Here is a 576,716-nt window from a genome sequence, read left to right as displayed (position 1 = left end):
GCTTGGCTAGTAGCCATGAATGAAGCTATCCTCTACATATTTATTCAATAATTTGGAGATCTTGGTTAACCTAACAGGCATCACATAACTCTTTGAAGTTTCTCAGATCTGTTGGATGATGTATGAAAAAGCACTTCCCCTGTTGCAAACCTGTTTCCCGTTAATTTCATTACATGTCCCTTACCTCGTTTATAACAAGGACACGTGATTGATCCTTATTCTTTTTGTCCACAACACTCCTGACATTATCTGTCTCCATCAAACTATCCTATTCAGGCAGCAATACCTGAACTATCTCTGTAAATTTGTAGGGAGAAAATGGACCAGATTCCTAACCAACACTGGTATAACCTTTGATGGAGAAACTTAGCCCAGGGCTCATTGTCTGGGGTGCCAAAAGGGAAACTCCAAACAGAGGCCGGCTTGAGTGAAGCTTTTGGGCATATATTGAGTATACATGCACACAGGAGGTCCTATTGAAAACCCAGCTGGGTCTGCAAAGTCCTCTGGGTTAGTAGAATTCTTATACATGTCCTTTTGGGCATGCATGCAATGGCTTCCAGCCTATAAAATGGATACAGCGAAAAGGTTACATATTGATTACATCAGAGCTTTCCAAACTCTGTGTCGCGACATGTTAGTGTGTCAGCTGCAGTGTGTAAGTGTGTCGCAAGAAAGCTCCTGGAACTGAAAAGGGGTCAGTTTAACCTCCGTTTGGCTAGTAAAACTGAATTACTATGCTGCAAAACGATGCATGTCTTAAGAGTGTGTCACCAACAGGAAAAGTGTGGAAAGCTGTGGATTACATCATACCCCCTGAACTGCCCCGATTAAATCAGGGCTTCCTTGGGGGGGGGGTGCTGTGCTCTCTGCTCTCTGCCTCACTCTGTCTAATGGTAGGACAGCCCCACTAGTGACATCATAAACAAGTAGGAAAAAGTACTTTAGGGTAAGCTAAGATGACTGGCTTCTAAGTCACAGACACCAAGTACAGCACAATCCTATGGGTGTTAGTTTGGACAGACAGTCATGCTCACTGTGTTAGGACTGGACCTACTGCCATTTTGGCTTTTCCTCTTGCAGAACTGTCTCCTCATCGGGACGCTATAAGTTCAATTATCAAGCTTTAAGGCTGCACAACTATTTTGCCTTCATTCCCCTTCACTCCCCATTCCCTTTTCATTTTACATTATGCATGTTCAATTGAATGCCAGCAGGCGGGATTATCTGTACAGTACTTACAAAAAATTAGGCGTTTTATGAATGAAGAATAAAAATCCCATTGATGCCAATGATGCCTGCTCCCAAAGTAAGCACGCATAGGGTTGAAGCCTAAATGTTGCATAGGGCTAAATTTATCCCATGCAATGACCCTGACTGGGATGCGACGTTGGGATGCAGGAAGAGTGTGAATGAAGACATTACCCCTCCTAATGAGAACATTTCTGATGATTAAATAAGAGGGAGACCTCTAGCTTCAGAAAACTAATATTTTGACAGAGATTAATGGGTCTGGAAGCAATTGGATTTGCTGGTAACCTAAGAGAAAACATGTGTTCTGATTTATGTGGGGATAGCATGGGGAAAACAGACAAGAGGCTAGGAAGGAGGATTCCTAGGTGGTTGCCTAACTCTAGTTTGTAATACAACAAGATCACTCCTTAGCAACACAAAACCTGGAGCATCTCCTAATTGTGAGTTAAGAAGCTCAAACCTGTTGCAGCCAGTCCCTCTATAATATTGTGCAAGATGGTGACACACCCCATCTACCTTCTTTTACAAAGGCAGTCCTTTTCTCATCCTAGTTGTCTAGCATCCTCTACAAGATATTGTTTTCTCCTCCATTTGAGAGTAAGAAGAGGGTTCAAAGGTTATCACAGTAATAGCAAGTACTGCCTGGAAATCCTAATGTTACCTGGATTTATATTTTATACTCAAGTACTGCCTGGCGTGCTCTGGTCCATGGGGTCACAAAGAGTCGGACACGACTAAACAACAACTACTTACTCGGGTCTGTAGTCTAAGAATTTACTTTTAAAGCCAGACACTGAAAGGATAAGAAATCTTTTGGGGAAACACATCTCTTTTATGCCACCCACATAACCCCCATGCCTTGGGGGGGGGTAGTGTCACGTGTCAATCCAGTTCTGTGCCAGACATGGATGAATCTGGCACATACCGTACTTGGATTATTTGAGGCAGCAGTTCCAGTCCGAGAAAAAGATCCTAATTTTGCCTACCCCAGGGGTTGTCAATGTGGTGCATCCCATAAGTTGTTGGACTCCAACTGCTATCATCCCTGACCATTAGCTATGCTGGTTGAGGTCAATGGGAGTTGGAGTTCAACAATATCTGGAAAGTACCACATTGGCTAGCCCCAGCCTAGACCCTACAATTCAGAACGTCCACCGTGTCAGCTTTGTCTGTAGGACAAACAACACGTTAATTTAAAATAAAATGGGTTATTACAATGAAAGTTCTTGGTTTAGTTAATTTCATGGGGTTGTTTTCAATAAGCAAAAATACGTTTTCAGGGGCAAATCTGAAAAGTTATTGGCAACAGCTGATAACACTTTTCCAATTATCGAATGCTTTTGGAAGAGAGTAGGCCATCTCAGAAAAGTACAAGTGAGATGCCCCTTGACTGTCTAGTGCTCTAGAAGGTGGTCGCACTTCTTATGACCTTGGGCATGGGTAAAAGAGCCAGATGTGCCTAGTGCATCAGGAACAACTGCAGTTCATAATCTCCCTGCAGCAGCAGAAAGTCCCAAATCTGATGAGACTTTGAAGTGGGGTTCTTAGGAAGGCCCTTTGGTCTTTTCCCTGGTTTGTATCCCTTTGAGCTGGGATCACAGGAGCCTACCAAAAGATAAGCACACAGGAGGAAACCATCAAGCGCAGCAGGTCTTGCTTTTGGAGATATGGTTCCCCTCAAGGTATTTATGAAGAGTGCGATAAGACCCTATAAGTGCAGCGGGGGCAGAAGACTACAGTATGGTGTAAAATGTCTGGACATGACCCAGAGCCAGGCCTTCTGAGTGCTGCTATAGATAAGCAAAGCATGACTATCTCAACCTATAGCCTGAAACAATTCATTTTTTTAGACTTGAGATTGGGCAACAGTTTGCTTGGCAACAGACCGATCCCAAGGGGACAAGTGGATTAGGCCTGGAGGAAGAATAATCAGTACAGGTCACCCCACACCAGCAAGGAAATAACAACAACAACAATTTAATTTCCTACTTCTTAAATCATGGGTAGCCAAAGTGGTTCCCTCCAGATGTTTTAGGATACAACTCCCAATGTCTCTGTTGGTCATGCTGAGGGGAACTGATGAGGTTATCATACAAAACATCTGGAGGGCACCTGTTAAGTTCTTATTTAAGGCAAGATTACTCACTTTGTAGTAGTAGATAACAATAGGCAAAGGGAAATAAAGCAACTAAAGGAATCAGCTATCATGTAGAATCTTAGCTCTAACCCATAATAACTGGAGACAGAATTTATCGTTTGCTATACTACAGCTCCACTTTGGCTACCTGTCTTAGATCTCAGAAAGACAGTTACTGCAGCAGAGCAGTACTAGCTAGAAGCCATTCTAGCAACAAAAAACCCCACAGCAAACATTACATGAATAGTACAAGTTGGGCAGTACATTAGGCAGAGGGAGGCAGCTGCCTTAGACAGCTGATTTGCGGTGTCAGGAAAATGCAGCAAACTGCTAGTTACTTAATTAATTAAGATTGCTTTTTTTACAGCCCACAATCAAGATGCTTATGGAATTTTCCGCCTCAGGTACCAAAATAACTTGGGTCCAAAGCTCCTTTGACTTGGGAAGGAGCACCATTTGATGCTCTGCCTCAGGCAGCAAAATATCATGAAAGGCAAAGAGAAGATGAGCTGGTGATTTGTACTTCCTCTTTATGCTTCCAATGTAACATCTGAGTTACATTCATACATTTATGCAGTTTATATTATGAGGAGTTATATTGGGTTGTACTCAATGTTACCAGTAAGTGGCACTTTGCTGAGGTCAGGCTCAGGGGAAGGAGAGAGGAGAAAGACCCATAGTGCAAAATAAAGTCACTCCACTCACACTTTTTTTTTAGTTGAATACCGCCCCATGTTGGAATAAAGTGAGACACCATTTAAAGCCAGGAGAGTCTTGGCCTGCCTTCTGCTTTTGTGCATACAGAGTACAAAGTGCTAAGTGATCATGAGCACATTACCAGGCATGAAGATAAGTAACTATATATGTTGTGAGTCTATATGCAGCATGAAACAAACCAGACTTTCACATTTCTTTGTTTTAGAAGCTGAACTTCAAATGTGCAGGCCTTATCCTTTTCCTGTGCAAGACTCATGCACCAGCCACCCATACTTTCCCAGGACTCTTGTCCCCAGCTCCTAAGGATGGGCATCGTGTGTGCTCCATCACCTACCCTGGGACTTATTCCCAGAGACCCTGTGGAGTGGCAGTGCATCTTGGGAGATGACTTCATTAAGTCCTTCTGGGGATAACTGTAGCCAACTCATTGCCGGCTAATTAAACACACATTATAGTCAGATAAAAGGCTGCTGGAGTTTGCAAGGAGTCATGCCAGCTTCACTCTCACTTCCTCAATTAAGCAGAAATGCAAATCCAAGGGAGCTGTAATTGGAGTCAGATGCTTTCATTAAGCAGCACACATTGGCTCTATTGTCTGAGCGCATATCTCCTCTGCGGGAGCGCCATGTTCCCTACTGTTAGATTTAATGGGATGCGCTCTGCAGGGGCAGGGAGTCAGTCAAACAGCAGAGATCCTATTTGTTACAGTCCAGACCAAAGATGCTGTCACCCAGGACCCTAAAGATGGATGCCACTGTGCCAGGGCCATGCTGTGCAAAAGTATGGTGGCAGCTTCCAACCCGCTGCTGAAAAAAACATAAAACGGAAGGGTTGTTGTCACTCCCTAGTGATGCTTGACTGATGCTTTGGCATAGAAGTGGTCCGTTCATCCTCATGGCTGTTAGAGATAGTGAAAACTCTGCACTCTCCTTATACCCAAGGGTAGAAGAGCAATGCTGCAAATAAAGTGTTGTGGAATTCTAAACTCTGACCAGCTTCTGTGCAACCAAATCCAGCCAAAGGTAGCCATGTACCTTGTTGTGGGGAGACCACGCACAGTGATGCTTAGGTTCCACCATTATCATCTTCCTTATGCTGCTGCTTGGCTATTCTTAATAAGATTCTCTTCAGCAGTGTGTGCATGATTCTATTTCTGGTAAGAAAGTACAACTGTTATCTCTCAGGGTGCAAAATGAAATTTTAAACTCCAACTAGTCTCTCTCAGTTTTAAAATGTCCTAATATCCATCAAGAAGCTGAGCCTCAAGTTCATACCTGTAGCCCTAGATAGCATCTATGAATCCTACAGGACTGAATATGAAAAATCTCACCACCTTAAAATGGCAAAGGAATTATGAGCTTATACATACCAGCCACATCTATTGACAGAGCAAGTTACTTGAGGCAGATAAAGGGCAGCTTTGCACCTGCATGGATGTCTCTTGTTATTTCATGACTTGTGACTTGCAACTGAACATGTGACCTTGCCTCAGCTGAGAATTGTTGGGCTTGGATTCAGGTCACCCAAGTAATACGAAAACTCTGTCTGTGGCATTTTAAAGTGTGATGTCTGTTTCACAAATCCAAGTCTTCACTTCTTGTGGGAGGAATAAAGTGGGTAATATATATATATGTGTGTGTAAACTCTCAGGATGTGCAAACCCTCAGGATATATATGTAAACTCTTGGGGTCCACATGTGTTAACAAATCTGTCATCATTGCACAAACTATTAAGAAAAGAGTGAGAAGGGCAAGAGCCAGTTACACAGCAAGGAAGGTCACATCCTGAAGACACTACAGATTGGCCAAGCCAGCAGATGACAGAGCAGGGGCAGCAGCTGCTGATCATAACTGAAAGGCACCAGAAAAGTTGTGTAGATTAGAAAGGAGGGAGGGAGGGAATTGCAGTTTTAAGTCTGTACTGTGTTGGCAGAATAGTGTGGCAAGCAGTCACACCTCAGCACTGAACTGGGGGAGAAAGGGAGGTCACAGCTATGAAAGCAAAGCTTTGTTTGTCAAGGGGGTGCCTTGTTTCCTCTCACTGTCTGAAGGCACAAACAGAAAAAGGGTCAGTTTCTGGTTACAATGAGAGAGCTTCAGCCCCTTCGAGGAGGGAAGGTGATTGACCATGTGCAGAGGCTCCCGCCCTTTGCATTAACATTCCTCACCCACCAACGAAGCCTAAAATTGCCACTCAGTGATCCAGAGACACCCCCCCCCATCCAAGCAATACCACCAATGGCCTTATTGTTCCAGGCACGTTGAGCTTGCCCAAAATGCCTTTGCCGCCACACACGCCTCAGGTCAGATCTCCCTCACCCACATCCACTTGCTCCCCATTCAGTGGCTTCCTTAGAGAAAGGAGATGAAAGTGGGAAGCAGATGCTAGGGCAGAATTTTCTGCTCCACTAAGAACCAGTGACCAAAGTTCGAGCTGAGGCTTTTAAAGGGAAAGGGGTTTTGGAGTTAGGCATCAGTCAGAGAGGACTGGTGTAGTTCAGTGATAGGAATGTCACTGAATCAAAAGCTGAAGTTTGCCAGGGAATAATAAAAACCCACTATTCGCAAGTCAGGCTTTGTTATTATACAGGGAGCTAAATTATTTTTGTTTGTTTCTGACTGGAATCTAGCCTAGGACGGTTGCAGCCAGATTAACTCTACATAGCTGGTGGTTCCGAAGTGTCATGTTCGCCCGAGATAACCTTCACTTCCTCACCTCTCCCCACCACCCCTGGCTCTTGACCTTTCCCCCATTATCTAAGGATGAAGGAACTGAATGCTACTGAGCATTCCTCCAGAATAAAGTTGTGATATTTGTGTGGAAATCAGGAAACTTGCTCCTCAGATACCTCTGCTCAGTCTCTTTCTGAGTAGCTGTAGAATTTCATTCCACAGAACTGTCAGCAAAAAATCTAGTCCTGAGGGAAGGTACTATCTTCTCTTTCATGTCAAGCCATTGGTTTTTAACTCTTAATCCATCAAGCTGTCTTACTAGATGTCCACTATAGTAGCCCACCTAGAGGCAGTTTACCTCAGAATACCAGATGATGCAGAAGACCATTGTGATAATGTCTTACTTGTGAACTCCCAGAAGCTGTTGACTATCAAAAGCAGAATGTTGAACAAGATACATTTCAGTCTGATCCATTCTTAAGTTCAATAAAAGGCAGCTTCCCTCTTGGAATTGAAAGCTGTCATTTTGAGTCATTCTTCCACAGTATCCCAGGATTAGTCAACTCTTCCCCAAGTACTCTTTATGTAACCTCTATGGCAATGCCTTATGTTTCTTGGAAGTTCAAGACATGGGAGTTGTAAGCCTGCGGTACTTCAGATAGATGCTTCCATTCTGTGCCAAGAAGCAAAGGTCAACACAAAGACTCTCCTTAGCATCAAAGGCCTTGTTCCATTCTCTCTGATCCCATTAAGCTCTGGGTTTTACTGAAACGAAGACTGGTTGGTGTTTTGCTTGGAACGGGCCTGACTAACATGGCAACTTAACATAGTATTTACAAAGCTCTTTAGGTAGGGGACGCTGACACAAAAGGTCTTTGTTTCTTCATTAGAACATCATGCTTTAAAGAGTAGTGAATGTTATGGTCACGAAGTGGATAATCTACCATCCCCACTTGAAGCAAGCTAAGGGGACTATCACTGTTAGGTTTCACACTTAACACTGCCTGTTTGACCCCATTTTTTTAAAAGCTGCTCCTTTCATCTACTCTATCTTTGGAAATTCCTTTCCCATTTGTTTTCACCTCAAGTTTTGCACTGATAGATTTGCAGGCAACTTTAAGGTCAGTTATGCCGTAGTCTGGATCTTAACATGCAACAGAATGAGGTGCTAAAATCCTGAAGTGGTAGAGTGAACTGTAACACTTCAGACTGCAAGTAGGGGAATTAGTTTTTGAATGCTCTCTTGTGTACAGAAATTCAATGCAAGTAGAAAACTAGCACAGTAATGAGAAAAGCTTTAGCTCAACCTCCTCCCTGCTGAGCTAATTTTCTACTTGAAGATATTCCCACCCCTTCATATGTAGGGGATCATCTACTGCATACCTCCCACTTGCAGGCTGAAGTGGTACAATCCATTGTGCAACCTCATGTGTCGATTCAGCCTGAGTCCCTACTACTAAAGATCAACTGGAGATGTCAAAGAACTGAACTTGGAATCTCTCCATGTAAAGCATGGGAGATTCTAATAGGCTATAATCTCTGTACAGTACTGCCAGAACAACCACTTACCTGCTCTCATCAGTCAGTCCAGTCTCATTCAAATCCATCAGCCAGATCAGTCAGAACTCAGGTGGTGGAAAGGAGCAGCAATGTACTGCAATGGGACATGGAGCAAGTAGGAAGGGTATGGCCTCTTGCAGGCCAGCCCACCCATGAGGCCAAGTAAGGCAACTGCCTCAGGCGGCAGGATCCACAAGGGCAGCACATCCCAATGTAGATATTTATTCCTCAGTCCTTGTTTCTGATGCAGATCTTCACTCAACCCGTATTCATTTGCGGGGTGGGGTGGGGCACACCATTTGGTGGTTCAGCTCAGGTGCCAAAATGTCTTGGGCCAGCCCTGGCCTCTTGAACCAGCTAGATGGTACTGTTGGAGAGCAGTAACTGGGATGTTATCGCCTTGGACAGAGGCTGCTTAAATTTCTTACTACATCTTTGTGAATTGTGTGCACCTTTTCCACATTAGGCATCATCGTTTACAAACGGCACAATAGCTTATCCTCCATGTACAGAGAGAGCAAACTCATTCAGTTCACAGAGATGAGCTACAGTTGCTTAACTACACACAACCATTATCTACACGGTTAATCTAGTTGCCACCTTCACAGCATGGAATCCCTCACGGTTAGTTTTAGCTAGGAGAGGTTAGCTTCCCAGTTGGTAAATTGTTATTCTTGGTGAATGCCCTTTTCACTGCTCAACAACTCGTTCTCAATGCTAGGCCTAGCTAATCACCAGGGCTCTAAGCCAGAGGTTTATTTGGCTAGTAATTCCAGAGGCAGGGCCCTGTGGCTTTGGTGGTAAAGTCATCTGGCAGCCAGCTGGTTCCTACCCCCCAACTTTCTTCAGGTTTCTCTTCCCTGCTGAATCAATGAAATATTTCAAAATGTTTCCTGCTCCCAATCATCAGCCTTATACTCAACTGTGATCCAAAAACAAGCTAATATGCAAAATATATACCAAAGAGATGGCTGAGCCACACTAGAAGCTCTTGCACTCAGAATTATTGCCCAGAGGCCTTATTTCAATAGGCTGAAGAAATAAGGTCTGAACTGGTCAATCAGTGAGGCTTATATTCACTACAGGGAAGCTTAAACAGAGCAGTCTGTGGTTAAGTACGGCGAAGGAACAGGGATGAGTCGTAACACTATAATGAGGCAAGAGAGCACAGAACAGCAGTATAAACCAACAAATCCTCATATGCAACAATGAGGCATTTAGTATTAAATGTAATGTGAGATTACCTTCCATTTTCACATACACTTCTGGAAGCGAGGTGGGGATGAAAAAGGGCTCAGCAGTCACCGCTAGGTAGACCAGATGAAAAGGGTCCTTGTACTTTTAATCACTGCATAGAAGAGGGAATTTTATCAGGCAAGGGGTGGGGGAAGAAACACTGCACCAGCTGAAATTTCCACTTTTACAAACTATTAAAGGTGTAAGGGCCTGACTTCCTTAGCGTCCATGCAGTCACCATAAATTACTTGCTGCAATTCAAAAGTTGTTTATTATTGTAGTGTTGGTCACCAAATGAAACAGGAGAAGCTAGAGGCATTGTAGTTAATGTTGTATTTTCAAAAACTTCTTTTGCTTTTCATGGCTAAAAAAAACTCACTAATTTCAGGGCAAATGGGATAATGTTTGCTCCCAACCCACAGGGCTTGAATTCTGCCCTGTTCCCTTGAAAAACAGACACATTTGCGTGTTTCTCTGGGCTCCTTAGGAGTCAGCTAGCCAGTCATGCTTGGAGAAGAGCCAACACCTAGTTGAGAAGCAGGATAGGTGGTTAAGTAGATTACAATTGAAGCTTGTAAGCCGCCACTCTATTCATGCCGTGCAGCTATTTTCAGCTGGCCACACCCACCTCTCACTTACCTGACATGATCTGACTAATCAGGTTCAGGAGAGGTAAAGCTGCATCTGCCAAGGAACCACTGGGACTGCACAGGTGCATTGATTGCTCCTTTGGCAACGAGGCTTCATTTGGTGCTGCTTACATCCAACTCCAACTGTAAATCCCACTGGGATCAGCTCCAGCTGGAGGCTCCCAAGCCAAGTTCACCAGTGGAGTCAATCCCTCTTGAAAGTGGAGCTTGTATTTGGTGCTAAATCAATCAATCAATAAATGCCCAACGTTCAGCAGGAATCTTTGCAGACACAGCTTGGATTCAAACCAGGGTTGCAGAGGAAGTATCACCTGACCTCGTATGACACCAGGTGATAGACAGGTAGGCAGCCTCACTCACATGTCAAAAGTGGGCTGTAGAGACTGAGCTGGATTCAGTCCCCACTCCCATGCATGCTTCCATACGTACATCTGGTACCCTCCTCCTGCCATGCCTGGAACTAATATGTATAACAAATACAAATGAACATCTTTAATCTGAGAAAAACAAAATGGTGGTGTTTTAAGTTGGTAAACTGACTTGCTTTTAACTAATAATATGCAATATGATCCTATGCTTATTTGCACAGAAGTCAGTCCCAAGGTGTTGGTGCAGCTTATTCCTTAGTAAATATGGTTATATCCTTTTTTATCCAGTTCCCAGTAACTCCGAACACAGGTGCCATTTTTAAACTGCTGAACGAATTTAATTTCCTTTGTCAGTAATACGGATAAATAATTTCTTTTTGTGAAACCAACTTCAGCACATTGCCTGGATTAAGAAATGTTAATAGATGCTTTGTAATGCAATAAACCCCTCTATTCACCGGATACCACTATGTCACAAAATATAAATCTATTAATCAAATTAATGGTTGCTTTTGGCCCTGAGAATTGCAAATCCCACTGGCTCAACTTCAAATTATTGCATTCTTCTATATTAATATTCCATAACAGATTTGCCGATGAGAAAAAAGGAAGCTGAAACACTAAACTTTTCAGCTACGACAGGCTTCTTTTGAGATAGAACTACAGTGGTGCCTTGCAAGACGAAAATAATCCGTTCCGCGAGTCTCTTCGTCTAGTGGTTTTTTCGTCTTGCGAAGCATCCCTATTAGCGGCTTAGCGCTATTAGCGGCTTAGAAAAAGGGGAAAAACGGGGAAAAACTCGCAAGACTCACAAGACGTTTTCGACTTGCGAAGCAAGCCCATAGGGAAATTCGTCTTGCGAAGCGCCTCGAAAAACGGAAAACCCTTTCGTCTAGCGGGTTTTTTGTCTTGCGAGGCATTCGTCTTGCGGGGCACCACTGTAATCCAGAATCCTCATCTCCAGTGCTATTTTTCTGGGGAAAGAGGTGCTGGAACTCACCATGAATGCCTCCTCCTCTTAGAATGGCAATAATAATAATAATAATAATAATAATAATAATAATAATAATAAATAATTTATTTATATCCCGCCCTCCCCAGCCGAAGCCGGGCTCAGGGCAGCTAACAACACTAAAATAGTGCAACATTATAAAAACATTATAAAAATTAATTAAAATCAAAATTGATGGCAACCATAAACTAAAGTTCTGTAAAGATTGCCAAAGGAAGGAGTCAGGCTGCACCCTGACCAAAGGCCTGGTGGAACAGCTCTGTCTTACAGGCCCTGCAGAAAGATGTCAAGTCCCGCAGGGCCCTTGTCTCTTGTGACAGAGTGTTCCACCCGGTTGGAGCTGCAGCCGAAAAAGCCCTGGCTCTAGTTGAGGCCAGCCTAGACCAATGGCACCCACCTGAGAGGTGCCTGAATTGAGTTCCGGCGAATTCCCCCTGGAAATCTCTCATTTTGCCTCCTAAGACCCAGCAATAATCAGGCAATGGGATTAGTTATTGGCCAATTGCATCTTTGGCATAGGAAGAAACAGACTGGAGATAGACCCTGTGCCATCTCCTTAAGGGGTTAAGATCTTGACTTCAAGAAACTGAACTATTGAGACCTGCCCCACTGCTAATCCATCTCACCCCATTGTGCCTGTCATCGCAATTGCTCACTCATCATTTTCTATCAGGTTGAGCAGGTTTGGGGCCCCCAAGAGAGAGCCCCTGCCTTGGGAGACGTGGATCTCATTTGTGAGGAGAGGGAAAGTTCAGACCCAAAGCATAATATTTTTGCATTTCATCTGATTTCAATTTTGACGGCTGCCTTTAAGTTATTCCGCTTGCTGTTGTGTTTTGAGTGGAGAGGAGACAGCAGGGCGGCAGAGTAAGGGGGCTTCTGCAAATATTTGCACGCAACCTCAACAGGCTGTTGTGGAAACAACTTTCCCTCCAAAGAGGGAAACCATGCTGTTCCCATGTGATGCCCTTCCCCAAACATCTCATTGCACCATGTGGATGTTTGCGCTGTGGCGTAAGGAGTGCAAGTCAGAATTATGCCACTCCACACCTGGCTTGATTTATCCGGCGGGAGAAAATGTCCAGCGTGACATACAAGCTTTGGGGCCCAACTTGATCCAGGTCAAATCCCAGATGTGACTGGGCTGTGTCTATTCCGGGAGGCTTTGATCACACCTGTGTTTCATATTCTTTGAACAACACCCCCCAGCAGATATTACTGGGTTCTGAGCATGCCCTGTCTACCTGTACAGTGTATTGAGACGCAGATTCAAATGAATATACAAGAACACCATTACCGAGTCAAACCAGCCGTCTCCCTAAGACACAGTTGTTTCTTTAGCCAGTACCAGATGCGTAGATCAGAGGAACTGTAACAGAGCACAGAGCAACAACACAAGAGTACAATACTGTGGTTCTCCATCAAGCCCTCCCTAGTGGTCTCCCAACATTTGGTTTTGCTTTTTTGACAGCTGCAGCAAATTGAGTGGATGTTTCCCACAAGCTGACCACAGTTATTCCAGGATCTTTCCCCCTTCCTCCAAGTGTTTTCAACTAATTCAGATCTCAAGAATATTGTATGTGTATAGCGAGAAGTATTCCACCCCCCTGATATAATCGTAGTTGGATTCTCTCCACTGCTACCAAAGTGACCAATGTGAAATGTCCACTGCCTGCTTCTTTCAGTCTTCCAACATCTTTGCTGAAGTTCTTTCCAGTTTGCTTTAGAGGGACCAGTGCTTAATGTTTCGGCCAACCTTCACATCCCTTTCCAGGTTCATAATACAGATGCGGCAGAACACAGGGCATACTCTGCTGTGTACATTTCACACTGAAACCAGCCACTGGCAGCTTTTTTCTTTCTTTGGAACCAATTTTTGTTACCAATTCAGCACACTCTTTTATGTCATAACTATCTCACAATGTGAACATTTCAGATGAAAGGTATTTCCTCTCTCTCTCCCCCCTCCCCAATCCATTTGTGGGCCACTGATGTCCATTCAAGGACACGCTGTTAGGGTTTTCTGCTTGTTTGTTTTGCAAACACAGGAATAACCAAATCAATCCTCTAGTCTAGCGGGCATATGCCTCCCTGCATGGGCTTCTCAGCGGAAAAGTGGGAAGTATAGCAGATCATCTTCTGGCCTTCCCCCACACCCCTTACATATTTGCAGCACAGAGGGCTTTATAACTGCGGTGGGTGCATCCCTTTCTTCCTCAACCTCCTCCTTAATTAGTAAGCACACTACTAATCAGTTCAGTCATTTCATATTCATTCAAAATTGCTGGATAAATACTATGTGTGCTTTGAAACTTGTGACGTACTCTAAAAACTCTCTTCTTTGAGCATGTTTGCCAACGTGATTCCTGCAACCAAAAAGAAATGGATAAAACAGCAGCAGCCAGCAGCCAAGTACCGTACTTAGGGATTTGCATTGCCCCTTTCTGCACCAAACTGCAGCAAACACTACAATGCAGATAGTGCCCTGTAAAGTGGGAATCAGCCTTTGCCAGAGGATAGTCAGGAGTAGGGCGCCATCTGGTGGAAAACAAAGAAGTTATGGTCCTCAAGGAACATTTTATAACATCAACAAAACTGAACACATTTTGAGATTTTGAAATCTGAATATATTTTAATACCTTCATCCTATTTTTGTTTTAAAATCATGTTTGTATATTTCTGGCCTTTTGACATGGAACATTGTAAGCAAATTTGAAGTTTTCTAACGTTTCTAAATCGGAACAAGCTTGTTATTATTTTCGTTTAGCCAGCAAGCAGATTAGATAATTTAAGACTACAGAGGGCCAGGTGTCAAATCCTCAAAACCCCAAACAAATAAGCCCTTAGACATAATTCGCAGGGGAATGTAGAACAACTCTCAGGATTCAATGATCATGTTAATTATCTCCATATTCATGGCTTACACACCTTTACACTTTTTGTTGGCCTGCAGTACTTAATCTTCTCAATATGAATAAAAAAAAATATATGCTGAGATATGCATCTTGTGGTGGAAGCTATGCACATTTAGGGTTTCTACCTGTGAAAAGGTGTGCTTACGAGGCGATAGGGAGATGTAGACACAATCAGCACAAACCACCAAGAAGTTTAATGGCACTTGCAGAGGAGAACTTACTGGTTGATTGCGCACTTTCAAGTTAAGCATTATTCAATGTGACATACTATATATGCTGTACTGCCAGGTTCCATATACCTTACTTGCTAACCTAAGAGAGGGAGGAGTGCAGGGATGGTCCATCTTGCAAGCAGCGCCTCCCTTTCCCCACTAGAGGAAGCGGTTTGTGCAATGCAGGGAGCTGCATGCTCCTGCACTTTTCCCAGGATGACTGAGGGGGGGGGTGTACCTCTTTCTCAAATGAGAGCAAAAACATTGCAGGTGTGGAAGGCTCCTCCTCCTGTGCAATGCAGGCATTGCTGACTATGCAGTCTGTGCCACTATTAAGGCTTTTCGCTCCACAAAGAAGCAGTGCTTAAAATTGTCAAATAAATTTACTTGGGATAGGATGTGGCACCTTGAATCCCAGAGGCAACACCCCTTTGGGATTCAAACAACCACTTGCTGCTGTTTTTTTCTTCTTCTTCACTAAACTTATTTGAGAGGAGGGGGCAGTATACCTCCATAAAGAGGTGATGTTATGAGGATGAACATCAAGCTCTAGAAACATAGGTTTACTGATGCAAATGTACACTTGCCAAGAGGAGGATTGTATCACAATATTTACATTATGTATCCCTCTCCCTTGTAGTCATTCAATAACTTTTCATATTGCCATTCATAAAGGTAGCCATTCAACTCTTTGTCCAAGGCAGCAATCTTGTGAACACTTACCAAAGAGTAAGCCTCACTGAAAACAGTGGGAGTTATTGCCAAACATGCTTAGGACTGAGTTGTAAAACAAGCATCTTGCGGGTTTTTGTTTTGTTTTGTTTTGCTTTAGGCTTTTAAAAAGTATCCTGGTTTATAGGCCTACTCTGGCATTGGGGAATTTTGGGATATGAGACTTATAGTGAAACCCATTTTCTTTTTCATTATACTTCAGTGGATGATATTTTATTGATTCTAGCAAGGACATATGTCAAATTAAAGCATCATGCCGTTATCCAATCTATTGCTCAAGCCGCATGCTGGTAACAGGGAGATGAAGGGGCACGTATTCCTCATTACTTAAGTACATGTTGATCTACAATGTTAGTGATTGTGAGTATAGTTTCTAGGGAATTTGCTGGCAATTCCAGATGATGTTATCAAATATCATGTAAACCTGAGGATGAGGAATTATATTGTAGCATAATGTGAAAAACGATCTTTCCAAGCAAGGGCAAGTTTTGCTAAAAGCATCATAAAGTAGTGTTGTTCCCTTGGCGCGTTCTGGGGCGGGGAGGAGATGGCTGTCCTTTATGGCTGAATCTTGTTCACCCAGCTCTTAACTGCATGGGAATGGCAAGTGTCAGCAGTAACTCGTTACAGTTCAACAGAAAATTAAGGCACCATGCTGCAGCCAGCACCTCTGCTGTTAAGTCCCAAAGAGTGAATATCCAGAGTGATACCCATCCCCACGCCAATCCTACTTTGGTGTGTGGGGAAGGCAGGTTCCAAGTAAGGCAATATTAATTACTATCTCCCTCAGCAAACCTGCCTTTTCCTTCATCTTCACCAAGTTCTGTAGGAAGATCTCATGTGGCAAAGCGCCCGTGGCAACATTTCATGCCCCTCTACAAGTGAGGGGCACAGAGTGTGTAGATTTGCCCAACACCATACAGCATATAATGGAGGCAAAACTGAGGCTTTTCCATGGTGCCTGGACTCCCACTGAAAATTTGAGATTGCTGGATCTTTGAGAACTAGGCATGCCTTGTAGAAGAGAAAACCAGCTAGTTGTCAAGAGCATCAACCTACAAAAGGGAAGAAGGAACCAGGGGGGAGCTCGATTAATCCTGCAGCTTAGGACTTACCCTGCTTTTCCAGTTGCTTTGGCCTTGGGTTTGGTATGTGAAGGGAATCACATGGCAGAAGGGTGCAGCATTGGTGTTAAGGGGAGAAGGCGGTGAAAGGAGCCAGTGACAAGGCAATAACGTTCTGCCACAAAACCCAAGAAATCTCAGCGGTGAGAACCTCAGTCCTACAAACCTGGTGCTTGAGGATTATCCTTTAAAACGCAACATGGGTAGCTGGTGATGATAAAGAGCTGGAGCTCTGGGACCTGATGCAGGAACGGTGCAAACAAGGGTCTTGACTGTAAGTGCTTTGGTAAGGAGCAGAGAAACAGCTGCCGACGCCTACAGAGCCCCACTTTATATGTACTGGTGTAAGTGTACATTTCTGCTTCCAACATGCTTTGCCCCCCTTGTGTACCACTCAGGGATGCTGGAATGCAACAGTCTGCTTTGGGTGTGATCTCAGCAAGCCCTAGCCCTCAATCAAAACATCTAAGGCCTACGTCCCCTCTAGAAGGGTCCCGTCTCAAAATAGGAAGCAATGCAGGTTTTCAGCTTCTCTCTCTCTCGTTCTTTGGTTTCTCTCTCCCTCGGACTGCTGCCTTCTGCTCTGCCTGCCCCTATTCAGGCCTCTGCTTGCAGGGGAAGGACACTGGCCAGTGCAGAGATGAGATGGGCGTAGATCTCAATCCCGCGAAGGAAGACCTGCTCATTCAGGAACTCGTTGTGGTCATGCAACAGCACAGGGGTGCGGTTCATTGGGGAGAAGCCGATAGCCGGGTGTCCCGCCTGCAACACAGTGGGGGGAGGAGGAGGGGGAAGAGGACACAAGAGAAGCTCAGCCAAAGTACTGGAAGAAATCAACTGAAAGATAAATGCACACAGAAAATGCACTTGCACTCACCGCTCTGATATAGCGGCTGTCTGTGGCAGCAGGGAAGATCTCACATTGCAGCTTCATGTTCCTGACAAAGACAGAGATACTATGACAGGGGAGCTCCCATTGCTAAGCTAGGCTCTTCTTTCTCCTGCCAAGGAGGTTCCAAGCTGCCTGAAGGCGGGATTCAGGTGGTGAGAATTTTTAAAAATGGAGCACAGGGGACCTCGGATGAACAGAATGGGAGACGTTGGGAAGGGTGAGGATAACTGGGCCACTCTCCTGTTCTCCATACTGATCCCTAGGGGAGTCTTTTTCTGAATGCCTTGAATGTCAGGTTTCCCCCCTCACACATCCCTCCCTCCAAAATGATGTCGTGTTTACAGTTCCTTCTGCGTCCGGCAGGTGAAAACAGCCACCAGCCTCCACAGGTGTCTTCATAAGAGTGAGTGTGAGAATTGGGGGAATGAGGCGTCTTACTCACATGTCCCTGCAGGTGCCACTGAACGCCTTCCACCAGGGGTCAGATTCCTCTGTGGAGGTCACCGACTGATCCGTGTATTTCTAGCCCAAAGAAAAGGGTAGAGGGTGAAGCTTGGAGGAGGCAACAGGGCACCTACAGTGCAGGAGACTTGTGGCAAGGGCTCGGCAGAAGCGGCAGCAGGAGTGCGAGAGGTTGAGGGAGACAAGGCAGAACAGAAGGGCAGCCATATTGAGAGAGGAGAGGCCCAAGAGGGAGATGGAGGAGAGAGGGAGAGAGAGAGGTGGCAGCAGCAGCTACAGCAGCACAGGCGGCCATGTAGCCATAAGCCAGGAACAGAGCTAGGCGCCTAGATCTAAGGGGGTGGCAACAGGCTGCTGGAATATTCCCTCGTCTCCACAGTTACCTGGTGGAACTCATAGCTAACACCTTCCCCAGCCGCCCGGCACCAGGCTGTGAGCTGCTCCTCAAATGCCTGCAGAGCAGAAACAAAGCAAGATGGTTATTTATTTCATCCAGGAATTGCTTCCTGTGAAACATCTTGAATCTGTTTAACAATAAAAACATCATCAGCAAAAACATATAAAAGTCATTTCAGATGTAATAACAGATAACAGACCGGATTTTTTTTTTTTTTTTTTTAAAACCCAACTTATAAGGCTTGTTTAAGAAGGCACAGTCTTCAATAGGTGCTGGAAAAATAGAATCTCTCTGATCTGTACGTAGCAGAAAGGAGGTCCAAGGGGTAGGTACTGCCACACTAAAGGCAACGTACATTGTACAGAAAGGACCTCCTGATGAAACGGTATCTGGAGAGGGTTCTCTCCCACAGAGTGATCAGCTGGGTGTAAAAGGGGTTAGTTGATCTCAGAATGATTCTGATTTCAATTTATCCCACAGTCCTTCTAACTCCTCTGCACTCCTTCCTGCCATGGTTAACCACCATTCTTACCCCCACAAATACAAAAAAATAAAAATAAAATAAAATGCTCCTTAAGCTTAACCACTGATCCAAGGATCCATGCTGGCTTAGAACCATGCCAAACCTCAGAGGCTTCCCTCAACTGCTTCCCCAACTGGCTCCTTCCTCTCTTGCAGCCTCTGAAGGCGGGTCCTGCAACTGGAGACGATCCTTCAGGGCAAGGAGGGAAAGTGGAACGGGAGAGTCAGCAGGGCTCTTGGATGTACCTTACAGACAAAGAAATCAGCCCCTTCAATTCTCCTAATCATAACCAGGAAGAGTTGCAAGGTGCTTTCATGTGATCAATGATAACCAGTGCAAGACAACAAAATTTATAACATTTCATATTTTATAGGATGTCTCAAACAATTTTAATGTAAGAAGCCTAGGAACGAGAGCTCTAGGTGACACAGTCCAATGCAGGAAGAATAAACATACACGCCCCAGTCATTTCCCAGTAAGCATATTCCAGGAAATACCCCACAGCCTGAAAATTAGTCACCATTCCCCTACCTCCTTCCTTTCTGTCAGTAGCCAGATACTGTACCTTTAAATCTACTGTGGGAGGGATGCGGATGTCAAAGGCAGCAGACATCTCAGAAGGGACCACATTGAAGGAGATGCCCCCATTGAGCATGGTCAGGTTGAGGGAAGTGACGTCACCCAAGGTAAGGTGCTTCTCTGATTTCAACCTGCAAGAAACAAGGGAGAAAGACTTTCACCCCACATCTTTGAAACTCTGCACTTAATTGCTCCCTAAGTCCCAAGGGTGAAGAATCAGGAGGCTAAAATCACTGTTCCAAGTATTGGCAGGAACAGTGGGCATTTTCAATCGTCAGAGCAGCTAACATTCCCACCCATAAGAAGCGGAGTCCAAATGACAGGTGACTCATACAGCAGCTTACAAGTGGCCTTGGAAACATAGACACGTTCCACTGCAAGCCTCTTGTCTCAGGAACAATGAGTGCCACTAATGCTGGGATAGGGGACCAAGTCCCTCCAGATGTAGTTGGCCTACAACTCCCATCATCCCTCACCACTGGCTATGCTGGATGGAGCTGGTGGAAGTTGTAGTCCAAGAACATCTGGAGGGCCATGGGTCAGTCCCCTCCCTGCTATAAAGCTTCTCTGCCTTTGCCCAGCAGGGCTGCTGCTCATGGGCTCTATGACAACCTGAATGTGCTGCTCAACCCACGCAGATGGCAACGAGTCACACATCAGTGTGGCCCAATGAATAATGGTAGCATCAGTCCTAAGGGAGGGCTCTATCTCAGTTACGAGGACAAACTTAAGGACTGAAAGGCCTTTGCACATTAGAAATGGTCGCCAAATAAATAGCAAACAAAAGTGAGCCATAGAGAAGGTCAGGAGATGCACCCCTTCCCAATGCAGTCAAGCTTCCCATAGGGGCTCCTTTTTTCCTCACCTTTGTTTCTCACGCTCTCTAAACTCCAGGAAGGAAGTAATCACTCTGTGCTATGGGCAAGAAAGCAGAAAAGTCAATGCAACAATATGGAAACATAGATACATATTCTAATGAGCAAATGTTTTTCAAGGTGGCCCAGCAGCTGGATGGCACCAGGCTCAAAGGCTTGTGTAAAGAAAGGTCTATGAAAACAGAGCTCAGCTCGGATGGCTGAAGGCATTGCTTTTAGATCTAAGCAAACAATTCTGTCCCCTGCCAAACAAAAGCAGCCTCGCCTCCCACGCCACTTCGCCCCTATTCCTAATCTCTTACCATCTTTTCAGCAGCTGTGTTCTCAATGAATCTGGATCCATGTCCTGGGTTCCCTTCTACCTTCACTTTAATCCCTGCAAAGTGTTCAGAGGAAGCACAAAACATGAATGATAAGCAAGGTAGTCAAAGCAACACCTTGATGCCCAACTCCTACAGTAAGTGAAAACCACATTCAACACATCTTTTAGAGGAAGAGTGCCATGATCCAAAGGATCAACATACACAAAGTGTTGTACAGACCCCCATGGCTGATGAGTCAAACAGCTTCTGCAGTTGAATAGTGGGCTTGTTTCTTCAGCAGCAGGAACTGTTGCTGCAAAAGCCCCTGCAACCTAGCCAATTTGCATCCATATTGCATACACTGTTTTTCAACTTATATGGGGAAATGGCATAGTCTATACTTTAAGAGCCCCATTTGTGGGCATTGTACTAAGAGGGCAACAGGGATGGGCTAGAGCACCATAGGAATATATTGAGGAAGAGCAAGGGAGATGGCAGTAAGGCAGCAGATGAGACATTGGACTGTGGCAGTATCCCAAAGAGAGGGAGCCAGAAAGCAAGCATGGGTGAAGGGGAGAAAATGTGAGGCAAAGCCATCTAGGAAGGGGAATAAAAGCAGCAAACTATAGTAAATCAGCTTTATGGCAATGTTACCATTCGTATATCCAACAAATGGTGGATATCCTGTTACCTTGATATGAATCCCCACTCCTTTTTACAGATATAAGGCAGGGAATGCTGGCAATCACACTTATACGATCTGTTAACACTCACATGTGAATGCCGACTTTCAGACATTCACTGCAAAATTATCCGAATTCACAAGTTACAAGCCCTTACTGAAAATCCCAAGGTTTAAAAAACCACTCGAGGAAGGAGGCTTCAAATTCCAAGTTGATTCCAGTGATGTTAACTGTGACTAAAAATCCACAGATTCGAATCTAATGTGAAAGTGAAAAACAGCTGTGGCTAAGAATTATGAAGTCCCAAACCAATTTCAACAGGATGCTGGTCTCATTATCTGCTCTAGCTCCTCCATAAAGCCCCGAAAGCTCTAGGAAGGTTTTACATGTGTGACTATTTTACAGTGAAGACATGGGTATGGCAAAACTCCAGAAACTACTCAGAAGAATTTGTGACTTCCCTGTGAAAGAGGCTCAACAATTCTTTCTTTCAAAAGACATTATCTCTCCCCAGATCTGTATTGAAAATGCAAGCAAACATCATGTAAGACCAGAAGTAGCCATGAGGGAACCACAAACAGAGACAAAAATCCAAACACACAAACATAGAAGGAATCCCGGATTGTACTCACACCACGGACATTTTTCGCCATAGAATACAGTGAAAGTGTCTGTCGGGTTTGCCAGGCCTGGGGGAAGAGAGAGAATGGAATTAGCAAACAACACATTTAGCTAGAAGACACAGTAGGCTTTCTGAAGCGCCTTTTGACCAGGAAACAGACCGTCAAAGTGGCTGAGAATTCATTAATCTCATGCAAGTGAGTTCATCATTTGCCTTGCACCAGTAAAACAAATAATCTTCACCACTGTATGTCCCTTTTTGACGGTAAGCCTGTGACCAAACAGAATCTCATTCTCTCTCTCTCCCTCTCTCTTTCTGGCAATGAGAGAGGAAGTGTGCCCAGGTAATCATCAAGAATAAACTGAAGCAAGGGTAAAGCAAAATGTACGGGCTGGTTCCCTCATACACTCAAGTCCAAAATAGCTTCCCTGATGGGAGCCTCACCTTCATCCAAGGCAAAGCCAACATTAAGCGTTGCAAACTCAGGACGCTTCACAAACATTTCCATCCCCTTGTGGCCCCCGATCTCTTCATCTGCAGGGGAGGGAAAAGAGACCAGGTAAGTGAATCACCAGTCGTCACATAAACACCTTTGCTTTCATTCTCCAGAGACCAACCACATCTCTCTCTGCACTTGAGAGTCAAAACGGGCCCAAGAGCTTATGGCAACTCACAGTTCCCTATGGGAACCTGGAGGGATTTCACTTGTGGCGATTCAGCTCACAGTGATGATCCACCTTAGCAATGACACAGAGATTTGTGATGTTCAAATTGTTTCCTGCTGTGTAGCAGGAGCCAGTCAGTCTGCTCAGGAGAGCCAGGAAACTGCAGACTGTACTAATACTGAAAAGGCTGCAGAAATAGCAGGTTTCAGTATCTGGTTACCTGGGCTGCAACAGAGGGCCAGAAGAAACATGCCATGGGAGAACGGTGCTTGGATCCCCTCTGATGTATTTTTATTGAATTAAACCTATGTGGTTATATGTTGCAGAGAAGGGAGGGGGACATGAACCTATATTGCAGTTTATAGCAGCAGTTTGTGGGGAGTGATTAAGTCAGGGAAGTAGTGCGAAGGGAAAGGGTTAAACACCCACCCCTCCAGTGGCATGGTCTCAGCCCAAATTGAGAGGCATCATGATTGCTTTTAACCACAAAAAGGGCATAAGGAGAGAACACAGACTTTCCATTTACATCCAGTCAGGCCCAAAATCCTTGGTACATGCATCCTCTGTACATGTACATGTAATCCTTGTACATGCATCCTCTGCAGGTGCCCTCTAGTGTTCCAAGGATGGAACAAGAATGGCTGTCTATTAAAGGATCTACAAGCAAAAACCTTGTTTGGGGCAGCTACAAAGACCACATAAAGAAAAGCCCAGCTGGATCAGGCTACAGGCCCACTTACATTATTCTCACAATGGCCAACCAGATACTCTGGGAAGTCTGCAAGCAAGACTTGAGTGCAACAGCGCTCTCCCCACTTGTGATCCCCAGCAACTGGTATTCAGAGGCAAACAGCCTCCAGCAGCGGAGAAGGAACAGCCGATGCCACCACTACCAGATATTAAATTCTGGTTCCCCTCAGCCGCCTCCTATAGCATCTCTTAAACAGACAACCACCAAAGGAGATGGGGGTAACTTATTTTCTTTTGTTTTGGGTGAGTCTGGTTATTGAGAGGGGATTGAGGACAGTCAATACAGTGAAGGTTTGTATGGCAGGGATTAAAAGGTTGGGTTGACTTGTGTAATTTACAAGCTGAGAGGGGAGGGGAGGGACACAGACTCCTACTACTTCAACTGTCTTTTGGGAGGGAGATCTAAGGAAAGAGGAGGGCTGGCCCTTTTAAAGCTCATTCAAAGGGGTTGAGAGAAATATGGAAGGAGGAGAAACTATTAGGGGCAAGAAATACAAGTAAATGGGAAACTCACCTGGGACAAAACTCATATGAACAGTACGTGGGAACTGTCTCCCTTCGGCTTTCAGTTTCCGGATGGCCTCTATGTACCTGGAAGGAAAGGAGCCTTATTTAGTGGCTGATGATACCCCTGGGACAACCCAGAGATGCTTGGCCTACAGCCAGTCAGGATCATGCATAGGTGCAGGAATGATAAAGGAGGGAAAGGGAGGGAGGGTTTTTTTGGGGTGGTGAATGGAAGCTAGCTGAAGCTTGGATCAGAGTCCATTGACTTCTAAGATATACCATACAGGACAGAGCAAGACAAGTAATTCATATTAACCACACATTAATAAGAATTTGGGGGTGCTCCTGGTTCTGCCTTTATTGCTGGAGGCTCAGATAGCCTTGGTGGCTATGAATGCCTTTTACCAGCTACAGCTAGCCCACCAACTATGGCCATTCTTATCATTTGGCCACGGTAATTCACGCATTGGTAATATGCTCTACGTGGGGCTACTCTTGAGCCTTTTCTGGAAGTTCCAGCTACTGCAAAATGCTGCAGCTAGAGTGCTGATGCAGACGGACTATCACCCAACACACAACTCCAATGCTCAAAAGCTTGCACCGACTGGCTATATGCTACTGGGAGAGGTTCAAGATTCTTATATTAATTTATAAGGCCTTTACAACTTGGATCCAGGATACCTCAAGGACTGCCTGGTTCCATAGATTCGTGTCCAACCACTGATGTCTTTGAGGGAGTCACCATCAAGAATACCCCATGGCTCGGATGCACAGTTCGTATCTACCAGAATCTGTGCATTCAGTACATGGGCATAGCCAAGGAGGGAGCAGGGGGGCAGCTTCTCCCCCCCCCCATCAAGTAAAACAATAGAAATCCTTAACTAACTGACCAATCACGTCAGTCCTGCCCCTTCCCCCTCCCCCCGCAGCAAATATCCTGGCTATGCCCATGCGTCAGTACTGTGAGCTTAATTTTATGGAACTTCCTTCCAGTTGAGATCAGACGGGTTCCCCTCCCTGTTGGACTTCCGATGACTACTGAAGACTTTTTCTTATTCAAGCAGGTATTTTAACTGAATTCTGATTTTATGGTTTTAGATGATTTTTATTTTTATTGTGTTGAGTTACTTGTATACTGCTTACGATGTAATTAAGCAGCACATAATGTAATAAAATAAAAACAAAATGGCTACAAAAGTTATACAAAACTTTGCTACTTGCAGGATTTAACCACCCACATACTATTCAGGCAGCATTTGTGTGTATTAGCAGTCTATCTATTCCTGTTTACCTTTGGGGCACTGGACCCATTACCATTTAACCCAAGGCACACTGGCCAATCAGGGTTAAGTTTTCCACTGACTTCTGCACCCTCTAAAGTGCACTAACTGAAATGATCACTGTACGTGAACTACGATAGGATGAGATAATATTCTCAGTCATGTGTCCTCTCCCCCACCATGGTTGGACTTACTGGATAGAAACACATTTCATATCTTGGGCTCCACGTGCATAGATGTTCCCCTCAGAATCCTTGAAGGCTGAAAACGGATCATAGCGCCAATATTCCTATGGGAAGGAAAACAGCACAGAGCACCTCAGGAAGATGGGAGTGATGGGAGGACACGAGGCACTGAAAATGTGACATCCTGGCTATTACAGCACAGGGGAAATCCTATGTATTTTGAATATTAGGAGCAAATATATGGGATCTTTGATTCCTCAACTCCTTCTGGAAAGACTCTCAAATATTATTTCAGACACTTACCGTATTTTTCGCCCTATAGGACACACTTTTTCCCCTCCAAAAATGAAGGGGAAATCTGTGTGTGTCCTATGGGGCAAATGCAGGCTTTTGCTGAAGTGTGGAGAGCGAGAGGGGTCGGTTCCCGCAGGGCTCCCTAGGCTGCGGATAGCAGCCTGCTGCCCGGAGCGTGGGGCGCGCCAAAGCAGAGAACCCCGCGCTTCGGGCAGATATCCGCGGCTGGGGTGTGTGTGATTTTTTTCCCCTTTATTTCCCCTCAAAAAAACTAGGTGCGTCCTATGGGCCGGTGCGTCCTATAGGGCGAAAAATACGGTAAGTACTATCTTTCGATCAAATCACTTCCATATAACAAAGGCAAACAGGAGTATTTCCCCACTGTGATAGCTTGAGTTGTGATAGCAAACTGATACCTGTAATGTTGCCATTGGTGGACGAAGGTGGGGGCGGGGGGAGCAGTCCACTCCGGGTGCAATCTCTAGGGGGTGACAAAATCCCCCTGTGTGGGTCTTCGCAGTGGCGCTCCTCCCATGCCAGGCGTCTCGTGTACCCTGGCAGGTGGTGCTGGCACCCTTGGCGGGCACTGTGCGCACCCACTGATCCCGCTTCCTTCCTCTCCCCTTCCCTCCCCCCTCCATTATTTACTTGCCTGCCTCCTTCCCGTCCTCTCCCCTGCCTGCCTGCGAGCATCCTGGTGGTGCGCCGGCGGCGGCTAGCCTCCCGGGACGCTCAAAGGCAGGCGAACAGCGGAGAGGACAGGAAGGAGGCAGGCAAGTGAATAACGGAGGGGGAAGGGAAGGCGAGAGGAAGGAAGCGGGATTGGTGGGTGGGTGCGGCTCCCTCCATACCCCGCTCCCCCTTGGGAGCGTGCCCAGCCTGGGCAGCACGGGCATACACTCCACCTCTGAATGTTGCAGAGGCACCAAATCAGTGCTGAATGCAGAGTGAAGCAGGTGTTAGGAACTGCCTTATGCTAAGTCAGGCCATCTAGTTTGGTATTTTAGGCTGGCAGTGGCTCTCCAGGGTTTCAGAAGGGGTCATTTCTAGTCACATCTGGAGATGCCACAGATTGAGGCTTGAATCTTTTGCATGCAAAGCATGTGCTCCACCACCAAATTAAGGCCCTGCCTCAATCTTCCCACCCGAGCGTAGAACAAGGAAGCATTTCCAAGAAAGTGATCCTAACACAATGTGTCAGCTAAGGAAACAAATGAGGAAACACCCATTGCTTTCCATCCAGAGGTATCCAAGTAGTTGAAAACAAGGAAAACAACTTTTATATTTCATTTGCAGGCAAGGAGTTCTTAGGAAACAACCTCTGTTATATGATTTGGTTTTGAAACTAGGAATCCCTTTTTATTGCATTTAACTGCTTTAAGGAATATGGCTATCTCCCCTAACTCAGACTTAGTAAATATCAACCCAACTTAGTAACTTAGTAAATATCAACCCAATCTGGACATTCTATGTATCAAGTTATACGTAATGAGTTGACTACCAAATATGTAATACACTTGAAATAGCTTTGTGGGATAGGTAAAACAGTATGGCATTATGAGTCTATGTTTTGGCCATAATTTCCAGGGTTTTAGGCACTCAAAGTGTTATAGCACTTCAAACTTCAGAAAGATTTCCCTGATTATTATACATCTGGTAGCAGGCTTCTTAGCTTCATTTCTGTGTATAGTATGTCCAAATCAGTCCATTTTTCATAACTACAAAGAGTTTCACCAAAAGTAGCCTAGCCCATGCTGTGCAATGATATGCTACCTTTACAACGACCTTCAAGAACATTTTTGAAGGTGGCATCCATCCATATCTTCTTTGTCACCCTATGTAATTTGGCATGTGTGCCTGCTTTAAACACTAATGCCAATACAAGTGCAGTTAAAAAAACAACACTGTGGGAGACTAACTGCAGTGGTACCTCAGTTTTGGAACCGCTTAGTTCATGAACAACTTGGAATCCGAACGCTGCAAAACCGGAAGTAGGTGTTCCAGTATTCAAACTTATTTTCGGAAGCCGAATGTGCTCCATTTTGAGTCCCCCTGTGCTTCCTGTTGCGCTGCTAATTTGCAGCCCCCTGTGTTTCCTGTTGCGTAGCAAATTTGCGTCCCCTCCCCCCACATTGTAATTCAAGCCTTCCGTTTCCGATTGCAGTGTTCTGAGGTGATATTTGGAGCTTTTGTTTCTGCTATTTATTTTGCGTTTTTTGTTTTGAGGCTTTTTCAGTTAATTTGTTTTTGAGACTGTGTGGATCCTAGTTCAGCTATTGATTGATTGATTGATTGATTGATTGTGTGACTACGGAGATGGATAAAAGTAGGTAAGGAAAAAATTAATTTTTATTTTTATCATCTACAATACTGTTTTATTTACAGTGGTACCTCGGGTTATGAACTTAATTTGTTCCGGAGGTCCGTTCTTAACCTGAAACTGTTCTTAACCTGAGGCACACTTTCACTAATGGGGCCTCCTGCTACTGACGTGCCACAGATGAGCGATTTCTGTTCTCATCCTGGGGCAAAGTTCGCAACCCGAGGTACTACTTCCGGTTTAGGAGAGTTTGTAACCCAAAGTGTTTGTAACCCAAAGTGTTTGTAACTTAATGTACTGTACTATAAAATACAGTGGTACCTCGTTTATTGCTTTCATTTTATGGATCAATGGTCTCGTAAGATAGTAAAATTCATGTTAAATTGCTGTTTTAGGGGTTGTTTTTTAAAGTCTGGAACGGATTAATCCATTTTGCATTACTTTATATGGGAATGCGCACCTTGGTTTTGGAACGCTTTATTTTGGAACAGACTTCTGGAACAGATTAAGTTTGAGAACCAAGGTACCACTCTATTAAAGAAACCATCTAAATGCCTACAGCTCTTTATTTCTCCCTGTAGGTGGCACTCTGCTGGTATAAAGCTGGGGACTAGAATAACGAAGAGGGCAAAGTTTCCTTGAGTTTAGATTATAGGGCTATATCTTGCATCTCATCCCTCAACTGTTGTAATCCTAGGAAGTGTTAACGGTATGTATTACTAATCCCCCAGGATGACACAGGTGTTGATGTGAATGAAAACGCATCGCACCAATATGAGCACCGTAACCTGTGTCCTCTATATATTCAAAACAAGAAGCAAGCAAGGATTATCACACTTCCCTGGGTCTTTCAAAACATTCTGAAGGAGGGGGCACATTTGTACCACCAACACCCTTTCTGAACAGCAACATCACATGCAAGATGCAGAGACCTGAATTCCCTTCTAACCTCAAACACCGGCACGACGTCTGTATGGGAATTCAGCAGTATGGAGCGGAGATGAGGGTTTGTGCCTTTCCAGGTCAGGATGGTGATCACACGGCCAGGGCAGACCTGCAACAGAACACCAAGTCAGTTGTGGGTTGCTCATCCTGTCACTAGATCAGTATGGACAAAAAGCTCCACAGATGGTTCCCAAGTACTTGGAAACGGTTTTTCTAAAGGTACTAACCTCTCTGTGTGCAATCCAGAGAGGCAGCAAGAGGGGCTGATGGATGATGATGATGATGAGAGAGAAGCACCCTGTTCTGGCTCACACTCTTCTACCTTATTGTGGCTTGGACTTTATAGTCATTTTTGAGTTTCCATAGGGTCTTATTTTCTTCTCTGCAAATTGTTCCATTAAATTAAGCGAGAATCTGATGGACAGCAAGCGCACTGGAGCCTTAAGGTGGCTTTGTCTCAATTCAGGTTTCTGCAGTAGCCACTTGTGGGAAAATAAGCACGAGGTGACGAGGCAGTAAAAACGTTTTAAAACTGCCACTTGTGGGGCAAATGGGTAGCGAGGGAAGCATTATAGGTGAGTAGTTTCTGTAGACTTGTTTGCAAGGCTGAGCATAGTGTGGGTTGTATTCCAACCAAGTTCTACTCAGAGTAGACCTACTGGAATTAATAAATCCGAGCCATTCAGGTCCATTAATGTCAACGGATCTACTCTAAGTAGGACCGGCATTGGATACAACCCTGTTCATTGTGAGTTAAAGAAGCGAAAGCCTTGAAAAAACTTAATAAGGAGGCCAAATGGCCAAAATACTGGAAAATTTTGAAACAGGAGGGTGACAAATTGAAATTACAGAGTTATGAGAAGCTCAAAGATAAGGTGCGAGACTGGTTACATTACTTTCAAATAAGAGAGGCATATAATCTGGATAAAAAGATCGTTTTTCAGGTGGAAAAATCAAAATTAGAAACTGAACTGTTAGAACCCAATGCTAAGACACTATCAAGAATGTACAATTTGCTGTTGAAATGGAATACTGAGGAAGAAATGGTAAAATCTGCTATGATTAAATGGGCACAAGATATAGGACATAACATCATGTTTGCTGATTGGGAGCAGTTGTGGACCACTGGGGTTAAATTTACGGCATGTAATGCCTTAAGAGAGAATATTATGAAAATGATGTACAGGTGGTACATGACACCAGTCAAGCTCGCAAAAATATATCATTTGCCCGATAATAAATGTTGGAAATGTAAAGAGACTGAAGGTACATTCTTTCACCTTTGGTGGACGTGCCCAAGGATTAAGGCTTTCTGGGAGATGATCTATAATGAAATGAAAAAGGTATTTAAGTATACTTTCCTGAAGAAACCAGAGGCCTTTCTCCTGGGCATAGTCGGCCAATTGGTGCCAAAGAAGGATAGAACTTTCTTTATGTACGCTACAGCAGCAGCAAGAATACTCATCGCAAAGCATTGGAAGACACAAGATCTACCCACCCTGGAAGAATGGCAGATGCAAGTAATGGACTATATGGAAATGGCGGAAATGACTGGCAGAATCCGAGACCAGGGAGAAGAGTTGGTGGAAGAAGATTGGAGGAAATTTAAAATCTATTTACAGAAACATTGTAAAATTTTTGAATGTTGATGACATTGAAATGAAATGAAGGGGTTCTAGTAACAAGGTAAAAGACTATGTAAGAATGGACTGATGGTAGTTGAAAGCTTGAAGTTAATGAATTTGCTGAATTAAATTTTAAGTGGAATACAAAAAAGGGAGGCGTGAGGAAGTCAGGAAAATAAGTTAACTAAAGAGGAGAAGATAAAAAAGAGGGACTTTTGTTTTTCTGTTTTTTTTTGTTTTTATGTTAATTGTATTTTTTGTATTTTGTATTTTTGTGTTTTTGTATTTTTTCTTGTGTTTTCTTTACTGTTTGTTTTATAACTTTTTATTGTTAAAATTCAATAAAATATCATTTAAAAAAAAGAAAGAAAGAAAGAAAGAAAGAAAGAAAGAAAGAGGTGTGAGATACCGTGCCACAGGCTGAATCAAAATGAGCTTCGGAATTCAGGCAAACACAGTGTCTCCTTATGGCAAAATCAGGCAGCCCCAATCTGCTTCTGAGGGTCCAGGTCCATACCTGCAGTCCTCCAACGGCATAACAAAATGCAGTACTTTCCAACACAGAGAAGTTCCAGAGATCACTGGACGGAGTCCGGAACAGATACAGGACTCTGGGAAATTCATATAGGCTTATGGTTGCTAGTCCTTTTAAAGTACCCTTGACTATTATGATAAAGACTGAGGTAGAGGCAAACTCCAATATTTGAAACTGACCCATTTAAATTTTAACATTTTGGGGGAGAATTAGCCTTTAACTATACATAGGAATAGAGAAAAGAACACAAATCACTCCTTTAAAAAAAAAAAAAAAGTTTTCGTTTTTGCATGGCATTAATTTGTAACAATGGGACGCAGGTGGCGCTGTGGGTTAAAGCCTCAGCGCCTAGGACTTGCCGATCGAAAGGTCGGCGGTTCGAATCCCTGCGGCGGGGTGCGCTCCCGCTGCTCGGTCCCAGCGCCTGCCAACCTAGCAGTTCGAAAGCACCTCCGGGTGCAAGTAGATAAATAGGGACCGCTTACCAGCGGGAAGGTAAACGGCGTTTCCGTGTGCGGCTCTGGCTCGCCAGAGCAGCGATGTCACGCTGGCCACGTGACCCGGAAGTGTCTCCGGACAGCGCTGGCCCCTGGCCTCTTAAGTGAGATGGGCGCACAACCCCAGAGTCTGTCAAGACTGGCCCGTACGGGCAGGGGTACCTTTACCTTTACCTTTAATTTGTAACAATAATCAGTCTAAATACAGGCCCTAATGCAGGAAAGGTCAGGCTGGATCTGTTCAAGAATAGCCTGAGAACATGGTAATAAGAGATTAATGGGATAGCCAGCTCATGAAGAGATTATAGGCTGCACGAGGGCTGCAACAAATTATAAAACAGCCAATATGAGCACCAGCATTATCAGAATGCTTCCTGCAGCGTGGCTTAATCAGAAGGTTGCCTGAGAATAAATCTGAAGACATTCCTCACCACCACTACCTTGAACCACACAAATCAAGGGGGCATAATTAATCAAAACTTGTTCAAGACTGCCTATGAAACCATTTATTTATTATGTTTCTATTCCACCCTTCAAGTCAGGCCAACACATGTGGTCCTGAAGAGCTCTATCTCGGGAATTCCTCTCTCTTCCCCACCAAAAAAACCCATTTGGCTCCATCCCAAGTCCTCCCTTGATCCTCAATTCTTCTTCCCCATGGCCTCCTTGTCTAGCATCTAATCTAGCATCCTGCTCTCACAGTGGCCAACCAGATGCCTGTGAGAAACCTGCAAGGAGGACCCAAGCACAAGAGCTTCCTATGGTTTCCAGCAACTGATATTCAGAAGCATTAGTGCCTCTGACTCTGGATAGGAGGGGAAGACTCTGGATTTCTCTTTGTACAACAGAATGTTTTTTTCCCCTGCACACCCCCTAAATCTGTTCTAGGGGTTCCCCCAACCCTTTGGAAAAGATTTGGGGGAGGGTTCAGGGCACACACAAGGAGGGAAGTGGGGGGAGTCCCATTGTGCAAGTGGAAATTCTCATTAGGAGAATATGGCCCTCAGTCTCTTTGGAACCTCTGCTAGGCACTATTTTGAGGTCATTAATTTGCGGCTCTCACTCCAGCCTCCGTACCAGGTGCTGGTATTGGACACCAGTATTGTAATAGAACCGGTGATCATTTGTGTAAAACATTATCACCAGCAGCAGAGAGGATTTACACGATTAACAAATAAGGAATGCCAACATTATTTCACCACTAGGATTGACTGATTATCTGTATCTCAGGCCCAAACTGTCAATAATAAGTCTTCTCTGGAGAAGTGTTAAAGAGCACATTTCTGTGGCCACAAGGAAATAATAAGGGGTTGTAAACTTAATGCAGTGATTCCAACTACGGAATCTAAAATTGTGGTCTACATTTCACCCATGACTAACAGGAGCTTTGTGGACACTTTGCTCATGTGAATCCAACGCCATCTTCTTATTCCTGGTACTTAAAACACATGGAAGTTTGACAGTGACAACAATCCAAGAATGTTAAGAAATATCCCTCTTGCAGAGGTTAAGAGAATAAGCAGATGAGACGGAATTTAAAAGACATGTACCATTGTGATTATCAAATTTGAGTCTGTGGTGGTGGAACTAGAGCTCCGCGTTATAATTCTTTAGGCAGTATAGTTTTACAGTTTTATTTATGCCTCTCATTTTGCTAGCTCGTTATTAATACTGATGTTTTGTTGTTTTTGCATCTGGTATGAATAGTTTTATTCATGCTCATTGTACCCAGCTCTGAAATGTGTCTTGGTCAAGGGAGGCCTAGAAGTACTTTAAAGGAACAAACAGAACAATGTTCTTGAGAGCCAGTAACCATTTACTTTAGCCCAAAGCTTCCTGTATGACAGGAGATTAATGGCACCTCCTTTACCAAGTCATAAGCTTTGAGAGACTACGTAGCAGTAAATTGGAGATGGGTGATCAGACATCCTGACAGAACTGAGACGGGGCAATGGCTTTCTCATTAATTACCTCCACTTTCTGACACTGTAGGCCAAGTTCAGAGCCTATCCTCTCCAAGAATTTCACTGCTGTGTCTGGAAGGAGAGAGGAGAAGCAGCTGTAAAAACCACATATCAATGAAATACATCGCTTTAACCACCTTTCAGTCAATGACATTTATTTTACTTATGAATTTACTAAAAGCATTTATGGATTGGCCTTAAGAGACAGCCAGTGTGGTGTAGTGGCTAGAGTGTTGGACTGAGAATGGGAGACCAGGGTTCAAATCCTCACTTAGCCATGAAGCTCACTGGGTGACCTTGTGCCAATCACTCACTCTCAGCCTAGCCTACCTCACAGGGTTGCTGTAAGGATAAAATGGGGAGGAAGAGGAAACATGCACACCACCTCAAGCTCCTTGGAGGAAAGGCAACATAGAAATGCAATAATAAATACATAAAACCATAAATTACCAAGGCAGCATACAACATGAAGCAATTCAATAAAACTTACTCAAATTATCAGTGTAGCCTCTACAAAAAGTTGCACATCCATTGTACCCAATGCAGTATGAGCAGTAGAATTTTCCCCAGAGATGGACAGCAAATGGAGTTGAAGCATCAGACAAGGTTTTAAAATATTTTTGGGAATACATCTTGTTTGCATACCCTGGCTTTTGCATGTTTCTTTGCAAAATGTCGCAAAGGCCTCTTGTTTGAGCCCTCTGTTTCATATTACCTAAAGCAGTTCTTTGTCTTAAGTATTTTCGATTGAACGTTTTGAATGATAGCAAGCATTACTGTATTATATTCTTATTTATTACTTGCTCTTCATCCCAAGGTGGGTTACATTAAAACACAGCATAGCACAATATTAAAACTTATAATTACAGACATAAGGATGGTCCTAAAAACATACACCTCATGTCAAAAGGCAGGGTAAAGAGATGTAGAAAGAGGTATTCGGAAAGACACGCAGCCGAAAGCATAAAATCATCTGGTAAATATGGGGCCACACTGGTTCTCCGAAGTCCACCCAGCACTCTGCCAGCTGGATCATAGTTAGTCTCCTTTTTCTTGTCCAAAATTGTGAACCCGTTTTGCCTTCTGATAACACGCTGGAATGCTCTCCCATCACTGGGAAGGGGTGTTCAAACCTCTAATATTTCTATGTACAACGAATATTTCCCAAAAAAGTGCAGAATTTTTGGGTGTCATTCCAGCATTTGCTTATATGGAAAGCTCTCTTATATTGCAGTGGCAATAATGCAACCCTGAAATTGGCAGAAGATGAGGCTTCAGGACAGAGGCTGATCTCTCACTCCACACTGGTTTTTGCAGATGGACACAATTGTTGGGCAAGGGGGAAGCAACAAGAGCAGTTTGCATTTTTTCATTTTTTTTCCTCTGAAGCCCAGTGTGTCAAGTAAAGAAAAGGCCTGTCTTGCCCTCCCCTTCCGCTATTCTTCTGCCTGAATATTGCTCTGAGGATTATTTTGACATATTTTGTCATTTAATCTGGAAAGGTTCTCAAGTCTTGTCAGTGCTGCTAATTTCCAATGCTTCCCATTGCACACTTTCTATCCATCCATTCTCCCTGCGCCGCCCCCCCCCCCAGTTGACTAGCCAGTTTGACCAGCCAAGGCATGATGAGAAGTTAAAGCTTTCTAAAGATGGTAGGCCTGCATGGAGCAGCGTTGCCTTATTTTCCTTGTAGATTAAATCAATTTCTGCAAGGACTACATGGTCAACTGCATACTACTGACTGTGTCCAGAGAGCATTAAGTGTTGTTTTTTTGCAAAACTAGCCCTCTCCTTCTGGCAGCCCCTCTCTATTTCAGAACCTTCTATGTGGGCCTCCTTGACCCAGTAGGGCAAAACAAACGGAGGGGGGGGGGTAAAAATCTTTTGCTTTCATTCTGTGGTTCCTCTCAGGAGTTTACTTGGCCAAGCAAACAGGAAACAGACCTTATTAAGTCCCCTTTGATGGATTCTTCTCCCTGCAGGGCCCCTCCAGCAAAACAGGGGAGGGTGTGTGTGGGGGGGTGGAATTCAACAACAAATCTTTTCTCCCTGCAAACGCTTTGTGCTGGAGTTTCCTGGCGCAGTCCTCCTATTGCCCTTCTCTCCTTGGGCACGGGAAACAATCCATACAGTTTCCTTCTGCCTAGCTCAAAAGTGTGCAACAATGATAGTCCAGTAAGAACCTAATGGTTTCATCATTGAAGAGGTGATGCCCTCTTCATGGACCCAAGCCAAGACTTTCTCCACTGAGACTTTTTCACAAGCAACACTTAAATGGGCTTCTCCTGCTTCTGTAAGTGAAAAACGCACAACAGCTAATTATGGCTCTCTTGCACTTTTCTTTCTCCCACTAACATTCACAAGTGGGATGCATCCCAGCCTGCATATCCTATACAGCTAAATAGGATTGTAACATTTTACCTAAAGTATTTTTCAGTCTATTCTTCGGCTGGAAAAGGCTCCTAGACCAGCTTACAACAGCCTGTAATAAGATGGACCCTACCCTCAGGTTTATAATTTAAAATACACAAAATGGAAGGAAAATGAATTGCTAAGGAGGAGGAAAAAGGCAAACTCGCGAGAGCAATCCTAATCCCAGCCAGGCGGCAGCAGAAGTCTAATGCCACCAAGTGATGGCAGTGGGTGGGTGGGTAGCTCAGGATCTAGTGCAGGCATAGGCAAACTCCGGCCCTCCAGATGTTTGGGACTACAATTCCCATCATCCCTAGCTAACAGGACCAGTGGTCAAGGATGATGGGAATTGTAGTCCCAAACATCTGGAGGGCCGGAGTTTGCCTATGCCTGATCAAGTGGATCCCAGGCCAGGCTAAAGGCCATAGGAGCTGTTTTGAAAAATGATCTATACAATCCCCTCCGCCCCCACCATCACCGCATGCAGAAGATGGGAGGGGGGATTGCCTCCTAAGGCAATAATTCTTAGTTACAAAAGTTCTTGTAAGTGTTCTTTCTGGCAAAGCAGCGGAGCAGTAAGCCATTGCTTTGCTTGAACTGAAGCAAGTTGACATAAGTAAAATGCAAATAGTAATCCAGTGCAGGTTTGTAATAATAAAATTGGTTTTTTTGGTTTTATTTTTCCCCAAAATGACTTGGCCATTTTTCTTTAGACTATTCACAGAACCAGCCAGACACACAGTTGGTGACAGTGTAAACAAAAGACTGAATGAGGTTGCCCATAGCAATCCTGTCATGTGTACCCTCTGCCATGCCTGGGATTTGATTTTCAGTGTGCATTGCACAAGAGCCATTTCTCCCTCTGGTATATCCAGCACACGCTGCAAGCATGTGGCAGGTACATAAGGCCAGCTCTTGGGTGGCAAGGGGGCTACCACACAGAGGCTTTCTTTTCAACAACTTTCCAATGGCCGCCATGCAGTAGGTGGACATGCAAGGGTGCCACCCATACAATTAAAATAAACACAATTAAAATACACAATCTCACTTCTCATATGAATTTTGACCCTAGCTCAAAAAGGCCAATGTAATGCAATTCAGATGCACCAGGCAGGCTAGGACTGCAGCCTTTAAGCCACTCATTCCAGGGTACAGTGGTACCTCGGGTTACAAACACCTTGGGTTACAAACACTTCAGGTTACAGACTCCGCTAACCCGGAAGTAGTACCTCAGGTTAAGAACTTTACCTCAGGATGAGAACAGAAATTGTGCAGTGGCAGCACGGCAGACCCCATTAGCTAAAGTGGTACCTCAGGTTAAGAACGGTTTCAGGTTAAGAACGGACCTCCGGAACAAATTAAGTTTGTAACCAGAGGTGCTGGCTTCAGTGGCCTTACTTCAAACTATGTGATATGGGAACAGGAGCCTGAGTTACAAGGTGACTTAGAAAGGCTAACTTTGCCAACTTTAGGCTGAGTATACTGAGGACAAGGGTTCACATGACTGCAACTCAGTGTCTGCCTGAACGAAGTGGATGAGAGCCAATGTATACGACAGACAAAAAATTCTCTTCCAGCTTAACTCACTTGAGTGCTCAGTGCATACAGATTTACTCCTGTTGCCATGAAAACAAGGCTTAAATCCCCTCACTTTGTGACTCATTAATACTTCAGGATAACAGAGGGGCAATACTTGTCTGAAGTAAGCTCTGGAATGTGGACTTCACTCAGCACCAAAGTTCGAAAAGCAGCAAAGTGTTTCTTAGATAAGCTATTAACATCTGCTGTTTCACACTTCTGAGTAGCTTTGGGTGCAAAATATCACCATTAAACCCCTCCAAATTACTTTCTGATCTGACAGCCTATGGAACACATTATTTCTTTCAAATGGCGACTCAAAAAGCCGTATGTAGGGATTTGTCCACCAAGCATGAGTGGGAGTGGAGGAAGAGAAAGGGATATCACATCCCTATCTGATGTCCTCTGAGGCACAACCTGCACTCTATATCAGTAGTGGGGAAACTAGGGTCATCCAGATATTACAACTCCCACAATCCCTTGCTGGCTGGGGCTGATGTGAGCTGGAGTCAAAAAAATCTCTGGGAGGGTCACAGGTTCCTCATCCCTGGCCTATACTGTGTTCATCCGCACTGGGAAGGAATCATGGTTAGGAAGGTGAAGGTAGGAAGGTTAAGTCTGCTGAAACAACGTACATGGGTTGGAAATGTGACTTGAATCTTTTGAGGAATTGACTGAATCATGCAAGGAACAGAAATTTTAAACAAACAAACAAACCCCCCCCCCCACACACACACCCTGAAACTGGAGCTTCCATGTGACTTGCATTTTATGAAACATTCCATTCTGGTCTAGCAAGTTTCTTCTGCTCCTCTGCCTACTGAGGACCACTGGGGTTATTGATGTGCATTTCTCCAGTAGTAGCTTTCAAAAGTTCCTGCCAAGTATTTCCGAAACTCAAGAAAGTGTCAAAAGATGTTTGTTCTACAGTATGGTGATTTGCTGTTCAAAGTGGGAAAGGGCAGAAGTCCGACTGGGCACATTCAAGACCTTGTGTTCTTCTAAAATTGTTCTCTGGATTTTGGCAGAAGGCTATAATCCAACAAAGAGAGACTCATGCATAAACCTGTTAAGCGGTTAATAGTTCAATCCTATGTGAATCCTTCCACTGTGAAACAGGCCCCATTGGGCTCAGTGGGACTTACTCTCACAGAAGTGAGTATAGGGCTGTCTGTCGCCTTATTTAACTGTGTTGAATTGTGTTTTCATCGGCCTACTCCATATCAGTTGTGGCTTCCCTATTTTCCTAATGTTGAGAATGTCTCCAATCAAGTTATGTTGGTTCTTCAGCATAGTAAGGAATTTTGTGCATCTAGTCCTCAGGAACTTTTACAGAAATAGTAAGTTTGTGTCTGGTCTGAATCACTCAGACTGAAGATGGTGGCAGGCTAACATGGCTGAACATTTCAGCATATAAAAATGTTGCTCGCACATATAAAACTTTTTGTCAGCGGAAAGGGTTCTAGCACAACCACTTTCTTTACATTCTAGTCTTCTATGGGCAGCAAACCAAACCACGGGGAAATGTCATGGGACACGTTACCATTGTTGCAAGATACCCTGTCTGAAAGTATTTTTATGTTATGATTTGATTGAGTTGGAAAAGGAGGCTAGAGAAATGTTCTGACTCTGAAGTAGAAAATGCAATGATGCATTGAAAAGATGGCAAATGTACTAGATTGTATTATAACGGTTAATTTTCTTGTCAATTTTACATATCTTATCTGGATATTTTAATTAACAATTTAATAAAAATTGTCCCAAAAATATCTCTGCTCACAGTTGTGTTTGTGTGTGTTTAATAAGGCTAAAATGTTGTACTGAGCTTCCCAGAGAAACAGTGGCATAGAAGCAGACCAATTAGGTCCTGGCAAACTCTGATGGGATGTTGTTTTAAAAAAGAAAGCAATGAAATGCATGTTATAAAGTGAGAGGAAAGATATTTCCCCTCACTCTTTATAGCACAGTTTAAGTGCTGAGGGGAAATGGAAGTCAGGCTTATCTATGTGATTATAAAGGCTAAATATTGAAAATAATACATATGAAACATGGGGTGGTGGTGCTAGATAGATACTTACAAGCTGTACTCAGAATAATTCATATGGACCAAATGATCACAGCACAGATAATCATAGGTCTATGTAAATATATCCAGGGATGCATAATTCCAACTAGATGGTTTTTCCTCTTTAAATTATGCTGTATGTTGCAAATGCATTCAGTGCATCTTAGCCAGAACAGGTGAGATAAAACCATTTCAAATGAACTCTAGAAATCAATTTGTTTTGTTCACTCTGGCAAATGATGCAGGAACATTACCTCCAGCTGCTAAAGTAACCAGCCTCCGAATGGACTCCCATTGGTTGCTGATTATGTAATGTTTCTGCAAAGCTCCAGCAGTGACACCAGTCAAGTAGACAGCAGCAGAACTTCGCCTTTTTAAAATGAAAGAGGAAAAAGAAAACACCCTCCGTACCATAATCAGGCTCTGGCTGGACAGTCTTGATTCTCAGATATTCCCGGAAGAGGGTGACTGATGGATCTTCTTGGGGGTCCTTCTCCCCTTGCCTTTTAGGGTCTTTCTCTGGCAGCATGTTAGCCTTCTGGACACAGGATATTAGAGTCCTCTGTGAAATTAAGAAGTGAATACATAGGAAATGCAGAGAGTAAGAGCAAGAATATCATTCTCCCTTATTTACTGTTCAGAGTGGAATTGCACTGCTACAGGTACTAACTTGTATAACCACATTTAATTCCTGCTGTGCCTTCTCTCGCTTTCCCGAGGCTGCAGCAACAGGAGGAAATTGCCAGATGGCACCAATAATTGACTGGTAATTTAAAAACTTCCCCAAAATGGATTCGCTCCCAAAATTGTAATGGTTCAAAAAACACACATCCAAAGCTATGAAAGCTGAGCTCAGCACTTGAGGGAAATCATCATTGCACCCAAGTGGGGGAAAAATCCCAATCAAGGCTTTCTTTCAACTCAATTACACCTACTACTATGAAGGTCACAAGGTTTAATCTGAAAATGAGCATGGCCATGTGCACTTTCTACAACAGCTTCTTCTGGGTAATGTGTCTAGTATAGAGCTCTTGGGCTAGAGCACAAGGCAACTTTTGCTGGAAACGAGAAATGACTGTACAGTAATGGCAAGAGTAACGGGTGATGTGTTCTCTTAACACCTACATGGAAGCATTCAAACAGGCAGCTTAGCAAAAGGTGCTGGAAACACAGAAGGCTGCGAAACTGACCTACAAATTGGGAGTAGCGTTGCCACCTCCACACACCCCCTGCTGACTGTGTCCCGCATTCACCACAGAAACTCCACAGGTATAGATAGCCATGCCCTACAGGTGTGAAGAAAGCTGCATCCATTGAATTACTGCCAGTCAGACAGCTGTAAATAGGTACAACTTGCATTATCAATGTGTAGCTGCTCCTAACAGATGGGTTCAAGCAGTGCTTTTTTCTGGGGGGACGCAGGGGTATGCATACCCCGAAACATTTTGTGAATCTAAGTTTGGCCCCATTGAGGGGCAGTATTTCAATACAAGTAGGAAAATGAGAGTACCACTAAGCTTTTTTTTTAAAGAAAAAAAAGCACTGGGTTCAAGACCCGTATTGAGGGAACTCTATGATATAAAGGTCAAGAGTTTGTGCTCTCCTTTTAATAAGACAATAATGCTGTAGGATATTGAAGACTCAATATTGGGTTTTTTTAGACATCATGGCAGTGACTAGAATAGAAGGGAGGTGGGTAAAATTAATAGCACAGGAGAAATTTCTGGTGATTAGGTGTTAAGGAAACTGGTGAGCATAGAATTGGGAGAGAGAGCATTAAGTGGAGAAGAGCAAGTATGGGAAGTAGGGTTTTTGGGGGGGCGTTTGTTTTGTTTTGTTTTAAAAGAAAAGGTATGAGAAGAAAGACTGCAGACACTTCTGCCCAGCAGAATTTATTGTGAAGAAGGTGCTGCTCAAGCATGGAAATATTTCATAACATCCACACATCATAGTTGATTAGTCAGGAAAATAACATGGGGTGGCAGTTTCATGTGGGCAGCATTGATGCTATTCATTTTTTAAAAACACACCAAAAAAACCTGAATGTATCAGCAGCACTGAGTCCACAATACACTGCTGTGTGGCAAGAAGGAAGGCTTGTAGAGTCGCTTATCTACCACAGTCAGTGCAACCAGGCGCTTCAAATAGGCAGGCATAGGCAGGTACAGTAGGCGAGCAAAAAAGTTGGCCAGAGGTTGTAACTTCGGTGGACTTGCTTTGCAAAGCTAGATTCGTGTTAAACAGGCACAGGGCGCTGGGAGACAGCAAGATATTAAGGCAGCGGGCATCGAGAGGGAAACTTTTAGAAAACGAGCAGAGGCAGATTTGGCCAGGGGAAGTTTGGGGCATTGACAGTGCTGGAAAATGCTGCTGCTTTCGTTTCTCGTTTCTTTTTTAAATGAAGCATTTGAGGGCAGGGGAGAAGAGAATGCGTTTGTGGAAGCAGGCTCCACCTGACAGGGGGAAAGGCCGGCCATACAACGCAGGCAGCGGGACTGGGAAGCCGCAGTCGATTCCGAAGAGGGGGGTCGTCCTATAGCAGAGCTGAACGTGGAGAAGAACGAGGCGCGTTTGTGAGGATAGCGGTCAGGAGTGTGGGCGTCCGAGGGGCGCCGAGCCAGCTCGCCCCTCCCCAGCCCCCTCAGGACGCGCCTTCCCGCCCCGGCTGCTAAGTAAACAAGTAGTTCCGCAGGAACCTCTCTCCCTCCTCCCTGCAGGCGCAAGGGCCGGCGGTGCCAGGCGCTGCCGCTGCCGCGCCCGCGCCGCCCAAGGGGGAGCTTCTCGGGCAGCCTCCCCGGGTCCCGCCCTGCCCCGCTCACCCACCTCTCCGGTCGCCGCAGAAGCCACTGCCTGCCTCCAGCCCTCCTCCTGCTGCCGGGTTCTGCTGCACTCGCGGCAGCGGCGGCGGAGGAAGGCTGGGCGCGGGGACAGTCCTGCCTCCAGCCCGCCCGCCCGCCGGCCTCAGGCGGGGCCAATCCCACGGGGGGCAGCCTTGCCTCCGTCCCAAGCCGAGCGAGTGGAAGGAGGGGGCTCGGGCGCACGTGGCCGAGCTGGGGGGGGGGAGCTTTCGGAAAGAGGCAGAAGACGCCTCTGGTTCAGGACTTCCTGAGAGGGAGGGAGGGAGCTGGTTAGGGTTACTGCGGAGGGAGGGGAGGGAGAGCCGAGCGCGCCAATGCACCTTTGCAGCGGGGTCCCGCCTGTCTTCTCGCCTTCAGGGCTGGCCTTGGCGCCAAGTTCCGGGGTTTAACACCCCTTTCCCGTCGCCCGGGCCCGAGTGAATTAATCCTGGTTGCCAACCAGAGAGAGAGCGAGCGCGCGCCCAAAGGCCAGGTTTTAAACGGCAGGCTTGGGCACGTCCAGGGCCCTTCTACAGGGAGCACTTCCTGCTCCCCAGCGCCGGCTCTTCTCTTGCGCAGGCTGCTTAGAGGGTGACAGCGGGAGCCGGCAGCGGAAACTCGCAGCCCAGCTAAGAAACTCCAAACTCTCAAGTCGCCCCAGCCCCTTTTTGAGAGCGCCTTCAAACGCTCCACATACATCGCCTTGCGATTTTTTGCCACAGCCCTGTGAGGTAGGTTTGGGTATTAATCGGCATAGTGGGTGGGTGCCCCGGTGGAAGATATTGGGGCAGGGGAAAGTAAGTTAGCTCCCACCAACTTGAATACAATATTGGAGGGGAGGGGCAGGTAAGCCCCGCCCCGCAGAATCGATCACATGACGCGGTTCACACACACTGTTTGAAAGGTATCGCCCATTAACTTTGGGGTCCCTACTCCTCTCATTTTATTTGGCTCCTACGAATCTTTGGGAGCCCATCAATCTATTGTCCTTTTCAGAAAACTTCCTACAATCTGAGGGCTCCTAAAATGCAGAAGAAAGGATATTGGATTACTCCCACCAGACCTTTGGATAACTTTTGCTGAGAAAAGTTCTAGCTCGTGACTAAGGGCGCAAGTCCTTTGGGGGAAGTAAGTTCTGTTAAAAGCCAGCGGGACTTACTTCTGCATAAATATGTAGAAGTTTCAGTTAATCACTTTCTTTCTGCTATATTGAACTCCTGCCCCTTCCAAAAAGAAAAGCGGCAGGGTTCAAGCTTAGGCTTAACCAGGAGGCAGAATACCGACACAGCAGCATATTTTTTACTCACTTCACCTGCCATGGCTCTCAGCCTGTTTACTGAATATCCTATATTGAGTTTTTAATATGTAGATTGATTAGTAATATGTAGAAATGTGGAGTTTAAAATTAAGGCTCAGAAACGCAGGGTCCGACAAAGGGTGTAGTGATAATGAAATTAAGCCATTATCCTGAAATTAATGCTTAGCATGTTAGTACTTCAGAGCATTCAAAGTGCTTCACACGTTACCTTTGTTGTAAAACCTTACAGATGCCTATAAATTAGTATTGTTTGGCACCAAGTGGCAAGTAGTTCCAAGGGCAGCACTCACCTGAACCTGGATTTCTTTGGAAGGAGAAATCACTGGAAACCTACAGCATTTTTGTCACATGTGAGTTCATTAGCAAGCTAAAGATGGGTGAAGGCAGATAGAAGGCAGATATTGTCTTACTAAACAATAATAATAATTTTATTATTTATAACCTGCCTATCTGGCTGGGATGCCCCAGCCAGTCATGCTCTTACATCACTACCCAAAGAGCATCCCCAAACAGTACCTTCCAGAGCTCTAAACTACAACTCTCCTTTCTGTCTCAATCCAAGCTACACGTGACATATGTTTAAATAAACATAACTAGTTGAGGTAGCAGCAGCCCCAGGCTCATGGTTTTCTACTGAAAAGCATCCATTTCTATTTGCCCCATTTCTATTGTTTGCAATAAACAGAACTTTTGGAGTTAAGCAGCCAGGAAGTAGCAGTTTTCAGCACACACACAAAAACTGATACAAAACTCTATTCCAGAAGGGGGCCCGTGCTGCTTTCTCTCCTGAATAGTTTTTGTTAAGGGTGCTGTGAACCATAGCTCTGTGAGGGATAAACTACAGTTCCCATGATTGGGGGGGGGTTAAAATGGTGTGGAGACAGTAGGCATGCTTGTTTAAATACATGACTAGGTGTCCTATGCTCTCAGATTCAAACTGGGTTCTTTGTTGCTTTACACACAGAGACCCCATCCTTGCTGGGAAAGAGGATGGTGGCTTAAAAATAAACCATCATCTTCAGCTATTTCATAGCTTTTCCAAACGTTTTACCTGTAATTTCCCCTTTAAAAAGGTGTGGGTGGTCATTGATCATTAAGGGACTTCAAGCAGTCAAACTGGTCCCCTCAAACCTCTTTCTTGTCCAAATCCACCTCCTTCAGAGCATACTTTGCCTGATTGCAAATGAAGGTTGAGGGGCTATTAACTGGCTTGCCAAATGTAATAAAATCTAGCCAACTCATGGTTGATGCTACATTTTAATTGAGAACTTCCTGGCTCACAGCCCACATTTTTAGCCACTACATCAACCACCTTCTCATCTGTGTATAGCCAATTTTACACTAGTAACACTTCACAAAAAGAAAAGTATTGCTGCATACATTTCCAGATGCAATTCTTATATCCCTGGAAGGCAGGTCGAAACCCTTATTGAGTACAACAACCCACAATAAACTCCTACTGCATATATTTAATGCATAATGGTTTTCACAGTACATAACCCTTTGAGATGTAATTCCTTGTGACACTTCAACTCTCTCTCCTAAATTATTTATAAATTGAACTTTATGAAGCAGAGATTGGTGCACTTAAAACGGCCAAAATGTCTGCACTAGACACATCTTCCTTTCAGTTACCCCAGTCAATCTGCAAGCTCTCCTGTACTCCTTGTTCTTTCAACCATTGCCTGTACCATAGAGATAATCAGCAGGAAGGGAATATTGGTGCCTAGACCAGAGTCTCATCCATACTGTTGTTTAACATGGATAGTTAAGTTTCCTATACCTTCATTAATTATGGGTTGTCCATATAACGTTTTTCTCTAAAACACTTCCTTTCCACACTTTCCTCTCCCTCAGTCTGGATTTTCTCATGTTCTCATGTTTCTCATATGGCTGCACCTGGTGTAGCAGATGAAGCTGGCAAAATGCACTCCTAGCCACAGAGGTCACTTGAATGTATCTATGAGTACCTCCAAGATATACATCTGCTCCTTTGGGGGAGGATGCAACCCCATCCAGAATAGACAGCTGGCCTATCTTCTGGACATAGGAACTACCTCCCCATATAGCCTATGTCTTCTCAGGGTCCTCATCCAGTCCACCACTGCATTAAGACACTGGTCCAGGGCTTGCACAGCCTCTCCTGATTCAGATGTTATGGACAAATAGAGCTGCATGTCATCAGCATCCCTATGGCACTGTGCTCCAAAATTGTAAATGACCACTTCTAACAGCTTCAAATAGATGTTAAGCAGTCCTGGGGACAACACAGTGCTTGTGGAATACCATAGCACAGGTGTCAGGGAGCTGAAGAGCACTCTCCAAATGGTACTGTCTGCACTCGACTGCAGGTAGGAATAGAACCACTGTAGAACAGTACCTCCGATATGCATCCCACAATCAGAGGATACAATTGTCAGTGGTATCGAAAGCTACTGAGAAGGTTGTACTTCCTGTCCCCCCTCCTAATCAGATCATCCATTGGGGTGATCAAGGCCTACGCAGTCCCGAAACCAGATCTAAACTCGGATTTAAGTTGATCTAGATAACCAGTTTCATCCGGCAACACTTGTGGTTGCTCTGCCACCACCTTCCCCTCAAAAAGGTTTTTGGCAATTGGCTAGTAGTCATCACACATCACTGGCTCCAGGATGACTTTTAAAGTGGCTGCAACACTGCCTCTTTAAGCGGGGTTGGCCCCACCACATTATGCAATGATGCATTTGTAATACCCTGGACCTGACTTTCCACACCATGGCTTTAATCAGCCAGGAAGGGCAGAGGTCCTTGCAGATCTTCAGTAGATCTTCAAATGAATGTTGCACAGCCAAAGTCCTTTGATGGCACTATAGCTATGACAGTGCATATCCTATTACCCTAAGTTTCAGGCAGCTTCCCAAATTCATTATGGTTGCATGTTGTGTTTCCCAGAACCTCTTGAGGTCACTGTCCTCACTCAGTACTGCAGCACTTGCTGTGCCATGCTCTGAATTTCAAGTGTCATCCCATACTCGCTGTGTGCAAGACTGAGTGTTTGTTCTAAAGAGTCATGTTCACACAGCGCCCAATTTCCAGTTCCTTTGGGTGGGTCTGCGCAGGCCTCTTAAAAGTTCTATTTCTCTGGAAGGGTACAGCTACTTGCAATTCTCATTCATTTCATGTTGTTCAGGATGCTTGAAACACCAGGTAGAACAAAGAATATGTAGCAAATCCAATCTGACAAATATTGCATATCCACAGAGCATACGATTTTTAGTGCTGGGTGCAGCAGGCATAGCAAGAACAAAGATAGCATTTTATCTGTTGATAAAGAAATAGATTCTCACCCATCCTATGTAGCACATCTATGCCGGCACTGCAAGCTACTAAGTGTAGAAAAGGCAGGTGTTTCCCACTGATTGCAAGCATATACAGTTCTTTCAGAAGCCTGAATAAAAATGGTGATCCCACTTAACTAGCTCTTAACTAGCCATTTACAGATTCAATAGCCAGGTTGTATGCAATGTGACACTATGTTTTTCATTCCTCTGAGGGTCAACGTGCTCCTTTTATGTGTAGTATTATCGTCTATCAGATTTCCACTGAGAAGAGTAACACCACAAATGTTAAAAACCTTACTCAAGGCTTGTCATTCAGATTCAAATACACCACCATTATCTTCCCTGCTCAGGGTCAACGCTCTCTTGAGCAATTACTCCTATTTCATTTTTACACATTGCACTATTGTAAGCTGCTGAATAAGTTTCTCTCCAGCAGCTCCTCTTTGTTACATGCTGAACTAGTTAAGAGCAATGCCCTGAAGAGGAGGAAGTGGCAACGCAAAGCAGAGGACTATAACAAGTATAAAATAGTTTTAGGCAGGGCCATCTCTTTCCAACTTTTGTTGGTTGCCAAAATAACAGAGATGTTTGTTCCGTATGTTAATCACAGAGAATATGGGCTCATGTCCCATTTGCAGGCATTGAAGTCTCTGCATATTATTGAACCTGACATAGGCAGGATGGCAGAAGTAACACTAAGCTTCTATCCCAATTTATGAAAGCAGTTGTTTAAAGTTAAGAGTTTCAGTTGGTTCCTAAAATCAATGTTAGTATATGCAAACCATCTGCCTAGTGAAGATGCTTGATCTATCAATGTGATGACCGTTCCAGTCGAGTCAGTAAACTATAATAATACATATCCCCAGCCCCTAACGGGAGTGCTCCTATTTAGGGTTCCTGAGAGCCAGAGGCAGGAATCTTGTAACACTGTTTGGGACTCTCAGGACTAGCCACCCCCTTCCTCCAGCAAGGCTTTGCTGCTGCCTTTTGTAGGTGTGCAGTTCACTTAGGATACTTACTCAGAAGATCCAGGGGGCAGCCTGAAGCATTTTCCATCTAGGTGAATGACGAAAAGCTGCAGCAGCAGGCTGGCTAAGGACTCTCTTTCAAGGAGCATGTTGGAGCCTTCTCTACCAACAACCCCACTTCTGAGTGAGAATCCTTCCCTGGAAATATCATCTGGATTTTAGCTCTTATTTTACTCCTGGCCAATAACTCAAAGTAGGAAGAATGGCTTAAAGCTTGAGAGTAGAAGAGAATTACTCTGAAAACCAGATTGGATGCTAATCACTTTTAGGACTATTCTTGAAATGTATTTGTTGGTTTTATAACAGTGAACTGTTGTGGCTTCTCCTAAAGAATCCTAGGAATGTCATTTATTACAGGAATCTCCCCATTTATGCAAGGGTTGTGTTCTAAGTTTCTAAAAAAATTAAGTTATAAAATGAAGCTTAAAAGGGAGGTAGGAAGGGGTACATTTACACCTCTTGTATACTCTTCAGCTATTTATACTTCTGTTACGTACTAAAAGGGTCATGTTTTTAAGGACCATATCATATTTTTGTAGCAGATATACAGACTTGCATGTGTGCAGGAGATACAGAATTGGCCAGTGGAGCTGGTCAGCATGTGTATTCATACTGCACATCCACCAGGATGTGCTTCCGGCTCCAGATTTTATTGTGCTTGCAGCAGTAAACATAGAAAAGCATGAAGTAGACACATGTCATGACAATGAGCTGTAACTGGCTACAGTTTGCATCCATTGTATGTTGTCAAATACACGCCATCATTTAAAAGCACTGATTTTATACAGCAAACATATTGTCATGTAATGTCCAAAGCAGGAACTCTATCCATTATTTTGCTCCTAGCATTCCATGTTCCTAACTGGAATCTGGCTTGGTAAAATAGTGATCAAATGTGCAGGAAAGAAAATGAAGTGTTGGACTTTGTATCCTGTGCACTGTTGCCTAACTAGCATTTTAATAATTATCTTGAGCATCTGGTGCCATTTAACCCTGCCCTGCTCCGTGCTCCTTTGAATCTTGGCATTCTTTCCAGTTCTAGGCTGTCTCTATGAGTAAGAGCCAAAGTGCAGAAGACAATTCCCATCCATGTCATTTTGCGAATAAGAAGTCCTAGAGCCATTAAATAACAGTCCATTTTACTCACAGTAAATTATAATTTCACATCCCTCAAAGAGCACACCACTTCCAGTGAGGCATATCCAATCCTAATGTGCAGCACATTCACTCCATCAGTATCTCTTTTCAAGTATGAGTACTTGTACCACAACCAGAAATAGTCACCCATAAAAGGTGAGTAGGAGTCAGCTGGAAACGCATGAAGGTGCTAGATGAATGAGAGACCCAAAGACAGGCCATTGGCTCTTAAAGAACTAGGATAGGATAGACACCATGCTAAACTAACACCAGTACTTAAGACCTGAAAGTTAGCAAGAACTATCTCTGTAGTGTCCCTACTTCGCAGGGGCTCAGCAATGGAATTTAGTTTTCAAAGCAGAAACTCACCAGACAGATCTATCCTTTGCTCTATAAAGAACAGCTACCTACTACTTTGTTAGCTTTCAAACCACTCACAGTCTGCACCGTGACACGTCATCCACAAAACTCTAAGACCCCACTGAGGATATTCTACTCACAGATGTCTGAACATACATTTGCTGTGTCTTAGTAGGCAACTAAATTGCTTTAATCTCAAAGGAGAAGCTTTTATTTCATTCATCTCAGCAGTTAAAATAAATTCAACCTGAACAGTTCGGTGTGCAAAGGAATTAGGATGGCAATCACCTGAACATATTTTAAGGGGGATTTATTAATGTTTAGTGCAAGTTTACAATACTTGAGGTGGGATGTTGCTTTAAAAAGGCATGTGAAGTCTTCTTAGAGTGGGGGGGGGGCATGCTTAGTAGTTGTGTTGTAGTAGTATCACAAATATGCCCAAGAGCTGTTATCAGGCTTTTAATTTGTGAGGCATCATAAAGCCAAAGGCAGTGGCTCCTTTGTAGTAGGTGCTTTGAAGTCTTTGGCAACAGCGAGGTCTCTCAGTCTTAATTTGGAAAAGTCTTCAGAGGTTGAGCATCCTCTGAGTTGGAGGGGGAGGGATCCTGTTATCCGCTAAGAATAGATCAAGCTACATTTGCTCACATGGATGAGCAGAGAGTAAGCTGACCCCAACACACAGGAATGTACAGTAGTACCTCGGGTTAAGTACTTAATTCGTTCTGGAGGTCCGTACTTAACCTGAAACTGTTCTTAACCTGAAGCACCACTTTAGCTAATGGGGCCTCCTGCTGCTGCCGTGCCGCCGGAGCACGATTTCTGTTCCCATCCTGAAGCAAAGTTCTTAACCTGAAGCACTATTTCTGGGTTAGCGGAGTCTGTAACCTGAAGCGTATCTAACCCGAGGTACCGCTGTATAGGGGAAATTTCCATCTTCTATGACAACTAGTAAATAAGCATGTACAGTCATACATCGGGTTGCGAACGCTGCGTGTTGTGCGTTTTCGGGTTGTGGACTGCACCGAACCCGGAAGTACCAGAACGGGTTACTCCCGGGTTTTGGCGCTTGCGCAGAAACACAAAATGACGTCATGCGCAGAAGCACTGAAGCGCGTCACACGCGTGCGCAGACGTGGCACTGCGGGTTGTGAACATGCCTCCTGCACAGATCACGTTCACAACCCAAGGTATGACTGTATGCTACTTCAAGGCAAGGCTTTCCTACTCCACCCAGTCTCTACCTAGCATGTGTGTGTACACATACACCCAACAAGATCTGTACAAATTATTTATTGACCCTTAGCAGTTGTGCAACACTAAAAAAAAGTATCCCTAAACAGCTTATGACACCAAATAGAAGCAATCAGCCACAACCCTAACATATGGGCTACATTCCCTGAAAACCTTGTAGCATCATTTTCCCTCTATCCCGCACCTCCTCTTTCTTGGGTGATCATCTATGTAACACTAACAAAACAAAATCACCTACAACCAGCCAACTTGTTACAGCTGGGTTCCCAAGGCATCACAATTATCACCAAAAGTTAAATGGAACAGACATTTAAACATAGTGCTTTTTCCAAAGAAAAGAAAAGAAGAAAAGAAAGAAAGAAAGAAAGAAAAAGAATTCCCCCAAGTCCCTCAAAGGCCTCCTGGCCAATTTCATATATATTAGTGTTTGCTGTGGTTTGTTCCTGTTCAGATCTTCCAAACAAGGACACACACTCTCTTCATCTTATTGGGGTGCCACAATTCAGCACGGCAGCCCACTTAGTTGCCTTCCACCGATGGGCAAGTTTGAGGAGATCCCTTCCAAGAAAGAGGAGAGCAGTAAAACAACATACACGTAGAAAACACTCAATCCTTAAAACAGGAGTGTACACACCAGTTGAAGTAGTCAGCTGATGATGGAGAAGTGCGGCCTCGATGTAACTATGGGCTGCTTGTGCTCCTGAAAGAAGAAACTGGTGCTGAAGTTGCATCATTGTCCAGAGGGATCAGTTCTTAAAAATGGGGCAAGAGGCTGACAGTGATGTGCAGATCAAGTTCTCCAGGCATAGTCACAACAAATAGCTTGAAAACGGTGTCACTCTGCTCCATGTAGCCTTGTTCCATTATTTCTGCAGGATTCAGACAGTCAAGCCTGGAGCAGTCGTAACAAAAGCAGCCTCAAGAGCAAGCAGGGAGAAGCAATTCCCTGTCAACAGTCAGCAAGTCCTACAGCCCTTTTAAATATGGAGAAACAGATTCAAACACACAGCACCCCAGCGACATGGCAAAGGTTCAGCCTTAATTCTTTCCCAGGAAGAGATGGGCAGGGCAGGGCAGATATACAGAGTACCACAATCACTTCAGCTCACCAAGGAAGTTCAGGAGTGCTTTGTGGAACTCCTGAGGCTTATCAAGGTAACAGGCATGGCCAGCTCCAATGAGCATGACAACTCTGGATTTGGGAATCTGTTGAAGGCTCTGAAGAGACTGAGTGCCCAAGCCAGTATCACGCTCTCCATAGATAATCAACGTTGGAATCTAGAAAGATCAAAACATTAACACGTCAGTAATGTTCCAAAGGGCCTGGTGGAAGTCAGCATGGGAAGTACAATCCCTGGAGCGCTGGGGATGAAGAAATGCCATACTTTTATGTATGGGCACTTGTGGGCGCTTCTTTGAAAGCTCTGCTGGAAATGTATTGGTAACATTTCTGGGCTTCCTTTCCAGCCAAAGCAAGTGCTCAAGATGACATACAAAAGCACACATAAATCAGAACATTAAAAAGCAACAGATTGAAAACAACTATAAGGCTATGCACCCTTATAATATACATTTTAGCTGAAAGTGTAAAGGTTATAGGGGCCAATCATCAGCTTGGTAGGAAGTTTGAGATTGGGATTTACAATTGCAGATGTACTATTCCTCCTCGATTCTCACCTGACGAGGAGAATAATAATAATAATAATAATAATAATAATTTATTTATTTATTTATTTATTTATTTATTTATTTATACCCCATCCATCTGACTGGGTTTCCATAAAGCAGCAGCTCATACAATATTCAGATATGGAAAAAGTTACTTGAGATAGGACAGCCAGTGTTTGATGCACTACTGTCCCATATGGTCAGCTACATACTATGCTGTACACATCATCTGGACTAACACAATGGCCAAATGACTGGAATATTGTATGAGCTGCTGCTTTATGGAAACCCAGTCAGATGGATGGGGTATAAATAATAAATTATTATTATTATTATTATTATTATTATTCTCATCAGGTGAGAATCGAGGGGGAATAGTACATCTGCAATTGTAAATCCCTATCTCAAACTTCCTACCAAGCTGATGATTGGCTTATTTCCACCAGCTTCTTTCTTTTGTGATTATGAAGCCAGGGTGATTGCTATGCCTAGCAACACTCATCATCACTTCACTTTTGCAAAGCTCCACATCTCCTTCCTAATTATGCATTTCAATGTACACCAAATAAATCTGATTCAACAAGTGTGCCTGTTGCCAAGATGCAAAGAAGTAAGTCTACCTAGAGACCTTCAGGCAGAAGAGGATGTTGGGAACCAAGTATCTCCCGAAGGAATACATTATTACAAACTTACATGACTGCACGATCATGTGAGGAGCGACTTGTTTTGTAAAAGGCTTTTTTCGTAACTGACTAAAGGGACTAAATGTACAAAACATGCTGGCACAGAAGAAAGATGTACAAGAGTAGCAAATGAGGTGCCCTCCAGATGCTGTGGACGACATCTCCCATAAGCTCGTCAGCATGGCCAGTAGTCAGGAATGTTGTCTGCAACACCCGATGGGAACCACAGTGGCTGCCTCTTGCTGTAAGGAGTAGGTAGGCCAGTGCAACTGAGAGAAGAAGCCTGTTCTCATTGTAATCTGGGTGGAGTCCTGTGCACCTGCTGCTCTGCAGAAGCGTTGTACCCAGAATTAGGCGGATGAAACAAGAGAGCATACATTTCCATACCTAGAGAAACTGTTTCCATATACAGTGGTACCTCGGGTTACATACACTTCAGGTTACATACGCTTCAGGTTACAGACTCTGCTAACTCAGAAATATTACCTCGGGTTAAGAACTTTGCTTCAGGATGAGAACAGAAATTGTGCTCCGGCGGCGCAGCAGCAGCGGGAGGCCCCATTAGCTAAAGTGGTGCTTCAGGTTAAGAACAGTTTCAGGTTAAGAACGGACCTCCGGAACGAATTACGTTCTTAACCCGAGATACTACTCTACAGAAGAGTTAATACCGAGGCAGCAAAAGGCAGAGAAAGAATGGAATGGTAGGAAAGATGACTAACCAGGAACAGAGACAAGAGGCTGTATTAAACTAACTTTTACTCAGAGTAGAACCTTTAAAAATAATAAACAATTTCAGTCATAAGCATTGATTTTAATGGATCTACTCTGAGTAAAAATGGTTAACTAAAACCCAAAGAGGCAGAAAAGCCTGGAAACTGTTCAAAATTACTGAACTCTGTTATTTTCCTGAAATTTCTTATCCTTAATCCAGTATGTATTCCCTCCCCACCCCCCGCAAAAAAAGTCAAGCAGGCCTAAAGCTTCCTTCTAAACAATGAAGGTCAACTTCCCTGGGATGCCAGATGTTATGCCAAATTCTGTACCTGCTGTGTGTTCACATTATTGGTTTTACACAGGTTCCCTTCAAAGCATGAGAGATGCACTTGTGAACGAAGACTAGGCTGACATTCACTTTTTCCGCTCCACCACTAGAATCGTGTGCTAAGACTTGCCCCCATGATATCTTTATCAAATGAGCTCCAGGCCACAACATTAGAAGGGACACCACGACACAGCTCCCTCTCTCTTACCTTGACCTGCTGATACTGCTGAGTAGTGAAGTCCTTGGTGCCTACAGGTGCAATGGGCACAAAGCCCTTCAGCTGCTCCCCACTAGCCAGAAGGAACGGAATAGAATAGCGACCACACATGGAAGAGCTTATCAAAACAGGCTGCTGGAGTCCCAACTCCTTGAAGACTTGCTGCAGGAAAGCAACACGGCCTTGTGCTGTCTCAACAGTGCTGGAGCTTGGGGACTCCCCATAGCCTGTTGAGAAACAGAAGGAACTGGGGTAATTAGACAGCCAGGACACACAGAGGCAACAATCAACATGCACTGGTGGAAAAACATGAGACTGATTCCAGCTACTAACTTTACCAACCAATCCCCATTGCCCAAAGTGAAGAAAACTATGCCTTGCACAAGCTCAGGCCACTGTTGTCACTTTGTTAAGCACACAGATCTAGGTTCTTTCCTCGATAGCATGGTTTTCCTCTGTCCAATCCTGTGGACAATCAGGGTCTTAGGAAGGTTGCAGAGACAGAGTTAATTGATCTTTGCCAGTGGTGGTTTCTTTAGTTACTTAGTGGTTAAGAGGGTGAGCCATGAGCCAAGCGCCTCCCATTTCAAATCAACCAAGTAATCTATAAGGTGGTCTCCTGCAAGTCGCAGCCTCTCAGTATTATGGGAGCAATATTATTGAATTACCTTACAGTGCTATTGTAGGAATTACCAACATATTTGATTCCTTCTCTCAAAAATGCAGTGATTATGAATGCTAAGCATCATTGTCATTTAAAGAACCTGCACCAGCATTAAGTGTGTGGAGTGGGGGTGGGGGGAGAAATCACTCCACTAACACTGAGGTTTGCTGCAAAATGCAGAGCTGAGTTAGCTCCTATGAAACAAAGACTCAAGGAAGCTGAACATTCAAGGAGAGATAACTACATGGCTTTGCTGCTAAACCAACTAATTTTCAACCTGAACTTACTAGCGATTACTTCTGACTTCCTTTGGAGAAGATGCAGCGATCCGTCTAAAATTTACACCACTAAGCAAAAAGTACCTTCAACTCATAGGTCACTGCTTACTGCTAATTAGCAGCCACCTTGTGCTCTAATGCAAGCCAAACTTATCTAGGCTAGTTCTGTCACATCTCCAAGGCAATGAGTAACTATGACAAAGAATCCCAGAGCAGGGACCAAGCATTGCCCTCTAGTGAACGGTGTTGCCTGAAAGAAGAATATATCCAAGAAAGATGGGTAGGCCGTTTCCCCTTATCTCACTCGTCACAGACTTCACAGCACCCTGAAATGATGGGTGCTGTAGTCCAACAGCATCTAGGGTCCTAAGATCAGAGAACACTGAAAGCATCATTGGAATCTGGTGGCCTCATGGAAGATCTTCTAGGCGGCCATTTGCCAGTCAGCAGTATAACTGGCTTATTCATGGTCATTGGACTAAGCTGTCTGGGAATGATGTGAGTTATAGTTTAACAGCTGGGGAACTCAAGAAAACTGCCTGACTTTGTACAGTACTTCAGTCACTTTTCCCCCAATGTGATTGATGGACAGGGATATTGGCAGGTCCTTTATTTCTGTGGCATTCATGTTGGGAAGGAGTTAAGGATCCCTTTACCACAGTGGTGGCCAAACTTGGCCCGCCAGCTGTTTTGGGACTACAATTTCCATCATCCCTGGCCACTGGTCCTGTTAGCTAGGGATGATGGGAGTAGTAGTCCAAAAACAGCTAGAGAGCCATGTTTGGCCACCACTGCTTTACCAGTTGCTGTTGGCATCCATCTGCTTAGAGGGCATCCATCTGCCCTCTAGGGTGAAGTCAAACCGCTGCGTTAGCAGCACCAAAGTAACCTCCCCAGGGTGCAAGCCTGGGAAGTGTGTGTGGAGGTCTTGGGCTGCCCAGACAAGAAGACCCTCCTCTTGGCCTCACTGAGGTGGTCCAAAGGACAGCACAACACTACATCTGGCACCAGCCTGGCTGCAGGAGTTGCCGGAATGAGGCGCACAAGACGCCATTAGGGATTTACTCCTTAGCCTTTTCTTCTCCAGAAGATATCCCACAAAACAGAAAAGGTTTAGGACCAGAGTTTTCCTTGTCCAAGAAGGGCTACCTTCCCAGACTGACTAGCCCAGTCTGCCCCTCACTTCCTCTACATCATGAGCAGAAACGGCCTTCTTGACTGTTGGACCCACTATTGGTTTCATCTGCTCAATCCGCCAAAGCTTGTCTTTGTATGGAGGGAAAGCCCCAAACTCACTGAGGGTTTGAGACCCATCAGCTACCCTCACATGGTTAGAAGGCCAGTCAAAGCTGCTCCTGGGCTGTGGCTGCTGTTGCATGCTGACAGCTTCTAGGAGCCTCAGCTGAGAGCTGAGTAGGGGGTGGGGACCAAAGATAGACAAACTACCCCAGGAGAAGCATGACACGTCCCTGCCATGAGGTACAGTGGTACCTCGGGTTACGAACTTAATTCAATCTGGAGGTCCGTTCTTAACACGAAACCGTTCTTAACATGAGGTGTGATTTTGCTAATGAGGCCTCCTGTTGGCAGTGCGCAATTTCTGTTCTCATCTGGGGCAAAGTTTGCAACCTGAGGTACTACTTCCGAGTTAGCGGAGTTTGTAATCCGAAGCGTTTGTAACCCGAGGTACCACTGTACTACCTCTAACACCCATACATGCCAAACCTTTACCCCTGCCCCAGTTATGTGGGAGTAGTTTAGTGAACACAGTAAGTGGTGCTTTTTCTTATACCTTTGCTCACTGTCAACTAAAGTGCCAGTGATGAAGTTAGATACACACATTTTTATGTTATTTCTCCCTGATGAACTGTAAGAGCACATAAAGCTCCAACATGGGTAAGTCTGCAGCTTATTCTCACCAGGCAAATCAATGGCTATTGCACGATATCCATTCTCAGAAAGTAAAGCTAGTGTCCCCAATTCTTCCCATTTTTTGGAATTGAAGGACTGACCATGCAGGAAGATCACTGCCAACCTGGAAAAGAAAACACAGTGTATAGTCTATTTGCAAATGAAGAAACAAACAACAAATACAGAAGTAATGATAGCCTGGATGGGGGTGGGAAAGCAGTAGATTTTCTGAAGGGGAGGGTATATACACACTCCAGCACTTGTGAGCTGCACACAGCCTAGAATTAAATGTAAATGAGGAAGAGAGTTCACACTTCACACAGTAACACAGGACTGCAGCAAAGGATATACACACATTTAAGATACAGTGGCATAGTAAACAGTACTCAGGTTCTCCAACACAGAAAAATGAAAGTAAAATATTTTATAGGTGTGGGTATTGAGAATGAGGATTGCAGATCGTCACCACTGATGTCACCAGCGCTCACCAATAAGAACTCATGTCAAAGAAAGTGAGAAATTATTTCATTATATGACTAACAGCAAGGATTTGTTAGTGAAATATTGGAGAAAGAATGAATTTCCTCATCTGAGGTAATAGTTTACAAAACTTTGGGAACCGGCAGTTTTACATAAAATTATCTAGTTGCTTTGGGTGTGACAAGGGCGGCGGCGGCGGGGCCAGTGGCAAGAAAGGGCTCCTTTCGGGCTGCTTGTCCCTCTGCTGCTGCCTCTGCCACTCGCAAGAGCAGGCATAGGAGCTGCAGTGGGGAGAGGCGCAGCACAGCACAGTGCCTCTCCCAACCACAGCTGGGAGAGGCACTGTGATGCCCTTGCGAGAGGTGGGTGGCAGCAGTGGGACCAGCGGCGAGAAAGGGCTCTTTTCGGGCCACTCCTCCCTTTGCCACTGCTACCTGCCTCACTCGAGTATAAGCCATGGGGGGCTTTTTCAGCATAAAAAATGTGCTGAAAAAGTTGGCATATGCTCAAGTATATACAGTATCTGTCTGTCTGTCTCTTTAGTGCTGAAATATTGTGCTTGACAGCTAGGAAAATGAGATTCTTTACAACAAATGTGCTAGCTGAGGAAAAAGGTGTTTGGATCTTCTGCAATAACATAGGACTTGCACAATAAAGCTACCACCTGAAAAGTCCAATAGGTTAGCACAACAAACATAGGAGGAAAACTTCAGCATCAGCAAGACTCAGCAGGCTATTGCTATGTTGAACATTTCTGCACTTTGCTGGAAAGAAACAAAAAGATCTGTGAAACAGCTGATCCAGAGGTAAAGTCTAGATCTGGATACTTCACCATTGTAACAGTCATCTTTTGGCACCTCTGAGTGGAAAAGTAACTGAAACGCCAAAATGTATTTATTCTCCCAAGTGCTGAAGGATCATTTTTAGCAGCAGAAGTGCAGCTACCAGGATAGTTTTAATTCAAAGATGCTTTAGATAACAGCCATCTTGGTTTAGTCAACAAGCACTTGCGTATCTGCAGAGGCACAGAATGCACTGCTGGATCAAAGGAAGAACAATTTGTCAAAATTTGTTTTGTCTCTAGTAGTCTGATTATTGCATGAGGACACACTACTAGAATCATAACCTAAGCTGATGCAGTTGCAAACTGTCAGTATGGACAGGCTGCCATGGAACTGGTTTATTATTTAAGGTGACAAGGGCCATTTTATCTCATTACAGTCAGAGTTCGGGGGCGGGGCTTACCTTTCAGTGAAGGGTGGCCCATCTTTCTGTACCTGTACAGCTTCTCTAAAGAAAACAGAGGGATTTTGCAGAACTGTCCCTGTCAAGATGGTGATGTTGCCTGTGCCTTGACCCTTATTCATTTCTTCCTCCATAGCCCTTGGCTTGGGGATGTCTACCGAGGATGTGAATCTCTCATGCTGGATTGCCGGCAGCAACAGGTAGAGGACGAAGGTGACAAGGACTCCTAAGACCAGCAGCCCCAGCCTGTTGCGGATCAAAGTCATAGTCATCTTTTCTGAAAGAGTTTGAGACAGAAAGGAAGGAAGAGAACCACTAGGATCAGAGAATTTGAACACAGGCAAGGAAACAGGTGAATTCTATACAGCAACTCAAATTGCAGGATTACAAGGATTACAAATTGCAGGAAAGACTCAGGAAAGATTAAGGAGGCTGTGTCCAGAGTAGCCTCTCTTTGGGCATGTGGCCTTCTCTGTAACAGCATGCATACTCCAAATAAATAATAAAATGATCGCACTGGGTAGTGGTGCTTTGACCCAGGTTCAGTGTAGGAACCATATATCCCCAAAACCTCTTCTGATTTTGTACCACAGAAACCTAGTCCTTTTGCTGAGAGGTTCAGAGAACCCAAGATGCCCCAACTCATCTTGCTCAACATTAGCTACTTCAAGTTTGTCTCTGCATCAGTGATATTCTCCAAGTTTTTACGATACCTGCTGGAGCTGGGTAGGCTGAGGCCAAAAGTTGCAATTGCCCAAGCAGCTTAGGAACAATTAAGTTCTACTAATGCTTCAAGCCTGCTTCTACACATTTTCAGTACATCCTCCAGGAACAGCTCTGCTAGGTCCCATTTGCTGCAGTGGCCATCTAGATGCCACTGGTAAGCCCACAACCTGGGCATGAGCACAATGGCACTCCCTCACTGTTTGCCCAGGCACTCAGAAGAGCCGCCCCTCTGATTTTAAACCAGGCAAAGAAAAAAGGTGGGCTGGCATGGGCCACAAGGGCCACACTTTTAATGGGCCCCAACCAAGAGTTCTGCACTTGTGCTCCTCACCTACAGAGGGCAGGGCAAACCACTGCCTGCTTGCTCATGCCATGGCAGATGAGAACATAGTAACAATGAAAGGAAGTACAGCAGCAGCTTGAAACAATGAGAAGGTTGGGCCTGTACTAAGAGGCAGGGGACTAATGATAACTTGACTGAGAGCTCTCCAAAACCTGCAACTGGCACTGACAACTTGCCATTAATAAAAAGAATGTATATTGCACCATGTCTCTTCCCCAGCACAGTGGTCAAGGTCCGTCTAGAAGGCTGGCCTATCATGTTTTCATCAGCCACACAACTGGCAAAAATTCAGAAATGCGTTTCACTCCCCAGTTTACTGGATTTCTATGCTAATGAATGCAGAAATTCAGCAGCGACTCACACAGTTATTAATGCACAGGAGATCTGTTAGTGAAAAGGTGACAACTCAATCCTCTTTTCTCTCTCCCCATTTGCAACCCACCATTCTCATACCCATCCAGAGGGAGCCTGCTAGGTGTCCCTCTGTTGCCTCTTCCCAATACCTTTTCCAAATCCCCCCAGGTTTTTTCAAAATTTATTTTGCTGACTCACAACACACATGTTCAACAAGCATAATGCAATATACCTAATGTAACAAATAATACAAACTTCCCAGCCAAATGGAATAGCTGGTATCACTAAACGGACTCTCTTTCGTTGGCTTGTTTATCACTAGGCTGTTATTCCCATAGGAAACATGTTCCCATAGGAAACAAAGTTATCCTTATGCTTCGCCTTATAGTGCCTAAGGCTGTACATCATCCTAAACTCCTAGCATTCCAGTAGACATTGAAAAGGCTCATTTTTTAAGTAAATGCATTGCCTCTTAAATCTCCCGTTCCTTAATTCTAACAATAATAGCTAATTCAACCATAAACGATATCCTACACTCTTAGGAGCCTTTTCTCCAGGGAAGGCAGACTGATATTTGTTCTATTTAGTAGTTACAGCTAATATTGCAGCTGTCAGTGAGTGAACCGTCATATCAATATGCTCTGGTAAAACAGCATAGGTGCAGGAATCTAACATTTGGTGGGCCCTCAGTTCCCCAGCCCTGGTCAAGAGGTCCTGTGCAGCTCACTCAACAGTGGGCAGGGAGGGGTGGGATTCCTGTTCCCATGAGCCCCAACCAGAATGACCAACAGTCAGGGATGACGAAAACTGCAGTAACATTTTGTGAGGCAGAACACACCTTGATAAGGGGGAGGCAAAAGAGGGAAGGGACCCCAGATTCCAAAGATGTTTCAAAACGTGCTGCTGATTTTCAGCAACTGGTATTCAGAAGCAGTACAGCCTCCAAGTGTGGAGGCACAGCACAGTCACCATAGAAAGTAGCCACTGCTATACTTCTCCATGAATTTGTCTAATCCTCTTTCAAAGTCATCCAAGTTGGTACGCATCACCACTTCTGTAGTTTAACTATGCACTGCATGAAGAAGTGCTTTCTTTTATCTGTCCTGAATCTTTCAACATCCAGCTTCACTGGATCTCCACAAGTTCTAGTGTCATGAGAAAGGGAGGAAAACTTTTCTCTATCCGGTTTTTCCATGCTATGCATACTTCTATAATGCCACCTCCTACTCGCCTTTTCTCTAAACTAAAGAGTCCCAAACGCTGCAACCTTTCTTCACAGGAATAAACAACTTTCACAGAAGCTATCCCAAGATATTGCATACCTCACAAGGCTTGCAGTGATGGTAAATCTTAGCTAGTTTTCATTCCTTTGTATCCGTTACTAACTACTTTTTACTCAAAATAAAGAAGGGACAGAGATAGCCAAAACAAAGCTGCACACTAGTGTGAAATTCACAATCATAAGAAAGAAGGGCCATGGCTTCCTGGCTCAGATTTCAATTTATCCTTATTCACCATAACCTTTCACCAGCTACCTTGTTGGATTTTATCCAGCAGCTGGGCTGCAGATTTGCTGTCCTTGAAGATGTAGGTTTTTCCCTGGTGCACCACCTTTAACTTTGCAGGGCTCAAGACGTAAGCCCGAGCTCCTGCCTTCAGGAACTGTTGCTTGAGTGCAACGAAATGCTTCCGCCTGGCGTACGTGGCAGGGCTGAGGTCAGGAAAGAAGGATACCTTGTGTCCGTTGAACTTTGTTGTCTGGGAAGCCCACGGTGCGTTCAGTATCCTCTCCCGATGGCGTACATCTGAGAGAGTTATTAGCACTGTACTGCCACTACCATCGTGGGCATGCTTTGCTGGGAGACGGTATGCACTTTCAATGCAGATGGGAACCTCCTTCCCATTTAAATCCAAGGCAGCTGGCATCAGATTTTCTAGGTACGGAATGAGGTTGACATCTCCAACAGCTGCTGGGACACCAGTGACCCTTAAGTTCCGAGCTCGCACTCTGTTCTCTAGGCTCTCCAGCCTGCGGTCGGCCACCAGGCGCCCTACTGCCAGTTCCCTCATCAGAGTGGAGTGTTTGACAACACAGCTTTGCGTGGACACCACCTTTGTTTCCAGAGCTTCTACCCGACGGTCCGTCTCTTCCAGGTGCTTCTCCAGTCTGGCCAGTCCAGCCGAGAGAGAAGACAGGGCTTGACCTAAAGCATCCCGCTCAGATATTATCTGCTCCAACAGCTCTTGAATCAAATTTGCCACAGACGAAGAGAGGTGCACCCGATGGATTCTTCCACCGTCTTTCAGGAGCTTAGCGCTACTATCTCTTGGGTGCCTCTGAGCCCCAGCCATTCCCCCTCAGCAAAGAGGAAACATTAACAACCTCAAGACAAAGCAGAGACCATTCCTGCCGGGACAAGCACACAGCTTCCCACTGCTCCTGCCTGGTTAAGTATAGCAAGACACACCCTTGTTTACAAGCCTTTTTTTTTTAACCTCCCACTTGCATACACACCTTCCCTTTTCCCCCTCCTTCAATTCCTTCAGTGACACAAAAAGGAGCATAAAGCGGGCACTGCTGATGAGGAAACCCTTGCTGGACACTTTGCTGAAGGCAGAGAGATGTAAAACTGAGTTGTCAGTTGTTATGGCAATCATATTATTATATACATGAAACATCCACATCCCAGAACCCCCACATGTTCTACTCAGCAAACTAATCTCCCATGTCAGTGGCGTAGCGTGGGGGGTACAGGGGGGGCCGGGCGCAACATCTGGGGGTTAGGGGCGCAAATCCACGGGTTAGGGGGCACAAATTACTTGCCTTGCCCCGGGTGCTGACAACCCACGCTACGCCACTGTCCCATGTAGTTGCAGCCACAGGTGCTCATAGATTTAAAAAGGAAGAAGGAAACAAAACCAGGGAGCCCCAAAATGTCACCTGCTCTATCCCTCTTGGAAAACTCCCTCAGATATAACAAATAGGTATACATTTTCAATGGTCTTGGGGGCCTAAGAAACTAAATACAGTATAGCAGAACTGGGGAAGAAGGGAGGGCGTTCTTTGCCATGGAAGAGTGTGCTTTTTGCCGTTTAAGGTGAAGCCGCTGCTGAGTTAAAACGAAAAGGAATAAAAATTCCTGAAGTAAACAAAGAAGGGTTTGCGCGGCGCTTAGCAACAACCGAGCTCGGCTTCTCGCTTCCTTCGATGCAAAACCTTGCATAGAGTCTCTTAGCCAACTCTGACCCCCACATCTCTCTCCCTACTCCCCACCTGGCGGGTCTGGCCGGCTGGTCTCCCCCACGTCCGAGCTCCCCAACCCCTACAGGGAGCGCCCCCCCCCAACCAACGGCGCCGCGCCCATCTCCCGCCCCTGCGCGCGGCGGCGGCGGCGGCGGCTTCTCCTCCGCCAGCCACGGGCTTTGCACGCAGCCAGCGAGCGAGCGAGCGAGCCCGGCAAGCGCTGCGCTCCCCCGCCCAGAGGACAGCCCGGCCGGCCCGTGACTGTACCTTCACTTAGCAGCCTCCGCGGCAGCTGCGTCCTGCCTCCTCCCCCGCCCCCTGCGACACACTTCGACCCGGCTGGCTCGGAGCGAATGGCGCCACGGCGAAGCCTCCCCGCCCCGCTTCCACGGGGCCTAGCAGAAGAAGAAGCCGCCGGCCTGCTCGCCTTGCTCTTCTCCAGGCGGAAGGCTACACCTAGCGGCCGGAGGAGGGACTACGCAGCGTCTCGGGCAGGAGCGACGCAGAAGGCGGGGTCGGGGCCTGGTCAGCTAAGGAGGGAGGGAGATCCCCTGCTTGCCTTATGCATATTCATATGCATGGCGGCTCATGAATACACGATGATCGCGATTGAAAATTAGGACCTCTGTGTGTGTGTGTGTGTGTGTGTGTGTGTACACCCCACAGTAGCTTTGGGCTGTGCCAACTCACGCATCCAAACCTCCAAGTGAATGTGTCCCCCCAGCCCAAATCTGCCTTGGGTGCAAAGACACTGTCAAATGTGACTTATTATTAATTGCACTTATTCGTTAGTACTTTTTACAAAAAGTAAAAGCGACTTACAACCTGAGGTCCAGTTGTGATGCTGGGGTTCAAGATCTGCTATTATTTCTGCAGCAGGGTGCCTGCATCCGGCATCAGCAAGCCACCCAATGAGCAAGAAAGGGGTGCTTTTTAGCTTTTTAGCAATTGAGAAGCTAATCAGAGTGAAAGGAGGTGAATTGGCCACTGAGGATTGGCTCCTAAGGTCTTTCTGAAGAAGGCGTGCAGGAAGAACACCAAGGAGGGGCAGTTCTGTGTGCTCCAAAGCTCAGCATTTAAGAACCCTGGAATTATAAGATGCTTCAGTTTCTGGGAAATGGTGTGCAATCTCTGTTAACTTGCAATGGGACATCAAGAAGAAACAGCTTAAGTCACCCAGAAAGAAGACATTGGAACACTCAAAATCACTTGCCCATGCATTGTTAAATTATTATTGTATAATTATGGAATAAGATTATACACTAATTTTAGAAGGTTGTATAATCTAATTTTAGAAGGTTGTATAATCGGGACGCAGGTGGCGCTGTGGGTTAAAGCCTCAGCGCCTAGGGCTTGCCGATCGAAAAATCGGCGGTTCGAATCCCTGCGGCGGGGTGCGCTCCCGCTGCTCGGTCCCAGCGCCTGCCAACCTAGCAGTTCGAAAGCACCTCCGGGTGCAAGTAGATAAATAGGGACCGCTTACCAGCGGGAAGGTAAACGGCGTTTCCGTGTGCGGCTCTGGCTCTGGCTCTGGCCAGAGCAGCGATGTCACGCTAGCCACGTGACCCGGAAGTGTCTCCGGACAGCGCTGGCCCCTGGCCTCTTAAGTGAGATGGGCGCACAACCCCAGAGTCTGTCAAGACTGGCCAGTACGGGCAGGGGTACCTTTACCTTACCTTTTATAATCTTAAACGTTCCCAGGATTCTTTGGTGGGAAGTAATATGCTTTAAATGTACAGTGTTCTTTAGCCTTTGTGTAAACTAATCTGCTCCCACCCCTCAAAAAAAAACATACATTATCTAGCCATTAAGATAATCTCCAGCAAACCTACTCTAAAATTTGCTGCTTCCATATCAGATCTCAGGAGGGAGAAAGAGAACCAGACCCTCCCTCCCAAGTGCTGTTGGTGTGCAAATCCCAAAGCTCAATTCTGGATGTCTCTTTTCCGTTCACTCAAACTGCAGTCTGTGGTTCTCCATCCACAGTCAGGTTGCCTGGTCTCCCTGGCAAGGGGTGGGTGTCAATAGGGATGAATCATCTCCAAACGCTCACTCTGGTCTCAAGTCATCTACCTGTAAAGGTAAAAGGTAAAGGGACCCCTGACCATTAGGTCCAGTTGTGACCGACTCTGGGGTTGCAGCACTCATCACACTTTATTGGCCGAGGGAGCCGGCGCACAGCTTCCGGGTCATGTGGCCAGCATGACTAAGCCGCTTCTGGCGAACCAGAGCAGTGCACGGAAACACCGTTTACCTTCCCGCCAGAGCAGTACCTATTTATCTACTTGCACTTTGACGTGCTTTGGAACTGCTAGGTTGGCAGGAGCAGGGACCGAGCAACGGGAGATCACCCAGTCGCGGGGATTCAAACTACCGACCTTCTGATCGGCAAGCCCTAGGCTCTGTGGTTTAACCTACAGTGCCATCCGCGTCCCCATCTACCTGTAGTTTCCCTAATAAAGGATGTATTTCACAACATGGCCTGTTGAAAATAAGAAACATTTGCACTCATTCAGGCTCTCTCCTTTCTAACCCCTCCTAAACTTACAATGCTATCTCTGAAGTCTGATCCCCTGCCCTGGTTATCAAAAACAAACAAACAAACCAGCTTTTCTTATACAGTACATGAATGAACACATTAATAAGCATTAAAAGTGTACACGACTCATTCAATCAAAGCACAAAAGTACATTTCTCCGTCCCCGGAATGATTCTCTTCCATTGTAGTGAATATCAGACTCCAATTTGTGATTGGAATGCCAGGTTCATTGACAACGGAAGCAGTGCAGGTTTGCATTTGTTGATTTTCCACCTGTAGCTGTGAAAGGTACAAAAAAACTTGCCAGGGGGAAAAACAAACTAGAAAGGGAGAAAAATCTCAATTATATAATACTTCCATCACTTTGAGGAGATAGAAGCATAATGAGAAAACCTTTAGCATTTAAAGTTCATGTAACATGTTGAATGCAGTTTTACAGAACTCTATAATTATGTAAACATTCACCAACAGTGATGTATGATGTGTATGGTAATTTTTCATGAATTCACTCTTACGTATGATACAATAGCCTTCTAATTTACAAGCAGAGGATAGTAGACAAGCCACCAACCTTTTCAGTCCTTCCTCTGCCCATGCTGTTCCCGTATTTCAACTTAAATATTGCAGAGCCACCATTTCTGCCTTCCTTTTCAAACATGTGTGTTCCGAAATCTGCCAAGCTTTCCATGGATCCAGTTACAAATTACACTCGCATGAAAAAATGTATTGTTTTCTCACAGTATTGTATTTCTCACATTTCAACCCTTTTGCAGCAAATCACATGCATACATGCACGGTGTGTGATATTATTATACTTTAACTGGTTTGTATTGAAAACCCATGTGAGAACAACCAAGTTCCTAGTCTCTGTGGTTTCAGAGAAAAGCTTGGAAATGATGCTGAAGCATATTGTGTAAGAAAAACACGGGGGCCTAATTTGAATGGTAGAATGTTTGGTATCTGGTGGGCGGGGCTTGTGTGTTATGCTCCGAATCAGCCTCTTCTTGCAGTGTGAGCTCTGTTCTGTTCAGTTAAGAGGGACCAACTGCGTCTTCTTGTTTCTTGCCTCAGACTTGCCTCATGTTGCATTTAAGTTTTTCTCTTTTTTATGATAATATTTATTAAGTTTTCATTTTTCAACCAAACATTTAGAACATATCTTTTCATCACCTATAATTTGACTCCTTCGAGTCTCGAACTCCCCTTCATCCCCCCCCCAACCGACTTTCTATCTTCCTTACATAATTTCCTCGCATTTCCAATTCCCCCTATCTTACCTAGTTCCATTCCTTAAGCATTTAAGTTTCTCTCATCGTGTTATTTTGTTAGTTTTCTTTATTATTAAAACTTGGTTTACATTTATGTGAGCCGCTCATTTTTATCATAGAAAAAGAATCACTGCTGAAGAATGGTGGAATATCCTAAACTTGGGTGAATGAGGGGATACAGTGGTACCTCGGGTTAAGTACTTAATTCATTCTGGAGGTCTGTTCTTAACCTGAAACTGTTCTTAACCTGAAGCACCACTTTAGCTAATGGGGCCTCCTGCTGCCACTGTGCCGCCGCAGCACGATTTCTGTTCTCATCCTGAAGCAAAGTTCTTAACCTGAAGCACTATTTCTGGGTTAGCGAAGTCTGTAACCTGAAGTGTATGTAACCCGAGGTACCACTGTATTTCCAGTTTGCCAGGAGGGTTGATTTTATTAATCATCCCCCCCCCACCTCCACAACATATTGTACTTGTTGTTGTTGTGGTGGTGGTGGTGGTGGTTTTTTAAAGGAGGGGAGGAATTGATTTCAGTTTAGCACTTCAAATCTTTAATTGTTTCAAACCGCATGTGGGTGACTTCATTTTATGTGGCAATTTACACTTCCTGAACTTACACTTCCCATGAGAGTTTCTTCCTCCCTGTTAATTTCCCTTTTATTGTACCTGGCTTTTTAATTAGAGTGTTCCCCCTCCCTTAGGTAGTTACAGAACAACCGGAAAGGGCTGTAAAAATGAATGGATGTCTTTATTATGGGTTAGGTAATCCAGAGCATTTGTCTCTGGCACCACTCAGTGTCAGCTTTTCCCACCACTGGCATACACTCCCTGCACAGTCATGTTTTAAACCAACAAATTTGTCTGGGCTTGTGCTTTTTAAAAACAAATCCCAAAGTACTTTAAATTATCTTCTTGTCTCCTCAGTCCTGAACGCAACCTAGCCATCTTGTTTCCACCAGCCCAAGGGAAAAGATGCAGTGCACCTACTTCTACAGGCTGCTGCCAAAGGCACACTCCCAGTATTTTAAAGACAGCAGCAACAACTATCTCATGTAGAACAGCGTTTGTTCGAAAGAGCTGCATTGCAAGCAAAAACAAAGCCCTTGCAGGTAAAAGGAGAAAGGAAGAAAAAGGTAAGATCTGAGCTGCCTGTGTCTGCACCTGCTTGGCTGCTCCTTGCACTGGCAATGGGTCACTCACTCACTATGTAGCGGCCGTGCATGACATACACATGCATTTGTTTTAAATTTTGAAACTACTCTTGCACTTTTATTTATTTCTTTTTTTAAAATTGGCCGTTTTGCCTACTTGGAGCATGCTTGAAATGTTGGCTTTGGTGGGAGTTTGTTGTTGCACTGTCCCAGATAAATTATAAGGAAGAAGAAGTGTCCCCGTGCAGGAAAACACCTGCATGCACCCAGTACTGTACTAACTTAGAGAAGGGGACACCACACAAGGCCAGTATAGCCCATCACGCACGGCTTACAAAAGTGGGTGGGAAACACAGAGACAAATCTAAACGGAAAGCGCGCATATGTGGACGAAAGTGCGCGAGAGCGCACGCAGGGGGACAAAATTTTCCGAGCACGATTCAAAGTGTTGGTGCTGACCTTTAAAGCCCTAAACGGCCTCGGTCCTGTATACCTGAAGGAGCATCTCCACCCCCATCGTTCAGCCCGGACACTGAGATCCAGCGCCGAGGGCCTTCTGGCGGTTCCCTCATTGCGAGAAGTGAGGCTACAGGGAACCAGGCAGAGGGCCTTCTCGGTAGTGGCGCCCGACCTGTGGAACGCCCTCCCATCAGATGTCAAAGAGATAAAGAATTATCTGACATTCAGAAGACATCTTAAGGCAGCCCTGTTCAGGGAAGTTTTTAATATGTAACGCTGTATTGTTTTTAACACTGATTGGGAGCCGCCCAGAGTGGCTGGGGAAACTCAGCCAGATGGGCGGGGTATAAATAATAAATTATTATTATTATTATTATTATTAAAATTGGATCTGTGCAGTGCAGCCCACGTGCGCATGGACGCCCAGATGTTGCGTACCTCCCGGTGTTTAGGCTGCTCGTCTAAGATCGCTTGTAGTGCCATTACTTGTCAAGATGAGTTTGCTGATGTCCATTAGGTGCCGCTAGTGTTCGCGCGAACCTTTGCTTAGAAATGCTGTATATTTCCACATTTTGTCCCTCCCCTCCAGCCTCCGCCCCCGTTGCTCTCTTTCGTCGGGTTTCCGACGGTACCTTTGGATCCGGAAGTCGAGGGGAGCATCAACTCTTTCGGCGATCGGACACGACGGACAGTGGCGCATTCCTGAAGCTTCCAGTGTCTTTGTTTCGGAAAGGGAGCAACTTGAGGGTAAGGTGGTGGGTTCGCTTTTCTGCCTGCCTGTCCCCTCGCCGTCTCAAAGAGCTCTTCCTCCGTTCTGAGCTGGTAACGTGGCCATTCCATTGCAGCTGCCAGGAAACGGGACAAAGTTCAGAAGTTGTCTCTTCCCGCCCCGCCATGCACGCATAAGAAGGTGCAGGAAAGCCCCAGGCAGGGCGAGTTTAAGAAGCAGAGCACTTGGCTTCTTGCTGGGGTCCCAAGCGGCTTGCAAGTCACACAGAATGTGATTGCATAAAATAAATCCTGGCCGCTTAAATTCTCCCCCACCCTATAGACTTGTTCAAAAGTTACCTCTCTGTGGAACCAAGTGTGCACTTCTTGAGTTATATACAGCTCAACTATCTGTGTGGGCGATGAGAGTGTACACTCTTTGAATGTACCATGTGAATGCCCTTTGTGTATATAATCACACATGAGTTAATAACACCTGGTAAAGGCAAAGGGACCCCTGACCATTAGGTCCAGTCGCGGACGACTCTGGGGTTGCAGCGCTCATCTCGTTTTACTGGCCAAGGGAGCTGGCGTACAGCTTCCAGGTCACGTGGCCAGCATGACTTAAGCTGCTTCTGGCGAGCCAGAGCAGCGCACGGAAACACCGTTTACCTTCCCGCCGGAGCGGTACCTATTTATCTGCTTGCACTTTGATGTGCTTTTGAACTGCTAGGTTGGCAGGAAATAACATCTGGATGAAACACTAAATCAGTGTGTGAAGCTAAGGCTGCTTGGCAGCTACGCCCACTTCCCTAATCCCAGGTGAGGAACATGATCTGCAGATACTCTAAGGTGTTTGTTCTCTTTCTCACTATTTAAAATGTCCCCTGGATAAATACTGATGGTGAAAATGGGCTGCATAGTTTAGTCCTGCCAGTGCCTCAAATCACTTTGGTGTCCCGACCTCTTGCATTATTTTACAGTTATATATGACTGCAGATTACACCCCAGCTCTCACAGTATTTGCACTGCAGTAAGATAAGTGCTGGTGGGTCAAACAGGATAGCACGATTCACATCACTTGATTTCTCTACACATTATTCCTGTGTGCTTGATTATATCCATACACACAAACACACGCACCACCTTTCTACCCCCTTGGCTCCACACACAAGCTCAGGATACTTTGAACCCCCAGAGGAAGTGGGCTGGACTAGGTGAGGTGGTGAAAGCATTGTTTGCTTTCTGAGTTTGTAAGGAGATGAAATGGCAGCATTGGCTCATAAAAGGGTGCTGTTGGCATTTCTCTGAATTCACACAACTGTCAGATCATGAGCTAGGAGATTGTTAACTGGACTGCAGAGCACACTAGAATAGGCCCAGATTTGAAGGGAGAAGAACTGTACAAATGAGGTCTTGTGAGCAGGCTTCTGCAAACCTTGCTCAGATGACAATTTGCACATGTGAATTGGGCCATCACAGATCTGAAAGTTCTTCCACTCCATCTACACACAATGCTTTTCAGTGGTTCACAGTACACATACAGCTGTCACCTATCTGCACGTGTGGCTCAACATTTTATTGCCCCCCCATTTGCAAACCTGTGGCCAGTTTGAGGAAAGAAGCATCAAGAAGGTGGTTTTATTGATTTTAACATATAAATTATAAAATGTACCACAAAACTTATCACTTATACAACCTTTTTAGACTTCCATCAGCACCTCTGATGATCCACCGTTTTAACCACTTCTTATGCATTTCTTAACTTTATATTGCCTTTACATTGAGAAGGTGATTTTCAACCAGAAAAGGCTTAGCAGCAAGAGGAGGCAAAGCCCCGCCAGCATTTCCTCCTGCAGTTCCTACAATACTAATGAACGATCCCTTGCCTCAGGTATCAAAAGCCAGGATAAGCATTCACCTAAAGCTGTATAATGAAGATGCAAGATTCACTTCTGTGAGAGGGAGTTCCATGACTTAGGGGCCACCACAAAGAATGCCCTCTCCTTGGCTGCCGCCACCGTGAGCTTTTATGGGAAGTGGACAACCAAGAGGACTCCCTCCACCGATTTTAGCACCCGAGGGACTTGCAAAGGAGGAGGCAGCCTTTCAGATATTTGTGGCCTGAGTCATTTAGGGCTTTAAACACTTTAAATGTAAGCACTTCTGCACACACCATGTTGTGCCAGCTTTGTCAGTCAGAAACTAAAGTAGTGTCGTTTCCTCCCTCTTAAAACAAACCATGATTTATTTGTTCCATTTTCTTCTTTTTGTTTGGTGCTCTCATTTTCAGGCTTCCCAGAATACCCTCTTTGGCAGTGATGGCTGCTACCGCCACGCAACTGACCGAGAGCACCATCACGGCGGGTGGGCAAACGCTGTTCTACCGGCAGGTCCAGCCTGCTCAGCAGAGCCCCCGGTTCTCTGTCTTGCTGCTTCATGGCATCCGTTTCTCTTCAGAGACGTGGCTAAACCTGCAGACTCTGTCTAAGTTGGGAGAAGCCGGATACCGCGCTGTGGCTGTTGACCTGCCAGGTATGTCTGGATCTCGACAGGTGAAGGGATCACTTCCACACCTGTGGGCGACTCCAGTGCAGTTATAATTTGAAATGTAAGAACCTGGCCCTTCCTCAAGGTCAAAAAACTGATGCTGACATCCAGGCCCTCGTTCTTGTTTTGCTTTTTAACAATGTGGTAAGTCTCACTCATGTATGGAAGAACATGTGCAAAATTGTCATTCAGGTGTGTGCGCCTTTGGGTTCTGATCATACACATTTGGCTCAGTTCCGATATCTTGCCAAGCCATGGATGTCATAAAAAAGGTAAAGGTACCCCTGCCCGTACAGGCCAGTCTTGACAGACTCTGGGGTTGTGCGCCCATCTCACTTAAGAGGCCAGGGGCCAGCGCTGTCCGGAGACACTTCCGGGTCACGTGGCCAGCGTGACATCACTGCTCTGGCCAGAGCCAGAGCCGCACACGGAAACGCCGTTTACCTTCCCGCTGGTAAGCGGTCCCTATTTATCTACTTGCACCCGGAGGTGCTTTCGAACTGCTAGGTTGGCAGGCGCTGGGACCGAGCAGCGGGAGCGCACCCCGCCGCAGGGATTCGAACCGCCGACCTTTCGATCGGCAAGCCCTAGGCGCTGAGGCTTTAACCCACAGCGCCACCTGCGTCCCTATGGATGTCATAACCAAAGATAAATATCCTAAACTATGCCTGGGCTTAGTTGGGTATAACAGGCAAACCAAGGTTTAGGGCTGCTCACCTGCTTTTGTTTTTCAATGGTGAGCTTCATCTCCATACTGCAGCAGCATCCTCTCCAGTCCTCTGAAGTCTCAGCAATGGCCATAACTGTGATTTATCAATGTTACCTGAACTCAGACATAACAGCTGGATCCAGGATGAGCATGTATTTACTTCCAAAGTCCAGCAACCCCATCCCTGTCCTAATTCCCATGCCCCACTAGCCTGTGGCTAAGCCTAAACACGTATAACTGGAAAAACCAAATATTGGCTTTCCTGTTCACCCCCTGCTTTCTCTCCCTCTGTTTCTCCAATTTCAGATTTTAAATTGAAAGCTCTTTGGACCCTATAAAGCACCATGCACACGAGTGATGATAAATAAATAAATGGCAGCAGTAGCAAATCACAGTTAGTTACAATCGTGGTTTCAAAACCAGCCTCAAAGCGTGCTTTGAGACCCGGGTTTGGCAGTCCCCCTCAAATCACAGTTTGTAAGCTGGTGTAATACCAGGCCTAATGTGAAAGAGCATAATGGGAGCTTCCAGGTGCATGTTCATTGTTGGATTGGTGCTGCTTGTTCATGCAAGGGTGCGTCCGTCCGTCCCCCAGCATCCACATTGCTTTGTTAACACTGAAATGCCACCCTGTACTCATTCCTCCACCCAATTTAATCAGGATTCATCCTTCCCACATGTGTGACGTGCAGTGTCTTGTTTCTTGCGGTCCAGGATTAGGTCGTTCCAAAGAGGCTACTGCCCCAGCTCCTGTCGGAGAGCCAGCACCAGCCAATTTCTTGAAGTCTGTCTTCGAGGCCCTGAAGCTAGACCAGGCGGTGGTGATCAGCCCATCTCTCAGCGGGATGTATTCGCTTCCGTTCCTCTTCCAGCACAGTGAGATGCTTAAAGCCTATGTCCCAGTGGCACCCATCTGCACAGAGAAGTTCTCAGCCACACAATATGCCGGTGTCAAAGTACGTCCGCCTGGCGGCTAGGCATGCAGAGGGGAGGGGATTCTGAGGTTAAAACTGGGGCAGGTCTTGTTTCAGCCAATGACACTTAACAGTGTCAGCTGCAGATGTGTGTGGGCGGGGGGTGCGCCAAGGCCAAAATTAACTGGATGGGCCCATCTCCTGGCTACTGTCACTACTGCTTATTCAGAGCCCTCTTTGTCCATGCCCAATTGGCACTGCTGACCAGAATAATAATAATAAGAAGAGTTTGGATTTGATATCCTGCTTTATCACTACCCTAAAGAGTCTCAAAACGGCTAACAATCTGCTTTCCCTTCCTCCCCCACAACAAGCACTCTGTGAGGTGAGTGGGGCTGAGAGACTTCAGAGAAGTGTGACTAGCCCAAGGTCACCCAGCAGCTGCATGTGGAGGAGCGGAGACGCGAACCCGGTTCCCCAGATTACGAGTCTACCGCTCTTAACCACTACACCACACTGCAGCTCCTCTTCCTTAGTCTTGCCACTGCTGATACTCCTGGAGAGGGCAAATGACTATGCAGGGGTATGGGCCTCAGTCAATGTCATGCAGTGCAGATTTCTGACACCAGCCCTGGAAATTAAAAGGCATTGAAAAATAATTGAGGGGAATACAGAGAACAGCAGTACAATCGTACCTTGGAATTCAAACAGCTTAGTTGCTGAACGTTTTGGCTCCCGGACGATCGAAAACCGGAAGTGATTGTTCCAGTTTCCAAACGTTCTTATGGAAGCAGAACGTCCGAGGCGGCTTCCGCGGCTTCCGATTTGCTGCAGGAGTTTCCTGCAGCCAATTGGAAGCTGTGCCTTGGAAGTCGAACATTTTGAAAGTCAAATGGACTTCCGGAGCGGATTCCGTTCAACTTCCAAGGTATGTCTGTATCAGCAATTGCATACAACAGGGAAAGGGTTCCTGAGCTAATCACTAGAGGGCAGTGCCTACTGCTTCGTTCTCAGGCACAAAACCGCTTTCAAAGATGCAAAGCAGGCCTATAATCAGGCCTACAAACACAAACAGGGAAGCTTGTTCACTTTTTCTTTCTGCAATGACTGCCTATCATCTCATAAGGACTGCTCCAAGGATAGTGTGATGCAGGGATCATTTCACCATTATGAGAAAAAGAACTGCTGTGATAGCCTTCTCCCCATTACTGGGTTGATGGAGTAAGTGTGATCTTTTACATGAGCAAGGAAAGTAAGTCTGTTTCTACACTCAGAAGAGAAAATGCATCATTAGAAGCAAGAGGGATTAGATTGTAACTGCTGTAAATCTCTGAGCGTTCCTTAACCTCTAAGTGTAGCTTTGTAATGTCTCTTGCAAACGCAGAGCATTTGATCTAACTGTTATCCAAATTCCTCACTTTTTAATATTTTAAGCTCCTCCTATTAATCTCTGGGGTGTGCCTTTGCCCAGGCAAATGTGGCTGGCAAATGCAAAAATCTCCCCTTGCAAATGTGACCTTTTTTTAGCCCTGGTAACCCTGTAAGACAATAGCTTCGACAGCAGTGGGAATTCTCTGTACTTCTGTGAATCCTGAACATCTCTACCGCAAAGATTCTGAGCTATTTAAAATGTGGGAGAGGTTTGTTTTCCTTGCTAGGAGAAGGTACTGCAACCAGGAAAGGATAATTCTACTGGCAGTAATATCATTAATAAAGGTTTAAACACTGAATAACACAGAGATCAAAGAGACAGCAGGCACATATTAGCTTCCTGAACTTTTTGTTTGGCACTGATCAAGCCAATTACAGTGAAGAAGGCAGACACAAGCTGTCTTTGCACATTTAGTATAGGTAAATTGAACATCTAGGTGGAGCGGGGTGGGGGGAGAGGATTGGGGTGGTGAGCTCTGTCACCAGCACATGCACAAAAGTGACCCTACGTGGGTACGATTGAGGACTCTTTTTGCAGAGTTCCTGAGCTTGTACACAATAGTTTATATGTGCATAGAGTTATTTCCAACCTCAAACCTGTATTTCACTTGAGATATTTGTTGAAAGCACCCAAGAAGGGGGAAGTTCCTTGTTTGTTGACTTGACCACACTTGACTTCTTTTCTCCCATACTTAGACACCAGCGCTCATCGTATATGGGGACCAGGACGCCCAGCTGGGGGAAGTGAGCCTGAACAACCTGAAGAACTTACCTAATCACAAGGTGATGCTGATGAAAGGGGCAGGCCATGCCTGTTACCTTGACAAGCCAGATGAGTGGCACCATGGGCTTCTAGACTTCCTGAAGAGCATAGAGTGAAGAGCAAACTGGCCCGGCCTGCTCCCAACCCACCCACAATGATCAGTGGCTTCCACAAATGTCTGGTGTTTGCTTCCTGGGTGCTGGGTTCTCTTTCTGCAATTCAGTCGGCAATCAAACAGGAGCCAAGTCCTTTGGGGACTACCCAATAATTATAGAACTAAAATACTTAGCAGATGGATCATGCTGCATCCAAAACATGCTCATTGCTTAATAGAATCATAGAATCGCATTCAATTAATTGCATATTAAGAATGACACCCCCCCCCATTTCCCCTCCCTTGGCCATGGGATTCATTGGGTCACCCTAATATATAAATATAGATCTGTTACACAGGCACATTGGCACCTCAGTGTAAATTTGCCATTTCATGATCTGGCGTGAAATCCACCTCTTCCTCATCACTCACCCATGATTGTGAAATTTCCCCCTCTTTTTAGTTAAATGAACACAAAAAGCAACAAGCCAGCATGCTGAGTTAGCTGAAACAGATGTCATGAAGGTGGGGCAATGTACGTTTCCCCAACCAAACAGTCTGTTCAGAGACTGTCCGCCTTGCTCTGTGGAACTTGTAGCTATCTTTGCCCTTGACATCTTTGCCAGGGGACATCTGTCTTTATTTCAGAACCTTTTGCTATGTCACTGCTGTGGTGTACACACTATCTCTTTGTCAGAATCTGTTTCTTCCTGCTTTGGGTTGGCAAGACTATGTATTCTTGACGTGCATGGTGGCAGCCAGCTGCTTTGTGGTGAGCAATTATTAGAGGGCAGGACTAAGGCTGACTCAGTAATTTTACGGAGGATCATTTTGTATGACAAAACCTTTAGCATCTCCAGGGCTTCCCCTTTCTAAAAGTGCAATCTGGTACCCATGTCTGCTCAGAAGTCCCATTAAGTTACCCCCAGGGAAATCTGCATAGGACTGCAGCTCATCAACAATGTGCGTATGTTAAATACTATCACCTCTTCTGACTGAGCTCAGCAAGAACATGTGGCTACCTATTTTGAAACATCCTCATGCTCTATGGTTATCACTCTCATTGGTGATTAAATTATTAGATGGTTCTGGGACTCTTCTTAGAAGTTTAACATATGGGATATGTCAGAGTATTGTTTGTCTAAGGTTGCAATAGTAGAAGGAAGAAATGCAATGCCAATGGCACTGAACACTATTGTTGGGAAACTTGTTGCTCTCCTTATGTTGGGACCACAACTCCCATCATCCTTCTCTACTTGCCATGCTTGCAGGGGGGGATGGAAGTTGGAGTCCAACTACCTCTGAAGAGCCACATGTTCCTCATCTCTGCTATGCACCTTGGAAGAGTTGGGGTGCTCTGAGGGAGGAAGCATCACTCACCACTGCTACTCTATATCTGAACAATTTTATCTTGCTTGGAATCAAAGGGACTATCAAGTTAGCAAAGAGTGCAGACTTCCAATAATAAAAGTTGGATAAAGAAAATGAATTAAATCAGCTGTGCAGGGTCTACCTGGTTTTCTGGTGAGTTTCTGCTGAATAATACATTTTGTCAAAACTATTTTTTTTAATCAATTAAAATATTGATTTATACATCGGCTTATTTTGTTGATGCATTCTTTTCTAATGTAGCTCAACCACACATTTGTGAATCATCTTATCTCCACAATTACATTTGACACTGTAGTTTGGAGGTTTTTGGAGAATGTGGGAATGTTGGGGAGAATGTTTGCTATTAGTTGAACTAGTCTTCCATGTTGTCTTATAGACATGGGGAACACATTGTGATTATAATCCAGAAAGCTCAGTCTACCATTTAGAACACAAAACCTGGGTTTTGAACCTAACACTGGAAAATAGCACTGTCTTGGGAGTTGTGTCAAGATCAAATTATGATGAATCTAGTTGTAAGGAAAAGACAAAATCTGAACTAATAATGTTTTTTTAAAATTTCCTTTAGGGCTACTGAAAGATTACTAGTTTTAGTAAATGTGCACTTACTCAGATTTCATGATGCACGGCTATAGCATAAACAATATTGGTCTTGGGTCCTCAAACCTTAGCAGTCTTCAAAATTATGTGTAGCCTTGGGTAATAGGGATTTGAAATGATAGACATACTAATCGGCCTAGCTAAGCATGCCCATGCACAGGAATAATTAGCAATGTATGGGAAGGAGAGATTCATAGGAAATATAACTAGGCAAATCATGGGAGGTGCTGGAATGCCTTACTAGCAAAACTGCTGCAGAACACACAGGAAGCTATTATCAATCTAGACTCACATGGTTTGTTCTGGCTGGCCAACACACAACATGCACTCTACCACTGAGATATAGTCCCTTTCATTGCCACCTTTCCTGTATCATCAGTGCACTGTCTCTTCCTATTATCCACATGAGATGGAATTAGATGCTCTAGCTTTCTACAGCTTAAGAGAAAATGCTTGCCAGCCCCTGGAGTAACAGCACAAATGGATTCCTTTAAATGCCCAGGGGATTACCAAACTAATGGCCAAGGTGAACAGATGGGAGACAGGTTAAAGTCAGCCGCACGGCTATTCCAGAGCCACCTGGCCTTGTTCCTTTGTGCTCATTTTCCACAGATGGAGACCAGACAGATGGAGCCAGCAGTAAGAAGTAGGGAGGTGGACTCTAATCGTCACATGGCACCCTGACTGGCTGAAGGCTGTGATGGCTGTCAAAAACCAAACTTTATCCTATTAGGCATAGGATTTGCTGGCAGGGGGCTGGCAAGTCCGGGAGTCTGATTCCCACACAGTCAGCAACTTCCATCTATAGCTAGGATCTAAAGCACTGGGATTGACTGCACCTCAAAGGAAGGGAGAGTGCTCTGCTCTGGCATGTCAGTGAAGTTGGGTTGCTCGCTACTGAAATTTTGTGGCACGAAAACACATCAAAGTAAATGGAATGTGGAGTGGAGCCATATGTGGAATACCATCGGTGTGAAATAAGTATCTCTTATGGGGCGATATCCAAATCTCAAGGATCAGCAACAGCTATATTGGCTAAGAATATAATCTGCCAAGGTGACGTGACCTTCAATGCATTTTCAGGCCAAGAGATACTAGCTGTGTGTCTTATTTCTAGAAAAAAAAAATCCATTTTCTCTAACTATTCATGCTGGCATTCAACAAGACTAAAATGTCTGAAGAAAATCTCGTCCAGTCTGGATTGTCCACAGAACTTTGAAAATGAATATGAGCAGAACAGAAGCTCAATTAATTTTTGCTATTCTACTTCAAAACACGAGTCCTTCCTGCAAATCACAGTTCACACAGCCTTGGTAGCCATTCATCTAGGTGTGACCACCTTAGTGTCAGGCCTGGAGCCTAGCTAGCTACAACTGCAATCCAGTTTGAACAAAGGGGCCTGAGGCGCAGCTTCCTGTGCTGAGGCTGCAGAAGTCATTGACTGGCTGAAGGCCAAATATCAGAGTAAAGGAGGAGCAGGCAAGCATGGTGTCAGTTTGAGTGGGCTGTGGACAAAGATCCCTCTGGGGAAAGGACCCCCCCCCCCACTTCCTGGTGGCACCCCTTTCCAACAAACTACAACTGAAATACCTTCTTCTACTCCACTATTAAAGGAGCTGGAGCCCTGTCCTCTTTCTCATCTCCCCCCCCATGTAGTTTTTGCTCCCCCCGCTTTCCATTTGAGATCACTGTTGCACCAGTACTGTACAGCCTCTCTGTTTAAGCTTCAGGTGAGCTGTTAAGACATTTTAATTTTGCTGAGCTTTTAGCATGGGTTAAAATCCCATCTCGTTTTTATGCTGAATCTGTTTTATTATACAAAATGTATTTAGTCATGTGGATTTTTTCCTCAGGGCTTTATGTATTTTAGTAGCTTTTGGGGGCAGGTAAGCTGCTTTTGAGCTTATTTCATAAGGAAACATGGAGTATGCATAAGTAAAGAAATAAGTTTGGAGAGGCAGTTACATACCTTTGGTAGACCTGATTTTCAAGGCAGCTAGAAATTGAGAAGGGAAAAGTCAACTCTGCAGTAGCTTTAGAAAGGGGAAAGCTCTTTGGCAGAGTAGCCTCTTATTGTTTTTCACTGACACTGGTAGCTGCATTGCTTTGAAGCTGAGGTGAGAAACATCAGGATGTCCACACATGATCGTAAAATCAATAGAACTAGAAATAAAAGCCACCCAACAAGTATCTATTGTGCAAAAAAAGAGCGCCATTCCCTTTCATTTTCTCATAGCAGCTAACACTTCCCTTCTTTAGGAACAGACCTATGCTCAGGAATTTTGAAGTCCCGTGAATGACAACCATCTAGGTGCCAATCAAGAGACTGGCAAACCATCTCCCCACATTTCACAGCCATAGAGTTGCCCCAGAAGTAGTCACATTGACCACGCCATTAGCAGACTGCTAGAGAGAATGGGACTGCTAGAGAGAATGGGACGCAGGTGGCGCTGTGGGTTAAAGCCTCAGCGCCTAGGACTTGCCAATCGAAAGGTCGGCGGTTCGAATCCCTGCGGCGGGGTGCGCTCCCGCTGCTCGGTCCCAGCGCCTGCCAAGCTAGCAGTTCGAAAGCACCTCCGGGTGCAAGTAGATAAATAGGGACCGCTTACCAGCGGGAAGGTAAACGGCGTTTCCGTGTGCGGCTCTGGCTCTGGCTCTGGCCAGAGCAGCGATGTCACGCTGGCCACGTGACCCGGAAGTGTCTCCGGACAGCGCTGGCCCCTGGCCTCTTGAGTGAGATGGGCGCACAACCCCAGAGTCTGTCAAGACTGGCCCGTATGGGCAGGGGTACCTTTACCTTTAGAGAGAATGTTAATAAATCTGCCTTTCCCATCCATGGCCCTAGGCCCACACTTTCTCCCTTCCCTTCTCAGCTTCCAAGAAGCTCCTGTTACTTACCCATCCATCTATGCCCTGTCCACAAGCACGGGGTGTCTCTGTGCAATGCTGGCTTGGCTCCATCATCAACACAAGGCAATGCTTCCGTAATCCACAGTCCTACCTTACAGTAGGTTCAGGGCTGGCACATTTCTACTCCTGACAGATAGATGCTTGGCACTAAGCCTTAAATGTTGTCATGGGGTGTACAACGACAGGCTCACTCTCCCCACCCCACCATCTCTGAAGCAGTTGTGGTGAAGTGCACACACAACCTGTTGTGTGGTTAGTTGCACCCAACTCCTCTCTTTGGGTAGCCAGCAGCAGCAGATCACATTACTGTGCAGCTTTTCTCTCTCATCCCACACGAGTGTCACATTCCTCTGCCAAGGCTATGCTGGCAATTGTTAGATGATAGAAACGGCATTCTTCATCCCATGCTTCAGTTTCTATTCTGTTGTGGACAAATAGGGCCAGGGAGGGGTTTTCCCCTCCCCTTTTGAATTTGTAGCAGTTCTCTTCCACCCAACTACAGTCCTTCGGTCATCAAGTATTTCCATAAGGTGAGAATTCAAGTGTGTTGGGTGGCATCATAGAGATATGGTTTCTTTTCTTTCTTTCTACACTTACACTCCCTATTTCTGGCTCCAGTATATGGGGTGAGAAAGAATTTTTGTCCAAGTCAGACTGGGAACTGACCCTCTTGGGTATTGTCTTTCCCCTCTTGAAAGATGTGCTTCAGTGAGTAAACCTAGGTGCTCTGAAAGTCCCTTTCTGCAACGTACCTTCTCTTTTCTTATAGGACAATGTTGTATAGATTGCAAAGGTTCAGTATGGGTAGCACTGTGTTCTAAACCACTGAGCCTCTTGGGCTTGCCGGTCATAAGGTCGGCGGTTTGAATCTGCACAGCAGGGTAAGCTCCCGTTGTTCTGCCCCATCTTCTGCTAACCTAGCAGTTCAAAAGTGTACCAGTGCAAGTAGATAAATAGGTACCACTGTGGCGGAAAGGTAAACGGCGTTTCCGTGCGCTCTGGCTTCCATCACAGTGTCCTGTTGCGCCAGTAGTGGTTTAGTCATGCTGGCCACATGACCCGGAAAGCTTTCTGTGGACAAACAGTGGCTCTCTCAGCCTGAAGCAAGATGAGCACAGCATCCCATAGTCACCTTTGGCTGGACTTAACCATCCAGGGGTCCTTTATCTTTTACCTTAGTGCCTGTGTGTGTGCATGCATGCACACATTCACAGATTTATTTGCATGAGTAAATGGGAGCCATACACATTAACACCAACAACTTGCCTTGTATAGGGCTTGGGACTGATCACTGACATGCTTGTGGTGCTTGGAAGACCACGATGGATGGTTCATTCACACATGGGTGTCATCATGATGACACTGCAGCCACCAGCTGATTAACCTGCACATGCGAATCAGCTCTATATGCCTTTATTTTTCTGACACCAACAACTCTATATTAAGCTAAACTGGACACATACACTTAAACAGTAGCTGCATGACTACAGGATGGCAAGCAGGATGCTGTTATGGGAGGCTAATGAGTTCACTTCCTTATTTCCATTGTAAATTCTCAGTCCTCTCCTATTCTCTGTTGCAAACAGGTAGTTGAATTACAAGGCCCACTCTGCTGGCTGGACAATGACAAATTTAGCTAAGAAAGGGTCCCTGTTACTGTAATAATCAAGTACCTCAAATCCTCCTGAACCATGATGGGGGAAGATACTGTGTGCATAGAACACAGATATCAAGAGTACCCAAATAATAATGTTGTTGGCACCTGTCTGTCTCAGAGTAGGTGAAGGAATGTGCCTTTGGGGGTGAGGTCAAGCTGTTGGAAGGTTGCAGCGTCTGCTGTGGCTGTAGAGACCAATGTGGGAGATGTGTCTTGTTGCAGTTGGGGCAAATCAAGGTGTCCAGTTGTGCTGCTGCAGATGCACCAGGGCGTTTCTCCTCTCTGCTGACATTAATGACAAGTTATTGTGCTCAGCTTTAATGAAGTTGATGCAACGGAACTGGGGAAAGGAGAGGCTCATTGCAATAACCCGAATCCCTGGGGAAAACATAGGGTTTTCTTTGCAAATTATTTCAGTCTCCGCCAGCCTCAGAACTGTGTACTCAATCAGTGAGGAAATCCAATGAATGAACTACGTAAGTTTAAATGCACTGAGAGTGACCCGTGGATAACCAGGGGCTCTTTCACTTTCCAACAATTGGCCTCCTCTTGAGTTAAAAGAATTGCGCGGCGCCCACAATTAATTCGCAGCAAGCGCCCAGTGACCTGAGAGAGAGCCCACTGAGTGGGGCAGCAGGGGCAAGATCTCTGAACCACTCAAAGTGCATGATCAAAAGAAATCAGGCAGGCTTCTGGGCAGACAACAAGCAGGCAAAGGCGGCCACCTGGATTTCGAGTAAACAAATCAAGGGAAGGCGAGCGCAAAGCAGCGTGAAACGAAGCAGTGCAAGTCCTGCAGCCCGAACCGAGGAGGCCAGCCTCCAGCTCCACCCTGCCCTCGATGGCGGGACCCCAGGCGGCCCGGGCCCGCGGCGGGTCGCTTTCCGGGAAATGAATGCCAAATACAAAAGAGGGCGAGCGATCTGCGTTGCCGGGAGGGGGGGGCGTGGAATGTCCCTGTCCTTGGCAGATGGTCTTACCCAGTGTGCATTGTTCCTTTAGTGTCTCCTTTATCCGCTGTAATTGGATCCTGGAGGGAGCCGGCGAGCAAAGGAGGGGCCGAGGGAGGCTGGGCGGGATTGCAGGGGGAGGCAAAAGAGTCCCGAGGCTTCGGCCTCCCTCGCCTGTCAAGCCTTTGATTTCATTGTTCCGGGCTGATGTCACTCCCAGTTGTCACAGACGCTTCTCCGGGTGACAATGTGGGACTAGGAGGAGGCACGGCAAGGACCCCCCTGGACAGACCCCGAAGGTAAGTAAAAAGGCGGAATCGAGGCGTGTGAACGCTCGCGCGGGTCTGGCCCAGTACCCAACTTTGGGGGAGTTGCGCGGGGACGGTCGCTGAAGGACTCCCCGCCACGGGGAGGGCATCAGGGACTCCATAGAGCACCTTCCCACCCGCCCCAAATTCCCTACAAGCCGAGATCAACTTTGCAGCAAGATGCGCCGCGAGGCTGGCAACCGGCGGGGGGGGGGGGGGAGCGCGCCGCTCCGTCAGCGGCGGGAATCCCGGGCAAGGGAGCGGAGCGAAGTTTTGCCCGCCGTCTATTTGGACCATGCGCCTCCGCGAAAGCGACTTGCCGAAGGAGCGACGAGCAAGGGATGCTGCCGCGGAGCGCAGAGCAGGCGCGCCGAGGGAAAGCGCTGGCGATGCCTCCTGGGAGCTTGCGCGCCGCCTCGGGATGCCTCGCCAGTCCCGCGCACTCCAAGCCCCGCGTGGCCAAAAAGCCAAAGCCGCCTCTGGGCCGGGGAGAGTTCATTTCTTCCCGGAACCGCGAAGATTTGTAAACCCACCAGGCGGGCATAATTTGACACCCGAGGCCTCTCCTGAACTTCGGCGCTCGCTTTCTGCGGCTGAGAGCGATCCTGCGGTTGCCTCTCGCGGTTGAAGACAAGTTATTGAGGGGACAGCGGAGGAAGGGGGATGTATTGCAACTCCCGAGGATAGAAGAAGCAGCGTGTCCTTGCTGACGACGAAGAGGAGATCGGGCACGCTTGTTCCCCCTCCCCCTAAACTTCGTTCCCAGCTCCAGACCCTACAAACGGCCTCAAGCACTTACTGGGCACCCCTGCCCCCCCCCGCGATCCTCCTCATGCCGCTTCTTCTCAGCTCTATTCTGACCTTTAGCACCTGCCTCGTGCCATTTGTTTCTCCTGTATGCATTCCTTTAAAAATTCAGGTGTTTGTTCGTTCCAAACCTTCTGATCTTATGCGTCTTCCCTGCACCCCCCCCCCACGCACCCTTCTAGTAGCGAATCTAAGCGCGCCCTCAAGCCAACTTAACACACCTTTCCCCAGTTCTGGCTCTCCACACTTCTTTCTGCGTCTCTCTCTCTGATCACCCGCCACCCTCTGTTCCTATTGTACCCCATTCATCCCCCCACCCCCTTGCATCTCCAAACTGGCATGGCCTACTTCTGAGCTCAGCTTACTATTGTGGTAAGATCCCTGGGGACGTGTTGGGTGATGAATCTCTGCCCAGCTCATTCCATTTGTGACACAGCCTCCATTTCCAGCACCTGCCCGCCCCCCAGACCGCCCCTGAGTTTGGCAGCAGATTGCATTCGTTCTTTACAATGCACATCCTTTTGTTCCCAACCTCTACCGAATGCCAGTCCCCTCCCAGTCATTTCTGGCCACTTTATACAGACCAGAACCTCACGTAGGTACAATATTCAAAAATAATGACAAAAGATGGCCCCGGGGCAGTCAAGGGCGAGGGATGTTGTCTCAGCTGGCCAACATTTACTCATTCCATCTCTGGCTATGCAGAACACTTTTTCTTACTTGGTGAAATGGTCTGCACATGACTGCTGTGGCAGTACTAGGCTCTTTTGGGGCAAGTTTTGCGGTGCAATACTGTAATTGCTCCATCTGTATGTGGGGGAATGTATGTGGCTGCCACAGAAGAATTTTAAGGTTCTAAGGATATTCAGTCTGCATACAGGGCTTACTTCCAAGTAAACATGTTAAGAATCATTGTGTAAGTCATCCTAACCTAGATACGTTTTAAGGTGCAAGAGAAGCTAATAGAGCTGTGGGGCCAAAATGGCCTGTTGTTTTTGCCTTTGTCCAGCTGAAGGACCCTAAAAAGCAGGGCCAGAAGGAGGTGATGGAGGTAAAATATTATTCCTGGCTGTTCAGAAGGAATAGATCTACCATAACCCTGTCACTTTATGCTAGAATGGGCCTTCTCCAGGCAACAGAGAAAGCATATAATGATGCCTCCATCAACTCCACCACCATGTTGCAAAGCGAAACCTTCTTCCTAACAGGAATGATTTCCCCCAAAGGCGTATCCTTAATTTAAAAGCAGAATTGCCCAGCAGATCTTCTACAGCAGTTGATGAACTGCTGAAATGTTATTTTTAATTAGGAACCCTGTCTTTTGGGAATAGAGCAGCTTCCTTCATTCTGCCTCCTAATTCAGGAGAAAACTTTCCAGGCAGCCCTCTTCGTCACGTGACCAACAGCCTCTTCCATATGGGCTTCTCTTAGGGAAAGCTGCAGGGCATTCTCTACAGTAACAGCCCTGTTCCAAGGAAATCCTCCTCCTGCTCTGGTGCTTTTACAGCTCCATCTGAATTATCCAAATTCCCTGTTTGTCCTCAGACATTTGCCCCTTTGTCCTTTTAAGTCCACACATCCTCCAACTCTGCCCTGCTCATTCAGTTTGGGAGCTACGCATCAATATTCAGAGCAGCTATGAGGTCATCTTTCTAAGGGCTTCCACTCTCCTCCTCTTCACCATTCAGGGAACACACCAGGAATTGTTCTTATGCTCCAGTAAGAGATCCCTCTCATGCGAGGGGGTGAGTTGAGGGAGGATTAATGAGAAAGCTACCCACGCAAGCAAGCTTCCACTGGAGGCTTATTAAAACTATGTTATTCTTTGTGCACTCTGGATGCGATTGTAAGAGATGGAAGGAGAGATCTTAGAGTGGCTTTGTACAAAGCTAAGATACCGTCCGTAACATAGACACCTCAAGAGGGAGGGGGGAACCATACATGCATTATTGAGGAGATGACATAAGGCACCAAGCGCTTTGAGATTTATTGTCTTTTTATCCCATGGTGGGAATAAAACTAAATCCAAAGATCTATAGCCGCCATTACCATGTGATAAAAGAAAAATTAAAAAGTCGAGCTGCTGATATCTATTTTCAGAGTGGTAAGCTACTGCAGCCCTAAAGAGTTCTATTTTTAATTCCTTCCAATGGGTGACTGGATTCATGTTTGAGTCCCCCTTTAGGGCTGAAAGCTTTTGTAAGACTGCAGTCCTATGACCTCACTCACTGAAAGCAGAGGGACTTCTTCCTGAGCGCACATGCACAGGATTTTGCTGCAAAATGTCTTTTAAAATAGCAAAGGATTGGCTGGGGGTAACATGCTGCTAAATGTTAATCACGGTTCTTCCGCCATGATAATAGACCACCCAACGGTTTCACCTCTGTGTTTCAGTTTCTCCTTCTGTACAATGGAGAAGAAGGTCCTTACAGTTAGCTGAATGTGTGGTGGCACTTTGAAGATAGATATACGCATTAGCGGTTGTTACTGGCATCCATCTGTCTCGAGAGACAATGGATTGTTCTTCCGGGGGCAAAGCCAAACCACTGCGTTGGCAGCACCAAAGTGACCTACCCATGGCACAGCCTGGGAAGTATGTGTGGAGGTCCTGGGCTGTCCAGACAACAAGGCCACCTCCACCCCCCACCTCGGCCTCACTGATGTGGTCCAAAGGAAAGGAAAGCAATACTTTTGGCATCAGCTTGGCTGCAGGAGTTGCTGGAAGGAGGCGTGCAAGGTGCCATCCAACTGTCTTGAGGATACGTGTACGGTTTACTCCTTAGCCTTTACTTCTCCTGAAGATATCCCACAATGCAGCAGAGTTTTCCTTCTCCTAGATGGGCCACCTTCCCAGGTAGACAAGCGCCACCTGCCCCTCACTTCCCTCTACCACATATGCAGATACCACCTTCTTGACTGTTGGATCCACTATTAGTCTTGTCCACTTCATCTTCTGGAGCCTGTATTCACATTCAGAGAAAGCCCCTAACTCACTGAGGGTTTGAGAGCTGTCAGATACCCTCATCTGGTTTAGCCAGTCAGTCGGAGCCATTCCCAGGGTGTGGCCACTGTCTCATGCTGACAGCTTCCAGGAGTCACAGGTGAGAGCTGAGTGCAGGGTGTGGGGACCAAAGGTGGACAAACTACTCCAGAAGGAGCACAACGTGTCCCCCACCATATTACCCCTCCCCTAACACCCCATGCACCCCTAGTCAAAGGTGGATGATGTAGTGAAACTGGGAGGAGTTTTCTCAGGGTTGCAGAATGAAATAACAAATGAAGTTGCAGTATACCAAGATCCAGTCTAGCCGTACTGCAGACTCCTCTTTACCACAAAACCACATGAATGAACCACTTGCTTCAGATATCAGATTACAAAGGGGGCTTCGTTTTCTTCCTCCAGAATCCATTTAGAAGGGAGCACCAGGACAAGAGAGAGCTGGTATCCTTTTGACTTTCAGCATTAGTTATAAAAGCCAACATTTATAACTCTTACAAAACGCTCAGTGTGAGCTTTTGAGAAGACAGCTGTTTTATTCAGAGGTTTCTCTTACTTGAAGGATTATGGATAGAAAGTGTTGGGCTCAGCATTTTCAGCCCAAGGCCTTAATAGGGCTTAGAGGTAGAATTGGCTCAGAAGCTGTATTTTAAATGATCTTTTGCTGCCTTATTATGTTTCAGGAAGGGCAACCCCCCCCCCCCGCCAAAACTTGAAGTTGATAATTTTATAGGTTAATACGCTGGGGGTCTTGCTCTAGAGTGAGACATGGTAGAGTAACCCTGTATAGATCACGGTAATGTGCATTACATGCAGCCACTTTGAAGATGACCCAGAAGCTGCATCCAGTCCAGAATGCTGCTTCCTGTTTGTTATTTGGAGCAGTGAGAGGGGTTCATATCACTCTGATCCTCAAGGCACTGCACTGTGTGTGAGCCAGTGTGGTGTAGTGGTTAAGAGTGGTAGACTCGTAATCTGGTGAACCGGGTTCGCGTTTCCGCTCCTCCACATGCAGCTGCTCAGAGACCTTGGGCTAGTCACACTTCTTGAAGTCTCTCAGCCTCACTCACCTCACTCAGAGTGTTTGTTGTGGGGGAGGAAGGGAAAGGAGATTGTTAGCCGCTTTGAGACTCCTTCAGGTAGTGATAAAGTGGGATATCAAATCCAAACTACTACTACTACTGGTTGTCTATGAGCTACCTGTCCCAACTCAAGTGGTCAGAACATGTGTACAAAGTTCTAAGTGGTCTGGGAACTAAGTTCTTTACGAAACACCTTTTTCAATGCCTGCTGGCTACATGCTATGATCAGGAGGTCCCGTTGGCTAAGGTGGCAAAGAGTAGTGACACCGGACAAGGCGTTTCTGTGGCAGAACCCCATGTATGAAACTCCCAGGCAGAATTAGCCCTCTGCCCCATTTTTAGATACTGTAGAAGACCAAAACATTTATTTGGTCAGACCTTTGTTGCACTGTGGAATTTAACTGCTCCTATTTTAAACCTGGCTGTGAAAGTTGCAGTTTTTAAATATTTTAAGTTTTACCCCTCTTGGTCTTACTTTCATGCTTTAAGCCTCCCTGAGAAAGAGTAGGGTGTAAATTTAATTTCGTAAATTTGCCTGTCTTGTAGAAGAGTGACAAAGAGGTCTTTTTAAAAGCCTGATTGGTATATCCTGCAACTACATTCTCCAAGGCAAACCCCTGCATGTACAGTGTGGAGATCTTGAAAGAAGAGTCCCTCTGGACCTAGGTTGTAAAATTTGTACGTGCCTTCAGCATGAAATAGGAAATAGGCATGCCTGTATTGTTTGGGATGCTGGAAACAAAATGCCCAGCTTGTGCCCTAGATGAGGATGAAGCAGAGTAGAGGTGTGAGATGGAGATGCAAATATCAATGCACATGCGTGACAAAAACTACCCACCCCCGAAATGCACTATTAAGTTTCTGCATCAGCAGAGGCAGTGGGTATAGAATAGGCTCTTTTTACTTACTGAAAATACAAATCAAATGTTTAAAAACTACAGGGTGGTGTTTTGATGATGATGATAGAGTTGTGCGGATGCTGTGAAAAACATCTGCATGAGCAGCACCCCAATCTGAAAGCAACTTGAGGTTGAGAAATAAAAGGGATACACCTCTCCCCTCCTTGAACCTCACTCTTTTCTCTCACAGGGCAGAGGTACATTCAGGGCAGGACTTTGGAGTAGAAGCTGCCTTGTACCAAGCCCGGCCATTGCTCCACTTAGCTCAGTATTGTCCACGCAGACTGGCAGGCTTTTAGACTGGGTTGTCTCCCAGCCCTATCTAGCAGGTATTGGGTAGAGTCTTGTAGGGTTTCCGTATAGCTCCATGAAGGAAGAGGGCTAGATATATTGGATTTCGAGGCTAGGATTAATGTGGCATGTGTGCATCCATCTCCTGTAGGCCTCAATGTGTCTAGTCTTGCAGTGTTTGGCCTCAAAAGAAGGGTCCATATGATGGTGGTGATCTGAAAGGGTATTGCTCCCTTCAACATATAGGAATCTGCACCCTATCCCTTTGTGATTCAGTGCTTATGGATTCTTCCTGTGAATGTAACACAAATGGTACTATGTCACTGCATACTGCTACTATCTGAACAGTAATTACCCTAATATTTGGTGATACTGCAAGAATTGCTTGGATCCTAGTCTGTCACTCCTTTGGGGGTATTCTAGTCACTCTAGCTTTATATCAGCTCATAGGAATATCTAAGGACTGCTCCATACTTTATGGAGTAAATGTGTGTGTGCGTTGCATTGCATTTCTTTATGGTATACTGTATATATGATGGATGATCACACTGGTCTTCCATGACTGCTTTTTTTTTTTGTAAGCATTCGTCCTGATTTGTTTGCACAGTTTGTGGGGAGATTGTACCATGTCAGCTATTTACTGAGCATTCATTCTGATTTATTTGCCGGGGACATAATATAATGTTGCATGAAGCAATTGTTATCCCATATTTTCTGATGCATTTCCCCCCATCACATTCCCTATCACAAAAGACTGATTTTTTGGGTGGGGTGCAAGTAACATGTGTGTTGCGCAAGAGCACCAAATCAGTTCTAATTGTGCAACCTGAATTTCCATGACGGAATCCCATCCGAAAATAGCAACAGTCTGGAAATGACCCCTGCGCCTGCAAACACTCAACCAGTAATGTGTGAAGCAGAAAAACATTGACTAGAAGAGTTTAGTGTCTTTATGATGGTGAACAGGAGCTGTTCCTTGTGGCTTCTGGCCCAAGGCTTCAGCATGCTCAATGGGGGCTTTGGGGGAAGGGTACACAGTATGTCCTGCTTGTTTCTTCAGCTGGATAAAATATAGCCCTCTCCTCATGCTTCCTAGCCTCTGCCAAGTAATCTGGGTGCTTTGATGGAGAGCTGCACTGAGCCCTGGGAGCCGAAGTGCTGTCAATGGATCAGGCACTAATAAGAGGCGTGGGCTGATGATCCCTTCCATTGGCAGATATTGTCACTCATGCCATCTGCTCCCTTTTCAAGCTGCCAGTTGCTCATACAATCCGTATCATCTTTGCTCTCCTCGTCCTCTGAGAACCCAGCAACAGCCAGAGCTGGGATTTCCCATCTAGTTTGCTGCGCTTACCATCCTTTGCCCTAATTTTCAAGGGGTGGGAAAAGTCGTTTTAAAGGGCAACTAAGCATCAAAACGAAAGCCAAATCAGGCCACTTTTTCATTTGTGCAGCACAATCCTAAGCATGCTTACCCAGAAGTAGATCTCAGTGGGCTCAATCGGATTTACTCCTTAGTCAGTAAGTATGTTTAGGATTGTAGCCTTAGGCTTGGGATTTTGGACGGAGTCAGATAACTCACAGGTGATTTCGGTTCAGGATTTTTTATTTGTGATATTTACAGAGGCATGGACTGTGAACTTCATAGGGTGGAGGTCTTGGGGTTGCCATGTATCCCTTGAAAAAAAAGAAAAGACTGTTTATTTATTACCATTCCCCCAGAATTCAATAGCAATGCTTTCATAGTTTTCTCTAATGTCCTTTTTGAAATTTTATCCAACCTGCATCCCTCAAGAGATAAGGCAGGACTCCTCAGGTTCCTTCTCCTCCTGTGAAACACCCACCCTTTCCACCTCAAAAATTCAGCCCTACTGCTTTATAGCAGAAATCTGAAAGGGGCTGTAAAATGCCTACAGTAATCTACAGAGCGGACTTTGCCGTAACAGGATTCCCTGGCAGGGCAAAAATAACTACTAGGATTGTATGAGCAATAGATCCAGATTCCAAATGGACTCCCACTGCTGTTACACCATTGACTTCACTGTAGAAACGTCCAAACTAAGCTAGTTCTGAACGAGTCCCTGTGGTCACTAACAAAGGATCAGGGTATAAGTGGGATTAAATGCTTAAGGAGGTTGTGTTTCAATCACATGCAGGGGGTTATATTGATCACCTGCTCTGGAAAAATTAAGGGAGGAATTTTCTCCTCAAAACATGTTGCTGTGGTAGATCAGGCGAGAGGCCGTGGCTGTGGCGGCATGCCAGTGTGTGGCATAGGTAGTAGCTGATTTGTTGTTCCCAGGGAATAAGAAATATATATTTCAATCCTGATTTATTTGTACACTCCTCGTTCCACAGAAATTACTACAAATGCTTGCTTCAGGTCAAGGACTGAAACCTCTCTACCAGGAGAATGCTACTGCTGGCAAAATTTATTTATTTTTAGTAATATTTGCTTAGGACAAAAGGGGGAGACAATGTTATTTGGCAGCAGTTGTTTATGGCGCCATTTTGGCAAACAGGTGTGCCCCACTGCCCATTGGCTTGTAGGTAAAAAAAAAAAAGTATTGAAAACAGTCTATTAATGAATGTATTAGAAAACCAATCTCAGTGGAAGAATTAGCAAAATGGAACTAATTTGTGAACTTAGGGGCGGGGAAATAAGGGTAGAAAAACAAGCTTTGAAATCTAGGTTGGTTGTTCAAGGAGCGCTTAGATTTGAAAGGGGCATGTGCATGAAATGCAGGGAGAGGCAAACCACCAAGGATGAATGTCCAAATCTTGTAGGGAGAGGTGTGTCAGAAGGACTAAAGCTCAGAATGAGTGTAGGCTTGAAAGATGTTGAGAATAACAAAGGGGATGATTATTATTTCTAGGTTAGGAGCAAGAGGAAGAAGAGGGAAGTGGTAGATCTACTGGATGGAGAAGATGGAGATATGTTAGTGAGTAACAAAGGAGAATGAACTGATTAACTCTTACTTTGCCGCAGTCCTCTCTTCTCCCAGAAGCGATACTCTGCTCAGCCTTGCAAAGATAGACCAAATGAGAGAAAGAGGGAAGTTGCAGCCCAAGATAAGTAAAGAGGCAATATAGCCCTCTAAACAAATTCAAATCTTCAGCTCCAGATGAATTCCTTCCTATTGTTTATTTGTTTTCATTCAGTTAGACACGGCCTTCCACTAGAATGATCACACAAGACAGGTTATTTTTTTAAAAAGCAAGCATCAGAGCAACAGGTGGGGTACCCCAGGGTTCTGTCACAGGTCCAGTGTTGTTAAACATCTTTACAAATAACATGGACAAAGGATTAGAGGGAATACACATCCATTTTGTAGATGACATGAAGCTAGGAGCGGTAGCTAATCCCTTAGAAATAAAAACAGGATTCAGGTTGACTGGGTCAAAACAAGATGAATTTCAACAGAGATAAATGTAACATTCTGCATTCCAGTTGGAAAAACCAAATGCACATAGAATGGGTGGCACGTGACTTGTTTGTTGAATCTATATCACACCCTTCCTTGCTAAGGAGGCCAGGGCAGCAAATAGATACACAATTTAAAAAACAAAAACAAAGCAAAAACTTTGTGAAACAGATTAAAACACTCTAAAAACAATTAGAATAAAAAACATCTAGAAGCAGTTGCAGTTGAAAACATTTTAAAAGCAATTACAGTTTAAAAGCATACTTCCATCCAACGATCTTGAGGTAGCCAGAACTAGACAGAAGCGCATGTAAAAAAAGATGATTGTAGGGGTTTTAGTTGGCCACAAGTCAAAACAGGAGTTGGCAGTACAATGTAGCCGCTAAAAAGCTAATGCAATTCTATCAACAGAAATGTAGTGTTTGGCTCCACAAGAAGTAATGGCGCCATTACTTTTTGCTTTGGTCAGCTTTGATGTGAGATAGTGTTCTGGGCTGCACAGCATATTGACAAATTGGAATGTGTTCAGAGACAATGGCAACAAAGATGGTGAGGATCTGGATACCAAGTCTTATGGGGAAAGGCTGAAGGCACTGGGTATGTTTAGCCTGAAGATGAAAACATTTAAGAGAAAATATGATAGCTGTCTTCAAATATTTGAAAGGCTGTAGTACGGATGATGGAGCAAATTTGTTTTCTGTTACTCTAGACAGCAGGATGTGAACTAACAGGTACAAAGGATCAGAAAAGAGATTTTGCCTTAAAAAGAGTAATTACTTCCTGATGCTAAAAGCTGTTTGACAATGGCAGAAATTATATTGGAAGGTGGTGAACTTTCTTTCATTAGAGGTTTCTAAGCAGGTTGGGTGGCCACATATCAAGGATGCTCCAGCAGTAGATTTCTGCATTGTCAGGGAATAGGCTAGATGATATTTGAGGCACCGCCCAACTTTATTATTCTTGGAGAACCATAGCATATACGCACCATTTCTTATTTTAATCCAGGAGCTTTCCAATCTCACTATTCATTCTGCTCTGAAATGTACCGTAATTTTCAGGTAACAAAAGTGCCATGCAGTATACAGCTTGCTATTTGTCATGAGATGTAAGAATAACCCAGGGCAAAATGAGTTAAATCTTAAACCATAAAAAGGTTTATCTTAGGGAAAACAGCAGAACATAATTTCAGATTTATAAAGCTACCTTTGCAAAATTCCCGAATAAAGCCCAACACTATGCATGTGCATTCAGAAGTAAGTCCCATTAAATTCAATGGTACTTATGCCCAGTTTGCAACTTTAGCTGAAGATAGTACATGTTAGAAATCAAGGCCAAAATGGTGAAAGTTATGAGAAATCTTAACATGTTTCCAGTATGTTTGGAGATACGTTTGCTCTTCTCAGTCAGAGCATAAAACAAGAATGATTTCTATCCATATCTCTGCTTCCTACCATATTGCTGCCCTTCAGCAACCATAGATTTGAATATATCTATCTCATCCTGTCTGAATGAGTCTAAAGCTTGGACTGAAGCTCAACATCAAAAAAATGAAGATCATGGCCACTGGGCCCATCACCTCCTGGCAAATAGAAGGGGAAGAAATGGAGGCAGTGAGAGATTTTACTTTCTCGGGTTGCATGATCACTTTAGATGGTGACAGCAGCCACGAAATTAAAAGACACCTGCTTCTTGGGAGAAAAGCAATGACAAACCTAGATAGCATCATAAAAAGCAGAGACATCACCTTGCCGACAAAGGTCCGTATAGTTAAAGCTATGGTTTTCCCAGGAGTGATGTATGGAAGTGAGAGCTGTACCATAAAGAAGGCTGATCACCGAAGAATTGATGCTTTTGAATTATGGTGCTGGAGGAGACTCTTGAGAGTCCCATGGACTGCAAGAAGATCAAACCTACCCATTCTTAAGGAAATCAGCCCTGAGTGCTCACTGGAAGGACAGATCCTGAAGCTGAGGCTCCAATACTTTGGCCACCTCATGAGAAGAGAAGACTCCCTGGAAAAGACCCTAATGTTGGGAAAGATTGAGGGCACAAGGAGAAGGGGACGACAGAGGACAAGATGGCTGGACAGTGTTCTCGAAGCTACTAAAATGTGTTTAACCAAATTACGGGAGGCAGTGGAAGACAGGAGTGCCTGGTGTGCTCTGGTCCATGGGGTCACGAAGAATCGGACACGACCAAACGACTAAACAACAACAAATCTCACCCAGAGTTCTGGTTCAGTTTCAGGAAGTATCATCAAAAATTAGATGTTTGTGAACCAATAACCAATATTTTGATGATCATAATTGAAATTATAATCAAAATGCTTTTGATTAGCTCAAAACCGGCAAATTTATAATGATAGTATCTATACAAAAAACAAACCTCTCTTCCTGTATATAAAACAACAGGAGTGATGCAATGATGACATAATTTCACATAAATATCTCGTCCCAGCTGGGAGACAGGAAGTAGGTTTGGGACTGGAGGAAGACACAAGTTTCCCATAATATTCAGTTGACCTGAAAATACCTGAAAAGTATAATGATTAAAAGGGTGGGTTTGAATTATTCCTCAACACATCAGAGTGCCACATTTGTCTCACTTGACCTTTAGCACTAGGAGGCCTGACTTTTAAAAAAGTTATCAATTGACCAAATGTCCTGAATAAACAGGACAACGTATTTTTTTCCCCTTCCATGATTTTTTTTTTTAAATGAATGCTTATTTCAGTACTAACGAGGCAACAATGTATATGCTATGTGTGTAAACTGGAGTTTGTGGCAAAATGTAATGGCTTTTGCTATTGCATGAATGCCTGTGGTTTTGTTTCTTTCCTTTTCTGTATGATTTCCAAGGAATAGCTGAGGTTCAGAATAAAAGTCCTTTCATAAATATTGGTTTGCAATATTTGGGACTTCCCCACTTTTTGCTTTGTATTAAAGCTGCAAAGCCAAGCCAAGCCCTGTGTGTCTAGGACCAATCTTAGGCTGTGTATGTAGTCCTGTTTACTCTGCATCCAGTGCACCCCACAGCTGGTTTGCAAAGAGGTATGCACACAGTGTTAGCCACAAAATCCACGTGCATCCTAGCATTTTTTAAAATTGAATACAGTGGTATCTCAGGTTACATACGCTTCAGGTTACATATGCTTCAGGTTACAGACTCCGCTAACCCAGAAATAGTGCTTCAGGTTAAGAACTTTGCTTCAGGATGAGAATAGAAATCGTGCTCTGGCGGCGCAGCAGCAGCAGGAGGCCCCATTAGCTAAAGTGGTGCTTCAGGTTAAGAACAGTTTCAGGTTAAGAACGGACCTCCGGAACAAATTAAGTACTTAACCCGAGGTACCGCTGTACAGCGTTTTGATATGTTTTCCCCTGGTAATGTGTTTGTTGTGCACACAGCCTAATACCCACAACCAATAATTACTACATAATTGAAGTCTGTGGTACTCTCTCTCTCTCTCTCTCTCTCTCTCTCTCTCTCACACACACACACACACACACACACACGCTCAGAGGGGTCTTTTTTCTGGAGGCTTTGTCTGACAGGAAAGAGGAGCCCTCCAAGCCCAGCAAATGAAAGAAGAGGCCTGATGGCTTCTCTTCTGTTGTCTCGCCTGCCATAACTTGTTGTTGTCCCAAACAAAGCCCCAGGTTTTCCTGGCACTCAGTCTCTCAGGCAAGAATAAAGGCGCTGGAGTCTAAATAAGCCCCCTGAGGACTCTTTGATAGGGACAGTTGCCGCCTGGGACAGCTGAGAAAGATCAGAAAGGGGGGTGGGTGTCCAGTGTCTGCATTTACACAGCTGTCGCCTTCTCGCCTCATCACTGGGTTAACTAGCATTTTCAGCCTGTTTTCCTTATGGATTTTCAGAAGGGACCTAAGACCATTTTGGCTCGGGTTATTGAAGAAACAAAAGGGGAGGGGGCAGCCCATGCCCTCCGCTGCTACTGCTTCTGTGTCTCCTCATTCCCCTCAGAAGAGGGTGATTAGGGACTCTGGTTGGGGGAGGGGAAGCACATGGGCTGGCACATCACTGTGTGGGTTTGCATTCCACAGATGCCTCTGATGATGCGCCTGACGCAGAGAGCCACACACATTATTAGCAGGAAGGTTGGGTTTGAGGCAGCATGGTGGAGGTTGCGCAGAGGGCAACGCTAGACCAAACATAGATCCAACAGGCAAATCAACACAGGCAGAGCACGGAGAGGGGTCTCTTGGAAAGGTCTTGTTTCCAAGATGAGGAAAGAAGCAGAAAGCTCAGGTTGATTAATCTTAAGCAAAGTGAATTATTACTGTTTATGAGGACTGCCAAGGATGGGGCAGAGCTGCTCTTAGGAATCGTAGAACTGCAGTCAGAGAAAAGCGAGGAGCAATGGCCTGAGGGGAAGTAAGGCACAGAAGCAAAGGAAGTTCAGCAGCAGCACCTACCTATGTTCTCCTTTTTCTGCTCAACTAAGACCGACCCTCTTTGTATATGGAGATTGGGGACACACACAAAAAGAAGCTTGGTCTCGTTTGGCCCTTAACTACAAGGTTTTTAAAGTATGTTGGTCCCATTAAATTCTGGTATCCCCATTACTTAGGCTTCCTTGCTGAAGAGTTTTGGAAACTTTCAGTTGAGATTTTGTGGTGGGACGTATCTCACATGGCAGCATTGCTGTTTCCAGTGCATGTGGCAGCAGGCACCCTCACAAGCCTCCTCTTGAATATACATTGCATCATCAGATGGTTTGACGACAATCAAACGCAAAGAACATATATCTGTTCACTTCAAAATTCATTTGAAAGCATGTTCTGTGAGACGTGGATAGATGTTCCCCATCCTTCCTAGTGCTTATAAAGACTAGAATGATTCTTTGATCTGGATGATACTCCAGGAACATGAGAGCCCTGATGTCTTCACTGAAACAGTCAATCAATACTGGCTGCTCCCTGGGTATTGAGCATTAACTTGTTATTGTTGCCAGTGTGATGGAGGTGAGAGTGTCTTGCCGCTGAACTTCCTAGCTTGCAATAATGGCTCCAGAGGATGTTTCTGTCCAACAGTTTTAATACTGAGTAAGTGAGCTTCCCTTTCCTACGTTTGAAGAATAGACAAGGCTCCATTGCTGGGGCTGCAGTTTGTCCTCCTATCTCTGAATCCACTTGACAGCCTGAATGAGGCTGCTCCATAAAGAAAGGGAGCGAAGGCCTTTGACAGCTGCTGTGCTCACTTCTGCTCCACCAGAAGCAAAAGGGTAAAAGGTGACGTCTGTACAAAGGTTTGCTGTGTGACCACTGAGCAAAGTGACAGATTCATGGCACAAAAAGCAGACATGGGAAACCTGTCATCAATACACTTTGGACACATCCAAACTGGCAGTTTTTCACACAACTGCTGAAAATTGTATGAGCTTATTAAAGGGACATAATTTTCAGCGTGTTTTTTATTGATTGTGGAGCAACTCTGCTCCTCATCTTCTTTCCTCATCAAAGCGTTTTTTAAAATATCTTATATGACAGCGAATGTACATTATTGTACTCATGCACCTTCTGAATTATGTGTGTTAAGCTCTTTTAGCCAAAACCAGATCTACTTAAAAGCAACTTCATGATCCGTTCTCAATCTTCCTTGTCGCAAAAACTTAATTTTCCAGCAAGCTGCAATAACTTATTATTGTATGCACACATATTTATAATTCAGCAATTTCTTATTAAGTAAAAATAAAACAAAAACGATATCCAAACCCACTCTGGCATTTTAAGTGCACCTCTTAATGGTTGGCTTTTTCCTCACCACATGCTCTGGCCATCATTTGCAGCTCTGATGCAGATTCCTTATCTTCATGAGGCGTGGCTGATTGCAATCTGGGCTATGGCCTTCTGTGTGGTGGTGCCCATTCTGCCAAATAGTTTGGCAGGCAAAGTGCACCAGGCCCCTTCACTTCTTGGTTCCAGGCAAGGGGTAAGGATGTTGCTGTTTAAAAAACTCCTTCAGCTGATTATTTTTCTGCCTGGTGCTTGGCTGTGTCCGAATTAGTACCATGACTTTTGTGATGTTAATGGCTGGGTTCAGAAAAAAGTGATTGTTTTATATCTGAAATATTGTTTTTGGTATTTGGATTTGTTAGCTGCCTTGAATTCCTTCGAAAGTAGGTGGAATGCAAGTTTTTAAAATAAAAACGAAACAAAAAAGTTATTGTCTAGCTTCCTCAAATATGAAAAGACCTAAACCAAAATAGAATCAATGGGGTGTACTTACAGTAGGATCTGTCCAGACTTTTTTTTTTGGGGGGGTACATTTGTGATAATTTGTGTTCATGATGCTTTTGGTGCAGTGACACATGATCCTGCTTTCAATACTGTGGAAAAAGCTTTGAGGTTGCAATATCACTTCATTTCCAGTCAATGCATATCCTGCAATCTTCTGCTGATATCCTGAAACTTTTATTTAATGCCTGGTTTATTTTTAAATGCTCTGGTTTATTTTTGTCCTGCATTTGTTGCGCTATAGCCTCTCAGGCCAGCAATAATGTGGTAACATTGGGGAAGCATTGCAGAACAAACTACAGTCATACCTCATGTTACGTTTGCATCAGGTTGAGTGTTTTCAGGTTGCGTCCTGCGACGACCCAGAAGTAAGGGTTACTTCTGGGTTTCGCCACTCGCGCATGCACAGATGTGCAAAATGATGTCATGTGCAGAAGCGGCGAATCGTGACCCGCGCACGCGCAGACGCGGGTTGCGTTCCTTTCAGGTTGCGAACGGGCCTCCAGAACGGATCCCGTTCGCAACAGAGGTACCACTGTAAAGCAGAATAAATCCACCCACTAATGCACTATTGTTGTCTCAATAACATGTTGCAGAAGACACCCACAATAAAACACTAATCTGCAGGGGCCCATAGCACAGTGGAGAGAATGCTGGACTAGGACCAAGGAGAGAGACCTGGGGGAAATACTAGGAATGGTTGGTTGGTTGTGGCAGATTGAGTTTTGCTGTGCCCTAAAGGAAAAAGTGAAACAAACTGTGACAAAAGTGATGGTCTGGCTGTACCTTTAATAGCAGGTGAGGTATAGAATCAGAAGCTTTGATGAATATTTCAGACTTTGCCTGATACTTGCCCGGTACAGTAGTATCTGAATTCCAAATTGTGCTTTCATCCAGCATGTGCCATGTCTCTAAATGCCTGCGCTGGATCATTTGAGGGCCCTCCTTTACATGTCTCACCTTGGCAGTGAGGATGTGTGTGCAGGCTTTTATTTATATTTATTGCCTAGCCCAGAATTAGTTAGGATTACAGTAAATTGCTGGCAGTAGATTGTTCTGATAAAAAGAGCTGTGCATCTACAGAAGGCCTCGCATTCTGTAATGAACGTGTTGACCTTAATTTTAAAGTATTATCTTTCTTGAATAAAGTATTATCTTCCTTTTGAGAGGCTTCGTGAACATGTAAAATGCGTTAACTGTGTCGTAATTCCCCTTCTGTGTCAGTTGCGATTTCTAACCCTCTCAAGTGAACTGAAGTTACCTTGCAAGCCGAAGTGGGCCTGAGTCCACGAAAGCTTATGACATAATACAGTTGCCTTCAAGGTGCCGTAAGACTAATTGCATTTTTTGCTGCAACAGGCTAACATGGCTTCCACTCTGTGTTGCAAGATAAAACACAGGAGGAAGAACACCTCTGGTCCACATGGTTTGCAGAAAGTTAATAATCTTGCTCCTATTTTATAGGTGTAGTTCTTGGATTCACAAAAAAGCCTATAATGGAGCAACTAGTCTAAACATTGAGAGGGGACTCTGCAGAAAACCCAGGAATTAAAACCAGATGATCCAAAGAATCTCTGAGGCAACTGCATTAATTCAAAGATTCTCCCTTTACAAAGAAATAGTTATCAAAATAGGGTTGGGGGTGTTGCTAGATCCTTAAAATTCCATGGTGCAAATTTGCATATGCTAATTTATAGATATAGTTGAGCATTTAGGCATTTTTTTAGAGGGAGAGCCACCCTGTAAGCAAAATAAATAAAACCAAACTTTTTAAAAGTTAATAACAACAGGGGGAAGGGGCTGAAGATCCTCAGCCCAGTCCAAAAGTCTTGAGGACTGTGACAAGTGATGGTGGAAGAGAGGTTGAGAGTATTTGGGTAAAAATTGTAGGAGAGGGAAACAACAGCAACTTTTCTGTGCGAGTCTTCTATAGACCACAAAGCCATACTGAAGACATGGCTGATGCCTTTCTAGAACAGATTACCAAACATTCAGAAAAGAGAGATATAGTAGGGAAATTGCAGTCAAACATAACTACGCATAAGTGCTAGTTACCGCACAAAGGGTTAAGAAAATAGAGCTGGATTCCTAGACTCTGCTATGTCCCCCCTTCTCCGATGAGAAAGTGAAGCCTTCTCTTCCTGTTCCCACTCGTTCCACTCCATGTAACTGACAAAGGCAAATGTTTCTAAGCAAGCTCTAAGCTTAGAGCACATGTTTGAAGCTATATTTCTGTGTTTACTACCCAACAGTGGCGTAGCGTGGGGGGTGCAGGGGGTGCCAGCCGCACCGGGCGCAACATTTTGGGGGGGCGCACTCACAGCTCTCTGCCCCTACCTGGCTCACTCACTCTCTCTCACAGTGCTGGCTGTGCGAATCCGATCCGAGCTGCCGGGTCGCCGCCCACTGTGCGGAGCGGAGAGAGAGCGATTTACTTGCCTTGCCCCGGGTTAGGGGGCGCAAATTACTTGCCTTGCCCCGGGTTAGGGGGCGCAAATTACTTGCCTTGCCCCGGGTTAGGGGGCGCAAATTACTTGCCTTGCCCCGGGTGCTGACAACCCACGCTACGCCGCTGCTACCCAAAAGTATTCTGCCTATGTTCTCCTTGCTGCTGCTTGGATAAATGCATGAATCTGACCTTTGGAATGTTTTGTAAGTAAAGTGTTTTAAACTTACTTAACAGGGTGTGGTCTGTTCATTGTAAGAAAGGTGGAAAGAGAGCAGCACTGTTTGCAAGTGGACTAGATGGGATAAAAGGGTCTATCAACCTATATTCTTAGGACTAGACTACTGCTTGACTTTTGTGTAAGTTCTACTACTGGGGACTCTCTCTTGCTGGCGGGTGAGTTTAGCCCTGTGTTTTGAATCCAGGCACCCAGCCTATTATTTTGCTATTTATCCCACACATGTGGGTCACAGGGATTCATATTCCACCCCTTACCCCCCCCCCACCCCATATATATGGTATCTATGATATTCAAGAATTTCGCTCACTTGAACAGCAGCCAGCCATGCAATACACTGGAGGTGAGGGAGGGATTACACAGCTGGTCATTGCCATCACATATCTGAACAAAATGGAGATCAAGTGTCCAGCAGGACATGGTACTGTGGCTCTGACCCAGGGATCCCCACTTCCTACCATCCAAGATCTCTGCAAATAGACTATCGAAATAAACTTGTCGAGAGGCAGGATATTCTTAAATGTCACCTACCTTTTTACCCAGATTGCTTATGTATATCATCGTTGTATGTTCTCCTGTTGGAGGGAGTTTGGGATATAAATCTGATTAATAAATCATAATGTTTGACTGAGTTTCTCTGAAGTGAATTGCATCTGGAAAGGCTGCTATGTTTCCTTATGTGATGCTTCTCTTCATCGTTGTAATCATTATCCTCCAGGGCGCCCTGACTCTGAGACGAGAAGCATCAAAGGGCGTTGCATGAAACTCAACCACTGCTTCCTCATCACTGCAGCCCTGCCAACTTGCTGGGCTGATTTACAAGCAAGGTTCCTTCTGAGGCTCTTTTATTTCTCTCTCTGCGTCTACAGATTTGGCGCCTTCCGCTTCTGCTAGACCCTGGGTGTTGGTTTCCTTAGGAGCAGACCCATGCATTCCTACATCATGGCATCACCAGATAGGATGAGTGGCTCAGATAATGGACTAGACGAGGCAGAACTCAGCATCACTCTCACCCTTCGAATGCTTATGCATGGGAAGGTAAGTAAACAGAGACTCCCGTATTAGGTTGTGATCCTGATTTCATTAGGGTCCATAGCAGACCTCTCATTGGATCAGATTTGCTGTTTGCCTTGGTGGGGAACATTGGCTATGATGCAAACCTAAGTCCCCAAACTCAGTGAGCCACTACCCTACTTCTAAATCAGGAGGGCGTCTTGAAATACTAGTCACATACACCCCATATATTTAATGTACACAATTCTTCCTTCAATTTAGTTAAGGGTGCTGGGAGTTGTAGTTCTTTTATAGGTAAACTACAGTTCCCAGGATTCTTTGGGGTAAGCCATGTGCTTTAAATGTATCGTGTGGATGTGATTCTTTCCTACACACAATACCTTTTCTGTGTGGGGAATCTCGAGCTGGAATTACAAAATAGACTCAGCAGAAGACGTTGCCAAGGTGTCTGGATTAACATGTAAATTCACCGTAACATTTTTTTATTTGTAAAGGTTCCAATAAGGAAGGTCGTGAGATTGCCAATGTCTGGGAAGAGGGATATCCCTCTCATTTAAGCTGTCAAATCCTGAATGACCCATGTTTTCCATTGGGGGGGGGGGGGAGAAGAAAAGTGCTACATTCTCATTTTCTGGCAGAAAGTATACAGACATTGCCAAACTCCTGCTGATTTGTAAATCTCCCTTAATTCAACTTCTCATGTCTTTTGTGTTTCTGCAGGAAGTTGGCAGTATCATAGGCAAGGTAAGATTGATGTAGGCTCTTGTGTGTGGCGGCTGTTTCTTTGTTGCATCTGTGAAGCTGCGGAAGTCTGACGAACTTTTTTGTCATTAATCCAACAGAAAGGAGAGACTGTGAAGAGGATACGGGAACAAGTAAGTGTGGAAGTAATTCCATTCTAGATTGGAATTGGCTGCTGGTCAAACATGGAATGGTGTAGAATGCCTATACGATTCTGGACATTTTATCTGGAAAAAGGTTTTCTTGTGAGGAAAGTGGGTATCCTGAATGAGAATTGAGAAGAGTATACAGAGAAATGTGAAGAGGCACAAGGCAGCGGAGCAGCCTGCACAAGCCTTGTTTGTCAGCATTTCTTTAAAATTCAAATGAAGTTTAAAGTTACATGATTATTCTACAGAAGGGAAATACCATAGCTCAGTGGTAGATAACATTTTATGGATGCAGAAAACTCCAGGTTCAGTCCTTGGGGTTCTCCTGGGAGGACTGTGATTTGGGAAAGGCTTTTCCCCTCTGAAACCCTGGAGAGGGATCCACTGCGAACTATTGTCAACAATAGAGGTAGATAAATCTGTTATCTGGCAAAGGTGAGATGCAAATCAGTGACTTGAGATGCAGAGAGATCCCCCCCCCCGCCCCCTGTATTTCAAGTCACATTTTTACATTGCTGTACACACCAGAGAGGGGGCAGGGATGTCTTCGCCCGGTGCAAATTACCTGATTTATTTCTCTGTGCTTTTAATCCCCTGAACACCTATTCAGTGAAGTGTCTGTGCAGGTGCAACAGCTATCTCAATGGTCATGTGTGCACAGCCTCAGTGTGAGGCAGCTTCCTATGTTCCCTAGAGAGGCATCTCTCTCTCTCTCTCTCTCTCTCTCTCTCTCTCTCCCTCTCTCCCTCTCTCCCTCTCTCCCTCTCTATCTTAGCTTCATGTCTGTAATATGGAGCCCATCTTACAGGATTCTTATATCAGCAAAGCATTCTAAGCACTTGGTAGCAATGTTAAATTATTATTAATGACATTACTCGTGGTTTGCTTTCTTAGAGTACAGCCAGGATCACAATTTCAGAGGGATCCTGTCCAGAACGGATCACCACTATCACAGGATCCACTGATGCAGTTTTTAGAGCTGTTTCCATGATTGCTTTTAAGCTGGAGGAGGTAAGGTGGTCTCTCACTTCTACCTCCACATGGCAGAGTCTCCTCCTTACAGAGTTTCAGTGCCTTGTACAGATGAAACTGGAGGAGGTGTTACCAAAAGAAATATGTTTTTTCTCCACATATCAGTTTAAAACACACACACAGATACAAAAAGGCATTGGCACAGCAATCACATCCTAGATAGCAGGGGAAAGCAACCCACTTTCTATAAGGGAGCCTAGTTTCTTACGGTCTGGGAGATTTAGTGTTTCTGTGATCCAGTTGATAAACTTAATACACACCCAAGAAAGAAGACAATTGGACAATCTGATTTTGAGAAAAAATTGTTTTACTACTTGTGTATGGGGCAATAAAATACATGAGAATGTTCAACCACATACCTCATTGAACGATTATGACTAAACATGGAAAGGGTTCTGATATACTTATCTTTGCATGTAGGAGTTATCTTTTTAATGATACTGGCATGTAGAGTCAGGAGTTGGGGGGCGGGGAGTTAAATCATGCTCCCAATCATGACCCAGGTTAGGAGATCAGGCCATGTTATGCCTGGAAATCAGTGTGGAATGTTATTGGCTGATTGCTCCAGGATTTCTAAAATCTAAATATCATCATATGGATCCTAGGAATGCTGGGGCAAAGAACCAAACCATCTGAGTGTCACAACAGGAGTGGTGTATCCGGAATGGTCTTATGCATACTACTACCAAAAAGGTGATTCTGAAGGAACCCATTGAAGCTTGAACCTCATCCCATTGGTTTTGTTTCAGGATCTGGGAACAGGAGCTGCCAATGGAGGAAGTGTCTCCAGGCCACCTGTCACACTGAGGCTGGTCATTCCAGCCAGCCAATGTGGCTCGCTCATTGGCAAAGCAGGAGCCAAAATAAAGGAGATCCGAGAGGTACAAACTTTGGAAATCCGTTATCTGAGTTCTTCTCCTATTGCTTCACTCCTTTCCATTCCATGGACAAAAACACCTGGTTCTTCTACATTTGTTTTCTGTACCTGAACCATTTTTCTTCCTAGTTTTCATATTTGCTACTCATCCTAAGCTACCTGAGTGAACTTTTTATAAAACTAGGGGCTGCCATTCCCTTGCATTAACTCCCTAGAGCTTCCCCTTTCACCCCATGCAACTACTAAGCTCACTTTTCACCTTCCCAACCCCATTTCTGGGCTTCTCTCATCTGTTCTGCAGCTCTACTTTACACCTGTTTGCACCTCCACCCCCATGTCCATGCCTTCCCCCTCCTTTTGTGCAACCCCCCCCCCTTGTACACAAACCACCCCCATGGGAACCTCCTGCTTCTTCCTCCACCCACACATTGCAAATATGAAGCACCCTTTTTCTGCCCAGTTCTGAAGCCACCATCTCCGCCTATTCTGCAGTCTTGCATGCTCATGCTTTCCTCTTCAACCCCATTTCCTTGCCTCCTTCTCACCTTTACTCCTTTCCCCCCTCCACCTGCCTCCTTACTTTTCTCAGTTCTTTTTTGCACATAGATCACCCCCTGCCTTTCCATGCCTTATGCCAGGGGTCCCACAATACGCCTGTCACAATGCCCAGATCCGCTGCCGGCCAGCTGGCCCCTCTGTCCATGGCCACACCGAGTTTACCTCAGCCACAGGTGGCAAGACTTCACATTGGCTGCAGCAACTTCCTGCAGCCAATCCGAAGCTGCACCAGCACTCCCACCTGCCCAGAAGCCATGCCAGCATCACAGAAGTCAGTCCCCGCATGACGAGGTATCTGCAGCGCGCAGGGACTGACCAAGCAGGCAGCAGGGTCCGCGGGCCGGATTTATGAGCCTGGGGGGCCGCATCCGGCCCCCGGGCTGTAGTTTGCCAGCCCCTGCCTTATGCACTCTCCTATTGTGCAGCCGCTTTTGCGCACACACAACATCACCTTCATCCCCTTTTCCTACTTCCTACTTCCAAATCTCCCTTACACACAGACCTCCCACATTTTCATGCCTTTTCCTCTCTCCTGTTCTGCAATCTCCTATCAGCATGGGGTGTGTGTGCAAAGCTGATATATGTTACTGCATCTTTAAGAGCAAAGCTGTCATTTGGCTTGTTCAGTTAGGGAAAATTTAATGGATGGATGCTGTGTGTGTGTGTAGTTGGTTGGTTGGTTGTTAATAACATATTGTCAGGGACTCTTAATGAGTGTGTGGTGGAGGGTTGGAGACTGACCCAGGGGAGGGGACCAGTGATTAATGGGGTTTGGTGCCCCTCGTGAGGCACAAATGAAAGAGGGAAAAATCTAAAACTGCCATTTTTTTCATTTCACTGTCTGTCCTTTCTCACTGTACTCAAAGAGCAGCAGAAATTTGAGTAAAGCAGAGATGGAGGGTCACAGAAACAAAAACTGGTTTTAAACAACAGGAGAAGTTTGAGGAAAGCAGGGATAGAGAGACACTGAGGAGTTGTTTATTTTAAAAAAATAGTTTTAATAAGGAGAAATAGAAGAGGTGGTATACAAATTTAATAAATAAGAAATAATAGTAATAAAATTGTGAGGTAAACTACAAACATTTCTTTGAGAGGATCTCGTGAATTCTTTTAACTGTGTGTGGATTAATCTCTGCTTAGGAAATCATACCATTAGAAGAAGACTCTGAAATACTTCCCTTCTAGTGATCCATGTGCTGCTTCTGACCTGGCTGTTCTCTGGGTGGGCAGGGTTCATTAGAATGCCCAGAAAGACTGAGAATTTGCTTTTGGCCTCTAATGCAGACCACAGGAGCACAAGTCCAAGTGGCTGGAGACCTCCTCCCCAACTCCACCGAGAGGGCTGTGACAGTCTCTGGAGTACCAGATGCCATCATCCAGTGTGTGCGACAGATCTGCGCTGTCATCTTGGAGGTATGGGTCATTGGGTTCACCTCACCAGGCGAAGACAACATTCTGCAAATTGTGGAGAAGTGGTACTGCAAGTCTGGGTATATACATCTCCAAATTAGACTGTCCTACATTTCCTTCCAAACACGCATGGAGAATTGTTAGAAAATGCCACCCCACTGGTGATAATACATATAAGCTGGCTGCATCCCTTCCCAGCTGGTTTTGCTGTACCTTTCTTTCCACGGATCTGATGCTTCTGTATCTTGGGTCCCTGCTTCCTTTTCCTGCACTTCTCTTTCAGCTGGAGTCCATCACTGTGGCTTTGTTCAGAGACCCTCACCAGGGTTATCAGCCATATCTAGCGTAAGGAACAGTACTGCCTTTGTGACATCAGCTGCCATTGCACCAATCAGCACTCTCAACTATCATTGCCCCCTTTGTTAGGACACAGTTGAGAATGGGGATTGGTGCTATGGGTGCTGATGTCACAAACATAAGTCACATTGGCTTCCCCCCCCTTAAAGCAGAAGAAATCAGTGATATTCACCTTTGATTTTTTCAACCCTCCAAAGCAGATTTGGGGAAGGGGTGCATATGGTGTAGGGGGGGGGAGTTCCATTTTGCTAGTGTAAATCCTTAACAGCTGGATATTGCCCAATATAATTCATTTATATCGTTGTAAATCTGACCAAAAAAGCAGCAGCAGGGGTGTATACCTGCAGGCAGTTCCCCTCATCAATATCCTCCTACCTATCTGCCTTTCTACTCTAAGGGGAAAATGTACCCTGTATCTTTTCTCCTGTAAAGAGAAGAACAGCTGGGTGGGTGTTTTGATCACAAAAATGTGTCCATGGGGAAAGGGTTAAACATACTTTCCCTACCATGCTATTGTTGAATCAGAAAGAAAGAAAGAAAGAAAGAAAGAAAGAGGGAGAGAGGGAGGAAGGAAGGAAGGAAGGAAGGAAGGAAGAAGGAAGGGAGAAGGTGGAACCTTGCACCAAGTCTGAACTTTGCTCCATCCAGCTCTGTTGTCTTCACTGGCTGGCAGCAGCTCTCCAGCACTTCAGATTGGGATCTTTCCTGGCCCTGCCTGGAGAATCAAACTTGGGACCTTCTACATGCAGAACAGATGCTCTGCCACTTAGCTATAGTCCTTTCCTTCAGTGGCTGCTCACATGTCAGATCTAGTCTGGCCCATAGTGAACACTGTTTGCAGAGCTGAAGATAAATTCTGCCCTAGATGTCTCATGGTAGCTTCAGTCTGCATGAATGGCACCTGCAGTAACTCTGACAGCCCTGTCAAAAGTTGGTTCCATCAGTGGAATATATATCACCCTTTCCTTGTTGCCAGTGTCAAGAAGCCACACATTGCTCCTTAACACAATGCATGTGAAATCACAGAATCAGATAATATCCTCTGAAAACCTCCAGCAAAGGAAGGTGCACCATCCCTCGAGGTCACTGGTTCCATAGCAGAATTGCTGTTATTAAGGCCAGATTTTGGTAATATGATGCCCTGAGCAAGGACAAAATTTGGCACCCCTATTTTCACAATTATTCATTTTGGTACAGTTGCTTTTTAATAGATCTTCTTAGTAGATACCTGTATAAATATAGGTATTATTATTATTAGTAGTAGTAGTAATAGTAGTAGTATTTTGTTCCCCCTTGGCTCAGCGCCCTATGTGGGGGAACCACCCACACCCACTTAAATCTGGTGCTGCTGTTACCATCAAGATGTTTCTCCATCTGAAATCTCTCCTCCTGAAACTAAAACTTATTAGATCTAGTACTGCTCTCTGGAGGAACTGAGAACCAGATTTTGCCTTCTACTGTGTGGCAGCCCTTCCAAGAATCTGAGGAGTGCCATCATGTTCCCCTCTCAGTCTTCTCTTCTCCAAAATAAACATACCAGCTCATGAGGAAAGACTGAAAGAACATGCCTAGTCCCTTCAACCTTTTCCTCATGGGACTGTTTTTTTAAAACTGCAGGCCACCTTTATTGTTCTCATCTGAACCAGGCATCCCTAGGCACTACTCATATCATATCATACCAAACAGGAGTTAGTTAAAGATATTCCCAGCCGGTGCCTATTTTGCAAGTCAAAGAAATACAGGAAGTAGCAAGGGTACTAGGGCCATTAGGATGTCATGGGTGGGGGGATACTGATGGGATTGGATGGAAGTGGCATTGTGTATATGGTACAGTGATTCCTCCTTTGGTTTCCTTCAGTCTCCACCAAAAGGCGCCACTATTCCCTACCACCCCAGCCTGTCCTTGGGATCAGTTCTTCTTTCAGCCAATCAGGTAAGGGACTCATAAAATCGCAGGAGACCATTTTTCTGTTGAGGTTAAAACGAGAGAGAACCATTAGGCTTTGGTTCTCTTGTTACTCTGTAATCAAAGGGTGGGTAAGACTGCGACCTGCCAGATGTTGTTGTGCTGTGACAACACCTTTCTTCACTGCCCATTGGCCATGCTGGCTGAGGCTGATGAGAGTTGGGAGTTCAACAACATCTGGAGAGCCACTGGTTTCCCCCACGCCTACATTCACCACCACATCAAATATCAGTCCAGATTAGAAGTATCAGAATGACTTAATGGGTATCGATTTTACCTTTCCACCTTGACTTCTGGCTTCTTCCGTGTCATGTGACCAAGCACTTGCTGTCAGATCCCTCAGAGACCATATATACAAGGACCTTCTTGGCTGTGAATCCTAGGAAACTTGCTCCCTGCCTTGCAAGCCTTTTCCCATCTGGCCTGGGAGGTTGGGGCCCTGACTGACTCCAGCTGCAAAAGCTGAGGTGCTGAACAGACTCTTGGTATTGATAGGGGGTTTTGTGGGCTGGGGGGGGGGAGGTGTTGCTGTTGTTGCTGTTCATTTTTTGTGTGCTTAAACCAGCAATAGCGCAATGGAATCTTTTAAAGTTTACAGAGAAAAAAGAGAATCTACGTTACGGTGAACCAGTTTATAGGACGTGGGGATTTAACATGGATATTTTCCTATATGCCTAAAATAACATCTGCTATTTTGTTAAAAGTTGTTTATCCTTGCAAAATCCTGCCCTGCTGCGATGCACACAGTCAGGTTTAACAAATGTTGCCACTCAAGCACATCTGAGGATTGACAGCCAGTAAAAAGCAGAACTTATTTACCAGATGACCAAAAATTGAGGCTGAAAAGTGTTGATTGGCTGAATAAAATAAAATTACAACTGTATAAGAATAATTTATCTCAGTGAGGTGGTGACCCAGTTCCCACACAATGGAGCTGGACAATAAGCCTAAAGCTTATTGGTATCAGCAGACAGATTATATTAGGTGTAAATCTGTAAAGTTCTGCTCCATTTCAAATCTACTTTAAGCTTTCATTTACTATGAAATGATGCGTAACTGAATTGAATTTTATATTATATTAGGAGGAACAATTACTCATTTGCATTTCAGCCAGATGAAATCATCATAATTTGGGGTCAATAGAATAAACTATTCTGAATTTAAGTGAAATAGAAGACCTAACACACTGATACCACATATATTAAAGATAAGAGGGAGAATTGCACAGATACATCTGACTGCATTATTTACTAGTGTCCTAGTGGTGCAGCTATAAAACTGCTTGCACATTTGCAAAGCTAAGCAGGGTCCAGTATGGTTTCAAATTAGATGGGGAATTGTGTGTTGAGATTCCTGCATCACAGGGGGTTGGGCCAGATGACCCTCAGGATCCCAACTCTACAATTCTATGATTATAATTATCATCTATGTTTTATTCTACAATCATTTTCTAAGGTTTTGTTTGTGTTATGTTCTAAAAGTTTAACTTTAAGCTTTTGGTGAGCAAAATGAATGAGATTCACTCCTCCCATATTGCTTATTCATTTGTTTCTGGGTAGGATGATGAAACTGCTTATGGAATTTCTGCGGCTTCTTTCTGACTGGTCCGAATCCTTTCCACATCTTAAAACTGACATTTCAATAACAACAGTAGTTACCAGGAAGTCTACTTTCTTGCGAGCTTCTCTCCCCCACCCCCTGCAATTTCTTGTTTATTTAAAACAAAATAAAAAAAATCCTTCCAGTAGCACCTTAAAGGAAGGAATTTTTAAAAAATTTTTATATTATTAAAAAATTTTTTTATTTTGTTTTGACTATGGCAGACCAACACGGCTACCTATCTGTAACTGAACTTATTTATTTAAGTCCTTTGAGATTTACCATCAACAAAATACAAATGACAAGTAAGCCCATCCATTCTCATTCTCAGTTCTGGCACCAGCACCCAGTGTAGGTAGGCATTTGCCAAGGATCATTTAAAGCAGCATGGCCCCCTGGGACTGATGCCTTGCCTTGGCTCCCTGAGCACTTGCTGGCCCTTAAGCACCTGGCAGCACCAGTGTCCCTGCAACCCCACTCTCTTGCTTACTAACTTGTGAGCCAGGAGCCACATGGCTCCTCTTCCGGTTCATTTCAGCACCAGCACTGTGAGGGTAAGCCCACTCTCATGGGCAAGCACAAGGGGGAATCTGGCAGCTGCCTTGTGCTCACAAACATGCATGCTTACCTGGCAGCGATGCCTCATGAGCCTGAACAAGGGGGAGTGGGAGGCTGGTAGCTACTAACCATGCTACCTTTACCAGAGGGTCAGAGTGGTGGCAAGCACTGGCAGGCAGCAAGGGTAGTTTCCCCAGCCCCCTTCCAAAATCTGGAACTGGGCCTATTCGTTCTCTTACATTTTTGATAGCGCTGTTCTCCTTTGTCATCCTTTTTTCAGGGATTCTCCATGCAAGGACAGTACAGTGGTATGTCTCAAGCAGAGGTAAGTCAAGCTTTACAGACTAAAAGGAGGCTCCATTTTGAATTCACGCTTCCAAGTAGTTCAATGTATAGCTAGGACCAGCTTCTTCAAGCCTTCGCCTTCCATCGTTCCCCATGTCTTGTGCTGCTTGCCTGTTCCGGACTTGCCATTCTGCCTCCCCATTCTGCCCCCCTGGCATCCAGATGGCAAATCCAGACATCTTTCTTTGGCGATCACTCATAGCCAAGTAAGATTGTCTTCAATGAACACAGTTTTAACAGTGAGTCCGTAAGTAACTGTGGAGGCGAATTCTAGATCAACACATCCTTCCACAGTGGGGGACATAGGTTTCCTGGCGGGAGTTGATCACGGTGAGGGTTTGCCAAGCCTGCCTTCCTCTTAGCACGCTCCTGAATTCGAGCACCTTCAAAGCTCATGACACCTTTGGTAAAGGCTGTTCTCCAATTGGAGCGCTCACAGGCCAGTGTTTCCCAATTGTCAGTGTTTATACTACATTTTTTGGATTTGCCTTGAGAGATTCTGTGAAACTCTTTTGTTGACCACCAGCATTACGCTTACCATTTTAAAGTTCGGAATAGAGTAGTTCCTTTAGAAGACGATAATAATCAGACACCCACACAATACGACCAGTCCAACGAAATTGATGTTGAATAATCATTGCTTCGACACTGGTGATCTTTGCTTCCAGACATAGCTGGGCTCCAACTCCCATCAGCCCCAACAGGCATGGCCAATGGCTAGGCTATGGATGATGGGAGCTGTAATCCAGCAACGTTTGGAGAGTACCTTGTTGGGTAAGGCTTACTCCATTACCCACTTACTCCATTTCATATACCGTATTTTTCCATGTATAAAATGATGCCTTTTGCTTTTAAAAAAAAAAAAAGCAAAAATTTGGTGTCATCTTATACACGTATAGTGAATGCAGAGGGGGGACATGCGATTAATGGCAGCAGCAAGCAAGATTGGCAGCGGTGATTGGGCGGGTGATTGGTGGCTGCAGTAAGGCCTGCTGGCGATTGGCTGTGGCTGCGGCAATTGGGCAAGTGATTGGTTGCTGTGGCGAGGTGTGCGATCGGCAGTGGCTGTGGCAAGCAATTGGCAGTGGCGGGCTAAACTTAATTTCTTAATTTTGGGTTAAAAAAAATAGGGTTCGTCATATACATGGGGGTGTCTTATACATGGAAATAAACGGTAATTAAATTTCACATGCTCAGTTAGTACTATACCTCAGGAGTAGCCAACGCTTGTATTCTAGGTGTATGTCTGACCAACTACTTCCTAATGTGAGCAGGTAGATGGGAACGCAGGACTTGCTGTCATTCCACTGACTTCTTCCTCTCATCTAGGTGTCGAAGTTGCAGCAGCTTTCTGGGCAGCCTGTCTCATTTGCTTCCTTGGGACAATCTCCGTCCATAGTAGCAGGTGAGGAACCCCAAAGAGCTATGAAGCCACTTAAACTCCCACAATCCTCTGTGGCCCTAGGGGCTTACTCAGATGAACAGTGAGCCTGTGCTCCAGCTGCCTTTAGGCAATAGGTCTGCACGGAAAGAACATGGTGCACGAATAATTGGCCCTAGAAATGGGGAAGGCAGGACCTTCAAAGAACTAAATAAATTAGCAAAATGCTCATGAAATGATGGAGAATTGCTAGGTAAGGGAAGGGGTTAGTTTTGTTGGATCCTGCCACTTGGTCTTCTTTCAAAGGCTGGATCAGCACTCTTATGCTAGAGTGGGATACCAGAAGGAGAACTGGAGCATTTATCTTCTGACTCAGGAAAAGCTGTGGCCCTCCAGATATTGCTGGACTACAAAGCCCATCATCCCTGACCATTAGCCACACTGTTTGGGGATAATGCACATTTCAGTCCAACGGTATCTGGAAGGTCACATGTTCTGCATCCCTGCTCTGTATTTTATTTTTTTAAAGCACAACACTGGATAAATTCAAGACTAAAAACAGGAGTGCACTCTCTGGCATGTGCACACACATAAATAAGGGAGGTGGGTATCATTTTTTTCTGAGAATCTTGAATTCTTGGTTACAAAAACAACAAAAGATTCTGAAGGCAAGTGTATAAGGGAATGTGGATTCACGCATATGTACTTAAGATTGCCAGGGGAAAGATGTAGATATTCTCTCTCTCTCTCTCTCTCTCTCTCTCTCTCTCTCTCTCTCTCTCTCCACCATAATTGTCAACAGGATTTTTTAAAATTCATTATGAAAAGTAATCAAAGGATTTTCCACCTAGGATTTTTTCTTATTACGTTAAAAGAACAGCATTAACCAATGGGAGTCTGCATCAGACAGGAGGAGGGCAGGGCAGTCTCCCTCAGTCTAAAATTAGTCCGGTGTAATGTGACCCAAGCAAAATGGCATAAAACAAAAGCCTCTTCTTGGAGCTTCTGATGGCTTTGCAGTAGCTAGGAAACGGTCCAGTCCTGTTTGCGTGCCTCCTGCTCTTTGCACCGTGCAGTGCCCGGAAAGGATTCTTTGGGTTTCACTTCTTCTGTAGCCTTGTGATGTGGTCATCCTAGCGCTCCTCCTTTTAGGAAGGCAAGAAAGAGCCAGGACAGAACAGCCCCAGTAACGTTGTGCTTCTTTTCTCCCCTTTCAGCCCTGGACACGAACGCTCAGAATAGCTCTCAGGAGTTCCTGGTTCCTAATGATGTAAGTTTGCCTCTACAAAGTACAGTTCCCAAATATATTTTGGGGGTAGTCGTGTGCTTTGAATGTATGGTGTACATTTAGTAAGCTCACACACGTGTCCACAGAGGTCTTCCTTGGTGCTCATAGCGTCCTCCCCATCCCACTTGGTGCTTGAAAGAAGCTTTGTATCACAGCCAAAGGGAATAGGTTGTGGTGTGTGTTGAGTGGTGTGTGTTGAGTTGTGTGTGTTGTGCCCATTATAGTTTCCCCGGTTTGCAAATGTGTGCATGGGCCCCAAAAGGTTATAATCAGAGCCAAACCCATTCCACTCTTTATGGAGATCTTCAGAGAGTGATTCCATTCAAACAAAAGTAGAACAGCCCAAAGTATTTTGCGGCAGAGTCCTTTGGCTTCTTTCTCAGTCAAAACTAGGTTGGAAAAGGGGACAGGGCTCTTGCAGCTTCAACTGTTGTGTAGAAGAGGAAATTTCACCAGGTGTAGCTTGTCATGCAAACTACAGTGGTACCTCGGGTTACAGACGCTTCAGGTTACAGACTCCGCTAACCCAGAAATATTACCTCAGATTAAGAACTTTGCTTCAGGATGAGAACAGAAATCACGCAGTGGCGGCAGTGGGAGGCCCCATTAGCTAAAGTGGTGCTTCAGGTTAAGAACAGTTTCAGGTTAAGAACGGACCTCCAGAACAAATTAAGTTCTTAACCCGAGGTACCACTGTACAACTCTTGACTTTTGCATCAGGGCACCCTCCATGAAGCTTCCTCATTTGGTGAGAGACCATTTAGGAACACTCTTGGAGTACAGGTTCCTAGCAAACTGTGAACCCTCCTGCCAGTACTGTTACCTAGCTTGCAAAAGTTCATCAAAGCATGTGATCTGCTGCTCAGCCATGGTCCTTGAAAGGAAGATAAATTCAGCAAAGTCCCCGGTTGTTTTATCTATCCTCACTCTCACACAAACTCCAGAATCAAGGGCTACTATCTCAAGTTCTTCCCTCACAAGCCTTCTCTCCTCCACACAAATGCCACTGTACCTTCAAAACACATTAAAGGAAAAGTCTTCCCCAAGAGAATCCTGGGAACTATCAGAGCTACGATTCCCAAGTACAGTTCCCAAGATTATTAGTATGTACACAGACATGTTTATGCTCCTGTGCTTTAACAGCAGCCTGGCATGGAGAGACATTAAGCAGGTGAAGCTTATCATGGCCCAGAGATAAATGGTGGGAAAAGAAGGGGCAGCAATAAACAGTCCTCTGAGAGAGAGGAGCATCAGCCGTGGGAAAGGTTTTCCTTCGACTTCTTCGCCATCACTCCCATGTGAGCTGTCCTTCACTCTCTCTGTGTGTTTCTGTGGAAGCTGAAGCCCAGAAGGGGTGAATATGATAAGAGAGGAATGTCGCAGCATTTCTTGCGCCCACCCACTTGCCAGCCCAGCTGCCAGTATACCAGGCCTGCTCTGCAGATGTCAGCATGTGTTGCTGGGCACACAGCAGGCCGTTGTAGCATCTCAGAAGGCAGGAAACGAGTGGGCAGGATGGCAACGCTGACCTTTACTTCTGCCCCCTGACCTTGCATGGGGAAAAGTAGCTCTTTCTGAAGTTTTTGTTTATGGAACAAGCCTCATGAAACTATCTGGACTGTTTTATTTTTTAAATAGGCCAATTCCTGCCACGGTGTGGTAGGAACCCTGAACTACACGGCTCAGTTTGTGTTTTCCACTCCCTTGAGAGTGAATAAAAATGGCTAAATCTCAGGCTTGGAAAGGTAAAGTGTAGATAAGCCTGAAGCCTTGATGGGTTCTGGCTCAGACTCATCTGATACTGAACAACAATAAATCAAGCAGACCATTGTGTACTATAGGTCAGGCTTGGGAAGGTTCACTCCTTCCCTCACTCAAGAGTTGCCTAAAACGAGTAAACGCTCTCTGTTCGCTTTGTCCAGTCCTGTCCAGTTCTTAGGCGATGAGGTTTCCAGCGCAGTTCCACTCCAAAGACTGATCCTTCCTTTCCCCTCCTAGCTCATTGGCTGCATCATTGGCCGCCAGGGCAGCAAGATCAGCGAGATCCGGCAGATGTCCGGAGCACACATCAAGATTGGGAACCAGACCGAGGGCTCTGCTGAGCGTCACGTGACCATCACCGGCACCCCAGTCAGCATCACTTTGGCTCAGTACCTCATCACAGCCTGGTAAGAGCCTTTAGGACTGCTGGGCAGGTCAAGTGGGGAGTAACGCAGCACTTGCGCAGCCGTCTCGTTGCAGCTTCTTCCTGCTGTGCCCAAGCCTGTGGCCTCTTAGATGGACAGCTTTGCGGAGAGCAAGTGACAGTGCCTTGCTGTCATGGCTGAATTTGCCGGTTTGCAAACACTCAGCCCTCTGCTCAAGAGACAGGAGTGCTAAGCATAGCACCACGAAGTGTTCTCATTGCTTTGTTGTCTGTCTTTCACACTAATGCCTGCCTGTCTCTGACACACATGAGAGTAACCAGGCCTTGAGTTTCTCAGGAGCCACCGTGATTTCTAGTATCCTTGCCTACAATATGTTGGGCATCAATGTTCCCTTTGCAGCCTCAAAGCATTCTTATACCACTTTAAGCATCATGGCTTCCCCCAAAGAATCCTGGGAACAGTGGTATGTTAAGAGTCTCCTAACAACTCCCGGCACCCTTAACAAACTACAGTTCCCAGAATTCTTCGGGGGAAGCCATGATGCTTAAAAGTAACATAAGAGTGCTTTAAATGTCAAGTGTGGATGTGACCTTAGTTCTGTGCAGGAAGAACTGCTGTGTCACAGCAGGGAATTCTCCCATCCTGTCCAAAAGATAACCTCACTTAAACAGAGCAACATTTGTCATTGGTCGCTGTTGTGACCTGGCACAAGATTTAGAGCAGGAAATAGCCATTCACGGTTCAGGGATCACCACCACTAGAGGGTGTAAGTTTTCAAGGCGTGGAGCCCGTCATTGACGGATGCATGTAAGCGTTTTCGTAATCAGTTTTCCCTGCGGTGATGACCCCAGAACTCATTTCAACTTTTGTTGCATTTGCGTGTTGAAGGAGAATTAACAGCCCCCCCATCTCCATTCCTTTCCTCCTGGGACAAGTTAATAGATAAACAGTGCCATGTATCTCACGTGGGAGAGGCTCTCATTTTTCCAGAAAAACACAGTGGTCTGTCAATGACCTGAGAAAGCCAAGAAGGATATGTGGCTGGAATGCTCTGCAATTCCATGATTGTTTAAATAGGGACCACGACAAGGTATATCATCCTTAACATAGCCACTTCTGAGTTCTAAACAAGCCCTGTGTGTCATACTGGAGGTTCTCCACAAGAATGTAGTCCCAGAGGGAGAGGACTCTGGAGAAGACATTATCTGGAAGCAAAAGCGATGTAGAGTACCTTGTTCACTAGCTCCATTCTTTGTGTGTACCTATTCCTTTGCACATGTCAGCTCAAACACTTGCCTGTGTGTGTGTGTGTGCATATCCATACTTGTATGTATGTATTATACAAACTGCATATATCTGCCCACACCTATGCATATTTTTCCATGTGCAAGCTTGTACATGCATATAACAGCACATATACGTCCAAGTATATGTCCTCACACGCTGCATTTGTATGTGTAAATTGTGCATGCACGCACGAGTCTCATTCTTTCTCCCTTCTTGTTCTTCAGTTTAGAGACGGCCAAATCTACCTCCCAGACGCCCCCCGTTGACCTCGGCATGACTTTCTCCCAGCCCCTCACCCCTTCGCCAGCCCCAACGCTGACAGCAGTGGCCGCGCCTCCCCCAGCCTTGCTTGGTGCCCCCTATGCCATCTCCCTCTCCAACTTCATTGGCCTGAAACCCGTCCCCTTCTTGACGCTGCCTTCCTCAGCCACGGGGCACAATGGCAGCCTTGCCACCTACACGACCAAGATCTCGACAGCCAATGCCAGCAAGAAGGCTGAGAGGCAGAAGTTCTCCCCATACTGAAACAGGAAGGTGGGGCAGGGAGGGGAAACCTTAGGAGGACCCTCACACGCTTTGTTAGATGGCATCAGCGTCGGGCCGCTCCAAAGCGAGACTACCTGGGGAAAGAGGTGAGGGGGGGAGCCAAATGTGCAGGAAAGGAAGTGTATGTGGGAGAGGATAACCGAGACAGCTCTTGAAAGCAGTGCTGGCCATGAGACAGTCAGGGAAGTGGTGCTTCTGCAGAGCTCCCACCCTATCCTGGCTAAAGATATGTCTATCATGGGTAAGAGCAATTAAGCCTCATAGTTTTGCTTCCGTGGAACAAATCTCTGCCCCACACTATAAAGTGTTATTATCCTTTACCTTCCATAAACCTTCCTGATTGCTTTCAGCAATGAAGATGAAGAGGTTCTCTCTCCATCTGGTTTCTTGACATGTTTTCTTTTTTTAAGGAAAACATGTTACTTAAAGACAATTGGAACCCCACTCAAATTCTTTGTACTGTATTGATAGAGCTGGAGGTCTTGGGAAAGGTCCCATCTCAACTGTGGCACTGGCTAGAGCTTGTTAGACCTTTGGTGATCCTAACAGAGAACATGCTATGCTACTATCTCTCGTGGGTTGCATTTCCAAGAGCAGAACTGGAAAAGGGTTCTGATTTCTGTAGAACTGGAAGCTGTGCATGTCTTAGAAATCACAGAATGTACCAAAAAGGAAATTCTTCAGTGTTTTTTTGGGTTTTTTGTCTAGCACTTCTCTCCTAATATATGAAGCTGGCTGTGAGTTCCATTTTAGCTGGATTAGAATACAGGATGGGGTTTTCATGACTGTGAGAGTCAGTGTGGTGTAGTGGTAAAGAGCGGTAGTCTCGTAATCTGGTGAACCGGGTTCGCGTCTCCGCTCCTCCACATGCAGCTGCTGGGTGACCTTGGGCCAGTCACACTTCTTTGAAATCTCTCAGCCCCACTCCCCTCACAGCGTGTTTGTTGTGGGGGAGGAAGGGAAAGGAGAATGTTAGCCACTTTGAGACTCCTGAAGGGGAGTGAAAGGTGGGATATCAAATCCAAACTACTACTCCTCCTCTTCTTCTTCTTCTTCTTCTTCTTCTTCTTCTTCTTCTTCTTCTTCTTCTTCAGCTTGGCCCCTGACCTCCTACAAGTGGTTGAAGGGAATTAGTTTTCACCACACATCCCTCTAATATTTAGCATGAACTGGCACAGCATATGCAAGAATTTGCTGGATCAGACTGGAGCCCCATCCACCCCAACATTATGTTCACCCATTGGCCAACTCAGATGCCCATGGGAAGACCAGAGGCATATAGTTGTCTTTTCTCACTGAGAAACAGAGCAGTTCTTTATAAATATTCCCTATCTGTTACAAGGTAAGAGCTTCCAGCACTGGCAATCCCAGCTGGTCACCTTATTGTATATGGGTGAAATCTCCCCTCATTTAACTTTATGGCAGAAATCCGTCCTCATATATATCTGGCAGGATGTGCGATATCTTGCCATGCCACTCATCTTTGGGTTTATCTCTTGCTCTCATGGGATGACATCTCCAATAAGTGCTTTCTAATTTTGCTCTCATCTCTTGCAGTGCAATCCTAAGCAAGTTTGCTCCAGAAATAAGCCCCTACCCCTTCCGTCACTCATTAGTGAATATAGGACTGCAGCCTTAGTAAATTCTGCCACATTTTGTTCTCTTTGTTATCAGTATTGTAAGGGCACTTGTTTAGTCAGAACATGCCCATGAGAATCAAGAGGTGGCGCCCTGAGACCTCAGGTTGAAGCAGATGCCCATCTTGGTGATTTCTGGTTAAAGTTACCAACATGTATGTCTGGCATTTACACTTGTGTCCTAAACAGACGGCCATCACAACAGCATATATTTCATCCAAACCTCACACCAAAAAATTATCCCCATGGATTAAATGTACCATATAGCCAAGGATTCCATGGCTAATTTCTTAGTTGGTTTGCAAATTGGTGTGGCTTCACCAAAGTGGGTCAGATTGTTGGCTAATTGACAGGTTGTATTGCTGCAGTCAAAAGACGGCACAATTCACTGTCAACACTTTATAAGGCATTAAGCGGAAGGTGATTGTTGAACAGACCTGGAGAAAACGGATGAAACGAACACAGCAAAAACTCAACTTGGCTCTGGCCCTGCTTGTAGCCATGAACTAGTTGGCTCATGATAAGCAAAGGTTAGTAGTCACAAGCCTGTTTGGAGTAAATGCATACCAAAAACAAAACATTGAAATTCTGCATGCGGTCGATGCAAATCCTGGAAAGCTCTTTTCTATGACCAGCATAAATCATACAAATGTGCATATACTTCTCCTATTTTTGTATAATATTGTTTGCTATTTGGCAATAAAATAAATCCTCCTTTGGGAGGAAGGGCAGGGTATAAATGGTATGAATGAGTAAATAAATAATACTGGATTTGCTAAACATGGCAGGGGCAAAGGCACGGAAGCCTCACCCAAACCCCACTGCCTGGGAATCTTGTGCAGGGGGCTCATCTCAGTCACTGAGAAGCACATCTTTGCAGCATAGCCAGTGCTTTCTCCGTGCTCCTTCAGGAATCTCAGGCTGCACTCAACCCTGATTATGTTGGGACTGGTTTACTGAACCAAAGCTGTCGGGGGGGAAAAAGAAGAAGCCAAACGCTGCAAAAAGGAGACAATTGAGGTTGATTTGGTGTAGTAGTACCTTTACAATCTAAGAAGCAACAGGATCTCAGATTTGCCCTCAGTTACACATTGATTTGGTAGCATAGAGTAGACTACCTACACCTGTTTAGGCACTGATCACTTCTGATTAAATAGTTTCAGCAGATTCATGTATTTATTGCAGCCTTTCCTCAAGCTGGTGCCCTCCGGGTGCTTTGAACTACAGTTCCCATCATGGCTGGGGCTTACAGGAGTTCTGGCCAGAGGCAACCAAGCTGGGGAATGCTCATCGAATGCGTCAAATTCTCAGGTGGTGTAATTCAGCACTGAGGCATCCCAGTATTGGGATTCCACAAAAACACAGGGGAATGGAGCCAAAATTTCCTATTCCTACAAACCAATCTAACCAGTTGTCCATTTCGCCTTGTTCCCTGGCTGGTCCCAATCTCTCTCACTTCCCTGCATCACTCGCTGGCAAAAAAAAAAAAAGCTTCTATCTCTTTTTAACCCTTTTTATTTTTTATTTTTGGCTGCTCCAAGGAATGTCCCACCTCCTATCCCATGATCCTCTTTGGCTTGTTTTTGAAAATGCTGTACATATAATTCTATATTTTTTCCTCCTTTGTAACTTATGATTGATTTAATAAAAATGCAAACTTTGTCAACTCAGAGGGTAATGTGATTAGGATTTTGTATACATTTGAATTAGGCAAAGCAAATGCACACGCACCCCTCCGGCTATTTACATGACTGAATAAAAAGGGAAAGAAAAGGCTTATTCAGTGTTTTGCCTAACCCATCCCACCTGGTGGCTGGGCACCTGGCCTTTCAACCAGATGCAAGACAGCAAGGGGGAAAAGGGCAGGTGAAATTTGTTCTGCTCTTAACACTGAATGCTGAAGAAAACTTCACTTACCGAATTTATGTTTGTTGTGGAGAAGTCAGAATCCTTATTTGGGGAAGGGGGGAAGCAACTGTGGAGTATGATTCAGATTCCTACTTTTTAATTGATTTGGAATAATTACCACCCAGTGGACATTTCCCAACAATTTTCTGTGGATTGACATTTGCAACGATTTGCGGGTTTTCCCAGGGAAAGCAGTGGGACAAAAAGAATCCTCTTCAGCCCCATGCCTGGAAGTCCGAAACCTGTTACTAGAAATTGCAGCACAAACAGAAGTCTGAATGAGCCCATAGTCGGCCAATTCACATTTTGTCCTCCTCCTCCTCCCTTCTGGATTCTACAAGGGCAACGCTGAGACCTAACACTGTGCGCACATCATACATTTAAAGTGCATGACTTCCCCCAGAGTATCCTGGGAACTGTAGTTGGTTGAGGGTGCTGGGGACTGTAGCTCTTGAGAGTGGCAAACCATGCTTCCTAGGATTCTTTTGGGGAAAGTTGTGTGCTTTAAATGTGTGGTGTGTTCACAGCCTGGTTCTAAGAAGGCAGACAGCTGGGGCTGGTTGAAGGCAGGCTGATGTGTTGGTGGGGAGGTGTCCCACTCGCCCTAATGGACCAACTTCCACTGGCTCTCACCGTTACGACTGTGAACAAATGGTGCTGGATCAAGCATAGCAGGATCATCCACATATCAGGACTCTATAGACACAAACCCCAGTATGCCGCGGTTAAAGAACAGGACCTGGTTATTTATCATATTACTATCACTCCCTGCCTCCCTCCCTCAAAGAACCTTGTGGGCGCATGCAGGAAGGTTCCCGCATGTTATTCTCACTACAATCCTCCATGTGTTCCCTTGGATGCGAGTCCCACTGTGTTCAATGGGATTTCCTCCCTTGTTTAGTAGGTTTAGGATCCACAGACTAAGTTAGGCAGTGGACTGCCCCAGAGTGACCCAGCAACATCAGCAGCTGAATGGGGATTTGAGCCTCGTCTTCTCAGTCTGACATTCTGTCCACAAAGCTGCACTGGCCCCTTGAAACAGTTCTGTAGTGGTGCGGGAGCTGGGGCCACCACTTCCAAGGTTGCTGCCATGTTCTTAAGGCTGCCTATGGAGCCTCTGCCAACGTACACCAGTGCCACCTTCCTCTCATTTCAGCACCACGCCACCTGTCTTAGAGCGTCTCAATAACCTGCCCATGATGGATGTGCCAAAGAAAATGTGGGAGCAGGAGGAGAGGAGAGGTGGCAAAAGGGAGGAATGGCAGCTGCCTTATTGGGAGAGCATTTGGCATAGAGGCCAGTGTCTAGTGCGCCCTAAGCCAGGCCATCTTCAGTGAGGGCAGCCTGTTGCTATGTGGATGAGAGACATGGGAACCCTCCCTTGCCTTATGCTCTCCGTTGCCACAGCAACCGCAGAAGGGGTGTTTACTTGCCAGCATGTTGGGCTCATGGGGCCAGCTGCAGACATGTGTAACCGACAGAGCGAAATGATAGTGTCGCACGCTGCTATAGAGGAATACTGCATTTTCATGGGTGGATCAGAGCTTGCGAAAACTGCCTATTGCCAGAAGAAGGCAACCATCCCCTGCTGGAACTGTTTGGTACTTGCCTGGATATAAATTCCAGGGCCTTTCTTTCTGCTAGGTCAGTGGTGAGTAGAGATGGCTGAGAAATGTGATGGGGAACCTGCAGCCCGGCAGATCATGCTGGTTTGTAACTCCTTTCAGCATGGATGATGGGGGCTGGAGTCCAGCAATACCTAGAGGGCCCACAGGTTAGCTATTCCTGCTTCATTCTATATCTTTTCCTGCCACTATCCACTCACTGTAGGTGTGTGCAGTATTTGAGGAAATAATCAGGAAATGCTTATTCCTTTCAAACTAGAATGCAGCTGCCGAATGGTCTATACTAGTAACTACACTCATAACGCAAACTAAAAGTTATCACTAATAAAACAACTAAAAGCAACTAAACAAATAGTGATCAACCGGCTACTGAAACAGACACAGGAATAATCAGATCAGGGAAAGAATGGCATGCAAAAGTACACTAAGGCTGGATCTAGACACATCAAAAACGCGTTTCAGGAAAACGCGTTGTAAACCGCAAAGTCAGGAATCACATTGGCGAAAGATGAAACTTCACAGTGCCATCAGATGTCACAGGGTTATAACACATATAAAATGCTTTTTCTTTACTAATGTAGCTGAGTCCTATGTCTAGAATGCCCTCCCCTCTCAAGTGTGAATGGCACCAACTTTGAGGGAGTCATTTCAGCAATAAGAAACAATGTATGGCTATTCACCCTAGCATTTGCCAAAGTTTTGTCATTACCTGGCTGGTGGTGTTGATATACTGTCTGATTTTGTTTTTTAAGTTAAATCTAAACTAAATTTGTTTTCTATTTTAATGTTTTTCCTCTCTCTGGTATTGTTGAACAATGAAAAGTGGGGCTAAAAATAATTTAAATGAACATACAAGCAGATAGAATGAGAGGGAAGGATACAGGACCGGGGTAGAGGTGGAAAGAAAAAAGCAAGATTGCAAAGTATTTCACAGATTCGTTGATGTACTTTCCGGGCAGATGCGTTGATTGTGGGTTCTGCTTGAGGGAAATCCTGGGGGTGGGGGTTGGTACTCACACAGACTAGACTTCCCCATTGAGCAGAAAGCACCATGCACATGAAATTCAACATCATGCAGCAAGAACCAAACTACAAGAGAAATAATATCTGTAGTAATGGAGCTGTTCTGCCAGTATAGATGTTCGCTGCCATTAACATGCTGTGGAATGCTTTCAATAACCACTGTGATCCCTGTGCCATAGCTGTACCATTCATTGCTAATAGCCAGTCATAGTAACAGGGATGAGCTGTACAATGTAGCTACTGTGGAAAGAATAATAATAAATGGGAATGGCTGCTCAGGGGTGTTGTTGTCCCCTCTGTCGCAAAAATAGCCCAGAAGACTCTCACAATATTATACTTCTGGTCTTCCAAACTAGAAAAACTTCCAACATGACAAAAACGCCTGTGTCCTCAGGTGGGCCTGCTTGTATAAAAAAGTAATGTGGGGAGCTGGCCCTGAGATCTTACGGATGTGCTTTTGTCCTCCAAATGCTGCTTGCTCAGCCACATCTCTCCCAGGTGAGAAGAGGGCAGAGCTGTTGAATTGCAACTGTGCTATGGAAAATTGAATCCTTCCTGCAACGCTGTATATTATTAACTCAGAGGCCTTCTGCAATGTTTGCCTTGGGACGTGCTCATCTACCCAGCTTTTATTCGCGTGCGCTGCCTTTCTGCTTTAATAAATGTGCCAGCAGAGGCTGAGACAATGAAAGCCAGGCACCTCTTTGATCAGACCACTAGCACTGGCTGAAGCCCTTTGAGTGGCAAGGAACCGAGAATGTAGCTTCAGTTATTTCCAGGGTCAAAGGCGAAGGGGAAAACATCTTGCTTCCTCCAGCACGACATCTCCAAATGGCGGCACATCATAGGAAGGAGTAAAGTGGTCAAAGGGTATGTGGCATCATTGCATTCCTCTAGAGTTATCCAGGGTGACAAGGGGACATGATCTGCAAGATGACATGGATCTGAAGAACCACTGCCTTTTATCTTCCTCACACCCCTAAACCTAAAGCACATTCTGTGAAAGCAAAGCAGGAGGCAGCAGATGTAAGCCTTGAGCTCATCTCCTACCTATGCATTTGGAACATGGAACGCAATCAGATACGTTCATGCACGATTCTCCCTCTCCATATGCATATCCACAACAAAAATGGGCCGGCAGATTGCATGCACATACACATCCAGTCAAGAGAACATTCAACGTCATTTGAGAAGGGTAGGTACAAGTCTGGGACTTGCTGCTATGCATCCCCATGTGAATAGTTTATCCACTCAGGATCTGAATGGATCTGAAATTAGTATGACTTATTTCCATACAATATGTAGTCTGTACTGGGACAATCAACTGGCCAAAGTTGTCTTTCAGGACTCCTAAAAGACAGTAGGCTATTGCAGTTAAAAAAAAAAGCCACAAAAACTTTGGCATGAGAATTTTACAAGATATTGCTCCATAGAACTGATAGACAAGTAAATTGTGTGGCTCAAGAAATGATATAATAAAGTGAGAGGGCACCTCTGAAGGCCATGTTCTCTCCAGCTGTTGTATTATTAAGCATCTTGCTACATAGGCTGCTAGTAGTGGATAAATAGACAACCCCTTTCTTGGGCATGTGTCAAAACAGGACCAAGGTTATGAATATGGGGCTTACTATAATCAGTGCAACCTTGCAATGTGCTTTTGGAATTAGCTTGATGGGTGAAATTGTATCTCTACAAACAAAGTGCTACAATTATAACACAATGCACACCTTCTGATTCAAAGGTGACTGTTAGGTGGAAAATGAAGGGAATATTGTTAAAGGGCTCCTGGTTGTATCAGGAAGCCTTTGTTAGTGCACCTTGGGTGGGCAATTTTTTCTCAGTGTCCACATGACACCCTCATCAAAATTCTGTTCCATATTCTCCCTTCCTGACCCCACTTTTAATCTAGCTTTACTGTTTCCACAAATACATATTTTGTTTGGGTACTCATAAAATGAGACAGCATTTTGACAAGGATGACAACATGTTCTTTGCAATGGGGCTCTGGCAGTTCACACATAGGAGAACTTTGCGTGCTCTGATATTCTGCTGGGAGTTTCTGCTAGCTGTCACTCACTGGATCGTCCTCTTTCTCTCTCTGGCTAGGAGGCTGTGTAATTCCCGGTGAAGGAGCTTTAAAACAGGAGTGGAAGTCCTGGGGCCACCCCATGTTGTTGGACTCTGTCTCCCATCATCCCCAGCCAGCATGACCAATGCTCGGGGCTGATGGGAATTATAATCCAGCAACATCTGGAGGGCCCCATGCCTGCTTTAAATGAAAGAACCATTAACTACTATAGCTTGCTTTATTTTTTTTTTTCAGTCACCACACAGATCTGACTTTGGACAGATTTAGCTGTCCAAAGATAAGCCATGCTTTGTTAGCCTAATCTCTCCTTAATCAAATACTAATGGAAGCAGTGGAGTTACAGTGATTCAACTGTGCCAGAGAGGGCTTTCCATTTGGGTACATGTCCCCAAATCATGTAAGTAAGACAAGAGAGTGAGGTAAAGTGTCATTGAAAAATCACCCACCAGCAGCCATTTAATGCTTTATTTGTTTTTACAACAAGTTTTGGAGTTTTGTTTTTGAATTATTTATTTTTTTGCTTGCTGGATCCAACAAATTACAGAAATCAGATTTCCATTTTTTTAAAACCAACATTCAGAGAAAATCTCCATAAGGAAGCAAAGTGAGGTGGGTTGGTCATTTGGTGCACTGCAGTGTAGTAACATAGTCCACCCCTGAGCAAAGTCACAGCATCTTCAACCATTTCCCCTACATAGACTTCTTCTACATGCCATGTTTGAATTTACAGGGAGTTGCCCCCATTAGCAAGTGTTTCTATATGGGTTTGGGGGCATTCTTTGACTGAAATGGGGAGAAGGAGTTTGTGGACCTAATTAAGGGGCCTGCTAGCTCCCCCCCCCCCGCATAGTTATGAATGTTGCATGTGGTGGAAAGAAGAAGAAGAGGAATTTGGATTTGATATCCCGCTTTATCACTACCCTAAGGAGTCTCAAAGCGGCTAACATTCTCCTTTCCCTTCCTCCCCCACAACAAACACTCTGTGAGGTGAGTGGGGCTGAGAGACTTCAGAGAAGTGTGACTAGCCCAAGGTCACCCAGTAGCTGCATGTGGAGGAGCGGAGATACGAACCCGGTTCACCAGATTATGAGTCTACCGCTCCTAACCACTACACCACACTGGCTCTTTTTCATCTCCTGGGAGAAGGGACTTCAGCATGAGATGGGCCCAAAGCAGTCTTGCAAGGGAAAGTTGAGCCTGTTTTCTAGCTGCCCATCTTCCCTCGACTCGGCGGGAGACGGGAGAAAAATCAAGCGTGTTCTAATGCTGAAGTATCTAAGTAGGCTACCTTCTTTCACTATTATTAGTATGCCCACTCACACCCCTTTCTAGTCTCCTGAGAGCTTGTGGAGATCCTTTCTCAAATTCTCAGCCCTGTCTCTCCAGCCATGGATGACTGTTTTCCCCACCCTGCAGCTGAAACTGAAGCAGGGCTCCAAGAACTCAGAAAGGAAACAACCACAGCTCATGGGTACTTGCCTTGCATGCATACGATCCCAGATTTAATTCTGCCATCTCCCTTTAGAAATAATCAGCTACCAGGTGGAACCATCAAACAGGAGCATTGGCATGCATCCAGCTCCAGGCTCAGGCAACGTAGCTCACAACTGCTGGTGGTCCTTGGTGGGGATGCATGCACTGAAACAGGCTGGTGGGATATGGATGAGCACCGTGATGTGGATGCCGGTGTACATTTGTATGCATTTCTGATCTACATCTGCATCATGTTCAGATGCCTGCTTTGGCACATGGAGCTCCCTTGTTGGATCAAAGGCAACTGGACTCCTTAATCAAACATAAGATGCAAAACCAGAAATAACCTGAAGTTTTGCTTCCAAGAACAAAAGTTAGTTAATATAAGTGTGGATAGTAACTATGGCAGGGATGGGAACCCTATGACCCTTCATTTGTTGGTGAACTCCAGCTCCCAGAAGCTCAGCCAGCATGGCCAATGGTCAGCAATGATGGCTGCTATAGAGTCAACAGTGCCTGGAGGGCCACAGGTTCAGCATCATTAGGACTTTCCCTCCCTTCCTCCCTCCCTCCCTTCCTTCCTTCCTTCCTTCCTTCCACAAATGCTTCCTCTGTTGGGAGGTTGAAGGCATGTCATATTCATAATCCTTGTACCAGAACCATCAGCCTACAAGCCCAGTCCTGTGCAAGTTTCCTCAATAGCATGTCCTACCTGAGAGAGGTTGTGTGCCTAAGTTTGTAGCCTTGATACATAACCCAAGACTCACTGCTGGTGAGAAACTCAGCTCAAGCCAGCTAAGCCACATCACCACCACCACCTCCGTCTCCTGTGATTTATATAAACAGCACCCGATGAGCATGCCCCTGGAACAAATGGAGTGCCTCTCTACTGATGAGTTAAGGACTAAGTCATGCCCTGACACAAACAACTCTTTGGCATCTTACTGTGACAGACCGAATTTGTCACATGGAGCCAATCAAGAGGCGACTTTCACTTTAGATTAAGGCTGGCTTGCTAGAAGTGCCTTTAGGCAGGCAGGTACTGCGCTGTCTCACTCAGCCGGCTGCTGTGAGCTGCCTCCTCCACCCCTGCTTTAAGTGTTTGCTTCAGTGGAACTTTCTTCAAGGTCACCAAGGGATTCAGCTACACAGAACCAATGGCTCTGCTCAGCTGGAATGAATTGACTCTTGCTTGGCCTCATTGGGAGAACAAGGCCTACAGTGTAGGTTCGCCTCCCTTTCTTTCCTTAACGGTCCTATCTCTGACAAACCCAGGATTATTCACAAAGAGCATGGAAACAGAGAAATTCTGTGAGCACCAATCACTCACTCAACACTAAGAACACTGGTAGGTGCCTCTTTTTGAAAATGCCTAACCCTAAAGCAGAGAAAAATCTGTACTTGGTGTTGCTACACTATGGACAGTCACATCCACATCATACATTTAAAGCACTAACAATCATGGCTCCCCCCAAAGGATCCTGGGAGTTGTGGTTTGCTAAGGATGCTGGTAATTCTTGGGAGGCCCTATTTCCCTCACAGAGCTTCACTTTCTAAAGTTCCCCGGGGGATTGATAGCTGTCCTACTCTTCAATACAAACAAGAAATGAAGGGTCTACAGACTTTTCTCAACCCCCCTGCCATTTTTTTAGGAAGACCAAGATTAATTGGCAACTGGCGCATTCTGCCTATGCCACAAAACAAAGTCGGGGCAAGTGGCTTTAAAGGCTTGGATTATATTATCTGAGTTTGAATAATTTTATGGCAAAACAGCAGAAAACCGTCCTAAGAGCCATCTTAATGCACAAACCTTTCAAGCATCTGTTTGCAAATGCAATGGATTTTGCCCCCTGTATCTACAGCTGCACATACACTATACCTTTAAATCACATTCAAAGCACATTCATTCCTCCCCCCCCCCCCCCAAGAATTCTGGGCACTGTAGTTCATGATTCACACAGTTACAATTCCCAGTAACTATTAACAGACTACAGTGCCCAGAATTCTAGAGTTATTCTTGCCTAGGGCATATACAGTGGTTGTCCATTTGTTGAGTGTGATGCAGTGAACATTTCCCCACCTAGCAGTTGTGTTCCCTGCTTCCATGCCATAGCGCTGAATTGTTGGAGAAATGCTGTTTCTTCTCCTCAACCAAAGCATTGTAGTTATGAATCCAGTGCAGATCATGGTTGTTACAGCTCTCCTTAACTCCCGCTGATAAGGGCTACAACTCCCATCAGCCATAGCGCAAACAAACTGCTCTAGTATCAGTGGTGTAGGATAAATGCCACATCCCTCCTTCCCTATCCATGCCATTTTGGAGGGTTTAAAAGCACCCCACCATTTCCAATTACTTTTGGAGCTGTGCAGGAATGCTCTCTAGCACTGGAGCTCACATTTTAAAAAATAAATAAATTACCACGGCCTTCACTATCTATCCATGACAAAACTAAACCTGCCCTTTCCCAGTGGTTGGGGAGAAATAGCACTATTGGCCCAGCCAGTATTTTAACACTTGTACCAACAAGCACTTTGGGAGATGGGTAGTGTGGAAAGGCCTCCACTTCCAATATTATCTCTTACTGTCTGCAAATATAGTTGAGAGTGCTCTCCTTCACAGTGCCCCCCTTCCCCCAGGTGGATGCCAACAGTAGCCTAATGGTACACCTGGCTCTGATCCCACCAGTTGCAACCATGAGCAAACAACCCGTTTAATCACATTTATTCTCAGAGAGAAAATCAATTGTTCAATTTCAGATTCCTCCCTAAAGGAGGCTTGGTCAGGTCTTTCAGCGCACTGAACCTTCTGTTCTTCCCCTCTTAACTTAAAAGGCAGGTGGAAAGAGATGGCTGAAGTGACTTGAAAGCACGGGTCTTTCGTCAGTTGGTTTCTTCTGGGATCTGTCCTGGGATCCGGAACCCCATTGTAGTCTGGTCCAAAGTGTTCCTAGGGCTGGAATTCACATACGTAGAACGGGTCTCTGTTGTGCAACTGGTCCTCTGCAGGAACTGGAGGAAATTCTCATGGATGGACCCTTCTGGACTGGAGATGCACAGCTCTTGGCTTAGGGGCTTGCTGAGGCAGTGTCGCCCCAGCTTGGACAGCTCTTCCCTGATTTGGCGGTTCAGCAGCCCATAGAAAAAAGGGTTGATAGCAAAGGAGGAATAGGCAAGCCAGGTCACAATAATCTCACCATAACTGGGGATGGTCAAGACAGAGTTGATGGAGCAGTGGAGGTGGAAGGAGAAGAATGGAAGCCAGCAGCAGAGGAACTGACCTACAATCAGGACCAAGGTGAGGGCAGCTTTATTCCCACCAAACAAACGTTCTGGTGACAGCCTGGGAGGTGCATTCCTGGTTGTGATTATAGTGACTTGGCTGTGAATGGAGTCTGATCTTGGTCTGGGTGTGGCAGTCCAGGATGGGACAGGAGCATGCTGCAAGGATGCGATCCGGGCCACTTTGTAGATGCTGCCATAGACAGCAAAGATGATTAAGGTGGGCACTATGAAGCAGAGAGTGCTGAAGATGATCACAAAGATCTTCTTGTGGGCACCTGGGCTCCAGTACACAGTACACTTGCTGGCACTGCTGGCCCCATCGACTTGGGGCCAACCCACGAGTGCCAAAGCAGCTACGAGGATGGACTTAACCCAGATGAAAGCCACAACGGTAACTGCGAGCCCGGTGGTCATCTTGACTTCATACCTCATGGGGTGGACAATGTAGTAGTAGCGCTCGATGCTGATGACTGAGATGGTGAAGATGGAGGCACTGATGAAACAAACATTCAGGAAGATAAGAGTCTGGCATTCAGCGATGCTGTACAATACCCTGTTGAAGCAGGTGGAGCTGGATATGATCCCCAGCGGCATGACAAAAATGGCAGACAGCAGATCTACTAGGCAGAGGTGGCAGACAAAGATGAACTTTCTCAGCAAAGGCGTCTTGAGGATGACTACCATGACTGCTGTGTTGGCAACCAAAGCAATGACACTCAGCATGACCATGAAGAAAATGCCAATGGCCTCCTGAAACTGGGACACTCCAAGTGAAGAGAAGGCATCAAAACCCTGGGTAGAGTTGATCCTAGTTTTGTTTACCATTGTCCCCATGGTCTAGTTCAAAGTGACCTGTGTCTTAGCAGCAAGAAGTACCAGTGGATGTTCAGAGTATATGTCACTGCCACCATCTTCCTTCCTGGTAGTTCTTGATCCCTGTGAAGAACAACAAATCTTGGTGACATAGGAATGACTGGAACAGAATGTGCTGCCAGAATTGAATGGGAGACAAAGTAGCTTGAAGGAACCAACCATTGCACATGCAATACTGGAACACAGAATGAACACATTGACTATAATGGGGTAGGGATGAGACACTGTCAGTAGGACACACAGTGAACTAGGTGAGGGCATTCCAGTGGTTTAAATACTAGGAGGTCAGAGGGGGAAGCCCCATCAGTTGCTGTTTTGGAAGACTATAGGGGGCATAATTTTGTGTAGGTGGTGTTGGGCATGCAGATGTTGTTAAGGGCCCCCTAACTCCCCCCTCCCATTATTGGAGCTCTGGGGTGCTCATTGCTATAATAATCAACTGTGACTTTATCCATCCTGTTAAAAGGTAATTGAGGTGACTGCAGTTGCTCCTCAGTGGTGTAGCATAGTTTGCTGGTGGACTGGACAATCTGGTGGTGCTGGGCTGCAGTGCAGCTCCCTCACACACTGGAGCCCAGCAGAGGAAAAACATAGTGATGCTGCAGCTGCCTCTCCTCTCCTGCCCTGGGCCAGGCCTGATCCAAGAGTGGAGCTCTGGCATGTCAGTGCTGGGACATCACATGAGGAGCCAAACAGAGGAGAGGAGAGGCATGATGGGGCAGCGGCAGTAACACCCTCCCCCCTCCCCCTCTTGGCTGGTCCAATGGGTGTCCCTTCATTGGCCATGAGCAAAAGGTGCTGCCACCACCCCTGCCCTCAAGCCCCAGCTCGGTTGTGGCTTCCTTCCCTGCAGCTCTGGCCTTGATAAGGGGGCCTGTCATGGGAGCACCTGCTTGTGCCCCCTGAAAAAAATATGCCCAGGGCAGCAGCTCCCCCAGCCCCGCCCAAGCTATGCCTCTGAGTGGCAGTGATGCTGATGTCAGGAGTGCAGCTCTGAGGTTTCACCTTACCCCAGCTCATGGGACACTACTGCCTACTTCAACCTTCTGCCAAAGTAGGAAGTCCCCTCCTGCAACATATGTGGCCTCAGCTTACAAACCTCTAATAAAGGAGAGCCCACTATCTTCTGAGACGGTCTGTTTCACGGCTGAACAGTTTGCACCATCAGGAAGTTCTTGCTCTGGTTGGTATGTGTGGTACTTTCAAAATATGGCAGCACAATTATAACCACATTCTCCGATGAACCCTAGGTTAAGGCTTTGAGGGGCATCAGTAAATAAGATGCAAGGTGGTATTCATGTGGTTGAGCTAGCTTCTAACTTTTTTCCTGCAAACATTTATCTGGGCTGGCACAGGAAGGGTCATGACAAGGCCACAGCCTCAATATAATTCTAATTCTGTTTACTTGAGCAATTTTCTTATTGCAGTTGACAAAACCCAACAAAACCCAAGAGTGTATCCAGAAATCAAATTTCAGATTAACAGGCTAGCAGATTTTTGAAGTGGAGGATGGAATCTCCTCAGGTGAGATCCCAATAATCTGAAGAGCCATGGCAACCTGGGAAAACTTTCCTCAACTGCATACAGATAACTGCTGGATCCTGCAGCTAATCTAACAGAGCCAATAAAAAATTCCTACCCCATCACATTTTGGTCCAGTCAAGAGCCCCTTATTCTGAGAATGTGACGTCAGGAAGAGTTTGCCATTGACTTCCACAGGGGCAAGACCAGCCCCTTTATATGCAGGGCAAAGAAAATGAAACCTAACAAGCCTGCATTATGAAATCACTGCTTACACAGGAGCAGAAATTGATCCGGGAGGTATTAAATCACCCTGGGCTGATTTCCCCCTCAGGAAAGAAAGGAAATGCTCCCAAGAGACACCTTATCAGGGTCATTCTTGGGAACAGGCAGTGGTGGTTCTTCTGTACACAGTGACATCATCTTAGTAGGTGGAATAAGTTCCTCACTGGTTGCTATGAGCTCTATCTTCCTGGACTCTGGCACTTTCTGGTAGAATAAGCAGTCTGTGTGTGTGCGCGTGTGCACGTGCCCTCTTAAGAATGTTGAGGATGGCTTATCTCAACCTAGAATCATTTTCAATCAAAACTGTCAGTGTTGTTACTCTGAATAGTATGTATGTCTCTCTCTCTGTATGTATACCTCATTCCAGTAGTTTTTTAGAAACAAGCTTTAGACTTCATCCTTGTATATTCCCTTTTCAGTCTCCAGTAGGGGTATTCACTAGGCACCCCACACTATCCACCATCAATAAGAAATAAAATGAGAGAGGCTTCATTCCCACCTCTAGATTAGCTAATCCTGGAAGTGACCACACTTTAATCCAGTAAAGTCAGCAAAACAACAACAACAACACACACACACACACACACACACACACACACAAAACCCCTATCAAACTAGCATAAGAAACAACATATTAAAAGTTGCAGTGTCTACCTCATTAAGGAAGAGGCTTGCAATGATTTTATAGTTTAACCTCATTTATGCTAGACTACTTGGCTGATGCCAAGCTAAACCTCTGAAAGTCAGGTCAATCTCCCTGCCATTAGTGCTCCCTTCTATTGTTTCCGTCACTTTTTGGGGAGGGTGTTTACTTTTACAGATATTCTCTTATTCAGTCCCCTCCCCCACCGCCCTGTGATGAGGTACCATGTTTGAAATCCAAACTGAGGGCTAAACACAATGTTAGCATTCAAGATTAGGCCAGTTCTAGGGGAGCATGGGCGCCCCTTCCACACAAGTCCAGCCCTACCATTAAGCAGAGTGAGGCAGTCGCCTCAGGTGGCAGAGCTTGGAGGAGAGAGTGGTGTGTGACACATATCCTGCACCCCTAAACTATTCTGCTGCCCTCAGGTGCAGTGGAAGACACTGTCCCATTACCAGTGCTAAAGTCAAATTCAATCACCAGCCTGGTTTGCTTTTGTATATGGAATGTGAGGGGGCACCATCTTGAGGTTTTTCAGGCGGCACAATGTGTCAGGCCAGCCCTGCTTCTGCATGTTGAATTCCATGCCACTCTCGAATCATCTGGAAGAAGGAAGCAAGGACAGTTTGTGGAAATGACATGCTTTCTTTCCAAGCCAGCATTGTCAACCCCAGGAGCAGATCAATGCTGGTAGAGGAAAGAACTGTATCATTATTCACCTGACCCACATTACCAGAGCAGCTTGGATAATTCCACCCGTGAGGAAGGAACCTCCAACTGTTCTGGTAACGTATAAATTAGCTGTCAAGTCTGCTGTAGTAAACAATAACAATGAAAGCTTTAGCCATTAGCAGATGTGGATTTAGGGTAGAGCCATCAGTGCAGTTGTATTGGGCGCCGTGCTGCAGGGAGTGCTGAAATAATGCTGTAAAATGGAGCACGAGAGGCAGGGGAGCACCAAATTTCAGCACTGCACAGGGCACCACTGAAATTTGAGAGCCCAAAGCCCACCACTGCCTTTACAGATGGCCCCATCGATTTCTCTCACCCTCTGTTTGTGTGGAGGTGAGTCTCCCAGAGCTATGGTCATATGATTGATACGGGATGACCCAAAGATTATTTTGTGGTACAGGGCTATACTAATGCAGGCTCTTTCTTTGCCCCCAGTGCAAAGTAATGGGACATCATGGGACACCATGCCTGAAAGGATGACAAAACATTAAGACAGAAATGTTGCTAGGACACTTCTAAGGAACATCTTCCCTGTGGCATGGAAACATGGTTTGGGATGGCCCGAGGCTTAATAAGTGATGACGACATTTTGTTCAGGCCCCAGTTCTTGATTTGGGCTCCACCTAAGGACATACGAGGAGCTCTGCTCAGCCAGGCCAAAGGTCCATCTAGTTCAGGATTTATCATTATCACAGTGACCAATCAGATGCCTATGAGGAGCTCACAAGCAGGATCTCAGTCCAACAGCATTCTCTACACTTGTGATCCCTAGCAATTGGTATTCAGAGGCATACACTCTCCAACAGCAGATGCAGAATGCAGCCCTCTATAACCTTATCCTTCATGAATTTGTCCTGAACGTTTGCATTCAATTAAAAATTGTGGAGTCACACACCATATGCTTCTTTCTATTGGAGAGGAGGGATTTTGACTGGGGAAAATCACACTGGGTGGTGGGTGGGCTGGGGAGGATCCCTCCCTAGCTCCACTGCTGTTCTTAACTAAAAATATTAGTACTTAAAAGTCAACCTGGGATTTCCCTTGTCTTGAAAAGAACTAATAGACACGTTTGGATTAAACAGGACCATGTTGCCTGAATACATGGCCAATTTCATATCGATCAATAGTGTCATATTCACACCCCCTTCACATCTTTCCAGCCATTCAGAAAGCAAGCTTTTGAGAGGACTCAGCCAATCTCCCTAAAAATACAACTGCACCTAGCAATTTTGCTGGGTCTAGTAAGGCATCTTCTGGCTTCATTAACACTCTCCTGGCCACCATACTCTTATCTTACAAAAACATAGCCACAGCACAGTCTTTAACAACATGGACACAGAGGCACACTGTAAGTGACATGCATCCTCCCCCCTCCACTGACCTGTATGTATTCTGGCACACCTAGAACTGTATTTTTTTATACACATGCATGCCCAGTGCCACAGTCTATCCATGCGCACACATACAGTACATGCACAGAGTCCGGAGGAGACCAAACACCGTTCTTCCTCTCTCCCAGACAGGCAAGGTTAGTGTGAAATGGTGCATAGTCTGCTGATCCAGCAAAACAGTTCTCTCCCCTGCCTAGTAATAACAGTGGCGGAAGATTCCTCTTTAGATTGAGTTGCCTGGGCAACTCAACACTTGCTGGAGAGGGCTCTAGGTATACTGGGCTTCACCCCAGCGACAAGACCATCCCAGCAACTTCTCTGCAAGGCAGGCCAGCAGCTTCTGCTTCTGCTTTTGTAGCCATGCTGCTGTCATCGTCATCTTGCTCCTTTGCTCAGAATCAGCCTTGGACAAACTCCTAGTTAACAAACAAACTAAACTGTGGTGGTGACAAATGCTTGGCTCAACCCAAAGCTGGGAGGGAGGTAACTGGTTGGTCAGAGAATGGGAGATTGATGGAAATTTCTCCCTGAACCTCTTTAGATTATGATGGAAGGATGTATGGGATAGGAAAGGCTGTGGCTTTGAGATGGGCGGGTGGGGGTGGGGGGCTTCTTAAAAAAATTGCTTGACATTTTGCTTGGTAGGACTCAATGCTGGTTGCCCTAATGGACCAGTGCTTCCTGGCTTGAAACAAGAAGTAGGAGAAATGAAAAGTGGAAATAACACAACTAAAAGTCTGGAATTCCAGACCCTCCAAGTGTCCCTATTTTCCAGGGACAGTCCAGGATTTACAGAAGCCGTCCCTGTTTCTGATTTGATCCCAGAATGTCTTGCTTTTCCTTAGGACATCCCTATTTTCACTGGAGAAATGTTGGAGGGTATGGAGTTAGGCAACCCCTGAGCCAAGAGGATAAGTAACTATACAACATTTAGAAGACATCTTTAGAAGGAAGCCCTGTATAGGAAAGTTTCTTAATGTTTAAAGTTTTATTATATTTTTATATATGTTGGTAGCTTCCCAGAGTAGCTGGGGCAACCCAGTCAAATGGGCGGGATGATGATGATGATGATGATGATGATGATGATGATAATAATAATAATAATAATGGAATAGGATGCCCCTATTTTCATCAGAGGGTATGGAATTCAGCAAAGTCAAATTTCAAGGGTACCCTCTCAGTTAACAAGGTATACTAGTAACTTTGGGGGGTACTCAGCCATACTAGGCCCTAATTCTGCACATACTTGTAAATCTGCCTCTGGCCCTTGATGATCCTGTGACAACACAAGAGCAGCCAGTGCCTGGCACAGAGCACACAGAGCGGGAGAGTGTGATCTGTGAGACAGGATTGGCTTGAGACCATCTCAGATGTTGCAGGGGCAGTTTCCCCCTCCCTAAAGGAGAGCGGCTTGCAAGGCCTGCCATCCCTCAACATTCACCCTTGCAGAAAGGACACAGCTCCTATAGCAAATCATTCAGGCAGATGTGTTAAATATAAAGCAAATTGGTTGCTGTTATCAACCCTTCTCTTTCTAACAATACAGAAAGATGGAGGTCAGAAGGCAATTGTTTGAATTTGTATGGCCTGAAGCAAGTGTCTCACATTTTTTCATTGGTAAGGCAAGTCCCAAACTCCGCAATCTGTCCCACAGAATACTGCCTTTGCGATAAGTTTATTGAGGACTATATTCTCCTGTGGTATAAATTTTAGTGCTGATGAGACACTCGGATGTGAGTTGTTCCTCTTTTGTTGAGGGCCACCTCCACAGCATCAGTCAAGTGAATGACTCTAGCAGAAAAAGTGTTTGGAGCTGGTGGCCGAGGGCTATTCTTCCAGTATCTCATTCCATGTGTACTTGTCTCTGATGCTTTAAACCCCTTTACTAGATGGCCTTTGGGGTCTCTTACAATGCTACAAGTCCAGCAATTTGGAAGCCACTTCTGCATGAAGCAATCCCAAACTGCAGTGGGGCAGGGGGAGATATGTGAATAATGCAAACACACTGAGGGACTCACCCAATTGCCCCAACCCATGTACTTGCATTATTCCCATAACATGCTCTCCTAAGACACCAGAGTGCGTCATGTGGGGGTGGTTCTTAAGCTGTAGGTGTGAAGGGGGCCTTAGAGCAGGGTTGGTTAAACTGTGGCTTGGGACCACCAGCAGTTCTCGGTGCACTTTCAGATGCTGAAGTGTTAGAGCGTTCTTTGGCATGCCCACATAAGGTGAAATGGGATCAATGTTCAGGTTTGATTTTAAAACTGTTCCCTCCATTTCTGATGTTCAGGCTCTGAGCGCTGCTGCTTGTGTTGCCAAAATGGCACCGTCTACACACACAAGAGGGAAGCACCAAGATGCTTGAGAGGGCCCAAGGCTAACAAAAGTACAAAAACATTTTTAGGGCAAACACTCTAACGATGGGAACCCCAAAAACAACCCAATGAGTGCTATGTTCAGTAATGACAGAATAGTTACTGGCTGTTGTGGGGACTGGATGGGTGGAGGAATGGAATGGTATTGAATCTTCAAGAGGGCAGGCTCCAATGTTTAAGCTGAAAAGCAACTGCTTTGGAGACTCTTGGTGGCTATCCTCAGAGTTCTCCTCATTGTCTGCATATATTGCATTATAATCTGGAAGCCTCTGAAGCAACCTCTCACATGGTGTCTGTAAGATAAGACAATGGGGTGATCCACAAAGATCAAGCAAGTGTAAATAGTGACCTACAATAAAATAAATTGTAAAACAGGTTGCAAGGAAGGGGGATGAAACAGCTTTGCAGAAAGGATGTAGGAAAGGGGGGGGGGGAGGGTATAAAAAAAAAAATCTGAAGCAAGCCAACAAACTAACTTGAAAAATCACCTCCATAACTGATTTCACCAGTTTTGAAAGCAGGAAGGTGCTTCTATCAGAAACCTTCCTTTTATTACCACTTGGCAGTTTATAGGGCTTATACAAGTATATATCATTTATACCCTTTATTCCTCGCTGCTGTATCAACTACTGAATTGTCATTTTAGACTGCAAACTCCTTTTCACCAAGGTAAGGCAGTTCTTTCCATTTCTCCCCTTGAGCAGCTTTTCTATCAAAACCTTCCTTTTTCTTCGCTCTTCTTTGCACTCATTTCAGTTTCTACTCTCTCTCCTTGAATGCAGGTGAGCCAATTTTGACCTAGCATTTCAAGCAAAGGCTTTGCTTGTGCCTTAGTACCAGGGTATTTCTAGATTTCCCTGCCTCTTCTGGAATGTCACACCCAGTTCATTGCAGATACGAAACTGGACAAGATGAAGGAAGCTATTTCCCTCAAAAGGTCCAGGGAGCCCGTTCAGTGGAAGGGGCTTGTATTGCTGAGGAACATAGGAAACTGCCATAAACCGAGTTAGACCTCTGGTCCAACTGGCTCAATTTTGCCTGCACTAACTGACAGCAGCTCTCCAGGGTTTAAGGCATACTGGGAAATGAACAGGTGACCTTCTGCATGCAGAGCAGATGATCTGCCATTGCACTTCTCCTTACCAGATGAGGTATGCGCCTTTGCCCCAATGCTGTCTCAGACCTACGACCTCCCCAGAAGGACCCACAAAGAAGTCACTCACCTACGTCGAGTGAGGCTGATGGTCCTTCACTGGCCAGCAGCATCTCTGACTTCTGTCTCCTCCAGAGCAGCGAGTTCTTCATAACTTCCCAGCAAGGGCAGGAGTAACGGCTTCAGATCTCACCCCTCCTTCTCAGGAGCTGACAGGCTTATCAGTTTTCCATGCTCTGCTGTGATGTCCATTTTCCTAGACAGCAAACCGGTGATGCTCCGCTGGCTTTCGTACCAGCTCCATGAACGGGGGGAACAAGGACTATTGTCCTGTTTACAATGATCTGCTTTGTTTGTGGAATCAAAGTCCTTTCCTGCTGCAGGGAGAAGACAGCTTAAGCAAGGCAATTATTGCACCCTGGAGGTAGCCCAAGACTAGGAAGAGGAGATGCACAAAATCCCTAGGAAGGGGTTGCTGCTGTTGAATTCTCCGCACCTGGAATGGGGCTGGGAGGCTGCTGCTGCTGCTGCTGCAGTAGTGACTGCTGTTTCGCTGTGGATGGCACAGGCTGTCACATCTGGGCTTTGCCTGGCCTTTTAAAGCACTGTCTGTCATTCAGAAAGAATTCTACTGGGTCCTAAGCACCTCCCCCCACAGAGATACATAGGCTTCAGTGACCCAGGACACCCTGTTGTAAGAAATGGGTGTTCTGAGGCTGCTGAACCTCTGGAATTTTCAGCTCTGCAAGGAGGATAATTGGGCCAGGCCATTCCATTCAGATTGTACAAGCGGTACCTAAGGGGTAAAAAGAGAAGCATGATGCAGAGGTGTGTATGGTTTTTCCCCCTGCAGTGAAAGCAGAGCAAAGACAGCTCCCTGCTAGTTCACTGAGGCCTGTGTTACCAAGCACAGGGGGGTTTTTTACTAGGAAAAGATGAAGCAGTCTCTTTCCAATTGATGTAGATTTTGCGCATGTTCATTCATCCTGTCCCATTTCCACATTAATATGATTTTTTTAAAAAAATTAAAACATGCCAGGAAATTCATATTTAAGTACTTCTACATGAATTTCATCACAAAATACAGATTTATGATTGCACTTTATCTCAATGTATGTAAGCATTCATAAATGTATTTTATCCTAAAATACCGTTTTTTATGTGTTTCATTATGTTTTTTGAATCATAGAATCATATAACTGTAGAGTGGGCTATCTAGTCCATGGGCAGGCAAACTAGGGCCCAGGGGCCGGATCTGTCCCAATCACCTTCTCAATCCGGCCCGCGGACAGTCCGGGAATCAGAGCATTTTTACATGAGTAGAATGTGACCTTTTATTTAAAATACATCTCTGGGTTATTTGTGGAGCCTGTCTGGTGTTTTTACATGAGTAGAATGTGTGCTTTTATTTAAAATGCATCTCTGGGTTATTTGTGGGGCATAGGAATTCATTCATATTTCCCCCCAAAATATAGTCTGGCCCCCCCACAAGGTCTGAGGGACGGTTGACCGACCCACGGCTGAAAAAGGTTGCTGACCCCTGATTCCAGTCCAACACTCTGCAATGCAGAAATCTCAAAGCATCCCAAACAGATGACCATCCAACCTCTGCTTGGATGACCATCCAACCTCCAAGGAAGGAGAGTCCACCACCTTCCAAGGGAGTCCATACCACTGTCAAACAGCTCTTACTGTCGGAAAGCTCTTCCTGGTCTTTAGTCGTAATCGCCTTTCTTGTGATTTGAATCTATTGGTTCGGTTCCTAGTCTCTGGAGCAGGAGAATACAAGCCTGCACCATCTTCCATGTGAAAGCCCTTCAGATATTTGAAGGTGGCATTCATATCTCTTCTCAGTGTCCTCTTTACCAGGCTAAACATACCCAACTCCTTCCACTGTTCCTCTACTTTTCAGTAGAGAGCTGTATTGCAAAATTCTGAGAATGGTGAAGCCTGAACGTTAATTAGGTTTTGATCCACACATTAGTCCAAGTGGACTTCACTTCAAAATTCAAAGAAGTGAAAATACTCAAGCACCCCTAATTTCTTCCCAGCCTACTTAAAATAATACTTGCCAATTTTACAATATGTATAGCTTGTCATGTATATTTTATCTCGGACTCAGAGCCAAGTGACAGGCAAATGTTAAATGTGCGTACATTTCCATGAATTACCATAGCAAATGAGCAATGGCTCTTTGTTTCATTTGATCTATGTGACAACATTATTCTCATGATTGGCTCATAGATTAATAGCCAGCTGTCATGAGGGGATTGTCGTCAAAAAAAACCCAGGGAGATGTTTTACTGTCTCCCTTGTGGTGGTGGAAGTGTGGAGCTCTATTTGCAAGAGTAAGGAATCCCTGGCACACCCCTTCACTAGACCCCCCTGATCAGGTAGAGGGACAGCAAAGGCCATAGGGACAAGGAGTTTGAGAAGAGTCCATACGTGGATCTTCCCCTCACAACAGCTGCAAAAACACAAACCATCATCACAGCTCAGTCACTAAAGAGAGAATTTCCGTAACACTTCAGATTCCTGCAAACAGCTTCTGCATTCATCTGAGAATCATCCAGTGATGTTTTCAAGTGATGTACAGCCATTGCTGTCACCTAACCAGGCTACCTGGGGCCAGAACTCAGGGATATTTAAGTACAGTCAAAACAGCTATTCTTGTTTTCCTAGACAGGCACATGTTAGGAGCTAAAGGTCACAGAGTTTTTCCTGTAAATTTGCTAGAGAGAACTCTGAGACACACGCCCACTGTGCCCTGACAGGAAGAGGGCGTAGCTATATATCCTCCTCCTTGCCCTTCTTTCAGCTTTTTCCACTCTCACACGCCAGCAATGTGAGAACACCTGCAGTCTGAGTTCAGACTGCATTTTAAAGCTACTTAAGTGCAGGTCCCCACTTGAGCAGGGGTTACATTCTGGGCCCCCCCAGACATAAGTGAAATTGCGTATAGTGGGCAGCACCCTCTAAGCACCCTTTAAATGCCTTCTCATATGCTCTCTCTCCATTCCACACCAAAAATACTGTAGCAAAAAGGACCACAACTTGAATTGAAGCTCTGGGGCTGGCAGGAGTCTGGAGGACGTGTGGGGAAACGGTGACTTCTACTTTGCTACCCCAAACATCAGCTGTTAGGCAGGGAGGCTGAGCAGCCTAAACAAAGCCCCACTGTGCTCGAAGTCTCTTCCGGGCTTCCTACGCCCTCAATGACGTCTTCTTTGGGCTCCGGGGAAGGTCTCCCAAACCACAAGAACTTTCCAACTCTCGCTCGCCATTTCTGGGTTTGAATTTAATTATTTAATGATTTCCTGGCGCCCCGTGTATACAGGGTCACACGTGTGTAAGGGGTGGGGGGAGATGCCTGCATGTCATTGTAACTGAATTACCATTTTAAGCCTGCCTGAATAAAGCTTCTGTATCTGTTGCTCTTCAGGAAGTATTCTGAGTGTGCAAATGTTATTTTTACCTTTTACATCCTTGTTTGTGTGATTATTGATTTATGGGGGAGAAAAGGGAAATCCCGTCTACCTTAAAGCATCCTGGGTTACTTAAACTAAAAGGCTAAAACTAGCCAATCTAAGTTTCCCTTTTAAGCTGCAAAAGGGATGGCACTCTGCTGAACTCACACACATGAGGAAATCAGAATAATATCCAATACCCCCTCCTAGTATCTAATAACACCCCAACAAGAACACTTGCTTTTGTATCTAGGGTGATGCCTATACTTGTTGCCTCTCCTTCAGGGTAAATAGTACACAGCTCATGAACAGATTATGATGGGCACTACTGGCTCCAAGTTTGAGGGGGAAGCATTTACATCGGTGATCAGCCCTTTTAAAAGAGGGGAGAAATGAAAATGAATTTTATTTATTTCATAAAATTTATACACTGCTTGATTGTAATAAAAACACACACCTCACAATGGTTTCATATCAGAAACTGTGAGAGGGCTTTCTGGCCTTTAGGTACTATGTTAAAGGTAAAGGTAAAGGACCCCTGGACTGTTAAGTCCAGTCAAAGGCGACTATGGGGTTGTGGCGCTCATCTTGCTTTCAGGCTGAGGGACCCAGTGCTTGTCCACAGACAGCTTTCCGGGTCATGTAGCCAGCATGACTAAATCACTACTGGCGCAGCGGAATACGGTGACAGAAGCCAGAGCACACAGAAAAGCCATTTATTTATTTATCTACTTGCACTGGTGTGCTTTCGAACTGCTAGGTTGGCAGGAGCTGGGACAGAGCAACGGGAGCTCATAAATGGTGTGGAGGATGGCTAGGTAGTACTGTCATTTGTTTCTGAGCTATTTTGGGATATGATAGTATTGGAAGCTGTTAATTGGCCTATTAGTAAACTTTATGCTCACTTAAATTTGAGATCTTTTAAATGAATCGTTAATTGTTGAGTTGTTAAGTGTTTAAGGCTACTAGCCAGCTTTGACACATGGCTGGGACCACTCACCTGAAATTTCTATCGACAGGTAGATAGTTACAAACAGAATATTTCTATACTTAGAGCTCAGCTCAGTGACATCAATTGTTCGTTTCAGTTCCGGGGTTAAAAACTCCAACCAATAAACAAACTTAAAAAGCATGCATTTGTAACAAACGCTAGCAATATTCTTGCTCATGTATTGATTGAACACTGGTTAATTTTTAAAGCTTCCAATTTCTTTATCAGAAGGGTCAGAGATAAGAACTGTCACTGGTCTACAGTGGCTCACTTCCTTTTGTTTTCCATTATCACTGATTTGCATGTAAGAAAGTGTTTCCTCAGACCTTTCTGTTTGTCCAATTAATTAAATGTTTGCAAAGCCCTCAGTAAAGAAGATTCAAAGAAAGCAGGTAGCAGTCCCTGCCTTGCTTCCTTCCTAACAGCACTGATAAGAACCAGTGAAGAAAGAGAGGCTTGCATGCCCTGAGAAGAAAGGGAGGCCTGTAGCTCACATGAACAGGCAACCCACAGCCAACAGCTCTTCATACTTGCCTAATAATACTTAGTAGTTTATATACTGCTTCACCTAAAAAATAATTAAAAAGGTAAAGGACTCCTGAACGGTTAAGTCTAGTCAAAGGCGACTATGGGGTGCTCATCTCGCTTTCAGGCCAAGGGAGACAGTGTTTGTCCACAGACAGCTTTCCAGGTCATGTGGCCAGCAGGACTAAACCGCTTCTGGCGCAATGGGACACTGTGATGGAAGCCAGAACGCACGGAAACACCGTTTACCTTCCCTCCGCAGCGGTACCTATTCATCTACTTTCACTGGCATGCTTTCAAAATTCTAGATTGGCAGGAGCTGAGACAGAGCAACGGATTTGAACCGCTGACCTTCCGATCAGCAAGCCCAAGAGGCTCAGTGGTTTAGAACACAGTGCCATCCACATCCTCACACAGCTTCACCTACATTGCTGTTTGATAGGGGATACTAAACCAACCCTACTTACCGCTTTGCCAACCACCATGACCAAAGGCTCTTACCCCAAGTGCCCTTTTAAAAGAGGGGGAGCTGCTTCACAGAGAATTGGTGTGTGGAATGCGTCCCTGCCTCCACTAAACCTTGCTGTAGGCGTGTTCAAGCTGTTAAACCGTTCACATAGGCAGTCTGCCACTCACACTGCTTCCTTCCTCACCTACCTGCCATTTGTCATGCTGCAGTTGGTGTGGCCACCAATAGGCAGCTATGTGATCTGCAGCATGATGACAGCACTACAATTTTATTTCCATAGGAAGTTATTGACGTACGTGACAATTTACAGAATATAAAACAACACATCTACTACAGCCCTGTGGGGTGGGCCAGTCTTATTTCCAAGTGTCAAGACTTAGTAGATAATTTGGGGCATTGGAATTAGGAGAGATGAGTTAAAGCCTGATCAGCTCTGTCCTGCCTGGGTAGCTGCCTCTTTCTCTCTGTTGCACATGCTGACTATGCCCTAATAGTAAAACAGAAATATTAATCAGTGGTCTGCATAGAGTTGCTCTGAGGATGGTTATAATTAAGTTCAGTAAAGTGGTCTGTGTATTAGAAAAGTGCAGTCAAAGGTGTCAATAACTCTAGAACATGCTCATTGCACAACTGCATACTGGTTTTCATCCTCTGACATGGGTACAGTACCACAGAAAAATCCAGACAAACATCTGCCCTGGGTGATTTTAGGTACAAGGTATCCAGGGAGCAGATTGGACCAGAGAGTTTATAGGCTCCCTTCTAAATATATATGAATTATAGAACTTGGCAGAGCAACAACAATGGCTGTCATAATGGGCCTGTAAAATGTCAGGCTGTCTCTGAAGCAGCACTGCTTCAATGTTCCAAGGAAACAGGAGCCATCACTCATCTCCCACCTCTTGCAGGAAGCATTGATGCAACCCAAAGTTCAAATTGCTACTGTTATTCCGCAGATGTTGGCAACCTACAGTAGCTATTACCACCGACAAAAGGAAAAATAAGGTACTTAGAAGAAGAAAGGAGAAAGTCAGGTCAACCTATGATTTTGTTTGCTGTTTTGCTGAAGCAGTTGCCACTGTAGGAGAGATACATTTTATGCCTGACAGCTGGATTTTAATTTTTTATCAATATTGCAAACCACTCAGAACTTTATTATGTGGTAAAATGTAAATATAAATATAAAATCAATTTGGTCATGTCCACAGAATGGAAGATGGCAGGATCCCCAAGGTCGTGTTCTGCACTGCTTCAGGCATCAGGCCCATTGGCAGACCAATTTTGTATTACAAAGATGCCTGCAAATGAGACACAAAGACTGGCAACATCAGCCCCACCGTTTGGGAATCCCTGGGAGAAGGCCGCAGTGCCTGGAGACAGACAGATGGGTCATGTACCCACAGCAATGACCAGAGGAGAAATTACTGCTGGGAGGAGTGCAGAGAGAAGAAATGTCATGCTATCCCTGCATCAGTACAACTGGTTACCTTCATCTCCTCCATTGTCTCCCGAGATAGATGGATGCTAGTGATGAGAACTGCTGACATACATTGTTTGAACAAAGCCTCACATACAGCTCTTTGCACCTATAACTAAAGAGCATAATTGTACACAAATCCCCAAAATTATATAAACTGGCCTCCCGTAATTTAGTATCCTCCTGATGTTTTGGACCACCACACCCATCAGTCCAGACTATTGGCCACATTGGTTAGGGCAGATGGGATTGCTAATCCAAAACACCTGGAAGGCTGATCTAAAATGCCTGGGCAAATAGGAAGGTGCCAAAGGTTGTTTGATGGTCCTGCAACAGTTTAATCCTGTGTATTGTATTCACATTACCATAGGCAAGTGTCCATTTCTTTCCAATTATCTTTTATTCTCTCCCATTGAGCCTCAACTATATGCACACACCCCTTCTCAATCTACTGCATATATTTGCTGAAGTGGGCTGTCACTAAAGCTAAACTAGTCTCTAGGGGCCACAGCATACTGTGTGTGCTCTTAACCCACTCTTCCTGGAGAATCTACTCTCATGTTTCTTGTTGCAAAGCATTTTAAAATTCTGAAAAAACAAAAACAAACATTTGCATTGAAGAACTACAGTGCATTGTTATTGCTTTGCACAGTGAATGTGAGGCTTTAGAATATGAACACAGAACTGCTTGTTTGATGCCCAAACTTTGATTCCTAGAGCATGTTTGCCTTAAAATTGTTGTTTGCAATTAGGTAGTTTAATCTCTCGGCCCTTCAGTCTATCCTGGGAACTGTGCATCCTAATTTTATTGGGTAACAGAAGACAGGTGCATATATCAGATTGACCTAATGGAGTGCTGTGGTTTTGTTCTGGTACACTAATGTTGCTTTGACTGATCAGTGATGACATGTTTCTGAGGGAACAGAACAATTAATGCCAAGTGACTACTTGCTGTTGTCAGACACTACTTGTTGTTGCAAAGGGACAAAGGGCAGCTTTGTTATGTCATGGTATAGATGTGGATTGTAGAACGCGCACTCAGTGAAGTGCCGCTGTCATTTTAGCTCTGACTTCTGAGACATCTATGCCTGGTCAAACTAATGCCTTCTAAACTAAGGAAGGACAGAGCTACTGCAGCATTCAGGGAAGTCACCTGCTTAGCTCATGTCAAGGCATCATCCTGAGTTTTGTTCTCCTTGGTTATATAATTACAATGGATTATGACTGCAATCCTTCTTTTCTACAGATCCAGCTATGGTGCATATTCAAGTAAAAAAAAACCCAAACCCCTTTCAGTTTAGCATGCTGTTTAATATGCTAAGGCCTGTGCTCTTAAAGATACAACTTCAGTGGCCTCTTCTTCTCTGCCTGCCACAGCTGGTTCATTGGGTGGCAGCAGCAGGGGATTGTGTGGGTTCCCATGCCCTGCAGTCTCAGTGGCTAATTTCTGCATGTTGCATGGTTGTTGAAGGCATAGGAGGAGGCCTAGCTGGGAGTTTTAAGGCAAGCCGAGGGCTGCATTCAACTAGGCTTTAGTCAGTAGGCCCATTGAAATTCAATGCCCCAAGTTAGTCATGTCAGCTCTGAGTAGGACTTAACACTGGCTACAACCATTAGTTTTCAAAGCAGAGGTTGCCAGTATCTTTGGGTCAGTGTGCAGTATCTTTGGGTCAATAGATTTTCAAGGATGTGCTGTGGGCAAAATGGCTCCCATGAAGTGTGTGGCAGAAAACAAAATGGCTGCCTCATCAAAAAGAACAGATAAAGACACAAAATGTAGATGAACTGGGATAAACGCCTTCCCATGTGTACTCCTGTGCAAGATCACAGAGTCCAAAAGACACAGGTTTTTTCAGGGGTGTGCTCTCACGGCACCCAAAAACATGTGTTTGGGGGCATCATGAGGGATTGCAGCCCTGAAAAAGCACTTGGGGGACAAATTAACAGGAAGGATTCGAAACCGACGGGACCAGAAATTTACCGAAGACGAGTAAATTTATGAACTATATGAAAAGTATCTGTGATGATCAGACGACGTTTGTAGGCTTGCAAGAAGTTCTGTGAGGAGTATTGTTGGAAATATTGTAAAAATGGAAAAGGGGAGATGGTAAGTTAAGAGAGGTAAAGACAATATAAAATTAAGTAATGCATAAAAAGAGGTTAAGACGGAAGATCATCGGAGGTGCTGATGGAAGTTCAAAAAAAAGTGTATTTGTAATAATTTGTGTGGTACGTTTTATAATTTGTATGTTAAAATTAATAAAAATGTATTCAAGAAAAAAGAAAAAGCACTTGGGTGGGGGCAAATCACACATTATCCCGACACCCAAAACTGATGTACTCTCGTGGGAAGAAACAGGATGTCCCAGTTTTCCCAGGACACTTGTGGGGTATGGCATAAGGTGCCTGATTTAGTCCTTTAGCAGCTCCAGATAAAAATGTTCCCAGCTGACTGATGCTTGAAAATAATTTTGACCGAAACCTTATAGAGCAGCTGCCAAATCAAAGACAATACTGAGTTATATGGACCAATGGAATGACTCCTAATGGGGCAGATTCAGAGGTTCACCGACTGCTCCTTACAATGAGCTTTGACTAGACTTTGTGAACCAAAGTTAAGAGCCCAGCTTAAAGACTGAGGCCACTTTCACATGATACATTCAAAGCATGATGACACCACTTTAAACAGCCATGTCGCCCCCTAAAGAAACCTGGCATCTGTAGTTCATTAAGGGTACCAAGAGCTGTTAGGAAACCTTATTTGCCTCAGAGCTGCAATTTCCAGAGTTCCCTGTGAAGAGGGATTGTTAAACACTCTCGAAGGGACCAGGGCTCTCCTAACAACTATCAACACCCTTAAGAAACTGCAGCCCTCAGGATTCTTTTGGGGGAAGCCACGACTGCTTAAGGTGGTATCAAGAGTGCTTTAAATGCATGATGGGAATGCAGCCTGAGATTTCATTCAGCAATCTTGGACAAACTCACTTGCACAAATTAAAAGCAGCCCTAGAATGTAATCTAGCATTTCCTGCTTCAGGCTTCGAGCATGCAGAGGGTAAAAGAGACAGAGCCATAATTGTTATTTCCCTCTGTAAATACATGAGAGGCTCGGTGATGCTATGGTGATGGAAGCTACAAATATATAATTAGATAAGGAGAGATTATGACTCCCAGACATTTGCAAAAATAAAACCCATCCATCCCTTTTATTTTTAAAAAAGGCAGAATTGGGAGAAGCGTACAGTGAGCCTCTTCTTGGCTTACACCAGCTTCTACAATTGTAGAGTTGGAAGGGACCCGGAGGGTCATCTAGCCCAACCCCCTGAAATGCAGGAGTCACAGCTAAAGAATCCCTGACAACTTGCTTTACTTGTCTGAGCTCAGAGTAAGCCATATACTTTTCCTATCATTCCATCAAAAGGCAGAGACGAGGAACCTGTGACATTTCAGATGTGGCCAGACTCCAACTTCCATCAGCCCCGGTCAGTATGGTCAATGGTCAGGAATGATTGGAGGGGCACAAATTCCTCTCCTCAATCTAAGGCCAGGAGTTTATGGCCATCCTTGGAAAACACACATGAATCCATTTCTCCTGCATAAGACAGTTACTAGAAAAAGCCTCATGGTGGCATTCCGTTCTAATACTGTGTTTTTTCCTCCCTGAGAAAAGTGTATGCAGGAATACGATAGCAATTCTCCCAAATCAGAAGAGATTGCCAGGAAAGTTCAAGCTCTTTCTCCAAAGTGTTCAGGTATGCCTTCTAAACTAGCATGCCTGTTGTGTGTACCATTTTGTGCAGACAAAATATTTAAAGACTGTGTGACACCTAAGCCCATTTGTGCACGTATGCCCATATCCTCCAAGAATATAAATATAGTGGTACCTCAGGTTACATACGCTTCAGGTTACAGACTCCGCTAACCCAGAAATATTACCTCTGGTTAAGAACTTTGCTTCAGGATGAGAACAGAAATCGTGCAGCGGCAGCGCAGCGGCAGTGGGAGGCCCCATTAGCTAAAGTGGTGCTTCAGGTTTAGAACAGACCTCCAGAATGAATTAAGTTCTTAACCCAAGGTACCACTGTACAACTATTTATTATGGAAAGCTGTTGGTTCAGTATACATTGGCACACCTCTTACAATCTAGTAACCAAAATTTTCATGATGGTTCCCAAGATCAAAGAGCAGGTTTTCATCTGCGTTCAGATACAATTGGATTGAAGCGGGCATATTGACTTTGGATCAACTGATAGATAATGAAGATGAATTTTTAACATACGCCATGTTATGAAATAAACATCAGCTATTGGATGTAACCCAATGGCAACATCGACTGCTTCATTTGTTAACACCTTTCTTTGGACCAGCAGCATTTTCAGCTTCTGAGACACCCGAAATACTAGAACTGGTTAAGTTACTTAACACTAAATAAACTATGATTACTTTTTATAGATATTTATTATAAATAAGTCAATTTGATATTAAGAAATGAATGGAATAAAGAATGAGAGGTTCCTATATTGCCTCAACAATTTTTTAACTTCATGGACAAGAAAAATGAACTTTAGATCTCATTTATATAAAATACAGTAGCTTAAAAACTGTAATTGTTAACAATTAACATATGATACCCTATACCCTCTGTTTTTATTTCAAAAAGCTCACTTTCTAATTTATTGCATTTAATTTTTTTTTTAAAATCCCAAAGTAAGAAAAAGATAAAGATACCATTGGACACAATTTTGGATCAAGATGAATGTGTGAACTGATTTTTTTGTTTGTTTGTTTCTTAGAATTCTCAAGCAATGCCACGTATGAGGCTAATAAAAAATAAGTAAACCACACCTTAGTTCAATCAACAGAGAAATTCAAGCTGGAGAAGATCTTCCATAAGTTTGCCCAAGGACAAATTGTACAGTGGCTGCAGAGTCTCTGGTGCAAACATTCTCTTTTATTGCCCTTGTGCACAGTGACATTCGAACAGGCCTTTTACAGGGGATTGATTGCCTGGCTGGATTTTGACGATTATTGTTGTTGCTGCTCCTGTGGTGGGTTTTATCCTCTCCTTCAAGTTTCCTGTTCACATTTTTCATTATTGCTTCTCAGTGCGGCATTGCATTGTGACGACGGTGGGTTGAAATATTTTAAATAAAGTAAATGCAGTAACAGTTCCTTGACCACATGGAGGAAACAACAACAAAAACCCACCCCATATTCCTCCCACCCATTTGCACTTTGCCAGATGTGCGACAACCCATTTACCTCAGGGAATGCACAAAGGAATACAACGTTTCAGTATGACTCAAAGGCATATCATACAAATTCTGCTGGATTACTTAGTGGAAGATGTGACTACAGTGGGTTTAGGTCACAGGCATGGCCAAACTTGGCCCTCCAGCTGTTTTGGGACTACAACTTCCATCATCCCTAGCTAACAGGACCAGTTGTCAGGGAGGATGGAAACTGTAGTCCCAAAAACAGCTGGAGGGCCAAGTTTAGCCATGCCTGGTTTAGGATGCTTAGTGCAGTGGTGTGTAACTGCGTTCGTGTCTGAGCATGCCACGTTTGAACCCGGTCACAGCCTTCAGAGATTCCTTTTCTTCATTTAGCCTCCCTGTGTAACTTCTACAGTGGGTGGGCCATATCCATGGATATTAGCTATGTGCCCAGGTAGACAGTAACAGGGAAGGAAAGACATTAGGTGGGCTTAACATACATTCTTTTATTTACAGGCCTTAAAGTGCTCTGAAAGGAGGAGGTGCCACTTGTCAGCATTTGGTTGTCTTCACCTTGTCAGACTTTCATCTGTATTACGGAGCCTAACACAGTCCTAAAACGAACTTGGAGAGTGGTTCTGCTTTCCTCAGCCCAGCTGGGACCCCAGAATTCATGAGCGAACCACTAAGAGGTGACAAACATGGCTGGCTACACCAAGGCAGTCCGACTGTGGACTGCCATATCACAGTCACGTGCCTGTTCAGTGCTAGGCAGACAAGGACCTCCTTGCTGCATAGGCGGGGCCTAGCAGGCGAGCCGCTCAAGAAACACCTCAGAAGCGGAGCTGAATAAGGTAGCGAATGCGGCATTGACTCTCCTGGTAGATCAGGTACTCGCTCTGGGAGAAGCAGGAGCTCTTGTACTTAGCCATAGGAACAGGCTTTCCTTGGGATACCAGCACTTTTTTCCCATCCAGGATTATCTCTTTATCCTGCGCAGGGTCTGGGGATAGCACAGCAAGCCAGAAACAAAGAAAGCGAGAGGGAGGTTAGCATATGATGAACAGGCTGCAAAACATCACAACTGTTTCTTTCCAACCTTCAGGCTTACCTGGCTCAGTCACGCCGCGGGCCACGACACTGTCATAACCGTCTGGGGGCTTGCGGAGTGAACAGTCATCCCGGGTGATGTGATGCTCTTTGCCAAGGGCCACCTCGTTCAGGAACATAATCCCCACCCTATTGGAGGTGGTGCCAACTGGGGGGGGGGGATAAGGAAAAAGAGGTCCCAGTGGTTAAAGTGATGGACAGCAGGTCCCCTGCTCGAGTCACATACACTGTACCGTACCCTTCCCTGTGCTCTGCTTCACATAGGCACACAAATCCAGTGGGATTAGGAAAGTAGGAGGATGATTATACCACGAACATATTCCAGCTTTCAAAAAATAATAATAATCTCTGCTGAACAGGACAGACAGATCCCATCATGGATAGTATTGTTTTCAGATGACATTGCCAATATCCTCTTCAAAAATGCAACCACAGGTTTCATCCTCCTGAATGGCATAGGATGAAAGCAAAGAAGTTGCTCTTTCAAACTGGGGCTGCTAATTTGGACGTCTCCAACTTCCAACTTCTGTGAAGAAGGAATGGCTAGTGCACCAATACTCTGTATTGGTCCAATCAGACATGCACACGTTTTAGATCTTCAGCAGGATAAAAGTTGCTAGCAGCCTGCTGCGCCACATCCCATACTGTTCTGGACTGTCCCATAACTGTCAAAAGCACTTTTTCCAGTGGGCTGGGGTGTTCTTATCCAATTAGTAGGGATTGGCATAAAAATGGGATGCCCTGCTTCTGGAAGAGGATGTGCTTTCCACTAGAGCAAAGCCAAAGACCACCATGGTGTACATTCTCCAATCTGGAACAGGTTTTCACCCAATTGGCGCTAGAAGCCTCTAAGGTTCATTTCCAGTTTACAAGGTTACAAAAGACCTAAGTGCTTGTGGAAAGCGCCAGAAGGGACACAGCCAGGATCACTTAATGGAAATAGTTAAATACAGGCATATAAATGCACACTTTTCAGTTTTACCTCCCTTTCTCATATCTATATCTATATCTATATCTATATCTATATCTATATACACGAAAAGTAGCAGTGGCAGCTTTTAAAAGCATGTCGACATGGACCAGGGGTATCTGTATGGACCTGCCTTCTGCCCTGCCACTATTAAGACCAGAAAAGAAGAAGAAGAAGAAGAAGAAGAAGAAGAAGAAGAAGAAGAAGAAGAAGAAGAAGAAGAAGAAGCAGCAGCAGCAGCAGCAGCAGCAGCAGCAGAGAAAGGCAGCAAGGCAGCAAACCACTGAGAAAATGGTGGAAAGAACAAGAGGGGCAGCAGCCCTTGCAGCCCAAAGGGAGCACAGAGTGTTGGTTGCCTCACCGTATCCTGCCGATTTACTGTTCTCCGATGCAAAGTAAAGGCCCTTGCCCACACGCCCGCCGGAGTGCGGCATGATGCGTAGACCACTCTTCAGGATGGCTGCAATGACAGCCACGTTGGTGCCGTGCCAAAGCAGTCTCCTGTTCTCCAGGTGGCTGTGAGCCTTGAAACGGTTGCCCTGTTAGCAGAATGGGGTGGGGATAGAAAAAGAAGTTCAGCAAGCAGAGCTCTCCCTCCATGTGAAGGGTGCAATTTTATGCTTATGGGCAGCAAGATAAGCCTTCTGTTGGGAGCACCAAGCATGGCTTGTACACACTGTAAAACTGAACTGTGACTAGTCAGCCACGTGTAGCAGGGCGCCTATGGAACATGAACTGGTGAGAACGTGTCCTCTTCCCCACTCCCTCCCAACACCAACCTACTGCCTACCAGCGGAGACACCTTTACAGAAAAAGGAAGTGGGGAAGACATTTCTCTTTCGGTTGTTGGTTGTATTTTCACTCATATAAACTGGGGTCAGATGGTGAGGCATGGGGAGCCACGTCCCCCCCGCTTCTCCCTGACCTGAGTTTCCCCATCCCTGATCTACAGTGACAATCCCGTGTTAAGAGGCAAAGAGTCCTCCTTTGGGGTTGTAGCTCGACTAGAGGGTCTCTGGTTTCTTCTGCCACCATGTAGCCACTCTGGGTCTTAGGAATCCAAAGCTGCCGTTTCTCAACTCAAGAGCACCTCCAGAACCACTGACAACATTTGGGCACTGCCCCACAACATACAAGTTCTCTAGACAGCATCGGTCTGCTCTGGCTGGCACCCGCAGTGCTGCAATACCTAGCCAGTAACAGAGGGTTGTAGCTCTTTACACAAAAGCATCTGCTAGGTTCATTATGGGCCCTGCTGCTATACAGACTGATGGATGCCAAGGGCTGCCAACCAGCACAATGGGGGAAGGGCTGAGGCTCAGTAGGAGAGCCCATGCTTTGCATGTAAAAGGTCCCACAGAGACCCCTGCCTAAAACCCAGGAGAGACACTGCCAGCCAGTGCTGGAATTCTGAGCTCAAAGGGCTCCATTTCAGGCAGCTTCCTATGTTCCACAAGGGACCCTGGCACTGCTGGAACCAAAGGAGAATAAGCCAGGAACTGCCATTCAGGGCCTTTCCTTGTTGCTATGCTCCTAGGTCTATTCTGTCTGGTGCCAGAGGCAGCTGCAAAGTGAGATGCTCTGGGTGGTTTTGCTCAAAGACAGAGACAATTTCAGGCAACTGGCAGAAGTACACATAGTCAGTTAACAGAAGGGAAGGGGCCCTGCCAGTAGACCTTACCTCGCCCTCTCTGTTCACCTTCCAGATGTTCAGGACTTGAAGCTTCCGATAAGTGCAGCCTGTCTTCTCTACGTAGTTTACAATCAGCTAATTGCAGGGAGCAGGAGAGAAGCAGAGGAAGAAAGTGATCATTAAAGCACTGAGGCAGACAGAGGAAAATGGAAAGTGCAGAGAATCAACATTTCCCCCCTGCATGCTGCCCCCACTTTTCAGAGGTCCCGTGCTTCCAACACAGGGGCGTGCATAGTACAGTACCACAGCAACCAGACTGGGAAGCTTCCTGTAGGGTCACCCTACCTTATAATCCTCTGATGATGGGTCTACCAGGGTGAGTTCGCACTTTAAGAGCCCATAGTCCTTGTCCACTGGGTGTGGGACCTCTTCCACCTTCATTTCCTCCTCTTCTTCCTCTTCCTTCTTCTTCTGGGCCTGCATACTCTGGGCAAGTTCAATATCTGCCAGGACCTATCAGGAAAGGGAACCAATCTTCACAAACACTGGTGGTGGGAGGAACCATTTGACACTTACACTGCCATCCTATGTGAGCCTCACTTCCAAGTAAACATATCTAGGACTGTTCTATTGGTAGCCCATTTCAGCTAGGGAAATCTCATTGGTGCTCTAGCTTAAAATCAAAAGGGGGGGAAGGTTACGGTTTTTCATATGTTTTCAATATTGCTATTGGGGGTGGTGTGTGTGTGTGTGTGTGTGTGTGTGTGTGTGAGAGAGAGAGAGAGAGAGAGAGAGAGAGAGAGAAATTCAATAGTGTTTCTTTGTTTTTGGTTGTTAGTTTGCTAATGTTAATATTGTTTTGTAGATTATGAACGCTGTAGTGCTTTGTGAATCTTATAATATGACTTGTGGTTGTGCTGCTTGGCTATGTTTGAGTTGCTTTGTTAATAGTGTTTTATAGAAGGTGGTTGTTTTACAGATGATTTCTAATTGCTTTAATGATGATTTGTTAATTATTTTATATGATTTATGTTTTAATTGTGATGTTCTATTATGCTATTGCTGTTTATTGTTTGCGAGCTGCTTTGTCAATTGTGCGAGTGAAAAGCCACATAGAAATGTAACGAATGAAATGAAATGAAGAAAGAGAGACTCTTGAACTCAAGAGTGGAAGCGATTATTAACCCTGAAGGCTGCACCCACTAAGCAGCCATTTTGGGTACTGAGGGCTTATAGTGCAAAATCATAACTGGACCAAAGTTATTGGCCTTTTTGTTTTGTTAGTTCTCAAGATTATACCCTTCAGTTTCGAAAGGCTGCAGCTTGTTGGCAGAATAGCTGCATGCAGATGGTCCATCACAGGGAGCTGCTGCCAATCAGTGTAGACAACATGGAGCTACATGGACAAAAGGTCTGACTTCGCATAAGGCAGCTACTGTGTTTCCATTGTTTGCAGGCAAGGCTATGGCTTAATGGTAGAACATCTGCTTTCCATGCAGAAGGTCCCTGGTTTGATCTCCAGGTAGGGTTGGGAATGTTCCCATCTGAAACCCCGGGGAGCTGCAGATATTCAGGGTCAGCAGTACTCAGCTGCTGGATGGATTCATGGTCTGACTCAGTATAAGGCAGATTCCTATGTTCCTTTATTTTTGTAGTGGTTTCAGCTCTCATTCCTATAGTACTAAACACTGCAGTAGCTGGGACAGAGCAACAGGGGTCCTTTACCTTTTTACCTTTACTAAACACTGCAAATTGAACTGCTATAAAGGCTTCCATTATTATGTTTAATATTAAAATATTTATTCTGCTATCTTTTAGCACAGGTAAAAAAAGACTGTGCAGTAGACACAGCATGGGACCGAGTGAGCAGAACCTATGGCCACTGGAGTTCCCTCTCAAACATTTAAAACACATTTCTGGCCAATTACCCACACACCATTTTTCTCGTTTGACAGGGTCACTGGGCAGCTTTGGGCCCCAGACAGAACCTGTGGCTGTCAGAGCAGGTAAGGAAGCATAAAAAGGTAAAGGTAAAGGTACCCCTGCCCGTACGGGCCAGTCTTGACAGACTCTGGGGTTGTGCGCCCATCTCACTCAAGAGGCCAGGGGCCAGCGCTGTCCGGAGACACTTCCGGGTCACGTGGCCAGCGTGACATCGCTGCTCTGGCGAGCCAGAGCCGCACACGGAAACGCCGTTTACCTTCCCGCTGGTAAGCGGTCCCTATTTATCTACTTGCACCCGAAGGTGCTTTCGAACTGCTAGGTTGGCAGGCGCTGGGACCGAGCAGCGGGAGCGCACCCCGCCGCAGGGATTCGAACCGCCGACCTTTCGATCGGCAAGCCCTAGGCGCTGAGGCTTTAGAATTTTTGTGTCAGTGAGGATACTTCATTGCTGCATAGGCAAGACCTTGGTCTCGCAGTCTGAGCATGCAAGACTCTTGACAGAGCCTTCCACAGCACAGAGATGTCTCTTGCTCTAATGGCACGGGGATTGGCCCAGTTCTCGGAGCTCCTTACCAGCAGCATGTCCTTTTTGGCTTGGACAACCTCCTGAGTGCTGATGGGTGGAGGCCGAGCCCGGCCAAAGTTGTGGGGGATGATGGTGTAGAAGCGAGAGGAGAGTTCCTCCAGCTGCTTCTGAGAAGGCGGCTGCTTCTGCAGCGCTGTCTCAATGGCCTCCAGAGCTTCAAAGCCTTTGGCAATTTGCTGCTTGCTCAGTTTCCCCAGGGGCATCTTCTTCACATCTGGGAAAGGGGATTAAAAAGGGTGACATGAGGAAGTTTGGCAGAGATCAGTGTAACAACTCTGTGGACTTCCAAGAATCCTACAAATCAGTAGCTGAAACCACCCAGATCAGAACGCCACTACTTAGTTCAATTCATGCCCCTTTTCACTCTATAACTGAACCACTTTCTGCTCTTCCCAGGTTGGTCTTCATTTGTGACCAAGGACCAAAGAATCAAATCTCACCAGTACAGGTGACCTGAGCTTCTCTCCCTCTCCCTCCTTCCTATAACTGAGTTTTCTCTCACTAATTGGTTTAGCTTGATGTTGTTACAACTATATATACCAGCTTTCTCTATTAGCCAAATGGACAGCAAACCACAATAAACAGATAATGTATGTTTGATGCCAAGAGCAGGCAAGATGGAGATATCATAGAGTTGGGAGAGACTCCAGGGTCATCTGGACCCTGCAATGCAGGAATCTCAGCTAAAGCATCCATGACAAGTGGCCATCCAACCTCTGCTTAAAAACCTCCAAGGAAGGAGAGTCCACTGCCTCTCATGGGAGTCTATTCCGCTGCCAAACAGTTCTTAGTCAGAAAGTTTTTCGAATGTTTAGTCGGACTCTCTTTTCTTGTAACTTGAAGCCATTGGGTGCTTCTCCCACCTGCTGCAAAGCAAACAACAACAACAACAACAACCCAACCCACCACCAAAAGATCCCTTGACCCTTTACCTAAATTCATGGTCTGCATGGCATCCTTAAACATGTCGTTGCTGAAGATGAGGGAGACCAGCTCCTGAGTAGGTCTGTCCAAGGTGCAGGGCCGTATCCTTTGCTTGGATAGCTTCACTCCATCTACGCTGTCCACCTTGGAAACAGGAAAGAACCAACCTGGGTCTGGATATACACACAATTCAGCTTCTTCTAGTGGGGCTGGACTTCACCCTTAGATTCACAGTAGGACACACAAATTTTTACCTGGCAGTGAACACCTTTCAAAATAACAGGACTTAAGCAAGCACCCTTGAGCAAATGGACCTGCACATGGAAATGCTAACTGACTTCCATTAACTTCACCAACCCTGATGCAGTTCACTCACTACAAGAGATTATCCATGTTCTCTAACTCACACAGACCTTGAAAACCTGCAGGAGTCCTCTAAATCACTGATAACCAGGAGATAGTCTGTGATTAGGCTGCTAGGATAACTTTGTGAGGATTGGATTGGTGATCGAAGATCGCACATAGCCTCAACCAGGAGCCTTAACCAGGTGATGGCGCTCTGCCCGGCTACTGACAGCATTGTTGCCTCTTACTAATGGTGTGGGGCAGAGACAGAATGGGAACTTGGTTGGGGCTGTGCAGGCACACCAGCAGAACTCATCTGGCATTCTCAGCGCCAGATTCAGCTAAGTAGTCCTGCCAGTTGAAGCCCACCCAAGTACTTTTGCTAGCGCAATGGGGCTTTCCCCCTCCTTCCCTCCCCCGGCACCTCTGGGTCTGGTGGGCATCAGGGGAACCCCTGGAACAGTGGGTGAGAGAGAGGAAAGGGAAGATAATTCAATCAGGCAAGCAGAGATGCTTAATGCTATGCTGAACTCCTTCAGTCACTGTTCGGCCCACAGGAGATGCCTGATGCTATAATGCTCAGGGATCAACCATCTGGCTCTCCAAATGAGGCCTCCTACTGGTCCTTGGGCCAAAGCTATGGTGTGTGTATGGGTATGCAAGGACAGGGACCAGATTCTCCCAGACACATCCCAGGTCTCTTCCCTGAACTTTGTGCTTTCATTTCAAAAAGTCCACAGCACCATATGTTCTGAAACAACCAAAAAACCATATGGACAGTAATGAATAAGAAGTAAACCCACTCCTGGGCTTAGCGTGTTCTGGACACTGTGTGCCAAAGTATTGGGACGACTGATAAAGAAGCAGTGGACCACTATTTTTTAGTTTGATTAATCTGTTACTTATTTTACCATAGTGATTTACCATGCAATCTTAGGTATGCTTACAGAGAAGTTGCATTCAATTCAATAGAACTCATTTGCAAGTCGGATTGCACAGCCAACAAATCAACTAACCTAATTTTAAATGTATTAGTCTAGACTGTTTGCAATTAGGCTTTGTTTGTTTCTGCTGTTTTGCACTGACTTATGCCTCTCCCCAGTGTGCCAGTCTGCTCCCAGTGTATTCCTTGGCTCAGTACCTTCACAGTCACCTCCTGCTCCTCTTCATCATCTGCATGTTGCACCTCAATCAAGGTGTACTTGCCATCATGAGCCACAAAGTTCTCCCGGTCACCCCAGCTGTTCTTGGTCTTATCCCGAAATTTCTTCTCAAAATCCTTCTTGGCCGCCTCCAAGGATGGAAAGGCATTGAGTTTTGACTGCCCGACTTCTCCCTGCAAGCAACGAGAAGAAAGGAAACACACATCAGCAAGAGACGGAAACTTCTGCATCTTCTCCCACTTATCTTGTGCTTCCTTTCTTAGTCCTGCAATGAAAGAAGGGCAGGAAAGGATGGTCAAGGACACGGCCATCCTCACAGGCAGGAACACTCATACCTTCCACAAAGTAGGGTAACCTATAGAGGGGGACATGTCCTTGCATGCAATTGTACACTTTAGAAGGACATCTTGTCTGCTGGAATGTGTAGGTTCTGAAGTGACCACAACCTCTTTGTGGAAAGCACAATCCACCAATCCAGCCTTTGATACATGTTCTTCCAGCAAGCTTCAGCCCTTCCCAGAGGAAACAGATAGCCTGCCAACTGAACGCACAATGAGTCTCTGGTGCAGGCTTCTCTGTTGTACACAACGGTTCCCTGAAGTCCTTAATCTCCACTCTGAAGTGGATGTAGATTTCCTTGCCCACTTAGTCCCATTTGCATTCTTTGCTCCCAGTCTTAGGGTGTTTAATCCTCCCCCCTCCCCCACCTTCTGTAAGTGCAGCATATTTTAGAAAGGTGAAAATAATCCAGGAGTGGCTTCTCTTGATGTCTGAGCAACGATGAATTGTAATAAATATAAAGTGCCTCCAGAGTGGAAACTCAATTTAGGTCATTAGCAGCTGGAGTCTGGAGGCACACAGATTTATCACCTGGGTGTCTCATCTCAGAGATGCTTTTACAAAAAGAAAAAGAGAAAAATACTGCCCAAGAGCCATTTTAGCATTTCAGGCGGCCATCTTCTAGCCACTTACCTAGGTGCAAGCCCTACTGAACTCACTGGGACTTACTCCTGAGTAGACATTGTTTATGATTACCCTGGTGCACTGCAAGAGACTTGCAGAGTAGATAAAATCATTCTCTATTTTTCCCGTTACCTCTATTTCTTACAGCACCTCAAGATTCTCACAAAAGTTTTAGTGAAGTAGCTAATAACATGTGCCTAATTCTGTATTTCTTTTTTCTCTCCCCACTCCTTCTCCCTTTCTCATTTTGCCTGGAATTTTCTGAGATCAGCATCTGTTCCTAAATATTGGAATCTCTCTCCAACAAAAGCAAAGGCATATGCCGATAAAATTATCCTACTGATTTGCACTGTTCTGCAAGGTTTGGGATGCACCTCCTAGAGACATATATTCTTCTTGCACCAGGTCCTCTAATCAACTTGGCTTTCAGGTTTTTAGCATGGGTATGTAAACAGCTGTACATATTGTTCCTCTTTAAATATTTTATACGCATTTTTTCCCTACTGTAAAGTAAATTTTGTATTAGTTTTTATAGAATGCTTGTCATCTGTTTACAAGGGACGCGGGTGGCGCTGTGGGTTAAACCACAGAGCCTAGGACTTGCTGATCAGAAGTTCGGCGGTTCGAATCCCTGTGACGGGGTGAGCTCCCAAACGGCATTTCCGTGCGCTGCTCTGGTTCACCAGAAGCGGCTTATTCATGCTCGCCACATGACCTGGAAGCTGTACACCGGCTCCCTCGGCCAATAAAGCGAGATGAGCGCCGCAACCCCAGAGTTGGTCACGACTGGACCTAATGGTCAGGGGTCCCTTTACTTTTATCTTTGTCATCTGTTTATGGAGGCAGTTCTGGCCGGGGGACTCAAAAGGTCGTAGAAGGTGCAATAGGTCAGCACAGGAAACTAACCTGGGGGTGGAATGAAGCTTAGTTACCATGTCCATGTGTGAGTGTGTGTGTGTGTGGGGGGGGAGTAACTTAGCAAAACTGTGGACTCCTCCAGACAACCTGTTTATTGAGCATTCATCTCAATTTGCTTGCAAACAAATCCTTCTGATTTGTTTGCAGGAAGATTATATGACAATGAGCATCCATCCTTATCTGTTTGCAGGGAAGTCATATGCCTGCCTGTCCATCTGTTTTTATCCAACACTTTATAGTGCATTTCCCTGTCACTTCCCTAACTGCAAAATACATCTATATAACTATATCTGTATTTATGTTGTTTAAAAAGTAGTGGTTTTGTTGCACCTGAGCACTTGAATCCACTTTCATTGCGCAAACCTAAATTTACAGTGTGCCTGTGTCTGGAGTTGGCTTCTACTGTCCTTCTGATTGGCTAGGAGGCTGGAATGATGAATCATACATATAAATGATGCTGGCAAACATGCAGAGAGAGATGGGAGAGCTAGGAAACAGAAAAAGTCACAGTTGCAGAGAATCCAGATTTCAGGGACAAAAGAAGCTGAGCTGAAAGCACTGAGATTGACTGGGGCACTGCCAATGAATTAGGATGGAGCAAAAGGAATTCCTTTATTGGTCTTAAGCTAAAGTAGGGAATCAGTTTGTATAAGCCTTACGTAGATAGACTATAAAAATAGCAGGGGGGGGGGGGAAATGCATCTAATTGCTCTTATCGGCAACTGCTAAAACCACAGGAGCGGCTAGGTTAGCTGGTTTGTTCATCTGCTCCTCATGGAGAAGGTTGCAGCCATGCTACTATAATGTCAGCTACAGTTAAAGCTATTGTTAGTTTCTGTTTGCCATCTCTATTTATGCCGAATTAATTCAGAAGGGGTTTCTTTTGGCTTGGATGCTCCTTGACAGCAGCCATGAGATTTCTTCCTAGCATCAACTTATAGCGATTTTACCTAACATCTTTTTCCTTCCCCACCACCCCAGCTAGAGCATAGAGGGACCACCCTGGAATACACAGACATGTATTTGCGTTCTCTGAAGAACTGCAATGGGCCTATCAGAGCCATTAGCCTCTGGAATAAGAGAAAGCTAACTAATAACTTCAGCTCCTTACCTTGGTCTCCAGAGAAGTATGTTTTGTGTTTCCGCCTAAAAGCCCAAGGATGGCGGGGGGTGTGTGTGTGTGTGTGTGTGTCTCTTATGTGGCAGTCACTGTAGAGCGTATTTGGTATGCAAGCAAAGCAAGAGGGGAGGACGACATGTGGTGAAAATTAGCAAAAGGGTGGTGGCAAAGAGCCTATTCTGATGGATGACTCAGTACAGCTCCAACTCCAGGTTCTCAAGCACAGAGTCCCTGCCAAGTTATGACAACCTAATTCCAGGAATAAAAGCCTTTTGAAACTTGAGCCTTGGAGGAGGAAAAGACAACTGGGAGAGAACAATCCTGGCCACCCACACCCTCAACGGTCAGGTAGGCAAATAAAACTTGGGTCTAAAGGCCTGACATAAAGAGGGTTTCACCCAAGGGGGCACATCAGGTCAAGACAAACTTAATCAGCTTGCATTTATGTCTGCCTCACAGGTTACAATAAAAGGCTGCTTTAAGCTGGACACACAGCTGAAAGTTTTACTCAGAGGAGACGTCTTGAAATTAATGGTCCTAACTTAGTCACGTTCATTAATTTCAAGGGATCAACTCTGAGTCTCTCTTAGTAGAATACCACCCAATGTTCCTTAAAAGAGATCCCCCCCACAGCAGAAAATGCTGGATCCCAACTCCCAATAGGTTGTCAGGGATGACAGGAGCTGCAGTTTAGCAAACCTGGTCACTCTGGGGTCTCCCATCTCTGCCTATAGCTTCAACAAACACTATTGCCCTGGTTACAAAATTCCAGCTTGGGGAACCGGGACATGTCCTAGGAGTTCTACTGAGAAAATTAATTAAGGCTGCAGTCAGACACCCACTAAAGACCCACTTGATCCAAAGGGACTTCTGAAAAGACATGCGTGGGATTGCGCCCACGGCTGTTAGGAAATTTCAACTGCTGAATTACGTTGCAATTTAACAACAACAACAACCTGATCAACATAAGATGTAAACATTTCTTTCTCAAGAGCACATTGTCTCAATGTTCTCTGTATTGATTACTTTACTGCAAGCTCATGTCTAATTTTAATAGATAACTGAAGAATGAACTTGTGCAATTTTGCCATTGCAACACATGTCTGGAAGAAGCAAACAACAATTGCCTCGCGTTGATTCTCCAAGGTCACTGGCCTCTTACTAGATTAAAAGCAAACAGCTTGCAAAACAGACTTCAGGGGGATGGCTCTGAGTGCCGACAAGCTTATTTGAGCCGAGAGCACCAGGAGCTGCACAAGCGAGCTCTGGATGGGAAGTGTGCATAAGCTCCCAGTCGTTCCTTCGCAATAACGCTTTTGCCTCTTCACAGTTTGGGTTAAAACACCCCCCTGGGCCTAGTCAGGCTTGCAGGTCACCTCTGACATCTAGTGACTGTTGCTGTTCTGTGTTCCACAAGGGCATAGCCAGGGGACAGCTGCCCCTCAAATCAAGTAAGTAAATAAAAATACTTAACTGACCAATCGCAACACAGGTAGCTCAATTCTGCCCCCCTGAAACATAAATCTGGCTGCGCCCATGGTGTTTTGCCTTGTTAATTTAAAATGCTTTGCAATATTAAGAAAGCAGGGCAAATAAAAGTGAGAAATGTGTGGCAGTGCCATTAGCCCAAAGCATGGTGTCCTCAAGATGCTCCTATGCTACAGCTTCCATGATCTCTGACCTTTGGGCCACACTTGCTGGGGCTGATGGGAGCTGTAGTCTTAACAGCATCTGGAGAGCACTCTGTTTGGCTACTCCAGGCTCAAGAGTTAACAGGGAGTCATTTTAGAAGAGCGTACCTGGATTAGACCAAAGGTCTGAAACACAGGACTTTATTACTATTGGGAAAAGGCTTATTTCCTGCCCCCAATTGCAAATGCCCAGAAGCCACAGACCAAGAGAGCTGCACACTGTGGCCATCCTATCTATTACCCTGAAGTGGTAACACACTGCTCCAAGACAATTATTTTGTGAAACCATTATCTGTGGCAAGTCCGCTGAAACACTGCACCTGATATACCAACAGCTCTAGGCTAAGCGAAGCGAGAATCCACATTACCAGGCTAAAGGTGTTTACAACCTTGTAAACAGTTTTATGGCAGCAGCAGTAGTCAGCCTGCTTCAGCATAAGAACTGGATGATCTCAGCTTCGTTGTACCACTTAAATGGTGCCCAGAGGCCCCAACACTTAGGTGTCACGTATGTGAAACTATTCCTATTCCTTTCCTTAGTTCCAACTCCTGCTATTCGACTTTCTTGACTCACTCTCTCCCGTGTTTCAATGGTCAATGAGGAATGGTATTTTCCAGACTTTCTTAATGCTAGGCCCACCACCTCGCATCTTTTAACCAACCTGGGGAATATTAAGCAATAAATATGGCTAGGAACACTAATAGCAAGCACAGGGTCTGGACGTGTTATAGCTCTGCAAACTGTCATTCAGGAAACATTGCTGGAAGAGTTAAAGCTTTCTTTTAAATTGACTGAGGTCTGGGCTATCTCTTCCCCTTTATTCCAGTGCTAGGCATCACTATCCACAGCTGTATATAATTGTGTCAGTCTTAGAGACCCCCACCCACACAGATTTTTGAGAAAAGAACAACTGCAGGGGCCACCTTGAGGGCAAGCTACTCACCACACGGCCCCAGCGGTTCCAACAGCTGTACTTCCCATTCTGTTCGATGAGTTGGATGATGTAGAACTTGTTGTTATTGTGGCCAATGTTGGTCTGGTTCAGCATGCAGTCGTAGTCCTCGTGAATCTAAAATCGTAACAGGCAACATCAACGCCCCTAAGACACCCACAGCAACCTCTGTGTGGCTAAATTCCAGCCTGTGATTGACACCTGGCAAAACGGGAGTACAGTCAGAGCCCAGCACTTAAAGAGTATTGCAAGAACTAACAAATACCAAGTGCTATAACAAAGTCTAGGCCGGAATCTAAGAGGATAAATTCTTAGTCTGGCTGGATTCTCCCAATGGGATCCCCACCTTGATTAGTAGTTTTTGCTAAAAGATCTATGCAGAAGACAAATGGGCAGAAGGGGTCCTGAAGGACAGAACACTGTCCAATCCTAATAAGGCTCTGGCGGGACGGGGACGACGACGACAATTTTTGGTTCCATTAATTTCCCCCCTCCTCTACTTGGGACAGGCATAGGCAAACTTGGCCCTCCAGATGTTTTTGGCCTACAACTCCCATGACCCCTAGCTAGCAGGACCAGTGGTCGGGGATGATGGGAATTGTAGTCCCAAAACATCTGGAGGGCCGAGTTTGCCTATGCCTGACTTGGGACATGCAGCCCTGGCTGCCCTGCTAAAGGAAGGCAAGGAAAAGCTTCAGGAAAAGAGAGAAGCCTCAAGATTCAGTGTGTACTTTGACCTTCACTGCCCCACCACAGGTGCCCACAAGAGACAGGAGGACTCCCATTATGCTACACTATCCCATTGCAGGGCCAGGTGAAAGTGGGAATGACCCCTTCCCCACCCCCTAATGGATCCTGGACACAGGGAACACTTCAGCCAGAGCTTTGCTCTCACCTTGGCGCTATCAACGTCGCTCAGCTGACAGACAGAATCAATTTTGGCCTTGAGCTTCTCTTTGGGAGCTGCCTTCAGTGCCTCCACAGTGGAGCGGAAACTGTCTTCTTCAGGTTCAGCCTTTAGCTCCGGCTCCTGTTTCACTTTCTTGCCCTTGACTGCTGCCCTGGTTTGGGCAGGGGCCTTGCGCTTTGGCGGCATCGTTCCCTCCAGAGTCTTACCCTGTTTCCCAAAGGAGTCAGGCTGCTGCTCTTATTCAACTGCAAAAAAAGGGAGGCAAGTTAATTCTTGACTCAGGAGATCACTAGAAGTACCAGTCCCTAAATGACCCACACTGACCTTCTCTGTGATTTCGTTTAAGTGAGAACAGGGAGAGGACTTGTCTACTTCAAGCATTACCATTAAATAAATTTTATAAAGGAATACTGGAGTAGTTCCTTTCTGCCGACTGATCAGGCTCTTCAATAAAACTCTGGCAAAACACAGACTTTCCGAAAGACTGACTTAGCGGCAACAGCACACTGCTCGGTATTACAACAGCCAAGACCCCAAGGAGTGCTCCTGCTAGCATAATGTAGCTCCAAAGACTTCTGCTTTTCTTTCCTGCCAGATTTGGATGACATTCCCACATATGAGAATTCTGAGTGTGGCTGTGCACTCTGCTCAGATCTAGCAAAGACTGCATATAGATATAGGCCATGGTAGGCAAACTAAGGCCCAGGGGCCAGATCCAGCCCAATTGCCTTCTAAATCTGGCCCGTGGACGGTCTGGGAATCAGCATGTTTTTACATGAGTAGAATGTGCTCTTTTATTTAAAATGCATCTCTGGGTTATTTGTGGGGCATAGGAATTCATTCATCCTCCCCCCCCCCCCCAAATATAGTCTGGCACCCCACAAGGTCTGTGGGACAGTGGACTGAAAAGGTTTGCTGACCCTTGATATAGGTTGTGTACATACCATACGGGTAAAGCATATTTAAAGCACATAAAGGTAAAGGTAAAGGTACCCCTGCCCGTAAGGGCCAGTCTTGCCAAACTCTAGGGTTGTGTGTGTTATTCTAAAGCAGCAATGCAGCAGCAAGCAAAGGCTATAGCAGCCAAGTCTGCTGCTTGTGGCTGGAAAGCCAAACAGGAAGTATGTGACTGTTGCCATGAAACCAAAGGGGCAGTCCATTCTGTACTGAGCACCGGATGTTAGCTCAGTGTGTGTGTCATATGACCTGTACAGGATGTACATGGGTGGAGTTTGAGTCTCTCTCTGTTTGTTGATGAGAGCAGACATGTTTTCTCTATATGACTGCTGAAGACAGGAATAAAACATGTAGATACATTTCTGTCTGTGTCTGATTCCCCTCCCTGGGGATATGCTGGAGAGCAGGGAGGAGGAGAGCAGTTGGTGTGTTTTTCTCACAGCCTGAGGAAAATCGCCGGAACGGACCTCGTGTGTTTTTCCTCCGGGAGTCGCCGGAGGGAGGTCGAAAGAATTCAGCCGGTGCCTGGAGAGATAGGCACATACCTCTGACCGGCCCTGAATTCTGACAATGGTAGCAGAGGATGGTTGCTACGATCCATGGGAGTCTGCATCAAGGAGACTGTATTCATCCCTCTCCAAGAAGCCTGAGATGGAGGCTGATTCTCTGCAGCCAGAAGCTGACCAGAAGAAGCTGAAAGCCAAGCTACGGAGCCCAGGTATGAGATTTTCGGGCTTAAAAGTGTGAATGCAGATTGATTAATTCTCTGCTTCATGGGAGCAACGTTTGGGAAAAACAGCTCCGAGAGAGAAGAGTCTGCATTCCAAACATTCCTGTGGTTTTTCCTGTCCAAGGAAAGGAATGTGGTTGCTAAGCAACGCAGATAAGGGCTGGAAGTCAGGCTATGCCCAGAGTGGCACAAACAAGTCGTGTTTTGACTAGGCCTTTACAAAGGAACTGTGAAAGGGACTTTCCAAGGAGCCAGTGTTATTGCTGCCAGGTGCACAGAGTGTAAACAAGCCAGCTATTGGATTTTAGAGGCTTGTGTTTGAGAGTCAATGCAAGGACTCAAAATGGATGTCAAGAAGGGAAGCCTGCCTTCTCCACCCCTTTTGACCAGTGACAATTATGCATCTTGGTCTATTAAGATGAAGGCCCTGCTGCAGAATCAGAGACTGTTTGAGGTGATTGAGAACCCCATCCCTGCAGCACCAACGCGTGCTTGGGAGTCACAGGATATGAAGGCCAGAACTGCTATAATTCTGTGCGTGTCAGACTCTCAGCTTGTTCATATACAAGATTTAGAGCACGCGAAAGATGTTTGGGACACGCTGAGAAGGACACATCAGAGAGATGCAGGTTCTTCAGCGTTGCTGTATTTTGAAAAGCTGACTAACCTGAGGCTTGCGCCTGATGGAGATGTTCAAGCGCACCTGACGGAAATGAAATTTCTGCGTCAGCAGATGGTGGAACGTAATTTCCGTCTGCAGGAGGAAGTGTTTTGCTTCATGGTGATCAACAGCCTGAATCGGACTTACAAAACGGTTGCCAGTCAGCTGGGGTCTCTCCCAGCGCAAGATCTAACGTCGGACAGGGTCTTTGCCGTGGTCCTGAACGAACATGACAGACTTGCCGCCCTGGAGGTCAAGGACAGGGGGAGGGAAGAACGGAGTTCTAACACCCCCACTGCTGTAGCTACTGGAGGAGACGCCGTAGCTTTGAACGTTGTCCGATGCCACAATTGTGGACAGACTGGGCATCTTCAGCGGAACTGCAGGAAGCCACGTCAGAACAAAGGAGCCAAGGGAAGCTCCACGAAGTCTGAGGCGTCAGGCAGAAGTCATGCCAAGTCACAGGCGAAGCCTGCAAAGGCTTTGATGTCCCTAAAAGCCACACCACAAGTGGGGAATTCCTTCATTTTAGACACGGGAGCGACATTTCACATGACCTATCGCAGGGATTTGTTTTCGTCATTTAAGAAGCAAAGCTTCGTTGTACAACAAGCCAACGGTCAAGAGCTGGAAGCCACCGGAATTGGGACTGTGTATCTTAAAAGTCAGAACTTGACTATAAACGATGTTTATTTGGTTCCAGAGTTGAAGTACAATCTGCTCAGCGTTTCGCAGATTGCCAAGAAGGGACTAAAACTGTCCTATGATGATCAACACTGCGAGATCTACAAAGATGGAGAGTTGTATCTTTCTGCCAAAGAGAAAGATGGACTGTATTTGTTGACTTTTGATCAAAGTGATTACATGGAATGTAATTCTTGTGATTCTAACATGATTTCTTTTGCAGGTGTAGCCAAGAAGAACGCCAAGCAGGTCACCTCGAGGGTCGACAGGGCATTTCAGCGGGTGTATGCTGATGTGATTGGTCCTTTAGCACCATCTAGAGGCAATGCAAAGTATTACCTAATATGTGTTGATTCTTTTACAGGTTTTGTCTGGATTTATCTTTTGGAGAGACCGAAAGAAGCCTTAGAAAGGTTTAAAGAGTTTTGTGACAAAGTTAAAAATATGCATGATGCTGACATAGATTGTCTTTGCACAGATGAGAAGCCAATTTTTCTCTTACAGGATTTCCAGAGGTTCCTGAAGAAGAAAGGGATAAGACACAAAATTGCAGCTTCCGAAGAAGCTTGGAAGAGATGTATCTGTGTTAGGGTGAACAAAGAATTGCAAAAGGGAATGCATGCGCAATTGCTTAGTTCACATCTGCCACATGAGTACTGGGCTGAGTCACTAATGTCATATTGTTACACTTGGTTGAGAAAGGTTTCAAAAGACGTGGGATGTTCTCCTTTTGAGAAACTGTTCCACAGAAAACCTTCTGTTGCCCATTTCAAGGTTTTTGGGTCTCATGTGAGGACAGAAGCTCCGGGTGGAGTAAAGAATGCCAGAGGCATTTTTGTGGGTTATGAAAAGGGTCTCTACAGAGTAATTTTGTCTGAATCTGGAAAAGTGATTCTCACAAAATTTCTAGAGAGTGCTCCTGAACAGGAGAGAGTGATTGTTCACACATTTCCCACAGGTGATGATGATGATTCTGATGATGATGATGATGAGTTTGATCTTATTGAGTTCAGTAGTACTGATGATGACAGCGATAGCTCAGACAGCTCAGTTGTCACAGTCATTGAGAGGAAATCTCACGTAATGACTAGACCCTCAGAAGAGGAGGATGAACCACTGATTAAGCTTAGTACTGGTTCTCCAGAGAGTTCAGAGGCTGAACCAGAAAGCAAGGGAGAGCAGCACCTCTTACGTAGGTCTGAGAGAGCAACGAAGGGTGTACCACCCAAGAGGTATTCAAAAGAGTTTGCCAACCAAGCTATTGCATATGTTGCTGTTGTAAACGACCAAGGTCAAATTGAAGCTGTGTCTGAGTCAGAGACAAAGGCACAACAGAGAGTTGCTAACCAAGGTAATGCAGAAGCACTCATTCCTTGGAAGTCACACAACCAGAGAGGTACATTGGTAAAACCAGTGGCGGGTAGTTCCAAGGGTGGAACTGAAACAACAGGGGAGTGTTATAAGTATAACAACTGTTTGTTTTCTTCTCTGGATGACGCTTTGCTCGCAGCACGCATTGATACTTTAGGGGGAGTATGTTATTCTAAAGCAGCAATGCAGCAGCAAGCAAAGGCTATAGCAGCCAAGTCTGCTGCTTGTGGCTGGAAAGCCAAACAGGAAGTATGTGACTGTTGCCATGAAACCAAAGGGGCAGTCCATTCTGTACTGAGCACCGGATGTTAGCTCAGTGTGTGTGTCATATGACCTGTACAGGATGTACATGGGTGGAGTTTGAGTCTCTCTCTGTTTGTTGATGAGAGCAGACATGTTTTCTCTATATGACTGCTGAAGACAGGAATAAAACATGTAGATACATTTCTGTCTGTGTCTGATTCCCCTCCCTGGGGATATGCTGGAGAGCAGGGAGGAGGAGAGCAGTTGGTGTGTTTTTCTCACAGCCTGAGGAAAATCGCCGGAACGGACCTCGTGTGTTTTTCCTCCGGGAGTCGCCGGAGGGAGGTCGAAAGAATTCAGCCGGTGCCTGGAGAGATAGGCACATACCTCTGACCGGCCCTGAATTCTGACAGTGTGCTCATCTCACTCTATAGGCCGGGAGTCAGCGCTGTCCAAAGAAACTTCTGGGTCACGTGGCCAGAGTGACAAGCTGCATCTGGCGAGCCAGCGCAGCACACGGAAACACCATTTACCTTCCCGCTGGTAAGCGGTCCCTATTCATCTACTTGCACCCGGGGGTGCTTTCGAACTGCTAGGTTGGCAGGCGCTGGGACCGAACGACGGGAGCGCACCCTGCCGCGGGGATTCGAACTGCCGACCATGCGATCGGCAAGTCCTAGGCGCTGAGGTTTTACCCACAGCGCCACCCGCGTCCCTATTTAAAGCACATACTGTTAAGTTGTGGGCGAACATAGCAGACGACACAGCGATTTCTCCAGAGCAGCTATTTATTTGTACGCTTGACAGAACTGAACAGCAAACAGCTCAGCCGGCCTGCTTTTATAGGCAGCCGGCTGTCAACATTGTAGCAACAACAACCCAGGGTTTCCCGCCTAAAATAACTGACGTGGACCTGAGTGAAAACTATCTACAGTATACCCCTGCTGGCCCAGGGTGAGAACTTCAGTACATAACACCCCTTCCCACCGAGATAAGGCGTTAGTTACAATCGTAATGGTTTCCTTATATATAGCACTACACGTAATGGTTCAATTAGGCACAAAAGCATATCGGTTACATTTCCCATACTTAGACCAACAGTGATACATGTCCAACAACATAGTCCTTTAAATAAGTTGGGCGCTTGGGAACTCTGCCAGACCGCCGGGGACTGGTAGCCAAGTCCGGGGGGCCACACAATTCTTGCTGAGGCAATGGTGCGATCCTAGGGGGCATTGAAACCAAATCCTCTGGATCCACTGCTGTGGGTGGAGCCCCCGAAAGTGGAGTGGTCAGAGTCTGTGGTAAGTCTGGCAGACCCTCTGAAGCGGCTTGGTTCGGCTCCACGCTGGCAGTTTGCGAGGGAGGTGTAGGTGGAGCCTCGCCATCTGTAAGTGTCTCTTCTGGAGCCACAAGCGCAGTTGGGGGCACCACGGTAGTGTCCAAGTCCCCAACCCTGCGCCTAAGCTGGTCTATGTGCCGGCGCCACAAGCGTCCGTCTTCGAGTGCCACCTGGTACGAGCGAGGTCCAGTGACTCCCACTACTGTGGCTGGCACCCAAGGAATGTCCCCCACATAGTTCCGGGCAAAGACCTGGTTTCCTGGAACAAATGACCGTGGCGTGTTGGCACCGCCTGGGGGTTCAGCCACGGCAAAGTCCGGGTGCAGCCGGTCGAGTGGTGACCTGAGGCGGCGGCCCATAAGCAGTTCAGCAGGACTCCGCCCTGTGGCCGCATGAGGGGTGATGTGTTGCATGAACAAGTATTCGGCAACCCGCTCGTGCCAGTCTCCCCGGACCAGGCGCGCCAGTGCCTCTTTTGCCGAGCACACCGTTCTCTCTGCTTGCCCGTTGCTGGATGGATGAAAGGGTGCCGTTAGGGCATGGCGGATGCCCAGTCCCAAAAGATACCGCTCAAAAGTGCCTGATGTGAACTGCGGTCCGTTGTCGGAGACAAGGACATCAGGACACCCATGCGTCGCAAACAGGCCTCGCAGCACCCGGATGACGGCCTCGGTAGTGGTGGAGGGCATCAGGGCCACCTCCAGCCATTTGGAATAGGCGTCCACCACTACCATAAAGGTCGGGCCGTGAAAGGGGCCAGCCAGATCGATGTGCACCCTCGACCAGGGTGTCTTTGGCGTCTCCCAGGTGTGTCCCTTAGCTGCTGGTGGTGCAGGCCTCGACTCTTGGCACGCTTGACAGGCGGACACCCAGGCAGTGATGGCATCGTCCATGTTAGGCCACCAGACGTAACACCGAGCCAACGCCTTCATTTTGACAATTCCTGGGTGGCCAACGTGCAGAGCCTCCAGGACGCACTGACGGAGTCCCTGGGGAATCACGTCACGGTCTCCCCACAGCAGACAGCCGCGATGAGCCGAGAGTTCATGTTGTCTGGTTGCAAAGGGCTGGAACTCCAATGCAAAAGGCCCTTGTGGCCACCCCCTCCACACCCAGTTGAGCACCTGGCTGATGGTGCGATCCTGGGCAGATGCGGAGGCCACAGTGGCAGCTGATACAGGTGCTGCCGGAAGATCCTCAATCAGGAGGAGCGATGAAGCTGGAGCCGGGTCTTCCACAAACGCTGGAAGAGGGCAATGGCTGAGGGCGTCGGCATGGCCCATCGATTTCCCCGGGCGATGGATGAGCCGGTAGTGGTAGGCAGCCAGGAAAACAGTCCATCGCAGCATACGTGGCGAGAGGACCAGTGGAGTTGGACGATCACCAGCGAGGAGGCCCAGGAGCGGCTTGTGGTCAGTGATGAGGTCAAAAGTCCTGCCATAGAGGTATTCATGGAACCTCTTCACTCCAGCCACAAGTGCCAGTGCCTCCTTGTCGAGCTGGCTGTAATTCCGTTCCGTCGGAGATAGCGTCCTGGAAAAGTAGGCGAGCGGTGCTTCTCTTCCATCTGGAAAACGGTGACTAAGGACAGCGCTAATGCCAAAAGGTGAGGCGTTGCAGGCAAGGACCAGCAGCCTGGATTCACTGTACTGTACCAGCACACGGTCTGATGAAAGGGGAGCCTTGACCGTGTTGAAGGCCGCCGTCTCCCGATGACCCCAGGACCAAGGCGTCTTTGTGCTGAGGAGTCGGTGAAGAGGCTCAGCCACCATGGCTTTGTGGGGCAGGAACATGTTATAAAAGTTCAGCAGCCCGAGGAACACCTGCAACTCCGTCTTGTTCTTTGGGATGGGGACCTGCTGGATAGCGCGGATCTTGGATGTGGTCGGGTGAAGGCCAGAGGCGTTGATAAGATAGCCAGGAACTCTACCTATGGAACGGCGATCTGGCACTTCTCCCTCTTTACCTTGAACCCGGCCTCTTGGAACCTGGTCAGCGCGGCACGGAGGCGCTCAAACAGTTGCTGGTGTGAGTCTGCGGACACCAAGACGTCATCAAAATATGGTACCACGCCCGGACGCCCTTGCAGGAGACGCTCCATAAGGCTTTGGAAGATGCCAGGAGCCACACTCACCCCGAACGGCAACCAGCGGCAACGGAATGCCCCTCGGTGGGTGACGATCGTCTGGGCTTCAGCAGTGGCATCATCGACGGGCAGTTGTTGATAGGCTTGGGCAAGGTCCAGCTTAGCGAAGACCTTACCCTCACCCAGGGAATGCAGCAGGTGTTGGACAACAGGAACCGGATAAGCGTGCTGCTGAAGTGCCTTGTTGATCGTGCACTTGTAGTCAGTGCAGATTCTCACCGACCCGTCTGGCTTGACAGGCGTGAAGATGGGGGTTTCCCACTTGGCGTGGTCAACCGGCTCCAAAACTCCTTGGGTGATCAGCTTGTCCAGTTGTTCGTCCACCTTAGCCTTGAGAGCAAAGGGAACCCGGCGTGGCTTTAGCTTGATGGGGGCGACTTGTGGATCAAGGCTAAAGGAGATGGGCCCCAAAGTGCCGTCAAAAACCTCGGCAAAGTCTTTGACCAGACCCTCAGTCTCTGCGTTAGAGATGCAGTTGATGCCAGTGACTTCCAGGCCGAGGGCATCAAACCAGTCTAGCCCTAGGAGGCTTGGCCGCTGACCTTCGACCACCACCAACCGGAGCAGGCCCAAAAAATCCTTGAAGGCGATCCGGAACCGGCCAACGCCTACCACAGGAATGTCGTTTCCCTGGTAGTCTCTCAGGTGTACGCGGTGAGAGTCGAGTTGCCTTTTGGACACTCTGGGTACCAGTCTTTTGATGGTGCTCCAAGACACGATGGACAGGGCAGACCCGGTGTCAATCTCCATGTCACATGGAGCTCCTTCAATGAGCACTGTGACGTTCAGCTTGCGTTGCGTAGGTGAGTCGGTTTGGCCAATCGTGGTTCCAGACGGGCAGCGGCAGTTGGTGAGAGCGAAACAGCTTTCCTTGGCAGACTGGAGTGAAGACTTGGATTTGCGAGTCGGTGAAGGGGGGGTGTCAGAGGGAGCCGATCGGCAGACCGTAGCGATGTGGCCCCTTCTGGAACACTTCCTACAGATGGCGTCTCTGAATCGACACTTGGCACTGGAATGGTTGCCTCCGCAGCCGGCACATTCCGGTTGGCCCTTGGGCTTCTGTTGGAACTTCCTGCACTCCCGCTTTGTCTGGTGCACATCATCGTCTTCACTGGAGGATGCCTCATCACTGCTGGCCTCTTCATGATGCACTGGAACTGGCTTCCTAGCAAGACGCGGGCTGCTGGACTTGCGGATCTTCAGCAGCTTCTGAGGCCACAGCCTCCTCAATGGCTTTCTGTAGCGTGAGGTCTGGCTTGGCGAGGAGACGCCGTTGCAGATGGATGTCCCGGACCCCGCAGACGATTCGATCCATCAGGGCATCGTCTAAGTCTTGGAACTCGCAGTGCATTGCAGCCTGTTGCAGGGCGGTGGTGTAGTTGTTGATTGACTCCCCCTCTGCCTGGTTCCGGTGATAGAACGCATGGCGGGCAGCAATCTTGGACGGCTTTGGTGCGTAGTGGTTGCGGAGCTTCTCTTGGATCGTGTCCCACGGTGTTGCCTGGACTGCTTCAGGCACAGCCAATGCTCGGGCCGTCTCAAACACCTCAGGCCCACAGAGGCTGAGGAATAGGACCCGCTTATGCTCCTGTGATACTTGCGTCAGCTCGTTGGCTTGGAGGTAGCAGTCGAACCAAGCGAGGTAGGAGTCCCATGATTCAGAGGCTGGCGCAAACGGCGGTAGAGGCACAAGTGAAGCCATGATTCCGATGCCGGCGTGAAGGGCGATGGATGGAACACCGTGCTCTAGCCAGAACAGTCAGCTCTGAATTGGTTCTGTTCAGTGATTTTGCTCAGTGATTCAGCTCTGCTCAGAGGTGGCTACATCTGGCTGTGCTCTGATGTCCATCGATCCCATCCTCGTCGCCAGTGTTATGTTGTGGGCAAACATAGCAGATGACACAGCGATTTCTCCAGAGCAGCTATTTATTTGTACGCTGGACAGAACTGAACAGCAAACAGCTCAGCCGGCCTGCTTTTATAGGCAGCTGGCTGTCAACACTGTAGCAACAACAACCCAGGGTTTCCCGCCTAAAATAACTAACGTGGACCTGAGTGAAAACTATCTACAGTATACCCCTGCTGGCCCAGGGTGAGAACTTCAGTACATAACACATACCTTCCCCTAAAATATCCTGGGAACCATAGCTCTGGGTATTGTAGCTCTGTGAGGGATAAACTACAGTTCCCAGGATTCTCTGTGTGGGGTGTGTGCGCGCTTCAAATGTATGGTGTGTGCACAGTCATAGAATATTATGTAAATGTACAAGCTCAACATGCAATTTGATTATGTATGAAACAGCAGCAGCACTCTAATCTAACCCTGTGGAGGGAAGTGCAAACCTTTGGGTTAAAAGCCAGGTGCACTGACCCATTGTGCCACAGAGATGAACATGTTGTCTTTAGTCCTAGGCCCACAGGCCCACACCCTAGGCAAACAGCCATACAACAACTATCAGAGCCAAATGCCGGTTTCATAGCTGACTCAGCCCCAAGCCCTCTCCTTCCTAATCACCCTAATCACCCTGTTAGTTCAGACCTTTATTCCTTTGACAGCAGATCTTCCTTTTAGGTTTTTAACTGTATCAATCTGTTAACTAATCAGCCTTGGGAAATCTGGAATCTTTGGCTGGACCTTATTATGCTTCCCATCACCTGTAGGTTTGTCAGCTACTCCAAGCGTTTTAAATTCTGATTTGCTAATCCAATGTCAGGAACAGGCAAGGAGCCAACTTTTAACTTGCAGAAAGCTGACTGGCAGTCAATGGCAGCAGAATATTTTCCTAATGAGTCATAACTGAAAGTGCATGGTTATGTTCATGCTATTTCAATAACAGTGCACAGCTTTCACTAACAAGTCACAGCTTTATTGCACAAGAGGAAACTGTCTTTTCTAGGCCTTAGAAACAGTATACTTGCATACAATATAAAGGATTTTGCAAGCATTATAGCCAGAAGGTAAGACTTGGAGAGGAAAGGTGAACCAACGGATGCTGTTTGAGAACAGGTGAGATAATGCTTGAACAGCAGAGGAAGGAGTCCGAGAAACAGACTGATTATCTGGTGGAGGTGAGAGAGAATAGCAGGTGAGATGGTGGACGGGATCAGATGGCATCAAGAAAGCATGCTTTTTCTCCTTTCTGGATTGGGAGGAGGAAGAAGACTGAGCTAATACCTGGAATAGCCTGAATAGAGGCAAGAAGAGGTGCAAGAAGGCTGTTGACCTACTGAAAATATTATTGGACTATATGGTTATAGTGTTATTATTTGGTTATAGTGTTATTATTTGGGGTTGGTGTAAATTTAGGGGGTGTGTTTCCTGTCAGGATATTTGATAGTGTGCAGTGCGTGGATTTTGTAATTGTATTCTGGTGAGAATGTCGAACACAGCAAAGAGGGGGGAGGGGGGGACACCTTCTGAAAGAAAGGGATCGAAGCAAGAACAAGACTTCAAGGCAGACATACTAAGAATGTTTGCGGAAATCAAACAAAGTGAAAAAAATTTAGAAGTAAAACTAGAACAAGTAGACAATAAGATAGGGAAAATGGATAAAAAGATGGACGAAACAGTCAATGAATTAAAAGGTCAAATAAAGGAAGTATTTAGGAGAACCCAGGTAATAGAAGAAGGGTTGAAAAAGACGAGAATAGAATTGAAGGAGGTAAGACGTGAGGAGGAGAGGATCAAAGTAGAGCTATTAGAAATAAGCAAAGCGCAAGAAGACTTGAAAGACATAATTGCTTTGAATGAACTAAGATTAAGGGAGGCTAACTTAAGACTTAGAGCTGTGCCAGAAAGACAAGGAGAAAACATTAAAGAGAATTTGATTGTAGAATTAGCCCAATGGATGGAAATACCAATAGAAGAGATGGCAAAATCAGTTCAAACGGCATTCAGATTAAAAATAAAAACAACCAGAGCTAAAAAATTTGTAGGAGATTGCCTGATTATATTTAAAGAAAAGGAAATGAGAAATATGATTTTGCAAAGAAATAGAGAAAAAAGATTGTGCATTAATGGGAATTATATAATAATTTTCAAAGACTTACCAATTAGAATTCTGAAACGTAGAGAGCCGTATAAAGCATTGGCACAGACGTTGAAGAAAAATAATATAGAGTTTAAGTGGGAATATCCAGAGGGCATCTCATTCATGTATAGAAGCAAGAGGCATAGATTGGTTAAACCCGACGAAACTAGCAAATTCCTAAGAAAATATAAAGAACTGAGACTAGAAAAAGAGGAAGACAAAATAAGAGAGGTAATTTAGGTAGGTTCAATCACCATGGTATTAAAGATTTGGAGTTGGAACATTAATGGGATAAACGAGAGAAAAAAAAGGAACAAAATCCAACAAATCTTGAAAAAAGAAAATGTAGACATTATTTGCTTACAGGAGACCCATATAACAAGAAGACATAAAAGAATTCTGATAAATAAAACACTGGGAAATGAGTTCATATCATCTGATAAAGTCAAAAAAAGAGGTGTGGTTATTTATGTTAAAAAACAAATTGAGGCCCAGCAAATCTTTAAAGATGAAAATGGAAGGATAATGATGGTACAAATTAAATGGCATGGACAAAACGTAATTATAGTAGGACTATACGCTCCAAACGATAATAAATCCAAGTTTTATAAAACCTTGGAAGAAAAACTAGCTGAATACGTAGATCAAAAAATGATTATACTCGGGGATATGAATGGGGTGGTCTCACTAGAAATGGACAGACTAAGAGATTGGGGGGGGGGTAAGGAAGGGAAGCTGCCCAGAACCTTTTTCTCATTGGTTAAAAACTGTAACCTAATAGATGCCTGGAGACTTAGACATCCGCTGGAAAAGCAATTTACGTACCACTCTGAGCCTAACCAATCACTGTCCCGAATAGATCAGATCTGGGTCTCGAACGAACTAACGCCAAGAATTATAAGGGTAGAGATTCAGGCCAAAATAATATCTGACCACAACCCAATAAAGATGGAACTGAAAGGTCTGGAAGAAGGTACTTTTAGATGGAGACTGAAGGATTATCTCTTAGATGACCAAGATATAGTTGAAAAAGCGTAGAAAAGGATGAAAGAATTTTTTAAGGATAATATGAATAAAGGCACCAAAACTAAGGTGGTATGGGATGCGGGTAAGGCAGTGATGCGGGGCTTTTTTATCCAGCAGAATGCCATTAAAAATAAAGGAAGAGATAAAGGGAAAAAGGACATTCTGAAACAGATAACGGACTTGGAGGGGAAATTAGTTAAAAAACCTAATAATAAGAGAATAAAAGAAAATATTAAAGTACTGCAAGCCCAGTATGCAACAATAATAAATAGGGAAGTAGAGTGGAACATAAAAAAACTAAGACAAAGAACGTTTGAGTTTGCGAACAAGTCAGGGAAGCTTCTGGCATGGCAAACCAAGAAAAGAAAGGAACAAAGCACAATAAATAAAATTGTAGCGAACGGAGAAGAAATAACTAACCCCAAGGAAATAAGGAAAGTTTTTCTGGATTATTACAGAGGATTATATAAAAATAGAGAGAGATTTAACCAGAGAAAAATAGAAAGATTTTTGAAAGATAAGCAGGTTCAGAAGATTCCAATAGAGAAAAAAGAGCAATTAAACACCCCAATAGAGACAGAAGAAATAAAATTAGCAATTAAAGATTTAAAAAGAGGGAAAGCCCCGGGCCCAGATGGCTTCACGGCAAGCTACTATAAAGAAATGGAAAATACTGTACTGGCACCACTGAGAGAAGTAATGAATAATATTTTGAAAGAAAAAGGAATACCAGATACTTGGAAGGATGCTTTCATTACTTTAATCCCAAAACAAGACTCAGATCTGTCGCAAGTTAAGAATTACAGGCCGATCTCGCTGTTAAATGTTGATTATAAAATTTTCGCAGGAATACTGGCAAGTAGAGTTAAAAACATATGGTCAGAATATATCCATGGAGGTCAGGCGGGCTTTCTGCCGGGCAGGCAAATGAAAGATAATATTAGAAATATAATAAATTCTATAGAATACTTGTCTGCCAGGTATGATAAGCAAGCCATAATGATGTTCGTGGATGCAGAGAAAGCATTCGATAATTTAGTTTGGGACTTTTTACTAAAACAGCTAGAATATATGGAGGTCGGTATGAACTTCTTCAACGGAATAAAGGCAATCTATACGGAGCAAAAGGCCAAATTGATTATAAACAACGTGGTGTCAGAAGAAATAATGGTAGCGAAGGGTACAAGACAGGGTTGCCCACTCTCCCCGTTGCTATTTATAATAGTACTGGAAGTACTTCTGAACTCAATAAGACAAAATAAGAAAATAAAAGGGATTAGAATTGGTCAAAATGAATATAAAGTTAAGGCGTTCGCAGACGATTTAGTAATAACAACAGAAGACCCGCTGAACTCAATAAAAGAGATACTGGAAGAACTGGAACAATTTGGTAAGGTGGCTGGTTTTAAGTTAAACAAAAGAAAGACTAAAATAATGGTGAAGAATTTAGATTCGAAGGCAATCGAGGAATTACAACAACAAACAGAAATAGAAGTGGCCAAAAAGGAAAAATATCTAGGAATATGGATAACCCCGAAAAATATAGACCTATTTAAGAATAACTATGAGCAGGTATGGAAAGAGATAAAAAAGGACTTGGAGAGGTGGGGGAAGCTGAGATTTTCATTCTGGGGTAGGATAGCTTTAATTAAGATGAACGTTGTCCCGAGAATGTTATTTCTGTTCCAGAACTTACCGATAATCAAGGGCACTAAGATATTTAAAGAGTGGCAAAGAGGAATCTCAAAATATGTCTGGCAGGGCAAAAAACCAAGGATTAAGTTTAAATTGTTAACAGAAGCTAAAGAAAGAGGGGGATTCGCTCTGCCAGATCTGAAATTATATTATGAGGCATCGTGCCTTTGCTGGGTGAAAACGTGGATAAAATTGGAAAATAAGGAACTATTAGACCTGGAGGGGTTCGACAATAGAGCAGGATGGCATGCGTACTTATGGCAGGGGAAGAGGAAGCACAAGGGTTTCGCAACGCATATTTTTAAAGGCCCCCTAATGGAAGTTTGGGAGAGGAATAGATTTTTACTAGAACCTAAAGTACCACACTGGCTATCCCCATTGGAAGTTATGAGCGTGAAAAAAGTAAACATGAGAGGTGATTGGATAACTTATGAACAATTGTTAACAAAAGTAGGGGGGACATGGAAACTGAAACCATATGACCAGGTTAAAGAAAAAGTCTATGATTGGTTACACTATTTCCAAATAAACAAAATGTTTAGACAAGACGTTAAAGAGAGAGGATACGCGGATAAAGAATCTAAATTCCAGACTGAAATAATAAATAATGATTACAAAATTCTTTCTAAAACGTATAATATGCTATTAGAGTATAACTTGATAGATGAGGAAGTGAAGTCTGTGATGATTCATGGGGCAAGGGACATCGGCCATAATATATACTATGAAGAATGGGAGAAACTCTGGAAAAAAAATCTTAAATTTACAGCTTGCATAACGTTAAAAGAGAACCTCATGAAGATGTTTTACCGTTGGTATATAACACCTGCAAAATTAGCAAAAATATATAAAACTTGCAATAAATGCTGGAAATGCAGGGAAAAGGAGGGATCCTTCTTCCACATGTGGTGGGACTGCAGAAAGGTCAAAGGCTTTTGGGAAAGTGTATATAATGAAATGAAAAGTATATTAAGATATAACTTTGGGAAAAAGCCGGAGGCTTTTCTGTTAGGCCTAGCAGGAAGTGATATAAAGAACAATGACAGTAAATTCTTTCAATATGCAACAACGGCCGCAAGGGTCCTATTGGCTCAAAATTGGAAACAACAGAACATACCGACGCTTGAGGAATGGAGAGCAAAACTACTAGAATACGCAGAGATGGACAGATTGACTGGGAAAATTTAAAAGACCAAAGGTTCATTGAGGACTGGGGAAAATTTGTGGAATATCTGGAAAATATAAGTGAAGGTCAGATAACGCTAGTTGGGTTTAAAAAAGCTCTGTGAAAAGGTTGGAATATTGTCTAAAGAGAAAAAGAAGGAAAGAGAAAATAATGTCAATATAAGCTAGGATTTGTGTGAATTTGTTAAATTAGGGTATGGATGATTTCAGGGGAAGCTGAAGGAAGTCTTATAGAAAGAAATCTGTGATAACAAGGTGTAAACTGTTTTACTTTCTTGTTTGTTATGATTTAAAAAACAATAAAAATTATGCAGGAAAAAAAAAGAAAGCATGCGCAGGGACCGAGTGAGGAATTCCCAAACTATGGTCCATGGGCTTCAGTCAGGTGGTCTATGGAGCATCTAAGAATTGGTGGCTAATGATGAGAGAAACAACACGTCTACCTCACTAAATATTTAAATTGATTTTTAACTGTGTTTTGGCAGCTTTTTTATTTCTTACGTTTTATTATGTTACAATTTGAATTCTACAAAATTCAAATTGTAATACAATAAAATGCAACAATAATAAAAACTGCCACATAGCGTCTAACACAGCGCATCACAATTGCTACAACAGTTAGGAAAAACATAAATGGTCTGCCCAGACCCTCATCAATTGGTCTGTGGGGAGCTTAGCCACAAGACGGGGGAATAAACAAACAAGTTTTCTAAAAGCCAGGTACAGTGATGCAAGGTTTTGAAATGTAACATCATTGCTATGTAGCATGGTTGGAGGCAGAAATATAAGACCTGCTAACAACAGATGAACGTATGATATCCAGCAAGCAGTCCTCTAGATGCACTAGTGCTCTTTGAACTCAGAACAAAATTATTTGAGTAATAAACAGCTCAAAGTCTGCCAGTGCTCCTGGGCTCTGCCTATCTACATATTGTGTTCCGGGCGACAGTCTGCTAGGACTCAACCATGTGTACATTCACTAGTTTCACTACAAAACCGATAGATACCAAATAACAGAAGTAGACAGATCAATATTATGCAAATGTTCTTATCTTTCAGGATCACTGGACTTGCCTCTATGCTTTGCTACCTATATTAATGAAGAGGCAGAAGTAACTTCCTTTGCCTTCATGCTAGTATCCTCCTCCTGCTTGGATTAAGAAGAGGTTTGCACCTTGAACTGAGGGATTTAGTGGAAATCTAGTAGAAAATCCTGTTCTTTAGTATTGTTTAACATCTTAAAATTGAGAGAAATAGCTGCCTCATAACAGGGTTGTTTTGTTATCTGCACCTCCCGACTCCGTAAAACCAGTCTACACAATAATAATAATTTTTACTATTTATACCCCGCCCATCTGGCTGGGGTACCCCACTCAGCTGACAGCATACAGCAAGCTCAACAGTTCTGGTCCAGAAAGGGGCTTGAATAAATAGCATACTCAAACAAGCAAGCCAAACCACACAAAGCAAAGATTTAAAAAACAAAAATCAAATCTTACCAGAGAGATAAAACCTTCTGAGTCATGTAAGCAATCATCCATAGCCTGCTGTATGCAAAATGTATAGCATACATACTCTGATGATGGAAAGTATGCGCTCTTGATGCACAAATGAAAAGCGCAAATGGTCTTTTTGGGGGGATGGGGTGGGGCAATTAAGAGCCCATATTGGCATCATACTACAAATGGGCAGCCCACTGGCTGCTTTCACAGGTTGTCTCCGAACTGCACAACTTTTGGAAGACTTGCAAATAATTTTGCCAAAGGTTTCAAGCCATGCAAGAATTTTTGCTGGCCCACCAATACTGTACATCTGTATTAATAATGTGGAACATAATGTGTGTGGGGAGGAAGGGGGAATAATTTATTTACTGTATTTCTCTCCTGCCCTTCTTCCTGAAGACGAAGGTGGCAAGAATCAGCACTTCCCCCAATTTACCAGATAGGTGTTTACACTCAAAGGATGCTATGTGGGGATTTGCCCCTTTAAAAAGTGGGTAGCGACCCATTAACTTGCGGAGGAGGGTCAAAGCAAAAAGCGCACAGTCCTGCCAAGTACTCGCTTAGGATCAGCGCCAGCGAGGGCGCAACTTCAGCGGAGGTCCCAGCCCGGATTAAAAGGAATCCGCAGTACCCCGTTATCAAGATATGTACAGAGGCTCTACGTTGTTTGGGGACGTCTCCTGCACCTCTCTCTAATTCGAAGAAATCAGATCCGGTATAGACAGCTACGGATTCTGTCCACGTTCCCCGACTGTCGCTTTGGGAACGAACCAGAGACAAATAAGATAAAGGGCCGCCACCCAGCTATTTATTTACTTCTCAAACCCCACCCCACCTCCCGCCTGCCCAGAGTAGCAAAACTCACCGCGGTGTGGGTGGGTGGTGCACCGGCTCTTCGTAGCCCGGTGGTCCTCCTAGACGCGGAGGGCTGGCAGAAAGAAGCCAGGCAAAGTGGCAGGGCAAGTTTGGACAAGTCGGAAGGCGAGATCGGCCGCTTGGGCTTTCCCTCTTCCTCGCTTGCCGTCCCCTCCTCCCCCCTAGTGACCTCAGCCTTCGATCAGCGGCTGCAGCAACACGCCTCCCGGGGAAGGAGCCAGCCCAGCGCGGAGGCAAGGAAGGGGCTGAGCAGCAGAGCCCGGCTGCCCGCCGAGCTGTCCATCAACGCGTGCTAGAACAGCCGGACCAGGCAGGCCCGCAAAAGGGGTGCAGAAGTGAACAAGCAACTTCTTCTGCATCCACTCACTTGTTTGGGCACTAAATTAAAATAATGTTTTTTACTGAATTAACCCCCCCCCCCCAATCTCCCATGCATGAATGAACAGAGATAAGAGCACCAGGGATTAGTGAGGGTTGTGCGTGTCCCTGAAAACAAGACAAAATAAAAAAATTCCTTCCAGTAGCACCTTAAAGACCAACTAAGTTCTAGGTATGAGCTTTCGTGTGCATGCACACTTCTTCAGAGTATCTGAAGAAGTGTGCATGCACACGAAAGCTCATACCTAGAACTAACTTAGTTGGTCTTTAAGGTGCTACTGGAAGGAATTTTTTTATTTTGTTTTGACTATGGCAGACCAACACGGCTACCTATCTATAACCTGAAAACAAGGGCACCCAGAAGGGGAAACTCTTGATTCATGTCATCCCGTGCAAACTAGCAGGCTGCACGGGCAATGTGCGGTCTCTTCGCTCCCCCGGCTTTGCATAGCTCTGTGGTTCACCCGCCCTGCGCATTCCAAGGGCTAAGCCACGTCCCCACGCACTCCGCCAGCTGGCCTCTTGTGCCTCCCAGCGCCGCCGCCTTCGCACCCCTCGTCCGTCCCCTTCTGCCATAAGCCTCCCCAAAGTCCGGGCATGCAAAGTTGCAAGCGCACCGGTCCCCGCGGGAATTGCTCCCCCGCTGCTGCCGCTCCAAGCCCGCCCCCAAATGGTGCGCGAAGCTCAATGCAGAAGCTGTGCGTTCCTCACCTAAAGGCAGCGCATCGCGCTTGCCCAGTCCCCCGCTTCCACAGCAAGACGAGCGGCTTAGCGGACCATTAAAGAAGGCAGGTAGCTGACTCTACGGACCAATGAAAACGAACCCGGCGGAAGGAGGCGTGACGCTGCCAACCCACCCGTCTCCGCCTTCCTTCCTTCCTCCGGGGTCTCGGAAGGAATCTCAGCCAATGAAAAAGGCCGGAGGCGTTTCCGCCCAATAGGAAAGCGCCGAGGGGGTTGGCTCGGCGAGCCGCGTGCAGGAAGTGCGCTGCGGTGAAGCAGCAGCTCCGGGAGCAGCATGGCGGCGGCGGGGATGAAGAGAAAGCAGCAGAGGCAGCGCGGAGCTTCCGCTTCGGGCTCAACGGCGGGGGGCGCAGCGCGCAAGAAGCGCAAGGTCAGTGGGGAGTGCGGTAAGTGGGGGGGGGAGGGGAGAGAGGCCGAGGCCCCCACCCCGGGGCGCCGCGTGGCTGAATTACTAGGCGACACGCTCTCCCCTTTCGGCCGTCGGGCTCGTTTAAGGCCCCCCCCCACTGCCCTAAGCAAGTTATTCTCACGGGGGCAGAGACTGAGGGTGAGGAGGGTGGTGGGGGTAGCGCCACGTGCTCGTTTCCAAAACAGCAAGGGTGGGATGAGCACCGGCAACTGTGCAGTGAGCCTTAGCAAGTTTACTCGCGAGGAAGTCCACTGGTTTCAGTCGAGCATGTTGCTCTTTTCGCTAGCGGCCTTAAGCGGTACTCGAGGGTGCCTCGCAGGCTTAAATTGCTTGTTAAATAAGCAGTAGGGGTCATGATTCTGTCTTTTGAGAACTTGCAATTAGCTTTGTACTTCATGCCCGTACTTTGGTAATTACGAGAATCCAGAGAGAGAATTTTGCATGTAGAATGGGTTTTGGTTGCACAATTAGTCAGTTCTCTAGTTACTAGTCATTGGCCATATTTACCACTTAAAACTCCTGTTCCTCAATACTGTATAGCAATGCTTCATCTTAATAGACTTGCAATTGTTTTCTGAAATGATTGCTTTACTTCCTAGCTCCCTGCTGCAGATGAGAAAGCGTGGCAGAAAGCTGGCTCTAAGCTGAATGAGGAGATTTCCAGTGATTCTGAACCAGACACGTAAGGATATGTATTGGTCTTCCTCTGTAGCTTAGAAGGAAAGATGCATGATCTTGAATAAAGATGCATGTTCTCAGAAAAATGAATTCAGAGGACCAGACTTGGTATGAATCCCCTCCCTAAGGGGGGTAAGATAATAAAAGAGTTGGGCAAGAAAATTGTGTTCTCCTTGCCGCAATGCAGGCTGTTATGTTCTTGCATAGGTCTAGACATTTGTGTAAGTGCAGCTGGCAGGGATTCTTGGAACACAACCCTTTCTTGACCCTTAGGGGACACTCTGGGAGAACTGGTCTCCTCTGAGATTGTGAGAATGTTATTTCTAGCTAATGGATGATTGTAAGAGAGAAAGCCTTATGGTTTGTATCTTTCCCACCTGTAGCCCAGCAAGAAAAAAGAACAATGAAGCAGCAGATGAAATTGAGGAGACAGCACAAGAAAAGAAACTAAGATTAGCAAAGTTATATCTGGAGCAGCTTCGACAGCAAGGTGAGATGTTGGATATGTTGTGATATAACATGGCTGCAAACTCTGTGAAGTATTATAAAATACCAACCAAGGTGGTTTTAAAAAGTAAGATAATCTGGAATGAAGGGTGAAAGCTCCTGAGAAGCTCATGGTCTTTTTTAAAAAAATTGATGTAGAGGAACTGATTGCAGAAATTTACTGAGACAGTATAGCTTAGGTTGCTGACATATCTCAACTCTTTGACTTTTAGAATCTGCTTAAGAGAAGCAATTTTTTTAAAAAGTGTGTTGGGAAGGGAGATTGGTTTGGGGTACTTGTTCTCCTCAAAGTGTCTGGAATGCTGGAATGGCCTGTGTTTGGGGTCGATTCCTGTGGTTATGCAAACAAACAACTCTGATTCTCTTTGCCACAGCCACTTTATCTGATAAGCCAGCTTTTGCCAGGGAACTGGTACACCCAGCAATTTCAAGTGGCAACCATGCATTTGTGGGATATGTACGAATTGACCCCTAGTACCTTGACAAATGGCTGTTCTAGGACAGTATTCTTCAAACCTTGGGTTGCTGGACTGAACTCCTGTCATCCCCAACTAGTTTAGTCAATGACTGGCGATGGTAGGAGTTGTGGGCTGCATTCAGGCAGCACTTTATTACATTTTCCCAATGTTTCTTTACTTCGTAATTTCTGTGTGTTATGTGATCTGGAAATCTAAAAGAATGTAGTGGAAGTTTCATGCTGATTTCTATGCTAATTGCTTCCAGAAAAAAATAGTTTGTGTTGTAATTTACTCACTGTTTGTCACACTTCACACTATTTGATGAAATTTAGCATGGTTTTCCAGCCACGGCAATTCTTTCCCATAGTTTTCATGGGTGAATCAGGGAGGAACAGAAACACAAATGTACATCAAGACATTCACGTGTTCAATGACATTCACTCTTTGAAGCCTTGGGTCTTATGGCCTGTTTGTATGTTTTGCCCTGAGCAGAAGAGGAAAAAGCTGAAGAAGAGGCCTTTGAGAAGGACCTGGTTGCTGGCCGGCTGAAGGAAGATGTGGTGAGTAGGATACTGTACTTGGTAAAAAGGTGCTGGGCTTCAGAAGGGCAGAGGAGAGGCAGATTTTCTCAGCAAATGAATAAGCTTTAATGGGGTATTTTCATTAGAGAGTAAAAGAAAAATTCCTTCCCCGTTGTAGCTGCTGACTGGGGGCTTGGCCCCTTCAACATGTCCTCTTCCACATAGTAGCAAGAAGCTGGTTGGTAAGGAGGAAAATCAGCAGTCCATCTCTGCCTACCCATGCTTGCCTTTCAAACAGCAAGTGGAAACTGATAGCAAGGGCTGTTGTTGATGATATGTGTGTGTGTGTGTGTGTGTGTGTGTGAGTAAACACATACACATACAGTTTCCCACCCCTATCTTAAAGCATATTTGTAACTACAGTCCTCTAATACTTATCTACACACTCATGAGAGCTGGAAACATAAGATTTTTTAAAATTAAAAATAAGACCTATCAGTTCTGTTAATTTTGAGCAGTGTTGCTTGCACGTTGTTAAAACTACTTGGGTTTTGGGAAGCGGGAGAGAGGATTCTATTCCATCCAATTTTATTTTACTCTTCTCCCATAGCTCGAACAGAAAGGAAAATTGCAGCGACAAATTGCCAAAATCGTAAGTAGATACAGCATCCCTTGAGCCTTTTTTCCTGCAGGATTTCAGAACAGCTATAGCTCTGTTACTTGAAGGAGAGGTGGCGTATTAATTTACCAGATTACACATGGCACTCTTTCTTCTACTACTTGAGATTACTTGGAGATTTAGTCATCAGCTTTTAAATGAAATTTGTTCTCTTCTCCTTGGCCATTGTAATGTTCATGGAATAGTTCTGCCAGAAACTGTGCAGTTTCCAAATTCTGATCGTTTCAAGTTAGTTTTCAAAGAAGTTGGTTATTTTGGTTGCTCAATGCTCCAGTTTTATTTAACAAATCTGGCTTGGTATTGGATAAGAGCATTTAGTGCTACTTCTGTTTATCTAGTATAGAAATAGGAGACATAAAGGGCCTCAGTTTGCAGAGTCAGTGGAATGGAATGTTTCCTTTGTATACTGCAAAGCAGTTAAAGTTTTATCACCGGGCATGAAATTGTTTGTGATGCAGCCTCAAATATTGCTCTTACTGATACTCTTTGAACAGTTGCAGCCTCCAGACGCATCTGAAATCAGGGTACTGCGAGGTCACCAGCTCCCCATCACCTGTTTGGTCATCACACCAGATGATAAATACATCTTCTCTGCAGCCAAAGACTGTTCAATCATCAAATGTGAGTCTTATTCTATACAAAATGGCATAGTGTTAAGACTGAGTGTTGAGTTGAATTTAGCAGTATACAACCCTGTGCTGTTTTAAATTTCACCCTCTCCTCTCTGTGTGATCTCTGCTAATTTCTCTTTAACTACTGTAAGAAGGCACCTTATTTCAAAACGAAATCTGCCATGTTTTTGCCACCTCAACCATGGATTCTACTGCAGTAACTCAACTCCTTGAAAATGACTGTGTGGTATTAGCCTTCTTGTCCAACTCATTTTAGCTGTTGTTGTATCTTAGGGGATGTGGAGAGTGGGAAAAAGGTGCATGTGATCCACAGAGGAAAGAAGGGGACAAAGGACAGTCATGTTGGCCACACAGCACACATCCTCTCCATGGCTATTTCATCAGATGGCAAATACCTGGTAAGAAACTGACACTTTCCTCCCAAGAGATGGAGGACTATTTGAGTTCTCAATCTTTGCAGCTCAGATTTCGCTTTGAAAGAGGGAAAGCCAGACAACCCCTCCTCCAGTTGTTCTTATGGCTCCTCTTAATCCGCTTGGGTGGGCTTTTGGCTAGCATGATGTCCCTTTGGCAGGTGGTTGCTAATCAAACTCTTGTGTTATTGGACATGGCCGCATGTGGGTGCACATGTGGTTCTCAGACATTCCTGCACTGTATATCTGTCCTTTCACAGGAATGGATAAAGTTAGGTACTTCTGTTGTCAGCTGCTAATAGGGGGGTAAAAGCCTGCCTTATACCAAGCCAGACCCTTGTTCCATCCAGCTCAGGAATATCTACACTGACGGGCAGTGTCGCTCTGGACTTTCGGCTGCAAGTCTTTCCCAGCTCAAATTTGGAGATCCCAGGGACTGAACTCAGGACCTTTTGCATGCAGAGCACTTAACACCAAGTGGAGAAGCTATTGGCTTGGATTTTAGTGTGCCCTGGGCCTCTCTAGAAGCTTGATCTAAAAAACTAAGTACAGTAAAGGGAGGGAGCTGATCCAGCAGCCAGCATGAATTGTCGTCGACTGAGTGGTTGTCTTACTACTGCTGATACCAGTAAACATGTACAATGTTGCTGAAGGCTTGTGGGTACTGATAAGCATCTTGCCTTGCCTTTTCTCTCTCAGGCAACAGGTGATAGGAACAAACTTATTTTGATCTGGGAAGCTGCAACCTGCAGCCACCTGTATAAGTTCACAGGTCACCGTGATGCCGTATCGGTAAGTAAGTTCATTGCCTTGGTTGTAGTGATGCTGTAGCTTAGGCAGGCACAGGATTTGGGTGTGGGCTTTCTGGATTTCTTTTTAAAAATATAGCTGTATTCAGTTATATCTTATAGGAAAGGTGGGGGAAAATATTTTAAATTCAAAGAAATTACTGGTAGATATAGCTAAATGCGGGACGCGGTTGGCGCTGTGGGTTAAACCACAGAGCCTAGGACTTGCCGATCAGAAGGTCAGCGGTTCGAATCCCTGCGAAGGGGTGAGCTTCCGTTGCTCGGTCCCTGCTCCTGCCAACCTAGCAGTTTGAAAGCATGTCAAAGTGCAAGTAGATTAATAGGTACCACTCTGGCAGGAAGGTAAACGGCGTTTCCGTGTGCTGCTCTGGTTCTCCAGAAGCGGCTTAGTCATGCTGGCCACATGACCCAGAAGCTGTCTGTGGACAAACGCTGGCTCCCTCGGCCTATAAAGCGAGATGAGCGCCGCAACCCCAAGTCGGCCACGACTGGACCTAATGGTCAGGGGTCCCTTTACCTTTATAGATAAATGCAATGATGTGCCTTTTAAAAGGAATTTGGGACTTTTTGCCTGAGGGCATGTTGCAAAATATGTGGTGTCCTACATTGTGTAGCAGAAAATATATCTCAGCCCTCCTTTATTTTTTGGGTCAAGTGCCATGTCACTTGAGTTTAAGCTCTTGTCCCCACCTGTAGTTTGTGCCGGTTGCTTGTTCCATAGCTTTGAAATCTGCTCTGGAGAGGAGGCAAATTAGGTCTGGCAGTGAGATTCAACTCTGCCATGATTGTGAACACCAATCAAATCCCTGCCTATTTTCATTTTTTTAAGTTTTTATGTATTATATATATATATATTTCTTTTGCAATGATTTTGACTAGACCAGATAAATAAAATAAAAATCCCTGCCAATCTTGCTGCCTCTCCCCCACTGTCCCCCTTCTCCTTACTCTCCCTGTTCTCCAAATGCAGGGCCTGTCTTTCCGGAAGGGGACCCACCAGCTGTACAGCGCCTCGCATGATCGTTCAGTCAAAGTGTGGAACGTGGCTGAAAATGCTTACGTGGAAACTCTGTAAGGAGCTTGCCTTTCCCCCCTTCTTTTTAATGTGCTTATGGGATTACAGAAATAAATGGATGGGATTACAGAAATAAATGCACACTCCACAGCTGAATCTCATCTACTTTGCTATTCCCACACCTGCTTTTCTCCCAGGTTTGGTCATCAAGACATGATCACAGGACTGGACAGCTTGAGTCGGGAGTGCTGTGTGACATCAGGAGGGAGGGACGGCACTGTCAGAATCTGGAAGATCCCTGAGGAAGCCCAGCTGGTGTTTTATGGGCACCAGTAAGTACTTACATAGAATTGGTGGGGGGAAGACAGGTTGGTGGGCTACATGCAGCATGTCACACATCCAGCAAGGCACCTTGTGATTTTTGCTGTAAGCTGACCTACACTGTGTCAGACTATCGGTCAGTGTCAATACTAGCTGACAGCAGTTCTCCTGGATTTCAGATGGGATACTTAGCCCAACCCTTCCTAGAGATGCTAGGCATTGAGTGTGGGACCTTCTGCATGCAAAGCAGCTATTCTACCACTGAGCTATGGTCCTTCCCCAGTTCCTAATGTATATAAAAATAGGACAGGAACGCTAAAGGCTGGAAAACCATGTTGTATGCGCTGGTTCCTTCACAGTGGTTAGGGGCCTAAATGCAGGACTATTTAAAAAGGGGGCTGTGATGGCGAAGGTTTTAAATATGTTCATTGTTTGAGGCACCCAACATACATGAAACTGCTAATCCAGGGGAAGATAGCAGAGATTCTTTCCTGCATCAAAACCAGCATCCCCACCCCCTTCTTGACAGTGACCCCACACCTGTAGAAATGGCAGTTATTGGTCTCTATCAATGCAGACCTTAAGTGGGTCCTCAAAGCAGATCTGTATGTTGTGGCATTCTCATGCTAAGGCTTTTCATTGGGCTGTTGAATCTGCAACGCTGTTCTACACTTTCATTTTTTAAAGAAATAGGATCTGTGGGTTAATAGTTGTTGTTCCTTGCTGGTATTCATTCATTCATTATGTGTAAAAGATGGCTGTGGACACACATCTTGGGAGGGCTTGGTCCTAAAAGGTGGTTTTATAAATACTGCAGCATGCTGTCTTAAAAAGATTAATGGCTTCCTCTTTTGAATTAGGGGCTCCATTGACTGTATTCAGCTGATCAATGAGGAGCATATGGTGTCTGGTGCAGATGATGGGTGAGTACTTCCTCAAGCCTTAACATTGCTGAACTAGCACTTTCACCCCATAGCCTCTTCTTGCACATATGTCATATAATTGTTTGATATTTCCTGAAGGTCAGTATGCCTCTGGGGTCTCTCAAAAAAGAAACCGCTAACCACAGTGAAGAAAGCCCACAGTCTCCATGGCACAGAGGGCCTGGAACAACCATACTGGATCTCTTCGGTTGCTGCTTTGCTGAACAGTGACCTTGTAGCCACAGGTACTTCATACTTTGGTCTCATTTGCACATTACTGTAAACCGTAGTTAAGCTTCACTGTGCCTTAAAGGTGAAGGTGCAGTATGCTGGTGCGCAGTGTTAAAATGGAAGGCGCTTTGTTTCTGCCTCGCTCTTGCTGTGTTTCTGGGAGCTAAGCCATGGTTTGGTTTACAGTTATATCTGAACCCAGGCTGGTGGAGAAGGAGTAAATTGCCTGCAAATTTTATTCCATGAATCACCATGCTGTGCATCCATCTTTAAACCAAGATATCCTTTAAAGCAGATATCTTCAATTGTTTCAGACGCAGGACCAATTTTAACCCAAACATTTGAGCACCAATTTCTTAATCTTTTACCATATACTTGTATGGTGTTAGGGCTCCTGTTGTGATCCACATTGCTTCAGGCAGAGACCCACTAGTGTGTCGTCACCCACCAGTTGAAGACTGGTGGTTTAAAATGATGTGTGAACACAGCATTTGAAACCCTTGCCTTGCTTTTCCTATTGTGCTGTAGCTAAAAGAAGGGAGGTGATTTTTTTTTTAAGGCCTGCTGTAGTAAAAGCTAGCTGTGTATTTTAGGCTGCATTTCTGTACTTAGAAGCAGGGCTTATTGAACTCAGTGGGATTCAATGCTGAGTAGATTTTTGGTTACACTTGTACACTCTGCTCAATTGGAAGCCTGCCTATATTAGGAACATTGAATGAAGCCATACAGTGGTACCTCTGGTTGTGAACGGGATCCGTTCCGGAGTCCCGTTTGCAACATGAGCAGAACGCAACCCACGTCTGCGCGTGTGCACGGGTCGCGATTCGCTGCGCCTGTGCACGCGTGTGACGTCATTTTGTGCGTCTGCACCTGTGCGAGCGGTGAAACCCAGAAGTAACCCTTTCCAGTACTTCTGAGTCACGGCAGGACGCAACCTGAAAAAACATATGAAGCAAACGCAACACGAGGTATGACTGTATTCTCCAAGCCTGCCTAACAGGTGTGGGCTCGGATAGTATTTCATGATGCATTTCAAGATCCTTGTTAGATGTAAGTGGCCCAGAGTGGCTGGGTAAACCCAGCCAGATGAGCAGGGTATAAATAATAAAAAAATGATTATTATTATTATTATTTATTAGTATTCTTCAGAAGAACTACATGTTAATAAACCTCCCTTGTCTTCTGACTGCTGCCATGCGAGTGTCCTAAAGACAATATATAATCTGTTTGGGGTTTTTTGGTGTTGGGGTGAGCTTTTTATTTACACATATAGGTGAGTTGCTTCGCAAGCTTCTCTTCTGGTTTCCATTTAGCAAGGATGCCAATATCCTGGCCTGTGATGTTGAAAGACATGGCCGGGTATGTGGGGAAAACTTCATTCTAGTCCCTGAATGTGACAGCAAACCCTGACATGCTTTTGTTCTTGGCAGGTTCGCACAGTGCCAGTGTGAAGTTGTGGAAGTGTGGAGAGGGATTCCGGAGGCTAGAGCCACTCTTTGAGATTCCCCTGGTGAGGAAATTGGAGGCATGGAGGAGGATTGTAAATCACAGCACACAGTGTTGTTGATAGGCTGAAAGTGAACCAGGGGACTTCTTTGCACAGAGCTCACCTTGACCGTGAATTCTGATCATGGGTACAGCCTTTCTCTTAGCTCCTGCCCTTGCAATATGCAGATAACTATTCTAATGTCCCAGGCCCTGTTGCTGCAGGGATGATCGAGATCATGTGTATTAAACACTTTGAAGGCTGTAAGTTAATAAATGCTTATTAATTGGGGGCAGTTGAGTGGTAGATAAACTAACCATTGTGTTCAGCAGTATATCCTGCTGAGTAGTCATGTGAGCTTACTTTGATATAGAAAACCCGCCCACTTTAAGTTTCCAGCAGCTCCAAACTGCACTATGTATAGCAGAATGACCTCTTTAAAGTTTCCAAAACAGTATTCCCTTTCTTCTGATAGTGTTCTGGCACAGAGGCTTCAGAAGGAGAGCTGCTAAAAGAGTTAAGGAATCCTTTGAAGCAGTTGCCATGTTTGCTACTGTATGGAAAACTTTTAGGTTGCCCATAGGAATAGTAAAATACTGGCTTAAACTACAGAAAGGGGGCAAGAAGGTTGGGACGTCCTGGAAAGCATGAGTGAAAAATAAAATAAAATGGCAGTAGGACTGTAATATAATGATCAAGACCCTATGGCAGCTTGGAATATACATAGCACTTTCAAAACATCTCAGACTTTCCATAATTCTGGTGTGCTGGTGGCTCATTTGCACACTTTGGATGGAGGTGAAATGGAAATTGTCTGCCATGTCAGCATATCAAAGGGAGGCTTCTAGACCAATCATGTCATTTTCTTATATTAGCAAATAAGATTTATGTAGCCTGGAATCGGATGTTTATGTCTCTGGGTATGTTTCTCCTCAGGTTGGCTTTGTTAATAGCTTGAAGTTCTCAAATTCTGGAAACTTCCTAGTTGCTGGAATTGGACAAGAACACAGGTATCCCGTACTCCTTTCCTGTTTTATTACAATGTGTGCATGATTCTGAATTGCATTCTCCATCTTTAAAATAGATGTAAATAGCTTGAAACTGTCACAGTGTGTCCCTGCTACAAACTATCTTGAGGATCTCAGTTTCAAGATCAGATTACAACCGCCTTGCAGAATTCTTAAATCTCTCATGGAGTTTGGTAGTACTCCTGAAAATTTAACGGTCATAACTTTTTAGCACTTCTGTGCCCTTAAAGAGATTTGTTCCTTTTCCATGAAAAAATATGCCCTGCTTAGCACTCTCATGGGAGAAGTCTCTTAGTGTCTTTGCAATTCTTAGTGTTTTAGAGTAAACTTTAGTTAAATCTAAGTTCCTCTGTTTTTAAGGCCAGGAGTGAGAAATATATGCCTCTGTCTTTTTCTTTTACTGATGATGGCTTCTTGCACCATATAGGGGTTGTGTAATGTTTACTTGATTGTTTAAATTCAGATATACTTTATCACAGCACCTAAAAGGAGTGTATTAGTAGCAGATAAATTTATTTCACCTGGGTTTTATTGCAGATTGGGTCGCTGGTGGAGGATCAAAGAGGCCAAGAACAGCATCTGCATTATTCCGCTCAAGAAGACTATAGCAGGAAACTCACAGATACCTGATGAAGGCTCCTAATATTCTATAACCTGTTTATTAAAGCCATATTTTGTGTTTGTAAAATGGTAATGGCCATCTTTTAATTATAGTTTCACTATTTTCCCCACAGGAATTGTGGATGAGGTTTTCAGAAGCAAGGGGGCTGTGGTTTCTGAAATAAAAGAGCAAACAATTGTGTTCTACCTTTTTCTTGAAGAATCTGGAAAGTATATGACATTCCCAGGCTGATACTAGCCAGACCCAGATCTTCAGAAATATTTGGTAGCTTAAGGCCATTATTTGAATATTTTACTCTGGCCTTCATTCAGGAAACCAGGAGTCAGATTATATAGTCGACTACTGTCCATTTGGACTGGAAACAACTCTCTCAAGAAATTAGGTAGCAAGATCTGCCCACAGCTTTTTAATCAGAGATTGACAGTGCAGTCCAATGCATGTTTGCTCAGAAGGAAGCCCACCTGAGTTACATCCCCACTCACCCCCACACCCCTCCCTGGAAATACAATTCCAGCCTAAACCTAGCAACTTACATTTGCAAAGGGTGTGTGTTTTCTTGTTCTTTCATTCTGCTTCCAGAAGCTTCCTGGCTTCTAGCTAAGAATTTTGTCTAATTTCAGATTTTGGCATTGCATGACTTGGGTAAAGTTCACATTTAGAATATTGAGTGCTAATTAGTTCTTTTGTTATGAATAATGGCACTTAAGCATGTTTTCTCTCCAGCAGGGGAGGCAGTGGGAGAGAGATGCATTTGCAAAGGTCCTTGAAGTTGTGATAAGAGTTGCCTGAGTGAAAGCGGATTAGACAGCATGCTGTTTTGAGGGAGATCAGTTGCCCAACACTAGCAGCTTCACAAACCTTTTGCTCCATTCTGCTCCTGGAGCTTCAGCTGTGAGAGCCTAATCAGGGTGAATTGGCTGCTTTTGTGCTGCAAGTATGCTTATTTCTGTATTGGGTTAGGCCATGGGTAGGCAAACTAACCCACCCCAATTGCCTCCTAAATGTTATTTGTGGGGCATAGGAATTCATTATTCCCCCCCCCCCCAAAAAAAATATATAGTCCAGCCCTCCACAAAGTCTGAGGGACAGTGGACAGGCCCCCTGCTGAAAAAGTTTGCTGACCCCTGGGTTAGGCTTTCACAAGCTAGCAGTTTTGTGTGTGGGTGAGCGGATCCCACCTGTCTCTGGACAGAGTAAAATTACCGTATTTTTCGCTCTATAACACGCACCTGACCATAACACGCACGTAGATTTTAGAGGAGGAAAACAAGAAAAAAATATTCTAAACGAAACAGTGGATGTATAATTTTTGTGGTTCATGCTGTGGCCACAGACATGTGATCTGATGGTGATTTTGGGGTTGCCCAACGCAAAAATCCTGAGGATCCATGTGGATCCATGCTAAAGTCGCCCTAAAGTCGCAGGGGCGCTGGAGAGTGAACGGGAAGCAGGAGGAGGAGAATGGTAGCTCAAGCGCGCGCACACACACACACACAGCCTTTACAGTGGCTAATCCAAAATCGGAAAGCAAAAAACTGCAGGTAGGGACAGAGAACACGGGGTTGTTTTAAAGCAGCCAACCAGACAGGAGCCGCTTACACTCATGTAAGCGGCTCCTCTCCTGCTCTGCTTCTCTCCCTCCCCAGCTCGGCTCGCTGACAGGAGCCGCTTATACCCGCTTTGCTGTTTCAAAGCGAGCCACGGACTGCTCACTTGGGCAAAAAAAATGAGAGGCACAAATACAAGATGGGTGACACCTGGCTTGAGAGCAGTACATGTGAAAAGGATCTAGGAGTCTTGGTTGACCACAAACTTGACATGAGCCAACAGTGTGACGCGGCAGCTAAAAAAGCCAATGCAATTCTGGGCTGCATCAATAGGAGTATTGCCTCTAGATCAAGGGAAGTAATAGTGCCACTGTATTCTGCTCTGGTCAGACCTCACCTGGAGTACTGTGTCCACTTCTGGGCACCACAGTTCAAGAAGGACACTGACAAACTGGAACGTGTCCAGAGGAGGGCAACCAAAATGGTCAATGGCCTGGAAACGATGCCTTATGAAGAACGGCTAAGGGAGCTGGGCATGTTTAGCCTGGAGAAGAGGAGGTTAAGGGGTGATATCATAGCCATGTTCAAATATATAAAAGGATGTCACATAGAGGAGGGAGAAAGGTTGTTTTCTGCTGCTCCAGAGAAGCGGACACGGAGCAATGGATCCAAACTACAAGAAAAAAGATTCCACCTAAACATTAGGAAGAACTTCCTGACAGTAAGAGCTGTTCGACAGTGGAATTTGCTGCCAAGGAGTGTGGTGGAGTCTCCTTTGGAGGTCTTTAAGCAGAGGCTTGACAACCATATGTCAGGAGTGCTCTGATGGTGTTTCCTGCTTGGCAGGGGGTTGGACTCGATGGCCCTCCAACTCTATGATTCTATGATTCTACGACTGCAGCAGATTCACCCGCCATCCGTAGGCATTCGCTCCATAACACGCACAGACATTTCCCCTTACTTTCTAGAAGGAAAAAACTGCGTGTTATGGAGTGAAAATTATGGTACACCTTGCTCATAATCCCAATCAAGTTCAACATTTGCAGATGACAAGACTGACTTGCCACTGACATGACGCAGTCACTTAGCTAGAATCTGAGGGCAGGTAAACAGTTGAAGCTTCTATGGTGGGCTCAGTCAAAGTTGGCCTGCTTGTTTTTGCAACATCGGCTATCCCAACTACAAAAAAGATGCTCTTGTCACACAAGGCTTCAGTAATAAAAAAAGCACTTTATTTACATAAATTACAAAAGTCACAAACTTTCCCACAAAAAAATCTACTTTAAACTTTTCCATTTTTTTAAACAGTATGTACCACAATAACACTTGCGTCTTTATATAAAATTCACATTCGCCTTACCCCATCCCACATCAAACATTTTGTTGTTGCAACAGCCCTGTCTTCCTCCCCTGAGTGCCTTCACCTTTCACAGTTTCCGATAGTAAAGGGATCCCTAACCTCTTAGGGGCCGGTTTGCAAACTGATAGAAACTGCTGGGTACAGTATACACCAGGGGTGGCCAACTCCCAAGGGACTGTGATCTGCCAGTTTTTTAGGTGTTCAGGTCAAAGTTGTTGAGCTTTTTTGAGGCAGGAGGAAAACCCTGTTTTGGGGGGGGTGAAGAGCTAAAATTTTGAGCCTTTTGGGGCGGAGCCAAAGTTGTTGAGCTTCTTTGGGGGGGAGCCAGTGATCTACCACAGACATCCAGTGATCTACCGGTAGATCACGATCTTACTTGTTGGATGTGCCTGGTATACACTGTAATCTCTTCACAGACTGCTTCTTACAAGCTTAATTTCAACAAAGGAAGGCTTTGTGTGCTGGGAAAAGCCTCATCATGTTGGTGATTCCTGTGGTAAAAATAAAACGATAACCCTAAAAGGTGAACCTTCTATTATTTTGGTCAAAATGTTTCCCTTCCATCTAATGTTTTCTTCCTGAGGTGGCAAAAAAGTAAATAGTATGCAACAAATAAGAGAAGTTCTGAATGGTGGCTGTAATTCTTACAGGAAGAACAATGTGGGCAGTTAAAAGAGCTTAGTCTATCTGGGAATTTGATTGCCACATGCTTGTACTCTCCTTTTGCTTGCTTTATGGATAGTACTGAAACAAATAGCAGGGGGGACCAGGTTCATATCCCCACTCAGCCATGGAGCTCTCTAGGCGATCCTGGACCAGCCAATGTTTTTACCTAACTTATACCTCACAGGCCGATTGCGAGGATAAAAATGGGGGAAAAGGAAGCCCATGTGTACCTCCTGGCAATGCTTAGGAAAATGATGGGATAATAATACAATAAAGAAGCAAGTGTGCAGGCTGCCTGAAAACAGCTTGTGGTTCTCCAGCAATGCTTTCTGCATGACTCTTCCTTCTATTGTTCTTTGCCACGAAGTGCATTCTTACATATACATTAATAATACAGTTTGAAAATCTTACAATGCACAGACCACTGTTTTAAGACCTTTGAGAGTAGACCAGATCCGATTTTGGCATGTCTTTCCCCTTTATCCAAAGTGGCTTACAGCAATAGACTTCTGTGAATTTCAGATGTAAGACTCACTGCTTAAATAACAACAGTAGAAAGGGTTAGAAGAGAGGAATAGATAGAAGAATCCTACGGGTATATTCTGGAATCTCCAAGCAATGTAGGAACTTCTACACACAATTACAACTGTTCTCTTTGTTAAAGCAGCAGACTGAATGGGATAGGAGCTGCATGCTTTTACTTGTAATCCCGTTTAACTGGATGGCGCTGGTCTGCTAAGGGGTGTCAGCAGCCACAATTGTTCCTCCCACCTAGGGTTGGGCATTTATACTTTGGTACTTGGGACACGGGTGGCACTGTGGGTTAAACCACAGAGCCTAGGACTTGCTGATCAGAAGGTTGGCGGTTCGAATCCCCGCGATGGGGTGAGCTCCCGTTGCTCGGTCCCTGCTCCTGCCAACCTAGCAGTTTGGTAAATGGGAAGGTAAACTGTGTTTCCGTGCACTGCTCTGCTTCGCCAGAAGCGGCTTAGTCATGCTGGCCACATGACCTGGAAACTACGCTGGCTCCCTTGGCCAATAAAGCGAGATGAGTGCTGCAACCCCAGAGTCGACCATGACTGGACCTAATGGTCAGGGGTCCCTTTACCTTACTTGAGACAAATGTTCCCTGATAAGGCCAGATTGCCTCTGCCAAGTACTAGTGTAGAGCAGTGTTTCACAATGTGCTCCCCCAGATGTTGTTGGACTCCACCTCCTATCGCCCCCTGATCATTGGCCATTCTGGTTGGGCCTGATGGGTGCTGATGAGTCCAGCAACATTTGGAAGGGTAGTTTCAAGCATTTGAGCAGGGCTTCCGCATTTTTTGGGGGGAAGGAGGCGTTTCTTCTTACGGGCCCCTATTGAGTCTCGTAAACTGCAGTCTCATGTCCAAAAATGTAGGGAAAGATTTCCCTTGCATGCTAATCAGTAGAGTATCCATTCAGCATTTGCTGCAGGTCTCAGGTTCTAGGTAGGGACTGGGAACAACCCTGAGAACCACTACCACTCAACATAGGCAATGCTGAGCTAGATGAACCAATGGTCTGATTCAGTATAAGGCAACTTCCTATGTTCCTATTGGTTTAGAACAATAATTTCTAGGCTGTCCATTTTCTGGTTCAGAATTTTGCACACAGATTCAGCCCTAGAAAGTTACTACAATGAGATGTTAAAAAGCAGACCTGATCGATTAAAGAAATATTCATGCAAAATCCCCCCTCTTTTTTTTTTCAGGAGGGGATGAGGAAATATCTTTCTTCATCTTGCTGCAACAAACAGGGCTATGACATGTAGTGGCACCTTACAACATTTCACACCTGTTGTCAATATGGATGGCACAGGCGAGGCAGGTCCACAGTATAGCGTAGGTGCCTCAAATCATCACTTGCAGAAGAAATCTAGTATAGACATGCCATAGGTCTACTGCTTTATTTTTTAAAAAATAGTGGCACTGACACAACATTTTAAATGGTATTCTATTAATTATGTCTTGCCTATAAAAAAAGCAAAACACTTCTACTGCGACTCATTAGAATACATTGCCTGGTTCAAACATTTACATGAATACATAGGAAATACTGCAATTTGCAAATACCTCATAAACACCCAATTCCCTGTTTTCAGCGTTTTCACAAGTCCGAATAATGTAGTTGCCATTCTACTGATGGCTCCCAGCATGAGTTCACAATGGTAAAGTAATAGAGTGATTTTTAGCTCTGCCTTTGAGTCAGTTTCACAACTATGAACTGGGATTCCAAACAGTATATTTTTAAAAAAAGAATACTCCTATCATTTCAAATGTTGATCTTCCTGGGATTGTGAGGTAGCTCCACCTTCCCCCAAAGCTGTAGGGAGAATTGTTCATTCCAGAGGCAAGAGTGAGGCCTGCTGCCTGTATACAGGGGAAAAAACATTGTCCTCCAAGCTTCTTGATTTGTACCAGCTTTGGAAGCTGTATAGAATGATTCTGTATAGTTTTGTTACGAATGGAATTGCTTTAGAGAAGTAAAATTGTGCTTCTGACTTGTTTTATTTTAGCTTCCCTTTATTGTGAACAACTAAGGCCTTGAAGTGTTCCCCTTATGCCATCCATTTCCTAAGCTATAAAATTTGTCCAGGGGAGGGGGAAGCAAAGATCTGCCATAGCAATTGCATTGTATCTCATCTTAAGAGAGAATTACATGAGTGATTTCATTTCCCTCAGCTGCTAGGAATTCAATCGGCTCACAAAGAGAAACTTCAGCCCAAGTGATTGTCGAGCATCATAGATAAACAGAGGCGTATAACAAAGACTTCACAAAGTTTGGTACTGCTTGATAGACAACTTTACCCATAAGTGAGAACTGGCAGGTGGGGAGAGGCGATGGTTTGGCAGAGCTCCGCTAGTGGCTAAGTGCATCATTTTGCAAAGCTGGAAGGCTTAGACCAGTATTGAGCTTTGGATATGAGACCTACTGGTCCTAAGCATACATATGGAGTGGTTTTATGCTTCCAGGAAGAGGTTACATTCCGCAGTATATAGTAGGCGTTTCTGGATTTGTGTACGGAATAAAATATAAAGGAATCAAAGTAATTAATGTTGCGTTGATGAGTTCAGGGCAGAGTTGGGAACCTTTTTGTAAATTACTATTTTCCATTTTAGTGGTCCTTCATTAAGACTCCTCATGTATGTCTCAATCAATGTCAATCTACAAACCAGGTTAACTGTGTGAATTGACATTAAAGAAGTGGAGGGAGGGTTACTGTTTGTTATATTCTGCAAAACTTGAGAAAATAGCAAAACGAAAAGATGGAAAGGATTTGCTGAAATATCTAATTGAACTAGAATACAAAAAAGGGAGGTGTGAGGAGGTCAAGGAAATAAGCAAAGGAAAGAAAGTTATGTAAAGGTTGGATTTGTGTTTTTTTTTGTTTTTTTGTGCTTTGTCTGTTTAACTTTTTCTATTTTTCTTTCTGTAACCTTCAAAACTTTAATAAAATCTATTATATAAAAAAAGAGAAAATAGCAAAACGGAAGTATCATTTGCCTTATTAGCTAACAAAAATGGATGGGACTTGGGACTCAATGTTCTAACGTAGAGTAAATCCCGTGGTACTCAAAACCAGACATGTTTGTTGTAAATAAATGAAAGATGAGTGCCAAAGTTGCTGCCAGAAGTGGGGTCTCTGACCCTTTAAGGACCACCACTAGAACCTTAGGATTCAGTGCTACCATCTTGGTTTTCACTGAGAAGAAGCCCTGACTAGCTCAGAAATGAGAAGTTGTCTCCTTTCATGAACAAAAGAGGGCTGGTAAGGCCCATTGGCAGTGGTGCAGAGGATTCTTAAATCATGCCCCCCTTGTTCACCGTGCCTCCAGTTTTATCCTGACAGGTTTAGGGAGTCCTCCCGGGCCAAAGGTCCTTCAAAAGCTGGAGTCAGCCTTCAAGTGAATCTCCCCTCTCCCCATTTACTTTCCTTTTCTAGAAGTCATGCATGTAGCACTTTTTCATGCTAACTTTTTAGAGGAGAGAAGAGTTTACACTGCAACTACAGAGTACATAGAAAAAAGAAGTCCATATTTGCAGGGGGCAGTCAAATTTTCCCCTTTTTCCTGTTGGGATGTGCTTCTTGTAAGTAATCATCTGAGAGATGACTGTCTTGGTTTTTAACTCAAGGTCACATTTTTGCCAAACAACTTCCCCTGTGATAGTCTGCTGGGGAATATTTGCTTCAAATCAGCATCATTTAGAATAAGTAGACGATATCTCTGTTGATGACAATGAGGTTCAGAAAGGTTTCTGGTACAACACAAATGGTCTGGTGCGCTGGTTATACTGTGAAATCTGTCTATATTGACTGTACAATTTACTATGACTGCTTATAACAGGTTACTGTTAAGCTTAGCTAATAACTGACAATGTTATTCAGCACCATATATACTTTGGCCTGAAGTGTTTTCCATTGAAATCTTCCAGTGCTATTTGTAAAGCAAGTGTCTAGGTAATTATGAGCCACTTTCAAGAGCTGTATGACTGGTATTGACAAAGGGAATTGTCCTTCCAGTTTATTCAAGAATACTAGCAATCTGTCCATCATACTCCTTATAACACTGAGCAGTTTGGTTACTCCAGTGGCCTAGGCTTGAAGGATAGAACTAAGATGATAAGAAGAGCCTGCTAGATCAGGCCAATGGCCCATATAGCCCAGCATCCTGCTCTCATGATAGTCAACCAGATGTCTATGGGAAGCCCATAAGCAGCACATGAATGCCACAGTACTCTGCCCTCCTGCAACTCTCATCAACAGATATTCAGAGGCATTTCTCTTTCTAGGTCAAGAGCAGCCTTGTACCAACTTGGTACCCTCCAAGTTTTGGACTTCCTGGTCATTTGCCAGGGGCTTGTGAATGATGAACACTGGAGTCCAGAACATCTGAAAGGTACTCGGTTGGGAAAGGCTGCTCTTGATATTCTGCCCTAATATTCTCCAAGTGACCTAGGAAAAAATATGGAGAAACGTGACTCTTGGGACATGCTGGCAAAATGGTGTCTCTCCATTTAGACTCATATAAATGAATCACCTTCCTACACTTCCCATGGCCTTGTCACTTGCTGTTTTCTTGTGAATTCTCATTGCAAGGGAGTCATGGGCACCTTACAACTGCCAGGAGCAGCTCCTCAATGCCTTCTACATGTGCTGTATCAGGAAGATTTTGGGCATCACGTGGCAGGACAACGTCTCAAAGATGTGCTCTTCCAAGCCCACATTCCCAGCAGGTTTGCACTTTTGTCTTTCATGACATCTATGCTGTCTTAGCCATGTCCGTAGAATGGAAGGTGGCTCTAGGCACCAAGCCTGTTGGCAGACCAACTCTGCTTTACAAAAATGTCTGCAAATGTGACATGAAGGTTGGCAACATTTAACCCGCCATGTGGGAATCCCTTGCAGACGACCGGGATGTGTATCCATAGCAGTGATCAGAGGAGGAATGACTGCTGGGAGGAGAGCAGAGAAAAGAAATTCCATGTTGCACCTGTAGCAGCACAGCCAGACACCTTCACCTGCCCCAGCTGCAACAAAACATGTCTCTCCCATATCGGTCTCTACAGCCAGCTGTAACCTTCTAACAGTTTGACTTCACCCACAACGGTGCACTCCTCCATTGTCTCCGGAGACAGATGGATGCCAACCAAGGGATAATACTGGACTCATCTGGGATGTGTGTTTTCTTTGTCTCATCTTGTTTCGTTCTGCAGAGCGGCATATAAGATATAACTCACTATTCTGTTAAAAACCAGGTGTGTGGTTCTATTTCTCTTCTCAGATATTATCACAGGAGCATTTTGTCAATTCATTTCAGGAAGCTTCTCACAGAGATTATGCTTGCAAGCAACTGGTAGACATATTACAAATATATGTATGTTTGGAGTCATTGCAAGTATCAGTGTGTGCCACCAGGTTTTTAAATCGTGAGGAGATCCTATCCCATCTTTTCAATCCATAGCACCACGGATTCCTTGGTATTCTTCAGAGTTTTAATATTGATCCTCCCTCTTAACAACAGAAGTATTGTATACATTGAGGAAAAGTTTGAGGGAATGCAGTTTGTTATAAACAACAACAACAACCAACAGCTTCACCGTTCCTTTTCAAGTGTAGACAAGATAAAGGAATGTATGTGGATTCTTCATTGTCACCCTAGTAATCTGATAGGGAATCAGTCTTGTATCCATAGCATGAGGGCAACATCATGGGCCTCTTCACAGATACATTCTCAACTGTGCCAAAGTTTCCTTGCATCTCTAAACTGGTGCTGGACTTTGGGGGTAAAGGATAATCTCTGTTCTCTTGCTTTTTCCTTGGAAAAACTTGTTCAACAAATAGGCATGGGGAACAGGGTTTCTCTCTCTCTTTTTAGGAAACAAGAGGCCCAGTGGGAAAGAAGAAGGCATGTGTTCATAGGGAGCGAGCACAGAGGCAACATACGGTAACTGACAGAGAACACAGAGGCATTCACAAGGATGATGTTGTGGAGTCCACCACTTCACGGCCATTGCACACTGTTGGCACAAATTGAGAAGATGACCCTGTGGGGCAGAGAACAGAAGGAGGTTTCAATGAATAGCAGTTTTTAATAATCCTGCACTTACCCAAACACTACCATCTGCAAACCACCACTCCATCTCACCTGGTGGTGCTGAGTTCCCATGCATCATAGCTGAGCTGCCAGTCATCTGTTTTCAGCCATTTCAAATTCTAGCACATCAGCTCTAACACAATCATACTGCATCAATACATTTCATTGATATAAACACTGAGTTGATTTGTTTAGAGCTTTTATTTATATACCATGCAATATGCACAGCCCTGTCTTCATCCTTACAAGATAGGTAAAGGACCCTTGGATGGTTAAGCCCAGTCAAAGGCAAGTAAGGGGTGCAGCGCTCATCTCACTTTTCAGGACGAGGGAGCCAGCGTTTGTCCATAGGCAGCTTTCTGGGTCATGTGACCAGCATGACTAAACAGCTTCTGGTGCAATGGAACACTGTGACGTAAGCCAGAACGCACACACTGTCTGTGGGCTTCTCAGGGCACTGATTGGTCACTGTTGGAGAAAGGAAGCCATCCAGTGGTAAGGGATAATGGGAGTTTCCCTCAAATCTGATACAGCAAAGCACTGCTTATATGAAAATCCTGATCACATGTTGTCTCTGTCCAAATGTACACAAGTAGCAAGGGAATGCAAGATGCTGTTTATCACCACATTTTCTTCCAACATACTGCCACTGAGAAGTAGCAGATCTAGCAATAACACACCCTTTTGTTAGGACTTGGACACAGCTAAGAAAAACTTATTAGGAGTGTTTTATTCTTCCCAGAGTAGAGGATTTGCCACACCCTATGGCCTGTTTTGGATTATCATTCTAGGAAACCATTCTGGAAACCATTGCCTTAGGAAGCCAACAATGGGTGCCAGGATCAAGTCCTCTTCCCCTCCTCTCACATGCCAACCTTGGTGTGGAGGTTTTGGCTTGTTTTAAGCTGGAGTTCCTCATCACATCTGAACCAGGAAACCAGGAAAACAAGCCAAAGCCAAACCAGTTTCCAGCTTTTGAAACCGAGTTGTAATGGCTGAACTGCAAGCCCCCTTACATTTCTACCCAAGTGTACCTTTACAGGGGAACAGGGAATAAATGGTCTGTGTCATTAATAGAAATGTGTTCTTTGCTTATCTATACTGTTTGTTTACTGCAAAGTATAACATGCACAATACTGATTAGCAAAACCAAGCTGTCTTTGTAGCCATGTAAAGGTAAAGGTAAAGGTAAAGGTAAAGGTAAAGGTAAAGGTAAAGGTAAAGGTAAAGGTAAAGGTAAAGGTAAAGGTAAAGGTAAAGGTAAAGGTAAAGGTAAAGGTAAAGGTAAAGGTACCCCTGCCCGTACGGGCCAGTCTTGACAGACTCTGGGGTTGTGCGCCCATCTCACTCAAGAGGCCGGGGGCCAGCGCTGTCCGGAGACACTTCCGGGTCACGTGGCCAGCGTGACAAAGCTGCATCTGGCGAGCCAGCGCAGCACACGGAAACGCCGTTTACCTTCCCACCCGTAAGTGGTCCCTATTTATCTACTTGCACCCGGGGGTGCTTTCGAACTGCTAGGTTGGCAGGCGCTGGGACCGAGCAGCGGGAGCGCACCCCGCTGCGGGGATTCGAACCGCCGACCTTTCGATCGGCAAGCCCTAGGCGCTGAGGCTTTTACCCACAGCGCCACCCGCTGTCCCTTTGTAGCCATGTACTTGACTATTAACACACACAATTTTATACCTGTGCCAAAATCAGTACCCTTAGATTTGTATGTTTCACTCCCTCAAATTATTTTGTTTGTCACCAGGTGTTTCCAGATTAGGGTGGGAGGAGCTTAATTTGCAAATGGATAGTTGGCAATATCCAGATTAAATGGTGTGGGGTGGGCATGTGGGCAATTCAACAAACTTGCATGCATAGGAGGAGCTCCAATCCTACAATAAAGACCCATCTCGAAGCAGCTACCTTCATGGATGAATTACTGTGTTAGAATCTCATGGAAAATGGTGCATTTGCATAGAAACAGTGGATCAGTTACAGAACATGGTAAATTTGGAACAGGCAAGGTGAAGTATTTAATCACAAAACACAACTGGGAGTGTTACTCATTTTTATTCTTATGCTATGTGTTTTATGTTTTTATGTTGTAAACTACCCTGTGATATTTGGATGAAAGGCAGTATATAAATTTAATAAATAAAAAAGAGCTTATAAAATTCATTACTACTGTGTGGCGATGGGAAGTAGCTTAGATGTTGTAAATAAGGATTAAAGAAATTCATGAATCCATCAATCGCTATTAGGCCCCAATGAGCCATTCAGAATGCAGAGAACAGTACCTAGGGGGAATCGTATGTTACTCACCATGCGAGTGGCTGGAGCTTGCAGCGGTCACACTAAAACGGTTGGTGGAAACACGATGGCTGGCGACATTCTTCTGGGGCTGGAAGAGGATGATATGTAACTTGGGAGTAAAGAGGCAACCAAGGACCACTGTGCCACTGAGGCTAACAGAGATGCACATGGTGGTGGTCTGGACCTGTGCAGAGGCAAAGAAAGAAAGAAAAGCAGGTCATCAATCTGTAAGGTAAAGAAAGAAAGTGTGATGTTTACATGTGTCCCTACTTATGTACCCCCGCATATAGGAACTACCCAAGTACACACTTCCAACTGGCAGAGAAATAGGCAAGTACCATTTTATTCTAGACTAGAAGAAGCATGATCTTTACTCAATAAATCTTCCCAAATTGTATAAACCTATGCAATGCACTCTGAGTTCTTCGTTCTCTCCTACCAACCATCATTCTCTTGTTTTCCTAAGGGTATGTGAGTTTCTGAAGGTTTCTTTCAAGGTTTGGCTTCTTTGGCATGTGGGCAAAAGTCATACATTACTAACCCAACCTATTCACAGTGCTGGTTGCTTAACTTTAAAAAAGGACATGGGGAAATTAAAAGGACAACCCAATCACATTCTTGAAAATAAAACAAATGAAAACAAATGGAAAAAGTTGTTTCTGCCTAGGGCTGGACATGTATTGGGTCCCTTGTCAGCAGAACTGTGCAGACTAACTGATTTAAGCTGCTATTTTATAGGTGCTTACCAGGTGATGAAGCAAACCCCATGAAATTCAGCCAGGCTAACTTCTGAGTAGAAATGTGTAGGAGTGTACAGTTATAAAACCACGCTTGTCCATATAAGATTAAAGGTAAAGGTACCCCTGACCATTAGGCCCAGTTGTGGATGACTCTGGGGTTGCGTGCTCATCTCGTTCTATAGTCCGAGGGAGCCGGCATTTGTCCACAGACAGTTTTTCCAGGTCATGTGGCCAGCATGACTAAGCCGCTACTGGCGAACCAGAGCAGCGCACGAAAACGCCGTTTACTTTCCTGCCGGAGTGGGAGCTATTTATCTACTTGCACTTGACGTGCTTTTGAATTGCTAGGTTGGCAGGAGCAGGGACCGAGCAACGGGAGCTCACCCCATTACGGGGATTCGAACTGACAACCTTCTGATCGGCAAGCCCTAGGTTCTGTGGTTCAGACCACAGCGCCACCCGCGTCTCCCATATAAGGTTATGTCACACTAAACAAGTTAGTTAGTTGTCAGTGTAATAGGAGTGCAGCCCATGAAATCCTGAAACACATCCTTCAGGAATGCAATCCGATAGATCAGAATTAAGCCTCATTGAATTAAGTGGAAGTCATGTATTAGTATTTATCTGATGGTTTCAGCTATAGGTTTATGTCCCTGCATATATTTTAAGTCTTGCTCTCTCATTTCTTATTGTTGTTCTCTCCACTTATCTGTCTGTATCTTATCACAGATATGTGGACAACCAGCTTTATCACTTCTTCCTGTGAATGTAGGATTCACATGCCACCCTTGGTCTGGCTCAATTTAGTTTTTATGTTTGTGTCATGAAGTTCTATTTTGTTATTTGGGTTACATGGATATTTATTTTATTTTATTTTTTAAATCAACTTTAAAATGTATTACTATAGCTCCCTTGTTGCAATCTAGTTCTACATACACTAACTCATTGGCTTCCATAAGGTGCAGAAGAAGTTGAAATTCCCTTCCTTTGGATTGCTAAGAAACAAGCATGCTATCTTCCGATAAAATTAATATACTTCTGCAGTTTTTGCACTCAGTACATTCCCCATAATGATGGAAGACAACTCCCATGGCATATAAATAGATTTAATATAACAAATGAGAAATATGAATTGAAAGTTATTATCACAAAGACTCAGGAACTGTCAAGAGATTCAGCTGATTTCATGAACATATACATATATATTTCTTAAAGAAAACGAATCCTTCAACAGATTAAGGAATTACCAAGATGAGTGTGTAGAAAGAGAAAGCAAGTCTCTGACAAAAAGCTAATAATGTCAACTACCAGTTGGTTCCTCTCCTGAGACACATCAACACACTCTCTAAAGTCACAAGAGCATGTGATTTTTCCAATCACAGGATGACATCTACTATTATTCCCTGATGCTTCCAGCAATAGCAATTGTCCTATAATTTTTGTGGTTCCTTAGATGGTGGCCTTTCACAGCTTAAGCTTGTGGAGGGCATTGGGGGTGACTATTGTAGAGTTTTCATAATCATAAATGCAGTTATCATACTAACATAGCAATAGGTTGCTGATGTCATGTCATGGGCCTGAATATTTTTTTTGTAGGAAAAAAACTTGTTGAAAACTTCTTGCTACTTTGTTCCTAGGGCTTCTAGCCTAGGATGATTTGCACATCAGACTCAGTAATTAAATTAACAGAATCCCTGCCTTGACCTCCAGCTCCACTGAGGACTACTGTACTCAACGGCTGAGTTCGCATCAAGCATCTATAGATACAGATAATCAGTATTTTATCTTTAACATATGCACCTGAGGAATTGTTCTGTGTAACTCAACATTCTCATCTATATAGCTGATGCAGCTGGAAGAGGGGCCACAGCGTTTGGTTTACATGCTGAAGGACTCAGGTTCAATCCCTGATGGCTCCAGGTAGGGCTAGGATTGTCCCATGTGAAATACCAGAGAGCTGCTGAGTGGAGTTCTGCTCACAGAATTCTGCCACAAGAGTTGAGGAATGAGGGGGATTTTGACTGTCTACAGGGCTCCTTTGCCAAAGGGTCAGATTTATCCATTTATCTGAGCAGCAGCTAGGAGAACTCTACTCTTGGGTAGAAAAATACGGACAGATTGTTTCAAACATGTGCTCTAAGCTTGGAGCAAAGCTTAAAATGTCCTTTCTCGTAGGTTACATGACAATAAGAGAGAGGAAACAGAAAGAGAAGACTTCACTTCCTCCCTAGTTGGAGGAATGGGGGCCTATCCTAGCTGAGTCTATGAATCTAACTCTGTGATCTTAACCCCTTCATGCACTAACTAGCACTCATGCATAGTTATGCTTGACTGCAATTTCCCACAATGAGAACAGTGTAGACAAAGGAACAATCTCCCTAACCAAACAAATGGATGTGCCAACGGAGAAAGCGTCACACCCCATATTCTGTGTACCCCCTATTTCCCCCAGGAAAGTAGCTGCGGTGTAAGTACGTTGTTTCTTTAAGATTTGCTGAGTATACATAATTGATAGAGTGACTGGGGCAACCCTGATGGGCGGGGTAATAATAATAATAATAATAATAATAATAATAATGACTTAGCTGAGACTGGCTCAATTATCTGGCAAAGGAGCAGAAGTATACTTTTTAGTGATAGCTCCCCAGAGCACAGCACATGTTAGCTTTACAAATTAATAAATATTACTACTTTTCTAAAAAATAGTTAATTCTGGTTTAGGAAAACAACACCGTAATAATTTAAATGGACATTTGCCATTCCCAGCTTGTGCAAAGCAAATGCTTTTTTGCATTAGACTATCTGGTAACTTAATACAAGATGTAAAGTATGAAGCAGCCCTTAATCCCTCCACAAGTCCAGGGGTAGTTTTAATTGTACAGTTGCTATGAAACCACTCTTACAAGTTTCTATGAAAGTGGGCTTGACATGTCATTGATCTGACCCTCTAGCAAAACTCTGATGAAACATTTCCTCTTGCTTTGGAGCCTTCTGAGACCAGGTATTTGGCAGGCTTAGTGAAATTTTCATTCTAATTTCCTGCCTGTGGGAAGTCCTTTAGTCTGACCCCACCTGGGAAGATGAGAGAAATGCTGTTTTCCTCTGTCACCACCTCAACCTCAGGAAGTGGAGACCCAGCAATGCAATATCAAGACAGTGGGTCTCTTGCCACTACTAGGTCTTAGCAGTTTGCTGGACTAGTAGGGTTAAAACTTTACAACAAGCTTCCTGGGCTGCAAATGTACAACATTCAAGTTCAGGCTCAAACCTTGCAAACAGTTGTTGCACACCTAATTTCTCCTGTGAGTTTATTTGTTGATTAATATGTGATACATCCTTGGTTTCACTATTACATGACTGGATCCCCTCATCTAATTGTGACTTGAAGCTATTTTTATTGATCATAGCTTAGTCATTATTTATTGCAATTGTTAAGAGTGAATTTCTGTTTAATTATTATTATTTACTGCTGTCTTGAGAGTTAATTGCATTGTGTACTATTATATTATAATAGATTACTGAATATTACTTTATTTGATATAAGATGATTATTTTAAAGTTATGTTTTATTATGATGCTTTGTATTGGATCAGATTATTATAAGGTGTATGTTTTTGTTGCTGCTGCTGCTGTTGTAAACTGCCTTGTGCATAGAAATATAGAAAGGCGGTATACAAATTAAAAGTGGAATACAGAAGTCTTTTACCCTTCCACCCCAATTTGCCTTTTGACTTGCAATTATATGCACTGAATGATCCATGCCTTTCTCCCAAATGAGTCTACCTCACAGGGTTGTTGTGAGGATAAAATGGGGAGGATGAGAACCATGCATGCCATGTTGAGTTCCTTGGATAAAAGCTGGGATGAACGTATTGTGAATGTTTTTTTTTTTTTTAAATGCTGCCTTGTCATATTAAACACCTTTGTGTTTAGAAACTTCTCCTTGAGTTAGTCTAGTTTCAGAGTTTGGGATGGATATTGGAACAACATACATAATGTACAAAGTGTTGATGAAACACGGGTCCTACATTATTTAGAGATGGTCAAATGCCCAGCACAGCAGAGAGGGGGACAGCTAATGGCAGTCTTAGAGTACACATCCAAGCTTTTACTGGGCCAGTGCTACCATTAGGCTGAGTGAGATGCAACCTTAGGCAGATTTGAGGTGTCATGAAAGCACAGAAGATGGTTATTTAATTTATTGTTGCATTCTTACTGCCATGGATTGGGAGGAGGGACTTTTGCCTCAGGGATGTTCTGCCTCGGGTACCACAGGAACTTGCCAGCCTTGGGCTTTCTTCACATTGGCTTTGATGGGGAGGGGGCATTTGCTGCTCTGCCTCAGGCAGCAAAATGTCTTGCACCAGCCCTGAGCATGCTTGGGTGCTATGCTGGGCTCTAACAAGCAGTTGGGGAGAGATGTGTGGGGAGATGGAGGACAGCAGCAATGTTTTATAAAAGCTTTTATAGTTTTGTACTAGTTTCTAAAGTAATTCTGGGAGCTGAGGGCACAGAGGACCCTGTCACTCAGCACTTCAGAAGGTAGCTGCATAGCAGGATTTTTCCATTAGTCTAATCAAATTACAAACTCAAGTCCCCACATTTCATGCAGGCAAGGTCCCTGCTTCCGGGTGGCTTCAATGGAGCTGTGCTATTCAGCACCCATTAATAGCACACAGGTACTCTTTACAGAAATCAGAAAGCTCTAATAAGGTGCCTTTTGGGCCAAGTTTCTTACAGGCATCATTCCAAAGTTTCTCACAGCATCATATTAACAAGCTCCCTGAAGAGTCTGCAAGCTTCTCAGAAATGCCAAGTGCATTTAACCGAAGACCTTATGGAACAGGTGCCTGCTACCAGTACCAAATTTTAGTATCTATCCCTATCAGTGACCCACCTCTACAGAAGATGGAACCCAGCCTAAATTGGGATGTTGCCACAGGATGGGTTAAACCAGAAGTGGGCAATAGGTACATTTCAAGCTAGTGGTGGATCTGTGGGTTAGCTCAGTTCTGATACTGAAAGTGGAAACAAATTCATGGTCTGAGCCATGTGCTCAGAGCACTCTGTTCCTTAATGATCAGAATTAATTATCTTAATTCCACCACCATGCACCTCTGTTTTGCATGCAGCTCCAGCTGGTGAACCTTGAAGCTGCAGGAAAAGAATAAAGTAGATCCCAGAAGCCTGCCTGCCCATCCCTGGGTTAAACTGCCAACACCTTTGAAGGGGCTTCATGATGGAGGTTTGTTTGAATGTTGGGCGTATTAATCTAGTGTTCCCAATACTCACCAGTCAAGCAGACTAGCAAGACGCATGACTTTGGCAATAGTCCAAAGGAGTGACTGTCACAACAAATTCCTGCACCTTTCCCCCCCCAGATAACTCATCTTTTCCAGTGAAATTGCCCTAACATAAAACCAGTTGGGGGAAGCTGCAAGGAAGCGTTAACCTAACTCCCTGCCCAACAAGTAGATCAAACACCACAATCCCTATTTTATGAAGGATAATGTCCCCCAAGACCACAACAGAGATTGCTTAGCTTTCATATCCAGAAGATTAAAAAAAAACCCACACAGAACCATATTATATTTATTAAAGATTATTGCACTATTAACAATTAAAACTGTTTTCTGCTTTGGAACGCACAGATATTGAAAACGAACCTCTGTATGGTCTGCATAGCACATTGATGGCCACTGGGGGCTGCTGTTTCTCTAGCGAAACAAACACCAAAGGCAGGGCCCAGAGAGACTGATGCAGTAGGAATGGAGAGTTGGAAATATTGTACTCATTTTAAAAATTACCTTAAGGTCCAGAAAGTAATTATTTCCTTGTCCCTAATTACCCAGTTGCAGATAATCATTGATGTTCATTGCTAGCAATGCACATTCTTCTACGATTCTTGAAAAATTATGCAACTTGCTGTTTTTGACACAATCTTTGAGTTTTCTTTAAGCAACTGCACATTTGTGGGAGTGGAATGGGCCCCACAGTCCCACAAAATAGCTGAATTGCTGTGTCTTCATTACGACAGTAGCATGCTTACAAACATTCAGTTCTTTTCAACACAAGTCACCTCTAAGTGCATTGGCCAAATCTCTGGCAATTCTCCAACGTGTGTCCAGATTCCAATTGCCTCCAATCTTTTCTGATCAAGTTTTTTTTCCAGAGATATGGTGAGCTGGGATCAGGATATGAAATGGAATACTCAGAAATTCAACACAACCAGATCACTGAAAATGGCAGCTATCCCACACTGAAGAATTATTATGTGAACTGATTCTCTCTAAAGTGCTTTCCAGCTCATCAGTCTACAACCTAAGAAATGAAAAAATGCTCATTTGTTGTGCACTATCAAAATATCTTCCTTCAAGGTTTTGTTTCTGTTTTGGCTCCAGATCTGTCCAAGGGACTTTCCCACCAGATGAAGGAGGGGCAGCTGTTTTCACAGTTTCCTTCTCCTCCCTGTTGCCCCACAAAATTCTGCTTTGGAGGGTTCTGGGGCTGAGATTCACCCAGCAAGTCATTGTGCAAGGAATTCCTTTTGTGCAGTGGGACTTCCTCCCCGCGTACCTGTCCTGAAATTGGCTCAGGGGAGAAGAACTCCCAAAACAGTGGGGGAGGGGAGAGGAGAGGGGGAGGGTTGTTCTGTCTGCCAAGCTGTAATATTTGTGCTGACTTTGATCCAACTTGTGGAATTAATAACAAATAGGCTGTAAATCACCCCTTCAATAAATCTTTAAAATGCCCCAGTACCAGTTTCTGTTCCTGCAAGGGAGGTTTTAAAACTGATTCACTATGAATCCTTCAGCTGGGATAGCAGCAAAACAAGCTATACCTGCAAATATGTTTTTTTGTGTTTTTTTAAACAACGGCACAGGAGGGCTGAAAAATTTCAAGTGTGCTTTGCCTACCCATCCCAAACAGGCTGATACTTCACTTAATTTTAATTTTTTTAATGCAACAAATCCAACCTAATCCTCACCCCTCACCTTCACATGAAAACAACAGAGAAATGCTGGACTGCAACAATTTGACAACAGCATTTTGCCTAGTTGCTCCAGAAAAACCTGACAGGATAGAAGAAGAGACGAAAAGAGCAACTGGGCTGGTATATGATTTTGATTGGAATAACTTGACATAAAGTTGACATAAAGTATGGTTCCAGGAATGGAAAGACAGGCAGATAAGCCAAAGCTTCCAGAAATATTTTGTTGGAAGTGGGATGTATGTAGTAAAGGTAAAGGTAAAGGGACCCCTGACCATTAGGTCCAGTCGTGGCTGACTCTGGGGTTGCGGCGCTCATCTCGTTTTATTGGCCAAGGGAGCCGGCATACAGCTTCCGGGTCATGTGGCCAGCATGACTAAGCCGCTTCTGGCGAACCAGAGCAGCACACAGAAACTCCATTTACCTTCCTGCCGGAGCGGTACCTATTTATCTACTTGCACTTTGATGTGCTTTCGAACTGCTAGGTTGGCAGGAGCAGGGACCGAGCAACGGGAGCTCACCCCGTTGCGGGGATTCGAACTGCCAACCTTCTGATCAGCAAGCCCTAGGCTCTGTGGTTTAACCCACAGCGCCATCCGTTCAGCTAATATTTGAAGTGTAGTGCAATAGCCTAATAGAGAGTCCCTAGGGTCCCTTGCACTCTTGGCAATGAGCTGTATTAGCTCCCCCCAGAAGAAGAAGAAAAAAAAAACACTACTTCAATAGTCACTTTCGAAATGGCTACATTTTACACCACCCAAGTACTCAAAGCGTCCAGAGTGAGAGCGAGGCAAGGGGCAAGGGCGAAAAAATCTGCACACTTTCGTGCTACGGTGCAAGAAGGACGGGAAGCTTTTTCCGTGTTCGATCTCACTGTGACAACAGAAGCATTCTGATTTTTTGCACTCTCCCTGGGCTTGTGTCCCTGGCGAAGGGCGGCTTCGCCAATCCCCAGGTATGCTTCTGCTAATAGTGCGGAGACTGAAAAGGCAAGCTGACAGGAAGCCAAATAGTCCACTATAGTTCTGGAAGTGGCTTTCATGTCACGTGAAAGCTCAAATGCAATGTGGAAATGAGTACTTAGCAAAATGTCATGAAAATGGAACAAACTGCAGTGTGGATGCAGCCGGCGTGAATCTGCTCCACCCCCCCCCCCCTTATTTTCTCCCCATCCAACAGAATAAGGATAGGTGATAGGAAGGTGCCTGCCACAGGCTACTTTCCGCCCTCATTCGCAGCAGGAGATGACTTACCCTGTAATCGCTAGAGGTGACGTAGAAGATGGGCAGGAAGGCCAGCCATATGATGCACGTGGTATACATGGTGAACCCAATGAACTTGGCCTCGTTGAAATTCTCAGGGCATTTCCTGGTCTTGAAGGCATAGACTGTACACAAGACTATCAAGAGCACATTGTAGGTGAGTGAAATGAGCATACTGGAGTCTTGGTTGTTGCACTTGAGTGTGACAATGTACCTTTTGTCGGGCTCCGTCTCCTTCCGAGTGCCGGGAGTCTCCACCAGGAGCCAGATGACGACGATAATGAGCTGGCAAGAAATCAGAGCCATGCAGATGACCACTTGGGAGGTGGGGCTGATGAACCTTGGGCGCTGCACGCCCTCCTTCACCCCGCTGAAGATCCGAGCGATGCGGTTGGTCTTGGTCAAGAGGGCCGAGTAGCAGACGGCGAAGGAGGTCCCCAGCCCCAGCCGCCGCAAGGTGCAGACCGCCGTAGAAGGCTTGGCGATGAAGATGAACGTCATGCTGTAGCACATCAGAACCCCGGTGAGCAGGATGTAGCACAGTTCGCGTCCGGAGGCCTTGACGATGGGAGTGTCGTTGTTCTTCACGAAAACGCCAAAAACAAACAGGGTGGAGATGAAACCGAGGCAGGAAATGGTGACTGGTCCAATAGCCCAGACGTCCTTCCAGCGAATGTACTCTTGGGGTAGCTCATAGCATGCATTCAGCATCGCGTTGGGCCAGTAGCCAAGTCCACAATCGCTGCAAGTGAACTCATCCAGCAGATATTCGTAAGGCTGGCACGGAATGCATATCCAACAGCACATGTCTCCTGGCTGCATGCTCTTCATTTCATTCTTCTTGCAGGGATCGCTGCACTGGGAAACAGGGATGGAGGTCTTCACCCAGGGGATGAGGCTTGTGTTCAGGATGAGTCCTTCTGCCCAAAAGCCCACTTTCTGATAGCGATACCTCCCGTTGGCTCTGTGGTAGTTGAATATATTGTAGCGGCCAATCCCATCCCCACAGTGGTCAAACCGAACTGTGCTTTTGGTGTCTAATGATGGTCGAAAGGGAGCTGCGAAGCAGAAGAGCAAAAACTCATTTAAATGATGGAAAAGCTAAATGATTAGAAAATCAAATGTCCACATATAATTGAATCAAGCTCCACACGTACCTGTCACTCTCCTTTCCAGGGAATGTCTACAGAGGATTAACTACAAAGTGTTATCATACTTTGAAATAAATCTACTTCTGACTAATGGGATTGACAGAAAAATGTTTCAGTAAGAAGAGGAAAAAAACACATTTGTGCAGAAAATCCTGTTTCATTAGAATGCAATGTATAGAAACCCATTTTTGGTTATTTTTAATTACAAATATCAAAATGGATATTCAGGACAACATGTTAGAAATGAACCAAAGCCTAACAGGGTGCTTTGTCTCTTTTGACCTTACAGTTTCAGTTGCAAGTGCCATAATCATGTGTTTGAGCATGCTAAATGTGCTCACATCTTCTGTTCTGCTGTTTTTCTTTTCATTTTTGTTATTTCAACCCATAATTTCATGTTCCCAGGCATTGTAATGTTAGAGACGTGTGTCTGTTGCCCCTACTGTATTTGTTTGTATAGGCTCAGCAAACCTGTGGGTGGAATAGCCCGAAGGACCAATCTAGACATGACAGTACAGTGGTACATTGGTTTAAGAACAGCTTAGTTTATGAACAACTTGGATTAAGAACACTGCAAACCTGGAAGTAGGTGTTTTGGTTTGTGAACTTTGCTTTGGACGCAGAACATGTTCTGCTTCCTGTTGAGCGTGTTCCATTTGTAAATTGAGTCCCCTGCTGCTATGGGAAAGCATGCCTTGGTTTAAGAATGCTTTGGTTTAAGAACGGACTTCCGGAACGGATTACGTTTGTAAACCAAGGTACCACTGTAGTCACATGACTGGCTTCATGTGCTTGTTTTTCCTTTATTAAACAGCAGCCACAAACCCCCTGATCTAGACAAGGGCCTCAAAGGAGCCACAGTGTTAAAGCCTCCCTCCACCAACCTTGCAATCTCAGTCTAGATTAGGGCTCTTCAGGGCTGCTCTTTAGAGAGAGAAAACAGGCAAGAAAGGGCTAGTTAGATGATTAACACCGTGTCTAGGGAAGATGCAATGTTGTGAGGACTTTCCCCATTTCTTCCTCCTCCTCATTATCAGGTTGTGTGCTATAAGGCTTCTCACCACAGTGAGTGCTTGTTGGTCAAGAGATGGAGCAGAAATGGAGAAAGGCAACTTTCAGGCTAAGTTTTGTTCCCTTCTCAACAGCAGATCAGAGTTGCATGCAGACCCAGAGCCAGCAACCTTAGAAGGAATTTGATATCAAGCTAAAGTGAGCATTCTGCCAGGGCAAGCATTTTGGCTGGCCAAACGGAGCAACCCCACATCTCCTCCCTCCCATTGTGCTGCATGTGCCCATACAGAAAAGCACATATTTCCCCCATATAATATGAGAATTAGCCACGAGGCCTCACTGACCACCTTAGGCCGAAGCTGCACCCTTCTTCTCCCATCACACCGCAAGCCTTTATTTTCCCACACCCCAAAGCACAACCTCGGCTTACCATCAAATGTCACATTCAGCATGAATTCCTTGTAGAACCTCTTGCCATTCACAGGCTTCATGGGGTCGCAGAGCTTGGTGGCGTTGGGGCACAGCGCTTGGTACATGTTGTGCAGGGCGTGCGCCATTGCGTAGACCGCATTGATTACAAACATGATCTTGGATTCCTGCTCAAACTTGCCTGTCTTCAGGGAGAAGCGGCTACAGTTCTGGCTGTGGAAGCTACACTGGAACTTGTGTTCCCAGAACTCCCGGAACCAAGGGTTTCGGCTGTTGTTGTAGGGGTCAAGGTTCCGGAAGTACACTGCGAATTCCTGCACTGGATAGGAAGCCAATTCAATGGTGATAGCTCCCTCAGCTATTGGCTCACTGCCAGCCACCACACTCTCAAGAGCACCCCAGCCATCACTGGCCACCCACGTGAAGGACACGTTGATCCTCTGAGCGGCTGCCAAAAGCTCTCGTGCATCTTCGCTCCGGGTGAATAGCACCACCACCCTTGCGCTGGGCTTCTGCAGCAGGGCCTTGATCACCCCGTCAAAGGTCTTCTTGTTCATGGAACGGCCCACTTTCTCAGAGGTGGCGATGCAGATGTTGCGAGCCCGGGCTTGTTGCTCAAAGGCTTCGATGCCTGTTTCTCCATAGTCGCCTTCTGAGGCCACCGTGGAGACGTAGGTCCAGTTGAAGAAACGCAGGATCTCGGACATAGCCTTCGCCTGGTAGAAGTCTGGTGGGACAGTGCGAGCGAAGTAATCGTAGCGAGTCTTGTCGCTGAGCTTGGCACTGGTGGAGGCATAGCTGATCTGGGGGATCTGGAATAGTCGCAGTAGGTTAGCCACCTGAAGGGAAAGAGAGGAAGGAAGGAAGGAAGGAAACAACTTGATGAGCAACACATAAGCAGCAACAGGAGAAATGGCATAGTTATGAAGCAGCAGTGGCAATGAAGAATACTCTACCTGCTCTGTAGAGGAAAATGTGATAATTTAAACATAATGGCCCATAAGACTCTCCTGTTGACATTTGAAAGAGGAGGCAGTTCATAAACCTCATGTTTCCCAGATCCTAATTTGAGCAACTCTACCCTGAAAATCAGACCAAACCACAGCGTGGGTGGCACTGTGGGTAAAACCTCAGCGCCTAGGGCTTGCCGATCGCATGGTCGGCGATTCAAATCCTCGCGGCGGGGTGAGCTCCTGTCTTTCGGTCCCAGCTCCTGCCCACCTAGCAGTTCGAAAGCACAATTAAGTGCAAGTAGATAAATAGGTACCGCTTTCTAGCGGGAAGGTAAACGGTGTTTCCATGTGCTGCTCTGGTGCCGGTTCGCCAGAGCAGCTTCGTCACGCTGGCCACGTGACCCGGAAGTGTCTGCGGACAGCGCTGGCTCCTGGCCTCTAGAGTGAGATGAGCGCACAACCCTAGAGTCTGTCAAGACTGGCCCGTACGGGCAGGGGTACCTTTACCTTTACCCCGAAAATTCAATTTAGAAATCAGACCAAACCATGGTTAAGGAAGTTTAACTATGGTTTAGTTTGTGGTCTGAACTGACAAAACAAGCATTTGCAGTCAACCAAAAAACAGAAACCACTGCTTGAAGTGGGTTTTCAAACTATGGTTTCTGCTGCCAGTGGTTTGGCATGAGATCTGACTTGACATGCCATAGCTATAGATATCCTTCTGCCTTCAGATGCTGCTTCACCATGTGAAGGAAATGAGCAACATGCATTTAAGAAGCTGAGTCCAGAGAGGATGGAAAATGAAAATGCACAATAAGCTCTAAATTAAAGCATGGTTTGCGTTCTATATGATTCTCAAACTGTGGTTCAAATTCTAAACTGTAGTCAATGCAAACCATGGTTTGGTGTTTAGAACAAAATTGATCATAGTCTGTCAGTATATCTGGTTTAATGAGATGAGGAAGAGAATGGAAGAACTACAAGGTACAGGTACCCAGATGGCATTGCATAAGCTGGCATCTGAACCTTCAGCAGGCAATGCATACACACTTCCTAACCTTTTGGTGTAAATATGAGGACGAGCAAATTGTTCTCTAAAAATCAGAGCTCAAATTCAGAGTAAATAATATGCTCTGTACCACACCCAGATGTATCTGCACCAGTAGAGGGACATACTGATGGTCTAATATTTAAACTAGTGAAGGTTGGTCCATTAGGGCAATTGGGATGCTGCCCCACCAGCTTCAGCCTGCCCTCAGCCAGCCCTCACCTGCCTGCCTGCCTTCTTGCTTACATCCAGCCCAGAGAACTCCCTGTCAGCTTCCTTTTCTTCAGTCTATGTGTTTCCCCTTGTAAAAACTCAGAAGGAAGGCGAATAGGAGCAAAACTAGAATTAGCTGGTTCTGCCTGCCATTGACTCTGGCTGGCTCCACCTACTTCCGGGCTCCCTGCGTCCCACTCCACCAGTCGCACTAGCCACCAAGGATTAAAACATTTGCTGTTGAAAGCATATCCTTAATATTGCAACCCATTTCTAAGGCATTAGGTTAACAGCGGTTAACACTGTTGACCTTATTTGCCTTGTCTGAGCTAATCATTTATGACACATCAATGCTACACTGATGTTTCTTTACTATGGATTTAAAGCGTTTCGTATGAAGTGAAAATCTTTGCATTACGTCTGCTGGATGTTGGAGCGCACAAAGAATAAATGACACAGAGAGACACATGTTCGGTGGGCACCTTAAGTCTGAGCCACAGAATACAAGTAGTGTGATGTCCTGTGGTGTTGAAATGGCCTAAATCATCTTCCTGGACCATTGAAATTAACCCCTCGCTGAGATGAATAGGGCATTTAATGGGGACTTTCATTGTGAGCTTCTTGCAGCTTCTTGCAGACAGATGTGAACTCATAAATACATGGATGGCATTTTGGACACATTTTCTCTGGAGCTGCAATAGCTAAAACCCTGGGGTTTAATCTCGATCAAATCAATAGGCATTTGCCACTGGCCTCAGTGGGAGTTGGATTGCAAGTGGGAAGATAAGATGATGGTGAATTAGGTAGCAGCTTCATACAAAAATCTGATACATGTTTCCCACTATATGTTCTGACCTACATATGACTGACTGCATGGTTAGCCCTTTATAAGGAACTAGGCTAAATCACACCAAGCTACCACAGTAGAAAAATAAAGCAGGGTCTATTATGTGTTGTACTCAATGAGCCACTCTTCCCATTAGTTTCAAGCTACAGACTCTTTATAATTGGAGACAGCAAAATAACAAGCCTCTCTAGATTGTCAGCATCTTGTTTTGGTTTGTAAAATCCTTCTTTCCTGGCATGTGGAAGAGGCATGGCATTGATTGTCACACACGCAGGAGCACTTCTAACCATGACTGCACATGCAGCCATAACAAATGTATGCATAAGGCATCCTATTGACAGCCTCCCAAGCTCTCTGCATGCATAATTGGTACAAATGTCCATCACGTTTGCAGGATATTGCTCAAAGACCGTACTTTGCAACAAGAAAAAAGCTAATAGAAACCTGCCTCTTAATATGAGAGCTTGCTCAAGGATGACCAACTTGGAATGCCAATTCCGAAATCATTTTGAATTTTTACTATGGAACTATTGCAATTTAGGCTGTGGAGGGGCAGCCTGCCTCGCCTATATTCAGTACCACATATCTATCCGATTACTACGAAAAAACCACATCAAGCACTCTCAAAATACGCTACTTTTTTGCAATACATCCAGGAAGAGGCCTTTGAACATTAATCTGATAATCTTATTTCTCTATCAGCATGTTCTTGCTCACTCCACCCCCATGGAAACTGAAATGTTGCATCCGGTCTATTAAGCAGACTCATAAATTAACACCCCCTCCCCAGACCATATGCAATGCATGCATATATATATATATATATATATATATATATATATATGCAACTCAGTATAAGAAAGTAAGGGACGCAGGTGGCGCTGTGGGTTAAAGCCTCAGCGCCTAGGGCTTGCCGATCGAAAGGTCGGCGGTTCGAATCCCTGCGGCGGGGTGCGCTCCCGCTGCTCGGTCCCAGCGCCTGCCAACCTAGCAGTTCGAAAGCACCTCCGGGTGCAAGTAGATAAATAGGGACCGCTTACCAGCGGGAAGGTAAACGGCGTTTCCGTGTGCGGCTCTGGCTCTGGCTCTGGCCAGAGCAGCGATGTCACGCTGGCCACGTGACCCGGAAGTGTCTCCGGACAGCGCTGGCCCCTGGCCTCTTAAGTGAGATGGGCGCACAACCCCAGAGTCTGTCAAGACTGGCCCGTACGGGCAGGGGTACCTTTACCTTTACCTTTATAAGAAAGTAACAGTATGTGTGCATTTACAGAGTACCTAGGGGATATGATCAAAGAAAAGGGGAGGGGGAACCCTCCTCTCTAAGGCAATATCTTAGGAGCATATCTAAGGAGTCTGAACAGAAAGGAAGGACTAGAATTGCCAACTCTCAGAAGATGATGTCTGGTCTACTCTTTTGCATTAACAGCATATATATATGAAGGCATCAGCAGGTGGGCCATTATCACCTACTAAAGTAGAATCTGTTGATCAAGCTCCTGTAAAAAGGACTATAAAAATATGGAAACCCTAGGAATAATTTTCCTGTAAATATAAAGTAGTAGGTTGTTTATTATTATTATTATTATTATTATTATTATTATTATTATTATTAATCAATACTCCAGCATTTATGCACATAGCACAGAGCTATATATTCCAAAACAAGGAATTGCACGAAATCTAAATTACTTAACATGTCTCTTTAGTTATTTGAAATATTTTTTCTGCTTTTTGACCAAAAATGCCCAAGGCAGGTTGCAACAAATGTATATCTATCTATCTATCTATCTATCTATCTATCTATCTATCTATCATCTATCTATCTATCTATCTATCTATCTATCTATCATCTATCATCTAGCTATCTATCTCTGCCAACCTAGCAGTTCGAAAGCACGTCAAAGTGCAAGTAGATAAATAGGCACCGCTCCGGTGGGAAGGTAAACGGCGTTTCCGTGCGCTGCTCTGGTTCGCCAGAAGCAGCTTAGTCATGCTGGCCACATGACCCGGAAGCTGTACGCCGGCTCCCTCGGCCAATAAAGGGAGATGAGCGCCGCAACCCCAGTGTCGGTCACGACTGGACCTAATGGTCAGGGGTCCCTTTACCTTTACCTATCTATCTATCTGCCACCTTTCCTTGTCAAACTCTTGGGTCTTTCAGGGATGTGGCAGGCAGAAACTCAACAGATGATGCATGGAGCTTCAAAGAAATGGATATCTTCACCTGTTGAGCTTGCAAACCCTGAGGATATTTCTTATATTTCCTTTATGACATGATGCAAAGAAATCCAAAGCTGTTAGCTCTAATGCAGTACAGGTTGCTGAAAACAAGCTGTTACGACCGAGGCCCGATATTCTCCAGAACATTCATGACCAACAGCTGGAATAGTTTACTCTCGGTCATTATTTTACACTGTCATTATTTCCCTTGTGGTCTGAAGCCGTTCTCCAAGCTGTTATGGAACTATATCTTACAGATTAATGGTGTGCTTTTATTCTTCAGAAACCACCGCCAAACAAACAAACTCCTGCCTCACAGGAATGCTGTGCAGTGACACTTGTCCTTCTCCGCTGCACTGACTAGAAGGGGAGGGGAGCGGCTTCTGGCTCTGCAAAGAACGACACAGTACGATGCACTCACTGTGCAGCAAAGCAGAGCCATAGGCCACTGTGCTGTCATGAAAACAGTTGAGTTGGAATTCAGGTCCTGCAAAACTTCTGGGAGAAGGAGAAGCTTCAAAGCTATGAGAGAGTGGCTTGGATTTTCAGGCTCAAGCTTCTGCACCTTCTTTACTGTGTCCAAGATCTTCTCAATGACCTCAGCTGAAAGGTTGGCTGCCCCTGATTTAGAGAAGGCAAACACTCTCCTGTGAGTACCACGCAAACCACTTGGGCTATGTTGGCCAAAGGGGTCATATGCTAGTGGACAGTGGACGTCGGTTGAGCCGATACATTCTCCACAGAGAAGAGGCCCACCTACAAAATATGTCAAACAGGACATTGAGTCCAGCAAGCTAGAAACCCAATAATCATTGTGGCTGGTGATCCTGGGCACCAAAATAAATCCTGTACTGAGGACATGCTGTTGTCCCCCTCTTTAAAATACTTGTGGAGATCTTGATGAAGAATGAAATCAAGGAAGCTGTGGCAGTCCATCCCCTTTCTCCACCTGAGGCGAAACAGGAATATGCCGCCATTACCACTTTTGCTGTGAGGTGGAATGCCCCCACTCTTGCCAAATTTGGGGAGAGAGGGGGCATTCCACAAGGCCTTGGCACTTGTCTTCTCTGCCCGGTGGGTGAGGAAGATGAGCTGCAACACTTCATGCTTGTAATGCCCTGCTCTTGCCTCACCACTCGGTGAGAGGGTGGATATGGGCCATGTCAGGGCATCTTCAATGAAAGGCCTCTCTTCTCCCCAATAGCCATGGAGGAATCTGAAGAAGCACCTCTGGTGAGAATCGATGGCCAGGCACATGTGGAGACAGGCTCTCCTCCAGGTTCCTGTTGGCAAGCCTTAAAGGTCAAGATCGGCATTTTCAAATGGGCCCAGAACCACACCAGTCACCAGTGGTGTCAGCAAAGCAGTGGTGAAATATATATATATTTTAATTCCTAGCACAGCTTGTTGTCTAGCAGCCATGGTCTAAACTAGCGGTGGGGAACCTGTAGACATAATTAGGCTTGGCACGCCTCCCCAATTTCCCCCATGAGGCTGTTTTGGCCAAGCCACACCCACCTGGCCTACACCAAATGTCATATGGGATGTCAGGTGGAGGGCAGGGGTTTGCAGCACTGGCAACCAGAAAATCACTATCAATACAAGCACTGACAATTAGCTGGTGATCAGTGTCTGAAATGTGTTGTGCCTTTGCCCATGCAATTTGATCTCAAACCACGCAGGCCAAGGAAAGCAGATTACCTGACATCATTGTGATGTTGGGTGATTGATAGGAGGGTGGTGCTGTCCATCAGTCTAAGTTGGCCCATGGAAGATGAGGGAGGTAAGGATCTGGCTTATGGGCTGGAACCAGTTCCCTGCCATTGTTCTAACTTAACTGCAGTTTCTGAACTGCACTTCCTGAGAGATAGCCCCATGTAAAATATTGCAGTCGTCTCACCAGGAGGTTACCAGAGAAAGGGATTGACCAAGGCGAGGCCTGATATACCACAAGTTAGATATCAGGCATGATGTTAGGTTACGTAATAAACTCAGGTAATTAGTAGGGAATTTGTGAGATGATGCTAACATACTAACGACAAAATGTAAAAGCCAGAAGGAATTTTGCGGAAATGTCTAATATGTAATGTTAGTGTGGAAGATCACAGAATTTAAGCAGAAGTGGTTGCGTGGGGTAAAAGCTTCCAGTATATTATCAGGAGGGAGAATGACAAGCACCTATTACAGTCTGAAGCCAAACTAGAGCAGACAAAGCAGTACGGTTACGGTTACTATGGATGCTATAGCTCATGTAAAAGGCAGCAGAAGGGAGGCTTCACTAATAAGGTTGTTGCAGATCCGTTCCTGTAAGAGCTGCAAGGCAGGCTACACAATTCTACGACTGATGTAGATCACAGTGATGTACAAGCAGATGTTGTGCAGGGAGAAAGCTAATCTGCTGCCTTTGTGCCTGGCCTAAGAGCCCTTCCGAAAGAGGAAAAACTGAAGAGCAAGTCAAATAATCTACCAGCAGTGAAAATGTGCACCCAGAGCTGCGGATGGTGCTGCTGCAGTCTGCGACTCAAACTCTCCACTTGGTCCAGATGCTCTGCAGTAATGCTCATTATCTTCAAAGGGGAGAAATCCTCACTAATGAGGTTGTTAAAAATACAGACTACAAAAGAGGCAGGCTAGAGGAAAAAGCCCTGCCATCTGATAGGCTCCTCGGAGTTGAGAACCAGAACACACTTCACAGCTCTGGATGTGTCAAAACCTTGCTGCATAATTAACATGCACAAATAAATTTTAAGCAGAAAATTACATTCCATAGCGGCAAGAAGGCACCCGAGATGGCAAATTGCCCTTCAAGGACTCCCCACCGGCAGTGTCAAGGGCATTTGACCTAAAGCCTTGTGTTTAACTGTATACGCTGTGGGGAATGGGAACAATCTTCCACACCTGCCAGGCTTGATTTTAGAATTATTAGCATGATGTTATAATTTCATAACCCCTTGCAGAACGGGGCTTTTGCAAGACTCAGTGCAAAACTCCGGGCCATTTAAGACCTCTACAATAACGCAGCCATTTCTCTCTTGCTAATGGACTGTTGTTTATTTAACAGCTATGATCGTAATTATGGTAGATTGCCTCTGTAACAGCTGGGGGGTGGGGCTAAGTAGCTCTTTTGTTCAAATGTTAAAAAAGATCTGTAAAAGTAATGCTAGTTACCCATTAGACTTTAGTGAGAACAATTTATCTCTTGTCACCAACTTGTCCTTAGAGCCATAGCATGAGACTCTTAATCTCAGGGTCAGCAGTTTGTGCCCCATGTTGGGTGAAAGATTCCTGCATTGCTGGGGGTTTGGACTAGATGATCCTTGTGTTCCCTTCCAGCTCTACAGTTCTAGGATTCCATGATTATCCAAGGGAAAGCACAGATCAGGTAAATCCACTTCCATACTGCATTAGGCTACAATTTTCCCCACAAGTTCCAATAGGTGTTTGTGTGCCTACAAATTTGGAAGCAAAACAAAGCTACCCAACATATAAGGGAGTGGTTTCTACATACTGGGGGACTCCCTTAGGTAAGGACAGATTTAACTAACCAGTCCCACCAGTGGAAGTCCACACAAGGACTTTCACTCATGCAGTGGGGCTCCCCCCCTCTCATCCCCATATGCCCCCCTTCAGATCTGCTCTGGAGGGTCAGGAGACAGCCCCCAGAAGAGCCCCCAGGGGGAGGAGAAGGCAGATCACTTCCCTCAGGCAAGCAGAAGTGCTTGTGTGGCTGGTGATCAGCTTTGTGCTTTAGCATATGCGCCGCCAGGGTGCAAAGATCCGCCCAGCGCCCCCAAATTTAGTTTAGCCCCCAAATTAACTTTGGCATTCGTCGTAAAATGAAGAAAAAATGCAGCTCATGGAATTCATAGTGTGTGTGTGCTCTAGGTGCGTTTTTGCGGAAATGTGAAACTAAAATTGCGTGCTGAAACGCATGTGTAGAAGATCCCTAAGTACTAAGTAGTTAGTCAAAGAAAATGCTGACAATTCGCGAAAATAAACATTTTTTTAAACGATTTCTCTAAATGAATTTGAACTGTAAGTGATGAAATTCAAACGCAATTTGCAATGTTTTGCTCGGGGTCAGCGGCACCTTTGACACGACTGATCTCACGCAGCTTGCATGCAGCTAGCAGGAAGGTGCGAGATCAGTCATGTCAAAGGTGCTGCTGACTCAACCCACTGCCACATAGCAGCTCAATACAATACATAACATAATATTTTGTAAGAGTTAATTTCGCGTGCACGCCGCCATTGAGAATGACAAGTGCCGGCTTCCGGTCGGCGCCAGTGTTTAATGGCGGTCTGAGCCTCGAGCTCCGAGGCAGGACTGCTTCGCTAGTTCGGGTCTTACCCGCTACGGCGAGTGGGGGACCCCTAAAATCACAGGCGCGGAGCCTGTGAACAAAGGAGATTCGTGGGCACCTTTTGCGCCCCCCGGCACTGTGAAGGAGCCTTTTTAAAGGCTTCTGAGCGGCATCGGGGTAAGCGCGGTGCTGAGAGTCGTCACCCAGCTAGCGGAGTGAAGCCGCGTCGCCATGAACGGAGAGCGCCGATTCCTTCCTGGAACTGCAAATTGACTACAACACCCGTGAGTAAGATTGGAAATTGACGGGACACTAAAATAAGAAATTTGGCTGAAAACGGGAAAGGCATAAATTAAGGAAGTCTGCCTCCCCGGAGCTGCAGGAGAAACAAAGCAACGAAAAATCAAGCTGCACTTGAAGGGAACCTTTCTTTTTTTTTAAGCTGTCAAACTGACATCGGACAGGCAGGAGAAGGGGGGAAAGGATTGGGACGTTGTTAACCTGCTGGAAAATTAGTGGGAAAATAAGACCTTCCACTGTCAAACCCCCCCAGGACGGGCTGCCTAAACAAGACACCGGGATATGAACTGTCATTTAAAACTTTTTAAAGTGGGGGCTTGTTTGTAACAAAGTTACTGGACTTTAGATTTACTCTGTTGCATGTTGGCTACATAGAAGACAAAGAGTTTACGGTTTGGACATTGGAAATTACTGGCTACTGTTATACTTTCTTGCTCCTTTGTTTTTCCTGGCCATTAGGATACAATTGAATGCTCCCTCTAGAGGGTCTCAAGTGAAATTGTTGCATTGGGAAAAGTAGCAGTGGGATTTTCCACTTGGAAACTAATTCTGTGAAAACGACCTTGAGGATATGAGTGGCCCAACAGAAGAGATAGTAACAAGGCTTAAAGCAAAACAATCCCAGAAGAAAAGGGGCTCGATATCAGGAACTGCACCAGCTGCACAGGAAAAAACAGCAGCTTCTATGGATCCTATGACACAGGCACTTCTTAAAATAAATCAATCTCTGGAAGCACTGACAAAGCTGTCGACAGAGAACTCCAAAAAATTAACAGAGTTGACAACAAGACTAGATGTGAACACAGCCAGCGTAAAGTCTAATACAGATTCTATAAATAGATTAATCCAGGAGAGTTCTGAAACACGAAAGATTGCAGAAAGTGCAAAAACTACGGCTGAGGAGACAAGGGAAAAGTTTGGGCCTATTATTAAAAAAGTGAACGAGCATGATGCAGCCCTCTCTTTATTGGAACTTCAGAGGAAAGAGAAGAATTTAAAACTAAGACTGGTTCCTGAAGGGGAAGGGGACAACCTTGTGGAATTCCTTACAGAGAACTTTGCAGTTTTTTGGAAAGAGGAATGGGCGGAAGATGATGAATTTGAGATAACAACAGCCTTTCGGCTGGGCAGGAGACAGGACAAGAAACCAAGGGATTGTCTAATTACACTGAGATCAAAAGAAGAAAGAGATAAAATATTGAACTTGCATTATCAAAAGGCACTGGTGATCCAAAACTGTCAAATACAGATTTTTAAGGACATTCCCAAGTATATTTTAGAGGTGAGAACCTTCTACAAAAGCTTAGCAGACCTGTTGAAGAAAAACACCATACCATTCAGATGGGAGTTCCCACAAGGACTGTCCTTTAACTTTAAAGGAAGAAAGATCAAAATAAAAACAATTCAGGATAAAGAACAATTTCTGGAGAGATACCTGGAGGATTTGCAGAAAGGAACTGTAGAGGAGAAAGAACCACCTGATATAGCAAATCTATCATTTGGACTTTTACCACCACCATCGGAGGAAGAACAGGAGCTTGGAGCAGTTGGAGGAACAGGTATTTAAACACAAAATGTCTCTGCAACTTCTTAGTTGGAACTGTAATGGCTTGAACCTTCCTCGGAAAAGACGACAAGTTTTTCACATCTTGAAGAGAGAACAATTAGATGTAATATGTTTGCAAGAAACCCATATTGCCAGGATACACAGGAAATTATTGATAAATAAGAGACTTGGTCAAGAATTTATCTCATCAGACAAAGTGAAAAAAAGAGGTGTGGTGATTTATGCAAAGGAAAAATTGGCCCCAAAATTGATATTTAAAGATGAACAAGGAAGATACCTGGCAATTGAAATACAAATCCAAGGAGAAAAGATTTTGATTGTCGGAGTATATGCCCCAAATGAAGGGAAGGCAGAATTCTTTAAGAAGTTGCATGAGACACTAGTTGACTTTATAGACTATAAAATCGTAATGATGGGAGATATGAATGGAGTTGTCTCAACAAACATGGATAAAGCACAGAGACAAGTGATCTCAAAAGAAGGGAGACTACCAAAGATCTTTTTTGAAATGACTGAAACTATGGACTTGATTGATATTTGGAGAACAAGGAATCCTCTAGAGAGAGAGGGAACTTTCTTTTCTGAGGCAAAAATGACATGGACAAGAATAGACCAAATTTGGATTTCTAGCAGTCTGGCGTCAAGAACAAAAAAAGTAGAAATATGCCCAAAAACTTGCTCCGACCATAATGCTGTGAAGATGGAGATGAAATTAACAACAACTGGATCCTTTAGATGGAGAATGAATGACACCCTTTTTAGGGATGAAGAGATTTACAAGAAGGCCCTTAAAACACTAAAAGACTATTTTGAGATTAACAGGAAAACAGATGTGGAGAAAAGAACAATTTGGGACGCAAGCAAAGCCGTGATGCGAGGTTTCCTAATTCAACAGAATTCTATAAAGAGGAAGAAACAAAACGAGAGGAAAGAAAAAATCCTAGAAAAAATAAAAGAAGGAGAGAAGAAATTGAGGTCCAAACCAAAGTCCCATGAGATTTTGAGAGAAATAAAGTTTTATCAGATGCAGTACATGGAGCTCATGAACCAACAAATAGAATGGAAGATAAAGCAAATGAGACAAAGAACTTTCGAATCAGCGGATAAATGTGGGAAACTTCTGTCATGGCAATTGAAAAAAAGGCAGAAAATGAACACTGTGACAAGTCTAGAAATGGATGGAAAAATTATCCACAAACCTAATGAAATAAACAATTGTTTTCAAAGTTTTTTTAAGAAATTGTATGCACAAGGGCCAATTAATGAACAAGAAATAGAAGAATTCATCAGAAAATATGGTTTACCAAAAATTCCAGAACAAAGTAAAAGGATCTTAAATGAGGAAATAACAGAACAAGAAATAGAGGGTGCCATCCAAAATATGAAATTGGGAAAATCACCAGGACCAGACGGCCTGACGGCTAAATACTACAAAATGCTGAAAGAATGGTTGATACAACCATTGAAGGAAGTTTGCAATGAAATTCTGAAGGGGAAAAAGGCACCTGAATCGTGGAAAGAGGCTTTCATCTCACTTATACCGAAAACAGAAACTGAGAAGAACCAGGTCAGAAACTACCGCCCTATATCCTTACTTAATGTGGATTACAAAATTTTTGCAGACATTTTGGCAAAAAGATTGAAAAGAGTGTTGATAGAGGAGATTCATAAGGACCAAACAGGCTTTCTCCCAGGGAGACATATGTCAGACAATGTGAGGAACATTATAGACATTTTGGAGTTGCTAGATGTTGACATTAATAGGAAGGCAGTTCTGATTTTTGTGGATGCGGAGAAAGCCTTTGACAATATCTGTTGGACTTTTATGAAAAAGAATCTCCAAGGGATGGGGGTAGGTCAAGGTTTTGAAAACGGTACAGGTGCAATATATTCCAAACAAAAGGCCAAGTTAATTGTAAATAATGTGGTAACAGAAGAAATACCCATAGAAAAAGGTACACGGCAGGGATGCCCAATATCCCCTTTGCTTTTTATATCAGTCCTGGAGGTTTTGTTAAACATGATTAGAAAGGACCAGTTGGTTAAAGGAGTTCAGGTCGGAGCTAGACATTACAAATTAAGAGCATTCGCAGATGATCTAGTATTGACCTTGCAACAGCCAGACACTAGTACTAAAAGAGTATTAGAATTAATTGAAATATTTGGTCGAGTAGCAGGTTTCAAATTGAACAAACAAAAAACGAAAGTGCTGGAAAAAAATTTAACAATGGAAGAAAGAGAGAGTTTTCAGAATGAAACAGGCTTGGAAATAACAAAAAGGGTAAAATACCTGGGGTTAAACTTAACATCCAAGAACGTGAACCTATTTAAGGACAATTATGAAAAAAGTTGGTCAGAGGTAAAGAAGGATCTGGAAATATGGTCAAGGTTGAAACTTTCCTTGTTAGGCCGAATTGCTACTATTAAGATGAATGTATTGCCTAGAATGCTGTTTTTATTCCAGACGTTGCAGATTTTGGACAAGATGGATTGTTTCAAGAAGTGGCAGAAAGACATATCAAAATTTGTCTGGCAGGGCAAAAAGCCCAGAATTAAATTTAAGATTTTAACTGATGCAAAGGATAGAGGGGGGTTTGCCCTGCCGGACTTAAGACTTTATTATGAATCGGCAGCTTTCTGCTGGTTGAAACACTGGCTACTTCTTGAGAACACTGACATTTTGGACCTGGAAGGGTACGACAATAGTTTTGGTTGGCATGCATACTTATGGTACGACAAGGTAAAGGTGTATAAAAGCTTTAAAAATCATATTGTAAGGAAAGCATTGTATAATGTTTGGATTAGATATAAAGATCTGCTGGAAAGTAAAACCCCTAGGTGGGTGTCACCAATGGAAGCTAGGGAAGTAAAAAAGCTTAATATGGACTCTAAATGGCCAAAATACCATGAGATTTTAGAATATGATGGTGAAAGGGTGAAACTTCAGAGTTATGAGAAACTAAAGCCTAAGGTCCGAGATTGGTTGCATTATCATCAGATAAATGAGACATTTAAACAGGACAGGAAAATAGGATTTCAGAAAGAGAGGTCAAAACTAGAGACAGAATTGTTGGAACCCAATACTAAGAACTTATCAAAAATGTATAACTTGCTGTTGAAATGGAATACTCAGGATGAAACGGTGAAATCAGCAATGATTAAATGGGCACAAGATATTGGTCATGATATTATGTTTGCTGACTGGGAACAGTTATGGACCACCGGTATCAAATTTACTGCATGTAATGCTTTAAAAGAAAATATTATGAAAATGATCTATCGGTGGTACATGACCCCAGTCAAGCTTGCAAAAATTTACCATTTGCCTAATAATAAGTGCTGGAAATGTAATGAGACTGAAGGCACCTTTTATCACCTTTGGTGGACCTGCCCAAAGGTTAAAGCTTTCTGGGAAATGATCTATAATGAAATTAAGAAGGTCCTTAAGTGGACTTTTCCTAAGAAACCAGAGGCTTTTCTCTTGGGCATGGTTGGCCAATTGGTGCCAAAGAAGGATAGGATTTTCTTTATGTACGCCACTACAGCAGCAAGAATTCTACTGGCAAAGTATTGGAAGATGCAAGAACTACCTACTCTGGAAGAATGGCAAACAAAGGTGATCGACTTCATGGGACTGGCCGAGATGACGGGCAGAATCCGTGACCAGGGGAAAGAGTCAGTGGAAGAGGACTGGAAGAAACTTAAAATATATCTTAAAAACAATTGTAAAATTGAGGAATGTTAAGATGTCAGGGGGTAAGAGGTAAAGAATTGCAGCAGTAATCAAAAAAATATTAAAGGAAACTTTATGAAAGGGAATTAAGACAATGGACCTAAGGGTTGCTAAAGAACCATTAAACAAGGATGCAGGGATGGGGAGGTATGGGGAAGTCAAAAGAAAGAAGGGTATGAAATTATGATTTTGAAGCTATATTGTTTTATACTGTTTTTATTATCTGTCTGAAAAATGAATAAAAATTATTATAAAAAAAAAAGAGAATGACATTTGCCTTTGTTGACTCGTCTGACAAGTGCCGCCATTCTGAATGCCAAGTATCGCCTCTGGCGCGGCGCGTCTTTGGTAAATGAGTGCACAAAGTCGAAAGTCCTTTTGTGAAACAGTAGGTATACATTTCGGTGATACCTAGATATATACGTATTTTGTGTTTCTAGCTAGATCAAAATTATTTATTATTTCATAACAGGTAGATAGTTAAGAGCTTAGGTGGCTTCAGCAGCCAACACCTGGCACCCCCCCCCCCCGAATTTGGTGCCTGGGTAAAGATGGCCCTGGTGCAAGGGGTTCCCTTTCCTTTTTGCTAAAGGTTTTGGGCGGCCAGAGATGAGATTGCATGGAGTTTTCCACAATATCTCAGTGGTGTGGATGGGGCTGGCTTCAGAAGAAGGACAGGCTCTAGCCACCTTGCAGAACCTCAGGGTTGGCCAGGTTTGTCAGAAGATATTGTGAGCTAGGCTGGCCAAGGTGTCTCTGGTTTGCATTGTCGTTTCGCTGCCTGGTCCTGGACTTGGTTGGCCCACCAAGTGCTGTGTTGAACCAGCTGCCCAAAATATTTATTACCCCAGAATGCCTCTGGACCCAGAAAGATGGTGGGGGAATGAAAATGCCAGATGGGCAGAGCTTTGGAGGGTGCCCTGCCTTGTTCCGTTACACACCATGGCTGACCACAGCCACCCCCCAGAACCTGCCATTCATTCACTGGCATCGTTTGTGGGCCCACCCAGACTGCAGCACCCCAGATGCCCACCACAAAGTCTGACCCTAACAGTGCAACTGCGTCTGGCCATGGGTGTGAAAGAGAAAACAACACTGAGCCAGGTGCGCCCACAGCCATACAGGAAGGGGGGAAAGGATGGTTGTTGTGCCATCAGTTGGCAGGTGCAGTTGCTTGCTTGTATGAACATCCCTCGCCTAAGCTCAGCCTTCTCTGCCAATTAAAAAAAACTGGCTCCAGAAGGAAAACTTCCTCCTGTTTCCATGGTGCATGCACACACAGAAGTGACATTTCTCTAGCCCAGCCAGTTAAGCAATGACAAATCCTATCTGACAGACTCATTCTTAACTAGTGAGAATTAGAGCAGGGGAGTGTCGGCGTGTTCATTATGACATCAGAGTTTACAACCCAGCTTGATGTTGCGATTCTAAGAGAGCTTCAGTTGCTAGAAGCAGATCATCATTTCCCCTTGAGACATGGGCTTTCCCTGAAAGAGATGATTGCTTTCTGCAAAAAATGTTGCGTAAGTTGAGTGCCGCGTGCCAATCTTCCTTTGCAAAGTGTCTTAAAGGTAAATGTAAAGGTACCCCTGTCTGTACGGGCCAGTCTTGACAGACTCTAGGGTTGTGCGCTCATCTCACTCTAGAGGCCGGGAGCCGTCCGCAGACACTTCCGGGCCACGTGGCCAGCGTGACGAAGCTGCTCTGGCGAGCCAGAGCCACACACGGAAACGCCGTTTACCTTCCCACTAGTAAGCGGTCCCTATTTATCTACTGCACCCGGGGGTGTTTTAGAACTGCTAGGTTGGCAGGCGCTGGGACCGAGCAACGGGAGCGCATCCTGCCGCGGGGATTCGAACCGCCGACCATGCGATCGGCAAGTCCTAGGCGCTGAGATTTAACCCACAGTGCCACCCGCGTCCCCGCAAAGTGTCCTACGCTACAGAAAATACTATGATCAGAACCTGAGTCCTTTGTTGCACTGCCATCCTCATGTCTCCAATGGTATCAGTGGGAGCTTTCTTCCCCAAGCCAAACAACAGCTGGGGCAGTTGGCTGTGTTTTAATTATGATAGTGGAGGAGAGGAGGGTGAAACCAGGGGTGGCCTGTTCAATTTAACCACTTGAGCTGAAACCGGACTTGCCGTACCACCACCCTGCTGGTGCCACACCACACCAGCCTTCCTTATTTGCTTTGTGTGTTGGTGCCCACAAAGCACCAGCAACAGTGCCAGCTTTGAATGACGCTTCTCTGCTGGTGAGGGTGGGGAGCCTGGGCTAGGGCGAGCTTTGCACACTGTAGGCACATTCAGATACATCAGTAGCCCACACAATCTCTGGAATTAGGATGGAACAACGGAACAGTTAGCTTCTGGAACATGCCTGAACCGCACATCTATTTTTAGGAAGTAAGCACTGGTTTTCATAAAAAGCAAGATGTAGTGTAGTCAGTTGCTGCACCACCCTCTTGCTCATTAGTCAAGCGCCGGCCTTTTGCACCCAACAAATGCAAAATTACATAAATGGAAGGGCAGCCATTGGTAAAGAGCTTGAATGCTCTTGTAGCGTAAGGCTCAGCAGTCCTACAGACTCTTTTGACCCTTCTCTATGCTTATATTTCTTTCTTTTTTCTTTATGCTGGCCATCTTTTCATAAGGCACGCAAAAAATCAACGTCGCCACCGCCAACGTCACCACCACCTTCAATGCCAGAAACTTCGAAAAAGGAAGTTAAGGTACATGCCAGACTTTCTATACAGGCAATTTTGCCTTCCTAGAGGCATCTGGGGGGCCACTGGGAGAACAAGATGCTGGACTACATGGGCCATTGGCTTAATCCAGCAGAGCTCTTCTTACGTTCTTAAGCGCTTTTCCTTCACTGCCACCATTCCTGCTTCCAGGTAGGTTGTTTTTTTTTAGTGAGAACTATAAGGTTGTGGCCTAGCTGTTAGACACAGGTGGGAAAAGACCATTTTCAACATCCAGTTTGCATCTTTTCAGTTTTGTGTCTTGTTTGGCTGACGGAAACTATTAAAAGTCTGACACAATATGACTGATTCTTGTATGAGAGAGAAAACTAACAGGGAAAGGGATTTGTGCCTCGGCCCCTTTCTGCTTATGTTGTAGTGACAACTGAGTCATTGTTTCCTACTTTTAGGCTGCTATTACCATCCAGAAATGGTGGCGTGGTACTCTAGTCCGCCGTAGCCTGCAACACGCCATCGTCTGTGCATGGTTGGTCCAGAAATGGTGGCGCATGATTTCCTTCCGGAGACGAGAAGAGAAAAGGGCAATGGCATTATCGACGTACATTTGGTCTGAGAAGGCTTCCGTCCTCTTGCAATCAATGTTTAAGATGTGGCTTATGAGAACACGGTACAAGAAGTATCAAAGGGCAGCCCAGATCATCCAAAGTAACTGGCGGCACCACAGCTTCCGGAAATCCTCCGGCTCCTATTCTCTTAGCAACCTGAATCAGGATGGCATAGATTTGAACATTGAGATTGTTGTTGAGTAAAGAGTCTCTGTGGAGAAGGTAGAAGAGACTGCTTTCAAACTCAGACTCCAGGGAGTGAAATAAATGCATGCTTTGTCATACAGTTGTACGGCTGCTGTCTGTTTACTGTGGGTGGACGATTGCCATGGATTTGACTGAAAGCAAAGGCTGATCACACTCTAGGATTTGACAAAATGAATGCTGATGTTCATTAATAGTCCAGGGTGGGCAAGGGGTGTCTCTTGATGGGACCCTATTGTTAGATGATTAATTATTAGATTATTTATTAGAGTCTCTGGAATGAGTAAGTCACCAGTGTTTGTAGATTGTGTATGTGTGTCAGCAGTCTGAGGCAGGTAAACACAGGCAGGCACAGCAGATAGGTACACAGAGTGAGCCATGAGCTAAAGGCTGGAAGCATCTTGGAAGCACAGTGCTTCTTTCTAGAGATCTGATGTCAGGTAGCATGAGGGTATGGTACTATGGTGTGCATTTTTGTGTTTTTATATTGTAAACCAACCTTGTGCTCCTTGGCTGAAGGGTGGTATAGGAATTTAATAAATAATCCTAGAATCAAAGAATTGTAGGATTGGAAGGGACCCTGAGGGTCATCTCGTTCAACCCCCTGCACTGCAGGAATCTCAACTAAAGCATCCATGACAGATGACCATCCAGCCTCTGCTTAAAAACCTTCACGGAAGGAGAGTTCACCACCTCCTGAGGGAATCCGTTCCACTGTTGAATGGCTCTTGCTGTCACAACAAAGTTCTTCCTGATGTTTAGTCAGAATCTCTTCTATTGTAACTTGATAGTTACAAGAATAATAAAAATAGTTTACAATGCATAAATAGCTTCTCACATACATGGAGTCATTTCCAATGTAATGTTTGGCTTCCACTGGACAGCTCTTGGAATGTTTCTTCTGGGCAAAATGTGTAAAAGAGTTTAAATAGGTCGTTCACATACAGCATACCCCTAGACAATCTATGAATTGTGAAGTTCTGGTGTTCATTGTGTAGTCGTCACTCAGAATACTGCATGGATGAACCATTCTGACATGATATTTTCACGTGCAAACATCTAGGAACATTGGAAGCTACCTTATACCAGGTCAGAAAAATTGCGCAGTTTGCTCATCAAGAGATTGGAACTGGCTTTCTAGGCTCTCACATCACATCCTACTCAATCCTTTTTAACTGGAGGTACTGAGAACTGAAATTTGGGGTAGCCTGCATGGAAACATGTGCTCTGCCATGAAACTATGGACCCTCCACTAAACTAACATCCCTATGAACCTGTGCCCCCACCCTCTAACCTGCTGTTATTGGACTACATATCCCGTCATCCCTGGCCTTTGGTCATGCTGGCCAGGGCTATTAGGAGTTGGCATCCAGCAACATCTAGGGGGCTTGATGTTCCTGACGGCAGCCATATTAGGAATTATATAGAAGTTGTGCCGCAGAGGCAACACTTTACTACAAAGCTGGCTGCTTATCCTCCTCTGACCCCAAACTGCGATCCTTTTGCTGTGCTGACTACTGTTCCTTAGATCACTATGACAATGCGAAAGGAAGAGTAGTTTGGGGGTCAGTTTGTTAGTTTAATTAGTTCTATCATGACATGAGGCAAGCAAAAGAAGATACCACAATAAAGTCTCTCTCTCTCTCTCTCTCTCTCTCTCTCTCTCTCTCTCTCTCTCTGTGTGTGTGTGTGTGTGTGTATGCACACCACACCAGGGACTATCAGAGCAGGGCCAGGAGAGCCTCAAGCTCAAAGGAGGCCTCAAATTCAGCATCTGTTAAGTTCTGCAACTTGTTTTTATGCACATAGGACCGAAATGCAACATTCACAGTTTAGAACATTTAAGCAAGTAAGAAACGTGATTTGGCAAAATGCTTTTAAAATTTTGTTTAACTGATACAGATATAGTTATATTAAAGAGTTTTAAATGGTAATGACTCAGCAGAAGGCCTACCCCCCCCCCTAGTATTATGACTGTGAAGTATTATGACCCACATTCCTCTGTGGCAGGAAGTTTGTGCTGGATCATTCTGTGAGCCAAAGTGTTAGCTTGGAGTCAGAGGCAGGCCCTTCTGCCATTTGTTTTCCTTTTATTTTTGGAGAATGTTTGCTTGCAAAACACAACAACAACAACAACAAAAAACAAAACCACAGTGAAGAACTGATGGCGTTCACCACATTTTGTTGCCTGGAAGGCCTTTTGAAGAGGAGGAGAATGGGAAGCTCTCCTTTCCCCCTTCCCTCATTGCCTAGAATTCCTTCACTGCTACCTACCTAGGCAATTATAATTCCACCATTGCCGCAAGTGTGCCTAGGCAACATTATTCACTCATTGTCTTTTTACAAAAAGGTTATGATCATTTTGAACCTTAAAACAGGAAAAACCTTGGATCTACCTATCCAGAATTTGGTAGGGTTAATCTCTTGGCTGGCTACTATGTACCTATGTGGGGGGAAACTCAGAAATTTACAGCTGTTCTGGTTTCCGGGCAGAAGTCAATGAGAGGACTGTAGCTTTGGTTTTCCTAATATTGTGAAAGTCTCCCAAACCAATCTGAGGTGAATGTAGCCCTAATCAAAAGCACTAGAACAGGTTGTGAAGTCAAGTGGATGAGGGGAGAGTTCATGTAGCTCTAGTGCTTCTCCTTGTCCGCATCCCCGAAAAGGTCTTATAATAGTCAAGGTTCTGAAGGATAAATGGATAGGATGGATTGAATGAGAATACAGCTATAGATAAAATGCAAAACTTACCACTCTAGCCAAAACTGGGAGGAGAGAAGAGTGATACTGTTTAAGCAACTATTCTAACTAGACTAGTAGTGTAAGTAACTAAGACACAGGAGAGGCAACAATTATTATTTTTTAATGAAGAAGGGACAGGAATGGATTGTGAAGAATGGAAAAGAGTTGAGAAGGCTTTGCCCATGGAGGGCTCCTTGAAAAAAGAGGGTGGAAACAGTTTACTGCCTATGGGTGGGCTTTTTCAAAATGGGTGGTGAGTGGGAGAGAAGAAGCATTGGGACTTATTCACCTCCTGTTTGCTTTGCTGGTCTTGCAGAGCAAACAACAGGCACCTAATCTCCCCACTGAGGAGTGACTGGAAAACAGGACAGATAGTGGAAAAAACAAGGGGATTGACTGATGTGTTGTTGTGTTTACTGTGTTTGTTTTGCTACCTGCCAGCTACATCAAACAAGTATGAAGCTTTTGAGTGTGTGTGCATGTGTTGGAGTGGAGGAAGAAGCATGGGAACTACTGTGCTTGCTTTGCTGCCTACCAGCCATTGTCCAGAAAGTGGGAGAAGCAACAAGAGGAACAGCCATTTTAGATCTGGTCCTAACCAATGTTGATGACCTGGTTAGTGGGGTAGAAGTGGAAGGATCATTAGGCGCGAGTGATCATGCTCTTCTGAAGTTTACTATACAGCGGAAAGGAGCAGCCAAGCATACTAGGACTCAATTTCTTGACTTTAAGAAAGCCGACTTCATAAAACTTAGGGAAGTGCTGGGTGAGATCCCATGGACAGTAATACTAAAAGGAAAGGGAGTTCATGATGGCTGGGAGTTTGTTAAGAGGGAGATAGTAAAAGCACAACTTCAGGCAATACCAATGAGACGGAAACATGGAAGGTGCCTAAAGAAGCCAGGGTGGCTATCTAAAGAACTTTTAACTGAGTTAAGATTAAAAAAGGATGTGTACAAAAAATGGAAAAGGGGGGAAACCACCAAAGAGGAATTCAAACAAATAGCCAGCACGTGTAGACACAAAGTCAGAAAAGCTAAAGCACAGAATGAACTCAGGCTTGCTAGAGAGGTTAAAAGCAACAAAAAAGGCTTTTATGGGTATGTTCGTAGCAAAAGGAAGAACAAAGAAACAGTGGGGTCACTCAGAGAAGATGGTGAAATGCAAACAGGGGACACAGAAAGGGCTGAACTCCTCAATGCCTTCTTTGCCTCAGTCTTCTCCGATAAAGAAAACAATGCCTGACCTGAAGAATTTGGAGCAAATGATTCAGCAGAGGAAACACAGCCCAGAATAACTAAGGAGATAGTACAAGAATACTTGGCTAGTTTAGATGTATTCAAGTCTCCAGGGCCAGATGAACTGCATCCAAGAGTATTAAAAGAACTGGCAGATGTGATCTCAGAACCACTGGCAGTCATCTTTGAGAATTCCTGGAGAACAGGCGAAGTCCCGGCAGACTGGAGGAGGGCAAATGTTGTCCCTATTTTCAAAAAGGGGAAAAGAGAGGACCCAAATAATTACCGCCCAGTCAGTCTGACATCAATACCAGGGAAGATTCTGGAGCAGATCATTAAGCAAACAGTCTGTGAGCACGTAGAAAGGAATGCTGTGATCACCAATAGTCAGCATGGATTTCTGAAAAATAAGTCATGTCAGACTAACCTGATCTCGTTTTTTGACAGAATTACAAGCCTGGTAGATGAAGGGAACGCAGTGGAAGTAGCCTACCTTGATTTCAGCAAGGCATTTGACAAGGTGCCCCATGATATTCTTGTAAAGAAGCTGGTAAAATGCGGTCTTGACTATGCTACCACTCAGTGGATTTGTAACTGGCTGACTGACCGAACCCAAAGGGTGCCCATCAATGGTTCCTCTTCATCCTGGAGAAGAGTGACTAGTGGGGTGCCACAGGGTTCTGTCTTGGGCCCGGTCTTATTCAACATCTTTATCAACGACTTGGATGATGGACTCAAGGGCATCCTGATCAAATTTGCAGATGACACCAAACTAGGCGGGGTGGCTAACACCCCAGAGGACAGGATCACACTTCAAAACGACCGTGACAGATTAGAGAACTGGGCCAAAACAAACAAGATGAATTTTAACAGGGAGAAATGTAAAGTATTGCACTTGGGCAAAAAAAACGAGAGGCACCAATACAAGATGGGTGACACCTGGCTTGAGAGCAGTACATGTGAAAAGGATCTCGGAGTCTTGGTTGACCACAAACTTGACATGAGCCAACAGTGTGACGCGGCAGCTAAAAAAGCCAATGCAATTCTGGGCTGCATCAATAGGAGTATAGCATCTAGATCAAGGGAAGTAATAGTGCCACTGTATTCTGCTCTGGTCAGACCTCACCTGGAGTACTGTGTCCAGTTCTGGGCACCACAGTTCAAGAAGGACACTGACAAACTGGAACATGTCCAGAGGAGGGCAACCAAAATGGTCAAAGGCCTGGAAACGATGCCTTATGAGGAACGGCTAAGGGAGCTGGGCATGTTTAGCCTGGAGAAGAGGAGGTTAAGGGGTGATATGATAGCCATGTTCAAATATATAAAAGGATGTCACATAGAGGAGGGAGAAAGGTTGTTTTCTGCTGCTCCAGAGAAGCGGACACGGAGCAATGGATCCAAACTACAAGAAAAAAGATTCCACTTAAACATTAGGAAGAACTTCCTGACAGTAAGAGCTGTTCGACAGTGGAATTTGCTGCCAAGGAGTGTGGTGGAGTCTCCTTCTTTGGAGGTCTTTAAGCAGAGGCTTGACAACCATATGTCAGGAGTGCTCTGATGGTGTTTCCTGCTTGGCAGGGGGTTGGACTCGACGGCCCTTGTGGTCTCTTCCAGCTCTATGATTCTATGATTCTATGGTCCAGGCCGCTTTGAACCCCTGAGAGGGCCTGTGCTCCACTGCTGTAAGTGAGCCTTTCCCTTTCATACAGCCTTTGCCCAAACCACTCTTGGGAAGCAAAGAGGGCTGGAGAGAAGCAGGGAAGGTGTTAATCCACTGCCTGCTTTAGACACACAGTGTCTCAGCTGGATCAAATCTGTAGCTTTCTGTGCCAGTCCTGGGGGATTCAGGGAGAGAATCAGAGACAGAGAGAGCACTCCGGTCTCCTCCAGCCTGGAGGGGACACAAACCACAGGGGACAGCAGCCAGTGAGAAGAACCCAGAATTATTAATAAAACGCCTTTGTGTTCTTGTTGCCAGTGTAGAACTCTGCGGAGAGGGTTCTGTAGCCAAATTATCTGTGGATCTTTTTAATAAACTCCCTAATTATCTCACCAACTGTCCCTCGCTCACTTTGTATAACTCCTTGCCCTGCTTTGCTATTTACCCACCTTTTGGGCTGTCAGTTTAGCTAATGATTCCTTTATTAAAAACACAGCCATCTAGCCGGCTGAGCTGGTTATCTTTCTGAATCTTGCGTTCTGCTTTCTTTGTCTGCCCATGGCATGAGGAAGGGGGAAAAATATGACCCCCTTTTATTTCCTTCATGCCCTGCTTCCCTTAATCAGATCTAACTGCCGCTCTCTGCACCTTCTCGGCTCAGTCTCTTTTGTCTTTCATTGTTCTTTTTTTTTACTTCCTACTGGTTTTCTTGCTTCATTCTTTTATTTTAAGCAACATCCACACACTGAAAATTTAAGGTCCATTTAGCGCACATGGCTTTTTTCAAAGAATTCTAGGAAATGTAGTTTGTTAAGGGTGTTGGGGATGGTTGCTCTCTGATGGATAAACTACAGTTCCCATGATTCTTTGGGGAAGCCATGTGTGAATGTGTGTACCATTAAATGTGCTTTAAACGTATGGTGCAGATACTATTTCCCCCACTGTTTATCACCCCTCTTCTTTGTTTCTCATCCACACATCTTTCTTTCTTTCAGTTATACCTTCTCCTCCCTTAAAAGGTGCGCATGATTTCTGTCCCTCTTTTTTTTTTTGCAATTTGGCAAGTGCCTGGTTCAAAGGGACTTCCCTTGAAAGGAAAAGAAATGGTGGTATGGGCATGTGCGGATGTGATCCAGGGAGTCTGCCATCTGCCATTTGGCATGGAACAATAAACTGTAAGGGGACCAGGGGTGGAAAGGGTGAATGGGAAGAAGCATGTCTGAGTTTCCCATTCTTCAACTCCCACTGTTGCCACTTCTAAGTAGCAGGAAGGCAGAGGAGTCATGTGATACTCTGCTTGAACAGGGAGAAGGAGGGAGGCGGATGTAGCATAAAAGGACACTAAACGGATGCTGTTCACAAACCACAGCTCAGCAACTTCAGAAACCAACCCAGAAGAAGAAGAGAAGAGTTTGGATTTGATATCCCGCTTTATCACTACCCAAAGGAGTCTCAAAGCAGCTAACATTCTCCTTTCCCTTCCTCCCCCACAACAAACACTCTGTGAGGTGAGTGGGGCTGAGAGACTTCAGAGAAGTGTGACTAGCCCAAGGTCACCCAGCAGCGGAGACGCGAACCTGGTTCACCAGATTACGAGTCTACCGCTCTTAACCACTACACCACACCAGCTTCATAGCCCAGAGCAGCAGTCAAGTCATAGGATCTTCTGTGACTTTCAGGGCAGTTATATGGTAGAAAGCCAGTGTACAACCACCTCCCCAAAAAACACTGAGGATTTGCTTTGAATTCACCAGCTACCTTCTCAAAATATCAGGACACAGTGGGCCCTGGGGAAAGTGTCCTCTGATCTAGCCAACGGGCAGTGCTTAGAGTGCCAGGCCAGAAGAGGGAGAATTAAGGGGTGCCCAGCCCAGTCTTCAGCATTGGTGCTGACCTTTAAAGCCCTAAACGGCCTTGGCCCAGTATACCTGAAGGAGTGTCTTCTCCCCCATCATTCTGCCTGGACACTGAGGTCCGGCTCCAAGGGCATTCTGGCAGTTCCCTCACTGTGTGAAGTGAGGTTACAGGGAACCAGGCAGAGGGCCTTCTCGGTAGTGGCGTCCACCCTGTGGAACGCCCTCCCATCAGATATCAAGGAAATAAAGAACTACTTGACTTTTAGAAGACATCTGAAGGCAGCCCTGTTTAGGGAAGTTTTTAATGTTTGATGTTTTATCGTGTTTTTAATATTCTGTTGGGAGCTGCCAGAGTGGCTGGGGTATAAATATATGATGATGGTGATGATGATTCAGCAGTGCCAAGGTTCTGGGAGCCCTGGCATATGCCGAGTGCTGCCACTGACCCTGCTAAATAGAAACCCTCTTCTTGCAAGTCTTTCTTGTTTCTTCAGCTCCATCCGCCAAAAACCCAGTTCCAGCAATGCATTCTTATTGGCATTTGACTAAGGAAGGAGGGAGGAGGAGTTTGGCCTGGCATATCTGTAGGGAAGCTCCTGAAATTAAGTGACAGATGGCCATGGTCTCAGGTGTCTTCAGAGGGATCCTGTGGTCTTCCTACCCACAGGAATTGGGGTCAAATCTGTAACTGAGGCAAACATAGCATGAGGCAGCAGAGCACAGCAGCAGGAGCTGCAAGCTATAGGAGAAAGGACAGAACTATTTTGCACTGGCATCGCCAAGGCAAGACCCTCCTCAAACTGCTAGTTTGCTGAATGCAATGCAAGCCTCCCTCAGAAGGCTGCAAGCATCTATTCCTTCCTTCCTGCTCTGCTTTTGGGGAATTGGGCCAGAGACATCTATGAGCAAAGCCCTGGCAACAGGCTCGTCCTCTCTCTGCAAATGAGATAGCTAGCCGTGTTCAGCTCTCTCCCTCTTTCTCTCCTGGCAATGGGCTCTGTACGTGATAATGATATATTAATTTACATTAATTATAGCATTAATACATCCTCAGGGCTTCTCAGGAGCAGCAGCTAATTACTCTGTCACACGGATGCTCTGGGATACGGTCCCTGCGTTAGGAAGCCTAGAATCAGGCAGAGCTTTTGTTGGGAGGGATGAACCCGAAGGCAGAGGTGGCGGTCAGGGTGGGCTATAAAAAGGTCGCTCTGTCTCTCGTACAGGTGTGTGAGTCAGGCTGTGATTACCACGTTCACTGCACCTCAGGAAGCATCACAATAAAACAATGGCAGGGCGTTTGGAAACACCCACAAATCCTGGGCACACAAAGGCTCGCTCAGATAACTGAGCCTGCTGCAAAATAGTATGCAAAATACTATCCCCAATGGCCATCAGCTATGTTTTCACAAATATAACCTGCCTGTTCTCTGTTCTCACTTCCAAGGTGAGCGTGTATCTGATATTAGAATAACATGTGACCTCCTACCATCTCATCCCAGGAGTCTCATCCCACTTCTCATCTCGTTCTGTACAATAGTATGGAGAGCCTTTGAAATCTATAGGGTCCCAATTGATTCCCACTGTAAGAATGCATTGCCTAGAGTTGCAGTTCTGCCAAAATATGAGGCATTTTGTAGCAGAAGAATCTGACGTGAGGAGAGCAATTTGGTTTTGCAGAGCTATGATCCACTTGAATATGCAACAGTCTTTCAACATAAGATAAAGTCTTTAAACTTGTGGCTATGCCTTCCATAGGTAATCATGAGAAGCTTCTGCTCTGTCCTGCGCTTAGCTTTATGGAAACAAATTCTTCTGATGCCACCTTATTCTCTTGATGTATCTACTGCACGATCTACAGAACAATCTGCCACACTGAGTTCCAGTGGGCTTCCAAATACGTGTGTAGTACCTGCACCCTTAGTCTGCAAACGCAGAGCCCATTCACTTCTTGAGACATTTAATACAGAATACTGTAGATAGGGAAATCTCGTGATGCCAAGATGGTATTGGTTTTTATTTTCTGACTACTGATTCTGAATTAAAACCAGATAGTGATACCTAAATTGATAATGACCAAAGCCCTTTACAGACATTGCCCCCATCATCCTTGCATCAAGCTATCTAGTGGACCTTTTTCTACAGTAATGCCTCCTTCTACAGAGAGCCAGTGTGGTGTAGTGGTTAAGAGCAGTAGTCTTGTAATCTGGGGAACCGGGTTCGCGTCTCCGCTCCTCCACATGCAGCTGCTGGGTGACCTTGGGCCAGTCACACTTCTCTGAAGTCTCTCAGCCCCACTCACCTCACAGAGTGTTTGTTGTGGGGGAGGAAGGGAAAGGAGAATGTTAGCCGCTTTGAGACTCCTTAGGGTAGTGATAAAGTGGGATAGCAAATCCAAACTCTTCTTCTCCTCCGACCCAGGAAAGCTGCCCTTAAAAATTTCCCACAATGCCCCAGAATTCCAGGGCATTGCAGAAATATTTAAGCAGCGGCTTCCCAGACCCAGCTACTCAGTGTGGCAGGCCGAAAGCAAGCACCAAGAGAAGCCCTACTGGGGCCTCAGCAGCTGCCCAAGAATAACAGTTGCCAAGGTTTGGCATGGAACTGGCAGAACAATATTGGCTTGTCTTAGGGCCACTTACTAAACTCATGGCCAAGCAAGTGGAAACCACTATGCTACCATAATTCACTGAAAGGAAGCTACTTAATGACTTGATTCCTAGTTTCACAGTTGTATTCTATAGCTGCACCCATAGACTCCTCAAGTAACCATCAATTTTCCAAGCCCTCTTATCCAATGAGCAAATGCCTAGACCTGGCTTCTTTCATTCACACTCATTCTTTTTACCCCTAATACAAGGCCCCAGACACAACACCCCAATTCTAAGCACCACACTCCACATTCCCACCAGCTCCCTCCTGGTTTGCAAATGGTACCTGAATGGAGACGTCACTGTAGGAGCCCCCGATAACCCCTGTGATAGCTGTAGGTACATCATCATGAATGGCGTAGGACCCATCAGGGCAGATATGCTCAGAGCCGTCCACTCTGGTGAGGGAGGCACGCACAAAATCCAGGGATTGTTCTAGGGCATAGGTGTCCTTGGAACATGTGTCTAGGATGTGAGCTCCCAGGGTGATGCCCGGCAGAAGCTGCTGGTTCTTGTTGATCTCATCTAGGGCAAAGAGCATAGCTTCAAGGCGCTGGATGCCACGATGTTCATTGATCTTGCCACACTCCTCTGTAGGATTTCCTTTCTCGTGGACTGGGAACAGGCCCCCAATAACCAGGTCACCTTCCAAGCTGATCTCCTTCTTGGCTGCCACGTTGTATCCGGGGCTCTGGCCATGAATGCTGGTGTGGCACGCAACAGGATAGACCAGCAGAATCCATAGGGTGGCAGAGGATGCCATTGCACTGCCTCAAGAGGGCAGCAAGCACCTTTCCAAGCCACAAGGAGACCTCCCTGGTCAGAGCAAAGGTGTCAGATAGCCTACCATTTGTTGTGGGCAGTTGTGTCTCTGAAACACCTTTAATTCAACAGCAGTGTCCAATGGCCATCCTGCCGCAAGGAAACTCCAGCCTTAGGTGAATAAACAGTTATATTGTGATGTCCAAATATAGCCAAACAGAAGCAATTGCTGCTGGGAGTTGTGCTTTTTATCAGCCCCTTTGGAGAAAGAAAGACACAACAACCTGTGGGAGAAAGAGAGAGGAAAAAGAGGGGAGATAATTAGTTACAGCATGAAAGGCCCAGTGGAGATATCTTTTAAGTTCTGGATCTTTAGTTTTATGGTGCCACAAATGTGCCACTACTGGGTACTATAAATTTCATCACTTTTACAGGGGAATCCCTTAACTAGTCACTTCACAGCACATATTCAAGGTAGCTCCCTACTAAGAAAATGGTATTTGCTTAGGATAGGCAGGCACCAGCTTTTATGCTGAGCTCAGGCAAGCCTCAGGAAATATGTTCCTCAGGCACAACTAGGATTCCAAGCCATGAAAACTGTACTCATTTCATTGTTTATGCAGGCTGATTACTAGTAAAAAATAGATACCTTATGTCCATTCATTCATTTATTCATTCATTACAATTTCTCAAGAGTTACAAGGCTAACCAGGGAAGCACTATAAACTATATTAGTTACAATAAAAGACAAACAAAACCCCCACTTCTATACAGACTGTTCATATTTTTTTATGTGATATACACACACACCACATTTTGAAAAACACCCACATGTATACTAGTATCCCTTGGTTTAATATAATTTGTTATCAGCATCCCTTATTTTGAAGAATTAATGCTTATTTCAAAGAAGTTTTCCTTGCTTTAGAATAGAATACCGGGATGGAAACACAGTGGACAGACTAGAACAGGGCTCACCAACATTTCAGCCCCAAAATGGCTGCTGTAGGGGTATGTCTGCCACATCTAAAAGGGCAGAAGAGGGGTCAGCAACATTTTTTGAGGCCGGGCCGGTCCACTTCCTGACAGACCTCTCAGTGGGCCAGAGCGTGCACGCTCGCGCCTCTGCATGCGATCAAGCTACTTCCGGCGCTCTTCCAGGACAGAGGAGCGCCCGTGTGCATTCACACACGCTATTTCTGGCACTCTTCCGACCCAGAAGTCAGTCGCTGCAGTGAGAAAAAAATGGCACCACGGAAAAAAGCACGGAATCCCCACGCCGATCCACAGAATGGCCGTGGGCCGGTTCCAGGAAGCTCATTGGCCGGACCTGGCCCATGGGCCTTAGGTTGCCAACCTCTTGGGCAGAAGGAGAGGACCACAAAATGGTGCAGGCAATTCAAAGTGTTGGTGTTGACCTTTAAAGTCCTAAATGGCCTTGGCCCAGTATACCTGAAGGAGTGTCTCCGCCCTCATTGTTCTACCTGGACACTGAGATCCCGCGTTGAGGGCCTTCTGGTGGTTCCCTCACTGTGAGAAGCCAAGTTACAGGGAACCAGGCAGAGGGCCTTCTCGGTAGTGGTGCCCACCCTGTGGAATGCCCTCCCATCAGATGTCAAAGAGATAAACAACTACCTGGCATTTAGAAGACATCTGAAGGCAGCCCTGTTTAGGGAAGTTTTTAATGTTTGATGTTTTATTGTGTTTTTAATATTCTGTTGGGGGCTGCCAGAGTGACCTATTATCAGTGGGGGGAAAGGCACCTACATTAGCCACCAAAGCACTTTCACACAGAGAGATGCTCTCAGCACCTCTTCTCCATTCTGTCCTCCAGCAGATTGTGGACATGTTTAAGGGGATGTGTTCAGTGCAGAAGAGGCAGAGCTTCTGCAAACAGGAGCTGAGCAGCAGCAAGAGCAAACTGTCTCTCAAATATTGTGGATTTTTAAGGAGATATTTACTGAGACCGTCTGCAGGCACTGTCATGGGAGTTATTAGCAGGCCAGCTGGGCGGCATGTTGGTGACCCCTGGCATCTGCACAGAATTGCAAAGGAAAACTTCAATTCTAGATTTAATTATATTTTGGGGACTATTCTCTTTTTAATGGATTAAGGTGAATTCCTTCACTTGCTTCAAAATGTGGCAAGGTAACCCTGCTTTGTTTGGAAGTTGGAAGAAGGGATGATAGAAACATTGAAGGGATGGGGGGGGAGAGGTGAGCCACAGGGTCCTCATTTCCTGCTACCTCAGAATGGTTGAAAATGTATGGCCAGTACCCCAATTTCTTTCCATCTTTGCCTCTCCTTTCTCTCTGCTGCTGACAGAATAATATTCCCCGTCCCATTTTTTAAACATTATATCGTCCTATTTCATTCCTCTAAGGAAATCTTTTACTCCCCATAAGAATATCAGAATGACTGCTCCCCGCCTAAAACGGGGGGCGCCCTTTGCGTGGATGCGTGCAGCCCCTAGATCTGGAGCGGCTCCAACAGCATAGGCTTGGCTTTGCCTTCCCTCAGGTGGGATACCTGGAGGTCTCCGCCTACCTCAGTCAGTTGTCCAATCCCACCTGGGGAAGCGTTGCCAAGGAGACCAGGCCAGGTAGGGGAGGGATTACCTGCCCACACAATAGAGGGAGGATCTTACCTGGGAATCCTCACTTGGCTCCAGAGCTTCTCCCACCCTACCCACCCTCAGTTAATGTCTTATTTTGCAGGTTAACTTTTCTTCACAGGTATGCAGGCGCTGCTACGTTAAGGTCGCTGTTAAAGGGCCTGAAAGGAATTTCCCTGCATTGGCAGGTTTCGCCTTTCCCATAGCAAAACATCACAACTTTGGCGGTATCAGGCCTTGGGCGGAATCCTTTAGTCCATCTTCCTCTTTGCGGCAGCGATACCAGGGTTCCCAGTTAAAGGGGTTTCTGAAGGGAGGCTTTACTGTACGCCGAAAGGTCGTCATTGCTCTCCCCTGTGGCGGCGGCGTAACGGGGGCGACTATCTCTGCTTGAACATATGTTCTCCAGAGCCGGCCCATCCCCCCCCACACACACACACTGGATAACCCTGACGCTCCCTAGGTCCCCGGCTGGGGACTGGGGAGGGAGAACGCCCAATGCCTGAGCCAAGGTCTACCCACATTTGAAATTTAATAAAGTTGTGGCCAATTTAATCCCATAGCACGTTGTCTTGAGTCGTTATTCCACATGACGGGGGGGACTGCGCGGGATCTGGGGGCTCCGCCTGTCCACGCAAAAACCCTGCTGGATCAGGCCAGTGCCCCTTCTAGTCCAGCATCCTGTCCCCACAGTTGCCAACCAAATGCCCCTGGGAGGCCTCTAAGATGACCCTGGGTGCAAGAGCAGCACTCCCCTCCTCTCCTGTGACTTCCAGCAGCTGGTATTGAGGGGCACAGGGCTCCAACATGGCCCAAATAGTAAGTGCTTCAGAAAACAAGACTACAGGCCAATGACCTGCAAACCATGACCAGTTTCTCTGGTATTGTGTTCAAAGTAGCTAAGTGTTTAGCATTTTATGACATCTTGTAAGAATTAAATAGCACAACTCGACATAATACGCAATGTTCGTTTTTAAAAAACAAGAAGTTTTATTTTGGGATGACTAAACATAGGCTGGACAACTGTTTCTTGGAGGACTGGAATCTATGCAGGCAACTAAAAAAAATTCCCTGTTACCACTGATGAAGATATAAAACAAAGAGCCGGGGGGGGGGGGGAATAGGCCAGGTGACATCTCTAGCCCCTTGCCGTATGTCAAGTTTTGCTTTTTAAAGTCTGCAACCCTGCAGAGTACACCTTTGTTCCAGAATGTCCATTATTTCAGAAATCCACAGAACGAGTAGCGCAGCTTTGTACTGTTCTGTATTTTAAGACTGCAGATTTCTTCCCTGAGTCTCCCCCTCCCCATTTAACATGAAGAAACTTCTGGCATAGAACTCCCCAGGATTCCTTGTCACCATGGCAACCAGGAGATAGAGAGGCAGGGCGTGTACATGTGTGCAGGGCCAGATTTAACATTTAGCAGCTGTAGGTGCCTTCCTAGGGCAACGCTGTCCAGTGGGTAGTGTTTTCTGTGCAAAATTTGCAGGTAGCAAATACACTGTGCTGGAGACAAGGGGGGGAGGCATAGTGAGAAAGAAAGAAAGAAAGAAAGAAAGAAAGAAAGAAAGAAAGAAAGAATCACCCCACTCCTCTTGAATTATTCCATACTCTTTATGAGTGTCTGCTTGGAAAGTGTGCATGAAAAAGGGAAGCTGTGAAAGAGGTTGTCATTTTGACTTTCCGCCTACAATGGCCAATGTCAAATCATCTAAAGCCAGGTAGGGGCATGTGTGCACGTGTAAAACCTAGAATTCCTACAGGGAGAAGTCTGGCTGCCTTTTGGTCAATCCATCTCTTTTTTTTTTTTTTGTTCTTTGCACTATGAGCTGTGTCAAATGTGCCAATTTTATCTGGCATGAGTGCCTCATAGCACCTCTTGGGGTTTGAACTCCTAGCCATTCTGAACCAAATTTCTCTTGCTTGCCAACACCATATATGCCTTGCCTGATGCTTTGCATGATTCTGTTGCTGGAGGAAATAAAGGTTGTTTGTTTTCTTTGGGGTTTTTTTTAAGGCTGGTTAAATTCACACCACGTCCTGCTCCCTCGGTCTGTCAGTCTCCCCTTGTGACCAAGTGTCTGGGATGAGGGCAGACTGACAAGAAGGAAACACTAGCCAGGATTTGACACTCAAAAAACATAGCTGCTTCCCTCCACTTCTCTCCTCACGTTTCTCTTCCCTTTTCTTCCCAAGCATTGTGCAAAATTTTGAGGCTCAGAACACAGCATGTTTAAAATGGGGGATGAGGGGACGAATTCCTAGGCAGAAACAGCAAGGGATAAACTGAAGTTATAATGATGACATACCCAGAAGTAAGGGTGTGGATTTCAAAGGATAGTTGTACAGTATTTTGGTCTGCGTATTGTGTCAGGAAGTGCAAATTAGATAGTAAAGGGACCCCTGACCATTAGGTCCAGTCGTGGCCGACTCTGGGGTTGCGGCGCTCATCTCGCTTAATTGGCCAAGGGAGCCAGCGTACAGCTTCCGGGTCATGTGGCCAGCATGACTAAGCCGCTTCTGGTGAATCAGAGCAGCGTGCGGAAACGCTGTTTGGCGGGAAGGCGGTACCTCTTTATCTACTTGCACTTTGATGTGCTTTCGAATTGCTAGGTTAGCAGGAGCTGGGACCGAGCAACAGGAGCTCACCCCATCGCGGGGATTCAAACCACCGACCTTCTGATCGGCAAGTCCTAGGCTCTGTGGTTTAACCCACAGCGCCACCCACGTCCCTTAAATTAGGTAGTGGACCAAACCAAATTAAAACAAATTGAAATTAAATTAAAATCTGAAACGAACCAACATTCTCTCCCATCCCCATCCTGAAGAGAGTGTCAACTTTAGCCTGTTCTTGCAAACCCTGATGGAACAAAAGACACTTGGCAGCACTGAGAGCTCACCCCATGATTTCTAGGCACAGGTCTGAAAGGTTTCTCTTTTGTCCTGCCGCTTTCCCTGGGAAAACCCACAGTCAATCAAATTAGAAACCCGGACGGCTTCTGTAAATCTGGGACTGTCCCTGGAAAATAGAGACACAGTTGAAGGGCCTGAATCTGTGCCTAGTAAGCATGGGGCACTAGTAAGCATGGGGCAAAAGTTAAAAGTGCATTGAGGCATCTAATCATAGCCTGCATTTTTATTGAGGCTTGATCAGGGCCTGTATTTTAAAATGAGCTTAAAGATTTTCAAATGTTCATGCCAGGCAGAAGACCAGCTGCCTAAGAACCTTGGCAAGATGTTTATTCTCCTGGATAAGGGGGCCCCCTGATTTATAGCAGAAAACAATTCTCAAAGTCAAAGGGAATTACAGGCTGACAGCCAAGGTTACACTGACCCTACATATTACAGAAGATAAAAAAAGAGATAAACATAATTAAGAGTGGGTAAATAGTAAAATAAAACCATGTGCCTCCCATTAAACTTGAGCCATATTTTCCTAAGGTTGAAAGGTCAAGAGCAGTGAAAAAGGCAACTGGCTTGGCTGGAGAAGAGGTTTTCTTTCTATCTTATTTTGAGGCTGGAAACTGTTCCTTCCTTTTTACTTTGAAAAGGTTTATTCTTCTAAAAAGCTATCTATGTTATGTATTAAATATATTGGCTTAAATGTAATTATGCAAAGGAATTAGAAGCTAAGAAATGTTAAATCCTTATGCTAGATTCTTATTTCATATAGTTGGAAGAGATAACAGGGGCCATCAGCCACCAGCCCAGCCCCCCCTGCCAAGCAGGAAACATCATTAGAGCACACATATGGTTGTCAGGCCTTTGTTTAAAAGACCTTCAAGAGAAGGAGATCTTTCAATGATGATGTGAATTCAAGATCCTTGACATCTGTTTAAGATAAAAATTTGAGATTAAACCATTTGTTTTGGAGGGCAATAGGGCGAGGTGAGCTGGTAATTAAGGTTCCTTGTTGAGACACATGTAAGATATATTACTACTTATTTGTCATTTATAGATAGAAGAATATATATATTTTTGTTTCCCATAAAAGGGCATGAGGAAATGGGTGTATCTTTTGTGATTGGTTCTAGCAAACAGCCAATAGGAATTTCAACCAGGCTGATTGGACAGAGGCAGCCACAGGAGGAGCAAGGGGGCTGGATTAAGGAAATATAAGTGCTGGCCAGAATGGCAGGAGGCCAGGCCAGAGCTTGGTAACCATATACCACTGTGCCTCATATTTATTTGTCTGACAAATAAATTATTATTTTAATTTCTCTATTGCTGCGTTGAATATTTCATTCCAGCTAAGCGTTAACCACAAGCAGGGTGCTACAGCATGAGCCCTAATAGTTGGCCATGTAACAGTGATATTGAAGTCATGCTATAGCTACAAGGCATCATAAAGTCTTGTGCCTTAAGTCCAATGGTTTTCGACAGGAGTTATAAAGCTGCCCGAGATCAGTCACTGCTATTAGCCTGCTTATAGCACTTTAAACTTATTATCACGTTTTGCCTTGTGGTACAAATGTGTTTATCATAATTGCAGTTGATTAAACATTTACAGCAGAAACTCACAGGGGGCCAGAACAGGTTCCTGGGTTCTGTGTGGAAGAATTGAACAAATAAAGTTCCAATCCCAAGATGTACGAGGACCAAAGAAGCATTTCAAATATTTCCTTTCCTGTTGTTCAGGGAGGTTGGTTTCAGCCTTTGAGCTCACTGCATGAGTTGTAAATAGCATGGAATGTTTCTGTATGTTTTCATTGTTGCTTTAATCATTAGTCAATCAGACTCTCAGATATTCAAAAGCCAATTCTGCTCCAGTTAGTTTTACAATGCTGTCACCCCAACAATTATTTTTAAACAGATAATAACATGTTCAGAAGTTGTGGATAAGAGCTGGTAGAAAGCGCCTTTGAAAAATAGGCATTGTTTAGTGAAATGATCCTCAAAGCATGATGTAGACTTCCCTAATTCAACTGGATAAACAATTATGCTAAATACCCTCTTGGCTCCCTAGCAAGGCAAGGATTGTGATAGATTGTACAGGCCACATCTAGTTCTCTCTGTGTATATGGCTGTGTATGAAAAGGGCCATTAGGAACCCACTTGTGAAATTGATCTGAGAATGCCTATGACCGTTGTTTAATACCATCAAAGACTCAGGGCCATTGAGTTGTCTAATACCATCAAAGACTTAGGGCCATTTAGTTGTTTATTACTATCAAAGACTTATGACCATTTAGTTGTTTAATACCATCAAAGACTTAGGATAACACATGCTGTATATGAGAATAATTATGAGTCTAAGAGAGGTGCTCAAAAAAATGGCTGTGCAGAGTTTGATGTATTTTAATTCATTTTGTGGTGTCCTTTTCAGTAGGCACTTGATCTTTGTGTTGTTTATGACATCTCTTTCATAATATATAAAGCCCAGAAATTATTGAGTCCCAGTCAAATGGTGGACTTTCTAGTTACATAATTACTTGAAAGTTTCCAAGTAATTGCCCTTAAAAGAAACAACCAAAAGCCAAAATGGGGCTGAAGAACATACTTAAAATCCACAGCCTATAATCTAGGGAGATGTTGTGCTTCCTCATCCCGTATATATGTGTGGTGTGGACTAAGTCAACCGTGACTGCTTCCCATATTCCCGAGCTGTATCATAGCACTGAAAGTAAGGCTCCATGGCTGAGTCCTGCCTCAGATTGAGCCTTGAGACTATGCCATCAAAATGGCATTATGGACATTTTCGCCTCACAAAAAATTAAATAAAGAAGATATGCAAATTTAGGGAAATTGATTATTCATAATCGTGTCAGACCTATAGCAGTTGAAAACCCCCAAATCTGCCCTTCATATCCCTGTACTAAACTTTAAATGCCATGATTTTTATTTATTTATTTATTTATTTATTTATTTATTTATTTTTAAATGCAAACACAAGACATTTACCCTCAGGCTAAAGCTAAAAAGCTCTGAAGCACCTGTTTAACAAGGACACGCCAGGTGTGTGCTGGGAAGTTTAAATAACTGTTGTCACCCTCTTCTCAAAGCACTAGTTGATAGCCTGCAATTAAAAATGTCAATTTATATGTTACAAGCATAGTAGAACAATTCCCAGCTTGAACCAAATCAGTGTTAATGTTTCCACAATTGCAGTTTCCAACTACTGGAAAGTAAAATTGCACTGTGTAAAAATAACATGGTCCAACCTACCATGTAAGTAACCATCTACTTGTGTGTCTATTTGTCTGATTTGTGATAATAGCAAAGGAAAGGTTGTTTGTGTTCCGGAAGAGATATTTCTTAAACTCTCTCTCTCTCTCTCTCTCTCTCTCTCTCTCTCTCTCTCTCTCTCTCTGGGTGTGGGTGGGTGTGTAGGGAAGAGGTCAAATTGAACAAAGCTGGACTTGGAAGGCCAGATTCCTTGCCAAGCAGATGTCAAAAAGCCAGCCATGCTATAATTGTTTTTCCACTGAAAAATGTCAATTTCACACAAATTCAAACCATGAATTTCACTTCAGATATTAGCATAAAAAGATGGGAAATTGTTCCTGCGGTTCTGGGGGTATATCTATTTTTAAACCTTCAGCATGAGGAAGAACCATAGCTCAGTGGTAGAAGACCTGCTTTGCATACAGAAGCTTTTGGATTCGATCCCCGGCATTCAGAGGTGAGGCTGGCAATGGCCTCTCTCAGAAACCCTTAGAGCCATGGCCAGTCAGTGTAGACAGTACTGAGCTGCATGGACCAATGGTCTGACTTGACATAAGGCAAGTCATGTTCCATACCTCCCAAGTACCCCAGAAAAATTGGTCATCCAATATTTTCATGTGAGATCATAGCAGCCATTTTGGATGTAGTGATCTTACACTGTGCTCCCATGCCATGATCTTGTGTGGCACGTAAAAACACACAAATTTTGGGGCACCGCATAAGCTCTCATCCTGATAAAGTGCTTTTTGGGTTGAGAGTGCAACCTGTTCTAAATCTTCAGTGTTGGCTGAGCTATCAAAAGCATTGTTTCCCAGACAGGCCCGACCTATCAAGACCTATTCCCAGACAGGCCCGACCTATTTTGCTGTCTATTAAACAAACACAAGATACAGCCAATGTTTCCCCAAGACATGTTTTGGGGAATCATTCCAGGAAGAGAGCCAGAAAGGTAATGTGGGAAGCAAAGAGTCCACTGAAGAACTCAGCAAAGAGGGAAAATGAAGAGCAAGTAGTTGTAGGGAAAGAGGAGGAGGAGGCAATAGAGAGAAGAATTCTTTGCCAGACTCTTGGCTGCCCTCCATGGTGTTGCAACCACAGATTTCCCTACACTGCTTGGTTCTGAACCAAGACTGACAAGCTTATCAGGCCTTGTCAAATGGCATCTTTCATTTTCCTAATGCCTCACCAAGGCATCATGGACAGATTGGCTCCCTCCCACCTGCTGCCAGTTTGCCTTTCACAGCATTTACTGATCCTGCCGCTGGAGAAATGAGAGGCTGGGGTGGGTGGGAAGCCTGACTATTGAAAATGATGTTTCCTTGGACCTTCTCAGATTTCACTCTGCGTGGGGGACCAAGCGGTGGGCCTAAAACTGATTACATGGGAGGCGGTGCCAATTCTAGCTTGAAATGGCAACTGCTCTATCACTGTATACCAGGAAGGATTTGTTTTTCTCGTTTTTCCTTTCATCTCTCTCTCTGCCCATTCCTCTTTGCTCGCTGAGGTCAATCTTCACAACGAAACTTTTTGCAAAAGCTTCAGAACTGAGATTGTTATTTGGCAAAGTGCCATTGTGCCCGGTGGCCCTGCAGGTTTCAAAGGGAGAAGTGGCCCTGCAGCTAGCAGTTGCTGAAGCTTGGTGCCTGTTGCAATTGTTTTGTTCTTTCCTGGATGGATTGAGGGCGCAAAGGTGTTGCGGGGCTCTTGAACTTTTTTATTTACTAAACTACATGCGCAATGAGCAGTGGATTAATTCTTTTCTTTGGGAAAGATGCAGGGATGAGAAACAGAGAGACTGAATGCAGCACACATTTAAAGGCGAGTCTACCCAGTTTGCAATATGCAAATCGAAGCACAGCTATCCTACCAAATTTGCATAAAGTGTGCATTAAAATGCATATATTTGTGAAAATAACTTAAATGTATTACAGTGGTACCTCGGGTTACAGACGCTTCAGGTTACAGACTCCGCTAACCCAGAAATAGTACCTCTGGTTAAGAACTTTGCTTCAGGATGAAAACAGCAATCACGCGGCAGAGGTGTGGCAGCAGCAGGAGGCCCCATTAGCTAAAGTGGTACCTCAGGTTAAGAACAGTTTCAGGTTAAGAACAGACCTCTGGAATGAATTAAGTTCTTAACCCAAGGTACCACTCTATATTAGGGGAAATACAAATATGCTTTGGAAAATATATAAAGCAAAGTTGCCTTTAAAAAATGTGCATATTGAGAGATATTCACGGGGAAATGTTGAATTTTCATGGGAACCTTTTTTTTGGGGGGGGGGGGGAATGCAAACCGATGTGGAAATGTGGAGAACTTAATTTAAAAATTAGAAACGGAGAGAAACCTGAATTGACATATCCACCCATCCCTGGAAAAGTGTCAGTTTTTCTTGAGCGCTGTGGTTTCAGGTACTTTGGGAACCGCTGGGGCTTCAGATTACCTGCTTTTTCACCAACTCCCTAAGGTAAGGCAGTTGTCAGCAGAAAGTGATCTCATAACAGGGGTCCTCATCGCAATAGTTTTATTTATTTACAAAACATGTAAGTTGCATTGCAGCTGAAGCTTTCAGTATGGTGGAAATACAACAACAAGGCACCATCATTATCTCCCCCTATAAGCAGGAATAAAATTATAAAAATACCAAAAGCTATACAAAGCCATGCCCTAGGGCAGCTCAAAAGGGCTAATTCCCCCAAAGCACTGCAGAAAAGAATTACAGTGGTGCCCCGCAAGACGAACGCCTCGCAAGATGGAAAACCCGCTAGACGAAAGGGTTTTCCGTTTTGGAGGCGCTTCGCAAAACGAATTTCCCTATGGGCTTCCTTCGCAAGACGAAAGCCCATAGGGAAATCTCCGGGACAGCGGGGAAGCGCAGCGCGTCTTCCCCACTGTCCTCGGACCTCCTCCGAAGGCTGGCGGTGGGGCGGAGAGACCTCCTCCCGCCGCTAGCCTTGGGATGGCTGCTCCGAAGGCTGGTGGTGGGGTGGAGAGACCTTCTCCCCGCGCCAGCCTTCGGATGGCTGTCCTGAAGACTTGCGGTGGGAGGAGGGTTTTCCTTCCCACCGCCAACTTTCAGAATGCTGTTCTGAATGTTGGCGTGGGGAGGAAAAACCCTCCTCCCACCGCAAGCCCCGGGAACAGAGGAGAAGCGCTGCGCGCCTTCCCCTCTGTTCCCGTACCTGTCCTGAAGGCTTGCGGTGGGGAGAAAAGCCCTTCTCCGCACCGCCAGCCTGGCAAGCGGTCTCCATAGGAACGCATTAATTGATTTTCAATGCATTCCTATGGGAAACCGTGCTTCGCAAGACGAAAAACTCGCAAGAAGAAAAAACTTGCGGAACAAATTAATTTCGTCTTGTGAGGCACCACTGTATTTTCACCAGACCACAGTGTCATTATGGGTATAGGGCGGTACAGAAATAAAATATAAACAAACAAACAAACAACCTGCAGAAAAGCTCCAGAGCAATGAGGGAGATGGCCCTGTTGCAAACCAGTCTGGCTGTATTGATTTAGGTACTTATGACCCACTTTTCAAAGGGGAAAAACCTTAACAGAGTGGCTTATCATATGGCTATACATACAATTTTAAATCTATAAAAATATCAATTAGCAAGCCAAACAATCCCTATTCTCTTCCAGTTCTATGGCTAAGATTTGAGTAGATGAACAAATATGCCAGAGAAGTTTAGGAGATAGAGGGAGGGTCCTGGTTCAATAAGAAAAGAAAAGAAAAGAAAAGAAAAGAAAAGAAAAGAACTTGACAAAAAACATCTTTCATATAAAATGTAACCTGAAGCATAGCTGATCATAAACTTAAGGATTTTTCACATGAGTAGAAGTATGTCTTGTTGCAAGGAAAAAATAGCTACAGTATGAAAGGAGAATTCCTGGATCCAAGTTTGGGGCAAGTACTCTTTGGTGAGAGAACCCCAGCAGAGATTTAAAATCGCAACACATGCAGCAAAGTGAAGTGTGGAAATATAGGCTGTAAGACCTTTAGAATATGTCCTTGTGAGTTCCTTCTAAAGTCCCCCTCTTCCCCTAGCATAGAAAAAGACTAAACGTTCGGTAAGTTAAAAATAGTTTACTTACAAACTCTCCAAAGGTCAGGTTCATGTGTTTTTCCATACATCAGTCAGAAAACACAGATAGCACAGAAGCTGCAACTCAGCTTAGTTACAGTGGTGAAGTTCTGGTATAAGAACACACAAATGGCTTGTAAGAGCCATGTGGTCTGAGCTGCAGCAACCAACTCAAAACCTCGTCACATTCTGAGCTTCTTGGGTAGAGTGACGGAACAAAACCTTGATTACCTAGACCCTCCCAAGGTGATCTAAGCCTAGCAGGGCAGCTTACTCTGTGGTATTAACCCTTTCATGCATTAATTAGACTTAAGTATATTGGTTATAGGGACACGGGTTCGAAAGCAGGAAGGTAAACGGCATTTCCGTGCGCTGCTCTGGTTCACCAGAAGCAGCTTAGTCATGCTGGCCACATGACCTGGAAGCTGTATGCCGGCTCCCTTGGCCAGTAAAGCGAGATGAGCGCTGCAACCCCAGAGTCGGCCACGACTGGACCTAATGGTCAGGGGTCCCTTTACCTTTACCTATATTGGTTATATGAATCTGTTTATTCCACACCTCTGAGATAGCCAAGACCTAAAAAATGTTCAGGACTTTTTAAGGGCAATGCCCTTAAAGGTATCTTGAATGGGGCTCAGAAACATTGTTCAGCATTTATTTTTCTGCTAATAGCTGATGAGGGTACATTCAGAGGCATTTTGTCTTCACAGATCATATAAACAAGAGAAATAGCTAGCATTAAGCCTCCATGCAAGTAGTTGCATACACTGATCAGGCATGTATGTCTTTCACTGTGTCCATTATACCATGGCTACTGTTATGTAGTGAAGTTTCACCCTGGGCCAGCAGGGGGATACTGTATATAGTTTTCACTCAGGTCTGTAGATAGTTTTCCCTCAGGTCCACGTCAGTTATTTTAGGCGGGAACTCTGGGCTGTTGTTGTTACAATGTTGACAGCCGGCTGCCTATAAAAGCAGGCCGGCTGAGCTGTTTGCAGGCAGTTCTATTCCAGCTTACAAGAATAAAGAGCTACTTGGAGAAATCGCTGTGTCGTCTGCTATGTCAACCCACAACTTAACACTGGCGACGAGGATGGGATCGATGGACATCAGAGCACAGCCAGATGCGGCCAGCCTCTGAACTGAGCTGAATCACTGAGCTGAATCACAGAGCGAAATCACTGAGCGAAATCACTGGACAGAACCAATTCAGAGCTGACTGTTCTGGCTAAGAGCACTGTGTTCCATCCATTGCCCTTCACGCCGGCATCGGAATCATGGCTTCACTTGTGCCTCTACCGCCGTTTGCGCCAGCCTCTGAATCATGGGACTCCTACCTCGCTCGGTTCGACTGCTACCTCCAAGCCAACGAGCTGACAGCAGTATCAATGGATCGGAAGCGGGGCCTATTCCTCAGCCTCTGTGGGCCTGAGGTGTTTGAGACGGCCCGAGCATTGGTTGCGCCTGAAGCAGTCCAGGCAACACCATGGGACACGATCCAAGAGAAGCTCCGCAACCACTACGCACCAAAGCCGTCCAAGATTGCTGCCCGCCATGCGTTCTACCACCGGAACCAGGCAGAGGGGGAGTCAATCAACAACTACACCACCGCCCTGCGACAGGCTGCAATGCACTGCGAGTTCCGAGACTTAGACGATGCCCTGATGGATCGAATCGTCTGCGGGGTCCGGGACATCCATCTGCAACGGCGTCTCCTCGCCAAGCCAGACCTCACGCTACAGAAAGCCATTGAGGAGGCTGTGGCCTCAGAAGCTGCTGAACGCTCCGCCCAGGAGATCCGCAAGTCCAGCAGCCCGCGTCTTGCTAGGGAGCCAGTTCCGGTGCATCATGAAGAGGCCAGCAGTGATGAGGCATCCTCCAGTGAAGACGATGACGTGCACCAGACAAAGCGGGAGCGCAGGAAGTTCCAACAGAAGTCCAAGGGCCAACCGGAATGTGCCGGCTGCGGAGGCAACCATTCCCGTGCCAAGTGTCGATTCAGAGACGCCATCTGTAGGAAGTGTTCCAGAAGGGGCCACATCGCTAAGGTCTGCCGATCGGCTCCGTCTGACACCCCCCCTTCATCGACTCGCAAGTCCAAGTCTTCACTCCAGTCTGCCAAGGAAAGTTGTTTCGCTCTCACCAACTGCCGCTGCCCGTCTGGAACCACGATTGGCCAAACCGACTCGCCTACGCGACACAAGCTGAACATCACGGTGCTCATTGAAGGAGCTCCATGTGACATGGAGATCGACACCGGGTCTGCCCTGTCCATCGTGTCATGGAGCACCATCAAAAGACTGGTACCCAGAGTGTCCAAAAGGCAACTCGACTCTCACCGCGTACACCTGAGAGACTACCAGGGAAACGACATTCCCGTGGTAGGCGTTGGCCGGTTCCGGATCGCCTTCAAGGATTTTTCGGGCCTGCTCCGGTTGGTGGTGGTCGAAGGTCAGCGGCCAAGCCTCCTAGGGCTAGACTGGTTTGATGCCCTCGGCCTGGAAGTCACCGGCATCAACTGCATCTCTAACGCAGAGACTGAGGGTCTGGTCAAAGACTTTGCCGAGGTTTTTGACGGCACCTTGGGGCAATATACAGGTACGCCCATCTCCTTTAGCCTTGATCCACAAGTCGCCCCCATCAAGCTAAAGCCACGCCGGGTTCCCTTTGCTCTCAAGGCTAAGGTGGACGAACAACTGGACAAACTGATCGCCCAAGGAGTTTTGGAGCCGGTTGACCACGCCAAGTGGGAAACCCCCATCGTCACGCCTGTCAAGCCAGATGGGTCGGTGAGAATCTGCGCTGACTACATGTGCACGATCAACAAGGCACTTCAGCAGCACGCTTATCCGGTTCCTGTTGTCCAACACCTGCTGCATTCCCTGGGTGAGGGTAAGGTCTTCGCTAAGCTGGACCTTGCCCAAGCCTATCAACAACTGCCAGTCAATGATGCCACTGCTGAAGCCCAGACGATCGTCACCCACCGGGGGGCATTCCGTTGCCGCCGGTTGCAGTTCGGGGTAAGTGTGGCTCCTGGCATCTTCCAAAGCCTTATGGAGTGTCTCCTGCAAGGGCTTCCGGGCGTGGTACCATATTTTGATGACGTCTTGGTGTCTGCAGACTCACACCAGCAGCTGTTTGAGCGCCTCCGTGCTGTGCTGACCAGGTTCCAAGAGGCCGGGCTCAAGGTAAAGAGGGAGAAGTGCCAGATCGCCGTTCCACAGGTAGAGTTTCTGGGCTATCTTATCGATGCCTCCGGCCTTCACCCGACCACATCCAAGATCCGCGCTATCCAGCAGGCCCCCACCCCAAAGAACAAGACGGAGTTGCAGGCGTTCCTGGGGCTGCTGAACTTTTATAACATGTTCCTGCCCCACAAAGCCACAGTGGCTGAGCCTCTTCACCGACTCCTTAGCACTAAGACGCCTTGGGCCTGGGGTCATCGGGAGACGGCGGCCTTCAACGCGGTCAAGGCTCTCCTTTCATCAGACAGTGTGCTGGTACAGTACAGTGAATCCAGGCCGCTGGTCCTTGCCTGCGACGCCTCACCTTTTGGCATCGATGCTGTCCTTAGTCACCGTTTTCCAGATGGAAGAGAAGCACCGCTCGCCTACTTTTCCAGGACGCTATCTCCGACGGAACGGAATTACAGCCAGCTGGACAAGGAGGCACTGGCACTTGTGGCTGGAGTGAAGAGGTTCCATGAATACCTCTATGGCAGGACTTTTGACCTCATCACTGACCACAAGCCACTCCTGGGCCTCCTCGCCGGTGATCGTCCAACTCCACCGGTCCTCTCGCCACGCATGCTGCGATGGACTGTTTTCCTGGCTGCCTACCACTACCGGCTCATCCATCGCCCGGGGAAATCGATGGGCCATGCCGACGCCCTCAGCCGTTGCCGTCTTCCAGCATTTGTGGAAGACCCGGCTCCAGCTTCATCGCTCCTTCTGATTGAGGATCTTCCGGCAGCGCCTGTATCGGCTGCCACTGTGGCCTCCGCGTCTGTCCGGGATCGCACCATCAGCCGGGTGCTCAACTGGGTGTGGAGGGGGTGGCCACAAGGGCCTTTTGCATTGGAGTTCCAACCCTTCGCAACCAGACAACATGAACTCTCGGCTCATCGCGGCTGTCTGCTGTGGGGAGACCGTGTCGTGATTCCCCAGGGACTCCGTCAGCGCGTCCTGGAGGCTCTGCACGTTGGCCACCCGGGAATTGTCAAAATGAAGGCGTTGGCTCGGTGTTACGTCTGGTGGCCTAATATGGACGATGCCATCACTGCCTGGGTGTCCGCCTGTCAAGCGTGCCAAGAGTCGAGGCCTGCACCACCGGCAGCTAAGGGACACACCTGGGAGACGCCAAAGACACCCTGGTCGAGGGTGCACATCGATCTGGCTGGCCCCTTTCACGGCCGGACCTTTATGGTAGTGGTGGACGCCTATTCCAAATGGCTGGAGGTTGCCCTGATGCCCTCCACCACTACCGAAGCTGTCATCCGGGTGCTGCGAGGCCTGTTTGCAACGCATGGGTGTCCTGATGTCCTTGTCTCTGACAACGGACCGCAGTTCACGTCAGGCACGTTTGAGCGGTATCTTTTGGAACTGGGCATCCGCCATGCCCTAACGGCACCCTTTCATCCATCCAGCAACGGGCAAGCGGAAAGAATGGTGCGCTCGGCAAAAGAGGCACTGGCGCGCCTGGACCGGGGAGACTGGCATGAGCGGGTCACCGAATACTTGTTCATGCAACACATCACCCCTCATGCGGCCACAGGGCAGAGTCCTGCTGAACTGCTTATGGGCCGCCGCCTCAGGTCACCGCTCGACCGGCTACACCCGGACTTTGCCGTGGCTGAACCCCCAGGCTGTGCCAACGCGCCACGGTCATTTGTCCCAGGAAACCAGGTCTTTGCCCGGAACTATGTGGGGGACATTCCTTGGGTGCCAGCCACAGTAGTGGGAGTCACTGGACCTCGCTCGTACCAGGTGGCACTCGAAGACGGACGCTTGTGGCGACGGCACATAGACCAGCTTAGGCGCAGGGTTGGGGACTTGGACACTGCCGAGGTGCCCCCAACTACGCTTGCGGCTCCAGCTTCATTGCTCCTTCTGACACGTACAGATGGCGAGGCCCCACCTACACCTCCCTCGCAAACTGCCAGCGTGGAGCCCAACCAAGCCGCTTCAGAGGGTCTGCCACACTTACCACAGACTCAGACCACTTCACTTGCGGAGGCTCCACCCACAGCAGCGGATCCAGGGGAGTTGGTTCCAACGCCACCTAGGGTCGCACCACAGCCTCAGCAAGAACTGTGTGGCCCTCCGGACTTGGCTACCAGTCCCCGGCGGTCTGGCAGAGTTTCCAAGCGCCCAACTTATTTAAAGGACTATGTTGTTGGACATGTATCACTGTTGGTCTAAGTATGGGAAATGTAACCGATATGCTTTTGTGCCTAATTGAACCATTACGCGTAGTGCTGTATATAAGGAAACCATTACGATTGTAACTAACGCCTTATCTCGATGGGGAGGGGTGTTATGTAGTGAAGTTTTACCCTGGGCCAGCAGGGGGATACTGTATATAGTTTTCACTCAGGTCTGTAGATAGTTTTCCCTCAGGTCCACGTCAGTTATTTTAGGCGGGAACTCTGGGCTGTTGTTGTTACAATGTTGACAGCCGGCTGCCTATAAAAGCAGGCCGGCTGAGCTGTTTGCAGGCAGTTCTATTCCAGCTTACAAGAATAAAGAGCTACTTGGAGAAATCGCTGTGTCGTCTGCTATGTCAACCCACAACTTAACAGCTACCTTATGTGCAAGGATACTGCAGCTGCACACGAGCATATACAGTAATAATATGTAATAATTTAAATGCCCATCTATTTTCTACCTTATTTTCTCTAGCAGTGCTGCACGCACCGCCTCTCTCAGTTGATCTCTCTCATGCTGGCCTTAAGTAGTTAGTTTTCTCCAGGTGTCTTAGTTTTGATTTATATTTTCTTTTTCTTACTGTTATTGTCTTCATTGCTGAAAGCCATTGCCCTCTAGGAGGTGAAATAATATTTAAAATCAATGATAAATAAATGAGCATATGAAGTGGCACTCCACATTTGAGAAAACTATTCTTTTTCACATTTGAAATCTCTATAATATAACAGAAGCTGTAATTCTAAGATTACATGAGCCAACTTCTGTTCATGCAAGGGGATTTTTGCTTCCTCTTCTCTGGCCTGCAGCCTGGCCTGCACCCCTTCCAGTACCTACTCTAGAGGGTCTCCCTATCCTGTTGCAGCATATTTTAAGGGGGTGCAGTGGAAGGATGCAATGGGAGGAGAGGAAGAAGAAGTCCTGTTGCATAAGCGGAAGTCTGTTCTCCGTGCACAAGGGCAGAACTGGATTCAGCCATATGTGAAGATGATATAAAAGTAGATTCCACCCTATACGGAGGTGATTCAGAGTCCACTCCTCTTGGGGAGGCAATGTGAGTCTTTCCTTTGCAGTGCTGGTATTATAGTCAAGGTCTAGGTAGTGCTGGAGGTTTTCATTCAAACTATTTTATGTGATTGCATTTATTTCTAGGCAAGTGACCCATTCTGAGCTCATAAGTAAAAGAAAAAGAAGAAAAGCCTGACATAATGGAATAATAGGTTTGACTCATTTTTTGCACATTAAAAAAAATAGTGGATTCATTGCTTACAAAGAGTAAGTAATGGCTCACATAGCATGGGTTTGTATGTGTGTGTTTACCCATCCATGTGTTAGATCGGTATGCAGGAAGAGTTGTGCCTCTAGACTTCTGTGCCTCTGTTTGTCATCTCATGGCCTTGCCTGAACAAGATGCGTAGGCTTGCGCACTTCTTACTGCCTATGAGATCGAACTGTTTTGTCTCTTTGTTGCTAATGGGATCAGTCGAAGAAAATGATATAATAATTGTTTAATTCTATAATTAAATCCCCATTAAGAGGAAAGCACTTCTGTTTATAGTGCTGGCATGATTACAGTAATGATCAGCATCAATTTGCCTGACCCTTTGGCAGGAATAAGAACAAAGAAGCGGCTGGGCCTGGAGGAACGCAAAGGAGGCTCAATGGGGAGGGAAGGACGCTTAGAGCAGGGGACACGTTTGCTTGCTTCTCCCTTCTCACAGTGTCTTCTAGTCAATTTCACACCAAGGCACCATGTAGTAGCGCTTGGGTGACGCGGTCAATGAATAAAGTGTAGCTCCCCCAGCTTGCAAAATGAGATGGAATGGAATTCAGGCTCAGTGGCTTCTGCTTGGAGCAGATCTGAAAACTGAGAATGCACAGCAAGATCACCAGGCTGCTTGGCAAAGCATAATGTACATCTCTGGGTTTGACAGGCAGCGTGTCAGGTGCTGAGAATAGAAGGCCCAATCTGGTAGATTCTTGGAGGCAGAAGAAGCAGATGTTGCTCCAACAGCAAGTCACGCCGCAGGAGAGCATGGGAAGCTGAGTCATGCCAATGGCCCACCATCCATCTAGCCTGACTGACAGAAATTTCCCAGCTTCTCAGCCGGGGGTCTTCCCCCAGCTGTGCTGCTGCCTGAGATGATTCTATCTGGAAATGCTAGGGATTCAACCAAGAACCTAATGCTGGTAAGGTATGCACTTTGTCACTCAGATTTTTTTTAAAAAATGTATTTATTATTAAAGATTTCTTGGTTTACAAAAGTACAGTGGTACCTCTGGTTGCAAACGGGATCCGTTCCGGAGGCCCGTTCGCAACATGAAAAGAGCGCAACCCGCAGCGGCGCTTCTGTGCGTGTGCGGGTTGCGATTCGCCGCTTCTGCACATGCACGTGACGTCATTTTGCACTTCTGCGCATGCACGAGCGGCAAAACCTGGAAGTAACCCTTTCTGGTACTTCCGGGCCGCCACGGGACGTAACCTGAAAGAACGTCACATGAAGCAGACGTAACATGAGGTATGACTCTATGTGCAATGTCTCTTTTTTCAAGTTACATTTTCTACAGGTCAATTTCATTTGTTGAGACATTAGTGTTACATTAGGAAGAAAGCGGGGGGAAGAAGTGGAGGGGGCCATGGTGGGTGGGGGTGGGGTCGGGTGGCGATGTTTCTATTTTACTTAATGTATGTGTGGGGTTTTTGTGTCAGTGTCGTTTGTGCAGGTTCTCTTTGCTATTCGCTTGTCTCCCTTTGGTGGTGAGAGAAGTTGGGGTTGGCCTAGGGTGTGGTTGCTTGGCTGTGGTGGACATTGTCTCAGTTTTAAGCCCGAAGATGGCTACATGACATCATACTGGTGAGATGTGTGTGTGTGTGCCGATGTTGATATGAATAGAGATTTCATGTAGCTGAACTGCAAGGTGAGACCATTTGTAGTGGGAGCAAGATGAAGGCAAAATTCAGAATAGCTCACATATGATCTACTGTCCATGCCCTCCAACACTTCTCTGATGAAAATAGGGACGTCTTATTCTATTATTATTACTGTTATTACTGCTATTATTTTACTACTTATTTCCCCACTCATCTTACTGGGTTGGCCAAGCCACTCTGGGTGGCTTCCAACATAACATAATAAAACATTAAACATAAAAAACGTTACTGCACACAACAGCCCGCAAACGAAGAAATGTATCACCCCACCCCACCCCACACATACATGTACAGCACGGGGCGGGAAAACAGTCTTTTCTGCAATTGCATTGTGTGTAAGCAAATTAAAAACAGCAACACCAAATGACTATAACATGTGGTCATAACAAATTGGCTGAGAAAAATCTGGGAGATAGCATTAATGACAAAACAAACATACAAAGAGAAAGCTTTAAATAATAACCAACAGGACAAATCCATTGGGAGAGGGGCTTTTTCCTTCCAACTTTGGAATGATAATAAAACCAGATAATATTTCTCCATATACCTCTTTCTCCTTAATATAGCAGTTTATTCTTAAGCAGATTTCTTCTCTCCATTTCCTTCAGTTTTCTCAACCCTCCTGTTTTCTCTTCCTGTTTTTCTTTTTCCACATTTTATTCCTCTTTTATATTTCTATTATATAAGCAAATTATAAATATGCAATGATGAAACAAATCATGTCACCTGAATTTACTATTATGCAGAAAGCAAAGGTTGCTTCTGAGCAACTTTTTGTGAAGGGGAGGAATTTAAAACAATATCAAAGCCCAAGTATTTAGGAAGATCTGGGGTGGCTCTTTTGCGGCCTTGTCTAGTGGGACTCCTATGAAGCAAAGCATCAAGCCTCTTAAAACCTTTATCCCAGTTATCAATGTTGGATCCACATTGATTTTATGTATGCTGTCATTGTTCTAAACTGGTTATTTATAACCGTTTAAAAAAAAATTATATACAGCGTGCAATTGGTTTAACTGTTTTCATATATATTATTATATTGCAAGGTTGTTTCGGGATGCTTGATGAGAAGGGATTCATAAATGAAATAACATCAACAAAGGTAAAGGTAAAGGACCCCTGAATGATTAAGTCCAGTCAAAGGCAACTATGGAGTGCGATGCTCATCTCGCTTCAGGCCAAGGGACCCGGCATTTGTTCACAGACAACTTTCTGGGTCATGTGGCCATCATGACTAAACTGCTTCTGCCACAGCAGTGACTATTTATAAACTTGCACTGGCATGCTTCCGAACTGCTAAGTTGGCAGGAGCTGGGACAGAGCAACAAGAGCTCACCCCCGTCCTGCAGACTCGAACAGCCAACCTTCCAATCAGCAAGCTCAAGAGGCTCAGTGGTTTAGACCACAGCGCCACCCGCGTCCCTAACAACAACTTTCTAAAAGCACCAATGAGAAAGGAGCCCTCAGGGTCATTTCACAGCAACAGACCCTACTATTCAACATGGAGCCACATCCCATTCTGTCTCTTTGGCAATTGCGACTATAGACACATGTTTTCCATATTCACACATTACATTTTTAGTTGTACACTTTAAGATTATAATGTATGAAGCATCCCACAAACAATGCAATTTCGGGGCAGAATGCAAATGCAGAGTGCCAATGCCAAGTAAATCACCGTGAGCTCTTTTACATGAGACAAGTTATGCATTCTACTCCCAGTTAATTAATTCTTTGTTTCAAACATAATTATTTCAGAATAACAAAAGTATGAGGACTCTGGTGGGGTGCTTTTTTTTTAACCGTCTTTTTTTTTCATAGCTAATAAAGCATTATTTTGTTACTTGCCATTTCTTTCTCCTCCACCAGTCCCACGGGGATCCCCAGATTATGTATTGATTCCTTTTAAAAAATTTAAACACAATTTTCTCCCAAATTAAATGATATCAAATTATACATACTGCACACTGTCTCTGTACAAATGAATGTGGGGGCTGGGGAATCAAAGCCTTTTGCAACATAACTCTGGTTCTCTTTTTTTGTAATAAAAGTCTCCGTAGAGATTAATTGTCTCTTCCAGACAAAGGAAATGTTTTGTTGTTCATTTAAAGACGCCTTTGAAACAAAGTAAAGATTTCCTTTCAAAAAGCTGTGTTGTTTTTCTGTCTCCCTATAGAATAAACGCAATGGATTTTTTCCCAAGCTCGCATTATCACATGTAGGGTTTCTAGTCCTCATTAGCATAAGCAGTAAAGACAGACAGCTGCAGGAAATGGGGATGAAAAGAAGAGAGATTCCACTCTGTCCCTTTGAACAATGCTTGCACAAAAACTCATCTTTGAGCAAGGCTGAGTTTACCTTCCTCAGATATAACTGGTGTTGACCCCTGTATAATTAACATAAGGACTGCCTGGCCAGAATCAACCTCTCCTTCTTTTGGATCTCATAAGGAGAGTGGCTTCCCTTTATTGTTAGGAAACTCTAGGCAGAATCCACCAGGGAAAGGGATTCTCTTGTCCAAGCCCAACTTCGACAGCTTTTACCTTGATCCCATGCCTTTTGATGGGACTTGCACAGGAGAACGGTGTGTTGTTCCCTAGGACAGTTCATGCAATGCAATGCAAAAAAGGGCTCACAATCAGTTCTGGAAGGTGATATGAAAACAAATCTGTTTCCCAGTCATTTGAATATCTTGCTAGAAACATGACCTACTGCTTGGGTGGTAAGATCCTCAGATAAATGTATTTCCCTCTTAGGTAGAGGTGGGTGGGGAATCTTATCCAGTCCAATGATTACATTCCCTTCTGGACAACCTTCATAGGAGTGGGGGTGGCACAGATCAGTGGTGAGAAGGGACAAGAGACGAACATGGGTGGAACAATGACCATAAATTTATCTATGTGCATTACGCTAGCTTCTAGACACACTTGCACACTCCTCTATTCTGGCAAACAAGAGGCTTTACAAGAGCTCCCAGGTGCAAAGTGTGTGGTAGAGGGGCCAGAGGCCGCTGAATGATGTCACAATGGGAGGTATCCGACCTGAGTGCTGTCTCTAAATTCCTTGCACTCTGCCTTGTTGTTGTTGTTTAGTCGGTTAGTCATTTAGTCGTGTCCGACTCTTCGTGACCCCATGGACCAGAGCATGCCAGGCACTCCTGTCTTCCACTGCCTCCCACAGTTTGGTCAAACTCATGCTGGTAGCTTCGAGAACACTATCCAACCACCTCGCCCTCTGTCGTCCCCTTCTCCTTGTGCCCTCCGTCTTTCCCAACATCAGGGTCTTTTCCAGGGAGTCTTCTCTTCTCATGAGGTGGCCAAAGTATTGGAGCCTCAGCTTCATGATCTGTCCTTCCAGTGAGCACTCAGGACTGATTTCCTTCAGAGTGGATACGTTTGATCTTCTTGCAGTCCATGGGACTCTCAAGAGTCTCCTCCAGCACCATAATTCAAAAGCATCAATTCAATTTTACTATACGGACCTTTGTTGACAAGGTGATGTCTCTGATTTTTAAGATGCTGTCTAGGTGGGAGTAGTAAAGGCTGAGTTAAAGACAACATAGGGAGCCAGTGTGGTGCAGCAGTTTGAGTGGTGGACTACAGTCGGGGAGACCTGGATTCAAATACCCTCTCAGCTGTGAGACCTACCTCACAAGGTTGCTGCAAAGGATAAAAAGTGAGGGAGGGCAAGAGTCATGCATGCCATTTCCAGCTTTTTGAAGAAATGGTTGGATATTGTCAGGAGCCAGAGTCAGGGGCAGGTCAGCAATAAAACACCCGGTGTCCGTGAAGTTAACTCTTTATTCAAAGGAAGAAAAACAGCGCAGGCCTAGTGATCACAGTAGGTCTTGCCCCAATGAGGCAGTTGCGAGAACTGAAGGCCCCACCTTTCCACCGTTCTGTAAGGCTCCTCCCCCAGTTCCTCCCAGAGCAGCCTAAGGTTCTGCCTTCTTGTCCCTCGTTGTTCAGCCCTTTTCATGTTCTGGGAGACCAGGGGTGTGTGGAGTTGGTCACAGCAGGAGGGGGAGACCTCTTGGATTCTTCAGCAGCCTGTCTCAACTCTGCCTCTTGGCCACCCTCCTCTCCAGTCTCCGCTTCAGCCTCAGAGTCTGAACTGCTGCCTGACACAGCCTCTTCCTGCTCACCAAACCCTGTTACCTCTTCAGCTTCCAATATCTCCTCTTCCCAGTCTGCTGCTCCTTCTCCCTCGGACCACTCGTTGTCGTCCCACCACCAAACCCCTGGCTCTGAGCCTTCTTCCCCTGGTGGTTCCCTTGGGGTTTCCCCAGCTGGTGCCTCCCACTGCTCCTTCCCAAAGCCGGGGGGGGGGGGGGGGAGTGAGGCGCTGGACTTTGGGAAGGAGGTGTGAGGGCTCTAGGACCCTGCCAGAGCCTCAAGCCTCCTTCCCAAAGTCTGATGCCTTGTTTAGCCAACTGTTGGTGAGGCAGCTGAGGCCTGGGGGAAGGCATCAAAATTTGGCCTTGCTGCCCTCCACCCTGTGACAAGGCAGTGTGCGGCCTGCGAATTCTGTATTGAAGTACTCTTGTGGCCCACTTGGTATGAAAAGTTGGACCGGCTTGATATAAACATTCAGTGCAACGGTTGCATCTTTTCAATCCCCTTTAACTTATGATTGTGTTGGCACCATCCACCCTAAGGTGGTAAGAATGAGTCACATACATGTTCATTTTAGTGGTTCTAACATGTCTTCACACCGTTTCTCTCTCAAAGAAAGAAGCCCACTCCAGATACTGGAGCAGGAAAGATGCTACTTGGAGAGCCTTCCTGCCAATCACATTTCAAGGGTAATCACATTTATCTGAGCAAAAGCTTCTTCTTTGATAAGATGTCTGCCTTCATCTCTACAGAGAACTTAATCAAGAGATGCTGCACCCAAGACAGCAGAGATGCAACGGAAGCTACAAGGAACAGGGGAAAGGATAACAACACCACAGAATGTCAATACCTGGAAGAGAAATAGATGAGGGGGAGGGGTGAAAAGTGACAGGCGCCATCAATTAGTAGTTTTAATTGTTTCCCCTCAAGGGAGCCAAAGCCTACACCATACATCCAACAGTTATTAGTGTTTTAAATGCTGTCTGGAAGGCTGCCAACAGCAGGAATTGGCCACAATTATCTAATACTAATGCAACAAGCTTATGAAGGCTGGAACTATCCTGAGGGGGGTATAATTTTGGTAGAGATAATCAGGAGAATCCTCCATATGTATTTCATTAGGGCATGTACGAATGAGTGTGTGTGTGTGTGTGTGTGTAAAATGAGATCAACTTCATTTATACTGCTGTGCTCCTTCTAGACCTGATCATGCGTCAGTAGCATGAGAGAAGGATGGAAGGAATGGGGGAAAGCTGTGCTTCTGGAGGAGGAACAGCTTTGCCTTGGGATAAAAGCCCATTTGCTGTTTGGTTTGTTATTAGGAGGAGGAGGAGGAGAACGCAGGAGTGTGTGTTTCAGTGCTGGATAGGGGATTGCATAGCCTTCAAATAAAAATGACATGAAAATGTTCAGTAAATGGCAGCATATACACACAAACACAAAGAAAGTGAGAGAGAGCTTTGAAAATAATACTCGGATTTGTTGCAAGCATGACTGGCAGGGAAACTGCATTTCTTGTCATGAGAGATGTCACAGGCAGGTACCCATGACAGCTGCACAAGCACATTGCACACAGGATATGAATAATAATAAAAGGTAATGCTATCAAGGTGTGTACGGGGGTGGATGGGTGCATACACATGTACATGCAAGAAGGAAGTGTTTAACCAGTAACACTGGACTGCAACTTCCAAGGACAAGGTTCCCTGTTTCAGCAAACACACAACTTTAGGTACATGCTATGATCATACAAAGTTGTGGCTAGCATTGGCGCTTTCTAGATACCCCTGATGAAACGCCATTGCTCTTACTACATACCCTCCAACATGGCAAGGTAAAAAACTTGGATGCAATCTTCCGGAGCAGCACTGCTGCACAAGTCACATGAGCCATGCGAGATCGCAGCCCTGGAAAAAAGCACTTTTGGGGGGCTAGATTGCGGTGCACAGAATGGTTGGCATGCTCTTGCACAAAAAATGAGATGTCCTGGTTTTACGGGGACAGTTGAGGGGTATGTTACTGCATGGGAGAACACAATGGACGCCCACACAAACAAGCCACATCTGTCTGCACTTTGGCTCCCTTGCCAGCAATGTTTGCAACTGGATTTGTTACTGTGTGGATTGCAAAAGGAGACATTTACATCTCCTCAAAGTGGTTCAAATAAGAACCACCGAAGGCAGATTGTCCTGAACAAGGCACAGGAATCATGCCACCCTGTGGGCCTCATTGCTGTCACCAATTACCTCTTGGGGGAGTCCCTTCTAAACACAGGTGAAATTCCCTTGCAGTCCCTGGCAGAGAACAATTCCTACCCAGCACTCGCAGCCAGAGAAAGATTTTGGGTTACAAATTCACTGAATAATTCTCAGTAATGAATAAATGCAACGAAGTGCTGATTTGCTCACGGGGATTCCTGAAGCGGAAAAAGAGGCTAAACTCACCCCATGCATTATTCATCATGCCACTCTTATAGCAGCAAGCACCTTTTCCTTTCTCTGCCTTTCTCTCCCTTTTGCCAAATGCTGCCTAGAGTTGTTCACACTACAGCAGCCCACCCTGGCCTGGTAGAGCAGTCTGGAAGTGGGGACTCCACTAAATTCCTTAATTCCTGTGTTACACAATAAGGCTGGGCTGAAACAGGGAGGTACAAAGCGGGTTCAAGCATTTACTTGCTGGCACTGAGGGCAGGAAACACTCTGAATTGAGTTTGCCATTTCATCTAGCTCTGGGGTAGGCAACCTAAGGCCTGTGGGCCAGATCCAGCCCAATCGCCTTCTCAATCTGGCCTGCGGACGGTCCGGGAATCAGTGTGTTTTCACATGAGTAGAATGTATTATTAAAAATGCATCTCTGGGTTATTTGTGGGGTTTGCCTGGTGTTTTTACATGAGTAGAATGTATCCTTTTATTTAAAAATGCATCTCTGGGTTATTTGTGGGGCATAGAAATTCGTTCGTTCCCCCCCACCCAAATACAGTCCGGCCCATCACAAGGTCTGAGCCAGTGTGGTGTCGTGGTTAAGAGCAGTACACTCTTAATCTGGTGAACCGGGTTCGCGTCTCCGCTCCTCCACATGCAGCTACTGGGTGACCTTGGGCTAGTCACACTTCTCTAAAGTCTCTCAGCCCCACTCACCTCACAGAGTGTTTGTTGTGGGAGAGGAAGGGAAAGGAGAATATTAGCTGCTTTGAGACTCCTTCAGGTAGTGATAAAGTGGGATATCAAATCCAAACTCCTCCTCTTCTTCTGAGAGATGGTGGACAGGCCCACAGCTGAAAAAGGTTGCTGACCCCTGATCTAGCTACATTTGACTGGCTACATGGCATCATGACATAATCACATGGGCTATTTCACCTCATTAACAAGAAAAATAAATAAAGGGCAGGTAAGGTAGACACATACCATGTCAGAGTATTTCCAGAAAAGGTCTGTGGATCTGCTTCCTACAAGTCCCTCTCCTAGCAGGGGATATATCTTGATTACACATAAATGAAGGGAAATGCTGTGACTATTATTTCTGCCTTGATCTTTTGTGAGTTTGGCGGAGAATTTCCAAAAAGAAAACTCTATATCTGTCTGGATATGACTCCACATCCTTGTCCAAACACGCAATATATTCTTCCAAATCTCAGACCTAACAGAATTTGATTAGCAATAGTGTGGTGTAATGAACTCTCACATGAGCAGAGATTATTACTTCATAATTTCAGGACTGGGCCATACATATGTTATGCTGTGCTCTGATGTGCTCTGGCTCAAATGGAACAATCTTTTTTTTCTTTTTGTCTGATGGTTGGAATACTTTCTCCTTTTAATTTAGAGGGGGAAATGCTTTTGGATTATGAATAGTTAAGTGTCCCTCACATTTTAAAAGTTGGTGTGTGTTTTTGGCAATGGCTGTGTAGGTTCAAATGATATCTGGGTTTTAAAATGTATGCTTTAAAAAGTTCTATTTTGATGAAAACAGCAAGATTAAAACTTGCAGCCCTGCAAAGCCAAAAGGTTACCAGCCTCCACGAAGCAGCTACTTGCTCATTGGAAATGCTAATATACAACCTCATACACTCCAAGCGTTCCAATTTTCCAGGGACAGTGCTGGAATTACAGAAACCATCCCTGTTTCGGATTTGATCCTGGAGTGTCCCGCTTTTGTTTTTTCCTCCCCTGCATGACTTGGAGAACAAAAGCAGAGTTCTGTTTCTACTGAAAATAAAATACCTGCGCCAAATGAAGGAAACAGTGAAGCTGGCATACAAAGCCCTTGCTATAATGTTGAAAGGAAAGGTCACCTATCCACTTTAAATTCTTTAATTGCAGTGCTTTTGCAGCTGGCCATTTTTTAAAAAGAAACGCATGGAGTGTTTACTCCTTTATTGTAAATGGAGCCTGACACTGTCTACTCAGAAGTGAGTCCCACTGTATTCAACGGAGCTGGCTCTCAGGTAACTGGGTCAAGACTGAACAGCCTCCCACTGCAATCTGAAGCATTTTTACCCAGAATTAAGTGCCACTGAGTTCAATAGGATTTACTGTCTAGTATGCTCCTGATCATTCTCACAGTTTCTTCCATCACCGTTGTCATCACCCTCCTCATTATACCCCACCTTTTGCCCCTCAAGGCAAACTTACAACTAAAATTTTATTTCATTCCATTTATCTGTTGAAGGTGTTGCACATGGTTGCTTCCTTCTCACATTTTTTCTTAACAACAACCCTGTGAGGTAGGTGAGGCAGAGAGGTTGCAATTGGCTCAAGGCAACAAATGCATACGCGTCTCTATTTTCATCGGAGAAACGTTGGAGGGTATGCAAACTTTTGCCGCAGTGCCAGATTCACAATCTTGGAAAGAGAGAAAAAAAACCCACCCAAATCCTTTGGCTCTTTTGAGACTCACACAAGTGAAATGCAATAGTAAAATGCTGAGTTATTGAAGAATCCGTGGTGAAAATGTCATTTCACGTGTATGCAAAAATGTAAACAACTATGCCCAGAATATCGACTGGCGCTGAACGATTCCTAGAGAGGTCCCTGTTCAGATGGGAGTGGAGCATCTGCCTTCTCGAAGATTCACACTTCCACATTTGTTGTGCTGCTTGTTGATATGCCCTCTCGATGGCAAACACCTGCCCTGTTTCACAACCCTTCCTCATGCGGCTCTCAGTTTATACAGATTGTCTTATGCTTCATGTATGAATTATAAATGCATACAACTTGCAAACAGGCGGTTCCCTGGCTGTTGACAAACACTTCTCCGCTCATCCGACCTGAAGAATGAACTGTGTGAAGGAACACTAATTACATCCACTAATCTCTGTGTTTGTGTGTCATCAGTAGCAAGCCTTTTCAACTGCTTATTTTAAGGGGGTGTTATTACTTGTGTGCCTCACAGCAAATTCCAGAAGCTCCAGAAAACAAACAGCAGCAGCAACAGCAGCAACCAGATCTGTGCTCAGACTGAGGAATGGCAAAGAGAACCAAGTACTTCTCTTGATCTTTGGTTCCTGGTTTTCCGTGAATAAAAAGGCAAACTCTAAATGCACAGAATAAAATAGGAAAGTGGCAGTGCTGGATGTATTTGGAACACTGACAATCAAGCAACACTGTTAGACATCCTCCACTTTGCACAACGTTGTTCACCAGGGAGGGACTAGCCTTTTCACACGTCACATAGCAGCAAATTTGAGTTTGCCACTGTGTTATTCAGCACTCAATCCTGGCTACCTGAAGTGTGTAATTGCATGCTAGATGGGCTTGCAAATACATGCTTGTCATATTCAAAACCCTACGCTTTAGAAAAAGGTCGTGTGTGCAACAAGAGGCCCCGAACAAAAGCAGCACTCAACTCCATGATGATGACTGCTTCTTCCAAGTTGTACTTTGGGTCCCAGCTTCAGAAAAAAATTACAAGAACCCTGACTCTCAGTGTCTAGTTTTCAATTGTTTATGAAATGTTCCCAACTTCAATATGCCTATGTTTTTGCTACTAATGGTTTTCTATAAGCATGAAGAGTCATTTCAGTGCTGGGTGGATGGTGCCCACCCACCAAGTTTAATTATCCAAATCACATAATCATAAAGTTTGAAGAGTCATGCAGTCCAACCTCCCACAATGTCGGAATCTCAGCTAAAGCATCCATGACAGATGGCCATCCAACCGCTGCTTAAAAACCTCCAAGGAGGTAGTCCGTTCCACCGTTGAGCAGCTCTTACTGTCAAAAAGTTCTTCCTGATGTTTAGTTGGAATCACCTTTCTTGTAACTTGAATGCATTGGTTCAAGTCTTGCCCACTGGAGCAGGAAAATACAAGCTTGTTCCATCCTCCATGTGACAGCCCTTTAGATATTTGAAAATGGCTGTCGTATCTTCTCTCAGTCTCCTCTTATCAGGCTAAACATACATACATACATACCCAGCTCCCTCAACTATTCTCCATGAGGCCTGGTTTCCAGACCTTGATCATCTTGGTTGCCCTGCTCTGCACATGTTCTGGCTTGTCAATATCCTTGTGGCACCCAGGTGTGGTTTGACTAAGGCAGAATAGAGTGTTGCTTACTTCCCTTGATCTGGACACTCTGCTTGAATTAAGACAGCAAATGCAAAACCCTAGCCTGTAGATCTATTTATAGAATTTATGGCTATGTGATTCTGTGGGAACTGAGGATCTACAGATGTATGGACTAGGACAGTGCTTTTTTTATACATCTAAGGGTTGAGTCAGTGTGTTTTGGGTAATTAAATGTGATGGAAGGCAACTGTGAATGGGGGCTGAGTTTAAGGAGCTACAGGGGCCAGGAAGGGATGAGAGGTGTTGCTAGCCCAGAGCACAGCAGCAAGCAGGTCAGAGGTCCTGCTGGTAGTGCAGGGGATGCTGGGGAGGCAGCTTGGGGAGATGGATTGTTAATGCATTTGGTGGTGAGCAGAAGCAGTGCTTTGGTTGTGGTGGGCATTGCTGGCACTGTTTTGAATGCCCCCGAAGTCTTTCATTAGCCCAGGGAAGGGGAAATCCCAGGAGCTTCCTGAAACAGGAGCTTATTGATACAGAAGCATGTTTGTCCAGTTGTTTTCCCAAAATGTGAGCACTATCATAAGAGGTACATAGAACAAAAGTTCATGAGGGATATCTCCATGAGCTGGTACTTTAAAAATGCCCAAAATGCAGCTTCTGGAAAGACTGGTCTCAATTTTTTGGAACTCAAAGTCAAGCCACATTTCCCTGCTTTCAAGCATTCTTTGACTTGAGCACATGTTTTTAGTGTTGTGACACCAGTTTTCTGTAATTCTCTTCCCTTCGAAGTGAAGCAATTGCCAACATTGTTATGTCTTTGACATTTGTCAGAAGCATTCTTTTCATTTTAAGAAGTCTTTCATTCTTGCCGGTTTTCAGGCTTCAATACTGCTTTATGATCTGTGCTATATTTTACGTTCCTCTTGTGCACACCACTCAGCTATTCTCTGAATGTAGAATGGTTTATAAATTATGAAAGTAAGTAAATAAATAAGTCTAGCACCTGTGGTACAAGCTGTTTTGAGCTTCCTTCCTTTTCTTCCTTTGCGTAACCAAATTATTTGACCCTAAATTGGTCCAATCATCCTAAGCAGTCTTCAATAAGCAGTCCAGGTGCCCAGTGTTCACCAGCCACTTCTCCAAAGGCTTAGTAAAAAGGATAGCAGACTCCTAACCTGTTGAGATGATTCTGCAGTAAGAAACAGAGAAAAGAGGCCCCTACTTCAGCACTGCTGAGCTGGTGGTGCTTTAACAGCATTAAGATGCCAATGCTACTGGAGCTGAAGCTTCAGGGTGTGAAAATCCCAGTAATTCCCCTCCGCTTCAGCACATTAACTAGCCACAGTGAGCCCAGCAGCTGTTGGATCACTCCTTGTAACTACAGCTTAATAAGGTCAACTGCCTTAATTTCTGTCTGGCGAGGACTTACAATGCAATCCAGGAGCAGGCTTTGTTTGAAAGCACACTGGCAGGGTGGAAGAAATACAAAGTACCGCACCACTTACTGATGTCTGCTATAAAAGGTAGCAGAGAGAGTGAATTCCTTCCCACGTGAGGAGGATTGTTTTCATCTACCGCTATTAAAGTTAGCTAGAAACTGGGACGCAGGTGGCGCTGTGGGTTAAAGCCTCAGCGCCTAGGACTTGCCGATCGAAAGGTCGGCGGTTCGAATCCCTGCGACGGGGTGCGCTCCCGCTGCTCGGTCCCAGCGCCTGCCAACCTAGCAGTTCGAAAGCACCTCCGGGTGCAAGTAGATAAATAGGGACCGCTTACCAGCGGGAAGGTAAACGGCGTTTCCGTGTGCGGCTCTGGCTCGCCAGAGCAGCGATGTCACGCTGGCCACGTGACCCGGAAGTGTCTCCGGACAGCGCTGGCCCCTGGCCTCTTAAGTGAGATGGGCGCACAACCCCAGAGTCTGTCAAGACTGGCCCGTACGGGCAGGGGTACCTTTACCTTTACCTTTTTAGAAACTTGCACCAAGGTACAGGTACGTGGCTATGCTTGTATGCAAATCAATTTAACCTTAACTCACTGTCGCTTCTTCTTGGGGCTGGGTGAAACAGTCACTGAGAAATTATCATTCTGCCTTCTCCCCAATGGCCCTCTAGTCACATTTGCTTTCTTGGACCTCCGTTTTTAAACTCTAGAGGATGTTAATCCAGGCCACGGCTTGTACATTTTTCCTGTGTGCCAAGGTTACGGTGCCAGCAATCAGGAGAGCACAACTGACATCGCATTGATGGTCACAGGAGCCGGTGTGTGACAAGTACAGCTCCTCTACGAGCCTCACACCCCAGTGCTTCTGGAAAGTAAACCTGCTGGCCTTTCTGATTTTGCTTATTATTTTGCCTCACCGTGTGAGACACGGTAGACCTCAGTCTGCCACCTGACGTGAAGGAAAGGCGCGGAGGTGTCTATGATTAAACTTTCCAAGCTGGAAACCGCATCATCTGTAGAGTACCAATTCTGGGTCTATTTTTAGTAGAGCATAAAACAGCCCCAATGGGCCACTTTGCTCTGCGTTGGCTGCCCGTAGCCAAAGCTGGCTGTTCAACACGCAGCAGAAGAGTGGCACCATCAGGGCAGGACTTTGGGGCAGCTGTCCAGGACCCCCCACCCAGGAGGAATTAAATGAGCAGGAGGCCATAGAGCATTTTGTCCATTAGGGCAAAAGGAACAGTGTACCACCACCCTCAGTCTGCCCTCAGCCGGCACCCACCTGCCAACCTTCTTACTTACAGCCAGTCTCAGGGATTGGCTCTTCATGTCAGCTTTCTGTTCCTTAGTCTCACTGTTACCCTGACAGAACTCAGAAGGGAGCAGGATGGGCTTCCGGGGCTTTTGCCCCCCGCCCAGTTCCAAATATCACTAGCTGTCACTGGCAGGAGGGTCCCCAAGTGCAGCAAGACTGGCTTAACACATTCTGAGAAATGAAGTAAGATGTATTAAAATACCTCACCCATTCTCCACACCTACATCACGCAGACCATTCAGTCCAGCGCCTAAGATTACCCAGCTGCACCACTGCAGCAGAATAAGGTGCTAAATAAGGAGATGTTGGTATGTTGAAGTGGTTGAATGGGCTGTACCACTTTCAATTACATATTATTACACAGGAGAGCGTTACAAATGATAAACACGGCACCACAATGCAACCCCTTGCAGGCAGAAAATTACATTTAAGTGCAAAATTGTCTATTTTGCTATTTTCTATTGGTGTGGAGGCTTTTTTTAAAACTTATGAATGCACCCCAAAATTTCATCCTCTGCTCTCAGTTTGAAGTGCTGCAGTTTGTTTCAGCCCCTCTGCATGTTAGAACATCTTATTCAACACCTAAATAAGCAAAGCATTAGGATCAAGCATCAAAGCAGATCACTACGCACCCCAGTAGATGAGGCTTCTCCATAGATAAGGCTGCCAGCTTCAAAGCCAAGGGGTGAGCAGCTCAGCCAGGAGACCCATTTTGAGTCTCCTGATGCCAATTTCTCTCCAGTAGCAGAGACAGAGGAAAGGAAACAGTGTGTGTGGTGTAGTGGTTAGAGGGTTGAACTGGGACCTAGGGGAACACGGCACAAGTGCCCGCTTGGCCATGAAGCTGACTGGCTGAAATTGGGCCAGTCACCATCTCTCAGTCTAGCCAACCTCACAGTGTCATTGTGAAGGGTAATACGGAAAAGGGGAGAACCACATATGTCACCTTGAACTCCTTGAAGGAAAAAGGTGGGGTGGAAATGCAATAATAAACAAAACAATTAAAAACAAAACTTCGTTGTGCATTTCTGGTTTCAAATGAAGGCATAAGAAGGGACCCTGGCATATGTCCCAGTCACATCATAGATATCCCAGTCACATCATAGTTGCTCCGTTCATCTCCTCAGCCTTTCCCATCCTGCATCTTCCATGGTGACTACAGTAGACCATTCCAGAGCTGCCATGGAGGGGAAGACTGAATGAGATATAAATAGAACAGAAACAGCTTTCTTGAATTAAACATTTGCTGAACACCCCATGACCTTTCCCTTGTTAATGGCATGATGGGGCAGTCAGGCATGTCCTGGCAATCCATGCAGAATTGTTGGCCTATTGCATTTCATAAATATGGCAAAGCATAATGCTTAAGGAACAGGAGACCTGATCAGATGAACTCAAACAGGCAATACAGCAGCAAAATGGGAAGGGTGAGATACATGCAAAGTGGGTTGAAATCATGCAAGTTTAGGCCTGTGGGGAGCTCAGAGGAAGCTGAAAGACATAATAACTGAGTACGGATATTATTTCTCTCCTCATTGCAGGGAGCCCTGGTTTTGCTCCTGATTAGGCTCACAGCAATGGCTTCTGGCTCTGCACTGAGCATCAGTTGCAGCATCAGGGGTAGACTTAAACAACAAGGAACAGAGACTGCATCTGGTCCATGTTGACAGAGCTACCTCTGCTTTTAGCATTGTGGGGAGGATAATAAACAGCCCATCAACAATGCATCTTGCCTTCATATCTCACTTAGCAAGATGGGACTCACACAACACCATGAGGTAGCTGAATGGACCAGGATAATTACTTCAGCAGAAGATTCTCATTGGCTTGGTAAGGTGACAAGGGAAAATGAGTAAAAGTGGGAGTCAGTACTTTGGTCTCTGGGGCTCAATCAGGTCATGGAAGGATCTCCAAGTTTGGGGGAATCACGTATCCAGCAAAGTTATGGAAGGATTCTGTTCGGACCTAATGACTCTCCTTTGGAAATGTGTGAGCTTCAAATTGCCGCATCATTTCCGTATTTAATTTGCATGTAAGTAATTTAATCTGCATGGGATTTGAATGCATGTATTGGATGCCAAGTCAAGGCTGATGGAGTTTTTGCACTTCTCATGGGGTTGCACAGGTGGAGCGAGATATCAATGATTCTACAGACTGGGCAGCATTTCAATGTAAGGAAGCACGTTCCTGGAAGCAGGACCTATCCCCATCTCCCTAGGGCCTCAATCCATCCAGTTGGGTTGACCAGAAGATTTGTAGTCCCTTTCAGGTTGAGATTAAAATTGTGATGCAGCTCCTCAAAATCATGAGATGATTGAAATCAAGACATCTAGGAAAGAAATAGGGGTTGTCCTTCTTTTGCATCCAGATTCCAGAGGCTTCATGAACACTCTTTCATCCCTGTTTGAATGGAGTTTATTTGTGCAGGAAACTGGTATATAGATTTAACAAAAAAAAAAAAGAAAAGAAAAGAAATTGCACTGAAATAAATCATGTTATTGGAACCACATGACTCCATTTGTGTAACCTCTTCAAAGGCTGCTGGTTTGCTTTCAGAACAATTCAATGTGCTGGTTGAATTACCTTTAAGGTCCCAAATGGCTTAGGGCCAGCACCTATCATGTGAACTTGCCCACTCTCTGAAATCCATGGGGGAAATTGTACCATTTGATGGGAATATGCGATGACAGAGTCTTCTCTGTTGCTGTGCCCAGGCCTTGGTCATCTTTGGTTCCCTCTTGGATGATGCCCCATTTCAGGGGGAATATTTTCCGTTTGTGGCAGACTTTTGGTCTTCCTCCAGCCCACCCCCACCCCCACCACTCCTTTAGTATCACCTGCTTTTAGATTCTCTGTTGCTTTGTATTTCTTATTTTTGTTTTCATTTATATGCATGTGTTTTTATTGTTTGGGACCATTACCTGACAACAGTGGAGAGTACTAAGTACTTGAGAGCAGACACAATAGGACAAAACAGATGAATGTCTAGGAGTGGAGGCATCAAGTTGCATATTTTATGGATATTTTGCACTGAAACTTGGGGAGAAAAAAAGACTTCAGTTATTTTAAAACTTAATGTATCTTAACTGAGTGCAGAAATGTTGGTACCATTCCTATAAGAAAGCTTCCCTGTTCCCAAGAGCAGAAAAACAGGCATCTAAAATTTCAAGTAATGCAGAAGTACCTATGGACTGATCCAGTCTGTCCCTTTGAAATATACTTAGAGTCAAGAGTGGATTTCATGCTCTTTATTCAGCTCATAGCGGTGAGGAGGAATGAAATTTCCCCCAAAATATCTGCTTTATATACATTATTTACACAATGGGCTGCACGTGATTGGCTAATTCCGGGATTCTCCTGTAGGCCAATCAGGTTGTGGATTCACTTCTACCTGGAGCTGGATTGGATGGCTCCTGCAGACCAATCATACTGCTGCATCCTGAATCCTATTGTTCTAGGACCAATCAGACTGCTGCATTCTGAATCCTATTGTTCTAGGACCAATCAGACAGCTGCATTTTGGATCCTATTCAACTCAGTACATAACCCCCTTGAAAGTGGTAATTACATGTGTGCGTATGAAAGTTTGTGCAAGAGCTAGACTAGGATCTGGAAGACGCAGGGGCAGCTGGTTCTGTTTTGCCGCCTGAGATGGAGTGAAAAGGTGCCACACCACCACAGCCTCACTTGTTGGGTTTTTGCAGTGGTGGCTTCCAGCAAGATCACACAGAACTCTCACAAGATCTTGTTGGAAGCCACCACAGCTGCTACTCGACCCTCGCAGCAAAGTTCACTTGGGTAACTTTGGGCCTTGGGCCATCCACCAACTCTCAGCCTAAACTGGATAACTGTGGGGATAATATGAAGAAGGCAAGAGTCATCTGGGCTACCTTGAGCTTCTTGGAGGAGAGATAGCATCTAAATGCAATGAATAAACAAAGACTAGGGGCCAATGAAGTGTGTGTGTGTGTGTGTGTGTGTGTGTGTGTGTGTGTGTTAGAGAAAGGATGTTCTAATCATGAGAAGAGGATGTGGTAAGGAACCGGATTGTCCCTCTTCATTAGTAAGTTGAGTAGATGGAGGAGGAGGAGGAGGAGGAGGAGGAGGAGGAGGAGGAAGAAGAGGAAGAAGAGGAAGAAGAAGAAGAAGAAGAAGAAGAAGAAGAAGAAGAAGAAGAAGAAGAAGAAGAAGAAGGGGAGATAAATAGCTGCATTCATTTGAATGTTTTTATTGATATGTGCCTAAGTTCCCAGGGGATTAACAAGCAATAGGCACTATAATACTGGCACTAACAAGATTTAGTTGATTAACCATCTGCCTTGTTGTAAACAATTGATTACACTTAAATAAATTTGCCTATCTCTAAGGACTAAAAACAGGCACCTTTCCCATGATGTTGAAGGCAGAGTGCGAGAACTAGCAGCCTAGCAGGAAAAATATTTTTAAAATATGCCATTCCAATTCTCTTTTACTTAACCTGTCCAAGCTAGGACAACTGCAAAAACACTCATTAGTTTTATTAAGGGATTAAGGTACCTATCAAATCAATCCATGCTTGCAGTCCAGGATGTTAGTCTTCTAACTACCGCAGTTTGGCTATGCACAGAATTCTTCACAGAATGGAGACTGAGAGGCAGTCATCTTTATTTTGGGCTGTTACAGCATTTGAGATGTTCCTCCCAGCCCGTTATTTGTTTTAACACAAATGGAATGTTGGTTGGTCAGTTCATCTACCCTGAAAGCCTGATGTAGGAGAGCTAGAGAAGGATGTGTTACTGAGTCTCAAATGGCTTAGATCAGGGAATAGGGCAGTCACCAGGCTAAAGAGAGCGAAAATATGTGATTGGATGCTGTTCCTGAGATATTGCAAACATGATGTTGAGGGAGATTCCAAAGCAGGTGAAATGAGGGCTGTGCCAAAAATCTTGAAAATTTATTACTTCTTTAGATCATTTATATACTGTCATTTGCACAAGCCACCGAAAAGTTTATGACAGGCAAATAGATTTTAAAGCCTATAAAATCACACAATACATATTACAAATCACAATACATATTACTAGTAGCAGCTGCAACCAGCCATCTCCTTCATCAAATGCCTGCCAAAAAAGATGAGTCTTAACTAGCTGCCTAAAATGGTAAGCAGATGGAGCCAGATGCAGGTCAGTGGAGGTGGGGTGTTCCACATAGGTGGAGCCATCACTGAAAAAGCCCTTTCCTAGCCCCCTGTCCTCATGAAAAGAGAAGACCTCATGAGAAGAGAAGACTCCCTGGAAAAGACCCTGATGTTGGGAAAGATGGAGGGCACAAGGAGAAGGGGACGACAGAGGACGAGATGGTTGGACAGTGTTCTCGAAGCTACCAGCATGAGCTTGACCAAACTACGGGAGGCAGTGGAAAACAGGAGGGCCTGGCGTTTTCTGGTCCATGGGGTCACGAAGAGTCGGACACGGCTAAATGACTAAACAACAACAACAAGCCCCCTGTACCATGCACCTCTTATTAAGGCCTCATCTGCTGATCTTAGAGCACGTGGCTCAATATGAAAGGTGTTCCTGCAGAGATTTGATTTTTTTTTTTACTATTTGTTGGATGGATGGGGTTGGGTGGGGAGAGTGAAATGAATCTCCAGGAAATATCAGGGCTGGGAAATAAATATGTTCAAATTATTTGGGACACAAGCTTGCTAACTACCTGTTTTGTCTTTGTGGGGCAGGGAGTGTGTCCCTTGCCTTTTAATATAAAAAACACAGGCTCTCTCTGCAGTTTCTTGCCAGCTGAACTTCCTGAAATGCCTTGGGACTGATGGGACTTCCCATTGCATCTTGCCACTTCCAGGGCATTCCAGAAAGTATGGCTGTCAGGAAGTGGCACCAGGCTCTCTCCACAGCTTCCCAGTCATCACATTTCTGGGCAAGACCCAGGGAAGTGAACAACAGCCGACTCTAAAAAAAATAATCAGAGAAATATATTCCCCAGCCAAGAAGGTAGCAGAAAACTGGTGACAGTTTTCACAGCAGGAGATTATGAAGTACCACCTTGCTGGCTTATTTAGAAGTTGGTGCTACAGGTAATGATGGCAATGACGCTTGGATTAATTTGTAGCTCTCAAGAAACCTTATGCTAGCCCTATGACACCTTGCTCTTATCCCCACTTAGAGGATAACCCACACAATTCAAATTACAGAATAACAGGACTCAAAGGGATTGCCATTAGTTGTTGACCTATTTATCCCACTTCCTCTGATAGGATTGTGGCAGCCTACAACAGGAATAACATCAACATTTTGAATTCGTTCCTGTTGTAGGTTGCTCTGAGATTATCCCTGTGATGGGTTTATAATTAAATAAAGTCAGAAAATGTCAAGATTGTGTAACTATTATGAAAAGAAGCATCATAATATCAAATGACTACTATGACCAGAAAAGATTTTATGCACATGTCCTAATAAACCACCTCAGTAGAGCGCAGAAGTTCACCAGACATTTGCCTAGATCAAATGGCCTGTGGAACAAAACAAACAAAAGCCTGTGGAACAATTAGAGGTGGGAATTCCATAGAACTGGGGCCACTACAGAGAAAGCCCTGCTGCATCTATCTGCCTTTGGGCTACAAGCTGATTTTAATAGTTGGACAGCCTCTTCTGGGGAAGAAATATTGCCTCAGAACTGGCAGAGCTATCTGGATCAAAACCAGCATTCTGTAATGGGCCCAGAAGCCAACTGGCACCCAGTGTTGTTGACAAAAGCTTGACTGAATGTGTTCTCTTTCTCCTACTGTTGTTAACAATCAGGCTGCTTCTGAACTGTTTCAAGCACAGCCTCATAAGAAGTGTATTGCAGTAAATTATCCTTAAGGCTACATAGGCAGAAATAATGGGTGTCAGGACCTAGATCTCAGAAAGACCCTGATCTGCAAATAACAGAACTGTCAGAACTGTGAGCCGTGGCTGTTAGTCACTGACAAGCCTGGAAATCTGCCCTGCCAGAGGTAGGGACATTCTGGTTCTAGTGGACAGTGCCTTCTTTCCTACAGACCATCTGGATTTCCCACCATCATTTCCATCTTGTTTAGATTCAGGCACAACATGTTCACTCTCATCCACACAGCTTGTTCAAGTGTATGAAGGGTTTTTTAAAATAATTACTTAATACTTAATACTTAACTTAATACTTATATTCTTGCTTTGCTAGGCATGCTTTGATGTCAATGAATGGTTGGGTTCTTATTGGTGAATGAAGAAGAAATGCTGCTTTCTCGCTTATAATCAGTTTGCCTTGGCCTTATACAACTTTAACAGGGAGAAATGTAAAGTATTGCACTTGGGCAAAAAAAAATGAGAGGCACAAATACAAGATGGGTGACACCTGACTTGAGAGCAGTACATGTGAAAAGGATCTAGGAGTCTTGGTTGACCGCAAACTTGACATGAGCCAACAGTGTGACGCGGCAGCTAAAAAAGCCAATGCAATTCTGGGCTGCATCAATAGGAGTATAGCATCTAGATCAAGGGAAGTAATAGTGCCACTGTATTCTGCTCTGGTCAGACCTCACCTGGAGTACTGTGTCCAGTTCTGGGCACCACAGTTGACAACCATATGTCAGGAGTGCTCTGATGGTGTTTCCTGCTTGGCAGGGGGTTGGACTCGATGGCCCTTGTGGTCTCTTCCAACTCTATGATTCTATGATTCTATGAACTAGCAACGAATAGGGGCCAGAGTCTATGCTGCCTTACATCTCAACCTAATCTGCCAGTTCCAAACAGAGGGAGGTAGTAGCACAGTGCATACGTAGAATCAAGGCAGGCCCTGACCACTTGCCATTAACCACTTTTAAAAAAATACACTGCCAAATCCCTTAAGATTTGCCTTCTAGCCCTTCTAAACTGTTTAAACATTTGCTGTATTCACAGGGAAAGAATGAATTGTATTCAAAGCAGCACTGCAAGGATCCTTGTGCAACGAAACCTTCTTACAACAATTATGTGACCATCTCAAGGAGGTAGAGAAGATAGACTGAGGAGTGATTTGACTTCTGACCCCCCTGGTCCCAGCCAAGCACTGTGTCTGCCTTTAATGTCAGGAGGTAGACAACCTTGATTTCATTCTGGTGGCAAGGAGGCAGAACCCAGGAGGCAAGGGGGGTGGCATAGAGGGAGAGGGAGAAGAGGGTGGTAGAAATTGTATCAATGTGTCGAACTAAGTGAGAGACTCGGGAAACTAGATAGAGACAGTCACGGAGAAAGGACATGGTTTGAGGGACCTCCCCCCCAAAACACACACACACACACACACGAAGTGACTCAGCACACAGAGCAAGGAGTTAAAGCAAGAGAAGGCACATTTAGTCTGCAGAAACAAAACCTTCAGTTTTAACATAACTCTGGACTTTTCATTAACAGCAAACACTGTTAGAAACATGGTGGCAGGTGTTTAACAACAGGACCTCCTGTGGAGCAAGAAAAAGAGGGTGGGGGAGTGCCCCTCCCACTTTTGACCTTGCCCTGCCTGCCACTAGCTCTAACTCCTGCCCCCAGACAGCATGTGATGCTACACAGGAAAAAAAACCTTTCCCAGCTTTGCTTTATATCTACCCACTCTTTGAGGGAGTCTTCATGGATGCTGGTCTCACACAATTTTGAAGACAGCTTTCAAAACCGGACCTCAATTTTATTTTTTTAAAAAATTACAATGTGAATTTCTCCTGTGTTAACAATCCAAATACAAAGGAGAAAGCAGGAATTCAAATGTTGAAACTTAATCAAATTTTAATTGCCATTCAGCAAAATGTGCATAGAAGAGATTCAGAACTCAGCCGCAGTACCTGGCTCCTCCTGGTGAAGTAGCGGTTATCTTTATCTCGTTACACCTGACAGATGGGTTGTATCCTGTTATATTTGTATCCCTTGAATGAAAACGTGTTGATGATATTTGAACACATTTGTTTACGTGCAAATATATGTATATATGCATCAATACAGATATGGCTATTTAGATATGGATATAATCAACAGCAGTAAATCCACCCACAGAATGTAAACAACTACCAGATATCATCGAAGCACATTTTGACAACAAGCTACAAGCATAGAAAGTTTTTTTGCAGTGCACCCAGTTAGAACAGAAGTTCTGAAACCGTGATCCATGTGGACTGGGGGTGGTCTGCTAGCTCCATTTAGGTGGTCCAAGAAAAGGTTGTGGAAAAGTTGAGAAAAATAGTACTTGGCCCTGCATTTGATTCCTCAACACCACCACCAACAGGAGAGACTGGCTCCATTTTGATTAGGGCTGGATTAACCAACATGCTAACATTAGCCTGTGATGTTCATAATATGATGCTGGGGCTGATTCTGGGAGTTTCTGCAAAATATATGTTCTTTCATCGAGCTCTGACTGCTTTCCAAATGGTTAAAGCTACAAATCTCCACCTCTCCTTCAGCAACTGAGACAACACAGCCAGCCAAGCAGCCAGCCCATGAGGAGGCTATAGTTGTTTTGTCATATAGGATCAACAAATATATATTCAGCAACTAAACATTAAAGTTTTGAAGGAAGCATGCAGGTTGCAAAACTTGAACCCTGGGCTCGATACAAATATCCATTCCGCAGCCAGGAAATATGCTCACAGAGGCAAACTACATGTTACCCAGAAAACTGCAAAAGCATAGCAAAACTGACAGTTTCTTGTCCTAGGCAAAGCAGCTTCAGAAAGGGATGTTGTGAAGTGGCAAAGTGCAGGGTGTGCTTAATTCATCCCATGCCAGGTGTATTTTCTCCATTGCAACTTCCCCAATTGCCTCTCCACTTACAGGATTTCGGACATGTATAAAGTTTATGAGATCGCACGCATCTGGAAACTGGCTGCAGAGTTGCAGTGGGCAGGTATCTGGCAGGAAAGAGTTAAGTGCATGAGCACACCAACTGCTTCTCTCCTACAGACTGTGCTCACAAACCTCCTTTCTATAGAAGCAGCAGCTATTTAGGTTTCTATTTCCTACATTCTCATGTAACAAGTAGCTTGTTTCACAGAGACAGAATCAATTGGCTCTTAGATTGGAACCAATGCTTTCTCCATAAACTATTAGGACACCAAAGCAAATATTCCGGAGATAGCTCCTGTTTCACTTCCTCATAAGTGTCCTGGGAACAAGGCACCCATTGGGTATCCTACCCTTTTGCAATGGATTGTGATAGTCAACAATCATGTCTCAGACAATGTTACCAGAAATTAGAAGGGAAGCCTTTTGGTATCCCAGCAGTCACTGATCCAAAACTGACCCTTGTTGGCCTGCTGTCTGTAGTTCTAGGAAATATTCACTGCCCTGTGGAGATTGTGCAGCAAAATATCCTCTTAGTGGGGATTAAGTGCTAGAGTAAAAGATAAAGGTAAAGGACCCCTGGATGGTTAAGTCCAGTCAAAGGCGACTGTGGGGTTGTGGTGCTCATCTCGCTTTCAGGCTGAGGAAGCTGGTGTTTGTCGACAGACAGCTTTCTGGGTCATGTGCCCAGCATGACTAAACTGCTTCTGGTGCAACAGAACACCATGACAGAAACCAGAGCTCACAGAGACACCGTTTACCTTCCTGTCACAGCAGTACCTATTTATCTACTTGCATTTTGATGTGCTTTCAAACTGCTAGGTTGGCAGGAGCTGGGACAGATCAATGGGAGCTCACTCTGTTGTGGGGATTCGAACCGCCAACCTTCCGATCAGCAAGCCCAAGAGACTCAGTGGTTTAGACCACAGTGCCACCCCCAGCCTGATGCTCTGCAGATGTTTTGGACTACCCTTCCTTCCCATCAGACCCAATCATCCTGGCCAACGAACAGAGATGACAGAAGTTGTGTAGCTAAAAATATATGGGAAGCACCAGTTTAGGGAAGGCTGCTCTGGAGTGCAGAAAGTTTGTTCCAATCTGACAGAACAAAGAAGATGGTTTCTTCAAGACCCAGTGATAAAAAATTGACCTCTCGGTCTCCTTCTAGTCAAACATTTGTATAATGTCACATTTTAATATCTATTCCTGGAAGAACAACTGTCATAAAGACTTCCTTGCAACCAGAGGTTGCAAACAGATTATAAACACTTCACTTCACTGTCCCACTGATAGGCAAGGAAGGATCGTTGAGGCAATTTTACACTAAGAGAAAGCTGTAATTGGATCAGACCAATGGAATATTTAGCCCAGCTTTCCATTTTTTAATAAAGACTACTTCTGCCTGATTTAAATAAAATGTCTAACAGAATGAAGTACTGCCGGAGACATCCATTTACTATCAATCATTTGGAGCCTCCAGCATTTCTGTGCTTAGAAATCCATTCAGCAAGACGGCAGAGATGCCTTGGCCACCTTAATTAAAAGTCTTTGTCAATACGCCTCTCTTTTATGAACTTGCCTTCTTGTTGTTGTTGTTGCTGTTGTTGTTTTAAATCCACTTGCACATAAGAATATACGAAGAGTCCTGCTGGACAAGACGAATGATTCTGTTCCTCACAGGGGCCAATCAGGGAAGCTCATAGGGAGGGCAGGAAGGCTGTTGTCCTCCCCTGTTGCTTTGCCCTCTCAGCAGCTGGTAAATCACATTCCATTGCAAAAGGATCCCAAGCGACAGTTTTGTGGGGAAAAGGGTGAAGAGCTCCTTTTGTTCACTTTGCTGCATGTTCATTTCAGTAGGTGCCCTCCAATTCTGGAATTTTGTAGAGGTGCAGTGGAAGAGCAGTTCAGGGGGGATTTTTATTATTATTTTGTTTTCCTCTTTTGCCCCAGGCCATTCAGAATTGTGTTCATCTCTATCCAATTCTCCCTTGGCTGTTACATATGTAAGAACATATTCTATAATAGATATTTCCCTGTTTCATTAGATTTGTCTTGGTAAGGTGGGGCTACCATAATCCATACACAAAACAGGGGATATAGATGGTCCAAGAGTTAATAAAAGGGCTCAGGGATACTGTATTGTCCTCTATTCATTCCTTCTCTAAAAATGCTAATGCTCTATGTGTTGTTTTGAAGAACTGTAACCTAATGATGCCCTATCCATGCAGTAGCAACAGGGCTCACTTGGCCATTTCTCTATTGCTGAGGCAGAACCAGTCTTCTAGGAAGCAGCGCTGTCTGCCAACCTTCGGATCGACCTGTGGCTAGCTGCTTCCTATGGTTCCAGAAAAGCAGCGGGCATAGCAATCCTAGCCCTCATTGGGCAGCATTGGGGTGTGATGGAGCTCTGTAGCCACCACTATATCTGCAGCCCTGCCACTCACGCTGGCTGACCGAGGGTGGAATGCAATGGGGCAGGCAAACCCCTGCTCCATGTTACACCAGCCTAGATGTCAAGTGATGGCACTTGGGGGGCACTTGGGATCCAGTAGGTTGCGGGCTGATTCAGCCTCTCCCCACAGATTGTTCTGTTTTGGGGGTCTCTGTGTGATACCACTCATGGTGATCCTGTCCATGGTGCTTCCATGATACTTCCACTCACTTGCATTTGGGGTGGGTGAAATAGGAGACTTCATGCTGAAGAGTGACACTAGCGTCACTCCACTGGCAGAGGCTGGCACAGCCCTTTTGGGCTGAGTGGAGACTGCCACCCCATTTCACCCTTTGGTTTTGCAGATCAGGGTTTGGCTACAGTCACAACTGGTAACTGTTATCAGGATCTCCATGTATGGCGAACTCTGGATTGTACTTTTACTTGTCACCGCTTTTAGATCCACTTGTAACATTAATTCCTGCTTAGTTTTTGCAAGACATGTGTTATGAGGGTGTTCAACTCCGTTTGGCCCTGCACTGTATATTGACTCAAGCAACAATTATTTTCATTATTTCTCAGTTCCTCTTAGGCCAACAGGTGTACCTCATTTGCCACAAGTGGATATGGCCCTGTTGTTTCCAGTGAGATAAACTGGCAGAGTCTTCCTCCCTAGACCTCACTCCACACACACCAATAAGATTCAAGAAACATTGTTTTGTTTTTCAAATGTTATCCTACCCTCCCTGTATGGTGCCTGAGGCAGCACCCATGGTGTTTTCCCATTTTATCTTCACAAAAATCCTGCTAAGAGACTTGTTCTATGCCACTCCATAAGTGAACTTCATGACCAAGATAGGATTTGAATCCAAGTTATCATCAGTTCAGGTCTCACACTCTATACCATGCACCACACCACTCTCAGAACCATAGAACTATAGGGTTGGAATCCCCTGAAAAGCAGGAATCACAGCTAACACTCACACACTCAACTTTAATATAAACTTAAGATGTATTCCTGGATCAGGGCCATGCAGTAAGAAATTGCCCCAGTTGGCAATGCTCTTCCCTTAAGGCCGTTTGGATATCTGCCTTCATACACTTGTGGTCAAAAATCTCTGCCAAGACCCTTCTAAGATCTATAAGTGTCTAGAAGGACATCAGTGGTACATCGTTGTGAGGGCAGGAGCAATGTATCTTTTACATAAGAGCAATGGCAACATGCAAGCTGCCACACAGCGCTTCAATCTCCTGCTTCTCTGCCTTGTTCTCACCCACCCACCAAATATTAGAGTTCTAAGGCTTGGGTTTTGGTGGTGATCTGCATTCAAAAACATGCAAGGAGATTCTGAGGGCAAGAACTAGGCTCCCATGTCTCCTTGCTTAATTGACACCATCAGTCATTTCAATGCATCACCCCAAAAGAGACATTCTGTAGGGGCAGCTTTCTGAGTGGGAGATGCTCTGTCAGTCGTTGTCTGATGGATGGCAGTCCAGGGTGATTTTAAATTCACACAAATTAATTCAGACTGCTTTTCAGAGTAGCTGGTCAAACAGAACATTTGAAAGACACCAGTGGGGAAATGGACATGCTGATCAGACTTTCTATTTTTACAAGTATTCATTGGTTTGTTTTTAAAGGAAGCAATGCAATAAGTTAGACCTTGCTCGTTTATGAAATAGAATCAACTTTTTGGAAAGGTATTTGAGCTTTTTTAAATTCAGTGAATGATAAATAATGCTCTTTGTTTAACATGTCTTACAGCGTGGGCTTCATCTGGCTATTTCTTTTGAGCTGAGAGACAAGCTACCTTACATCCTCTCCCTTAGGAGTTCGTTAAATGTTCTAGCACTCTATTCTTTAGCCTGCCTCTGGCTCTAGATTATAAAGGATATCCCTGCTGGGAACCAAGAAAGAAGGAAGGAAGGAAGGAAGGAAATAGAAAGAAAGAACTTTTCCTGCTCTCAATCTTGATTTTACCTAACTTGTTAATTGTTTTGTGACTTTTTAAATTTACTGTTAGTATAGAAAAATGAGAAGAAATAGATTTTTAGATTTTTATTTCCAAATCCCTCTGGAGGACATTCACATATGTGGCAAAATGTAACCTGGTAAAAGTATTAAACCAAGAAATATGAACACTTACTTATAAGTTAGAATGAAGTGGCAAGGCATTACAGGTTTGGGACAGTGGAAGCAAACCCGTGTGTTCATGCTTGCCTCCTCCTGTAAACATCTTCTCATTTCTTAAGTTGAAAATGTTTCAATTTTTTAACATACATCTTGAAAAGCTAATCATTTGGCGTATTATCAAACACTTTTATTTTTACCCCCACATTTGTCTTCTAAAGTATCAGTGAATAGCTAGAATCGCAGAAAATCATCAAATAGGGTCACTACTGTGATACAGCTGATAGTAATGTTAAACACACGCACAAAATTCCTTTCCTAGAAGCACCAGTTACAAAACTTAATGTTGTTGTTGCTGCTGCTGTTGTTTGCTACCTGTGAGATCTCAAATAGTGGTTCTCACATCCTGGATCAAGCTCATACAATGAGCTCTGGAGTGGATTGATATGACTTCCAAATTAAACTTTGAAAGATAATTAATTACCAGAAATGGTTGCGGGCGTTTGGCAGAGAGACAACTAGCTTCCAGTGCAATCTTCTATTAGCTTCTAAATCTGTTGGGAAGAATAGGATTAGATGCCAAGGATATCTATAGGATTAAAAAGCAACGTGTTGGACTAATTCATCCCACCACAACCAAATGCCAGAGACTGGCGGGGGAGGAAAGGAAGACAGACGGGAAACAACAGAAAATATCAGTTTGATGATGCGAGATAAGAGCAAGAAATAGCACTGTAAAGCCTTCAGAACCCTCTCGAAAAAGAAGCACTGTATAGCAGCATGTTTCAGAAAACGACAAAATAAAGAGGCACGGCTTCAAATTCCACTCATTGTCGGCATTTTTGAATAACAAAGCTTACCTTTGCGAAGCAGAGACACCTGTTAGGTGATGAGGAAGCGTCTCTCTTCTGTGCGAGGTTTCCCAGGCGAGCTGGGCAAAGATGCTCTGACTTTCTTTCTCCTGGCGGACTGGATGCCTGCTCCTTGCTGTAAAGATGCCGCCTCTGTCAAGTGCTGGAGGTGCTGCGCCTCCGAATCCTCTTCTCTTGCATAAGTAGCTGCCCACAGCTCTGGTGTTGAAAGCTCTTGATTTGCTTGGCGTACAAGCGGGTCTCTCGCTCGCCGCGATGCTCACACATTTGATTCACGTTTGAAACTCCTCCAAAGACGCTGATGTCAAGCAGCTTGCCAAGCATTTATTATCTCGGCAGGGAGCTGTCCGAATCCAGGGTGCTGAAATCAAACTCCCCGCGCGGGGGCCAGAAGCACAAAGCCTTCCCCGGAGGGAGCTGTCCAACAACGTGGTGCTAAGGGGGCTTCAGCATGCAATGCTTCGCGCAGGAAGCCACAGCGAGCACACCCTCTGCTTAAATTATTTGCTCCCAGGATACCAAAGCGATGGAGGAAAGGTCTGAACCTTGTAAAGGGCTTTCATTTGTTATGGTACTGATACTTCCTTCTGGTCGTCAGGATCAGTACTGATCCTTAGAAACAATAGGAAGGGGAAGAATGTAGTCCTGTTTGGATTCTGTAAGTGGATCCCAGTACAGAAACCACCATAAAGGGTCCCCCCCAGGCTTACTAAGGGACTGGAGGCAGCAGAGGGTTATCTCAGGATGCCTCTTCACAATCCTCAAGTGGGCGTTAACTTAAAGCCCTAAATGCCTGATTGTGACAACATCTGTTAAACGCCCTGAAATTTCTAGCTTCAAGGGTTAAGGGTAAAAATGTAAATTAAGGCATGTTATAAAAAAAATATTAGGGAGAAGAAATGACAGGCAAGTAGATAAGGCCCAAAGCAGAAAGGCAAAGCCTTGCAGCATTTTTCACATGCAGCTGCCATGACTCCAAGATAGTAGCTGGTGGGATCTATTTTGTTGTTTCTAGAACCCCAAGATCCACCAGATGGAACCGAGTGCAAAATACTCAGAGAGAGAGAGGAAGACAGGGCACCCAGGAATTTGCTTTTAGTACCAAAATTGAACTCACTGTCCTTTCACACAAAAGTCCATTCTAGGTTCTCTCCAAACTTTCTCAATTTCAGCAGATCAATGTGGCATTTGAAAAAGTTGTTGCTATTGTTAAACAGCTGGGAGTCAGAAATCCTTCTTCATCTACTGCAAACCACCCTGAGATCTACCAGATTAACTTCTGACAACCCCTACTGTAAGAAATGCACTTGCCTCTCTGGTGACGTCTCTTTCTAATTCCCATGAATTTGTGGGTAAATATGATGGTTCAATATTTTAAGAGTTTGTCACCTCTAGTTAAATGCATCTCAACTCTTCAGCATTTGTGTCCTCCCTTGCCTGAGCACCCAGATGATCTGTACCGGGAATCCATGAGAAACATATATCCCTTTAGAAAATATATAATAGATTTTTATATAGAAGAAACTAGCAGCAATTTTTAGCCCAGGATGAAAGAGCTTGAAATACCCCAGATTTAATTATGGAGGGGGGGATCATTCTCTTAAGTTTAATCACATCCTACTGGTGGATAAAGCTATGGTTTGAACTTAATTTACTAAGTGAGCAGATCAGCTTGATGGTGTGGAAAGACAAATTATTCTCTTGAATTGCTCCCAGTCTAGGGATAGTTTGTGTTCAGGGCTGACATGTTTTCTCCCTTTCCTCATGTTAATAGCCTCTTTAATCAGCTACTAATTATGTGCAATGGGGAAACAATTCAGTCAACAGGCCATCTTTCCCTTTCCATTTTTTTTAAATCAATTGATTACCTTAAGTTGAGTGCATCTACAGGACAAGGGGCAAAATGTATTTATAATATATTATTAGTGATGTGCTCTCAGATGTGTAACATACGGGACTTTGAGCTCTAGGCTCCTGCAATACTCCCCGTCCTTGAGTTTTTTCCTAGCAGAAGATCTCTTGCGAAAAGGGAGTAAAGCTCCTACATAGAACTGCATATTGTCCCTTGAGGCCCTTACCTGGAATTGGGCACAGATTCATGGCTTCTTGCTCTCCTACAGCTGTCATCACCAAGGCTGCTCACACACCATACATTTACAGTCCACACAGCCCAATAATCGTGGGAGTTGTAGTTTACCTCTCACAGAGCCAGAATTCTAAATGCCCCTGAACTACAGTTCCCAGGATTCTTGAAGGGAGGAAATGTGTTTGAAATGTATGGTGTGTACACAGATAGGTTCAAAAGTTTAGGTCATCAGTATATATTTTTGGTACTAAAAGAGAACCAATGATTTCTAATCCGTTTTTGAAGCTCAATTTATGGTATTAGTGCTTACCTATAAACCCTACATAGCCTGATATTCAGGAATTTGAAGGAACTCACCCCATATATACCTACCCAAACTTTGAGATCTTTCTGTTCTCCAAAGCTTTCTAGAGTTTTAAAGAGTTTACTAGCCTATTGTATTTAGCTACTGGTTTATTGCCTTGTGGGCTATCTTTGGGAGAGGAAAGGGTTAAGGAGTAAACCCTACACAAATCCAGAATGGAGTCCCTAAGATGGTTGGATGGCATCTTGTAAGCCTCCATCCAGCAACTCCTGCAGACAAGCTGGTGCCAAATGTATTACAGTTGTACCTTGGAAGTCAAACGGAATCCATTCCGGAAGCTCCTGCAGCCAACTGGAAGCCACGGAAGCCCCGTTGGACGTTCAGCTTCCAAAAATAGTTTGCAAACTGGAACAGTCACTTCCGGTTTTGCGGTGTTCAGGAGTCAAAACGTTCGAGAACTAAGCTGTTCGGAAACCAAGGTGCAACTGTACTTTGTTTTCCTTTGGACCACATCAGTGATGCTGAGACCTCCAGCCCAGGCAGCTCAGGACCTCCATTCACACTGTCCAGGTTTGCACCCCAGAGAGGTCACTTCAGTGCTGCTAATGCAGCAAAACAACATGGAAGGCAGCAGTTACGAGTTACCGGCCTCTGTAGCAATAGCAGACGTTGTGATTCTCCAGAAGTTCGACTTCACCCGTGGAAGCACACTCCATTGTTTCCTGAGACAGATGGATGCCAACATTATCACTGTGGCAAACTTAATCTATTGTGATTGTATTTCAGCCTTAATTTTGTAAACCATTCTACAATCTTCAATGAAAGGCAGTAGAAACTCATAAATAAATACATAGGTTTTACTACTACATGGTGAATTTTCCTACTGAGCATTCTACTAACTTGCCATTGCTTTGAATCCTGGTTCTCCAATTGTGAGTTCTATGATGATGGTTGGGACACGGGTGGTGCTGTGGGTTAAACCACAGAGCCTAGGACTTGCCGATCAGAAGGTTGGCGGTTTGAATCCCCACGATGGGGTGAGCTCCCGTTGCTCGGTCCCTGCTCCTGCCAACCTAGCAGTTCGAAAGCATGAAGTGCAAGTAGATAAATAGGTACTGCTGCAGCGGGAAGGTAAACAGTGTTTCCATGCACTGCTCTGGTTCGCCAGAAGCGGCTTAGTCATGCTGGCCACATGACCCAGAAGCTGTATGTCGGCTCCCTCGGCCAATAAAGTGAGATGAGCGCCGCAACCCTAGAGTCGGTCACGACTGGACCTAGTGGTCAGGGGTCCCTTTACCTTTACCTTTATGATGATGGTTGTGGAAGATGATAGTGATTGTGAAATCCTCTAATGTAAACTGGGTGTAGTCTGATCAAGTGGAAATGAAAGGAAGATTCACCTGAACAATATGCTTGAAGAATAAATTTACCCTGTCAACACACTACATTGCCCAGTGAATATTGCAAGTAGGGATGTAAATCATTTTAGTGCAAAAATGTGAAATTTTATGAACATTTAGAATTAATTGAAGCACATTTGACTTTCCATTTAAATTCTTCCAGGAATCCCACAAAAGGCTGTTGCTTCTCATTAACTGGTATTTGGTAGCATACTGCAGATGTGGGGAACCTGTGACCAGCCGGGTGCTGTTGGACTACAACTCCTATCATTCCTGAACACTGGTCATACTGGCTGGGGCTGATGGGAGCTGGAGACCAGCAGCATCTGTAGGGTCATGGGTTTCCCCACCTCTGGCACAGTACCTACATATTTAGAGATTCTATATAGCCATCATGTCTAATAGCCAATGATAGGCTTTTCCTCCCCTTCAAAAGCCATTTAAGCCAGTGGTAAACATTACCATACCTTGTGGCAGAAAATTCTACAAATTCATTATCCACTGTTTGGAGCAGCACTTCCTTTTATCTGCATGAATCTATTGCCAATCAGTTTCACTGGATGATCTGAATTCGTAGTACAGTGGTACCTTGGGTTAAAAACTTAATTCGTTCTGGAGGTCTGTTCTTAACCTGAAACTGTTCTTAACCTGAAGCACCACTTTAGCTAATGGGGCCTCCTGCTGTCGCTGCGCCACCGGAGCACGATTTCAGTTCCTATCCCGAGGTACCACTGTATTATGAAAGGGAGATAAATATATATCCCTCCACTTTCTCCACATCATCTGCAATTTGATAGAACTGTTTTTGCACCTCCTCTTAGACAGCTCCCCTGTCCAAATATTCCAGCCTTTCCTTGAAGGAAAATCACTCTAGCCTCCAAATAATGCCCTTTTCTGTACCTTTCTCAGCTCTGTGATGTCCTTTTGACAAGAAAGGACTGTAGCACAGCAGGCAAAAGATCTGATTCCAACTCCTAGCATCTCCTGGTACGGCTGGGAAATACCCCTGTCAAAAACCATGAAGAGTGTCAGAGAAAGTAGACAGTACTGCTCTAGGTGAACCAATGGTCTGAATTGATATAAGACAGTTTCCTATGTACGTTCCCTTTCTGAGATAGAACTAAGGATTCTTCACAGCATCCTGAATGAGGCTGTGGCATTGATTTATATGAAGGCATTGCAATACTGGCATCTTTATTTTAAATCGCTTCCTAGAAGTCTCCAGCATTGAATTTACATTTTCCACAACAATTTTTGATTACTATTGATCTAACCATCATGAGTCCAAGACCACTTTTTTGGAGAGCCATAGCCAACTCAGATCCCATCAATGTGTAGTTGCTAAATAAGTCTCTTTCTGCAAAATACAACACCTTCTGATCAGTCAACTGTCTTTCAGACGTCTCCAGAAGACTGGTAACAGTATACAGTGGTACCTCAGGTTAAGTACTTAATTTATATATATATATATATATATATATATATATATATATATATATATAATATTTATTAAAAAATTTAAGGGTTACAGAAAGCAAAAGCAAAAGCAACAACACCATATTAAACAAAAACAAAACAACACATCACAATAAGAAAAGAGAAAAAGGGGAAAAAAACACAAAAACAAAAACAAAAAACAAAAACCTCCCTTTTTTGTATTCTAATTCGATTAACTATTTCAGCAAATCCTTTCCATCTTTTCCAATCTTTGTTCTGTATTTTATCTCAATATAATGTAACTTTACTTTCCCTCCTTTCACCAATTTTTTTAACCTTATTTTAACATTAATACTAAAATACTTATATATGCTTAACTCCTTATAACATTTCTGCTAAATCCATAAAATATCAATCCACCATTTTTCTATCACTCATTAATTTTGTGATATTTCTATATATAAACTTTAAATTTTCCAAACTTCTTCCATCAACTCCTCTCCCTGGTTTCGGATTCTGCCAGTCCTTTCCGTCAATTCCATATAGTCCATCAACCTGGAGATCTTATGTCCGAGGCTCTTAACTCTTTTCCAAGTCCCTTCTGCAGATCTTCTTCATATTCTTTAATGCTAGAGAGTAAATCTCGAGAGAACTCCATCCTAACATTACTTTTATTCCTTCTGGACAGTTCAGCCAAATTTCCATAGTTGAAGCTAGAGTCTATACAGTGTTTCAGGATGTATTTCAAGATTCCTCCAAATCCAAAGGCCCTCAGGTTAAGTACTTAATTCGTTCCGGAGGTCCGTTCTTAACCTGAAACTGTTCTTAACCTGAAGCACCACCTTAGCTAATGGGGGCCTCCTGCTGCCACCGCGCCGCCGGAGCACAATTTCTGTTCTCATCCTGAAGCAAAGTTCTTAACCCGAGGTACTATTTCTGGGTTAGCAGAGTCTGTAACCTGAAGCGTATGTAACCTGAAGCGTATGTAACCCGAGGTACCACTGTACTTTGTGCCTCATACATCTTCTAAAATTTAGAATAATCACTTGGGCGGGGGATCAGACCTGTAAGCCACCCCTGTCCTAAATACATGTATACCTATCCACTCTATCCACAGAATGTTTCGTCTTACCTGCAATAAACACTGAGACAAGCAAAATGAGGACTTCCGGAGGCGGCGCGTCCGGCAATGGCTGCCCTCTTCTAACTGCGAAGAGGGAGCTCCGCAGAAACGGGTCGTCCGCTACGGCGCAGCGGAGACCCACATCGGAAAACCACAGGCAGTGTAAGCCTGTGGCCGTGGGACTCGGCGGGCACCAGGAGCGCTCCCCGAAACGTAGAAGGGGCCCCGTAAGAGGTCCCGGAACGTGGAAGGGGGTGCGGTGCTGTGAGTCAATCACTCTTTCTGTGGAGTGAAGCCACGTAGCTGCTGTCGGTGAGCGCTGTCCTCTTTTCCTGGAAACATTCGGCTTGAAACCAACAACTCGTGAGTAAGAAAAGAAAGAAAGATTTGGCGGATAAAATCTTTGTTAATTCGGCTAAAAGCGAGAGACGAAACCAGGAAGTCCGTCTCTTGCCACTGCTTAAGATCTAAAGCAAAGACTTGGATGTTTGGAGCCTTTGAAGAGGTGTTAAAGGCAATTGATTCTCACATCTATTTAAGTTGCTGTAGGACTTAACTCTTTAAAAGTCTTATTCTGATTATGAACTGTGTTGTACCTGCCCTGCTGGATTTACAAATTGACAAAGAATCCCAGGCAGTTGGACTGCCTAGATAACAGAACTGTCAGATTGCAAGATTTTGACACTTTGTTGCTGGAGTTATTATTTGCTGAGCTTTACTGGAACTGTTGCATTGCACTGCTACATCCTGCACTTACTGAGACATTGTTATATTTTGAGACCAACTCTGCCAAATACAACTTAGTTGAAGGTCTCTAGGAAATTAAAGGCTGTTTGGATATTGCTTTTAAAGCTTTTGAAGTATTGAACTTTGGAAAAATTTAAATAATCGATATTAACAACTTGACTTCTTCCCTATAATACAAGTGGCTCCCTCTAAAGGATTTTAGAACTACAACCATACGTGACTTTCCTTTCGATTTCCTCTCCTCCTATTTGGTTGTTTATTTTGTGGGCTGGTGGATTCCCATGAGAACATATTCAATTTGACCTTGACTAGCAGACAGAAGTGGAATGAGCGGCACTGGGAGACAGACAAGAGCGGCTAAAGGGAAAAGACAAACAACTTTGAATCTACTTTCACAGCCGCGCAGATCATCTGTTCCTGATGTTTTGGAACTAGAGGAAAGTGAACAGCTGCTGGGAGAAGATATGGCATCAGGTGGATCTGCTTCAGTATTAGACAAAATACTTGAAAAATTGGAAGGACTGGACAAAAAAGTGGATGAACAAACGGCAAAGATTGATCAGACCAGAGATAGTGTTAACAAGTTAACTGAACAAGTTGCTTCGAACGCCCAAGCAATTGGCAACTTATCTGAATCCACTGTAGAAAATCAGAAACTGGCAGAGGAAGCCATTCAGAAAACTGAGGCACTGGAGCAGGAGGTAAGACCACTGCATAAGCAGGTTGGGGAACAACAGGCCTATTTGTCTATGATTGAACTTCGAGCCCGGGAAAACAACTTAAAATTGAGGTTTATACCAGAACTTGAATCCGAACAAGGGAATCTAATTGAGTTTTTAACAAAAGAATTTTCCAAGTGGTGGCCTTTGGAGGAGGAAAAAGACTTTAAAATTGTGACTGCCTTTAGGCTTGGGAAATTCACAAAGAAGGACAAGCCCAGAGATTGTTTGATTACCTTGAGATCCAAGGAGGAAAGGGACAAAATATTAGGACTACACTACGGAAAGTCACTTGAAATTTTGGATAAAAGAGCAGAGATTTACAAGGACATTCCTAAACAACTTTTGGACCTTAGATCCACCTATCTTGAACTAGTTAGGCTGTTGAGAAGCAACTCAATTATCTTTAGGTGGGAATTTCCACAAGGACTATCTTTTACGTTCAGAGGGAAGAAGGTGAAAATCAAAACAGCTGAAGACAGAGATAAATTCTTGAATACCTACGGAGAGGACCTTCAGAAAGGGATTGAAAGACCTTCAGGGGCTGGACCACAGTCTTTACCTACACCTACACCTGTGGGGCCTGAAGGCCAGGATAAAAAGACACCACCACCAGAACAATAACAGATTTGACCAGGGTGTCTCTGCAACTTTTGAGCTGGAACATAAATGGCACCAACATCCCGGAGAAAAGAAGAAGGATATTTCACATTTTGAAAAAAGAACAATTGGACATTATCTGTTTACAAGAAACACATGTGACTAGGCTACATAGAAAAGTGTTAATAAATAAAAGATTAGGCCAAGAATTTATCTCTTCGGATCGAGTAAGGAAAAGAGGCGTGGTGATATATGCGAAAGAGAGCCTGTCACCAAAATTTTTATTCAAAGATGAACAAGGACGAATTTTGGCAATTGAGATTCAGACTCAAGGAGAAAAGTTCTTGATATTAGGAATTTACGCGCCAAACGAAGGAAAATCGGAATTTTATAAGAAGCTGCACGAGATCATGCTGGACTATCTGAACTATGATAACATCATTATGATGGGAGATATGAATGGGGTGGTATCAACAAACATGGATAAATCGCATAGCCAAAATGTAACAAAAGAAGGCAGACTACCCAAAACATTCTTTGAATTGACTGACAACATGGACTTGATTGACATCTGGAGAACAAAGAACCCTCTAGGAAGAGAAGGAACATTCTTTTCTGAAGCCCAACTGACTTGGACAAGAATCGACCAAATCTGGACAACTAGAGGCCTGGCACCCAAGATAAAAAAAGTGGAAATCTGCCCAAAGACCTGCTCCGACCATAATGCTGTAAAGATGGATATGAGATTAACGCCAACCGGCTCCTTTAGATGGAGGATGAATGACAATTTGTTTAGAGATCAGGAGATCAGTAAAAAGGCCCAAAAAGTTTTGAAGGATTATTTTGAAATAAATTTGAACACTACAGTGGAAAAAAGAATTGTCTGGGACGCAAGTAAGGCGGCTATGAGGGGGTTTCTGATACAGCAGAATACTATTAAGAAAAAAGCACAGAATGAGAAAAAGGATAAGATTTTGGAGAAAATTAAAGAAGGTGAGAAGAAATTAAGATCGAAACCGAAATCAAAGGAGATCCTAAGAGAAATTAAACATTATCAAGCACAATACTCAAAATTGATAAATCAAGAAGTGGAATGGAAAGTTAAGTTAATGAAACAAAGATCTTTTGAATCGGCAAATAAATGTGGAAAGCTGCTAGCATGGCAGCTGAAAAAGAGACAAAAACTGAATACAGTAACAAACTTAGAAATTGAGGGAAGAAATATTCAGAACCCAATGGACATCAGAAAGTGCTTCCAGAGATATTTCAAGCAATTATATACACAAGGGCCGCAAAACGAATCAGAGATAGAACAATTTTTAAAGAAGAATGGATTACCAAGGTTGTCTCTACGGAACAGAACAATCCTGAATTATAAAATAACACAATCAGAGATCGAAGAGGCCATTCAGAACATGCAATTGGGCAAATCTCCAGGGCCAGACGGGCTTACCTCCAAATACTACAAGACATTGAAAGATTATTTGATACACCCATTAATGGAGGTTTGCAATGAAATTATGGAGGGGAAGAAGGCACCAGAGTCGTGGAAAGAAGCTTTCATCACATTGATACCCAAACTAGAAACTGAAAAGACACAACTTAAGAATTACCGCCCTATCTCCCTCCTAAACGTGGATTACAAAATATTTGCAGACATTCTAGCAAGTAGATTTTAAAATTTTTTAAATGAAGTAATTCATAAGGACCAGGCAGGCTTTCTCCCAGGCAGACATTTGTTTGCTAATACAAGGAACATTATTGATATTTTGGAACTCTTGCAAACAAACATCAATACAAAAGCAGTGTTAATATTTATAGATGCGGAGAAGGCCTTTGACAATATTTCTTGGAAGTTCATGAAGAAAAACCTGGAAGGAATGGGAGTGGGGCGGGGGTTTCAGAATGGGATAGAGGCAATTTATTCAGAGCAAAAGGCAAAACTGATAGTGAACAATGTGGTGACAGAAGAGTTTAGAATTGAAAAAGGTACACGACAAGGTTGTCCTATATCCCCTTTGCTATTTATATCGGTCCTGGAAGTGCTCTTAAACATGATTAGAGGAGACCGGTTGGTGGAAGGTATTCAGGTCGGAGCGAAAGAGTATAAACTTAAAGCATTTGCAGATGACCTAGTATTGACCTTACAGGAGCCAGAGCCTAGTACCAAAAGGGTTTTCCAACTGATTTATAAGTTTGGTCGTGTGGCGGGATTTAAACTTAATAAGCAAAAAACCAAGGTTCTAGAAAAAAACTTGACTTCTTTAGAATCAGAAAGGTGTCAGAAAGAGACAGAATTAAATGTGGTCAAAAAAGTAAGATATCTAGGGGTAAACATAACAGCGAAGAACAGGAACTTATATAAAGATAATTATGAAAAATGTTGGTCTGAAATCAAAAGGGATCTAGATGTTTGGTCAAGATTGAAACTTTCCTTGTCAGGACGTATTGCTGCTGTTAAGATGAATGTATTGCCAAAAATGCTGTTTTTGTTTCAAACCTTGCAGATTGTGGATAAAATGGAGTGTTTTGGGAGGTGGCAGAAAGATATTTCTAAATTTGTTTGGCAGGGCAAAAAGCCCAGAATCAAGTTTAAGATATTAACTGATGCTAAAGAAAGAGGGGGCTTTGCCCTGCCAGACTTAAAGTTGTACTATGAATCAGCAGCTTTCTGCTGGTTGAAGGATTGGCTACTTCTTGAAAACACTGATGTTTTAGATTTGGAAGGATTTAACAATGCTTTTGGTTGGCATGCATATTTGTGGTATGACAAGGTTAAAATACATAAGGCTTTCAAGAATCATGTTGTCAGAAAAGCAGTGTTCAATGTCTGGTCACAATATAAAGATTTATTGGAAAATAGGACCCCAAGGTGGTTATCACCAATGGAGGCTAAGGCCCCGAAAAGACTCAATATGGAGGCCAAATGGCCAAAATATTGGGAAATAATAGAAAAAGATGGAGACAATTGGAGGTTGCAGAGTATGGAGAAAATAAAGGATAAAGTGCGAGATTGGTTACATTATGCTCAGATTAAAGAAGTTTTTAAGTTGGACAAAAAGATAGGATTCCAGGTGGAAAAATCAAAGTTAGAAACAGAACTGTTAGAACCCAGCTCTAAGATACTTTCAAGAATGTATAACCTGCTGTTAAAATGGAATACACAGGATGAAACGGTCAAATCAGCTATGATAAAATGGGCACAGGACATAGGGTATAACATTATGTTTGCTGACTGGGAAAAGTTATGGACCACAGGTTTGAGATTTACGGCATGTAATGCCTTGAAAGAAAATATTATGAAAATGATATATAGGTGGTACATGACTCCAGTCAAGCTTGCAAAGATATATCATTTATCTGACAATAAATGTTGGAAGTGTAAAGAAGCTGAAGGAACATTCTTTCACCTCTGGTAGACTTGCCCTAGGGTGAAGGTTTTCTGGGAAATGATATATAATGAGTTGAAAAAGGTATTTAAGTATACCTTCCCTAAGAAACCAGAGGCCTTTCTCTTGGGCATTGTCGGCCAGAGTGTGCAAAAGAAGGATCGAACTTTTTTTATGTATGCTATGACAGCAGCAAGGATACTTATCGCTAAATGCTGGAAAACCCAAGATTTGCCCACACTGGAAGAATGGCAGATGCAACTGATGGACTATATGGAACTGGCGGAGATGACTGGCAGAATCCGAGACCTGGGAGAAGAACTGGTGGAGGAGGACTGGAAGAAATTTAAGGATTATTTACAAAAATATTGTAAATTGTATGAATGTTAAGAAAGATGTAAGATTAGTAATATTATGGCTTCAACGAATTAGTTATAAAGAATACAAATTTAAGTGTAATTGGAAGAAAAGACAAATTTTGGTTAAATAGTACTTTATAATTAAATCTATAAAAGAGTGATTTTAAATTCCAAAATTTGAGATTTAATCTTGGGAAATTATATTATATGAACGGAATCAACTTAATAATTTGCCAGCAAAATTTATGAGTTTAGAATGCAGGAACAAGAGGTGTGAGGAAGTCCTAGGATGAGAATGTAATGTGGATTTAGGGAAATACTATGTTATTATGTATGTTTTTTATTGTTTTAAAATTTTTAATAAATATTATAAAAAAAAAGACAAGCAAAATGATGCACAACTACCTTGTATACACTGCGACACAGAAACACATACGTAACCATTTCACAAGCATTTCATCAATCAAGCTCGTGCCATTGGCAACACAAAGAAATCTGGGGAGATGCATTTTCATCGTAAGAGAGCTGTGACTGCAAAGGAAGGAATTTATTTCCTGTTTCCCTACTACACACTTTTACATTTCACTTTCTACCACTCCCTTGGTGACTGCATGGAAACAGCCAATATTCCGCCCAATCCCCTGAGCACATTTCAGACTGAAAGACAAATCCCCCCAGGGAATTTTCTGTTCATCTATAAAGCATCTCTTTTTACTTCTCTCCCTACAGCCAACAGATTTAGATGAGATCAGATGAAAACCTTTTACAAGGCACTGAGCAGTACTGAGCAATGCAATTGGAACTCAAGGCAGAGTTGAGAAATGGATAAATGCCCACCACATGTGCCATGGCTGATAACAGCATCTTGTTTGGAAGAATAAGATGTCTTTGAGCAACATGGCTTGGTACATACACACCCAATTCTAGGCTCAAATAAACCTTTATTATTATTTTCAAGACAGCTGTGTATTTCTGTGCTCACTAAGCATCCCCAGCTCTCACTGGGCTGTATTGCGGTTTCTCAGCTTCCATTATTGTTCTTTTTTAGGTGGGGTAGACACACTTTGTGCTCAACTCCAGCTCTATTACATTGTTTAACGTATGTCTGTTCGTAGCCTTTCTTCCATTCCTGGGGACATTTAAAACTGGCTTCTCATCATGAACCAGGAAGTGACATATCCAGACAATTAGATGGTACTTCCTATTCTTTATATATGTGAACTATGTTTCTCTTCTCTGTTCCAGCCACTACATTCTATTCCCTCCTCCCACCCATTAGTCATTTCCCCCCTCCACTAATCTTTCTGCATGTTATGCCATTATTATGAGGCTACCATGAGATTCCTCCACACACACCCTCCAGATCTATTGTATTTGTGTAAACCTTGAGGTTACCCTGAGTCTGCGGGTGCTTTACCCTTGGTTATCTGTGGTGCAGTTTTGGCTACAAAAGCATGAGCATGGGAAGACTTAAATCAATATTAATATATATAGAAAAACATTGCAGTTATTTTCGGACTTAATCTTAATAAAATGTGATGGGGGAAACCAGTTTGCCGCAGGGAGAATGTAAATTGACAATCCTAATTAAGCCTCCTTCTGAGCTCTGTTTGTCAAATGTAAATGGCCATTTCCCAACAAGCATTGTCTTAAGTTGTGTCCCTAGAGCAGTTAAATTGGCATGATTTTGATCTAGCTCCTGGGGCACTGAAGATCAAATAACAACAACCAACAGATCCTTTGAATCCAGATTAATTTTTGCACTTTGTGGAGCTAATAGTCTTACTAAAGTCAATGTCCATGCTAGACTCATTTTGTTGGGTCCCGTTCATGTATTCATGTTCACCATGATAATCATGGGGCTGTTTCAATGCACCATGGGTCCAATGCACATTGCAGGACACACTCTTGACCTGGTTTTTGGAACAGAGTAGATTGGGAGAGATTTGGTGGCTGGAGGGTATAACCATCACCCCCTTGTCATGTGTGGATCTCTCCCTGGTGTGGTTTGAAATGATAGCAACTGACTACCCCTGAAGGAATGGGGCTATTAATGTGGTTTGCCCATTGTTGTTTAGTCGTTTAGTCGTGTCCGACTCTTCGTGACCCCATGGCCCAGAGCACGCCAGGCACTTCTGTCTTCCATTGCCTCCCGCAGTTTGGTCAAACTCATGTTTGTTGCTTCAAGAACACTGTCCAACCATCTCATTTCTGTCGTCCCCTTCTCTTTGTGCCCTCAATCTTTCCCAACTTCAGGGTCTTTTCCAGGGAGTCTTCTCTTCTCATGACGTGGCCAAAGTACTGGAGCCTCAGCTTCACAATCTGTCCTTCCAGTGAGCACTCAGGGCTGATTTCCTTAAGAATGGATAGGTTTGATCTTCTTGCAGTCCATGGGACAGCACCATAATTCAAAAGCATCAATTCTTCAGCGATCAGCCTTCTTTATGGTCCAACTCTCACTTCCATACATCACTCCTCGGAAAACCATGGCTTTAACTATACGGACCTTTGTTGGCAAGGTTTGCCCATAGAGACTTATAAAATCCAATGTATTCTTGAATATGTCAGGAATTTTTCTCATTTGAGTAACTGGTGTTCCTACTGAGGGACTGGTTGACACAACTCCAGAATCAATAGCTTGGCTTAAATAGTTCCAGGGAGGTTCCACTAAGCTGACTTCAAGAGGAAGTAAGGCAACAGTTCTTACCAGGCAAGGATGGAAATAGTAGCTGTCTCCAGAAAAGTGTGACTAGTATGACTGCATGAGGCTCTCCACCCATGCCTTTAGCCATCCACACAATGGCTTCCCTACCCACTTCAGTGACCCAGCAAGTCCACAGCCTCCTATGATATGCATTAATAGCACATCTCCTGAGAGAAGATGCACAGCCTAAGTGTCTTTTTACTCTCGTAGTGGGATATGGAATTGGAATAGATGGAGTGGAATTTATGTGATATCTTATGCCTTGGAAATTCAGGCTGCCATCTTAAGGCAAGATAGGGAGGGAACCAAAGACAGTTTAATCACCTGATCGCAGGGCTTTTGCAGGCAGGGCAGAAAAGAAGTCTGGAGGAGTCCTATTGTGCTCTTTTTACTATTTCCCCTCTTTGCTTTGCTCTTAAACAGTTTCGGGGTGGGGGATTAACAGGATAGATTTATGCCAATTTAGGAGCTGCCATCCATCTCTTTGTAGATTGGGAGCACTGGTGGTGGGGAGAGCAGCAGAGAAGTCCATGGATTCACTTATAACACACCCACCATACATACTACCCCGACATGTCTTCTTTCAAGGCTTGCTGATGTTGGAGCTTTGACATCTGCCAGATCAGGGCTGCAGATTTTTCCACAGTGTTGGGCAGGTGAGGGGTCTGACAAATAGATTCCCTCTTAATCACCGGACAGAGTAATTTGATATCCCCAGTATCACAGCCTGACAGAGCAATCACAGCCTGACAGAGCAAACCACACCAGGGCAGCAGTGAGACATGATGAAGTGGCATAGTTACCACCTCATCCATAACCCCATTGCTCACCCCATTCTTCTGGGGCAGAAGGAAGAGAGGCAGACAAATATCTGATGTTGGCTTTGCCAGCCTGGGGCTTGTGTAGTGATCAGGTCTGCACTGGACTACCTCAAAGAGTTCTTGTAAGGATGAGATGATGGGGGAGAACCACGTACACAGCCATGTGCTGCTTGGAGGAAGGGCAGAACAAAAATGTTGCAACTAAATAATATATATTTTGCTTACATGAAGCATCTATAGTAATAGATCCAGTTCAAAAGCCTTTTGCTTCCAACCTGAAATGGGCTACATTCTCTGGTCTTGTATGCTTAGCCATGATCCAGAGAATTTTGCTTGCCTAATGATAAGATATTCACACTCCCTGCTTTGCATTAGTCTAATTCTGCAGTGACTTTTCATTCCCACCCTCTGCAACAGATGAGCTATATTAATTCTGAGCCAGTTTGCTGGGGACATGAACTCATGTGAACCACCAGTGTGCATAACGCATAGGCAATATTGCTGCCCCTTTGACTCTGGTGGTGACTAATCCACTGTAAAATTAAATTAAAAGGAAACCCAGTGTGTGTGCTGTTGCTTGAGCACAATGCAGGCTGCCTGTCAACATTCCTTTTAGGGATTCCTACTCCTGTACTCACCCACTCAGTCTAGTATGAAAGCGCTCCCTACATCAAGCTCCCCAGAGGATTCAGATCTGCAAAGCCATGCATGTATGCAAATGCATCTGCATGCCTACTTAAGGACTGAAGCCTGCCCTATTGTCAATCAAGATGTGGCCCAGTGGATATGGATCATATTCATGCCAGTATGAATTCTACACATAGCACCTGTGAGAGGCTCTCAACACAGTTTGTAAGGATTCCTAAAGGAATGTTACTTTCATGTAGTAATGCTAGTTCTCTCACAGAACGACAATACCAAGGACTCACATGCTAGGAACTGGTTTGAGTTTGTAGCACAGACTTTTCTGAACTCTAGGGAGTAAAGTGAATAAAGAACAATGAGTCAAAAGAGCTAAAATAGAGGAATCATAGGATAAAAGAATCGTAGAATTGTAGAGTTGGAAGTAACACTGAGGGTCATCTAATCCAAACCCCTGCAACTAAAGCATCCGTGACAGATGTCCATCCAACCTCTGCTTAAAAACCTCCGAGGTAGGAGAGTCCAGAACCTCCTGTGGGAGACCGTTCCACTGTTGAATCTGAACTGGGCTTCTCTACCCCGTTTTCTGACCTGGGTTGCAAGCATGATAACTGTCTATGTCACACTTCCTCCTAATGCAACTATGGAGCTAATCATCTTGACCTTCTGGGCTTGTGTACAGTTAAATCTGGTCACTTTTTTTGCAGCATTTGGCAATCATTGGTGAAAAGAGGGCATTCAACATGGTAATGTAACAATAAACCTTAAAACTGGTTTGCTCCCCCAGGAGATGGTGATAGCCACCAATTTGGATGGCTTTAAAAGAGGATTAGGCAAATTCATGCATGAGAGGGCTCAGTGTCTACTAGCTATGATGCTTATGCTCTACCTCCACAGTTGGAAGCAGCAAGAAACCATGTGAAGGGAAAGTGCTGTTGTGCTCATGTTCTGCTCCCACAGGCATTTGATTGCTCACTGTGAGAACAGCATGCTGGACTAGATGAGCCATTGGCCTGATCCAGCAGACTGTTCTTATGGATAAAGGCACAAGTGATAAAAGAATGTAGTGAGGCATATTTAAGGTTGTGATCCTAGAATTAAGCCCCATTGAACTCAATGACATGTTGGAGTAGACTTGCAGGTGTTTGTGCTGTTTAATCACTAGGGATCAATTTAATGTTTGATGTTGACTATTTGATATTGCATGGCCTGAGTCAATCTCTTTGTCCCAACACAATGACTTCTAAGATCAGCTGGGAATGTTTCTTAATGATGAGCCAAGCCAGGATCACAAGGACAGGCGTAGAGCAGCAACTCACCAAAGCAGTAAGATTGTATCTTTTGCAACACCTTAGTTTTCTGTTTGTTTAATTTAAAACCCGCCACCCGACCAAAGTCTTGAATCAATTGTAATACTCTTTTCGTACTAGATTCTGGCTCCTGCAGGGTCAAAACTAGGTCATCTGCAAAAGCTTTAAGTTTATATTGTTTCGCTCCGACCTGGGAAAAAAATTTGACAGATACAGAGTCAGAACAGTTTCAGAGAGAGACAGAATTAAAAGTGGTTAAAAAAGTAAAGTACCTAGGGGTAAGGTAAAGGTAAAGGTAAAGGTACCCCTGCCCGTACGGGCCAGTCTTGACAGACTCTGGGGTTGTGCGCCCATCTCACTTAAGAGGCCAGGGGCCAGCGCTGTCCGGAGACACTTCCGGGTCACGTGGCCAGCGTGACATCGCTGCTCTGGCCAGAGCCAGAGCCAGAGCCGCACACGGAAATGCCGTTTACCTTCCCGCTGGTAAGCGGTCCCTATTTATCTACTTGCACCCGGAGGTGCTTTCGAACTGCTAGGTTGGCAGGCGCTGGGACCGAGCAGCGGGAGCGCACCCCGCCGCAGGGATTTGAACCGCCGACCTTTCGATCGGCAAGCCCTAGGCGCTGAGGCTTTAACCCACAGCGCCATCTGCGTCCCTACCTAGGGGTAAACATAACAGCAAAAAATCTGAGTCTATTTAAGGATAACTATGAAAAATGTTGGTCAGAAATTAAGAGAGTTAGATAGTTGGACAAAATTGAAACTTTCCTTGTTAGGCCGAATTGCTGCTATCAAGATGAATGTATTGCCAAAAATGTTGTTTTTGTCCCAAACACTGCAGATTGTGGACAAGACGGAGTGCTTCCGGAAGTGGCAGAGAGACATCTCTAAGTTTGTCTGGCAGGGCAAAAAGCCCAGAATTAAGTTTAAGATATTAACGGATGTGAAAGAAAGAGGGGGCTTTGCCCTGCCAAACCTAAAGTTGTATTATGAAGCCGCAGCTTTCTGCTGGCTAAAAGATTGGCTACTTCTCGAAGACACTGACGTATTGGACTTGGAAGGTTTCAATAACGCTTTTGGTTGGCATGCATACTTATGGTATGACAAGGTTAAGATCAATAAGGCCTTTAAGAACCATATTGTCAGAAAAGCAGTGTTTAATGTCTGGACAAAATATAAAGACTTATTGGAAAACAAAACTCCAAGGTGGCTTTCACCTCTGGAAGCTAAGGCCCGAAAAAGACCCAATATGGAGGCCAAATGGCCAAAATATTGGGAAATACTAGAAAAAGATGGAGACAATTGGAAATTGCAGATTTTGGAGAAATTAAAGGATAAAGTGCGAGACTGGTTACACTACGCTCAGATTAAAGAAGTTTTTAAAAATGACAAAAAGTTAGGGTTCCAGGTGGAGAAATCGAAATTGGAAACAGAACTGTTAGAACCTAAGACTAAGGTACTTTCAAGAATGTATAACTTGCTGTTAAAATGGAACACACAAGACGAAATGGTTAAATCGGCTATGATAAAGTGGGCACAGGATATTGGGTATAATATCATGTTTGATGACTGGGAAAGGTTGTGGACCACTGGGTTGAACTTCACTGCTTGTAACGCTTTGAAGGAAAATGTAATGAAAATGATATATAGATGGTACATGACCCCAGTTAAACTTGCCAAAATATACCACCTGTCTGATAATAAATGTTGGAAATGTAAAGAAAATGAAGGAACATTCTTTCACCTCTGGTGGACGTGCCCTAAAGTGAAGGCTTTCTGGGAAATGATATATAATGAGTTGAAAAAGGTATTTAAGTATACCTTCCTTAAGAAACCAGAGGCCTTTCTTCTGGGTATTGTCGGCCAGAGGGTGATAAAGAAGGACAGAACTTTTTTCTTGTATGCAACAACGGCAGCAAGGATACTCATCGCTAAATATTGGAAAACCCAAGATCTACCCACACTGGAAGAATGGCAGATGCAACTGATAGACTATATGGAACTGGCTAAGATGACCGGCAGAATCCGAGACCTGGGAGAGGAGAGGGTTGAAGAAGATTGGAAGAAATTCAAGATCTATCTACAAAAATATTGTAATTTGGTTGAATGTTAATAAGGATGCTAGATCACAAACAATTGAGCACCACTAAAATAGTTGGAATTAGGATGATAAGTGAGATTGAGGAAAATATAATTTTTTTGGAGAATTATTAATTATATTTAAACGAGTGGGACATAAGAACGCAAACAAGTTGATAAATTGCTGGCAAAAATTTATAATGATGTAAGTGGGAGTGGGAGACGTGAGGGAGTCCAAAGAAGTTATGAAACCATGTTATGAAATATGTTACATTGTTTACTACTTTTGCATTGGTATTTAAAAATCTCAATAAAATATTATTAAAAAAAAAAAGATTGTATCTTTTGGAAGCAATGTAAGACATTTTTATTCAACCTAGAAAGGATAAGTAGAATAACATCTTTATTAACCAGTCCTGGGGCCTTAAGACTGAATGGGCTCTAAATCCAACTGACCAAATAAATAAAATGCTGGCACTTCAGTGATCATGGAAATTGTTACAGCTGTAATCCATTAGTTCTTGGCTCATGCCTCACTCTAGTCACATGATAAAATGTCTTCCTTTTGGGGGCAAGCATCAGAAACTAATGTTTGAACCAGCTCTAAGTTAAAAGAAATAAGAGAGGAAGTGACTGATTGCAGAAAAGTTGCAACAGGCATTGCTGGATTGGAATTGACAGAAGATCTAAGCCTTTGGTCTCAGAACTCAGATTGCAAGTGAAGGGAATATTAGGCAGGGAAGTCTGAGGGAAACGATGAGGAAGTTGGAAACTGTGAAGATGGTTGGAAACTGCACAGGAAGAATGGTGCCTGAAAAATGCAAGGCCGAGAGAAAGTTATTCAGATTGGATGAAAAGGAAAATAAGGCAAAGGCCAAAGAAAGAGGTAACAAGCGATGGGGTGGCAGTGGTGGCGATGGGGCTGGACTGGGATGCTACCACATAGATGCTAAATTGGTTGTGCATGTAACAAGGGGAGAAGAAGAGACAGCTGTGGTCACAATCAAATAGGTGGGTGGGGAACAGATCTGAGAGAATGGCAAGTTTAAAGAGAAATCCATGTGGAGCCTGTTAGAAATGGCTGCATATCTGATGTTGGGAGAGAATTCAGAACCTACCAATTCAGGCTCTGCCAGCTTTCATCTTGTGCTCAGATGAGGGATATGGATGTTGGGCAGATGAAAAGTTAATGTAAACTGAGCGGAGCTGCTGGAGTTTCCCCCCACTCCCTTTCCTGCAGATCACAAAACTGCCAAGTGAGATCAAACATCAACTTAGAGCTTCTTTTTTTATTTGGTTATGTTTTCCTGAAGATGACCCTGCATGGGATTCCGAGACCAGTTAGCCTGTTTTCTTACTTTGCTTTCCAAAGTGAGCAAGAGACAGGAGTGGGAAAGAGGTTGAACAGCTGTTGGTGAGAGACCTTTGCCTGTCACACAGCTGTTGAATTTTATTCCGCTCTCTTCCCCCTGCTGAAGCCACATGGCATCCCTTCTGACATGTGCAGGCCGTGTTTCTCAAAGACACTTTTATGCACTGTTTCTCTGGTGTCAATAAGGCACTCTGTATGATAAGAATTTGGAGGCCTAAAGCAAGTGAACCAAATATCCATTATGGGGGGGGGGTGTATTACTGAGCACAGTGGATTCCTGTGCTCTGTGATTCCTAGGCTCGTAAGCTCCACTTTAATAAAATATGATACAATGCATTCCACTTACACCATACATTGCTTACTACTAAATGCTGTACTAGACAAAATAAAAAAAAGTTTGATGATTATTTGCCATCCAGAGCTATGATGACAACTGGCTACATGCATGCTGTCACACTTTTATCAGGCCATGCATGATACATGCTGCTATTTGATACATACCCTATTACTGAAAATGAAAGTTACATACTTACACACCAGATCTCACTGCATGCTGGCAAAACTGGAAGAAAGGCCTTTCGCATGAAAATGACAAGGAAAAATCACCCCTTCCAGTCTTCAGTTCTGCACATTTCCATATCAGTTTGCAATTTATTCAAAAAATCTCTCATGGAAACCCATTTGCATTTTAGCGCCAATTTTTCCTAATATGGCACATTTCTATGCAATTTTGCCTAGCATAGGTATTCTTGTGAAGCAGTTTCCTTAATATTTATGTTTTCCCTAATAGCATGCCTCCCCCCCCCCCCATTATTTTCACTAATATGTGCATTTCTGTGCACATTATTTGGCTGGAGACCTGTACTGAAAAATTTGAAGAAATGCAAATTACACAGGAAGGCGGTGTTACAAATTGTTTTGGAAAGTAGAAAAAAATAGGTAGATTTACCTTTTGCTCTAACCTGAAACAAAATTGTCCCCCCTCCCAATCCTTACCTTAGGGTGACTTTAGTAAATCAAGAATGAGCATGAGAAATGGGCCTTTTCAAGCGCTTTTTCGTTTTCCGTTTTGGTGTTCTTTGGCAACACCAGCAGCTGCTTCCCAAGGTTCCACCAGCTGACAAGGTGAGAGGACAAGGTGCCTTTAGGAATCTCAGTCAGGTAGCTGCCCTCACTACAGAGGCAGCCTGGCATAAATATTTCAGGCCTTTTTGTTGTTGTTTTGTAATAACGAGGAACAAAGACAAACACATGGGGAGAGAAATATTTTCCACCCAGGCTGGAGGATTTTAATATTTTATCAGGCAGAGCACAAAATAGTCCTGAATTATCACATGTCAATTGTTATTTTTGAGGATTATTTCTGACCTTTTCAAAACAGGATGCCCATCACGTTTCCAAATGAATGTGGCTAGAGTGTTTGCCTTTCCCTGGAGAAGAGTCACACTCGCAACCCCAAAGACACCACCGATTTCCTAATGAGAGGAAACAAACACCCTGGCAACTGTCACCTTGAGATGTTAGGGCTCAAACTTTGCATTTGCTTCCAACAATTTTGGTGATATCTTGAAGCATGATCTCTATCCCCAAAGAGGCTCGGCTTATTGGCATGTGAGAACATCCCCTGCTTTCCCTGGCATTATATATAGCTCTCTTTCCTAAAGATTTCTTTTAAAAAGGAGAATTGATGAGTCCTTTTAAAAAAACCATAAGAAGATGGGACTTGGTTAGCTGTGCAACTGAACTAGATTTCTGTTGGGTTATTTTTAAGTCTAGTAATTTCCTTTCAGACTTTCCACTTTACAACAGGAAATCAATTGGACAAAGCTGTTAGAACACTGGAAGCTGCCCATATACCAAACCAGGCTATTGGTGCATCCAGGTCAGTGAGGTCTACACTGAATGGTAGCAGCAGCTCTCCAGACACAAATCATTCCCAGCCAGCCCTCCCTGGAGATGCACCTGTTTGGTGCAAAGGATGTGTTCTACCAGTGAGCTGCCTACAGCAAGGAAGCATCTGCCCAGTATGTCTCATTTCTGACATTTCTGAGCCACAGATGGCCCTTGGCCCTTGACCATAGCAATCTGAGGCAGACATGACTTGAACGAGGTCCAGATCAGTCCTGCACTACTTAGAGAAGCCTAGGGGGGAGGAATTGCCCTTGTGTGGGCTCACTAGCCACATTTGATGGGCACTTTTGAAAATGGTCTTGAAGTCAGCATGGGAGCAGCTTTCCTGCCATTAGGTGGTTGAAGCAAACAAGATGACTGACCAGTTGTTCTTATTTCTGTGCTGTGTGGTACTGACCTTAATCAGGAGCCTTCTTACTTGTGTCTTCATCCCTTCTCCATACCCCATCCTCCTTTGCCACTGCCCAACCTTTGAGAGCCCAAACCCTTTCACTGGTCTTAGCTGTCCACATACATTTTGACTCAGTAATCAAGAATGGATTTTCTCCTTAAAATCCCAGAGTGTATTCCTGTTTCTTTCTATAATTTATATCCTACCTTAATAGTGCCAGGCTGCCAGTGTTTATGTGGCACCCCTGGCTAACTGAAGTGTGGTGCTGTGGGCTGCATTAAAACTATACATCTGGAAAGCATCTGAAAGCTCATCTTGTCCGACCATCATACATACTTAAGAGCAGAAACCACAATGTCCTAAATGCCCCTAACAAATCCATCTATTTAACAGATGAAAAGAGCCAATGATCAAACCTTTCTAAATCTACCCTCTGCTGAATACATCCCTAACTGCATATTTTTCAGTTGGCAATACTTTTTTTTGCTAGTTTCCTGTCCCCATTAATTCTGCCACACTTTGTAGTCTTGCCAGCTCTCCCCATACCTTCTTGTCTGGTTTCAAAAGCTGCCCTTTCATGTCCCTGCCTGTCTCACCTCTCATGCTCTTAACATCTTCTCTTAACATCTTTGGCTGGCTAAAACTTTTGTGTAACTTCCCCCACCCCTTATGCCTCATTTGTGCTCTATTTAGCAATTCAGAAGCCCCAAAAGGAAAGTTGCTTCTCCCCATTAAGAAAATGGTGAACACTTTGAGGAGGAAGTAAAGAATTTAAAGCCACAAATACCCTTTTGAGGTGGTTCAAATTAGAGTATGGAACATTGCTGGGAGATAGCAGGGGTGAAACTGCCCTTCACAGCAGACCATTTTGCATGGCAGCAGGAACCAGGGAGAATTCAGATGACCCTTCTGTAAAATCTGAGCAGGCTGGTTGAGTGGTGGTGTGGTTAGGCATGACCCCTGGCACATCAAGAAACATCTGTTATGTACTAAACTTGGATCCTAGAACAATAGGCAGGTAGGCTGCTAGAATGCAACAACAACGGAGCAGCCCAACCAGGCTCCAGGAGGGAAGCAGAAGCAGCCAATCAGATGGGACCCATTGTGTTAATAATGTATATAAAGCTAGAGGTTGTTTTTTTTGGGGGGGATTCATTCACTGTTTGACGAGCTGCAATAAAGAGCATAAAATCACTATGCGACTCCGAGTATATTTCAACTTCCTTGCTGTATGCATAACCGGGTGGGGAAACCTCTGGCTCACAGGGCTTAAATTGGTCTCTCTTCCTAGGCCCTGTATTCTTCTTGGCTTTGACCATTTGCTGCCTCAACGGGGTGGGGTGGGGTGGTTAACACCCTCCACATAGCGGATGCATTGTGCCCACATACAGCTAAGTTCCACTGGCAAAGGCCACACATTCTGCTCCAACCATTCTTACTGTTGTTCACTCATGAGCAATTTTGCCTTGCAGGAGCACACCCCAGATGAATGGAGCAGAACAAGCAGAAACCCACTATAGGAGGAAGGGTTGAGTGTGATCAGTCACTGCAGACAGCCCCTCTCCCAGAGAAGGGAGGCTGAGATATCTCCACTGGCTGGAGCACTCAGGCATCACTGCTCACTCTTCCTTCTCACCTCTTCACTTGATGCACTGGTGCATCCAGCTTCAGGAACTTGCTTTTCCAGAGGACTAGAATTGTTCATCTCTCTTTCTCTCTCTGTTCTCCATGGATGACACCCAACATATACAGCTGATGAGAACAAGAAACTGTTCCATGTAGATGATGAAGGAGGCCTCACCAGCAGTGGCCAGATGAAGCCCGCTGTTCCCCAAGAAGTTGCCAACCTACATACACAGAGAGAGCAGGCTCTTAAATCCTGGCATATTCCTTGACAAGACAGCTCAGGGGAACAGACACCCTAAGTGAAGCTTCTGCTGGGTGCAAGTCATGCATTCCTTGCCCATTTCACTATTGTCTCGGTCCTTTCCAGCCACTATCAGGGTGTGTGTACCATGTTTTCCCCTTGACGTATTTGAACCAGTGACCCTGGGAGAATGTGTGCATTAATTTATGTTTCTGCCTAATGAAAAGCCCCCTTTTCATATAATTATGGTTGCCAGGAAAGGGTAGGGGGTAACCAGAAACTGATTTGAACCATCAACCTTTAGAGCAAGTTTGCATGTTTGTGTCCACTTTGCAGACCCCACCAGAGTTTCCTTGCATGCTGCTGCTGCCTTCTGAACCTCTTTGAATTTGCTTGAGATTTCATCATCCTGAAAAGAATTACAGAGTTGGAAGGGGCCTCAAAAGCCATGTAGTGAATCTGGGAAATGTGTTGCTTCAGTTTCTCTGATAGGTGTCATCCATAAATATGGCTACTCCACATTTCGCCCCAGATTCCATATCTGTTATAACTCAATCACTACATGTCTCAGTGTAGGTTCTCAGGGGATCAGGTTCCAAAATGTGTATCTAGTCCTGTGATTCCTAGCCCACATACTGTTATATTAAAAGCATCAAGGGAACTAGGTTTACTGTATGCAGTATGTATATCTTGTAGCCACTTAGTTTGTTGTTGTTGTTTAGTCGTTTAGTCATGTCTGACTCTTCGTGACCCCATGGACCAGAGCACGCCAGGCACTCCTGTCTTAGTCAGTACAAAACAAAGTGAGAAATGGCTCTGAACCCCTCCCCACCTTCCCAATTCACTGCAGCTCCATTAGTTGGCCTATGTAAGTCACATTTCCACTGTGTCGATACCTGTAATTTCCCCTTAATTCCTCTATAGATCTTGACACCAGCAATTTAGTATTCTATTTATAGATCATGGTGTCAAATTGTGTGAGTAGCTTATAGTTCTACAACTGCAGAAGTGGATCCTGTTTTTGCAGCTGTGTTACATGACATCTTGCTGCCCATAACAGTATTTCAAGCCCATTCTTCTAGCAATCCTGCATCAGGGAAACTGAATAGCACACTAAAGTAAAATATATCTCCTGGTTTTGAGATTATTTTACCTGTTTTTAGTTTCTAGAGGGATTACATTGTACAGAGCCTTAGAACCCCTGATAAGCCCTATAAGGAAATAGTGCAGTAAAGTGCTGCATATGCATATTACATAATGTTAAGATACTTTAGTCACATGGGAGCTTTCATCCACCATCAGTTCTAAGCCTCCAACTCAAGTTATGCACTTTCCAATGGGATAATGAGTAAATGGCTGTTTATTGTGGACTCAGTGCTGCTTATACATCTGGGTATTCCACATGACACCTTCCTCTTAAAAATCCCATCCCATATTATTTTCTGCAGAAAATTGGATAAATAAAAAAACCCTGTGGAAATGGTAACTCTGGATTAAAATAGGGGAGGGGAGAGAGAATGAGATGGCATTTGATAGGGCTGTCATGAAAATGCTATGAAAAACTTGTATGCATGAACAGCACCAAGTCCACAATAAACTGCCAATGTGGAAGTGCCCAATTTATCCCATTATTGTTGTGCAATGGTGCTATATACAGTGGTACCTTGGGTTACATACGCTTCAGGTTACATACGCTTCATGTTACAGACTCCGCTAACCCAGAAATAGTGCTTCAGGTTAAGAACTTTGCTTTAGGATAAGAACAGAAATTGTGCTCCAGCGGCGCGGCAGCAGTGGGAGGCCCCATTAGCTAAAGTGGTGCTTCAGGTTAAGAACAGTTTCAGGTTAAGAACGGACCTCCGAAACGAATTAAGTACTTAACCCGAGGTACCACTGTATACACCTCTCAATTATCCATAGGATTTACAGTGGATTTTTTTGCTGGCAAGTGTAATATGCCATAAGTCCTTTCAAATGACACTTAAAAATAAATAAATCTCTCTCTCAATGTCATCTTCCTGGCTTCTTTTATTCTTGAGGAGCTAGCAAGGCTTCCTGGAGCATCCTGGAGCATTGTTTCAAATTTATCATCCTTCCCAACCCTTGCAATCACACTGGGAGGAAATTTTCACTTAATATTAGGTCCAGCATCAACTGATGGCACCCTTGAGCTGAGGGCCCATCAGTGTTGGCATCTGCTGTGGACTGGGCCACCTACCCACCTGATCATGAGTGAATGAAACCTACCCATTTAGTTTTTCACAGTGCTGAAAAGCAACATGAGGTCAGAGCATATGGGGACATTTTAAATGGCACTGCTATTGCCATTAAGCCCACAGGGGAGGGTTGTCACTTTGCTACAGGCCCTTAAACTTAGAGTCATCAGTCCCATCTCATCCAACTCAACGAAGACAATTCTGTAATTATGCTAAACCAAATCCAAAGAGATTATGTCAGCTATGCATATCTCAGGAATGTTTTAAGTTCCACTCTATTCAGTGGGACCTTCTTCAAAGTACATGAACATAGGATTGTACATGAACAAAGTACATGAACATAGGCTCAATTAAGAGATATGTGGAATGAAGCATCCATTAGAGCAGGGAACATGTGTGTCTCTCCCCAGATGTTGTTGGGCTACAGCTTTGAGCATTTTTAACTACTAGCCATGCTGACTGAGGCTGATGGGAGTTGGAATCCTGCAACAACTGAAAGGTACGAAGTTCCCCATCCTTGCATTACAGATATTCATTAAGGACAGGAGAAGATCTAGCAAAGAGGTAGAGCGCAAAAGGCCTCATCTATGGTTATTGGAGCCTCTGGCTGAATGACCTCAGCTCATAAGGTGCGCTCTTGAGAGAGCCACTACCCGTCAAGAGTAACAGACAATATTGGGCTCAAGGGCCTGACTCAGCATAAGGCAGCTTCATTATGTGCAGAAGAAAAGCATTCAATTTTATAAATCTTGAAAAACCAGAAAGTTATAGCACGGCAAATCCATGATATAAAAGATCATTATACATTTCCAAAGTGTTGCTTTTGTAAGTACTATACATATTTCAGTACCTGAAATGTAGTCTCAGGTATTTAGCAGTGAGGCATGTTTCACTTCAGTCAGAGTTCAGATTTTGTTTTGAAGTGTTCACAGAGTGTGGAGGACAGGGGCTTGCTTTTTGTTTGCCATTTTTAATTTCAACAAGGATTACCCAACCCACCCCATTCCCAACAACTATGTCTAAACCAGTCTGGCACATAGATTACTTTAAGCCTTATACATGATATCAAAATAGTGATTAAATACATAACAGAACAAGTGCTTTTCACCTCAGGACCAAACTAAAAAGCAAACTTCTCCGACAGCTTTGCCAGTATCTTAATGACAAACCGGAACTGAGTTGTCATTTCTTTTTGCTTTTCAGTGCAGGCTGCTCACTCAATGACAATTTGGGGCTTTCAGCTCCAAACATAGTACCTACTCCAGTATGCACACACATGTGTGTGTACACACACACACACACACACTGCCTTTTGTGTATGGAAATGATTGGATTCAAAGTCATAAACTCTACTTCTGCATATAAAACCCAAATTAACTTTGTTATGGACACTTTGCAGCTTATGACCAACCAGCTTTGAATGCAAGCAAAATGTACCATCTCCAAAACTGTTCCAGTCAAAGTGAAGTAGGCTTGCTGCACTCATCATCTGTACCTGCAAGTATCAGTATTCAAGTTGGGAATGTAAGTGAGCTGCATGCACAGAATGAACAAACACAGAAACATGAAAGATGTAATCAAATTTAGGGCAGCTAAGAGTTAACATATACAAATTAGTCCATGGAAACGTGTTCTTCTTTATGTTCCTCAAGCAAAGCCAAATTTCTCAATGTTTCCCTTCCAAGAAATGTTGTTTTCAGAATGTCAATGACGTATGTTGTCTGAAAAGAAGCATCAACCATATGTAACCTATGAACTTTTACAAGTTTGGGCTTAGAATTCCAAACACCTCTATGCTACAATTTGTATGTACCTATGAATTAGCACTTGAATATAACCATGAAGAAAAGAATAGGGCAGGGGTGGGAGATGGCAGTTGAGACCTACCCTTCCTGTAGGTGGCTGGAGAAAGAGGTTGATTGTCATGAATCTAGACATCATTCAGATGCAAGTCTACTACTGTGGGGTGCAGTTGGGATGTGAAGGGAGCCTTCTGCATTTCTCTTCCTGCTAAGGGTGGTTTTGTAACTGAAAAAATGTTGTGACACATTGATAGTTAAGTGGAAGAAGGGAAGCTTAAATGTAAGTAAAGCAATAAAATAAAATAAAACCTCAAACATTAAGATGTCCAGAACAACCATTAGAGGGAATCAAAACCTGCACTCCTATAGTTTTTTGGGATTCACGTACACTAACCAAGAAAAATGAACCCACAGGGTGCATTTTGTGTTCTCTAAAAATCCTGTTGCACTGTGCATTCATTTTTTAGATTTCTGGGCTCCCAGGCTGTTATTTCTTAGTATCACAACTTCATTGTGATTAATGACAGACTCTTGTGAACTTAAATGGGCTTCTGATTAGGCATCAGAGTTCTTTCATAACTCAGTGAGAATCTTAGTGATGACACAGAATATGGTGCTAATGAAAGTGAGATGCAGACACCGATGGATATTTATGCCTTCAAAATGAAATTGTTAGGAAAGCTGCATGTCTTCAACTGTAAAATGTCCCAACAGGCAACAACACAAATCTGCCCATGTGTGTTAATAGTGTAGCATCACATTCTATCCCAGGTATTGGCTACAAGGCATTTGAAACTGCCATTATAGCAAACTGTGTCAGCTAGGGTTAGAATGGAAGAGAAGAAACATTGGTACTCCTTGGTATGCTCTGATGTGTTCTCATCACAGATGGATGGTAATTTTATTCATCACCCAGTCCCTTCACAATTGCAGCAAGTGCCAAGAGAGAGGCCAGCCCAGCCACAGAACAAGCAGAGCATCTTAGAGCAGATTGCCAGACAGCTGCCTAATAAGAGCAGGCTCCAGTTATGCCTTCGGCAATTCAATTCTTTGGGAAGAAGTGGACATGTGAAAGATTGCCTGAAGCAGCCTGGGAAACATTAGCAGGCAGGTCTCTCAAATACTGTGACAATCCCTCTATTGATTGACCCAAGGGATGGTGGCATACAACACCAGAGCTTGTTAGGATTCTGGACTCATATCTGAAATTATTTGTCTGCAAAATGCTGGACGTTCACAAAGATGACAACTAAGAGCTTGTAGAATCCGTTAAGGGGAGAGGTGGGCTTCAGAGGAAGGAGACACTAGGTCATGTGCTCGCTTCTGGAGAAACTATGTATAACTACTCAGGCAACTCTTACAGAAAGCACCGTTTCATTGAGAATTTTGACAAAAGGAGAGTATAGGTGAAAGTATATGTACGGATGGCTTCCCCTGTTCATGGTTCATATCATGGCAGGTTAATCAATGTGCTCCTCTCGCTAGCTTGAATCTGTACTGGAATATTTAAAGCACAGTTGATGGGAAGCTGTCATTTTTTACCCTTCTACTCCAAAATAAATGGCTTGTGGATAACTGCCATTGTCTACACATGCCTAGTGAAGGTTGCTTCCTCATCTCAGCAGAACCAAAGAAATGAACTCAACAGTGGCTTAACACATTAAACTCAAACAGCTCCAAATACTCAGTGAATCTGTTCCTGCTCTCTACCTATTACCAACTCAACTCTTAGGAGGAGGAAGAGTGAAAAGTAACAAACAAACAAATAAACTCCAACCTTAAACTCACCTGTGCTCCTATTCAAAGATGGTTATAGAAAATTTGTACTCTGTCAACAAGCTAACACAGTCCAATTAAAACTTCATACATTAGCCTCTGAGCTATTTGGGCTGGAATGGAGCAGATTTCTTCACATGAATGGAATATATGAGAAATTATTGATGAAAAACTTTTGTGTTTTTTTTTTAAAAAACCTCCCTGCATGTGGAAAGCTTGCATGTCAGGGAGAAAGCTAAACTAAGATTTCTAAGCTTTATTTTCTCACTAAAATGCAAGTTTTCCACACTAGGGAAATTTATCTCATGTTTCCCAAGTGCACATGAACTGTGAGATGATATAGCCAGAGTACTATACATGTGCCTTGTTGACTTCAAACATATAAGCAAAAAGATGATTAACATATAAGAAGCACATTCACCTGTGCTTGGCTACATAATATAACAAGGGGCTGTATGCATGTGGGAACACAGAATTTATATGCCATGACACAAACACACACAAACAAGAACAAGAAATGATGTAACTTACAATCATGTATATGTGTATGCACATGGCACACACAAGAGGATTTGTAATGTCCTCCCATATGTGTATTCACAATGGGAGGTAAACAAGCTTTATACAAACAAGCTATCATGGGGGGGGGGGAATAAACAAGTCATTGATGCTGGTGTTTTTGCCTCCATTACTTCAGAATTCACTAACAAGCAGCAGTTATTATAAGCTGAAGAAATTTTACCTGCTTCCCCTATTCTACATAACAGAGAGAATAGTATTTTTGTATCTGTCAAATGAAATATGAGGAAAGCCATAATACAGTCCTGTCTATATGTCTCCTGCTAGTCCTGCAACTTCCTATGTTCTAATTACATCCCTATTACTCAGGAAAAGGAGCATTTATGCATATGGGAAATGGGAAGACCACAGTATGAGGTCCAAATTAAACACGACACCATTCAATACATTGCAATTTCATTTATGGTGTCGTGTCTGTTCTGTCTCCGAGTCTGTGCATATAGACACAGGTCTATGCACAAAGTGAGCAGACCCAGGCGCTCACAAGTGCACAAACCATCACACATACCCAAGGGTACTTGTGGACATATACACTCATTTGCATATAGATATACTCACACGTAGAAATATATGAACAGATGCTCTATGCTGCACATTTGGAAGCCATCCTCAGCAATGGGCACAAGAAAATCTACTGGGTGCTAAATTGGGATAGCTGGAATGATGCTCATTCAAGTAATTCCATGTACCATACTAACATCAACTGTGCAGTGCCAGTGAATGAAGTTAATATCTAGGTGGATGGGAAAGCTACCCGATAGAATGTGTGAGAATGTTATACAGAATCCAGGCACAATGGGGATGGAACATATCCAGCTCCCCATATATTGAACATGTGTCTGCTTGCATCGTCCCTACTAATTTCAGGGACATTGTAGCTAAAGTGGAATTACTGATTTGGATATCATGGTAAATCAGGATTGGGGGAACATGAACATAGAATTAAATACCAAGGAATAGTAAGCCAGAAGAGAAATATAAAGGTTATAGACCACAGCAACAACAACACAAAGAAAAAAGGAAGGAATCAATGGCAATTGCTTGGAGGAGGGAGTTAGCAGCCTTATGGACCACACAGCCCAAGGGAGAAGGTTCTAACACTGCATCCCATTGATTTCCCACCAGGCTGAGTCAATGCTCAGAAACAAAGAAGGTCTTGAAGGTGGCTGAACGTCGAACATCTCTGCCCACAATATGGATCCAATTCCATTAAGAAACAGAGTGAGCCATTGATCCAAGACCTTCAAGAGAGGATGTAAGGAAGAGTATGAAGAATATGGTGGGGAGCATTAGAACTTTCCAATATTTCACACACATACCCCAAATATACACACATATGTATTTCTTTCCTCCTGTGGCCTTGATGCCTTCCTTAACCCACAATAGAGCTCTGAATTCAGACTGTGTGACATGATTCTCATCAGTTGATTTCTCAGTACAAGACCTTCATTGTGACAGCAGTGAAAAATCTGGTACAGAGCCCTCAGCGTGGTTTTGATGGAGGCAGGTTTGACCCAGCCCAGCATCCAGATATTATTACCAGCGTAAAATGAAGACCATCTTCATCTCATCCTTCTAAGGGGTGTACTGCAATGAAAGCTATAGAAATTCTTATCTTTCATTAAGGGTAGACTCTGTAACTTGTTTCTCTGTGCGGAAATTATTTGTTCCAGAAGAATATGCAGAAATTGTGAGAAGAATTAAAATATAAACTTCCAACACTGGCACACAACATTATGTCAAATCCACTATGGTTACCATTATATCTGGGATATTGCAGCAAATCTGTCACTTCACTGCACTGAACACAATAATATTCCATTCCAATCCTTCCACTGCATCACAACCTCTGAGAATCAGCACTGGAGAAAACATGGTTGTGCCATTTCTGTTGTATTGTTGCCCTGTTTTATTGCAATAGTACCCATTCTCCACAACCTCTTTGCCGAGAATGCAGGAAGAGGACACCATTTATGTCAAGTGTGATGGCTATTCCTTTCATGTGGACTTTTTTTTAAAAAAAATCTGAAACTAGACAAGGAACTTCTCAAGTTCACTTCCTGGAGGCATAGCATAAAATGTTAACGGGTGCTACAGTTGTATGTGCATGATCATGCAATCTAAGAGAGAGAAGACAGTGAAAGTGGGTTGTACAGGCAAGTGAAGAAGAATAGGAAAGGGAGCAGAAGCAACATGTGAGTGTTTGGGATCATGATAAGCCTGCTCAGAAACTTTTAACCTTTGAAAGGGAAGCTGTTAAGTGCATTACTGATCAAGAAAACTCAGGCATCCATTTAAGGGTTAAAGGTTTGCACTACAGTTTTCAATTTCAAATGTAACTACTGCTCTTTGGTGTCAATAGATGTGGTGCCAATGAATGTGCGTGAGTTGCACAGAAACAGTCTGATTAGGGGGTAAATGGGAAGGAGCGCAGGAAGCAGTAAAGAGATGCAAGAGGGCAGTCTACACGCAAATGCATCTACTGGCTCATGAAGAGTGATCTCCGCATAGTTATGCACTGACTCTTATACACCCACATACTGAAATACACTGTGCTGTTCAACACTGAAGCTCCCCAGCACTACTTCACACCATCCCACTCCCAGTTTCCTGTTACAGCACACATCTTTAAGTCTGGCTACAGGAGAGTGGAAACCAGCTACAATTCCCCTGGATATAACTGCTCTTCTTTTATAACACCCCAAATACTTGTCTGCAGACAAAGAGTAGGATAGGTCTCAACATAGATTAGTGACCGAAATCTTTTGGCTGGACAGAAAAGAAGCAAGAGAGATGATCAGTTTCTCTTTCCAATCCCCAAGAAACACAAGAAAAGAAATGGCTTTATTCTTCGCCCCTTTCTTTCTCCAGGGCAATAGGCTCCTTGGTCCATTTGGCCTTGGCGGTGTCCTGGTCTTCAACAGAACCAAGGTCAGCCGACAGACCTGCCATTCCATCACCATCACCATTGCCTTCCAAGTCCAGTTCCTCAAAGGAGGAGCCACTAGCCCCTGACTCGCTGTAACTGTGCTCACTGCGATTGTCCACCTCATCTCGGCTGTGGCCAGACGTGAAGGGGGACAAGATGGAGGTAGCCACTGAAGTATCTCTGCTGTTGGTTGTAGTCTCCAAGCTGACAGAGCTGTTCTCACTTAAGGTGTCGGCCCCTTTATGTAAAAGAAGAACAGAGAGTTAATACTGGGGAAAGATTATAAACTCAGAACCATGAAGAAGCGCCCACTACACATCTCCACCCTTGCATTTATTTGAACATACTTTGGATTCTTCAAGCAATAGGAGTTTAAAAAAAAAACCATGCAATTTCATCCCAGCAAAAAGTATATCACAAGGACATGGGGAGGGGTTTAAGAGTGTGATAAGCAGCAAAAGCCTATACCAAGCTAAATGGATCCATTGACTGTATAATGGACTGTATCATATGCTATCTTATTAATTTAAGACCCGTGGGTTTGGCCAGAGACATAGTTTAGAAGATAAATCTACGGTCCAAAATAGCAATCCTGTGGTGTTCATTCCCACCAAAGCGTTCAAGAAGGCAAAGCAAACAGAGATTGGCTTCTAGGCTTAGATGCTTGGCTGTCAAGATCCTTGAAGACCACCCAGATCAGTACACTGCAAAATTGGCAAACCAGTAGCTATTAAAGCAAGAATTGTTCAGGAAGGCAAATCATAATTTAACGCATTAGAAAAAGAAACATTAAATAGTATTCTAATTCATTGTTGTTCCAATCTTGTGTTGATAATAAACCAGTATTAACCCTTCTATCTTAAGGACTCTGTATCTACAGTTACTTACCTGGATGACCTGAGAGAGTGACAAACTGTTCCTCCTAGTTGGGCAGAGATTTCATGAGCAAGGGGTGTCTCTGTACAGTCGGTGACCCCCTTCCCCCATATCAGACTGGATTATTCCAGGGAAATAATCTTTTGACAGCTTAGGTCCTCTTAGGAAAGAAAACTGCATGATTGAATCTAATTAAATAAATTTACTAGTAACTCAGGATGATTGACTTAGGCTTGTCTCACAGGAAAGTATGGATGAATTTTTAAGAAAAGAAAGAAGAGCAAGAGCTTTCTGATCTCCATTCAATAAAAAGGCAGCAAACCCCAGCCAAGTTTAGTGGTAACTTGTCACAAGTTAGTACAGAATCTATAGCTACAAAATTGGAAAGCAATTGCAAAATAGTGTAGGCATGGTGCCCATGATTTGGATCACACTGTTATTTCCCTTCTCAACAGAATGACCTGAGAACATTTGTACAACACCGTGGCCCAACATAAAATTGAGCTCTAAATGTATTCTCTGCTTGAAATGCAAAAACAATGTGTGTTGGAATATCTGGAACATATCTGGAATGTATTAGAAGATACCTTTACTAGGAAACATTGGTAAACATACTTTCACATACTCTCTTTGGCTAAACCAAAGAGCTTTAGAGAATGTTGACATGAGGAAAGTGCATTCATATTGCCCTCTACTGGACAAAACGTGTCTCCTCTCTTGCAATCCTGTCCCCTTACTGAAATGTCATGGCTTTCCCCTTAACAGGCTTAGAAGTAGAATACAAAGATTGTATGAAAGAACTTTGTTAACATTTCCAATTTTGCCAGAGACTCCTTCTAGGGTTTCCTACAACAGCATTTAGTATGTAACTAAATATTGAAACTGAAACACGAAGAGAAAAGAGAGGAGGAATGGAATCACACAACAGCTGAAACTTGATAGACAGGTAGCCAAGGGCAAGCTTGCTATTAAAAGTCATCATAAAAACATGATTATATGCTCAGCTGTTTAAAAAATGTATTGTGGAATTCCCCTCATAACAACAGCAGCACTCCAGCAAGGAGCAAGCCAAGGCACACATGTAACGGATTAGAGTGAGTGGGTGGATGAGGAGTTCCCACTTTGCATGCTTCAACCATTCTTGGATTGGGGCGAGAGCTTCCAGTGGCAGCCAATAATGCATTCATGTTTGCACAAGGCAAGCTGTGTCTTCTTGCATTTCATAAACTTACAGTTACCAGCTTACCCAGCAGGGACATGAAAATATCCCGCGCATACATATCTTACTGCCTACTCACTCACATTACAGAACTCATCTATAGCAAAAGGTGGAACAGAACCCCCTCTCCCTTTAAATTGCTATGTGGATATTGACAGATTTAGGAAGAATCAAGAAAAAAGGGAGCAGGGTGGTTCCCTTGAACCAAAGTCTCTTCCTAATAACAATGTTTTGAACATGTGCTGTAGGAAAATGATCTTTGTGAGCTCCTTAAATTTAACAGGAGGCAGTTACACACATAATATACATCAGGGGTGGCTAAACACCAGTTTGGGGGGGGGCGGGAATCACCTACATCCAAAGGAAATTTTTCTCAAATTTTGGCAGTGGCAGGAAAAAAAGTCAAATTAAAGTAGACACAGTAGAGCAGTGGACAGAAATACAAATCATCTGGCCCTCGTCTCAACAAATCAATCATGTGATGGGTGGAGAACAGTGATAAGCTCCTCCCCTCAAATGGTTTGTATGGATCAGATGAGAAGGGAGTCTATGTGCCTGTTTATGTCCTCTGTATGTGTGCGTGCATATGACAGTGTGCATATCATAGTGTGCATGTGAGAGTGTGATGTGGCCACACCTACTTTTGTCCATATTTGCTACTGGTATGTGGTCCCGAAGGGTTGAGAAGGATAAATGTGGCCCTCAGCTCCCCGCACACACAAAAATAGCCATCCCTTATATAAATGGCTCCAAGACACATTCTGGGTCCTCCAGAACCTTTCCTTCTCCCCCTCCTCTTTCCACTTTCAACTACCAGACCTTTATCCAGTCCTTAACATACTGGTGTAGAATACCCTATAGATTTCTGCAGGATGTTGGTGCTTGTTAAGCTATTCTTGTTTGATTCTCCCTTAGTGTTGCCTGGTTCGCAAATAAGAACCGCTTTATTGTTAGGAGAGTAAGTAACTGGCCTGGAAACCTGAGTGCTTTTAAAAGACCACCTTTATTCTTCAGATGCTTTTCTAGCATTAGGTCCAGCTCCCCGCACTTCCACAAAGACCTGTCCCCTCCAGCACTACTATCCCCAGTCACGAGTGACGCATGAGGAACAACAAAGTTTGCATTTTGGGAACATAGTGTGCCTAAAGCTTTTTTGTGTGTGTGGTCAACAAACTTAAATATAACTCCAAAGGGGACATTAGATGTTTGATGGAAAGTTTCCTTTCCTTTCACTGCAGTTTGTGAAGTGTAAGCCCCCTTGGTGATGGTGTTGCTCTTTAAGCTAAGTCCTGTTCTGTGATGCCCCTACACTGCAACAACCCTGCTGTAAATAGTTTAGCTCCTGCTGCTAGAATCTGTGGGTCCAGACATCGGCAAAGTATACAAGGAAGTCCAAGCACATTTTTTAAAAACAGAGAATGATGCATGCATATATAATGTCTTCTAAAGCCCCCTTTTAGCACAGTTGCATCTGATAGAGAGTCCATAGCACATGCTTCCTTGTGGAAGATCCCATGTTCAATCCATGGCATCTCCAGTTAAAGGTTTTTGGTAGCAGGATTGAGGAACATTCCTGTCTGAAATGCAGGGTTGACTCACTTTAAGGCAGCTTTCTGTATCTCACAGAATTGTGAATATGTGGTCACCAACCTCTTGTTGTTTGGATACCTAGTGCTCGTTGTAAAACCAGAAGCTTGTTTTCTTATCAACTATATTCTTCTAAGGTTCAATTATTAATTTCTAAATTTTGGGGTCTAATTTTCCCAGTATTATTGCTTTGTTTTTAGAAAATGAGAAACTTTCAGTTACCCAAATCTCTGGCATTCTTTATGTTATGCATGATCACATTATTCCATACACAACTCATGTGCTCTTCAGTTAGAATAGTGACTACTACACAGGCTGCAGGAAGCAAGCACATATTCACAAATAGCAAAGATAAGTGCATACATTTTTTTTTCTGAGGCAACAAAGCTAAGCTAGTATTACTCCAATTCTTATTTTATTAATAACATTGGTTCTAATTGCAGTTTGGGGAACTTCTCAGCATAGCATGTAGTGGAACTGAAAGATAAGGGTTACAAGCACCATAAGTTGATCTGGATTCAAGAGAATTTGTAGGAGGAATTTCACGCCACACTCTTATGAGCCTTCTGTCAGGGCGTGTCTTTTGTCTTGCCAGATGGAACAATCTCCTCTCCCCACCCCACCACGTGCTGTTCCAGGGGTTTTCTTAATTCTCCAGAGCTACTTTTCAGGGATGCTATAGGGAGGTGCAAAACTCATTGCGCAAGTGGAAGTCCTTGCGCAGGGCTTCCACTGATGGGACTCATTAGTTGAATCTTGCCCATTGCCTCCAACAGTGGAGATAGAACATAGCCATTGTGGCCCAGTATTCATTGATAGGCTTACTCGCCATGAATTTGTCTAACCCTTTTTCAAAGTTATCCAAGTTGGTGGCTGTGGAGAAATGCTACGAGAGATAGAGATAGAGATAGAGATAGAGATAGAGATAGAGATAGAGATAGAGATAGAGATAGAGATAGAGATAGAGATAGAGATAGAGACAGAGACAGAGACAGAGACAGAGATAGAGATAGAGATAGAGATAGAGAGAGAGAGAGAGAGAGAGATAGAGAGAGAGAGAGATAGAGAGAGAGAGAGATAGACATAGACGAGATAGAGATAGAGATAGAGATAGAGATAGAGATAGAGATAGAGATAGAGATAGAGATAGAGATAGAGATAGAGATAGAGATAGAGATAGAGATATGTCTGTCTATGATTGTTTATGAATGAAAAAATTCTTTGAAAGTTAGATCCCTTGTACTGTTACGATGTTGCAAGTCTGTGTAGCAGGAGATCTTGGTAACAGGTGAGAGAAGAGATACAAAATCATTTTGTCAGTGAGAGATAGAGAGACGGTTGTGATTTGGACAGTTGGGTGTTGGAGCAGATGAGGGAGGGAGTGGGGAGAGACCAGAAATATGTTGAGGGAAATGTTGAAGCCTGAAGATCAGGTGTAGGGAGTCAGTGGCTACATTGTTCTGAGAGGCTGCCCTGTGTAAAGGTCTTACCAGAGGAAGGTTACACAAGCAGGTATTTAAAGCTGGCTAAATGGACCAAGCAGCCAGAAATACAACCAGAGGTGCTTCAGGGTGTAGACACAGACTGTCCCCTGTTGCTGGACTGGGTTGTGGGAATATTTCACTGGGGTGGAATTTGGCTTGGGGTAAAAGCCACTTAGAAGCTGGTGTCAGCAACCGTCTCTTTAGGCAGGGCCGTCTTCACCCGGGGGTGCAAGGGGTGCGGGGCACCCGGGCGCTGAATTCTGGGGGGTGCCAGGCGCCTGCCACTGAAGCAGCCTAAACTCTTAACTATCTACCTGAGGTGTCTTGTGTGAAGGCACCGCAGGGCCGGGGAGGGACGTGCGCCAATGGCGGTAGCTGGGCTGTGGCCACGCGGCTGCACCCAGGGGACCCTGGCCCTCCCGCTGGCTTGCAAGGAGGTCCTTCCCAGAAGTGCTCGTCCACAATCCGGGTCCCTTCTTCCGCACTGAGAATGATTCTTTCCCCCATTACACCCACATGGATGTTGGCATTAATAACAAGAAAAATCTGCTGGGATCTAGGAAAGCAGCCTTTTATAGTTGTTCTGACTCTTCCCTTGAGAAGGCTCATCAATAGCTATAAAGCACAATCTGTTCTCCCTTAGCAAGCACTTGTCAATAAAAGAATCAATAAAACCATGGACTTGGAAACGTCACTATTTCTACAAAGTGCACCGAGAAACTTAACCCCACATGTAAGAGTCCTGAGACCTAAGCAATTGACTCTGGCCCCCAGGAACAAATCTCTTGAATAAGAGTCTGTTTACAGTTACTGCCACTGGAACATAATCCTTGTCTTCCTGGCCAATTCAGGAACAAATGGCTTTAATGTACACAATAGTAAAAGCATCTCCTCATCTTTCCTCCCGGTCTTGTGAAATATTATTAAGTAAGAAACATGAACAATGATTTTAAGGCTTCAATCATATACCTGCTTCTTGGGAATAACACAGGGGCATGCTCTGTAATTCTCCCTAGCATAAGGTATTTTTTAAAGAAAAAGTGTGGCTACTGCTTTCATCCCTACCTGCCTTGCATACAGAAAAATGACTGGCCAAAAAAGAGAGAGGAGGCTGGAACAGCACATCAGATAAGAATGAAGTAGCCAAAAAGGGCTGAGGAATCATACAGGTCTATGTCTAAATTTGGACCCATGGAAGAACTGCGTTAGTATATGAAAATGAAATAGCGGGACTATGCTTCAGACATGCCTGGCGTGCTCTGGTCCATGGGGTCACGAAGAGTCGGACACGACTAAACGACTAAACAACAACAACAACAACAACAACAACAAACAACAACAACAACGCTTCAGACAGGCAGATCATCTCAGGGAAAACTGAAGTACCAGGTGAAATAACAGAATAACCAAGTGCCAGTAGCATGTCTTCAAATTATTGCCTGGCTCCATGCCTTAGATACAGGTTTGCTGATATCTAGGCTGCTTTCTAGCATTTTCTAAATGCAAGCCCAAAAGGCTTCAACAAAAGGTGTCATGTCATTCCTATAGATATCCTAGGGAGGCAAAAGCTACCCCCTGAGAAGTATGAGGGCTGAGGTAGCAGACCAGGGGTAGTCATTATGATGCTTCTCAAATATTGTGGGCTACAGTTCCCGTTAGCTCCAGACAGCAGGGCCAATGATCAGATGTGATGGGAGTTGCAGTCCACAACATCCAGAGTGTATATCGCTCACGAAAGTGCTCAGCTCCAGAAACTGTAGATCCAGAATAAAATAAGGCTTGCGGAGGTGCTTGGCACCCACCTTCCCCCTGCCTTTCCTTATACAGGACCATTAGCCTCCCTGGCAGGAGAATAGAGTTTGCATTTACTTTAAAAACAACTCCTGTGTTTCTTTGCACAACTGTCACATGAAGCTAGCTGCGCTCTCTCCAATGAGATTCTCACAGGTAATTGCTGCCCAAGGAGACAAGTGCTTGCATGAACACCACAGCAAAGCCTGGAGAGGGAATAAGTGATTAGAAAAGCACAAACTTTAGCACAGGCAGGTAGTACATCTTCACCATTCCCTTGAGAGAATGCTGAGAGCACAGGCACAGCGCTTCCTTCCTGGGGCTATGGTGTCTTACAAGCACATCCAAGTATGGAAAATATCTGACAGCAAGCAACACACTGTCAAAAATGGTCTGAGACCTTGTGAGACTCATTTGGTGGACTAAGTAGACAGACTAGCTACAAAAGGACTCACATTCTGTAACACTCAGGCTATGTACACCACAACAGGTGCCTGTGCATTTTGGAATTTCCCAGGGCCCTGGAGTGGTATCACAGTGTATCCTGCATCATGTATACTCAGATGTTGGAAACTGGTGCTTTTACAAAGACTACACTCATTGTAGCTAGTGGAGGAGACATTGGTATCAAAGAAAGGGAGCTCAATTGTTATATTTCTTTATGATAAAGAATGACTATTGGTAACCAAGAGTATCCATCCTTTAAGGCTGCATCTGTTAACAGGAAAGAAAATGTGTGCATGCATCAGACCATTCAAATGTAATAGCAACAATTCTGGGGACTGCTGTTTGAGTAGAAAGAGCTGTTTTTCTGCCCTATCCAACTTTAACTACATTCACAAGTTTAAACTAACCCCACCCACCTCGGGACAAAAATGTGGTGAAAGTGCTCTGAGGCCATAAGCAGATGTTACATGGGATGCAGATGTTATCTCTTAAGGAGAAATCTAGGTTGCAGAAAATGGAATCTTCACTCTCTCGGCACTTGAACAGCAGCATCTTGTAGTTCAAAAAAGGAATAAGATTATTTCCCAAGGAAAGTTGCTATGATTTGGAGAGCTGCCTGGAGTGTGACTGCAGTAAGAATTAGAACCTCTGACTTCATTGATTGGTAGTGACTCCCATGCCATATTGCGATGACCCCAGAACCAACCAGTATTCAGCACAGAAATAGGTGGGAACCAAAACTGGCTAGTCTCAAGGCAAAGCATGGAGAAGCTCCATGGCATTTCCACCTCAGTAGCAAAGGCTAAAATGCATTTAATGAGCTGGTTGTCTGGATTAGCCAAGAATCAGCAAGATCCATTATTTTACTGAGAATTCAATTTGAAGCAATCAGGCGGTGTGAGAAAAAAGACCAAGGCAAATCCGGTGGAGCAACTGAGCTATTTCTACAGATAGATAAGCAATAAAAATAAGAATTATTTTATTAATCTGATTAAGAATAGTCAAAAACTGCTTAGAAGCTGCTGCAGTGCAGTTACTGCATTCATATTTCAGATATACAGTATGAGGCATAAGATTTCAGAAGCTATTCCATTTCTTGTACATACGTCCACCTATAGATTGTTGTGTCTGTTAACTATATCTCATATTCCCACATAAAATCTCAGCACCCTTGCCCCAGTTTCAAATCCTTGTCTCAAAGACCCATGTAATCCATTGCTCTGAATGACTATATTCCTAGATTTGAGAACAATGCAACTAAAGTGTAAAGAAGAGATAAATTTGTCAGATTAACAGCAAACCCAAAAATCCTGTTGTTAGTTGCCAGGGCAACACAGCAGATAACAACATATTTGTGTAAGCCATTAACCATTTTTAATTATGACATCACTTTCTGCTATGTTCTCATAGCTGAGAAAAGGACCAATGCCCTCTATACTTGAGCCCTATTTGTGTGTTACTCATGTGTAGGACATAGCGGTATTTATGTTGGCATGGTCCCTGCCCTCTCCCCAATGTCCCTTCTTTTTCTAACAACTACTGAGGACAATCCTCACTGAAGTGCAAAGATTGCAAACCATAAGTACTCTTCTTCCTCTTCTTTAACTAAAGTACAGAAAAGGATTAGGCCAATTCCAGTCTTGCAAGAGGTGCACAGGTTTCTCATCTATCAGAAGAGTCTGGAGTCAAAGTTCTCTGCTGCAAGTGGCTTTGTCAAAAATAGCCTTGCAGGGAGATCTATTCCCTGGCCATTCCAACCTGGATTTCCCTGAACTCCAAGGGGGCACCTCTGCCAGCAGATGCCAACAACTGGACTATAGACTTCTTGGAGGATCAAGGAAGCCACAATGAGCTTCCCCTAAAAATGTCCCTGCAGTTTAAAATCCACTGCCCCTAGAGGAAGCCAACAGTTGCAGAAAAACCAGCTGGCCCTTTAAGTGGTATAGATTCAGGGGGCAAGGCTGTAATATTATCTAGCTCAGACTAGAAAACTCTTGTGGTTGCTCCAGAATAGTGGTGAGACAATGTGTTTCTTTCTCTGGATGGATAATCATGATCCTGAACTATAAATCAGCATCTTGGTACTTTGTCTAGACCTCCAACCTTGTCTGAGTTTCTAGTCTATTCTGGAGCCCTGGACCTCCTAGTCTCCATCTTACTTGGATCATCACCACTTCTTGATAGTGGACACTGAACCTTTCTTTCAATAGTATGTTTAAATAATTTTGGCTGGTTTGCAATTTCTTTTGTACATTAATTTGCAGTCTGTAGCCATGCATCTTTGTTCCACAATTTCCTTAGATGTTATAAGATCAGGGGAAGTCAGAATTTGATTTGACACCTCAAGGGACCATTAAATTACTAGGGACTCAGTAGGCATCATTCTTTTTTAGTCGGTATTGAGTCATGTACTAGTACCACTAGCAGGCACTATACACTACGGGTGTGTTTTGATGTTTGTCTGGGCTAAGCAGAATGTGCCCCTATTAAACAATTTGCATATGTGAAAAATGGGCTTGGAGGGGGGCAAAAGCTTTTTCAAAACACCTCTAAAAGCTCCCTTCTTTTGCACTGATTCACAATTCTGGCACCTGTAGTCTCAGCTCCATTTTATGTCTGAAAAATGTTCTTTTGAGTAACAGTGAGATTGCTAGAGAGCTAATCAAATTTGGTGACATAGTGACATCACTGGGAGCAATACTCTCTTTTTGTTGACTGTATGCCCTCAGTGACATCATCACATAGCCAAATCTTATAGGTTGTATAATGATATCACCCTAGAATGAAAAACTATTTTTCAAACAAGAAATAGCCCCAAAATTGCTGCAATTTCAGGATGCACAGAGGCTCAAAATGGAATGCTGTCAAATCACACCTTATGCTGATTTTACTTATGTGATTGTTTATTATGTGATCTGCATAATTCTACAAACAAACAAATAGAAAGGGTGAAGGAGACTCTTGTTTTCCGGGCCCTGGAGGCTGGCAGCCTCCAAAGTTCCCATGCAACTATTCCAGAGTCTGGTAAACAAGACAGAGGGCTTAAAAGCTTTTTCCAGGAAGGGTTTTCCCACCACGGAAAGTGTTTTTAAGCCCTCTTCCTTGCTTACCAGACTCTAGGAAGGTCTTATGCAGGCTCTGGAGGCCTTCTCAAGATCTCAGGTGGTAGGGGTTGTTCTGATTTTATACACAACCCCCAGGACCGTAACACCCACGTAACTCTTCAATATATGTTAAGAGTTGTGCATCTTCACTGCAGTGCTCTCACACTTGCAGAAATTAATTTTTTAAAAAATAACCCCCCAAACCCTGATCTCTGAAAGTTGGAGTCATATTTCAGAGGGGAAAGAGAATGCACACAAAATGCGCTCTCTTGTTTCGGTTATACAGTCGTACCTTGGTTTTCGAACAGCTTAGTTCTCAAATGTTTTGGCTCCCGAACGCCACAAGCCTGGAAGCAATGGTTCCAGCTGGTGAACTATTTTTTGAAAGCTGAACATCCGACGGGGCTTCCGCAATCAGAAGCTGTGCTTTGGTTTCTGAACATTTTGGAAGTCAAACAGACTTCTGGAACGGATTCTGTTCAACTTCCAAGGTACGACTGTATTGGACTAAATATATTTTACTATGTTGTCCTAGTGTTCCTATACAGTGGTACCCCGGGATGCAAACAGGATCCATTCCGGAGCCCCGTTCGCATCCCGAACGGGACGCAAAACGCAATAGCGCGGGTCGTGTTTCACCGCTTCTGCGCATGCACGTGACGTTATTTTGACCGTCTGCGTATGTGTAACACGCTCCGTTACTTCCGGGTTGCCGCGGAGCGCAACCCGAACGTGCTCAACCTGAAGCACGTTCAACTCGAGGTATGACTGTATTCTGCCTCAGAACTGTTTCTAGTATTAAGGCTTCTAGAACTACTACTCTTTTGGAGACACTGCTGTGATCTTGAACTTTAATGCCTTAAACCCCTTTGGAGAAAAGTGTGGTGTATAATTCTAATAAAATAAATCCTCCAATTCAATAGCACAGCAGGTTTGGGAAAAGTGAAGATACATGTCAATGCCATAGTACTTTGAAGAATGTGCTCTCCTCTATGTGTGTCTGTGTCCTCTTCTACCCCTCCCATTCAGCTTTGTGTCAAACCTCTATGTGTGTGCCCATGACTGGCTTTTGTGGTTAGTTGTGCTTGCGTCTCACATCACAGACCTCCTTTGGGCAAGTCAGCACCTAGTCCCAGTATTTTCCATCTGTAAAACAGGTAAGCATCATCTATACACTCTGTCATCAAATGTTGGCAACATTCTGTTACATATGTGTTGACTATGGCTTCACTCGCTTTCTTGACTGTTTAATACTCTGTAATGTATTCATTTATTTGTCCTGTGGACTAATCTCAGCTTCAGTGTACCCCAATTGTAAAATGTGTGAACATTTTTAGAAAACCTTAAAATCTTATTCTTTATTAATGTGATGCAAATATGCTTCTCTTTGTGTATCTCGTCCTGCACTCTACAACTGGATTAACTAAATAACTTGAAGTTCTTCCTTTGTGTTTGCAACAGGGTTGTAGATTGGATTGCATTAGGTAATGGTGATGGCCAGATATCAGATGTGGATGGCACCACTTGGCGACAGGGGACTTGTAAGAACATGATATAGATGGATAGACTGCTATGCTCCACCCCTGACCTATCAGAATCCATCCTCAACAAACCATTCTGTGACTAGGTCCAGTGGGTGAACCCCAGAGTTCTGGTAAAAGGGGGCGGGGACCATGAATGACAAAAGTTTGAAGTCTGCCCTCCCTGATGTACTGCAAAATCTGCTAGTTTCCCCCCAGTTATATGCAATTTGTCCATATGGTAAGAATATGAAGAGGGCAATGTAACTGTGTAGCACACATCTGAGGCAAATTTCATGTCATTCCTCTTCCCTGTCCATAGTACTGCCAAAATCAAACTCCACATATTATAACTCTTGTTCCCAAAATAGAACAGTAACATATTCTGAACAAACAGTGTCTGAGCTGCAACCACAATGCATATCTCTGCCAAGAATGATAGCATCTGCCAAATACCTTGAGATTCAAAAAAGAAAAAAGTACTTAATAAACATTCATTCACTGAAGGGGAAAATACCATAAAATTGCAGTACTACTCCTGCAAGATCAGGGAACCCTGACATAGAAGTTACACTTTCACTAAGTTAAAAATAGGTAGTTCATCAGGAAATAATCTCTCAGCTTCTGCTCTGCCAGAATGTTCAGTGGGGAGGAAATTATGTGAATTGCAAGGAAAACAGGTGTTACTGGTAAATAAAGATTGCTGACTCCCCTCTTTATGCATAATTCACAAAAAAGCACATTTTAGGTTAGCAAATCAGGTGAACACCTACCAAAGGACTAAGCTCTGTCATACAATTGGGCAGGCTGGGCACCAAGCAGGAAGAGTTAGGAGGTACAAGAGGAGAACTGGATGCACCATCTTTTAAAAAACCCTGTTTATTCAAACAAATAGAGTCATAAATGGGTCATAAATATAATGTCAGTAGATGGCTTCTGGGCTGTTTGTTTAATGCAATTCTTTGGGAAATACTTTCAACCATGGTTTACAGCAGGCTCCACACTTTTCTTTACACACTTCAATGAAAATAGTGTTTATCTAGTATAATTAGGGTTCTTCAAGTAGTCCTTTGTGTAAACCCATAATATTTGTCGAAATGATATTATGGCCGTATACATTTTTTGTTTTATTGCATTTTATTGTACACCATTTCAGTAAATTTGGGCCGTGAAGTGGTTTATAAATCTGCAAATACATAAATAAGTGGTTCTGCTCTTTCAATTCCTTCTGCATAGCTACAAAAGTAAGAGACATCAACAGAGAAGGAGGAGAATAAGGTGCGTGGATGACCACTTGAAGGACACCTATGAACAGGTATGTCAATTGTGTTTCTTCTTTCTGGGCTACATGAACTCCTACAATTGACTGATTAGTAAGCCAACTAGAGCTAGACACTTCATTCATGGAAGATCTCACAAGAAGTATCAGCACAGGAATTAAGATCCAGAGCACAGTGCCTGATAAATAGGTAGGACAGTACATGTGGCAGTTCTGCAAAGTTCAAAGAAGGATGTTTAATTAAAGTGTGCTGAGGAGGTAGCTGTTCTATGGAATGAGTTGGCAACTGGGCTGTTTGGCTAACTGGTAGCCCAGATCACTAGAAGATGCTACCCAACAAAATAGTCTTTGAGATGACACCAAATTACCTTTATGAGAGCCATTACATACAAAGAAGTTATTCTTCCAAACTTTGTGGTCCTCAAAAATGTAAAAGGCTAGCAGGTGTGTAGTGTGCATTTGTTGTTGTTGTTTTTCCGTTCTGGGTGGAGAGCTGGAAAGTTTATGTCCTGATTGAGAATAAAGAGGGACGCAACCTTTGGAAGGAAAGATACCTCCATAGTCCGAAGTGGTGTGCTTCCAAATACCAGTTGCTGGAAACCACAGAAGGGTTGCTGTTTTACCCAGATGCTGCTTGTGGGCTTTCTATAGGCACCAGGCGGGCCGCTGTGAGAACAGGATGTTGGACTAGATGGGTCACTGGCCTGATCCAGAAGCTCTCTTAAGTTCTTATGATACACTAGAAAACCACATTTATTCTGGTACATCTGCTGGAAAGGTGAATCATAGCATAAAACAGACAAGAAAGACTATCATGAAAGGGAGATAGCAGAGATCACAGGTGGCTATAGATTCACAGTGATTTCTCACTTGTTGCTTGAGAACTAACACCAGTATCCAGGGCAGAGTGGGTGACAGGAGGGTAGCTGTGTCCAGAAAAAAACATGTAAGACAGAAAGTTTGAAAATGTTTAATAATCAACTACTGAGGGTTGTATTAAGAGACAACAGTTACATGAGAAGAAATGGACAGGCTGTGGGAACAAAGGTGAAGGCACATGTCAATACATTTGATACAGAATGGAATTTTGCATCCTTAACATGAGGAGCAGTCATGGCATAGAATGAAGAATGAGAGTTAGCAACAACATCTAATTGGAAGTCTGCCATGGCAAGCAGTTATCTATCTAAAAAGCACCCAGATATCTCTTTTCACTTAGAGTGTGAGCACTACTATAGTACATTTCGGGACGCCATGGAGTATTCAGGGAGAAGAACCCAGTAGAGATAACAGTGGTCTCTAACTGCAAAACAGAAATTTAGAGACAATGGGTGTGTTTAGCAGATAGTTATGCGGAAAATAAGATCAATTTGCACGGATGATGAAATGTTAAGAAAAGTCAGAATATTAGCAAGAGAAATAATTAAAAGCTTCTTTTGACTATTCATATTATTTGTATCCTGGTCTGGTGACAGAGTACAGGCATTCATTTAGGATAGCATTTTCTTTGGGAGGGTGAAGTACTGAAACAGGAACAATATTCTATGAGGATGGAATTGGATCTATATGTTCTATGATAAGCAAAGTGTATATCGCTTGGGATAACGTAGAAATAAGATGGACACTTGAATAATTGAGGAGGAAGGGTATGGTATGGTACTGTATTACATTAGTGTATGTAATTTCAGATTTTGAGAACCCATACCAAAGAAACACGAGCATATGTCACCAAAATGAAGGTCAGTTTCAGAAAAAGCCAAAGGGAGGCCAAGATCTTCATCTGGAAGTCCCTATATTCTTGGAAGTGGGGTTAGGTGATATATCTTTGTTTTGTTTTTACAATTCAGAAAGGAGAGTAAGTTATGAGATGACACCTGAGAATAATGCAAAATAGAGTAGGAGTTTACTCCCTGGTAATTTTGAGGTGCCCTTTCTGCACCTTTCCCAGGTCTACAATATTCATTTTGAGGTGCAGTGATCAGAATTATACAAAGTATTCAAAGTGTAGTTACATCATAGATTTGTATTGCAGTGGAATATAGGCACAGGTCCTAGTGGAAAGCCATAACCTTTGAACTACAGTTCACTACATAACATACTACTGTGTTGACTTTTTTTTTTCTTGGAGAAAGGCTTCAGCATAAAATAATGTTGCCAGTTACTGTCCTCTGGGAAGGTGTAAAAAACGGAAATACATTTTCTCACAAGAAATATTGAGATCGTGCCATACACACTTGATAATTGGCAATATGCAGTGAGAGAGCAGCATAGTAAAAATTGCTCCCCAACATGTCCAATTTCCTGCTGCCTTTATCAGTCAGTGCAGAATGCTGCTCCCCCCCCCCAGACTACAATGAGGAAATTTGGAGCTGAATGATTTTTCAAAAACACCCCCATTTGTGCATTTTGTGTATTTGTGTGTGCGCGTGCGTGCGCGCGCATGAGAGAAAGGAAGTAGGTGGGTGCAGGGAGGAAGAAGTAGGTAGTGGCTTTATTCCAAGAGTCCTTTGGCACTTGCAAGAGTGCAGGGGCACTGGCACCAACTATAGGGAACCCTGTAGTTTTGTGGGTGCTTGGTAACTACGCCATGGGGCTCTGACGCGATATCCGAGGAAGGCCCTGCAAAGCCTCCGATGCAACTTCCAGTAGAAACCGGAAGTTGTATTGGAGGTCTCATGAGGCCTGAGATGTGACCTCCCAGGCCCCATTGAGGCCTTGGAAACACTGCTGCAGTGCACCAATGTAACGTGATGTCATGACGTCACAACGTAACGTTATGTCATGGGTGCAATTGGGCATCCATAATCAACAGTGTAGCTAGCCGCTTGGGTACCGGGGGAAGGGGCAAGCCACCCATGGGGGTGGGACAAGCAGGCCACAGGGCGGGGTGTACCATGGCAGGGCACAGGGCACAGAGCCTCCCTGGAGTCTGCACACCGCCTCACCCTCAGCTATAGGGTGGCTGGGGGGGGGGGGGGAGGCAGCGGACAGATGCAAGCCTCATGCTGCCATTTGGGCAGCCTAGAGCCTGCAGGCGCCCGAGCCACCATGTCACTTCCAAGAGAGACACGTAGTTTAGGCATGCTGCAGGCCCCATGGTAAGTGCCTTCCCCGCAGTGTGGCTCCCAGTGCGCCCTACCCCACCCCCCCAGCTACACCTCTGCCCATAATCTGGGACCCAAGGCAGCGCCCCTGTTTAGGAGAGACAAACTGGTTCATTTGTAAGAAGTGGTGCTTGCTGCAATTTTTATTTCAACTTGCAAAGAGCTTACTCTGATTATAGTTGGGGATCTTGCATGGGATGGAGGAGATTTTGAGAGTGCATAGGGAAAGAAGAAGGGGAAGTTCTATTGCACAAGTGGAACTCTGCATTAACAGCATTGGATACAATCCTAAAGTTCTAGAGAATTCTCAGGGTGTACAGCATAGGAGAAAACCCCAGTTTAGAACTGCACAGGGACCATACAAAGAAAAAGCACAGCAATATATATCGGAGACTAAAGCCATAAGAAAGGGTAAGGAAGACATTTTATCTCATGACGTGTGAGGCCAGTAATGTTACTCAAAAAATACACAAAAAATAAAACTGGAATCTCTTCAGCTTCATGCTAGGTTCCAAAATATCCAAATCTAGTTTTGATGTTTCCCAAAATAGAGTCTCAGCCTAGAGTCCTTGGGTTGCATGTGCTGACTGAGGTTGATGGGTGTTGTAGTACGAAACACTTGAAAGGTAACAGGTTGGGAAAGGATGTCCTCTCAGTTATTGGAATTTATTCTTTTTGAAGAAAAACTATTTTCTCAGTATATTTTTATTCCCTGGTGTGTGTTTTGCTGTTTAATTACCATGAAGACTGAAGATCCCAGAAACAGTAGCTTTAGTCAATAGAATAACTAAGGAAACATTAATGCTGCTGTGCAGGTTTTCTGTTCTCACAATTCTACAATGATGTCTACGAAAATGTGGGGTTATTGTCCTAGATCTAAACACTTCAATAGATTGGAGATTAATACACAGGTACCAACCAAAGTGCTCAGCCCCTCCTGGCAGACATCCACAAGACCTCTCAAGTGCAGGGACGTGTTTTTTTTTATACCAGCTTGTGATGTATGTACATTCCTGTACAGAATAAATTTGAGGCTTCCAAATTTAATTGCTAAGTAAGTGAACCAGAGATACATGATGTTAGAATAAAAGCATCTTTTAACTCATTTAATTTGATACACAAAGCTGTAGTGAAACCAGACATAAGACAGTGCAGTGTAAAGAAAAATAGAGCATGCCTTTAAAGTTAAAAGCCATAATAAAGTTTAACTATGGTTTCAAGCTCCACCACTCTGATCCAACAATCTTACGACAACTCCATCATTCAGAAATCCCCAGCAGCTTCATCTCTTTGTTTTGCATTGAGGGTGACAGTAAAGACATTCATGTTTCCTTTTAGCCAAGCATTTTTATACTGCTCTGTCACTTTCAATCATGTCTGAACAGCCACACTTGACAGACTTGGCCATTCTGGTAGACATATCCATTTTAAGGAGGGATCTGCTCTGTCTGGACACAGATGAGGTGTGCCCCAAACATACAGAAAGGGCATGGGGCAAGCAGACAGGCAGTCTAGTCACCAAAAGCTCAAGCACTTGGTTTGCTATGGATCACCATGCAACTGCAAAATGTGCTCTCTAGAAGAATCATAGCAATGGATTTCAGTAACAGCCCCACTGGGTCTCCTTCCCATCACTGTGTAGCTTGGATCCCCAAATTTTTCAGATTCCTTGAATGGAGTGCATTCTAGAGTTGTAGGATTTGATTCTTGTATGTGTTGGGGACCTCCTCCTCTCAGGTCTCATACAACCCACAGGTACTGGACTGGTGATCCAGGTGCCATAGTAAGATCTAGGTATGAGAACTCTCACATGACACCTGCCATTCTCATCATGCTGCTTATTTCTCCATCTTTCCCATTCTCATAGTTCTCTCCTTGAGAAGTTGAGGGTCTCAGATTGGTCCCCTGTTGCTCTTATTTTGCAGCTCCACTGAACTCTGCTTCCAGCATCAGGAATTCTTGATCTGATCCTGAAGAATTCTTTTTATGAACACTTTCCTTTGTATTTAAATGATATTGAAGAAACCAAATGAGCAACCATAGAAAATGATGGGTTCTTTTGAAGGATTCCTATTGAAAAATACACATTTTCACAGAATCCAAATGACTCATCAGCTGATTGACACATCAGACGTTCAGAGCCTCCATTTAAAGAAAATTCCACTGAACTAAGTGAGGTAAAATCAAAATATTGTGGCTTGACTGGGCTATGGATGGGGCTATCAGTGACTTGGATCAGTTCCTGGAAGTTATTAATCTATACCACTAAACAAGGAGCACTGGCACTTGGGAGTCTTACAAGCGGAGGAATAAATATATGGAAAATAAATTCAACTTATCACATGGAAATATATTCAACTATCAAATGCAAGTGCCATGCGTAACAGGTCTGGGGAGTCTCTTGGGCAACACAAGGTGGTTACTCTCAATTACTTTCAACAGGGCATATTTGACCAGCACTGGATTTGCCTATGCACATCAGTATGCTCCAAAGGATAGCAGGGTTCAAAAACCTCACCAGACAGGTATTCACTGTTCAGCAGGCTCTCTTATACAAAATGGAATTGTGACCTATCTGAGAGCATAGGCAAAAACATTACTATCCTTCAAAGGCTTCCTCAGACAATTAGATCTTCAGCTGGATTTAAAAAAATTCTAAGAGTCAGCACCAGTTGTATCTAAAAATGGCAGGCATTCCATAATCAGACCCTCATCACAAAGACAACATATATAACATTGCGGGACATAAATATATATTGCATTGGTGTCTCTTACGGGAAGTGGTTTGAGACTACCATTCTGCACTGATGAATATGGGGATAAGGAAAGTGATTAGGTTATGAAAACTTACCATTACATCTTTCTATAGCCATCTGTTTGATGTTGCAGAACAAATAAAGAATGCAATATCATAAATACTAAAAAATTTAAAATGTTTATATACACAAGAAAGGATAGAAAAAAAGAATTGCTAATCCTCCCCCTACCACAAGAAGCCCACCCCCTTCCTTTTTAAAAAGGGTAAAATGTTCCTATCCTTCCCAATAAATTGTAATGGGGCATCTTTCTGTTCCTTGCAACTACTTTACAGTGCTATAGGACAACTCTGGAATAAAATATCGCATTATTGCTCCCTTTTGCAAGATGTGGGTTGCAAGTCATGTAATAATTAAGTTAAGTGACTCAGACCATAAGCTAGAAGGTCAGAAAGCCTTGTGCTTCCCGCTGCCGCCCCCCCTCCCCCGGGAAAAAGCACAAGTTAAAAAGTGAAGCAAAACAAAGCTCTGAACATTGTCCCCAACCCCAAAGGAGAAGAGCCGGAGGAGAGGGTTTGCCCAACTCCAGAGGACTCCTGCTGTGGCAAGAGTACTTAATCCATAATTCTTCCCTTCAGTGTTCTGGCCTTCTTTCCCCAGCCAGGCTCTGAGCTCTATCAAATATTCATCTCCTCTCTCCTTAAATAATAGATCAATGTAATAACAGGCAAAGCACAGTTAATCACAGCTTTTCAAACCCCACACAAAAGCCACCAGGCGATGGGTAGGGACAGGCACAGCAGTGCGGAGGGGGCAGGGACCCGAAGCATCAGCAGCCTACAATGACAGCACACACAAGTGGGAAAGCAACTCCATGCCTAGCCCCTAAGCCATCCCCCACAAAAGATGCAGCTGCAGGCCTCCTTCGAGGAGAACTTGTCATGACATAGCCAGAGCCAACAAGCAGGTCTTTCTGGCAACAGGTGCCAAAGCTGGACAGAGAAGCATATGCTCAGTGGAAAGAGAATGCAAAAGTGAGGCGAGGTGCATAGGAGAAGTGTTCATGTTTACACAGAGGTTTAGCATGCTAGCTTCCCCAAACCAAGGACTAGAATTCAAAATCTATTATGTGGCTAAAGCAAGCAAGCATGGATAGCTTCAGTTTAGGTTTACTGGCCCATCACAAAGTCACTGTACAGTCTAGAGGACTGTCACGCTCAGATTCTGAAAAGTACAAAAAATGATTACAGGAGGTATTTGCAAAAAGGAGTTGGTGTCGACTGACCAGCTGAGCTACATGAGAATTGAGGACAATGGAAGAGGGAGGTGCATTGTTCAAAATGTGCTATACCAGTGTAGGGAAACTTCATTACTGTCTTTCTGCTACAAAAGATTCCCTCTAGATCTGTTGTGTTGGGAGTGAGCCCTCAAGAGATGTAGGGATTGCTGCCTTCTTTGCTTTAAGCGAGTACCAATAGCAGGGTGAACTGTGAAGATCATCTGCACCTCTGAAACTGTATATCCCTCTCTGAAACTATATATCTCTCTCTGAAATTGTGTATGCAGAAATTCTCAGAGGGACACAGTCCCTTATTGCTCCAAGAAGCACAATTCTTTCCCTAACAAGAGGCTACTTAAAAAAAAATTGACCTTCCATTCATGGTCACACAAAAACCCAGGAGACAGCCCTGCTGAGAGCAAGGACAAAGGGAATGCTCCTAGGACCTATAGCTAGTGCTTGAGCATTGCATGACAATTAAGTGCAAAACAAAGCTAATTATGATTGACAGAAGCCCCAGAAGCATTCTCGCTCCTTTCAAACCACCCCTCCCTTTCTTGTGACCTTCATGACTAACGAGCAGCAAAAGGGATCAGTTTCAAATTGCATAGGTATCCAGTTGTCTTCAGCTTCTCCCAATATACCCAGAGTACAGTATATATACACATGTATCCTGAATGCTCCAGACGAATCTTCACAGATGCAACAGCCATGTTCTCAGTATGCCGATATAGATGGTGTGATAAAGATCCCAATTCAGCAAAGGTCTCGGCAATCTCCCCCCAGCATCCAAGTTGTCAAGCATTATTAGTAGTCACTGCCAACAGTAGAAGTAGAAAGCACTTAGCATCTCAGAGGAATGGGCTCGAAGGAAGGAAGGATGATAGATTAGATAGCAAGACAGATGTGGTGTTTCATTCAAGGTCACAGGATCACTGCTCGACTTCAAAAATGCAAACTATTTATTGGCACATCTACAGGTCGCTAGCTTTTGAATGACACCAGTTGCATCAGAAGTCAACAGGGAAAATGGCAGAGGCTTCTGCAGGGAAATTCATAAAATGAAATCATTAAATCAGACAGACCTGGGAATTTTTTAATATAGCTGTTTGTAAAGAGCTCAGGGAACTTCAAAGGAAAGGTGTTATATTAGGGCAAAGTATTATTAAGGATGAAGATGGCCTTTGAAACAAACAAGGTGTAATGAAAACATTCTAATAAAGTCCCTATGGAAGGTTTTGTTTTTAACTGCACAGGAGAATGAGATTGGAAAGAACAATCTCTTATACTGTTATTATTTCTAGATTGTTGCGGATGCCAATTTTTCCCCACTGAGCAGTAGCATCTTCTTAGAGAAAGGCTAAATGAAAAGACAGAATGGGAAGCAAAAGATGAAGAAAAAATGGCTCAGAATCTTGAAAGTTGCTCAGAATCTACAGTCCCCATTTTGTTCAGTGTTCTGAAGAGGGGAACATAAGATAACAACATAAAACCTAAGAAGAGTCCTGCTGTATCAGACCAAAGGTCTATCTATTCAAGCAACCTGTTATCATGGTGGCCATCCAGATACTGTTGGAACCCTACATGCAACAGGACTTGAGTGCAGCAACACTTTCCCCAGTTGTGATTCCAAGCAACTGACATTCAGAGGCATACTGCCTCCAGCAGTGGAGGTAGAATCATGGTTAGTAGCCAATAGTAACCTTTTCCTCCATAAATTTGAACAATCCTCTTTTAATAAGAACATAGCGACCTGCAAGATAAGCTCAAAATTCTTCAGGATTAGGCTGGATCATTTTGTGATCAGCTACCTCATGCTATCATGTCTAACTGAACTGTCATCATGCCCAGTGCTCAAGATATTCAGTGCCACCTTGGCTGATATTTACAACCACTCGAATGATAAAATCACTTTATATTCCTGAATAAGTTTCCATCCTGTAAGAAACACATCACAACATTTCTCCACTGCAACACTATGCAGTCCCAGATAAGGCTACCAGTCCTCACATAGCCAGCCACAAACAGGATGTAAGAAAAAGTCTTTGCTTGATTTGTGTATCTGTTCTCTGCATTCAATAGAATTAGCCATGACTTGTTTAGTTTATCCCAATCCAACATAGGATGGAACCCAAGAACAACATAACTAGATGTGCACGCCCAAGAGACATTCTCCCACTGCATATGATTATCATTATTATTTTGGACTGAGTGGATTTTCGAAACAACCCACCCTGGGATGTCTAAAGCAAATATCTAGATCTCAGTGAGTTGCCATTTCAGAGGTGCAAAAAGGCTCTTGATCTTCCACTATTTCACACATTACTTGTACCTTTTTGCAGCCATGGTTCCTCAATCTGCTATTGCAATGTGCAGGGAATACATTTCCATTACCAGAGCAATGAAGCTGATGTTTCCTTGCATTCATATATGTGCATACATATACATACTGAAAAGTAAATCAGTGCAGTGGATTGATTCAAGCATTCAGTTGTACACTGAAGATGCTGTTCCTCTGTGCTGTCTTATTTTCACTGGAATGAACATCTGAATGCGCATCACAGCATGAGGAAGAATTGGTGGATGTCTTTGTGTACGTGTGCATATACACACACATACCCTTGTTAACAGTTGCATTTTCTTGTGCAAATTGATTGCTAAAAGACGAACCTTGTGCTGTGTGCTGAAGGGGTGCTCACAAATCTCTCCTCTCCCCATTTTGAGCTAAACGTTAATCCCAATCCATATATGGATACATTTGAGATCACAACCTGAATGATCTTCCATTCTGTGTAATTAAAAGCAACCAAATCAGGTTATGGTAGCTCCCTTTCTTCCCAACATAGCCAGCCACAAACAAGGGGGATAAAAATCAATCTGAATTGAATACATTTGTGTTGGGAGCCCTAATATGTAGCAGCAGCAACACTAAATTGCTGTTGAATCTCCCAGACTATGCTTTTGAAAAAGCATTACTTGAGATATCTTTTCTGAACCACTCACCAACATATCCTAATATATAAAAATGGGAAGAGGAAAAAAAAAACCATCCTATTCAGTTTACAAGTGAGTCCTGGTTGCAGGCTGCTTGTGACCAAAATGAAAATTCTTCGCAAAGACTTGTGGAGCCTTAATATGTAGTAGTGGGTAAAATAACAAGATGGAGAGACACATATTTTATTCTTTTTAAAATTCAAAGTCATAATGCTTAAACATGTCAGACTGACAAGTGTGAATACCAGTGCAATGTTTCTAAAATAGTAGGTGCTGTTGAGCAAGCTGCCTTGAAGTCACACTCAGTAGAACGGAAGCTCATTCCCTACATTCCAGGTGTGTGGGGGACAAATTCCAAATGCTGGGACTAAGAAGAGCAAAACAAAGCCAAACAGACATGCCAAATGGCACTGTCATTCTAAATTTGTGAATGGTGTACGAACAGTTATTTCTACTCCATTATTGAACAGAAGAGTGTGTGGTTTTGATCAGTGCCTACATAAGAGACTACTGGAATCCATATGAGCTAGTCTGTATACCAAACAGGAAATCCAAGGTACCGTATGTATAACAAATACCATATTTTTCACCCTATAGGACGCACTTTTTCTCCTCCAAAAATGAAGGGGAAATCTGGGTGCGTCCTATGGGGCAAATGAAGGCTTTTGCTGAAGCTTGGAGAGCGAGAGGGGTCGGTGCGCATCGACCCCTCTCGCTCTCCAGGCTTCAGGAAGACATCCGCAGCCTAGGCAGCCCTGCAGGAGTTCCCACAGGGCTGTCTAGGCTGTGGAGAGCAGCCTGCTTCCCGGAGCGTTGGGCACCCTGAAAACAGAGCGCCCGGCACTTCGGGAACACCTCCACAGCCTAGGCAGCCCTGCGGGAATTCCCCGCAGGGCTCCCCACGCTGCGGATAGCAGCCTGCCACCCGGCGGGCGGGGCGCCCTGAAGCAGAGCGCCCCTCGCGCTGTGCATACATCCGCAGCGTGGGGAGCCCTGCAGGAGTTCCCGGCAGGGTTCCCCACGCTGTGGATAGCAGCCTGCCGCCCAGTGGGAGGGGCGCCCTGAAGCACAGCGCCCCTCGCGCCGGGCAGACATCGGCCAGCCCCACAAGCTCGGGGGACAGCAGGGAGGCGCAGCACCGCCATCCCGCTGTTCCTCGACCTGGTTCGGTTTCCCCGACCTGCTTTTGGGGGGGAAATAAAGGGGGGGGAATTTCCTTTATTTCCCCCCCCAAAAAAACTAGGTGTGTCCTATGGGATGGAACGTCCTATGGGACGAAAAATACAGTAAGTAAAAGTATTGATTTGCATGACTGTAGACTGAGTCTTGAAGCTATAGGTGGTATCCAGTGAAGTAGTTATGGCGTATGGGATGTTAGGGGAGGGATAGAGCCTCTAGTGGGGGACACGTCATGCTCCTTCTGGGGTAGTTTGTCCATGTTTGGTCCCCAACCTATACTCAGCTCTCACCGGTAGCTCCTAGAAGCTGTCAGTATGCAACAGCCCCCAAACTCCTGGAATGGCCTTGACTAACTGACTAAAGCAGGTGAGGGTAGCTGATGGGTCTCAAACCCTAAGTGAGTTAGGGACTTCCCCTGCATGTGAAGACAGGCTCTGGTGGATTGAACGGATGAGACCAATAGTGGGGCAAACAGTCAAGAAGGTGGTTTCTGCACATGCTGGAGAGTGAAATTAGGGGCAGGTGGGGCTTGTCAAACTGGGAAGGTAGCCCATCTAGGAGAAGGAAAACTCTGATCCTAAACTTCTGCTGTCTTTTGGGATATCTTCAGGAGAAGAAAAGGATGAGGAGTAAACCCTACACAAATCCAGAGTGGAGTCCCAAAGACAGTTGGATGGTGCCCTGTATGCCTCCTTCCGGCAACTCCTGGAGCTAAACTGGTGCTAAATGTATTGCTCTGTTTTCCTTTGGACCACATTAGTGAGTCTGAAAGGTGGAACTTGTTGTCTGGGCAGCCCAGGACCTCCATACTGCTCAGGCTTGCACTCTGGGGAGGTCACTTCGGTGCTGCTAACACAGCAGTTTGGCTTCACCTGCGGAAGCGCACTCCACGGTCTCTTGAAACAGACAGATGCCAACAAAGGTTAATCTGAAGTCCTGCCTCAGATTAATGCCTGACGGATACTCTATTTATAACCAAACCAAACCCAGCTTTAGAAGGATTGGTGGCACCTAATGTTATTTATCAATGTTAGAGTGCATGTCTGAAGTCTTGTGCTATATATATTGAGCACGGCTTCCTTCACTCTTTTTAGACAGCAGGAGAAAGTAAGGTCAGCCATTTGGAAATTATAAACAAGTTACCTCGTGGTAAATTTGTTTCAGTTGATAAGCAACACAGTTGTATAACAGATAGACATTGTTAATTATCACCTATCTAATAAGAAATTCTCTAAAAGTGGAATTCATTCTTCACACAACAGAATTCAGGCTAAAACCCTCCTGCAAATCCCTGGAAGACCAGTATAGTGCTCCTGGGATGAAAGTTATCTGGGTTGATGTTCTCTTAACTCTAGTTAAGGCAGAATTAAGCAGAAGATGCTAAAGCAATAACACAAGGTACTACAATGCTGTTTAATCTGTTCTATTGGACCTCGTGTTGTTTGTATTAAATCAAGAGCTTGCAGAGAGGTGGTCTTTGTATTCCAGCTTCTCCACTGAGGTTTTAGTGGAAAAGAAACATTAGAGGAAGTGTTAATAGATCTAAATGACATATTAATGGTTACTAAGGTAACCTTGAAAGTAGCTTCACATGCAAGTGAAACAGTTAAAAGAGCCTATGTACATCCTGACACCTGCATAGCACCTAAACAGCATCAACAGAATGTCTTCTACATCTTTTCCCATTCCATTTTATGACTGACCAGTTGTAGACTCCATGGCTTACTTACTGGATTTCTTACCCACCCTTCATCATAAGGTCCAGAATAGATTACAACAATATGAAAATACAGTATTAAAATTGGATTAAACAAGTTACAGGCAGAAGAACATGGGGAACAGGTGTCAACATCAGCCAACATTTTTTCTCTCCCAAGACCCAATTGTTCTGTTTATCAATCTACTCTGATGAAGAGTTTGAGAGCTTGTGCACCTTTTTGTGTTATTTTGGTTGCCAATAAAGATATTGTCCTAATATGGACATTGGAAGTATCCAAATGCTAGTTTGTTTGTTATATTTTTTAAAAAAATATCAATGTGGTTTACAATCTCTATATAATAAACACACATAATAAAAACAGATTTAAAATCAGAGACCATCAGACTTCCGGGTTAGCGCCATCGACTAATGGCAGATTCCCTCTGAGCTCCAGAGGGAACCGGCTCCGCAGGATCGGGTCTTGCCGCTGCGGCGACGCGGGGACCCTTAAAAATCACAGGCGCGGATGCCTGTGAGCGTGGTGACTCAGCGGGCACCATTTGCGCCCCCCCAAGCTGCAAAGGAGCCTTTTTAAAGGCTCTGGAACGGGGACGGGGTGCGGCGCGGTGCTGAGAGTAGACTGCTTCTTCTGCGGAGTGAAGCCGCAATGCCATTGTCGGAGAGCGCTGACTTTTTCCTTTGAACAATTGGACTCTAAAGCAACAACGCGTGAGTAGTACGGAAATTGGAATTTTAAGGAAATTTTGATGAATTAGGCACGAGTGGTGAAGGTTTAAAAAGGAAGTCCGCCCCCCCTCTTTGTAAATAATTTAAAGCAAAGGACCTGCTAACTAAGGTCGAGAGAATCCTTTTTTTCTTTCTTGTAAAAGACTTTAATTTCACAGTTTGGTATTATAAGAAATTTTACTGGAGGATGAAGAACTATTTTGGGAGCTGAAGTTATACCCCCCCCGGACCCGGGAGCGTCCCGCGAGAGAGCCTGTTGACGAAGTATTGAAGAGTTTGACAGCTGTCAAGTTAGCTGTCAAGACGGAAAAAGAGAACTTTGTTTCTGTTGCTTCTGCTGGCTATATTTGTTACAATTTATTGAAAATAAGGAAGGGTTGATACAAACTAACTTGTTTTTTGGATTTAAGCTGAAAGGAACATTAAGGAACCAAAATCCCTCTAGATGGGGTTTAGGGACATTACAAGAATGGCTGGGGGAGGGAAAATTCAGGCTGAATTGGATAGAGCATTTGTTCTCTTGGGAAAGTTACAAGGCCAAATCGATGTTTTGGCTACAAATGTTATAACTTTGGACATAACAGTAAATAACATTGTTGAATTTGATAAGGATTTGAAACAGGAAGCCTATTCAATTGGACAAATAGAGAAACTTGAGAGCTTTGAGAACATGGAAAAGGAGACATATGTTGCCCCTGAAGAGAAGGAAGGAGGAGCTGTAATTCTGCAGATGTCAGAGGAGAGCTATAATTTGAGGCCTGACATGATGGCAGCAAAGGAAAATAAAAACTTGATGTGGAAAGTCTGGCCTGAATTGGAGAGTGAAAAATTGAGAGATCTCCTTATGTGGAGATCTGAAGACCGAAGGATTATAAATTTGATTAAGGTGGAAGTTGGAGCTTTGGGGACATTTGGACTGGAAAGGAGTATGAAACAAGAGTTGGAATACCCCATAGGCTTTACTTTTAAGTATGGAGGTCTGGCTGGAAGAAACATGGATCCTGTTGGGCCGGAGCATCTCCGAGATTTGGGGTTCAACATTAAGGACTATCAAAAAGGCCGGCAGAGAGGAACTGAGAGAGATTTAAGAGCCTCGGATGTGAGATCTCCAGGCTAAAAGTATATTGATACTGATGGACACTTGCTGGGGACTGAAACCGGGAAGGGGTGCGTGGAGTTTGGGAATCCAAAGGGTATATAATTATAATTTGTTTTGTTTTTATTTTGTTTTGTTATCCGTACGAAAAGTCGTGGAAGGGAATTTTGGTCGACTTTAGGAAAAATGTTTAAGAATGAGTATTGATGTATAAGTATTGATGTTTAAGTTTGGATAAGCTAAAACTGGTCTTTAAAACAATCTAAATTAAATGAAAATAAGGTTTGTAAAAATAAATTGAGGAAATGGATGAAAGTGAAAAAATAAAATAATAACATGTTAAAATAAATTATCAAGTTAAAGTTAAGAAATAAGTAAAAAGGATTTGCTGAGCTAATAATTTGCATTGGAATACAAGAAGGGGAGGTGCGAGGAGGTCTGAGAAGCAAGTTAAAAGAAAATAAGCAATTGAAATTTTATGTATTTTTAATTGTTCTTAAGTTTTGTACTTTTGTATTTTTGCATTTTTGTCATTTTTTGTTTATTTTTGTTTTTGTGTTGTTATTGAAAATGCTAATAAATATTCATTAAAAAAAAAATCAGAGACCATCAGCTAACTATTATGGAAATATATTTCTGTAACTGTCTGCATAAACCTGGCAACACAGTGAACTTTTCAGCAGGTTGAAACAGAAGGTGCCTGCTGAATCTTTATCGGCAGAGAAAGGTTTTATTTCATGTTGATGCCAAATTGAGCCTTGCTAGCTCAGGGGACAACCAACGTCATACCTGCAGATGATCTCAGTGAACGAGCTGGGATTTAAGGGTTTAGACAGACCTGAAGGTATCCTGGACTTACGTTGTTCAGGGCTTTGTAAATTAATACAAGGAATGGGCTTTAAAGGGTAAACCTCTCACAAGATGAAGGTGTTCCTCTGATATATTTTCAAGTGCCAGGCATCCCTTTAACTTCAGTGACTTCAACATTTTTACCTGCTCCCCATATGTCAGTGTCTACCAAAGGGCATAAACTGCAGAATAACCAACCATCAAACCATCAGGCAGTGAAACTGGTATCTGCTGCTTAACTGAACAACAGCAAGCAAAAAACATTAAAGACTCAACATCTTCTCTTATGAATACAGCTCAGCCTCCTTCTCAGTGGGAGCCTAAGAAGTAGGCAGCTAGTAGCTGTCTGTCTGATGTGTCTTCAGGATCTGGCTCCCTGGGCATTTTTATAATTTACCACTATTACAAAAGGAACGTATTTTATTATCGTATCTATTTTGAACTATTGCATGCATTTTGCTATGTTTGTGATACACGCCATGGAACTTCATGGTTGTTTAGATGACAACAAATTTATACACCATGTGTAATGCATACGGTATTTATAAATAGCAGTTGCAGGCGATGTATATTTTTGTCCTACAAGATGTGAGCATATGGGCAGATCCCAGTAGCTAGCAAGCTTCAGATAGCACTGATGTCATGCTCCTCTCAAGACTGCAATTGCTTCCTTTATATATGCATAAATCTTTTTTACCTGTCACCTTAGGATAACAATCACTATCAAAATGTCATCTGAAGCAATTCAATATTCCAAATAAGACAGATAAACAAGAATTATGTGATGAGAACAGTTACATGTGGCTTATCCAAGAGAAGATACAGACGTAAGCACAATCATGTTCTTTCTGTGTTACATGTCCAAGGATGGGCAAAGCAGTCTATTTCAGTTTCTTTCATTTTTTCAGTCTTAAGGTCAGTTCACCACATTTCATCATTAATTTGCAATTTTTAAAAACAAGTCCTCACAAACACTTATCAGCATTTTAGCTGTATTTCTCCTAATACAGTGAACACATTTTATTATGTAATTTTGCCTAATGTGATTATATTTCCCAATGTAATGTCTTAGTTTGCATTTCCCCCTCTCGCATATGCATTTTTTATGTACATTTGTATGTACATTTTATGCATTTTTTGCTTATATGTGCATATTTGTACATATTTTTTGGTTGGAAACTGTACCACAAAATCTGGGATGATGTGATTTTTCAAAGGATTGTTTCATTTTGCTTTGCCTAATTTTTTGGGAAGTGTGAATTAAGAAGGCTCACATTTTAATTTATGAACCATGGATAGCATTATGTCAGACAGGAGAGAAGAGAGAAAATGATTCCTTTGAATAACCCCAGCAAATGACCTGTGCTTCCTGAAGAGGTCAAAGAGAAACAGCAGCAGAAAAAATAGCATGCAGGAGATAGCATGTCTGATACTGAGGGGTGTGATTGGGCCATCTAATTCAGTACTGATTGGCAGCAGCTCTCCAGAATTTCAGATCAGAATCTTTCCCCAACTCTTTCTTGAGATTCTAGGCATTGAACCAAGCGAAACACACACTCTACCACTATCTATGGCCATAAGACCCCTTTGGGATAAAGAACTGCATTTCCACAGATATACACCCATATCACACCCACACCAAAGCCATCAAAAGGTAACTGAATGGAACTATAAGCACCAGTTATCCTGTTTTGAATAGGGCAAACATTGTAATTAGAGTCTAAGAAGGAACTAATGTGTAAAGATTAAAAAGGTAAAGGTAAAGGTACCCCTGCCCGTACGGGCCAGTCTTGACAGACTCTGGGGTTGTGCGCCCATCTCACTTAAGAGGCCAGGGGCCAGCGCTGTCCGGAGACACTTCCGGGTCACGTGGCCAGCGTGACATCGCTGCTCTGGCCAGAGCCAGAGCCAGAGCCGCACACGGAAACGCCGTTTACCTTCCCGCTGGTAAGCGGTCCCTATTTATCTACTTGCACCCGGAGGTGCTTTCGAACTGCTAGGTTGGCAGGCGCTGGGACCAAGCAGCAGGAGCGCACCCCGCCGCAGGGATTCGAACCGCCAACCTTTCGATCGGCAAGCCCTAGGCGCTGAGGCTTTAACCCACAGCGCCACCTGCGTCCCGTGTAAAGGCCAGCTGCTTATTAGCATCTATGAGGGCTTAATGTTCACGCTAATCTAGTGTAAAGATTAGCGTGAACATTAAGCCCTCATAGATGCTAATAAGCAGCTGGCCTTTCTCTTCCTTCACATGACACAAAAAAGCCTGGGCCATAACATCAGGTGAAGTTGGCTTTTGCGATCAGGGTGAGAGAAGGACAGGAAGTTCTGGTAGTGCAGGATATATTCTTAAACACGCAGGCCATCACCAGGATAAGAGTATTTAAGCCCTTTTGCCTACCCTACCAACTTCTTTGAAAATTCTTGCCGCCCTTTCTTGGGAATAGTGCAGGTGTTTTCCTGTCAACTCAGGACCAGATAAAAATTCTGGTTTTTGTTTCTTTTGCCTACTCTGTACTCAAACCTACTCTGATGGTTTGAGGGTAGTTTGAGTGGCGGTCCTGTTAATGAGGTAAATTAGCCACATTTAGGAAGGTGGTGTGTGTGAAGGTGAACAGGTAAGGAATGGGTTAAAGTGAGTACCTTAGGTAGGTAGCCACTCTTCAGAGTGATAGGTGCTTCCTGAGGCTTGCCACTTGGGCCTGTGGGATCCATGGGCAAGATACAGAGCACCTTTGAATCACCCCATGGGAGATGTGGGACCCCAGCAGCACTTGAGAAGGTTTCCCTACTCACCTGAGTGGGCAGGCCTTAAGGGAAAGAGCCGGGATAATTCCTTCCACTATCATTAAGCAGGGGTTTGCTCACCTCATACAGGTAATGCTGTACAGATAGCTTCCTAAACTGTCACCATTTTCTGCCAAATTTAACTGTAAATTAAACATGTGGCTCTAGTGCCACCCAGCACCTTGTGCCTTGCTTCTTTATTTCCACCTCTGTTCACAAGGTCCATTTTCCCCATTTGTTCACAGGGGTGATTGGTTTTCTTTCTTTTTTGCTCAATTGCACATTTTTCTGGGAGTCTATGGCAAAAAATACATTTCCCATGAAAATGATGATGAATAAAAGAATACCAATAAAGCCAAGAATAGCCTTTTAGTCTTGGAATAGCCTTCTGCTGTCAAAGCACAGCATTCACTCATAAATTTGGCAATGGTTAAAAGAGAAGGTGGTAAGCCACAAACGTGATACAGGTCCTCACATATCAACACTCCATATGTTCAAACTGCATTAAACTACAAAATAACCAGCTCTTTGAGCCTCCTTTAGAAACAAACAACAGTTATCTTGTTGGCTAAAGGATCTATACTGGGACAACAATGAAGAATCTCTGTCTTAGATAAAGTATCTAAGAAGGCAAGAGCAGTATGAAATGAAGTTGTGAACTAGTGTATATCATTTCTGACAATTACTGATTTAGGAATAGCATGAACGCGAAATTTACTCAAATCTAAACCACCATTCTGGTTATAGTCATTAAATAGCCTTGCTTGTTATAGTAATGCATTGTAGCTTCATATAAATGGGAAAGGCCATAGAGTAGTGGCAGAGCATACGTATTTATTTTGCATAAATATGCATGTCAGTCTTCAGTATAAAATATCCTCAGGGCAGCTAATAATAAAAGAATTATAGAAAGTCTCAAGTTCATTCCTTCTTGGAATCCCTGATTTAAAAGACTCCCCAAGTTGCTTCCAGTCCAAATAGAAGTGCTGGGTTAGATGGACCAATGGTATAAAGCATATCTTTGCATCTTTAAAAAATGGACTGTTTTCCAATACAAGAGGCACATTACTAGCATTGAACTCAGCAGATTTCCTCTAGTATTTCATAATAGCATACCTGTGATATCTATTTGAGCATCTTCAGCTTCTGCTGCTGCTGCAGCTGCTCTGCTTTTCTTCTCCAACTCTTTCATTTCAGGCACGTAGAAGTCCCCTTGACGGGCAAGGGGGCATACAAAATAGATTTTGTTGCCTTTGTAGATTTCCAGTCTGGGATGGGCACACAGTTTCCGCTCCTAAAAGAGATAAGACACACAGCATTGAAAACGTTCCCCCCGCTCCCATTGTGTTACAACAAATGCATACATCCACAGACAGATTTTCCAGAGGCCCCAGGAAGAACCTGCATGTGCCCAGGTGGCCCTAATCTATATTCACTGTCTCCTCCACCAACCACTTCCCTACTTTGGTCCCCTCTGGAATTGCTGCTTCTTTATCCCCGTAGTCTAGGGGTGGGGTAGGGATCTAAGGCCCAGGTTCCAATATAGCCCTCTAGGCTTCTCTGTCAGGACCTTAGATTCTCCGTGGGCCCCACACTCCCTCTCCATGAACCACACTCTTCACCAGAAACTCTATCCTGCAAGCTCCACAAGTGCTTTTGCCTGGCTGGAATGTGCCTTTGAACTGGCACATCCTTGCCTGGAGGAGACTTGTGTGTGTGTGCACAGAGAAACCTCTGCTTTCGCTTGGCCGGAATGGAGCCAACTGTACATGGTGAGAGTCACATGTACATGGTGAGAGTCACAACCGTTGCTCCACTCACCTTTGCCTCTGGCCCCACCCACCACTGGCATGCAGCTCCCAGAAGCATGCCCATTGGCAAATGTGTCCCCCAGACTGAAAAAGATTTCTCACCCTTGCTCTAGTCCCTATAAGCCTATACTTTATTGCAACGCACTGTAAAATGGAAATTTTATTATTCCTCCCCTGCCTATTCATGTCTCCATTTCCCCTCTTCTTCTTTTGTTTCTCTGTGCCTATTTTTTTTCATTCTGTGTAGAGGCCTGTCATTCCTGTTCTATCATACCATATAAATAAGTCACAACTTTCCAGATCAGCAAATCCTGAAATGTGATATCTCAGCACTCCAAGGAGATTGGCATGCATACCGAGACATATTTGTCCAATTCCCAATTCTTCTGTCATTTACCGACACCGGGAGACCAAATTTTAAAATGTTTGATCATCTAGTGAAAGGGGGCAAGAGCCCTCATGCTCCAAGATAAAACAGATAATAAACTGCAAAAGGTGGCATAGCAGATCAATGAGCTATACCTCTGAAGCAAATCCATATTCCATTGTTCTGAATTCTAAAACTTCTGCCTTAAGCATCAATATAAAATACTTTGGGATTCATTTCAGAAAGAATATACAACACATAATCAGTGGGTAAAATAGCTTTAAAAAGTTCAAATTTTCAATCCTTCCTAAATTATCATGCTATTAATCATGTTTCCACATTATCTTCTCCTGATTCATTTATAAATTACACCAAGCTCAGCTGGTGTAAAAGCAAAATGGTAGAGCACATAATTTCTACACAACATGACCAGAAGTTAGTCCTGGCTGATCTAGTTAAAAGATAGGAGAAAAAAGACCACACCCCAAAATCCTGGGGTGGTGAGGGCAATTAGTATCAAACCATTATTTACTCAGTATACGGCACCTATCGAGTTTATGAATTTGCCTGGCAAGCAATACATAGATGAAGCCAGGTCATCTGTTTTTGCAGGTAATTAACCTATTAATATTTACTCAGTACTGCTCATGGTGTTGTTGTCATCTAAAAGAAAGAACAAAGTAGAAACTTCTCTCTCTGCGTGTTATTGGGAAGTAGTCCAATGGACAGGCAGGTAAAGTCCGCCCCCCTCCCCCCTGTGAGGTCTCTTTCCCCTCAACTAGCTGGCTCTGTGCAGCTACTGCAGTGGAATGAACTTTCAGCCTTCTGGCTGAGATCCTTACAGGTTCCTTTCACATTGCATCCCCAGCGAGGGAAGGACTCTTGTGCAGGACAACAGCAGACCCTCCCTCATGGAGTGACAAGCCTGCCAGAATCCTCTTGTTTGCAGAGCACTGGGGCAAAGGTATCATCAGTGGGCCTGGGAGCACTGGTTCTAGATTTTGTGCCATTCATTTATTTCAGTACAGTAGCACCTTGGCTTACATCACCCTCAGGTAACATAAACTTAAACCTGGAAGTGTTTTGCCGCATGCGCAGAAGCGCTCTACCGTGCCATGCGCAGAAGCGGTCCCTCCAGGTGAGGAAACCTCAGGATCCGACTGGAGCTCCGGAATGGATCCTGTCCACAACCGGAGGTACCGCTGTACTTAAAATTGTAAACTACTTTGGATGCCTTAGCAGAAAGGTAGTTTATAACTGCAATAATAAATATCCCTCCCTGCTCCAATCAGTCTCCTCACCCACTACTGTGCTTTTAGGCCAGGCAGTACATATCCCCACACACCTGGTCTTCCTGGCCTTGCCCTCTCATTGATGACATCACTGCACCACAACTGTCATTACAACTACAATTATTGCTCATAACTACATATGCCTAATGCGGCAATAAAGTGAGGGCAAAATTTGAACCATCACAGAAAAAGTAAAGTGTCTTTGATCTCGCAAGGGGGTCTTTCCCTCTCATTCCACTCACTTCAGCCTGATTCTACCCTAAACAACCCGGAGGCAGAAGTAAGTTAAGAAATAGTTATCACTTCCACACTAATATTGAGTCAAGAGGACAGGGTGTATTTGAAGAAAAGATGGGGAGCGGGGATGGAAGATTAATATTGGATGATATCTGGGGGAAGTTTAATAATAATATTTATTATTTATAAGCTCCTCAGACACTCAACATGGTACAGTTTTTTATATATATATTCTCTCAATTTTATCTTATTTATCTATTCTATATAAAATAGTAAGGCACTCAGAAAATACTGCATGTTACTTTTGACTTGGGATTTTGTTTTCAAGTGGTAAGTGACCCTGAATCTTTGAAGCACAATAACAGCACCCAAAATGTAAACAAACATGAAAACAAACTAGCAGAGTCCTAAAGTGCTTTACCTCTGTGTTTTCAAAACTAGTTTTCTAATTCTATGGGAGACAGAAACCTTAATATTTTGTTCCAAGTTTCAGGTTTAAAATGTGTTTGTCCTAGTGATCAATTTGGCCCAGGGACTCACATTTCTCTTTGGTTGCTCCCTGGAAAACAGATGCTAGCCTGCTACCCATTTCTAAAGCATTTTGCAATGTTGACCCAAGCAACAGGGTTTTAGAGGAGGCCAGCTGCTGCTCCTAGCAGGGAGCTGACACAGCTAAAAACCTTCCCCTCTGCATGTATATAAGACTCTTCTGAAGAAGCCCCAAGCTTCACTGAGTAATTAATCCAATCCAGGAAACACAGATAAAAGTAGCTCCATCAAGGAAAGTTCCAAAATAGTGTTTGTCAGAGCCTGATGACTCCTGCCTTTTCCTTTGCCCTCGTCTTTAGATACAGTCCCTTGATTCTAAGTGAATCCCTGGCTTTTAAGCATTCCACACTGCTTGCTGTGCAGCACCCATTTGGAAAGTCTACAAGTGCCAGCTGAGCAGGAGAGGGGGCGGATGGCAAAAGCGGGCGTTAGATGGATCAAAGAAGCAAGGCCCTGATGAGCTGTGCAAGGAATGGACTTTGCACTGAAAGAACAGCTGGCCATTCTAATGAACGCCCACATTCTGCCCTCCCAGCAGCTGTGTTGCTTGACATATATTATGGTTTGCATGGAGTGTGTGCCTGAGGAGTGGGGAGTGAGATTCTTTGCTAAAATGCTACAAATGGGTGGGAAGGAGGATTAGTTGCTATCCTCTAAAATAAATGTCATCTACATTGTGCGTACAGACTTCTGCTCATGTCCCCAAATAGCCTTTGTTGATCAGAGTGTTGCCAGCATACTCTGTAACATGCTGGCTGCTCTGTAGCCAGAAGGCCTGTGAAGCAAATTCCCCAAGAAGGTTGGATATGACATCACACAGGGCTGTACTGTATTAGCAGAAGAGTGGATGGAAAAGGAGGACACGTTTAGAAGGTCAAATGAATGGTAAATAAAGGGGAGGGGGACACTACAGGGAATGTTAACCCACAAATTAGGAGTGAGGTCAACTTTTTCTTTTTAGGTGACCAGTTCATATTCACCCAAGGCTGTCAGTTCTGTCTGACAGTTTTTCAGCAGTGATGACAGTAAAGAGAGTTTAGAAGTCCCAGTCTACTGCATAATGAGAAAAATTTCCTCTATCATCTGTTGATGCGGACTCAGTTCCATGAAAGCTTATGCCATAATACAATTTGCTAGTCGCCCAGCTATTCTCCTCACTAACAAAAACAGACATTATTTTAAAATTGAATGGTGTGTGTACATGTGAAGAGCAGCACTGAAAAAATAAGGGGGGGGGGTTGACAAAAAAATTGCTGCAAGCTAGTCAAAACCTTCTCTGGGAATTGAAACTTACACAGACTGTTGATAAGTTTAAGTGCTCTCTTTTTCTTCCATATCACAACCAATAAGAACCGAATGGGAAGTCTTAAGGCTAAGATATGGAAGTGACTAGCTCTGACAAAGTTTTATTGCTTGTCAATGCAGATGTCAGTCACTGTCCAATAGCTATCCATGACACTTGCACAACCCAATTCTACTATTGCTTTTGCAAGGGAAATAAATTTGCCAGGTGACAATAATCGTCTCCATTTTCTCAGCAACAAAATAGTCTAATATTCCAACAACAGAAGTCATACCTTGAGCTCATGCAGAAATAAAGCTTCCCATTAATTAACCATAGTTATGGGATTAGGAGCAGGCTATGGTCAGTGGCATTTTATCACCATGTTGTTTGTTTGTTTGTTTGTTTGTCTGTTTGTTCTAAACACTTCTTAAGTTTAGGCCCAACTGCACTATTACTTTCAACAAATGTTTTTAACATGAATTAAAGAATGGCTTTTAAAAAAATGTAATGACACGCTCAGAATAATTTCCTTCCAGATTCATGGCTATGACACACCCATAAATAAAATAAATAAAACTAGTATGCAATGATGTATATACACACAAAAAGTACTATACCCCCTGAAGTGTGGAAAGTCAATTGCAATTCCATATGTAGCTTACCGCAGAAGAGCAATGACTAGGTAGTACTAGGGAGTCACCAACCTTGAGGCAACCCAGGTGAAAAATCATTACAATGCAATTCCATTATGTTGCTTCAATGTTAATATAGTGCAGTGTGAGAAAACACTTCCTTGGAGTCATCTAAAAGAGTACCTTTTTCTCCAGCATTTTCAGATTCACAAGAGGAAATAGAAGCAAAGAGGAGCTGATTTATTAGCTCTGCAGGGAAGTTTGCCTTAATCTAATTATTAAAAGCAAGATCTGATTAATTCCTCCACCACCCCAACTTCCTGGTAGCTTAAGCAAAATCCTGCCTATGAAAAAAGCACAATATATAGCCAATCACATCAGACATCAACTGCTTCCAGGGGTTAGTGATTTCCAGCATTTTGCAGACAAAAATAGCAATGTGTAGGTATACTTGTAAAATCTCTATTCTCACACCAATGACCATTGCACGCCCATCCCCATGCTTTAACATGTTATTTGTTGTATTCACTTACGGTTGCTGGACTACAGATTCATATGTTGCTAGACTACAGATCCCATCCGTTCCTACTGAGATGACCAATGATTGGGGTGATGGGAGTTGTCGTCCAGCAACATCTGGAGGGCTACAGGTTTCTCACGCCTGACTTATGTTGATGGACGGGAAGCTCCATTTGCACTCTGGTGCAAACTAATCTTTTAAAAAAGATATTCCCAAAGTAACTTAAGAACAAAATAGGGACAAGTGACTTAACAGGGGAAGATACGAGAAGAGGACTGTTCAAGTATACTCAGTAGAATTCAACATCAGGCTCTTCCAATTGCGCTGTCAGTTCAAGCATTGCAGCTTGCCAGATTAAATGACCCCCCTCCTTCATCCATGTGACATTCTGAGGGCTCTCCCAACCTCCTCTGAGTTAATTTCAGTGCAGGTCGTGAAGGAAGCACCATTGCGTAAGCAGAAATCCTTGAGCAGGGCTTCTGCTGATAGGGGTGAGGGTGAGGTTAGGTGAATCCTGCCCACCTAAAGGAAACTGAGATCCATAGGAAGTGTCATTCTGATAATCTGCCAGGCATCTTTTGTTAATATACAGACCTATCTGGGAGAAGACAAGTGCATTATATTAAGAAAGGCTATGTGCCATTCCCTAATTCAGAATGTGTTTGTTCCTCTTTTTCTACAAGCACAATTATCCCATGGTACACAATTACTACTCAGACCTCACAATTGCCTTCAACTGCAAAGCCAAACCTCCTCAATACATTTATTTTTAGTAACACACTCGATGAAGGTTCCTAAACAAGCAAAGCATTTACAGAGAGTGAAATGCTTAATGCATTCAAGTAAAAAACATTTGGTTTTTAACAAACTGTAAATCATCCAGCCAGTTAAGGGACACAAGACTACTGGCACATATGTGATTGATATTTATTTTTTTTTTATTTATGTAGCATCTTTCTGGTACCTAACAAGACCCTACTGTATTGTAATATATGAGACTATACTAGGTTATTTCCCTTTGGCTGAAAACAGTGGGAAACTCAAGGATCAGCAACACTGAAAACATGCTTCAGATAATGGTTGGTTAGACTCTCAAGTATGGAAGAATCACCAATCTCTTGAGAAAGTTAAGTGTTCTAGGACGCAGATCACTTTTTAAAGAAGCCTGAGAGACGTGAAACACAAGGGGTGTGTGTGTGGAAATGAAGCTGTTCCTGGTGTTCTTTTTATCCGGAAGCCAGTTAGGACAAAATACTCAAATTCAACACAGTCCATGCCTAGCGTTACTGGGACAAATTCATTTTAAATTAGAGCAGTCAAATACCCACCATTCATGGCATGTGAAAACCAGTGACATTTTTGCTAATTTTTGGAGGGGCTGAGAGAAATCTTAATTTTCTTTTTTTTTTGTATATAATTTTTTTATTAATTTCCAAATAAAAATACATAACACATCACATTTCAACTTTAACAAATTTTTCACTTTTAGACTTCCTTCAGCCTCTCTGATAATCATCCAAATTTAATTTTTAAATACACATTTCTTAAATTCACTATTGCCTTTCAATATACCCTTTGAAACCTGTTTAACTTTTTTTGCAATATTTCTTTGACTTTTACAGAGCTTCTTTAAATGCCACTAACGTTATTTGTCTATCACTTATGCTTTCCCAATAGTCCACCAACTTTCCCCAGTCCTCGATAAACTTTTGGTCTCGTAGATATCTAATCTTTCCTGTCAATTTGTCCAGTTCTGCATAATCCATCAGCTTCATTCTCCACTCCTCTAATGTTGGTACTTGTTCTTGTTTCCAATTCTGGGCCAGTAATATTCTCGCCGCTGTTACTGCATATTGAAAGAGTTTACAATCCTTTCTATTTATTTCATTTCCTATAATTCCTAAAAGGAAAGCCTCTGGTTTCTTAACAAATGTATATTTCAACATTTTCTTCAGTTCATTATAAATTAATTCCCAGAAGCTCTTCACCTTTTTACATTCCCACCACATATGATAGAAAGTACCATCCTTTTCTTTACATTTCCAACATTTCTTACATGTTTTATACATTTTTGCAAGTTTTACCGGTGTGATGTACCATCTATACATCATTTTCATAATATTTTCTTTTAACGCTGTACATGCAGTAAATTTCATATTTTCATTCCATAATTTAATCCAATCGTCCATTTGTATATTATATCCGAAATCCCTGGCCCATTTTATCATAACCGATTTAACTTCCTCATCTTTTGTATGCCATTCCAGCAGAATTTTATACATTTTGGATAATATTTTATATTCGTTGTTTATTATTTCTGTTTGAAATTTTGACTCTTTCTCTGCGTAACCATATTCTTTAAAGTCCTTCTTAAACATTTCATTTGTTTGTAAGTAATGCAACCAATCATATACATGCTCTTTTACCTCTTCATAAGGTTTCATTTTCCACCTCCCCCCTTCCTTAACAATTAACTCTCCATATTTAATCCAATTTTTCCTCATATTAGTTTTTTTAACACTCATAACCTCTAATGGAGACAACCAGTGTGGAGTTTTTGACTCGAGTAGGTTTTTATACCTATCCCAAACTTCTTTCAGCGATCTTCGGAAAATGTGGTTCTCAAAACCTAAATGACCTTTCTTCTTTCCAGACCATAAATATGCGTGCCACCCAAATCTATTATCAAATCCTTCTAAATCTAACAACTCCGTATTATCTAATTTTATCCATTCCTTTAACCAGCAGAGAGAAATCTTAATTTTCAGTGGGTGGGAGGCTTACAATTAAGGCAGCCGTTTTCAATTTCCAAGGCTGCAAACCTAAGGCAGGGGTGTTGGGAGGAAATTGAAGGCGGCTCCTCTGCCTCCTCCAATGCTCTACTGGGCTCTCAAATAAGGCAGAACTCAGGGTGGAACATATTCATTCATTCTTTAAATTTTCACTCACATGGTGAAAAATGGAAGGAAAATAAACCATGCCAGCTCTAGAGTTAGTTTGGTTTACTCGGTGGTCAAGTTGGGACTGGAAGGATGCTGGATCTTTTTGATCCAAGCCTTCTCCTGGTCCTCCTCTGACACACCTCCAATCTGCCTTTCTGATGTTGGAGCTCCAAAGTTGGTAGAGCAAGGGCCTCCCAGGAGCCATAAGATTTCAGGGTGAAAGATGAAGACCAAGAAGAAGAAGAAGAAGAAGAAAGTTCTCCCACCATTTCAAGAAACAGCAGAGTGTGTTTCCACTGGGCTGCTCTGCAGCAAATAGAAATGTGGTCAGATTACTTTGACAATCCCATCAACATTTGCCACCAATGAAAATGAACAGGTTTCTCTCAAACTCCAAAGATTTGGGCCCACTCTCAAAACTGATGGAAAAGTTGGGGCCACGTTCCTTGGCTCAGCTTTCATTTAAATTTATGTACTTCACTTTAAGTTCGTTGTGAATTGGGCTGCCCATCTGCTCGGTCTAGAAATCAGATTCTCTTTCATTTGTTTGAGTTATTATGATTTCTGGATGGTGGATGTCCTATGGCAGTAAGACTTGTTTTGAAGTAAATACTGAAGTGTGTGTGGTTTAAGGAAAACAGTATTCTTTCAATCAGAATGCACAAATATCAACATGAGAGGTTAATGTGAGTTATTAACACACTATTAGCAAAATATTCTCCTGAAAATCAAGCCATAAGTGTCAACACATAAAACTAGAACAATTAAGTAATTTATGCAATAAAAGGCACAGGGAAATGACTACTAACAAAATGCCTGCCACTATAATGCAAAGAAGGTTGGGACAGAAAGAGGGGCTCATATTGCAAAATGTCAAGGAGGGTGCATGAAATCACCATGCTTTGTGCTCAGAGACTCATTTTGCTCTGCTGTAGTTTCTCCCTCAGTTGAAAGCTGGGCTGCTGAATGTCAAGGTCACATTTTCCTCTCACCATATAGTGTCACCAAGGTAAAACTTTACTTGGGAAAGATATTAAAGTAACAGTGTGTACACAGGGACAATAATTAGGAAGGGGTGAAAATTTTCTTTAGTGACTCCAATTTCTTGGGCTATGGGAACAGGTTTTGTTGTTCAAAGTCTTGCTAACTGTAGGTTGGTTACTTTGTCCCAGCGAATTTAATGGCAGCCCCTGAGAATTGAGCCTATTCCTATCAACATCTCTCTGGAATCAGTTTCTTGGGCTCTTTTCTAAAGAATTAAAGGATATGGTTGAAATGCAAGGATTACTGTTGTTGGCAGGATTAGGGTCATGTATCCTGCATTAGCCAAAAGCTAATCATCACAATTATAACAAATAAAGGCTTGACATATTTTGCTTTTGAATTACTGAAATAAATGAACTTTTTCACAATATTCTAATTTTCCTCTCCAGGAAAAACTGTACCCAGAGGCAATCCCCAAATCTTTATTAGGGGAATTCCCATTGTTGTTGTTTTTCCAACATGCCACATAAAAAGTATTGGGATGTGGAACCCTGATGCAGCTGCACACATTCAGCTTTAATGGTGGAGACTACAATTCCAGGAGAAAGAAATAAGCCAGTGAAAATTAGTACCGGGACAGTGTCAGATAGAAATGAACTGAACTGTAATCAAAGGGCTGGTCTGAATGAAAGCCAAGATTAGCTGTTTTTTAAAACCTCCCTCCCTTTGGGATAAAAAGTCATTTGAAATCAATACTTCTGTATTTTAAATAACACAGATTCTATAGCTACACTTGAAAAGATTTCTTTCCTTACAGATTGACCTACACACTTGGTAGCAATCATGTATCTGAAGTTGTTGACTGTTACATATCTTCCGCAAATCAAAGGCACCATCCTGACTTGGGAGCAGAAAAATGGTATCTGGAGGTTCCTGGACCTGATTGCCCCTGCAAAAGAATATAGTTCAACTCTTCATTTTTAACATAACACTTCATCTTGGGTCATCCAGAGTCAACTACCACATAAAAAACCCGCTCAGCTTTTTTGGGTGAGTGGTGTTGCAGCCAGGATCCAAGCCCCTGCAATGATCTGGCAGTGGGAGTGGGGATTGACGCCCTCCACATCGCCTTCCGGGCTGTGTCGCCGGTGCTGAGCAGGGCCCTGCCCATGGGTAGCCCTGCTGACCAATCAGCACTGGCAGGGGCCATGGCTGCAGGAAACTTAAACCATGGCACGGCCAGGGATCCCTCCTCTTGGGCCCTTCGCCGGATCTCCCAACCCACCTGCCCTCTCTTTTTATGCTTTGCTATAACATGACCTTGCTATGGACAAATGTCGGCTGCCATATTGTTGGGGTCGTGTAGGAATTTTTTCCACTTGGCAAATTGGCACCAACCACTTGGTTTTCACCTACCTTGTAGCAATCGTCACAACTTTGTGAGGTTAGGCAGTGGGTAAGCCTGAGGGGTGGTTGTAGACTCCGCCTGCCCCTCCTCCTTAAGGGTATCTTGTTAAAGGGATCCGGGGGTGTGGATTCTGCCTGATGCCCGGGTGTGGGCTAGGGCCATGCCACGACCCCAACAGGATCCCCCCAGGGTCCCCCTATTTGATGTAAGTCATAGGGCTCCCCCTACTTTTGATTTATACTTAGATGGACTTCCTGCAGATGGGCAGGAGTCGAGATATAGCCTGGCTTCACTCAGTGCCTAAACTAAACCACTCACATCTGTAACCATTAAAGTTCTGGCTATTTGAACCCATAAACCTATATATTCATGTTGATGTGTTTATTATCCACTAGGGAACTGTGGGTCATGGGGCCTTGGCACACAACATCTAATAGATCACATGAAACCTGCCTGTGGCTCAGTGGTAAAGCATATGCTTATGCAGTTAGTCCTATTTACAGTCTCTGAGGTTGAGTATCTCTAGTTAAAAGGTAACACATCAGAGCTAAAAAAGCTTACTATCAGAGCCCTTGGGAGAGCAGCTGCTAATCAGTAAATTGTATGGACCTAAGGTCTGACAGTATATAGGGCAGCTAGTTATAATCATGTTAGGTGTTTTCTTTTTGAGAATGCAGTTACAAAGTAGCTAGTACATGTTAACAATAAAAAATTAATAACTGCAATCTTATAGCAGATTTCCACTGGGACTTGATTTATTATTACTATTATTGCTAATTCTGACCTATTATTAAAATAAAGGGAGCATCACATCCCTTTAAGGGCCAACATATACTGTGACTTTGTTGAAGGCAGAGCTGTGAAAAAAAGAAAAAAAAATGCAGACTACTGACAAAGAGATAGATGCCTCCAAGAGGTTATAGGGAAGGGAAAGAAAGGATCCATTCCAAAACAGGTGAAACAATATCAAACACAGACCAAAAATGTATTAAATAGAAAGTCTGAGTTATATTTTTTTTAGGCAGAGCCGACACATCTCATAACTGTTGATTTTTTAAATGACAAACCAAACAAGAAATGTCCCTGCTGCTCTGTCCCTTGGGTCTCAAACTCAACAGCTAGCAGCATATCAGAAAACTGAAACATAGATATTTTTGGCAATAAATTCCAGAGGCATGATTTTCAAAGACTTACAATCTACACTGGGTACATTCAACTAGCACTCAGGCATCAAGAATCCACACACCCAACACAAAAAAACCCTAATTTATTTTGTACCACAGTGGATATGAGAGACTTTAGAAAGAGAGCCTGGTTTCACTAATATCTACAAACAAAAGCATCAGTATTTCAGCTGATATCCAAATATTGTTATTTTTCTCCCCATCTCCACCCCCAAGCATTTCAACTAACCAGCACATTTACACATGATTTACAGTGCAATCCTATTCATGTTTGCAGTGTTCAGTGAATGTTACTTCCAGGTAAGGATGCATATGAATGCAGCCTAAGTTTTTGATGTATACAAGAGGGGATCAGTAACCTATTCTTAAAATGTCCAAAGGAACAATAGGTAAAAGGGTGAAGGTAAAGGACCCCTGGATGGTTAGGTTCAGTCAGATTTGACTTTGGAGAACAACAGATTGCAACCAATATACCTCCTACCTCACTGCTCTACCAATCCCATTAAATATACTGCTTATGCTATAAAAATGTTTAAAAGTCAAAGGAAGGAAAGTGAGGAGGTGGCCTGGTTGAGCAATCTATGCTTCTCCTAGTTCTTTTAGAAACACAGGCATGCTCTCTGGATTACCACCTGGCAATCCTACAAACATCAAGATGAGGAAAGTAGGTGTCTGTATAGAACGCCCTACCTTAGTTACAAAGCTGTACTTTGAAGAAAATAGTGGATTGTGCTTAATTTAAAGCAGGAAGGAACCTATGTAACCCAAATAAGATCCTTCAAACATCTAAGCACACCAGGAGGAGATGTGGAAGAGAATCAAAATGGTATTGTCCCAGCTCCTAGGCATATTCTCTTTTCAGACCATAATATTGTGTGAAAAAAGGAGCAGGTCATTTACATGTTATCCACTTACATCTTTGAAGGCAGGTTGCACTTTGCAATTATAGCCAATGCATCAACTGAAGTATTGGTAAGCCTTGTTTCCAACTGTATTTGCTGTTTCTCTTGTTCGTATGCTTCATTTTGTGACACCTCTTGTTAAGTTGTCATGGGTTTTTTTTTGGGGGGGGGTTGCAAGTACATCAAGGTTTAATATTTCATATAATAGGCATTTTTAAAAAAAATCAGAGACATTATCATTGTAACTAGCCAAATTTTGAATTATAGAATGTGGTATAATGACCTAGTCATTTTCCTTCATCTAGGAAGTTCTCTTGTAGGCTCAATGCTTCAGATGAGCTCCTTATATGTTAGAGTGATCTGAGATCATTATCAGGAAGCTTATTGCCTCAGAATATGGCTTAATAATAATAATGCTTGATAAGTATAAAGAGCATGCTTAGGTTGAGGAGCTAGAAAGGAAAAGAAGGTTGGCTTTTGTGATTGATTCACTGGTTTAGCTATGCAGTAAAGCTTTCAAATGTTCCACTACTCTTCCTGCTGAAACTATGACTGCTTAATCCAGCTTGCCTGTTTACCACTGATGGATTCGCAACGTCAATTAGTAAGTTAATAATAAATCAGAATGCAATAGATCTTGCACAAGTTATTGGATTTACAGTGATCCAAACATATCATCCAAGTCACAGTGACCAAGATATACCTGCACCTTAGAGATGAAATAAAGGATACTCAATTAAGGAAGTGATCATTCCTGTAAACGGCAATTGAAAGACTGAATAGGGGAAAGGTGGAAAATTAGAAAGCTTAAAGAGGTATGTTGGAATCCTCAGAGTATGACCATATGATAGGATGCATGTTTGGCCTGCAGTTAAATCTCAAGTTCAACCTTCTGCATCTCCACAAAGGGTTAGAAAGAACCCTATCTCAGAACCTAGAGAAAGCCACTGCCAGTCAGTGATACTAAGCTATATGGACCAGTGGTCTGACTCAGGATAAGGGCAGCTTTCTGTGTTCCTAATCAGAAGTTCAGAACATGTAGGATGAATTATGGAAGTTCTGGAGAGAAAATGTAAGTGAGGTGTCAATGTGAAAGCAAAAGAGTTGAAGGCAATAAGATAGAAGTATAAAAAAGTAAAAACTGTGTGTTGCATAAACAAAAAGATTGCACAGAAGGGAAGAGTCCCAGTGCTGTCCTCTGATTTCTTTGTGTGGGATTTAATAAAAAGAAGATGAAAGGGAGAGGCTATTGAGACAGCAGCTGTAGAGGTATTATTGAAAAGGTGGCATCCCATTTTTATTCAAATTCAAATGATGTGGGGCTCAAGATGTTGAACAGGTTGTGGACACCAATATTAAGGGGTTGTTGTTTTTTGTTTGTTTCTTATGATGATACATTCTGAAAACAGCAACCAGAATAAGGATAGTTCTAGCAGGTGAACTTTGGGTGAGAAATGAATGTGAAGCTAGCTGATAAAAAACAGCACTGGCCTAAGAGAGCAGCAGGAATGAGTAAGGGAACAGGGCTTAAGAAAAAAGACAACACAACAAAAGGCACTGGCATTGGGCGAGCTTTGATCTATCCCCAGTCTTTTTGAGGCTCTGGGAAAGAGATTGGCAGATTTTTACCTCCACTCTTAATGGAACTTTGATGGAAATTGATAGGACTACAGAATCAGCTGAGGAAAATACATACAAAACTGTATTGATGACTACAGATACTAGATTGGGACTGGAATTTATGCTATTGCTATTCTAGAGAATGAAAAGTGTGTAACATTGGACTCGGCTATACAGCTGCAAATAAAATGTTTTAAGTGTGTTTTAAGTGCAATATGCTATGTGACACTAGGTGGTGATGGTGGGCCTTATGGAAAATTCAATGTATTTTTAAAAACACTTTAAAAAATGCATTTTCAGAATGGTTTTTATGTGTGTGTAGATTCCACCATTGTGTGCTAGGGAATGGTGAGTGTTTGTGATTGTTACATTTGGTCCTGCTTTCGTTTTCATTATTAATAATAAATAAAAATGGCAAAAGAATGTAGATATCACAGGCATATAGATTTTTGGACTGGAAGGAAGCACAGGCAGCTAAAGAAAAAGAAGTTTTTTGAAAAAATGAATTTCAAAGTGAGAGAGGAAAATTGGGAGAAAGAGAAAGAATGGGGCAATAATGGGAGCCCTGTGCTTGGCTGAAATTTATGACCGATCAAGGAGAGCAGGCAGTTGGTTGGTTGGTACTTAACCAAGTGGCAGAGGTGGCTGAGAAGTTAATTCACTGGCATGTAAGTCAGTGCTGATTGCGAGAAAGAAAGAGACTAAAATGCAATTACTAAAATACATTGACAGAGCACATCTAGATAGAAAATAGAGGAAACTTGCCATAATTTAGTGACAATTCTATAATGCAGTAGAACAATAGTGCAGTAAGAGAAGTGGCTTATTTAGAAACAAATTAGAGACAACCTCTGTCGATTTTGCAGGTAATCAATAAATGGAGTGGCTGGAATGAGGAGGCAGAGTTTATTAGGCAAGGCACTTGGTCAATGAGCTGGTATAACCTGTCAGCAGGGATGCTGCTCTTTGTGTTCCTCCAGCAACACACAGAAATTAGTTTAAGTATGTTTAATGGATATAGACTAGCTAGCACCAGGCTTTAAGACTGGGCAACTGGAGTAAATAGGGATGACTGAACTTGTACAATAGCAATTATTTGTATAATACAAAGAAATTAAGCAAATCAGCATTAAAACTGGCCAAAAATATCTGAATTCTATCCCAATCCTATGTTCAGTTATGAGAACATTCTTTTATTCTAACTTCAATATATGCTTTTTGCTAGTATTTGGGGTGTTTTGAGTCTAAATGCCATGGGGAACTGTGAAACGCACAGAAACCTCAACACTGTACATATACATTATTTTGTTTATTAAGTCAAAAGTGTATAATCTTGATGCGTAGAAATTTGTTGTTGTTTTTTTAAAGCTGAGATCATCAGTATATCAAATCACAATTCCACTGCGTGGATACAGTAGCACATACCAGTTATGACCTTTTCAACTGTGTTACTGCCTTGTAGCTTTCTCCTGTGTTTCTGCCAATGCACACACTGTAGGAGACAGTCTGCACAACCCAGCACACACTTCAGATAGGAAAGGCACAAGCCACTTGTGTCTCACATCTGCTCTTGGATAGGAGGGTGAAAGCAAACAGCTACAAGATGAGTTCAAAAGGTTTCCAAAAGGAAAGATGAAAATATTCTAGACTCAACACAAGTTGTTCCTCAGGACCAACAGTTAGAAAGAAATCCTCTTTGCTATTTCACCCCTGACTTGTGGAGGAGAGGGACTGTTGCACACAAGCTCCTATTCCCCATGCCCCCAACTAATTAACGATCCCTGTTACTCTGATGCCTTTTGCCCAGATCTCTTTCTCCATCTGGTTTAAAGGGCAACTAACAAGAAACACAAGCACACACAGTCTGGCTTGCTGCCCCACAGCTGGTGCCCTAAAATGCTTGGCACAAGATCATTTTATTTTATAAAGGGCAAGAAAGTCCCAATGGCAAACCAGCTCTCCTCTGCTTATTTATGCCACCTGTTGTCTACGAAGTCCCAAGTCCTTTTTTGCCGCTGCCAAGGCTGTAAGCTCTTTGGGCACAATAATCCTTGTGATTGCATTCCCTCTTCCCAGAAGTTATGTAGAGTCTTTGAAGTTGGGGCAGGCGGAAGAGTTTATTTGCTCAATCTGCTTTAGAAATAACTGTTTGAGCATTTATAGTGCTCAGCTACCCAACAGTGCCATTCTGGTTACTGGACTAAACTTCTGGGAATAACCAAAGTGAGATAGTAAGCAGGGTATCCTCATGCCAGAGGAACAGACTTTGAAGCTTAAGGGCAGAATGAAGCCATACAGAAGATATATGGATATATGGATATATGAATAGGGGCCTCCTTGCATTTCTTTTTCTAAAGTGTCCTAACCATGTCTACTCAAAAGTAATTCCCACTGAGTTAAAAGAGGCTTACTCCCAGGAAGTGAAGCTGAGGCTCCAATACTTTGGCCACCTCATGAGAAGAGAAGGCTCCCTGGAAAAGACCCTGGTGTTGGGAAAGATGGAGGGCACAAGGAGAAGGGGATGACAGAGGACGAGATGGTTGGACAGTGTTCTCGAAGCTACAAACATGAGTCTGACCAAACTGCGGGAGGCAGTGGAAGACAGGAGTGCCTGGCGTGCTCTAGTCCATGGGGTCACGAAGAGTCGGACACGACTAAACGACTAAACAACAACAACAACAACTTCTCCCAGGAAAATGCGATTAGGATTACAGCCTTAATCTGCTTCCTACTGTGAATTTTAAAAACCAATGGAATGCATCCTTCATTATCTTTTCATGTGGAAACATCTCTTTTGTTACATGTACATTTTATCTATGCTCCTCAGTCCAAGCCTCTGTCAAAGTGGGGATTTGCATCCATCCCCTAAACCTTTGTTTAAAAATCTTGCCCTACCCCCAGGCAAATCCCAATCTTTAAAACATACCGTATTTTTTGTGTATTAGATGACGCTTTTCGACTTAAAAATCGTGTCAAAAAACTGGTGTCGTCCAATACACGGGTAGTGGCATGGGGAGGAGAAGCGGCTGGTGGGATTGCAACTTCCCCCGATGCTGCAGCGAGTGGGAAACAATCTAGGGAGTGTTTCCTGCCTGCAGCTGGGGGCAGGGAGAGAAGCTGTGCGCTGGCTGGCGGGAGTGCAACTTCCCCCCATGCCACCGTGCGCAGGAAACACTCCCTAGATTGTTTCCGTGTGCAGCGGCATTGGGGGAAGCTGCACTCCTGCCAACCGGCTGGCTGGTGGGAGCGCAACTCCCCCCGATGCCGCTGCATGCAGGAAATGATCTAGGGAGTGTTTCCTGCCCACAGCAGCGTGGGGGGAGAAGCTCAACAACTTTGGGCCATCTCCCCTCATTTTCTTAAAACTGAGTCCTCCAAAATAGGAGGGGGGGGTCTTATATATGTGGGTGTCTTATAGACTGAAAAGTATGGTAAATTAGCTGTGGTGTTAGGTTTCAGCAGACACACACTGCTATTTTTTGAATAAAGTATGCATTTATGAAATAAAATATTGCAATATTCAAAGAATTTATATACCATTACATAGCATTACAACTGGGTGAAAGAATAATTAATATGATCTGGGACATAGAGCAAAATGTCAACAGGGCGCTAAACTATTCCTCTCAGATGCCTAAATGAGGGAAATGAGACAGGATAAAAAATTCACACTGAACTGAAATCACGCTAGTGAGATAGGTTGCAGTCCTAACCTGGAGTTTCATCTGTTTTCCACAAGAAGTGCCACCCCCTTAATACAGGGGTTTATATTTATGTTGAGGGTAGTTGTGTCCAGGAGTGCATATTAGCAGTGGGTGGAGCCAAAGCCCAAAGTGGGTGTAGCCAGCCCTTCTCTGCCCCCCCCTCTCTCTGCTTGGCTTCTGTGCTGGGCAGTGAGGGGGGGGGTTAGCTTCTCTTTCACCTCAACCAGCACATGATTGCAGTGGGCAGCCAGAGAAGGGGCAGAGCACTCTGTCCTGCCTCCAACAGCTTGCCTAGGCTCCATGCTGGACTGGGAGAAAGAGGCTGACAGGAAAGCAAACACAAGATTCCATAGCCATTTAGACTTCGTTATCAAGTCTCAAGGAACCCTTTTATTTTAGTTTCCAATCCCCATGACTGAGCTCAAATGTGTCCAGGTTGCCAAATGCTAGTTCTCCTGGGGGCTGCTGATGGTGGGGAGGTTCTCATCTCTTCCATCTCACTCCCCGACATGCCTCCCCCACAACTCCTGCTCAGCTGCTGCTCTGTCTTCCTCCGAGAAGGCCTTCTTAATTGCTAGTAAAAGGGACTTGCTCTAATTAAAATTTAATTTACAGCTCAACCTGAATTCATTAAAATACAAGTTGAATCCTGTCAAAATTATTAAAACAATATATATCGAGGGAGGATTTCTTCATTCAGCACAATGCCCCCGTGGTGTTCTGTTGGGAAACAGAAGGCAAGCAGGGGCACTGAGGGAAATGATTTTGTTGGGCTCAGCTGCACAGGAAAAAAAAATCAAATGCCACCATATAAATGTTTCATAAGTCATCACTCTTGGGGTGCTCACACTGGTTTAATTCACTGTAAAATCTGGCTTGGTGAGTATCCCACCATCAGCCTCTGTGAGATGGAGTAGACTGTGGCTTTTAAGAGTCATTCCATTCAAGAATTTACTGAGATGTCTTTTTCTATCTGACCTCAAAGGGTCAGTCTCAGTGGTGGACAGGTTGAAAAACCAGTGAACTGCAGTGAGAGACAAGATTAAGTGAGGATATGTGTAAATAAAAAAAAACCACACCAAAGGTTCAGCAGTCTGGATGGCAACTAGCCTGGAAACAAGGAAACAATTTCAGAAACTGCAGCTTTGTGGTGGTGGCAAGTGGGCTAAATGGATGCAAGAGCGGAGGAATATCATTTTGTCCATTATATATGTTCATTGCAATCTGAATGAGAGGATTGAGAATTTGAGTTTCCACAGGTTTTCAAACTTTCTACCTTTTACACATTACCAGTCTGACATTGAACCTCTGAGTGTCAGTCATGAAACTCCACTATATTCCCCAGGGTTCTGGAATACGTGCGAGGGCTCACACAATCATTTCATGCAGCACTATTTGGCCTTGCCATCATCCTGCAGGACACAACACTTTGTTGCTGTGCATTGGTGAAGGAAGATTGGTAGAGATGGCCCAGGTGTCTTACAGGGAAGCTTGTTGACCGTACTGATCTTCTTATTAAGAAATCAGAATAGGGCTTTACAAAAATCCAGGAACAGTATTTAAAAACCACAATGTATCTGAGATTGTCACATAACTGATATGCATTTGTGTGAGTTTCCGTGCCCAATTCATTTACCCTGCAAAGCTTTCTAATGGAAGGCTGCTATCTGTAGTCACAGCTGCAGTATGGCTTGAGGGTGGTTGTTTATATGTTATCTTGTCAACATGGGTATTAAAATGTCAAGCAGTAGGGCACTTTACCTTCCTTTCTTAGAGCCAGAAGAATGACAGTGTACATTACACCACATATGAAATGCACTATAAGTGAAAGAAAACTATGGGGATCAATTCCTACCCTGACAATTATTATTATTATTATTATTATTATTATTATTATTATTATTATTATTAAATTTAATTTGTATACCACTTGCATGGGAGGTGCCTGAAGAAGGGCCTCAGATTATGATTGCAGGGTCCAAATCAGTTCATACTGAAAGATGTGGACCTGAGGTATTGTGGTCCTGAACTGTTTAAGGCTTTATAAGTCAAAACCAGCACTTTGGATTGGGTGCGGAAACTGATTGGAAGCCAGTGCAGTTGGGCCAGGATCGGTGTAATATGCTCAAACCATCTTGCTACAGGAAACCAGGCAGAGGGCCTTCTTGAGAGTGGCACCCTCCCTGTGGAATGTCCTCCCATCAGATGTCAAAGAGATAAACAACTACATGACATTTAGAAGACATCTGAAGGCAGCCCTGTTCTAGACAGTTTTTAATGTGTGACATTTTAATGTATGTTTAATCTTTGTTGGAAGCCGTCCAGAGTGGCTGGGGAAACCCAGCCAGATGGGCGGGGTACAAATAATAAATTATTATTATTATTGCTTCAGTAAGCAGCCTGGCCGCTGAATTCTGCGCTAGCTGAAGTTTCCGAACTGTTGTCAGTGCAATGTGTTATATGTTGGGCTGCCTCTAAGTTAACCTGAAGGCTCCCAAGACAGCCTGAACATGTTGGGGCCAGCGGCATGGTGGTGGTGGGTGTCCTGGATTTTTGTTAGAAAAAGTTGGGGCTGTATGTTCTTATGTAAAGAACGAAGAGAGGAAACGATGGAGGAAAACAATGAACACATTAGTGGAATGTTTATGCTTTCTTCATCTAGGAATTCAGCCAAGAGCTACATATTCCATGGGACGTATTCCTAAGGCCCCAAACAGAAAGAATTCAACACCATCTCCTTTCATAAATAGTGCGGTCTTGAAATACTGCCTCATCTCATGTCATAGTGCCTCAGAAGTGCTGAACCTGAGTAGGACTGTTGCCCATAATTCAGTCTCAGCAGTATGGGGCTCCACTAAGCAGAAATCTTGGATCAGGATGGGGTTACTTAAAAAAACACAAAAAAGCATCTATTTCCTTTTATGAGCTGTTACTACCTGGTTAGGAGGATCCTGTTGTCTTAAAAGTTGATTAGTCCTAGACTCACAAGCACCTAGGCTCTTCCAATATTAAAACAGCCAGTGCAGCTAGCCTTCCAAAGTGGGGAGGGGGCACTACATCTATATTCAATACTGACTGTTTTAATATTAACTGTCCCTTTCCATATATTTGAGGGGATATAAAATGCAATGAAATATTATAGAAAATATCTATCTCATCAGGTCGTACTGCAGCATATTATATCAGAAAGCAGCATCTTCTATGACAAAACTATGTTTCTCGGGTGGTGAATGGCTCCTAAAAGCTAAGTTAATGTAAACTGCCAGTGCTGGCTAACAACTCACCCCTGGTCTTCTAAATTTATGCCCCATACTTAATAGCTGTAAGATGATATTTCTTCTGTGAAGACTGTCTCGCCAAATAATTTACATCTAACATTTAAACTACATTTATCTGCAATCATTTATCCTCTCTCCATTATCAACTAGCATTTAGGACAGCAGTAGGGAACCTCTGGCTTGTGGGCCTAATTAAGCCCAGCAGGGGTCATAATTTGGCCCATGAGGCATTTTCCCCAAGGCACAGCCACCCACCCCACACCTGATGTCATATATGACATTAGATGCAAGACAGTGAAAGAACGGCTGCAAAGGAACAATCAGGAGCCTTAAAATGTGGTTGCAATTGTTTTGTGGCAACTGCAGTCCATATTTAGTGCCTTTTAATTCTGGCACTAAATGCAAGCCTCGTTGGGATTGGTTCCACTAGGGAGCTTAAAGAATATCAAACTTACGAGGGTAAACATTACAAATGACATTGTAAGTAATAAATGACATTTATACTTGTGGATTCCAACTGGACTTGGGGACATCCTAAGGACTAGGATTCAGGAGATGCCATTCTGCTTTTTATTGCTGTTGTATTTTAATTGGTTTTATTGTACATATTAATTATGGATATATTTTAATGTTTGTGTCAGTTGTTTTTAGACTTGTAAGCCGCTTAGAAGCCAATTTTAACATTAACTGGTATACAGTACGGTACAGTATAAGCAAAACAATAATAATATTAGGCTGTATAAAGGCTCTATTTAGTTGCAAACCAATATATTTTAATTGTTAAAGCACCAAATTAATATAAATGCTAGTTCAGTAAATATGTGGCTTTCAAATGAGGAACTATTTAAATCAGTGACTTAGTAACTCGTATTCAGGGGAAATGAAGGTAGCCTAAGAATAGAGAATGATGGAGGGGGTGTTGGGTGAGTGAGGAGAGAACCTCTCTGCATTTAGCATCAGCAGAAGTAGTTCAAGTTGAAAAACAATGCTAGGGGTAGGATACTTTTTAAATTTTATTTTAAATCACTGGATTTTCATGCAGCCTGTTCGTCTCTCACCCATGGGAAAGAAAAATATGAACATTAGCAAAAGGATCAAAGATTAGTTGTAGAGCACATATTTAGCATGTAGAAGGTCACAGGTTTAATCCCTGGCATCTCCAGCTAAAAGGGATCAGGCAGCACCGTGATGGGAAAGACCTCTGCCTGAAACCCTGGAGAGCTGATGCGTTAGAGGAGACAGTACTTGGCTAACTGACAAATTTCTTTCTTGGTATAAGACAGCTGCCTATCATCCATATCCCTGCAAATGAGGGCTGATTAATAAATAAGGGAGAAGCCATTCACAGCTCCTTTCATACCTAGAAGGAAACTTTATGTCTGTTGTTCTACATAATAATAATAATAATAAATTTTATTTATATCCCGCCCTCCCCAGCCGAAGCTGGGCTCAGGGCGGCTAACAACAATCAAAATAATCCAACGATTGTAAAAACATTTCATTATAAAAATTAATTAAAATCAAATTGATGGCAACCAATAAGCAAAATTCTGTGCAGATTGCAAGAGGAGGGGGGTCAGGCTGCGCCCTGACCAAAGGCCTGGTGGAACAGCTCTGTCTTGCAGGCCCTGCGGAAAGATGTCAAGTCCCGCAGGGCCCTAGTCTCTTGTGACAGAGCGTTCCACCAGATTGGAGCCGCAGCCGAAAAGGCCCTGGCTCTAGTTGAGGCCAGCCTAACCTCTCTGTGGCCTGGGATCTTCAAGATGTTTTTATTTGCAGACCGTAAGTTGCTCTGTGGGACATACCAGGAGAGGCGGTACCGTAGGTACGAGGGTCCTAGGCTGTACAGGGCTTTAAAGGTTAAAACCAGCACCTTAAACCTGATCCTGTACTCCACCGGGAGCCAGTGCAGCTGGTATAGTACCGGATGAATGTGATCTCGCAGCGAAGACCCCATAAGGAGTCCCGCCGCGGCATTCTGCACCCGCTGGAGTTTCTGGGTCAGTCTCAAGGGTAGCCCCACGTAGAGCGAGTTACAATAATCCAGTCTGGAGGTGACCGTCGCGTGGATCACAGTGGCTAGGTCAGGGCGAGAGAGATAAGGAGCCAACTGCTTAGCCTGGCGGAGATGAAAAAATGCTGCCTTTGTTATAGCTGTAATCTGCGCCTCCATAGAGAGGGAGGTAGCAAAGATTACACCCAAACTCTTAACGGACGATGCTGGCACTAATTGCACCCCCGCAAGAGATGGGAGTTGCCCCCTCAATCCCATATCGCCCCGTCTCAGCCAGAGGACCTCTGTCTTCGAAGGATTTAACTTCAACCAGCTCCCATGTAACCATCTAGCCACATCTTCCAGACATCTGGTCAGTGTGTCTGGGGCCGAGTCAGGATGGCCATCCATCAACAGATAGAGTTGGGTGTCATCGGCATACTGATGGCAACCCAGCCCAAAACTCTGGACAAGCTGGGCGAAGGGGCGCATAAAGATGTTAAAAAGCATCGGGGAGAGAATCGCACCCTGAGGCACTCCACACACCAAGGAGTGGCGCGATGACAATTCCCCCCCAAGCGCCACCCTCTGTCCCCGACCAGAGAGAAACGAGCGCAGCCATTGAAGGACTGTGCCCTGAATCCCCACGTCGGCAAGGCGGTGGTCCAGGAGTTCGTGATCGACCATGTCAAAGGCTGCTGACAGGTCTAGAAGAATCAGCAGCCCCGACCCGCCTCGATCCAGCTGCCTGCGGAGATCATCTGTTAGGGCGACCAGAGCCGTCTCGGTCCCATGACCAGCGTGGAAGCTGGACTGGAATGGATCCAGAGCCGATGTTTCGTCCAGAAACCTACCAAGCTGTTCAGCAACCGCTCTCTCAATCACCTTACCCAGGAATGGAAGATTCAAAACTGGGCGGTAATTGGATAGATCTAAGGGATCGAATGATGTTTTCTTTAAGAGCGGGCGCACCACTGCCTCCTATAGTTCCCCTGGGAATATCCCGGTGCCAAGGGACAAATTGATGATATCACCCAGGGGGCCCCGCACCTCGTCTGGACATGCTCTAATCAGCCAAGACGGGCACGGGTCAAGAGGACAGGTGGTGGGCTTTCCAGTTCGGAGGAGTCTGTCCACATCGGCTGGGGATATCCGGTCAAAGTGGTCCAATACTGAACCCGAGGACAGTCAAGGGGCCTCCAGTTCCTTTATTGTATCCAAATTGGCAGGGAGGTCATGGCGGAGCAACAGGACCTTCTCCGCAAAAAAGCTCGCAAATGCCTCACAGCTGTGTGTCAAATTGTTATTTAAATTTGGCTGTCCTTCAAGGGACGTCTGTCTTTAGATTTAGGGGAGCTAGTCTCAGACGTTTGTTGGGGGAGACCTAGGGTTTTTTTGGGGGGGAGTTACTTGTCCTGTCTGCACGCTTCTTATGATGGAGGACCACTGTAGCCAGCCCCAACAACACATTCTCAAGATGGAGAGTGAGGGAACAGCTGCAGTCGCCTGCGGTTCCTGCACAATGTTTGCCATCTTGCCAAAGGTTGCAGGCAGCTTTACCTGCAGCAATTGCATGTTGATTGCCCTCTTAAAAGACAAAGTCCAGCAACTGGAGGAACGTGTGGCTACGCTCCAAAGAATTAGAGAGCTGGAGCTCTTCTTGGAAGCAACAGAGCACACCGTCTCCACCAAGGAGGAGACAGGGGACTCCCCTGAGAAGGAGGCTAGTTCACCAACACAGGAGCCAGATATATGGAGAAGCATGACTCAAAGAAGTAGGAGGCCCAGGGTTCGCTCTGATTGTTTAGAAATACACAATCGCTTTGAGGTCCTCTCCCCTAGAATGGAAGACGAAGAGCAGACTCCATTTGAGGATCTCTCCCTCGTTACAGTCGATCAGGTATATGAAGACGAGCAGCAAAGTCAGTCCTCAGGGAATGTGCAGGCAACCTTGGAACGGACAGATCACGGAAGAACCCCGACCAAACCTAAGAGGAGGCGTGTAGTGGTGATAGGGGATTCCCTACTGAGGGGAACAGAAGCAGTGATCTGTGGGCCTGACAAGATGTCTCGGGAAGTGTGCTGTCTCCCCGGGGCTAAGATCCCAGATGTAACTGAACGACTACAAGGAATCATAAAACCCACTGACAAATACCCCTTCCTCTTGGTTCATGTGGGAACCAATGACACTGCAAGCAATAGCCTCCAGAAGATCAAAAGAGACTATGAGGCTCTGGGCAGGAAATTGAAGCAATTAAATGCACAGATTGTCATCTCATCTGTCCTCCCAGTTGAAGGACGTGGCCCAGGGAGAGAGAGAAAAATAGTGGAAGTGAACAGCTGGCTTCGCAAATGGTGTAAACAGGAACGGTTTGGATTCTTAGATCACGGACTGCAGTTTCTTGAAAATGGACTTCTGGCAAGCGATGGGCTGCACCTCACAACGGCTGGGAGGAATGTTTTTGCCAAAAATCTCAGAAACCTCATCAGGAGGGCTTTAAACTGACTAATGTGGGGGAGGAAGACAGTGCTCCTGAAGGTAGGAGTCTATCAATTGATGAACATGATCATCCAAATGTCATAGACCAAATGGAGCAAACAGCACGCAGACCTAGTGGTGGGAGGAAAAAATCCTTAAATAAGAGACACGGGGGAATGATTAATGGACTTCAATGTCTGTACACTAATGCGCAAAGCATGGGTAATAAACGAGATGAGCTTGAGCTCTTGGTACAGCAAACTAAATATGACATAATAGGCATCACTGAAACCTGGTGGGATAAGTCCCACGACTGGAATGTAATAATGGAGGGATACAATCTATTTCAGAGAAACAGACCAGACAAGAAAGGAGGAGGAGTGGCGTTATATGTCAGGGATGTGTATACCTGTGAAGAGATCCAAGATTTAGAACCTCAAAGCCAAAGTGAGAGCATTTGGGTCAAAATTAAGGGAGAGATGAATAACAGGGACCTCATTGTGGGAGTTTACTATAGATCCCCAAGCCAAACGGAGGACATAGATGATGCCTTCCTGGAACAGATGGCCAAGCATGCAAAAGGAAGGGAGATAGTAGTAATGGGGGACTTCAATTACCCGGATATTTGCTGGATGTCAAACTCAGCCAAGAGCAGATGGTCAAACAGATTCCTCACTGGCCTTGCAGACAACTTCATTGTCCAGAAAGTGGGAGAAGCAACAAGAGGAACAGCCATTTTAGATCTGGTCCTAACCAATGTTGATGACCTGGTTAGTGGGGTAGAAGTGGAAGGATCATTAGGCGCGAGTGATCATGCTCTTCTGAAGTTTACTATACAGCGGAAAGGAGCAGCCAAGCATACTAGGACTCAATTTCTTGACTTTAAGAAAGCCGACTTCATAAAACTTAGGGAAGTGCTGGGGGAGATCCCATGGACAGTAATACTAAAAGGAAAGGGAGTTCATGATGGCTGGGAGTTTGTTAAGAGGGAGATAGTAAAAGCACAACTTCAGGCAATACCAATGAGACAGAAACATGGAAGGTGCCTAAAGAAGCCAGGGTGGCTATCTAAAGAACTTTTAACTGAGTTAAGATTAAAAAAGGATGTGTACAAAAAATGGAAAAGGGGGGAAACCACCAAAGAGGAATTCAAACAAATAGCCAGCACGTGTAGACACAAAGTCAGAAAAGCTAAAGCACAGAATGAACTCAGGCTTGCTAGAGAGGTTAAAAGCAACAAAAAAGGCTTTTATGGGTATGTTCGTAGCAAAAGGAAGAACAAAGAAACAGTGGGGTCACTCAGAGGAGAAGATGGTGAAATGCAAACAGGGGACACAGAAAGGGCTGAACTCCTCAATGCCTTCTTTGCCTCAGTCTTCTCCGATAAAGAAAACAATGCCCGACCTGAAGAATTTGGAGCAAATGATTCAGCAGAGGAAACACAGCCCAGAATAACTAAGGAGATAGTACAAGAATACTTGGCTAGTTTAGATGTATTCAAGTCTCCAGGGCCAGATGAACTGCATCCAAGAGTATTAAAAGAACTGGCAGATGTGATCTCAGAACCACTGGCAGTCATCTTTGAGAATTCCTGGAGAACAGGCGAAGTCCCGGCAGACTGGAGGAGGGCAAATGTTGTCCCTATTTTCAAAAAGGGGAAAAGAGAGGACCCAAATAATTACCGCCCAGTCAGTCTGACATCAATACCAGGGAAGATTCTGGAGCAGATCATTAAGCAAACAGTTTGTGAGCACCTAGAAAGGAATACTGTGATCACCAATAGTCAACATGGATTTCTGAAAAATAAGTCATGTCAGACTAACCTGATCTCGTTTTTTGACAGAATTACAAGCCTGGTAGATGAAGGGAACGCAGTGGATGTAGCCTACCTTGATTTCAGCAAGGCATTTGACAAGGTGCCCCATGATATTCTTGTAAAGAAGCTGGTAAAATTCGGTCTTGACTATGCTACCACTCAGTGGATTTGTAACTGGCTGACTGACCGAACCCAAAGGGTGCTCATCAATGGTTCCTCTTCATCCTGGAGAAGAGTGACTAGTGGGGTGCCACAGGGTTCTGTCTTGGGCCCAGTCTTATTCAACATCTTTATCAACGACTTGGATGATGGACTCAAGGGCATCCTGATCAAGTTTGCAGATGACACCAAACTGGGAGGGGTGGCTAACACCCCAGAGGACAGGATCACACTTCAAAACGACCTTGACAGATTAGAGAACTGGGCCAAAACAAACAAGATGAATTTTAATAGGGAGAAATGTAAAGTATTGCACTTGGGCAAAAAAAATGAGAGGCACAAATACAAGATGGGTGACACCTGGCTTGAGAGCAGTACATGTGAAAAGGATCTAGGAGTCTTGGTTGACCACAAACTTGACATGAGCCAACAGTGTGACGCAGCAGCTAAAAAAGCCAATGCAATTCTGGGCTGCATCAATAGGAGTATTGCATCTAGATCAAGGGAAGTAATAGTGCCACTGTATTCTGCTCTGGTCAGACCTCACCTGGAGTACTGTGTCCAGTTCTGGGCACCACAGTTCAAGAAGGACACTGACAAACTGGAACGTGTCCAGAGGAGGGCAACCAAAATGGTCAAAGGCCTGGAAACGATGCCTTATGAAGAACGGCTAAGGGAGCTGGGCATGTTTAGCCTGGAGAAGAGGAGGTTAAGGGGTGATATGATAGCCATGTTCAAATATATAAAAGGATATCACATAGAAGAGGGAGAAAGGTTGTTTTCTGCTGCTCCAGAGAAGCGGACACGGAGCAATGGTTCCAAACTACAAGAAAAAAGATTCCACCTAAACATTAGGAAGAACTTCCTGACAGTAAGAGCTGTTCGACAGTGGAATTTGCTGCCAAGGTGTGTGGTGGAGTCTCCTTCTTTGGAGGTCTTTAAGCAGAGGCTTGACAACCATATGTCAGGAGTGCTCTGATGGTGTTTCCTGCTTGGCAGGGGGTTGGACTCGATGGCCCTTGTGGTCTCTTCCAACTCTATGATTCTATGATTCTATGACGTTAAAGACCTAATTATACTAAATAATTGCGCTGGGCGAGAGCTAGCGGAGGCAATGGAGGCTGAGAAGTAGGACTTCTTAGCGGCCTTCACTGCCATCTCGTAGGTTTTCATAAAAACCCTATAAGATGTTCCCTATAAGGTGCTCCGTCACGGGCACCCCGCCATACTCACTCTAGCCGTCTGAGGTCCCGCTTCATTTTCCGAAGCTTCTCAGTAAACCAGGGAGCCCGGTTTCTGCGGGGTCGCAGAGGGCGCTTAGGTGCAATCTCATCGATGGCTGCCAGGAGCTGGATATTCCAGCCCTCAACAAGCTCAGTCAATGAGTCGCCAGGGGGAGCAAGGTCCCGCAAGGCCAGACGGAATCTATCAGGGTCCATCAGCCTCTGCGGGCGAGCCCAAATTGGCTCGCCACCTAAGCAGGGTGGGGGTGGAAAATCAATCCTGGCTTTCAGAGCGTAGTGATCAGACCATGGCACCTTCATTGAAGGAGACATGATCACATCTATACCGACGCCAAAGATCAGATCCAGCGTGTGGCCTGCTTGATGTGTGGGGCCCGAAACAAACTGGGAGAGCCCTAGTGTCACCATGGAAGACACCAGGTCCAGAGCCTGTGAGGAGGGGGTGACATCAGCATGGACGTTGAAGTCCCCCAATACCAATAGGTTAGGGAACTCCAAGGCCCAGCCGGCCACCGCCTCTAGCAGGCCTGACAGGGTGGCTGCTGGTGCGCTAGGTGGCCGGTACACCAGCCAGACAGCCAAGCTCACCTCGGAGCCCCACACTAGGCCAACACATTCAATGCCGGGGATCGATAGCGATGGTAGAGCCCTGAAAGAACAATCTTCCCGGATTATTAATGCCACCCCTCCCCCCCCCGGCCCACAGTCCGCGACTGGTGGAGGACGGAGAAACCCGGGGGCTTTGGATGCACTTCTGCTAAACACAAGGACTGGATCTGTCAACTTGCCCACTTGCTGTGAGCAGTTTCAGGTTCCAAACAGATAGCCAGCTCAATTGGAAGTGACTCCACCAGCTGTGTGTTAGGGCAAGGATGGGAAACCTGTGGCCCTCCAGATATTGTTGGACTAAAACTTTCATCATCCTTAATGATCATTGGCCATGCGGGCTGAACCTTACAAACATAACAGGTGAGACATTGATGATAAGCATATATATATCTCCCATTCTCTCTTTACAGTCTCCTCAATATAAACACAATCTTATTGGTATAGTCTGTATGTGGTGTTCGCATTGCAATTTTATTGTTGAAAACTGCCTTGAGGCTTCTTGGGTATAAGGCAATTAACAGATGAAATAATAATACTTCAAAGACTAGCGCAGTGACTCTGCAGTGTCCCGTTACTTCAGCAATTTCAATTTTTAAAAAATATAATAATTATAAGCCAATAATGAGATTATTATTACTTATTTAAAACTGGAGTAATAGTAATGGCAAACGATCAAGGACCCTTCTAGCAAAAGGAAGGTGACCTGGAACATTTGGATGAAGAAGGTGAAGCAAAATATTCAACTGAAAGATAGGCTCAGCTAAAAGAGTAATGACAATCAGAAAAGGCACTTCCAGGAAAAGGAAGTCAATAAGGGACAGGAAGGGCAAAACCAATTGTGGGGAGGGGTGAAGACTCTGCCATGTTAACTGATCTCAATGGAGAGGGAGTGGTTCCCAGGGCTGGACTGCAGCTCAGCTCCTGAAAGGTCAAGGACTGAGTCTGTCCTCTGCCCCTGGTTCGCCCACAAACCCAGAAGTGTGAGGTCATTCAATTTAGTTAGCTATTAACCTAGTTATTTTTAAAAATATGGCTGTCATAGAAACCCATGGGGTTGAATCCAATTGTTGAAGTGCTTTTGATTCAGCAGCCACCTCCACAAATGAAAGAGGAAGGATGCTGATGATCACTCTGCAGTTCCATCACCTTCAAAAATGTGCTATAGAAAGCTAGGGGCCCATTCAGAACAGTGTGGAAGATGGCTGCAGGGGGAAATCACATCCCCTCTTCTTCCATTAGCCTATGCTAGATCAAAGACTCTTTTGCAAACAGGAGGGCTCCTGTTCATGGAAGGGTGTAACTGGATACAACCCACAGATATTCCTTATCTATAGCAGATAAATACATATTTCCAAATGTTCTACCACAGATAAGCAACTGAAAAATTAAACAAATAATCACTATCAATTGCAATTTATTTACATCTTCTGTGCAATGGAATAATTTTGAGAACAGGAAATAATTTAAGATACCCATGCTTTGAAATAGGATGAATCAGCTTTTCCCATTATGGGAAACTGTGTCTTCTCCCCAAGGTGATTTAAAAACCACTCCAGTAAATACCATGCCAATTCTGGATTTGAACACACACCACCACCATGTACAAACAAACAAACAAACAAACAAACAAACAAACAGAAATCAGTCTCCTTTGATTGAAGTGTGATGATGTCTGAGAAACATTCTAAAATTATAATAGGTTTTAAAATTGCTTTTATACTGCAAGCTGGCCTAAAATTATTTGAAATAAGCTGAATTTAAAAATTAAATCCAATTTGAAATTCATTTAATTGTTAAGGGTATCTGCTTTAGATGCTGCACAAAGGCTGCGCCTACACACACTTACCTAGGAGTAAGCCCCACCGAATTTAATGGGGCTTACTTCTCGTAAACATGCCTAGGACTGCAGTGTAAATGAAAAATGTACAGGCATTAACCTCCCCTGTCCCTTGCAAAGCATGTACCAGGACACACAATCTGAATTCTTTATATTTGCCATACTTTAAAAACTCACTATGGACTCACTTAAATGATCCCAAATAGCTTAAGGGAAGGAAGCTACAGACATTCATAGCTATGCTGTATTTGCTAAGTACAGTACAAGGCTTGTATTGTTATTTATAAAGCTGCATTTCTTTCTTTTTTTTCAATCTACCATCTCATTACAAGCCAGTCCCATGGAGGCACCGTGCATCCCTACCCACCTATTCACTAACTAAATGATTTGGTCTTATTGCTTTGGGTTCTCATTCTGGAAATAACGTGAACAGAGGGTGTGAGGAAAATAGCAGTGCCTCCCCCCCTGCCCCAGTTGCTGAGTGACAGCTCTTTGAATGGAAGTAATAAAAAGGAATTAAGGACCGCCAAAGTGTATAGAGAGATTTCATTTTATTATTTAACCTTTAAACAAAACAGGATTTGGCACTTAGAATAAAGTCCCTCAACTCACTCCATGGGCACACAGACAGGAGTGGTGCATATATGAATGCAAAGACACGTGGGGCACAAAAACTGCACCAGTTTAACTCCCCAAGGGCTTTACTTTCCTGCAAAAAAAGGGGGGGGTTGTTTTGATGAGCTGATTTTTCTTTTCTTTCCTGTAAGAGGATGCCTACCTGCTTTCAACCTTTTCTGGAGATAAAATACTTTGAACTTACTATTGGAACAAAGTCAGTAAAAATAGTGCATCAAGCCCGTTTGGTGAAATATTCTTATTCTGCTTGAAAATGGAGCCTGTGAGATTTCCTCTAACTCCATCAGCCAGTTATAAAATGACACGTATACACAATGGTCCCACAGATGGGAAAGAATTGATTAGTGTTACATACGGCAAGTACTCTGTTACCCCTGTCATTGGTTTGTCTCCACTTCTCCCTGCCTAGTTTCAGAATAAAGTGCCCAGTTCCCTTCCTTTCATTATAAACTCTTTGGGCCATACCAAGTGTACCACAGATGAAAGTATTGAATGCCCACCTTTTGTGTTGTACCTGTCCAAGGAAGGTGTTGCTAAGGCATATATGACATGTCATTGTTATAGCAAGAAGTCTATAGTTGGCAACTCATACACTGTAAGTTCATGGAGGGGTTATTTTGTTCTCTTAACCATTGTTTTGCTCTGTTTTTCTCATTTGTTGGGGATGGGCAGAAGGTCAGTAACTCATCTCTGTGCAGCCTGCCTTGGAAGCTCTCAGTTGAAACTTGTAAATTGTTGGACTGGAGCATTTTTTTTTTTTTAAAGTCAACATTATTTTTCTTTATTTTTTATTGATGCTCTTAACACTCCGGCCCACTGGAATCCTAATAAAGCCGTTCTTTATAGTTTCATATATGGTTGATTTTTAGCCATAACACAACTTCCAGTTTAGGAGTACCCATTCATTCCTGTATGGTATTCCAGACAAATATCTCCCCAATTATGCTACTTGCTGCTGAATGAGATGTTTCTTGCATAAAGCACCTTTGGAGGCGAACAGTAGAAAAACATCACAGGAACAAGAGGGTTAAACTCTATCCCCCACCTCCCCTACAAAAAATCCAGATGAGCAGATATGGTTGCTATAACATGCATGGTTAACATAACATGTAGTTTATGTAAATACAAAATGGTGGTGGCAATAATTTTGTGTTTTGGTATAGTATGGATGTGTGCAGGTGGAAAGAATGTCATTTTTATACATCCTTTCCCATAATTCAACCTTGGCATTTCCATAGGTCATATTCCTACAGTATCATAGGAAGTGAATAATGAATCCTTCTTGCCAGAAGATGTTTTATTCAGGATTTATACAGCACTCAGGATCCCCCTCCCATTCTTGATCAGGCAGGATGGAAAACAACTCTGTCCACTTATTCAAGCCTGGTACTAAAATTGCAAGCATTACAGAGCTATCAGAGCAGACACTTTACTGTGCATATGCACCAAGGCAACCTATTCCTCATTAGTCCCATTCTTTTCTTTAGCCACAACCCAGCCATTCCAAGAACTAAAGAACTGAAAAAGAGAGAGACAGCAAAGTGCCCTTTCTCCAGCATTATAAAAAGCCTTTCTCCATGTCATGACTCCTGCATCACTAGACACAATTCAAAATACATAAAAGCAAGAGCTGATTAAATGACAACTCCTTTGCTCAGAGATAATACTCCACTTCATTAAAACTAGTTACTACTTTTTCATTATTTGTAACAAGCCTCTACAGAATACAAATGGAAGCCCCCAGCATTTGCAGGAAACTTTGCATTGGTTTATGCTAGATTCAACCCCCCCTCCTTTCTTTGCACCCCATCCTACCAAAAACATAGTGATGCAATCAGCTGAGGCCCTCTTGCAAACCAAACTTTATTAGCCATCAAGAAGGGTGAAGATAGGAAACAGGGGACACATCTGTATAAAAGTTATCCTCAAATCATTTTGAAACATCATCTCTGCTCTCCCCCCCATCCCCACTTATCTCAGCACCCTTCCTTCTCAACCCACCCTTTCCTTGGCTCTTTGCTTCATCTAATCCAATTTCAGAGGCTCCTTCTGTCTGCTGCTTCCTGCACTACTCAGTGGCGTAGCGTGGGTTGTCAGCACCCGGGGCAAGGCAAGTAATTTGCGCCCCCTAACCCGTGGATTTTAGCACTCGAGTGTGAGCGCCCCCCCCCAGATGTTGCGCCCGGCCCCCCTGCACCCCCACGCTACGCCACTGCTTCAGGCCCCCCAATAAAACATTTGAGGGGGCCAGTCCCCCAGTTGATGGGCATTGCCAATGTGGTAAACTATGCAGGGCGGGGTTTACCTGCCTCCCCCCCCCCAATATCATACTGTATTCACGTTGGCACCCCTGATGAACTCAGCGGAGCTTACTTCTGCCCCGCAAGCCTTTGCACCTCCGCGTCTCCTTTCCTCTCTATATGTAAGAGGGTGAAGGTCAGGCTGGCAGCGCGAATAAGGGCCCCGCTGCTGAAGGCCTCTCCCGCCACGACCTCCTGGTCCACGGGCAGGGCAAGAAAGTGCCTTTTCCTTGGGGGGGGTCTTAAATTTCAAACCATTATTATTATTATTATGAATATCAAATGTGCGTGGTTTCTCTACCTCCACCGATGACTCGCCACGTGCGAGGAGGAAGGCGGGCTCCCTTCACCTCCCCGTCCCCTCAAGGGAAAGGGAAAACGACGTGAGGAAAAGCGACGCGGGACAGCGAGTGAGGTTCTCCTCAGAGCCTTTTCCCGCCGCCCCCTCGCAAGACAGCCCTGAAGCTGAGCGCGGAGTGAGGGGCAGGGCCCGGCAGAGTCTCGCTGCCCCCCAACGCCTCTCGAGGGGGCATGAGGGGCGCCGCGTCAAGGGCGCCCGTGGGCGCAGCGGCGGCTCCTGTCAGGGCACGAGGCGGGCGGGGGTCCCTCGCGCAGCTGCCAACGCCGGCTGACCCCGCCTCACCCGGCGCCTCTCCCCCACCCACCCACCCCGTCCGCCCACCCATATCCCGCTCAGGAGGGGCCGGTGGGCTGGCGAGCGCCTCACGGCACCAGCACCAGAGAGGGAGAGAAGTCCGCCTCCCACCGCCGCCTTTTGTTAAACAGACATTTTAAATCGGTTTAAACTGCGCACTAACCTAGCAGTAACACCTCCCCTCCAAAAACTGGGCTGGTCGGGTGTGGTTCTCTCCCGCGCTGAGCGCTGTGCTGGGCGGCTGCTGCATTGTCCCTCCCCCAGATAGTCCCTCCTTCGCTCTCTCTCCGCTCCCGCTCCCGCTCCGCACCGCAATGCGGGCAGCTCGGACTGGATTCGCACAGCCAACACTGTGAGAGAGAGTGAGCGAGCCAGGTAGGGGCAGAGAGCTGCGAGTGCGCCCCCCAAAATGTTGCGCCCGGTGCGGCTGGCACCCCCTGCACCCCCCACGCTACGCCACTGGCACTACTGGCTCCTTTTTATCTTCCATATCCATGACATTCCAGACATTTCTAAAATGAGAGGTACTGGGATTCTTCTGCCTAGATTCTCTGCCATAGAAGCCATTTTTGCTAGCTCCACACTTACGTTGGCACATCACAATAAATCAGGATTGTTGGCTTATTGCCACTTACCAGGAACAAGTAGAATACTGCTAGATTACTCCCTCCCTGGTGCAAATGGAAGAAAGGCGCAATTAAGCTTGGTTTCTCATTACATCCAAAACCAGATTAGTAGAGAGTGTTTATTCTTTCCCAACAAGCCAGGAATAATATGCTATGTTTTAAAGCTGGCTAGTGATCCTGGCTTGTTAGAGTGAAACAAACCACAATCCCAGGTCCAGCTGTCATAGGAAGCCAAGCTTATTTGCTACTTCTGAGTTCAGTGGTTGTCAACCTTTTTGGACCCGTCACACTTCAACCAGTGTGATCAGCAGCGTATGCACAGCTCCAGCAATGTCTTCCAGCAGAACATCAGAGTTTTCCTGCTATCCATTAGTCAGCCTTTTCCAGTCTTCCCAGTTAAGAAAACTCATTTTCCACTCAGTTCAGTTTAAAGTCTTTATTGTTTCTGGGCACAAGACTAACAAACACACTAGCTACATAGACTTTTAAGATGTTGGTACATCATGAACTAATTTACTTTAATACCATTCTTCTGTTCTTGGAAGTAAACCTTGCCAATATATATGTATACAGAGAGATTCACTAGCACTTTACCACGCTAGCTCACCATGCTATACTGAACCATACAGGATGTAACCTTCAGCTTCTCTGCTGATACCTTGCACTGAACAAAAATATCTTCTCAGTGAATACGGTATCTCATACTCAGCGGCAAAGCTGCATGCTCCGGCACCAGGGGTGGAGAGCAGGCAGGAGCGTGGCTGGCGCGCATCCCCAGGGACATGGTGTGCGTCCCAGGGGTGTGGCACGTGTCCCCGTGGGGCGGGGTGCATTTCTAGGGGGCCAGCTGCAGTGGTACCCCCTCCCCGATGGTGACGGGGGCGATGTGCTCCTCCCGCCAGTGCTCACACTCCTGCCACTGCTGCTGAATGCAGTCTTTATACCTGCCTCTGCACTACACACATTCCTTAGGGAAAAGGGTGGCGGGTGTGTCAAGCACCATGCATTTAGCCTTGGAATGATTCTAAGTCACCCAGCGCAGCTAGGTAACTTTAAACAGAATCTAGATGTGGCGGGTGGGCTGCTCGAGACAGGGACCAAGCACTTAGTGAAATTTCACCCATTTTTTTCAAGTTACACCAACATGCACTCCCTTCCGGATCTCCTGTCCTCTGTCCCCAGCACTATAGCTCCTCACTCATATCCCTGGCAAGCACCATTTTAGCACTGTGGTGAAGATGATCCGCACTGTTTCACTAAAGTGAAATTGTGCATATTTACAACAGCGATGATGAAACAGCAGAGGGAGGAGGAGGAGAACAATGAATCAGTTAAAGCAATATGTAGGAAGCTGGAAGAAAACTGACAGGGACAGAATGAAGCAACAACATCTGTGGGGAAGTGAATAATAAAAGCAACCATGAAGAGGTGGGAGAAAGAGGAGGAGGAAAGTGCTATATCCCTCACATGGAGATGCTTGGATGCAAATCCAAATGCAGTAGAAAGTGGAATGGCAGCCACTGGAAATTGCTGAGAACCTTCTGTCTGAAATGACACCTAGAGAAAGAAATGGTTTCAACAATGCAGAAAAAAGGATATCTGCTTTAATGGGTTATAGTAACATTTGCCAACCTAGTGCTCTCTGGAGGTTTGGACCACAGCTCCATTGCTTGCTGGGGCTAATAGGAATTGTAGTATAAAACATCTGAAGGGCACTAAGCTGGTAGAGTCTGGGTTATAGTTTACATGGAGACCAAGAAATAGACACTAATCAAGTTTGCTGGGCATCCTTTTCGTTTTTGTTTTCATTATGTATTTGCATTTTTATATTGTGATTTTCTGATGTAATTCTGTAATCCTGGCTGGACTGTTCTCATGGGGATTTTCACTACTTAAATGAAAAGTTGCTGAGCTTCTTTGGGGGAAGTGGTGCTGTGGTCTAAACCACTGAGCCTCTTGGGCTTGCTGATTGGAAGGTCGGTAGTTCGAATCCCCACGACGGGGTGAGCTCCCGTTGCTCTGTCCCAGCTTCTGCCAACCTAGCAGTTTGAAAGCACAAAGTGCAAATAGATAAATAGGTACCGCTCTGGTGGGAAGGTAAACGGTGTTTCTGTGCGCTGCTCTGCTTTCGCCAGAAGCAGCTTAGTCATGCTGGCCACATGACCCGGAAAAACTGTCTGCGGACAGATGCCGGCTCCATCAGCCAGTAAAGCGAGATGAGCGCCACAACCCCAGAGTCGTTTGTGACTGGACTTAACTGTCAGGGGTCCTTTACCTTTTTACCACAAAAATAGTGCCATACCTGCGGGTTTTCCCAAACATTTTGCCACTTCAGCAAAATTGCCCCCTAACACAATTTTTATACCTGACATGTAGCTCCCCCCGCCCCCGCCCCAGCAGAAGGCAAGCCTATATTCACATGCCTCTAGTTTATCCCCCTTAAAGGGTTTCTATGACTTCACAATAGCTCTTGATATTTAGTACTGTACATCAAATATGGGACATTTCTGCAATGATAATCAGACCAATGCTCTGGGAGACCATATTTTGTCTGATATATCAAGCTGCAGTCAATAATGCTGAGGAAGAACTTGTGAACAATGCCATTGGGATCACCAAGGGTCAGTAGGATGATTAATCAGGGAATCAAATGCCACAATGGTCTCACAGTTTTACAATCTGCTCAGGCTAGCTCCTGCCAGCTCCATCAGTAATAGAGTAGTACAATTATATTTAAAAAATAGCCTTTCTGGTTGGACAGGCAGTGACCAATGTCATAAGTAATATTTTCAACCATTTCCTTAGAAGAAGCAGCTTCCAATATTAATTCTAAGATCGCAGGGCATCACAGTGCATGCCTTTTGATAGGATTAATATGTAATTTGTAGAATCATTCTTGAGCAATAAAGGAATAGAATTTTCATATTATCATTACTTACAATTTCATTAAATCTTGATATGCTAATCAACATCTGAACTGATCCATTTTGGAATGCAAAATTTACAAATGATAGTCAGCACTTAAAGAAATACCTAGAATGACATTAGTGCAGAATGAAAATACTGTGTTGGCTGAAGCAAAAGACCCAGGTATTCACTGCATGCAGATATAAAAATACTGTAGTATTTTAACTTGCAAGATTTACTGAGAGAGAAAATAGCAATATGGAGCTTTCATGTAATTAAAACAGCTGCTGAAACCCTTGCTATAAAGGACTATGTTTTATCAATGAGTACCGTATTTTTCGCCCTATAGGACGCACTTTTTCCCCTCCAAAAATGAAGGGGAAATGTGTGTGCGTCCTATGGGGCGAATGCAGGCTTTCGCTGAAGCCTGGAGAGCGAGAGGGGTCGGTGTGCACCGACCCCTCTCGCTCTCCAGGCTTCAGGAGAGCCCCACCGCCAGCCCCACAAACTCGGGGGACAGTGGGAGAGGCGCAGCGCGCCTTTCCCACTGTCCCCCGACTTGGTTAGAAGGCTGGCGGGGGGGGAGAAGCCTGCTTCTCCCCGTCGCCAGCCCCGCAAACTCGGGGGAAAGTGGGAGAGGCGCAGCGCGCATTTCCCACTGTCCCCCGACTTAGTTAGAAGGCTGGCGGGGGGGAGAAGCCTGCTCCTCCCCGCCGCCAGCCCCACAAACTCGGGGAACAGCGGGAGGCGCAGCGCGCCTTTCCCACTATCCCCCGACTTGGTTAGAAGGCTGGGGAGGGCTTCCCCTCCTCCAGCCCTGCAAGCTCCCAGAGCGATGCCAAAGCTGCACGCAGCTTCGGCATCGCTCTGGGTCCCGTTCTGGGGGCTGGGGGAAGGGGGAGCTCAGGCTTCCCCCACCCCAGCCCCGCGCCCGGGGGGGTAAAATAATTTTTTTCCTTTATTTCCCCCCAAAAAATCTAGGTGCATCCTATGGGCCGGTGCGTCCTATAGGGCGAAAAATACGGTACAACAGTTCCTTCCAGTAGCACCTTAAAGACCAACTAAGTTAGTTCTTGGTATGAGCTTTCTTCAGTATCTGAAGAAGTGTGCATGCACACCAAAGCTCATACCAAGAACTAACTTAGTTGGTCTTTAAGGTGCTACTGGAAGGAAAAAAAATTTTTTTATTTTGTTTTGACTATGGCAGACCAACACGGCTACCTATCTGTAACTACAACAGTTCCTGTAATACTCAGAATGGAAGGTTTTGTGGATGTATGTGCAATGCTATATTGCATCAAAGAACACCCATGGCACATTTCTTTTACCTGGATGACAAATATCTCCAAGTAATTAAATATCATATGAGTCAGGAAATACAAAACAAATTAAACATCAAGGCAAGATGGCAAAATGGTCCAAGCAACAAAGTGCATCACTTGGCAATTAACACTTCCCATTCGCAGCGGTACCTTTGTTTGCAACTCTGCACCCTCAGCTTGACACATTTTATTACTCCTCAGGTTTTTCTAGAGGCTTCAATTTAAATTTAAGACATAATCTTTCTGTTAGGACAAATACAAGGCGAGCATAATCTTGGGAATCAATAACAAGCCCAACTGCTGGAAACAGAGGGGGAAAATAAGCTTACAAGATGTCCTCTGAGAAATGGGGGGGGGGAGGGATTTAAAGTCTTCCAGCAGCTGGAAACTAAGAAACCTTGGCACAAAAGGCGGGCGAGTTTTTCATTTTCACCTAAACTAAGATAGCCCACCATGCAATTTACACCTCGGCTGTCTCCCTCACACTTCCTGGAACTTACACCCCAGAACACACACAAGCAGGCACACCCAACTGTACAGCTAGATGAGCTGGAAAGTGACAGCTGTCAGACTTGGTAAAATCTTTAAGTGCAACAATGTACAAGTGTGAACCTTATAGTTCGAGCCCCCCTCTACCCAATCAATCCAATTTAAGGGCCTACAGTGACTACCTCTTGGATAGTGCCCACATGCACGTACAGATATTCTCTCTCTCATACACGACTTCTCACACTGCAGATCCCCTAAGCAAAGGAGAGAAGGATTTGCAACAAGACTGCCCAGCGGACATATTTAAAAACCATTCTCTAGAGGATTCCCTTCTTTCTGGTCTCTCTTGGCAATCTATTCAAACCACTAGGATTGGCTTTGTTCATTAGACTGCAGAGCCTCCCCTCCCACGCGCACACAAAACTGCAATGCATGAAAAGGGTAAATTTGAAAGAGCACATTCAAAGTAACGTGTTCCTTTATTGCCTTTGGGAACAGGGTCAGCTGAAACTCTGAACTCTACTCCCTTGAGATATTACAGGCCCCCATTTAATGTCAACTGACTACTCTTTACAACCTGAAACATCCACATTTTGTACAATATTTATATAATGTGTTCAAGTTTTACTCCAATTATACATTATGAGGAGCAGGGGCAGGGAGAGACAAATAGCCATATCCCAAGTCTGAAGGTGTTTTGCGCTTACTGCGTCTCACTTGAACAGCAACAATTACTATCATAATTAGCTAGCCTTATTTACACTACAGCTTTTGGGTTCTTCCCTGACCCCACAGCCAAGATCAATGTTCTCTTAGCCAGAATGACTTCACCCCCATTGGGATAACAGTGGAGATCAGCACACCAAGTATTCATACACTCCCTCACCTTCAAAGTGTAGGAAATTCTTGGTGCACAAACAGCATTGTTCTAGCAACACTGACTTTTTTTCACCTGCATGCTTCTGCCAAAATATGCAATATACAGAGATTTATTTATTTTTTTAAAAAAGAGAATAAATATGCCAGAACACATGGTCATGTACAGCCCACATGTGGTGGGAGCATTGGCCTATGCAAGCAGAAAACATCTGTTCACTGTGGATGAAGCCTGGTGTGAACGCTCATCCAAAGGGAGAACAATATGAAATGTGAAGGGCTGGCATTGTCATTCCCTACATTTAGTCATAAGAAAATTTCTTCCCAGAGAGTTAAATGGATATAAGAGATCTTGGGGCGGGGGGTGTCAAAGCTGCTGTTTTCTATTGCTCAACAGGGCTATTATCAGTTGTCTTTTCAAGGAACAGCAAGTGTATGTGCAGGCTAGATTTCAGCCAATCTTGTACTGTATTGCACTTCAAGTAATAAAACTTTGCCATGAGCATGTATCTCCATAGGTGGCGAAGGAGAACCAAAGATGGGGTGGGGAGCAAGACAGAAGCATTGGCATGAGAGAGACAGGGGAATAAATTATTGGCGAAAGGGACTGAGATGAATGGTACATACATAAGAAAGAGACAGATGAACTGTACTCTCAAGAAAGGAAGCAGACGGGGCAGAAAGGTTGGGGGAGAAAGAATGATGGCACAACTGGAAGGACGAAAGACAAAAAAAGAACCTCCCCCAGCCCTCCAACTGAATAGCTGGGTGGGGACAACAACACAGATTGGAATTTACTAGCCAAAGCATTAGCCACCAAACATTCCAAGTCTCCTTAGAAATCTATGGGTAGAATTCGGTGTCGCACTATGTTGAACGTTCAATCTGCACAAGCATATCAACTTGCCAGGCAGAACAATCCCCCCTCCCTTTCCCCCGTGTTGTTCTTGGGGTTCTATAGACACACACACCAAGCCTATTCTGGGGGACGTGTGGGAGAACAGAGAGTCCTGTTGAACAAGCAGCAGCAGCGGCCACTGCGCAGGGTTTCCACTAATGGTGTATGTTAAATGAATACTGTTCTGTATAAGGAAACAATTAATATTATCACCTAGGACACTTCTAAGAAAGGAGCATTTGTTGTTCCAAACATGAGCATTGATGGTTTATTCTGTAAAATATATGTGTATGGGAGAGGAGGCACACACAGTAGCGAAGTGAGCAGAAGCTTGTGGGGAAGCTCTTACATAAAGAGAACACAGGTAATGATGCCTCTAGAGTCTACCACTTTCCAGATATTAAATTCCTCTTGTAAACAGAACTAAGAAGTCTCAAAAGCAGACAGTGACAGGATAAGAGATAGCAGTAAAAAGGAAGCAGGTGCCATAAGAATATGGGCTTCCCTTGAAGACAGTGCAGAATGCAGCCACCAGCATATTGGTAGGTGAATCTACATGTCATCATTAACATGTATTTTTTTGAACCTGCAAAATTATAAAGCCCTGGGTGGCCTGGGACCCTGGTAACTGTTAAATCACCTCTCCTTATAGAATCCGACCCAGCTTTGAGTTCAGTATGGTGGTGGTGGTGCTTTTCATTGTCCTGCTGTCAGTTGTTGTATACCAAGCAGTGGCACAGGATCAGTCCTTCTTTGTGATGGTGCCCTAAGTGTGAATTTCTCTTCCCCTGGAGGCACAGAACGTCCCAACTTTGATGGGATTCCAGCACCAGGTTAGCATATAATATTAGGCTGCACAGTTTTATTATATAATGAAAGTCCAGAATTAGGACAAGTCCACATTTTTCTCATAAAAGATATATTGCTAGACATTCAGGTGGAACAAACCCTCTATAAAAAGCCTTGAGTGAGAATGTAAGAGCAGGCTTTAAGTGTTAAAGATTGGTTTGAAAACTGATGGTAGTGCTGATGGTAGTGTTAATTATGGGGTGGGGAGGTAGAAGACTCATTCTTTGTCATATCACAGAAAACATGGGACCAAATAGGTGTTTCAAATTCTAGTGATGCAATGTCTCTAAGAAAGCAAAGACAAAACACAACTGGGTTATCCCTGATCCTCAAGCAGAAGAATGATATGCAAGCAGCTGCAGCCAGCAGAAAGAAGGATCCCATCTTTTGCTTTTAATTTAGACACTGAAATGCAAGATGATCACTACTTGGACAGAGTGACCAATATATTCATTGGTATTCAGAAGCAATACAAATCAGAGATGAAGATTTGGAACAAAAGAAACTGTGTTCTATAGTGCAGGGGTATCCAAAGTCATCAGACCATCAGTGCTCCACAAACTTCATTCAGGTAGTCTATATCATGTCAGTAAAAGTATAATGAAAAACCATACAGAACCTCGCACAGCATATTATAATTGCTACAACAGGCAAAAAAATCATTAAGTAATCAGCCAAGACTCTCAGCATTTTTCAGGTGGTCTGGTAGGAGCTTGTGTACTACTGATATCAAGTCAAATCATGGGACTTCTGTTCACAATCTTCTATTCACACTGGGTAGAACTCTGCTAAATGTAACTATATTTTAGTCCCATTGAAATCAATGAAGCTCATGATAAATCAAGAGTGACATTGCTGAAATCAGATACGGCATCTAAATCTAAGGTTTATTTTGTAAACTGCCCTGTGATACTTGTATAAAAATTTATTTAATAATATTTAATAACAACAACAACAACAACAACAGGAAGAAGAAGAAAATGGTGGAGTTTAGGCCTTCAAAGCACAATTTAGATGGTTAGTACAAAGGAACAGGGGAAGCTGCCTTACATACCAAATCAGTGTGGTCCATCTAGCTCAATATTGTCTATTCTAACAGGAGGTGGTTCTCCAAGGTTTCAGACAGGAGTCTTTCCCAGGCCTTTATAAAGATGCCAAGGACCAAATGTGGGATATTTTGCATGCAAGCCAGATGCTCTACCACAAAGCTATGGGCCTCCCCCAACATCTACAGTATGTTGTCACTTTAAAAAAAGTGGAGGCAGGATGGAGATATAAATATAGTAATACATGCACCTAGAGGACAGTGCAGGGAGGTTCAGCCATGGTTCTCTTCCAATATGGGAGGAGGGGAACCGAAGTGACTAAGCAAGTTTCCCAGTTATGGTCCTTAATAATTTTATTCCTAAGTCACGTCTGAGTTCACCTCTCTGTGAATGGAATCCGGAGAGTGATGTCAACTGAACATAAACATTTTGCAGCACAGAATTTTAAGATCTAGTGGGAAGTAATCAAAAGGAGTGGAAGGTGTGGAAAGCAACAATGTGTGTGATCCGGCTCCCCTTTTCCAATCAGCCTCCTCCCAAATACCAAATCAGCACAGCTGAGGGATCATGTGCACTATCCCAGGAGGTCTCATTACCTCAACCGAAAAAGAGTGAACTAGCTGAGCGCTCTCCACTGTGGTGCCAGAATGGAAGGCAAGCCAATTACCAGCCTATGCTGTCAGGAAGAAGAGATGCAGAGACAGAAAACAAGCTTATTGTAAGAGAGGGTTTCTTTTTCTTTTCAAAGCTAAACACTGGCAGCAGGGTAAGAAAAGGTTAGAAAATGATTCCTTTGACCTTTGCAGCTGCTATGCTTTCTATTAACAAGCTCAGGATCACATTCTAACCACATGGATTAATCAGAAAATCAAATTGTAGGGTATAAGACAATGATATAAGCCAGTTTGCCTCTCCCCAGTCAATAGCTGGATCTATGTTGTGCCAAAGCATATAACTCATCACAAAATATATAAATAGCTAGCATTAAATACCCCCATTGACTCAACCCCCCACTTTCAATCTTCCATCAATCTTCTTCCTTCAGGAACTTGAATATAATATTTTGTTTCAACAATTAGCTTCTATAAGGTTTCTCCTATCCATAACTATTAGCATGAAATGCCTAGCATTAAATCAGGCATGTCCAAAGTCCATTTTAGGGGCCTAATCTGGCCCGCCAGTTGGTTTAATCTGTCCCATGTGGCAGTCTATTTCCTGGGGTAAAATCCTAAAAAACCCTCAACAACTTCAATCCTCAACAACTTTGGTTGGCCCTTTGATCGACCCCCACGGCCCTCCACTTCATCAAATCTGGCCCTCTTTGAAAAAAGTTTGGACACCACTGTATTAAATGAACGGAAAGGAACACAAAAGGTCAACTTGTTAAATCCCCTAAGCTTCCACCCACCCTACATATCAACCAATGCAATGCAGACTTGTGTGCCAAAGTCACAGAACAACTTCACCACACAAAGGGGCCCACAGAACATTTTGTTGTTGTTGTTGTTGTTTAGTCGTTTAGTCGTGTCCGACTCTTCGTGACCCCATGGACCAGAGAACGCCAGGCACTCCTGTCCTCCACTGCCCCCCGCAGCTTGGTCAGACTCATGCTGGTAACCTCAAAAACACTATCCAACCATCTCGTCCTCTGTCGCCCCCTTCTCCTTGTGCCCTCCATCTTTCCCAACATCAGGGTCTTCTCCAGGGAGTCTTCTCTTCTCATGAGGTGGCCAAAGTACTGGAGCCTCAGCTTCACAATCTGTCCTTCCAGTGAGCACTCAGAGCTGATTTCCTTCAGAATGGAGAGGTTTGATCTTCTTGCAGTCCATGGGACTCTCAAGAGTCTCCTCCAGCACCATAATTCAAAAGCATCAATTCTTCGGCGATCAGCCTTCTTTATGGTCCAGCTCTCACTTCCATACATCACTACTGGGAAAACCATAGCTTTAACTATACGGACCTTTGTTGGCAAGGTGATGTCTCTACTTCTCAAGATGCTGTCTAGGCCTGTCATTGCCCTTCTCCCAAGAAGCAGGCGTCTTTTAATTTCGTGGCTGCTGTCACCATCTGCAGTGATCATGGAGCCCAAGAAAGTAAAATCTCTCACTGCCTCCATTTCTTAACCTTCTATTTGCCAGGAGGTGATGGGACCAGTAGCCATGATCTTCGTTTTTTTGATGTTGAGCTTCAGACCATATTTTGCACTCTCCTCTTTCACCCTCAATAAAAGGTTCTTTAATTCCTCCTCACTTTCTGCCATCAAGGTTGTGTCATCTGCATATCTGAGGTTGTTGATATTTCTTCCGGCAATCTTAATTCCGGCTAGGGATTCATCCAGCCCAGCCTTTCGCATGATGAATTCTGCATATAAGTTAAATAAGCAGGGAGACAAAATGCAGCCTTGTCGTACTCCTTTCCCAATTTTGAACCAGTCAGTTGTTCCATATCCAGTTCTAACTGTAGCTTCTTGTCCCACATAGAGATTTCTCAGGAGATAGATGAGGTGATCAGGCACTCCCATTTCTTTAAGAACTTGCCATAGTTTGCCATGGTCGACACAGTCAAAGGCTTTTGCATAGTCAATGAAGCAGAAGTAAATGTCTTTCTGGAACTCTCTAGCTTTCTCCATAATCCAGCGCATGTTTGCAATTTGGTCTCTGGTTCCTCTGCCTCTTCTAAATCCAGCTTGCACTTCTGGGAGTTCTCGGTCCACATACTGCTTGAGCCTTCCTTGTAGAATTTTAAGCATAACCTTGCTAGCGTGAGAAATTAGTGCAATTGTGCGATAGTTGGAGCATTCTTTGGCACTGCCCTTCTTTGGGATTGGGATGTAGACTGATCTTCTCCAATCTTCTGGCCACTGCTGAGTTTTCCAAACTTGCTGGCATATTGAGTGTAGCACCTTAACAGCATCATCTTTTAAAATTTTAAATAGTTCAGCTGGAATACCATCACTTCCACTGGCCTTGTTATTTGCAGTGCTTTCTAAGGCCCATTTGACTTCACTCTCCAGGATGTCTGGCTCAAGGTCAGCAACCACACTACCTGGGGTATATGAGACATCCGTTTCTTTCTGGTATAATTCCTCTGTGTATTCTTGCCACCTCTTCTTGATGTCTTCTGCTTCTGTTAGGTCCTTTCCACTTTTGTCCTTTATTATGGAAATCTTTGTACGAAATGTTCCTTTCATATCTCCAATTTTCTTGAACAGATCTCTGGTTCTTCCCATTCTATTGCTTTCCTCTATTTCTTTGCATTGCTTGTTTAAGAAGGTCTTCTTGTCTCTCCTTGCTATTCTTTGGAAATCTGCATTCAATTTCCTGTATGTTTCACGATCTCCCTTGCATTTTGCTTGCCTTCTCTCCCCCGCTATTTGTAAGGCCTCATTGGACAGCCACTTTGCTTTCTTGCATTTCCTTTTCATTGGGATGGTTTTCGTTGCTGCCTCCTGTATAATGTTACGAGCCTCCATCCATAGTTCTTCAGGCACTCTGTCCACCAAATCTAAATCCTTAAACCTGTACCTCACTTCCACTGTGTATTCATAAGGGATTTGACTTAGATTGTATCTTACCGGCCCAGTGGTTTTTCCTACTTTCTTCAGTTTAAGCTTGAATTTTGCTATAAGAAGCTGATGATCTGAGCCACAGTCAGCTCCAGGTCTGACAGAACATTACCTCTGATGAACTACTTGAGCAACATGGGAAGGCAAAAACAACAAATCCAGAACAACTCACTAGCCAATCTATTTTCCATGAAAATTATTTTCCCAAACTGCATGGTATCCAGTATAAATGTTAAACATGAGCAAAATCCATCTACAAGATCTTCACCCAACAAATGCAGGTAGAGGCAGGGTAAAGTTAAAGATACTCCACACTTAAGGTTGTCAACATTGGCGCCTGTATCTTAGCTTTTGAAAGCCACTTGATCTGCAACAGTTAGAGGGGAATTGCCTCCACATCATGAAAGTCTTCATCTACTTAATTTTCCTAGGAATTAGAGCTGGCCAGCCTGGGTTTGGTTTTTCTGGTTAATTTGAAACCATAACCACACCACAGTATCCGGGATTCCGGCAGAAAGTAGATCCTTTTTTACTTCATTACCATGAGCTCAGAATAGGTAATGTCAACAAATTCTTTGGAAGTGACAATGTGTACCCACTAGTTCTTATCTCAAACACTTAAAACACCTCTCTCTTCTGATACATTTGTAGGGGGCTATCATATTTCCTCTTAGCCTTCTTTGCTTTATCAAACTTAAACAGAGCAAATATATTTTAGTTGCCCTCCTTTGCACCTGTTCTAGTCTGAATTTATTCTTCTTGACTACAGGTGACCAAAACCGGAGCGTCATTGATTTCTCAGCTGCATTGCTATTGCATGGTGCTATATTCCCCAGAATTCCTTATCTTGAAAAAAGAAAAGGTAGTACTGTGGGTAGTTGCTCTTTTCCATAGTGGAATATAAGACTTGACATCCCACACTTCCCTGGAAAAGGACTGGAGTAATGCATGGAGGATGGGGCTATCAATGGCCACTAGCAATGATGGCTATGCTCTGCTTCCACAATCAGAGGCAGTGTGCTTCTAAATGCCAGTTGCTGCAAACCATAGGTGTGCTTTGCTTCAGGCCTGCTTGCAGGTTTCCCACAGGCATCTGGGTGGCCACTGTGTGAACAGGATGCTGGGCTAGATGGACATTGGCCTGATCTAGCATGCTTTTCTTATATTCTTATTTTTTCCAGTTGGACATCCCAACAACTATGCAGTCTGCCAGGGCCCAAAGTCTGTCTAGCCCTGTGATTACCTCCTAGAAAAAAGTTTGGAAAACAATGTGGCAAGGAATAGAACAGTTAGCAGTTTTGTGTATGTGTGTGCGCACATGTATTTGTGTGTGACTAGGACAATTTCTGCTTATAAAATGATGACAGAAGAGCTAATGGGATCAGTTTCTTTAGAACAATTAGTGGGGAACTGAGAACGTAAAAGGGAGTGGATGCTTTATGTGATAATCAAAGTCGAGGGTTCACATGAACAAATTTATCAGGCCCAACAGAGAGAATTAAAAGAATTCTGGCAATTTAGCCATTTCTAAGGCATAAAAAGCATTTTGATGTACAGCCATCCAATACAAAAGAAAATCTGAGAGGAGTTGCAGGACTGTGATGCAACTGAACGAGGAAATTACAAGGGAAACCTAGAGAAAATGAGAGAAAGGGCATGGCACTAAAGGAGGAGATTTATGCACTTGATGTGATAAACCAGAAACAAGATGTCCAAACAAATTGCAACTGGAAATCAGTAAGAAAACATTTTGCAAGTATGCCATAAGGAAAACTTAGAATGCTACATGACTCAGCTCCTTCAAGGAGACACTAAGGAAAGGTGCAAAGATATTAGAATTATTCAACAACCAGCTTGCTTCAGTCTTCCTAAACAAAGCAATCTGTCATCAGATCAGCAGAGGTAACATTAAGGGAAAAGCAAGGGATGCAGATCAGGGTAACAAAAGAATATTGAAGAATATCTGATACTGTTAAATGACTGTCAGTAGGAGCTTAGGAAAGACACCCTATTCCTAGAGTATTGACAGAAATGACTGATGTCGGAGCAAACCATGAAAGAGGTCAGTTACAGAGCAGTGGTGAGAGCTAACACACAGAGGTGTGGAAGGCAAATCCCAATCCATTAAAAAATGTTTTTAAGCTATCTAGTTTAGTAGAATACTGTTATTTATTTGCAATATTTAGTGCCACCATATAACAAAGTTCTCAAGCCAGCTCACAAGAAATTATAGCTCACAATTTCATTTAATTATTATTTAGCATCAAGGGAATTGTTATTAATTGCCAAGAATACAATATATTATTTCTGCAAGTTGTACTTGTATCAACAAATATAAAATAAGTATAAATGCAGCAGTAAAACATCACAGAGGGTATGAAGAGCTGAAAGCTAAAAGATTTAAAAGGCTGCAGGGAACAAAATAGTCTGGCATTGATAGGACATCTGCCTTTCCGGAGAAGGTATTCCACAGCTGGGGTCCTACTGCTGAGAAGGTCCCGGTCATGGTGAAAGAAAAACTGAATACTACTGTACATCTATACATCACAAAACTTCTGAAACAGTTCCAGTTGGCATGGTTATAAAGAAGGTGGAGGGATGAAGAATAAATATAAATTGCAAGAGGAAGGTACCCAATTGTTTGAAATCCTGTATCCAAAACCATTAGTAGATTGATGCTATTTTGAGCAGAGTTAAAAGTTCAACTGTATTTCAAACACTGTGCACAGTTCTGGTCACTGCATCTCAGAAGTACCGGTATATTGCAGAACTGGAGAAGGTCCAGAAAAGGGCAACCAAAATCATCATGGGACTGGAACAAGTCCCCTATGAAGAAAGATTACAAGTTACATTCGGGGCTTTTTAGTTTGGAAAAAAGGCAAGTAATTAGAGAGGGGGAGACATTAAAGGTAAAGGTAAAGGTACCCCTGCCCGTACGGGCCAGTCTTGACAGACTCTGGGGTTGTGCGCCCATCTCACTTAAGAGGCCAAGGGCCAGCCCTGTCCGGAGACACTTCCGGGTCACGTGGCCAGCGTGACATCGCTGCTCTGGCCAGAGCCAGAGCCAGAGCCGCACACGGAAACACCGTTTACCTTCCCGCTGGTAAGCGGTCCCTATTTATCTACTTGCACCCGGAGGTGCTTTCGAACTGCTAGGTTGGCAGGCGCTGGGACCGAGCAGCGGGAGCGCACCCCGCCGCAGGGATTCGAACCGCCGACCTTTCGATCGGCAAGCCCTAGGCGCTGAGGCTTTAAGTGTATAAAATTATGCAGGGAATGAAGAAAGTGGATAGAGAAAAGTGTTTCTCCCCTTACAAACTTAAGACCTTGGGGAGCTGATTGTGGGAAAATTCAGCACAATTCTTCACACCGTACATGGTTATACTAATGAATTTACTGCACAAGTGGAGAGAGTGCTGTTGCACTCTGCTCCTATTTTTAGGCTTCCCACAGAAATATGCTTGGCCGCTGTGAAAACAGAATGCTAGATTAATATGGGTTTGGGGTTTGACCCAGTAAGGATCTTCTCATGGGATTTCATAGACACCCCACCTAAGTTTGCATGTAATCAAAATGACACAAGTACAAAAGCAGTGACTGTCTTCTCAAAATTCTAGACGCATATATATTAAAATTCTCACATCCATTTAATATAAAAGAAAACTGATGTGTGATTTATGTGTCTAATTTCCTACCACAATCTGCTATATACCAAACAGAACATAAAAGCAGCTTTAGATAAGAAAAATCTATCTATTTTTTGGCCACTAACCCATCTTTCTTTTTATGGGAAATGACTGATCATGTGGCAACAGAGCAACTCCAAGCACTGCTATTTCATGCTATTTCCTTGCATGATTTCTTTTAATCTGGCACCCATCTTCAGTAACCCTGAGCTACAATGCTATCTGCATTTGTCTGGAAGTTAAATCCCAATGTACGGTAAACATTGTGAGTAGACTTGTACAGGATTCCACAGCTGGTGGATAATCGTCACCTAAGAACAACAGAGAGGTGTTGCCCCTTTGATCTCCAAAGGATCCCTTGTGGCTTTTGAAACTGCGTCATGTTTTTGTAACTTTCAGATATGAAATCTGACCTGACAACAGGCAGAACATAGGATGCTGCCTTATACCAAGTCAGACAATTGGTCCATCTAGCTCAGTCTGGCAGAAGCTCTCCAGGGTTTCAGACAGCTTGCTTTCCCAGCCTTACTTGGAGACACCAGGGAGTGAACCTGGAACCTTCTGTATGCAAAGCAGATGCTCTACCACTGAGCAAGTTTAGAAATAAATAAATAAATAAATAAATAAATATTTATATCCTGCCTATCTGGCTGGGTTTCCCTAGCCACTTTGGGTGGCTCCCAACAGAATATTAAAAACATCATAAAAGATCAAACTTTAAAAACTTCCCTAAACAGGGCTGCCTTCAGATGTCTTCTAAAAGTCGGATAGTTGTTTATTTCCTTGACATCTGATGGGAGGGCGTTCCACAGGACGGGCGCCATTACTGAGAAGGCCCTCTGCCTGGTTCCCTGTAACCTCACTTGTTGAAGTGAGAGAACTACCAGAAGGCCCTCGGAGCTGGACCTCAGTGTCCGGGCTGAACGCTGGGGATAGAAATGCTCCTTCAGGTATACTGGGCTGAGGCCAACTTTGAATTGTGCTTGGAAATGTACTGGGAGCCAATGTAGGCCTTTCAGGACCTGTGTAATATGGTCTTGGCAGCCACCAGTCACCAGTCTAGCTGCCTCATTCTGGATTAGTTGTCATTACTGTGTCACCTTCAAGGGTAGCCCCACGTAGAACCCTTTATTTTATATTGTTATTGTGTTGTAATCCACTCTGTCACCTTCAGGTAAAAGGTAGGTCATAAATTATAAAAATAAACCTATGGCTAAAGTTGCAGATGACCAGCATCAGTTTCTTTTTCTTCAACTCCATTGTGCTAATAATTATATTATCTGATATTTCTGCAAATGGTTATTATGAATTCCTCATAGTAAACAGAGATAAACAAGTGGCACAAAACCAGCTGTGGATTTAGCATCCAACTGTAATAATACAATCTGTCAAAAAAAAATCACCTCAATTACTGCAAAGAAACAGAAACTCAGAGCCCTTCTCACTCTCCCTCCAGCCCTTTGAAATGTAAAGCTATGCCGTCTGGTGTAATTTAATTTGAAGCTCATCAGTTTCCTGGGCCTTAGATCAGAAAAGTCTCACAAGCTTTAGGAAGAAAACACACACATATACACACAAAACACAGAGAGCTAAAGGCAGTCAAACTTCAGTGGTTTGGAAGATTCAAGCACTCCCTCGGCCTCATTAGTGCTTTCATTCCTTCTTTACAGTGTCAGAGAGAGCAGGCTTCTTTCTTCATCCCCGTCTGCCACCCACATTTGTCTCAACACTAAGAAACCTCAGGCATCTATCTGCTTGCCAGGGACCTGTCACTTTCCCTCAAAAAGAGAGATGGCCAAATCTTCAGGTAGGCATCATTTCATCCACTGTCTAGGCTCAACTATTTGCTGTAAAGGCAATTCCACATATCCACATTCTGCTACATATGTTATGTACACAACCCAAAAATGCAGTTCTTCCGTGCTCCAATCATTTCAGGTGTAAACATATGATTTGGTTAGGATGTTTTCACAAGGAACATGAAGTAATAAAGGGCACTGACTAGAAAGCGTGCCACTTGAGATCACCCTTCCATTGCTCTGAGCATCCTTTTAACTGAGAGTGGCTAGATGTCGCTGAACTACATCTCCCATCATTTCTTGCTACTGGTAATGCTAGCTGGGGCTGCTGGGAACTAGAGTTCAGCAACGTCTGCAGTAATACAGGTTAGCCACCCCTACTTTAAACACCACCCAGCTTCAAACTAACAAGATCTGTGTCAGTCCCAGACTTTAGGGATCCCGTGGCAAGATGCCCTTAGTGGACTTTGGGTCCCACTGTTTTCTACTGTCACCACTGCCCATTCACTTGACCTCTGCATCATAGCTCAATCCATAGCATGGGGAAAAGAGAAGCCATGTGGAAGCTTCTTGCTCCTCACACTGTCCCCATATTGGAAAGAGCAAGTGACTAGGCAGCAAGAGCAACGAAAAGAATAGGGCCAGAAAGCTCTAGAACTCAGTAGCAGGCCCCAGCAGGTATACATACGTCTGTGCTGGCTTCCTGACACTGGCCCTGAACAGGAAACTGACCTTCTGTTACACAAAAACCAGAGATAATTGAAAGTGAAAGAATGGCTGAGACAGGGGTGAAATAAAGTCCTCCAAACAGCATTGGCCTTCCAGGGAATCTCCACCCAGCCTTTGTAATAAATATTCTGTGCTGTCTATTGTCCCCTTTCATTCCAACTTGGATTCCAACATGTAGATGTCATACTATCCCATTCATCTACTTCCAGGAAGAGAGGGAAAGGCAAGCACAAGGGTACTGATCTTGTCTGTCTAAGATGAAGGGGAAAGAATCAAGTGTGTCTCTCTGCTCGTTAGTCACTTGTCAGTTTTGTCTTTTTGACCGAATAGCGCCAGGTAGCATGGGAAGCCAGATATTACTATTCTGTCAGGGGATGCAGGCTGGAAACATCCATCAATTTTACAATACAATAGTTCCAGTCAGCATATCATCCCTTCAGGGTTGGGGGAAAGGCAAGAAAAGTTAGGGGCTGTCCTTACCTAGTAGCTGCAGGAGTGGAGAGGCTATCAGTGTTTTTATTCCATGTTCCAATTTATCAGGAGTTCTATTTGACTAGGGAACTTAGGTGAGGTTTTTTTAAAAAGTCATCTAGCTTGTGTCATAGCTTTTTTCATTGTTTTCAACTAAGGTCCCCAACATCATCTCTGTGGGTATAAAGGCACCCTTGAGGACTTTTCCTGCTGCCTGTGAAGTCTCAAAGCCTCTTCCTTGCCCCCAACAACTGCCCCTCTCAACATGAGATGGCAAGCAAGGACTGGTAACTTTCCCGCCTTTTGAAAAAAGCTGAAGGATGCCAAGGGAAAGAATGCCACACTCTTTTATTTCTTTCAACTCAATGTGGGAGGAGGAAAATGGAGCAACCCATGGGGAGGCAGGGGGAGAAAGTGGGGTGTCATAGAAGATGCCCATGGACATCTAATCCAGTAAAATGGATTCCCCTGAAATTGTATTCCCTACCCCACACCCCAGGATTCCCTCCAACCCAACCATCATCAAATTATAGATCCTATCTGTCTCCACTGACTTGTAAAGATTACAGATCTAATGCTTTCTAGCACTGCTGTGGTTCAAAAAAAAATTGATCAGAGATATGGGTCCTTATGGAAGCCATTTTTAACAAAGGATCCCCTCAAAACTAACATTAAATCATATATACGCTCTGTAATTTATTGATGATTTTGTTGTCATTCTCTGTAAAAATCTTGAAAAACCATTAGGATCTGTGCCTTGGATTAATATTTTTGTGGTGATGGCAAACACTAGATCTGAGACTTGCTGTGAAGTCTAACAATAGTTGTTTTGGGTGGAAGGGTGTACAATTATGCAAATTGAATAGGATCCCTTTATTTTTAATTTTTATTTAACAGAATTCATATACTGCTTAATTGTAAATAAAACCTCTAAGCAGTTTCTATTGGATCTGACTTTTGCGTACACCCATTGGAAGGGCAAATAATTTCTGTGTGTGCGCCCACTCTGGCAGGAGTAGGGAACAGTGACCCACAGAAGCAGAGAGATAAGCAATCAGAAGGTGTGAGGCTCACAACATTCTCTCAAAATTCATAATATGCCCACAGGCCGAAACAGGTTGGCAAGTCCCAATATACAAGTTAGTTTTCCTCAGCCCAGGATGAACTAACAAAAAAGAATCAAGAGCCCATGGAAAATAAATAAGGCTAAACAGACACCAAAGTATTGCAAACAGCAGTTGGAAGGTGAGGTAGGAGATATACAAATGAACTGAAAGCAGAGACAAACTACACATGCTCCAATTCTGGAATTAATTGAAGTAATTATCTTAGTTAAATCAACATTTAAGAGGAACAGAGTGAACCCATAGAATAATAAAAGAGAGAAGAGATTTATTCTCATTCTTTCCACACAATCATGTCTGATATGTGTTCCAGGTGCCTTCAATAAATGACCCAATTTCATTTCCATCTTTGTCCAGTAAGAGCCAACATTTGCCAGAACATACTAAAATGCATCCATGGCCACAATCTCATTCCTTATGGAGCAGGACTATTTCTTTATCAGTGAACACAAATAAAATTCATTTGCTAATTGCAGCATTCTGGGAATAAAGATTTCAATAAAATCTGCTAACTTGTTCAGCCTTGTTAAAATAGAGGGGAATGCCTGCTGGCAATAACTTTTTGCTGAAATAATTATTATTCCCTTCTATTATCTTACTAAGGCTGAGTAAGGTCATTTCCAGACAACCTATATAGTTAGCATTCATTCTGATTTCTTTGTAGGGAGGTTATATGACATTGTATTAAGCAATTGTTATCCCAGTTTCCAGTGCATTTCCCCATCATTTTCCTTAATACAGAAAGTACAGGTCATTTGTTGGGGGCTGGGATTGGAAACAAATTTCTCATAAAAGGGCACAAAATCCTGTTTAGCTGCAAAACCTTGAATTTGCCGTAATAGAAAATGGGCTCTTTGTCCCTTTCCCCCAGCTTTCACAGAAAAGCAGGACCCCCAAGTTTCCTTAAATTTGTTTAGCCCTCATCTGGGTTAATTTGTTAAGAGTTATGAAGACCTAAAACATTTCCTTTCATTCTTTAAGCAGTCTGCTTTTGTTTTACTGAAAATTGTGCAGTGAGGACCCAGCTGGTATGGAGATGAGTGCCCTATGAATGCTTATTGGTTGTAATTACAGATTACAAATACATTGGACCTAGTTGTCAAATATGGGCCTCATAGTAGGTCAGTCCATTCCAAATCTCACATCTGGATAATCAAACTATCATTAAATCACATTAGGTGGGCAGTTATACAACTAAGCACTCATGCAAGAAACCAGTTCTGTGGTTTGTCATCCTTATAAAGCTTGTAGCTTAAAAACAAGGCTCAATGACTATTTTATTAATATAAAAACATATATAAAAGCATTGGCAGTGTAATTTATTCATCCTAACCAGAGTGGAAGTTAAGGCATTGCTGGCACAAGTAGGCTAGCCCTGGCTAGGCTAGAGTAATCTCAAAACTGCAAATAGGACAGTGAACTGTGTTTATGGCACGTAACTTATGAAGCAGTCCTTTATCATAGCCTACATAAAGATTAAGGGACGCAGGTGGCGCTGTGGGTTAAAGCCTCAGCGCCTAGGGCTTGCCGATCGAAAGGTCGGCGGTTCGAATCCCTGCGGCGGGGTGCGCTCCCGCTGCTCGGTCCCAGCGCCTGCCAACCTAGCAGTTCGAAAGCACCTCCAGGTGCAAGTAGATAAATAGGGACCACTTACGGGTGGGAAGGTAAACGGCGTTTCCGTGTGCGGCTCTGGCTCTGGCTCTGGCTCTGGCCAGAGCAGCGATGGCACGCTGGCCACGTGACCCGGAAGTGTCTCCGGACAGCGCTGGCCCCTGGCCTCTTAAGTGAGATGGGCGCACAACCCCAGAGTCTGTCAAGACTGGCCCGTACGGGCAGGGGTACCTTTACCTTTACCTTTACATAAAGATTGATGGCTGTTTCTCTAGGGAGTAAGATCTAGTATATTGACTATAAATGTGTGATCTGTAGCCCAGGAAGTCCCTGCTTCGAATTTCAGTTTGGCTACAAATTCATTAAGCGGTCTTCAGGAAAACTGCTATTCTCCCAACTCGTTCTCCCTCTTCTGCAACATGTGAATAATACATATAGCCTTTTTAGGGCTGCTAAAAGGTTTGCTGTGGAAGTGGGGAACTTGTGGCTCTCCAGTCAGTAACAGCTTGTGAGGTGGTGTGGGTCAAATGAGAGGGGCAAGATGTTGGGAGTTTGGTGTGGTGCAGTGTGAGCATCAGATTCTGTTGGGAAGTCAGGAGAGGAACAGTGGTCCCACTGTACCACCTCAGCTGTAGCTACTGCCTGCAGCCATGCTAACTGGAGCTGGTGGGAGTTGTAGTCCAAAACATGACTTGGTTGGTAAGCAACAATATGAGAGACTGGGAAGAGACAGCAAAGAACAGAGCACCAAGTGTGCCAACAAAATGTCATGAACAGATACAATGTGCATTCTCAAATTAACCATTATTTGCAGAATCTCAGAATAAGAAACAAGTATACTGAGTTTGGCACCACTGGCATGCCACTAAGGAGGACTTCGCACCAGTGTTGTTCTAGGCGCATTTTGCAACAAGAAATTTCATTAGCGCAAGCTGTTTTTGAGCTCTGGGCGCAGTACTGAGCCTAAGATTTCAAATTAAAACTGCAGAGTGGAAGGAAAGGAGGACCCTTTTCTGCCTCCCCACTTCCAGCTACTCTCTGAAGACTGGAGAAGAGACCCTCTTGAGAATATTCAGGAGGGGTGGGCAGGGGGAGGATATGTGAAAAATGAACATAATATTTAAGCTGCAGTTCATTCATTTTCAACTTTGTATGCTTGTTATAAAAAAGTGTGCCATTGCGGCACCCATAAGCTAGGTTTAGCTCCTAGCTTTCATATCTCAGTTTCAAACACTGCTTCCTACCTTCATGGCCCCTGTTCCTCATTCCAACATTATGTGGTAAAGGACCCAAAGTGCAAAATGTGGACAAATGGAGAGGTGAGATTCAAAGCACAACTTCTTCTCTTCCCTCTCTCTACTTGATGCACGTGTAAAGAGGATGCGGGGGGGAGCTACTCCCAAGTCAGTGGGGACCTAGAATCTATGTGGTCAGTTCTATCTTGGGCTCCTTGAAATAGCCTGAACAAATGACTTTTCAACCTGCACTTCTTAAGCCCCACCACCAAGGCACATAGTGTAGAAAGACACCTACTTTTCACTATTTTAAAATAACATCCTACATTTGTTTCAAGACTGTCACCTAAATAGATTACCAAAAATTGTATCTATGTTTTATGGGGGGAAAGCATGCCTGGACTGTTTGCTAATCCCTTGAGTGGAGCAGCCAGTCTTGTCCACTGCCTTAAAGCTAATCTTCCCCATAGTTTGTTTTTAGGTATCCATGTTGCCTTAAAAACTTGGGGGTGGCAGATGTTATTACCCTTGCTAACAGATTGACTCACTGTTATGGCTTGAGAGATATTATTCCTGTACAAAGACATACACAAATTTAAAGGCTATATAAAGCGTGTAGTTACAGTAACTATTCATTCTCCCTTTTCTTCATTTTGGAGATTCAGATACTGTTGATAATCAATCTAGTCTAGCAGCCAGAGGAACACAAATTGCGATGTTATATCAATTAAAAGGTTATTGGTCTCAAATACTGTCAAGAGTATGCACAATAAATAATAAAAAAAATAATGAAATAAATCTATACAACCGATGTTTTGCATGTATCATTTCTTCAGCTATGATAAAGTGCTATGATAAAGCAGACTTGAATGATAAAACTGGTATTTTTTGCAATTATCTCAGTTATCACTGAACTAGAAAATGACTGCAGTCACAATCTATTTTAAGATACAAAAAGGCCATTCCATTGGCAGTTATACAAAGGATTTGTAACTAACCAATAAAATGGCTACTATTTACATATGGGCAAATAACCCAGTTGTTTGGTCTTTTATTAAAAGGATAATACAGATGGACTTCAAGATCTCATCAAGTAATGATGAGACTCAAATCCTACGCCACTAGGAGTCTCTCCAGAATATAAGATTCTCATCTAAGAAAAAAAGAAACTCTCCCATTTGCAGTATAGTTGCAGTATAGTTGCAGTATAGTTGAGTCAGAAGGGGTACCCAGCTCCCAGCCCTGTTTTCTGACTGCAGGAAGCTACAGTAGAAGATCCCAGAAAAAACAAACCAAGAACAGCAGTCAGTGAAGAAGTAGCAAGATGAATTTTCTGATTGACACTAGTGGCAGGGAATTCCTTCTCATCTGGGAGGTAATGCTTCCCTTGCCCCCATGATAGGCTGAGGGTAATACATCCCACAGCATTCACAAAATCAGTTCCCATTTTTTAAAAAAGTTGACACATAGTGACCACTATTTGATAGCTACCACATAAAAAGCGACTGTAGTGAACATGACAACAATCGTGTGGCAACTGTTCAACTATTTACACCATTCACCGCTAAAAGTGTACTATGCATACAGGGGGTCAGTGAGACCTTATGCCTTCTGTTATATCTCCTTCCTTGCTGAGATGAAGAGGATACCTCTCTGCCTTTGCCCCAGAAGTGTGATTCATCCTTGGTAGAACGATTGAACCACAGTAATCAAAGCTACAGTCATAAACTTTAGGGGAGATGTACCAACTAATGCCAAAAGTAAAATACATGCTTGAAATTTAAGTATCATTTTTGTAACTTTTTTGTAAATCTTACCTGACAAAGCCAACAGATACAGAAACTCTCTTATCTCATGGAGGCATTGTCTCACAGGCATGAGTAAAACCACTGGGGAACTGTAACATGTGTTTTGCAGAAGCAGACCTGTTTCAGGTTTTGAGGAAAATAATGAATGATAACTTAGGAAGCTTCCACTTCTCAACCCAGCCTCTGCAGCACCAACATTCAGAGTATGCCACCTCCTGTGGCCTCTCAGTCTGGTTGACAATGTGACAAGCAAGGCAGCCCGAGCCTAAGGCAGAAGGTCCAAAAGTCATTTCTTCTTGTGTCCTGAGGCACTGGCAGCTATACTGTGTTCAGCCATACTGGACATGACACATCCACTCCAAGACCTTTTGACCCAGTGTCTAGACTCTGGGTCAATGGAAAGTTATAGGTCACTTACTAGACTCTGAAGATCACTGAATATTTGACAGGTGGTAAATAACTATTAACAGTCACAAAACATCTCCAGCAGAAAAGAAAAGAAAATGTATGAAGCCTAATGGGAAAACAAACAGAAGAACTAGACACCCTGAATTTCGGGAATATCCATTAAAAATAAAAATATAGAGTTGTATGTATAAATAGTTTAAATACAAAGCTCCACTATTTCACAAGTTCTTCAAGAGGCCTTTAGGCTAATTCAAACAATCACGTTTGCATTAGTGCCTGACTTTTTTGGTGGAAGAATCTAATCTTGTGGAACTTTTCATAAGGATTCTAGTCACCCCACCACCTCATGCTAGGCAAGATTTAAAACTAAGCATAAATGTTCTCCTTATGCCCACTGGTTCTGATATATAAATGCCTCCCACTTCCTAACTTGTATAGCTTACAAGATATAAATAAAATAAACACATAAGGATGACAGCTGGTGATGTGACAGCAAGAGGACTGAAATGGTTTCATCTTGCTAGAGCCTATCTTCACATTTCTGTCAGTGAAGTGGTGTAAAGAACAGTCCAAGGCCAATTCACATGACCTCTTTATGATGATTATGTAGTAAAGCCACCGCAGGTTGACTCTCCTTCCCCTTCCTTTTTTCGGCACTGACTAGTCTTGAGAATGTTCTACTACATCTCTAACATGTGTGGAGTCTACAATTCAGCACCTCCTAAAAAAGCTTTGAAATGTAAATGCAGCCAGGAGTGGTGAGGTGCTATCTCAACATGTCTCACAGCATTCACAAGACCAATTACTAAGCAAAAAGAAAACACATGGTGACTTCACCATTTAACAGCCATAACATGCAAAAAGACTGTAGAGAACTGAACAACAATTATTACAGTCTCTGGTAAATGTTTCTCATTTCTCAGATAATTATACACAGAAATGGGAAAAAGTCAGACAGTTCAGAATTTGGGGAGGAATGATTCACCTAGACGTGGGAGAGAAGCTATGAGACACCCCCCATGAGACCCCCGCAGCCATTTTCTCAAAACTAAAAATCCACCCACAGTTCCAAAAAGACGGGATGCTTCCACTGACCATCTGAAGAAAGGACTGAGGGAAGTAATTTGGAATATCATATATCTGCCTACGTTCCTCCACGACTGGGAGGTGGACAAAACTTTCTATAAATTGCTTCAAAGCCCTGACTGGCCAAAGGTTCTGCAATACTGGTGTAAGGAAAGGACACTAAATGGATCTCGCAATGGCGGGCAAGTGTATGGGCGTTATTACCTCTAGGTTAAATTATTACAATGTGTTATACACAGAGCTGCCTCTGAAGTCAGTTTGGAAAGTTCAGCTGGTGTAGAATTCAGTGGCCAGGTTGCTCAACGAGGCAAGGCAGTTTGAGCATATAATGCCAATCCTTGACCGACTGCACTGGTTGCCAGTTAATTTGTGGGCCCAATTCAAAGTGCTGCTTTTGACCTATAAAGCCTTAAACGGCTCAGGACCACAATGCCTCAAGGACTGCCTCTCCCCACATGAACCAACCCAGACTCTGTGATCATCATCTGAGGCCCTTCTTCATGCGCCTCCTCCATGAGAGGTCCGGAAGGTGGCAACACAAGAACAGGCCTATTCTGCAATAGCTCTCTTTTGTGGAATGCTCTCCCTAGGTAGGCTCACCTGGTGCCTTTGTTACATATCTTTAGGCAGCATTCAAAAATATTTCACTTTTCCCAGGCTTTTGGCTAATTAAACAATCTATGGCCTTCTAAACTGGAGGTTTTTGTTTTTGTTTATTATTATGGTATGCATTTTTGTGTTTTTATATTGTAAATCATCCTGTGATCCTTGGATGAAAAGCAGCATAGAAATTTAACAAATAATAAAGATAATTAGACAAATTCTGTAGTCTCTCCTATTTAATCACAGCAAATGTCGGTTTTAGAGAAGGGGTGAGAACCTTTGGCCCTCTAGATGTTGCTGAGCTACAACTCCCATCAACCCCAGCAAGCATGGCCAATGGCCATGGGTGACTAGAGTTTTAGTGCAGCTACATCTAGAGGAATAAAGGTTCCCCACACCTGTTGTAGAGTAAGACCTCCAGATATGCTCTCAGTGAATTATAAGAAAGATATGGCATTAGGTGCTACTGGTACTTGAAATGTGCAGGAAACAAGCCATTACAGTATTTAACAGTGAGCCCTTGAACCAAGCCAGAAGTAAACTGTAGGCAGCACAGTTGCATTAAACCATAGTGAGGTGACTTCTGAATTTTAGTCAAAGCATAGATTTCTGCATCCTGCAGTAACTGAAAGTTTCTGAGCTAACTTCAAGGGCAATCCTGCAAAGAGACTATTAACAGTAGTCTAAACAAAATGCTACAACTATATGAATGATGAAAACAAAATGTCAATCAGTGAAATTGGGTTACAGTCAACCCACCAGCAAGCAATAGTAGAAAGCACTCCTGAAGATTTAGAAGAGCCTCAAAAGCATTCTTGTGTCAGAATGAATCACACAGCGATTGCCAATGATGTCTGGTAGGTAGCTGGGTGTTTACAATTCCGTATAGAAGCACTTAATTCCAACAAACATCTGGTGGTTGACAACCATCAATATCTTACTTCCTTCAGTAACTGGGGAAAAAAATCTTATTGGAACAGATACATATTTTCGTTTAGATCCTTCTCACTTTAGTTCTTGTTCCAAATATTAACAAAATGTAAGTGATAGTTAATCAACCCCCCATTCCAATATATGAAGAAGCATTCCCTTCCGTAGCCTATCAAATTGTACAGAATGCTGTTGCATCTCACACCATATCCTAGACAATCTTGACAGGTTTTGTTGTTGTTTAAAAAACATCAACACTACCAGTTACTGAGAATCCACAAACTGATGGAAACTGACATGCAGCTGGGGGCTGCCACCCAACATGTAGCCTGTCGGTTAAAAGCCATTGAGAACCAGCTGTCAGTAAACGTCTGTGGAAATGTACACGTCAGTAAGAATGGCAAGATGGGTCATAGGCAGTGCTTCCCCCAGACTATGTGCTTGATCCTCATTCTGAGACAAAAGAAAACAAGCCCATTGTTCAATCTCTGGAATGCGGACCAAAGCATAAGATCAATGTCATCTATGGAACACAATCAGGTTTCATAAATCCCTGGCAGCTGTTCCAGCAAAGAAGCCAGTCTTGCAAGAATTCAGGCTTTTTAAAAGTGGAAAGGGTGGGGAGGGGAGCAAATCAGTGCCTGGCCATGAAAACAACCAGATATATAATCTTAGAGCTATTAACAAGAGCACACTGAACTAAGATTAATTTTGTGATGAATTGAAAAGAAAGATTTTCCCCACTCTGCAGATTCCTACCATAAAATGCTACGTTAGGGTCAAGTTGAATTAGCATGGGACCTCTGATAAATCAAGGGTAGCATTGCTGCGATAAAGGAAGATACATCATCAAAATCTTAAGTGAAAGTGAAGAGGATAATCTTTGAAGAATATTTTGGATTCATAGATGAGTACAAAGGAAGCTGGGAACACAGAAAACTGCTTTATATACTGAGTGAGACCAGTGGTCAGTCTTGCTCAGTTCTGGCTCTTCAGGATTTCAGACAGGAGCTTTTCCTAGCCCTACTTTGAAATGCCTAGGACCTTTTCTGTTCAAAACATGTGCTCTACTGAACTACCGCCATTTCGCATCTTTGAGAATCCACAGATATGAACACATCAGTTAATAGATCTCTCTCTCTCTCTCTCTCTCTTGCTTTGAAGCATAGCAATCAGGACTTTAGTGCATACAGCACACCAGTTATAAGTAATATATCAACATTTCCTACCCAACTCATTGAGGCAGGGGAGACAGAGTTGTTCCCCAAGAGATGCTATGAAAATGCCATATCTTCTCCAAGGTACATAATGTCCCTAGTGGTCTGCTCCATGGCCCAGTCGCCAAAAGAAAGCAACATGGCTAGATCAGCTCTTCCTAGTCAAAAGACGTACTTTAAAAAGGAACACAAGCAAAACAATTCCATAAGGACCTCCCAACGTCTGCCTGGTGGTCTCTAGAGCTCTCTAAACTGCAAGTTCTATTAATCTGCAAAATGTGCCACTTGATTTTTAATTTGTGATACACAAACTGTGGAGCCATTAGGAGAGAACAACAATATAATTATTTTAACATGATTTACATGTGGAAAATAAAAACAATTGTAGTGGATACCTCTAGAGGCCACAGAAGTCAAAATTAGATTCTCTACATAAGTCACGTTAAATTCTCTTAAGACCTGCTATATTATCATTGAAATGCTTCACACTAGATTCTGCACCTGGCATTTTCCACTGTTGACCAGACACCAATCAAGATGTTGCTTTTGCCCATAAAGTCCTGAATGCCTTCAGACAAATATATCCAGGGAACATTTTCTTCCCCCATTTTGCTTTGGTTAAGCTGTTTTATTTTATCCATTCCAATTCAGCAAAAAAGAATTTGACTAAAAGAAAATTAAGTTATTAATTGACTTAAACTGTAATACCATTCAAATTCAAATTAATGACAAGTCACAAGCAACATTCCTTAATCCTTTCAGCACTTGGGAGACAACTATTCACTGTTCCATTTTGATGAGTATTGTATATAAACTTCACCTCCTTCCACTTCTGTCCCAATAATGCTTTCTTATCTAGCCCGCCTACTACTCTTCCTTATACATTCCCTATTATATGAATACAACTAAAACTAAATATACAAGGACAAAGACTTTGGAAGCATGTGGCTCCCTAACTGAGGACTTAGGCTTGCCCATAAGTGACATGATCATGAGTTCAACACAAGAGTTTATTCTCACCTTAAAACTTTAAGGGTGAAAGAGCCTTTTCACAAGAACTGGCATTACACTAGAGTCAGATATAAGGCAGATAGTTTAAAACAACCTTTCTAGCCTGGTGAACTCCAGATGTTTTGAATTACAACTCCCATCATCCCAAAACTTCTGGAGGGCACTAGGTTGGGGAAAGCTGATTCAGAACATCTGTTTCTTAGTCACTCTGCACTTCCCCCTGGTGGTTCCCACACATCCAACCTGTTTTTTTCTTTGGAATAGTTTTCAATATTTGATAACTTTTTTATTTATCATAGTTATACAAGCATATTTTCTCCCTTAGGACTCCTGAGCACTTTATAATCTACACATTTAAAAAAGCAATAGGCAGCATCATTAGAATAAATGAAGAACACAGCATCACAGAAGCAGCTAATTAATCAAATCAATTAAAATCCAACTTCCATGACAGTACAGCATTGTAGGCTGTGTTAATTCATCCAAAATAAGTATTTAGTCCATTAATCCAAAATAATTATTTCATATTTAGTGGAAGTGTCATTAATCTGGCCCAATTTTGTGATGTGTGACAGCACCAAAGAGGTCTGGCTAGCTTAGATGACCCCAGGGATCCTATAACAGTTATAGAATAACCCATTTACAGTGAGACTACAAAAAACTAAATAATAAAAAAGTGAATTCCAGTTTTAAAAGTATGCCAGGGTTTGGCTAGTTTTGTTCTCATGTTTCTTTCAAAAGGAAACTAAACTCAAAAAGCCCTGTCCCCAAGGAACTTCTCACTGCTTAAAGAAGTAGAATGAGCACAACATTTAATAAAATCATAGAATTGTAAAGTTGGAAGGGTAATCTAGCCCAATGCCTTGCAATGAAGGAATCTCAACTAAAGCATTCATGACAGATAGCCATCCAGCCTCTGCTTAAAAACTTCTGAGGAAAGAGAGTTCACCACCTCTCATGGGAGTCTGTTCCACCAGCAAACAGCTCTTATTGTTATTCCTAATTTTTAGTCAGAAGCTCCTTTCTTGTAACTTGAATCCATTGGTTTGGGGCCTACCCTCTGGAGCAGGAGAAAACAAGTTTGCTCAATCCTCCATGTGACATCCCTTTAGATATTTGACATTGTCTATCCTATTTCTTCTCAATCTCCTCTTTACAAGGCTAAACATACCCAGTTCCCTCAACTGTTCCTCATAACGCTTGGTTTCTAGACCCGTTATCATGTTGGTTGCCCTTCTCTGTACACAGTCTAGTTCATCAATATCCTTCTTAAATTGTGGTGCCCAGAACTGGGCACAGTACTCTAAGTGTGGTCTGACCAAGGCAGAACAGAGTGGTACTATTACTTCCCTCTTGATGGCTCCCTAGTGTTGTAGACTAAGGCAGGGGGCACTTTTTGTGTAAAGGGGTCTGTACATGCCTAGAAGTCTATACTAAGAAAGGCTTCATTGTTGTTGCTGCTGCTGTTGTTGCTGTTTCCATTTCCAGTGGGCAAGAGCAGGGCTTCCTGTACTGACATAACACCACGACATCTTGTACCATGCTGGTGCACAACACTTATGAATATGTATAGTGCAGCTTTATCAAGGAAGGCTTTCAAGTGTTGCAACAGAAGTCCATAATCTCCACCAAATCCAGATCCTTGTCTGACTCAGTACCTCTTTGGGCATATCTTCAATCCTGCCATCAAATTCTGGTTCAAAGTGGAATTGGGTAAGCCCCCCCCACCTCTCAAAAGCAGAACGGACTGAGGTGTTCCTATCATCTCTTCCCCTACCCCCTCTCTTTCTGCCACAGACAGCGCTACAGTATGGTTCACCAGTTCTAACTCTTGGACGCTTTTTAAAATTCCTGCAGTAAAAAATGAACCAGACTGGAGTTAGCTTTGATTGTGGAGACTGCATTAGTAACACCTGTCCTGCAATATGTGGCTTGGAACGATGGCATCCTCTACAAAGGGCAAAGACAGATGGACTTCTCAGCTAGAAAGCAATTAAAACACCTCTCAAGCTATCCAGTGTGCCACAGGACAGAAACCACAGAGTCCTAAAGGCCTTCTAATGAAAACATGGGGGGGGGTGTATTTTGTTTGGTGAAGATATTCATACACTCTGCACACGTGCACACAGGTACTCACACTGAGACTGCCACAGAGGGATAATTAAACTGAGAACATGAGTGAACGCTCCCAGAAATGGCAGGTTACAGTTTAATAAGCAGCTCACAATGTCATTAAAATGCTCACCCTGGGAGAGCATCTTTAGAGAGGCTTTCATTTGCATTCCATGACCTGATATTCTGAGAACTTGGCAGATAGGAAGAAAGAGCTGGCTTTTGGAACTAACAGGATCCAAGGCACCCACTCGCGTTTTCTCCCATCTTCATCCCATACATCAGAATCTCAGTGCTTCAGAGGCAACACATCACTTTTAGCAATTGCAGAAATGCTGATTGGAATAACAAAGTACTGTACCTAGCACTCTCTAGGTACTAGGAAAGCGGATATATATGATTGTGGAAAGAGCTCTTCTCATGACTATTTCTTGGGCTACCTATTTTCCACACATTTTTATCCTGACCAGCTTCACCACCCTGAGCAAAAGAACCACTAGCAAGCTGGAAAACAGGCAAAAATAACCGACTATGCATGGAAAACCTGTGACCTTTCACTTAGAAGACAATCCTAAAATGCCTCTTAACTGTAACTGTAACAGGAAAGTGATAAATTGGGATTCAGCTAATAAATCCTGTCTGCAGATGCCCTATAGGACATCCACATGTGCAACAGGCTTTCTTCCCTCCCCTCGGCATGCCCCTCAGAATTGGCTTGGGGGCTGTTGAGAGAGGGAGAGGAGCTGTGAGTTGTTTGGTCAAGCAAGCTGAAATACCTGCCATGGCAGAACAATTGTCTTAGCGCAACATTAAATTCATTTCACAGTAAGGCAGAATATACAGGCTTCAGTCCATTGTGGCATCAATAACCCAGCAGCCACTTTCTTCTCATTCCTCCCTGTAGGACTGCAAATCCCAAACTCCAACTCATAAATGGAAGCACACTATACTGGGAACTGTAGTCTGTTAAGGGTTCTGGGAACTGTAGCTCTGTGAGAGGTAAACTACATTTCCTATGATTTTTCAGGGGGAGTGGACGTGTTAAAAGTGCTTTAGATGTATGGTGTGTGTGTGCAGCCTGTACTTACCTTGCTGCAAATACAAAAGGATTGCCTAGCAACCAGCTGGCCCATACTTTAGCCTAAACAATTTACTTTATTGAGGCTGTTGTGAAGGCAAGTTCTGCAGCAGTTGAAGTACCACTTGCCTTACACATTCACATTTGGAGGGGTTCAAGTAAACAGGTGAAGGACTTGCCAAGCACAAATACAGACACCTATGCTAGAAAGGGCAAGAAGCACAGGACCAAGAAGCTATCTGCAAGATATCCAAAAAGGCAAGCCAATTAGAGCAGGTAGCTCAGAATGAGAGGCTCAAAATAGATGTTGCAAAAGGTGGGAGAGGGAAGCCAGATGAAAGAGAGCAGTGCAGAATTTTTCCACACATTTCCTGTCATTTGTTGGGTTTCAGGCTCATAAATAAGTAATGCTAAAATTACCAAAGGAAACTGGACATCAGTAATTCATAAGTTCCATTCCTGCTTGGCTGCAGAATGGCCAAAGAGAGTCTTGTCCTATGTACCTCTCTGTAAGCCAGTTTCCTCTTATAAAAATCAAATAAACACATTTTATATCTTACCCTTTATGAATGGCTTAGGGCAGGTTTTAACATGCTTGTGATCAAAAAAATAAAAACAGAGTCTAAAAAACATAAACTGTAAACTATCAAATATCACAAAAAAACAGACCTTATTATAACCCCAACCAATTCCCCCTGCCTCCCATCCCAACCTGATAATAAATGCAGTTGCTAAAAGCTAACAAAAATAGAATTGCTTTATAATTTGTTTGGAAGATGCTCGAGTTGGGCTTTAATGAATCTCCAAGGACAGAAAGTGAGTGTCATGGAGTTGCTGTCAGTCATCCTTCGAGATTTTAAAGTGACACAGGGGAAGAAGTAATTTGTTAGATATGAGATGCCAAAAGGCAAACTATCACCAGGTCCTGCAAGCAGGTCATCAACACCTCATGATAAGTAATATCAAAAGGCAATGAAATATCCAGTGGGGTCCATAGGACATTATTTACCCTGTTCATCTCTGGGCTCAAAGAGTTGTTCAGCGCTAGAAAATAAATCCTCAAGTCATACCTGGGCCAGACTAACAGTTTTACAGAAAACTGGTAGCATCTTGGGGTGTCTGAAGTTACAGTGACCAGCACAAGAGGACTGAAATAGGGCAGTGATTCTTCCTCAGTGGTGCCACACAATCAACCCAAATAATCCCCATCCCTAGGAGTAGCTGGGGGGGGGACAGCTGCCCTCCCAATCAATAAAAATACATAGCTAACTGAGGTTCTACACACACACACACACACACACACACACACACCCTGCTTTAAAGCTCTGTGTCCAAACGGGGCAAAAGGTAAGTGTGTATAAGCCCTCAGTCTGGTAGAGCTGATGGAAGAGCTGGGTGACACACACACACCCCCACTTTGACAAACTGCCCAGAGCAAGGGAAAGCAGCAGCTCCAGAAACCTTTTATCAGCTGATGGCACCAGACTGGTCATCTGCTTTCATCTGATTTTCCAGGCCAAGAGAATTATAGATTGACAAATGAATGCCACAGCTGAAATTGTCTATAAGAACTGTCTATGCATTCCCTCACCTGAGCAGCAGCCACTAAGAAGGAAGAAATCTGTGACCAATCCAAAGGCCTCTTGGTTTAAGCCTAGAAATGTCTGACAGTCTGCATGCCTTTGAAAGTCCTTCCCTGGAATTTCCAAGCTTGCAATTTGTATGCCCTTTATCCACTTCAGCCCCTCTACTGGCTTAGGTTTCACAACTTTTTTTATCCTCCATTCTCTCTTATTAAGCCCTTTTTCTGGTTTGTTGTTCTGTTTAAAAAAGACACTTCCCATCCCCTTGCCAACTTGCTGCTCATATTGTGCTGCCCTCAGTCATCATCTCCATTCTCCACCATTCCACCTTAAGCTCTCTCTTATTCTTTTGTCTTGTTTTTCCATCTCTTTCCATTTTTAAATAGGCTGTTAAGTTGCTTGCCTAGGAAGAGAGGTGATCCATTTGAACCAAATCCTTCTCTCTTTCTCTCTCTCTCTCTCTCTCTCTCTCTCTCTCTCTCTCTCTCTCTCTATCAAAAAAGATGGGGGGAACCAGAGCCTTCAATTCATTTACAACACGGAGACCCTTTGAAGAGACTTCTTTTTCATAAGCCCGTTTGCCTGCTCGGTGCATCCCGCAGGGACAAAGCAGCAGAAAGGGGGTCTCCTTCGCTCAGCTCGCCTGACCTACGACTCTCATTAAGAGAATCTTTTCAAACCAGACACTGCAAAAATGTCTTGCTTGCGCCTCAGTTGCTTGGGGGAGGTGGAGGGGAGCTATTTGGAGAAGCTGTCTCCATGGCAACACATATTCCCATCAGAAAATGTGCACAGGTCACCTGTTTCTGTGAAAGTTTCTCTCTTGTTTTCTTTCCCTGTCTCTCCAACAGGTGCCAGGGGAGCAGATGCTGTTTGCCACAGGAGCCAGGAGGGGATGTGAGAACATCCCTGATTTGGGAGCAATGCCTCAGGAAAGCCATCCCCTCCCCCTCCCCCCCAAACCCTGGCTGTGAAGTTGGCAAATGTCTACTCTGGTATGTGAACAGTAGCAAGATGCAGAGATCACAGTGCTCCATATTGTGGGAGGGAAACAAGAACCTGACACTTCTGAGGGCTCAGGTGCAAACTTGAATGAAAGGGGCAGCCAAGTGACAAGCCTGGTCTCCAGGTGCTATTCATGTCAAACCTGCCATTGTGAAAAGCAGTTCAAAGATATGGGAAGAAGAGGGAGTTTTAAGAGAGGAGCATGATACATTGGCAGAATTGGCTTTGCAAGGAAACCAAGCTGTAGGTTTAGACAGTTCTGCTAAAATGGCTTTCACCCTCTTCCTCCAAGCGACAGAGGTGAGACCCACCTAGGGAAGTTTGAACAGTTTTTGCTTATTTGTGGTATATGGCTCGGGTGACTGCAAAAATTGCCCTCCTATAACATCCTAGATGTTCTTACACAAAATGGCACAAGGTGCATGGTACTGATAATGCATCATTTCCAGGGCTCCACAGCTGTATCTGCAGGCAAATCAGGGCCAGGAGATAGGCACACTGTTGATGTGGGCCTCAGTTCATGAAGGCTTATACTATAATAAGCAAGTTAGCCTTTACGGTGGCACAAGACTCTATATTGCTTTTGCCAGGATATTGGAATTAAAAAATCTAGCAATGGAGCAATTCTGGGTGCACTGGCCTTGTGAGAGTCCTAGACTCAAGAAAAAAATGAAAAGGGAAGCAAGCAAGTAGGCAAAGAGGTCTGGATAACTGTAAAAGAAGGTCTTACCTGGGCTGAAAACAGGTCCCCAAAAGAAAACAAAAGCAGCCCAGATCAAGGCACTCTTGCTATCATCTCTTGAAGAGATTCTAAATAGCTCTTTTTATTATTTTTCCTCTTAGTTTAGTACTGAATTGTAAACTACCTCAAATGTCACAGCAGAAAGGCAGCATATCAAAGCAACTCTGAAAAGCCAGTCTAATTTTGGAGAGTTACTGTAATATACAGTAGTGCCTAGACAAGTGTCACAGGTACTGGAAGCATGTAGCACACCCCTGGAAAGAACCTATGGGCTTGTCAGGTCAACATGCCTGACCCCTCCTCAGTTCAGTAAGACAAAAGACAAAAACTACACCAAGGCACGTGGCAGGGTTGCATATGCACTTTCTCATACTTTATACTTGACTCAAGGACAGACTCTTGCCAGAAAGACTGGCCACACTGGAGTTGAGAAACCGAAGACAGAAGTGCAGGAGACAGAAGGTTCTGATCTGTTGACTAGTCTACAACAGATGACCAAGCTTCCACTATTTAATACCAGGTCTGTCCAACCCAGCTACTTCAAGCTCTCTGGCAGTGACAGGAGGCCGTGTTGCACATCCCTATACCTTTACATCTGAAGGCAGCGCTGTTTAGGGAAGTTTTTAATGACTGGTGTGTTTTTTTTGGGGGGGGGTTGACTGATGTTTTAATGTATTTTTAATCTCTTGTTGGAAGCCGCCCAGAGTGGCTGGGGAAACCCAGCCAGATGGGCGAGGTATAAGTAATAAATTTATTGTTGTTATCATTACCATTATTATTATTATTATCAGGTTGAAAAGTGGTTGAAGCACACACTGATTGGATAGTTCACCAAACCAGGTCCAAACTTCAGGCCATTCAAACAACTGAGTCCCTCTATAGAATAGAGAGAATTTACTTTTTTAGGATTATGGTTCTAGGAGCCTCAGCAGCTAGAGACCTTGTATTTTTCCAGCTCTAGTCTTACATTCAGGAAATCAATAAAAGGTAAGGAAGAACAAGCCTCTAAAAAGAACAGGTAGTTCTGATAGCACTCCCTTAGTAATTAATCTGTGCTCTGCTCATTTGCCTCTGGTTTTGGTTAGAATCACAACTCTAAGATCCACAGGCACGCACCTAACTAACTCTTTCTTCCTCACATATTATCATTTCAAATTTCTGAATTTCAACTCCATATTTGTAAAAATGGAAAATCTTTTCTGTCTGCTTTGAGATTTACTTATAAATAGGGTCAACTGAAAGACCCTCAAACCTATAACTGACTAACCCTCTAATATGCCCCATAACCAAGTTACATTACCTCAATAACCTCATTCACAGAAACTCCATGACTGAAATCTGCAATAAAAATATCCAGTTTCAAGTTCCCAAGAGAGGCACACACACAAAGCAATCATAAATTTGATGCACATTTGCCCAAGATTTCTATCTCACTAGGTTGAAAAAGAAAAGTTTCAACTTAGGATAAATCTCTGCTCTTCATTCAGTTTGAAAAATATAAGCACCAAGGATTCTGGATGTATTTATTTTTTAAACCAGAAAGGCAGCTCTCATTAAAAAGCTACCAGGTGTTCCCAGCACTATCTGTAGCTCCTTCTTTAGCTTTAATGATTTCACTGCTTATGTTACAGATGCACTCTCCAGGACCTTTCCTGGAGCATCCAAATGTCATCTCTGCACCCTAAAGCAAGTGTAAATTTGGTAAATCTGATGTTGCTATTAAAAACGTAGACTTGCACATAAAGTGCACACTTAATACCACTGCTTTCCTTACTCACTTTCTACTCACTTTATCAGCACAAGCTACAACAAGGCTTGTGAATTTACCCATAGTTAGGGCCAAAGGAAACTAGTGTGCAAATGCTGAACAATGGACATTTGCCCACAGCCATTTATTATGGAAATGGCGCTGCCCATAGACGCAAATTCAGGCAATACCATCCCCATGAAAATGCCATTCCACATTTTTTCTACCCTTTAATCCTGATTTACCATGGGTAGGGGGGGTGTTATTGCAGAAACATTAAATGTGGATTAAAGGGGGGGTGTTGCATGTATATTGCTCAAAATATGCATGCATGATAGGCACTGAGGGCCCCTCCAGATGTCATTTTTTACTTCACATTCCATGATTATCTGTGTGCATGATGATATCAGGGCTATAATGCATGATCCCACTTTGAATAATATTTGCAGGTGCAAAAGTTTTATGATGGTCACACCACTTCATTTCCAATCAGTAAATATCTCATAATCAGTGTTAGAAACTGGGATACAAAAGTTAGGAGCAACATTGCTCCTGGGACTTGGACTGTAGGCACAAAAACAGAATGTCTAGTCGCCACTTTTTTATTTATATAGAGATTTCTTTTTTAAAGACACTACATGTTTTCTGTTTTAAAAACCAGATTTTGGCACAAATTTAATCCAGACATGTTTACTAACATGAAAGAAATAATAGTTTAGCATGGATTTTTTAATACAACTATGTGAGTGTCATAGCTACCTGGCAAGAGCAATAGGGGGAATCCCATAATGAAGGCTCTGTCATTTCCAACAGTCTATCCACCAATTTCCTTATAGGAATATTTGTGGGAAACAACCTGCTATAGGAGATATAAGAGATCTCATTGCAAACAATGATAAGTTGGAGTGGGGAAGATGATACAACAGGAAACACAAAGCACTGATGCTTCCTGGTGCCGTTGCAGGTCCTCTTTGAAGGCAGTCTTATATCCCCAGCCACATTATAAAGAAGGAAGTACAGTGGTACCTCAGGTTACAGATGCTTCAGGTTACAGATGCTTCAGGTTACAGACTCCGCTAACCCAGAAATAGTACCTCGGGTTAAGAACTTTGCTTCAGGATGAGAACAGAAATCACAGGGTGGCGGGGTGGCGGCAGCAGGAGGTCCCATTAGCTAAAGTGGTACTTCAGGTTAAGAATGGTTTCAGGTTAAGAACAGACCTCCAGAATAAATTAAGTTCTTAACCTGAGGTACCACTGTATTAGCACACAAGCATTGCTGTCTATGAATTTTTTTAAATGCCCAATTCAGCACACAAAAGTGTTGCTTTTAAAGAGGTAGGTGCAGATAGAGCCTTGAGAAAACATTTTGGAAGTATAGCTAGGGTTCAAGTCAGGCCAGTTAAGAAAGGTGGGTGTTTTAAATGTTATCTTTTTATTTAAAATAAACAAAAATAATCCAGTAAGAACAAAAATGCAATCTGCTTTTAAAATCAACTGTGATGACTTAACATTCTAAGATTATCAGTTAATAATGGTTTAAACAAATTGGTATAAATTAGGGAGAAAGGGAGGCAAGTACCAATCGACATCACCATCATGCTAAACATGTGGAAATGCCCTAGCTTACAATCAACACAGGAATTCTGAAATTCATGATCAGTAATATTTCCCCCCTTTGAAAAACATAAGCTCTCTTTCTCCTAACATCATATATTGCAATCCATGGAGGTTTCCAAGTTTGACTGTTCCTTTGTCTTCTCCTCAAGATCACCTGCATTCTAAGCAACATAGGGCAGGGTTGGGGAAGAGATAAAATTCCAGAGAATGGGGATGACCTACATGAAAACTGAATTGAATTGCACTGTCCTTTGGTCTTTAAGCAGTCTCTCCCTTCTGAACTAAGTAACACTCTTGCAGGTTACAGTATGTCCATTCAACTAGCTTCCTTATCAGAGATGGGGAATAAACAAGATAACTGAATGGCAGTCTTTCCAAAGAGTGTTCTTTGCTGGCTCGCAATAGGGCAAGCAAAAAAGCACGTAAAGCTGTCAATTCTGATGAAGGAAAACTCTCACACAGGGTGCTAGGAAACAGTGGCAAATGTTTTAGCAAGAGTCAGATAAGATTTTAGGGATGTGTTTTTTAGAGTTAAAAGTTTGTGATAGGGAATTCGTTTGACAGGAGATGGAAATCAGTTGTGCTCTATTATATAGGAGAAGATATATGAATGGAAACATTTGTGATGTACAAAACGTACATGGGAACCTAAATGCATTCCCTTCAAAATCACATTCCTGTGTTTCTCTCTCTCTCTTCTTCTAGGCAAGACTGTTGCTTTGAAATTGCCATGTCTCCTTTGTGCAATTTTACGGAGAGTCCAGACAATTTCATAAGCCACTTGCAATCCTCCCATGTTTTCTTACCTTCCTCTACCTTTTTTAAAAATAAAATAAAAAACCCACAGAAAATCTGCTAAGGAGGGGAAGAACAGAATAGCAGTTCAATCTCTTTGCAGGTATGGATAGTAAAATGTGTGATGGAAGCAGAGTGAGAAGAAATGTTCCCGGGGGAGGTAGATGACATGTTGGGACAGCCTCTCCTCCTCAGCTGCTTGCCATGAATTTCTGGTTTCAGAGCTGTTTCACATCCTGCACCATAAGTCCTTTTTCTCCTGATCTACCAGCTCTCTGCCTTAATTAATTGCTTCCTGTAATGAGGTTCCCTCAACCCACACAGTTCAAATAGTTATTTAATTAGTAGATTACTTTGAAAACATCAGTGCTTACTTCCAAGTACAGATGTGCAGGTGTCTCTGGCTAAAACCCTATAAGGTTGCAATCCATTAACCCTGGACTGCAGTTGGGCACAATTTGTTTTTAATGCAGTTATACTACAGTAGACTGACACAACTAACAAGGAAAAATCAAGGCTGTAAATTTTCTATCCATATTGTAACACTGACTGGATCAGGATATCTGATTAGGTTCCATTGTGAAATTAACTACACTGGAAAAGGGCATTTCCAGGTGAAATCCATGGGACCTACAGCCCAATCCATAATCATGTTAATGCAGAAGATAAGCTGCAACCCTCTTGCCCTGAGCTGCAGGCATTGTCTTTTTTTTTAAAAAAAAAAATACAACTTTTTAATTTTTTTCAATTGTACTGCTTCAGTAACTGCATACATGTACACAGGTACAAATACAAAATAAGGGGCTAAAATGGCACTGAGAAGCATCTGCTTCAAAATGTCAGAAGAGAAAGTGACGAATGAGGGGAAGGAGAGGAAACAACAATTCTCACAAAGCTTTGTCTTGCCCATAGTGCCATGCATACAGGCCCACAAAAAGGATAGACCCCTGAAGTGTGGATGGCTAATGCAATCCTGCTTGCAGTTTACAGCACTAGAGGCTCTCCATCTATAACAGTGGTTCTCAAAGGGGAGTGGATGGCATGGATGGCATGGATGGCATGGATGGCAAGTGTGGCAGAAAGATTCAAGAACAATCAAATAAACATTTCGGTATAGCATAGCATAGCACAGCACAGCACAGCATACTTTCTGGATGTCCCAAGATAATATTTTACAGTAGTTATGTTCTGTGTTATAGATTAAGCACTGCTAGGAGTTGTTTTTTTATTTTCTAATATATTTTTTTATGAATTAAAAATTTGGTGTGGCATGAACAAATGTTATTCTGAAAGTATGGCCCAAAGAAATGAATTTGAGAAGCACTGATCTAGAAGCATCCACCCACCCACCCACCCACCCACCCACTCACTCACTCATTCATACATACACACAAAATTGGCATTCTCTGAGGAAATATCTATGAGGCCAACAAACTTTTAGTTTCAAACATATTTAGCAAAAAAATCATCCCAGTCCTTTGGGGATGGTAAGAAAGTGTCTTCCACTGGTACACATGAAGAAGATTACAAGCAAAAAAACCCCCACGTTTCCATCATAACAGTGAATATTTCAAAACCTTGTGTAGAACATTATACCAGGAATGGGGAAATAGATTTGGTCTGTGGGCTGGACCCCTATCTCCCTAACATCCTCTGGGTAAAAGTTGACAGGTGGTAGGGCTGCCTACTTATCACCTGATGCCAGAATAATATCAGGTGATCCATGACATGGCACTTTAAAGTCTCCAATTGTTGAGTCTTCAAACCATTGTGCAGAGCTTCCTGCAAGTACAAATGATCAGTTGATTGTTAATGCTTACGGAGTGCCTGTACAACACTTTGAAGTCCTTAATATCAGATAACAGTCAGGGCTCAAAGTGCCATGCACAGCCCTCTGAAAGGACAGCCCATCAACAGTGATTGTGAAAGGAAAGGAAAAGAAAAAAGAAAAGCCATGCAGATCACTTATTGGCTCAGCCTTGACATTCCTGGACCTATTTCTGACATCATACATGACGTCAAGTTTACGGCAGGTGGGTATGGTTTCTCGTGGACAAAATGGAAAGGCCTGTCAGACCTAATTAGGCCGAACGGTCAAAGATTCCCCACCACTACTTCATACACTCCACTGATCCCGAAAGATAACTGGTGTCTTTGCAAAGTCTAAAGGAAAGACGGTATCACAGGTAAATAATACTTAACAGCCAGCAACAGAAAAAGGATTCAGGCTGCATGATTAATTGGAAATATATAATATAAGATAATGCGTATCACCTTCACAAGGCAAGGAGAGGGTTTTACCTAGCAGGCTTAAAACAGAAGACTTGTTACATAGGATCACTCACCTTGATGTATACGTCAAGGGCTGTGTGGACACGGTTCACTGCCAGATGGATGGACAGTGGAGTCGTGTAGGGAAAAGTTGCCATGACAACATGGCTAGGGGCTGGGAAGTTGATGATCTTGAAACCATACTTCAGAAACATGCGCACCACTTCCTCAGATGGCTTCTCTTCTCCTTCACTCAAGATGCTACCCACAAGATAGCGGCATTTCTCTGGATCCACCTTTAAAGAGAAATAAGGGCTGGCATTAGACAACAAAGGGCTTCAAAGGGCTCATGATACTGTGTTTAAAATAATGGAATAATACCAGTCTTATCATTCAGTGATCCTACCTATAGCTTAAGGCAGTGGTTCCCAAACAATGTTCTGGAGAGCCCTAGGGTTTCTCAGAAGCTTATTAGAAATGGCAAACATTTCCCAGCATGATAACTTGCCTACCATTACTGACATTTATGTGCAGCCAAAGAAGAGCGCTGTACAAATTGACCCAGAGCCAAACAACACAGTTTTGAGAACCTTTAAGTCAAGATGGGACTCTGGGTGGTTTATTAAATTGTGCATCCAATTGTCATATTTGCCTGAAAAGGGGGTTGTGGGGAAATTGCAATCAAATATAAGTAGCAAGCTTAGGGCTAGTTAATACATGAAGGGGTTAAAGGTAAAGGTAAAGGGACCCCTGAACATTAGGTCCAGTCATGGGCGACTCTGAGGTTGCGGAGCTCATCTCGCTTTATTGGCTGAGGGGGCCGGCGTACAGCTTCCAGGTCATGTGGCCAGCATGACTAAGCCGCTTCTGGCAAACCAGAGCAGCGCACGGAAATGCCATTTACCTTCCTACCGGAGCGGTACTTATTTATCTACTTGCACTTTGACGTGCTTTCGAACTGCTAAGTTGGCAGGAGCATGGACCGAGCAATGGGAGCTCACCCTGTCACGGGGACTTGAACCACCGACCTTCTGATCGGAAAGTCCTAGGCTCTGTGGTTTAACCCACAGTGCCACCTGTGTCCCACATGAAGAGGTTAAGACCAGAGAATTATATTCCTAGACTCAGTTAGGTCATGGGCCCTTGTCTCCAGAGAAGTAAAGCTTCTTTGTTCATTTTCTTTCACTATGTGAGATAGGATGTGCCTGAGCTTGCTTGCTACAAACTCAGATCATGTGCTTAGAGCTATTTCACTATATTTTGTATCCCACATTGCTGCTGCATAGAATAACTGTGCATAGAATGACTCTGACCTTTGGAGTTTGTAAGTAAAGCATTTAAACTTACGAACAGTGTGGTCTGTTCACTGCAAGATGGGTAGAGAGGGGAAGCACTGTAAAAATTGTGAACCATCCAGAACAAATTTGGGGGGTGTATAGGGAGAGGAGAGGGAGGGGAAGTTCCACTGTGCAGTTGGAAGTCCTTGCTAAAATGGAACAACTTTGTTGGATGCAACTCTATTCATTTAACATTGTGTGGTTTGGCCCTCAGTTTACACAGGAATTTGGCAAAGGTTACCATAGTTGATAACCTATGTGAACTGAGATGGTGACAAGGTTTCCCAAACTTGGGTCTTCAGCTGTTTTTGGCCTATAACTTTCATCATTCCTAGCTAGCAGGGCAAATGGTCGGGGATGATGGGAAATGTAGTCCAAAAACAGTTGGACACCCAAGTTTGGGAAACCCTGCCTTAGCAGATGCCAAGAGATTTATTGGCAAGACAAATCAATGTTAAAGGTCACTCTGAAAGTTGGCATTTTGGAAACCACTGCTTTAAGAAAGCAAAAGTTATTCTTATTACATTTGTTCAATGCTTTTTACCATCAAAGCAACTTACAAAAGAGCAAAATACAGAACTTCTGAAACACTTAAAAACCACAATGCAGAATAAAACATAATGATAAACACTTCAACAGAAATATTGAATTGAGTCTGAGGGATGCTTCACATATTGCATTTTCACCATATACATGCTTCATGCTTGCTGTAAGTGAAAGGCAAGCAAAAGCAAATTAGTTGTTTTTACTGATGTTTGGTTCTTGAATACTGTCTAATATCCAATAAAAATTCAACCAGTAACTATATGACTAGTATTTATCACTATAGATTGGTTAATTGTGCCATATTACTGTTGCCCTCTGCTACACAAAAATAGCTTTTCACCAACATCATAGGAGGCACAGTCACACAGCTCACAGCCACTAAGTGGAAAAAGTAGGTCCAGCTCTCATTAGTACTGCATTTAAAAATGATTCTCAGAATAAAGATGGAAAGATCAACTTTAGGAATGTGGTAAAGATTACTCCAAACTTAATTTCAGCCTTGTATCTCCCTTGGAACCCCAGAGTTGCAGTGAATAAGAAAGCACATATAAGCATGTGCCGGGTGCCTTTCTTCAAATACTAATAATCACAACATAAGCAGCCCGGTACACCTGGGGTTAGGATTAGGAAAAAGGTTTCCAGCTTAGAAGGGATGTCAAAATACTGGTAAGTTTGAGCGTTGTCACCACACATTTAGAGTATAGTCATGAAAATCATGTGTTTCCATGTTCCATTTGCTCATAGGTAATTTTACTGTAGAGTGGATGCTATTTGTCCCAATTTTGGATTAGTAGATTCTCACAAGTAGCCACTGCATATGGATTATATGCATTGAAAGGATTTCTGTGTAAACCTTATTTTTGGAGTAATGGAAGACAAAAGTCTATATAAGTTAAATGAATGTCTATGAATCCAAAAGGCTGGCAGTAGACTCTAGTCTGTCTTGAAAAACAAACCAGACCAAACTTAAGGGTCATATTATGAAATCTGAAAAATCTGAAAAAACTTTCTCATCTGAGCAACAGAGAGAATAAGTGCCTCACAGCAACAACTATGCACAACATAGACATTATCTGGTGGAAGGCTTCATTGACTTCTGTAGTGGCTGATCTATTTGTTACTCAACAATGCCAATTGTAGGAAAGAGACCAATTAAAGCCAGTGCCAATTATCTGTCTATTATGAGTGAAGCAACAAGTGAGCAGCAGCAGCTGCTGCCACTGCCAATCCAAAGGTCTTACTGCTCTACCTGCTAGCCAAGGACCATGCTGTGACATTTTAAAAAATATATGCAGACAGACTTTTAAGGAATCTGCCAGCTGAATATTAAAAACAAACCCCTGACATTCTCAGGGCCGTCATCCAGGCCAGCGCTGCCATTTCTGCTGCGTGCTGTGAATGAGTTTTCCTTTTCATTTTACTCATTCAATGACAGGTATAGATCACCATGGTCTTGAAAGCATGTTTTAGATGTTTTTGATGCTTTCCTAAAGGCACTAAAGCCAAGCAAAAGGCCAGGCAGAGGAAGAAGATGCTGTTTGCCAGAGACCAATTCTCCTTACTAAATATGGAAACGTGTGACTCAAATCAGGTCCCCCTTTTCCCACATCAGTAATAAGTATGGAGTTAAAAAGACTGATAATGCAAAGGTACAGTTAAAATACGTGGGGAGGCTTTGGGTGGCATTCGACTAAGCCTTTCTCAGAACAGACCCATTAAAATTAATGACCATAACTAAGTTAGCTCTATTAATCAGAGCTTGCAGGGCAGCAGCTGAAGAAGGAGCAAAAAGGGTTTTCTTGTGTGTGTGTTTCTTTGTGGCTGATTAGCTGCTCTCCCTGTGCAAAGGTGAGAGGGGGCAGGGTTTCTGTTGAGGCAGGTGATTAGCTGTGGGAGGAGCTTGTCAGAGCTTGCAGGGCAGCGGCACACGCAGTTTGATCCATCTTTTGGATTTAGGGGAGCTAGTCTCAAACGTTTGTTGGGGGAGACCTAGGGTTTTTTTTGGGGGGGGGGAGTTATTTGTCCTGTCTGCACGCTTCTTATGATGGAGGACCGCTGTAGCCACCCCCAATGACACGTTCTCAAGATGGAGAGTGAGGGAACAGCTGCAGTCGCCTGCGGTTCCTGCACAATGTTTGCCATCTTGCCAAAGGTTGCAGGCAGCTTTACCTGCAGCAATTGCATGTTGATTGCCCTCTTAAAAGACAAAGTCCAGCAACTGAAGGAACGTGTAGCTACGCTCCAAAGAACTAGAGAGCTGGAGCTCTTCTTGGAAGCAACAGAGCACACCGTCTCCACCAAGGAGGAGACAGGGGACTCCCCTGAGAAGGAGGCTAGTTCACCAACACAGGAGCCAGATATATGGAGAAACGTGACTCAAAGAAGTAGGAGGCCCAGGGTTCGCTCTGATTGTTTAGAAATACACAGTCGCTTTGAGGTCCTCTCCCCTAGCATGGAAGACGAAGAGCAGACTCCATTTGAGGATCTCTCCCTCATTACAGTCGATCAGGTATATGAAGACGAGCAGCAAAGTCAGTCCTCAGGGAATGTGCAGGCGACCTTGGAACAGACAGCTCACGGAAGAACCACAACCAAACCTAAGAGGAGGCGTGTAGTGGTGATAGGGGATTCCCTACTGAGGGGAACAGAAGCAGTGATCTGTGGGCCTGACAAGATGTCTCGGGAAGTGTGCTGTCTCCCCGGGGCTAAGATCCCAGATGTAACTGAACGACTGCAAGGAATCATAAAACCCACTGACAAATACCCCTTCCTCTTGGTTCATGTGGGAACCAATGACACTGCAAGCAATAGCCTCCAGAAGATCAAAAGAGACTACGAGGCTCTGGGCAGGAAATTGAAGCAATTAAATGCACAAATTGTCATCTCATCTGTCCTCCCAGTTGAAGGACGTGGCCCAGGGAGAGAGAGAAAAATAGTGGAAGTGAACAGCTGGCTTCGCAAATGGTGTAAACAGGAACGGTTTGGATTCTTAGATCACGGACTGCAGTTTCTTGAAGATGGACTTCTGGCAAGCGATGGGCTGCACCTCACAACGGTTGGGAGGAATGTTTTTGCCAAAAATCTCAGAAACCTCATCAGGAGTGCTTTAAACTGACTAAGGTGGGGGAGGGAGACAGTGCTCCTGAAGGTAGGAGTCTATCAATTGATGAAGATGATCATCCAAATGTCATAGACCAAATGGAGCAAAGAGCACGCAGACCTAGTGGTGGGAGGAAAAAATCCTTAAATAAGAGACACGGGGGAATGATTAATGGACTTCAATGTCTGTACACTAATGCGCAAAGCATGGGAAATAAACAAGATGAGCTTGAGCTCTTGGTACAGCAAACTAAATATGACATAATAGGCATCACTGAAACCTGGTGGGATAAGTCCCACGACTGGAATGTAATAATGGAGGGATACAATCTATTTCAGAGAAACAGACCAGACAAGAAAGGAGGAGGAGTGGTGTTATATGTCAGGGATGTGTATACCTGTGAAGAGATCCAAGATTTAGAACCTCAAAGCCAAAGTGAGAGCATTTGGGTCAAAATTAAGGGAGAGAAGAATAACAGGGACCTCACTGTGGGAGTTTACTATAGATCCCCAAGCCAAACGGAGGACATAGATGATGCCTTCCTGGAACAGATGGCCAAGCATGCAAAAGGATGCAAGATAGTAGTAATGGGGGACTTCAATTACCCGGATATTTGCTGGATGTCAAACTCAGCCAAGAGCATAAGATCAAACAGATTCCTCACTGGCCTTGCAGACAACTTTGTTGTCCAGAAAGTGGGAGAAGCAACAAGAGGAACAGCCATTTTAGATCTGGTCCTAACCAATGTTGATGACCTGGTTAGTGGGGTAGAAGTGGAAGGATCATTAGGCGCGAGTGATCATGCTCTTCTGAAGTTTACTATACAGCGGAAAGGAGCAGCCAAGCATACTAGGACTCAATTTCTTGACTTTAAGAAAGCCGACTTCATAAAACTTAGGGAAGTGCTGGGGGAGATCCCATGGACAGTAATACTAAAAGGAAAGGGAGTTCATGATGGCTGGGAGTTTGTTAAGAGGGAGATAGTAAAAGCACAACTTCAGGCAATACCAATGAGACGGAAACATGGAAGGTGCCTAAAGAAGCCAGGGTGGCTATCTAAAGAACTTTTAACTGAGTTAAGATTAAAAAAGGATGTGTACAAAAAATGGAAAAGGGGGGGAACCACCAAAGAGAAATTCAAACAAATAGCCAGCACGTGTAGACACAAAGTCAGAAAAGCTAAAGCACAGAATGAACTCAGGCTTGCTAGAGAAGTTAAAAGCAACAAAAAAGGCTTTTATTGGTATGTTCGTAGCAAAAGGAAGAACAAAGAAACAGTGGGGTCACTCAGAGGAGAAGATGGTGAAATGCAAACAGGGGACACAGAAAGGACTGAACTCCTCAATGCCTTCTTTGCCTCAGTCTTCTCCGATAAAGAAAACAATGCCCGACCTGAAGAATTTGGAGCAAATGATTCAGCAGAGGAAACACAGCCCAGAATAACTAAGGAGATAGTACAAGAATACTTGGCTAGTTTAGATGTATTCAAGTCTCCAGGGCCAGATGAACTGCATCCAAGAGTATTAAAAGAACTGGCAGATGTGATCTCAGAACCACTGGCAGTCATCTTTGAGAATTCCTGGAGAACAGGCGAAGTCCCGGCAGACTGGAGGAGGGCAAATGTTGTCCCTATTTTCAAAAAGGGGAAAAGAGAGGACCCAAATAATTACCGCCCAGTCAGTCTGACATCAATACCAGGGAAGATTCTGGAGCAGATCATTAAGCAAACAGTCTGTGAGCACCTAGAAAGGAATGCTGTGATCACCAATAGTCAGCATGGATTTCTGAAAAATAAGTCATGTCAGACTAAGCTGATCTCGTTTTTTGACAGAATTACAAGCCTGGTAGATGAAGGGAATGCAGTGGATGTAGCCTACCTTGATTTCAGCAAGTCATTTTACAAGGTGCCCCATGATATTCTTGTAAAGAAGCTGGTAAAATTCGGTCTTGACTATGCTACCACTCAGTGGATTTGTAACTGGCTGACTGACCGAACCCAAAGGGTGCTCATCAATGGTTCCTCTTCATCCTGGAGAAGAGTGACTAGTGGGGTGCCACAGGGTTCTGTCTTGGGCCCGGTCTTATTCAACATCTTTATCAACGGCTTGGATGATGGACTCAAGGGCATCCTGATCAAGTTTGCAGATGACACCAAACTGGGAGGGGTGGCTAACACCCCAGAGGACAGGATCACACTTCAAAACGACCTTGACAGATTAGAAAACTGGGCCAAAACAAACAAGATGAATTTTAACAGGGAGAAATGTAAAGTATTGCACTTGGGCAAAAAAAAAATGAGAGGCACAAATACAAGATGGGTGACACCTGGCTTGAGAGCAGTACATGTGAAAAGGATCTAGGAGTCTTGGTTGACCACAAACTCGACATGAGCCAACAGTGTGACGCAGCAGCTAAAAAAGCCAATGCAATTCTGGGCTGCATCAATAGGAGTATAGCATCTAGATCAAGGGAAGTAATAGTGCCACTGTATTCTGCTCTGGTCAGACCTCACCTGGAGTACTGTGTCCAGTTCTGGGCACCACAGTTCAAGAAGGACACGGACAAACTGGAACGTGTCCAGAGGAGGGCAACCAAAATGGTCAAAGGCCTGGAAACTATGCCCTATGAGGAACGGCTAAGGGAGCTGTGCATGTTTAGCCTGGAGAAGAGGAGGTTAAGGGGTGATATGATAGCCATGTTCAAATATATAAAAGGATGTCACATAGAGGAGGGAGAAAGGTTGTTTTCTGCTGCTCCAGAGAAGCGGACACGGAGCAATGGATCCAAACTACAAGAAAGAAGATTCCACCTAAACATTAGGAAGAACTTCCTGACAGTAAGAGCTGTTCGACAGTGGAATTTGCTGCCAAGGAGTGTGGTGGAGTCTCCTTCTTTGGAGGTCTTTAAGCAGAGGCTTGACAACCATATGTCAGGAGTGCTCTGATGGTGTTTCCTGCTTGGCAGGGGGTTGGACTCGATGGCCCTTGTGGTCTCTTCCAACTCTATGATTCTATGATTCTATGAATGTCCATAGGTCTACTCTGGGTAAAACTTAGATGAATAGCACAACTAATAATTACATACCAGAGACCTGCAAGAGGGAGAAGATGATATATCACATTTTGCCTTTTTTAACTTTCTCTCTCACACACTCAGGATGTTGAGGTCAAGCTGCTGATCATTTGCCCTTTCCCTTCCTTTTAAAACCTTCTACCCCCCTTCCTTACAGGACATATGGGTACACTGAACATAAGAAGAGCCTGCAGAACCAGGCCAATAGCCCATCCAGTCTAGCATCCTGTTCTCAGTGGCTGAATGGTTGCCTCTGAGAAATCCACAAGTGGGATTAGAGTCCAAGAGCACTGTCCCTTCTGGTGGTTTCCAGCAACTGGTATTCAGAAGCATACTGCCTCTGACTGTGGAGCCAGAGCATAACCACCATGGCTAGTAGCCATCGATAGCTCTCTTCTCCATGAATTTGTCTAATCCTCTTTTAAAGCTATTCAAGTTGGTGGCCATCACTGCTTCCTGTGGGAGTGTATTCTGTAGTTTAACTATGCGCTGCTTGAAGAAGCAGTTGCTTTTCGCTGACCCGAATCTTCCAACATTCAGCTTCACAAGTTCTATTGTTATGAGAGAGGGGAAAGAACTTTGCATTATCCACTTTCTCCATGCCATGAACAATTTCATGAGCTTCTCTCATGTCACCTCTTATTCACCTTTTCTCTAAACCAAAGAGTGCCAAACACTGCAACCTTTCTTCACTGGGGAGTTGCTCCATTCCCTTGATCCCCTTTTCTGAACTTTTTACAACTCTACAATAACTTTTTTGAGGTGAGGTGACCAAAACTGTGCACAATATTCCAAATGTGGTTGCACCATAGATTTGTATAACAGCGTTACGATATGGCCACTTCAATTCCTTTCCTAATGATCCCTAGCATGGCATCTACCTTTCTCATGGCTGCTACATGTCAACATCTTCTATCTAGCTGTCTGCTACGACCTCATGAATACATATTTTTAGGATCCACCTTGTTTATGTGATTGTAAGTGTTTTAATGTTGTAAACCACCCTGGGACCTTAAGGTGAAGGGCGAGTAAATAATAATAATAAAGCCACCCACCATCTTCATTTTCTTACAGTTATCTATATAAATAAGCATATGCAAAGTTTCTGCAGCTTTGTGGTATGGGCTAGTGCCTTAAATCCTTTAAGTACCATACAGAGACACTCCTGTAGAACAATATGCACATCCAGAAAAACTCACTCAAAATCATGCTATCAGGCTTCAAGTTACAAGAAAGAAGATTCCAACTAAACTTCAGGAAGAACTTTCTGACAATAAGAGCTGTTTCACAGCTGAACAGACTCCCATGGAAGGTGGTGAACTTGGAGGCTTTTAAGCAGAGGTTGGATGGCCATCTGTCATGGATGCTTTAGTTGGGATTCCTGCATTGCAGGGAGTTGGACTAGATGACCCTCGGGGTCCCTCCCAACAATAAATCTATGATTCTATAAGTCCCTTCTTATAGTAGATACCTGCCTAGCTTCAGTTGACTTCAGATGTTGTTCTTGTAAGAGATGGCAATACTTACAGTACACAAACTTTGGAACTGTAAAAAAAGGGTAAGAATCACTCCTCTAAATGGAGGCTAGAACAAGTAACCAGTACAGATTAGAATGTTATCTTCTGGATTACCGTTCAACCATCCAGACACTTTTAGAGCTGCTCCACACATTGCCTGTTACAGTAGCATCTTTTCAAGAAAGGGTACACCTGGTTAAAGACACTCCAAGGCACCAGATGCCCAGAACAAACCCTAATCTGGCCTAGATATAAAATGCACTCCTTCACTCTATTATATGAGCCAGACTGAACTGTGTTCCAACAATGCAGTCTACCAAAAGATATAGCAGGATGATACAATAAAACACTCAATAGTTTAGCAAGCTGAAAAGAAGAAGAAAAAATTGGTCTATTCAAAGGTAATTTAAAGATAAACATAACTTTTAAAGATCTGTGCTGTATTATTGCAGTTCCATTTTTCAGGACCAGTATATTAAGAAGTGAAATAATGTCACCATAAACTACACTGCTATCCTGCATTTATAGATTAGAAAAGAAGGCTATTTATTCAGACATGCAAGATGGAAGTGGTAATAGCAAGAATGACATCCAGGCATTCTGTCACCCACTCAACAGATACACCTGCCTCTTATATCTGTACAGAAATATCCCCTTTGGCAATTTGTCAGAGTATGTATGTGAAAAATAAGTGTTTAAAGTATTCACCAAGGAGTCAAGCTTGAGGGAATCAGACAAAACAAACCATCCATTTGCTTCTGTAATCCTTCTATAACCCTTATGAAACTGCTTAGTAGAAACACACCTCGCATCACTCATGCCAGAAAGGCAAACCAATCTAACTCTCATGAGCCATGGGAATAGTAGTCAGGGATGTAGGGCTTAGAGGCATAGTAGAGTAACTTTAAAGCAGAGTAAATTGAAGTCTAACCAGAGGATTTGCCCAGCAGTAACCTAACCTGCAACCAATATGTATATATTCCCAAAATATTTGGGGGCTTGGACACATACACATTTAATATGTGTCTGCAGCAGTTTACATTCCCATTTAATTTGCATAGTTCACATGACGGTTTCCCTCTGTAAATTCAGGTTCACCCGATCTGGGGATAATCCAATCAGTTGGGAGCCACTGGGCTCCAAGGCACTTCACTCGACATGTCACAGACTACTGTATTTGGTGTTTGGGGATGGGTGGATCAATGGTCACTTTCTGCCCTTCCCCTTTCCATGTCTACTATGTCCACAATGCTTTCACTCTTTTTTGGGCTGTGCTTGTAACTATTTCCAGTGTACTCCTGAACAAGGAATCCCACCCCCCTTTAATCCCTCAGATTTGCACAAAACCAGAAAACTGCACAAGCAAATCTTACAAAGTTACCCTGTTCGACATGAAACACTCCTACAGCAAGTATCAAATTCTCAGAGAGCAACCCTACACACCAAGGTGTTTTACTTTCCAACTCAACAGCTCTGTTCTCCTTTTCCATTTAACTGCAAAATTGGCACCAAACCCTCTCTGCCCCCAAACTGAGCTCTGCGGGCGCTCCAAAATCTGATGGATATTGTATTTCAAATGTTAGAGTGAGATTCTCAGCTGTCAGGAAAGCATCTCTGGTCATAAAGGACCACAGAGATTATTTTTGTTAGTGTTCCTGGCTGTCTCATTAGTTGGCCATTCACGCTGACCGAGATTGCCAAACTAATAACAACATTCACCTTGAAGTTCTTAACAGAAGCCAAAGTAGTTTAGCTTCAAATACATTCAAGCTGCAGGTACAAGACACAAAAGCATGGATATGCTTATCACTCAATAAGAATAGCCTACTGGATCAAACCAACGGTCTGTCTAGTCCAGTATACTCACAGTTGCCAGGTAGATGCCTGTGGGAAACCAGCAAGCGGAATATGAGCATAAGAGCATTCTCCCCTCCCATGGTTTCCAGCAACTGGTATTCAGAAGCACTGCTGCCTCCAAATGTGGCTGTAGAGAATAGTTATCATGGCTAGAAGCCATCTATTAGCCCTCTCCTCCATGAATTTGTTGAATCCTCTTTTAAAGCCATCCAAGTTGGTGGCCATCACTGCCTCCTAAGGGAGCCAGTTCCATAGCTGGACTATGCAAAGCGTGAAGAAGTACTTTCATTTATCTGTCCTGGATTTTCCAGCATTCAGATTCATGGGCTGTTCAAAGGTTCTAATGTTATGAGAGAAAGAAAAAAAAACTTCTCTCTATACACTTTCTCCACACCATACATAATTTCATAAACTTCCATTGTTTTGCCTCTTACTCACCTTTTCTGTAAACCAAAGAATCCCAAACGCTGCAACCTTTCTTCACAGTGGAGGTGTTTTATCCCTTTGATAATTTTGGCTGCCTTTTTCTGAACCTTTTCCAACTCTACAGTATCTTTTTTTGAGGTCAGGTGACCAGAACTGTACATAGCACTCCAAATGTGGTCTCAACAAAAATAGACTTTACATCAAGTTCTGTCCCTGTTGAGGTCTGCAGCGTGGTTCAAAGTATTTCCAAGTTACCAACATTCTCAAATTGTTAATGTACAAAACGCTGCTTGCTCAGTACACATTTTTAAACTGTTAGCATATCCTTTTCACAAAAAGGAAACATTTACACTTCCCATCAATGAAAGCCAATATACTTTGATCAAACAAGAAGCGCAAAGGTCCAACTTCCAATGACTCTCTTCTAATCAATTCTATAAATCTTTGAGAAAGGACTGAATGTTTGCAAAGTGGATGCTGCTGTTTGAACCACCCTTGACAGTATATGTGATTCTCCCAAATCCTTCCTTTGAAAGTGGTGTTATATTTCATAATTGTGGGGCGAATATAACTACGTCAGTCAAGTTCGCTGATTTTAATGAGGCTGCTCAGAGTATGACTTAGTTGCATCCTACCTCTGAGTGAAAACAGCCTCCATTTATAAATTCAAGAGCTATATGTACAGTGTAGCTCATAGTCATAGCCTGCCTTAGGGCATGTGCTTCTTTATCCTCACAACAAATCTGTGAGCTGCGAGATGTTGAATGGTCCAAGCTCACCCAAGAGCTTCACCACTGAGTGGGAATCTGAACCTAGGACTCCCAGTTCAAACCTCTACCACATAACACATTCCCTTAAGTTAGGCATGATGTGCCTGTTTGATATAAAAAAAATAGGATATCTGCTTTTTGTGCAGATTTGCAGAAACTAAGGCCTCATCCACACTTCCACTTGCCCCATTGCTTTCCCCCAGGAAAACCCGCTATTTACCACTGAATTGGAGTAAACGTCAATTGGGCTTTCTCTGTATTGACATTTGCTTCAATTTAGTGTTAAAGTGCAGGTTTATTCAGGGGGAAACTGTGGAGCAAAGGCAAAACCGCTTGGACCAGTGCCGAGAAAGCATAGGACAAGCGGAAAACCACCCAGACCCATGCTTTCTAAGCACAGGACAGGTGGAAGTGTGGACAAGCTCCAGCTATGCTTGAGTTTGTCTCTTTAGTACAGCATCCAACTCTTCTCCTACAATTGGTTGTCTTTAAAAACATTAGCAATCTGTGCAGGGTTTAGAAGAGGAATTTCTCTAGTGCAGTGATAGCCAATGGATTACAATTCCCATCATCCCTGACCATTGGCCATGGTATCTGGGGCTGATGGCAGCTCAGAGTTCAATACCATCTGGAGGGCACCACATTCTAGTGTTTCAGAGAATACTCTGGTTACAAATACAAGCAGGTAAAGGTAAAGGGACCCCTGACCATTAGGTCCAGTCGTGACCGACTCTGGGGTTGCGGTGCTCATCTCGCTTTATGGGCCGAGGGAGCCAGCGTTTGTCCGCAGACAGCTTCCGGGTCATGTGGCCAGCATGACTAAGCCGCTTCTGGCGAACCAGAGCAGCACACGGAAACACCGTTTACCTTCCCGCTGGAGCGGTACCTATTTATCTACTTGCACTTTGTGCTTTCGAACTGCTAGGTTGGCAGGAGCTGGGACTGAACAACGGGAGCTCATCCCGTCGCAGGGATTCGAACCGCCGACCTTCTGATCGGCAAGTCCTAGGCTCTGTGGTTTAACCCACAGCGCCACCTGCGTCCCACAAAAACAAGTACTGTTTGCTATATCCAAAAAGATGATGAACAGGAAGTATGAATGTTTATTACTTGAGCTAAAATCACTTGCGTCCCTTACGGGGGCTGTAACATACACCACTCAGTAGTTATAAAGAGAAACTCTAACGCATATATACCCAGCAGAGGTTATATAGTTTTATCCCCACCACTTTCCATTCACCTGTAGTCATACAACAGATTTGAGAAAAGGCAAATACGCTTTAAATCAGAGATGGGAACCAGCCACAATTCCTTGGAGGTAATCTGTTGGGGGCCACATTGCAACAGTGGGCGTTGCCATCTGTTCTCGCTTTCTCTTCCATAATCTAACCCAGGCTTCTTCAACCTCAGCCCTCCAGATGTTTTGAGACTACAATTCCCATCAACCCTGACCACTGGTCCAGCTAACTAGGAATCATGGGAGTTGTAGGCCAAAAACATCTGGAGGGCCGAGGCTGAGGAAGCCTCATCTACCTGCTTCTCTTGCTCTCTTTCTGAAATTTTGTCATCTATTATTTTGTGATGTCAAATTCACCTTGAAAAGGGCATTTCTCTTCCTATCCATTCTTCCACCTCTGCAGTCTCACCTCACAAAAACATGGCATGAAGTGAAAGTGAGTCCTCCAGAAAGCAAAAAATATCTATAGTGCCCAGAGAGCCACATAAAACAAGGCCACAAGTGTCCCACTACTGTTTTATATAGATAAGCTCCAACTTATATAACTATTAGACCTGTGGACTGACAGAAATAGAACAGAGCAGGAAGCACTCACAATTAAAAGGCTATAAAATGAAAAGAACAAATCCTTTGGGCTTGAACTATACAGCCACAGCTCTGTGGTTGGTGCCCAACAGTTCCCTATTGGGGGTTGTGCACAGAGCAGAAACTGAAAAGAACAGAGTATCCTTGCAGCATTCCTTGAGCCTTTGACTTCTCAAGCTTCTAGAGTTTTCCTTGTGTCAACTTCGGAAATAAATTGTATTAAAGAATAAATGTTGTCAATCCATAAAATGCCAGCCTTGAAGTGGCTCTCTTATGAAAATGCCCCAGACATCAGTATGTGGATCAAATGGAGTGAGAATTCCTGGGAGAAATGGTGCATTTAGCCAAGGTGGGTGTGGTTGTGTGTCTGAGGGCCCAAGCCCCATTTCCTCACAGCTTCAAGGATCCAGAGAGAGGGAGAGTTTGGGGCTTGAATCCCCATTCTGAGCCTCATTCCTTCCCCCTTTATGTCCTAGGTTAAATGCCCCCTTACTGCTTCATCAAACCACCTTCTATTTTCCAGATGTGGCTGTCTTGGACGCCTGCTTACATGCTACGTTCTGCAGTCAACATTCTTGGGCAGCATGAGCCCAATAGCCAGGGCCACATTTAGAATCACAGATTCATAGAGTTGGAAGGGATACCCAATGGTCATCTAGTCCAACCCCCTGCAATGGAGGAGGCTCTTTGGGGAGAGGGTTTGGAGCTCTGGTCTTCAACCCTTACTGTTTGTTAGGCACAACTCACCCTATTTCTCTTTTGCCTTTGAGTCATGCCTGCAGACCAAATGGGGCACTTTAGGGTGTTTTCCCCACAACTAGCCAGGATAACAAATGGAAATGCAAAGCCAAAACTCCTAACCATGTCTGAAGTCAATTTGCAACCAGTTAGAGCACAGAGCCTCTGCTTCAACAGACTTCAGGAAAATGCAGTGCTTTGTCTTTGTATTTGGCTGTTATTATCAAGGTCTAAAGAATTCCTCTGAGCTGTACCAACTACATCTGGGGAAATGAGGCCGGAGGCCCCAGGCAAACTATTCACTTAGTCACTTCAGAGTGATACTGCTCCTAGGAGCTCATCTATCTGTATTAAATGGGTTGACAAATGGCTTGAGGGAGCACCAAGGAGAAACAATGTTTGCAGGATGAGTTCACATGTGAAAGAGGGAAAGATAGGGGAGACACACACATTAGAAAGGAGTGTGTGGCCAACTGTGAAGACAGCCTGGGTAACAGAGGAGAACCAATTGTTCACACAAGCCGATCAAGGCAAGGATTTGCAGATCAATCTAGAAATGTACAGGGAGGGTGTTATGCAATCACTTTAATCAGTCATCCATCAAGCACCTGGCATTCCTTTCTCTCTCCCTCTCTGCCATTTACCACATCCAGGCAATCTGGACTAATCTATAAATTAACAGACAACACAGACAACATGCACTTTATGATAAACTGCTTCTCATGTCTGCTTCTATTTGCCTATGGCTGCCATTTCACTTTCTGTCCCTTGCCTGGGCATACTGTAGCTAGGATGTAGCATCTTAGCCTGAGCTACCAAAAAATAAAAAGTATTGGGCTCAGCATACATAGCCCAATAATTATGCATATAATTTATATAGCATTTTTGAGTGCTCAATAGATCCATAATAATCTCACAACCTTTACTTTACAACAACCCCCTATGATAAACCAATATTATCCCCCATATTGCAGACTGGGGGAGAGGGGTGCTAAGGTTTAAAAATACCGTATTTACATGAAACTAATGCACCATTGAATCTAGTGCACACCTCAGTTTTCCAAACCTTGAAACCAAAAAAGTATTTGCTGGTTCTGTCAAATCTAATGCACACGCTAATTTCTGTGACATAATTTGGCCCCCCAAAAGGTGTGCATTGCATTCAAGTAAATATGGTAGTGGCTTGTCTAAGATCCAAGGTCAGTTCATGGATAAGATGACATTTAAACCTGTGACTCCCCAGCTAAAATATCTCCCAACTCACAACCACCCTTCTACACCAAACTAGGCTTCAACTATCCTCTCTTAACATACTTCTACTGTGCAGAATATTTTGTTCTTCCCTGTCTTCACACCCACGCCACATAGATATGCACTTTGATGCTACAGCATGGGGTTTCCCTCCCCACCCACTGTGAAAAAGAAGTAAATAAACGGACAGAAAAGTCTATTGGTAGAAACAATGATGTGCTCTGTAGAGGGAAGAAATATTATAACAGCACATTGCTGCCACCATGTGTCCATAATACAGCTTTCAATGAAGCATTTTCTTACTGTCAGAAAACATGAATTCAATGCATACAAATCATAAAGTGGTTATTAAACAGAACTCAGAAACTAATTATTAAGCATTATTAGATGCCATGCTAACTAGATTTAGAGTTGAACAGCAACTTACTTTTTTTATAATCACCCATCATTAAGTAAATCATACGGCAATAAAATACAAAACAAGATAAATGCCATAACCCTTTTCAGTGGATTTTAATCAATAAAAATATAAATGTATAATTCATTGCAATACAGCAGCAGATCAATACAAAACACCAGCACAAAACATTAAGATGTCCCAAAAGCCCAGGTGAATAAGAGAGCCTTAAAGTGAGGATAATTGACACAACTCCAGGGGAAAGGAGTTTCACCAAATGGGCTAGTGCCACCATAGAAAGGTCCCTCTCCCAAGTCCCCTGCACAATATACAATGCACATCATTGGAACCACAGGAAGGGCCTCCTTTTCACACCACCTGAAAGGCCTCAGCTGGCAGATATAGGAAGAGATTCTCCTTCAAGTATCTGGAACCCAAGACATTTAGGGTTTTATAAGTCAAAATCAACACCCCAAACTGGACTTGAAAACATATCAAGCAGCCAACACAGATAATGTAGAGTTGATGTAATGTGGCTCCAATTTGATGCACCATTTGGTTACCCTAGGAGCAACATTCTGTATCAACGACAGCTTCCAAATCATCTGCAAAGGTAGCCCTACATAGATTGCATTATAGTAAGCCACACAGAAGCTTTAGCTAGCAACAGGCATTTCTTGCCATTGTGGCCACTTGGACCTCAAGTGATGGATTCAGGAGTACTTTCAACAGGCTTGCAACCCCATCCACAATAGGCTGCCTCCCACTTCCCAAACACAAGAACCACCCACCAATAGTGCATTTGTCTTGGCAGGATTTACAGCCACTGGTTCAGCACTTGTACAGTCACACCTGATTCAAATGGTATGCAGAGAGAGAGCTGGTATCATCCCATCCCATCCCATCCCATCCCATCACTCAGACCAAGAGACGCTCCTCTTCAAATGGCTCCACTGGCTCCACCTTCTGCATCAAGCACAAATTCATTGGCACTATCTTTAAAGCATGTTGTAGTCTTATCCTACTCTATCTTTTAATCTTACTACTTTTCACTCAAGCATTCGCATAAGCATCTCCTTGCTCTCAACAGCAACCCAGTAAGGAAGGTCAATTTTATTACACTCATACTGCAGATGGGGAACTGTGGCTGACCACAGCTACTTGTTACGGGGAAGTACCACAGAACAACTAATGAAGTGGAGTGACATGTGAACATTTCAGCAAAAGCAGACATAGAGACAGTTGGAGAAGCTGCAAGAAAACTAGCACCTTATTCCCCTCTATGTATGGGCTCATATTTTCTGTTTGAAAGATTATTATTTTTATTTAAATAATAATAATTAGAAAGCAGCAGAAACTGATCTATGCAGAGAGGACATTTTCTTTCTTAAAAGAAAAGGCAGAAAAATAATGTCCAACAGGGAAGAGCCATTATTTTGTTTGGCAAACACGTATGTGAATTTAGCAGGCGATATTACATTTCAGCTTTAGTAGCAAACACTACAGGATCAAAGTAATTCCTCAAGGCTTATCCACACTTACCTTTCCTCTGCACTTTCTAGGCACGGTCCATGCTTTAAAGCTCCATGTCCATGCTCCAGAGCTTTCCCCACAAAATCCACTCTTTACCACTGAATCGGAGTGAACAGCAGATTTGTGTTGCTGTTTGTTGCACTTCAGTTTTTTAAAAAATGGGTTTTCACAGGAAAAGCTCTGGGGTGAAGAAAAGAGCGCTTGGACATGGAGCCTTTAAAACACAGACCTCTTCCTGGAAAGCACAGGGCAACAGGAAAATGTGGGAAAGCCCTTAGTTTAGGCACTACAGCATATTCATTTCTCCACTAGGTGGTGACCAAGATCAACAATCAAGATCACAGAAACTTTATCATAAGTAAGTTTATTTTTTTATTTTATTTCATCTCTCCCAAAATGCTGGTTCTCTTTGCAAAAGTCCAAGCATATTATAAAAAAGTTACTTAGAGATGATTCTCACAGGTGCTCGATGCTTATTTTACCCCCGTATGATTCCCGTGTTTTGCTTTCTTTCACAGTTATTAAAAATAGCACATATTCCCATGTGCCTCCCTCTATGGCACAGAGCTTCATGGGTAGCCCTGGAAACCCAGCTTACCCAAGAGCCTGCTCCAGAAGTGACAAAGAAGGCCCTGTTCTATCTTGAAGGTTTGCTCCTATTAAAGTCTATTCCTCAGGTCCAAGGGAGTGCCATTCAATCTCTTTTGGGGTAGCTGGACTAATGTCAAAAGTCAAATATAAAGTCTTTATGGTGCCATGGTCACCCCACTGGTCTTGGGATGGAAGAAAGCGGAGAACAATTCCTGGATTTGCAACTCTAGTCTCAGCTTCACTATAATGTAACGCTAAGGAGGAAAGCATAAAAAGAAACAGATTCCTGAATCTCACAGGTGACAAAGTCATTACATTGTTAACTACCCAAAACTATACTAATAATTCAGGCAACACCAATTATTATTATAGGCTGGTTTAAGAGTGTGCAACCAACACTGTTGCCTAAAAGGGAAGGAGAGTTGCTTAGCAAGCTCCCAAAGTGGCTATAAACAATGACATCTCCTGGGACACAGGCTTCAGAACTATGTACAAAATACCTTCTAGGGCAGGGGTCTGCAACCCGCGGCTCCGGAGCCGCATGTGGCTCTTTTACACCTTTGCCGCGGCTCCAGGGCGGATATTAGTGAGGGGAGGAGGCGCATTGTGCGCCCTGACACCTCCCACTGTGGCGGGCGCTGTACTGGCTGTGACGTCACATGGGGGCAGTGCGTGCGTTAGTCATGCACCGTCCCGACGTCACCTTCCCACCCGCTATCAGATCGCGGCTCCAGAGATATATTTGTTTTAAATGTCGCAATGGTTTTGTGGCTCCCAGTTGTTTTTTTTCTTCAGAAACGGGTCCAAGTGGCTCTTTTTGTCTTAAAGGTTGCAGACCCCTGTTCTAGGGGGACAGTGGATATGGTCTTCACTGCTTGAGTTTCAAGAAAAATGCAGAGAGCAAATATATGGCATTTATTGACCTGACTAAGGCCTCAACACTGTAAATTGTACTGCCCTTTTGAAAATTGGCTGCCCAGATAAATTTGTTAACATCCTTTGGCTCCTCCACGATAATATAACAGCAACAATCGCAGATAACAATGGCTCTCAAAGTGAACCATTCACAGTGGGATCAGGCATTAAACAGGGATGTATTATCGCCACAACTCTATTTATTTTCTTCATATCATGATCCTACACATTGTCGAAGGGAAACTCCCCACTGGGATAGAAATCATATATTGAACAGATGGAAAGCTCTTTAACTTGAGTAGGCTGAAAGTAAAGAGTAAGGTTACTATAACCTCCGTCACAGAGCTTCAATATGTTGAGGACAACGTAGTGTGTGCACACACAGAGGATGACCTCCAAACCAACCTAAAAGCTTCACAGAAGCTCACGGAAAACTTGACCTATTAATTTGAGGCTATTCTATTGAGTTTAAGTTACACATTAAAACAGGGCATCTCGTGAATCCCTTGTACACAATGTGGCCTAAGCTGAGAAGCATGCTGGTCAGCCAAAATAAGTTTAAAGGGAAAGCAAATAAGCAGATATGCTGCCATGGTGGCAAGTCTCTAACTGGCATGCGCTAGTGCTCGGGACCACTGCTGATTTCTTTCTGTCTCAGCTACTACATGGTCTTCATTTCTGAACTGTCCCCATTGCAAACATGATGTGCTTATAATAGAACACACCACACCTGCTCAACTGGATACTTTCTGAAAGCAGCAGCGAATACATTCCAGAGAAAAAATAAATCAAAGCAGCACCTAACAGAGAAGCAGTGGAGGAAGACTGATGGAAGTTGGAGTCCCACAACGTCTAGACTGGGTCTGCCACTTCCCAAGGTTTCAAGGGTCTGCACTGGACCAGGTATCAAGAATGGAAAAATATAATCCCTTTCTGGTACCTTAGGAATAAACAGATCTTACCTTGTAAGGTCCAATGTGATTCACATTTGAGCAGTGAGCAGTAACAAAGGATGGTTTGTAGGTTTTGCCATCATATTTCTCCTTCAGGTAGCCATAGCCAACCATATATCCTCCACCAGCTGGCCAGGGCTGGTGAGAGTTGCAATCCAAAACATCTGGAGGACACCATGCTAGAGAAGGCTACCTTATATCTTACAGGAAGTCCCAGTATTCCTGGTCTGGTGCTTTAGGGTGACAACAGAAATTAAAAGCAGTGCCCCCAACATAAAAATACCATCTTCTGCAGGGTCTTGTATAACCCTCTAACTCAGGGGTCAGCAAACTTTTTCAGCAGGGGGCCTAACTATATATATTTGGGGGGGGGGGGAGGATGAACAAATTCCTATGCCCCACAAATAACCCAGAGATGCATTTTAAATAAAAGCACACATTCTACTCATGTAAAAACACGCTGATTCCCGGACCGTCTGTGAGCTGCATTTAGGAGGCAATTGGGCCGGATCCGTCCCCTGAGCCTTAGTTTGCCTACCCATGATCTAACTGTTCTGACCCAGAGGTGGGGAAATGTGGATATACACACATTGCCTCCCTTTTGGCCAAGTGTTCTCAACCAAGAAAATTGTTAATGTTTGCCTATTACAAAACCTCAGTATAAGCAGCCATCTGAAACAGTGAAGCAAGCATAGGGTAACTCACAATTTATTAAACAGAAGTTGTCACACATTGTTAGAAGGAAAGGTCACCTGCAACATTTTCTTTTCCATTTCCTGTTACAGTAGCAAATCACAGGCAAAATTGCCTTTAAAAAGCAAGTCACTAACTCACAGCCTAACAAATAATATCTGGCATCTACCACTGAAAAAATGATGGGTCCTAATCAGTTAAGTAAAAAGACTGGGCTGCAGAGTTTCCAGTTCTAGTTAGACCCAAGAGAAAGCTTTAAAATATGGTTTTAAATAGCTCACTACTTAAATGGCTGCTGCAGTTCCAGTGAAGCAGCCATTTGCTGCCTGGTACAAGAGCCATCTTCCTCTTTCAATATGAGCAGGAGGCCCATTAAAATGGGCCAATCAGAAGACAGGGGCTGGGTGATGCTGAGACCTGGTGTCAGCCCGGTCCACCCAGTGCTGATAAATTGGTGCAGCACCTTCCCTCGGTGCAGCTCCTTCCCTTGGTGCTGTAATAAGGTCTTCCCTGCCATGTACAAAGGTGAGGAAACAGGTGAAGGCAGGTACAGTGTCTGAATGGTGCAGCAAAACTTCTGAAAAGCCTGACCCTAGCAAGGGGGTGGAGACACAACTTGGACCCCACTTCAGACAACAGAATGTCTCTGCCCAGCACAGTCCTGTAACAACCTCAAGAATCTTGGATTCAATCCAAAATATGTGGAGATGAGCAAACGCTCATTCATATACAGCTCCCACATATATACGTTTCACCTGCAGTGGCACATTTCCACATGCTGCTGTCAAACTGGATGAGCAAATGGAGTTGAGGAACAGCACCACAGAGTCAAAATAAACAAGTTGAGAGATACTTGGCAATGTAGGGAATTAGGCACAATGGCATACTGATACATGTAAATTGCCCAAGGCAATTTCCCAAACCTGGAGCCACCCTGTCCAAAGGAGATATTCTGAAAATCAAAATTAAATGGGCTACATCTACTCTGGTGGGCCTGTTCCTCTGCCAGTAGGCGCTAGCAGGCTTACCTAGCTACAGTGGCAGTGCTCTAAGCAACACTGAGCAGCTGGGTCTAGCTACCCTTTTTAATTTCCCCCACGGCCCCTGAGCAATGCTATGTTGAGGACATTGTGCGGAAATTAGAAGGATGGCGCAATTCAGTCACCAGCCACTCCTCAGAACTAAGGGCCAGAAAAAATAAAATATGGGGAGCACAATCCGGGCATCAGTTATGGGCCCTGGCAGCTGCCCAGGAGATCAAGTTACACAAAGCACAAATTAATATGCAGCTCCATGGTAGGTTCAATGTTATCACTATTCAAAAATGGCACATATCTGTAGCCACAAATTGGATCGTTCTTTCTCTCTCTCTCTCTCTCTCTCTCTCTCTCTCTCTCTGGAAGACTGTTTCAGAGAACATTATTGAGATAAGATATTTCAACAGCTTAAAACTAGTACTTCCAGAAGAGATCAACTACAGAAATACTTTTCCTCTTGAAAATGACACACCCAGCCAGCTTTTCAATCACCACCTGTCTATTGGAGAGCCTCCTTTTCCAAAAAGCCACATCCTGTGGGCAGGAAGGAATGTTTTCATTGTCTTGTGAGAGAAGAGTCTATTTGTGAATCCTGTCAACATCAGGAATGTAGGTGCAGGTCATAACCATTGCAGCCTCTGCTAACACTAGGGTTGCCATATTTCAAGAAGTAAATTTCCTGACACCCACAGCAAAGTTTAGCTTTTTTAAGGAAACCACCAAAATTGGGAAACCTAACCCCAAAAAGTGACTTTAAGCTTTTTGAGCTGTTTCCATTGCATTTCCATACATCCGGTTTCCCCGATTCGGCAAAATCCCCCCCCCCCCCGCTATTTTTAAACCTGAAAACCAGGACATGTCAGTAATTTTCCTAACGTATGGCAAGCCTAGCTAACACACACTACTCAACCCAGTGCCACACTGTTGTAAAATGGCTGTTCAAGTTGTAAAACATGGGCTATGGTACCAAATATGAAAAATCTGGCCTGTAAGCAATTAAGGCCTTCAACAATGTCATGATATGGGTCTGCTCACCCAAGACATGTGGTCCACAATCAGCCATGGAGGTAAAGGCCATGGCAGAGCACATGCTTTGCATGCAGAAAGACCCATGTTCACAGCATCTCTGGACAGGGCTGAGAAGTCCCCGTCTGAAAGCTGAAGAGCCACTGTAATGTAAACACTAGCATAGATAGACCAATAGCCTGACTTTGTATAATGCAGCTTTCTTCTTTCCTTTGATTATTCCCAGGTACATCTTCCAATGGAAAACATATTATGTGAACCATATATACACCGAAACAGCCAGCATACTACCATCAGCAACTATGCCCACAATAGCTTTATGGTGATTTATCTGCTAGTACACATGCCCAGAAGAAGATCAAACCTATCCATTCTTAAGGAAATCAGCCCTGAGTACTCACTGGAAGGACAGATAGTGAAGCTGAGGCTCCAATACTTTGGCCACCTCATGAGAAGAGAAGACTCCCTGGAAAAGACCCTGATATTGGGAAAGATTGAGGGCACAAGGAGAAGGGGACAGAGGACGAGATGGTTGGACAGTGTTCTCGAAGCTACCAGCATGAGTTTGACCAAACTGCGGGAGGCAGTGGAAGACAGGAGTGCCTGGCGTGCTCTGGCCCATGGGGTCATGAAGAGTTGGACACGACTAAACGACTAAACAACAACAACAACACATGCCCATAAATGGTTGGCAGCATACACCCTGGCGCTCCTTGCAATCCTATCCCTGCCCTAAGTCTCTGGTCACAGATGAACCTATTCCCATATTTCAGAGTGTCTACAGCTGTGTTTTGCAGTACATGGGAGGTGTGTCTGCCCTTTGCATAGACGCCATGCATCCTGCCCTACCCTTGATGCATAACACATACCCTGTGACAGAGGATTAGTATATCCAAGGACAAGGAGGTCAGAAAGAGCTACTCCAAATTACACAAGTAAGTGCCAGTTGCAAATGTGGCACCAAGGTCTCTAAACTACCTTGCAGATTACAAGTGCTACATAAGCGATAAATATAGCAGCAGCGCTAAGTGTGTGCCTTGGAAGCAGAAGAAACGCTTGGGTTCCATTTATCAGCTGGCAACAATGCAAGTGTATCCACAAAGCCCTAATGCTGTTTGATCAGTTACCTACCAGCCGACTATATGCGAAGCACAAAAAGCAATACTTGATCCAATTCAAAATAAGCAGCTCAGCCCACCAAAGCAAACAGAAAGTAGCAAATTAGCCGCAAGTATGGATGCCTGCACATAGCCACCTCTCTTGCTTACTTTACATCTACCCTCAAGTCTCTAGTTTCAATTCCCTGCTGAACTAAGTCCTTAAGCAAGCCTAAGCACATGTAACTGAAACAACCACACATTTTCCCCCTTTGTACTCCTCCCCTCTCTTTCCTCTGTTGCTTCCCTTGTATCAAAATGTTTTGATTGTAAGCTCCTTAGGGCAGGAAACTGTCCTTTTTTATTTGCAAACAGAGGCGGCTTTAGGGCAGCACAACCAGTCCCAATGCAGTGGGTGCATAGTCTAGGGGACGCCACAGGATGTCAGAACTATGATGTCTTGAATTCAGCAGAATGGGATGTTAGAGGCGGGGGGGGGGGGATTTGGGTCTCACAAGTCTGCCCCTGCTGTAAAGCATCAAGCACCCTGATGGTGCTGTATAAATAATAGGAGGAGGATGGCTGGACCAGAACTAAAATCATGCAGTGAAAAAAGAGCTACCCTCAAACTCTCACATGCTTTGGCTCAATTGTGCCCAACTAACCTAAAAGCTATGGGACGCAGGTGGCGCTGTGGGTTAAAGCCTCAGCGCCTAGGGCTTGCCGATCGAAAGGTCGGCGGTTCGAATCCCTGCGGCGGGGTGCGCTTCCGCTGCTCGGTCCCAGCGCCTGCCAACCTAGCAGTTCGAAAGCACCTTCGGGTGCAAGTAGATAAATAGGGACCGCTTACCAGCGGGAAGGTAAACGGCGTTTCCGTGTGCGGCTCTGGCTCTGGCTCTGGCCAGAGCAGCGATATCACGCTGGCCACGTGACCCGGAAGTGTCTCCGGACAGCGCTGGCCCCTGACCTCTTAAGTGAGATGGGCGCACAACCCCAGAGTCTGTCAAGACTGGCCCGTACGGGCAGGGGTACCTTTACCTTTAACCTAAAAGCTACTCAGAGCTAATCACAGGGCCACATCAACTCTCCAAGCACAGCTGACAAGATCAAATTTGCACATCACATCCTGCTGCATGCAGCTTGGTTTCTTGTCTTTTACTGGGAATAAAACCTGCAATTTGCCACAAGCCTGCTTACTTGGGGTTAGTAACAAACTGCACTTGAACAAGCACCCAAGTGCATTCTACAAAGGTGGGTTTAGAGGAGCACAATTAGTTCAGCTGAATTGGGCACAGAGCCTTGGGGTGCCAAATTTTGGCATTGCACAGGGCACTGCTGAGATGTGAGACCCCAAGGTCTGCCACTGCATTCTAGAGCAGTCAAGAAGTGTGTGTGTGTCCTACTATATGAAACCACAGTGAAGTAGAACTTGGGAGAAGTCAGGAAACAGTGGTGCTTTGGGAGGCTAGAAAGGAAAGGAGAAAGATACTGAGGGCACCACCAGATTATAACAATTTTGGGATGAGATTTAATCACATAAAAGCAAATTCAGAATGCACAATTATAATTGATTGGGAGGTGTTGCATTACAAACCCCCTTCCCCACAAGATGGGGCTTTTTGCAATAAGGAGAGTGACGAGAAAATACATTCTAAAGTGTGGGGTGGCACTTGCTTTAACACTACATGATCAAACCTCCCCTTTCCACCACCAAACAAATAAGAATAAATGCTCATTAAATAGCCAATGTCATCTACAGTAATCTCCCTACAAACAAATCAGGATGAATGCTCAATAAATAGGTCATCTGGAAGAGCCTTGGGACAATGGGATGTTTGTGAGGGACAAGATATTGTCCTCATTCCCGGAGGGTCACAATGTTCCTTTTTAACTTCCTGGCACACCCTCTGCTTTATCTGTTCTAATTTATAAGGGATGAAGTAAATTCAAGCCACCTCCTCAGTTGTATCATTTTTGTTGTTGTTGTTGTTTAGTCGTTTAGTCGTGTCTGACTCTTCGTGACCCCATGGACCAGAGAACGCCAGGCACTCCTGTCCTCCACTGCCCCCCGCAGCTTGGTCAGACTCATGCTGGTAACCTCGAAAACACTATCCAACCATCTCGTCCTCTGTCGCCCCCTTCTCCTTGTGCCCTCCATCTTTCCCAACATCAGGGTCTTCTCCAGGGAGTCTTCTCTTCTCATGAGGTGGCCAAAGTACTGGAGCCTCAGCTTCACAATCTGTCCTTCCAGTGAGCACTCAGGGCTGATTTCCTTCAGAATGGAGAGGTTTGATCTTCTTGCAGTCCATGGGACTTTCAAGAGTCTCCTCCAGCACCATAATTCAAAAGCATCAATTCTTCGGCGATCAGCCTTCTTTATGGTCCAGCTCTCACTTCCATACATCACTACTGGGAAAACCATAGCTTTAACTATACGGACCTTTGTTGGCAAGGTGATGTCTCTACTTCTCAAGATGCTGTCTAGGCCTGTCATTGCCCTTCTCCCAAGAAGCAGGCGTCTTTTAATTTCGTGGCTGCTGTCACCATCTGCAGTGATCATGGAGCCCAAGAAAGTAAAATCTCTCACTGCCTCCATTTCTTCCCCTTCTATTTGCCAGGAGGTGATGGGACCAGTAGCCATGATCTTCGTTTTTTTTGATGTTGAGCTTCAGACCATATTTTGCACTCTCCTCTTTCACCCTCAATAAAAGGTTCTTTAATTCCTCCTCACTTTCTGCCATCAAGGTTGTGTCATCTGCATATCTGAGGTTGTTGATATTTCTTCCGGCAATCTTAATTCCGGCTAGGGATTCATCCAGCCCAGCCTTTCGCATGATGAATTCTGCATATAAGTTAAATAAGCAGGGAGACAAAATGCAGCCTTGTCGTACTCCTTTCCCTGTATCATTTACTTACACTCAAATGAGGATGTTTTCTCCTCTAGACTGCTCAGTGCTGGGATAAGACTCCCCACTGTGGGCATAAAGCTGCCCAGTTTTGGGATAATAATGCTGAAAAGGCTCAATATACAGCTGACCTTATTGTTTTAATAATATTTTTATTTTTAACCAGAAAACAATACATTAATTATAGAAATGTTAAGTGCTATCTTGTGCAAATTATTCCATACGCAGGGCTTTTTATATAATGTTCTTCATTTGCTTTGCTTTGCTTTGCTTTTCAGATGGAGGAACTAAGAAGTTTGTGGTGGTTTTGAAATCCATCATTTATCCCTTTCAGGAAAATGGAGCAATGCATGTCTGCACATACAATAATATAAGAATGTCATCACACTGTAATTTGCTTGGCCACAGACAGGTAGCACTGAAAAGTACAGAATCATGAGAAGCAGTGGGTGCGTGGCCCAGGCAAGCCACAGAAGAACAGTCAGAACAAGCTGTAGCTGCCACCTCAGTTTTGCTGGCTCCTCTGCCTGCCAAACCCTACCTCCGGGATCCAGATCCACAGGCTGGCCGGTGCCACTACCAGCCACCATTGCTCTCACTGTACAGCTTGAGGATTCACTGCTTCTGCCACCACCCAACCAATTATGATTAAAGGTTGGTCTGGCAGGAGCAGCAGCTCCGGAATAAGCAAGGTGACTAGAAGTGGCACCAACTGGCTGGATAATCTGCTGCTGTAACTGCCACTCACAAGGCTGGCCAGCAGTCACTTGATGTTGGATATGGGTACAAGCATACATGCAACTTCCTGCATAGGTATTACAGTGGTGCCCCACAAGACAAATGCCTCGCAAGACGGAAAACCCGCTAGACGAAAGGGTTTTCCGTTTTGGAGCCGCTTCGCAAAATGAATTTCCCTATGGGCTTGCTTCGCAAGACGAAAATGTCTTGCGAGTTCCTGCGGTTTCCCCCCCCTTTCCCCCCCCTTTTCCTAAGCCCTAAGCCGCTTATCAGCTGATCCGCTAAAAGCCGCTAAGCCGCTAATAGCGCTAATCCGCTGTGAAAAATTAAAGTGTGGTTTATATTCGCGACCTTACGGTATGCAGACAGGAGCATGGGGCAAACACCGCCAGGAGAACGGCAAAGTGGCGGCCACCCCGTGTGTTGTCCCCCGTCCTCTCCCCCAAGGCCAGAAAAGGAGGGAGAGAATCATAGAATCATAGAATCATAGAGTTGGAAGAGACCACAAGGGCCATCGAGTCCAACCCCCTGCCAAGCAGGAAACATCATCAGAGCACTCCTGACATATGGTTGTCAAGCCTCTGCTTAAAGACCTCCAAAGAAGGAGACTCCACCACACTCCTTGGCAGCAAATTCCACTGTCGAACAGCTCTTACTGTCAGGAAGTTCTTCCTAATGTTTAGGTGAATCTTCTTTCTTGTAGTTTGGAACCATTGCTCCGTGTCCGCTTCTCTGGAGCAGCAGAAAACAACCTTTCTCCCTCCTCTATGTGACATCCTTTTATATATTTGAACATGGCTATCATATCACCCCTTAACCTCCTCTTCTCCAGGCTAAACATGCCCAGCTCCCTTAGCTGTTCCTCATAAGGCATCGTTTACAGGCCTTTGACCATTTTGGTTGCCCTCCTCTGGACACATTCCAGTTTGTCAGTGTCCTTCTTGAACTGTGGTGCCCAGAACTGGACACAGTACTCCAGGTGAGGTCTGACCAGAGCAGAATACAGTGGCACTATTACTTCCCTTGATCTAGATGCAATACTCCTATTGAGGCAGCCCAGAATTGCATTGGCTTTTTTAGCTGCCGCATCACACTGTTGGCTCATGTCGAGTTTGTGGTCAACCAAGACTCCGAGATCCTTTTCACATGTACTGCTCTCAAGCCAGGTGTCACCCATCTTGTATTTGTGCCTCTCATTTTTTTTGCCCAAGAAGGGGCAAGGTTGGCGGCAACACAGCACAGCTTCCCCCCTGCCCCAGTATGTAGCCAGGAGCAGCGGGGAATGGAGTGGCTTATATTGGGGTATTTTTTCCTTTTTTTCCCTTCCCCCTCCCTCCAATTTTAAAGGTGCGGCTTATATTCAGGTCAATATGGTATAACTGTCTAGCACCAGGCATGCAGCATACCTCTCCTAGCATTTCCAAGAGGGCAGTAAAAGTAATTCACCCCAAATTTAGAAAAGCTAAAATACTGTATTTTATTAGGACACATGGAGTTAGTGATTAAATTCAGTCTCATAATTTTGAAGTATGTATTATGGACACTATTTTAGTAATCATTAGGATTTCCAGCCCATTTTACATTTTATGAAATGCCTTGTTGCCAGCCCGTAGAATAAATGAAGAACCAACATGCCAGCAGGGCACTCATTGTCCTGCCAGCTACTCAGGTTTCCCTTAAAACTGACAGCTGGAGGAAGGTGGGTGGCAGCTCTGCCAGCAGTTTCCAGTAGCCCTTCCAGTTGCTGTTTAAAACTCTGAAAGAAGCTGATTGGTGGCAGAGAAGGTGAGGCAATGCCTCCTAGAAGCCTAGCCAAGTCTGAGCTGGTCACTAAACTGGAAAAAGTCAGATTGGAATGGAATCAATTCACTTTCAAACCTGATAGCATTGCTTCAAATCTCCCTGAAAAGTTGCCAGAGAGGCACATGAACAAGGAGGAAGGGAAGAAAGCACCTAAAAGTCACTACAGTTTGTCCCTTCATACAAATCCATTAAGCAGCACCAATGGGGGGGGGAGAGAGATTAAGGGAGCTCTACCTCTCATTGGGACGCAGGTGGCGCTGTGGGTTAAAGCCTCAGCGCCTAGGGCTTGCCGATCGAAAGGTCGGCGGTTCGAATCCCTGAGGCGGGGTGCGCTCCCGCTGCTCGGTCCCAGCGCCTGCCAACCTAGCAGTTCGAAAGCACTTCCGGGTGCAAGTAGATAAATAGGGACCGCTTACCAGCGGGAAGGTAAACGGCGTTTCCGTGTGCGGCTCTGGCTCTGGCTCTGGCTCTGGCCGGAGCAGCGATGTCACGCTGGCCACGTGACCCGGAAGTGTCTCCGGACAGCGCTGGCCCCTGGCCTCTTAAGTGAGATGGGCGCACAACCCCAGAGTCTGTCAAGACTGGCCCGTACGGGCAGGGGTACCTTTACCTTTTTACCTCTCATTCAGTACATGGGATAAAATTCCAGTTGATAGCACTGTTGAAGCTACAGCACTGATGGCAAGGAACACCACTCAATATCAGAGCACATGTTTTGCCTGCTGATAGCCACTGATAGCCTTATTCTCCAAGAGTTTGTCTAATACCCCTTTTAAGCCATCCAAGTTGGTGAGCATTGCTTTCTCTTATGGGAGCAAATTCCATAACTTATGTGCTCTGTATCATGGGCATAGCTAGGGGGGTGGGCAGCTGCCCCCCCCACATAAAACCACATAAAACCTGGCTATGCCCATGCTATGTATAGTAGTACTTTTCTTTTGTCTGTCCTGAATTTTCAAACATTCAGCTTCATTGGATGTCTCCAAGTTCTGAGTAAGGGATAAAAAAATTCCTCTCTCCATTTTTCTCTGCAACATGTAAATTTTATATACTTCTATAATGTTCTCTCTTACTTCTTTCCAAACTACCTCTTTACTTACAAGAGGTCCAGAGGTGGCTGTCAGCCTCCTCCTGACTCTCACTGTTGCCTTTGTAGAACTCATCTGTGAAATAGAATTAATTAGGAAACAGAATTAATTAGTTCTTTCAACCATTTGCTCCAGCCACTTCTACTGATGGCCTCCCTCCCTCCCAGTCCCAATTGACACCAGTCTCCACTGCCCTGGATTCTCCAGGTAGCAGGGCTGGGAAAGGTCTCTGCCCAAGACATTAAAGAAATGTTGCCAGACAGTTTATACAGTACTAAATGGATGGATGCTATAACTCAGTATAAGGCAGCTTCATATGTTATAAACGAAGCAGATCAGTTTTTTATGGCAGACCACTGGGAGCTCCTTGTAAGCTCCATATAGTAAGTATGGGATGCAAGTGGTGCTGTGGTCTAAACCTCAGAGCCTCTTGGGCTTTCTGCCAACCTAGCAATTCAAAAGCACACCAATGCAAGTAAATAAATAGGTATTGCTGCAGCGGGAAGGTAAACAGCATTTCTGTGTGCTCTGGCTTCCGTCATGGTGTTTCGTTCTGGCAGAAGCGGTTTAGTCATGCTGGCCATGTGACCCGGAATGCTGTCTGTGGACAAATGCTGGCTCCCTCGGCCTGAAGCGAAATGAGCGCCACACCCCATAGTCACCTTTGACTGGACTAACCGTCCAGGGGTCCTTTACCTTTTACCTTGTAAGCACCTCTGAACTTTCCAAGAAAGAAAAGGATTAGCATGATAAATAAATTTTGTAACGGCTTTCGCTACACAAATACCACAAACAACAAATAACAACCTAAATAAACTCATTATGTGGGAGAAAATGCAAAACAAATTTAATTAAATCAACATACTTGTGGTTCTCAGGCAGGCACTTACCCAAACATTGAGCATACGCAGATGGGCTCAGCTTCAACAAGATGAGGAGCTTTTGCCACAAAGGGCAACAGATTCTTACATTGCAGGGGGTTGGACTAGATGACCCTTGTGGTTCTTTCCAACTCTACAAATCTACGATTCTATGTGTCACCTTCAGACCATACCCTAGTTCAGGTGGTAAACCTCTGGCATGAGTCCCAGCTCAGCCCACAAAGCTGTTTCCCTCAAACCACATACCCCTGCCCTACACCTGACATCAGGTGAGGGACAGGTAGAGATGCAGCTGCTAATACAAAATTGGGAGCCTGAAAGTACCCGTATGCTGCCAATTGTGCAGTGGCAAGGGAGGCTTGTTGTCACTTCCAGTAAGCTGACTGGCAGTGAAAGCAAGCCAGCTGGGATTGGTTACCAAGTTCTGTATGGGACGCTCATTGGTGCAGCTGACCCCTGCAGAAAGCAGAGCCTGAAGTCAGTGCTGGTCAGCTTGATTGGTGATGGTAACTTCAAGCCTTGCTTGGATTGTTTTTTCTTGAAAAATAGGTGCTGGTGTCCTAGTGACATCAGGTAATTGACAGGTCAGTGGCTTTGCAAAGCCACAGCTGTGTTGACAACACCAACTTGCAAATGCTTTAAAGGTAGCGTTTAAAGGGTATTTCTCTTAAAGAACTTAGATCTGGAATTGGAAATCATACATTGCTGGATTTCAACTCCCCTCAGCCCTAAATAATATGGCCAATGGTCATGGATGATTACCATGAAGCAAAACAAACCTGTTTTGACTTGTATGTAAAGAGCTGAAAATTTGAGTATTTCTTGATGATAATTATTTGAATATGAGCTGGACACCATTTTATATTGCACATGTTGTAAATATGTCCTTGAGTGTTTTGCTAGGTTCTGTGTTTAGTTTATCTGTTTTGGCCACAGGGCATAAAACAAGTAAACCATTTTCACTATCTTCATTGGGGACCTATTGCATCTTTCTATAAAACAAAAATATTACTTTTTAGTTGAAGGCTATATATACTAATTTAACCCTCTATTTAAAAACAAATATGTAACTATATTAAAATGGGACTGTAGTGCAATAAAGTTATGTTAGAATAACTCTACTTAGTGCTATTTTAGTATTATTATTGAGGGGAAGTGCGTGGAACAAGTCTCGGTGTTTCAATTTCTAGGAATGGAGTTGAGAGACGACCTAACCTGGGGAGAGAACAGCAAAGACCTGGTGAAGAGAGCACAGCAGAGGTTATATTTTCTGAGAATCCTCCGGAAAAACAATCTCTCAAAGGACCTGTTGATGGCATTTTACCATTGCACTGTGGAGAGCGTACTAACTTATGGTCTGTGTGTGTAGTTTGGGAGCTGCACGGCCAGGGAAAAACAATGCTATCCAGGGTTGTAAAGACTGCAGAGAGAATTATTGGGTGCACTCTTCCCACCTTAGATCAAATCTATGCTGCCAGGTGCCATAAGAAAGCGGCAGAGATAGCACATGATAGTACGCACCCCGGAAATCATCTCCTTCAACTTCTGCCTTCTGGAAAAAGGTATAGGGTTATAAAGGCCAGGACTAGCTGCCTGAGAAACAGTTTCTCAGAAATAATAGATTTAGAGAGAAGGACGGAAATTGCAGTAGTTAAGAAAGTGAAGTATCTTGGGATATGGGTCACAGCTAAGAACATAAATTTATATAAGGATAACTATGATGTCACCTGGAGGAGTATAAAGAAAGACATGGAATTTTGGGGGAGGATGAAACTCTCCTTTTTGGGGAGGATAGCTGTTGTCAAAATGAATATTCTGCCTAGAATGCTATTTCTATTCCAGACCATCCCCATACTTAAAGACCTAAAACAATGCAAAGAGTGGCAGAGAGTCTTGGCAAAGTATATCTGGCAGGGGAAAAGGCCACGGATAAAAATGAAAATTTTGATAGATAAAAAAGAAAGAGGGGGCTTTTCTCTCTCGGATCTAAGTCTATACTACGAAGCGGCCTGCATACTTTGGTTAAAAGATTGGATAAAACTGGAGAATAGAGATCTACTGGATTTAGAAGGCTTTAATAATTGGTACGGATGGCATTCGTACCTTTGGTATGGGAAAGTGAAGGTCCACAAGAGCTTTCTAAATCATATTTTTAGAGGACCTTTATACCAATCATGGGAAAGGAATAAAAATCTCCTTGAAAGAAAGACCCCATGGTGGATCTCACCAATTGAGGCTTTAACGGTGAAGAAAACAAACATGGAGGAAAAAAACACCACCTATGAGGAAATGTTAAGAAAAACAGACCAAGGGCCAAGACTTAGACCTTATGAAGAGATAAAAAATCTATTCACTGGGTGGTTGCAATACCACCAGGTGAATGATTTGCTAAAAGAGGACAAGAAGAAGTTGGGTTTTGATGACAAAAAATCAAAATTCAATGTAGAAGTAATAGAAGGTAAAAACAAAACCCTATCTAGAATCTATGACATACTTTTAGAGTGGTATACAAAGGACGAGGAGGTGAAGGAGGCAATGATTAAATGGGCAATTGACTTTGGTTATAATATCGATTTTGAAAGGTGGCTGGAAGTGTGGAATTGTAATATAAAGTTTACAGCATGTATGTCTCTGAGAGAAAATGTTTGGAAGATGCTATATAGGTGGTACCACACCCCTGTGAAGTTGGCCAAAATGTATAGACTAAAAGATAAGAAATGCTGGAAATGTGGGGAGGTGGAGGGTGACCTATATCATCTATGGTGGACATGCAAAAAGGTGAAAGCCTTTTGGGAATCGGTTTACAATGAGCTTAAAAGAATATTTAAATACACTTTTCCCAAAAGACCCGAAGCCTTTTTGCTGGGAATGACGGGTAAAGATATTAAGAAAGAAGATAGAATGATATTCCTCTATGCCACCACAGCAGCGAGAATTTTATTGGCACAATATTGGAAAGTGGAAACTATCCCCAATATAAATGATTGGCAAATTAAAATGATAAATTATGCTGAGCTTGATAAATTAACAGGTAAATTAAGAGACCACGATGAACAGAAATCTCTGAAAAATTGGAGTAAATACTGGAACTATATTGGAATAAATGCTTAATGTGATTGGCGGGGTCAGAACAATACTACCAGCGTGTGAATTTAGGCCTATAGATTAAAAATCAAATACATAATGGAAGCAGATATTCGATACTTACCAAAAGGATGGAAGGAAGTCCAGGAGGTGGTTTTTGCGTGTGTGTGTTTTGTTTTGTTTTTAATCGTTTACTGTTTTGTGAAACAGCCAGATTAATCTATCTTTGTATAGTTAGAGAGAGGAAAAAGTTGGTTTGTATATCTTGACGCTTTTTTTTTTTGTTATAATTTTTTCTTTTGTATTTGTTTGTATGTTTGTTATGTGCATAACCTCAATAAAAATGTATTTGGAAAAAAAAAAAGAGAAACAGTTTCTACACTAATGCAATTCTGGTTCTAAACGCAGCATAAGGGGTCTCTGTAGTATAGTGTATTTTAAAATGGGGTTTTAGAGTTTTTAGGGGTTTTTGAATGTTTTATGTAGTTTTTATGTAGTTTTATGTAGTTTTTATGTAGTTTTATGTAGTTTTTCAATTTCATTGTTCCGCAAGGGACAATGACAATAAAGATATCGTAATCGTAATCGTAATCGTAATCGTAATTTTTTCTAGAAAAAGAGGTGCCGGACCTCACCATGAATGCCTGAGAGGTGCTAGAACTGAGTTCTGATGAGTTCCAGCTGAAAAAAAGGCCTGACTTTGAGTACCTATAAGACACTCAACGGCATTTCCATATACTGCTCTGGTTCGCCAGAAGCGGCTTAGTCATTCTGGCCACATGACCCGGAAGCTATTCTGCAGACAAACGCTGGCTCCCTCGGCCTATAGAGCAAAATGAGCGCCGCAACCCCAGAGTTGTCCATGACTGGACCTAACCATCAGGGGTACCTTTACTTTTAAGACACTTTATTAATTTAGGTCCATGTGGCCAATCTTGCTTTTTTATAATGTCTGACGCTATGGAAAGACCTATGAGTAGCTCATGGCCATCACTGAACCATAGGCTAGTTTGTTTTAGCTAATTTTAGATGCTTTAAATGTGGTTGCATTAAAAAAAATATTTTCTCACCTTGGGCAACTAATTTGCCTTGTAGTGCAGATGTAGTAACTCTACAGCTTTAATGTATTTAAATGTTTAAATGTATTTTTAATATTTTGTTGGAAGCTGCCCAGAGTGGCTGGAGAAACCCAGCCAGATGGGTGGGGTATAAACAAATAAATTATTATTATTATTATTATTATTATTATTATTATTATTATTACTGCCACAACCAAACACGTAAACACTCCCATCCCGCCCCACCCACAAATCGGGGTGTTACAGGCTACAAAGGTATAGGCCTTTTATAACTCCTTAGCAATGCTTCCATTAAACTTATTCTATGTAAGGTGCCATTTAAATGGTCTCCTATATTTAGGAGTTAAACTGCCTACCTCAGATCTCTTCTGCTTTACCAGATGCTGGAAACTAGTGGCACTAGGGATCTAGGAGGTCTTTCCTGGTGCCCACAAAGCCTCTGAGCTCAGGGTGGTTATTTTTTCTACCTTGAAAATAACACAGAGCTGAAGGAAGAAGTTGAAAGTGACCCTCATCCTTAATGCCAATGTGCTGTTCTAGGCTCAGCTTAATTGTACTGGATCTGACTTCTGGCAAGCCCTGCTTTTATCCAAGATCCCTTGGAAAAGTAAAGCATGTATACACACAGTTTGTCTCTGTCTCGCAGGGGCAGGGGAAGAAAGAAACAGAGAGAAGGTGGGGAGGCAGGGAAGGAGGGAACCACAGCACTAGCTCAAGAATCCAAATTTGCCCACAGGCTTAAAAAAAGTTGGTAATCCCTGCTCTAAAACACTGCAGCTGGCTTTTTGCTAGCAGGGGGTCGATTGAAGGAACAGATAGTGGAGAAATCACATGGATAGTATCTACTAACATGCCATGCCCCTAGTATCTGTGTTCCCCCCACTCCCTTCAATAAATAACCCTCATACAGCCATGGAATAACTTTTGAAGCAGTGCATACTCCTTTTCTGTTGTACTCACTATGCTCCTCCTATGCCAGCATTTAACAGCTGCACATATTTATATTTCTCTCTCTCGGCTTTAACAAAGCAATAGAAGAAGGAAATGGGTGTAGCATACAGCAAGAGAATGAAGTGGCAACAGTAGGGCAAATGAGGGGCAAACAGTGGTAAAATCACTCAGAACAATTGCTATTTTTCTATGCAAGCACATAAGCAGCATAATCAAGCCTATGTACAGTTAAGATTAGTTCATCTGTTGCCCCTGGACTCCACTCTCAGTTCCCATCACCATGCCTTCTATCTAGCTACTAGTCCAGGATCCTCATTATCAATCTACAGGTGCCTCTGTGAGGTACCAACTGGACCCATCTGTAAAAGCATCAATTATCCAGTTAGGAAACCAGCCTACAGAGGCAACACAATGCACCCATTCCCAGACACTAAGCACCTCTCAGCCCAGGCTTCCAGTAGACTGGGAAATCTACATATAAAGCCTTCTTAGATCAGAACACCACCCCCTTAGGTCATTCTCTGCAATCTGTTGTGGGCAGCCTAGATCTTCTGCACTCAAGTCTGCCTACGCCATGTCCCTGGCCATCAGCTTTGTTCTGCCTAGCTGTTCTTCGCTGCTAATGTGGACTGTCTCCTCATATATAAATCTGCTATAACCTTCACATCATGGCAACTGCCTGTCCCCTGAAACTAACACAGTAGAGGAATACATCAATCCAACCCAAAATATCACTTCAGACCTACAGCAGTTGGGTAACAGCCTAAAGATGCTGTTCCCAACATCAAGTCAAACCACTATGCCTGAAGTTGAACTGTCAATTTTGCAGACTCCACATGGAGGCCAAAAAGAGGTGAACTTGTCCTAGACCAGGGGCAGGCAACCTAAGGCCTGGGGGCCGGATGCAGCCCAACTGTCTTCTCAATCCAGCCTGCGGACGGTCTGGGAATCAGAGTGTTTTTACATGAGTAGAATGTGTGCTTTTATTTAAAATGCATCTCTGGGTTATTTGTGGGGCATAGAAATTCGTTCATCCCACCCCCCCAAAAAATATAGTCCGGCCCACCACATGGTCTGAGGGACAGTGGACCAACCCACGGCTGAAAAAGGTTGCTGACTCCTGTCCTACACCCACCTGCATTGTCCCTGGCTAAGCTGGCATTTGAGCCCCTACTTCCAAGATTCAAAGCTGAATGCTATCTGCTGGAGCACTGCAGCTCAAGAGTCTTTGTATTTAGGCCTCTATTTCTGTAAAAACAATACAACTCAAAAGAGGGGTGCAGTATTTTCTAGACACAGCCAGAAATGCCCAGGCTCCTCTTAGAAGAACCTGCAGCTCTCCTTGCTGTCTACCGGAGCAATCCACCTGCAGGACAGGCTTGGAAACCTTAAACAAAAAGGGGGGCTTGCTCAACAGCAGCCCTCCAAGGCCCCAAAGCAGTCGTCTTAATGTAGAAATTTGAAAGTTATTTCACTGACTCTTTCAGTAGCTCCGCCCACATTCAGCAATTACTGGGAATGTGTGTGCTCATGTTTAGAAAAAAGAAGCCCACAACACACTGGAACGCAGATGTCTAATGATAGGTTTTGACTTGGTGATCTCAGGCTGTGGGGAGTCTCTTTCTTAACTTTCCTCCACCCCTCCCTTGCAAATTAGTCCAGGCAGTCTATTAAATCACTTTTTCCTAGCAACCCCTCTTAGACACATGTGCACGCATATACACAGGACAGAAGCCGTCTCAGTCTTTCCAACCCCTTCCTTGTGCGATTCACAAATCATGTGATTTGGGAGGATTCTTTTTAAAAAATAAAAAAATAAAATAGAAGGTTTTTATACCAAGGCTTCTCCCGCAGAGTCAAAAGCTTTTGATTTCTTTAGTTTGCAGGGCAAACTTTCTTCCCTTCATTCCCAACAAGACAGGATATCAGTCAGTTATTCTGCTGGAGCAATGCAAAGCAACCAGAGGAGAAACTGACAAGAGGCCTTTTGGCTCAAGCTTTCCATGGCTGGAGAAGTAGAGCCTGACAAGCGTTACTCAGTCTAGCTTGGCTTGCCACATCCGTTGGCTGCAGGAGTTGTGGTGCTAGGCTTCAGTTAAAGCATTCCAGGGTGACTGCATAAGAGCCAAGGTCTACTGGAAATAAACTCTGCCAAGCATTTAGGATCTTCAGCAACAGCCTGGGAGGCAGGCAGTTTTATTTGCTTCCCCCAGCTCACTGTGGCACAGACATATGTCAATGAGTCTACTCTGAGTAAAAACTAGTTGAAACCACCTGAAGTATTTGGGTGGCTTCTTCATTACCCAAAATCCCAAATTCTCTGCCAAATGAGAACAATGATACCCCAGTTTGTAAGACTGTGATGAAAATACATTGGAAAAGGACTGCATATACTGTCCTTTGCCGGCCAGTACTTGATGTTTGAACTGAAGCTGGAAGACCGACATCCAAATCCCAGTACAGTGGGTGGCCCTGGATAAGTCACTGCCCAACATATAACATGGAACTAACTCCCACTCAAGACTGTTTTGAAAATGAATGTGATGCGGAAATGCTGCCAACCAGCCTGAGACTTGGAGACAGGGTGAGCTATAATAATAAACCGGAAGTCTGTTACCCAGTGGAAAACCTAGAACAGGACTATTTTATCTACTGACTAATGTGAATCATCCCCACTTTGTTGTCATTTTCAGGAGAAAGCAAAAGAGGAAGACCTTTGTCTGCAGTGCAAAGGACTCGGCGCAGTCCTGTCCTTGGGGACACTGTCCCATCTGCTATGCAAATCTACAGAAATAGCAACAGTTGAGCACAGCTGTTCTTTATACCATAAAACCATCTTGGGAGCTCAAGTCTCTAGAAGTAAGTGAAGAACTCTTGCCCACCCATCAGGACAAGAGATCTCAAAGTATACCCATGATTAAACAAAATCAAGAGGGCATCCCTATACTGTATAGTACAGTTTTATACCAGTTTAACTGTCATGGCCTCCGCCCTCCCCCCAAAATTCTGCAAATTGATGCTTGTTGAGGGTGCTGAGAATGATCTTTTGGATGGCCTTAACCCTCTTCTCCACACAGATTCCTGGAGACACACATTGGTTCAGTGTGCACACAATACTAAGCCAAATCACAGCATAGCGCAAGTGCATAAGTAAGCAAATTTCCAGGAAGTAGATCACAGCCACTTTGCCCTACTCCAGTCCTGCTGCTCTTGACAACACACTAAGACAAACCACGGCTTAGCTCAAAGCAGAAGAACTGGAAGAGGAACATGGAGGAACATCTTCTCCCAGGAATCCACATGTCCACACACTAAAGCCATGCTTTATCTTGGGATTATGTGCAAACAGGGTCATTTTTTGTTAAAGCTAGTTTAAGAATGAGAAGACATACCCTAGGTCAGCCTTCCACAGTCTGGTACCCTTCAGATACTGCAAGCGCCCGTCAGTATCACCAATGGTCAGGAATTATGGGAATTTGAGTCAAGATCTGGAGAGCACCAGGCTGGTGAAAGGCAGATCTAGAGGATGCCAAAGAATGCTCACAGGCTCCAATAATAGGATAACTTTATGGCCCTATAGCTTCATTTATGCATCCAAGACTAGCTTAGAAAGATTGCATCCCTCACCATGCAGGGAAACATATTGAAAGGAAAAATACCTCCGAATATACGGTAAACATTTAACAAACTGTGAGCAAGCCATTTTTCAAATATTTGGAGAGGTTCAGGGAAGCAAACAGAGCTGTTTCTGGTGGAGTCTGTCCATCCATCAAGTGAGACTGATATAAGCAGGAAATAATTTGTGTACTCCTTAACCAGGCTGACAAAAGCAGAGGTTACCCAACACTTGGCACCATGGTGGAAATATTAGTCTGTCAAGACCAATTCAAATTCAGGTCCTCTCACATTTAGCAGCAGAAAAGAAAGAAAAGACACAGGAGCCTGATCTGGTAGTTTTCCACTTCTCTGCCAATACAACATACACTGATTCAGAGATATCTAGGACTCAGCAGAAAAATCTACCAGCAGTCATAATGACTGCAAAGCTCACACACTGCTAAATTAGAACACTGGATGAAAAACATCAGTAGTAGAGTGAGTATCAACACTAATAGCTGCAGAACACTATACCTGTAGGAATGCTGATAAAACTATTTAACATAACTTTTGTAAACAGACAGGTACAGTAACTTAGTCATGTATGTGAAATCCTAAGAAATTTTGGAGGATGCTCCAAACCACAGAAAGATGAGTGTGTTTTTTAAAAAATGAAAGGAATTTTGCAGACACAGCTATAACAAATCTTTTATTATCTCAATGATGAAAATGAAACCCTGGAAATCAGCAACTCTGCAAAAGATTCCAGATATATATTCAGAGCTATTTTTTGTTTTATTTGTATACTATATGGTTTATGAATCTAACATGTAGTTAACAGTATTTGCTCTTGATTGCATTTCTACAATGAACATGTTTTTTGCTTTCTGCATTCTCAAAACTATAAAACATGGTGTACCTGCAAAAAGCCCCTGTAATTAACAATGTTTCCAGAGAACTGCCTATACTGCAGTGTGTATTTATGTGGCACAAGTAGTCCAGGTCATTATGAAAATGATTATGCATACCAACTTTGTACCTGCAACCTCACTTCCCTCCTGCTATTGCTTAAAAACCAGCTATGGTCATTCCAACACTTGTTCTGGCCCTCCCCATCAGATGAAGAACTTGAACTCATAACTCCAGCTCTGCCAAATGCTTTAATTCTTAGATCAGATTGGGGCATGAGGTCCAGAGGATGGAAACATGGTAACAGACCTATTCTGTGGTGGCTCCCTACTTGTGGAATGCTTTCCCTAGAGGCTCACTTGGTGCCTTCATTACATATTTAGGCACCAGGTAAAAACATTTTCCTTTAACTAGACCTTTGGCTGATTAATGTTCTATGTCCTTTTAATTGTGCTTGTGGGAGGAGGGTTTATTAGTTTCTTGTTCTTGTTTTTATTATGTATTTTGTGTTCTCACAGCGGGTGGTGCTGTGGTCTAAACCACTGAGCCTAGGGCTTGCCGATCATAAGGTTGGCGGTTCGAATCCGCAGGATGGGGTGATCTCCCGTTGCTTGGTCCCAGCTCCTGCCCACCTAGCAGTTCGAAAGCACATCAAAATGCAAGTAGATAAGTAGGTACCGCTTCGGCAGGAAGGTAAACAGCGTTTCCGTGTGCTGCTCTGGTTCGCCAGAAGCAGCTTAGTCATGCTGGCCACATGACCCAGAAGCTGTCTGCAGACAAACGCTGGCTCCCTCAGCCTATAGAGCAAGATGAGCGCTGCAACCTCAGAGTTGTCCGTGACTGGACTTAATGATCAGGGGTCCCTTTACCTTTACCTTATCGTATTTTTATGTTGTGAACCACCCCACTATCTTTGGATAATAAATAAATAATAATACCTATCTGCTTAAAGGAGCTTGAAACAAAATTGGCTTGCAGACACTTTAAGCTACATATGCAGACTCTTCTGCATTGGTGTAACAACAGATGAACACTGGCAGATGACAGCAACACAGCTGAGATATTGAAGGCAGGTAACTTCATTTTTTTACCACAGCTACCACAAAACTTACCCAATAACTAGAATGAGCAGATTACAAATTACAAATAATAATCCCTTATCACAAGGCCAAATCCAAAAAAAAATTCCTCTGCCTCTATAAATGCTTTCAGGATAATACCTCAGCTTCAAAAATACACTGATGGTAGTGCCCAATTAGAAGAGGCAGAAATTCAAATTTATATCATTTTAGCAACAATGGACCAGTCAAACTTGCTGCATTTGCAAAATAACCTCTAGTGGTGGAGGGAGGGGGGAAGAGTGCACAGGGTCTGGAAAAGAAGAGCAAAGACCATGTGCTGTCCCAATCAGCTACTGTCTTAAAAGTGTTTAGAAACTCTTTCCGTGCAAGTTTCAATCAAACATTGGTTGAAGATTAAGCATAATGGTCTTTTGCTTCCTGATTCCTTGACTTACACTGAATAACTATATTATTCCAGTAAGATAAAGAGATGCCAGAGATAGACACACACTTTTCACAGCAGGCAGGACTAATCTCTCTCTCTCTCTCTGTAAGTCCTTTGTATTTACAATACAAACAATGTGGTTAGTATGGAAGGTTATTCAGGTGCCTTTGCTGCCTCCCCGACTCTCTTCTATATACAGATTCATTTTGCTAAATGCGTTTCACCTTCTACTCTTGTGCAAGGAATCAAAAATATCCACAGCTGAGATCACAATTGAAAATATCACAGAGAGAGGACTTCCGGAGGCGGCGCAAAACGGCAATGGCGGTCCTCTTCGCGCTGTGAAGAGGGGCCCCGCAGAAAAGGGTCGTCCGCTACGGCAAAGTGGAGACCCACTAAGAAAAACCACAGGCAGAGTGAGCCTGTGGCCGTGGGACTCGGCGGGCACCAGAAGCCCCCCCAGAAACGAGGAAGGAACCCCGTAAGGGGCTCCGGAGCGTGGAAGGGGGAGCGGTGCTGTGAGTTCATCGCTCTTTCTGCGGGAGTGAAGCCGTGCGGCTGCTGCCGATGAGCGCCGACCTTTTTTCCTGGAACATCAGACTTCAAACTACAAACCCGTGAGTAGGGGATCCTAAAAATTTGGGACTAAAGTGATTGAAATTCGGCTAAAAGCGGGAGACGTAACCAGGAAGTCCGTCTCCTGACTGTGCTTAAAGGATCAAAGCAAAGATTTTGACAAGCTGGAAGCATTCAAAAAGGGCTGTAAAAAGCGTGGATTTTCGCGCAATAATTGAACTTTGTTTTTAATAATAATTGAAAAGAGACAATTTTGCTTTAATTTTGCTGGCTTTTGATTGGACCTTTCCTCTCCTTTGTGGATTTATAAACTGAGAAGCCCAAAGTCACGGACTGCCGGGGCAACAAAGAGCTGTCAAATTGCTGAAATGTTTTTAATTCTGAAAGTGCTACATTTGAGCACTACAGTTTAGTTACAAACTGGGGAACTGTATCTTGCACATCTTCAAAGACTTTGTTTCAACATTGAGGAAGCTCTATAAACCAAAAGGAATTTGAAGGTTCTCTTTAAATCTGTCTTTAACTGCTGGGATTTTAATGGCGGAACAGTCCTTTCTTTCTGCTGAAGTACAAATATACTCCCCCTAGAGGACTTTGGATTTATAATTTTCTGGGAACTGTATTTTGTTTTGACTCTTTGCTGCCTTGTTGTTTACTCTTTGGAACTGTCTTTCCCACGGGACTGTATACAACTTAACCTTGGCACGTAGTCAGGATTGGAATGAGTGGCACAGGGAAAGCAAGATTGGCTAAAACGAAAGCTAAACAACTAGTACAAACAACTTTGACTTCTCAGCCACGCAGATCTTCTGTCCCAGCTGTTCTAGTACAAGAAGAGGTAGTTGCGCAAACTGCACCAAAGGATATGGCATCTGGAGAATCTGAAACAGTTTTAAATCAAATTTTGGAACAACTGGCAATTTTAAATATAAAGGCGGATGAGCATTCGTCCAAAATTGACCAAGCAACAGCCACTATTAGCAAACTGACTGATCAAGTTGCTCAACACACACAAGCAATTGGGAATATTCAGGAAGCAACTGTGGAAAATCGTAAATTGGCTGAGGAAGCCAATCAGAAAGCAGAGGCAGCCAATCAGAAAGTTGATGCATTAAAAGTGGAGGTAAAGCCCTTGCACAAACAGATCAATGAACAGCAGGCCTACCTGGCTATGACGGAACTGAAGAATAGGGAAAATAATCTTAGGTTGAGAGCTATCCCAGAACTTGAACAGGGAGATCTGATTGGTTATTTGACATCAGAAATTACAAAGTTCTGGGGTATAGAAGAAGATAAGGACTTTAAAATTGTAACTGCTTTTAGATTGGGAAGAGTGGTGAGGAAGGACAGATCCAGAGACTGTCTGATCATCTTGAGATCTAAGCAAGAGAGAGATAAAATACTAGGCCTTCATTTTGGAAAATCACTTGTTATTCAAGGCATCAAGGCAGAAATCTACAAAGACATCCCGAAACAACTTTTGGACCTTAGAGATACTTATATAGAATTAACAAGACTACTGAGAAGCAACTCAATTCCCTTTAGGTGGGAGTTCCCTCAAGGACTATCCTTCAACTTCAAAGGAAAGAAAGTTAAAATCAAAACAGCAGAAGATCAACAAAAGTTTTTGAACGACCACGAAGAGGACCTACAGAAAGGAACAACAGGATCTTGGCCACCACCTCCACCTATACCTACACCTGCACCTACACCCTCGGGACCAGAGGACCAAAAGAAAGAGACGCCACCACAGGACTAACAGACTGATCCAGGATGTTTCTGCAGCTTCTTAGTTGGAATATAAATGGCAGAAATTCCCCAGAAAAAAGAAGAAGAATTTTTCATATATTGAAAAAAGAACAATTGGACATTATTTGCTTGCAGGAAACACATGTGACTAGGCTTCACAGAAAAGTGTTAATTAATAAAAGACTAGGCCAAGAATTTATTTCATCGGACAAAGTTAAGAAAAGAGGAGTGGTGATTTATGCAAAGGAGAGCCTGTCACCAAAACTCTTATTTAAAGACGAGCAAGGAAGAATTTTGGCAATTGAAATACAGGTCCAAGGAGAAAAGTTTTTAATATTAGGAATTTATGCGCCGAATGAGGGGAAATCAGAATTTTACAGGAAACTGCATGAGACAATTCTGGACTATCTGGACTATACCAACATCATTATGATGGGAGATATGAATGGAGTGGTCTCTACAAATATGGATAAGTCACAAAATCAAAATTTAACAAATGACGGCAGACTACCTAAAACTTTCTTTGAACTAACTGACAATATGGATTTGATTGATATATGGAGGACAAAGAACCCCTTAGGCAGAGAAGGAACTTTCTTTTCTGAAGCCCACCTGTCATGGACAAGAATCGACCAAATATGGATAACTAGAGGACTGGCACCTAAGACTAGAAAAGTGGAAATCTGCCCAAAAACCTGCTCCGACCATAATGCTATGAAAGTGGAAATGAGACTTATTCCAACCGGTTCCTTCAGATGGAAAATGAATGACACCCTATTAAGAGATCAGGAGATTGTCAAGAAGGCCCAAAAAACTTTAAAAGACTATTTTGAAATAAATTTGAATACTGCGGTGGAAAAAAGAATAATCTGGGACGCAAGTAAAGCAGTTATGAGAGGGTTTTTGATACAACAGAACACAATAAAGAAAAGACTTTGGAATGAAAAAAAGGATAAGATTTTAGACAAGATAAGAGATGGTGAGAAAAAATTGAGATCAAAACCTAAATCACAGGAGGTTCTAAGAGAAATTAAATTTTACCAAGCACAATACGCTAAATTGATAAATCAAGAAGTTGAGTGGAAAATTAAACAGATGAAACAAAGATCATTTGAATCAGCGAATAAGTGTGGGAAACTGCTTGCATGGCAGTTGAAAAAGAGACAAAAATTGAACACGGTTATCAATTTAGAGATTGAAGGGAGGAATATCCAGAAACCAGAGGAAATTAGAAAGTGCTTCCAGAGATATTTCAAACAACTTTATATGCAAGGGCCGCAGGAAGAGACTGAGATAGACCATTTCCTAAAAATTAATGGACTACCAAAATTATCCCAGGAAAAGAGAACAATCCTAAATGATAAAATAACGCAACAAGAAATTGAGGGTGCCATTCAGAATATGCAACTAGGCAAATCTCCAGGACCTGATGGTCTTACCTCCAAGTATTACAAGACATTGAAAGATTTTTTGACACAACCACTAATGGAGGTCTGTAACCAGATCATGGAGGGGAAGAAGGCAACAGAATCGTGGAAAGAAGCTTTCATCACATTGATACCTAAAGTGGAATCTGAAAAGACTCAACTTAAGAACTACCGTCCCATCTCACTCCTAAATGTGGATTATAAAATCTTTGCGGATATTTTGGCAAGTAGATTTTAAAAAGTGCTAAATGAAGTAATTCATAAAGATCAGGCAGGCTTTCTTCCAGGTAGACATTTGTTTGATAATACTAGGAACATTATAGACATTTTGGAACTTTTGCAAACTAATATTAACACAAAAGCAGTGTTAATTTTTATTGATGCGGAGAAGGCCTTTGACAACATTTCTTGGAGGTTTATGAAGAAAAACTTGGAAGGGATGGGAGTGGGACGGGGGTTTGAAAATGGAATAGAGGCAATTTACTCAGAGCAAAAAGCTAAATTGATAGTTAACAATGTGGTGACAGAAGAGTTTAAAATTGAAAAAGGAACACGACAAGGTTGCCCCTTATCCCCTCTGTTATTTATTTCAGTCCTAGAGGTGCTTTTGAACATGATTAGGGAGGACCGGTTGGTGCAAGGAATACAGGTCGGAGTGAAACAGTGTAAATTGAAAGTTTTTGCAGATGACTTGGTAATAACATTACAGGAGCCAGAATCTAGTACGAAAAGAGTTTTGGAACTGATATATGAGTTTGGTCGGGTGGCGGGATTCAAATTGAATAAGCAAAAAACTAAGGTTTTGGTAAAAAAATCTGACATCTTTGGAAGCAGAAAGGTTTCAGAATGAGACAGAGTTAAATGTGGTTAAAAAAGTGAAATACCTAGGGGTTAATTTGACTGCTAAAAATTTGAATTTATTTAAAGATAATTATGAAAAATGTTGGTCAGAAATTAAAAAGGATTTAGAAATTTGGTCAAGATTGAAACTTTCCTTGCTGGGTCGAATTGCAGCTATAAAGATGAATGTATTGCCAAAGATGTTGTTTTTGTTTCAAACTCTACAGATTGTGGACAGAGTGGAATGTTTTGGAAAATGGCAGAAAGATATTTCTAAGTTTATCTGGCAGGGCAAAAAGCCCCGAATAAAATTTAAAATATTAACTGATGCAAAAGAAAGAGGGGGGTTTGCCCTGCCAGATTTAAAGTTATATTATGAAGCTGCAGCTTTCTGCTGGATGAAAGATTGGTTACTTCTTGAGAACACTGATGTCCTAGATCTGGAAGGGTTTAACAATGCTTTTGGTTGGCATGCATACTTGTGGTATGGCAAGGTAAAGATTCATAAAATGTTCAAAAACCATATTGTCAGAAAAGCAATATTTATTGTCTGGACAAAATATAAAGACTTACTAGAAAGTAAGACCCCGAGATGGCTATCACCAATGGAGGCTAAGGCCCGGAAAAGACTCAATATGGAGGCCTGTTGGCCGAAATATTGGGAAATAATAGAAAAAATTGGAGACAAATGGAGGTTGCAGAGCTTGGAGAAATTAAAGAATAAGGTGCAAGATTGGTTACACTACGCTCAAATTCAAGAGGTTTTTATATTGGATAAAAAGATAGGATTCCAGGTGGAGAAGTCGAAATTAGAGACAGAACTGTTGGAACCAAAGACTAAGGTACTTTCGAGAATGTATAACTTGCTGCTTAAATCGAACACACAGGATGAGACTGTTAAATCAGCCATGATAAAATGGGCTCAGGATATTGGGTATAACATTATGTTTGAGGACTGGGAAAGTTTATGGACCACCGGAATAAAATTCACGGCATGTAATGCCTTGAAGGAGAATATTATGAAAATGATATATAGGTGGTACATGACCCCAGTCAAGCTTGCAAAAATATATCACCTGTCTGATAATAAATGTTGGAAATGTAGAGAGGCTGAGGGGACATTCTTTCACCTCTGGTGGACATGCCCAAAAGTGAGGGTCTTCTGGGAAATGATCTATAATGAACTAAAAAAGGTATTTAAATATACCTTTGTTAAGAAACCGGAGGCCTTCCTCTTGGGCATTGTCGGCCAGAAAGTGTCAAAGAAGGACAGAAGTTTCTTTATGTATGCGACAACAGCAGCAAGAATACTTATTGCAAAGTATTGGAAGATACAAGACTTGCCCACACTGGAAGAGTGGCAGACGCAATTGATGGATTATATGGAATTGGCTGAAATGACTGGCAGAATCCGAGACTTGGGAGAAGAAACAACGGAAGAGGACTGGAAGAAGTTTAAGGACTATTTACAAAAACAATATAAGTTGTATGAATGTTAAGTATCTGCACGATTTAGAAAATCTCAGTTCCAGCAAATAGATTTTGTAAAATAGAAAATTAAGTTATAAGTAAGAAAAGGTCGAAATTTAAGGCAACAATATGTTTAAATTTAAGGTATGAGTAAATGATAAAAATTATCTTAAATTTAGAAGTATAATATTTGGAAAGTACAAAATAAGGTATGAAACAAGGTAATAATTTGCTGATATTTTTAATATAAATAATGCAGGGTAAAGGAGATGTGAGGAAGTCCAGTTAGTTATATATAAAAAAATTGTACTGAATAGTTGGTTTTTTTCTTTTCCTTTTTTACTTTTTATTTCCTTTTTTCTATATGGTTTTTTGGTGTATTTGTTCTGGCTTTTTTGTGTACTATTTTTTGGTGAAGGGATCTTGTATGTATATTGTGAGGATAACCTGAGCTTACAGGGTTAAAACAGCTCAGAGTGTACGCACTGCCCACTGTTGGGAGGGGGGAGATTCTACGTCATGTCCGAGAGTCTCCAGTCTTTGTTCTTTTTCCTCTACTTTCGCTTTTGAGGAGAGAGGACGTGTTTTCACGATGCTGTTCGCTGTGATAGATAATGGATAGTCTGCTGTAAATAAACTGCTTCTAGCTGCTAATATCCTGAGTGGACTTTATTTTAGCACACTGAAGAAAGCTCTGAAGAAGTTTTTGCAGTTTTCTCTTGCTGCTGCGTAAACTCTGCGTTATTTTTGCTCAGAGCCTTTGGAATGTGGCCTTTGAAGTCCAGCAGAGCTGCGCAGCTGAAGTGGGCTGGACAGCAGGGCTTATCTGAGCAATAAATCATCTAAGAGGTTATGGACGGTAATTGCAATTAGAGGAAGCTGCTTTGATGTCCGGTGGAGAGCCTGTTTGGAATGCTGTGTGCTTACAAAGGCTGTAAAAAGTGAGACGCTGCTGTTTTTGCTGCCGGGAGAAAAAGACCTGCTTTGCCTGGGAGAAAGCAGGGAGGCTGGCTGCAAGCTGTGTGCTGCAAAGAGTCGCTGGATGCCTCTCCTTTGAAGCTGGCTGGAACGTGTGAGTACTTCAAGCCCCATGGGAGCACTGGGGGAGGAGATGGCTGAGCTCCAGGACTTTTATGATGTCCCGTTTGAAAAGCTCACAGCCCAGTCCTGGGAGGTCTGGTCAAGAAGAGTAAGGGGGTGGTTTCTGGCCACAGGGCTCTGGAGTATAGCCCAGAAGGAGCCGGCCCCACCCATGCCACTTGCTTCTGAAGATGAGGCTGCTTTGCTGGAGGATAGACAGCAGAGAATGCAAAGGGAGCTCTGCATGTTGAAAGCCAGCGTAGATGCTTCGCTGTTGCCCCACTTGGAGGGCGTTGAGTCGGCTCAGGCCGCTTGGCAGTTGCTGAGGAGTCTGTGTGCAAGCTCAGCAAGAGACCAGGGCCTTAAGAAAGCCGAGAACAGGGAGGAAGCGGAGAGCCCAGAGGGGGCTGCTGGCCATGTTCCTGAAGTTACAGCTGGGAGTAGCTGCTTTGTCTCCGAGGGGCCGTGTGATGTTGAGGCCTACAACCAGAGTGCTGGGGAGCGTGCAGGCCCAGGCTGTGCACCCAAAGGTGGGGGTGCTGGGAACAAAAGAATGGCTGAAGAGGGAGCTGTGAGAGCTGTTGCTACGCGTCGCCGCTGTTATCGCTGTGGCTCCCCCTCCCATCTGGTGAGAGACTGTCCAGTCGAGGCACAGGAACAGCCGAAGGCCGTCTCCCGTAGCAACCAGATAAAGAGCTCTTCTTCAAAGCATGGGAAAGGCAAGCCGAAGGCAGCTGGCAGAGACACTGAATGTAAACATTTGGCAGCCTCTATGGCTGCAGTCAAGAGTTGTCAACAGGATGCTGTGCTGACTTTTGTTATAGACAGTGGAGCTTCGCATCACTTAGTGCCATCTGCATGATTCCTGGAGAACTGCACCTCTGTAACTTCTGGGAAGACTGTGTGTTTAGCAGATGGGACTAAACACGCACTCACGCAGACTGGCTCACTGTTTTGTTCTTTCTTACAGGATTCAATCCAGGCTTTTGTTGTTCCAGGACTGTCTTGCGCGTTGCTGTCTATCAGCGCCCTTCTTGCTGAAAACTACAAAGTGTGTTTTGAGAACAATAAGTGTTCTATTTCTAAGAATGGACAGCACCTAGTCAGTGTTGAATGTAAAGACAGGTTGTTTGTGATAAATGCTTCTTTTGCAGGTACAGGTGACACGGAGGTGGCTCAAGCACAGTGTGCCAACGTTCCAGTTCATGATGCGTGTGCTCACTTATGGCACCGACGCATGGCTCACGTGTCCTGGGGGTCAGTGAAGAAGATCCCAGAGTGTACGCAAGGGTGCAAAATGAAACCTTGTGCTAAGTTTCTAGATTGCAGAGCGTGCAAGTCTGCAAAGGTAAAAACGTGCACATACCCAAGGTCTGAAAGGGTGACCACTAGGGCTTTTCAATTAATTCATGCAGATTTGTCAGGTCCCATGTCTGTGACCAGTATGGGCGGAGCCAAATATGCGCTGGTTCTGATTGATGACCATACTCGGAACTCTTGGACCTTCACGATCCAACACAAAAGTGAGGCTGCACCACTAATCAAAGACTGGATTGCGGCTGTGGAACTGCAGTTTTCCACACGGGTGCAAAGCTTTCAGAGCGATCGCGGTGGGGAGTTCACCGGGTCTGCACTGCAAAGTTTCTTCCGCAAAAAGGGGATTCAACACAGATTGTCCTCTCCGCACTCTCCCCAACAGAATGGGATTGCGGAAAGACGGAACAGGACTCTAGGGGAGATGTCCGCAGCTCTTTTGTTTGATGCCGGGCTCCCACAGCGCTTTTGGGGGGAGGCTTGGCGAACGGCCAACTTTGTTCTGAACAGGTCGTTCAATTCAGTGGTAGGTGACACCCCGTACTTCTTGTTGCACGGAAAGCAACCGAAACTGCACTATTTTCGTGTTTTTGGTTGTGAGTCTTGGGTCCTCATACCAAAGGCCAAACGCAAGAAAGGTGAACCCAGGTCCCAAAAGATGATTTTCTGTGGGTATGAGCCAGGGACCAAGGGGTGGAGGTTTGCTTATCCGTCAGGGGATCAGTCCAGGATTCTGCTCAGCAACAGTGCTGAATTCTGTGAGCAGAGTGGTTGGGCTAGGATACATGGGAACCCTGACATCCTGTCAGAGAGTCTGTTTGACTCTGCTGATGAAGGTGAGGAAGAGGTTGAACCTGCAGCCGAGGCTCAGAGTTCAGACCCAGTGCAGGCAGAAGGGAGAACTTCTCCCAAGGCTGTGAAGATTGAGCAACGCAGTGCTCCATCTTCCCCCACAGGTTCGGCTGAGAAGTCCAGAAGGCGCAGTAAGTCAGAGGGGGAGCTCTCTGATGCCAAGGACGTTCTGGCTGGCCCCAGTGGGTCAGAGGGGGTTCCTGAAGTGGTGCTGCGCCGTTCTGCTCGGACGACCAAGGGGAAGCCTCCTGAAAGGTTTGCTGTCACTAGCGTGTGGGTCGGAATGGCACAGTGTGAACCTGAGAGTTTTGAAGATGTTCAGAAACTGCCTCAGGAAGAAGCCAGGAAATGGCATGAGGCGATGCAGAAGGAGATGAACTCAATGGAGTCTTTAGGTGTGTTCTCCCTCACGAAGTTGCCGATGGGCGAAAAAGCCGTGGGTAGCCGCTGGGTTTACCGTCTTAAGCCTACAGCGACAGGAGAACCGCAGTATAAGGCCAGATTAGTGGCGAGAGGATTCACGCAGCGCAGGGGGTTGCATTACACGGAAACGTATGCTCCCACCTGTAGGAGTGAATCTCTACGTTTGCTTTTGGCCATAGCTGCACAAAGAGGGTTGCTGGTGCATCATTTTGATGTGGACGTTGCTTACTTGAACTCAGACCTCCAGGAGGATTTGTACATGCTTCCTCCTCCAGGGTTTGAGGGCAATGAGCGAGGTACTGTGTGGAAACTTCACAAGTCAATTTACGGCCTGAAACAGTCGGCCAGGAATTGGAACTTGTGCCTGAATGAAGCTTTGGAGAAGCTAGGTTTCAGGAAGAGTCTTGCTGACAGTTGCTTGTTCCTTAGAGGATCAGGAGACTCACAGGAACTGGTGTTATTTTTTGTTGATGACATCATCCATATTGGAAAGACAGACAAACAGGTGCAGAAGTTTGCCAAAGAGCTTGGGAAGCGGTTTCAGCTCAAGAACCTGGGTGCAGTAAAGATCTACCTAGGCGTGCAGATAGCGAGAACTGAGGATGGTAGCTTCTTGCTCAGTCAGAAAGGCAAGATTGAACAGTTGCTTGAGAAGTTCAGAATGTCCAATTGTGCAGGAGTTCGGACACCCATGGAGACGAACTTCGTGAAAGATAGCCAGCAAGCAGAAAGTGCCGAGTTTGAGAATGCTGAGCTCTTTCAGTCAGCTCTAGGTAGTCTGTTGTATCTGTCCCAATGGAGCAGACCAGACATTGCCTTTGCTACCAATCTGCTAAGTAGGGAAGCGTCAAAGCCCAGTGTGAGTGCTTGGCACGGTATCAAGCGGGTACTGTGCTACCTGCAGCATACCAAAGACTTCTGTCTTAAGCTGCCAGCTGAAGGTGAGGCGAAGCTCACATGCTATGCGGACAGTGACTGGGCAAATTTGCAGGACCGCAAGTCTGTGTCTGGGTTGGTGGTAAAGTTTGGGAAGTCACTAGTTGGGTGGAAGTCCCGGAAGCAAAGTCTCATTGCGCTGTCTTCTACTGAGGCTGAATTCAGTGCATTGTCAGATTTGTGCCGGGAACTAGAGTTCTATAGATGCTTGGTGCAAGAGATCTATGGGGATTGTAGCTTGCCCATCACGGTTTGGGAAGACAATCAACCTTGTTTGAAATTGGCTGAATCTGCGCAATTTAAGGCCAGAACCAAGCATCTGGACATACGTTTCCAAAATGTGTGTCAGAGTGTTCAGTCAGGTTTGATTCGGCTGAAGTATTGTGCCAGTCACAGTAACCTGGCCGATGGATTCACCAAACCTTTAAGCTTCCAGCGTCATGGGGAGTTTTGTGGTGGTTTGGAGTTGGGGGTAAGTTCTGTGCTTACTCCCCCCACAGTGGTGCAGCGCGAGAGGGGGTGTGAGGATAACCTGAGCTTACAGGGTTAAAACAGCTCAGAGTGTACGCACTGCCCACTGTTGGGAGGGGGGAGATTCTACGTCATGTCCGAGAGTCTCCAGTCTTTGTTCTTTTTCCTCTACTTTCGCTTTTGAGGAGAGAGGACGTGTTTTCACGATGCTGTTCGCTGTGATAGATAATGGATAGTCTGCTGTAAATAAACTGCTTCTAGCTGCTAATATCCTGAGTGGACTTTATTTTAGCACACTGAAGAAAGCTCTGAAGAAGTTTTTGCAGTTTTCTCTTGCTGCTGCGTAAACTCTGCGTTATTTTTGCTCAGAGCCTTTGGAATGTGGCCTTTGAAGTCCAGCAGAGCTGCGCAGCTGAAGTGGGCTGGACAGCAGGGCTTATCTGAGCAATAAATCATCTTGAAGGGATCTTGTATGTATATTGTGTACTATGAAAATTTAATAAAGTATTTTTTTTAAAAAAAGAAAATATCAGAGAGATGGTCTCTGATAAAGAAGGCAGGAGCTGCAACAGAATACTGAGAACATTTATTTGAATGTTTTTGTTTAAAAGAAGGGAGATGTGCTACACTTAAGTGATGAAGTGATGAAGAAACCTTATGTTTCAAGGGATCCTTCAAAGGCCTCCAATAAAGTTTTGAAGATGTGCTAGAGAGATTTTAAACAGGTAACTATTGAAATAGTTAGCGGTAGTTTTATAAGGGCTATGGTATTTATACTGTTCCATTTATTTATTTATGAAAAGTGGGAGGACGAACACATGAATACATTTACAAAGTGACCCTATATAGGTCTACTCAAACCTACGTCTTATGGCGTTAGGCGAGTCTTTCTCTCAGGCAAGTAAGTACAGGGCTACAGCTTTAATTCATTAATTAAATATTGTAAACCCTAAGTTCAACCGTGTCTCTTCCTGTTCTGCCGGTATTTCAGTTTAGACACTGAAGACAGCATCTTCATTCCCCATGCATAATCTCTAGAAATGCCAAAGAGCTGCCATGTTCTCCTTCTGAGTGTTAGAATTATAAATAAAGTAAGTAACTAAGTACACCACACCACATCACACCAAAACCAACAGAGTAAAAGTCTTACTTTAGGGGGCTGCCACAATTATAGAATGCCCTCATCCTTGAACTATAATTGGCACCAACTTTGATGCATTTCTAGCACAATAGAAATCTCGCTTATTCCAACAGAAGCAGCGTAAATGTAACAGATTAAATCTCAGGCTAGGGTCTGGGAGATCTCAATTCAAGTTCCCAGCCATGTATGCTGCCCTTTGGAAGAAAGGAGGCCTGCAAATGCCATTTTAAAAATTAAAAAAATATGAGAGGTTAATTGACTTGGCTAGATTTTCAAATGTTATTATTCCCGAATTCACTCTGGCATTATCTACTCCCCTTCAACATCATCATCATTCCTCTTCCTCCTCCTTGGTTTTAACTACTATAAGGTACCCTCTCTTGCATTGCTCTGTGATGAAGGGCAGCTTAAAAATTATTTTTAATCTGCAAGTACCAGAAAAAGGGTAGGAAAAGCCAGAAGCAGACATTTCAGCATCTGAAATTACTTCAGATGGAATGACCTCTTGCTCACAATGGAATAACCAAAACTGGTTCAGCTAATAATTACTATTACCTGGAAAATGTACTACGCTGACAACTCCTCCATTTGCTCAGCCCTGTGTCCTTAGATCAATGCACTAGCAGAAAAACTCAACTGGTAGCTTCTCTGGCATACGTGCTTCTTCAAAGCTGTTGATCAGAAAATTACACAGGCTGTGCTAGTGTAACAGGAAGTGCTTATGCCACAAACAAGCGCACAACCCTATTTTTCTGGCAACGTTGTGGTTGGTTTTGAAGTTTTTTGTTTGTTTTTTAATCAGGCTGTCAAAAGCCCAACTATAACAGATTGTTTCAACAGATGAATCCAGGTTTAGATACATTTTCCTCTGTAAAGACAATATGCAAAATAAAGAGTGCTCTTTAGGGGTGTATGCAAAGGTCTGTGTATCCCCAATAGGGCATTTGATTTTCCCTGCCATAGCAGCCACATACACTGCATTGCAAATGGCTGTTGAAACTCAGTCGTTGCAAAAGTCTTCTAAAGAAAATTCAAGGCCCTGCTTGAAACAATAGCTGTGCAATTTTCTGGATTGTGGCCAACATCAAAAGTCCGAAAAGAGAAGCTGAACACACACACCCTACAAGAAAAAACCCCCTCTTATATAAAGGTCTGGATGGTGACATGCAAGCTCTGTATTTTACTAAAACTGCCTGTAATGTGTTCTTTTATGACAGCACCACTTCTCAGCACCTAGAGGACTAGGAAAATGAAAGAAATACAGTAGTATTCAGCCACCCATGGGAATACCCACTCCAAGATAATGAACCAATAAGCCAAATTGCTACTGTCTATGGTAATATTAGCATTTAAACACAGTGGAATATATAGATATGTATATAATAGTTCGCCTCTCTGATACTTGAGCAGACCATCTCTCCTTAGTTGCTTTCAAAAGATTCTGCACCCTTTTCCAAGTATTTTCACTTTACACCTTCTTCTTGCAAGAGGCTTTGTGCTTTTCATACAACAGGCAGAAATTCAGCAGGTGCAATATTTCCTACCCACCAAAAAATAATGAAGCATAAATATATTCAGATAAACACAATCTTCAACTATAAAACGTATTGGTTTAAAAGCATAACCCCCAAGTACAACAATATAAATAATTCACTATACACAGTAATTAATAAAAATACAAAGTATCACATCTGTTTACAGGATCATGTCTGGTATGTAAGTTACAGCATATACAGTATGATCATAAAGGTAAATCACTGCAAGTTTACCACAAGGCTACTCAACTCATCCATTTCATGAGTGTGCACATTATTATTCTTAAGTAAATTCCTATTCCTCATAGTGTACATTCCCAAAGTCTAAGATCTACTTCAGATCTAACATATCAGAAAATAGATTTTCCTGGTACTCAAGTAATGATTGTGTTAACAGTGATGCAAACAAGAAGCAGCTCTCCCTGAGACTTACCGTGTGAGGGTTGTCATAGTAGAGAGCAATGGAGCACAGCCTTGGAGAGATGCTGCAGCTCTCCGTAAACAGCCTTCCAGAGTCACCATAAGGCCCCACCTGGAATTTATATGCCACAGTGATGCTGCTGAAGGGGGGCAAACCAGCACTCACAATCACTTCTGTGAAGAGCCCCGAATAAACAGCAAAGCCAAAGAGCGTCAACAGCAGAAGCGCAACCAGTGCAGCAAACAATCCAATGAGCAGCCAGTCTGCCATGACTCCAGGTGCCTCACACTGCAGGAATCAACTAAGGACAAGAGAGGAGGACAAAAATTAGGTAATCATAACGCAGATGGATATTTCCTAGAGTAACAGATAAGTTTAGGGAAAGTTTTCCCAATGACTCAGATCCACACTGCAGACCTTTGCATTTGCAAGGCAGTGTTGTAATGGAATTGTTCATGTTTACAGGTCACTGCTGTACTGAAATTATCTGCCACTGCTGCTCAAGGGACATACTGCATAGAATAACATATTGTAAGTCACTTGTCTACAATGTACGCCTGTACTCCATGCAGCTGGGAAGCTCAATAAGGAGAATCTAAGTGATGTTTGAAATGCATATGTGCACCAATCCAGATGCCATAAGTCAGGTTTCCTCAACCTCGGCCCTCCAGATGTTTTTGGCCTACAACTCCCATGATCCCTAGCTAGCAGTACCAGTGGTCAGGGATGCTGGGAACTGTAGTCTCAAAACATCTGGAGGACCGAAGTTGAGGAAGCCTGGCACTAATCCAGATGGCCATGCACAGACAGTGGGTGTCAGATACATACACAATGTTTCTCTGACCCACAGAGTATTTCAAAAATACGTTTTTGGTCCCTTTCACTGAATCCCAGCTTTTATGTCAGAACTGCCTTGACCTTATCCAACATCACTGTTCATTCTTGGTCAGTGTGCAAAGTATCCAAAAATATTAGTATCCAAAAATATTAGAAATAATGTGACCATCATTAATATGATCGCTTAGTCAATGGGAATAAAATGGGAGACAAAACTTGCTTCCTACATATCCTCTGTAAGGTCAAAGATGGAGTGAGGGAGGAAGGTGAAGGAAAGGGTGCCAAAACTGGTTCAGCAACACTGAAGCCACTCTCACCAGAATAGTACCGGTAAATGTATTGCACTGCTGGTTCATATGGCATGAACAGCTGCAGTAAAATGCAGTTGCTGAAAAAAAGGCAGCATAAAATCAATCTGAGGATTCCCAGAAAAAAGGTCAGAAGTAGTGATTATCAAGTGGAGGTGAGTGCTGTGTGCCTTGCAAGGAGGCAAAAACCAAGAATACCAGGCCAGGGGTGGGAGTGGGAGTAACATGGATTGACCCAAGTTGTTGTTTTTCCAAAATCAGCTTTGATTTTTGAATTTAGATGTAGTCCTTTAACATAGAACCTACTTAGAAACAAATGAATTATACCTAAGCAACTGTTCATTCTGTTTGGCAATTAATAAAAACCACATCTTAGTATAAACTGCAATGTGATCAGGCTACTATCCACCCTAGTGAGATCAGCAGAGAGCAAGGACAATTGTGGAAAAGAAATCTGATTTGCCCTTGAAAAATGTCACAGTTAATTTTATACTAGCATTTATGATATCTTACTGGAAAAATATGTGCTGCCCCAATTCTCTTCCCTTGGACTCAAATTCAAGCAGCTTGAAATACTTTCTTATAGCTCCTGCAATGAACTTATTTGCTTCCTCATGAACTTAGCATTTGCATTTCTAAAAAAGATCGTTTCCAGTCTCTATCATTTTTGTGGAAAGACTATTAGACAGTATAGTTACTTATACCACAAAGCCTGTGATGCAAAAACTATGATTATGTAAAATGTTGAAGACTTTGAACTGATGCAGACCCGGAGTGTATTCAATATTTGCTTTAGACTATCTAATTGTTACTGGAACACAGCAGGCATCTGTTTGGTGATCCTGTCATTGTCTTTTAAACCAGTGGGTAATGGACCCTTGCTATGATGCATCTCAGTATACTACTCTTTTTCTCTTTAAATTGCCTTTGTCCTTTCCTCTTCTCACTTAAAAGTTCCCATACTTGATAGCCTTAACATTTATTCAAAATGCTCCATGCACCAACATTATTAGTATTAATTGCATCCTTGTAGTTCACCAGATTTCCAGAATGGTTACCATTGCTCAGCAAACTGCCTACTCCTATTTAAGTGCATTTAACAATAAGTGAATTTGACCAGCTGATTCTTAAGCTCAAAATTCATTTCTGTATCTTATTGAACCACAAAGCAGGACATTTGTGATAAAAACATTATCTATTTCTTGTTTAAGACACAGAAATAAAGCTGACACTTGTCAATCTCTTTTCAGGAACCATATAATTGGAATCAAAGCCCACAATTTCCTCAAGCGAGATGCACTTTGTACAAACCTGAGAATCAGCAGTATAGGTAGCCTAGCAATAGCTCATTGTCTCTCCCAGGGATCTTTGATCCAGGATTTGTGCCTCTGAAAAAGAAGAAAATAAAGTCTGATTGAAGTGACCTACAGTATTTTCCCTAAATTGAAGTTTGGTAGGAGAGCACGATGGCCAGAAAACCTGCACTGCTTCCCCAATATGCACAAGGGGCACTGTGTCCAGAGTGGTTCCTAAACCTGTGGATCCTTTGCAATGCTAACATAGAGAAGTGGAAAACAATTTTCAGGAGGAAAATTGGTGGATACGCATTTAACTGTTTCACTGCCCACCAATTATCTCCCACAAGTGTCTAGTCCTTGTTAAACCTCTTTCCCAACAAAGTTCCAAAACCGTAAGTAATTCCAACTTGTAGAAACGTTATATTAAATCCATGAATATTTCCATTGCGAGCACCGTAAGATTTCATGATTTTCATTTAAACTCCCCCCCACCCCCACAGTGAAACTGTACATGGAGCCATGTACTCAAGTCCAAGGAATAAGATCTGTACCAAGGCAGGCAGGCTTTGGAGCATTAGCATGAACCAGGGATGAGTAAGATGCAACTCCAAATGCCCATCTGTGTTCAGGCCTCTATCTTCAGTGCACTGCTTTTAGAAGCGTGCATATCTGAATACACCTCCCAACACTTATCCTGTTGAAACTAAATAACGTAGTGTGGACAGACGGAACCACATTTAGTTATACAGTCAAGCAGAGCCATAGCTACGGGAGGGGGGCGGGAATGCTAGCCTTTTTTTTTTTTTTGCCCTAGTTGAAGCCTCCAGAGGAGCGCCACTGAGGCTCCCAGCATCTGTATGTGTGTGTACGCAAATGCGCTTCGGGGGTGCCAAACTGGGTATTAGACAAGGGTGAAATAAAGCCGAGTTTCACGCCTGCAGCCAAGTTATAGACATGGTTCCATATCAAGCAAGTGACATGCACAGAAAAGACCATTTCCACACACACACCTCCTCAGATACAGCAGAGTAAGGAGCATGCAAAGAAAGAAATGGGAAAACGAGGGGAAATCTGCCCTGCCTCTCCTTCTTCCTCCCAAGCAAACAAACAAAAAATGCCACATATGAGGCCCCACATTAGAACAAGAGTCCTCTGGATCAGACCAAATGCCTATCTAGTCTAGCATCCTGTTCCCTACAACGACCAACCAGATGCCTCTGGAAAGATCAAGATCTGAACATTAAAATGTAACAATAAAAAGGTAGCACAACTATAAACACAAGCTGTGATTTCCCCCCCTAGGTCTACCCATTTCATAGTGCAATTACAATAGTTGCAAGCGACACCGTCAAAGTAAGGCTGCAATCTTACATGATATATACACTCAGGGGGTTCACTTCTCCACAAATATGCACAGAACTAATATGTAGGTAAAACAATCTCATTTTCTTGTCTCTATCCAGTGGTTTCAGTAATTCAGAAACTTTTAATTCTGACAAGAAGTGAATGTGAAAATACTTAGCAACACTGAGGTTTTTGTTTTAACTTCTACATCAGTTTTTTAAAAGTTGTGGCTTTTTTGCACTGTGTATTTCCTGCAAAAAGAAAATGAGCACACACTAAATTCTCTAGCATTCATAGCACAACTTTCTTTCAATAATTCCAGGAGGCTTACTTACACAGGGATCCCACAAGCAACCCCCACTTCTAGGCACCACCCAACCTTAGATCTGCTTAGCTTCACCAGGATTGCTCCATCAGACCCTTACATTTTAATTTCTATGATGTAAGCCACTGTGGGTTGTCTTTGACAAGAATGGCAGGATACCATTTTAAATAAGCAAGTAAATAAGTTTAGTTTAAAGACAGCATACCAGTAATTTGAGTTGCAGTTTAATTCCAATCTGATCCTGTTCTGTACAATTGTCACTGTTTAACTAGGAATAGGTTCTGCATTCCCTTTTAATGGTGATAACAGCATCCAGTTCATTTCAGTTTAAACCCACATAAATGGATTTTAACCCTTCATGCTTTTATTTCTAATTCAGGGTGAAAAACCTAAGACACTGATTATATATTCCCTAGAAAAACCTGAGACACTGATAATATATTCCCTAGATACAACACATTCTACACAAACAAGAGGGAGAGAGAAAACTTACTCTAGAGAACTGATATAATCAAGGCTCCTGAATTCAGCGTTGTATGAAAAGCAGAAAATACCACCAAGTATTTAAGTTCAGTTGCTATTGTTAGCTACTGGAAAATAAACCTGCTACACAATTACATTCATCCCTCTTCTCATAGAGCTGTTTGGTTTCTCCCAGCTGATCCTGTTTATTTCAGCTGTATTCTACTTCCTGGTTCATGTGTACCAGCTTGATGAGATCACAGTGCTCGTGCACGCTCATAAAGCCAGCATGCACTTTTACAACAATTCCTTAAAGAACTAGGAATGGTTTAAGCAAAACATTTGGAACAGGATTTATTTAGAAGCATGTATGTCTATGTGTCATCATTGTGCTATGGGGCAGCATGATCAAGAGCCCAAATATTTTTACCAGAGTCTTGCATGGAAAACTCAAACTCCACCTAGATGAACCATAATCCTCCATTTGTGACATCCATATTGCTAATTGCCAAGACAGAAACAGACTGCTACAACTGCAAATAAAGACTAAACAACCACAGTCAAATGAACCTTTGGGACTAGTCCTCAATGTAATCAAAACAGCAGTACTGGTTATAAACCAGGTTATTAGCACTTGTCCACCCGGTTTTCCTAGCGAGCATAAACAGGGATTTTCCATTCAAATGTGATCTGTGAAAGCCAATGCACCTTCCCAAGGCCCTAAACTACTGGATAAGAGGGGAGCTGGAACAGCATTTAAATCATGTTACATCAGCTAAGAAGACAGGAGTGCCTGGCGTGCTCTGGTCCATGGGGTCACGAAGAGTCGGACATGACTAAACGACTAAACAAACAACATCAGCTAAAGATTTCCAGCCTCTTCCCAAGTATCAATCCCCCTCAACTGCCCAATCAGTGAGGATGGGAGTACATTTCCGAGCACAATTCAAAGTGTTGGTGCTGACCTTTAAAGCTCTAAACGGCCTTGGCACAGTATACCTGAAAGAGCGTCTCCACCCCCATCCTTCTGCCCAGACACTGAGATCCAGTGCCAAGGGCCTTCTGGCAGTTGCCCTCACTGCGAGAAGTGAGGTTACAGGGAACCAGGCAGAGGGCCTGCTCAGTAGTGGCACCCGCCCTGTGGAATGCCCTCCCATCAGATGTCAAAGAGATAAACAACTATATGACATTTAGAAAACATCCGAAGGCAGCCCTGTTTAGGAAAGTTTTTAATGACTGATGTTTTAATGTATTTTTAATCTTTGTTGGAAGCCGCCCAGAGTGGCTGGGGAAACCGAGCCAGATGGGCGGGCTATAAATAATAAATAAATAAATAAATAATATCAATGGAGGCTCCCATCGTTGTCTTATAGCCAGGTGAAACACTCAGACTGTAAAGAAAAACTTTGAGCCCACATCCTTCCAAATAAAAGGTCCAGAATATGATGCAAGAAGCTGAAAAATATATTTAGTTTTAAAATGCTGAGAGAAGAAAAATCAGTTGTATTAATGATGGAGAGCAAATCTTGATTAAATTCAGAGGGATTTACTTCCAAGTAAACATGCTAAAGATTGGGACACATGGCTGCAATCCTATGCATACTTCCAAGTATGCAAACAAATAAAATATGAATTAATTAATGAAAATGCTAGGGTGGCAGTGAGGCAAGGATGTTAATTTCCCCCCCCCCCCAAGATTTGCTAGGTTTGCCGTCTCTCTTTCAGTTGGGGGGGGGGGTTTCTTGTGCCTTAGCTGTGCAACAAGCAAAAACTTAGCACCAAAAGCTGTACCTGGGATGCAGAGGCACTGAAGGTTACCACTTAAACTGTATTGAAGTTGTACTTGTTACAGTTACTTTGCATTATTCTTCTATGCTTTTAACCATCAAGGAATTGAGTTTCAAACCAGTTAGTGGGAGAAGAAAAAATGGGCAAACCTGAGAGCCTCATTTGCATGTTGTTTATTTCTTCCCTAGATTCCACTTTAAACAGAAATTAAAGGATTGTTTGGGCTGGTGCTTTTTGCTTGCTAAAGAAAACCCTCGTCCTACAGTATGATCTACTCCCTTGAGAACAAGGCATATTACTAATATTTACTGGACCAAATGAAGCATGCGAAGCCTCCACTGGTCCAGGTGTGCTTCCCAAGATCTCTTATTATTGGGATCCAAACTATTTCCGTTTCCATTGCAATCCACCATACCCAGCTAGCGCCACATCCACATGGAGTGTTGGTTGCTTCCACTACAAATATATTCTAGCCGGTTTTGCATCTCCCCACTCCCCACCCCCCACCTTCCCAGATTACTTTTCCCGTTCAGAAACAGAAGCTGGCATGTGTTTGTTTGTATATGTGTAGCAGGTGTTAGTCATAGGGTTCGATAGGGAGCGCACTCTCTCCTCCACTGGGATCCACGCAAGACAATCTCCTCCACTAAGACACACGCTGTTCCAATGTCCTCCTATCTTCCATGGTGTCACTTGCCCCGCTCTCCACATCCATCTTCCTCATCAATCCACTGACTGGCAGCCTTCCCCCCCAAAAAAAACCTTCTGTGCCAAGGATCAGCCCCTTCCACTCCTCCTTCAAAGGTTTCCCCTCTCACCGCCCCCCACTCTTCCTCAGGATCTTCCAAGGGGCGTCAGCTAACATCGTAGGGATCCACTCTCGAGAATCCTCCTTCCCCCGCTCCGCCTCCCCCCAGCAGCAGCAATCCACTGCCGTCTATGCCACAGGAAACAGATTCCTTTGGGATCTCCTCCGGTTTTCGGCCCCCTCCTTTCTTACGCCTCCCCGCCCCCCCCCCCCCCAGAGCGCGGGATCCAGTGACCGGGATCTCCTCAGTTCCAAACACCACCTCCGCCCTGCGAGGCTCTCTCTGTTTCCCGCCCGCCCCCCAACTCACACAGCAGCAGGAAGAGCAGAGCCGGCGCTGGGGACTCAACTGGCAGCTCCCGCCTCAGTCACGGGCTGAGGCTAAACCTCGGGGGCGCGCCTGGCTCGGCGGTTGGGAGGCGCGTCCTCGCTCCAATCCGGGAGCGCGCCGCGCCGGGCTCAGCCCCGCGGGATGGGGTGGAGCTCGACGTCGGCGGGAAGCCGCTGCCGCCAGTATGAGGGCAAGTGGCCTCAGCGCCACAGGGCGGGAAAGGGAAGCAGCCGCCGAGGAAGTGGCGGCGGCGGTTCAGGGTGGCCAAGTCGCTGAGAGAGCGCTTCCTCCGCCTGTTTTTATTAAAGGAGGTTGTTTTATAGCAGCCGCCTCACCGTCACCGAGCACCTCGGCTGTACGTGAGGGGAAATGGGCCGCCGTCAAGTTGCCACTTTTATTTTTATTTTTTTACCTCACAGTCGCCCTTTACCTTTCAACCGCCTCAGACAGTAGGAAATTCAGCAGGTGTCGCCTTCCCACGTCTCTTCAGTTCTGCGCAAGGAAAAGCTTCGTTGGCTAATATATCCTTCTCTCAGGTAGCTGTTAAAAAAAGAGTAGGGGAGCCCTGACTAAGGAAAAGGCAGCTTTAAGCCTCTGGAGTCGCAACACACATCCTCAATCCAATTCAGAATACAGTAGCTACCATTAAGTTTTGAGCGGAGTCCTTGGCTTAACAAGCAGCAATTCAGCAGGTTCAGCTTTACCCATCCCTGCCACCCTGTTGAACAGTGCTGCTGCACCTGTAGGATTTCTGCTTGCCATGAGGCTCTTCAGGAACTTTGCCAGGAAAAGAAGGTTTAGGGCCTTATAGCAGAAGATTGAACCTAGCAGATAGCAAACTAGTCTGGGGAGAAGAGAACAAGTACATTCAGGGTTGGTTCTCGTGCCCAGGCAGTCTAGACACTGTGTCAGCCCTAGGCAATTGCTAATTTGTGTGCTTACATATTTGCAAATTTAAAACTGAATTGCTTGCCTAAGCTAAAATAGCCTATCCAGTTGGAGAGTTCGCTTACAACTTGCCCTGATCCACAACTTTGGATCAGTGTCAGTTTCTATTTTTTTAAAAAAATAATTTTTATTGAATGATTTTATGTTTCAAAAAACAATACAGCCATACAGTCAGTTTCTTAATTCACTTGGAAAATACCTAGCTCGTGACCTTGACAAAGCCCAATGATCATTAGAAATGAATATTAAGTACTGAGGAACACATCTTAGTGGAAAGAATTGTCTTGGGTGATAGATCCCAGAGAAGCACTGTGGGTTCCCAATAGAGAGGTGACAAGTTTTTTTGTGGGGAGGCACTTGTGCTTCTAAACAGAATAATTAATCTCAAATGATCTGGCTCTCCTAGGCAAATTAGTAACTATGAAACATGAGCTATTTGGATCCTCTAATCCAGCACTATCTACTCTGACCAGACATGGCTCTCTCAAGGCCTCATGTACACATTTTCCCTAATCCTACTATCTGAATTCCTTTTAACTAGAAACGCCAAAGAATGAACCTAGGATTTCTGGATAAAGAATGTGGGTCTACCACTGAGTTATATATACCTAGAAACTAAACCTTGAGTTTCACTTGTAACTGCCTTACTAGCAGAGAGAAATCACAACAATCCAGGATATTCCTGTATAGGACATAATCCCTCTCTGTTTCAAGCACAAAAATATATTACTTGAAAGGGGAATTTAAAAATTCAAAAAGAGTAGGTATATCATGATAGCTAAATGTTCAGAGGAAGCATGTCACAGAATATCAGTTGCTGGGTGACAGCAGCACATTGACAGCTGTTGGCCTCAAATCCTGATGGTGTTTTCTGGGCACATAGTTAACCTCTTTGGGGGGAAAAGGATGCTAGACTAGGTAGAACTTCGTTCTGATCAAGCACTGCTCTTCTTATTTGTTTATCCAGTTTATATCCTGACCTTCCTCCTGGAGACGACCAGGGTGGCAGACATATCAATAATTTAAGAATAAAATAAAGCATTCTAAAAACAGTTTTAAAAACTATAAAGACAGTTAAAAACATTGTCTCAACCAGTGATTTCAAAGTTGCCAGAAACAGTATCTTCCAGCCACCAAAGGTTTGGGTAAATAGGAATGTTTTTAAATTCCTCCTCAAAGTCAGTAATGAGACAGACCCTCACTAAGGGAGGGCATTCACAAATGGGGAAGTGTCACTGAAAATGTCCTTTCATGGGTCAGTGCAACTAAGCATGGCCAACAAACCCTCACCTGCTGACTGCAGTGTCTGAGATGGTTGATATTATGAAGGAGCTCTTTTGGGTCCCAAGCCATTTAGGACTTCACATGCTAGTACTAACACCTTGAATTGAGCCCAGTAGTTCATTGGCAGCCAATGCAGCATTTTCAGGACCAATTGCATGTAGTCCAATCAAACGGCCCCACTTGCCAGTTTAGTAGCTGCATTCTGCACTAGCTGCAGCCTCTGGACCATGTTCAAGGGCAGCCCCACATACAGCACATTACAGTAATCCAGATGGGAGGTCACCAGAGCACAAGCAACAGGTTGTCCTGATCAAGGAGTGGCCATAACTGGAGAATCAGCCTAATTCTCTACTTTTGTCAATTGGTAATAAACAGTCACTATACTTCAGGAACTTCTAAGGTGAACTACTCCATTCTAGAGAGAGGAAAACTACATGTTAGCATTTATTTATTTATTGCTGCATTAAAGATACTGACCATTCCATTACCTGGAAACCTGTTTTCCCCTTCCAAATGGAATAAAATAAAATATGTTGACTCTAATTGGCAGCAAACTCTAGGCTTCAGGATCCTACACTGACATCTTCCACTACATTGCCCTACTTTTTTAATATTTTCTTTTTACAAACAATCGTTATTATAGTAGATCTTCCTCCTGCATAACATGAGCGCTTATCAATCATGATTCTTCATATGACTGCAAATTACATGGCGACGGGATATTACACTACTAATGATAGATTGGAATTAGTGTAAGATTGCTGCTTCAAGATGTTTTGATTATGATTATGATTAAATTTATCATGCACTCTTCCCTAGCATGCCCCAGGGCAGCTTACAACGATTCAAAATTATGGAAGTTGTCTTGCTAGTGAAGTGTTATTTTGCTCATGCTTAGCCTCAGCAACTGTTTCAGCAGAATCCAGCATCTCTGGATCTGGACTAATTAATGCCCAGAGGAGATTATTATCTTGACTAATCTATATTAGACTATCAGGTGACACCGATTCATGTATAATTTTGTTTCACTGTCAGGGAACTATTGTTTATCATTGGATTTAGGTAGTGAATAGGTGAATTGCCTTTGGGCCAAAAATCCCCCTAAAATTTCCTTCTGCCAGGAAATATTTTTAAAGTGTGTAATGTAAACTGTCAGGATGCAAAAAATGGTTTTAGGTTTATGACTTTACATTCATACAAACTGCACACACAAAAAACCACTTGGTCCAGAGATAAAATTCTGCAGAGAAGAACATTTAGTGCAAGATGAGTCGTCTTCATTGGCGATCACTTGTAGCCGAGTAAGATTGTCTTCAATGAACACAGTCTTAACAGTGAGTCCGAAAGAGACTGTGGAGGCCAATTCTGGATCCACATGTCCTTCCACAGTGGGGACATAGGTTTCCATGCTTTCCTCTTAGCTTGTTTCTCCCTTGCGCCCTGAGTTTGAGTGTCTTCAAAGTCCACGATACCTTTGGTAAAGGCTGTTCTCCAATTGGAGTGCTCACAGGCCAGTGTTTCCCAATTGTCAATGTTTATACTACTTTTTTTTAGATTTGCCTTGAGAGAGTCTTTAAACCTCTTTTGTTGACCACCAACATTACATTTTCCATTTTAAAGTTTGGAATAGAGTAGTTACTTTGGAAGACGATAATCAGGCATCCGAACAACATGACCAGTCCAATGAAGTTGATGTTGAAGAATCATTGCTTTGACACTGATCTTTGCTTCTTCCATTACACTGACATTAGTTTGCTTGTCTTCCTAGGTGATATGTAAAATTTTTTGGAGACACTGTTGATGGAATCTTTTTGAGGAGTTGGAGATTGTGTTTATAAGTGGTCCATGTTTCACAAGTATATAGTAAGTTTGGTAGTACAATAGTTTTGTAAACAAGAATTTTGGTTTCCCTGTGAATGTCTCAGTCCTCAAATACTCTGCACTTCAATCGGGAGAAAGCTGCACTCAGAGCTCAGGCGATGCTTTTATTTCAGTATCACTATTGGCTCTTGTGTAAAGCTAACTGCCCAGGTAGGAAAAATGATTGACATTTTCCAGTGTTGCACCATTAAGTTGGATCTGTGGCACTGCAGAGGGCTTGTTTTGTGCTTGTTGGTGCAGCACTTTGTTTTTTGGGATGTTGAGCAATTGGTCAAGCTTTTCATAAGCTGCAAAGCTTTTTAGGATGGTTTGGAGGTCACTGGACACAACGTTGTCATCAGCATATTGAAGCTCTATGACGAAAGTTATGGTAACCTTACTCTTTGTTTTCAGCCTATTCAAGTTAAAGAGCTTTCCATCTGTTTGATATATGATTTCTACCCCGGTGGGGAGTTTCCCTTCGGCAATGTGTATGATCATGTCAATGAAAATAATAAATAGAGTTGGGGCGATAGCACATCCCTGTTTGACACCTGATCCCACTATGAGCAGTTCGCTGTGAGAGCCATTGTTATCTGCGATTGTTGCTGTCATATTATCATGGAGGAGCCGAAGGATGTTAATAAATTTATCTGGGCAGCCAATTTTCAGAAGGACAGTCCACAGGGCATTATGATTTACAGTGTCAAAGGCCTTAGTCAGGTCAATAAATGCCATATATAGGGATTGGTTTACTTTTTTCAGTAGATTTAGATAGCTAAAGCCCTATTCATCTTGAAAACCAACCCCTGCAAGATGAGTAGGGCTTTAGCTATCTAAATCCACTGAAAAAAGTAGTCCACATATGGTGTAATGAAAATCACTGAACACTTTTCCTGTTCACCCATTAGTTCACCTTTCAAACCATTGTCATTTAAATTATTTTGTAATAGGACACAAAGTGAAAAGTACAGTACTAAAAACTTCAACCCCCAACTCATTTGTCATTTGAACTTCCTGCCTGTTCATTGTTTACATGCCATGTTTTCTGTAATATGCATGTATCTGGTTTATCATGTGCATGCATTGTTTCTTCTTCATCTGGACAGTATTGGGCTCAGTACACAGGTCATTGCTGTTAGAATCTGCTAATCCCCAACTTCCTTTCTGCAACATTGACAGGTTTCACCATTTTTTTGTGTCCTCTCAGCAGTAGTCACAATAGTTAGAGTACTATCCACGCTTCCCTATTATCATCTCAGTACCTACACTACTATTCAGCATCATTCTCCCAAGCCCCAAGCACTTGGTTCAACAACACTGTTTTGCTGCACAATTCAAAAGACTATATTTAATCTTTAAAGCTCTAAATCATTTGGGTCCATGGTATCTCATGGAACACCTTGTCGTTTTATTTCCTTCTTTGATTTATGATCTGCCAAGAAGACTTTCTTGTATCCAGCTGCCTAAACACTGGCGGTGAAATCTAGGGACATTCTAGGTTGTATCAGCCTGCTTTTGGAATTTCATTTTTTAGGAGATTCACTTGACAGATCCTCTCTAACCCTTTAAAAACTAGTTAAAACTGACATATCATTACTTGATATAGGCATTACTGGTTCCTGTTGCAGTATTTTTATTGCTTTTGAGCAAAAATGATGCAATTTTGTTATTTTTGTTAAAATTTCTGTACCACCCTTCATCCGAAGGTCACTGGGCATTTACAATATAAAAACACAAAAATACATACTATAATAAAAAATAAAAACAATAACCCCCACTCAGTTTAAAAGGCCATAGATTGTTCAATTAGCAAAAGGCCTGAGAGAAGAGAAATGTTTTTGCTGGTGCCTAGATATATGTAGTAAAGGCAGGCGAGACTGCCTGGGGAGAGCATTAACAAGCAGGGAGCCACTGCAGAAAAGACCCATTTTTGTGCTGCTGCCCTCTGGACCTCTTGCAAAAAAAGGGGGGGAGGGGCTTAGATGATGGCAAACCCTCCAAGTTTCCCTGTTTTCCAGGGACATCCCTGATTTAGATAAGCCATCCCAGTTTCTGATTTGAGCTCAGAATGTCCCACTTTTCCTTAGGAAGTACCTATTTTCACTGAAGAAATATTGGAGAGTATGGCATTGCCCCAGTGAACAACCTAGCAACTGAATTCTATACCAGCTGAAGTTTTCAAACTGTCTTGAGTTTGGCAGATGAGGGATGGAGAGCTTTGTTCCTCATCCGTAGCCTGATGTATTTCTATGCCAGATGCAGTTGGGCAGGTACCAATAAAAGCATGGTGATCATAGAAAAGAATCCCATGTATCTTGAAAACTACTCAAATATAGGAACACTCTGACCCCTTGTGGCTGAAGCTGTCCATTACAACTAGAAAAACAATATTGATACTGTAATACTTTGTGCATGGATATAGCAGAAGAAATAATAAAGAAAACGCATAGATGTTTGAGGCCATGATAAACCACCAGAGTGACAATCAAATGACAAAATGAGGATAATATCATTTTCAAATGCTTCTATATTTGTATCACCAGTTTTGCTTTGGAAACATTTTCCTCCCATATATAATATGTTCTGTAATTATCACATATGAGGGCCTTGGAAAATGCTTATAAAGGTGCTTTACAAAATAGACTGAAATCCTTTCCACAATCATTTAGGAATAAATTCCTTGAATTTAGAGGAGCTTAATTGGAACTCGACAGAAATATGGTCAAATTGAGACAGTTCAGCAAAGTGGTCATGTCAAGCAAAGGCATGTTTTTTGGTTATAATAATATTTTTTTCAGTTTACTTACAGTGCATACATACCAACATATAATACTGTTTATCCAGTGCCAAGGCACTGATAGAAGATCCTAGTTGTCAGGAGTGAGCCAGCAGTAAACCACACTGTGCAAGTTGGACTCTTAATTAGCAAACACATGATCTGCACAGGAGTGTAAGGTCTAATGAGTTCAATAAATCATCTCCAGCAGGTCTTCCCTCATGAAGCAGTCCCCACCTTCCCATAGCTGCCTAAGTCCCATAGCTGCCTTCTCTCCAGGGTTTTTCCCCCAAGTAGTTGGAGGCAGTGTCTGCACATGGCTAATCTCTTCTCTTTTTATGCCTCTTCTGGTTCTGGCACAAAAAAGGATGAGGAGGCTTGTCACAGCAGGAGGAGGAGACTCCCATGACTCTTCATCAGCCTGACTCATCTCTGCTTCTTGACCTGCCTCCTCCCATTGTCCTTCTTCAGCTTCTGCCTCTGATTCTGGACTTCTCTCCACCACAGACTGCCACTCTCCCAGCTCACTAAGCTCTGTTACCTCCTCAGCTTCTGACACCTCCTCTTCCCAGTCTTCTCCCTCTTCTCACGGTGACCACTTTATCACCCTGGGCTCTAAGCCTTCTTCCCTTGGTGGCAGTGTTAGAAACTGAGATAGGAAAGCTAGGAACTAAATGGCACCTTAAACCTAGATTATGGGCGCTGCAGTGGAATGTCTAGGTACACTTTTTTTTATAACAATACAAAGCTGAAAATGAATGAACTGCAGCTAAAATCTCATACAGTGGTTCCTCTCCTTCCTCCTGGGCCGTGTTCAGAAAGTGGTGGTGGGGGGTGAGTGTTCAGACCCCTAGGCTCTCACTTGTGGAGTGCCTCATGGTTCTGTCCTCTCCCCCATGCTTTTCAACATTTACATGCAGCCACTGAGGAGGTTTGGGCTGGGTGTTTTAAATCAGAACCAGTGAAGGTGGTGAAGGTCCTGTGTGAGTGTCTGGAGGCGGTTGGAGGATGGATGGCGGCTAACAGATTGAGGTTGAATCCTGACAAGACAGAAGTACTGTTTTTGGGGGCCAGGAGGCGGGCAGGTGTGGAGGATTCCCTGGTCCTGAATGGTGTAACTGTGCCCCTGAAGGACCAGGTGTGCAGCCTGGGAGTCATTTTGGACTCACAGCTGTCCATGGAGGCACAGGTCAAATCTGTATCCAGGGCAGCTGTTTACCAGCTCCATCTGGTACGTAGGCTGAGACCCTATCTGCCTGCAGACTGTCTCGCCAGAGTGGTGCATGCTCTGGTTATCTCCCGCTTGGACTACTGCAATGCGCTCTACGTGGGGCTACCTTTGAAGGTGACCCGGAAACTACAACTAATCCAGAACGTGGCAGCTAGACTGGTGACTGGGAGCGGCCGCCGAGACCATATAACACCGGTCTTGAAAGACCTACATTGGCTCCCAGTTTCCGAGCACAATTCAAAGTGCTGGTGCTGACCTTTAAAGCCCTAAAAGGCCTCGGTCCAGTATATCTGAAGGAGCGTCTCCCCCCCCCCCATCTTTCTGCCCGGACACTGAGGTCCAGCTCCGAGGGCCTTCTGGCGGTTCCCTCACTGTGAGAGGCTAAGTTACAGGGAACCAGGCAGAGGGCCTTCTCGGTAGTGGCACCCGCCCTGTGGAACGCCCTCCCATCAGATGTCAAAGCGATAAACAACTACCTGACATTCAGAAGACATCTGAAGGCAGCCCTGTTCAGGGAAGTTTTTAATATGTGACATTTTAGTGTATTTTTCATCTTTGTTGGAAGCGCCCAGAGTGGCTGGGGAAACCCAGCCAGATGGGCGGGGTACAAATAAATTATTATTATTATTATTATTATTATTATTATTATTATTATTATTATTATTATTTTCATTTTTCACATGGTCTAGTCCTCATCTGAAGACTGCAAATAACAAAGCCATACTTTCCCTGCCTACCCCCCTAATATTCTTATGAAGGTCCCGTCTCCAGTCCTCAGAGAGTGGCTGGAAGTGGGCAGAAAAAGGTCCTGTTTTTGTTCCAGCAGTGGCAGTTTTAATCTGAAATCTTAGGCGCAGTACTCCCAGAGCTCATAAACTGCTTGCATTAATGAAATTCTCTGTCACAAAATGCACCTAGAACAATGGGAGTTTTGAATGCTGCTTGGTGGTTCCCCAGCTGGTTTTTCTCATCATTCCTCTGCATCCAACCAGTCTGCATCTAACCACAAGTAGTTAAAATGAAAGTAGGGGATAGGAGAGCCTTTTCCAGGAACTACATGCCACTTTCAAATCATAGCTAGGTTATCCACTATTAAACAATGAAAAAGTAAGTCTGGAAATCAATTGCCTTCTGTATTCAGCTTTCATAAGTGCATAATTCAGCTCTTCAATTTCCCATCAGTTCAATTAAAAAATACCAGGGATGTTAAATCTTGATTCAGACTTTGGATAATTGTACAGTACTAACATAATGGGGGGTGGGTGTGAAAGCATGTTGCATTTGGTTTATTCATAATTGTTTGTTTGTTTGTTTGTTTGTTTGTTTGTTTGTTAAATTGACTACCACGAGACAGGAGTGCCTGGCGTGCTCTGGTTCATGGGATCATAAAGAGTTAGACACGACTAAACGACTAAACAAAACCAACACCATGAGCAATGGCCAGGTTGCAGTTTCATGAAAGTTCCAGGAACAGAATTTGAATTTAGAACCTAGTTAGAAAACCAATTCACCACAAGGTGTCGTCAGATTTCAATGCATTTTTGTAGATTCCAAAGAACTGAGTAGAGGCTGGGAATGAGGAAGAGCAGATGGCTTGCTAACTAACAGCTTCTTATTTTTATGAATAGAGGCTGTCTTTAAATGACCTCATGGCATGTACACTCCACCCCTACTTTGGAGTCTCTCTGTAATTTTCAGGTGCTTGTGTGCTGTCCTCTTATGCAGTAGACCCTGTTGAATTTCAGACAGGATTGTAGTGTGGAAGTCAGCGCAGCTGGCTCTTACTGGAATGCATTCAACTAGGAAAGCTTTGGACAGGTGAGTAGTACAATGTTTTTTAAAGTGTGTGTGTGTGTGTGTACACACACTATTTTGTAAATAGCGCTTGGAGAGTTCTGTATTTTTTCATTAGATTGTTCTGTATTTTCTCATTTATTGTTTCATGAAACAGTAATACTTTTGTCAAAATTGATGGCATTGGTTGGATATATAACCAACCAATCTTGAATTTGCATGTAATGTGTAATCTTCCATCACTTGTCAAGTTGAAATAGCTACACTGTTTATATTTCATGGCAGAAACATCTTGGCAAGCAGTAGGAAGTAGAGAGCAAACTTTGTGAAAAGGTTTTGAAGGTATAGAGAAAGCAAGTTCTATGACTGAATTTCAGATTCTAATCCCATGTGCATCTTCTTCTGAGTAAATATACATAAAATTAGCAGCCCTAAACTTTGCAAGTGTGTTCAGTAGGAAATCCTATTGTGTTTAATGGGACTTGCTTTCTAGTAAGTATATTTAGGATTGCAACCTAAATGCAATCTTATCCATGTTTATTCTGAAATTAAACTCATTATACAATTATAGAAGTATGTTTATGATTGTAGGCACACTATCACAAATTGTCAACCTTTTTCAGTTTCCCATATTTTTTAAATGCTGTACTATGATCCCCAAGTCCTTTTCCTTCTCTGCAAAAGAGGGGGAAAGCTACAGTGGTTACCACCTGGTGAACTGCAGCTCCTAAGAGATTATGCAGAATGGGAAAGACTCAAAACACAGAAAGAACATTTCTAAAGCTACAAGCCCTAGGAGTGCCAGTGTGGTACAAAGGTTAGACTTGGTTTGGGATGAGATAAACCCAGGTTCAGATTTCTGCTAAGGGCTGATTCATAGTTCATGCAGTCAGGATACTTTCATATGTGAACTAGTATTTGTAGTGTCAAGCACTGACTGTAAAGAATGAAGGGGAGATATGTTTCTCCAAAACAGTCAAGGACATGTGCCAAGGAACTGAGAGCCAATTATGGTTCCCCAGTTCTGTCCCTGAGTGGGGACATGTATGAATTCTTCAGGTTAGCACTATAAATACTCACTGATTACCTGGGGCAAATGTAAATCAGCTGTCACGTATGAATCTCACTGGGAGATGGTGGACAAGTTCTTATCTTTCTAACAAGGTAGTTGTGAAGCTGCAATGCTGTTAGCTTCTTTGGAAGAAGTGTAAAATATAACAATTAAGAAGCCATGCTCACCTTTCCAGCTTTCTCAAGGGCTCTGCAATTCAATTATTCTTATCCCAAGATATTCTAATAAAAGGAGCCAAAATAAAAATTAATTTTCCATCAGTTTGTCACATATTATAATGGAAAACTCCTGGCTAAGCCTCTTTTTATTGCTGTCTCCACTAATGCCTTTCTTTAGGGTCAGTGCATTTAATGATAAGGTTAAGACTTTGTATATATATATATAGGGTAAGGAGTCCCTATGGTTATACTGATCCAAGTTTCATCAGTAACTCTAAAGTGATTTTCCAGGCTATGTATTTGCTGGGGGGGGGGGGTGTATCTCTTCAGTTATCCTGTCAGCCACAGGCTGCTCCATTTGACATCAAGAAAACCAGTCTTTGTATTCTGTCGCATTTTATCTGTCTTTACCAGACTACTAAACTGTCTGAATGAGATTGACTTATATGTTTCCACCAGCACACAAGAGGTTGCTGCCTTCATATGGGATAATAACTTAACCACAGTGCTAAAGAAACTGTCAAGAGAGCTGGTAATTCATCTCAGTAACAGAAGTACTGTATCCTATGGCAAGGGTGCCTATATTACTAAGGTTTCCATTGTTCCATCAGCATAAGTTTTTCAGCTTGCCAGGGCTCCTTAGAGAAAAAGCAGGATAGAAATTAAATAAAGATAAAGATAAAGATTCTGCACTTGTTGACCCATTTGCTGAATCCAACACATGGCACATAAGGCTGCATTGCTAGATTTGGACTAGGTACATATAGCTTTGAACCAAGCTGGTAGTCATGTCTGTCAGCTTTATCTGTGCTGATTGCTTTTTTGGAGAGGTGGGGGACTCATTCCAGTCCCTTCAGTAATAAGAAGTGTTCTGACCACCTGTTTACTAATGTATGAAAGCAGACCCTTGCACATAACAGCATGTTTGCAGCCCACTGCTGCACCATATAATTTTTGGGTTGGGGCTATGTTTTAGAACAGCAATCTTAATTCCTAAAGGAAAATAAAGACACCCACCTGGGAATCCCATCATCACCACCTGAAAAATGTTCCAGATAAAGAAATATAAACCCAATAGATTTGCCTGTTCTACTGCCTCTCACAATCAACTCTTCATCTCAGGGTTGTGGGTTCGAGCCCAACGTTGCACATAAAGATTCCTGCATTGTAGAGGTTTGACTAGATGACCTTTGTGGTCCTTTCCAACTTGACAGTTCTATGATTCCATGAATGATGTTTCCATGAAAACTGGTCAAGCAAAAATCAGGTGTTCCAAAAATCCTTGAGCACCATACAGAACAATCTGAAATATGTTTCTCTCTCTTCATTAGATGCTATCTCCTGCACATTTTAAAGGATAATTCTAATTTACCAGTTCCCTCAAGGTGTGCATACTTCTCTATACTCATCTGAAAAATTGTTCTCAAAAGCAAGCTAAGAGGAAATAAAAGCACATTTGCTTTAAGGTTGGCAGGAGCCTTTAGGAAATGCTAACCTTTTCCAAAATTCCACTTTCTTTATGGGGAGAGAGATGGGGGAAATTAATATTTTGCTACAGTCTTTTCTTTTTTGTTAAGAGGAGATTTATTTGCTCTGTAATCACTTTACTGTACATGCAGCAAGCTACAAGTTTTCCTGTTAAACTTTCCTGAATTACCAAGCAGCTGCAGAAGTGCGGTAGCGCTTGATTTGTCATGTGACCAGAATTATCCTAATGATTGTAACCACCACATGGGAAATACTTAATTGGTCACAAGACAATGGCTGATGATGTTCTATATTGTATAGCCACAATTGTATAACTATAAAATAGGATCCTCTCATCATTTACTTTCTTTCTCCAGACACCAACCTTTCCATTCTTCTGGTGACATATTGGAGACAGTTTACAGTAGGAAATAAGATTTATTGCCAATCTTGGCTCCTAGATTCTTAGAGCTGCTTCTTCCTATAAATACAACCTCATGGAAGATTGCAGAAAGAGCCATTCAAGGGAGGAGAGCCCACACAGCAATCTGCTTTTGTTCCAAGTTCCTGTATTTGAAATACTGAATTAACGAGGATAAATGAGAAGTGACCATATACCAAAGTTAGCTAAATCAGTCCTAAAATACACCTCAGTAAGAACTTTTCCTGCCAACCTAGCAGTCTCCTGCCAACCTAGCAGTTTGAAAGCACATCAAAGTGCAAGTAGATAAATAGGTACCGCTCCGGCGGGAAGGTAAACAGCGTTTCCATGCGCTGCTCTGGTTCGCCAGAAGCGGCTTAGTCATGCTGGCCACATGACCCGGAAGCTGTACGCCGGCTCCCTTGGCCAATAAAGCGAGATGAGCGGCGCAACCCCAGAGTCGGTCACGACTGGACCTAATGGTCAGGGGTCCCTTTACCTTTTAAGAACTTTGAAACAGAAGTGGAGGAGCAGCAAAAGAAGGCTGAAGAGAGCAAACTCATGTAAGAACACCATGGCAGCACAATCCTATGCATGTTTGTTTTGTTTTGTTTTGTTTTGTTTTGTTTTGTTTTGTTTTACTTTGTTTTTGTTTGTTTGTTTGTTTGTTTAGTATACTGCCTTTCATCTGAAAATCTCAAGGTGGTTCACCTGCCTGGCAATAGAAATGTACAAGGAAGTAAGAGATCTGATGGACCAACCTAGAAGGGAGACAGGCAGGGGCAAAGCCATAAATGTTTAGTTTGATAAAACTGAGGGTATGAAGAGCTCCAGTATTATGCAGGCATTAGTGATTGATGGAAGAGCCTCGCCTTTTATAGTTGAGCGTGTCCAGAAGTTCCTGTGTACCTCCAACATCCACCTAAATGCATTGGGGGGGGGCAGTGTTTTGTACCATATTGCTTTCTCCCATTTACTTTAACCTCAGTAAACTCCTTTAATTCACTATCATTGAATATGTAATGTCTTGTGATTAAGGGCTAAAGAGTTGTGGTGAGCTGGCCATTTTATATGTGAAGACAGTGTTCCCTTTTTAGTTCTTCTCAAGCATCTTGAAGTTCCCTTGGTTTTGGATAAACACTACTGTTTCTCCACAGGGAATAAAGGCCATGCTGGTCAATTCTTGAGAGGGGGTTGTTTGTAGCTCAAAGTATCCTACTGTATGTTTAACCAAAACTTGATTGTGCCAGTTTAGGGAGCAGCAAGATTCTGGTTGCTAACAGAAAATGTGACACACACATCTTCTGTGTTTTGTATTATCCATAAAAAACTTCTAGTGAGATGAAGTCTTCAGCTACTAGCTCACTAACCAACAATTACATGGCACAACATTTTACATGGTACTATTATTACCCTTTGTCTCCACATAATTCCACAGAGGTCCTGGATCTATGCTCTTCAATAATTCAATTCTTGAGACACCACCAAGCTCTGACCAAAGGGATGGACTCATGATAACCAAACAGGCTAGCAAAGAAATCACATGGAGAAGCAATAGTACAGAGCAGGTTGTGCACCATAGTTGAACTCACATTAATGCTTCTGTTCTCGCAAAGACTTGTTTGATCTGAAGAACAAAACACCAAAGGCTTTTTTGATCTGAAGAACACCAAAGGATGTCAACCTAATTCCACTGTCCTGATCTTACCAACTTTGCTGCTGGGATTTACTCCCAGTGACTTCATAGGAGGCAAGTCTCTAATAGCCTTGTCTAGAAAAGGTAACATGAGACATTGCCCATAGATTCTGAGATCTTTCAGAGATAGCAGAGAAGTGCACTGAGGAATAAGGCAATCTAGGGAGGGCAAAGGTCAGACAGGGATAACTTGCACCAAATAAAGGGGCACTGCTTCCAAGACAGTGAAGGAGCGCAGAATAGTTCAGAAAGGCCACCTCTAAACCAAGACATAATTTACAGCAATCCCAACTGAAAATCTTTGACAAGAAACAGATAAGAGAGAAGACTCACCCTATCCCCTCCCTATTATGCTCATTAAAATACTTTCCCTGGACCCTTACAAGCCCTCCTACACCCACTCCTACTATTCCAATTACAGCAGGAAGCAAGGAGGAGTACAGATTAGAGGGGGGAGCTTTTTTATTAAAAGAAAATACTGTATAGCTTTCATGTTTCAAACCAGGGAGAGAGAGAGAGACTTGCGTAATGAGTTCAGAACTAGGGTTTTAAGTGAAACAGCAGATTGAATGCTTAGTTCTGAAATACATTGATCAGCTACAACCTGAAAGACTGGGGATCATAGGCTCCTAATGTGCCCTTTAAATCTTTCTTTATTTTATTTTATTTTGTGGAGCTTTCCATTTTGAACATGGTTTTTAACATTGCCATTCTCTTAGCTCAGTTTTAGCAAAGTCAGCTGCAGAATTCCTTAAACATGTGCAGTTGAACAAGGCTGTTTCCCTGCCTACTTCATCTGCTCCCATTTCCCCCATTAACATTCTCCCCTCTTGCCCCAGACAGACACCTATAGAGTAGATATGATCTTCAGACATCCTCATCCCTACTTGGGCTGCTAAGATGGGACCAGGGCTGTGATGGTGACATGTGTCCCCGGGAATGTGACTGAGACCACCCACTTATTTCACAGAGGCTTTTGTACAGATAGCAGCCACAGTTACTCTTGGCATGCATTGCCCTGATCAGGATTTGAGCAGATGACCTAGAGGTGAAAAGCATCTGTATTGAAATCCTATGCTACTCTTTCAATGAACTGACTGCTCATGACAGTGATGAGTGGATTACGCTTGTTTGAGTCAGACAAGTGTTGTGTATATGACCACACACAATGCCCCTCACTCCTGACCTACGAGCCTTATACTATTCCACCCCTAGTCCATGTTCTGCAATATGTTGCTATTTTCTCTTTCAGCCTACTCTTAACATCCACGTTTTTATTGTAAGCGAGGATTCTTTGGTTTTCCATCACAGGTTTATCACAACAAGACTGAGAAATCAGCTTCTTTAAAATGTGATACTGTTTTTGATATTTGGGAGCCGCTGTATTTCATGTGCACACTTACCACACAATTATCTCTGTTCACAGGTTTTGCAGGCCTTTCAGATTCGGCAAAGCCTGTTTCACCAGAAATAATAACAAGCAAAAAAAATCAATCTGTACACCAGGAGCAGCCAATGCAGTGCCCTGCAGATATTTTGGACTTCCAACTCCCATCAGCCCCAGACAACACCGCCAGTAGTCTGGAATGATGGGAGTTGTAGAACAACAACATCTGGAGGGCACTACATTGGCTATCCCAGTGAACACTATAGCAAAGAATGTTTCTTTTATTCCACTTTCAGTTAACAAAACTACATTGAACTATTTTCAGTGTAGATTCTCCAATCATAAGGGACATTGATGGCGGACACTATAAGATGGCTGGAAATGCATACCTTTGGCTTTGTATTGTCCTGTAGCTTCAACTATAAGGTTTCAGTCCTATACTCAGTTTCCTAGGAGTAAAATTCAGTGTGACTTACTTTTGAGTAGACATTATAAGCTTCTGCTATGAATCTGGCAAAATGAATAGCTAAATGTCAGACCATATGTTAGACAGGTGATGGGTGTCAGTTTCATCCCACATGAAGGAATCCCTATGTAAAGGGCACTGAGGAATGTAGGTCTTTCAAGGATTATGTTGCTTTTGATGCGCTATTCAATCTTTAGGCATACACATTTGTTTTTTATACATTCCCTTTGGGGGTTGTCAGTGCACTCTGCACATATTAATAAATAAAGATTCTCCATACCATTCTGAGCTGGGTCAGTACAGTACTGAAATGAATGGCACATATGCTCCATTGCCTTTTCTAGGCAAGCATCCAAGCATACCAAGGGGGGCTTCCAAAAGCATTGTGTCTGTTAGAAACTCCTATCTGATATGCTGGGTGGTAATTGGAATTGTGTTTTTACTCCCAGAGTGACAGTCAGGGTTATATGGTTTTCGTGTGTAATACAGTTGCTTTATACCACTCAGTGTGAGAGAGTAAGACCCTACCTGGGTGGGAGACAAGGAGGGAGTGGTTATGCTGCTGCTATATTGCTTGAGATTGAGGTGTATGGGTGAACTAGTTGTAAATTATGTTTAATGCTGTTAGTCTTGTGACTAGTTGTTGGCTAGGGGTTAACTGTGTTAGAGGTATGGTTGGTAAAATGGCTGAGAGTGAGGTTTGCATGTGAAAGAGTGCTAAAAGTTTGCTTGGAAAATGTTACTGGGCATAGAGTGTTATGTAGTTGTTATGTTATGTATCTCCTTCAGCTACTTTGTTTAGCCACAGACAATGCTTTAACATAGGGGTAGCCAACACAGTGCCCTCCAGATGTTGAACTACAACTCCCAGAAGCCTCAACCAACATGGCCAATAGTCAGGGATGATGGGAGTAGCAGTTAAACACCATTAGGAGGATACAACATTGGCTATCCCTGCTTTAACCTGTAGGGTTATTTATTGTCTTTTTACTTTTTACTTTTTAAATGTTTATTAAAGAGAATTCTGTTTTGCTGCTTATTATGCTGCTTTAAATGTGGATTTTTATTTTTGTATTTCATTTTCATTTGCAATGTTTTGTTCTGATATTTTGGGACGTATTTCTGATATTTTAAGATATGCTATAAACTGCTTAGAGATTTTTTTAAAAAAAATTAAAGTAGTATAGAAGTAATGTTCATAATAATAATGATGATGATGATGATGATGCTAATAATAATAATAATAATAATAATAATAATAATAATAATAATGTAGATGTGAAACAATCTTTGCCTCTTGTGTTGCATTGTCCTCAACTCAGCAAGGCTTCCATTAAAGAGGCCAAATTTTGGCAGCAAGTGTTGGGCCAGCTACTGTGTAGGTGCCACAAACAGTTGTTCTTCCTTTATCCCATAAATGGATGAAAAACTAAATGACTGAAGGGTTTTCTGGATGCTATTCACATACGGAGCCTGGCACAGAAGGAAAAAGGCCTCTGCAAAAATCAGTTTCAGAAGAAATAGATGAGTAAAGGAAAGGGGCCTAGAAAAGGAGAGGAATTTGTTTCCTTTCATTTCTGCCATCTCATTTGGAGAAAAGTGACAGCTGCTGCTTATTGACCCAGCCCAGACGTTTGCTGCAGCTGCATCCTTCTCCTTTCACTGTATTGAAGAAAAAGAACTAAAACCTTAATGCTATGTAAGACTATCAGATGACCCTTAACTCTAAGATGTTGCATCTTATATTTTATATCCAAAACTGCTGTTTCTCTAGCACACCCATCCACACCCACATACTATAGAGCCTTGGTTTGAGACCCCACCTTTGGACATGAATCACCTATCCAGGAACATATGAGTCCGTAAAGTACTGTTAAGGTTCTTATGTTAAGTCCCTAACTCCTAGAACTACTTTAGGCAAAACCACAGTAATATGCCCATTGAAAGCAAAAGGGGAATCAGAATATACTTGCTGAGTCAGACCTGTATGTGGACAAAGCACAAAGAAAAGTGTTGTGGGGTGACTGAAGATCATAATTTTTTTACTGAAAATTCATTTCATGCCTTGATATTGAGCAGGTGTGAGACAGTTGTCACTCACTTAAGTACCAGTTCCCGGCTTTTTGCATATCCTTTTTCTTTTGGCCAAGTCCTCCTTCTTTCCCACTCAGTTGTAATCACTGGCAATTAACTACTGCAACTTCTGTGGCATGCCTTTGGCTAATTGAGCAATCCAATGGCATTTTAAACTCTGAAGGGCATATTGTTTTGGTTTGTTATTATGGTGTGTATTTTTGTTTTTATACTGTAAACAGCCCTGTGATCCTTGGATGAAGGGCAGTATGGAAATTTGATTATGATGATGATGTCTACACCTGCAAAGCTTTCTGTGATGGGTGTACCAAGAGCCTCTGAGAGCATAAGTGTTGTCCCAATAGCAGTCCTTCCTCCTTTGCAGCAGAGAGATGCTTCTGCCACATATTATGATCCCTTCACTAGTGTTTGACCTGCTCCAGGATTGCAACAGTAATAACATAAATAAAGATTAATTTTATTCATTGTCACACATGAATATAACACCAGTTCAGTTAATCGCTCTTGAAAGGATGGTGGAGCTATCAGAAAGCTCCTTGGCTCTACCTCTGACAGTGCTAATACTTTGACAAGTCAATACTTGATCCAACTGGGGCTCTTTTTCCTCCTGTAAAGATTATGTTTCCTTTGTCTGCAAAGTTCATAGAGTATACTTGTTACATTTTGTATATCGGCCTGCTGCCCATTGTTATCTTCACTGACTACTTCCTGAGTTGCATCCTGGAATCGTTGACTCCAGTCTTGAATTCCAAGCGTTACTCATTGTGCTGGCTGCCCAAACTGTAATGGGATCACACAAGCTTGTGAATCATTTAGAAAACAATCAAGAAGTAAAAAGATACGCATAACATATGCCAGAATCCACTAGGATTCCAATGAGAACACACTGTTAGTGGTTGGTAAATGACAATAGCATCCTGGCTGTTTCAAAACCCTAAACCCCTTCACTTAACCACAGTCAGTCTATTGCAGTTGAGCCAAATGATCCAATTTAGATAAATTGATTCTAGATGGTGCATACTGAAATTATGCCAAGGTCACACTTGAATAATGCTGTGATGTGATTACAGGGCTGGGAACAAAATGAAGTTGGTTAGTAGATTATTGAGTAGACTGCTGACTGAAAAATTACCTCAAAGCTAACCTGTAAAAGTATCTTGTAGTACAGCACTGAGCCTAAAATAATGCCAATTGGATCAGCATTCAACAGAGAAAACACTGGGCTTAGGAAGAATGAATTCTCCTTGCCTTATGCAAGATGTACCTCAGCAGGGATGGGGCATCTCACATAGAATTACTGTAAGATGAGGAGCCAGGTATGTAATAACAAAGGACCATCAAACCAGGATGAACAGTCACTTCATAGTGAAGCGGAGTTCATTGCAGCAGGAAGTGAAAGATGAGACTAGTACAGTGGTGAGAAACCTCTGGTCCTCCAGACTTCATTGGTCCCAGCCAGCATAGCCAATGGCTACAGGTGATGGAAGTTGTTGTTCAGCTGCATCTGGAGAGCCACTGGTTTCCAGCTCCTGATCTAGCTGAAACAGCAAAGCCCACACAAACATTGTTCTTTTTTTTCTTTTTATTCTTTCCTACATATGTTGTTCTATTCTCTATGTATTGATGGCCACTGTGTGGATTTGATCAGGGATTGCACTAGGTGGCAGTTTGGCTGCTTGTTGTCCTAGAGGCAATAGTGTTGCAGAACTTGCTTACGTGTTAACTTATCCTTGTGTGAGGACAATAGCTCTCCATACAGTAGCTAACATACCCTTGGCTTGCCAGGTGGATCCTCCAAGGCACCTTGCCCCTGGCTTGGAAACTCTCAGCAAGTTGAAGAATATCCACATGGGAAACTGAACTAGATATTATAGCCATGCACAGACAGACACATTAATATGGCAATGTACAAACTCAGCATTAGTGTATAATGCCTGTCATCATAAGAAGTGCTATAGGAAGGAGGCATGGGTCTGAAAACTGAGCAGGATGGCTAGATTGCCCTTATTGTGTAAGACCTTTGTTTTAAAGGAAAATTCTTTGCTCCAGAACATTGGGACCACCTCAATCATATGAACCAATGAGGAGGACAATATGCTCTGCAAAGAAAGGTCAAGATCCAAGGCAATTTCTTGGAAGCCCTGTTTTTTAACTGCAAGAAGCCCACAGTGGAAGGTCCATCTGCTCTTGGGGGTGGGTGTCACCTTGTAAACTAGAGCATGGCTTTTCTTTTTTTCCTTCTCCCACCCAATCTCTTTTCCTTTTGTGTTGTGCCTTTCAGCTTGTAAACCAGAGTGTTTTATTAATCTTTATAAGCTGTTCTGGAGTACTTTTATAGAGAGTGAAGTAAAAATACTCCAGATAAATGAATAAATATTTCCCTTAGGCTTACACCAGTTTTTTAAAAATCCCTATTTCTCCATGGCATGTAACAAAACTAGAACCATAGGTTCGGAGAGCCTTTCATTTTTTTAATGTTAACCTGGCAGCCTGTTGCACACTGTGGACACGTTAGTGTTAAGTTAAAGAGAAAAGGAATGTAATACTAGGGAGATCTTGGGAAGATAGGAAACTTCCATATGCTCAGTGTTTAAATTATGCTTAGATTTATCATCTACAGATCAGTTCCATCCATTAGAAACTTGCTCTCCCACTGTAATGCATAAATCATTGCTATGACAAACTGCTTCTTCTGTTCACCTCTAAGATATGCATTTAGGCAATGGCTTATAGTTTGGACTGTGATTTACTCTCATCAGGAATACAGAGGAGACAGAAGTTGGTAGAAAACAAGCTGGCTTTGAATGAAACCCATCACTTAAGCTAAGGCAATCCCATTGGCATGGGCAAAACCAAAAGCTGTATCTGAAGCTTGCAAGTAGCAATGCTGTGAAATACAAGCTCTAGCACCAAGTTTCTGCTTCCTTCTATTTATAGAATCATGTAGTTCAGGGGTTCCCAAACAGTCAGTATTAAGCATCCTATTGTCTATTTAGTTTTATTGTTGCTCTTTTTAAAATATATATTTTGAGCAGTAATAGGTTGCATGTTATACACTTGTTATTGTAAACCAACCTGTGCTCCTAAGGTGGAAGGATGGGAGGATGTGGTAAAAAAACAACTTGTAAATAAATAGATAAAGAAGCAAATATTCACATGTTTTACTTTCACATTTCATGTCCTGCAGAAAATGTTGATCTTTCACTGTTGTTTCCCAGAACAATAATCAGGTGTGGCACTGCCCAGGGCTTCCTGCCAGATCCAAATTTTTAGAAATATTGCATTATTTTTGCATATGATGGGATGGAAGACAATGCTTTTCTGTAACAGCAGTGATGCCATGTTAGGATTACAGGAGATGCTACATAATCTTAAATGCAGTTATTTGCAGCAAATTAAACTGGCTTGTGGATTACAAATTAAGCTCCCAGTTGATATATACTTTTGTACAGTATATTAGTATATAATTGTCTGTGAACAAACGCCACCTCCCCAGTGAACAAACACCACCCCCCTAAGCAAGATTAGTACCATACCCCATAGTTGCCTTTGACTGGACCTAACTGTCCAGGGGTCATTTACCTTTACCTTGCTTACTCTCCTAATACCTTCCTTTATTGTCTAGGGCAGAGGGTCCCAAACTGACCCCTTTTCAGAAAAAACAAACAAACCTCAGAGTCTTCTGGAAATCTACCTTCTTTAAGTGAACGAACATGAAGATGCAGTGACAAATTTGTGTTCTTTTATGTATCTATATTTCTGCCTAAATCTTACTTACGGGGCTGGCATCCGACCTGGCAATAAGTGTCATTACGCAACAGATGAAACATGTACAAATGGTTTTTCCAAATATCATTTTCTTCTACTCTTTCCTTATGCTTCCACCACCCCCTTAGCATTATTCAGTGCCCCCCCCAATTGCACCTGAGACTACCATTGCTCCCCTGGATCATTCCAGCATCTCCCAGCGGGCAGTATTGCCCACTTTGGGAAACACTGTTTTAAGCACAAAGATTTTGGTGGCCAGTTTTCAAAATCCTACTTTTAGAAATGTTGTTTTCATTTGGAGACATATGTTGACATTTCCCCCCACTTGGTATAAATAGATTTTGAGCACTGAAAAACATTCACAATTTGATGCCACCAAAATAGGACAAATTTCATCAGGCATCTTCCCTTATCCTAATGACCTGGACCTTTCCATACTCATACGAAGAGTTTATATTAACTGATGGACTGATCATAACATCCTTCAATAGTATACAAGGCATGGAAGCACCATGTTTGTACCTGTTCTTCCTGTTTCCTCTGCCCCTTTTGTGGCCTCCCTGCTTACATTTGAACTTATTTTCTTCCATAGAATGAGAGCCAGAATCTACTTTCACTCTGGGTCATCTCCAAACACAAGCCCTATGGAACAAAATGTCAAAATGAACTTCCTGCCTCTGGCAAACATTTCAGTGTTTGTAGTACAGAACCTGTGGCCCTCCTGATGTTTTTGGACCACAACTCTCATCAACCCCAGCTAGAGTCCCAACAACATCTAGAGGGCCACAGTCCTGTACCCCTCTCCCAAGTTTATAGAAACATATAGTTGTAATCTACAACCTTGTGAAGTATGTTCCACTGCATTCAGCAGGAATTTAGTAGGTAACTAAATGTGACATAGCAGGCCCATGTGTTTTCTTTTTATAAAATCCATCGAATAACTATAAAAAGGGGCAATTTCTTGTGTAGAATGGGCAGGGACTGCTTTTTCCTTTGGCTAAGCTCTGAGATCAGAAGGGAGTCTGCTTAGAGAAATTCATTCATGGGCAGGCATATCAAAGGAGAAAAGTAAGGCATCCTTTTTACACCTACTGCTTTAAATCATGCTCACCTCCCACTTTATACATCTCCAGCACAAACCATGTTCAAATGTATGAGTCACATTTAGTCACTGTCACAATTAGACCCACAGTGGGGAACCTGTGGCTCTCCAGTGACTGAACCTCCCATCATCCCTGAGCATTGGCCATGCTGATTGGGACCAATGGGATTGGACTCCCATCAGTCCCATCCAGAATGGCCAATGCAGGGATGATGGGAGGTGCAGTATTCAATATTATTGAATAGAGAGAGCTGCAGGCTCCCCATCCCTGAGTTAGACCGTTATTCCCAAATAAATATGCATAAGATCAGGTTTCAAGTCTTGGCAAGACAAGTGCATCCTTTTTTAATTATCCACAATCTGACAGGATCCATGTTGCCAGGATAGCAGCTTGCCAAGGCTGAACCAGGACAAAGGAAAATAAGTCAATCACAAAGAGGAAAAACTGAAATATTTTGACATTTTGTTTAACAGAAGGAAAAGCCTCTGCTTTAAAGCAGAATGCAGAGGGACCCACACTTAAAGTAACTGAAATGGTAGTTTTAACCTAAACATCCTGAGTATTTACACTTCTCATATGCTAGCTACCAATATATTTCTAGATCAGAAACGTAGCCAGATCCAGCCCACCCAGAAAGGTTCACGATGGAAGAAAAGGGGAATGGGGACAATGAATGACTGGGCTACATTCACTAGACCTCCTAGCACCTGTGAGTCTAGTAAGGAATCTTTTCCATTTATCTTTCAGGTGACTCTCTCTGGCAAGAAAATGCATCTATGAGCAAGACGTTATTGCTGACATAGGAATTATTGACTGTGGCGAGGGGATGATCAGCTTGACTTTCTGTAGGTGCTGCTGCTTCACCACCAACGTAGTCCTAGTGGCGTGGGTTGTTTTGCTGACAGTTGAGAACGGTACTCCCTGGAAGCAGTGGGTCCCCCGCCTCCGCCTCTCATATCAAGGTAGGACTTGTCTTGCCAGTCTTTCAAGTAAGTTCCTAGGATGGACACCCTGAGCCATAACTAATCCACACAGGAGGACAAAGACAAGGCAGATGCAAGCTGTGTATCTGACCTAAGGGTTCTCACACACACCTTCCCCTTTGTCACATTCACTAATCCAAAATCCTCATCCTGTGACCCTCTCTGAAAGTTAAGCCTCTTCTACTACCTCAGGCATCTGAATATATGCAATCCATTCAAGCCACATTAATATAGGATGAACAGTCCATCTGAGACTCTTTGTTCTGCTCTTTTGTACTTTCTAATCTTAAATGACTTGCAGGTGAACTCTCTGGGCTCTTCCAGGTGAGCACAATAGATGCGCAGATGTTAACTTATTCTGTTGGGATCTAGAGGATCCCCCAAAGGTGCACTTTTCTATTGTTTCCCGAGACAGACGAATGCCAACCAATTCAGAGGATCTAGACATTTTTTTTTCCAATTAGCTTGTATGGCAGAGATTTTGCTTCTCTCTCTTTTCTTCTTCAAGTGGCAAACTTGTGTAGATGAGAATAAGTATGATACTGTCAACACCACAAACTGGTCGGCACATTGAATGCGATAGTTTTGTGTGAAATGCAGTGGCCTCAAACATCACAAAGATACATTGGACAGTGGTAGGGATGGGAGAGGAATTGGTTTGATTTGCGTTTTAATGTGAGCCTACCTAATTTGCACTCCCAAAACAATAAAAATAAAAACACAACTATTCCTCAAAATTCACACTTCTCTAAATGGTCTGATGCAGTTCTCTAACCAAAACCTGTATACCAGAAAGGCAAAGGGCAAGGCAATTCTCTCTACAGCACTCAGACTTTTTGTGGTATGCCTTTGTTGAACAGAGAGGGCTCCACACAACAGTGTTGCCTCTGTCTCCTGAAGCACCTAAAACATCAAGAGCAAAACAATGAGTAGCCCTTCTACCCTCTAGAAATGCTCCAATACTTCATATACCCTTAAAAAAGAAGCAGCTCAGGAAATATTGTGTCTATGAAGTCCTTTTTAGGGCTGATAAGACCAGTGAAATTTTGCTTCTTTTTTCTTTTGCAGCAATTTTCTAGACATTGTGTGGTGGCTGCAATCTTTTTTTCCCCCTTGACATAAGCCCAGTACTTCTAATCAGAGCTGTAACATGCAGTAATTCTATATGTGCAAACTTTTCTGGCCTGTGGGTGCAGTGATGGGTGGAAGTGCGCCAGCTTATTTTCTGCTTATCATGACTATTATATTCACTGAAATTTTGTGAGAGGTACATTTTTTTAAAGTGACAACCAACCCCGGCAAAGTGCTACTTTGGAGGTAATAGTGCTGAGAGAGAAAAATTAGATACATCCAATATTCATAACATGTTTTGGACAAAAAGAACTACATGGAGATTAGACTATACAGTCATACCTTGGAAGTAAAATGGAATCCGTTCCGGAAGTCCGTTTGACTTCCAAAATGTTCAGAAACCAAAGCACGGCTTCTGATTGGCTGCAGGAAGCTCCTGCAGCCAGCGGTGGAGCAAGCCGATTGGGTGCCTTGGGCAGCTCATGTGCCCTGTGCCCTGTGCCCTGTGCCTGGGGGCGGGGCCAGCTGCCCACGGGGGCACAGCACGGCCTCAGAGGAGTCTGCCTGCCTCCTCCCACTCAGCCGCCCTACAACTGAGGGGGAGGCAACGGGCAGACTGTTTGGGGCAGCGCAGAGCCTGCGGGTGCTCAAGCCACTACATCAGGCGCGCTGCAGGCTCCACAGTGAGTGCTGCCACCATTTTGTCACCTCCCTCAGTGGGGTCACCAGGGGCAGGCTGCACCTACTGCACCTCCCTTGCTACGCGCCTGCCTGCAGCCAGTTGGAAGCCGCGGAAGCCCCATCAGACATTCGGGTTCCAAAGAACGTTCGCAAACCAGAAAACTCACTTCCAGGTTTGCAGCGTTCGGGAGCCAAAACGTCCGAGTACCAAGGCGTTCAGGATTCAAGGTAGGACTGTATCTTGTCTTTATTGAGCGTTCATCCTGATTTGTTTGTGGGAAGGATACACAGCAAGGGGCATTCATTCTAATTTGCTTGTGCAGTGTTTATGTATCTTCTCAGTAATCATCCCTTCACTCCACACTTTTCAGTACATTTCCACATCACTCCTAACCACAAAAAGTCATTTAAAATAAATTGAATTTGTTGTGCTAGGACAACAGAGCATTTTAATCCTATTTAATTGCACAAGCCTAAATTTCCATTATGCACGCCAATCTCTCCCACAAAATGCAGGCAGTCTGGAGACAACCAAAGGCAGGATCAATAAGAGAAATGCAAGACAGTTGGGTGGATCTTATTTATTACGTCGGGTGGATCTTATTTACAAAGGAAGTACCAATTAATGGGTGCAGTGGAGCTTTGATGCATTGCTGCTAATTCTGGGTAGAGTTAATTTCCTTGACTAGAACTCAGAGAGTGGAGATAAACAATAGATTTAAAGAGAGCTGAAAGTGGTTTGACAGATGGTGGTTTTAGGATGGGGTGATAGAAGGCAAACTTAGACAAAAAGAGACTATCAGATTAATGTGGTCTGCAATGGGGCCAAACATTTCCAAAGCACAGAGTTTCAGATATACTGCCAGCAGTGATAACAGGCCACAAAAATTAAACAAATCGATCTGGCTTTCTTTGAAAAGCAAACAGCTGAGAGGCTTTAGCTGGATAGGAATAGAACTTCAAAGTGTGTACTAGGGTCAGACATGCTAGAAAAACGCTTAATATTTGGTCTCAGCTAAAAGGAAGTTCCCAGCTTGCAGAGGACCAAGGGGCAATGAAGACAATGGCAGGAGGTGTGACTCACAGATATCAAACCAAGTTCAAGGATACAAGGAATGACGGGGTTTACATTTGGAAAGTCCTCGGAGGCGCCCTCCACCCTGGGAGTAGAATAGGTGGGAGGGAGAAAGAAACAGATGGGCTGGCCAAAAGGAAATGAGAAAACTCAAGGCAGGGAGTGCAAAGGAAAGATGTGCTTGAGAGCATAAGGCCAAAAACAATAGCCCACCACAGCAGCAAGACGATGGCTTTCCTAGTGTTGTCAATGGGGAGTGTCAGGATTGTGGGGCCCAGTGCAGTGGCAAGAGCACAAGGAGGGGCAGACCTTTTTCTTTCTCTGTTTAAATAGCAGTCATCACAGCTAGAAAAACAGAAGCATTGAATGAAAACATGGTAGGTTTCCTTGTTTTTGTTCCTTGTTTTGGAGCCTTCTTTTGTTTGAGAAAGTATTCTGCACAACTCAAAAGCTTGCTTCCCGAAGTTTTTGTGTAAAATCGGCCCCAATAATACAATGATGTCACTTTCATTCTCTTTCACACTAACACCGCTCATCCCCATTGAAGTGCTGCTAAGAGGATGGCCATGTCTCCCCTCCCGCTTCCAGCCAGACTCCACCTTTCTATGGGATGGAAGGGACATATGCCAAAGGGTGATGGGTCTACACTACAGCATCACACAGTTTCTGTCTCATGGCTCCCTTGCCCAAATGAAAACAGAATGAATGAAAGAGCCAGAAAGAAAGTATACTTAGCAATAAAGGTTCTCAGACATGGTTCTCTGCTCTTAGTCTGGTTACCCTGGTATGTTTTTGTTTTTTAAAAAGTGATGTGGATCAGTTAATTTCCATGTGACATGCAATCTGTCTCCAGCAACAATTGCACATAGAGAGTGCAAAGTCTACACACTGTATCCCTTGATGGGTTACTTATTGTTCCTGTCAGTGTTCTACACTAATATTGCACCCACACCACTATATAGGCAGTTGTGCCTTTATATAGGCCTGCGTGGTGTAGTGGTTAAGAGCAGTAGTCTCGTAATCTGGTGAACCTGGTTCACGTCTCTGCTCCTGGTGACCTTGGGCTGGTCACACTTCTTTGAAGTCTCTCAGCCTCACTCACCTCACAGAGTGTTTGTTGTGGGAGAGGAAGGGAAAGGAGAATGTTAGCCACTCTGAGACTCCTTAGGGTAGTGATAAAGCGGAATATCAAATCCAAACTCTTCTTTAAAGAGCTGCAGCCCCGCTCCTATGATTAACTTAGACCTTCAAAGCTGGTAAGAAGAAAACATATTCAGGAAAGTAACCAACTTCTAACACTTTACTGTGTCTCTTCTTGGCTATTTCCCCACTAGCATTCCATTCTCAGAGTCCTGACTTTTAAATTTTTTTAACCATACTGGCCCGATCTCTTGTCTTTCATTAATGCTCTTTGCATTATTATGATTATCAGTGCTTTTTTTCTTTAAAAAATGTTTAGGTGTACTCTCATTTTGACTCAAGAAAATCACCATTTTATAGTTCAAATCGGGGAAAATAAATACAGTAAATGGACAAAAGTACAGTCGTACCTTGGTTCTCTAACAGAATGCCTTCCGGGAGTCTGTTTGACTCCTGGAACCATTCGAAAACCAAGGCACGGCTTCTGATTGGCTGCAGGAGTATCCTGCAGCCAATCGGAAGCCACAGAAGCAGCACCGGACTTTCGGCTTCCGAAAATCGTTCTTAGGAGAGAGTGAGTAGGCATGGCAACTGGGTTTTCCGCATATTACCATTTGTTATGATTCCTTGCTAAAGAATGGGTTTTCTGGGGGAAAGTGGCAGGGCAAAGGCAAAACCACACAGACCCGGGCCTAGAAAGCATGAGAAAGCAGAAAACTACTTGGACCCACCTGTGCTTTCTAGGCAGGGTACAGGTAGAAGTGTGGATGAGCCCACCATCGTCATATTTCTGTTTGCATGCTCCACCTTATAGACCTCCTGAGATCAAACAGCTCTCAGCTGCTCTTGGACTCTGAGGATGAGCTGGCACTCCAGACACTACTTGTGGACGAAAAGAGGGCATGGCTGATGGCAGGCGCTAAGGACCACATCTTTTTGCTCAACCTTGACAGCCCCAACAAAGAACCGCAGAAGGTCAGAGTGCCGAAGGAGGTTGCTTTGGAGTAGGGTGGGAAGGGAAAAAAACAGGAAACAGCCATTAGGATTTGGTCCATGTGCTATACAGGGAGTGTGGGGAGAAAAGTGGAAGGGACGTCTCATTAGGTGATTGAACCTCGTTTCCCATGTGCATATCCCACTTACTGCTGCAATGGATTCCATCCACATTCTTGGTTGTGTTTTCTCTTCCAGATTTTCTGGCCAGCTCCTAGAGAGCAAATGGAGCACTGCAGACTGGCTGGGAAGAATCCTAAGGTAAAAATGGTGGACTTTAGGCTCCATGGTTTAGGTTGAGGTGCCTCCTGAATGATCTGTGATCACTAACTACAATGCAATCCTATACATGCTTACTCAGAAGTAAGTCCCACTGAACTGATGTTGATGTTTTTATTACCACCATCATTATTTTACAAATTTATAAACTATTTTATAACCTGAGGCCATCAAAGCAGTATACAACACAAAAATAAGATAATACTACAAAACCCATAAATCCTAAAAACAAAAAACCATTCTTACATGCTCTAAAGCCATTCATACAAATGGACAATTAATGGTCTATAATTCACTGAGGCTTACTCCCATGTAAGTATAGGATATAGGATTGTAGCTAAGAACCAGTGGTACCTCTGGTTACGTACTTAATTCGTTCCTGAAGGCCGTTCTTAACCTGAAGCACCACTGTAGCTAATGGGGCCTCCTGCTGCTGCGCCACCGCTGCATGATTTCTGTTTTCATCCTGAAGCAAAGTTCTTAACCCGAGGTACTATTTCTGGGTTAGCGGAGTCTGTAACCTGAAGTGTCTGTAACCTGAAGCGTATGTAACCCGAGGTACCACTGTATAAAGACATTCGTTTAGTGATTTGTGGGTGTGCACAGGCAGGAGCAACTTCTCAAATGGTAAGTAGATGAGTAAATCAGGCTATGGCCTCAATCCAGCATCAGCAGCTTGTAGGGCTGGGCAACATATCAATATATCGTCCAAAATCAGTTTGAAGTTCATATCATGATAATTGTTTCATAATATTTGAGCTGGCAATATATTGCTGAATCACAATTTGTGTAAGGGCTAGGCGATATTTGGTTTTCAGCATTGCGACAACTCACCAGCTAAACATCGCAATAACTCACCAGCAACACATTGCAAAGTTATCAGCAGCTAAACCTCACAATATCACCATGAGGTGACTGATAATATCACCATTTCTCAGTTTTAGACCCTTAAGTAGTAGCAGTTGCCAGGACATTGTCCTGTTTGCCTCTGCATAGCTCCTTCCTTATTTCAGATACCGTAATATATCTATATATTGCAATGTTTAGCTGGTTTTGAAAACCAGATTTTGAAAGCCAGCTATCGCCCAGCAAATACCGTTAGATGCGTAGCTTGTAAGTCAGATACTTCCTTTCCTTTCATGGTGGGAATACTGGGTCAAACCAAAAATGTCCAAGTAAAATCCTGCCATCTTTTTCATCTTTGACTCCTTTACTAGATGGAATGTGCCAATTTCATCCGCTTTCTCCAGCATTTCAACAGCACTCATGTGTTTGCCTGTGGAACAGGCTCCTACCAGCCCATATGTGCCTTCATATATCTCAGAGATGGAGTGGAGGTGAGTTGCATCCACAAGGCCAGTATTACAGGTATCAGAATCTAGATGCTATATAACTCATTCTGCATCCAACTTCTCCCTCTATGCTTACTATTGTATATTTAAGAGCAGGGGAATAATTGTCGTATTGACTTCTTGCGTCAGATAAAAAAGCCAGCATTATATTTTACCTGTGTTTTGCAATATCACCTGCTTCTCTGAGGAACAGGGAATTCTTTCACAGAGACTATTTTCTGATGCTTTCCACAGTAAGGAAGGAGGACAGCTGCCCACTCTTCCAGCCTTTTTCAGAAGATGTCTTGTGCATTTGCTCTTTCTGCAGACAGTACAAAAACATTTTGTAGAGATACCCAGAATGAATAAGTGATGAGGGATTTAGGAGACAATCACTTATTCTCTTCAGGTATTATTAACTTCCGCACCAGCATTCTGCCCTCTCTAGTAACTCCATAGCAACCATCCCAGCAGTGGGTAAAATCCAGTAATCTGTTCACTTGGGCCAATCCTGCCAATTCCAGTCAGACTTTGGCATAATACCCTAGACACAGGCTTAAGGCTATTCTTGACTTTTTGGATTATGTTGGTCAAAGGCCAAATTCTTTGGATTAGCACAATACGAGAACAAATAATAAGTAGGCACCATATTGCTTAGTAGTTTTATACCTGATTTCAAATCAATCACCTCATTAATCTTGTTAATTTACAGTGATGGTCTCTCCTAAGGAAATTGATTGTTTAAGATGTGTAAGGCTTTTCCACACTTACCTTTCCTCCATGCTTTCCAGGCCTGGTCTACACTTTAAAGCTCTGTGTCTGAATGTTGTTGTTTCTTTTGCTCTGGAGCTTTCCCTGCAAAAACTCATTCTTTACTGCTGAATTAAGAGCAAATGGCAATCCATGAAAAAACAGTCAAACGTAGTGTTAAAGGGCAGTGGAGAAATGGGAACTGAAACACATTGGGCAAGAAAGCCCAAAGCACACAAATGCACAATGCACATGGGAGGCTGAGGCCTTTTTGGTGGTGTAAAGTACAGTATAATGAAGAGAGAGGAACTTCAGACCATCTAACAGGTTAACCTTCTGCTTTTCTAGACTCAGCCCTCTGAATGCCAGTTGCTGGGAATCACAATTTGGGAGAGTCCTCTTTCAAACTTCATTTAAGTGTCTTTTTGGCCACTTTGAGAACAAGATGCTAGACTAAATGGGCTTTTCTTATTCACTTCAAAGTAAAGAGAAGCAAAATAAATAACTCTCCTGGCCTGCATCATTAGAGTTCCAACTGTATGATAAAATTTTCAAGTATGTTCAGTAAAGGGCAGCTCCATAGCACTGAGAAAACAACCAATCTGGAACTTCTGTGAGGTTGCCACTCTGTGGAAAAGCTTCACAGCACGCCCGAAAGCACTTTTACAACATTAGCACCAAAGGCAAGGTAGGTAGTGCTGACTATTTGAGTCACAGAGGTGGAGAAGACCAAAAATAATTTAGTCTAACCCCATGCCACATGCCACCCATCCATTTGAGCCCCTACAGAACCATCCACACAGTCCGCACTGCAATGGGTATCACTTGCAGGTGACAAATGCACCACAGTAGGATACTCCTGTGGCAAATAGTTTGGGTGTGAGCAAAGAGAGTGGAAAGGGGTGGTGACGGTGGTTAAAATAACAGCCTGCACCTTAAAACCCTCTAGTTCAGGAGGTTCCCTGGAGAGCAGCCAGGACTGTTGAGCCAATTTCTTTGAAGTGTAAAACAATCTCCGCTGTGAGCGTGACCGCTCTGTTTACAGTGATGCTTATGAAATCTTTTCCATGGTCCTCTGCAGGAACCAGTGGTGCCAACTATGCAGCTGGTGACGTCCTCCATAGAATCTGGAAGAGGCAAGTGTCCATACAGCCCCCATGAGCCTTTCACAGGGCTGCTCATAGGTAAGAGGGACTGTGAACAGAAAGCAGGCATGAAACCTAGACAGTGGCTTCTTGTATCCAATAGCATCCCTCGACTGACAGAAGGCTATTTGATTCAGCAGAGGCTTCTAGGACCCAAAGCCAGGAGGAAGAAGCATCCATTTTTCCAGATCTTCCTTTATCCTGCAGGCCACCAACCACACTGTTCCAAAAGGTCCCCCAAACTTCTTCATATTTTGAGGTGGGGGAGAGGGAAGAGGGAATAAGCAAAAATGGCCTCCCTCCCCTTTTCACTAATGTAGACCTTCTCTGGATCAATCAGAGCACAAGTGGATCCAACCCAATATATGCTAGGATCATTTAAGACAAATGCAATATATATTAACAGGTTTAGTTCCAGCAGTGGCTTTTGCAATCTTTGTCTCTGTATGCCTCCTTTCTTCAGTGGCAGAAATGGGGAACCTCAAGCACAGGGAGCACATGTGGCCCTCCTCTCTGTCCGGCCCTTGGAACTCTCCCCACCCCCTCCCAAGTCACATCCCTCAGCCCTATTTTGCCATCCTCCTTGGGTGTTTCTGTCTGGCTGGAATGTGCCCCTGAGCTTCTTGCTTGTCTACATGGATTATAGAGAAGGATGTGTGATTATGAAGAAACTAGCCCTGTTCAAAAGACTAAAATGCACATTCATTGCTCTGCTGACTTTACTCCTGCCCTGCCCACCACTGGCATGTGTCCCCCTCCCCAAAGGTCACCCAGAAGGGAATGTGGTCCTCATGTAGATAAAGGTTCCCCACTCTCTGATCCATGGTCTCTGGTCAAGGCCAGCACTTCCATGGGTCGAGGCAAAAAAAATTGTTTCAGGCAGCAGATCCACCCGCCCCACCACTGGAAGCCCTGCCACAGCTTCACCCATGCCACCACTGCTGCTGCCACAATGTTCAATGCCCTCGCCCTAACATGGCACCCTCACCACCACAGCGTGGGCACTGTGGCAAGGGCAGGGAGGAGGTCCAAATGTGTTGGGAGCAGTGTTGGCAGAGCATCAGCAGGGCATTTTGCCTACAGCAAAAACATTCTTGGACACCCCTGTCTCTGATATATTAATCCTCTTTCCCATTATTGCATCTCCATATTGAGTGAGGACTTTTCTATTTGTTGAACACTAAGGAGGGGTCAGAGAGCAATCATACATAAATTGTTAGCCCAATATTATTTTTCTTACTTAAAATGTGCAGAGTGTAGGCATGAAGCGAAATAAACTTCCTTAGAGATCTGGAATGTAGCTTTTCTGCCAATATATATTTTTTTCTTTTTTGGATTTGACAGATGGGGAGTTTTATTCAGGCACTTCTGTTGACTTCATGGGCAGCAGTGCTGCTTTTTTCCGTACACAGCTTGACAGGGTTGACCAGAACTACATCCGGACAGAACAGAACCAGGATTACTGGTTAAATGGTAAGTGGGTGATGGTAGAAGCAGCTGCTCAGAATATGATCTCTGTTAGCTAACAAGTCTGCCATTATTGTGCAAGTAGCTCTTCACCTACAGAGTGATACAGCAAGGATGTGGAACGTAAACCAACTAATGTGGTTGTGTTGCCATCATGATAACTCACAACACTTCAACCCCATTGCCTAAAAATATCAAATCAAGTTCACTCCAAAAAATATTTCCATGTATTACCATAAGATCTCAGTGAGTTATAAACATAATCTTCTTGGCACAGATAATAAAAAAACAGTTGCCATACATTATAGAAAGGATGGGGGTTAGTTTGGTCGCATGAATCTGACACGTCAGCTTTTCAGCCAGGGCTACTGTCCATGCCCATTGCATGGTCATTTCCATGCATGCTGCCATGAGAAGGAATATTAAAAGTTCTTTATGAGCAATTGGTGGAGCAAAGATTTCCTTTCTTTCAAGCAAAGCAAGTTGAGGGAAAGGTTGTAGGTCTGTTTTGTATATTAAACTCAATCTTTAAACAACAAAATCCAAAATGAATGAACAGATTTACATTGACACGCAAATTAACTCAATAGTTTTTCTGCCTGGAGAGAAATGGGTGGGATCTCTTGATGATAGTGATACTTCTGGACTGAGATTGACTGAGTAGTGCAGAGAACTGATTGACCAGAGAACAGGAGATGGGTAGAAATGTCTCCCTGAGCCACTCTACATTCAGAGGGTTTGTGGAGGAATGTGTGGGACATAAAAATGTGGGGCAAGATATCACCAGAAGCCTCCGCTCCTATAGCCATGCTACCCTGGAAAGGAGGGCTTCAGCAGCAGGGCAGCAGCCAGGGTAGCAACACCTTCCTGCCTCAAGTGGCAAAAAAAGGACAGGTAGCCCACGAATTTCATAATTGTGGGTTTTCTTTTGTCGTTTTGAATTTTTTTTTGCAACCGTAGTTGTCCTCTTTTATTGTTGCCTTGATTTTTAAAATTATTTATTCATACATATACATGTATATATATTTGCTGCCAGCAATTTTTAACTGAATTGTAACTATGACTCCTTGATTTCTGCATTGCAGGGGTGACCCTTGGAATCCCTTCCAACTCTAAAATTCTGTGATCCTTTGACTTTTAACTGAATTTCCCTCCTTGCAGAGCCTGTGTTTATTGGTGCCTATGCTATTCCCGACACCTACAACCATGATGATGATAAGGTGTACTTCTTTTTCCGGGAGACTGCAGTGGAAGCTGGACAGTGGGAGAGAAGGCGCATCTATACCCGGGTGGCACGGGTCTGCAAGGTCAGTGAGGGGAGTCAACTGGACAACCCAGCTGTGATTCAAAGAATCAGCTCAGCCTATAGGAACCATTGCTTGCTGCTTTGAATATTTAGTGTTTGCCAATATGATCATGCTTTTAACAAGCCAGAAAGGGATACTGAGCGCTACCTCCCCACCCCAGTGGGATGACCTGCTTTTTGTCTGAATGTGAATTCTTCTCAGAGTGACACTGGTATCCAGATGCTGGGTACATAAAATCATTTTTTCCTCCTCCTATGATGGGGGTTGGGAACCTCTGGCTTTTTAGATGTTGATGGACTTCGCCTCACACAACTCACTCTTGAACTTGGTAACATTGAATTTGTAATTTGTAAGATTGCATATATCTCTCAAATATTGATTTGAGACTGGTACATATATTCTTTGAGTTTGTATTATTTTGTGTTATAGTACACATTGCTTTGAGATATTTAGTGTGATGTGTACTTTCATTTTGCATACAGAGTTTGTGCTTGATGAAGACTCCAACTCACATCAGCCAGAGCCAATATAGTCAATGGTCAGGGATGATGGGTGTTGTAGGCTGGAGAGCCAGAGGCTTCCCATCCCTGTTCTGCAGCTTCCAGTGTGGATAATTTTCCTTCTCCCTCTGTCTTGGAACATGGTACTCATCTGATAAGCGTTCTTTTCATCAGGCAGAACAACCACCTTGAAGTCAGAAAGTGTGCATTGAGAACCAGCCTGAGGTTGCGGCCATGTTGTGGTTGCAATCCCATGTTGACTTGGGACTCCATGGGATTTCCTTCTGCATGGAAGTAGGGGGAAATGGCCCTTTGGGTGTTCCACTTTTGCCAGAAGAGCTGGACAATCCTGATCATCCAAAGTTTTAAGACACACCAGTTGTGTGATCATGATAGGGTTGATTCCAGTCAAAGCAGTAGCTTGGGACAGGGACATAGGCTTTCCATAAGTGGATGAGATTATAGTCCTGACTGGCTCCTCTTTGTGGCTGGCAGAATGATGTTGGTGGGAAGCACAGCCTCATCAATCGTTGGAGCACATTCCTAAAAGCCCGGCTAGTTTGCTCCATTCCAGGTCTGCAGGGCACCGAAACACACTTTGATCAGCTGGGTAAGTTTGCTTTGCGTTCTCTCATTCTTTCCTGTGGTAATCAGTGATTACTATTATTGGTGGGAGTGACTTGCATCCTGCAGTACTGGTTCAGCATCGTTTTTCCATGCCTTCCTCTCTGCCCCACCTTGAACCTTGCTTGAGTGAGTGGGTGAATCTGTGGAAGGAAGTTCCTCCATTTTACTTTCTCAATGGCTGGATGGCCATCATCATATGTATTAGGGTGAGGACATTATTTCTTAATGCACACATGCTTAATTTGAAAGCTCTTTTCCACCAAACCTGCACTTTTCACTCTGAGGTGGGTAGACCAATACATGTGATTGTACTTCTTTCTGGGAAGGGACTCTTTTCCAATGTGCAGCCCTCTGTGATCAGAAATCAGAAATGGGAAATGTGACCACTGCTGCAAGAGCACTGAGGGTTCATTAATACACAACAATATTTTACCAGACATTAAGTACTCAGTTGCGGACACCCTTTTCTCAACAGCAAAAATAAAGCACACCACAGTCACTACCCAACCTACATCCTTATTATTTAATACAAGACAGTTGTATTAATAGCACAGTTAATAATTGATGCTTTATTTTCTAATTATTTACCATTTAATAGTTGTGTGTAGGTATGCATGCATTCCCCTTTAAGCAAAATAGTTTGGGAAGACACACTAGTTTCTAGTTTATCCAGGGTGTAGAATTCAACTTGTCTTGGGCTAAGACACTTGGCACAGAATTTTAATCTGGATACACCATTCTGGTCATAACTAGTACAGCAGGATTTGTTGTGTTCTGCCCACCAGTTCCCCCCAACTCTGTCTTAACAGCTGCTGAAGTACCCGCTTAGGTGGTGTTGGGGTTTTTGGAGCTGAAGCTGCAATTGCCATAAGGGTGGAGACATTGTTACGATTAGAGCTCTCCCTTGTGTTCAGTCTTCAAGATGGTTCTAGCAGCCAACCACAGACCTCCTCATCTCATCTCATGTGTTCCCCGCCCCAATGTTTCTTTCCAGAGGATGTATTCCTCCTTCACACCCGTAATGCGCAGAACCCTCTTGTTTATGGCCTCTTCACAGTGTCAAGGTGAGTGTTAAGATGAACAACCAACAGCAAGAAATTGACTCATTGTTTGTGCACGCACCGGGTGTGCTTCAGCATTGACAAAGGCTAACACATCATTTAAACACAGTGCTTGTGCACAGATACCTTATGCAATGAGTTTCCTTGGCTCTGAATTGGAGGCATAAAAAAGCACTACCAAACAATCACTCTCCCCAAGTCCAAATACTTGCAAAATGTAGTGCACCTTGTGCTAAGCCACTCATAGGCATGGGGGAGGTGGGATGGGGTTTTGTGCAGTATTCCATTACAAAACACAACACTCCACAAAGCAAAGATCAACATGGAGGACAGTTAGTGAGAACAAAGTGCTTCTCTGAATCAATGCTGGAATGCAGGAAGTGTTAAAAGAACATCATTTGAAGGGAAACTAATTCTTTAAAGATCTTTCTGTGATGATTTAATGTAGAGGTAGGGAACCTGAGGTCCTCCAAATCCTTGAATAAAGTGTCTATTTTCTAAGGTAGAAACCTTTCAACGTAACAGTTTTTCAGGTGCACACAATGCACGTACCATATAGCCACAGCATCAGTAGAGTATGATTCTAGGATTTGCCAGTTACTTTTGTCCCCTCTTCTTTCCCAGTGGCATTTTTAGTGGTTCTGCTGTGTGTGTTTACTCTTTGGCAGCCATTCGGGCTGCTTTCAATGGACCCTTTGCACATAAAGAAGGCTTGGACTATCAGTGGGTGGAATTCAGGGGACGGATCCCCTACCCCCGCCCTGGAACGGTACGTCTTTAAAACACAAAAGTTTCAGCCAGGGATGGGGAGTTCAGAATCTGATTCAGTTTGCATTTAAAGGTGAGCCTAACTAACTTGCACTATCTGGGACAATAAAAACCAAACCAAACCACCTTCCTTCAGCACTTGCAGTTTTCCACATTTTGCAATGCACATACTGGAGTAAAGTGTGCTTAGAATTCCTATAGTAGTAAAAATGACATACAAAAATGCATTGTTAGTTAGGGAAAGTTGCTTTGCAAAAAGCTGTATAGTAGGCAGAATTGCATAGGAACGTTAGTATAAATTTGTACTAAAAAGGTGATGAATTGTCATGAAGACTTTTTTTGCCAGCCCATAAATAGCCCATAAATAGGGAGGTTGGAAAGAACTAGGAGACAGCCACATATTGGTAGGCTCTAAGGTACCCCCATTGCTTTCGTTATTTTGCTGCTACAGAACAAGAAGGCTACTTATTGTGGAACTTGAATCCTGTACTGTCTTGTACTCTTTTTATGTCCTCATTCTTTCTCTGCCAGTGTCCCAGCGAAACATATGACCCACTCCTCCAGTCAACAAAGGATTTCCCTGATGAAGTGATTGGCTTCATGCGCACCCACCATCTGATGTGGGACCCCGTCTATCCACTCCATTGGAAGCCTGTTCTGATGAGAGCCAATGTAGCCTTCCAGATCAAGCAGATGCTGGTGGACAGAGTGGAGACAGAGGCTGGACCTGTTGATGTCCTCTTCCTTGGAACAGGTAGAGGGTGGTAGCTAAAGATGTCCGCCTCTCTTTGTGACACACTACATCACAATGGTCTTTTTTCCATGGGCCCTTCATGTGTCCTTTCCAGCTCAGCAGGCAAAGGAAGGCGAGGGATGGTAGTGCCCAAACATCATGATGTCATGATGAAGGAAGAGAGATTGTCGCAGTAATTTAGGAGTCTGCCCAGTCAAAATGCTGTAAAATAATCTGACAACTTTATATTTTGAAATGGTCCCTGATGTTATTCTGAAAAGCTGTTAACAAAGAACCGCCCGTCCCTAAGAATCTCACCTCGGTAGGTACTGCATTAGATCAGATAGGAGCTCCAGAGGTTGAGAGGGAAGGATTTGAGGTTCAAGGTTGTGATCCTAAACATACTTGTTGGAAGTATAGCCATCAAATTTGATGGATCAACTTCAGAACAAAGAAGAGTTTTAGAATGGCCTAACAAGAAACTGAAAGTGAGAGTTTTTGCTAATTGTTACATTACAATTATTTGTCCGGTTGAGACTTAGGGTGCAATTAGATATGGTGGTGGCATGATTCAACCCAAATCATGCAAAATGTCTACAAAGCAGCAGGGCTTGGAGAGGGGAATTTTTTAATGGATACCACAGCATGGGAGTGTGGTGATGGAAGCCACATCTTTCCACTGCCTGTGTTTGTGGCCTTGAACCTCTTTCCCTCACCATTTTTCTCCCCATGAGGGTTGCTTCCTATTGCAGATCCCCACTAAGAGAAACATAGCTGGAGAGAAGCAAATGTAGGAAGCAGGTTATGGGTGAGGAGGAAGATCCATTTCACCCCTCCCCACCCATGTCATGCTGATCTCTTTCTGCTCTTTAAGGGGAAAGAGCAGTGCGCCAGTACTGGCTGTCACCAGCCCATGAGTGGGCATTCTTTGTACACTGCCATTCTATTTATCACAAAGCCTTGTTGCAGTTTTTGTCAGTGTTTTTGTTTATTAACATGAGTATAATCTGAAATAAGAAGTGACCCTTCTAATTGCTAATTGAAGCATAATTTTCCTACTAGCAGTGCTTTCTTATAGGGGGAAAAAAGGTGCCAGTACTGTGTACCCTTGAGTACCCCCAGAAAAAAAGCACTGCCTACCAGTAAAAATCTGATTCTCTACGAAGTATTGAAAGATACACATTTTAAACAAATATAAAAATGTAAAGTAGGATTCCAGAAACTACAGGCTGTCATTTTGGATAGGGATCACTGAAAACATCAGCTTGGTACATTGCAGCTATCAAAACAATGCTAGAAATTATTAGCAAAGAGATGAAATATAACAAAGAAAATATCATAATAGCTCTATATAAATATGCTTGATGAGTCCACATCTTGAGCACAGCATGCAACTAATCTGATCGTGATATCCCAAGAAAGACTTATCACAGCCAAAAAATTGTATGGAAATAGCACATTATTATTGCTATGGAATACCTTCCATATGAAAATCTTCCATACAAAAGACTATGGAAGAAAGTTGTGGGATATTGTCAGTGTTCAGCGGTGTTGTGCATTGAGCAGCTATTATTATTTATTAATCATGCATCACTTATTCCCAAAGCAATGTACAAAATATAATTAAAAACAGCACAAAAATACCAGAAAACAAACCTGAAAGCAACACAAAGTGGACACCCATAGCAAAGACCTACTCATCCAGCTGGGAAAGCTCTTTTGGAACAAAAATGCCTTCAACTTTTAAGGTGTTTGTGTTGACTTCTGAGAACTCCACATTCTACACAGCCTAAAATAAGATTATAGGGAGTCAAAACTTTTATAGTCTCTCTCCCTGCCCCTGTGAATATAGGACATATGTCTACACTACAAATTTGTATCATTGGCTCTGGTGCTCATAACCAAGTTAATAAGAAAAGTGTTTTGCTTCTGTAGTTGATGGTGGCAGATATGGTGGGTTGAGCCTGTGCTTGCATTCTAGTGTAGATAAAGGGAAGGGTTGGGGGAAAGAGACCAATCACCAAAGTTTCAGTAGGCTGAGTAGCTACATTGCCCTGCCACCACCCATCCTGCGTACCTTAGCTGTGCAGCATGTGGACATGTATGGGTTGCACACATCAACCCTATGCATGGCATGAACATAATTATGTTGATTCTCATATTTGAGAAAGCAGCCCAACATTCCCACTTTCCCCCAAACTCAAAATAACAATCCGCAAATGGTGCAGAAGCCAGCACAATCTTGGCTGGCATTTGTTCTACTGAGGGGTTAGCAACCCTACAGAGTTTTGGCATGACAGTGTATGGGGACTAGGCATAAATGAAAATTGGCATCATCACTTGACCACATTGCCAACCATTCCATTTGGAAGCCTCTTTAGTAACAGTACGTGAAAGTAACTGGCTATAATGTGCAGTTGTGCCACTGAGATCTAGAAGCAAAGCTGATTTATCCAATCTTCAAATCAAGCATTGAAAGAAACTTATATAGAAATCAAGTGAAGGCCATTGTAATAGTGGTGTTTGAGCAAAAACCATCAGGAACAAATGAAGCTGCCATACACTGAATGAGACCATCACTGCATCTAATTCAGTATTGTTTACACTGATTGACAGCAGCTCTCCAGGTCTTCAGGCAGAGGACATTCCAAGCCTTGCCAGGAGATGCCAGGGATTAATAGAATCATGGAATTAGAACCTGGGACCTTCTGCATGCAAAGCTGTGTAGCACTCATGGTGTTCTGAATCCTCTGCTGCATGCTGAGAGTAATGCAGGAACAATGGATGCATCGTTTCTAACATCCTGTTCTTCATACCTTGGAGTATCCAAAACTGGCATCTTTCAGAGATAGTTTACTGGACTTGTGCAAATAAAATGCTTTGACTAACTTTGACCTAACCAATTCCGTGCAGCAAGAACTGGTGCAGTTACCCCGTGGTATGTCCTTACATCTTATTCTGCAGATGATGGCAAAGTACTAAAAGTGGGGATTGCTGGCATAGGAGGCCAAGACCCTCAGGAAATTAGCTTGGAAGAGATCAGTGTTTCAAAGGTACTGTGGAAATCTCATTGATACTTAAAAGCCTTTTTGTTTATGGATCCACCAAGAAAGTGCCATGTTGCCAGACATAACTTATGATGAATTTTTGCTGACTGAAAATAGAGACTTTGTCTATTGTGGGGAATGGTGGTTGCACCAATCAACATTCAGGATGTTGTGCTTTCCCTTTCTAATTGGAATCTTGGTGTAGAGCACCTTTTACCATACTGTTGCCTTCAAGGTATATTTGGATTCCTTTGCCCATCAGTCCTAGACAGCACAGCCTATTGAGATAAAACTGCTTTGGCTCACCTTCAGCACATCTGGCTGGGGCTGATGAGAATTGTACTTCAAAATATCTGGAAGGCATCAAGCTTGAAAAAGGTTGAAATAGAGCAGTAGCCAACTCCTGGCAGTTTTCCCTGGAAACCAAGCAAGTTGATTTTTCCCCTCAGTATTGACTTCACTTGACCTTGAATGGATGACTTTGTTTTTTTTTTTTTTTTTTATAAATATTTTTATTAATTTCCAATTTTTAACAGAAACAAAAAACAACAGAGAAAACAAACAAACAAAAAACTCATATTTTCATAACCTTATTTTCATAACCCTCTTTTCTCGGACTTCCCCATACCTTTCCCTTTTTGCATCCTTAATTTAGTACCATTATTCAGCAACCTATCTTACCCAATTAAATAAAAATTTGTCCTCTTTCTCTTTGTTGTTGTTGTTTAGTCGTTTAGTCGTGTCCGACTCTTCGTGACCCCATGGACCAGAGAACGCCAGGCACTCCTGTCCTCCACTGCCCCCCGCAGCTTGGTCAGACTCATGCTGGTAACCTCGAAGACACTATCCAACCATCTCATCCTCTGTCGCCCCCTTCTCCTTGTGCCCTCCATCTTTCCCAACATCAGGGTCTTCTCCAGGGAGTCTTCTCTTCTCATGAGGTGGCCAAAGTATTGTAGCCTCAGCTTCACAATCTGTCCTTCCAGTGAGCACTCAGGGCTGATTTCCTTCAGAATGGAGAGGTTTGATCTTCTTGCAGTCCATGGGACTCTCAAGAGTCTCCTCCAGCACCATAATTCAAAAGCATCAATTCTTCGGCGATCAGCCTTCTTTATGGTCCAGCTCTCACTTCCATACATCACTACTGGGAAAACCATAGCTTTAACTATACGGACCTTTGTTGGCAAGGTTATGTCTCTACTTCTCAAGATGCTGTCTAGGCCTGTCATTGCACTTCTCCCAAGAAGCAGGCGTCTTTTAATTTCGTGGCTGCTGTCACCATCTGCAGTGATCATGGAGCCCAAGAAAGTAAAATCTCTCACTGCCTCCATTTCTTCCCCTTCTATTTGCCAGGAGGTGATGGGACCAGTAGCCATGATCTTCGTTTTTTTGATGTTGAGCTTCAGACCATATTTTGCACTCTCCTCTTTCACCCTCAATAAAAGGTTCTTTAATTCCTCCTCACTTTCTGCCATCAAGGTTGTGTCATCTGCATATCTGAGGTTGTTGATATTTCTTCCGGCAATCTTAATTCCGGCTAGGGATTCATCCAGCCCAGCCTTTCGCATGATGAATTCTGCATATAAGTTAAATAAGCAGGGAGACAAAATGCAGCCTTGTCGTACTCCTTTCCCAATTTTGAACCAGTCAGTTGTTCCATATCCAGTTCTAACTGTAGCTTCTTGTCCCACATAGAGATTTCTCAGGAGACAGATGAGGTGATCAGGCACTCCCATTTCTTTAAGAACTTGCCATAGTTTGCCATGGTCGACACAGTCAAAGGCTTTTGCATAGTCAATGAAGCAGAAGTAAATGTCTTTCTGGAACTCTCTAGCTTTCTCCATAATCCAGCGCATGTTTGCAATTTGGTCTCTGGTTCCTCTGCCTCTTCTAAATCCAGCTTGCACTTCTGGGAGTTCTCGGTCCACATACTGCTTGAGCCTTCCTTGTAGAATTTTAAGCATAACCTTGCTAGCGTGAGAAATTAGTGCAATTGTGCGATAGTTGGAGCATTCTTTGGCACTGCCCTTCTTTGGGATTGGGATGTAGACTGATCTTCTCCAATCTTCTGGCCACTGCTGAGTTTTCCAAACTTGCTGGCATATTGAGTGTAGCACCTTAACAGCATCATCTTTTAAAATTTTAAATAGTTCAGCTGGAATACCATCACTTCCACTGGCCTTGTTATTTGCAGTGCTTTCTAAGGCCCATTTGACTTCACTCTCCAGGATGTCTGGCTCAAGGTCAGCAACCACACTACCTGGGGTATATGAGACATCCGTTTCTTTCTGGTATAATTCCTCTGTGTATTCTTGCCACCTCTTCTTGATGTCTTCTGCTTCTGTTAGGTCCTTTCCACTTTTGTCCTTTATTATGGAAATCTTTGTGCGAAATGTTCCTTTCATATCTCCAATTTTCTTGAACAGATCTCTGGTTCTTCCCATTCTATTGCTTTCCTCTATTTCTTTGCATTGCTTGTTTAAGAAGGTCTTCTTGTCTCTCCTTGCTATTCTTTGGAAATCTGCATTCAATTTCCTGTATGTTTCACGATCTCCCTTGCATTTTGCTTGCCTTCTCTCCCCCGCTATTTGTAAGGCCTCATTGGACAGCCACTTTGCTTTCTTGCATTTCCTTTTCATTGGGATGGTTTTCGTTGCTGCCTCCTGTATAATGTTACGAGCCTCCATCCATAGTTCTTCAGGCACTCTGTCCACCAAATCTAAATCCTTAAACCTGTTCCTCACTTCCACTGTGTATTCATAGGGGATTTGACTTAGATTGTATCTTACCGGCCCAGTGGTTTTTCCTACTTTCTTCAGTTTAAGCTTGAATTTTGCTATAAGAAGCTGATGATCTGAGCCACAGTCAGCTCCAGGTCTTGTTTTTGCTGACTGTATAGAGCTTCTCCATCTTTGGCTGCAGAGAATATAATCAATCTGATTTCTATGCTGCCCATCTGGTGATGTCCATGTGTAGAGTCGTCTCTTGTGTTGTTGGAAAAGCGTGTTTGTGATGACCAGCTTGTTCTCTTGACAGAACTCTATTAGCCTTTGCCCTGCTTCGTTTTGATCTCCAAGGCCAAACTTGCCAGTTGTTCCTTTTATCTCTTGACTCCCTACTTTAGCATTCCAATCCCCTATAATGAGAAGAACATCCTTCTTTGGTGTCACTTCTATAAGGTGTTGTAAGTCTTCATAGAATTGGTCAATTTCAGTTTCTTCAGCACCAGTAGTTGGTGCATAAACTTGGATTACTGTGATGTTAAAAGGTCTGCCTTGGATTCGTATCGAGATCATTCTATCATTTTTGAGATTGCAACCCAGTACAGCTTTTGCCACTCTTTTGTTGACTATGAGGGCCACTCCATTTCTTTTACGGGTTTCTTGCCCACAGTAGTAGATATGATGGTCATCCGAACTGAATTCACCCATTCCCGTCCATTTTAGTTCACTGATGCCCAGGATGTCAATATTTATTCTTGCCATCTCATTTTTGACCACCTCCAACTTACCCATGTTCATGGTTCTTACATTCCAGGTTCCTATGCAATATTTTTCTTTACAGCATTGGACTTTCCTTTCGCTTCCAGGCATATCCGCAACTGAGCGTCCTTTCGGCTTTGGCCCAGCCGCTTCATCAGCTCTGGATCTACTTGTACTTGCCCTCCGCTCTTCCCCAGTAGCATGTTGGACGCCTTCCGACCTGAGGGGCTCATCTTCCAGCGTCATAACTTTTATATGCCTGTTGTCTTTGTCCATGGAGTTTTCTTGGCAGGGATACTGGAGTGGCTTGCCGATTCCTCCTCCAGGTGGATCACGTTTGGTCAAAACTCTCCACTATGACCTGTTCATCTTGGGTGCCCTGCTCGGCATAGTTCATAGCTTCTCTGAGTTCTTCAAGCCCCTTCGCCACGGCAAGGCAGTGATCCATGAAGGGGCCTCTTTCTCTATTCCACCCTAAATTTTAAAAACTCAATTATCGCTGCAATTCTACGTCTTCTTTTCCTTCAGCATTTTAACACTCCTCAGTTTTATAATAATTCTTAAGATACATCTTAAATTTCTTCCAATCTTCTTCCACAGTCTCTTTCTCTTGGTCGCGGATTCTGCCGGTCATTTCTGCCAGTCCCATAAAGTCAATCACTTTCGCCTGCCATTCCTCCAGCGTGGGTAGCTCTTGTGTCTTCCAATACTTTGCTAGAAGAATCCTTGCTGCCGTAGTAGCGTACAAAAAGAAATTCTTATCCTTCTTCGGCACCAACTGGCCGACCATACCCAAGAGAAATGCCTCTGGTTTCTTGTTAAAGGTGCACTTAAGCACTTTCTTAATTTCATTATAAATCATTTCCCAGAAGGCCTTAATCTTTGGGCAGGTCCACCAAAGGTGGAAAAAGGTACCCTCAGTCTCTTTACATTTCCAGCATTTGTTATTGGGCAAATGGTAAATCTTCGCAAGCTTGACTGGGGTCATGTACCACCTATAAATCATTTTCATAATGTTTTCTCGTAAGGCATTGCATGCCGTAAATTTAATACCTGTGGTCCATAACTGCTCCCAGTCAGCAAACATAATGTCATGACCTATGTCCTGTGCCCATTTAACCATAGCAGACTTCACTGTCTCATCTATTGTATTCCACTTCAACAGCAAGTTGTACATTCTTGATAAATTCTTAGTATTGGGTTCTAACAATTCTGTTTCCAATTTCGATTTCTCCACCTGGAAACCGATTTTCCTGTCTTGTTTGAAAGCCTCCATTATTTGAAAATAATGGAGCCAATCTCGTACCTTGGACTTTATTTTCTCATAACTTTGTAATTTAAATTCACCACCTTCTTGTTCTAAAATCTCAGAGTATTTCGGCCAATTGGTTGTCATATTAAGTTTCTTTACTTCCTTAGCCTCCATAGGTGAAAGCCACCTGGGAGTTCTGTTTTCCAGTAAATCTTTATACCGTGTCCATACATTATATAGTGCTTTCCTGACAATATGATTTTTGAAACCCTTATACACTTTAACCTTGTCATACCAGATGTATGCATGCCAACCAAAATTATTGTCAAATCCTTCCAAATCTAGAATGTCTGCATTTTCAAGAAGTAGCCAATCTTTTAACCAGCAGAAAGCTGCCGATTCATAGTAAAGTCTTAAGTCCGGCAGGGCAAACCCCCCTCTTTCTTTAGAGTCGGTAAGTATCTTAAACTTAATTCTGGGCTTTTTGCCCTGCCAGACAAATTTAGATATGTCTTTCTGCCACTTCTTGAAACAGTCCAGTTTATCAACAATTTGTAATGTCTGAAACAAAAATAACATTCTAGGCAATACATTCATTTTGATCACAGCAATTCGACCTAACAAGGAAAGCTTCAGGTTTGACCATATTTCTAAATCTTTCTTTATCTCAGTCCAGCACTTGTCATAGTTGTCCTTAAATAAGTTCACATTCTTAGATGTCATGTTAATCCCCAGGTATTTTACACTCTTTGCCACCACTAACCCAGTTTCCTCTTGGAATCTTTCCCTTTCAACATTTGTTAAGTTCTTTTCCAATACCTTGGTTTTTTGTTTATTCAACTTAAATCCTGCGACCTGGCCAAATACTTGAATTAATTCCAAAGCTCTTTTGGTACTAGTGTCTGGCTCTTGCAAGGTCAGTACTAAGTCATCTGCAAAAGCCTTTAATTTGTAATGTCTGGCTCCGACCTGAATCCCTTTTACCAGCTGGTCTCCCCTAATCATATTTAACAGGACCTCCAGGACCGATATAAAAAGTAATGGGGATATTGGGCACCCCTGACGTGTCCCTTTTTCTATAGGTAGTTCATCCATAACCACATTATTTACAATTAACTTCGCCTTTTGCTCAGAATAAATTGCACTTATACCATTTTCAAACCTTTGGCCTACCCCCATCCCATGGAGATTCTTTTTCATAAATTTCCAAGATATATTGTCAAAGGCTTTCTCCGCGTCCACAAAAATTAAAACTGCCTTCGTATTAATGTTCACTGTCAGCGTTTCTATAATGTCAATTATATTCCTTACATTAGTAGATATATGCCTACCCGGGAGAAAGCCTGCCTGGTCTTTATGAATCTCCTCCACCAGCACCTTCTTTAGTCTTTTTGCCAAAATGTCTGCAAAAATTTTGTAATCCACATTAAGTAGTGATATAGGGCGGTAGTTCTTGATCTGTTTTTTATCAACCTCAGTCTTTGGTATAAGTGTGATGAAGGCTTCTTTCCACGTCTCAGGTGCCCTTTTCCCCTCTAATATCTCGTTGCAAACCTCCTTAAGTGGCTGAATTATCCAGTCTTTCAAAGCTTTGTAATATCTGGAGGTTAGTCCATCTGGCCCTGGAGATTTCCCCAATTGCATGTTTTGAATGGCACCCTCGATTTCTTGTTCAGTTATTTTCTCATTTAAAAACGCTGTACTTTGTTGCGAAATTTTTTGTAATCCATATTTCTTAAGAAATTCTTCAACATCTCTTTCGTTTTCCGGCCCTTGTGCATACAATCTTCTGAAATAGCTCTGAAAACAGTTGCTGATCTCATTTGGTTTCGAAATATTCTTTCCATCTACCTCCAAACTTGTAACTGTGTTCAATTTCAATCTCTTCTTCAATTGCCATGACAGGAGTTTCCCACATTTATCTGCCGATTCAAATGTCTTTTGTCTCATTCGTTTAATTTTCCATTCAATCTCCTGATTCATCAATTCCATATATTGCTTCTGATACAGTTTGATTTGTCTCAAGATCTCATGTGACTTTGGGTTAGATCTCAGTTTCTTTTCACTGTCTTTTATCCTTTCCAAAATTTTATCTTTCTTCTCCTGTTGTTTCCTCCTTTTCAAGGAGTTCTGCTGTATCAAGAAACCCCTCATCACGGCCTTGCTTGCGTCCCAGATCACTCGTTTCTCCACTTCTGTCCTTAGATTTATCTCAAAATAGTCCTTCAAAGTCTTTTGGGCCTTTTGGTACACCTCTGGATCTTTAAATAGGGTGTCATTCATTCTCCATCTGAAAGAGCCAGCTGTTGTTGTTCTCATTTCCATCTTTACTGCATTGTGGTCGGAGCATGTCTTTGGGCAGATTTCCACTTTCTTTATCTTAGGAGCCATCCCACTAGTAATCCATATTTGATCTATTCTTGTCCAGGTCATCTGTGATTCAGAAAAGAATGTTCCCTCCCTCTCGAGAGGATTTCTTATTCTCCAAATGTCGATCAAGTCCAAGTTGTCAGTCATTTCAAAAAAAGTCTTAGGTAATCTCCCGTCCTTGGAGATCACCTGTCTTTGCGCTTTGTCCATGTTTGTAGAGACAACCCCGTTCATATCGCCTAATAAAATCACCTTGTAATCCAGATAATTTGTTAATGTCTCATGTAATTTCTTATAAAATTCTGCCTTCCCTTCATTTGGTGCATAGATTCCAAATATCAAGATTTTTTCTCCTTGGATCTGTATCTCAATTGCCAAGATTCTGCCCTGTTCATCTTTAAAAATCTGTCTTGGAGCCAATTTCTCTTTTGCGTATATCACCACTCCTCTTTTCTTGACTTTATCTGATGAAATGAATTCTTGTCCCAATCTTTTATTTATAAGAAGTCTTCTGTGTGCTCTTGTCACGTGGGTTTCTTGTAAGCAAATCAGATCCAATTGTTCTTTCTTCAAAATGTGAAAAACCTCACGCCTTTTCCTGGGAAGGTTCAGTCCATTACAATTCCAAGTTAAGATTTTCAGAGACATTGTTAATTAGTTACCTCCAACTGCACCCTGCAGCTGTTCTTCGTCCGTTGGTGATTTGAGTCCAAATGTCAAGTTCCCCAGGTCTGTATCTGCAGTTGAATTGAGGACCCCTTTCACCAGGTCTTCTCCGTATTTATGTAGGAACTGTTCTTTATCTTGTATGGTTTTTATCTTGACTTTCTTTCCTTGGAAGTTGAAAGACAAACCCTGTGGAAATTCCCACCTGAAGGGTACGTTGTTCTTTTTCAGCAGGTCCACCAGAGTCTTGAACTGAGTTCTCACCTCCAAAATGTATTTTGGAATATCCCTGTAAATTTGCACAGAGACGTTTTGAATCTGAAGTGTTTTCTGGTAATGCAAATTAAGTATCTTGTCTCTCTCCTCTTTCGACCTCAATGTAATCAGGCAATCCCTTGGAATCTTCCTGCCTTGCCTTCTACCCAATCTGAAGGCGGTTGTAATCTCAAATTCTGTTCCCTCTAGATTTTCCTGCCAAAAGTCTGAAATTTCTTTTGTGAGAAAGTCCACTAGGTTGTCCCCCTCACTCTCAGGAACCAACCTAAGTCTTAAGTTCTTCTCCTTACGCTGCATGTCCCATAAGGAAAGGGTCGCCTCATGCTGGTCAAGCCTCCTACAAACAGGAACTAAATTTTCCTGTGTAGATTCCGCAGTAGATTTAGCCTCTTCTGCAATTTTCCTTATTGTGGCGTTCACCTCTACCAACTGTTGTATAATCTGTGTATTAGACGTTACGCTCTTCGTGTTTAATTCCAATTTTGCCGTTAGATCTGCCAATTGCTTGGTATTTTCTGTACTCTGTTTATTCAGTCTTTCTAAAGATTCATTTATCTTCAATAATGCCTGCGTCACTGACTCCATGAATGCACTTATTCCCTTTTCCTGTCCACCTGGGCCTGTTGGCAATAGTCCTGATAAAGAGCCCCTTTTCTTTTGTGCTGCCTTAGCCTTGGATCTTGTTGCTATCTCATCTACAGGGCCGCTCATGTCCCAAGGTCGTTCTCACAGGAACAGGTTTGAATGGAAAAAGCCAGTGACTAACAATCGTGTTGCAACTGTTACTTCCAGCCCTCTAGAGGGAGCTGAGACCTTCAAAACAGCAAAGAAACAATGAATCCAAAAGTCCTCAGAGGGAAAAGTTACTAAAAACTTCTCTCAGCCTTTTAGTTGCAACCATGTAATTTTTACAAAGTCTCAATAAATTGTAGCAAGTAAAGTCTCCTCTTTGCAATGTCTTTGACAGCTCCCTGTCAAAATGTATCACTCAGGCAGTCCGTTCCCAAGGATAGAGTCTGCGGTAGATTGTCCTTTAAAAAGTTTCCCTGCAGGTTTCCTTTCTTTTTCACCCCCCCCCCCCGTTCCTGCTCCCTAGGGGGGAGGACTTAAATCAATGCTGGGGTTGATCCTTTTTTCTAAAATTCCCTTAAAAGATATCAATTGCAGCTTACCAAGTCCGTTGCTTTAGCAGTCATGCAATCTGGGGAAGGCAGACTTCCTTTGTTTACCGTCCCCACTTTCGGCCGAATTTTAAAAGAAGTTGAATTTAAAGTCCCGAAAGGGTTGCCAATCCTACTCACGGGAATCTCTTTCAGTCCAAATAACAGGAAGAAGTCAGCGCTCTCCGCTAATGGCGATGCGGCTTCACTCCGCGAGCTGGGTAGCGACTCTCAGCTCAGCGCTCCCCCGATGCTCCTCCGGAGCCTTTAAAAAGGCTCTTTCGCAGTAAAAGGGGGCGCAAACGATGCCCACCGAGTCTCCTTGTTCACAGGCTTCCGCGCCTGTGATTTTAGGGGTCCCCGCTTCGCCGCAGCGGTCAGACCCGAACTCGCGGAGCAGCTCTCTCTCCGGAGAACGGAGAGCGAGCCGCCATTAGCGCCGGCGCCAACCGGAAGTCCTGAATGGATGACTTTGAACTAAAGGTTATGGCCTGCATATAGAAAGATGCAATATACATTTTTTTTAAAATATACAATATACATTTTTTTTAAAATAATGATCATAAGATACATGACTGCTGATGAAAATGGAAGGCATAGATCTAGCATCCCCTTCTTGCAACATATACTACAGAAGTAGCCAACACAATACTCTCTGGGTGTTGTTGGGCTACAGGTCCCATAATTTCTGACCGTTAGCTATGCTGAGTGGGGTTGATGGGACTTGTGCATTTCCCAGCTACTTAATCAACTGTCCTAGGGCTTAGCTGTCTCTTGAGAGCCTACAGCAGCTTCTTACTTTTGGTGCATCAACCTAGAATTTTATTTACTCTGCATTTAACTGGAGTGTTACAGGGCAGTGGAGAAATGGGAAGTAACACACACATCTGGAGGGTGAAGACTGTTTTTGTGCTGGCAAAGTGTAAAACAATGGAGAACAAATTAGCCTGCTACTTTTCTGAACTCAACCTTCTGAATGCCAGTTTGATGCAAATCACAAGTGGGAAGAGAGCGTAGTTGCACTCAACTCCCGCTTGGTGGTTTCCTGTAAGCATCTGGTTGGCCACTGTGAGGACAGAATGCTGGATTAGATTGGCCTCTGGCCTGATCCAGCAGGGTTGCTCTTCTTAGGTTTTTTAGTAGCATACAAGAATGTCAGGAAGACAGCAGGCTCAGTTTATGAACACACCAGTCTATAGCTGGGGTGGAATTTTAGGGATGCTAATACTGAATTCAGAATAGAAGTTTGCTGTGCTTGTTCAAACTTCTCCTGTCTTCTCTTTCTTGTAGATGTCTTCAGCCATCTTAGACATGCAGTTTTCTCCTAAGAGGGTAAGTCTGTATTTGTTAATCTACCAGTCGTATTTTTCTATATGACAGCCTTCCTCAACCTGGTGTTTGGACTACAGTTCCCATCAGCCCCAGCACGCATGGCCAATGGCCAAGGAATAGAGGATAGCACAAAACATCTGGAGGGCACCAGGTTACGAAGGCTGCTTCAGAGTACGTACTTCAGGGCAGGCGTCTCTCAATATTTACTAAATATAAGTTATGATTTTGGATCTTCCTTCCTGCTCCCATAAGATGTTTGTGTTCCCCATACTCATGGGAGTCTGCCAGCTTTCATGACTTAATGGAAAGGGAAACAAAAGTTGATGCCTCTTTCTATTCTTGGTTCTGTGAGCAGCAGGAGGTGTTTGTGAGCACTACAAATGACCTGGTCCGGCTCTCCCTGTATCGCTGTGAACACTATGGCAACACCTGCACCGAATGCTGCCTGGCTAGAGATCCCTACTGCACCTGGGATGGCAGGTCCTGCAGGCCCTACTTGCTCACCAAAAAAAGGTGAGTTCCCACCTTGTCCTTCTCTCCCTTCTTTAGTGTGCCCTCTCTGTCCTCCATACACTTCCTAGTACTCTTTAGTTGGCGTAGTTGGGATGGGGATCACCATCTACACATGAGCATGTGCTATGGCTGTGTATACTGGATGGCCTGTCTGGAGTTCTCTTTAGATCATATGACTTGAGCATCAAACATTTAAATTGGACTGTCTGTAAATCCTGACCTTCCCTAACCCAACCAGCATCCAAGCTTAGGTCCCTTACTTCATTCTACATAGGGCTCCAATCCCAGCCACTTTCTTGCCTAGGCACCTTCTGGCTGTGGGGAAAGTAGAACACTGGCCATTAGCTTGAGCCATTCTGTGGGAAAGTTATGTAGAAGCCTAGCATTTATCTTTTCTTTGCCAGATGGTCATCAGATCACTGCAGGAAAAAGGTGCAGGGGGGGGGGTGCAGAAATAGAGCACCTGTGGCACTCCAGATCCAATCAGCCCCAGCCAGCACAGAAATAGTCAGAAATGATGGGAGTTAGAGTCTACCAACTTCTGGAGGGCCACTGGTTAGCTATCCTTACTATATAAGGCGACGTGCTCAGCACTTCACCTTTCTAGAATGGAGAAGGAATGGTGAAGATGCACTGCCTCCTGGGCAAAGCAACACAAAAACAACTAGAGATGAATTTGATGAAGACTGGAGAACTGGGGCCGCCACCACTCCATTCCCGAGCCATACTATCCCTACATGCCATTTTCGCATGCACTGCCTGTTAGGCCAAGCCTACCAGTCTCCTTAAAAGAATCCAGATGTTCCTGAACATCTCTGAAACCTGGCTAAGCATATGCACCAACTGTCTTCCCTGCAGGCGAGCCCAGTGCCAAAATTTGCTGGAGGCCAATCCGATCAGCCAGTGCCAGGACACTGCAAAAGGTGAGTCAAAGAGCACTCTACTGGGCACACCAATGAGCTGCTAAGGCCACACCAAGCAGCAAGAGCCCACCACTGTTCAGTCTTGGGGGAAATGTAAAAAACAACTTAACAGCATCCCTTGCGCCAAAGCAGGCTTTAGTGTACCTCAGCCTTAGTTCTTGCCAGAAGTTTATGCAGCCTCCTCCTGATCACTCTCAGTGCTGCCAGGGTGATTTACCCACAAAACACATGCTTAAGTGGAGGTGGTTTAAACACAGAGCCCAAGAAAGACCACCTGGGAAGTGGCACTCATCTCATTCAAAGTGCCATGTTGATTTACATTGAGTTTTGCTGCTGTCAGGAGCCATTAGTGATTAATTTAGCCACAGCTGCTCAAAAGCTGGACATATTGAGGTGCTCACCTGAGTTTCCATAAACACTGTCAGCTCTGGATTTAGACACAGAAGTTAATGTAAACCCAACATTTGGTTCTGGTTTGTGCAGGCTCCAACATACGGGATTCATGTTACTTTGCAAGGGATCCTTATCCTGCACCTTTAATACAGGCCCTTACTCCTAGCCTCTGTAGGTGTAAAGTAACACATTTATCATTGCACACTTCCATTATAGTGACTCCCACTTTGGACTTGGCTAATGCTTCACTCTAAGTTACCCACCTGCAAAAACTGCAGATAAGCAACTCCCTCTGTTTTGCACTCTCAGAAGGGAAATAAGTTTCTCTAAACCCATACAAACAATGCCATCACCTTTACATTTTCTTTTCCCAAGTAGTAGCTGGATAGTAGTTAAAATAAATATTTCAAATGAAATTCAAAGTGGTACCTAGTATCTGAAACAAAACGCATACACAACACACTGGAAGTTTGCAGTGGGATTACTTCTTCCTACTATATTAACAATTTTTGTATTTGCTCATCAAATTTGCAGATGACACCAAACTGGGAGGGGTAGCTAATGCCACAAAAGACAGAATCAGAATTCAAAATGACCTTAACAGATTGGAGAACTGGGCGCAAGCTAACAAAATGAATTTCAGTAGGGACAAATGTAAGGTTCTACACTTAGGCTGGAAGAACCAGATGCACAAATATAGGCTGGGGGGCACCTGGCTTACTAGCAGTAAATGTGAAAAGGATCTAGGGGTCTTGGTGGACCACAAGCTTAACATGAGTCAACAGGGGTGCCAACGAATAAAATATTGTGGGGGCCCTGTTAACCCCCACTCCACATAATTGTTCACATGATGGAGCACACACACCATTTGAATGAGAATGCCAATCAAATTTGTGGGGGCCAGGCCCCCTCAAATATTTTATTGTGGGGGCCAAAGACCCATGGCCCCTGAGAGTTGGCTCCTATGTGAATCTTTTTTTAAAAAAAAAATATTTATTACTTTTAAAACTTACAAAAAGGAAAAAGAAGAAAAAAGACAAAAAGAAAACACAAAACACAACATTAACCTAAACAAAACAAAACAAAAACAATTTAAAAACATACATTGTACTATTTCAGTAGTCTATCTTTCATACCCTTGTTTCATCGACCTCCTCTCACCTCCCTTTTTGTATTCCACTTCTCTTAATTGTTTCAGCAATTCCTTTCCATCTTTCTCTATTTTCTGTCATATAAATATCTTAACTTATTTTTACCCTTATTTTCCATTAATATGCTTATTTATGCTTAACTCCTTATAACATTTCAACTGAAGCCATAAGATTTCATTCCAACATTTTTCTAAGACTCAGTAATTTTACAATATTTCTATTTCTGAAAATAAACTTTAAAACTTTTTCCAATCTTCTTCCACCATCTCTTCTCCCTGGTCTCAGATACTGCCAGTCATTCGTCAATTCCAAATAGTCCATCAACCTGGTGATCTTCTGTCCGAGGCTCTTAACTCTTTTCCAAGTCCCTTCTGTAGGTCTTCTTCATATTTATACATGCACTTTACTTTGTCTTCTACTGATCTTGTTCTTATTTTCCTTCCTTTGATACTGAAGAGCAGATCTCGGGGAAGCTCCAACCTAGCAATGCTTTTATTCCTTCTCGACAGGTCAACCAAATCTCCATGGTTAAATCTAAAATCCATAAGGTATTTCGGGACATGTTTCAAAATTCCTCCAAATCCAAAGGCCTCCACAGCTCCAATCTCCTCATGACCCAAGTCCAAATCCCAAAAGTCAGTAAATCCCTGCATGAAGGGATCTGTCCAACTTTCCTTCTCCAGTCCAGGCAGGGCTCCGATCCTCAAAATCTGACTTTTTCTAGAATCAATCATAAAAGGCCTCAACTTATAGTCCTCAATTTGCCTCTGTAAGGCTGGGACTCCCACTTGTATTACTTTAGGTTCAACAACAGCAACTTTCTCCTTCGCCTTCTCAACAATTTGCCCTGTCAAAGTAGATTCCTGTATCAGATCCTGAATCATTTCTGTATTGATAGCCACTTTTTGTCCCAAGTTAGTCACTTTTTGTCCCAAGTTATCAATTTTAGTAGTCATGACATCTGTCTTCTTGTGGAGTTGTTCCAACAAGTTACTTATCTTGCATAATGCAATCACTAAAGCTTCTTCTGTCGACATTCTCAAATAGTCCAAGGTCAATCCCTGATTCTCACAGTCTCTTATCTTGCAGCTGGTTCCCCCAGCTCAGCTCTTATAACAGTTTCAAAAGCTCCCTCTAGAGGGAAACAGTTTCTATTTGTGTCAATCCTTTTAAGCACAGTTCAAACGGTAAATATAGTTTCAATTTTTAGTTACTTTTCCTCCTTTTTAAACGCAGAAGAGGACAATGGAAACAATATATTTCTCTTTTTTAGCTAACTGTCAAGATACGTTCTATTCGCAGCCAATGAACTTCAAAACGTCAATCTTACTGGCAGAACCCTTTCCAGGTTCGGAGCAGTGGTGATTTAATTTTTAACACTCTCTCCTGCAGGCTTGCGCAATCAAAAATTTCCCCCCTGTTCTCCTGCTTCCAAGGGGGGTTTAATAGTTTTAATCGATGGAAGTTTAATCCTTTGCAGAAGACTTTCCAAACCTTAGCTTGCAGCGTCTTTGCTTCAATCTATTTACAAAAGGGGAAGGCGGACTTCCTGTTTAAAACCTTCCCGTTTCGGTGCCAAATTAAGACATTTATAGGTCCAATTTTCCATTCTACTCACGGGTAATTGTTTAAAATCGAATTGTCCACAGAAAAAGTCAGCGCTCTCCGGCAACAGCAATGCGGCTTCACTCCGTGAAAGAAGCAATCAATTCGAAGCACCGCGTCGCTCACCCCACGTCACTCCGGATCCCCGAAACCGGGTCTCCCCGCGAGTAGGGGAGGCGCAAAAGGTGCCAGCCGAATCCCAGGTTCACAGGCTTCTCCCGCCTGTGATTTTTGGTGGGTCTCCGCCTTCGCTGTGGCGGCCAGACCCTGTTTCCATGGAGTAAATTCCTCTCGATCAGAGGAATTCCGCCATTGCCAGAGGCGCTAACCCGGAAGTCCTCGGCTCCTATGTGAATCAATAGTGTGATGCAGCAGCAAAGGCTGCATCAACAGAAGTATAGTGTCTAGATCAAGGGAAGTAATAGTACCACTCTATTCTGCCTTGGTCAGACCACACCTGGAATACTGTGTCCAATTCTGGGCACCACAATTCAAGAAGGATGTTGACAAGCTGGAACATGTGCAGAGGAGGGCAAGCAAGATGATCAAGGGTCTGGAAAGTAAGCCTTAGGAGGAGCGCTTGAAGGAGCTGGGTATGTTTAGTCTGGAAAAGAGGGGGCTGAGAGGAGATGTGATAGTCATATTCAAATATCTTAAGGGCTGTCACATAGAAGAGGAAGCATGCTTGTTTTCTCCTGCTGTTGCGGGTAGGTCATGAACCAATGGCTTCAAGTTTCAAGAAAGGAGATTTCAATTAAACACCAGGAAGGACTTTCTGACAGTAAGAGCTGTTCAGCAGTGGAACAGACTCCCACAAGAGGTGGTGGACTCTCCTTGGAGGTTTTTAAGCAGAGGTTGGATGGCGACTTGTCATAGATGCTTTAGGTGAGATTCCTGCATTGCAGGGGGTTGGACTAGATGACCCTTGGGTCCCCTCCAACTCTAAGATTCTAAGAAGTTTGATTCTATGATTTAGTGCAAAATGCCAAAAACAAAAAAAAACCCCTCCTTGATCAGTGATTCCCAAGAGCAACTATGTGTAACTGTGGTTATGACTATATGCAACTGTCAGAGACTGTATTTGGTGTAGTTAAGAGTAAAGTTTGTAGCAGAGCCCCAGTGAAAATTGAAGGGGGGAGGTTATCTGCTTCCTTCTCCAGTTGTGGCCATCCTGTTGGTGTAAACACATTTCAAGGGGCTCCTGACCATCAAGAGCAGCTCTGAGGCAGAGACAGGCAGTACTTCAATGGTAAGAAGGTGAGAAATCCCGATTTGGCAAGCTGAACTCGGCTGGTGGGTCTTAGGATCTAAGCCAATTGATATTAACTGTGGAGGAGACATACAACCCCACTGTTTATACAGGTGTTTAAACTCAGGAGAGCACATACACCCTCCAGCTAAACTGCATGAAGGCACTTCACCACCTCCTCCTCTTAACTTCTGAGGGGGAAGAGGCCAGTGAACAATTAGTCAACTCTTTTGAGATGGTAATAAATGTCTTCAACTTCCTTGCAGGAAAGCATTTAATGATTACCAGAGCTTAAACTTAACATTTAATAAGTTCAAGTCCCCAGCACAAATAGTGGGTAGGGGGACTGGGGCTTTCTTTACAAAGCACAAGGTAGCTGTGCTTGTCCACAAGATAAAACTTGGAAATCCACATTCAGGCAATTCCTTTGCAAGGACTAGTCAAAACGCCTCCAAAATGTGGAAAGCGGTCCGGTTCTCTAGAACTCTTCATCAGACAAGATGTTGCACAAAGCAGGGGGTTGAGAAGGTAGAAACATGAGGTTGGATATTGTAGCCATGAGGTCTGCATGTACAAGATGTGCACAGTATTGTGTACTATAGCCAACACAGATTGTTGCTGAGGGCGGGGGGAATGAATGCAAAGAACTGCTGAATAAATCAAGACAGTCCCACAGGGTTCAGGGAGCAACTAATTAGTGCTCAGTCTGCTAAAAAGGTAGTATTTTGCACAACACAAGGGGCAATGACCCTGTTTATCACTTCCCACAATACCAAGGAGCCGGTGTTGAATGCTACTGCACACAGAGCTCAAGGAAAGAACAAGAAGTCTCATGAGGTTTTGCAAATGGCCTTCACCAGTATTTAGAATTCTGAGTCTAGAAGCATTCGCCAGTCATGAATACTACATAACTTACAAGATCCCAGGAATGCTGAATACCAGCAGTCAAGAAGTTGTTGATACTGCAAATATCTAATCCTCTATACATGTGGGAAGGCTCTTTTCATATACCATAACTCACTAATGGAAGAGGCGAGATATTTGTTGAGTTTCTGAGCAAGTCATTATAATGAGGGCTAATTCAAGCACAGAGCTCACAGAGACTTTGGTTTATCCAGGTGGGTACAATATAGTGTTATCCAACTTATAAATGCCCTGCAAGTGCTCTTTGAAAACCTACTTTTAAGTCACTGTAAACTGTCATCAAAACGACAGTTTTAGTATGTAACTTTGGGAATACATAAGACGTGTGTGTGTGTGTGTGTGTGTGTGTGTGTGTATCTGGCATTATGTATTTAAAACACCCATGTGTTATTTATTTAATATTTGAAATAGTCTTGAGTTTCCACTTTTATTTTGATTTTTTTTAAAGTAGTTGTCTATCTCTGTGCTTCAGAAAATTAAATAATCATTTGAAGAAAACTAACTGCTATGTGAAGGGGAAAGGGGTTCTTGTGCTGTCTGACTGTAGCCATTTTGAGTCCTCTATTTGTATTTACAGTCATACCTTGGAAGTTGAACAGAATCCTTTCCGGAAGTCCGTTTTGACTTCCAAAACATTTAAAAACCATAGCGCAACTTCTGGTTGACTGCAGGAAGCTGCTGCAGCCAATCGGAAGCCGCGGAAGCCCCATCGGACATTCAGCTTCCAAAATAATGTTTGAAAACTGCAACAGTCAGGAGCCAAAACATTCAAGAACTAGGCTGTTTGACTTCCAAGGTACGACTGTACACTGCAGAAAGTAAATCAGGTATAGCTTTCCCTAACAGAGGCATAATGGCACTAACTAGTACAATATATAAAATATAGGAAGCGGCACTATGCAGTCAATTTGTTGGTCTAACTCTGCATGATTTATAGTGATTGGCAGTGCCTCTGCTGGTTTCAGGGCCAGGGTCTTTCCCTACCAGGAGATGCCAGGGACTGAACATGGGGCTCTGCATGTGCAAATCATCTGCTTGGCCCACCGAGCTACAGCACTTTCTCTCAGGAAAGCTACAGAAATGGGACGGAGGGTGGTGGACTGCATTCTAGAGAACCTGCATGGCTCTTCCAAAAACCCATTTCTAAGAGTAATGACCACAGAACTGGCGGTGGGTAGGTGTGCTGGGACTGACATGTTAAGGTTTGGAGGCGTAGAGAGAACTGCTTGCCTTTTTGCTACAGGCTTTTCATCTGAGAGCGTGTTCTACAAAAAGCTTGTGTAGAGGGTAAGACAGTTCCCCTCTCCTTCTAGTCAACCAACCCCACCTTTGTCCTTTTCACACAGGAATCTCTATGGCTGAAGAAAAGGTGGTGTTTGGTGTACAGAACAACTCAACTTTTCTTGAGTGCCTTCCACGTTCCCCGCAGACGGCTATCCGTTGGCTTGTGCAGCGCAGCAATGCACCAGTCCTAGAGGAGGTATAGCAGTGGGGAAGGAGACGTGGTAGTGGGGTCGTTTCTTTGGACCCTGGGGAGCCATGGGAACAAAGGGTTTCATTGCTGTGCAGGGGAAGGAGAAAGCATGTGTTTAAATAATTTATTTTAGACATTTATTTATATACCACTTAATCATTGGCATTGCTAAGAGCTGCCTTTCTTCTGGACAGACTGCTAAACAAGCTGATATTGTCTGCGTTCCTTGCAGATTGGGAGCATGGGCCGCTTTTCAATCCTAGAGCAAGGGCTGCTGATTAATCAGTTGACCCAGGAGGATGCTGGGATCTACCAGTGCCAAGGGACGGAGCACTCCTTCTCCCAAACCCTCACCTACTACAGCCTGCGCATCATCGGGCACCAGGCCATGGAGGCTTTCACCACCAGACGGAGCAAGAGCACAGAAGAAGCAGGAGGCCCATACGGCACCATCCCTGCATCAGTGCCAGAGCTGCAGCTGCATTACAAAGGGTACTCATGGGCCATGGGTGCCCCTGGCACTAATTTGGATGAGCTTTGCGATGCTCTCCAGCGGAGGAAAAGGCGGAGACAGAAAGGATGGAGCCCAAAGTGGCAGCAGCATCCTTTAGAAAGCAAGAGAGGCAGAGTCCGTCGGCAGCCTGGGCCCCCGTAATGTTATGCAAGGAACCCAAACGGACTCCGCAGGCACTCTCTGGAGACCTTTTGCAGCCAAGAGCCCTTCGCAGACAGATCCACTGCATTTATGGCCTCCAGATCCCACTCACTACATAGGCCAAGAAAGGCCAGTGAGTCCTTTCTGAAGCTGAAGCTCTGGGTTTTTGCCTTCTTCCTCCCCTTGGCTACCAGAGGAAGGAATGTACTTGCAAAGTGTACAAAGTGTCTACAAGGCAGCCTGAGGAGTGCAGTGGGATCGCCTTTCCCAGCCTATGTCATGCGGGATGGACTGACCAGCCTGGTTTGCCTTGTGGTACCATGACTCCTCTGTAAAGATTGGACAAGAGAGTTTTACGCTCTTTACATATCATATAACACATATTTTGTAGTTGTCTTCACTTTGTTTTCCTAATAAATGGTGTCCATTAAAGACACTGGGGGTACCAGTTTCTGAGAGACCTTTTATGCACCTGCCAATTGCATGATGAGCATTTGCAACTCCATCTATGATAAGTGATATACACCCCAGGGGTAAAATTAGGAATTGGGTGGGGTGGGAGCTGTGTTATGATCAAATACAAAAGTGTGAGAATCAGGGCCCTTCCATGCCTGGCCAGCGTTAGGCAGGGTGATACACTTGAATGATGAGTTGTGTTTCCCGAAGACTTGGGGTCACTTCACGCTTCATGCAGTGACAAATGGGTATTCATGACAAGAAAAGGCAGCTCAACCTCACTGCTGTCTGTATCTCTACCCAGCTGCAAGTGTGCACTTGTCTCATATAAATGTTAAGGCCTTAAAACATATTTGCAAATGTAGGTGATGCAGCCTTCTG

General features: G+C 43.9%; 11 protein-coding genes and 4 long non-coding RNA genes across 38 annotated transcripts; 6 read left to right on the top strand and 9 right to left on the bottom strand.

Annotated features, from left to right (window-relative positions):
• Positions 1 to 14,211: 14,211 nt before the first annotated feature.
• Positions 14,212 to 42,863, bottom strand: ACY1 (aminoacylase 1). Of its 2 annotated transcripts, none has more exons than XM_079968058.1 (15): positions 42,726 to 42,863; positions 39,959 to 40,109; positions 33,500 to 33,564; positions 28,876 to 28,980; positions 25,322 to 25,416; positions 23,855 to 23,931; positions 22,370 to 22,459; positions 21,936 to 21,992; positions 20,621 to 20,694; positions 20,309 to 20,358; positions 19,430 to 19,574; positions 18,328 to 18,396; positions 17,925 to 18,004; positions 17,468 to 17,528; positions 14,212 to 17,352 (listed from the first exon to the last, which is right to left on the bottom strand). In XM_079968058.1, the coding sequence occupies exons 2-15, from the start codon at positions 40,074 to 40,076 to the stop codon at positions 17,188 to 17,190; spliced, it is 1,251 nt and encodes a 416-aa protein (XP_079824184.1). In that variant the 5' UTR covers positions 40,077 to 40,109; positions 42,726 to 42,863; the 3' UTR covers positions 14,212 to 17,187. The 2 variants fall into 2 exon arrangements, with proteins under 2 accessions (XP_079824184.1, XP_079824183.1); XM_079968057.1 differs by lacking the exon at positions 42,726 to 42,863 and adding an exon at positions 42,371 to 42,526.
• A 7,958-nt stretch (positions 42,864 to 50,821) lies between these two features.
• ABHD14A (abhydrolase domain containing 14A) lies at positions 50,822 to 64,106 on the bottom strand. Of its 3 annotated transcripts, none has more exons than XM_079966580.1 (5): positions 63,921 to 64,106; positions 58,987 to 59,263; positions 57,270 to 57,385; positions 54,400 to 54,635; positions 50,822 to 52,076 (listed from the first exon to the last, which is right to left on the bottom strand). In XM_079966580.1, exons 2-5 carry the CDS (start codon positions 59,256 to 59,258, stop codon positions 51,894 to 51,896), a joined length of 807 nt encoding a protein of 268 aa, XP_079822706.1. In that variant the 5' UTR covers positions 59,259 to 59,263; positions 63,921 to 64,106; the 3' UTR covers positions 50,822 to 51,893. The 3 variants fall into 3 exon arrangements, with proteins under 3 accessions (XP_079822706.1, XP_079822705.1, XP_079822707.1); XM_079966579.1 differs by lacking the exon at positions 63,921 to 64,106 and adding an exon at positions 62,925 to 63,017; XM_079966581.1 differs by lacking the exon at positions 63,921 to 64,106 and adding an exon at positions 61,945 to 62,108.
• Positions 64,107 to 68,390: 4,284 nt separating this feature from the next.
• LOC307211453 (putative protein-lysine deacylase ABHD14B) lies at positions 68,391 to 77,831 on the top strand. The gene is made up of 5 exons (XM_079968065.1): positions 68,391 to 68,592; positions 69,659 to 69,816; positions 72,071 to 72,312; positions 73,751 to 73,992; positions 76,078 to 77,831. The coding sequence occupies exons 3-5, from the start codon at positions 72,099 to 72,101 to the stop codon at positions 76,258 to 76,260; spliced, it is 639 nt and encodes a 212-aa protein (XP_079824191.1). The 5' UTR covers positions 68,391 to 68,592; positions 69,659 to 69,816; positions 72,071 to 72,098; the 3' UTR covers positions 76,261 to 77,831.
• Positions 77,832 to 82,537: 4,706 nt separating this feature from the next.
• LOC307211458 lies at positions 82,538 to 83,849 on the bottom strand. Of its 2 annotated transcripts, none has more exons than XR_013836467.1 (2): positions 83,778 to 83,849; positions 82,538 to 83,079 (listed from the first exon to the last, which is right to left on the bottom strand). It is a non-coding gene; the product is annotated as an uncharacterized lncRNA (long non-coding RNA). The 2 variants fall into 2 exon arrangements; XR_013836468.1 differs by having other exon boundaries at positions 82,538 to 83,082; positions 83,778 to 83,845.
• On the top strand, positions 83,622 to 123,053 carry PCBP4 (poly(rC) binding protein 4). 2 transcript variants are annotated; one of them, XM_079968055.1, is made up of 14 exons: positions 83,622 to 83,711; positions 103,365 to 103,533; positions 104,230 to 104,253; positions 104,352 to 104,384; positions 105,294 to 105,410; positions 106,181 to 106,312; positions 108,151 to 108,279; positions 110,492 to 110,566; positions 113,037 to 113,081; positions 114,431 to 114,506; positions 115,700 to 115,752; positions 117,769 to 117,938; positions 119,429 to 120,543; positions 120,845 to 123,053. In XM_079968055.1, exons 2-13 carry the CDS (start codon positions 103,423 to 103,425, stop codon positions 119,727 to 119,729), a joined length of 1,266 nt encoding a protein of 421 aa, XP_079824181.1. In that variant the 5' UTR covers positions 83,622 to 83,711; positions 103,365 to 103,422; the 3' UTR covers positions 119,730 to 120,543; positions 120,845 to 123,053. The 2 variants fall into 2 exon arrangements, with proteins under 2 accessions (XP_079824181.1, XP_079824180.1); XM_079968054.1 differs by lacking the exon at positions 83,622 to 83,711 and adding an exon at positions 83,875 to 84,046.
• Positions 91,721 to 109,528, bottom strand: LOC307211457. 2 transcript variants are annotated; one of them, XR_013836465.1, is made up of 5 exons: positions 108,490 to 109,528; positions 105,275 to 105,488; positions 103,027 to 103,070; positions 95,943 to 96,089; positions 91,721 to 91,809 (listed from the first exon to the last, which is right to left on the bottom strand). It is a non-coding gene; the product is annotated as an uncharacterized lncRNA (long non-coding RNA). The 2 variants fall into 2 exon arrangements; XR_013836466.1 differs by lacking the exon at positions 95,943 to 96,089.
• A 9,157-nt stretch (positions 123,054 to 132,210) lies between the features above and the next one.
• GPR62 (G protein-coupled receptor 62) lies at positions 132,211 to 142,562 on the bottom strand. 2 transcript variants are annotated; one of them, XM_079968060.1, is made up of 2 exons: positions 141,831 to 142,562; positions 132,211 to 133,723 (listed from the first exon to the last, which is right to left on the bottom strand). In XM_079968060.1, the coding sequence occupies exon 2, from the start codon at positions 133,619 to 133,621 to the stop codon at positions 132,386 to 132,388; it is 1,236 nt and encodes a 411-aa protein (XP_079824186.1). In that variant the 5' UTR covers positions 133,622 to 133,723; positions 141,831 to 142,562; the 3' UTR covers positions 132,211 to 132,385. The 2 variants fall into 2 exon arrangements, with proteins under 2 accessions (XP_079824186.1, XP_079824185.1); XM_079968059.1 differs by lacking the exon at positions 141,831 to 142,562 and adding an exon at positions 135,300 to 135,439.
• Positions 142,563 to 154,391: 11,829 nt separating this feature from the next.
• Positions 154,392 to 188,663, bottom strand: PARP3 (poly(ADP-ribose) polymerase family member 3). 2 transcript variants are annotated; one of them, XM_079968049.1, is made up of 12 exons: positions 188,304 to 188,663; positions 187,574 to 188,070; positions 169,121 to 169,380; positions 168,217 to 168,342; positions 162,559 to 162,753; positions 161,081 to 161,216; positions 160,136 to 160,362; positions 157,964 to 158,131; positions 157,667 to 157,753; positions 156,347 to 156,524; positions 155,017 to 155,163; positions 154,392 to 154,908 (listed from the first exon to the last, which is right to left on the bottom strand). In XM_079968049.1, exons 3-12 carry the CDS (start codon positions 169,319 to 169,321, stop codon positions 154,739 to 154,741), a joined length of 1,635 nt encoding a protein of 544 aa, XP_079824175.1. In that variant the 5' UTR covers positions 169,322 to 169,380; positions 187,574 to 188,070; positions 188,304 to 188,663; the 3' UTR covers positions 154,392 to 154,738. The 2 variants fall into 2 exon arrangements, with proteins under 2 accessions (XP_079824175.1, XP_079824176.1); XM_079968050.1 differs by lacking the exons at positions 187,574 to 188,070; positions 188,304 to 188,663 and adding an exon at positions 187,078 to 187,463.
• Positions 158,138 to 168,149, top strand: LOC307211455. 3 transcript variants are annotated; one of them, XR_013836461.1, is made up of 5 exons: positions 158,138 to 159,624; positions 160,545 to 160,596; positions 163,810 to 163,986; positions 165,794 to 165,929; positions 168,100 to 168,149. It is a non-coding gene; the product is annotated as an uncharacterized lncRNA (long non-coding RNA). The 3 variants fall into 3 exon arrangements; XR_013836462.1 differs by lacking the exon at positions 168,100 to 168,149 and having other exon boundaries at positions 165,794 to 167,724; XR_013836463.1 differs by lacking the exons at positions 165,794 to 165,929; positions 168,100 to 168,149 and having other exon boundaries at positions 163,810 to 164,188.
• Positions 188,664 to 188,932: 269 nt separating the features above from the next.
• On the top strand, positions 188,933 to 199,504 carry RRP9 (ribosomal RNA processing 9, U3 small nucleolar RNA binding protein). Of its 3 annotated transcripts, none has more exons than XM_079968052.1 (15): positions 188,933 to 189,076; positions 189,715 to 189,797; positions 190,177 to 190,283; positions 191,251 to 191,318; positions 191,890 to 191,931; positions 192,453 to 192,579; positions 192,864 to 192,988; positions 193,703 to 193,795; positions 194,783 to 194,883; positions 195,025 to 195,159; positions 196,009 to 196,071; positions 196,171 to 196,316; positions 197,733 to 197,812; positions 198,725 to 198,798; positions 199,354 to 199,504. In XM_079968052.1, the coding sequence occupies exons 1-15, from the start codon at positions 188,981 to 188,983 to the stop codon at positions 199,457 to 199,459; spliced, it is 1,446 nt and encodes a 481-aa protein (XP_079824178.1). In that variant the 5' UTR covers positions 188,933 to 188,980; the 3' UTR covers positions 199,460 to 199,504. The 3 variants fall into 3 exon arrangements, 2 of the variants coding, with proteins under 2 accessions (XP_079824178.1, XP_079824179.1); XM_079968053.1 differs by having other exon boundaries at positions 189,715 to 189,807; positions 190,186 to 190,283; XR_013836460.1 differs by lacking the exon at positions 199,354 to 199,504 and having other exon boundaries at positions 196,176 to 196,316; positions 198,725 to 198,782.
• Positions 199,505 to 208,439: 8,935 nt separating this feature from the next.
• GRM2 (glutamate metabotropic receptor 2) lies at positions 208,440 to 303,397 on the bottom strand. Its single transcript, XM_079968038.1, has 6 exons — positions 302,953 to 303,397; positions 252,645 to 253,404; positions 223,515 to 224,352; positions 220,914 to 221,980; positions 211,939 to 212,113; positions 208,440 to 209,581 (listed from the first exon to the last, which is right to left on the bottom strand). The coding sequence occupies exons 2-6, from the start codon at positions 253,119 to 253,121 to the stop codon at positions 209,508 to 209,510; spliced, it is 2,631 nt and encodes an 876-aa protein (XP_079824164.1). The 5' UTR covers positions 253,122 to 253,404; positions 302,953 to 303,397; the 3' UTR covers positions 208,440 to 209,507.
• Positions 240,073 to 242,296, top strand: IQCF6 (IQ motif containing F6). Its single transcript, XM_079968066.1, has 3 exons — positions 240,073 to 240,221; positions 241,355 to 241,432; positions 241,855 to 242,296. Exons 1-3 carry the CDS (start codon positions 240,087 to 240,089, stop codon positions 242,212 to 242,214), a joined length of 573 nt encoding a protein of 190 aa, XP_079824192.1. The 5' UTR covers positions 240,073 to 240,086; the 3' UTR covers positions 242,215 to 242,296.
• Positions 303,398 to 333,600: 30,203 nt separating the features above from the next.
• Positions 333,601 to 514,064, bottom strand: TEX264 (testis expressed 264, ER-phagy receptor). Of its 4 annotated transcripts, none has more exons than XM_079968061.1 (7): positions 513,948 to 514,064; positions 508,924 to 509,000; positions 506,480 to 506,768; positions 480,238 to 480,300; positions 449,087 to 449,308; positions 370,438 to 370,615; positions 333,601 to 337,765 (listed from the first exon to the last, which is right to left on the bottom strand). In XM_079968061.1, exons 3-7 carry the CDS (start codon positions 506,735 to 506,737, stop codon positions 337,443 to 337,445), a joined length of 1,044 nt encoding a protein of 347 aa, XP_079824187.1. In that variant the 5' UTR covers positions 506,738 to 506,768; positions 508,924 to 509,000; positions 513,948 to 514,064; the 3' UTR covers positions 333,601 to 337,442. The 4 variants fall into 4 exon arrangements, with proteins under 4 accessions (XP_079824187.1, XP_079824189.1, XP_079824188.1 ...); XM_079968063.1 differs by lacking the exon at positions 513,948 to 514,064 and adding an exon at positions 513,648 to 513,729; XM_079968062.1 differs by lacking the exon at positions 513,948 to 514,064 and adding an exon at positions 511,073 to 511,259.
• Positions 514,065 to 514,158: 94 nt separating this feature from the next.
• Positions 514,159 to 576,327, top strand: LOC307211442 (semaphorin-3D-like). Of its 9 annotated transcripts, none has more exons than XR_013836458.1 (20): positions 517,714 to 518,063; positions 523,769 to 523,888; positions 538,244 to 538,458; positions 540,268 to 540,459; positions 543,261 to 543,421; positions 543,638 to 543,700; positions 544,936 to 545,055; positions 546,881 to 546,983; positions 548,289 to 548,417; positions 549,573 to 549,718; positions 550,714 to 550,828; positions 551,840 to 551,909; positions 552,531 to 552,675; positions 553,206 to 553,428; positions 556,321 to 556,460; positions 566,951 to 566,992; positions 567,348 to 567,505; positions 568,364 to 568,428; positions 572,738 to 572,834; positions 575,097 to 575,200. XR_013836458.1 is itself a non-coding variant. In XM_079968039.1 (20 exons), the coding sequence occupies exons 3-20, from the start codon at positions 538,323 to 538,325 to the stop codon at positions 575,877 to 575,879; spliced, it is 2,565 nt and encodes an 854-aa protein (XP_079824165.1). In that variant the 5' UTR covers positions 517,719 to 518,063; positions 523,769 to 523,888; positions 538,244 to 538,322; the 3' UTR covers positions 575,880 to 576,327. The 9 variants fall into 9 exon arrangements, 8 of the variants coding, with proteins under 8 accessions (XP_079824167.1, XP_079824165.1, XP_079824168.1 ...); XM_079968039.1 differs by lacking the exon at positions 572,738 to 572,834 and adding an exon at positions 575,457 to 576,327 and having other exon boundaries at positions 517,719 to 518,063; positions 575,097 to 575,230; XM_079968043.1 differs by lacking the exon at positions 572,738 to 572,834 and adding an exon at positions 575,457 to 576,327 and having other exon boundaries at positions 517,721 to 518,063; positions 556,372 to 556,460; positions 575,097 to 575,230.
• LOC307211459 lies at positions 535,808 to 540,019 on the bottom strand. The gene is made up of 3 exons (XR_013836469.1): positions 539,893 to 540,019; positions 536,916 to 537,035; positions 535,808 to 535,877 (listed from the first exon to the last, which is right to left on the bottom strand). It is a non-coding gene; the product is annotated as an uncharacterized lncRNA (long non-coding RNA).
• Positions 576,328 to 576,716: the final 389 nt, after the last annotated feature.

This window comes from Podarcis cretensis (genome assembly GCF_951804945.1).
Source record: "Podarcis cretensis genome assembly, chromosome: 2".
In the NCBI taxonomy this organism is placed as follows: domain Eukaryota; kingdom Metazoa; phylum Chordata; class Lepidosauria; order Squamata; family Lacertidae; genus Podarcis; species Podarcis cretensis.
The sequence above is the reverse complement of the archived record's forward strand: the minus strand, read 5'-3'. Positions and strand labels throughout refer to the sequence as shown.

Coding starts and splice junctions, on each gene's coding strand:
- ACY1 (XM_079968058.1), bottom strand. CDS start 40,076: ATGCTGCCAGAGAAAGACCCTAAAAGGCAAGGGGAGAAGGACCCCCAA. Junction 20,359..20,620: donor ACACAGCTGCTGAAAAGATG/GTAAGAGATTAG, acceptor TCTTGCCCATAG/CACAGAGTGATTACTTCCTT. Junction 19,575..20,308: donor AGAGAGCGTGAGAAACAAAG/GTGAGGAAAAAA, acceptor TGTTTCTTGCAG/GTTGAAATCAGAGAAGCACC.
- ABHD14A (XM_079966580.1), bottom strand. CDS start 59,258: ATGACTATGACTTTGATCCGCAACAGGCTGGGGCTGCTGGTCTTAGGA. Junction 57,386..58,986: donor GGGCCACCCTTCACTGAAAG/GTAAGCCCCGCC, acceptor TTTCTTTTCCAG/GTTGGCAGTGATCTTCCTGC. Junction 54,636..57,269: donor AATAGCCATTGATTTGCCTG/GTGAGAATAAGC, acceptor GTTTCTCAACAG/GCTATGGGGAGTCCCCAAGC.
- LOC307211453 (XM_079968065.1), top strand. CDS start 72,099: ATGGCTGCTACCGCCACGCAACTGACCGAGAGCACCATCACGGCGGGT. Junction 72,313..73,750: donor TGTGGCTGTTGACCTGCCAG/GTATGTCTGGAT, acceptor CTTGCGGTCCAG/GATTAGGTCGTTCCAAAGAG. Junction 73,993..76,077: donor CACAATATGCCGGTGTCAAA/GTACGTCCGCCT, acceptor TCCCATACTTAG/ACACCAGCGCTCATCGTATA.
- PCBP4 (XM_079968055.1), top strand. CDS start 103,423: ATGCATTCCTACATCATGGCATCACCAGATAGGATGAGTGGCTCAGAT. Junction 103,534..104,229: donor GAATGCTTATGCATGGGAAG/GTAAGTAAACAG, acceptor GTGTTTCTGCAG/GAAGTTGGCAGTATCATAGG. Junction 104,254..104,351: donor TTGGCAGTATCATAGGCAAG/GTAAGATTGATG, acceptor TTAATCCAACAG/AAAGGAGAGACTGTGAAGAG.
- GPR62 (XM_079968060.1), bottom strand. CDS start 133,621: ATGGGGACAATGGTAAACAAAACTAGGATCAACTCTACCCAGGGTTTT.
- PARP3 (XM_079968049.1), bottom strand. CDS start 169,321: ATGCCGCCAAAGCGCAAGGCCCCTGCCCAAACCAGGGCAGCAGTCAAG. Junction 168,343..169,120: donor GCGACGTTGATAGCGCCAAG/GTGAGAGCAAAG, acceptor TTACGATTTTAG/ATTCACGAGGACTACGACTG. Junction 155,164..156,346: donor CAGTAAATCGGCAGGATACG/GTGAGGCAACCA, acceptor CCCCCCCCCCAG/TTGGCACCACCTCCAATAGG.
- RRP9 (XM_079968052.1), top strand. CDS start 188,981: ATGGCGGCGGCGGGGATGAAGAGAAAGCAGCAGAGGCAGCGCGGAGCT. Junction 191,932..192,452: donor AGCGACAAATTGCCAAAATC/GTAAGTAGATAC, acceptor CTCTTTGAACAG/TTGCAGCCTCCAGACGCATC. Junction 192,989..193,702: donor CATCAGATGGCAAATACCTG/GTAAGAAACTGA, acceptor TTTCTCTCTCAG/GCAACAGGTGATAGGAACAA.
- IQCF6 (XM_079968066.1), top strand. CDS start 240,087: ATGACATCAGAGTTTACAACCCAGCTTGATGTTGCGATTCTAAGAGAG. Junction 240,222..241,354: donor CTTTCTGCAAAAAATGTTGC/GTAAGTTGAGTG, acceptor TCTTTTCATAAG/GCACGCAAAAAATCAACGTC. Junction 241,433..241,854: donor CTTCGAAAAAGGAAGTTAAG/GTACATGCCAGA, acceptor TCCTACTTTTAG/GCTGCTATTACCATCCAGAA.
- GRM2 (XM_079968038.1), bottom strand. CDS start 253,121: ATGGCATCCTCTGCCACCCTATGGATTCTGCTGGTCTATCCTGTTGCG. Junction 221,981..223,514: donor GCTGAATGTGACATTTGATG/GTAAGCCGAGGT, acceptor TCTGCTTCGCAG/CTCCCTTTCGACCATCATTA. Junction 212,114..220,913: donor TCACCTCTAGCGATTACAGG/GTAAGTCATCTC, acceptor GCCTCTGCACAG/GTCCAGACCACCACCATGTG.
- TEX264 (XM_079968061.1), bottom strand. CDS start 506,737: ATGGCAGACTGGCTGCTCATTGGATTGTTTGCTGCACTGGTTGCGCTT. Junction 480,301..506,479: donor ACTATGACAACCCTCACACG/GTAAGTCTCAGG, acceptor TCTATTTCACAG/ATGAGTTCTACAAAGGCAAC. Junction 337,766..370,437: donor TGCTCAAATAGATATCACAG/GTATGCTATTAT, acceptor TTTTACATAAAG/GGGCCGACACCTTAAGTGAG.
- LOC307211442 (XM_079968041.1), top strand. CDS start 538,323: ATGATCAGCTTGACTTTCTGTAGGTGCTGCTGCTTCACCACCAACGTA. Junction 550,829..551,839: donor AACACACTTTGATCAGCTGG/GTAAGTTTGCTT, acceptor GTTTCTTTCCAG/AGGATGTATTCCTCCTTCAC. Junction 552,676..553,205: donor CCTACCCCCGCCCTGGAACG/GTACGTCTTTAA, acceptor TTTCTCTGCCAG/TGTCCCAGCGAAACATATGA.